The 561,271-nt window shown below is 56.4% G+C and overlaps 6 protein-coding genes across 21 annotated transcripts; 2 read left to right on the forward strand and 4 right to left on the reverse strand.

The window, feature by feature from the left end:
- Positions 1 to 88,839: 88,839 nt before the first annotated feature.
- Positions 88,840 to 97,725, reverse strand: LOC119519012. Of its 5 annotated transcripts, XM_037816481.1 has the most exons (5): positions 97,509 to 97,725; positions 95,757 to 95,869; positions 95,309 to 95,465; positions 94,636 to 94,906; positions 88,840 to 90,453 (listed from the first exon to the last, which is right to left on the reverse strand). In XM_037816481.1, exons 1-5 carry the CDS (start codon positions 97,544 to 97,546, stop codon positions 90,361 to 90,363), a joined length of 672 nt encoding a protein of 223 aa, XP_037672409.1. In that variant the 5' UTR covers positions 97,547 to 97,725; the 3' UTR covers positions 88,840 to 90,360. The 5 variants fall into 5 exon arrangements, 4 of the variants coding, with proteins under 4 accessions (XP_037672409.1, XP_037672407.1, XP_037672408.1 ...); XM_037816479.1 differs by having other exon boundaries at positions 95,309 to 95,869; XR_005213920.1 differs by lacking the exons at positions 88,840 to 90,453; positions 95,757 to 95,869 and having other exon boundaries at positions 94,372 to 94,906.
- A 17,199-nt stretch (positions 97,726 to 114,924) lies between these two features.
- GSE1 (Gse1 coiled-coil protein) lies at positions 114,925 to 367,047 on the forward strand. 9 transcript variants are annotated; one of them, XM_037816084.1, is made up of 16 exons: positions 114,926 to 115,095; positions 335,209 to 335,427; positions 345,164 to 345,363; positions 349,116 to 349,291; positions 349,616 to 349,813; positions 350,515 to 350,706; positions 351,194 to 351,492; positions 352,038 to 352,362; positions 354,204 to 354,817; positions 355,863 to 355,975; positions 356,261 to 356,531; positions 357,770 to 357,883; positions 358,758 to 359,129; positions 360,626 to 360,913; positions 361,940 to 362,043; positions 363,135 to 367,047. In XM_037816084.1, the coding sequence occupies exons 2-16, from the start codon at positions 335,211 to 335,213 to the stop codon at positions 363,267 to 363,269; spliced, it is 3,618 nt and encodes a 1,205-aa protein (XP_037672012.1). In that variant the 5' UTR covers positions 114,926 to 115,095; positions 335,209 to 335,210; the 3' UTR covers positions 363,270 to 367,047. The 9 variants fall into 9 exon arrangements, with proteins under 9 accessions (XP_037672016.1, XP_037672012.1, XP_037672010.1 ...); XM_037816082.1 differs by lacking the exon at positions 114,926 to 115,095 and adding an exon at positions 267,477 to 268,092; XM_037816083.1 differs by lacking the exon at positions 114,926 to 115,095 and adding an exon at positions 317,022 to 317,836.
- GINS2 (GINS complex subunit 2) lies at positions 365,859 to 378,683 on the reverse strand. Its single transcript, XM_037816089.1, has 5 exons — positions 378,535 to 378,683; positions 377,024 to 377,138; positions 371,654 to 371,753; positions 368,762 to 368,888; positions 365,859 to 368,589 (listed from the first exon to the last, which is right to left on the reverse strand). The coding sequence occupies exons 1-5, from the start codon at positions 378,622 to 378,624 to the stop codon at positions 368,464 to 368,466; spliced, it is 558 nt and encodes a 185-aa protein (XP_037672017.1). The 5' UTR covers positions 378,625 to 378,683; the 3' UTR covers positions 365,859 to 368,463.
- Positions 378,684 to 389,580: 10,897 nt separating this feature from the next.
- On the reverse strand, positions 389,581 to 428,463 carry C22H16orf74 (chromosome 22 C16orf74 homolog). Of its 3 annotated transcripts, none has more exons than XM_037815633.1 (4): positions 428,295 to 428,463; positions 416,617 to 416,662; positions 392,452 to 392,595; positions 389,581 to 390,129 (listed from the first exon to the last, which is right to left on the reverse strand). In XM_037815633.1, the coding sequence occupies exons 2-4, from the start codon at positions 416,642 to 416,644 to the stop codon at positions 390,071 to 390,073; spliced, it is 231 nt and encodes a 76-aa protein (XP_037671561.1). In that variant the 5' UTR covers positions 416,645 to 416,662; positions 428,295 to 428,463; the 3' UTR covers positions 389,581 to 390,070. The 3 variants fall into 3 exon arrangements, with proteins under 3 accessions (XP_037671561.1, XP_037671560.1, XP_037671559.1); XM_037815632.1 differs by lacking the exon at positions 428,295 to 428,463 and adding an exon at positions 425,078 to 425,237; XM_037815631.1 differs by lacking the exon at positions 428,295 to 428,463 and adding an exon at positions 417,741 to 417,836.
- Positions 428,464 to 456,881: 28,418 nt separating this feature from the next.
- Positions 456,882 to 479,240, reverse strand: EMC8 (ER membrane protein complex subunit 8). 2 transcript variants are annotated; one of them, XM_037815627.1, is made up of 5 exons: positions 478,755 to 479,240; positions 470,095 to 470,171; positions 458,707 to 458,776; positions 457,816 to 457,906; positions 456,882 to 457,343 (listed from the first exon to the last, which is right to left on the reverse strand). In XM_037815627.1, exons 1-5 carry the CDS (start codon positions 478,983 to 478,985, stop codon positions 457,087 to 457,089), a joined length of 726 nt encoding a protein of 241 aa, XP_037671555.1. In that variant the 5' UTR covers positions 478,986 to 479,240; the 3' UTR covers positions 456,882 to 457,086. The 2 variants fall into 2 exon arrangements, with proteins under 2 accessions (XP_037671555.1, XP_037671556.1); XM_037815628.1 differs by having other exon boundaries at positions 457,816 to 457,910; positions 478,755 to 479,238.
- Positions 479,241 to 479,345: 105 nt separating this feature from the next.
- On the forward strand, positions 479,346 to 488,095 carry LOC119518472. Its single transcript, XM_037815630.1, has 5 exons — positions 479,346 to 479,425; positions 480,616 to 480,689; positions 484,771 to 484,938; positions 486,822 to 486,953; positions 487,840 to 488,095. The coding sequence occupies exons 2-5, from the start codon at positions 480,617 to 480,619 to the stop codon at positions 487,974 to 487,976; spliced, it is 510 nt and encodes a 169-aa protein (XP_037671558.1). The 5' UTR covers positions 479,346 to 479,425; position 480,616; the 3' UTR covers positions 487,977 to 488,095.
- Positions 488,096 to 561,271: the final 73,176 nt, after the last annotated feature.

The raw sequence follows: 561,271 nt of genomic DNA on the forward strand, positions 1-561,271 counted from the left end.
CACTCAGAGACTTCCGAGCTCATCCCTTCTCTGAGACACCATAGCCAGGAAAACTAGGCCATGAGCCATAAAATCCTGGAGCTGGACAAGGCCTGCAGGGACCAGTTGCCTCCCCCCGCCCCGGAGGCTGGGAGGCTGGGAGGCCGGGAGACCAGGAGGCTGGGAGGCCGGGAAGCCGGGAGGCCTGCAAGGCCAGCCTCTGGAAGGCGTTGGCCTCTGCAGCTGTCCAGTGCGGAGGCAGGTGGCTGCGGGCGGCCTGGACTCCAGTGAGGAGCCCACCATGTGGCTGGTTTGCTGGGGAGGTCGACTGCAGGCTGCTGGCGTGGGTCACACTCTCCTGGAGACACACACACTCGTGCACACACACTTGCCACACATGCATGCATGCACACGTACACACATGCTTGCACACATGTGCCACACCCTTGCATGTGTGTGCATGCATACACTCGTGTACACACATGCATGAACATACACGTGCCACGCATATACTTCATGCACAGGTGTGCCACATACATGCATACACAATTCCATTCTTTCATGCACGCACATGCACACACACATATGCACATGCACATTGCCTAACAGGACTAGTTATATTCCTTCCCCCAAAAGGGATTGGCTGGCCCCCTGTTAAAGCCGCAGCAGGCTCCCCACCCCCGGAAACAAACGCTCACCCGGTTCTGGACCCCCAGCCGGGGCTGCCCACTGGCCCACAGCCCCTAACTGGGTCCAGCACCCGCGGCCTCCTGAACAAGATGAGGCTTTAAAATAGAGCCGGCTCTTTAAATAACCACAGCCCACGAGAGGAACCTCTCCAGGCGGGCTGGGCCACGCCCCCCAGCCACTCCGGCACCACGGCGGGGACCCTGCTGTCCTGCCTCGGCCCCTCGCCTGGGCTGGGGGCCAGCCGGCACGTCAGGCCGGGACGGGAGCCCGGGTGATTTTCTGCTAATGGGTGGGGCGGCCTGGCTTCCCGGTAGCCCTGGTGGGAGCTGACTCCGCAGCCTCTCCCGGCCCCGGTCCCACGGGGTCACCCATGACCAGCTGGGCCAGCCCCTGGGAAGCCAGGAGAGGCCCACACCAGGCTGGCCATGTGTGGGCCCCGGGTCTGCCGAGGGTGTGGGCTGCACAGGCCCAGCCAGCCAGGGCAGAGAGCAGGGTCCCCCCCCCCACTCCCCGTGGCTGAGCCCACCCTGGGCCCCACTGCCCTTCCGCCCTCCCCGGGGTCCTCGGGCGGGAGCACGCGTGCACTTCAGGCCAGAGGTGCCACCTTCCTCCACCCCCAGACTCTGCCCGGCGCCTGGGCCCACCGAGGCCTCGAGGACAGCTTTGTCCAGCATGTCCATGTGAGGGCCGGGCCTGGGGTGGGGCCAGAGTGGAGCTGTCACCGCGGGGCCGGCCTGACCTGCCTGCTTGTTTGGGGGGTGGCTGGTCAGACCCAGCAGGGTTGGAGACGGGGCACCTCAAGAGTGTGACATGTGGGCTCCACGTCGCCCATAGGGGGAGATTTTCATGTGCAGGCCGATCGCTTAAGAAAGTTTTAGGATGTTGTCGATGATTCCCCTGTCCACCAGGAGCTTTGGACCCTGAGGAAAGACTGCCAGGAGGTTTATAAATATTTTTCCAAACAGCAACACCCCCCAACAAACGGCACACTATCATCTCCTTGTCCAATCGAACAATTTAGAAATTGCACTGAATTTCAGAGCCTCCTCACCCACAAATGGAGCCCAGGAACGAGAAAATGGGGCCCCATTAAACACATACATCTCCGCCTGCCCCTTGGCGGTTGGGAGCTTTTGTTTGTTTGTTTTCTGTCTCTCTGGCCCCTCTCCTGGTGAGGGGGCCTCTCGCACCCTCGCTGCGGTGGAAGTTTGTGGCCACAGCAGAGTCTCAGTGTAAGGTGACTTCTCTATTTTTTTTTTTTTTTCATTTGTGTGAGCAAAAGAAGAAACAAATTCTTAAAGTGGTAGACCCCCAAAGTGTGTTTGTGAAATTTTTCCAAAATGCCATTGGCCGGGTTGTTTCTCCGGGTTGGTTTTGTTTGTGTTCTGCTCAGCGAGGCTTTCCGTTCTCGAGGAATCAAACCCATCGAGCCTCTTTGTCCTGATCTCAGAAAAAGAGAAAAATTCTTTCAAACCTGTGGTGATTGTGAATTCTTAAACTCCCAAACCTGACGATGCCAGTGGGGCCAGCACCCTTTTTAGGAGGGTTTGGAGGCAGGGACTTTCCCTCCATCACCAGGGCAGCAGTGGAGCCACTCGCAGGCCCCAAAGACAGAGAACTGAGGCAGGAGAAGCTCCCCTTGACAAGAGAGCGAAGGGGAGAAGGAGAGGGGAGAGGAGGTTAAGAAACGGAGAGAGGCGATTTCTGGAGCCAAACTCATTAAAAAGAAAAATCCTCGGTCTGGCTGGCGGTTGAGAAGGCATTTTTATATTTGGGTTTAGCTCGGGCTCTACAAATTAGCGTGGTCTGTTCCAGTTTTGGTTTTACAGCTTTGTTCAGTTCAAATCCTGGTTCCTGGTTTCCTGGTTATTGAGCCCTGGTGGTCCTCAGTCATTCATTCATTCCCCGGGGGTCTGCCCAGCACCTACTATGGCCAAGCCCCATTCTGAGGGATGGAGATGCAGGCGAACATGGCAGGCACGTCCCTGTACCCGTGGTGGGGGAAGGACACTGAAGAAGTAACTGAGTAACTGTACAACATGGTTCACCTGAGACAAGTACCGCAGCTAAAAACAGCCGGGCAGGGCTGGAGGGCGCCAGGGAACTGAGGCTCTGAGGGGATTCTCGATAGATGGTGTGGTCAGGGAGTCCTCTGAGCAGAGCCCTCATGGAGCAATGGCCACGGGAACAGTGTTCCAGGCAGAGGGAACAGAGAAACAGTAAGTGCAGAGGCCCCCAGGTGGGACTGAGTTTGGGGTTTCATAGGAAAAGCAGGAGGCCTCTGTGGCTGGAGTGCTTGGGCCCAGAGGAGGGGTAGCAGGTGGGGTCAGTGTGGTCAGCAGGGGCCAGATGACAGCAGGACAGGATTTAACTCTAAGGGGGGATTGTATCTGTTGGGGGGGATGTAGTTCCATTGAAGTGTGACCCGATTTACACATCACCCACGTCCCTTGGGCTGCTAGGTAGAGAGTGAACTGGAGAGTGCAGGTATCCGCTTGTTATCAAAGAGTATATCGAGTCCCATCTGGAGACATGTATTCCCCTTTTGATTGTCCTTCAGTTCTTCTGATCACTTCACACAGGGAGTCTCGGGTGGGTGTAACTGTCTTGCTGTATCAGCTATCTATTGCTGTGTAACAAATTGCCCCATAACTTAGTTGCTTAAAACAGCAAGTATGTGTTAGCACAGCATCTGTGGTCAGGAGCTGGGAGGGGCGTGGCTGGGAGGTCTGCCTCGCCATCCCCCATGAAGCTATAACAAAAAGGTTGGCAGAAGCTGTGGTCTCGTCCGGGGGCTTGAGTGAGGCCACTTACACGATGGCCTCCACACACGCTGTCCTCGGCCGAGGCGGTCTCTCCCCAGGGCTGTCTGAGTGTCTGACCAGGGGCAGCTGGCTTCCCCCAGAGTGAGGGCAAGGAGGCAGCTGCTGGGCCTCCAGGGACCTGGCCTCGGAGCCGCCCACTGCCACTTCCGCCTTCCTCAATTCGTTACAAGTGAGTCACCAAGTCTGGCCCACAAGCAAGGGCTCCACCTCTTGCAGGGAGGAGGGTCAGGGAATTTGTGGACGTATCTTAAAACCATCGGGCTGGCTGATCTCCCCGGCCCAGGACCTTCATCAGTTAGCAATATCTGGTTAAAATTAAATAATGTTGTTTGATTTTCACGGTGTGTATTTTTGGGGTTACCTTCTATTTATGTTGCTTGATACTGATTTTCCTTTTACGGTAGTCATATAAAATTAAACATATTAAGCTTGGAAAGGGCATTAGTTTAAGAGAGATTACTAAGTAGAAGAGACAAATAAAATTAAAATGAAGGACAAGTAGAGTGAATTTGCCAAACAGTGCCAAGATGGAGCACGGGGTGAGCCGGGCCTGCTGGTGCCCCGTGGCTGGGGTACGGGCTGCAGTCCTGGCTCATTCGGTCACAGCTGGTGACCGCGGGCAGGTCCCTAACTTCTCTGGGCTGCAGTTGCCTCCTCCATAAGATGGAGACAGCAGTCTGCTTCCTGGTGCTGATGTGCTCACTCAGGCGGGGGCACCCCTAAAGGGGCGTGGCACGGGCCCTGGACGTAGTGAAGACTGGAAGAGCTGCCCCTCTGGGAGATGGCATCGTGCCTTCAGCCACACCACACTGCCTGCGGGCTGCCCTTGGAGACCAGGGGTGGTGTGTGTGTGGGTGTGTGTGTGCACGCATGCATGGAGAAGGACTGAGGGACACACACACACACACACACACACACACTCGCTCACTCTGAGCAGTGATATACTTGTTGGAGAAGGTAAAGGAAGGCTCCTTAAGGGGACCGTCATCTGACCAGAGAACTGAGGTTACCCATGAAGAACTAACGCAGGCAGCAGCCATCCTTCCATCCAGCTGCTCATCCATCCATCCATCCATCCAACTGTTCATCATCCATCCATCCATCCTTTCATTATCCATCTTTTCTCTCCATCTATCCATCCACCATCCACCCACCCATCCATCCATCTATTCATCATCTATTGATCCATCTTCTCTCTATCCACTCTCCCACCCATTCCATCATCTATCCATCCATTGATCACCCACTAATCCATTATCTCTCTTGCCTTGATACCGTATGTCCTTCAACCACCTATCCATTCAGCCATCTATCCAACCTTTTTCCTACTGTCTATTCCTCTACCCATTTGTCTTTTTATCTTGCTACAGTTCCTATTGTCTGTCCATCTGTCCACCCACCCGCCCATCCGTTTATCTGTCTTGCCTTGATTCCTTCTGTTTATTCAACCATCAATCCATTTCTCTTTCTTTTTCCCCTTCCATCCATCCATCATCCATCCATCATCCATCCATCCATCCATCCATCCATCCATCCATTGGGTTTTGCACTGAGGACTCAGAGATGAGCAAATCAGAGGGCTCCAGCCCAGTTGGGGAGGCCTGTACTTTGCAGTCGAGGAGATGGTTGGTTATTCTATGAGTTTAGTGAGTCCCTGCTGTGGGCAGGGATTGTGCTCAGTGAAAGTAAGCTTATGTGGGGTCTCTCCTTGTGACCTCACAGTGTCCAGGGAACAGGAGGTGCCAAAGGGGGTGTGATCAGCCCTGCCTTGCAAGTGAGGCAATATTTGAATGGGTTCTTGAGGGATGCATAGGAGCTGGCCAGGTAGGTAGGGGAGAGAGGGCACCAGGCAGCAGGAACTGTGCAGGCAAGGACAAGGAGGCCTGAAAAACATGGCAGCTTAGGGGACATGTAAGCAGTTGAGGGTGGTTATTACTTAGGAGAGCCCTGAGAGAGGACGTCGGCGATTAGGGCTGGAGTTGGGGTGGGGTGGGGGGAGCTTGTGGGAAACTTGAGAAGGACAAGAATGAGCAGAGACAGGGGAGGCTCACTCAGGCCAGCCCTGGGTGCTGTGCTGAGCCCTGGGATGTGGAAGTGCACTCGCCCATTTACTCACTCACTCATTCACTCATTCATTCACTCATTCATTCACTCACTCACTCACTCACTCTTTTCTGGGCTGGCACGGGAGAGGCAGCAGTGAACAAGACAGGCGAGGCCCTTCCCTCCCAGGGCTCAGGCTGCGTTGGAGGCATCCAACATCACACTGGTCAGTCAGTGCCAGCAGCATGTGAGAAGACGATAGGGCAGTATTGCAGGAGAAGATTGTGTGGCTGGGAGCGGCTCTCAGTGAGGGTCAGGGAAGGCTTCTCTGAGGAGACGGCCTTTGAAGAGAGTGGGGGTGGGCGCGTGGCTCTCCGCAGGAAGGCAGATCCAGGAGGTGGGAATCCGCCTGGCCTGATGGAGGAGGTAACACGTGGGAATTAAGCGGATCGGAGGGGCGATGTCAGGAGTTAGGAGTGGGGAGGGCTTTGCAACTCATTTTCCCCCCATGGGTGCTGGGGAGCCATGGAAGGTTTTTGAGCAGGGGAGGGCTGAAAACACCCTTCATCAGGCAGGACAGTTGGGGAAGGCTCTGTCCGTGATCTTGAAGGTCAGTCAAACCTGCGTTGGAATCCTGGCCTCACCATGAAGTGTCTGTGTGACTTTGGGCGAGGTTCTCATGCTCCCTGAGCCTCAGTTTCCTCGTTGATTAAGTGGGACAGTAACATGGCTATCTCTCGGGCTTGCCATGGGGACCCACGGAAGGGGTGGGTGTGATGAGTGCAGTCCCTGGCGACTGGCCATGCCTGACGCTCACCCTGCACGGCTGTCCAGCCTGGGGAGCACAGCATGAATCACAGGCAGCAGCCAGGGGTGGGAGGGCAGCCCTGGGGAGAGGAGGTGGGTGAGCTGTGACATGTTCTTGAGCCCAGCAAGCTGCAAGAATCTGCTCAGAAGATGAAATGGCACAGAAAGATGCGAGCCGTCTCGTGCCTCAGTTTCCCCTGCTAGGAAGGACCCTGGAGTCCTCCAGCCTGTGGCCCTTGGCCCTCTCTGGAGGAGGAGAACACCCTGAAAGGGTTAAGCTGTCAGCAGCCCGGCAGCCGTGCAGCCTGGGCATCCGACAAGCCAAACAACTGTTCTTGACTCAGTGTGGCGAGGCTGCCAAATGGAATTGCTTCCACACACTCAGCGCCTCGGCGGGAGGGGAACAACATGCCGGCTTTCCCAGCTGCAGGCGAGACACGCTGACGGGGACGTCGAGGAACGGGACCTGCAGAGCAGAGTGGGAGTCTTTGCTGGGCCGGGGGCTGACGTCCCCTGGGCCGAGAGGTCCCTACCCTGGAGGTGGCCAGGCTGGCTCCTGGCGTTGGCTGGCACGGCGCGGCCTGCGGGCACAGGGAGGTGGACGGCTGCATCATGGGATGGCTCTCCCTGCAGTCAGCGGCTGGTCCCAGCTGCCCCGGCCTTGGCAGGGTGGACACAGGGCAAGGCGGCACGTAGCTCCTGCGGGCCTTGGCCTCTGTGCCCGCTTGGCTTCCCCTGCACCCATCTGCCACCCCCACCCCCATTCTGTGACTATGATTGCTTATGACAGCTGATGTTTACCGGGTGCTTAGTTCGTGCCAAACACCGTGCTCAGTGTTTTCTCATGTACTAAATTATTTAATACTCACAAATGCTATTCTCATTTTACAGAGGAGGGAACTGATGCACAGAAAGGTTAAGTGACTTGTCTGAGGTCACCCAGCCAGCAGGTACTAGAGCTGGGATCTAAACGCAGGCAGGCTGGCTCCAGAATCCCTGCTTTCAACTGCTTCACAGAAGCACCTCCCACAACCAAGGAGAAAGCGTGGACTGCAGTCCACAGCCCCAGTTGGACAAGAACTAATCTTTTCCTTAAATCAAAGTAAATCCAAGTGTGATTCTCTTGGCCCTTTCCTCATGGTTGCACGATGGCTGCCAGAGCTCCAAACATCACGTTCTTCCATGATAGCATCCAAAATTAGGATGAGAAGGGAGAGAGGGATCTCTTACCCCTTTCTTTTTTGGGGAGGAGAGTATCCCAGAAGATTTTTTAGCAAACTCAGACACAGTTGGCCAGGACTGGGTCACATGTCCATCTCTAATTGCAGGAGAGCCTGGAAACATGAGTAGCTGACTTCTCAGCCTCTATGGGCGCAACCTGTGTCATCAAAAAAGTAGGGGTACCACTGCTGCCTCGTGTCCATATGGTGGTCATCACCAAGGCATGCCAGGTTACCTTCTTGGCGCTATCTACTATGTGGGCAGGACACACCAGGGGTGCCCCTTACCAAGTGGGCCCCTCAACCTCCTTGAATGTCGCAAGGTGGCCAATACTGACCTTTCTTCATCCAGTCTAATAGGTTTGGAGAGCAAACCTTTTCTCAACTTGTGCTGTTTATATAGCTAAGCTTTCATCAGTTAAGACTTCATTGTGACTTTAACAAACATTCTCTTCCCACGTACCAGGAACTACTGGACATTTATTTTACATGGGAAAATTATTTGGTGTAATAAAGCAGGAGCTTTTCCTAAAGTTGCAATTAAAAAAGAAAGTAGGGAGTAGAAATAGCTATGGGTGGGCAGCCCAGAGTGCTTGGCCCTTCCCCGATCCTCACAACAGCCCTGTGCTGTCGGTGGCGCCGTCTCCATCTTACAAACGAGGACACTGAGGCTTGGCAGTAAGGGCTTTGTCTGGCCTCTCCGCCCCTCTGGTCCTGGGCTGCCTGGCTTAGTAAACTACTTGTTTGTGTTTGAGAACTGCCTCTCCTCTTGGGGTGCTGGCCTCTGGCAAGCAAGGATCAGGCTCATTTGTCTTTAACATGTCCTCATCTGGCTCAGGCTGAGCATCTGGAAAGTTCTAAATCTCTTTGTACTGTATTGGAAGGGCTTGCTTTACCTATGCCCTTTCAGTTGCAGGTGGCACAAACCTACCTCCAATTTGCTGTAGCCAAAGGGTAGGGGGAGATGTTGACTCCTGCAGCTGATGGCGTGACGTTGGCTTCAGGCACTCTTGGATCCTGGAGCTCATCGAGCATCTCCAGGTCTGACTCTCTCCATCCTCAGCTCCGCTTTCTCCCGTGTGGGCTTCATTCTCCGGTAGGTTCTCCACACATGCACCCAGAGTTGGCCACCAGCAGTTCTAGGGTGACATCTAGTGATCCCGGATGGAGAGCATAGGTGACTGGCAGCTGTCCCAGGGCAGACTCCGAGTGGCCCAGCCTGGGCACGCACCCACCCCTGCAGGGGGAAGAGGGCTGGGTGACTGACAGCCCCAATCGGTGGGGAGGGACAGACGCTGAGCAGATGACGTGGACGAGTTGCTTACAAAGGATGAGTGGGTAGAAGGATGGAGGGAAAGATGATGGGTGCACAGAAGGATGCATGGATGGATGGACAAGTACAGAATAATGATTAGAACGATGGGTAGATGTGTGCATGCCTGGATATTCAGTTGAATGTTTGGACAGTTGGACAAACGGATGGATGAGTAGATGTATAGATCGACAGATGGTCAGACAGATGGGTGGCTGGGTGGGTGGGATAGACGGGTGGCTGGCCGGCTGTAACCCCTCTTGCTGCCTTCCCTGGGGGCTCTCTGGGCAGTGCTCCCTTCGTGAGCAGTGGGATGCTTTCCTGGGCTTCGGGCTTTCCTCCCGAAGCCCCCAAGGGCCTCCTTCTGTACCAAGGTCATCTGTGCTCCTTCCTCCCTGTGAAAACCACCCGAGTGCTTTAGATAACTCTGCTCATCGCAGAACGCCTGGGGGATGGAGACGTCCTCGCCAAAGCAAATGGGACGTTACGCCAGTGCTGGCCCCCGGGGACCCCCAGGGCTGACCATCTGGCGGACATCTGTCCCGTGGCTTTCCTGTGACATCTGTGAATGCCAGGGCGTGGCCTGCCCCCTCTGCCTGGTTCAGGGAGTGCCAGGCCTCCCGGGACCTGGGCCGGACCGGACTCACGTCCCTGAATGGGGGAGGCAGGGGCATACGGCAGTGACCCTTTCGGCAGGCAGCCAACCCAGGGCACTGGCCTTCAGCAGACCCACAGGGAGACAGAGGCGCGGCACAGGGAGGCCGCAGTGAGCCAGGCCCGTTTGTGACTTGTTCCTTGGGCACTGCCTTCGGAGCCTCCGAAGATCATCGGAAGAGAAGCTGGGGCTGTGCAGTGCTTCCCAGAGGCCACTTTGAAATAGACCAACCCTCGTTTGTCAGAACACAAACGTTCCCTGTCCACCCGAGCCCTGATCTGCCCTCCTCGGAGCGCGACCCTTGTGGGCAGGACGGGGGCCGAGGACTTTGCTCGGGCGGCCCCTGGGAGGACTCTGGGCTCTGACACCCTCCGATGGAGAGATGACGGGGACTCGGGGTGTGGACAGGCCTCCGAGAGTCCAGAGAGAAAGGACAGGATGGGGCAGCTCCCTGGCCCCTTGTCCTGGTAGGACGTGGGTGGGGGGAGTCCAACAGGCAGACCCTCCAGGCTGGGTCTCCTGCCACGTGGACCTTAGGGAGTCCCCGCTGGCTGAGCGCCTGTGTGAACCCTGAGCATGAAGCAGACAGGGTGAGAGAGAGGGTGGCTCCCCCCCATAAGCCCCCCGACACTTAGTGCCTCTTGCTAGGTTCTGGTAGGCAGGGTTCTGCCAAAACACAGTCCTCTGCCTCTGGAGACCCCACCTAATCATTTTGGGTATATGGCTTTTCTTCTGCCCAGAAGCTCCTTTTCACCCCTCAAGCCTCAACTCAAATGCCGCTGCCTCCAGGAGGCCCTCCTGACCACCCCAGCTGAAGAGGGCTTCTCTCCACTCCTGCTGCATCTTGAGGCTCTCAACCCCATGTTTGTGCCTTTTATGATACAGCTGAATTAATGAGTGAGTGATGAATGAATGAATGACTCCAGTTGCAAATGGATAAGGTGCACAAGTCTGGGCAGGACTCTTGGCTGCTGCTGGTGGGCTGAGGCCCTGGCCTGGGGCCTGCCTCTGCCTCCCGGGGGCCGGGGGCTCCCTGTGGCTCTCACCCACCGTGGGCCTTGCTCTCTCCAGTCAGTACCCAGGCCCCGGGGGTCCCAGCCTCCACCCAGCCCCCGAGAAGCCACAGTTACTTCCTTCCCTAGACCCCACGCCTGCACAGGCGCAGCATCTGCCAAACCATGTTTCTCAGCCCATCATGAATTCATTTCCTCATTTTTTATGAATCAAATCACTCTACCCACCAGTGGGAACTTCTGATGGGGGCGAGAAGCCCCAGGAGGCACCAGGTTGGCAGAATGGCCTCCCAGAGCTGAGGACCAGGGGGCTGGAGCCCAGCTGGGACCCTCACCGCCGGGGCTGCATGGAGCGTGTCTGCCTCTGGAATATTTAGGCCAGCCCCAGGGGCCCTGTTTCCCTCTTCTTACTGGGTGGGATCTGTTTGGGCAGCTGTGTGTCTGCACGTGTGTGTGTCTGGGTGGGGTGTACACACCAGTGTGTGGTGTGTGTCTGTACACATGTGAGGGAGGCGGTACAGGTGTGTGTAGTGTTTTTATTTGTGCATATATGGTGCGTACATCTGTGTGCACATGTGTGCTGTGTCTGGTGCACACGTGGGGTGTCCTGTACATGTGTGTGGCCTGTGGGTGTGTGTGCATGTGGTGCATGTGTGTCGTGTGTTCATGCATGTGTGGTGTGTGTGTGTGCCTGTGCCCGTGTGTGTGGGACGTGTGGGGCGGGGTCACTGGGTGACAGATGGCCCTGGAAGGAGGCTGGCATCTGTCAGACTCACGTGGTGGGTTCCTTGCTGGCTGCCCCACCTGCCTCCTGGCTGGCCCTGCCCAGGGGAGGCTGTGCTCCCAGCCTGGATGGCCCCGACAGTGGGGGGAGGCTGGGCCCCTGAGCCAGGCCCAGACCCCTCCCCTCTTGCCCACCTCTGCCCCCAACACACACGTGTTAGGAACACCTGGGCAGCACAGGTGGTGCCTCAAACTTGGATGTGCCCCTGAGACAAGGCCCCGGCTGGCAGATTCCAGGGCCCCCGCCGGGGACTTGGGTTCAGTAGAGCCAGACAAGGGCCTGGACATCTGCATTTTAACAATCATCTGGTGGATGCGAGTCTTGTAGGCTCCACTTTGAGGACCCCACCTAGTGCTACAACAGCCTTGGCAAAGGCCGGGAAGGCCCTGCCCGCAATCCCCCTTCCTGCACTTGCCCCTCTTGCCTCGTTCCACTGCCTCTCATTTTCTGTGTGACCTTAGGCAAGTTGCTTTACCTCTCTGTTTCCTCATTTAAACATCGCCGTCCTGCCCTTCCCTAGCTGTGGGACCTCTCCAGCCCCCGTTTCTCTGTCTGGGCAACGGGGTTATGACTCCTGCCTCCTTGGATTCTTGGGGGATGAGCGGGCTCCCACGTGGGGCGACCTAGAGCAGCACCTGGTCAGGGCCGTGGGCACGAGAGCTGCTGCGTAGGCCCTGGGGACGGGCTGTGTGGTCATCCCGGCAGGGCGGCTCCTGGTTGGCAGCTGACGTTTCCTCCGCATCCCTGTGGGCTCAGCCCTTGCCATTCTCAGTTCACCAGTTTATACCCCGGAGCGGCTCCACGAACCCCTGGTTTGCCAGGGCCTGAGCTGGGGGCCTCATCACTGTCCTGGCCTGGCCCCTGGCCCCCTGCTGGGAGGTGGGAGAGGCTGGGTGTGCCATGGTGGGGGGGCAGCCCTGGGAACCCGGGCCTGGGGGTAGGGCCCCCGCCGCCTGCAAATCCGGCCCAGCTGGGGGATTAGGCTGCATCTGGCTCGGTTTACACCCGAGAGACAAAGGCGGCTGTGGAGCCGTTATCTGGGGAGCAGAGGGGGAGGCTGCCTCTGGCCCTGGCCAGGCCGGGGCTGCGGGAGGGGGTGGGCTCTTGGCTCTGATCCCCCATCTGGCTCCCCTGCACCCCCCGCCCCCAGGACGTGACTGCACATCTCTGCATAGGGGGGCGGGGTGATCCTGGGGTGGGCTGGGGACAAGGCCGTTTTTGGGGAGGGGGTCCCAGGGGCTCCAGGCAGCTGGGCCCAGCCCAAATTGGGGGGAGCAGTCTGGGGGACAGAAGGAATGTGTGCCTCTTCCCCCCAAGCCAGGGCCCTAAATTTAGCACCGTCCAATAAAACAGAAAAGCAGAGCGTGCCCCGCCCCGCCGCCGCCTCCCCTGCAGGAGCGGGGTCCTGGGTCCCCGGCGGGAGGGAGGGTGTGTTGGTTTCCTGGCCCCTCCCCCGGGCCTCGGGGCGGGGGTCCGCGGTGGGTGGGGGCGGGAGTGGGGTGGGGCGCGGAGGCGCCGGCGGCGCGCGCGGCTCCCTGGAGCCAGGGGCTGACCCTATTAGCGCCGGGGCAGCTGTTGGGGATGCGCATCTGGCTGCGGAGCCGGGGCCACCCCCCGCCGCCCCCCCAGCCCGGGCTGGCCCGGCGCTACCTTCCAGGAATGCTGGCAGCCCCTCGCGCATCTGGAGAGCGTTTCTGGGGGCAGCCGGCGCCCCCTCCGGCGCCGGGCTGGGGTGGGGGTGGGGCGCGGCCCCTCCCGGATTTCCTGGCCCCTCCCGCCCCTTTGCTGCCCGGGGTCTCTCCTGGGCAGGAGCGCGGGCTGGGCCACAGGAGGCCGGAAAGGAGGGAAGCCGGACTTGGCTTTCTCCCCATGGGGGGCTGGTGAGACCCCAGAGACCAGCTCCTTGGGGCCCCTATATTACAGAGAAACTGAGGTCAAGGTCACCCCCTCCCAGCAGGCCACGTGGTCTGGGCACAGCAGATTCTGTTTCCCTCTGCTCGGGTCCCCTGGTCCCCAGCGCTCCCAGTCACCTGGGGGGCTCTGGCCAGCGGGGCTGGGAGCTCTGAGGCTTGGGACGCAGGCTGGGTGCACTGGGTGCACTGGGAGCATGGAGGTGAGAGGCCGGGGAACCTTCCCTTGGCCTGCTGCTGTGGGTGGCCCACCCCAGGATGTCACTTCCAAGCTGTGTGACCTTGACATGGAGCTTGACCTCTCTCTGCTTCAGTAGCCCCATCCGTGAAGTGGGTTGGTGGGAGCACTGACTTTGTGCAGCAGGAGTGAAGATTAAACGTGAAGCGGAGTTAGCGGCCGCTCCTCTCCTGGGGCAGCAGCCAGGGAAGGGCTTGGGGACAGGAGAGCTGAGTGAACCTTACCTAGATTTAGAGAAGAGGGACAGTGTGCGGGGAGGGGCACGGCATGTGCCTGGGGGAGGGGAGTGGCAAGCGAGTGTGGGGCCGGAGCAGAGGGCGGGCAGGGGCTGCTGGTCAAGGCTGTGAATGCCCACTCCCAGGGTGCCAATCTGAGCCTCTCTTTGGTCTTTGTATGGGGGCCAGTGGGGGCCCTTGAAGGCTTATGAGGAAAGTGGCCTGTGCACTGTCACGCGGCAAGTTTGTCTCCCACCTTGGGTGGACGGCCCCGGGTGCGAGGGAACAACGGCTGTCCATAAAGCCTTGGATCCCTGCCTGGCTGCCCCGCCCTTCCCCAGCCCCCCTCCTCCTCCCTCCTGAAGCAACCCCCCGGGTGTGTTTGTCAACCTGATCTCCACCCCAGGAGACGGGTCTTCAGTTTAAAGCTGGTGTTTCATGGAGGTGGGGGGTGGCTTTCAGAAAGAATCTTGAAAGGGGCCCTGGGACATGGCAACCACTCTGGGGAAAGGCCTAGAAGAGAGAGGAACATGGTGCATACTTGGGGGGCTGGCATGGGGGGTTCGAGCTAGGGGTTATTTGCTTCAGATGTGCTCTGAGGGGTCTGGGTTATCCTAAATGTACAAGGGAGCCATTGAGGGTGAGTGAGTGAGCTCCACAGTGCAGGGCAGGTCTGTCTGCTCCTCGGCAACTTCAGCAGGGCCTGGGGCATCCTAGCCGCTCACTGTTTTCTAGATGAATGAGTGAATGAGTGAATGAGTGGACGGTGCTGTCGGGGGGAGCTCCGAGGGCTTGACTACAGGCAGAGGCAGTGGAGAATAGTGAACGGGACGGCGCTAGGCCCCAGGGCTGGGCTTGGGCCACTTGTCCAATGGTGGGGTCAGACCCAAGCCGGAAGCCAGGACTTTGGGGTGTGGGGGGCCCAGGCTATGTTGGTGGTGGGTGCAGGAGGACCCCTGGGCCGTGGCATCCAGCCAGGGACACTTTCTCTGCCCAGTTGCCTGCCAGGCCCAGTTGGAAGAGCCTGGGGCCCCAACCCTGGCCTGGCGCCACAGGGCACCTGGGGGGTCCCCCTTCCCCCAGCCACCCACCAGCCTGCCCTGACCTCCCCCAGACACTGTGTCTCGCCCGCCAGCATCTGCTGCCTGCTTCCTCCCTCCCTCGGTGCATGTTTGTTTTTTCTTCCAGAACCATCGCCTCCCACCAAGGCAGTTGTCCAAGGGAGGAGGTGCTCCGGAGCCAGCCCTCTGCCTAGCTCACCCCATCAGGCCCCCGCAGCCCCAGTGGGGGACGGCGCAGGGCGCTGGGGCCGCGGGCGGATCCCCGGGGCTTGGTGGGGGTGGGGGTGGTATTCTGTCAACCCTTGGCTGCTTGGTCTGTTTGTGGAATCCGGAACTTGCGTGCGGACCGCCCCCCGCGGCCGCGTGGGTCTTGGGAAGGGGCTTTGGAAGGCTCGCTGCTTGTCTTGGCTGCTGTCCTCCCTAGCTCGCCTCCCCACCCCGGTGCCGGCTCAGTTAACTCTCTCAAGCAGGATTTGGGTCAGGGCCGGGGCAGGGAAGGCTCCAGGCTGCCCGCCGAGGGCTCTCCCTGGTGACCCAGAGGCCTTGAGGGGCCTGGACCCGGGGCAGGGGGCTTTGACGAGGCGGGTGATGCCCACTTCTCTCGCCCCCACTCTGGCTGCCTCCCCACTGGCCCCATCCCTTCCCTCTTTCTTACTGTCATTCATTCATGCAACAGCTGCTTCTTGAGCACCTACTATGTGCCAGGTTGGCTGAGGGCCTGCAGGTGCCTGCACGGGAAGGCAGTGTTCTTTATCTCAAGGCCAAGAGGAAGCCCGGGAGGGTGGTAGCCAGGTGGGGCAGCAGGGTGGGGCTTGTAAAAGACACCGTGACTGTGCTGCAGGGGAGAAGGGAAGCAGGGCCCCTCCACGGACAGGTATTTCCCTAGTGCCCCTCTGCACCCTCGCGGCCCTGGGGGTGTGAACAGCGCCCCTCGCTGGGAACTCCAGAGGCACTTGGGGTATTTCAGGAGAGCTGGCGGCTGCCTGGACGAGGGGTGGGCGCGGGACAGAGAGAAACTGATGCTATAAGAACTCAGAGAGGCCACCCTGAACCTGCACCTGTTGCTGGGCATCCTCGGGGCGCCTCCTGGAACCCCCACTCCACGGAGGCTCACTCTGGAGCCCGCAGCTCAGGAGAGGAAACTGAGGCTGAGGAGGGGGGTCGGGCAGAGCCAAGGCAGCCCCCAGCTCCCGTCCCTGCACAGAGTTCCTTCAGGGTAACTCGCTTCCCCTCTGTGGGGAGCACAGGAGCCCGAACAGGGTTGGGGATCATGCGGGGTCTTTGGTTTTCACTTGTTGTGGCACGTCTGCCCCCAGGTCCAGATCCCCCGGGGTGAGGGGGCTTTGGACTGGCAGGGCTGGTGGGCAAAGCTCTCCATCATGACAGAGGCGAGAACTGGGTGACTTCTGGGGCGTGTCAACTCGGAGGGGACCCAGGCCCCCCTGTGGAGCTGGGAATGTTCTGTGTCTTGATCTGCTGGCCACATGGTGCATCCAGACGAGCACAGGCTTCAAGCTGCACATTGATGTGTGCACTTGACTGTAAAATTCCGTGACTTAGTGGGAAAACCCCGGCTCTGGGGCCTAGAAAAATCAGACTTGCTGTCCTGCACGGCGACCACTAGCTGTGCAGTTTCACGCAGATCACTCTCTGAGCCTCAGCTTCCTCGTCCGTGAAGTGGGGACGTGGTCTTGCCTTCACAGGGTTCTTGTTAAGATGAAATAAGGCGATGCAAGTGCAGCGCTGGGCTGCTGTACTGTTCTGATAAAAGTTGAGGTGTATCGCAAGGTGTTTTCTGTGACCCTCACCCCTGTAATTAGCTCGGTGCTTCCCTGGCAGGAATGCCACCCCCTTCCTGTTGGGGTTGGCTGGGTCCTTCCCACCCCATGGCTGGCTGGCATCATCTCCTGGAGCCTCCCTGCCCTCACCTATTCTGGGGGGACTTTGGTGGGGTCGGGTGTTGGTGCGTGGCCCTGTTGCTCCTGACCCACCTCCATCCTCACAGGCTGTGCGCTGACCTTCCCACCAGTTCCCCTGGTCGGGGGTCCTGGCTGTGGGCTTTGGGTGGGCTGTCTCCCTCTCTGGGCCTCACCTGCAGAAGGAGGATGGATGACAGTCGCCCCCTCCTAGGTCTCCCCGAGCCTAAGGCCCGATGCGGCACGGAGTGCACTGGGTCTCTGGAGTACAGACGTGCCCAGTGGGCATCACACTCTCACTGCGGCGATGGAACGTGCTAGCAAGATTGGGCAGTGTGCACGGGCAGACCGGCCAGCGGGGGCCAGCCCTAAGCTTGGAGGGCCTGTGCCCCAGCCCAGCTCAGGCCAGTGGGGAGCCCACGGGCATCCGGGCTCCTTGAACGATTTGGATTCAGAGGTGGCTGCTGGGGGGTTCCAGGGCAGGGGTGAGCAGAGGCCAGACCCCAGTGGAAGCAGAAATGGGCCTTTCCGTAAATCACCAGGGTGTCTCCCTGCTCCCTCTCTGTTTGAAAACACCTTATTAGAAGCTGCTGCCTGCAGTCCTGACGTCCCGGTGCCTCTGAGCCTAGCTGGGGTGCATGAGGGAGTGGGTTCCCTTCTACTGGGGGGCCTGCCATGGTTTCCGAGGTCCCTGCAGCGGACACGCCTTTCCCTGCTCCTTGGGGACAACCCAACCTGGCTTGAACCTGGCCCTCGGCTTCCTGGCTCTGTGAGCTTCAGCTCATGGCTTCCCCTCTCTGGGCCTCAGTCTTTACCTCTGTAAAATGGGGCAGGGGGGTTCCATCCCAGAGGGTCGTGGTGAGGATTTGATGCAGGAGCTCCTGGCTCAGGGTCTGGCGTCCAGCGGAGTCCCTCGAAAGTTTTTGTGTCTCCTGAGTGCAGCTGGCTGGGCCTGACCTGTGTGACACGTGCACAAACTGTGCACATCTTTTCCTAGTGCCACAGGGAGTGCCTTCAAGTTGGTATCTTAAAATTGGCTGTGGTGGGAGTATTTACACCGCAGAAATTGGCAGGTACTACACATCAGGGTCCCCTGCTCCCCCCACCCCACCCCACCCCCTGCCACCACCAAGAGCTAGTGGTTATACATTTACCAACACACCACTCAGACTGTCTGTGGGTTTCAGTACTACGTACGTGGCCTGTAATACCCGGATTTAGGCATGTGTCATATGGCTAGAAAGTGGCAGTGCAGGGATTCGAACCGAGGTCTGTTAAGTCTTTGCTTTTCATTCTTGGCCTTGCTAGGGAGGTCAAGGAGGGCTTTGGGGAGGTGCTGGGGCTCCCACCCAGGTGCTCTGTCCCCCAGCTTTCTACCCCTGTCCTTGCCTTTAGGACCAAGAACAAGCCAGGCACCCCCTGTGGTATCCTCGCAGGCCCCCCTCCCCAAATATCCCCTGGCCTGGCTCTGGCAGCCGGCCCGTCCTTGGTGGTGGTGCCAGGGAGGGGCCAGCCCCTGGAGACCACACTCCTCTCCCGGGCGCTGTTCCCTTCTGCTTCCGTGAGCCCCCGGCCATCCCAGCCTGCCCCGTCTTGGGTACCCACCCCCCACCTGGCAGCCACCTATTTTCAGGAGTCACTGCCTCTGTGTCCTGGGGCTGCTGTAACAGTTTATCCCAAATGGAGCGACTTACCACGGAGGCCAGATGGCCGACGGCAGCGTGTGGACGGGCTGCGCTCCCTCCGGGGGCTCCAAGGGGCTCCGACCCGGCCTCTCAGGCTTCTGGTGTTTGCAGCCATCCTCGGTGCCCCTTGGCTGCCTCGCTCCAGTCTATGCCTCCGTGTTTGTGATGCCTCCTTCTCTGGGGGTCCTTGTGTTGCTGTTGCCAAGTCTCCGCCTTCTCTCTCCAAGGCACCCGTGCTTGGATTTAGGGCCTGTCCTAAGCCAATGTGACGCTCTCTGAATTTAATGACATCTGCAAATGCGGTAGGGTCGCCTTGTGTGGGCAGATCTTTTGGGGGACACAGATCAACCCACTATGGTCCCCAAGTTATTTAAGCCAAAGTTCAAATGGAGCCAAAGGCCAATGATCCATCACACACCCCGCACCTCCTGCTGCGGTGCCCCTTCCACCCTTGCTTCCTTCCCTGGCACCGAGGAAGAGGTTGAGGCCTTCCCCTTCCCACGCTGCAGTGAGTCCCCCGGCAGGTGGGTGCTCTGTTCACAAGGCTGAGTGGCTGTGCCCCTGCCCGCTGGCCGGGCCCTGATGGTGCAGTCAGAGGGAGCCGGCAAGGGGGTGTGTGCGGGCTGGCAGTCACCCCCCATAGCGGTGCCCCACGTGCGTCGGGCGTTTGGGCCCCGGGTGGCCCCTGGGGCTGGAGGTTTCCAGGTCTCAGGGTGGGCAGGGCCTTGGGAGGAGCTGCCCTGAGGCCCCCGTGGTGAGCAGACCCCAGGGCTGGGCGTTGGGTCCTGGCGGGGGACGCCCCTCACCCTGGGTGCCGGCCTCTCCGGGTGGGGGTCACAGCGGGCAGGTGCCGGCCTGGGGTGGTGTTGCTGGGTGTTGGAGCACTGATACGTGGCCCTGCCTGGGGCCTGCTGGGCGGTGGGGCCGGTCAGCCTCTACTCGCACCTGTCTGCTTTGCTCTCGGCCTCCCAGCAAGGCTCAGTGGGACAGAAGTGGCCGGCCAGGGCCAGGGGACGCTGGGACTGGGAGGAGACCTGTGTCTACACCCTGTGCCGGGGCAGCTGGGAGAGGGGTGGGGTGCCAGCCCCCTCCTGGGGATTCTGATTTAACTGGGGTCGGTGGGGCCTGGGAATTTTCCTACAGCTCCCAGGTGACTTTAATATGTGGCCAGCGGGAGGCAGCCGGGTCTAGGGGGGATGCCGCCAACATAGTGACTTAAAATAGCACAGGGCTGTTCTTTGACAGTTCTGGGGGTCAGAACGCTTGACCTGGGTCTCATTGGGCTGAAGTCAGGGTAGCGGCGGGGCTGGTTCCTTCCGGAGGCTCCGGGGGAGAACCCGTTTCCTGCCTTTCCAGCCTCCAGAGGCCGCCTGCGTTCCTTGGCTCGTGGCCCCGCACCCCTCTGACCTCTGCTTCCGTCCCCACATCTCCATCCCCCACTCTGGCCCTCCTCCCTCCCTCCTGTGGGGACCCCTGGGATGACGCAGGACCAGCCAATACCCAGGATAACATTCCCCCTTGTCAAGGTTCCCGACCTACCCACACCCACAAGGTCCCCTTGGCGGTGAAGGAAGCATGCTCAGGGGTTCCGGGGCTGCAGACACGGGCGTCTTGGGGGGCTGCCGTCCTGCCTTTACCTAAGAAGAGAGGGGAGCTTGTTCAAATAGAAATATGGAATAGAAATAGTACAGGTATCGTGTGGGTGAAGGTGCTACGTGAAAGGTGGTGCTGGGGGATCCCTCACAACTGCCTCCCCAGGGAATCACTGTGTTCTGTTTTCATCTCTGGGGAGGACACTGTAGCCCCCGGGGGGTAAGCGGCCGGCCTGTCCCCGGGCTCGGCAGCCGAGTGGGACGTCAGAACCGGGACTGGGTGTGGACCTGGGACCGTGAGCCAGGGGAGGTGAAGCCGCCTGCGGGGTCGGGCTGCCCCTCAGCCGGGTGGTCCGGACCAGCCAGCGGCATCTCGGGGGCCCGTGGGAGCGGAGGCAGGGGCAGGAGAAGAGTCTGGGGGAGACGGCATTGCGGAGAGAGGGTCCGAGGGTGCCGTGCGTGGGCTTTGAAGGGGGACGCGGGGGGCTGTGGTGGGTTGAAGTGGGTGAAGACGGAGGCAGAGGCCGGGGGGCTGCAGCCGCCGAGCCAGGGGAGCCCAGGGTGGCCGGGCCCCCGGGAGCTGGGAGCCTCCCCTCGGGCCTGGGGAGGAGCGGCCTGCTCCTGGTGTGGCCGTCGTCCTGGTCGTCACCTTCTCTTCTTAACCGACTAACAAGGCTTGGCCCCGTGTGTCCCCTTTGGGTGGGTTTGTTGAGATAAAGTGACGTGCCCCCATCTTGATTTAAAGCAGTTACATCGAGGTTTTAACTCGAGCCCTCACCGGCTCCTGCCCCTGCTGGTTAATTCCTTTGCTTTGTGTGCTGGGAGGTTCCAGCAGCTTCCTCGTCCCGCCCGGCCCCGCAGTTCCAGGACAGGGCCCCAGGTGGCGCCCGCACCCCAAGCCCACTGGCCACTCCTCTCCTCGCTGGGAGGGTCCTGGGGGGAGAGAGAGGGAGAGAGAGAGAGTGTGTGTGTAAGGGAAGTGTGGGTGTGGTGGTGTGGTGTCTGTGTCTCTGTGGATGTGTGTGAGTGTGAGCATGTGGGGTGTGAGTTGTGGGGAGCTGTGACCACACACTGGCTACCAGTGCCCCCTTCCTGCCCCTGGGGAGTGCCCATGCGGGACACCCCAGCTGCAGGGACCCTGCACTCCCTGTGACTCCCCCCACCCTGCGCTCCGCTCTCCCCACCGCTGCCTCCCCCACTCAGGAGCTGCCATTAGCAGAGGGACAGCGGCAGGCCGTGATTTATGTCCCCAGCCTTCTAATTATTCCCAGCCCTGGAGGAGGAGAAATAAAAGGCTTTGCAGGGCTGGAGCCCCAAATCCCGGTGGGGGCTGTGGGAGCTCTGGGCCCACCCCACCCCCACACTCCCAGGCCCAGACCCCCAGAGGCCTGCGGGGGTGGGGGGTAGAGGGTATCGGGTCTGGAAGGGGTGGAGGCCGGGCCGTCTCTCCTGGGGGGGCCGGTCAGTTACCCGCAGGCCCCCCTGTGATGCCTCTGCAGAGCGCACAGGGGCTCCCGGGCGCACCCGGGCTCGCCACTGCCCTTGGGGACGACCCCCCCACCCCCACCCCCATCCCCGCCCTGCAGCTCAAGGGAGCCGGGTAGAGGGCCTGGGGTGGGGGCCCTGCTCGTGCTCGCACCTATGAGGCCACCTCCCGAGGCTCTTAGAATGAAATTATAAGGTCTCACATGGGGGCTCAAGGAGCACCCCCAGGGATGAGGCCCCGCCTTCCCCACTGACCTTATCTTGCTTGTACCACCTCCCTGCCATTGTGCGGCCCCGCCGGCCTTGCTCCTGCTCCTAGCCATGCCATGCTCCTTCCCACCGCCGGGCCATCGTGCTTTCTGTTCCCTCAGCCTGGAATGCTGTTCCCTGCCCCCCTGTGGCTGCTGCTCCTTCTTCATGGCTCAGCCCATGTCTGTTTTCCCCAGGGCCCTTCCTTGGGCGCCCCACCCAGCCGCTCTCCTTTCTTCCTGGCCCTCCCCTCTGACTACAGGTACCCCCTGCCCCCCTCCCTGGGAGCCTGGCCCCAGCCTGGGGACTGCATCTTGCCCCTGAGCCACCAGCAGAGGACTTGCCGCCTCCCAGAGGCAGTGTGGCCGGGTCGGGGCTGGTGTGGCTGGGGCTCCCCGCTGTGTGGCCATCGCACAGGGCAGGGGCCTGGCTGGGCAGGGGCCTGGCTGGGCAGGGGCTGGGGACCCGGGAGCACCGCCCTCGGCCTCGGCCTTCCTGCTCCAGGTGCCCCTCCCCGCCGCCGCCTCCTGGCACTCGGCTGCACCCCTCCCCTCTGCTCTGTCTCCCTGTCTGTCCTCTTGACTATTTCTTTATCCCTCCCTCCCTCTCCTCCTCCGTCTCTCCTCTCTCCCTCCTCCTGGCTGTGCTTTTCCCTCTTCCTTTCCTTCCCTCCCCTTCTCCTTCCCTCCCTCTCTCCTTTTCTTACTCTCCCTTTCTCTTTCCTCCTCTCTCTCTCCTCCTCCTTCCTTCCCTCCCTTCGTTCCCCCCTCATTCTGTCCCTTTTTCCTTCCCCCATCTCTCCCTCCCTCCTCAGCCCCCTCCCTCCCTCCTCACCCCCTCCCTCCCTCTCTCCTTACCCCCCTTCTCACCCCTCCCCCCCAGCAGCTGTTACCTAATAGGCTGTTAATGATGATACAGTAAGTGGAAGGCAGAGTCCTGGGGGAGCCGCCACGATCTGTGTAATTGGTCTCGGAGGAGACAGAAGTATCTAATATTTACACACCACCATTAGTCCTTTGGGAACCTTATCTTGGCTGGAACCAAGCAGGAGGCATCACTGGCTGGCGCCATCTTCCCCCATCTGACACCCGTTCAGGAAGATCTTTAGTTAACAGGAACTGCTCCCCCTGGGTGGGGATGGCACTGCCCGGGTTGGAGGTCCTGTGAGGGGTGGGCTTCGTGCTGGGGATGGTTTGATTGGACTGGGATGGGCAGGTCCCTGGGCACTTGGCATCCCTCTGCCAATTAGCCAGAGGGCATAGCAGGGCAGGGGCCGCCACCAGCTGAGGACGGTGCTGAGGTTCACAGGGCTAGGAGTGGAGAGAAAGAGGCAGACAGGAAAGCAGCTCCCTGGCTGTGTTTGAGTTGCTGGATCCAGCCATGCCTGAAGCCCTTTTGCTTCTGGACTTTTCACTTACTTGAGTCAACAAATTCCCTCTTTGGCTTACCAATCCAAGGTACATCTGAGAAATCCTGATTTATCCAGACAGGAAAGATTTTTAAGCAGCAGTAGCCACCCTTGTCCAGATTTAATTGTTCCCAGTAGCCCAGTATGCACAGTCAGGAGGAGAAAAGCAGCTCCTATGGGGGTGACACCAGGGGCCTACAGCCTACTCTTCGTCCCCTGCCCTTGGTTTCTGCTGGGCAGGAGGATCATCCTGGCTGCAGACCCCTCCCCTCGTGAGGGGGTGTCACAGCGAGGGTGGGAACAGTCTTGGCAGCTCCCGTTTACAGAGTCAGCCTTGTGTAGAGTGGGGATGGGAGCCTGGGGCTCCCCGATCTGGGGTGTGTGTCCCAAAGGCCAGTTCCCTGACCCAGCACAGGGACTCCTGCACCCAGTGACTCAGCTGGAAGGACAGCTCTGCAAAGCAGAGCTGCTCGACTTTGTGCCAGGTGAGGGGGGACAGGTGGACATCCTGGCCGGCTTTGGGGCAGGGGGCTTATCCTAGAGCTCCTGGTGGAATGTTCTGCAGCTGGGCTGTTGGCCTGCGGGGTGTGAGGGCCTGGCCTTGAATGCGGGCTGCTTCTAACAGCTCTGTGCTCACGGAACAAGGGTCAGACACCTCCTCCCAGGCTGGCCCCGTGATTTGGCAGTGAGGCCGGCAGACGCAGGCACCCACCCGGCCCAGACCCTTTTGCCCTCATGACGGCAGCTGGTGTCTCCACCGTAGCTGGGGCTGGGTGCGAGGACGCTGCGGCGGCTTCTGCCTTTAGCCACTGGGTGCCCCTCTGTGCCTCAGTTTCTTCACCTGTGGAATGGGGACAGACAGCCCCTGCTTCATGACCTGTGGAACGGGGACAGACAGCCCCTGCTTCACGGGGCCGGTGTGGGGACTGGTGGAGCTAGCACGTCAGGTGTGTGGCACAGTGCCCTCCTGGCACGTGGTAAGGTCCTGTCTGCCATAGTCTCGCACGGCTTCTTACCAGTTCTCTCCTTGTTTCTTCCGCCGTCCTGAGTCAGGCCCAGCTGGCCCCAGCCCTGAGCCCTTTGCTTTCATCCCTGGAGGAGGCTCCTGCCTCCCCCTGCCCACTCCAAGAAGGCTGGTGGTCTCTCTTTGAGAAGAGGCTCGGACCCCTTTCCATGGGGCCCATCAGGGTGGGGCGGGCGGCAAAAAGGACCCCCCAGTTGCTGCCGGCAGAGTCTACTGTGGTGGGGTCTGGGCCCACCCCTGCTCCCTGGCCCAGCGCCCCCCTTGCGGCCTGTTCCCCACTGCCCTCTGTCCCCCGCGGGATCTGCTGACAGTCTGCAGGCACAGCGGCCACCGGGGCATCTATTGGTGGCTCATCCCCGCCCCAGCTGGGTGATTCCAGGACCCCTGGCGCCCTGGGCTGGAGGGGTGGCCTCCGGGGGCCTCCTGGGGTGTGGGGCAGGGCCTTCACCGGCCTGAGGCTCCACAGCCCCCGCCTCGCCTTGGAGGCAGAGCGCCCACGGGCACCGTTCTTGGTTTTCAGAGCATAGAAATAACGCACTCGTTCCTTTTAATTCTTGTAATTTCAAAAACACCCCGAAGTATGAAAAATGGCATTTTGTAAGTGCTATTTTAAGTACAGTTTTTAAAATAACAGCTTTATTGAGATATAATCTGCATACTGCACAGTTCACCCTTTTAGAGTATATGCAATTCACTGGCTTTTAGCGTATTCACAGAAATGTGCCACCACCACTGCTAATTCCAGAACATTTTCATCACCCCAAAAAGAAACTCCATACCCATTGGCCATCCCTTGGCATCCACGAATCTTCTTCTCATCTCTACGGATTTGCTTGTTCTAGATATTTTCTCAAGGATGTTTTTTATCCTTTTGTGGCTGGCTTATTTCACTCAACAACACGTTTCCCAGGTTCATGCGTGTTGGAGCATGAGCCGTACGTCATTCATTTTTACGGCTTAATAATATTCCACTGCCTGGATGCGTCATGCTTTTGCGTATTCATCGTTGCTGTGTTGTGTAAGCTGCTGTGAGTGTGCGGGTCCAGGTGCTGTGTGGACATGTGTTGTCGCTTCCCTGGGTAGAGTCCCTGGAGCACAGTTGCTGGGTCATGTGGCCACTCCACGTTCTAGTGCAGTTTTGCCGCCTCATCCCATCCTCTTCTCGCCGCTGCAGAAGGCACCGTGCCCAGGGCCCAGCCTGTCCCCTGTCCCGAGCTCAGCGCCTGGCAGGAAGCAGGTCTCAGCCGACCTGGGTGAGGGACTGCGCTGTGTGACCCTCCACCTCGCCAGCCGCGTCACCACCTCTGCACGGCAGCGAGGTCAGCTCTACCCTGGGGGCCGGCATGCGGCTGGCGGGGGCTCAGCTTGGCACCTGGCCCTCGGCCAGGACGGAGCAGTGGTCGGCCTGGTCAGTAAGAGGCTCAGCCAGGGCCCTACCCCGTGGCCAGCCGGCTGGCGAGCGGCTGAGCTGCAGCTCCGAGCCCTGGGCTGCCCAGTGCAAACCCCACGGGGTGAGAGCGGGGGGCACAGCCACCCCAGGTAGGGCCAAGGCCAGCCTGGGGCCGGCCTGCCCATCACGATGCCCACTGGGCCTTGCCGGGCACTGAGCCTGCCTTGCAGGCAGCTCCTCCATTCCCTCCCCTGGGCCTCGGTTTCCCTGGGGTGCACTGCTGGCATAACGAGCATCTGAGGAGCTGGGTGAGCCTGCCCCAGGATGAGGTGGGAAAGCCGTGGCTCCGGGACCGTGTCCTCACTCTGGGCCATGCCCTGCCCAGCTCAGCCGTCCCTCCCCACCTGTCCCCCTCACCTCTGAGGTTGGTGCCACCGGCTTCTCTTCCTCCGTGCTCGTAGAGAAAGACCCTCTGCTGTCGGGACAGGTGGTTGGGGGAGGCGGGCGGCCGCAGGCTGGGCCTGCCCTCCAGGAAGACATGGGGTCCACCAGGCAGGGAAGGGCCGGGCCATAGAGGCTGGGGGGCTGGGGCAGGGTGTGGGATCCACCCGGCCTGGAGAAGCCCCTGCTCCAAGCTGCGGGTCCCCATTGCTGAGAGCGGACGGGTCACCCCTGCTGCCGTGCACTGGACTCCATGAGGGTTGTATTTGTGCACCGGCAGCAGCGGACTGGGCAGGAGCAACGTCCACCGGCCTTGGCTCCTCTGCCAGGTAAAGGCCTCGGCAGCGGGGACCGTGATTTCCAGAAGAGGAAGTCCTGCCCCTCCCGGTGCCCTCCACTCCCCTCGGACTCGGACTCAGCAGTTCCTGGCCTGCTCCTGCCCTGCGGAATTCAGTCTCGCGTGAGCCAGTTCCTTAAAATCCATCCCTGTCGGCGCCCACACCCCAGGGGTCTGCTCTGGGGAACCCTGATGGCACCAGCTCTTCCTGCGTGAGCCCCCCCAGCCCTCACCCGCACCCCAGGCGGGAGCCGTCACCCCTTGCGCTCTACAGATGAGCAGATGGAGGCTGGGGGTGCATTCCTCGCGGGGCCCCGGGGTGACCCGGCACCGTGGGGTGAGATGAGGTGGGGCACGGCGGCCCCTGGCACCAGAGAGGAGCGGGCCCGCCCAGCACCTCCGGCCCCCCCAAGAGCTGCCTCTGCCCGGCTCTATGGGGGAGTTTGGCGGCGTTGCGGACTAGGCCTGTCACTGACACCTCATATCCCCTCCTCGTGGCACAGGGCTCCGGAATAGTCTTTCCCCTGTCTTTAGGTCTCGTGTGCCTGTGAGCTGACTGCAGGTGAGCCCTAGACACTTTCAGGTGCAAGGGGACCAACCCCTGCCCCCCTCGATTTCCCCTCTGCTCCCCGGCAGACCCCAAGCCTGTCTGCAGACGGCTCGATTCTGGGACCCAGTTTGAGAAGCAGGTGTCAGTGTCCAGCTTCAGGCCACAATGTGCCCTAAAGACCCTACTGGTGGGGGCTGCCGGAACAGGAGACCAGTGAGGGTGGGAGGGGGCACATCGGGGTCCTGAGGGGGCCTTGCCTGGGCCACTGTAACAAAGTCCCAGGAACTGGGGGGCTCAAAACCACAGGAGTTTTTCTCCTGCAGTCCCGGAGGCAGAAGTCTGAAATCGGGGTGCTGGCGAGCCCCGCTCCCGCCGACGGCTCCAGGGAAGGCTCCTTGGCCTCCTTCGGCTCTGCCTCCTCTCCACGTGCCAGGCTCCTCTGTGCGTGGCGCTCTCTCCCTAAGTCACTGTCATCGGATTTAGGGCCCCCGACTCCAGTGTGGCTTCATCTTAGCTAATTCCATCTGCAGCACCCCTACTTCTAAATGAGGTCGTGGTCCAGGCCCCAGGGCTTCGGGTGTAACTTGGATGTAACTTTGGGGGACACAGTTTAACTCACTGTATGCCCTAAAGCTTAGGGAGGGAGGAGGAAGATGGATCTTGGCGGGGACCTGCAGTAGCAAAGCTTGGAACAAATCTGGCTCCCCAAACGCGGTGAGGGGATTTCACACTGCACCACGCCGTCCACTACCCCCCGAGTTACAGACGAGCCACCGAGGCTGGTGCCAGAGGACGGGGCTCCCCTGGCAAGCTGTGTGGCCTTGGGGGAGTGGCTCGGCTGCTCTGAGCCTGGGTTCCACCGTCGCCCCTGGCCGGGACATCGGGGGCTGGTGGAGCGGGCGCTCGCTCTCTGCTGCCGGCCCGATTTCCAGCTCTCCTCCCCCACAGCAGTAGGGGTGGGCTCCCAGCTCAGAGCTCCCCCCCACCCGCCAGCAGGCCCGCCGAGGGTGCCGTGACAGCGAGAGCATATGGTGGGCATATGCACGCAGGAACAGGCTGCCCACGGGGAGGAGGCGGGGGCCCGTAGGGGGCTAAGCTCCCCTGAGCCGCCAGCGCCATGCTGCACCTGCGTCCCCTGGTGCCCTTCTGCCCAGGGCCCTCCTCAGAGGGTGAGCCTCTGCCCTCCGGCCCAGGGACATGGGGGTGCTGGGCTCGGGTCCCTGCAGGGTGCCACGGCATGCTGTCTGATGCCCGCCTTTTAAAGGGGAGTGGGGTCTCTCCCAGGAGGGCTGGCAGGCCAGGGGCAGCCTCCCGGCCGTCTCCACCTGCACCCTCCGTTCTTTTGCCTCGTCACCAGCGAGGAGCAGGTTTGGGGGTTCCTGGAGGGGTGGGTGGGCCCAGCCTTCCCGGAGCTCACAGTCTGCCCAGCAGGTCCCTTGCCGTGTGGCTCATGCCACGGAGGAAGGGCGCGTGGCCCCCTCCTTCCGGGTCGGGGTGCGTGGCTGAGGCCTGGAGGGAGGGCACGCGTCTGCCGTGGCAGGGACGGGAGTCGAGGGCGCTTCTGGGGTCAGGAGTGTGAGACGGTGACGGTGTCCCGGGCTGGCCGGGGCCCAGGAAGGTGTGCTGCAGGGGGGAGGTGCGGTTCCCATCCAAGAAGTCTAGATCCTTCCTTGTGGGCCGCTACTTCATTGTCCTACTGCTTCGCATGTATTGAGCACCTACTGTGTGCCAGCCTTTTCTCACCCAATCTTCGTCATCTCCCCAGGAAGGCACAGTGTTCCTGTCCCTTGGTTACTCTGGTGCTCAGAGAGGTCCGGTAATTGGCCTGGGGTTGCACAGCCAGGAAGTGCTGGGGCCAGGAAGTACACAGACCCTCTTGTAGGGTGGTGACAGATGCAGAGGGAGCAGGGTGAGCTCTTGGCCCTCACAGCCCTGCCCCTCTTCCCCGGGAAGCCCTGCCTGACCACTCCTGGCCCTCCTGGGCACCCCCTCGGCCTGCGGGCCTTGTTTCCTTGGCTGCCGAGGCTGGGACACATCTCTTCTGGTCTCTGTACTAACTGAACAGCAGGGGTTGGCCCTTAGCTCCTCTGTGGCCCACAGCAGCTGCACATAACAGGCACTCAGCGCACGCTCCGCTCTCTGCCAGAAGGAACCCACCTGGTGCTGTCAGCAAGGCTGCACCAGGACGGAAGATCCCCGAGCCCAGGGACGGCTGGTGACGCATCTCATGGATCGAGGTGGACAGACAGGGCTCTGAGCTGCCAGAGACTTCACTGCCAACTGGAGCCCATGTGGGAGTTGCAGAGGTGTCCCCCTGCCCACATGTCCTCCACCCTTGCTTGTTCCAGTCTGAGTTGGGCGCAAACTGTTTCTGGGATAGCAGGACAGATTTGACATGAAGGTCTTAGAAATCCAGCCCCTGTGGCCAGGAAACCCACAGAAGGAAAGACAAAGGGGGTCCCAGGTATCAGGTAGGCGTCTGTGTACTTGGTGGCGTGTGGGGCGTCACGCCCAGGTCCCAGCAGGAGGTGGGGGCTGTGCAAGCCCGGGTCTGCCTGCCACACCATGCTGGGGGCTCTGGCCCTTGTCCCCCCACGACCCCAGACTGGGATGCAGGGGATGGTGGGAGACAGGTCTGCTTGGCAGCCGACGGCGGGCACAGCAGGGACGGGGGGCAGCGCTGCTCGGAGGCAGAGACAGAGGCAGCCCTGCTCGGCAGCGGAGGGTGGGGGCAGCGGGGACGGGGGCAGCCCTCTCGGCAGCGGAGGGCGGGGGCAGCAGGGATGGGGACAGGTCTGCTTGGCAGTGGGGACGGCAACGCCCGCCTGGCTCCTGGCGCAGGAACAGATGGGCGGGAGAGGAGGCGGCGGCAACAGTTGGTGCCACCTGCTTCTGGGCCCCTCCGCGGCGGCGGGTGTGAGAAGCAGGGATGCGCGCAAGTGGCAGAAGCCCAGGCTGCTGTCCCCAGCCTGCTACTGGCGCCCCCCACCCGCCTCTTGGCTGTTCCGTAGACTTTCCCCTCCTAACCTCGTGGCCGGGGAGGCAGAGACCCCGGTGGGCATAGCCTGGGCTGCTTGGTCCAGGCTCACTGAGGATGCCTCTCCTGGCCTCGGTTTCCCCATCTGTAAAACAGAAACTCATATAATACCTTTCTTGTAGGGCAGGGTTGAAGGATTTGTTCCAGTGAAAGCATGTAAGGGGAGGGGTTGCTAAGATGGATGAGCTAGGGGTGGGTGGGGTGGGACCACAACCCCCACCAAGCATAGACTAACGGTAATAGCTGACATCCGTAGAGCACGTGCGGTAAAGCAGGCCAGCTCTGAGTGCTTCCCATGCTGAAATTCATTTAACCTTAGGACAGCCTTAGGTGCAATACTGTTATTATGGCCGGTTTATACACAGGGAAACTGAGGCAGGGAGCCACAGTGGCTCTTGCTTGGGGTCACCAGCAGCGCCTTGTGGTGCCCTGTGCCCCTGCTTTCAGTGCGGCCACGTGGACAGCTCTGTCCATGGCCGGGGTCCCCTCCAAGGGGTCTCTCTCCGCCTCTCTGCCCTGGAAGCCCAGGAAGCTGCTTCCCCCAAGGGGGGCGGGCTCGGCGGGTAAATGCTGTGGCCCCTGCCCCAGGTGGGCCCGTGTGAGGCAAGCTGTATGTGGCTAGAGGGTCCTGGTGGGATTGTGCCCAGGTACCCCTCGTTGTTTTCCTTCCACCCCCGCCCGCCCCCCCTGCTTCCCACCCCCCACCCCCCCACCATCAGATGCATTGCAGCCTGGGTGGGGGTGTGCCAGGGCTGCAGGCTCTCTCCTGGAACTCGGGGTGCCAGGCAGGCATTTCAGGCCCAGTCCTTGCTCTAGGGTCACTGGTGGACACATGGGGCTGCCCAAGGTTTCAGGGATGAGTCTCAACCTGCACTCGGCACACCCCGAAAGTTCCCGAGCCTCCGTGTCTCTTCCCAGCAGCTCCTTCTTTTGCTCCCTCTTGGCCACAGATGGGGTTGCAGCGAGAGCTAGGTGGCTGACAGCCCTGCCTCTGGACAGCTGGTGACCTTGGGGAGGGCCCCAGCCCCCAAATCTCCCACCCAGGACAGGGCTAAGGAGCCTGGAAGAACTTAGCGCCGGGCCGGGCCCTGGTGGCTGTTTCGTGGCCTCGGGCTTTCAGACACAGCCGTGATGCCCACTTCCACCTCAGCCGTCCAGGAGCGAAAAAACCTGTTCTTCTTTTCTTGCTCGGCCTTCAAGGCCCCATCTCCAGCAGACCTTGTCCCTGAGCTCGGACCGGGCCGGCCACATCTCCCACTGTGATCTACACCGGAGCTGTGAAAGGGACAGGGAACAATCTCCGGAGGCTCGTGGAAATAGAGTCCAGGGGCAGGAACTTGCTTTTAGCCAGTGGTTTCTGGGGAGGCCGATGCGAACTTGCAGGGTGAAGAGCCCTCCGCTCGCCAAGCCTGGCTGCAGCTGCCGGCCAGCCCTGGAGCCTCTGCTCGTGTCGTCCTCCAGCCAAAACCCCATCTCCACCCCTCCTCCACCTGGCAGGTCCCCCAGCTCACACCCCCTGCCTTCCCCATCATGGGCCCTGGGCGACCCCTCGATGCCCACTCACCCACCTTTGGCCTCTAGGACACAGTGGGGCAGCCACGCGTGGCCGCGAAAATGTACATTCAGTGCAGTTACGAGTTCAGTTCCTCACGGTAGCCTCAGTTCCAGCCCTCCCTAGCCCATGTGGCTGGTGGCTACCATACTGTACAGCGCAGATCTAGAACATTCCATCATCATAGGAATTTCTATTGGGTGGTGCTTTTCCAGCAATTAGGCAAAATTGATGCTGTTGGGTGGTGGTGGGGTGGTGGTTAGGACCTGGGGAGGGCGAAGAGATGGAGTTTGGGTTTGATTTTGCTATTTAGTCCCAGAGGCAGAGAACTGTGTAACAGAACAAAACCGTGCATCTGTGTGTGCTTCCCAAACTGGGGCCCGTGGTCTGGAAAAGGCTCTTTCCTATATTTTTGTAAATGGATTTGTAGTAGGAGCCTCAAAAGATATGAAAACTGAGATCACACTAGTGGCACGTCAATCGATTGCCTTCATTGAAGAGGAGAAAAATACCTCACATTGGGTCTCCCAGAAAACCTGGGCTTTTATCCTTCCCCGTCCCTCCAGGCCTCGGTTTACACCTGTGCATGGGGTGGTTGGGGTGGGTGGTCTCCTGGGCCCCCGCTGGGAGACTGTGGGCGGCAGGAGGGCGGTGGGGGCACAGGGCCATGGTCAGTACCTGCCTTTGCAGGATTGCTTTCCTCTTCTGTCCGAGGGCGGGGTGGGTGGGGACCTCAAAGCGGTGTCCCTGCGCCATGCTGGAGGGAGGCGAGCTGTCCGGGGTGGGGGCCTGGAGGGGTTGCCCCAGAGGCCCGGCCCCCGGTTTGTGCTGCCCTGACAGTGGGGCTGCCAGGGGAGCTGCAGCCGTGTGCCCCCCGCCCCTGGCCGCCCCAGCCCACCCGGCCGTCTCGCTGGTGGGAGGCCCGGCCGTTGTTCTGCCAGCTGGCCCGGCCGCGTGGTTGCCATGGCAATCTTTCAGCCTGTTGTGGGGCCTGCTTCTCCCCTTCACGTCTCTGGGGCCGGAGCCGCTTCTGGGTGGCCCTGGGGGCTGCCAGGCCGAGGGGGGCTCCCTGAGGGGCCCCTCAGCTCCTGGAGCCCAAGTGTGCTCCTGACCCCTCCAGGGTAGGGAGGGGGCTCAGGGAAAAGGAGGGTCTCCAGGGCGGCCAGGGAGATGGGGAAAGCCAGGCACGGAAAACAACTGAAAACAATAGCTAGGGCTGGGAATGTGGTCCTCTGGGGTTTCGGGGCCCAGTTGACCCCTCGTATCTGTGTGGCACCCCTACCCCACTGTGTGTGTGGCACCCCCACCTCACTGAGTATGTTCAGCAACCTGCCCTACTGTGTGCCAGGCCCCCAAAGGGAGTCCCCAGGGAAGCCACGGCACAGAGAGTTTGAGTAACTGGTGCAGAGTTGCACAGATTGGGAGAGAGGGAGGTGCTGGAGGTTGTAGCTGACCTCCCTGTTGGGGTTGTTCTCTCTGTGGAAGCCTCAGTGCCAGAGACCTGGGGGGCCGCAGAGAATGAAGAGTTGGGGAGATGAAGCAGAAAGCACTTGGAATGCATGCAGAGAGGATATGCTGGTGGAGGCCCAGGCAGCAGCGCGGAGCCAAGACAGAAGGGACCTGAGACGAGGTGGCAGAGAGGCGGGTGGGAGGCCGGCGGAGGGTGTCAACCCAGGCACCCTTCCAGTGACTGGCTCGAGCCCTCGGGCCGGGAGCCTTTGCGGCCACCAGCCCTGCCACTGCCTCTGCTCTCGGGGTCACCCTGTGGCTTTAGCTGCAGTGACCTTGCCGCGTGCCAAGTCAGGCGTTTCAACTCCATGGTCTCCTGCAGTGGGAGCGGTTCGCACTGCAGCGGGGCAGACCCGTGGCCCCTTCCAGGGGTCTCTGCTGACCACCCCGGGCGCAGCTGCAGAGGGAAAGGAAGGGGACGCGGGAAACGGCACCTTACCATCCGCTAGGGCGAGACCCCGCTCGGCGTCCCCCAGCCAGGAGAGCCCGCGGCACCCCAGTCTACCTCGGCCAGGTCCCAGGGTCTCACCCTCAAGCCCGAGGGCAGGTCTCCTGGGGGCAGGCCTGGCACATGGGTCCCGGGGCTCAGCCTTCCCACCCAGCCCTGCCCCCCAGGCCTGGAGGTAAGACCACCTCGTGATGCGGGCGCTTTGCTTTCTCATTGCTGTTTTGGTTTCTTCTTTTTTTAATATATGAAGGTGAAATTCAGGTAATAGAAAATTAACCGTTTTAAAGTGAGCAATCCAGTGGCATTTAGGACATTCACAATGTTGTGCAACCACCACTTCTAGCTAGTTCCAGAACATTTCCATCACCCTAAAATAAACCCCGTACGTCTGAGCATCACTCCCCCTTCCCTCTCCCCCAGCCCCAGCAACCACGAATCCACTTTCTGTCTCTGTAGATTTGCCTCTCTGGGCGTCTCAGTGGAGTCATATAGTGTGTGGCCTCTTGTGACACTTCACGTTTTCCGGGTCCATCCACGATGCGGCGTGCACCCCAACACCACTCGTTTATGGCAGATGACGCCCGGCGTGTGAGCGGACCACACGTATTCATCTGCTCCCAGGGTGGGACCCTGGGCACTTCCAGCTTCCGGCCGCAGTGAGGAAGGCTGCTGCGGGCGTGCGTGCGTGGGCACTTGTGGGGGGCCCTGTTGTCACTGGGTGCTTGGCTTCTGCCCCCGGAGCCCTGCGCCCTGAGCTGCCACAGCCCGGCCCAGAGCAGGTGCTGCCCCTAACAAGCTGCCAAGGCGCTCCCGCCGCAGCCCCCGCTGGCCTCCCCCGGTGCACCAGGCCCACGGTGACCCGTCGGGCACTCTGGAATCCTCGTGACGCCCCACGGGGACGGCTGGGGGGCTGGAGTCCCGGGGCCACCTCTCATGGGGTGTGTGACGTTGCTCTCCATCTGCTCAGTGGGTGGTCGCGGCAACCAAGTAGTGAATTTGCGGGTGTGTTCGGAGCTGTGCGTGGCTTCTGGTCGGCCTCGCGGGGGCGAGCAGGGGGTGCACCCCTTCCCCCACGCAGAGAGGACATGCCACGTCTCCGAGGCCACGCGGTGGCTTCCACGGGGGCCCCGGGCAGAGGCAGGACAGGCCCGGGCTGAGGGGCTGGCTGAGTGGCCCTCCCTTCTCTCGAGGCCTTCAGTCCTGGCAGGGCCCAGCAGATCCCACGAACAGATCACGATAGTGCAAACTTCTGTTCTGGTGTGTTCTAAGCACTTTTCATACACTGATTCATTGAGCCTCCCATAACTCTGGGGTAGGAGCTCTTGCCACCCCATTCCACGAATGGGGAAGCTGAGAGAGGCTACGAGTTCTGGCTTAGCCTTGCTAAGCACCATCGCGAGCTGGTCATGTAAGCACCTGGGATGTACGACAAGCTTATGCTGTCCCAGTAAGCTAAACACTTAAAAAGTAATGGTGTCATAGGTTCTCCCCAAAACTGTATGACGTGGAGACCCTTATCTCCACTTCACGACGGAAAGCTGAGGCACGGAGAGTCAGAGCAAGTGGCAGGGGTGGGTTTTGAACCCGGAGCCCAGGCCCTCACCTGCTCTGCCGGTGCCTCCCAAAAGGCTAAGAACAGCTTCTTTCTGAAACCTGACGATGACAAATTATTTTTCAAATGGTTTAAATTTATCCCCCCTTTCCTTGGAGAGCGTCAGAGGCAATCTGCTTCGCCAAGTCCCCCCTCTCTTGTTAGCCGTTCGGCTTTGAGCGTATTTCCTTTTATCATGTGACACGCGGTGGCAGAGGTGACTCCGGGCGAGCTCGCCGGGGAGGGGCCGGCCTCGCCTTGGCGTTGCTCCTGGCAGCTAATGAGCTGCGTGTCTCCACGCCGGGGCCTCTCGGATGGCAAACGCCGCCGTCACGTCCCCAGAGCTGCGCACCGAGACGCCAGGGGACAGCGCGCAGTGGCCTCCCTCCTCCGTCCTTTAAGTCCTCGGTTTCTGGGGTGAAGTTTCCGCCTGGCGTAGTCCCGGGACTGCGAGCCGTGGGGGCTGGAGGGCAAGGCCGGGGTGCCTGAGCCTGGGGACGGAATTTGCCGCTGGTAGAGGGGTTCTCCCCGAGCAGCACCCTCTGTCGCCCTCAGGCCCTGCTAGCATCCGGTAGGAGGAGTGGGAGAGTTTGGTGAAAGTCTCGGGGTTCCTCCGTTCGTCGATTCAGTCACCACTTCCTGAGTGCCCGCTGTGTGCCAGGCGCTGTTCCGGGCGAGGGAGGGTGACAGCTAATTGGTGACTACAGGTGATCAGAGGGCTGGGGCGGAGGGGATGGGGCGAGCCGGAGGAGGGGGTTGGTTTCTAGCCATGTGGTCAGGGAGGTTCTCGCTGAGAAGTGGTGGCCCTGCTGGCACGGTGCTCCCGGTTAGTATTGTTATTATTGTGTTTATTTATAAAGAAGAATGTTGATGGACAGCAGACTTCCCTTTTATGGCTTGTTACTTTATACCGTTCAGGGTGCCGGGTTGCACCAGATCCCCCGGGGAGCTGGTTGAGACATTGCCAGGGGCCCCCCAGGGCTTCCGACTGAGAACCTGCATTTCCACGGGCCCCCGGAGGCCCTCACTGCCAGGCTGGGGACCCCGCCTCGGGGGCCCTCGTGTCAGATCCGGCTGTGTGAAGTCTCCTTTCTGAGTTCCACACGCTTCTGTCTAGTTACATCTCAGGTCTCAGAGCCTGTCCTGGCCTCTCCGAGCCGCTGGATGGCAGGAGGATGGACATAGAGATGACAAAATGCCAGAAGCGAGTTTAGCACAGGCTGGGGACATCGGGGGCTCCCTGGAGGAGGTGACACCTGTGCGAGGTCTCTGCAGACTCTCGATTAGGGCTTGGTGATTGTGGGGCACACCCCTAGGTGGGAGAGGGCTGGGGGCTGGGGGGCAGCGGGGCCTGTCTTCACGAGCCTCAAATGTTCTGAGGGTGGGGATCAGTGGCTGGGGCGTAGCCTCTGTGTGGACACGTCCGTGTGCAGAGCGCACTGTGCACCCGCAGTGGGTTGAAGTCCTGGCCGAGCCCTGACCCCTGACCCCTGACCCCTGTGCCTGTGACCTGAGCTGATGCGCTCACCCTGGACTTAGCGTGACCCCCAGTCCAGTGAGTGTGTCCTCACGAGAGCCAGGAGAGGGACGTTTGAGACACACAGAGAAGCCTGGGGGAAGACGGGGACAGCGCGGGCAGCGACTCGGCCACAAGCCAGGAACGCCACGGGTGGCTGGAAAGCACAGAGGCGGGCTTCCGCCAGGGCTCGCCACGCCTCCGCTGAGGGGGCCCTGACATTCCCGGGGCCCAGTCTCTCCCTCCCCGTCTTATTTTCCAGCTCTGACCCAGTGGTGTGCTAACAGCCGCCCCCTGCTCACCCCACTTTCCACGCTTTCCGTCCTGAGGCCTGGGGGTGCTGACCCAGGCCTGAACCCCGGCTCTGGGGGGGTGTTATGGGCGCCTTCCAGTCCCCGCTCCCCTTCCCGACAACTGTCTTCCCAAATCTGTGTCGAGTCGGGGAGGAAGGGCGTGGAATTTGCCCGTTCCCCCAGTCTCGGGAACCCCTGGTCTAGGGGAGCAGGAGGAGGTGGGCCAGGGGGCCGCAGGGGTGGGGTAAGCCCCTGCATCTTCCAGCAGATGCCCCAGGTCCTCCACCGGCCTCTGCCACTCACACGCTGCGTGGCACCAAGCCAGCGGCCCAGTGCACCCCTCTGTGCTCCAGCCCGCCCCCCGCTGAGGAGCGGGGCAGCCCCAGGACAGGGCCGCCCAGGGCCGCAGTGATGAGGTGATGCCTTCCGGGGGCTGGGAGCCGCGTCGGGGGCAATGCCAAGGCACCGAACCCCCGTGCTCACTGTGCAGCCAGCGTGGGGAGCTGCTTCCTTGCACCGGCCGGGCGGGGGTGTGGCGAACAGCGGGTAGTATTTTGTTATTTTTAGGTGTGTGCCTAACGGAACTCAGGAAGGGGGACCTGTGGGCAGAGGCCAGGAGTGGAGACGTGGTGCCGGGGACCCGCGAAGGGGCAGCGGGAGAGCTTGTGGCCAGTCCTGGCGGCCGGGCTTGGGGGGAAACACGCTGCTGCTCAGGAATGCTGCCCTCCTCCTGCCGAGTCAGAACCTTCCGGGACCTGTGGCCCCACACGCCGGTCTCTGCCCTCCAGGCCCCCACTCCCAGAGAACCTCCTCCCCGACTCAGACCCCCTTCCGGCCTCCTCTGGAATGTGCCAGGCCTGTCTCTTGTAACTGGGATTCCCTCATCCCTCCTTTGTGCTCTGGGCAAACACCTCATCCCAGGCGTCACCTCCTCCAGGAAGTTTTCCCAGATAGCCTGCTCTGAGCCAGCTTTCTGGTAACTGGCTTCACACCTTCTCCCCTGCGAACTGTGAGCTCCCCAGGCCAGGGCCTGTATCCCTGGTTTCCTCTGTGTCACCCGCACTGGGAGGCCAGGGGTCTTGTGCTCGGCAAATGAACGGACATTGTCACCCTTTGCCCAGCATCCTCCTCGGCCGACTGGACCATGGCTGCATGTGGTTTGCTTGCCATGTGTCCTCCCTGCTTTCCTCTCCTCCAGCACAGTCCCAAAGAGCAGAGCAGAGGGCCCCCAGACCTTAGTCTTCCCCCCAGATCCCCAGTGGGGCAGGAGGTTCTGTGGGAATGGCGCTGGGTGGAGGCCCAGAGTCACCCACTGGGAGGGTTCCAGATGAAGCTCGGTGTCAGGCCTTCTGCAGAAGCCCAGGGGGATGTTGTTGCCAGTCGCTGCCCTGACCCAGACATGACCGAATCCATCTCGACTTGTGTAGCATTCCAGTCACAGATGCCATGCCCCTTTCCCCAGCCTGGACCGGCTTCTCTCTTTGTGGCTTATCTCGTTCTTCTAGCCCCCTCCTACAGGAAGGCCTCCTGACTGTCCCAGCCCATTGGACACTTATTTCTCAGCTTTGAGGTCTCGACCAGGCCCCGCACCTTCCCCAGTGGTCACCACAGAGGGTGGAAACCCCTGTTCTGATGCTCAGATGCTAAAGGCCTGAATGGGGATGCACAGCCCACCCAGGGTCTCAGGCCCCTGTCTGTGAGGACGCTGCCCCCAGCGTGTGAGAGGCTGCCTTGTGGATACAGTTGAAGACCCTGCAGGGTGGCTCAGCCCTGGACAGAGAAGTGCACCTGGCAGCTCACTGATGGCAGGTGCATCTGTGTGGTTACAGCCTCAGGACACTGTCCCCTCCCTGTGCCTGCTGCAGGAGACTCGTCACCCCCACTGCTGCCTGGAAAACACACTTCTCTGCCCTGCACATGCCACACGCACCTGTGGAGCTTCCAGTTCAGACTTTGGAGTCACTCAGACCTGGGTTCAGATCCTTGGGCTTGTCACACTTTGAGCCTCAGTTTGCCAATTTGTTAAGATGGGGTGATACTGACGGGGCCATGGGAAGCTTCAGTGGGGTCAGGCGGGTAGAAGACAGTGCAGTAACTACACGCCAGGCCTGGCCAGGGAGGGGCTGTGGTCATTGTGTTTCCACCTGTAATTGTGAGTTCTCGACTCAAGTGAGAATATGGCTCTTTAGCTTTTATAACCGAGTGCCTCAGATAGCTGGTGCTCAGTAAACGCTGATGGGTGGATGGATGGATGGATGGATGGTGGATAGATAGATGGATGGATGGATGGATAGGTGGGTGAATGAATGGGTAGGTGGGTGGATGGATGGATGGATGGGTAGGTGGGTGGATGGGTAGGTGGATGGATGGATGGATGGATGGGTGGGTAGGTGGGAAGGTGGTTGGGAGGGTGGGTGGATGGATGAATGGACAGGCAGATGTTTGCAGGTATGGGGCCCTCTCCCCTGTGCTGGAGAAGGGGCTCTGAGTAATAGCCCCTTCCCCAGTTGACTGTGAGGGATTTTTTTTATAACACCAGGTGTGAGGAATTAGAATTTTGCCTAAAACTTAAACTGCATGGTCACCAAGTAGGTTGGTGTGGTGGAATAGACTGTATTTGATTTATTCATCCCTCAGGTTGTTATTGGGGACCAGCTTTCAGCTTGAACCCTCATTTCGGCCCTGTTAGTCACCCCCTTTCAGCAGCTGAGGGAGGGGAGGCCAGCTGCTTCGGTGCAGCCCCCAGCCCGCGGTCCCACCCGGGAGGCCTCCACCCCTCACTGCTGCACTGAACACCGGGGCAGGTTCCGATATTCGTGATCAGGCAGAGGTGGGGCATCTGCTGTGCCCAGGAGTTGGGGTGCCCAAGACCCCCATCCAGTGTCCTGAGGCTCATGGCGCACGTGTCTTGGGTGGGCCCCTTTTCTGCTGAGTAACCTGCTCGAGGTCCCACGGCTAGAGTGGGCCCCAGTCCCTGGCCCTGCAGCCTTGGCCTTCTTGGGGTGCATTGTGCCCTGGTTCTGCCTGAGGACGTTTGTCACAGTCCTCGTTAGAGGGCCCAGGGTGGCCGGTGGATCCTGGACAGATGGAATGAGATGATGGATTCTGGACTGTGTCTGCCATGCTCGGAGGGAGGAAGGGGCTCACTTGCTGTCGGGAGAAGCCACTTCAAGGAGCCCACGGCCCCCCGAGGACACAGCACCTCCCCCTGCGATGGGGAGGGACAGCAGCCAGGAGGGGCCTCCTCCCCGGGAAGGTGATCCCCCCACTCTTCCGAGCCCCTGGGAGGCTGTGGAGACCCTGCTTCTGGGCAGGGAAGGGGCGATTTCAATGATCCGGGCTTGACACTGCCCCTTGCTCAGATAGGGAAACTGAGGCCCGAGGGTGAGTGAGTGCTCATCAGGCTCCTCACGGGGAGCCCTCCGGTTTGGGCCCCAGAACTTTCCCTGGAACAGGGCAGGGGTGCCCAGGGCCGCGAGGAAAGAAAGCAGAGGTGGGAGCTGAGGAGACAGTGCTGAGGCTTCCAGACGGTTCCGGGAGTGGCTGCTGTCCTGGGCCGTGCGAGGGCTTCCCGCGTGCCGGCCTTGCACCCCCGCCCCGTGTCGTGCCCGCCTCGCAGACGGCGACACCGAGGCAGGCGGGTTCGTGCGGCTGGGTTTCCTGCCGTCGCCGTCACCAAGTGCCACAGGCCGTCTTGCGGTTCTGGGGCGGGACACCCCGATCCAGGTGCGGGCCGGGCAGGGCTCGCTGGCGACAGGAGGGGCCGGGGGCGGCCGGGGGCGCCGGGGCAGCTGGCTCCTTCCTGCTCGGGGGCCCGGCCCTCGCCAGCCGGGAAGCATCTCCTGCTCAGCTAATTATGTGGAAAATTGGAAGAAATTGCCCGGCGCCTCAGTGGGAAATGAGGTCAGGGCTGAAGGTTATCGGAGCTGCGGCGGCGGCTGCCAGGGCTGGACCCCCCCCCCAAGACCCCGGCCCCCACCCCGAGGCGGAGCCGCGCCCAGGCCCCCTCCCCGCCCCCGCAAACCGGGGGCAGCAGCGGGCAGCCACCCCTGACCTCCCCCCGTGTGTTTTCCCGAACCACAAACATCCAGAACAAAGAGGAGCATCTTCCCTCCTCCCCGTCTCCCTGCCCACGTGAGTCCGTCCTGTTCTCCGTCACCCCCCAAGGGCTCCCCAAGGATGCGCAGGGCTGGGGGCACTGGGCAGCAGAGGGTTTGCCCTGGCACTTAGTGGCTTGCTGGCAGCGGGCGGGGAGGAAGCAGGGACGTGACCGTGTGTAGGGGGCAGGGGTGTGCTTGTGTGCGCTGCAAAGGCGGTGCGTAAAGCTGAAGTCCTTAGCTACCCTCCAGGCTTGCATCTCACACCCCCTCCCCCTCCAGCGCCTCCTTAACAGATGTGTATTGAGCACCTACTGTGTGCCGGCTATTTCTTGACTTTCCTGCTTTGCTCACTCTCTTCTTCTATGTTCATTCTCTTGAACACATCATTGCTTTCCCCATCCCCAACTTGTTTCCTCTGTCTGGCCAACTCCTATTCACCCGTTAGAACCTGCTGCAGACGGCACCTCCTCAGTACCGATCCTGGCTGCCATTCAAGAGGCAGTAGCATGTAGCGGTCAATCACGTGGGCTATCAGACCTCAGCTCTGCCTCAGACTAGCTGGGTGACCCTGGCTAAGATGTCTCTCTGAGCCTCAGTTTTCCCATCTTTGAAAGGGGATAACAGAGGCACCCATATCAAGGGGGTTGTTGTCAGGATTAATGAGTAACGTGTGAAGTGCTGGGGTCCTTGCCTGGTCTGGCCCAAGTGCTGGGTTTGGGGGCCTGTGGTACCCCCTCTCCCGCTCTGTGGTCACACAGCGCTGTCCGTCCACCATCCTGGCATGGGGGTGGCTTCGGGTTTTCCATGCCTGGTCCTTGGGACGAGCAGTTCTCCTCTCTGAGCCCCTGGTGCTGGCCCCTTTGTGGCCCTGCAGGGCCTCAGGGAGCACTGGTGCAGACAGAGCCCTAATTTAACACGAGGGTCTGAGGTTGTGGGCAGCTGCGCCCCGGATCCTCTACCCACCCCCCAAGGGCAATAATAATAAATCATCAACGAAAGCTCCACGCACTGATGTCCGTCGTGTCCCCACCCGGCCCTGCCTGCAGTGGTGGGAAATGGGCCCCAGCCTCCCCCTTTCCTGGGGTGGGGAAGGGGTCTTAAGTCTGGGGCGCCAGCTTAGAACAAAGGGCAGGCTTTGTGATGCCTTCCAGGGCGGCAGGCAGTGAACCCCAGGGCTGGCCTGCACCCAGCTGTCGCTGTGGCCTCAGGTGCAGCCGGCCCCCGCCTCCAGGCCCCTCCCTGAGCCTTGCGGAGGACTGCGGGCCCTTCCCCTTCCACAACCCACGCCCTGCAGGTCCCCAGGGTCCCCACCTCTCCTGTGTGTGCCTGAAGGATGGGCCCATCTCTATGGGTGGGGGCAGGCTTTTTCCCGCCTTCCAGCAGGCCCTTGCTCTGACCACGCAGGGTCCCTGGAGGCCAGGGGCGGGGGGGCTGCAGCGGGAGCCAGGAGAGAGGCTGGGCTGTCCCGGCCCTGGGTTCCCAGCAGTGACCCTGGGCGTGGGTGTGGCCGCCGCTGGTCAGCTGGGAGACCCAGCAGGAGGGGGCTGTCCAGTAACTGGCCCCGCAGCGGCGCAAACCATGCCGTTTTCTTTGTCCTCTTTGTTACCCTGCTGTTTAATTTGGAGGTTGAGGGGTGAAAATAAATTAGCCTCCCCGTCTCTAGTTTACTCCTCTGATTGACACAGGGCGGCCTCCCAGGGGCCTCCTGGCTCCTCCTGTGGGGGGGTGGGCTGGCGTCCCAGGTCCTTCCTTCCCGAGAGGGTGGCTGGTCGCCCCCAGCGGTATCACATGGCCAGTGGGGATGGGGAACACTGACTTGTGACTTGGAGACCAAGGCAGGGCATGACTGTGCCTGGATGTGCACAGGTGCGGATACGTGTATGTGTGTCCATGTGTGTGCTTATGTGTGTGTGTCCACATGCACACAGGCTTGTGAGTACATGCATATACATGTGTGCATGCCTGTGAGCGTGTGAGGTGTATTTGTGCATTCCTGAATGTGTGAGTGTGCATGCGTGTGTCCATGTGCAGGTAAGTATGTGTGTCCATGTGCATGTTTATGTGTGTGTCCATGTGCACACAGGCTTGTGAGTGTGTGCATATACATGTGTGCATGCCTGTGAGCATGTCAGGTGTATTTGTGCATTCCTGAGTGTGTGTGAGTGCATGCATGTGTCCATGTGCAGGTAAGTATGTGTGTTCATGTGCATGTTTATGTGTGTGTGTCCGTGTGCACACAGGCTTGTGAGTACATGCATGCAGACGTGTGCATGCCTGTGAGCGTGTGAGGTGTATTTGTGCATTCCTGAGTGTGCATGACTGTGCATGAGCGTGCATATGTTCTCACCCTCATGCTCTATGGATGAGAAACCATCTCTCCCTTTAGGGAGATTCTTGCAGACGGGATGCAGGACACACGTGGGAGCTGGGTCACCAAGAAGGGAGGGGTCTCCTGATCACTGAGAGTCCCTCCCAAGCGCGGATGCCCAGCCCCCTCCCGACCCCCCCAGTGCCTGGAAAGCCCCTCTGTCCCGCCTCCTCCCAGCTCCCCTGAAGAGAAGCCACATCCCATGCCCTTGTGCCCTGCACTTGGTGGCCCGGGGTCTCCAGCCTTCAGCTGGGGGGGGGGAAGCCCAGGCCCCATCAAGAGAGGGCACCATGCCATGTGCTTTACACGCAGGTCCTGTCACTGAGTAACCACTCTGCCGGGCACGCAGCTGCCTTCTGTGAATGTTGCTGCGCGCTCTTAGAGTGCCCACAGCCATTCCATTTTGCAGAGTTGAAAACGGAGGCTCAGAGAAGGCGAGTGACTTGCCTGAGGTTGCCCAGCTGGTGAACGGTAGAGCTGGGTGCAGACCCCAGTCACTGGGCTGGACCACCATGGTCTCCTACTGGGGCTGTCAGGCTGCCTCCTTCCGTGTGTCTGTGGGCCTCGCCCTGGGGGCTCAGCCAGGCCAGAAGTGACCAGCACATGCTTGCTTCAAGGTGACCTCACGGGGCCACCTGCTCACTGTGCTTGCTTCGTCCTCCTGCAGCGGCCAGCTCCATGGTCTCCGGGGACAAAAGGGCACTGCCTGTGAGTCCCAGTGCAAACCCCTGTCCCAGGGCTCACAGCCATCATGGCCAGAACGGCTTGCCCCGCTGACCACCTGCTCTCCACCACCCTGTTCAGGGCACCATCTGATGGAGAGAGTGTCCCTCCTGGCATTTGTCTCCGCCTGGGGCCATTTGTCTCGGTGACATCCAAGGTCTCTCGCCCTCCACTTTGGGAGCTCTCTGAGGACACAGCTCACGTGGGCACCAAGCACGGCCAGGCTCCAGACGCCTCAGTGGCCAGAGGTAGATTTTTCCATTTGCATCCTCTTTTCAAATATTTTCAGAATCTGAAAACAATTAAAGCGGCCCAGTGGGGGCCGATTTTATTAAATCAAAGCCCTGCAAGCTGTTGGGATTGTCGGACTGATGTTGCCTTGGGTTGCGGCTGCTTTGTTAACGCGCCGTCCCGCATGCTGCCTTGAAGGAAACACACACACACGAAGGGGGGGATCATCCATTTAATAATCCGCGGAAGCCCGGCCCCTGCGAGCTGGAGCGGCTGTCGCCCTTGGGGTTTCTGGGGCGGGAGATGTTACAGATGAGGTCTTGCCTCCTTCTCTGGAAAGAGCAGCTTCTGAATGTGCCTGTCTGCTTCTCCGACAGCCCATCTGTTCTGGGCGAGGTGGGGAGAAGGCCACCCATGCCGGCGGCCAGGCCTGGCTGCGGGCACGTCCCTCATCCTGGGCTGGGGTCCTGGCTCTGGTTTCTTTATTCCTTAAAGGTAGCTAATATCTTCTTCCTCTCAGGCTGGCACCGCCCATGGGGACGACTTGCTCAACGCTGTCCTCTTGCTGCTCCCTCCTGGCCCTGCCTCCTGCCCCGCCTCCCCATGGTGGTCCCTGAGATCTCCTCCCACGGACACGGCTCGCAGGGTCTGTCCATTGAGACATGTGCGTGTCCCCAGCCTGATGCGGGCTGGGCCCAGGCCTTGGTGCCTGGTGGCCCCCATCCTTGCGGTGATTAGAATCAGCGGCTCTTATGGAGGAAAACAGAGGCGCCTCCAAAACCTGATCACTCTGCCAGGGCAAGGCGCAGCTGCAAGAACCCCCTCAGTTTACACAGCCATTCCCAGCTCTTGCAGTCAGGTTGTCAGAGAGGTAAGAATTAGCCCAGGCTCAGAGCTGGAAACACCAGCCCAGGAGAGGCCCAGGGCCCGGCTGGGGCCGTGCAGTCCACCAGGGCGTCGGGTCTCCCTGCCCCTCCTTGCCCACTCTGGGCAGCCCGGCCGCAGGCCCCGTGGGGAGACCTGGGGGGAAGGGAGAAGGAGCTGGTTTCTCAGAGCACCAAGGGACGGGCCACATTCTGCTTAAGAGGAGCCCACTTCTCGGGGAAGCAGCCCGAGGCTCCAGGGCTGGAGTGGGGGCACCCGGGAGCTCCTATGGGGGCCCCTCCCAGCCAGGCCAGCACCCGCAGGATGGGCGCCTTTTCTTCCAAACACCCTCCCTTCTATGGCCGTGGTGGGCTTAACCCCACCCAGCCTGGCAGACACGAGCTGGGGATGGAGGGGGGCAGATGGACAGAAGCTGTGTGCCCCACGTGTCCCCAGGCCCCTGTCCCTGTTTCTGTCATTGCCGCCAATCGGCCGCCATCAGCTGGGGAGGCCCCAGGGCCACCCTCTCCCCCGAGTTCTCCATTTCCGTCCTCGGGCTCCGCGACGTGCCCTGGGGTGCTCTCCGCCTCTCCCTGAGCCTCTGGAGGGCTTCCGGTGTGCGGGTGACCCGCGTCTTCGAGCCTGGAGGGGACTGCGCTGCAGCCGTCTGTGCCTCTGCGATGCTGGGAGCTAATCCTTGGGCAGCTTTTTTCCTGTTTCTCCCCCGGGTTCGAGGTCTGTTCATGTTTTTCTGCTCCTTCTTGGGTGGATTTTGGCAGTTTTCATTTTCCTGGAAAACCATCCGTGTTGGGTGCGATCTTCCTTCTGGGTTGCCACCGGCAGTACCTGGGGTCCTCCTGACCTTCTGATCCCCTGTGGCCTCGGCGCCCGCGGCCTCCTTCCCCCTGCCCTCCTCGGGCCGCAGGTGCAGGCCTGGGCCACCGGCCGCGTCTCCGAGTGGCAGCTGCTCCACGCTGAGCCTCAGGTCTGCCCCACGGCCCTGTGGCGAGCTAGCGCCTGGGGAGGCGAGCTGGGCACAGGTGGCACCTCTGGCAGCGCGGCGGGGTGGGGGGCCTGGTTTAGGGACATGCCGAGGAAAGGACAAGGGTCGTGCAAGTGTGTGGCCAAGGCCTCCCCGCACCTTCCCAGGTGGGCACTGGAGCCAGGACGTGCGGAGACGCCGAGGTATTGGAGCCCAGAGGTGACGGCCCCAGCATCCATGGCCCACACAGCTGCCTGAACCTCAGACCCTCCCTCTCGGAATCCCGGGGTCCCCATCTCCACTGTGGTGACAATCGTGTCATCCGCTGGGGATGAGAGAAGGTGGGAGGAGGAGATACTGGGCCTTGAGGCTCACTGACCCGTCCCCCACAGAGGGCGGATGTGCTGCGTGTAATTTGCTGTGTCCTTGTCCACCGGGGCTGCTGGGGCAGAGCATCCCGGGCTAAGGGGCCTAACAAGCAGAAGTGAATCTTCTCACGGATCTGGAGACTTGATGGCCAAATACCCAGGGTGGGCCAGGCCGAGCTGCCCCTTAAAGGGAGAATCTGTTCCAGACACTTCCTCTGGCTCCCGGGGGTGGGCGGGAAGCCCCGGGATCCCTGGGCTTGTGGCAGCAGAACTGACCCTCCGCCTGTGCCGCCCGGCCGTCCACACGGCCCCTGCTTTAAGGACCCAGCCACGTCGGCCTCATCTGGAGGGAGCACATCTTCAAGGTCCTGCTTGTGGGACTTGGAAATAGGACTGAGCATTCAATCCACACCACGCCTCAATAGACTTGACTTTAGGAAAAGGGTATAGGCACGAAGAGGTTCGCGGGGTCCTGGGGGAGCGCTTGGTCAGAGCTTGTGGCCGCAGCACCTTCGATGGCCGGCTCTGGGGCTTTGTCATGCGGGGGTTCCGGGAGCCTGCACGTGGCCGCCTGTCGGGACACGTCGTGGCGTTTGTGCCCCTTGCGAGCCGTGGTCCTGGCTGTTGAATGGACATTGCAGCCTCCCTTGTGGCATGGGTGGCTTCATCTTAGCGACGTTCATGGGGTCTCAGTGCCTGTTCCCCTCTGACCATCAGGAAGACCTGAACCTGGAGCGCAGCTGGGGGCATCCGTGATGCCGAGTACGGGCTGCATGCCCAGCCACTGGGCGCCCACCGCGGGAGCACCCGCCCACCACCTGCTTGCGCAGAGGGCTGAGCCCTGGGCCCTGCAGGCTCCCTGGTCTCGCCCCCGACAGCTGCTCCTTCCACGGTCCACGGCGAGAGAGACAGACACGGCGCTTTCTGCATTTCTCTGTCCACAGCCTGGAGGATGACGCGCCCCTGAGAACAGCCCGCTGGCAGCCGTGTCCAGCGCAGGAGGCTGTCAGTGACAAGGGGCCACCTGCAGTTCTGCTGGGGCTGGCCACGGGGCCTGGCGAGGGGCAGCTGGCCGGTCAGCGGGCAGTGCCTGGACCTGTGCTGCGCTGGGCGTTGTGCTGGCCCCGGCCCCAGGCAGCAGAGGGTTCCAGGTTTGTCCTCAGTGTGCCCAGGCTGGGGGAGGCTGGCCGCTTCCACTCCGGGCCAGCCAGCCTGAGCACTGACAGCCGGGCTCCCCGATGCCAAAGGAAGGGTCTGAGCAGAGACGGGAGGGCTGGGCCATCGTCAGCCAGGAAAGAGGGTGGGGAAGGATTGCCAAGAGGAGGACCCTGAGGGGGCAAAGGCCTGGAGGGGAGGGTGGGAGCACAGGCATTTTGAGGGGCTCCAGCACCCAGCACAGGCCAGGGGCATCAGGAAGAGGGGGCTGGGGTCTTACACACTCAGTGGCTTTGCACATTGTTAATGTCCTCTGAGTGAATGGGTGGGCGACCCCACAGATTACCCAGCAGCAGAGTAGCCGAGGCGAGGGTGCTGCAGGAGGGCAGAGGAGATGGGCAATCCAGGAGGGCTTCCTGGAGGTGGGTGCATTCCAAAGTGCATTCTAAGGATGCTCCAAAGTCTGGCTTCAGAGCTGAGACTTGGAATATGCAACTGACCCATGCGTTAGCAGCAAGAGGCCAAGGGCCAAATCTGGGGGGTGGGATGGGGAGGTCTTCGGAAAGCCCAGGCCTGCTGGTGCTCACACCTGTTGCCTCTAATCCACGTGCTCCTTCGTGCAGCTGCCAAGAGCAGAGCCCCTGTGACGCGCAGCCCCTCCCCCTCCTCACGCTCCCCCCACCCCACTCTCCCTGGGGGGTGAGGGCACCACAGCCCGGCTTGCGGGGCTGGGGAGCAGGAGGGGTAAAGGCAGAGTGGGCCCACGTCAAAGCCCTGATCCCCTACTCCCCTGTCCCCCCACCCCCGGCCCCACGTGGGGTTCCCAGGATTTGTGCTGCAATTCTCCCCATGGACATCATCTGTCCCCATCATTGAGCACCTACTGTGTGCCGTGCCCCGTGCTGGGGGTGGGGACACGGACAGACAGATGGACAGAGGGACAGAAACCCCTACCTGTGGAACTCAGAGTCTCGCTCTGTGCTGTCTCTAACACCAGCCACGTGTGGCCATGGAGCACGTGAAACGTGGCTGCTCTGAACTAAGATGTGCTGTAAGCTCACAACCCATGCCACTCGCAAAGGCTTGGTACCCCAAAAGTCTAAAGCATCATCTGGCTAGTTTTTTATATCGAGTACATTGAAGTGCCAATAGTTTGGGTATATGGAGTTAGGTAAAATGCATTATTAATATGTTTATTTTACTTGTTTCTTTTTACCTTTTTATTGTGACCACTGGGATGTTTAAAACAGCATGTGTGGTTCGCTGTGTGTTCTATCGGATGGTGCTGGTCTAGAGGGGACCCCGAGAATAAGCCGATGAAGCTGTAGTGAGGCTAAGTAGTGGCAAGTGCCGTAGAGAAGCAAAGTGGGGTGAAGGACAGGGTGGGGCATTACAGGGACGGGCGGGTCCGGGAGGGACCCTGGGAGGTGACTGAGACCGAGGGGAGCTGGGAGCAGGTGGGGTCTCTGGGGAGGACCCCTCACCTGGGGCCGCAGGGCGGGCCAGGGCCAGAGGTTGGCAGCTGACCAGTGGGCTGGGAGCGGGGGCTCCCTCAGGCGCCGAGAGGGCAGATGATGGGGGTGAAAACTCTCATCTGTTACCACCAAGGGCTTGTCCCCACGAGATCCTCAGTGCAGCCCTGGGTCCCCACATCAGGCACCCAATCTGTGCTCACAGTGAGTGTGCGATCAGCGTCAGGCCCCCAGGCGGGTCCTCCAACGCCCGGAAAGGTGGACCCAGCCAGCCAGTCGGGTCCTCCCACTCTGTGACCTCGGGCAAGTCACTCAACCTCTCTGGGCCTCTGTCCCTTGTCTGCAAAATGGGGGCGCAGACCCACCAACGAAAGGAGAGGGAGGCTCCGGAGCCAGCGCCCAGCGTCGCCAGCACTTGTCCCTGAGGTTCGTCGGGAGGAGCGGGGAGCTGGGCAGGGCGGGGGGACCCCGATTTGCTGAACCGGAGCATGTAGAGGTTCCCGGACCGAGCGGGCTCCGAGCGGAGGGGTGCCGTGCCCCGCGCGCCCGGCAGATGGCGCCCTTGGCCCGGGAAGGGAAGGACGTCTGCGCGCGGCCGGCAGATGGCCCAGCAGCCCTGCCCGCGCCTGCTCCCGCCCAGGCTGCTTCTGTGCGTGCGGTGGGAGGCCCTGAGGACGCTGAGCGCGCACAGCCAGGCCTGCTCCAGCGAGCCAGGGGCAGAGGCATCGGGGCGCCTCCCAGGCCGCAGCCCGGGGTCCCCACCCCAACAGTGGGCATGGTTCCTGCTACCGAGGGTGGGAGCAGGGGAGTGGGCTTTGCACCCCCACTTTGAGGACTAGAAACGGAGGCCCAGAGAGGTTGAGTGACTTGCCTGAGATCACAGAGCGGGAGGACGCCCCAGCAGGTGCTGGAGAACCCTCCTGATAGCTCTGGCGCTGACCGTGCACTGGCCGCGTGCCCCGATCAAATGCTTCACACGCATCTCCAGAAAGCGTGGCCGTGCCATGGCACGACTCCCGCGGGATTGGCAGCGAGGGGTGCCTGGGGGCTGCCCTGGGCCCAGCACAGGTGGGAGGGGGCTATGAGTTAGAGGTGACGTGGGATCCAGATACGTGTGATCTGGTGGCGGGGGGGCGTGTGTGTGTGCACAGGAGCTGGTGAGGCCGAGCCATGGGGCCTCCTTAGTGAGGGGGTCAGCCCAGCCCACACCCTGGGCCACGGCTCCGGTCCACAGCTCTTGTCCACACAGGACCAGTTCACGGCCCAGCAGCCTCTGCACCCCCAGGAACTCCTCGCTTTGCTCGCCTACCTCACTTTAGAGTCATCATGTTGACAACACGTGTGCTAACTACGCTTGCAGCTGCTTCAACCTCCCAGCCACCGAGTCAGGGAGGTCATTATCACAACCCCAGTTGAATGACAGGGAGACCTAGGAGACCCCCTGCCACGCTGTAGCCCTCTGCCTGAGCCCTGGCTCCCTCTGTCTTCTAATCCCGCCAGTCTGGGCTGGAGCCGCGCATCTTGCTCTAGCATGGATAGGATTTTGCTTTTCCATTTTTGTTTTTATTTGCTTGTTTTCTAGGAGCTCTTGAGAATAATGATACAGCGTTTAATAGTGTAGATTAAAAACAAAAATCACTGGAGTCTGGGAGCATGAAGTCATGAGGTTTTATTTTATAATTTTATGTCAAAATTTGAACAATGAGAACGAGGCGATGTTCTATGGAGTGAATGAGCAGCTTTCTTTTGGGGCCTGGTTTCTTCTGCCCACTTTAGGTGTTGTCTGTGAGGGTGATGAAGCTATGGGAAGCTGAGCTCTGAGGCCCGGCGGAGGGGCCTGGGATGCGTTCTGTCCAGCATGCCCACCACTGATCCCATTTAAAACAGCTCCATGGCTCGGAGCCTCAGTTTCCCCCACTGTCACAGGGTCCGTGCCCTCCCAGCCTACTTAGCAATGCGGTAGGTGAGTGGAGACCCCCATTCAGAATGCCTGTGGGTCCCCCCCAATCTGCTGGACTGATGCTGGGGGTGGTGGTTCTTCAAACCCCGCCTCCTCTTGGCTTCCCTCTCGGCCTGCCCCTGCTCAAGCCCATGAACTAAATTTTGACCCCAGCCCCTTTCCTCAATGGAAGGAGTGCCATCTTGGAGCAAAGGAGAGCACAGAATCAGTAGCAGTATCTGCCAAGGAGACTACCACTCCTTAGGTGGCAGTGCATGTGTTCAGGTGTCTGTGAAATTATTCAATTCTTGGCACCCACAGAGCTTGGGAGAAAAATTGAGCTTTGCCCAGGAAGTTCTCCCTTTCACCCTGGGGCTGCTGAAGTCAGCAGTCTCCTTGGCGGCCTGCCCTGGGCTCAGAAGGCCTTTCCAAAGCCACGTGTCCAGGGTGCTAAGGCCTCAGCCCTTGGAGACCGAGCTTTCCCTCAGGTGTGGCATGGGGATCCCTGGGCCAGGAGTCTGGGGGTCTAGGGGAAAGCACTGCCCGGCCCCTGCCCAGGAGGACGGTCTCTGGACCAGGCCACTTTCTGGCACCTGAGTGCTCTGAGTCCTGGCCAAGGCCAGGTCCGGGGTTAGGATCAAATCACACGCTCGTCTCTCTTATGCGGGGATTCTCCATCCCCCCACCCCCACCTTATTCCTGCAAGATATCATTTACATTTGCAGTGATGTTTTGCATTTCTCAGTGCCCCAAGGCTTTCATCTTGGATTCTCTCGGAGCTGCTGTGTGACTGTGTCTGGTTTCTTAGAAAATGAGCACAGGGGGTGATGAGGTGGGCATGGGAGTGGGGTCCCCCAGGGCCCGGGTTGTCTGCCCACGCCCCCCGGAGCAGCCCAGACGTGCCAGGTCATCCTGGCCAGCTGGACCTCCGGCGTCTCGGGGAGCGTTTGGGGAGGACCCAGCCTACAGCCCTCGCTTTCCCACCAGGTAGAAGCAGCTGGTCCGGCCAGGCCCCCCTGCCGCCTCCGTGTCTCCAACTGGAAGTGGGGGGATTTGGGAATTATTACCCTCCCTCCTCTAGAGTTAGTTCAGGAAGGACCCAGAGAGGATAAGAAGCCAAAGGGCCCACGAGGCCAATGCCCACCCTTTCAGCACAAGCACCGTTAACTTTTAGGGTGAAAGGTCCTCTGTTCTGGGGGACGCAGTGCGAGGACGGAGAAGCTACGGTGTCATCCCAGGAGCAGGCTGGGGTGCAGGCTGCTCCCTGAACAGGGATGGGTGGCAGCCCCTTTGGGGTGGTGAGGGTCCGGCCAAGGTGATTAGCCCTCACGGCCCCTGTCCGGGGGAGAGAACTCCCTTCCGTGTCCCCGCCGTGGTGGCTGAACCGAGGCCGGGGGTCCACACGGCGAGCACAGGTTAAATGCCCACCGGAGGAGTCGCTGCACGGGGGCTTAAGCCCACCTGCCTCTTAGTCAGTCAGGGCTGTTAGTCTCCAGCTAATTTCAAGGGCTCCATCTTTATTCTCTTCTGAAAACCGTCTGCGACTTAGCGGGAAAGGAGCACGAACGCCACAGGCCCTCCAGCGTGGGAGCCACTGCTCCATCCAAAGGCCCGATGGTCTTTTAAAGTGTCTCCCCCAATTCCCAGACTGTGGGTGATGCCCAGTTACGGAACAGGAAGGTGGGTAGGGGGTGTCTCATTTTCCTGGAGCCGCCACAGACTTGGGGGGCCTGAAATAAGACATTTCTCCTCTCGCAGTTCTGGAGGCCCCAAGTGTTAAGTCGAGGTGTCACCGGGGCTGCATTCCCTCCGAAGGCTCCAGGGGGTTTAGGGCCACCCTAATCCATAAGAGTTCATTTTAACTGACTACATTTGCAGACACCATCTTTCCAAATAAGGTCACCTTCTGAGGTTCCAGCTGCACGTGAATTTGGGGGGCACTGCTCACCCCAGTGTATGCAGAAGCAATGCAGAGTAGATTCATGTTAACTGAACAGGATGAGACCCCCGGGCACCCCCAGTGCACAGGAAAGGATTGTTTTGTCAGAAATCCCCAAATCCCACACACGGAGACCCCGCTCAGGGGTTTGGTGAGCAGGACTCCAGCTGGGTGCTCGTCAGGGGCTCTTTGTGGCCCCCTTGCCTTCTCTTAACTACTTTAACTCACTTTCCCCGCTGACCTGTCTCTGCTTGGCTGTGGGATTTGGGAGCTGTGCCTCCTCCAGGGTTCTTCTTTGCCAAAACCTGACCCAGAGTTCTGGTGTCTTTGGGGGACTCCAGGCATCTACAGAACCAGGTTCGGGCCAGAAACCAGGCCATCGAGGTTGGGAAGGACCAGGGACCCCCTAGGGTTGCTGAGCCTCCCGAGAAAGGGGCTGGCCCGACTCGCACCGCTGGCGAACGAGGGCCAGGGGCTCCTGCTTCTGCCAGGATTGTCACCGGAAATTACGGTTTCCCTCTTTCTGTGCATAATTTTCTACTTCTCCTATGCCAGGATCTTTTGACTCGAGGTTCACCTTGATTGCTTGCCTTAATGCCACATTTCTTGATTAATTTGTGTAATTCGATGCTGTTTGAATTATCTATTGCCACGTAACAATCACCCCAAAACTTGGGGGCTGAAACCGCAGTACTTGAGCATCTCCCTCCGTTTCTGTGGGAGGGTCCTGGAGGGGCCTGGTGGGGCGGCTGGGGCCTGGGGCAGGGCCGGGATCTGCCCCTGGGGTGGCCCCCTCCCGTGGCAGCCGCGGCGGCTCCTCTTTGTGGGCCTCTCCACGCGGCCGCTCGGGGACCATGACATGGCGGCCGGCTTCCCCAGCGAGCCACTCGGTGGCCAGCTGCACACCCCAAGACCTTTGCAAGCCGTCGCGTCCGCCATGTTTGATCAGCCAGAGGCGGCCCTGGTGCCTGGCAGGAGGGGCTGGGTGAGGTCACGGAGCCGGGAGGTGGGGTCATCCGGGCCGTCGTGGAGCTGGCGAACACCAGTGCCCTTGGCGCTCTCCAGCTGGGAATGGGCAGGATTCCAGAGGTGTTGGCAGATTTCCCAGGAAGCGCTGCCATCATGCCGTGTTTGCAATGGAAGATGGGCTGGGGGCCGCTCTCCACACTCCCCCCGCCCCTGGGTGATGACGGCAGACCCCAAATCCTCTCTGCTGGACCCCGAGTCCTCTGCTACGCCAGCAGCAGTAGCCATGCTGGGGGGATGTTGAGAGCCTGACCTCCCCAACGCCTTGTCCCCTGGCCGATGGCTAGCAGCCACCAGATCTTGCAGACAGGGGCTCACAGCGACTTGGGAAGCCCCCCGGCTTCACGGTGAGTGAGAGAAGGGCCGGAGGTTCAAACCCAGATGCTGCAGCCTGTGTTCTTTCCCCACTCTGGGCTGTCCCCAGGGAGAGAACCGCGGCCCCTGGCCCCTTCCTGGCCCCCCACCTCGGCCCAGGAGGACGGGGAGCTCCCTTCCGATGGCCCTGCCCTGTGCTCCGACATGCGCTGTGTTGCAGCCTCCAGCACCCCTCCTCGCACAGCCCTGCATGGGGCTGAGTTGGCAGGGGGTGAAAACTCCCTGCCGGGGGCCCCTTGGAAGCTGGTGGTGAGGGGTGCCACCCCATTGTGCCCCAAGCTTCTTAGCTTGGCTTCCAGCTGGGTACCCCCTTTGGCATCTGGGTCTGTCGATGAAGATGAGGCATCTCTGGTGTTCTTATCTGAGCAGCTGGGGCTCATGAGACACTCCCCAGGCCCTAAAGCACCCCCCAACTTGGGCAGAGTAGGGGCCAAGGCTCCCGAGCGAGCTGGTGCTTCCACCCCTGAGCACAGAGCGGCTGGCGGGTGCAGTTGAGCTGACACAAATCCTTGCCCGTCCCCCCAGGGTGGGCTGCGGAGCTCCAGCGGGTGGAGATTCAGTGCATCGTGCTGCCTCGTTGCCCAGGGTCAGAGGATGGGACCCCGAACCGAGGGTAGAAACGAACTCACAGTCGCATACATGGCTGAGTGGGCACCATTCTCAGGGCTTTGTGCCTGTCTCAGCTCAGGTAATCCTCAGACAATCCCTGGAGGGCAGAGACTACTATTGTCCCCATTTTACAGAAGAGAAAACTGAGGCCTGGAGGAGATAAGCCACTTATTTTGGAAGGGGTGGAGCTGGGATTCGAACTCTGGCGGTCTGGCTTGAGTCCACCCTCTCTTTCACCCTACTGTAGACCCCTCTGGCTGGGGTGCCCTTGGGCCCACCTCTTCGCCCTTCTGGGCCTCAGTTTCCTCGTGTAAATAAAATGGGGGAGGGGTGGGCCTGGACAGGCGCCGGTTAAGCCCGTGGCCCCGGCCCAGCTCCCCTCCATGGCAGCCGCCCTGCCAGCCCTGATAAACAGCCGTTCTGCTTTCAAGATGTCCCCGCTCAGGAGAGAGCCCTCGGGTTGGGGGCCGCGAGAACAGAGAAGCTGCCCAGCGGGGTCTTGCTTTGCTGTCACTGCCGAGTCGCTCCTGGTGTGTGTTCGCAGCGTGCGGCTCGGGGACAAAGAACATGACAGCAGAGAGAGATCAGACAGAGAGGCGGGGAGGCCAGGGCAGTGGAGCGGAGCAGGGCGGGGGGCTTCCCGGTGGGCTGCACGTGTGCTGCCGCCTCTGCCCACAGCCCCTCGGTGGGCGCTCGGCGAGGGGGCCTGGCAGACCCACCTCCTCGCCCTCCCTCCACCCCTGCCCCAGATGCCTGATCTCCAAGCAGGATCCCCTCCCGGTCCCCTGGGCTCTGGGAGCACAAAGCCCCGGTTTTCATGTCCGCCAATTAAGGGATTTGCCAGGTGGACGGTTCTGGGGATCTCAGTACAGATGTCGTGCCCAAGCCAGCGTGGGGTGGCGAGCATCTGCAGAGTAATGTTAAATGGCTGGCTGTGGGAGGGCCTGGCCCACGTGGGCTGTGAGGGTTTGGGCGGGAGGATGTGGCCCCCGTCCTAATAGAGGGGAGGCCGGTTTGCACGAGTCACCTTGTGCCCAGGTGTCCTCTCAGCTGCCCCGACGTGGGCTGGCAGGTGGGAAGCAGCCACACGGCTGAGGTTCCAGCTCGTGGTGTTTGGGCTCCTTCTTTTGTGTTACGGGAGAACTATAATAAGAGACCGGAATTTGAATCACAAAATTAATGCATGCAGAGGGAGTGATGGAAATGGAAAATCACCATTTGCAGACAGCCTGGTAATCATTGTTTCAGGCGAGAATCATGAATGGAGGCTGAAATTAGCGGGCGGGCGCGTCATGAGAACGGGGCTGTCTGCGTGTTCCAGACGATCCCTCCACAAGAGCCTCAGTAATTAGGAAGAGGGGGCAGTCGCTTTAAACCTGGCAGGCGCCACGTTAAGCAGGTGATCAGAATTATCACCGCCAGTGACGGGGGACAGATGCAGCGCCTGCCTCCTGAGCAGGACCCGGCGTCACTTCTGCGGTTTTCCTGTCCAAAAAAGCGCCCGCGTGAGTGCTCGCTGACACAGCCGTTTCTCGGGCCAGGGTTGCTGAACCGACAGGTCTGGGCGAGCCCTCCGCTCTTCAGTGTGGTTTGTGGCCCAGCGGTGGCCTCACTGGGGCGTTTGTTAAAAATGCAGAGTCTCAGGCCCCGTTCCAGCCCTGGAAGCAGAGGCTGTCCTTGTCTAAGACCCCGGGAGGCTCATCACGAGCAGAAGGCCCCAGGACGCCTCTCCAGATCGTTTGACTCCGAGAGCGTGTGCTTTTGATCCAGTTCGTGCCAACCTCACAAGGAACGGGAGGGAAAACAGAACGTTAGCGGCTGACCCTGGCACAGCGGCTGAAGCCCAAGTGGCAAACCGGGGCTGCGTGGGTGAGGCCGGAGAGGGCCAGGCGCTGGTGTGTGTCCCCGACAAGCGGCAGCCTTCCCTCCTGCACCCTCCTCTCTTCCGGAGCCCGTCCGCCTTCCGAGCCGCTTGGTTTACAACCCCGGGCCCATGGGTGCCTCACTCAGCCGGCGGGCGGTCCACAGACCTCGCCGGGAAAAACAGGCCCAAGCAAAGGCCCCGCCGCCCTCCCCGAGTCTGTTAGCGAGGAACGCAGTCGCTGCTTGGTATTTTCCGGCCGGGGGTTCAGGCGGGTCGACCCACGTGTTGGCATGGGCACTTGGCGTCCTCGCCAAGTGAGTCATTCGCAACGGGAACGTTTGTGCGAGGGAGTGTGTGACAGCATGGCTCTGGGAGATAAAAGGGGGTGTCTGCATCCGAGTGCCTGGCCGGGTACACTGCCACCCCCCAAATCACTGCCATTGTCCACTTGACTGGACCCGGGCCTCGGCGTGCCGGGGTCCTTCCCGAAGGCGCCTTCCCGGAGCGCGTGTGCCGTCCGAGTCCCGTCTCCACAGTGGATCGTTGTAGAGCCCTTGGCCCAGAAAGCTGGGTCCAGGCACGTCTGAGCTGCAGAGCTCACCGTGAGGGCTCCTCGGGCTTGCCAAAAATCATCTGGCGCTGTGGTTTACGCATCTATTAGTCCAGTTGCCGGATAGCTTCAGATTAGACTTTTTTTGGGGGGTGGGGTGGATGAAAGATTTGGGGACTATGTGAACATCTGTTTTGGTGTCGCTTGGGAAGTTTAAAGTCGACTGAGTTTGGATTATCAGCCAGAGTTGAGAAAAGAGCGAGAAGAGTCGAGAAGCGCACGTGGGTTTCTTTTCCTCGCCCTGCTGAGCGGGGCTGCGGTCCGGGGCACAAACCGAGCGTGCAGAACGGGCCTGCGCCCCGGAAAGGGCCAGGCTGCCGGCGGCTCCTCCGAGGGGGGCTGCTCTCCTGGGCTGCAGCTGGGCGCTTGGCCGGGCAAAGCCTCCGGCCCCCCTGCCGGGTCTTGGGGGACGGGGACCGAGCCGGCGGCGGCAGCTGAGTGTTCCGTGTGGCAGTGAGAGTGCTGGCTCACGCAGGGGACCAGCTGGAGGCAAGCACCGGGGTCTGTTCGAGACAGATGGCTCTGTCAGATTTGGGCTGCGGAAAATTGTGCAAGACGTGATGCTTGGCGAGGCTGCAGAGGCCCGGGCTCTCGGCGTGGCCTCCGGGGCTGGCTGGGGGGCCTGGTGCACATGAGGGGGGCCCACTGCCAGCCCGCCCCCCTGAGCCACCCACCCCGTGGTTTTAGGGAACCTCTTGGGGACCTTCAAGGTTAACAAACACACAAGTCCTTTCAGTGACCTACGAGGCCCTCCAAGATCTGCCCACATCCCCACCCCTCTGACCACGGCTCCTCCTTCACACACACAGCCTCGCTCCTGCCCCAGAGCCTCACTCCTGCACTAGGGCCTCACTCCTACCCCAGGGCCTTTGCTCCTACCCCAGGGCCTTTGCATATCCTAGAATTCTCATGCTCCTGAAATTTCCATGACTTGCTCCCTCACTTCCTCCTGCTCTTTCCTCAACTGTCACGTTCTCCGTGAGGCCTTCCTTGACCACCCTACCGTAAATTCCACCCCCCAACTTGACAGTTTCTGTCCCACTTCCCAAGCTGTGCTCCTCCTTCGTACCTGTCGGCACCATCCTCTGTGACTCTATCTTCTTTGTCGTCTGCCTCCCCTGCCCCGCTGAACCCTCTGTAAGCTCCACTAGCTCAGCGTTTGGGCTGTTTTGTTCATAGCTACACCTTCAAGTGCCCAGAATAGTGCTTGACACATAATAGGTTCTTAATATTCGTGGAAAGAAGAAAAGGGTGAGAACTAGCATCACCACCACCCCCTTTTACGACGTTGAGAAAAGAGCTAAAGAGCCACTGCCCCGGATTCGCTGTGAAGCTTCCAAACTGAGGGGGAAGGGGAGGGGGCTTGCAGAACAGTGAGTCCAGCCGTGGCCTCGGCAAAGGACAGAAGCCCAGGGCCTGGGGGTGACCTGCACAGATGGCCTCGGGGACACTGGGGGAGAGGAGGCTGGCGAGAGAGCGTGAGCCTTGAATGCCAAGCCCACCCTTCCTCCCTCCCCCCGGGATTCAATGCCCACAGCAGCCCTCGCCACCCACTTCTGAGCAACCAAACCCTAACCCCACGATCAATTTTATCTTAAAAATAAAGAGCTGAGCCCTGGGTGTCTGACTAAGGTGCCACCTTGAGCCCTCCTGATTCTTAAAGGACCCAAAGCTCACACACCCAGGAACAGCCTGCAAACCTGCTGGGGGCCCTAGTGCCCGCCCCCCTCGGGCCCCGCAGCTCTCACCCCCTCCGTGTGAGAAACAAGCACTATTCGTAAAAAGGAATAAACGCTCACCCTATTGTGGAGAAGAAAAGAATTTATTCACGATCTTGCAAGAACGGGCACCCAACCAAAATGTGGGGGTTGGCGCCCGGAACAATAGATTCAGCAGTATTTATTCCCTACCCCTAACCGCAAGTCCCTCCCCTGTTTCTCCATTGGCTGATACTCCAGAGGTTACATTCTATTTGACAAGCCTAACTAGCCCGTGCAAATTTGAAACATGCAGCCCGCCCAAATTGGAAACATTTGAAATACATTTCCTGTGCAAATTTGCAACATTAGAAACAGTTGGAACAAATCTCCACCCCTGACTATGATGGTTATGCCCAGGCCTCTTTAGAGCCAGTCTGGGCTAGTTTGGTAACAGGTTATGAGGCCATTTTGGGAACCTCTATTCTGAGTCTCCACCTTGCAAGGATAGTAGATAGTGGGTGGATAAGCAGGAGGACTGACTGTGGATAGTGGGCGGATAAGCAGGGGGACTGACTGTGGATTAGTTTGTCTTTTTAACCTTCTGCCAATTCCTTAACTGCCCCACCCTGCAAGGCACACCTGTCCTGTGTGAAAGCTAAACTTAACCTCATTCTCACACTCTGGCCCCCCACAAAGGTCAGGATCACATCTGTCAGGTGCCAACTGAGTGTGCCCCCCTCGGAACACACCTGTACTTTGCACCTGGTTGTCTGTGTCCAGCTCCGCTGCAGGCAGCGTGAACCCCTTGTGGGCCACCAGCCTCGGTCGCTGTGGCGTGTCCCCCGAGCCTGGAGGTGGGTCGTGTGGAGTGGAGCCGGCTTCTCAGGGCATCACACACAGATCCTCTAGCGCTGTGTTAAGTTGCAGGGTGACCTGCAGGATGGGGTGCCTGGGACTCTGCACTTCGAGCCAGCCCCTAGGGGAGGCCACCGTGTGGCCACATTTGGGAGCCACTGAGCCCGTCTGCACCCAGTCCACCGGGGACCCTCACAGATACGGGTGCTTGAGTCCCACCCTCTGCAAAGCTGACGTCCACGTGAGTGCACCACCAGTTTCTAACTGGGGCAGGCTTCGGAGTTTTAAAGGTCCCTGTGTTTCCTCTGTACAAAACTGCAGGGTAGACATTTGGTAAATGTTGGGCAAGCTGCACTGACATTATGGGGTTTGCAAAGAGGGGGTTGGAGCCTTAGGGTGAGTGACTGGAGGGGGTGAGGACCGTGGGAAGAGGTGATGGGACCCAGCGGGACCCCAGGCTGGGACCCCATGGCTGTCCAGGGGCCACCACGCTGGCCTGCTCCATCTCCTGCCTGGTCCAGGCTGCCGGCTCCCGGCTGGGAGGACCCTAGAGGAGAGAGGAGCCCCTGGTAGAACTTCTTATTCCTACACGTGCCTGGATCCCACCCCCCTCCACGATTCAGCTCCATGAGGTGCTGGGACCCAGGAATCTGCCTTTCCAACCAGCACCCGGGGCAGGGAGTGGTTGGGCGGCCTTGAAGCCAGGCCTCTGACTTCCTCCCGGCTCCGCCGCTCACTGCTCGGTGTCCGGGGGCCTCGGGGATGCACGTGCTCTCCCTGGGCCTCAGTTTCCTCAGCTGTGCAGTGGGAACAGCAGCGCCTCACGTGGGTGAAGCTCCAGGTCTGACGGGGTGGTGTGTGTGGAAGGGGCGAGCGGGCGAGGAGTTTCCAAAACCAGTTGGGGCTGCTGCAACGGCTGTGTTCTAGGTGACGTTTCATCCCCTTTTTCATCGCAGGGTGCTGTTTTCCAAAGGTACTTGCGTGTGGGGGAGCGGGAGCTGGGGGTTGTCTGACTTCAGGGTGAACGTGACCTGCTCGATGACCTCGCAGAGGAGGGACGCACGGCTCCCAATCCGGGAAGACAGGGGCAGCTGGTGCCTGCGAGCAGGGTGGGGCAAAGGGACCAGCCACCCAAGGAGGCTTCCCGGAAGTGGCAGCGCTTGAGGGGACTGGCTGAGGCCTTGGTGGAGCAGAACAGGGCACTCTGGGCAGAGGAGGGGAGAGCTGTCCCAGGGCCCTTCAAAGGGGACCTGAGCCGGCCCCTCCCAGTTTCACTCCAGGCCTGGAGGTGCCCAGGCTCGGGGGGCTCCAGCCCCTTGCCGTCAGCAAACACTTGGGAAATGTCTGTGACTCCTGTGCCCAGGGGCTCCTGTCCTCGAGGGGGCCCTGATTTCTGAACACAGCCAGCGGTCGTTTCTCACCACCCTGGTAAAAATCAGGTAGCAGGTGCCACAGGGGCAAAGACGAGCAGACATCAAGTCGTGAGACTTGCTCTTCTGTGGCCCCACAACCAGCTCCAAAGACAGTCCCCAAAGAAGAAACACAGCACAGATTGGGGGAAGCCCAGGGAGGGCGGGTGCTCCAAAGGTGGCTAGTGACGGATTCGAAGAGGACAGGCCCACCGTGGTCTGCGACTGGGGGGTACTTGGTGGACATGCTTCCTGAGTCCCCTGGACGTGCGGGAGCGGGGTGGTCTCATCCCTGTTTGCCTGATGCGGCCCCAAGGCTCAGAGAGGCTGGAAAATTGCCAGAGATCACACAGCGCTGAGGCAGCAGGCTGCCCGAGGTTCCCGCAGGCCCCCTGCCTGCCTCCCCTGGGACTTCCTTCCAGCTGTCACCTCGTGTGACCCTGGCAGTGGGGCAGGAGGCGTCCAGGAGGCTGGGGCACGTGGTGATGACGATGGCTGTCTGCTGATGTCGTCTGTGCTCTTGCCCAGGGCCAGGCTTGTTCTCAGTGCTTCACCGGGATGAACTCACCCCCCGGGGGCAGGGACCATGACTGTCCCCAGGATACAGAAGGAGAAAGTGAGGCCCAGAAAGGGCAAGTAACTTGCCCAGGGCCACATAGCTAGGAAGGAGTAACGCCAGGGTTCAAACCTGGACAGCTCCTCCCCAGGCCCGGAAGCAGCCCCCGGGGCCTCCCAGCACCCACAGGGCCTGGGGCTCAGCGCAGGCAGGTTGGAGAGGGGAGGGGGCACCTTTCTCAGCACGGCCCCCTCCGTGTAGGCCCAGGGCAGACGTGCAGACACCCCAGTGCTGCCCAAACGGGGGGCATACCCGGGTGCTGAAGGCCTCGGTGTGAGCCAGGCCGCCCTGGTTCCCCGGCCAGGCTGGTCTGGACACGGGCAGGTTCGGATTCCAGCCCCGTCTCTGGGCTGCTGCGTAACCTGGGCCAGCCGCTCGGTTCCTCCCAGCCTGTTTCTTCCGTGGTGAAATGGCAGTTAAATGGTTCCTAGGAAAGTGCCATGCACTTGCCTGATGCTCATGAAAATGCCACCATGTGACAATTATGGCAGCAGAACCATGGCGGGCAGTTAGAAACGGCTGAATCAGGCTGTGAGAGTCGTGCACTGATGGTCACAGAGCACAGCTGAAATCTCCGAGGGCTTTCCAGAGGCGGTGGCCTGGCGGCATGCAGACCAGGGGCCCAGGAGACAGGAGACGCTGGCTTCTGGCCTCATTCCAACACGAGAAGCGACATGTGTGGCCTCCGTGGGCCTCGTTCCTTATTTTTGGGTTGGACCATTAGGTCAGAACCATGCCTGAAACAACTTCCATGTTTTAGGGGCCAAAGAAAAGGGGTGTTTGGAGAGGGGAGGTCATGTGCAGACCCCGGGGGGCCTGGGTGGGTGATGGGCTCGCCTGGTCTCCCGTAGAAGGGTCGAGGGACGTGGGTCTGGGGACCTCGCTGGCAGGTAGAAAATAACCCCGAGAAATGGGGAGCCCCTCAGGCGTGTCTGTGGGGGGCAGCCTCCAAGACAGTTGGCATAAGAGGCTTTGTGGTGCCGAGACAAGCACAAAAGGGACAGCTCAAGGCCACCTGACACGTTCTGGAGTTTGTAAGTCACCTTTGGTTGTGTCGTGCTGACCGCATCCTGTACTTGTCACCACCTCGCCCCCTCGGGCAGCTGCCAGGCGCTTGCAGAGACCCCTGGGTGAGCAGGCCCTGGGATGGGAGCCCCTGACCAGCTCCCCTGGGGGCAGGCAGCTGGGCTGCGGCTGCAGTGCCTGGGGGTGGGGCTGGGGGCTGGGAAGTGCGTCGGCAGCTGAGGCTGAGCTCCCAGGGCCCCAAGGGGGCTAAGTCCTATAACCTGTGCACATGCCCCGGTTACCTCCACCTGGGTGCCCCCAGAGGTACCCGTTGCCCCTCCTCACCATCCCCACCTGCCCCAAGGATGGCCCAAGTCCAGCTGCAGAGACCTCCTTTGCAGAAAAGCCCCTTTGTGCCTGGGCTTCGGCTATGCTTTCTTCCTTCCTGAAGGAATCAAGTGGCATCTTCTGGAATCTTCACTTCCAAGAGGCCTGCGTTGCCCCTGGCAGGAGGCTCCTCCTCCCCGGGTCCTGCGGGCCTCGGGGTCAGGGGGCTGACGGAGGGCTGTCCGCCACGGCAGGGTGCAGAGGCCAGCTCAGGCCACCGCTGCACACACAGTGGGTGGCCTCTGCCCGCAGCGGGGCTGCTCTGGACCGCCGAGTCCTGGGCCTCTTCCTGGCCCCTCTTTGCCCTGCAGGCCTCAGCTGCCCACCCAGCCCCTGGCCCAGCCGGGCCCCTGACCCCGCGGAACCCCGGGGAGGCTGGGGGTGGCGAGAGGCCCTCTGGCCAGCTGTCCTCTCAGCACAGGACACTGCCCTTGTCACCCTCACACAAAGGGCCCTGTTTCCTCCGTGTCTTATGGGAGCTGGTGTTGGGTTGCCTGGGCTGGGCAGTGGGGGGCAGAGTCAGGCCAGCCCGGCTGTGACCCCGGGAGCTCAGAAAGGAGGAAAGCGGGAAGAGTCCTCAGCTGGGAGGTGCCGCCACCCCCTCCTCGGGTGCCTTGCTGTGCAGCCGGGCAGACGACACCCTCTCTGGGCTTCAGTGTCTCATCTGACAATAATAGATGTAGCCTCCTGTGAAAAATAATTATGTGTACATCTGCGTGCAGGTTAAATTGTCATAGTTTTTACTCTTTCAATCTGCTTTACTGAGGTATAATTTACGTACAACAAAATCCGTGCATTTTAAGTGTCTAATTGAATGGGTTTTGACTAATGTATACAGTTGTGTAACCGCCACCACAGTCACGACGCAGAGCGTTTCCATCGCCTCCAAACGGTCTACCGTGTCCCTTTGTCTCTGTCCTGTGTCCCTCCAGAGGCCCTGGAGGCTGTGGCTCTGTCTCCTGTCGCCCCGGCTGTGCCTTTTCCGTGAGCCCTGGGACAAGCCGCAGCACCTCTCTGTCCCTTTGTCCCTCTGTCCCCGGGGGGTGACAGCAGAGCCGCCCCCTCCCACTGGGCAGCTGAAACGAAATGACACAGGCCCTGCCTGCACACGGCCTCCCGGGCCCGCCACCCGTCTGTCTCCTGTCCTTCCACTGTGGAGAAAGTGGTATTTGCTTTTTTCGGGGCATATGGCATAGCCGGATGCTGCAGAAGTTCCGTTTTGCCCTCTCAGCGCAGACGCTTGTCAGAGACCCAGGGCCACCGTGGGTCCCCCCCCTCAGTCGGGGTCTCCTCTTCCCAGAGCTGTGGGCTAACTGCTGATGTTGGCGGCAACCTGGGGGTGCTAGCTTGGGTGGAGGATGACTGATTTCCTTGGGGTTGGCCTCTGTTACACGTAGGACGTGACAAACCATCCCAAACTTAGTGCCTTGAAAAAATAACCACCGTTTTACCAGAACCTTCTGCAATGCTGGGGTTGGCAGGGCTCAGCCTGGTGGCGTTGGCTGAGATGATCCCGTGGACGGGGTAGCTTGGAGCGTCTCCATTCACACGGCTGGGGTCTGGGCTGGGGAGACGCAAACGGCTGGGGCTGGAGGAGCTGGGGCTCCCTGTGGCTGGGGGCCCTGGGGATAGGGGGTAAGGGGTGACCCAGAAGATAGTGCAGGAGGTGGGGCTTGCATAACACTGACTGTGCAAATGCCTCTGCCTCCTCCACTTTAAAGTGGCTCATTGTGTGTGATGTAAATTTCATCTGGGAAACAACGAGAAACAGTTCCCCGACTTAATGGGTCCACTGGCCTTGGCTGGAACAATCTCCAGGCCACTGGACCCCAAGCCGTGTCCCTGGGACCCCAGCCAGCCTGCTCCCTGCATTGGAGGGAGGAGGGGGGCTGGAGGAGGGGGAAAGGGAGAGCTGTGGGGCTAGCTCACCCCTCCGAGCCCTGGGGTGTAGATAGGGGCGTTTGATGAGAGGGCCCCGAGTTCTCCTCGGGGAGGCCTTCCTCCCCCCTTGCTTCTCCCCCACTGTGCGGAATTCCCGCAGGTTTCTAGCTGCCTGGCTGGGACCCCTCCCTTCCCCTCCATCCCCCACCCCGGGGCGCCTTGGCATCTGCTTCAGAGCCAGTTAAACCTCCCAGATCCGCACTGGGTTTACTTTTAGGAGCCGTTTGGGCCTAGCAACACGGTGCCCTCGGCGATTGTTTGCTAGGAGCCCAGGCTCTTAGCAGACGCGGCCTTCACTCCGGGGACACGTTCGAATTCCTGGGGAGGAGGGGTTCCAGGAAGCACGAGCGGGTCCCGGGAGGTGAGCTCTGCATCTGCAAGCAGGCTCTGTGTCCCCACCCCTGAGAGCCTCAGGCCGAGAGGGCCGAGCCGGGCCTGCCCTGGGAGCGGCTAGACTGACCCCACGCTGCCGTGGACAGGCCTGGAGAGTGATTCCGTGGGGGCTAGCCACGGACTTCAGTCCTCGTTTTGTTGATTTCTGGACGGCGACATTGCTCTCTGACCACCATCTGTCTCTCTGTCCAGCTCTGCTGCTGCGTCTGCTTCCTCTCTGTGCCCCTAAAGCTGGGCTGGGTCTCCTGGGTGCCGCCCGGGGCAGGGCCAAGTGGCCCACCCCCCACCCCGGTGTGGGAGCACCCTCCCTCCAGCTGGCCGCGAGGCCCCGGCTGCCGGACCTGGCTGTTTGTCTGACAGGAGGAGCGTGCAGGGGCCCATGGCCTTGGCCTCGCACCCCAGGGCATCTCAGTCAAGCCTGCCTGGGAATCTGGCTGTGGACCAGCCTGGTCGGGTCGCAAGGTGGGAGAAAGGGCCCTGCACCTGTTCCTGGGCCTGGAAGGCGCCTCTGCCCACCCACGTGCAGCAGGCGACCGGGAACCAGTGAGACTCTCCGGTCAGGGCTCCACAGCCCTCCCCGCCCTGCTGAGTGGTGGGGAGGCCCCCGCATGGCTGTTAGCGGCTGCTCCAGATCTCAACATCATCCGCTTCCAATTTCCCGTCTTAGAATGTCACCTGGGGGAGGAGATGCAGCCCAGGAAGGGAGAGAGGAAATAAAGGAGAGAGAGAGAGCTCGAATGCACACGCTAATCTTCGCTCGGTGGTTCAGCTTTCAGGAGCCCCAATTAATCATTATTAATTTAATCCAGGATGACTCAGAGCCGTCCTGACACAAGGGCAGCCACGATTTATCCCACCTGCTAAGGGACGACCTTATCAGAATCCAATGGCGTCGTCATCGCGTTAGCAAGGACCCAAATGAATCTCCTGTCTGTCCAGTTTACTGAGTGACCATCAGCCTCGGTGCCCCCACTTGCTGCTCTCAGGCTTTTCCTGGACACTGGGGGGAGTTGGCGGGGGGGATCTGGGCTCAGGGGGAAGGACAGAGTCTGTTCCCCTCTCTAGCATCGAACGAGAGGTCGTGTTTTTCTGCTCTAACACCAGCAGCTGTCAAAGGCGTTTGTGAGTCAGAATCACCAGGGCGTGCTGGTTTCAGATGGAGCTGGAGGCACCCAGCACTCTGCATTTTAACAAGCTCCCTGGGTGATTCTGATGCGAGTGGCTTACAGATCTCAACTGGGAAACTTGTGGTAGATTCGGGTGGATCCTTGGCCTCAGCCATTGTTGAGGCTCAGTGCATCAGGCAGGGTGGGTGTTGCTAGCTGCTGTAACAAAGAGACCCCCAACCCCATCCTCAATGGCTTAATGCAGCAAAAGCTTTTCTGCTCCCTCACATCACAGTCCAACAGTGAGCTCAGAAGCCTGCCACGAGGTGACTCAGCCGCCTGGACACTGCCGTCCCCGGGACTTCAGAGTTCCCCACGGGAGCCGCTGCTCCGACCAGCAGATGATGAGGGAAGAGAGGTGTGGAGGGGTTACGGTGGTGACATCACGTCCACTCTTGTCCTGCTGACCACTGCTGGCCATGCGGTCCCACCCCACGGCTGAGCTGCGTGTTGGGTGAGGAGATGGATCTGGCTAGCATCTGGCCATCGGCCTCCCCCAAGGCATGTGCTTGGCATTCAGGAAGGGTGGCCGAGTGGCAGGAAGCGTGGCTTGCCATGTGGCCCGTGGCTTTGCTCTAGAGTTACTCATCTCTGGGCCTCCAGGACACACCCAGCCCTGCTAAGTCTAAGGTCAGGGAAGTGGGGGCCTCATCTTTGGGGCTCAGATCCACCCTTTGATGCCGAATCACCACCTGTTGTCCAGCAGAATGAGAAGCCGTGCCAATGTCACTGCTTATCTGTGGTCAGGGGTTGGGGGCCGGGGTGTTCCAGACCCCCCAAGTGATGATGTCAAACAGCTCCTCTTCCTACAGAAGCCCTCCTTGCTACCAGGGGCCACCGAGATGCCTGGTCCTCTGAACTAACACCTGTGGTCCAGGGTGGCCATCTCACACCTGGGCAACCTAGCCCGGTCGTGGCAGCTGACACTTACTGAGTGCTTCCTGTGAGCCAAAGGTTCTGCCTGAACTCATTCATTTTCCCCTCACAGCAGCCCAAGAAGGGAGGTTCTGCAGTGACTCCTATTTCACAGACAAGGAAACTGAGGCCAAGCTGCAGGACCAGGTGACAGAATACGAGGGCCAGGAGCAGGGGCCGTGGAGCCAGCCTGCCGTTTGCACCCCGCACTGCCTCTTACAGCCTGGAGACCTGATGAAAGAGGGTGTGGGGTCAGGTGAGATAATGCGAGCACAGCACCTGGCCCGGAAGAGTGTGCAGGGAGACAGCCCCCGTGCTGGCCGGGCTTCCTGTCTTCAGTCCTTTGTCCGGGTGTGACTGCGCAGGCACTGTTCCTTACACTTTTCCCTGCGGTCCCTGGCCAGCCAGGCTGTACTGCTTGGTTGGCCACAGGAAGTGTCTGCCTCCTTGCTCCAGGCAAAGACAGTGACCCAGATGAGGGGAACAGGAGCAGGAGTGGTCCTAAGGGACAGGAGAAGATTCCAGAAGCCGGGACTTGACACGAGATGGTAGAACCCGGCAGAGACTCGCAGCCCCCTGAGGTCCTGGGGGTGACTCTCCACGTGGAAGTTTAGGAACAAGTGTGGTAGCTCAGTGTCCTTTCTGTACCAGATGCCACAAAACCATCAGAGCAAAGAGAGACCTCAGGGACAGAGGAGGATGGAGAAACCGAGTCCAGAGAGAAGGGGTCGGCAAGATCGCACCGCTCGTTTGTGCAGAGCTGAGAGTAGGACTACACTGACGTCAGGCGTGTTGTGTCTCTGTGGCTGCAGCCGAGAGAGGGGTGGGCGGTGGGGAGGAGTACAGAGGTCACGGGGTACACTGCCGTCCCTCCTGGCCTGGACCCCCCAGCTGACGCCTCTGGCCTCAGTCCTTTCCATGCCAGGAGGTGCAGCAAGCTTGTGGCTTCGGAACAGGAGAGGGGGCTCGGGGGCTTGGACAGTCCATGGACTGCCTCTGAGGTGGGCGCCCCTTTGACCTTGAGCTCACGAGACCCGTATCGGCTGAGGACGTGAGGGCCTGCCCGGCTGGTGGCAGAGCTGTGCTGTCCCCAGGTGAACCACACTCTCGCAGAATACAGGCCAGACTGAGGCGGGGCCGCTCTGCGAGCCCACTGGGGACAAGACAGTGACAAGGCCACTCGGCAACCCCCAAACGGCTAAGTGTCCCCTCTTCTCTCCAGCATTGTTGACGGCTGCTCCTCTGACGGTGAAAATTCTAGCCCCACGTTAGACCCCGGCCTGCTGGGAAAATGGAGGTACCCCCTCACCAAGTCGCCCCTGCTTCGTGACGATATCCAACCCAAACGTGGAGTCTCCTTAAAGCCTCCTGAGAACCAACAGTACAGGCACTTGTCTTGTCAGAAGGCTGTCCCTGTCCACCTGCTGCCCTGCCCAGCTCGCAGTTACTGAGCCGCTGCCATTCCCCAGGGGTGTGCTCTTCCTTATTGCGGTGGAATAAGCCCGGCTTGACTATGAGCGTGTCCTTGTGTGGGGTGCCCTGGTGCAGGCATTCCTGGGAGGCGTGTCCTGGTGGGGGCATTTCCTGGTGCAGACATGTCCTGGGGGGCGTGTCCTGGGGCGTGTCCTGGTGCAGACGTGTCCTGGGGGGCGTGTCCTGGTGGGGGCATTTCCTGGTGCAGATGTGTCCTGGTGGGCGTGTCCTGGGGCATGTCCTGGTGCAGATATGTCCTGGGGGGCGTGTCCTGGGGCGTGTCCTGGTGGGCTTCCTGGTGCAGACGTGTCCTGGGGGGCTTGCTGGTGGACTTCACCCCAGCAAAGCAGATTCCCAGGTGGCTTCCAGGCCCCTCCTGCCCAGTGGCCTAAGAGAGCGTCTCTCCATGCCCGATGCCCATTAGAGTCACCTGGGGAGGTTTTTTTTTAATTGAGATGAAATTCACATATCATAAAAGTAACCATTTTAAATTGCACAATTCAGTGGCATTTAGTGCCTTCGTGGTGTTGAGCAGCCATCACCTCTACTAGTTCCTAAGCATTTTCATCACCCCACAAGGAACCCCCATACTTATTAGCAGTCGCTCCCTTTGTCCCCAGTCCCCCAGCACCTGACAACCAGGAATCTGCTTTCTGTCTCTGTGGATTTGACTATTCTGGGCATTTCATGTAAATGGAACAAGACAATAAGTGGCCTTTTGTGTCTGGCTTCTTTCATTAGCATCACGTTTTGGAGGTTCATCTGTGTTGGAGCTGGTATCAGGACTTCATTCCTTTTCATAGCTGAATAATATTCCACTGTGTGGCTACACCTCGTTTTGCACATCCATTCATCCATTGATGGAATCTGGGCTGTTTTCGCCTCCTGACCATGACTCATGCCACTGTGAACATTTGGGTACAAGTACCTGAGCACCTGTTTTCAGTCTTTGGGGTATACACCACGGGTGGGGTTGCTGGGTCAAGTGGTAATTCTATGCTTAGCTTTTTGAAGAACTGCCAGATACCTGGGGGACTTCAAGCAAATGACTGATGCCCCTGCTCCACCTTAACCCCACTAAACCCGGATTTATGGAGACAGACCTTGGGCATCGGTATTTTTGAAAGTTCCCCTGGCAGTGCTGGTGTGCAGCGGGGTCAAGAGCCGCCGCTCCGGAAGGAGGGAGAGACGTGGAGCTCTGCCTCCCTCTAACAGCCGCTTGGCCTGGTTTCCCCGAGGGGCCCTTCAGCCCTGGATGCTTCTTACCGGGCTTTGTCTCATGATCTCCCCGGCTTGCGGAGGGGAATGGCAGGGCCTGCACCAAAGCTCTGGAACGCTGGCCCCATGGAGCAGTCAGAAGGGAGAGGCCAGTGGGCAGCGGGTGGCAGGCAGGGGGGGAGCAGGTCCAGGAGCCGGTGGAGGGGACAGGAGATGCTGGGCCACGTGGCAGTTTGTGTTGCACGTTTCATGAGCATAGGTAGGTTTATCCTGAATGGAGCCAAGGAGTCCCCTTCAAGCATGAGTGGCAGTTCAAGGAGAAGGATTTTCCCTCAGTAGGGGTAGGAACATTCTAGAAATTTGAGGCCAGCAAGAGTGGGCTGCCTCTGGCCCTGAACCCCTGGCAGGGGAGGGGCGTGTGTGAGGCATAGTTGGCAGCGGGCTCGGGTCCCGGGTTCTGTCTTCAGCCTGGGCTGTGGTGGAGGCCTGTTCGCTGCTCACTTGTCGGCAGGTGGGTCAGGCCCCCTCCCCTCGGATCTGGATGCGCCATACAGTGGCCCCAGAGCTTCTCTCTGCGCCTCGGTGCTCTCTCGTCTCACCACCACTGGGGAGTTCGAGACACTTGGATTCTGCTCTGTGGAAGCCGATAGGGGTTTCTCGATTCAGGAGGAAGGACAGGCTGTTCCTCCAGGTGCGGGCTGGGACCCCCGAGCTCCCAGGGCAGGAGGCCGGGCAAGGCCCAGAGCGGAGGAGACCCTGAGGAGGTGTCTGGGTTTCATTTTCCTCCCATTTGAGCAGGGATTTCTGGCTGCTTTTCCCTCTGGATTCACACGGGAGGTCTGAAAAGAACACTCAGCTCCGAGGAGCGCCCTGCGCCTGGCGTCTGAGTGCCCGACTCCACTCCGTTTCACAGACCCCTTTCCTTTGTTGTGTCTGTGTGTCTATGTGTGTGTTAAAATACACGTGACATAAATTTCTTGCTGTAACCATTTGAAAGTGTGCGATCCAGTGGCATTTAGTGCATTCAGTGTTGTGCCACCATCACCTCTCTCATTCCCGGACACTTTCTTCACCCCCACAGAAACCCCGGGCCCATCGGCCATCCCTCCCCAGCCCCCTCCCCAGCCCCTGGCAACCACGGATCTGCGCTCTGTCTCTGTGGGTTTGGCTCTTCTGGATATTCCTTATAAATGGAAGCAGACAGTGTGTGACCTTTAGCGCTGGCTTCTGTCACTTAGCACAACGTTTTCAGGTTTATCCACGTTATGGCACGCATCAGTGCTCGGCTCCTTTTCACGGCTGCGTAGTATTCCGTTGACAGGTGGACCTGTTTTGTTTATCCGTTATGACCGCCTGGGCTGTTTCTGCCTTCGTGAACAAGGTTTCATCTGAACACTTGTTTTCAGTTCTTCTGGGCATATTCCTGGGAGTGGAATCACTGGGTCAGCTGGAAATCCTATAGTTAATTTTTTTGAGGCACTGCCAAACTCTTTGTTTCTAAGTATAGCTTATTTTTAACATGGAAACAGAAAAAAGCTTAAAGAAGAAAATAATAATCTCTCGTAATACAGCCACCTAAAAAGAACCCCCTGCTAACATTTTGGTCTATTTCCTGCTAGTCTATTTCCTCTCTATATTAAATGAATTAATATTTATAAAGTGCTTTTTTAAGTACTTTATTGGGTGCTTGGCACCCAATAAGCACTAGAGGAGTGTTTAATGGATTGATAAATTCCACTCCTCCCACGGACCGCTACCCTCTTTAATACGTAACGAAGTTCATGCCATTAGCAGTTTGCGTCTGGCTTAGTTTCCCCTAACATTATCACACGGGCACTTTCCCCTGTCATTGGAATCCTGACAGCATGGATTTGATGGTGTAATCCCGGTGAACGGTGCCCCACGGTGACAGCTCCACTCCTTTGCGATCAGGCATCGGGGTGGGTTCCAGGGTTTTGCAGTTATAGACACGTCCCAGTGAACATCCTTGGGTAGAAGCCTCGTGGACTACTGCTCCGGGATCCGAGGCTGAGCAGGAGCTGGAAGGGTCTTTGGGACTTGCTTGGAGCAGTTAAATATGAGTCTCCGCGCCAGGAGGGAAAGGCCCATGGGGTTCGGAGCTGAGCCTGGGTTCACAGCCTGCTCCACCAGCTGCCAGCCGGGGGGCCCTGGGCAGGTCGTGCCACCTCTCCGAGCCCTCGTTTCTGTGTGTGCCACTCTCACTGCGCTGGCCTGAGAACGAAATGAGAAAAGAGCTGCGAATACCAGGTGGGTTCTTGGCGGCCGGTGGGAGCTCAGTCCGGGCAGGAAGTTTCTCACTGGGCAGTCGAGGCTCCCAGGTCCGAGCTGCCTGCAGCCCCCCGGCCCTGCCAGAATCCTGAGCCCCGCAGACCCCCTGGGGGCTTTGTGTGGGCCGAGAAGGTGGGAGGGACAGAGGAGCACACACGGGTGTCCGGGATCCGGCCAGGCCCTGAGGGTGGTGGGTGTCTGGCTGTGGTTTGTCCGCCATCTGCCTCCTCCTGGTAAATAGAAGCCAACCTCACGCACCCGCGGCTGCCTTCGGGGAGCTGGTGACCCTGGACCCATCTCATCCGGCTGCCAGAGCATGGGGCAGGGGTGGCTGGGGAGGCCTGGGGCCTGACCACGGGTCGAGATACCTCCAGAGGCCGTGCCAGGGGTTGCCTAGAGGGCCCTGTCAACAGGGACCAGCACCCCTCAGCAGGATGCACAGACAGGCAGCCTTAGGCCCGGGTGCCAGGCGGTCCTGCAGACAGTCTACCCCGAGCCCCTCATGACATGCCTCCTTTGCTCCCTGCCCTGCCCCCTCCCCTCTCATCGCTCCATCCTCCCTCCCTTCCTTACTCTCACATGCGACCCACCCGGCCCGGGGACCTGCAGGCTGAGGGGTTCCAAGGGAGGGGTGCCACAGCCCGACCCACACAGAGGGGGACGAAGAAGGAGCCTGAGTGGTGTCGATACCGGCAGGGGCCTCTGGTGTCGGGAGGGGCAGATACCCCAAGGAGGTGCCAGGCGGTTCACTCGGGTGCAGGAAGAAAATAGTAGGTCCATTGATATTTATTTATATCTTTTAAAAACTGTCTTTTGTTAATTTTTTTTTTTGCATGTGTTTTATAATGTTTGTAATGTATTTGCATGGTAGCGCCTGCCTGAAGGTTGTAAATAAGAAGCTACGTCTATGTCGTAGGCAAGTGCAGAGATTATTCTCACTTAGAGGGATTTAACCAAAAACCTTGGGAGCTCTTTGTCTCTGGTCTGAGTTGTAGCTTAATCTCGTCTGTCCTTCCTTCAGATAATATTTATTGAGTTCCTGCTGTATACCCCAGACACTGGCTGTGTGTAGCAGGGAACAAAGCAAGCAGCTTGCCCTCATGGAGCTTTATGCACAGTGAAGCGGGAACGCATGGGGGAACCTGATGTTCTACGGGGTGGGTGAGGCCGCTTGTGGGAGAGGGGTCGGGGAAAGTTTCCCTGAGGAGGTGCCTTGGATCCCTGTTTTGGGGTGCCCTGAGGTGCAGGCAGAGAGACGGGTCCACCCAGAGACCATCTCGCCCCTCCTGTCCCCACACCTCCTGCAGCCAGGCCGGGGGCAGGCAGGACCCCAGCCAGCAGGCGCCCCAACCAGGGGTCTGCATGGAGGGTGGGCCCAGCTCTGCCCCTGCCTGCACGTGGTCTGCAGCAAGCCACAGCTGTCCCCCAGCCTCAGTCCCCTTGTCTGCAGAACAGAAGTGGATCGAGGGAGCTCCTTGGCTCCTTGCTCTGACTTTTTGGGGCTCAGGGTGGCCATAAGCCACCCCACTTCCCCTGGACCCCGGCAGATTGAGAGTACCTGGATCTGGAAGGAGACACTGCACACTTAAGATGCCCCCAGAAAGCAGCCTCCCACCTGCTGAGGGTGTCCCTCTCCCCGGGGCCTCTGCTGTCTCCTGCCTTTGTTTACCCATCAGGGTCCAGTCAGGAGAACAACAGCTGCCCAGTATCTGACAGACGGAAGGTAAGGCAGGGGGTCAGTCCCCCGGGGGCGGCCGGGCCGAGGACAGAGGCCATGGATGTGGGAAGCTGCCCGCTGCCACCCAGGGCCGGAGGGACGGAGGGAGGAGGGGCGGTTACCCAGCACAGGGCAGATGCCACGAGGGTGCAGAGAGGCCCCCCAGCCACCCCCTCCTCCTGCCCCCCGGGCGCCCACCGGTGCCTCCCACTGGCCGAGCCCCTGGAAATGTAGTTCACTGGGACACCGGCCCGAGTGGCAGGCAGTTCAGGGGTCCACAATCAGATGACCACCACCCTGTCGTCCTCTCGTGGGCCTTGGGGCAGCTGCTTCCAGCCACAAGTCAGGGTCTGGCCATCACTGGGCAGCCCCTGCCCGCTGTCTGGCAGCCTCGGAGGCTGAGCTGGGTGCAGGAGGGGACGGGCTGGCTCAGCTCCACAGCCCAGGGCTGAGGCCGGCGTTGGTGCCCACTGGACCCCTTCCCCCTACCCGAGCGTCTCTGAGGCCCTGAACAGTGAACACATCTTACCCCTAAGACCCTCGATCAGGGTCAACACAGACTGCCTCCCGGTTTCCCGGGCCTGGAAATCCATCTCGATTATCAGTCTGCATTTTAAACCACCAAGTGCATGCTCATTACAGACAAGATTACAGAGGCTTATTTTAAACTGCTTGAGAAAACAAACTTCCCAGCAGTTGTCAACATTCCTGCTGTAATCTATTCTTAATCAAAAATCATTGTTATCTATTAAAAGTGACCAAAAGAGGGGAAAGGAATGTTTTTGTTTGGTGGAAATAGTGTTTGTAAATAAAAATGAATTTTTTTTTTAAAAAGTGACTCCCCAAAAGATCTTCAAGAGGCAAGCCTGGTTTGCCTCTATGCAAAAAGAGCAATACGTACACGTTAGTGCTTTGCTGGTGGAAGGCTCTGAGTAACAGGTTCTTGAATCCTGCCAACCAGATAGTCTCCCACTATTTAGTCTAAATTAGGAAGTTCTGACTGGAAACCTTTAGGAGAGACCAGGTCAGGGTGGTCGTGCACAGACCTCATTTGGCTATGTGACCCATGGGAGAGATTTTTCCCTGCTGGGTACAGTGCTGGGTCTATGAGGGACGGCGTGTTTCCATGACTTGGGGCTAATGAGCTGTGGCAGGAGGGAGGCTTAATTCAGTCTGGTGAGAGGCCATCGCGCAGCTGTTATGGGGCTGCGAGGTTCGCCTGGGAGTTAGGATCCAGACTCCCAGGTCTGGGTGGGGCCCAAAAGAATGCATCCCATAGCAGCTCCGGGCCAACGCTGCTTCTGCCCAGATGGTCCCCAGGCCACTTTTTGATGCGGGAAACCCTCGACCCCAGGCTGCCCAATAGAAACAGAATGCCAGCCACACGTGTAATTTTAAGTTGTCCAGTAGCTGCATCGTAAAGGAACAAAGAAATGGGTTTATTAACAAAAGAAAGAGGTAGGATCAATTTTAATGATATATTTTATTCAATCTGATATATCCGGAGTAGCACCCTCGCCTGTGTGACCAGCTGACCGGGTGGCTGCGGTGACCGGGGGTGAGCAGGAGACCCTCCCCGGGCATCTGGCCGCGTTCAGCTCCCTGTACCTGAGCCTGCTGAGCACACAGCTTCCTCGGCTGCCAGGGCCCGCCTGCCCGCTGCCCCGCTCCCCGGAGACACCACTCGAGGCTAATTGTCCATCTCCAGCGGCTGCCCTCCGAGCTGGCGCTCTGCTGGAAAGCTGGTGGGCAGAACCGAGCTGCGCTCCCGGCCGGCTGGCGGTTTGGGGGTAGGGTCTCGGGGCCGGGGGGCGGCCGCGGCCCAGAAGTGTCCTTTGTGCCCACAGCAGCTGATGTGGCTGCAGCTGGCGGGGTGGTGAGCGCCCCGGGCCCCCCGCCTGGCTCGGGAACAAACATCTCTTCTTACAAAAAAATAAAAAAGGAGAAGTGACAGGGGTCGCGGCTGTGCTTTCCACACGACCTGCCGGGGAACAGAGCGTGTCTTTGTTAATCCCACCGCCTGTCACTCGGCCCCCCAGCCAGGCATAAGCCACTTAGCGCTGGCCTCACCCCTGACCCGCCAGCGCCCGGTGCTCAGCATGGGGGGGCTGCACATCCTGCCGACATGCCCCCCGCACCAGCTGCTCACCCCACCCGGGTCCCCCACCCCCCACTGCCTTCTGGGAGTGCCCCAAGCAGGGAGGGCCTGGGTGGGGTGTGGGAGCAGGGGGCCCTGTGGGCCCAAGCAGTACCTGTAACCACTGTGGGCCTCAGTCTTCCCATCAGGAAAATGGGAACAGTGACCGAGGCCACCTGGTTGGACGGTCGTGAAGTTAAATGTCAATATGTGCAACCCCCCGGCCGTGCTCAGGCAGCACTAGCTGTCCCTTCTGGGACTTGTCCTTCTCGGTGTGATTGGCATCTTCTTCAGTCATTTTCCTAACTCCGGGGTCAGCCTGCTTTCCTCTTCCCCCTGACCCTGGGCCTCAACTCCCCTCCCCTCCCTCCTCCCTCCCTCCCTCCTCCCCTCCCTGTCCCTGCTCCTCCTCCCACCATCTACCTGCTCTCTGGCTCCTGGGCATCGTCTGCCAGCCGGGCTGGGCCGAGGGAGGCCGAGGGCTCCAGCTGGACAGCCGGGACCCTGCAAGGGGGCAGTGGGAGCAGCTGCTGGGCAGTGCCTGCTCAGGAAGCTTTTCCAACCTGATCCAGAAAGGACCTGGGTGCTGGGTGCAGGGCATCGAGATTCCTGGGTGTGTTTGGGGATCAGCTGGTCTCCCGGACAGTCCAGCAAGCCGGGCTCCTCTCCCTCCCATCAGCTCCATCACTGGGAGAGCGTGGACCGTGGCCCTGGGCCCTCTCCCGCACCCCATCCCAGGCCAGCAGTCCAGGGGCCCCCCAGCCCACCCACTCTGCTTAGCATGCAGCCATTCAGGCTCCAGAGGACATGCTGGGGGTGCCATGCCCCTCCCCCCCAATTCCACAAGGCAGTCAGCAGCCACGGCCCTGAGTCGGAAAGTCCTCCCAGGGTGGAAAGGCTGGAGGGTAGGGGTGCTCCCCTGGGGCCACCCCTCAGGCCAGCCCCACACCTCTCCCTCCCCCCCGCCCCACCGTCTGTCAGCACCCTCGCATTTTAGAACCAGGTAGGAGCAGTTTCAGACAGCGAAGGCCTTCGGGGCCAAACGTGACCCAAGCCGGCCTCTCCCTCACAGCGCCAGGGTGGCCGTCCCGACCGCCGCGGGGGACAGCCCAGGAGCCGAGGGGGGCCTGCTCTGATCCCGAAGTCCTGACCCACCCACTGCTGGCCCAGCACAGGGAGAGGCAGAGGTGGGGACAGAGGGGATCCTGCCCCTCCCTGCTGGCCACCTTCTCCTCCTGACGGAGCATCCACCAGAGCAGAAGGCCTGGGTGATGTGACCCAAACCTGCACCATCCGCCAGCGGCTGTGGTGGGCAAGTCCTGTGCCAGCTGCAGCCCCTGGAGCTGTTCGCTCTTGGGGTTGACAGTTCAGGAAATCTGCAGACTTGCAGGGATGTCCATCAGCCCCACAGCTTCTCGGGGCCCACAGTCCGGCCACCGGGCCTGAGCCGCTCCAATCTGCGTCGTCCTAGAGCCCCCGAGGGGCTTTCCTCCAGGCCCTTCTCTGCTTGGGCCCCTGCCTCTCCTTGGCTAACATCTGCCCCTCTGCCTCTGTGCCTTCCCCTTGGATTCTCCCACCGGGCACCCAAGCGTAGCAGCTGTCTGTGTCTCCTATGGTGGGCGGCTCGTCCACGTGTGGCAGAGTCACATCCGTCAGGCTGGCCCTGGGCTCTGTCCCCACCTGCCCCGATGCCCACACCACAGACCCCAAACCCCAGTGGTCTATTGTCTGTACCTGCATCTACCAGCCCCCAAGCCTCAGTTTCCCTGCACGTAGATGAAGGCTGTGAGGGCAGTGGCTTTGTGTGTCCTCGTGATTGTGCAGAACCTTCTGCCAGTCCCCAGCAGCTGTCACCAGCCTCAGCTCAGCTCAACCTCAGCTTTAGCTCCACCATCCCCGTATCCGGAGGATGCAGGAGGCGCCCAGTACCTGCCTGAGATGCCCTGCCTGCAGGAGGTGCTCGATGCATGCACGAGGTGCCCAGTCCTTGCAACAGGAGCTCAGTGTCTGCACTAGGGACTCAGTACCTGCAGGAGGCGCCCGGTACCTGCCCAAGCTGCCCAGTACCTGCCTGAGGTGCCCACTCCCTGTCTGGGGAGCCAGGCTGAGGGAACAGGGTCCCACCGGGTGGGGTGGCTTGGCCATCCCTCACTGTTGAGGACCAGGGAGAGCAGGGCCTGCTCCCGGACCCCTGCTTGGCCCTCCCTGATGTCTCCCACCCTCGGGGTCCCTCCGATCCACACACTCACACCTGGCCCTCGATGGAGCGCTGTGGGCCCTGGGGTAACGCCCAGCACCGGGAGTGGGGGTGGAGGTGGGGAGGCCTCTCCCACTCCGGGAGCGAAGCCGGCTCTAAGAGGGGGGCAGCCCGGTCCCTCCGGCCATCGCCGTCCAGACTGCCCCGGCTACCCGGGCTCAGGGCAGAGCATGAAGTGGGTATCGGGCTTCAGGGGCGGCGGGCCCAGCCCTGGAGCGAAGGTAGAGCCGCCGCCCTGCAGGGGCTCCCGCGGCCCCCGGGGCTGAGACCCTGTGTTCAGTCAGCCCTAAGCCCCCTCGCCTCATCCATGACAGCAGGGGCCCAGGGAGCTCAGGCCCCAGAAGCTGAGCTGGGGCAGGGCCCTGCCCAGCCCTGTCCCCAGTAGGACCCTGTCCCCGAAGCTGCTGCTGCAGGTTACAGGGCTGGGCAAGCAGGGCTCTGGGTTCAAATCCTGGAATGGGCCTGACTGCAGCAGCCACCTTGTGGGGGGTGGGGGTGGGGGTGGGGGGCACTCTGGGGAGGATTGACCGAGTTAACGCGTGTGCCTGGCATGGTGTCAGGACTGGAAACCGTGCGTCTTCCCTCCCACCTGCTGCTCGATTTTGCCCTCCTTGGGGCCCTGAGATGCCCTGCTCGCCCCCTGGCTCCTGTGACCCCGGCCTGGACACCTCCCTGGTGGAAGTCCAGGACAGCCCATCCGTTTGGGGCAGGGCCAGTGGCCTCTGCTCATGGACAACGGGCCCCTTTCATGTAGGCTCCGAGGAAGCCAAACAGAATAATTCCATCCTGCCCTCCACTCTGTCCTCCTTCCTGTCCCGGGGCAGCCAGAGGGGCAGCAGGCTGGGGACATGGGGCCTCAGCCCAAATGGGTTTCCTGGGGCCTCCTCAGTGGGCACTGAGGGCCAAGGCTCTGCAGGGCAGGGCAGGCTGCGGGGACGGGGATGGGAGGACCAGGCAGCCAGGGCCAGCTGTTGGGACTGGCCTCAGGGCTGCTCCTGTGGCTCAGGCCAGGCCCTGCCACCCTCCCGCAGGGCCTGAGCTAGCAGGGCCCACCGTGGGGGCTGGGAAAACGAGGGACCTGAGGGAGAGTACTGGGGTGATGGAACACTGCACAGGCCCTACCCGTGTGTGTGTGCATGCCTGCGGGTGACACAGCCTGGCTCAGAGAGGGCCCCCTCTTCTCCATGCCTCCCCAGCTGCCTCCAGCATGCCCCAGGGAGCACAGGCGAGAGGGAGGAAGGAGGGAGGAGGAAAGCAAGTCATTCTGCCAGCTGATGCCACGAAACACCCAGACCCCAGGGTCCGTGGCACACAACTTGCCAACATGGGGGCAGGAAACCCTTTGGAGCATTCTTTAGACCCTACGGCTGCATCCTTAAGCTCATGTCCCGTTGGTGAGAAGTGGAGAAGCACACACAGCACACCATAACCCAGCCCAGCACCGGAGAAGGACGCAGGACAGCTCGGGACAGACGGGTGGCATGTGCCGTGGGCCCCATGGAGCTGCAGGTCTTAGGGTGGCCAGGCTGGTTGCATACATGCACACATGCATGCACACTCATGCACGTGCTCACAGATGTGTGTAAATGCACACACATGTGCACACGTGTACACACAGATGTGTGTGCACGTGTCTATAGGTGTGTGTATACACACTGATGCACTCTTACTTGCATGTGCCCACAGATGTGTGTACATGAACACTGATGCACACACGTGCCCGCCCCCACAGATGCATGTATACGCACACTGATACACACGTGCACATGCCACGGATGTGTGTACACGAGCACACAAAAGCCACACACGCAGGTTCCTCATCCCCTGGTGTCTTCTCCCCGGAGCCCTGCCCCTCACCCGTGCCCCCAGCACGCCCGCGGCCCACATCACCTCTGGTCATAGACCCCCGCATCATTCAGCCGTCTTTGCCTCCCCAGCAGCCCCAGCTTCTCCCGGGCTTGCATTTTCCTCTGGCAGCTTCCCGAGTCTTCTTTCCCCAGAAGGGATTCCCTGGGTGCAGGACCTTGCACCAGCTGTTTCCTCTTTATCACCTGGTGGGCAGACTGAGCTGCCCAGGGACTGTCTTTCCCAGCCAGGGGTTCCGGGGCCTCCTTGTCTCAGTCAGGGTGCAGACTGGCACAGTCCCTGCATTTGCCATTTGCTGACCTGTCGGAACATCCAGGACACTTGGGTGGTTTTAGGGAACAACTGGTCAGACAGAGACGATAAACCGGAGGGAGGGGCACACCTGCTAGAGTAAATACAGGACGCCCAGGTCAATTTGAATCTCAGATCAACAACGTAACATTTTTAGTATAAGTATGTCCCATACAGTATTTGGGACATACTTATGCTTTAGAAATCAGCCATTGGTTCATCTACAGTTCAGATTTGCTGCATCTGGCACCCTAAGCACCAGGAATAAAGACTGTGCTGCAAAACGAGGCAGAGGAGGGAGAGAACGAGGGGAGAGCCGAGCTTGAGGTGGGGCCCCGCGGAAGGCCTATGGAGAGGGGCCATTGGGTAAGCCTGGCGGAGAGGCTGCCCAGAGCCATGTGGACCTTCAGGGACGTCCTGAGCCGGCAGGAGGGGGGCACGTGGGCCACACGGCTGGAGAGGGGTGAGTGGGAGTGACAGAGTGAGGCAGAGAGGAATGGTGAGGGATGCCCTGTGGTGGGGGCCCGCTGACCCTGGCTGCTCCTGAATCAGTGCTCAGAGCCGCACACCATCCCAGCACAGTGGACAGCAGAGGTCACCTGTTTTCCAAAAGGCTACGATTTACCGGAAGCTTCCGTAGTGGCCTATTAATGTCTAGAGCCATATTGTCCCATAGAAAGCAAATGTGAGCCACATATGCAATATTAAATTTTCTAATAGCCATGGTAAAAAATGCAGAAAGGGGTAAAATAAATTTTAATGTATTTCATTGAACTCAGCATATCTAAAATATTATCGTTGCTACATGTACTCAGTATATCAAGTTATTAAGGAGGTGTTCATTTTTTTCATCTTACGTTTTCAAAATCCAGAGTGTCTACTAACTGTGCCTTCCAAGGGCTCCGCATCCACACGGGGCTTGAGGCCACATCCCCTGACCCCTGGCCCATGCACTTTTCTCTCTCCGGAGTGATGCGCTCTCTGACGTGGGCAACCTCGTTTGCATTTGAGCCCTCTCACAGCGGGCACGGACTCTGGACTCTGGAAGGCGTCGCCGAGGCTCAGGAGCCCAGGGATGTGCTCATGGGCTGAGACCAGGCCACCAGGGAGGACAGCGGGGTCCTGGCCCAAGGGGCTGTCCCCTGGGGCGAGCCCAGCCTCGGGGCAGACTGAGAAGCCCCCGACGTACTGGGCCCCCAATCCCGATCCCTGTGGAGCTGGACAAATGTCACGATCCCACAGGGCGTTTGTCTGGCTTTACTGCATGTCCGGAAAGCGGGGAAGGGGGCCCGGCCAGCTGCCGCCCAGACAGAAACTTTCTCTTGGCAGGAGGATCTGTTCTCTCACCCGGGGCCTGGGGTGTGGAGACCTGAGCCTGGGACAGGTGTGGGCACCTGTTCTGCTCAGGTAACCGAATCCACTTGGCTGCAGCCCAGCAGGGCACGGTGAGGGGTTTGCCCAGAGCCACGGGGACATGCAGCCACCAGAGTTGGAGCCGCTTTTCTTGGTCAGGTGTAGACCCCATGGGAGCCACCAAGGGTCCCTGTCTGCCAGGGGCTTGGCTGTCTCCTGGGGGGGCCATAAGCAGAGAGGACGGTTTACTCTGTGACCGCAGAGAGCTCTCCCGCTCCCACCTGCTCCTTGCTCACCCCACGTGGGCAGGGACCCTGCTGTGGTGGGAGCAGGGCTTGGTATTTGCTGGGGATGGTGAGGGGGAAGTCAGGGCGGCTCCTCAGCTGGAGGGGGCTGCCGGGACCCCCGGCTGTTTGTGGCGGGTCTCCATCCTGAGTGCCCGGCACTGGTCGGTGGCCGTCCCACGTGCGTCCCCTTGGCTCTCAGGTTGGTTGTGCAGACGGAGCCGCCTCCTGCAAGCTCCTGCCGCTGCCTGCCGGGGCCTTGCACCCCACAGAAGTGGGGAAGGATGCCCCCCGCTTCCCTGGCCCTCAGGGGCACAACAGCCTCCTGGAGACCCCCACCGCCACCCCACAGGATGGAGCCCCGGCTGCAAATTGTACCAGTGCTTCTCTCCCCACCCTCTCCCGGGGCTTCCAGTGTCGCCTCCCCAATAAACTGGCCGCTCTCAAACCCTGGCCGGGGGTCTCCTTCTGGGGAACCCGAAATAAGGCGGAGCCCGTCCCGCCTGTTGTCTGATGTTCTGAAGTCTGCCTTGGACTGGGGGCCCAGAGCAGCGTTCCCGGGAGGGAGAGAGGCCCGGGAAGCCGGAAGGTTCTGGGAGGGTGGGAGAGCGGGGCGGCATTCCAGGCAGGGAGCGCTGCACCCCCTAAGACCCGACCATGGACTGGGCGAGGTTTGAACAGGGCGGGTGGGCGGTGGTGCAGAGGCCATCCCCTGGCGGGGGGTGGGAGGCGTCAGGCCCGAGGCCACGATGCGCCAAGGTGCTGGGGGATGCCGTGGGCAGGGCACCCACTGCCAGGCCCCTCGGGAGCCCTGCCCTTTGTGGATGGTGACCACTGGGGCTGCGAAGGCAGAGGAGCCCCTTGTGCAGGGGGACATTGTGTCTCAGCTGCGGCTGTCCCCGGCAGACAAGTCGCTAACTTGCTCCGTGTCCCAGGACCTCTGTCTGTAATGCAAGGATGGCAGTGGTCCCGGCTCCTGGGGGTCCTCAGGGAGTGAGCAGGTGAGCGCCGTGGCCGGAGCCGGGGCCATGGTAGCGGCAGGACAGGGTGTGTGCAGCCCGTGGGGCGGCTCTGAATCAAACCCCAGGTGAGGAGTGGGGCTCCCCCCTAGCTGGTGCCAGGAGACGTATCAGTGGGGGATGAGCTGTCGTTGGGTGACCTCGGGGTGGATTTTCTCACCACTGCAGTGGCCACTGCACCCCCCATGGTGTCCCTAAGCGACCCAGATGAGGAGCAGCTCTCAGTCGGGCCGAGCTCACGCGGGGGCTGGACGCTGACGGTGGCGAGTCTCTCCGCGCCCCAGTGTGGGTGGACGTGGTGCCCTGTGGCTTGGGAGGTAGCGCAGGGCTGACGTCAGCCGGGAAACGGCAGGGAAGGCACGTCGCGGCCCCAGCGTGTCCCACCTCTGTCCTCTTCTCTCCTGACCTTTAGGCAAAGGCCCAGGATGAGGCCTCAAGCAGGTTAAAAGATCAGCTCTGCACCGCCAGTGTCTGGGGAACGTGACGAAAGGGCTGGAACGTGGGTGTGCGACCCGTGGCGTGGGATCCTGGCTGCCGGTGCTAGTGAGGCAGGGGCCGTTCCAGAGTCTTCCAGATCGAGTCACGTCGTGTCAGGGTTGCAGGGGGCGGCCGGGGAGCACCGGGCCTCGTCCAGTGCCGTGCCGGCCACAGCTGAGCCCCGGATCTCCCGTCCCCACCCTTCCCTGCGACTCTGGTGAGCCTAGGGCCAGTGGACTCGCTTCATGGGGTCCCAGGGGGCTTTGAACACCAGGCCTGTCTTGGGGGGTGCCTGATACTCTGTCCTTTCAGGGTTTTGTAGGATTCTGTTGTTTTTTAATCTTCCTTGAAGGCCATTTCACAATTACACAGTTGACAACATGTCATCGAACTGAGTCAGTATTGACGGAAACAACAAGCAGAGTGTCTGGCAAACATAAGGAGCTAAATAAGTGCCTGTAGAGTTGGGGGAGCCCCTCCCTCCGTCCCTGCCTCGACGCACGCCACCCAGGCTGACGGGGGCCCAAGCCTGTCGCTGTGACTCCGCGGCTGACTCACTTCTCGTGGGTTGTGCTCCTTTTAAAAAAAAATTACGGGTTCTCAGCTGGGTAATGACAGGCTCCAACTTTTCAGAGAACATCTGTCTGGGAAACTTTAAATAAGGCAACAGGGAGAACCAGTTGGGGCTGGTGAAGCCACTTTTCTCCCGCTCTGGGGTTGGGGGCCTCTGGAGAGGATGGGGTGGGAGGTGGGGGCTCCCCCCAGGGCAGGCGCCGGTCAGCGCCCGCACGTCCGTCACCCCAGGGGGTGCAGGGTGGGTGGCCTTGGAGCAGGGACCCGTGAGACCGGGATGGCTTGGCAGACTTGTTACTTGAGGGCTCTTGGGTGTTTTTTCCCTCTTTTCACCCAGAGGGCTGTGCCTGATGGCTTCCCCTCTGCCGGGTGGGGGCAAGGGTGTGACGCAACCCCTCACACGCGAGTCAGGGCGTGTCACGTCTGTGCTCAAAATCCTCCTTGGCCCCAGGGTCACCCAGAAGAAACTCGAGGTCTTTCCTGGCATGACAGTTTTCTAGGGCAGCTGTAGGAAGGACCACAAACTGGGCACCTTAGAACATCAGAAGTTTCTCCTCTCGCAGTTCTGGGGCAGAAGTCCAAAAGGAAGGTGTCATGTTGGCAGAGCCCCGCTCCCCTCGGAGGCTCTGCAGGGGTGGTGGGGGGTCTCCCTCCTGCCTCTTCCAGCTTCTGGGGGCCCAGGCGCCCCTTGGCTCGTGGCCGCGTCACTCCCGCCCCTGCCGCCGTCCCCACCTGACCGTCTGCCCTCCGTCTCCTTGTCAACATCTCCCCTCCTTTCTCTCCTAAGGACCCCAGGGCCCACCCTTGAATCGGGCAGCTTCATCCCAGCCTCAGCTACATCAGCACAGACCCTGGTTCCAAATCAGGCTGCGTTCCAAGGTCCCGGGTGGGCGTGAAGTGTGTGGGGGGTGTGTCATGACTCAGCCCAGCACACTTGGCTTCCCACGAGGGGCTCCGACCCCTGGCCAGCTCTCCCGCTCCCCTTGGCCACCCCAGGCTCTGGGACCTCCTGGCTGTGCTGCTGCAGTGCGTGTTTGCGCCCAGGGCCTGGGCACCTGCTCTCCTGCCCGCTTGCCCCCGGGGTCTCCACTTCCCTCAGGAGTCTCCCCAGGTGAGTCCTGTCGTTGTCGGTCTTCTTGAGGGATCGTGGTGCCTGTCAGGGCCCTGCCCACCTTTAGATTGAATATTTATTTTCACAGCTGCCCCCTGAGGATCTGGAGGAACAGGCACCTCGGGGCCTGTGCACAGCGGCTTCCCCAGGCCCTGGAACACCCCGGTGTGTAGCAGGTGCCCAGCTCCTGGCTGCAGCCTGAGGCCTGGGGCTCAAGTGTGCAGCTTTGTGGGGGCCAAGGGCTCCTTCTCCAGCAGAGGGGCCTGAGGGGCTGCGGGGGCGGCAGGAAAGAGAGGGGCAGAGCAGAGGGGTCAGCTCCACACTCCCGCCCCTCTTGCAGGAGCAGCTCTGCTTTTATCTGTATTATTACTGATGCTGTTGTTGTTATTTGAGTGTCTGAAGGGGAAGAACACAGCCTGCTGTTCAGAGCCGATTGAGACGCCCCATCTTACAGATGAGCACCCCAAGGCTCCAAGAGGGGTCAGGGACATGCTGAGGTCAGGCCAGGCCTGAATCCGGCTCCCTGGGCACCCGGGCTGCGTCCGTCCACCGCAGGGCAGCTGCTGCTCGGGGCTGGCGTCGGGCTTGTGGGGGAGGCTCCCGGGGCACAGTCTCGGTTCCACGTTCCGCTCTGCCAGGGCCCGGGCTCAGCGTCACCCGGAGCATTGTTGCAGGAAACGGAGCCTCCTCTGCCATCCTAGCGGCCAGTCTGGGTCTCATGGTGACGGGTCAGCCCCCCACCCCGGAGCCGGGGGATGGATGGGGGGCCAGGAAGGGGGGCAGCCCACCCAGAGTGGCAGAGAACTCCCTGAGCCTTCTGGAAACATTGTAACCGGCCACAGTGTTTGCACTTCCAAACCCTGTTGCAAAGAAAAATAAATACATAAACCTAATCAGAGGTGAGTTTGCACCAGGTGGAGACAGAACTGCTGTTTCTATTGCAATTGTGCCAACAGCTACCACCTAGGGGGGTCTGCTGGGGTCCAGGCCAGGCTGTGGGGCCCCAGGGACATCACCCCTACCCTCTCGACCATGCTACACCAGAAGGGTCATGGCCCCTTTCACGTTTGCAGACACCAAGGCTCAGACAGTCAAGGGGTCACCTCTGGTGAGTGACCCCACAGGCACTGACCCTGGTCTGGCTGAGGTGAGAGCTCGTGTCTCTACCCCTCGGTCACCCAGACTCCCGAGGCAGGTGGGCGAAGGGAGCACAGAACAGGGAGTCATTGTTCGCTGCTTCCAAGCAGCTGTGGTCCCCGGCGGAGACAGAGCCTTGGAGAAACGGCTGGAGAGCCGGATCCAGGTAGACCTGGAACTCCGGGGCCACAAGTTCCAAACCCAAAACCTGGCCCCGTGGCCCAACAAGGCATTTCTGTGCTGTCTCCGAGTGGGAGATGCAGTCTGGGAGACGGCGTTCAGTGCCAAAGGCTCAGCATTCCTGGCACCTTCTGACTGTGGGTGGAGACCACGGGATGGTGGGAGTCAGATCCCTGGCCCACTCCTGCTGCCCTTGGAAAGGGTGAAAGGTTGGTGTCAGGGGCACTGGCAGGACCAGAGCTGAAGAGTTAGATTGTCAGGACACTGTCACATTGAGCTGAATTCTGAAAGGAGGAACAGAGGCTCTCACAGGAGGCAGGGGATTCGGGGCAGGAGGCTGGCCTCGTGGGGGCTCAGATCAGGGACAAGTGCTGGGTCTGGGGGCTCAGGGCAAGGCAGCGGGAGGTGAGCCCTCCCTGGACCAACCCCTCCCTGAGGGCCTTTGGGTGTGGGAACCTGCCGGAAAGCCCAGGGACATGCCCTGTCCCACTTCCACCAGGCCGAGCAGAGCCCAGAGGCCTGGGTCTTCTGTGCCTGAGGAGGTCAGTGGACATGGCAAGGCCGGGCCATTTGCCAGGGCTACAGCTTCCAAGCCCAGTAAGGCCTTGACCCCAGTCTGTCCTAAGCTCGGGAGTATTTACCATGAGCAGCCCCTTGTACCACTGGGTCCCTTTTCACCTCTTACTTCAAAACTTACCCACACGAGATACCACCTCACCCTACCCGATGAGATAGCTAAAATATAAAAGACGACAACAAGTGTTGGCGAGGATGTGGAGAACTTGGGACCCGCCTGTGTTGCTGGTGGGAGGGTAAGCTGCTGCTGTTGCCGTGGAAAGCGGTCCGGAGGGTCCTGCAAAAGGTTAAATGTGGAACTGCCATGTGACCTGGCCATTCCATTCCTGGGTCTAGACCCAAAAGAACTGGAAACATACGTCCACCTGAAAACCGGTGATCGACTGTCTGTAGCAGCGTTATTCGTAATAAACAAAACGCAGAGACAGCACAAACATCCATCGACTGATGGAGGGATCAACAGAGCGTGGGCTTTCCGTACAGTGGGATAAGAAAGAAGGAACAGCAGGGGCGACAGGACAGCGCGGGTGAGCCTTGCAATCTCCATGCTCAGAGAAGGACATGTCACAGAGGGCCGTATCCTGTACGATTCCGTTTCTAGAAATGTCTGGAACAGAGATGGAAAGCAGGTTCGGGCTGGGGGCTGTGGAGGGGGCCAGGAGCAACTGCTCATGGGCATGATGGTTCTTTGGGGGAAGGGGGAAAGTTCTGGAACTAGATAGAGGTGATAGCTGCACAACACAGTGAATATACTAAACATCAATGAGCTGTACATTTGAAAATAGTGAAGTTGTGGTACGTGGACTCAAACAAACAAAACGCAGCTGAGTGGCAAGGGTACGCTTTGGATGTGGGCTGTGTGCGCTGTTTCTTTAGGTCCCAGGCTGCTTTTGATCAATACTGACCCCCTCACTTGTCCCTCTGTCAGAATCATGGGTTTCAAACCAAAAATTAGGTCTTGTGATCTGACAAAGGATATTTTTTAATCAATTTTTAAAAATATATTCACATGAAGAATTTTACAGGGGCAGAAAAATGGCCTGACAGTTTATACTTAATGACATCCTTTACTGGGAAGGATGTACTTCCCTGGGATCACGGCCCTCCGGCCTTTTCCATGAACATCACGGCCACTGAGGAGGGGCGGTCAAGCCTAATGGGTGAGGGCAAGGACTCCAGAGTCACCAGCCTGGTTCGACTTCCTGGCTGTGTGACCTCAAGCAAGTTACTTAACCCCTCTGTGCTTCAGTTTCCTCATCTGTAAAAGGGGGATGATTGTTGTTAGAGTTAGATAAATTCCGTGCTCACAGCCGTGCCTGGCCTCGGGGAGCCCTTGCTCCCCTACTGCTGCCTTGTGCACAGGAGAAAGCCAGTCCTCAGTGGGTATTTGTGGGTGCCTGGTGAATGCTAAAGGCTGTGGGCCCCAGTCAGGAGAAGACCTAGTCCCTGTCTGGAAACGTTCTTTCCGTTATCCATTGCTGTGTAGCACCCCACCCCAAACTCGGCGGCATCAGACACCACCACTCGTGCATTCTGCTCAGAGATCTGCAGTTTGGGGCGGGGCGGTGAGGCCTGGTCTCTGCTCCATGCGGTGCCAGCTGGGCCAGAGGATCCTCTTCCCAGATGGTGCATTCGTGAGGCTGGCGAGTTGGTGCCGGCTGCCAGCTGGGATCTCGGTTTGTCTCTGTGTCGCCTTCTCCATACACTCTCTCGGGCTCCTCACACATGGCGGCCAGTTCCGAGACCTGAAGTCCCCGGGGGAAGAGCCAGGCAGAAGCCACGTCACCTTTATCACCTTATCTTCAGAGCTGCATGGGTTTTGCCACTTCCACCACACGCTGTTAGAGGCCATCATGAGTCTCCCTCCCCACGGGGTAAAGGGAAGGGGATACAAACAGAAGGTTCTGGAAGAGCACGTGGGTGGGGAATACGGTGGGACTGCTTCTGGAAAACACAGCCTGCCAGGTTTTGTCTGTACTATTCCTGGGGCTTGGAGAGTCAGGGCTGGAAGGGCTCGCAGGGCCCCCACCCCATTTCACAGAAGCGGACAACTGAGGCTCCTGGGGGCCGTGAGCTCTCCAGGCCACAGGGCGTGCTTCGCTCGTCTTGGGTTACTGGAGGGGGGTGCCGTGTTTCCTGTGGGATACCAGGGTCCTGGAGGGAGGGGCTGAAGGGGATCCCCCTCCCACAGGCCCCTGGCCCTGGCCACACCAGAACCCAGCACTGCAGCCACGTTGACCCCCAGGTCGTCGTCAGGCCTCCCATGTTGACCTCACAGTGCTGCATGCAGCAAGCGCTCAATGAATGTTTGGCTCTCTGCCCGTTGGTGACCGATGCTGGGGATGCTGGGCCAGGGCAGGCAGTAGGGCAATGGGGTACGTGGGGTGGCCGGCCTGGGTGGGGCCCGTGGCCCTGGGAGGGGAGCCCACTGCCTGCAGCCTCCGGGGTGGGGGCCTGGCCTGGTCTCGGGGGGCCCCGGCTTCCTGAGCCACCGTCAGGGCACATTCGCAGTGGCAGGAAGAGCCGGCCAGTCAGATAAAAGCCAGAGGGAGCCCCAACAAAGGAAGTGAGGGGAGGCCTTTTCCCTCCCACCTGAAGACGCCACACGCCTGCTGTCAGTGCCCGCGGCTGACTGGCGGCTGTTCGGGGGACGGTGAAGAAACAGAACACGACGTGGGGTAGGAAGCACCTGTGCCTGCCTGCAGCAACTGAGAGGCAGAGCCGTTTATGTAGGAGAAAAAAAATACATGTTTTAGAATCAGCCTCCTCTCAGCGCAGGCCCTCGTGGTGCCGTGCTGTCCCCACTGGGGAGGGAATTGGAGAGCGGTGTTGGGGTTCAGCCTCCCCTGTGATCTCTGAGGCCCCCCACCCCCACTTTCTGCAGTTAATTGGATGGGAGGAGGAGACCACCCAGGCCTCCCCCCGAGACAAGCCCCAGCCCCCAGTGGAACATTTGGGGGCCCGTCCTCCTGGCGGGGCGCTGCTGCTTTAACAGTGGAGCTGGGCCCTCTGCCACTGCCCCCTGCCCCGCAGAAGGAGCCCCGGCATTGGAATCAGACCCCCGATTGACGCCCAGAGCCACCCTGTGGTAGGGGCTGAGTCCGGAGCTTTCTGCACCTCAGCCTTCTCATCTGTGAAACGGGGTTCCCGCTGCCTGGTCCAGCCTGTGGACCTCAGTTCCTCTTGGGAAAGTGGGACGAGGCAGGGTGGGGGGCGCGTGCCAGCACCGAGTGGCAGACAGCAAAGCCGCAGCGGGCACTAGGCCAACGCCAGCCAACCTGCCCCTCTGGCTTGGGGCACAGGGAAGCCTGCAGGACGTGTCCCGATTTGGGGTGCACACCACTCCCTGGGCTGCCTCCCCCGGGCTGCTCAGGAGCCTCTGGAGGTGGGGGGGGTGGTTGCTGCAGCCAGCACGATCCCCTGGGAGGGTGGGAGCGGGCCCCTGCTGCAGGGCTTCCTACGCAAGGGGAATCAGGTGGGGACCCCAGTCCTTGTATTCGGTTATTAGAGGCTCCGTGCAAGGCCCACAGTGGGCGCCTTGAAGCCACAGCTGCCAACCAGGGGGCAGGGAACTCGTTGGAACAGCACCTCCGGGCACTGCCTGGGAAGAAGGGCTGGGGCAGGAGGAAGGTTGGGGGGCCCGAGGGCGGGCATGGCTCCTGGGCAGAGGGCAGGGTGGCTTGGCTTCGTGGCGTGGCCAGGGGGCTTGGGGTTGGCAGGTGTGAGACCCCCTCCCAGAGCCTCAGCCTCAAGCCTGTGCCCCTGGGCCATCGCCGTCGCCCCTTTGCCCCTCCTCTGTTTTCTCACCCCCTGCAAATGTGCACCTCCCTCCTCCCAAAAGCGGCTCTTCAGTCTCGCGGGTGGCACGGTGGGTCCGTGGGTCTTGGAGACAGTGGGGACTGGGAAATGGCAGGGCAGAGCCGCGTCCAGTAAAGGCCTGTCGCGGAGGGCCGAACATGGCCTGAGACATCCAGCCCTGAGAAGGTTGCCTCGCGTGGCCAAGGGGATTTCGCTGTGTGATTAGGTCACGGGTTTGGAGATGGGGAGGTGATCCCGGGCTGTGTCATCGCAGGGGTCTCTCTAAGGAGGAAGAAGATTTGGTGCAGAAGTAGGAGGTGTGGCTTTGGAAGCAAGAGGCTAGAGGGATCTGAGGATGGGGCCGCGAGCCCGGGACAGCAGGCGGCCTCTGGAGCCCGGGAAGGCAGGAAACCGGTTCTCCCCTGGAGTCTCCAGAAGGAACTGGCCCAGCCGACACCTTGAGCTCAGCCTGTGGGACTGATTCGGAACCTCTGGCCTCTCAGAGGATAAACAAATGTGCGTCATTTTAACCCACGAAGTGCGCAATCATTTTGCTACCGCAACAGGAAACATACACCTGCTAAGTACCTGGTGACCTGCCCGGGCGAGTCTTTGACCTTGAGCCAGGCAAGGTCCCAGCAGCTTGTGAGCAGGGAGGTGGCTCTGCAGAGGTGGCCGCCCCTCAGGTTTGAAATATTTCGTAATTAAATGTATCTTTAATGACATCTGCCTGGATCCCAGATTCCGTCCCCCCTCAAGGACCCCTCCTGCAGCTCTTTGGCAAATATCAGTAGCCGGACGTGAGCTCTGTGGAGCCTGCGGCCAGATCATCCCCGTCTTCCCACATTTCCCTCCTCCTGTCCTCACCCTGGTGACTGGCCCTGGCCTTTGGAAAGTCTGAGAAGCTGCTGGGATTGGCTCTGCTTGCTGGCGGAGGCCAGGGCACACGTTTCCAACCCTGACATCACCCAAAGGACCAAGCCTGGGAGTTAGAGGGACGGAGTTCACGCCCTGCTGCCCTGCTCTCTGCTGTGTGACCTTGGGTGAGACGCCGAGCCTCTCTGGGCTCAGGTTCTCCTGTGGAATGTGGGGGAAATGCTCCCGGCCTGTTCAGCTCCTGTGAGGACAAGCCCCAGCCCAGGGCCTGGCGCAGGAAGTGTGGGGTGTGGGGCTTCCTCCTGGGATGCCTGGAACACCTAATGAGTTGGCGGGCCCTGGGCCCTCCGGTGGAAGGGTCACACCCACCTGAGTCACCTTTATGTGGGCTGGAGGGTGCTTTCTGCCCTGGCACGGCAGCCTGGAGGCCCAGGGCCAGCCGGGCTGCCTCCGGGAGCTTCTCAGCTGCCCTTCCCGGGCTCAGGGCATCCTGCGAGGGCCACATGGGGCTCCCGTCCTGGCCGGCTGCCCCAGGCACAGCTTCGACCCAGACTCTCACTCGGTCACACCGGCCAGGGGGGCAGGCTCTAGAACCACTCATGGGGGTGGGTGGGAGCGTCCCTATGGGCCGATGGTGGGGCTGAAATTGTCCACGGAACCCCAGGGCTACGGGTGCCAGTGCTTAGGTGTGTGCCCTCATGTCAGTCTGCTCGCCCCTCCTCACAGTGTCAGTGATGATGCCCGTGGAGAGCGCACACCATGGCCTTTATACTTTCTCTTGGCATCCCTGCGGAATAAGCACCATTGACATCCCCACTTTCCAGGTGGGGCTCAGAGAGGGCAAGTGACTTGCCTCTGGTCACACAGCAATGAAATCCCAGGGCTGGGATTCACGGCCTCCAAAGTTGGAGCTCTGGACTGTGGTGGTTTACCAAGCCCAAAGCCTCCGTGCTACCTCCCGTCCCCTCCCCTCCCTACCTCCCCTGCTCTCCCTCAATAGGCCACAATTGTGTGCCTCCCTGATTCCTAAAACGCAGCAGGAGCAGGGCCACGTGGTTTCTCCTACACCAGCTGTGGTTGTGTCTCCCCTCCTTGGGAGCCCCAGCTCCGCCTCCCCTGCCTGCACCTCGCTCTGACACCTGCCCTCTCCCGACCCCCAGCCCTGCTGTCCAGGGGGTAACTGGGTGACCAACCCTTGCCGAGGGCAGAGGAGGCAGGGGTGCTGCTGGCTGGGGGGCACTGCGGCCTGGGGGGTGTGCTCCCTGCTTCCCTGGCCCCCCCTCTGCCTCTGCCCTGCCCCCCCCAGCTGCCGCCTTCCTCCTCTGCCCGTGCTTCCTGGGCCAAGAACACAGATTAACATGCAGATTCTGGGCAGCATGTCTGGCCGGCCAGGGTCTCCAGTGCAGCCCTCTCGGCACCATCACGACCCCCTGCGGGGACCGAGGCCCTGAGGTCCCTGCTGGGGCCTGAGTCTGGGTCTCCCCCCACATCCTGTGGCCTTTGGCTTGTCTTGAAGACCCTCCATCAGTCAGGTGCCCCCAGAGGGGAGAGAGAGTGAGAGATTTAAGGCACAGAAGTGGCTTCTGAGACGGTGGGGCTGGCTCAGGCCCGAAGCCCGGAGAGCAGGGTGGGCTGGGCCGACCGCGGGGGAAGCTCTGCTTCTCAGGGCCTTCCAACCGATTAAGTCAGGCTCACCCAGGCCACCTAGAACCATCTCCTCTGAAGTCAACTCAAGTGACCACATCTACAAAACACCTTCACCGCAACAGCGAGATGAGGGTGGTTTCTGATTTTTAAACTTTTTGTTGTTGTGTCCTACATACAGCTCAGCGTTTCCCATTTTAACCGTTCTCAAACGTGCCGTTGGGGCTGAAGAATTCTTCGTCGTGGGGGGCCCTGTGCTCTGCAGGCTGTAACGCAGCCTCCCCAGCCCCGAGCCCCGAGCCCCGAGATTCCGCCAGCAGCCTCCCTCCCGCCCAGCTGAGATGACCACGTGTCTCCAGACATTGCAAGTGCCTCCCTGGGGGCAAAACCGCCCAGGTTGAGAGCTAATGTGCCCACCCAGCCGAGGCTGATCGGCCCGGGTACCACCTTCAGTGCCGTCTTCTCTCCTGGGAGGCTTGTGGCCTGTGCCGCTGCATGGCCGGAGAATCCAGCTCCTTCTCTGACCCTTTCCCTTCCTCGGGGCCTCACCACTTCCTGGGGCTTTCCTGTACCTGACCAAGGCGTTTCCTTGGCCTCCACAGCCTCTTCTTGCCCTGCAACGATGACACACCAGCACTCCTGCACTCTAAGCCCCTCCTTGGCTCTCCAGGGCCGACAGTTTGAACGTGGCCTCGTGGGACTGTAGCAGAGAGCTGTGCAACTCTGGTCAGGTTGCTTTCCCTCTCTGGTCTCGGGGTCGTCATCTGGGAAATGGAGTCACAGTTATCCACACCTTGCAGTGTTGCTAGAGGGTCAGATGAGCTGCTCCTGGAATGGTACCCGCTGGAGGAGAGGGCCGATGTCACTGCCCTGGGCCCCAAGGTCACCCCTGGGACAGTGGTTTCTGCCTCCAAGAACCCTTCACTGCTGAGCTTCCCCTTTCCTGGAATACTTTCTTCTCATCTCTGCTCCTCAGAATCCTGCTTATCCTGAAGGCTGAGCCCATGAGACCGTGGGGAGCCTCCCCCCAACCTCCCCCCCCCTCCTCCCAACTCCTGCAGCATGAATTTCGTGTGGGCATCCCAACCAGAGGGTGAACCCCGAAATCCAGGGGCAGTGTGTTTACCTGTAGGAGCCCTGAATTGGGGATCGTGACCTCCTCACAAAGCAGCACCCCACCTCCCCTGCCTCCCCTCCCTTCTGTGAGGTCCCCCCGACCCGTCCACCCAGGGCCGGCTTGCTGACCTGGTCCTCCGTGGCCTGGGCCTGCTGCCAGCCGCTGGGGGCTTGGACGAGAGCTCGGGGAGCACAGGCCCCGGGGCGGCGGGCCGTGGCAGCTCAGCACTGCTCCCCAGGCCGGCAGGCCAGTTCAGTCCGCTGTGTAATAACCCAGCCCTTTGATCTGGCAGAAATGAGTAATTAGCGAGGAGCCAGCAAGTTGGCACCTGGCAGGAGCCTGTGTCCGGGCGCGCGTTGGCGGGGGGGGTTGACGCTGCACGTGAGGTCGGGCACTGGGGGTTGCCAGGCTGCCTGCGTCCGGGCTGGGGCTGCCACAGGGACGGGGGGACGGCACGGGGCTGGGGGCTGGCTCCCCTCGCGGGCCCGCACCCCAGCAGGGACCCTCCACGAGCCTGTCTCTCTCCGGGCCTCTGTCTCCCCATCTGTAAATTGGGGCTGTTGACTCCCTGCTCACAGGCTGACGTGAGGCCGTGCAATGGTGTGTGTGACACAAGCAGCACAGGGCAGACACGCGGTCGCTGGGCGCTCAGCCAGGGCCATGGCCGGCCAGTAGGCAGCTCTGCGGCCCTCGGGAAAAGGCAAGCAGATTTGACAGATCAGAAACCGCGCTCTGTGCTGCTCCAAAGCTCTTCCCACGCCCACGTGTCTCTGTTCCCTGTCCTTCCACAGCCACCCGAAGCCCCTGGTGGTCCCCTTATTTCTGAGGGGCATGTCCACCTCCCCCACCCGCACCCCCTCCCCCGTGAGCCTCGGTGCCAGGGGCAGGTTCGAGAAGCGTCTTTAGCCTTCCCTTAACCCACTGCACCCCCAGGTGCCCAGGTCACTCTAGTGCAACATTTGAAGCACGTGCTTGCGACGCAGCCCCTCTCGAAGGCAGGTTCACCCCCCTTCGGGGACACGAGGGGCCCCCACTGCTGCTGGTGGCGTCACAACAGCAAAAGTGATGGTGCTAATAATAGCATCTGCCACACAGAAAGGAGAGAGAGGAGGAAAGGAAAAGAAGGGGGCCGGGGCCCCTGGGAGCTGGGAACACCGAGGCTGGTGTCGGGCAAACACCCTGCCCGCGGCCCCCCGGGGAGCCAGCAGCTGGCCGGGCCTGCTCTCCTAGACCTCGCTGGCAGCTCCCCTGCTCACCCCGGGTGCCCCGTGAAGAGCCCTCCCAGCATGGTTGGCGGCGGGCCTGGTGGGGGTGGCTGTGCCTCTCCCCTGAGCTGTGCCCGGGTACAAGCTGGGACCCCAGGAGCTCAGGGCTGAGGCAGACGGGGCCGGGAGGGGCTGCTGGGGTCCAGGAGCTGGTGGGAGGGGGGGTCCTTCCTGAAATCTCCTGCCGAGCCTCCAGGCCCCGGTGCAGCTCCATGAATCCCAGAGAATCCCAGACGCGCCACCCAGGGGGGCGGTTTGGCAGCGTCAGGCCTCATTACTTTAATAAGCTCCCATTAACCCTTCTCCTGCTGCGAGCAACTCTGATGGTGTTTGGGGATTGGCCGTTGGGGGTTTGGGAGCTGTCGTTCCTTCCTTCACTCATGCATTCAACAAACGTTTGTTGCGCCTGGCCCGGGGCCAAGGAGCTGGCAGGGTTCGCTCGAGGAGCTCCCCGTCTGAGCATCAGATTTGCAGAGTTTCAGACGTGGAACTCAGCGTAGGAGAGGCTGGGGCTGCGCACAGGACCCCCCCACGGCCTCGGGGAGCCTGGTCGGACCGTGGCGCCACCCCAGCTTGGCCCTACAGAGACATTCACATCAAGGCTCAGCGCACACGTACACACAAACGCACATGCATGTATGCACAGCCTGTGCACACTTATCTACATACAATGCAGTGTGCACACACACCTGCACACGTGTACCCACTTTCACATGTGTGCACACGTACGTACTTGAACACACCCTTTCACACCTTCATGGACAGACATGCACGCCTGTGCATCCAAGGGGAGGGGGAAAGGCAGAGGCTCCCCCTCACCCCAGCTGTACCCCCAGCACCCAAGGCGTCACCCAGACTGCCTGGCCAAGCTCTGCCCACGCTGCCCCTTGGCCACCCTTTGAGTGGACCGGCCTGCAAAGGGCGCAGCTTGGGGCATCCAAACAGGGAGGCTCAGAGTGGCCGTGTCCCCTACCCCCCAGACCCTGGCCCTCGGGGCCTTCTGAACACAGGGCCCGCGGAGGGGACCGGCTGTCCCCGTCACATGCCGGCAGGTGCCTGCTACCTGGAGCTGAAGTTTCCCAAATGAGGATTTTTCTGCATGCAGCACACTTTGAGGTTCTTTATTCTGTTCCGTCCCCTTTTGTAAAATTGCTGCTGCAGCGCTCCACACCGATCTCAGGCAGGACGCGTCCCGGAGTTTGGGAGATGCCGACCAGATGACATTTCAGCTCTGCTCGCCTCTGAGACTGGGTGCCTGGGCAAACATCCCTGAGCTTTAAATCATCTTTGGAACAAGACAGGGAGTAAACAAACAGAGCCGGCGCTTTCCGCCCCCCAGCTCCGCTCGTGCTGTTACCAGTCACGCGGCCCTTTGTCTGCTTTGGGTTGTTGTCGGTTTTTTCCTTCTTTGTGTCATCAAAAGCAAACCCAGCCTCGGAGTGAAGCACCGGGAAGTGAAGGCGGGACAGAGGCCGGGCCGCCTCCCCAGGGCCCCCTGCTTCCAGGCCCCGCAGCCCCTCTCCCTTAGGGTCTTGGGCTAGGGCTGGCTCAGCCGTATCCCCCTACCTCCCACCCATTTTCTGCTCAGGGAAACTGTGTCTCTCTAGTCCTCCTGCTGTTAGAGCCTTCCCTCTGGGACCCCAGACTTGCCTTTGTGCCAATTGCCCAATCTCCTCTGTAAATCAGGGGGTACCTGCACCTCCCAACCTTCCGGCCTCTCTGGGGGCAATTTTGTGCAGAGGTCAATGGTGCAGACCGAGGACGGTGGCATCTGGGTGCAGCGCAGGCTCTGGTGGCCTGGGCAGCTGGTTCGGCCCTTGACCTCGGCCTCCCCATCCCTAAAATGGGTGTGTTATGGGGAACCCAGCTCATCGGGATGCACGGAGGGTCGGGTGCATTCATGCACATCAAGCGTTTGAACAGAGCTTGGCATGTAGCAGAGGCCAAATAAATAAGATGATATTGAATAACCATCTCATGGGTTTGCCATCAGTAGGAATAAAATCAGCAAGCTTGGACTGAGCGGCTCTCAGGGGCCCAAGGTGTCTTTCGTCGTTTTTCCCATGAGGTAGGCCCCATCGCTGTGACCCTTCTACAGAGGAGGAAGCTGAGGCCCAGACAGGGTCGGTGACTTCCTGTTGGCCACACAGCAACGTGTGTTGGAGTCAGAGCCTGGAGCACACGGGCTTCCACAGCTGCTAGCCGCCATCAGCCTCCTTATCATTCTCGTTCAAGTTGTCTGAGAATTAAACGAGATGCTGTGTGCAGAGTCGGGCCTGGCACGCAGCGGAGCAGCTTGTCTCGTTGGCATCGGTGGTGTGGCGGGTGGTTGGGTGGGGTCTCTGCTGGGCACCGGTGCCTCCCGGGTAGGGTGTGGCCCAGGTTGGCCCCAGTGCCTGCCGTGGGCATGGCCTGTGCCGTGTGAGGTCAGCAAGCTGCCCCGTCCCGCTGGCTCCTCCCTGGACCGCCCCTGCCCACGGAGGGAGCTCCCAGACGTGCCAGGTGCCACGGAGTAATTCTCGGGCTGTTTTACGTGATTGCAAATTGATCCGCCCCCCACCACCCCGGCGATTTGTTCTGCAGTCTCCCTGCCTGCTGACGCCAAGCTGGCCGGCCTGTAATTTCCAGCGTGGGAGGTCTTTCTCCTTTCGTGCAAGGGACGTACTTGTATTTGTCCGGGCCCCGTCGACTGCGGGATCCAGCCGTGATTTCTCTGAGGAAGTGGCCGGCACAGCCGGCCAGGCCCTGGCAGGACGTGCCGACTCGCTGGGCCCTTTCTAGAGGCGTCTCCTTTTATTTCCCACTTTTACTTTTCCCCTTTACCCCTCAACTTGGATTTGCTCAATGATTCCCCTCAGGCCTTTTCATAAAAAACAGCAGTGGAAAGCTGCTAAAAAGCCTTGCTTTCCTGTGTTTCTTCCATTAGTAGATTTCTTTCCCTGGATATGGGTGAGTGTGTGTGTGCATGTTTGTGCAGGTGTGTATAGAGATAAAGAGAGAGAATGATAGATTTTTTTCTGATCGTCCCTTTTTAAAAAAATTTCCTAAAAATTAGTCTTAAAATCCTTTGCAGTTCAGATCCTTAGAATCTTGAGTTGTGCCTCCACACAATGAGATTGTGCCTTTATTTTCTCATGGCCTGTGGACCCCCAGACTGAAATGGCAGCTCCGAGATGGCCAGGACGTTCCCCGTCGGGCTCACTGCTGAACCCCCAGCTCCTGGAGCAGTCCCTGAAATTCAGTTTCAAACTAATGACCAGGTGTGTGGACGAACCCCCCTCTGCCCAGCTTTGCACTCAGATGGGGAGCGGGGGCTGCAGGGGGTTCTGTGACTTCTCCAACTCAACAAGTAAGAGTGCCACCAAGATGGAAACAGTGTCCAAGCCGCTTAAAAATTAACACCCTGTGTTCAGGACACCTCCTGATGCAATTACACACAGCCCAGCCCCAGCTCGGATGCAGGGCCCCACGGAAGGGCCTTTCTGTGTTTGGGCAGGTAAGGTGCTCACCTGGGTGCCAAGCTGAAAGCCAGACACGCAGGTGGCTAAGGGGGTGGCGCCAGAGCTGGATGAGCTGGTTCGAATCCCGGGTCCATACCTGACTTTTACTCCAGTCGAGTTACACAACCTTTCTGGGCCTTCTGTTTGGAAGATGACGGTGATAATGATGGCCTCGAGCCCATGGGCTGTCACGAGGATTAAATGAATTAAAATCCGTGCAAAGCACTGAAAAGAGTGTAGAGCATGGAGCAAATGCTGTGTACGTGTTTATCATTATTTCCTTGTCATCGTATTTCTCACATGTCCCTAAGCTGAACTGAACACCTTTTTGGCTGCTGGGTGACAGTTTGCCCAGTGCGAGAACATCCTGGCCGTCTCGGAGCTGCCGGTTCAGTCTGGGGGAAAATGGAGAACAAACAGCATGTCCAAACATCCAGGGTCCACAGGCCATGGGAAAGTAAAGGCACGCTCTCATTGTGTAGAGGCACGATTCGGGAATCTAAGAATCTGAACTGCGAAGGATGTTAAGACTGATTTTTAGAAAATTAAAGAAAAAAGGGAAGATCAGGGAAACTCTCTCATCTCTGAGCTCTCTGGGACTTCTGTGATTACCACTTTCTAGTGCATTTGTTTCAGTTCTGCACCCGCACTTCCGGAAGCTTGGCCTCGTTGGATGCGGCTGGAGGGATGGTGACATCTTTGGCTACTGGCCGTCCACCCTGAGCCTGGGCCTCCCCTCCCGCGGTGGCCTCTGGCCCTGCAGGTTGCTCACGGCATGCCCTCACCCTCCCAAGAGGCCGTGGGGTTCAGTGGGGTGCAGGCAAGTGTCCGTCCCTCTGCGTTGACAGGCACCCACCCTGCAGCCTGTCGAGTTGGGCTGAGCCACCTGGGCGCCCGGGAGCTGTTTGGCATGGCTGTCGTTTCCTCCAGCCTGTGACAGGAACCCTGGCCCGGCGCTAATTCACGTTACAACCAATGCATCCCAATGTGTGTTTTTAAAGGGCATAATTTCTATCAACTTCAATTAGAGCTATTTTTATTTTTGTCACCCTGAAGAATTTCCCTGCGGTTAAGCTGCCATTTTTCATGGTGATACCCTGGCAAGGGCTGGGGGGAAAAATTAATAGTCTGGTGATCATTTAGCTAATGCACTGTCAGGGCTTGTCAAACCGACTGCACCAGGGGAGACAGCTGCTCCTGGGCCTCAGTGATGTCCGAGCCACCTGCGGCAGCCCAGGCCCCTGAGTAGATGCACGAGGTCAAGCCAAGCCCCTCGGAGCCCGGGGCGGGGGCCTCGGCATCCCCGTCGGGCACAGCATGGCGAGCACCTGCTGCCCCCCAGCTGTGTGGCTCCAGCAGGTTGCTGAATGTCTCTGAGTCTGAACCCTATCTGAATGGGGAACCCTGGAAGGGCTGGCCAATAATGAGATACCTGCCGTGTTGCCTTCGATTCCTGGGCTGCCGTAACAACCCCCAAGTGGGTGTCTTGATACAGCCTTTAGTCTCTGGCTGTTCTGGAGGCTGGAAGTTCACAAGTTGGTGTTAGAGCCATGTACCCTCGGTGTGGGACAACCTTTCCCCTGCCTCGCTTCTGGCTTCTGGTGGCTGCTGACAGTCCCTCATGTTCTCTGCCTCTGTCGTCACATGGCTGTCTTCCCTGTCTGTCTGTCTGTCTGTCTGTCTGAGTCCAGGCTTCCTCTTATGAGCCCACCAGTTGTGTTGGGTCAAGGACCTGCCCTAATCCAGGATGGCCTCATTTTGACCTGCCCGATTCCAAACAGGGTCACAGGTACTGGGGATCGGGACTTCGACGTATCTTTTTGGGGGACACAGTTCAACCCGTAACACTAGTAAACAAGGCATCGATTCGTGAAGGGGGAGGGGGCTGCAGGCGGTGAGTGGGGAGCTGGCAGTAAAAGCAGGCCCAGACCCCAAAGCAGGAGGGCGGGGGGGAGAGGAGAGCCGCCGAGCCAGCTTGGGGAGCCGCCCCCCTGCGTCTCCAGTGAGGAAAGCGCTTCTCGATCCTGTTCAAACCTGAATCAGGTGAGTGGGCAGCCAGCCTGGGCTCCGCCCACACCGGGGAGTATTACGCAGCAGAGAAAAGGAGCAGATATCGATGCATGTGGCACACAGCTGCCAGATGGGTCTCTGAGGACGTACGCCGGGTGAAGGTCACCCAGAGGTGACTTACTGCGAGGTGCCATTTACACAACAGTCTCGAAGCGCAGGGATGGAGACTGGATTCGTGGTTGCCAGTGATAGGAAGGCGGTGGAAGGGAGAAGGGTGTGGTCATCTCAGAGCACCGTGAGGAGCCCCCGTGGTGGGTACTTGAACCGGCCCAGCTGATCAAACTGCACAAAGCTAAATACGCCCATGAGAGCACAAGTTGTCCCGGGGGATCTGAGTCCGGCAGGTGCTTTGAGCCAGTGTCCTATCCCAGGGGTGATGAGGTGCCAGAGCTTTGCACGGCATCACTGTTGGGGGACACTGGGTGAAGGGTCCCCAGGGTATCTGTTACTTCTCGCAGCTGCATGTGTGGCTGCTGTTAACTCAAAATAAAAAGTTAGACGTTCACACTCACTAGAGTGGGTGTTACATAAAAAAATGGAAAATAACCAGTGATGGCAAGGATGCGAAAAAATAAGAATCCTCGTTCACTCTTGGTGCAGCGCTACGGAAAAGTTGGCAGCTCCTCAGGAAGTTAAATACAGAATTACCATATGACCCGGCAACCCCTCTTCCAGGTATTTACCCACAAGACTTGAAAGCAGGGCCTGGAGCAGATATTTGCACACCGATGTTTACAGCACACTGCTCACAATTGCCCTACGGTGAAGGAGCCCCCGTGCTCATCAGCTGATGGATGGATACGCAGAATGTGTCTGTCCTTGCAACGGAATATTATTCAGCCGTCAAAAGAACTGAAGTGCTGGTACAGGCTACAGCGTGGGTGACCCTCAAAGACATGTGGCGTGAACTACGCCAGGCACAAAAGGACAAATACTGGATGATCACACCGATATGAAATAATGAGAATAAGCAAATTTGTAGAGTCAGAAGCTAGAGCACGGGTGGCCAGGGGCTGTATGGGACGGGCCTGGGGAGTGAACACTCAGTTGGTCTCTGGGTGGGAAGTTCCCGCATCCTGGGCCGTGGCTCTGGCTGGGGGAGCTTGTCTCCACTTTCTGTAAAGATGGGGTGGGCAGCTCGGGGGGCAGGGAGTGGGAGACTGGAGCGATCAGGAGTCCGCTGCCCATGTGGGCTGGGCGTCAGGGTCTGACAGAGCAGAAGGCAGAGCCATCCCAGTCTCGACCAGTGCGCTGGGCTGGTGAGGTGGGACGGGTGGGGGTCTCCTCCGCTGTGAAATGGGGGTGACGGGACCTGCCCACGGGGTTCGTCCCCGTGGATGAGACTGGGACCTGTGTCCCTCCCTGGGTCTTTGTGCTGCCGGTGTTAATCCCGCTGGGCAGCCAGGAGGACCAGGTCGGGAGTCGGACGGCTGGGTCCCCGTCCTGCCACCACCCTCGGACCCCTGGGGCCAGTCGCCCCTCTGCGCTCTGGTTCCTCACCTGTAGAATGGGGTGGCAGCAGTGTCTGCCTCGATGAAGGTTCGTGTGAAGTGCTCAACACAGTTTGGCACCTCGCGAACACTCGTAAATGTTAGTGGTGAAATTAGTAGTGCTGATAGTAGTTACTAGATGCTCAGCGAAAAAAGAAATAACAAATTCAAGGTGTCTGTGCTGGAGGAAGTTTGGGGCAGTGACCTTCACTGCAGGACTTGTCAGTGCCTTTATGCTGCCTGGGGGCATCGGGGGTCTCCGGGAGGGGACTAGACTGTGGGCCTGGTGGGGGTGCCTGCAGGACTCGTTCTCAACCCAGCGGTTATGGGGCCCTCGTGTCATGGAGAAATGGGGGTGAGCAGGAAGGGCGGCCGCCAGTGCTCAGAGGCCTTGTGGGGGTCAAGGCATCAGTCTGTAAGCTGGGCCGCACCTCCAGGGCCCAGAGCCCATCCCTCTGGGCCTGAGGGGCCACTGGGATGGATCATGCTGAGAAGGAACCCCCCAATCACCCCCTTCCCACCCTGGCGGCCTGGTGGCCCCCCAGTGCAGCAGGCTGTCTCCTTCTACTGGCTTCCACCTGGCCCCTGCTGGCCCTCACCTCCCGTCCTGCCCTGTGCCCAGCCCCGCCCGGGGGATCCCCGACCGCCTCAGCCCTGGCACCCTCACCCCTCCTCGTACTACTCCTTCTGTCGGGGTGCCTCTGACCCTGGCCAAGCCCCTCCAAGCCTCATGGGCGGCAGCTCCCAGGGGCCGCTGGGTGGGCCTCGTTGGCCACACACCTGAGCCCAGTGCACCCAGTTTCCTGTGCACGGAGGGAGGGCGTGCCCCTGCTGACACCCCCCCGTTCTCCCAGGACCCCTCACTCCACCAGGCTGCAGGGGTGTCTGCCAGCATCTGGGGTCACAGGTGCTGTCTGGGGGCCTCCTGGTCTGGGGGGCAGATGTGTGAACCCCCAAACCCATGGCATGGGGATGCGCAGTGGAGGTTGGCCTGGGGAGGGAGCCCGGGCAGCGTCGGGGGAGGGTGGAGGAGGCCGAGAATCTGGGGGCGGGAGGTGTGGGTTTGAGGCTGGCAGGGGCAGCAGGGAGCACCTCGGGATGGGGTGACTCATGCGCAGAGCCCTGTGTTGCTTCCACCCAGAACCCAGAATTGAGCCTTGGCCCCCCGGGGAGCAGCCACCGCCGTCCCTTGCTGCCCACAGCCCTAGCAGGAGCAGAGGGCCTGGTTCCCCGGGCTGGGTGAGGCCTTTCTGGAAAACCAAAGCAGGGGCAGTTTGTTAGTGAACAGGTGATGTGGAAAACTATTGGCTAGCACTGGGCAGAAAACTCGAGTCTGCTTTTTCTTCACCCTGCACAGCCCTTGCTGGGCCAGGCCGTGTTCTAGTTGCTTTACAAATTTGAGCTCATGCACCCTTCCAGCCGCCCCCCAAGGCAGGCCTCCATTTTGCAGATGGGGAAAGCAAGGCCCAGAGAGGTGGGGTCACTTGCCTGAGGTCACACAGCTCTGAGGGCTGGATTTGAAGCAGGCGAGGGGGCTGTGTGTCTGTGCTCTCAGCCACCGCAAGCCTTGGTGGAGAACGGAAGGTGACAGCCGGTGATACAGGCTCGCCCTTGGTGGGATGCGAGCTACATCCTCCTGTATTCCTCAGAGTGTCAGGCAGTTGAAGGTGAACCTCAGGGGCTGGTGCAGTGGGCAGCCCCCCACCCCGCCATCCCCCCGGCCCTGCCCCTGTTCTGAGTGGCAGGGTCAGCCCCCCGCCCGCCTTCCCCCACAGACCCTGCAAGACCAGTTTTGCATACAAGGAATTTTCTCTTGACGAGGGGTGTTTAGGAATAGCAGTAAATGGCGTTCCCCAACTCCTCTCCAGCCCCATGGGCCAACTTGCTGTTTCTAGAACAGGGGATGGCAAACCACGGCCCACAAGTCAGATCCAGCCCGAACAGATTTTGCTGAGGATGGTTTTCACATTTTTAAGTGTCGCCCCCAAAAATCAAAAGAAGAGCAACAGTTTGCAAAACATGAAAATTCTACAAAATTCAAATTTCGGTGTTCAAAATAAAGTTTTATTTGAACACAGCCATGTGCATTCATTGACACACTGTCGATGGCTGCTTAAAGCTGAGCCGGAAATCTTGACTCTCGGGCCCTGTACAGATAAAGCTTGCTGCCCGCGCTCCTGCCTTCGGGTGCTTGCTCCTTCCGTCTGGAATGTTCTCTGAGAAACGCTGGCACCTTCCCCTCCCCAGACACCCGGAGCAGGTGGAGGGGGCACCCCTTGTCCTGCACTGCTGGAAGGGGAGCCAGCAGGCGATCCCTGTCCACTTCCTGGGCCTCAGTTTCCCCGTCTATAGAACGGCTCTGTCACCATCCCCGCCTGCCTACAAGCAGAACCTTTACAAGGCTCCATGAGGCGGGTTTTGCCAGCACTTTGCAGACTGTCCAGGGGGGCTTTCGGGGGGGGGGGGTCTGCCCCTTTGGGGGGCTGCAGTGCCCTGGTTTCTGGCCAGATTTGAAACCAGGGGTAAAACCCTTCGTTCCGTTTCGCCAGGTCCTGGACCACGTGTCCATGCGGTATTCTGAGCCTGGGTCCTCTCCATCTAGTCCCGAGAGGTGGGGAGATCTGGGGGTCTCAGGCTGGGGGAGGGTCTGACAGGCCCCTCAGCTGCGCCTCCTCTGCCTGCGGCGACAGCTCCCGCCGGCTGTGGGCCCCCCGGGAGCGCTGCAGCCGGAGCACCCCTAATTGCTGTCACAGATGTGGCACCACCAGCCTCCGCGCCATCCGCTGTATCGCGGTGCGTAATTAGCCCCTGATTACTCATTTACTGGGTGCCGTGTGTATTCCATAGCTAATAACTTTCCAATTACGCCTGCTCTATGCCGCCCATTCAGTCACCCCACCGCTGTGGCGCGCGGGGGCCTCTGCAGACGGCGGCGCCCGTCTCTCCCTGACCCAAAGCCTTATCGTCCCATTACTGAGCCTCTGCCATCCTCCGCTTGCCATGACGCAGTGATTACAGGGAATTAAGGCCAGTGAAATACTGCGCTGCAGCCTTTGGTTGCTCCAGCTTGCAGCACGGGACGAGAGACCCCCACCCGAGTGGACTGAGCAGGACACCCTCTGGGTGGGCTTTGGGGTGGGCCAGGAGAGTGGGAAGGAGGGGGCTCCCTGTGGCAGGACCAGCCCCGGCCTCCGGCCCCTCTGTCCCCTTCCTGGATGGCAGCACCGGCCCTGTGACCTGCATGTCCCCAGCAGGTGGCCGGCCCGGGAGGTGCCCCTGGGCCGTGCTCTCCAATCGCATCCCGGCCCAAGGCCGTCCCTGATGAGGGGAGCAGCTTTCCTCCTCGTCCCTGGCCTCTGGCTCGGGCAAGGGGAACAGAGTGCGCGCCCTTTGGCGCCGTGGGGACTGGCGTCTCTTCCCTCTCCCCTGCACGGTACCCCGTTGCGTCTTCCCAGTGGCCCGAGGCAGGGGCTCCCTGGCGCCTGCCCCGCTCTGGAGATAAATCCGAGGAGCAGCCCGTCCACCAGCCTTCCCCACGCTGCCACGAACCAAAAGCACAAGCCTGCGTGCCAGAGCGCGCAGAGGACGGAATCAGAGTCAGCTGCGTTTAGCGAGCACCTACTGTGTACCGGGCGCTGTGCAGAGACTAGCTGCCCTTCAGGGAGTGTGCCCTTGGCCTGGGTTCTCCGCTCCGACTTTCACCAGCTGGGTGACCCTGGCCGACTTGACTCCTGGGCCTCCGTTTTCCCTCTGCAGCGAGAGTTACAGTTGTTGGGGGGCCTGATGGGGCTACGAGTGGCAGCTGCTCAGCCAATCCCGGGAGGCCTGACCTGCCCCGCTGCACAGAGGCACAGGTGAGGCTCTGAGCGGCCATGACTTACCCGGGTGCTCCTGGTTACGCCAACAGGTATGCGGTGACTCAGGACCCAACCCTCATCTTTTATTCAAGGCCAGCAGGCCGGCTCCCCGGGGTGTGTCTTGAGCTGACTGGAAAGGGGAGAAGATTCAGGTAGACAAGGAAAGTGGGGTACCTGGTCCTCCGTGACAGACGGCCATCCCCTGTCCCTGTGATTTCAGGGACCCCTGGGCTGGCAATGAGCACTGAAAGCGGCCAGGCCGGCTGGAGGTGAAGCTGCTAGGTGGCCAGTTGTGCAAGGGGGGCACACACACAGCCCCACCCACTGCGGACCAAGGCCGCCACCCGTCCCCAACACACACTGCTTCGGGAGTTGTGGGGTCCCTGGGCCAGCCGTGCCCCTTTGGCTCTTGTCCCCAATGTTTGCGTCTTGGTTCTTCAGACCAACAGTTGCTATTGGGGCATGTTCTGTGTGCTGAGCACTTTAGCAGAGCAGCTCCTTTCATTTCTTCCACTTCCACATGGGAGATACTAAGTCATCGTCCCCGTCTCACAGGAGGGGCATCTGAGACCCGGAGAGGTTGTGGGGATTTGAACCCGGGCTGTCCGGCTCCAGGAGACATGCCACTGACCATGGGGCCTCCAAGCTCAACCTCCATCACATCATTGTCGGGGTGGCTGGGGAGGACTTGGCCCCCCTCCTGACTTTCTTTGGGGAAGGGGGTCCCTGGAGCAGTCAGGACGGGAATGGCTGGGCTGGTTTATAAGACCCCGGCTTTTGGTGGGAGCAGATGTAGGAGCATGGTGGGGAGTGAGGCAGGAAGGCCTTCGGGGGCCTGACTTCAGCCTGCTCCTGGGGTCCCACTCCTGTGCAGGGGAGGACAGGCCCTGGGCCACCTGCCCGGTGAAGGCGACACCCCACATGCAGAGGAGCCCACATGCAGAGGATATGTGTGTGTGTGTGTTTGATCCGCCTTTCTCCAGTGGTGTATTTGGGCAAGAGTGGGAGCCCCTTACTGCCAGGGCACGAGAGCTGGGAAGTGGAGGGAGAAGATTCCAAGGTGGGCAGGGCCTGGGGACGTGGTTGTAACCAGTGACCCCACGTTAGCTGAGCCAGGTTTTCAGGCCTCCCAGAAGGACCATTAGAGCATGGGGGTCTGGCTCTCAGCCCCAGCACATGCCAACTTCATGGCCTCGTGCAGGGTGCTGGGCCGCTCTGTCCTTAGTTTCCCCGACTGTAAAATGAGGGTAATGACAGACCCCGCATCTCAGGGTTGTTGAGAGCGTCGTGTGAGCTATTCTGGGGAAAGCCCTCGGCGCAGGGCCCACCACCTGCTGAGTGTCGCTATCAGTTATCACTAGTGCTTTGCCCCGGCCAGTCAGGGCAACAGGCCTGGGCCCAACCTGAGTCTCCAGAACCTTCCGTGCTTCCTTACCAAACAAAACTCAGAGTAGCAGACAACGCTGGCCTCCCATTTTCCCTCTGCCCCTCTTTATGGCCCAGGCTTCGTGGCCCTCAGTTTCTCCACCCCCCAAAGGAAGGGGTTGCCTCTGAGCCCTTATGTCTTTCCACTTAAATATTCTTTGATGTGTGTTCTTAAACGAGGGGCCCTGACCCTCGAGTCCCTCGTGTCAACCAGGCTCTTAGTGGGTGTATCGTTGCACATCAGCTTTTCCTTCTCCTTAAAGCTTGTTCTCCTGGCTCAACCATTCAGGAACACACCTGTAGCCAGACCTCCCAGGGAGAACATTTTTAAAGGGAAAAAAGAGTGGAGAGAAAGTGACAAGTGACAGAGACCTCATTTTCCAAGGGAGGATGGGTGAGCTGGCGGGCAGGGCTGCGGGCGGGCGAGTCTGCTGAAGGTCCCCTAGCCCTGGACGGGGCCGATGTCCCCAAAGCCTTGGGGAATCAGAGGCCTTGTGTAATCTGAGACTAGACCCTGGGACCCCCTCCTGGTCCCACTGTCCCCCAGGATCTCACACCCCACGCTCCACCGGCCACTTGGGTGGCAGGGCTGGGGGTCAGAGCAGCACTTCGGAGGGGCCCAGGCAGAGCCCTAAACCCAGCTGGCACAGCTCTCTGAGGTCCCATCCCACGGCCACCGTGTTCTGCAGGCCCCCGGGCTCGGGCCCCCCACTTGTCACCCGCCACGGGGCATCCAGTGTGACAGCCAGCTCCTGAAACGAAACAACCCCACACGCACCTCACTCCCATTGGAAGTTTATTTCTCACTCGTGAAGTCAGGGGTGTTTCCCCGGGCAGTCCTGCCTGGCAGCTCCACCCTCGCCGTCACTGGCTTTTACCTGGAGCAGCAGGTGCGGGAGGGGCTGATGACCCGGAAGTGGCCCCTGCACCTTTGCTCACTTCCCATTGGCCAGGACCCAGCCCCAGGGCCACGCCCCTGCAAGGGAGGCTGGGAGATGTAGTCCAGCCGGGTACCCGGGAGCCTGGACAGCGGGTGCCATGGCCAGTCCCTGCCAGGAGGCCACTGGGGAGGAACCCTGGCATCTGCGTCCACTGGCCTCTGGCGACCGTGGGCCTGCAAACTGGGACTTCCCTTGTTTTTTAAAAATATGTGGTTTACACACTACGACATGGATGAATCTTGAAGATGCGCCGCTTCATGAACGCAAAAGGCCACGTATTGTATGATTCCATTTGTACGAACGTCCTCGATATGCAAATCCGTGGAGACAGGAAATAGCTCAGTGGTTGCCAGGGGCTGGAGTGGGGGAAAAGGAGGGTGACGAGAGCGAATGGGTATGGGGTTTCTTTCTGGCATGATGAAAATGTTCTGAAATCGATTGTGGTGATGGTTGCACAAGTCTGTGAAAATACTAAAAGCCATTGAGTTGTGCACTTTCAGTGGGTAAAGCATATGATCCGTGAATTATATCCCAATAAAGCTGTTGAAGAAAAAAAGAGCAGGGGTTCCCAGATTTGGGGATTTCATGGCTAATAAAATTAAGAAAAATAAAACTGGGTACTGACCCCCCAAAAAAACAAAACACATGGTTTTCCCCTTTGAAGCAGTGACATGGTATCTTGCTTTCTCGCCGCCCCCATCCCCTTCCCTCACTGCCGAATTTACCTGGAGTCTGTTTTCTTCAGAAACCACTTAAGTTCCCTGGGGAAAGGGTAAGAATGTGAGATCTCGTTAGGAGATTCAGCTTTAGCTGATGATAAAGCATTAAAGGCAGGGAATTAAAACAGAGCAGTAGTATGTATCAGCTGGTGTCCTCTGGCCCAAGTCCGCTCATGACAATCCACAGCGAGGGTCTGGCTAGGGGCCTGCTTTTTCTTAGTCGGGTGGTTGTAAATTTGCCCTTCGAAGTTGGGGGAGAGAGGGCTCTTTGTCCCCCTTTAAAGGTCCGGCTGGGAGCCTCTGCCTCCAGGCTCGGGGCAGTGCCTGGCACCGACAGCGCACGTCCACAAAACCTTCCCGGAAATCACTGCCCTCCCCCCTACGTGGGATCAGACACCCAGGGGAGTGAATCTCCCTGGCAACGTGGAATACGACTCCCGGGGAGGAATGTAGACCTGGCATCGTGGGACGGAGAACATCTTCTTGACCAAAAGGGGGATGTGAAAAGAAATGAAATAAGCTTCAGTGGCAGAGAGATTCCAAAAGGATCCGAGAGGTCGCTCTGGTGGGCACTCTTACGCACACTTTAGACAACCCTTTTTAGGTTCTAAAGAATTGGGGTAGCTGGTGGTGGATACCTGAAACTATCAAACTACAACCCAGAACCCATGAATCTCGAAGACAGTTGTATAAAAATGTAGCTTATGAGGGGTGACAATGGGATTGGGAAAGCCATAAGGACCACACTCCACTTTGTCTAGTTTAGGGATGGATGAGTAGAAAAATAGGGGAAGGAAACAAACAGACAAAGGTACCCAGTGTTCTTTTTTACTTCAATTGCTCTTTTTTCACTCTAATTATTATTCTTGTTATTTTTGTGTGTGTGCTAATGAAGGTGTCAGGGATTGATTTAGGTGATGAATGTACAACTATGTAATGGTACTGTAAACAATCGAATGTACGATTTGTTTTGTATGACTGCGTGGTATGTGAATATATCTCAATAAAATGATGATTAAAAAAAAAAAAAAACCTTCCCGCCCGCTGATGCTGCTGAGCCGCCCAGCCCTGCGGAGACCGGATGATGTCCTCTCTCCTCCTGCAAGATCTTCCGAGTGGGGAGCGCTGCTCCAGAGGGGAGCTGGCCCCTGGGCCCTTCTGTGTCTCCACGGGGAATGTTCTGGAGCTTTATGGGGTATATTCACTACCTAGGGCTGCGTAACAAGCCACCACTGCCGTAGCGTCTCACAGCACCCCACCTGTATCACCTCACGGAGTTCGTGGGCCAGGACACGGTCACCTGGGCCCTGTGCTCGGCATCTCAGGGAATCAGGGACTGAGCCTGGCTGCCTCCTCGGCTGGTGGCTCGGCTGGGGGACAAGCCGCCTCCACACGCACCCCGGTTGTTGGCGGGGTTTCTTTCCTGGTGCATTCGGGTACAAGGTTTGGCATGGGCATGTGTTTTCGGTTCTCTCGGGCATCTCCCTCGGAGCGGAGTTGCTGGCTCAGATGGTAACCCGGGTTAATTGTTGGAGGGATGGCTAGACAGGTTTCCAAAGTGGCTGCACCATTTTTCATTCCCACCAGCCGTGTGTGTGAGTCCGTACGGCATTCTGATGTGTTTTGAATTAGTTACCAACACTTAATAATTGGGAGAGCCCATCTTTTAAAAATGGATTCCGGCTTCCTCTTTAAAACATCCCAAGATCTGGCAAGTCAGGGCTCCGTTCCCTCTGCGTGACCCCCCTGCCATCTCACCCATCTCATGACCGCTCCCCTCGTTTACGGCACGCCCCCGGTTCCTGCGGGCATGTGCTTTCAAATCCTTTGTGCACACTTACGAGCTCCTCGAGGGAGGCCAGCGCCCTGGCACACAGTAGGGCTCGCGTCTACTGTGAGAACTGTCACCGTGTGGACTCCAGTGCTGCCCTGTGGCTCAGGCCGTCTCCCCAACCTGGAATGCTGTCCCTCCAGTCCACCCTCCCCTTTAAATCCTACGGCCCTTGGAGCCAAGTTCAAGTTCCACCTGCTCCAGGAAGCCTGCCTGGATTTCTCCAGCCCCTGGCGAGGGAGCTCCCCTTCTCAACTCCTGTGGTGTTTGAAATCTGCACGCACACACACACACACACACACACACACACACACACACACACACACACACACACACGCACACACCCTGCAGTAGTGTTCTCTCTTGCCATCTGCTGGCCTCTCCTTAAAAGCCTCCCTGCAGTTGCTTTGTAAGCCGTCTGAGGACGCGGCCATATCTTCTCCCACCTGCTTGGGTTCAAATCATGTCGCTGCCATCACCGTGTGAGCTCAGCAGGCCACGTCATCTCTCGGGGCCTCTGTGCCCTCGTTGGTGGCGGGATATCTTAGGTGCCCAGGAAACAGGAGCAGCATTTCCTCTTAATTCCCCGCTGGGCCGCGCTGTCCTTGGAGCAGCTTCTTTACTGCCCTCCGCCTGCCCCGTGACCCGTGGCTGCCCGGCTCCCGCCCGCGGCCTTCTCCTCCCGGGAGCCACGTCCACCCCACGCGGCGCCCCGGCTGCCTCCCCCAGCAGGACCCTGGTGCCCCAACGGGAGGGGATGCAGGACCTGCCTGGGGCCCTCGTCTCTCTCCGTCCGTCGGCCCCTGGTCGAAGAAGCCGCTGGGGCCCGGCTGCCCTCCTTCGCTCCCTCTGGCCCTTCCCCTCGGGGCCGGGTCCCACCCCACAAGGCCCTCCCTGGTGGCAGGAGCCTCTCCAGCCAGCCGGGGCGTCATAATGTTACTGATTGTGGAAAAAGCAGCTTGCTCCTGGCTCCATTTTCCAAGACGACTTAGTGCAGGGTTGTGGGAGCAGCTCCGTTGCCGAGGGGGGCCATGTCTTTTCAGGGTTCCAGCTCCCTGTGATGCTGCCAGGTCCACCCGGGCCGCAAATTGCCACAGGGTGAGCGAGCGAGTGAATGAATGAATGAAGTGTGCTGGCCCGGCTCCAGCCTGTCACCAGCCTGCTTGTGGGAATGGCTGGGGCTCTGCTCTGGACGGTGTCACCATATGGATCCCATAATTTAAAGCGTTCCCGGAAACAAGCCTACATTTATGTGTCTCTCGGTGTGGGGCTCGCTGCCCCAGAAATTCCGCTCCATCCATCTCACTTAGGCACTTTAGTTTTGTGGCATTAATCCCTTAAAAAGAAAAGAAATTGGATCACCAGGTAGCTGCTCTTCGCCAGCCGTGCCACTGTGGAGATGGTCACCAGGACATGGCAGCTGCCACCCCCGGGGCTGGGCCCTGCACAGCTGCAGCTGCACATCCTGCCCTGAGGGCGCCCAGGGGCCCGGCCCTCCCTCGCTGGCCTCCGAGGTCGGAGGGGAGAGCCCAGAAGCTGAAGCCCAGGTGACCTGGGCTAACCCCGCCCCGGGGCAGCTCTGGGACCCCAGGCTCCTTCCTGCCCTTCTCTTAGCCTCAGTTTCCCTGCTGGGAACAAGGGTGCACTGAGGCAAGGGGGTTGGACCTTGTGCCCTTTGTCCTGGGGGTGCCCCCCCCCTCCAGGGAGGCTGAGTGACCTTGGCTGGGCAGAAGGCCGTGTCTGGGGAGGGATGCGGCTGTGAGCGGTCAGCGTCCAGCACTGCCTGCCGTGGGGCGGGGGGTGGACACCACAGCTTCCTCTCCACACGCTCTCCCTGATCCTGTGGTGTGGGTTCTAGAAACATCCACACCAGGAAGCCAGAGGCCCAGGAAAGCCAAGTGGCCACCCCACCCATTCCCCAAGGATCCCACGAGATCAAATGAGCACCCTCCTGTTTCCGTTCTATAGTCTTTAACAGAGGGCACCCCGAGCGCTCAGAGGTTGACGATGCTTGCCTGGTGCCCTCCAGCTGGTAATGGCACAGCCGAGGCGTGAACCCGGGTCTTTGGCTGTCTGCTCCAGAGAAGACCGTCTCCCGGAGGACTCAGATAAGGGGTCCTGGTTTGCAGGGTGCAGCTGAGAACAGCAACAGGGCAGCTTTCCCAGCTCCCTGACCAAGCTCCAGGCCCCAGAGGCTTGCAGAGCTACGAGCACAGAGTAAACCTGTCCCCCTGCCACTCCCAGGGGACAGGAGGGGGCCAGGCCTCTGAGCTCATCCAGAAGCTCCCTCTTAAACCCTTCTTATCTGTGTCCAGTCCGGCCAGCTGCTGAGAGGGCTCAGCTGGCTCCGATTTGGGGGTGTCGAGTGATGAGGGGGTCCCCGGGTGGAGCTCCAGCTTCCAGCTGGCTGGTCCCTGGACAGGGTTTGCCAGGCAAGAAGGGCCAGGCCAGCTCTGGCCGTGCCGCTCCCAGGCTCCCTCCTGGGGACCAGCCTGCCGCTGCGCCAAGCCAGACAAGCCGAGTCCCTGGCCGCAGATGGGGCCTTCGTGGGGGCAGGGACGGTGCCCGGCTGGCACAGGGGGCATCTCGTGCAGGCGCAGCACGTGTTCACCATCTCCACCCTCTTTCCCTTCCAGGCCACCGCGGCATCTCTGGGGGCATCTGCAGCCATCCCCCCTCCCACCCGGGAGCCGGAGCCCCGGCCGGGCGCCCCAGGAGACGGCCTGCCCAGAGGCCCCAGGAGCACCCAGGAGCAGGGCCCGGCACTGGGCCAGAGGAGCAGCCCGAGCGGGGACAGACCGGAGCCCCTGGGCGCAGGTACACGGCAGCTCTCTGCGTCGCTGGGGGTGGGACCACGCTGCCGCCAGGGGGGACGGGCAGTCCCGAGCCAAGTGCAGTCCCGAGTCCGGCCTCGTCTTTGCCACATTCCTGGGATGAGGCTGGAGGCTCAGTCTCCCTTACTCGAGTCTGAGCATCAGGGGCCCAATTTCAGCTTCATCGAAATCCCTGGTTCTTTTCGCCTCTCGTCCTTGCTTCATGGATGGGCTTTGCTTGTCGTGTTTATTTATGCACGTGTTCTCACGTATTCGTGTTTGAAACTGATATAACAAATTCCCATGTACCCAGCACCCAACCCGGGAACTAAAACATGGCCGGTGACTTCTCGGCACCTGAGGCTGCCCTGTGTCACCCCAGGGGTGACCACCCTTTTAGGTTTGCTTTTAAAGAAAGTTTCATCGCATCAGTATTTGCCTCAACAATATACCGTTGTGTTTTCCTTTTTCTTTGAACTTCATTTTCTGGGCCTGGCCCGTGACACGATCAGGTTCCTGTGTGCTGTTACACCTTTCTGGTGGGTGTTCTTTTTCTCTGCTGTATAATATTCCCTGGCACGACTCACCCCCTGACCCAGGTGCGGGAATTGTTCTGGGTTTTCACTGTGTGAATGTGCGGGCGCCTTTCTCAGGGTCTGAAGCTTGGAGTGGAGCCGTCAGGCTGCTGGGGGTGAGAATGACCAGGTAGGGAGATGCCACCAACCCGCACCCCAGCACAGCTGAGCCCCTTTCCCTCCTCCAGCCCCAGGGGGGCTTCCTGTGGACCCCCAGCCTCGCCACACTCAGTACTGCCAGGTTCCCTCAGGGTGGTCTCGTGCCGCGCATCCTGACCATGGACGGGTTCACTGGCCGTGGGGGGTGGAGGCCTGGGGTCTTTATTGCTGAACCTGGGCCCCAGGCTGGGAATAGCGAATAGATCCCAGGAAAGCCCTGTGAGCAGCTGGACAAGGCATGTGGGGGATCCTGCATTCCTCCAGCCCCTGCCCCTGCCCCAGGGAGGATCCCAGAGTGGCCCTGTAGGCTGTATTTCTGTCAGGGAGCCTCCCCGCCTAGGGAGGGCTGTGGACGGGGTGGCTGTGGGGGCCCTGTGTGTGTCCAGCCCCCAAAGCCCTGCTGCTTAGCAAGATGAGCCAGGGCCAGGGTCAGAGCTGGGCCTGGCAGATGGGGAGCTGGTGTGGGAGACTCTGCTGGCCGCCCACCCCCTGACCCTGGGCACTGAGCTGGAACATCCAGCTTGGGGATGACCCCAGTACTGACCCCTTTCCTTTGGTGAGACGGAATCTGAGCCAGGGCAGAGGCTGGCTTCAGGCCAGGGACAGACTCTACTGCCCAGGAGCTTTGGGTCCTCAAGGCCATTGAGGGGCTTCCGGACGCCGGCAGATGGGGACAGTGATTGGCTGTGGTCAGGTGGTGAATTGGGACATGCAGGTGGCAGAAGGGGACGCTCCCGAGGGGCCCCCAGCACACATAGCGCCTGTCCTCCATGCCTCAGTTTCCCCACCTGAGAAAGGGGAATGGAGGCTAACAGGGCAGGTGTGAGGGTGAAATGAACTAGGATTCGTGCTGGCAGCGTGGCGTGGCCGTGAGTACTCACGGGAGCTGGCCGGTGAGGCCCTGTTGCTGGGTGTCTGTAATGACCATCACCGGCCAACACCCCCTTCCCCCAGGCAGAACGGGGCTGTCCCCTGCCCTCCCTCTTTCCTGCCTGCCTCCCCGCACCCCACTAGTACTCAGGTCACCCTCAGGGACAGTGTCAGGCAGAGGGTTACACCTGTGTGTCCTCCTGCCCCCCAAGCCCAGGGAGACGCCCACCCCCAGGCTCCCGGTGACCTGGGGGAGCCCGTTTGGAGGCTCAGAACCCCAGGACACAACTTCCTGGGCCTGAGGGGTGGGAGCCTCCAGTCAGTCGAGGACACTGGTCGAGGCAACCCCCCGCTTCCCTCCTGTGCCTTTGGGTGGAGCCCGGCCCGAGATGTACCCCAAGGGCCCTGAGAGTAGCCCCAGAAGATCAGAGTCCTCAGAGCAGGGCAAGCCCCAGAGAAATTCTGAAATGGTGTTTGGCTGATGCCTGGCCTCGGTCTTCACATCTGTGAGATGGAGAGATGACGAACATGTACTTCCTGGCATTTTCTTGTGACAATTGGATGAGTCAGTGCTTGCAAATGTTTGGAAAGGGTGAGGCACTGAGGAAAAACTAAGTGTCTTTTTCTCTATTTATGTATGTACACGTAACATTTTGCATAAATGAAACAACATTCCATAGGCTCAGAGAGGTCAAGCCACCTGCCTCCAGTCACACAGCAGTAAGTGCAGGGGCTGGGATTTGAACTCACTGTCTGGCTCCCACACATTGTTCTCTCAGCCACGACACTGCCAGCGTGGCCCTGCTGGCCTTAAGAACATCCATTTGGAAAAATTCGGGGGTGACATTTTAAGGACACTGATTAGCAACCTTGGCTCCTCCAGCCAGGTCAGGAACACATTCACAGTTTCCAGGATTAGGGCCTGGTCGTTTTAGAAAAAGGTCCTTTATAAAAACCGTCAGTCAGGGCTGGCACTGGCAGGTGCCGTAACACAACCCCAAGACTCCCCTGTGGGTGACCCTGGTGACTCAGGGTCCTGGGTTGCGTCCGGCCTGTGGCTCCGCCGTCGTGTGACCTCCTAGCGCATGTCATGCAGCAGACACGGGGGGAGAGTGTGGGAAGAGCCCTGGCGTACTCCCCAACCTGGGCCTGGAAAGGACCCTCCCCATCGCCCAGCGTTCCACGGCCCAAGCCAGCTCAGCGCCCTCCGCCGTCCGGCTGCAGGGGAGCTGGAGATGGATCCCCTGCCTAGGCCGCCAGACCCCCACTCCCCAGTAACAACAGTGCATCAGGGAAGGGGCTGAACGTGGTTGGGGGCTGTGTTGGCCCCAGAGATGGCCGAGGTCAGGGGCCTGTGGGTGCTGCACCCCGACTCGATCCCAGCTACCGCGGCAGGGTGCTTTCCTCCTAAGAGCCGCACCTGTGACCCTCCTCGGTGGACTCCCTTGGGGCTTGGAGCTGCATGAGGGGAACAGCTGGGAGTTTCCACACACACCCCGGGGTGCCCTGCTCAGCCCGCGTGGGGCAGGAATGGGTGCGTGCAGCCCGGCCCCCTTGCTTCCAGTAAGAGTCGTGATTCACCCTCCGCAGCCCCCACGGGGGCAGGATGATGCTGGGGCTCTACCTGAGGCTCCCCCGGCTCAGCCCCCTAACTCCCTGTCCCGCTGCCCCCGCTGCTTTCTAAACCATTCGCACATGCATCCTCCTCTCCTCGCCTGCTGCTGAGAAATCGACCTGGAACCGCGCTGCACCTGCACCCCGGCTCCGGGGTGACCCCGGCCCTCCGCCTCGGCGGCCCCCCCCCAGCTGACGGGTGCTAGGCCTCGGGTTCAGACGCTTGCGGTTCACCCAGCTCCCCCGGGAAAGGTGCCAGTAAAAAGTCAAGTCGAGAAGGTGAAAGAAAGGAGCCAGCAGGGAATACCTCCAGGGGGGCTCTTTGCAAAGAGTGGCCCTTGGGAGCTGAGCCCCTCAATGTGGAGCTGGGAGCAGCCCCTGGGGCCACATCAGGCAGGGACAGTCTCGGGCCGGGAGAAAGAGGAATTTGATTGCCTGAGTTCATCGATGCCGTCCGTCGGAGGCCCCTTGGGTTTGCCTCTCCTACTTTCCTTCATAGCCGTGTGTTTACCAACTGTTTGTTGGACACGATTAGGACATGGATGTCTTTAAGGAGCAGAACTGGGCTCACGCTCCGCGAGTTCAAATCCTAGCTTTAGATATTAGGCAAGTAACCACTCTGTGCCTCGGTTTCCCCCTCTGGGGTGGGGACAGTGACCTTATTGGGAGAATACAAGGCTCCTGGGATCCCAGCCCCGGGGCTGTTTTCTCTCTTCTTTGTGGGGCAAATGGACTCTTGGCCTGGGGCAGGCCTGTGTCGGGGACTCGGCCTGGGCACTTGGCTCAGCTGCCAGAAGTCCTTGGCGGCCTCTCCGGGTCGGGCCCCGGGGCCGAGTGCTTGTGCTTCTGCCCTGCTGCCCAGCTGCTCCGGGGCCCCGGGGGCTGCATGGGGGCAGTAGCTCCCCCAGAACTGTGCAGAGCGCATCGGCCTGGGCTTTGCAGCCCGAGTGCCCTCTGCTCCCCGGTGCCCACCCTCTCTCTTCCCTCGTATATTTTCCAGCCCAGCTGGGATGCAAAGCCAGCCGGGGTGTTTATCTCCTTGGGAGCTTCTCGCAGCGCAAGGGCTTGCAAGTGGGGGGCAGGAAGGTTTAGAAGCTGCGGCGGCTTTGAGAGGCTCTTTTCTTGGAAGCGGATGTCTCCCCGGGAACCTCTTTGAATATTGAGCAGGGCTCACACCTGCTGGGCCCCAAGGCCCCTCCTGACTCTCCCTCTCTACTGCTGTTCCTACTTGCCCCGGAGCTGGTTCCTTTGCTAACGTGTGGCTGTGTGCGTCTCCCTGTGACGGATTTAGATTGTCATGAAATGTAAAAATAAAGAGAGAGAATTTAACTTGGGCAATTTAATAAAACTATAAACCAAGCATCGATTTAAACTGGTAAAAAAAAATAAAAGCAGATCTTTGTATCTGGCAAAATTACTATTGGGAGGGTCTGTTTGCCCTGAACTCTAATCCCCCCCCCCCATTCCTGTGATAAAGATTTCAGGTGGAAGAGAAGAGCCCTGGGTGGGGTGTCCCAGGGGCTGTGTTGGGGTCCCCGGGGTGCACCCCAGCTTTCCCCCATGGCCTGAGTGAGAGCAGAAGCCCTGTGGAAATCGGGCAGCTCTCCTGGCAGCTTCACCCCGCGGCCCGTCTGAGTTACCAGCAGGGGAGGGACACGGGGAGACAAGGCTGCACCTTGGACGGCGTGGGCACGGCCCGGTGGCATTCAGGTCACCAATGGAATTGGCCAGGCCGAAACGGGAGGATGTGCCGGGCCCGAGGCAGGCGGCCCCCAGCGGCCCTGCCGTCTCCACCGAGGTGGGGCCACGTCTTGCCGTCCTCCAGTGCCTGGCGTGGTTTACACAGTAGGTGCTCAGTAAACTTTCTCGAATGACTAGTTTTTAGGACAGCTGGTGGAGGACCTGACCTGGGGGGATTTTGTAAGCACAGGGGGTGAGTCTGCTTGAGTTTCCCGGGCTGCGGGCCAATGTTCCAAGCAGCTTCTTCTCTGTTCCAGAAACTTCCTTCTCTCTCCAGAGCCCAGGGAAGGGTTGGCCACACTGGCAGAACCTCTTGTGCTGGACAGTTCTGGGGGTCATGGTGGGCGGCAGGGGAGAGAGTTGGCCCTCCGACTCCATCCCCCTAACCTGGAAAGCCCACAAGGTGCCCGCTCAACAAAATAAAATTCCAGTGACCACAGGCTGCTCCACTGTTCCCTGGGTGTTCCCAATGTGATCAAATATGGGTCAAGGACACGTCAAGGCTACCTGTGAGGGATTGCTCATTTCTCGTGCTCCAACCTTGGGGACGGTCCTGAGCTCCCCAAATCAAAGATGTCGAGGAGAGCGTTTAGTGAGCAGCTACTGTGTGCCAGAGTCTGGGAGCCTGGGAGTGACTGACTTCCTATGCATGAATAAGTTCCCTCTTGCTGGCTTAACAGATCCTCACGGAGCAGTGGCTTAAAATCCCCCAGGCTTATTATCTGGAGGTCAGAGGCCCCAAGTCAGTCTCGTGGGCTGCAGTCCAGGGCTCAGCCGAGCGGGGTTCCTTCTGGAAGCTCTGGGGAGGCCTGGCTCCCGGCCTTTCCCGCTCCTGGACACCAGCCGCCTCCCTGGTTTGGGATCTCGGCCTCCATCCTGCAGCCTCTTACTCCAGTGTGACGTCGTCCACCACTGCCTCCGCCTGCCTCTTAGGATCCCTCATTCATTCACAGTAGCGAGTCCCCTTTGCCGGAGAAGGTCACTGTCTTGGGTCTCGGGGGATCGCTGTTTGGGACCCCACCCACCGGCCAGGCAGCCCAGTCACCGGAGGGGCAGAGCTTGGGTAATGGCCACAGGCAGGGTGGAGGCCCTGGCCGGAGGGCCTCAGGCCTCCCGTCCACGCTCCAGGGCAGCCACAGTTGAGTGATGGGCAGGGGGTGTGTGATGATCGAGTGGGGGGCTGTAGAGCCCGACAGCCCGGCTCAAACCCAGGCCCGACAGCGTCACTCGTCTGGAAACCGGGGATGATAATAGAGCACATCTGGTGGGGTTGTGGCTGCAGGATTGCCTGAGTTAACAACCTGTGCATTCAGCATTAGCGTGGGGATGGGAGCCCCTGGGTGGTCCCTGGGAGCCCCTTGCTGAGGAGGTTTCCTGGGCTGGGGGCTGGATTCCTGCCCAGCCCTGGTGGCTCGGGGTGCAGTTTGTCCTTTCCCCAGGAGGTGGCGCAATGGAGCACTGCTGGCATCGCCAGAGGCCCCGCCCTTGGGCAGCCCCTGCCCGCCTGGGCCCCGGACGTGGTCCTGCTCCCGCCCCCAGCCTCCTGCCACCAATAGGGGCTCACCTTCAGTGGGTGCATCCTCTAGGCCCAACCTGGCTGTTCAGCGCTATGCCAGGCGCCCACCCCTGGCAAAGGCTCAGCCCTCTAACCTGTGCACACTCCACGATGGGCTCTGTGGACAAGGAAGGCACAGTGCAACCCCGGGGGGCTTCAGGGAGGAGGTGGCACTTGAACTGGGCACCTGGGCTAGTGTAGGGCAGAGAGGAAGCCCCTCAGGGGAGGTAGCCACCATGCCCTGATGTGGTAAGTTGATTCATGCATCATTTGTTCATTCATTCATTCACACTGCCCCTTCTAAGGCAGGCACTTTGGGGGATAACAAGGAGCCCATAGCCAGTGGGGGCACAGGCACGCAAGCATATAGTCAAGTGTTGCCAGGCATATCAGAGAAGGCCCCCTGGAGGTGGTGACATTTGATCTTTGGAGAGATCAAGAAGTAATCGGAGCCACTGAGAGTGGTTGGTGGGAGGGGGGCATGGACTGATGTGTGCTGTCAGACATCTGTGGGGAGGCGGGGTCTCTAGGCTGGGGCTGTGAAGTGAGGAGGGAGGACAGCCAGCCTGAAGCCTGTCGATGCCCCCTGCGTGCCCTACTGCCCTGTACCTCTGTTCTGTCCCCGCTGGGACCTGCCTCTCCTGGCCCTGCTCGCCACTCTCTGCTGCTCCTTGCACTGGCAATGGGGCTGGAGCTGCCCCTCTGCATGGGGCAGCTGCCAGGACCCAGGAAGGTCTGATGGTGGAGTTTGGAAACTGTGTACCTGACTCGAGTCCCCCAGCATGCCTGGCTCAGAGAGAATGGCGTGCCTGCGTGAAATGAATCAATGAATGAAGGAAGGAAGGAAGGAACGAACGAACGGACACATGAATCGGCTTACCACCAACTGACTCTTCACTCTCAGCGTCTCCTTTTCCTGGGGGGCCTCCTCTCTGCCCTACACCAGTCCAGGTGCCCAGTTCGAGTGCCGCCTCCTTCCTGAAGCCCTCCTGAGTCGCACTGTGCCACTCCATGGCCCCCACCCCCAGTGACAGCCCCTCTCACAGGGCACCGGCCAGGGCTGGGGCCCCCTTAGTCAAAGGCGCATGGCTGGAGCACTTTCCCTCTGCCCTGGATCCATGCGGACCCTCCGGGGCTGTTCTTCCGGCGAGCCTCGGCTTTCCTGCCCTCTGGGATGGGCGGGTGGACGCTGGGTCGTCCTGGGGGCGGCGGGTCCATGGCCGGGCCTGGCGCTCTGCCCGCTGCCCCAGCACCAAGCATGTGTGGAACCGGTGCCCCGTGGGGGCTGTTCCAGGAATGAGGGGGCTGACCTTGGCTAGGGTCCCAGCTGCTCTCCACCTTCAGAAGCGCCTCAGGACTTGCTGGGTCCTGCTCGGAGAACCTCGGCAGCCAGGTTTGCAGGGGAAGCAGGAAGTGGGGCTGCAGCTGGCAGCTCCTGCCGCCCGTGGGAGCTCAGCCTGGCTCCTGTCTGCACCTTGCAGGGGTGCATGCCAGGCCAGGGTGGGGGGCGCTGGGAGGGCAGGGGCAGGGCACTCCCCCTGCTGTGGCCTGCGCCCCGACCCTCGCTGGCTGGCACGCTTGCTTGCTGTCAACTGACTTCCTGGGAGTTTGCTTCTGAAGCTGAACTGCAGACCTGAGTGAGGAGGGAGAGAGGCTTTCCCTTCTCCTGCCGGCCCTGCTGCTCCCCTCTTCCCTGCCCCGGGCTGCAGGGCACTGCCTGGTGACCAATAACTGAGGCCACCGCTGCCCAGCAGGCAGCCAGGCCAGGCACGGAGGGCAGGAGCCAGGCCGGGCCGAGCTCATGGACCAGGAGCGCTCCAAGTGGACAGTGCACCTGCTGGATGAGTCCCCAGGACAGCCCCCCGCACGGGCCCGGGGAGAGAGGAGGGGGCATGGGTCTCGGGATGGCCAGCCGTTCGGGGGTGACCCTGGCTGCAGGGTGCCACGGGTGGGTGTGGAGTGCCGGCCCAGGGGTAGGTGGCCTTCATGATGGCCCCAGTCTGAGTCTCCAGGATCCCAGGTGCAGGGGCGGGGTCCCCAAGGGGCGTGACAGCACACCGGGGTGGTGGTGGGCACCCACTGCAGGCCCTGCCAGCTCTCAGGCAAACCCTCATCACGTCCCCCAGGCCCCTGCCCAGCCATGGCCCCCTTCCTGCTGTGTCCTCATGGAGCATCGGTGGGCGCAGAGCCTGGCACCGGGCACGTGAGGGTGGGCACAGTGTGGCTGCCGTCCTCCCAGCATGCTGGGGGCAAAGGGCAAGGCAGGTCTCTGGAGCCCAGGTGGCCCTTGGGGTGATTGAATCCTGCCTTCCCTTCCTGCAGAGGAGGAAACTGAGGTACAGGGGAGGGGGAACCCCTGGCCAGGGCTGCCCAGACCCCCGGGACAGAGCTGGGGCTAGAACTTGGATGACCCGTCTCCCATGTGACCTCTCACTCCAGAAGTGGGGGGAAGAGGGCCAGGGCGGCTGGGAGAGGAGCCAGGCAGGGTCAGGAGCCGCGGGCAGAGGGAAGGCCAAAGAAATATGCCATGGGGCCGAGGCTCCAAGGAGGAATAGGGATGGGGACAGGTGTGCTCAGTGCAGGTGACGCTGACACCTGACAATCCTCCATCTTGGGTGGGACTGCGAGGGACTTCTCTGCCCCCCTCCTTCGGACATAATGGGTCAGTTTCATGGGCAGTGCCGGGCACTGGACTGCATCGGGGGGACACGTGGGCCCTGCCCTGATCCTCCACTCCCTGGTTTTGACCAGAGCGTCCGGTGATGTATTTAATCTGATTAAGAAAGAGCATCTGGCAGGTGGAGCACGCCTGTCTGCCCATCCTCTGGTGGGCTGGCTGTGAGGTGGTGAGCTCCTCGTCTCTGGAGGTATTCAAGTGGGGTCTACAAAACCCTTCAGAGAGACTGTAGATCAGAGGTCAGACGAGATGAGCTTCCTTCGGGGGTCTCAGGTTCCAAGTTCCTCTCTGGCTTGTGCCTCCTCTGCGCGGTGATGAGGCCCCCAGCTGCTGGCGTTTAGTGAGACCTACTGTGCCAGCTCATCTCTGTACTGCAGCACCAAGTCACTGACTCCTAAGGCCCCGGGAGGTGGGTGCTGTTCTTCCCCGCAGGCCAGAGGAGGAGCCTGGGGCCCGAGTGGGCTAAGCAACTTGCCTGTGGTCAGCCAGCCAGTCGGCCGAGCAGCAGGGCGGGGAGGCAGAACCCAGGCCGTCGCTCACGGAGCTTGTGCCTGAACCACGCAGGATAGAATGTTTCCCTGATTGCAGGAGGTCCAGCGCTGCTCAGGAAAATGTGTCCTAAGCCTGGAGAAGTCCAGGCGTGTCTTCAGAATCATCCCCAGGACTTTGGCCAGGAGGCTGTGGCCTTCCAGGGCCAGGTCATCTCCCAATCCTGCCAGGCCGGGGTGCCGTGGCACTGGGAAGTGGGCAGCCAGGGACCCATCCTGTGGACAGAGCAGTTGTCTGGGCCTGGTCCCAGGGCCTGCCAGTGCCATGCCCACTGTCCCACACCAACGCCGTTGGGTGCCAGCCGCTCCCTTGAAGTGTGGTTCCCTGGAGGTAGCTTCTCCCAGCTGCTCTCCCCAGCTGGCTGAACTCTGGCCCCTTCCTAGTTCTTGTGGGACAGCCAGACTGGCACCACCCGCTTGCCTGCATGGCTGGCAGCAAGCCTGCCTGGGGTGGCCCTGAGGTCTGCTCCCCAAATTACCAGATGCTCAGTACCTGCCCTTTCAGGGGTTCTCCCAGACAGTCCTGAAAGCACAGGAGCCAAGCTGAGCACTGGGTTCAGTCATGGGCAGATGGCACTGGTAGGTGGCATCACCAGTCTCTCCAGGCTGCTGCTTCCAGGAAGCCTTCCAGGATTGCTCTTGTTTCAGAAACTTCCTTTCTCCTGCTCTCAACGTAATATGTTTCCCTCAGTTCCAAAGTGGGAAGGGAGCTCACTCGGCCTCAACTCAGAGACCATATAATCTATTTTCCCAATGAGGATGCTTTTGAAAGCACGAAAGGCGCTCGTGTCTGTTCTGTGGGGACATAGGGTGAGGACATGACGTATGGCCGCCCGGCTGCCAGCACCAGCTCTGGCTGTCCGGGTGTCGTCCTTTCTGGCTGTTCAGTTTTGTTGTTGAACAGACAAAAAATGAGGAAGGAGAAGGGAAGGGAGGGTTGGAGGCCAGGCCCTCGCCTCTGCTGCGTTCCGTGGAGCCTCGGTTTCCTCATCCGTCGGGTCACGGGACTGTGGTGAGGGCTGAACGGGCAGGGTGCAGAGTGGGCATTTGGCATGAGGCCCCCTGCCTCCCGCGGGGCACCCCTCCGCCCGGGCAGGCCTGCCTGGGCTCCTGTCCCACCACCACCGTCAGGACGCACGGGCCTGGGGTCCCATCAGCGGCGCCTCACCCCACTCCCTGGGGCGGGGACCGCATCGTGCATCTGTGTGTGTGTGTGTGTGTGTGAGAGAGAGTCTGAGTCTGCACCTGCGTGTCTGTATCTATATGTGTGTGTGATTTTGTGTCTGTGTGTGTCTGTATGCATCTGTGTAAATGGAGTCTGTATGTCTGCATGTAGGAGTCTGTGTGTCTGGGTGAGTGTGTCTGTGTGAATGGGGACTGTTAGTGTCTGTGTCTGTGGGTGAGGGTGTGTCTGTGTTTTGCATGGCCCTGTGTGTATGTGTGTGTGCATGTGTGTCTCTGTCTAGGTATGTCTCTGTGTATGTGCATGTGTCTGTGTGTCTCTGTCTAAGTGTGTCTCAGTGTGTGTGTGGTGTCTGTATATGTCTCCTTGTGTGCATCTTTGTGTGTGTCTGTGCATGTGGTGTCTGTATATGTCTCCTTGTGTGCATCTTTGTGTGTGTCTGTGCATGTTTCAGTGTACGTCTCTATGCATGTCTGTGTGTGTCTCTGTGTGTATATGTCTGTGTGTGTGTGGTATCTGTGTGTGTCTCTGTGCATATGCATGTGTCTGTGTCTGTGTGTCTGTGTGTCTGTGTCTGTGTGTATGTCCTGTGTGCATGTGTGTCTGTGCATGTGTGACGTGTGTGTGTCCTGTGTGCTTGTGTGTCTGTGTGTATGTCCTGTGTGCATGTGTGGTGTCTGTGTGTGTCTCTGTGCATATCTCTGTGTGTGTGTCTGCGTGTGTGTGTCTGTGTCTGTGTCTCTGTCTGTGTGCATGTGTGTCTGTGCATGTGTGGTGTCTGTGTGTGTGTCTGCGTGTGTGCACCTGAGCAGGCTCAGCGGTGAGGTGGCCCCGGGCTTCGGGCCGAGGGAATTAGCTCAGAGACGGTGGCTTTGGCGGCCGGCCAGTCCTGCCGTCCCTGGGGGTGTGAGGAGGGTGCGGACGTGACAGGCTCCAGGTGCCACCCCTGCCCTGCCGGGAAGCTGGCCCAGTGGGGGCTGAGGAGGTGGCCCTGGGGGTGGCTTTCAGGACCCAGAGCCCCCCCTCCTGGGCCGTCCTCCATGGGGGAGAAGAGATGAGGTTGGAGAGATGTGCCCTGTGTGGCCCCATCCAGGCCTGTCCTCGGGGACAGCGGCACCACACCCTCCCTAATGGGGACCCCATGTCCCCCGGGGTGTGTATCAGGTCCACTGGGCCACTTGGTGCTGTGTGACCTGCACGAACCCCTGACCTCTCTGGGTTCCCTGTGACGTCCATGGGGGGAGCCGGAGAACCTGGCCAGGGCCGAGAGGGAGGAGGTCAGGGGTCAGCACTTGGCATGGCCCGACTCGGGCCTTTCGGCTGTGACAGTCACCATCATCCTCATCGTCGGGAGTGTTGGGTCCCAGTGTCACCTCCCGGCCCACCCTGGCCCTCCCCCCCCACCTGCTTCCCCCGGGTGGGGAGAGACACAGGAACGAGAGGCCCTAGCCGTGACAGGCCGGACCCTGCTGCACCCTCCCCGGGCGCAGGGTGGCAGCCCACCATGGTGAGGAGACAGCCCGGCCCCCTTCTCCGGGGCACAGGAAGTGCTCAGTCAACACTGAGCCAGTCGTCCTGAAGGTCAGCAGCCAGGAGGGCGGCTCTCACATGCCATCGGGTGCTGGAGACCCCTGGGGCACCCCCAGGCCTGGATGGGGCCACACAGGGCACAGGGTGGTGGGCGGATATCAGCTCCTTGGGGTCCTTGGGATCCCCAGGCACTGTGACCCCCCCTGGCTCACCCAGGTGCCCCCAGCACTGTGCCTGGAGGACGGGCTGGCAGGCCTGTGCCCCCACACTGAGCCTCAGTTTCCCCATCCATAAAATGGGGATAGTCAAGGACCTCCTTCCCTGCTGTCAGGAAGGCTGCCCTGGAGGTGTGAGCACGCGGGGGGCCAAAGCAAGTGCGCAAACCTGAGCCTGTCACCGCAGGCTCTCGGCCACCCCCACCCTCTCTGTCCCTGGGGGCGCCCCAGGCCCAGGGCTGCGATGGCAGCTGGCAGAGCCTGCCCGCCTCCCCTCTCCCTAATGGCGGGTTTGGGTACAGACAGAGCCTGTGGCCGGGGGGCGTGGGATGGCCGGAGGACGACTCCACCCCGCCCGCCCTGTGGTTGGGTGGGACGGTGAGCACAGCCCGGTCTCTGTCCTCGGTGGAGCCGTGGGAGGCAGGCGGGCTGCGGCGGGCAGGGAGCTGGAGGCGAGCCCGGAAGCCGGGGGCCGCCGTGTCTGCGCCTTGGTCCCTTGGTGGCCAGGCCTGCCAAGCCGCAGGTGCCCCCTCCACCGCGTGAGGGGCGAGCGGGGGGACCCCTGGGAGCTGGAAGGGGAGTAGCTGCCCACCCCGTCCTGGGGGCCGAGGCCAGGCTGCGCCTCCTCCCGGCCCCACCCTTGCGAGGGTGCCCCTTGCCCCGTGTCCGGGGGGCCGTGGGGTCAGAACTGCGTGCACACGCTGGCCGGGCCTTCCTTGATTTGGGTTCTGGAGTTCTGGAATGGCGGCTGGGAGGAAGGCGGCCTGTGGATGAGGGTGGGTGATGACGAGGCTCCCCTGAGGAGCCTGTGGGGTGGGGGCTCGGGGGAAGGCCAAGCAGGGGCTGTGATGTCCCTCAGAGGCCAGGCGTGTGTCTCCCTGTGTCCCATGCATCCTGGATGCCGGGGTTTGCCCTGCTCTGTTCGTCTCCTCCTTTGTCTCCTGGCCCTCAGCAGCCCAGAAATAAATACTTGGCCTAGGGGCTCTCTCTGGGGCTGGGGCTCCGGTAAACCCTGGGGAAGGTGTGCTAATCAAGCCCTTTCCTGGCTGCGTGGCCTCGGGTGGGTTACTGAACCTCTCTGTGCCCCAGTGGCCTCATCTGAGTGCGGTGATGGGCACCTAACAGCGTCCTTGTGGGGTTGCAGCGGCCCTCTGCCAACCCGGGTAGAAACCACCCCCTTTCTTCCTTCCTCCCAGATGTGGAGGTCCCAGCGGGCACAGGGGCTGCCTGCCCACTTGCCCCGAGGTGGCTGGTGCCAGGCTTGGCCTGGGGTGAGCCCTGGATTCGTATGTGTCTGCAGGGGGTTTGCCGGCCTCGTGAGCTGCGCCCCTGCCGGCCGGGGATGGACGTTGTCAAGCGTGTTTCCCAGGGAATGGCAGCCCCGTCTCCTGGTGACAGGCCCGGACCCTCGCCAGCCTGCGCCAGGGGTCAGGTGGGGCAGCCAGGGCAGAGCGAGGAGGGCCGAGGGGCCAGTGGGGTGGGCTGAGCATCCAGACTCCCTTCCCGAGTGGGATGTCCGGGACCCCTGGCCCCCTGCCTGGCCCAGGGACCCGGACCTGCCCGTGGCTGCCCGTCCCCCTTCACCCATCTCGTCCCAGCCGTCTGGTTGCCTCAGAGCTGCTCTGCGTTCTTCTTACTGCCCGACCCCGGCCCCTCCTCCCCTCGGGGACAAGTGTCAGGGAGCCATTGGGGAGGAGGGAGACTGGCCAGCAGAATTGGGGCCCCCCTCCCAACTGTTGGGAACAGCCAGAGAGCTTGAGAATGACAACATCCAGGCTCAGGTCCCAATTCTGGAACTTTCTGGCTGGGTGTCCTGGGGCAAGACCCCTGACCTCTCTGAGCCTGCCAGACATGCCCCCTCCACTTTGCCCCACTCTGGCTCTGCCCGGGTGCTCCTTCCCTGAGAGTTGCCAGAGTCACTATCTCCAGGACCCCCAGCCTCCCTGCTACACTGTGCCCCCTCACATCCCCTTCCCTCGTTAGCACACCTCGCTAACCCCAGCATTGTCTGGCGCCCCTGTTGGAAGGGCAGCTCCCCGAGGGCGAGAGCTGCCATCTGTTTGTGTTCCTCTCAGCTTTCCTGGCACCTGGGACAGTGCCTGGTACCCGATTGGCCCTCAGTAAACACCTGCTGCCTGCACGGAGGGACGGACCTGGGAAATAAGAAAACCCAGGCCTGCCTCCCGCCTTCCCTCTTGTTTATCATCATTACCCCCCAGCACCTGAGGTTTGAGTGGGCACTCCAGGCACATGGTAGGTCCTCTCAGCACACAGTGGGTGCTCCAGGCACATGGTGGGTACTCCAGGCACACAGTGGTGCTCCAGGCACATGGTGGGTCCTCTCAGCACACAGTGGGTGCTCCAGGCACATGGTAGGTCCTCTCAGCACACAGTGGGTGTTCCAGGCACATGGTGGGTGCCCCAGGCACACAGTGGTGCTCCAGGCACATGGTGGGTCCTCTCAGCACACAGTGGGTGCTCCAGGCACATGCTGGGTACTCCAGGCACACAGTGGTGCTCCAGACACATGGTAGGTCCTCTCAGCACACAGTGGGTGCTCCAGGCACATGGTGGGTACTCCAGGCACAAAGTGGTGCTCCAGGCACATGGTGGGTCCTCTCAGCACACAGTGGGTGCTCCAGGCACATGGTAGGTCCTCTCAGCACACAGTGGGTGCTCCAGGCACATGGTGGGTGCCCCAGGCACATGGTGCGTGCTCCAGGCACATGGTAGGTCCTCTCAGCACACAGTGGGTGCTCCAGGCACATGTTGAGTTCTCTAGGCACATGGTAGGTCCTCTCAGCACACAGTGGGTGCTCCCAGCACATGCTGGGTACTCCAGGCACATGGTGGGTGCTCCTAGCACACAGTGGGTGCCCCAGACACATGGTAGGTGCTCCAGGCACATGGTGGGTGCTCCAGGCACATGGTAGGTGCTCCAGGCATGTGCTCCCAGCACATTAGTGCTCCCAAATGCTGGTTTCCTTTCCCACCCATGTGGTCAGCACTGACCAGGTCTCCCAGGACTTCTGGGCCCTTGAAGATCAGCCGAGGTGTCACCAAAACAGAACCACGCAGCCCTGGCCCTGGGGGACCATTTCTTGCTCTACCCCCCAAGCCCCCCTCAATGTGCCAGCTGGGCTTTTGGGCCTGCATCCCACTCCCCACCAGCCGTGCCCCCAGCAAGGCCCTGGGGAGGCCTGGAGCCCCCCACCCTTGCTGTCTGACCCCCGGGCCCATCCGGCGTCCGTGGTCACGCGAGGAGGTGAGGGGAGTGCAGCCGTCCTCTTGCCCCTGCTGTCCGGCCCCGGGCCTCCATGTCAGAACCACTGGGATACAACAGGATGTGCATCTGTGCGTGTGTGCGTGTAAAGACATTTACTTTAAGGAATTGTCTCTCACGATTGTGGGGGCTGGCAAGTCTGAAACCCGTCGGGCAGGCGGCAGGCTGGGAGCTTAGCAGGGAGCCGATGCTGCCGTCTGGAGCAGAATTTCTTCTTTTCCGTTTTTGCTCTTAAGGCCTCCACTGATCGGGTGAGCCCCATCTGACCGCGGGTCGTCTCCTTTACTTGACGTCACCTGATTGTGGTGTTAACCCGTCTCCAGAAGACCTCCACGGCGACACGTGGATCCGTGTGATTTAAAGCCCGGGTGCTGTGTCTAGCCAGGTTGACGCCGGGCCTCAGTGTGGCCAGGAGGGTGGTCGGCTGACTCAGGCAGAGGTGGGGACGGAACCACCAGGAGCCCCAGCCCTGCCAAGCCTGGTGGGCAAGGGGCTTATTTTGCACATCCAAACACAGGACATCAGTGTTGTCCTTGGAAGCCGCAGCATTGTCATTTCCAGAGCATTCTGGATAGCCAAGAAATCCAAACAGGGGCAACACATAGCCCTGGACAATGAGGAGGGCAAAGATGGAGCCCTATCCTCAGGGATCTTAACGTCCAGCTGGGTAGCCAGGGCTCCTACACTCTAAATTTAAGCATGTGGGGATTCAAGATGGCCCGCGGGCAGAGGCAGTCTGGGAGGGCTTCCTGGAGGAGGGGAGATAGCACTGTGACTTGAATGATTCCAAACTGTAAGGGGTGGGGGGTGCATTTGATGTCTTCCTGGAGACAGAGGGGAATGATTCCAAGGAGGGTGATGGATTGGGGGACACTGAACTGCTGCCCCTCACCTCCTGCCTGAGTCCCTGCATCAACCCCACTTTTCCAAAGACAAGGAAACGAAAGCCTGGTGACAGCCATTTGGTCAGGGTCACCAGTGAGATAGAGGCGGGGGGGAGGGGAGGGGTGGGATGGTGGGACCCCCTCCCTGCAGCCCAGGTGCCCCCTTTTCCCTTAACCAGGGTTAAGCTTTTGTATCTTGGACACTTGACCCAGGTTCTGCATTAGACTGTAATGATTTGAAATTTGACATAAACCAGGTTAACAAATTGTCTCTACTTGATGCGGCCCCAGACCTAATTACATCTGATTAGTACCCATTGGGGGGGTTTGTGGAGCCCCCAATCCATCAGCCAGCGTTGCAGAGCAATCCTCTGGGCTCCCCCAGCCCTGGAAGGTGGGAGAGAAACCTTACAGGGCTCTTTGCGTTTTATGTGGGGACCTGTGGATTTCCAGGCGTGTGGGGGACCCCACTAGCTGTCTGAGAAGGTCTTTGCAATGAATGTTCATTTAATCTTTTTTATTGAGGTAAAAGTCACATGAGAAAATTAACCCTTTTCAAATGCACAATTTGGTGGCGTTTAGTACCCTCACAATGTTGTTCAACCACCACCTCTATCTAGTCCAAAATATTTTCATCACCCCACAAGGAACCCCCGTGCCCATTAGGTGTCACTCCCCAGCCCCCTCCCCAGCCCCGGGTCACCCCTCATCTGCTCTGTCTCTACAGATTTGCCTTTTCTGGACATTTCTATAAATGGAACCAGACAGCATGTGGCCTTTTGTGTCTGGCTTTGTTCATTTAGCATGGCATTTTCAGGTTCAATTCCTTTTCAAGGCTAAATACTATTCCATTGGATGGATGACCCCACTTTGCTTACCTGTTTGTTTATGGACCCTTGGGTTGGTTTTGGCCAGTGTGAGGAGAGCTGCTGTGAACACTTACAAGTTTTTGTTTGAACAGCCTGTTTTCGGTTTTCAGTTCTCTGTCCATTTTACAGATGAGGACACTGAGGCTGGGGGTTAAACAAGCCAGGATGACGCCGTCTCAGCATGGCAGGGCCTGGAACTCTGGCCAGGCCCAGGGACCTCACTTGTGCTAAGCAGCCCCCCAAGAGGCTGTTGGGTAGTCACTGAGGCCAGTGGGTCCCAACTGGTGTCCGGCAGCCCAGCCCGGAGGCCAGCCCCCTCAGGCTCCCCACGCCTGGTCACCGTGTGCTTGAGAAAGTCTTGTCCAAGGCCTGGGGATCACCGAGGCAGGTCTCCTGGCTCTTCAAGCCCGTGGTGTCCTGGGGTGTCCTGGGCCCGAGCAGAGCCTTGTCGTCCCCTGTGGTGGCTCGCCCTTTGCACATCAACCATGCGCTCCTGGGCCCAGGCTGGCGGCTGCCCCTGAGACGCGGCTATCTCCGGCCACACGTAGCCGTTGGCTCGGGCAGCCCCCGGTGGCCTGTCTCCCCTGCCTGCTGCTGCCCGTCACCTCCAGCCCAGCCTTACCTGGCCTTTCCTGCGATTGGGACGGGCCCTGTCCTCTTGTTGCCCCTGGCTCATGGGGACAGGATTTGCTCCCACACGAGGTGAATCAGATCAGGAGGCCCTGCTGTGGGCACTTCTGTTTCAGAAGCACGATTTGGCCTGGCATCTCCCAGGCCTCGCAGGCCCGCTGTAGGTCATGGCTGCAGGGGCCCCAGGGGTGGTGGCCAGCCTTGCCTTGCAGATGAGAAGGTAGAGGCCTGGGACGGGTGCACTGAGCCTTCGATGGGTGTCTGGGTGGGGGGCCCACACACAGGGACTCAGGTGAGGGGGGAAGGACAGAGCCAGAACAGGGGCGTCCTGTTGGAGAGAGGGGACTCAGGGCGTGTCAGAGTGCCCCAAACAGGAGGAAAGGCTCTCAAGCAAGGCCTCCTTCTTCCTCATAGATGTCCGGGGAGGACGGCCTGGGCGTGGGGCCTGCGACTGTCCCTCGGCAGGTCACCGTGGCCCCATGACCCCTGGGTGGACCGGAGCCCCCAGCACACACACAGACACACAGAGCCCCCAACACGCACACATACAACCTCCAATACACAGCCTCCAGCACACACAGTTTCAGAGCCCCCAACATGCACACACACAGAGCCCCTAGTTTGCACAAGCACACCATCATACACACACACACCATCATGCATACACCATCGCGCACACCATCACACACACACCGTCACGTGCACACACTGTCCTCCTTACACATATGTGTGGCTCCACGGCCGCCCACAGCCCCTCGAGTCCAGTGGTGCCCACGCTACATCCACATCCCTGGGCCTTCACTGCTGAGGCCCTGTACTGACCTCCCCGCCTTGAGCCCCGTGACATGCCAAGAGGCCCTCGGGGTCACCCCTTCATGGATGGGGTCAGGCCCCGAGAGGGACCCGAGGCAGGTGACAGGGCCTGAGCAGCCCAGGAGCCCTGGTTGGAACGGGGGACACACATGTGGCTCCGCTGGCCAAGACCCAGCTGGGAGGCCGTGGAGGGTGGCGGGGGCCCACTTGGTTAACCCCCCTCCTTGCCATTACCGAGCAGCCTCCACCCAGCCCTGCCGTTTGCTGCTGTGTGATCTCAGGCGAGTCCCTCAATCTCTCTGAGCTTTTGCGGCCACACCTGTGAACCGGAGCCAACAACACACCAGTCCCTGCGCCTTGCCAGGCGGTCCCACGAGGGACATCTGCCCTAAGCAGATACTTCACAAGTGGGCTCAGGTGTCATCGTGGGAAAATAGTCCATGTCCCTGTCCGCCTGCCCCTGGCCTCGCATTCCCTTCTCGTACAAACCAGGAAGCTGTGGGGGTGGAATATGTTCCGGATGCCTGACAGCCGCCATCTTCAGAGACCCTGCATAGCCCGGGCCCTCCCGAGGGACCACAGAGTTGACAGAGAAGCTGAGCAACTGGAGCTGGTCCCACAAGGGTGGACCCGGGAGGGGACGGACACCAGCCTGTCCATGTCCTGTGACGTTTGCATCCCCTGGGGGCTCTTCTCAGAGTGACCCGGGCCGGAGGGGAGTGGGGCTGCTGAGAGCCTCTGCTAGCCAGGCACCCCCGCCCCGGGCCGTCCCACCCAGGGGTCCCTGCGCCGCTTCCTGTCCTAAAGGCCTGGCTGGCTCCGTCCCGCCCAGGCCCTGGATTCTTCTCCAGCTGGAGGACAAGCCCGTTCTCACCAAGGAAGGCCCTTTGTACCACCCTGGGCCGGTCACACAGGGTGGGGAGCCTCGGCAGGTGCTGGGGTGGGGTTGCCGGCCCGTCGCTGCTTCTCCGGGGCAGGGGGAGCGGGGGGGGGGGGCACCCACTGCATGTGCAGCCCCTGACCTCCTGCCCCCGGCCCTCCTGGCACTGTCTGTGCCGGCCACAGGGCTTGGGCCCCCAGACAGGCCTGGTGAGGCCCATGCCTTTCGAGTTCCCCGTCCAGGGGGGCAGCCCCATGGAGGAGACCCGGGGGTACAGCCGGGGCTGGGTGGGGAGTCCTTTCTTCCTGCCTCCGCCCCGGACGATCGGATCATTCTCAGGGGGTTCCCTGGAGAGCGAGGTGGGAGGCAAAGCTGAGGGAGCCATGGCTGGGGTGGAGGAGGGTGCCCGCCGCCCCCCACACCCAGCGAGGGCCACGGCTCCCCCCCGGGATCGGCCGCTGCTGACGGATGGTAATGGGATCCAGGGAGTGTGATGAAGTCCATTTTTCACCCACGCTCCCGCTCGCGCCGAGCAGCTGGTAATCCATCCTGGCGGCCTCAGCGGTAATGGGGTCATAGATCACTCCCTCGTGGAGACACAGCCGGACAGGGGGCGGCCCCGTAGGGATGACTGCTGGGGACCCCGGGCCAGCAGCTCTGCTCCAGATGGGGCAGGCTACAGCCCTGAACTTGGGGTGAGGCCAGGGAGGGCCCCGGGAAGTTGCAGGGCTGGTTCAGGCCCCAGGGGGATGGAGCGGCTGGGGGAGGGGGAGTGGTTTCTCCCAACAGGGTGGGGGGCACCTAGACTGGGTGGTGCCATGCATGTCCCTCAGGGCTCCCGATGGCGGGGTGACCCCTGCCCTTGGGTCAGGGCCCCTGTGGTACAGGTCATGGGGAGGGGATGCCAGCTCAGAGACCTGGGTGCCTGTGGGTGGCAAGCCCTGAAACTAAAGCCCTCAGTCCCCCATCTTTACCTCCATCCCCCTTGGAGGGGCCGCTGATTCCAAGTGGGGTTGCCAGGTTCAAATCCCAGTCCCTCCAGCTACGTGTGCAAATGAACAAGCCTTCCCCTCTCTTGCTCTGGTATCCCCACGTGTAAAATGGAAAAATAATAGTAGCAGGCCCTAACTCACGGGGTTTTGTGATGGTTAAATGAGTTATAAACGTGAAGCGTCCTTGTGGCACTGCAGGCATGTTAACTGTTGCCATCGTCATCGTGGTGGTGGCTTGGAGCACGAACTGTGACCCCAGCTCCCCTGCCTGCCAGCTGTGTGACCGTCGGGGAGACACTGACCCTCTCTGGGCTTGGTGTTGCCATTTGTGAAATGGAGACATGAGGACTGAACATGCTTGTTTGTGGCAGGAGCAGGTGCCCAGGAAAAATGAGCTCTGCTCAGTAGGCCCTGGAAACAGCACCACCCTCCTGGGATGCTCCTTCTGGAACATTCCCCTGGGGTTCTTCTTAGATTTCACCCGAATAAGGTGTTAGGGGCAGAGAAAGGGACACAGCATGACATTCCTGGCCGCGTGGGCTTTGGGAGGGGCACAGCAAGCTCCCACCACGGTGGCCTCTGCCCTCCCCGCCCCTGCCCAGTGCGTTCCCAGGAGTCGGCGTGACCGACCTCTCATTTTCTATCTTTGCTCTGAGTCCAGCTGGTGGGCAGCCCTGGCCCCTTCTAGCTGCAGGAGCCCACGGCACAGGGACCGAGCTGGGCAGGAGACCAGCCCCACTGTTGGGACCCCACAGACCCCGGAGAGCGGGCCGCCCAGCTTCTGCTCCCTCACCCACTCGCAGACCTCCCTCCAGGCCCTGCGGCGGGCAGGCGGCGCCTTGGCCTCTGCCAGGGCCAATTAAGCCCTGCGGTGGTCCTGCCAGGGCGGCCAGGCCACAGCGGGTGCTTGTGTTAACAGGAAACACTGGGGAGGGAGGAGGAGGGGTGTGCAGGCCTCGTTTCTATAGCCATCCTCTCCCCATAGCAGTTGTGGGGGGCATGGGGAAACTGAGGCACAGAAGGTTCCGGGGCCCCCGCAGGGCCACCCAGCATCACACTCAGGGTTCTTAAGTGCCAGCGTCCAGAGTTCCTCATGGTTTGAGTTCCGGGCACTTTGAAACCACTTGAAAGACACCACAGAGGAGGCTTGCCAGACACGCCTGCTCGCGGCTGACCACTGGCCTTTCTAGCAACCGTTCCAGTCCGGAAACCCATGGCTCCCCCATGCAGGCTGCCCAAGCCCCAGCATCTGCACGTAGGTCAGGGCATGGTGGGCACTGGGCCCGAGGGGTGGGGGCTCTTCCTCCAGGCAACATCCAGAGCCCCACACCCACTGGTTTCCCAGAACCCCCGCTTGCCGGGCCCCTTGCCTGCTTGCCGTGGTGCAGCCTTTGCTCTCTCTCACCCCACTCGAGCCGCACGGCGCTGACTCCTTGTGGCCCCGTCTCTGTCCTGCCGCAGGGCCTTTGCTGGGCCATCTGCCTGGGCCTGCCCTTTCCCCAGGACTTTGCATGACTGGCTCCTTCCCGCCCCATTGGCCTTAGCTCAGACTTCATCTCCTGATCACCTGATCTGATTGCCTCCCTCTCTGAATTGCTTGTTCTCCTTTCACCCTGGCTGTTTTTGTCCCCATACTTGTCACTACCTGAAATTGACTTGTTTATTGATGCCCTTTAAAAAAAATCTATTCCCTTGGCTATAATGCAAGCACCATGAGAGCTTGTCCATCTGTTTTGTTTGCTGATGTATCTCCAGAACCTGGGAGAGTATCTGAGACAGAATAGATGCTCAACAAGTACTTATTGGCTGGAGGAATGGAACAATGGGATGGATGGATGGATGATGGATGGATGGAAGGGTGGACGGATGGAAGGGTGGGTGCAGGGATGGATGGATGGAATGGTGGATGGATGGATGGATAGAAGGGTGGATGGATGGAAGGGTGGGTGGAGGGATGGATGTATAGAAGGGTGGTGGAGGGATGGATGGATGGATGGATCAATGAAAGGATGGATGGTGGATAGATGGATGAAATGGTTGGATAGAAGGACGGAGGTATGGATGGATGGATGGAAGGGTGGGTGGAGGGATGGATGGATGGAAGGATGGAAGGAAGGAAGGAAGCATGGACAGATGGACGGAAGGATGGATGGATGAAAGGATGGATGGATGGATGGATGGAAGGGTGGATGGATGGATGGATGGATAGAAAGATGGATTGATGAAAGGATGGATGGTGGATAGATGGATGGAATGGTTGGATAGAAGGAAGGAAGGAAGGAAGGAAAGAAGGAAGGATGGAAGGATGGATAGATGGATGGAAGGGTGGATAGATGGATGGATGGAAGTGTGGATGGATGGATGGATGGATGGAGTATGGATTGATGAAAGGATGGATGGTGGATAGATGGATGGAATGGTTGGATAAAAGGATGGATATAAGGAAGGAAGGAAGGAAAGAAGGAAGGATGGAAGGAAGGATGGATGGATGGAAGGAAGGAAGGAAGGAAGTGTGGATGGATGGATGGAAGGGTGGATGGATGGATGGATGATGGATTGATGAAAGGATGGATGGTGGATAGATGGATGGAATGGTTGGATAAAAGGATGGAAGGAAGGAAGGAAGGATGGATGGATGGAAGGAAGGAGGGAAGGATAGACAGATGGACGGAAGGATGGATTGATGGATAGATGGATGGAAGGATGGATGGAGCGATGAAAGGATGGATGGTGGATAGATGGATGGAATGGTTGGATAGAAGGATGGAAGGAGAGAAGGAAGGAAGGAAGAAAGGATGGAAGGGTGGGTAGATGGGTGGATGGATGGATGGATGGAAAGAAGGAAGGATGGCAGGATGGCAAACAACGTCTGGACATCTTTCCCTTCTCTGACCCAATTCTGACCATTGATGAGGGGACAGAAGGAAGAGGGCTGGTGGCTCTGTATGCGGTGGTTGGATTGTGTCAGGACAGGCGATTGAATGACAAGGTGAGTGAAAAGGTGAGTTAGATGGAGCACCTCCAGGCGAGTCCACAGGTCTGTCTAGTGGCTCTTAAAAGATGAAGAAACAGTGAGGAGGGGAGGGGATGACCAGCAGCCATGGGCCAGTCAGGGCTTGCCTCGCACTGTCTGAAGCTTGCTAGTTGGGCAGAACCTCGCTAACAGGCTGCCGGGGTCATATCGGGGTGTGTGTGATATTGGGGGGGGTGGGGGCTCATGTGCACTTGCATCTGATTTGCATGCAGGTGGTGCAATACCTAGATGTTCAAAGCTCCTTCAGGTGCCCGTGCCTCTGCTTTCCTTCCTTCGTCCACATCCTTTGTCACTGCAGAGCATCATCTCCTCTCCCAGCTGATCCTCCTGTGGCTCCTCCTTTGTATAAATAAGAATCATCATAACAGTCATAAAGCCCTCCCTGCCTGATGCTCTCTACCTGCCTCACCCACCGAGTCTGCATCGCCCTGCAAGGCACGCGCTGTCTCTGCCCCATTTTATGGAGGAGCAAACTGGAGCTCGGAGAGAACCGTCGCTGGCCAGCAGCCATGCCACGGGGGCTCTGAGGTTAGGGCTCCACCTGCATGGGGGTGTCAGAGCCCCACAGAGAGCCCTCGGAGCCCAGCCCTTTTCCTGTTTACACAGGGGGAACCCAGGGCACTGCAGAAGGGATGGAGGGAGAGAAGAAATAGTGGAGAGGCCCTACTGTGTGCCCTGCAGCTGAGCTGAATCTTCAGATCAGCCTGGGAAGGACATATTCTTATCCGTACCTCTGTCTGCAGAATATGGGACATTAACTGGGGCGTAGTAGGTGCTCAATAAACAAACACTTAGTAGCTTTGCACAAGGCCACAGACGCCGACATGCGAGGGGACCAGGGGCAGTGCCCAGCAAGAGACGGGGACGGGGCAGGGGTGGGAGGTGCCCTTGTTTCCTGGCAGTAACCCCAGGGTCAGATGCCCGCCGAGTGGGAGGGCACGGTGGCAGGGGCAGGGCCTGGTGAGGGCAGCCAGTCCCCTTGAGCCTTAATTCCAAGAGCCAGCTTTGTGTCCGCCATATAACAACACAATAGGTGAGGGTCAAGCCATAGTCCCATGACTTGTTGGAAGACATTTCTGAACAAGAAAGGTGTCTGCCTTTATATCTGCTCATATTTTATCCTTGCTGGAGCCTGCCCCGCTCACTCGCCTTGGATTTACTGTGCAGGTGTCTTAAACGGTCGAGGTTTGACGCCGGGGGTCCCCTCCCGTCCCCCGCACTCGGCCTCTGCCTGCTGAAATATTTGCCTCCCGGCTCCCCTGATAGCCGCGCTGGTTCCTGAAGCAGAGGTTATTGGACTGCGACTGTTGTGACATTCCGTTTTTTTGTCTGCCCTTTCGAGGTGCATGGCTGGGTGATGAGCTTTGCAGCTGAGGCCGGGCCAGGCCCCCTGGGAATCTAGAGCCTCCGCTTTGTTACAGCACCTTCCCGGCTCCCTGAGCTGACAGAGCAAGGGTGCCAGTCTCCCCACCGGGGCTGCTTGAGTGCTTTGATGCTGTCAGCTGTCCAGGCCCCACTACACTGCAGAAAGGGCCAGAACAGACCGAGGCAAATCACCGCAGCTGCCATGGTGATAACGCCCAGTGCCGTGCTGCATTCACCGGGTGGCGGGAGCTGTGTTGAAGGCTTTAGGGTGAAAGATGCATTCAGTGGACAAATACCCTATGAAGTGCAGGTGTTTTTATCCCTTTTGTCAATTGTGGAAACTGAGGCACAGGGAGGTGACGTGACTTGTGCACGGTCACAGGTCATGGGAGCCAATGCCATTGGGGCCTGCCTGCAGGTCCTCGACCGGTCCCTGAGGTCACTGTGGCTTCCGGTCTCTCTGCCTGAAGCGACATCATGGCAGAAAGTTACATGCCAGGAGGTTGAGGTCCGAGAACGGCTCTGACCAAACGAGGCGACTTTGGTCCTGCGTGGATGGCGCTTTCGGAGGGTCCCGGCAGGACTGAGCCTGGGGCCCGTGGGGCCGTCCGTCCACGTGGCTCCCTCGGTGCTGACCCCTGCCCAGGCTGCCGCCCCAGCTGCTCACTCCCTGGAATCAGCTCCCGAATAAACTCGCACGTGACCTTGTCTTAGAGTCCGCTTCTGGGGAACACCAGATGAAGACACTAGAAATAATAACAAAACAACAGCACACAACAGCATAGACTCAGCTAGGTGGCCAACCCCAAAATCCCATCCAAATCATCTCAGCAACTTGAAAGGACCCGAATCTCATCTTCTAAATCATCTGATCAGGTGCATGCGAGACTCTCAAACCCCTCTTCATCTTGGGCCAGTGAAGTCTTCAGCTGCCAAAATACAACAGTGGGATGGCATAGGACAGGCACGGGCTAAGGATTCCCATTCCAGAAGAGAGAAATGGGAAGGGAAAAAGGGATCCCAAGCAGTTCCGAAACCCAGTGGGGCAAATTTCAGTGTACGTCAGGGCCTGAGTCTCCATACTCTGCCCTCTCAGGAGGTAGAGTTACCAGATTTAGAAAGGAAAAAACTAAACAAACCAGAATGCCCAGTTAAATTTGAACTTCAGAGAAACACCAAATACTTCTTTAGTATAAGTATATCCCACGTAATGTTTGGGACATACTTACGCTAAAAATTATCCATGACCTAGGGCTGGGGGCTGGGGGAACATGGGTAGTGACTGCTTTTTAGAGTGATAAAATGTTCTGAGATCGATTGTGCTCATCTGAAATCGGTTGCACCACCGTGACTATACTAAAACCCGTGGAACTGTATCCTTCAAATGGGGGAATTGTGTGGTTGGGAATTATGTTTTAATAAAACAGTTATATAAAAAAAGTTATTGGTTGTTCATCTAAAATTTAAATGTAGCTGTGCATCCTGTATTTTATCTGGCAGCCCTACAGGGGGTAGGTTTTCCTACTTTCCCCAGAGCGAAGAAACAGAGGCACAGCCAGATAACGGAGCCAGGAAGTGGCAGAGGGGTCTGGAGCCCAGGCGATCTGCTTCCTTACCTGTTACGGGGCGCAGCCTGGGGACCGCAGCAGATCACCTGCTGGTAGGGGCTGAGGCTGGAAGGGGCGAGGACTGGGTCTGGCTGGGCTGACCCCAGGCCCGGCTGGGGCTGCCCCACCGTGACGTCTCCCACCCACCCAGAGGCAGCGTGCAGGAATCCTGATGTGGGTGAGGCAGGGCCCGAGCCCCTATCTCCTCCTGACCCTGCCTCTTGGGCTCTGCCTCCTCCCTTTGACAAGGACTGTGGGCAGGTCAGAGGTCCTGACGGGGCCTGGTCAGTGCTTCTGAGACCCGGCTGTAAGACGCTGTGGCTGTCTCCCCCACGGACAGTTCGTGGGAGCTTCAGGCTTTGTCTGAGGGCCTCGGCTGCCCTAGGGTCGGAGGGGGGGTGCTGTCCCCGGGGCACCAGCCCAAATGACCCAGTGTCTGTGCTCCTTGCGTCACCCCTCGAATCCCGCTGGCCCTTATGTCGGATGTGATTATGGCTACGTCTAGCATAATACCTGGCACACAGTAGGTGCTTAATAAGTGCCCTTGGAATTGACGCCAGTTTGTTGCTGCAATTGTGCTGAGGCCGCCAGGAGAGCGTTTTGCTAACCTCATTTTGCAGACGTGACCCAGACCCAGAGAGGCTTCCTCTCCCAGATGATGTAGGAAGTGACCGAGACGGGTCTGGAATCTTCCAGAATAGTCTTGCTTCAGGCTGCTGGGTGGTTTGCAGTCCACAAGACCAGAGGACACACACCCATGAGATAGCGCAGTTCCAGGGCCCTGATGTTTCCAGGGGTTGCTGGCTTCAGATCAGCACGCCCACCCTGGACCCCCGTCTGTCTCCTCCTCCTGCAGCTGCCCGTCCTCCAGGCTGGGGTGTGCGGTCCCCGCCCTGCCCCGCAGACAGGGGCCCATCTCGCCGCCAGGGGGCAGCAGGGGCCCGGCTGCCGGCCCAGGCCTGATTTAGGCTGCAGAAGGGGGTGGAGGGCGCCGGGGGTCGGGGGGTGGGGCCTTGGCACTCAGGTGGAGTGAGCCCTCCCCGGGGGTCCCGCCGCCCAGGAGCCTCGGGTCACCGCCTCTTGCTTGGGGCTGACATACCTGCTGGCTTTGCTGTGAGGCCCCAGGATAATGAGTATTTAGGCACCAGGTGTGGGGAAGGCCCCCCCAATCCATCCTCAGGGGGTGAGGGGCTGGGGTATGAGATGGGGGGTGGCGAGGGGCTGTAGGAGAGGGAGGGAAGGAAGTCAAGGCCTGAGAAATGAAATGTTCATGAATGCAGGCCCGGCGCTTACAAAGTAGGGCAAGGCTATTAGTGCTCATTAAAGTTTAATACCTGGTGGTGCCACTGCGGGCCCGACGGACACTGCTCTAATTTGATGGGTGTAGAGGGAGAAATTTCAAATGATCATGGAGGTTTGGGACTTGCTTTTATCACGTTAACATGAAGAAGATAGTCGGGCTTGGAGCCTCGCTTTAAAACTGATGTTTGGGACACACCTCGGGTCGGCAGGTTTGGGGGGTCTGCAGGTATGGGGGGTCAGCCCTCTGCCCTGCCCCTTGCCCTTTCTTCACGGGGTCAAGGGCTCAGTCCCCTCCCCTGCCCCCTCTTCTGCGGGCTCATCTCAGGACTCAGGACCCCACCAGGGTCAGGACGGAAGTTCCTCCTCTCTGCTGCACGGGGAGCCCTGGTGGGCTTTGGTCCCAGCCCCTTGTCCTAGTGGGATGAGAAGCCCACCCTGTTGCCCCCCACAGCGCCTCCTTTCCTGCAGCACTGCAAACCTTTCCCTTCCTGTTTCCCGCTGCCTCCAGAAAACCAGCCTTTCCTGGGCATTGAGAACCCCCCCTGTGCCCTGGCCCCGTCGGCATAGGCGTCCGGGCTCCGCCATGGCCCAGGCCAGGGCAGGGCGAGTGGTCCCTAGAGGAAGCACTTCGCAGCGCAACAAAGGGCAGAGTGGAGGCATCCTGGGAAGGCTCCCTGGAGGAGGTGGCACTGGAGTTAGGCCTTGACGGGTGAATATAGGTATTAGGCCAGCAAAACACACCTGGGCATTCTCAGTTGGGGAGGGCAACAGGGGCAGGGTGGGGTGGTGAGAAGGGCAGGGTTGGGCCACCTTGGAAAAGGGCAGTTGGAGGTGAGGGTCTCAGTGAGGAGGGAGACGACGCTGGAAGGGGAGTCAGGCAAATTGGGACAGGCCTGCCTGCCAGGCCAAGGGCTTGGGCGTTGCCCTGAACCCCTGATCTGAGAATGGCTGGAAAGTTAAAATCTGTATCAGTTCCAGAAGAATCTAAGCCTCAGGGCACCTGCAGAGTGTGTTACAAAGGAAAGGGAGAGCATGAGTAATAAAATAAAGACAAAAATAAATTAAAAAAAAAAAAAAAAAAAAAAAGGAAAGGGAGAAAGACATGAGGCTGTATCAGGGCCATACAAGTCTCCCATTTTACAGGTGGGCACCCTGAGGCCTGCCAGGGCCAGTTTGCCCCTGGGTGGAGCAGGAATGCAAAGAGGTGCCTGTGAGCTGCAGGCCCCGTTGGCCGGACCCGGCCTGGCGTGTGGACAGAGCCCAGCTCTGCGGCTCTGGCTTCAGGCTGGGCGCCGTTCCCAGTCCTGACCGCGGATGCAACAGCTCGAGCCTTCCATCTCTCCCTTCTCGCCAGAACTCCCGAGAAAACCCTTTGCAAATTGTAACTGCTCGCTCCATCTGTCACCTCCGCCTCCCTGGCCCACAGTCTACAGGGCCTGCCCCGCCCGGCTCCCATGTTGTCCACCTCCGGTCCCCTCCTTGCACTTCCTCCCGGCCGCCCACTCTCCCGGGGCCTCGGCCACTTGCCCAGTGTGGCCTGTTGCTGAGCACGCCCAGAATAGAGCAGAAGAGAGAAGGAAGCCAGCCACCGCCCCCGCCTCCCGCAAGGCCAGTCCCGGTGGGCCCCATGCGGCAGGAGACCTCCGGGCCACGTGTGGGGGGCTGGCTCCTGTTCCTGGGGGGGCCCGCCGGGCTCAGGGTGTCCTCCGAGCTTGGGCGGGCCGGGGCGGCGTGGGGGGGCTCCTGTCCGCCCCTGGGCTGCCTCCTGCAGGCCTCCTGGGGTGTGAGTAGGGCCGTGGGGAGCCCGGCTCAGGCCCTGCAGCCGCTCCGGCCTCCTCTGTCTTCCACACACCCGGCTCACGGTCCCTGTCCTGACGTCAGTGACAAAGGTGGAGGCCAGACCCCTCCTTCCCCACCCCAGGGCCTCCCCTTCCCCTGAGCCCTCGGGGGAGATAAAGTGCAGCCTCTTTCGTACCAGCTCAGGGCTTGGAGGGCTTGGGGGTGGGTGGGGTGTCTGTTTTTAAGAGCAGGAAATATTGGGCTGCAGGTCCCGCTGGAACCCCAGAATAGCACAGGCTGCGGTGTGGAAAGACCCCCCCATTGGCTTACCTTCCCAGAACCCCTCCCTGGCTCTCACTTCCCCTTCGAAGCTGGAAGGAGATCCGTCCTGGATGCTGGGGAGGGCTGGGCCTGTGGGGGACCCCCCCCCCCAGCTGTCACCCTCTGCTCCTGTGGTCTCCCAGGGCCTTCTGATGCCAGGCCCTGCCAGGGGCGAGCTGCCCCCAGAGGTGCCTACTGAGGAAGTTGGTTGGCTGTGGGTCTCGAAAGCCATTTTGCAGGAGGCCCAGGCCCCATGTGGACTTGAACCCAAGCCAGTTGGGGGGAGGGGAACATGGGCAGGGGCTGCGTCTGGAAGGCTTTAGCCCTGGGGACCCGGGATCATGGGAAGGTTCCTGTCTGCCTGCAGTATGGGGGTGCCGTCTCCAGGGAACAGAGCGTGTGACTCCAGGAGAACTGGGAATGTCAGATGGGGGGAGGAGGAGAGGGAGCACAACAGAGCCTGACAGACGGATGGACCAGTGGTGCTGGGTGGCCTGGACGAGGGTGCAGGGCAGGTGTGGGCTGATGGAAAATGGCCCCCGACCCCCAGGCTCCTCCCTCGCTTCCTGCCTGCCCACCGTGAAGTCCTGGGGAGTGGGGAGAGAAGGGGACAGGCTCGGTTTCCCATGACACCTTCCCCCAGCCCTTGCACGGCAGAGGACTGCCTCCCCTTTCCCAGACAGGACGTAGACGGGCGTTCAGAGAGGCAGAGGCTGGGCCCAGAGCCACACAGCATGGCCCACGCCCTTGCCTCCTGCTGTCCTCGCCCTCTCTACGATGTGTCCCCGGGGGCCAGGCGTGGGGCCCAGGCGTGGTGTCTCCTTGCAGCGTCCCTGCCCGCGAGCACGTGGACTGACGCTGGAGACCCGCCTCTGGGGCCATCACCTCCTGGGCAGGAGCCCTGCCTCTGACTCAGCCCCGAGCCTCCCGGAGCGGCTGCCCCCAAGCAGCCATCTGGCTCCTCTTAAGGACACCCAGCAGCTGCACACCTTGGGTGTCCTCACACCTGTGTCTCCGGGGGCCTGGTGGCCTCGGGCTTCAGGACCAAAATGACCTGGGAAGGCACTGCCTCTCCTGAAGGCCTGATCTTAGGGCAGGAGTTCCCCTGGGATCCTTCCCCTGGTAGCCTCCGGAAGCCGATGGGCCCAGGATGTCCGCTCCCAGACCCCCCGAGCACCCAAAAGCCTGGGGGCTGGGTGGGAACCCCAGGTAGACACAGTGCAGCGTGACAGCGCTGGAGCCAGGCTCCCCCAGGGTTCAAACACACATCCCAGCCAGTGACCCCAACAGCGATGTCACCTGTCCATGCCTCAGTTTCTCCACCTGCAAAATGGGCATGACAGTAGTCCTGCCTCCCGCCAGTTGTCACGAGGCTTAAATGAGTTCATGTGTGTGAAGAACACAGACATGTGGGGGAAGTGCTGAGTGTTGGCTAATAGTATTTGTAGGTGGGGAAACTGAGGCGCAGAGAGGTCCGAGGGGACCCAGAGCTCACAGGGTCAGCGCTGGATGGGAATGTGCGTGCTTCTCTCATCAGGAGGTGAGTGGGAGTTGGCCACTGTGTCCGTGTGTGATTGCATCTGAGTGTGTGTCTGTGGTGTGTGTGATTGTGCATCTCTGTGTGTGATTATGTGGGTGTGGTTGTATATGTGTGTGCATGTGTGTGCTCAGAGGGGTGTGTTGCAGAGACCTGACTTTGACCGTGCAATTAACTGTTTGCAAGAGGAGGTGGTGGGGCCTGTGGCTGGCTTTGAATATCCAAATCAGCGAGGGGCCCATGCAGAGCCCGCCCCAGGGTGGCCCAAGAGCCCCTCCCCAGGACTCCCGCAGAGTCTAAACTATGGAAGTCAGAGGAAGCAGTGCCCAGTGCCTGGTGCCCGGGCCAGCCCTGCCTTTCCGAGCCCCTGGGCGATGGGAACAGTCGCGGGGAGGGGCGGCAGGGCGGCCCCACCCGAGCAGGAGAGGGACTTAGCGATGCCATGCATTATTCAGCAGCTCCTGATTTCACATTATTCTCCCTGATACTTTTACAACCTGTCAGTAAATAAAAAGATTCTACATTATTTATAGAAACGGAGCAGAATTGGCTGGGAAGATTTAGTAGGGCCATCGTTAGGGAGCTCTTGGGACCACCTGACCGGGCGGGGCAGGGGCACTGAGAGGGCGATGAAAAAAGGTGCTGTTGCCCCAGCCGGGGGTGGGGAGCTTGGGGGGCTTTGGTTTGGTTTGGTGACCCCAAAGGGCCCACGGTTGCCTTCTGTGTGGTACCTTCCCGCCCCCAAGCCCGGAGCCAGGTGCCAGGTTTACCACCCTCTGGCCTCAGTGGGGAAGGGCAGGGCTGGGGAGGCAGCTGATGTGTACCTGGCTCCTGGTTGAGAGGCTGCAGCTGGCCCTGCCAGGTGTCCCCTTAAAGGCGCAGGTGGGCTAAGGGGCTTTTCCAGGCTGTCACTCTCTCAGCTTTGATGCCATTGCCATATGGGTTGGGGGGGAAGGCCCGGTTAGGGGAGTGAAAGGGCATTTGTGGGCACCCGCGGAGGCTGAGTGCTGAGCTGGGTGCTAAGGGAACGTGGGAGAAGTTCTGATGACCTCTGTGTGTTTTCTGAGCACCAACCCTATCGCAGCCATGGCACATGGCATTGCAGAGCTGGGGCTGCACCCCAGGTTTTGCAATTAGCCTGTCCCTTTGTCCTCGAACTGTCAGGCCCCAAGTCCTGGCCCGGGGGTCGGAAATGGGAGCTGCAGGTGGCCCAGGCAGACGGAGCTGTGCCTGGTTCTGGGTTGCAGCTCTCTGCTCCTGGCTCTGTGTTTGCATATGCTGTTGCCTCTGCCTGGAATGCTGTTCCCCTTGGCGTGAGTGGTCAGCTGAGACCCGAGGCTTGATTTACCGGGGTTGGTGGCATGTCCATCCCTGCTATTGGAGGAGAGACCTGGAGCAGCGTCTCTCAGTGAATCTTCCACCAGTCCTCTACAACAGTTTTCTATTTTATGGTGACCCACATACAGTAAACACGCATGTATTCTTGTTACCGGACAGCCACCCTTTAACCAAGGACTCCTGGGGAATTCCGGGCCTGCATTTGTGTGGACAATGACATCGGAACAGAGCTCACCTTGAGGAGCAGCAGCTGGTGTCGCTTTCTGAGTTTCTCAAAACTAGAGCCTGGAGGCCCTAGGGGTGTGGGGGGTGGGGCAGCCGTTACCCCAAGCCTGCCAGCTCCCGAATTTGAGAAGCAGTGGCCTGTTCATCTAAGTCCAGCGCCCGGCGCATCGTAGATGCCCCGTGTCGTCTGGCATTTGGCTGATGCAGAACAGTTCTCTGTCCTTGGACACATGGCAGCCCCGGGGGGGTGGGGGTGGGGGGCTGAAACGACCAGCTGCGAGCCGAGGCTGGGGTTGGCTTGTCGGCTGGGGCGGTGGGATTTTCCAAATTGAACCCAGAGATGCTGAGGGGCTTGGGGGAAAGGAGACGTGGGGGATGAGTGGATCAGAGAAACTGGCCATAAAGGGGAAGCTTGGGTGACCCTGGCAGGAAGTGGGGGCAACCTCGCAGGTGAGAAGGAGCTACCAGGGAGGGTAGTGGCTGTTTGGCAGGATCTTGCATGGACTGAGGTTAGAGACGGGCCTTGCGAGCTAAGCCAAGCGTGGCTTGGGACACCACGGGGCACTGCCTCCCAAAGAGCCAGTCACTGGGGGGCATTTTCGGGCATATGGTTTATCTGTAGCTGCATAACAAATTACCCCAGAACTTGGTGCCTTAAACAACGTTTGTGATCTCCTGGTCTCTCTGTTTCTCAGTCAGGAGTCCAGGTCCGCTTGGCTGGCTCTTTCAGCATCAGGGCTGTGGGCATCCGCAGGGCTGGGAGTGTTTCAAGGCTCTAGTGGGGCCAGATCTGCTTCAAGCATGCTCTGTAGTTGCTGGTAGGATTCAGATCCTCGTGGCTTTGCGCCCTGGGCCTCGGGCCCTTGCTGGCCGCTGGGCAGAGGCCACCCCCAGTTCCACTCCCACGTCGTGACAGCTCGCAGCACGGCAGATTTACCACAGCAAGCGAGCCAGGTGGGAGAAGGTGTGTGGGATGGAATGTGGCGCAGTCTTTGTCCCCTAAATGCAGAAGGGACATCCCATCATTTTGCCGTGTTCTGTGTGTTAGGGGTAAGTCACACGGTCCAGCCCTCCCCCTAGGGGAGGGGGTTCCATGAGGGCAGGACCCTGGAAGCCAGGTCAGAGCTGCCCAGCACAGGGGAGTGACAGGCAGCATGGCCGCTCAGTCGGTTACCTGTTCAGACTCCTCAGTTACCTGTTCGGGCCCTGTTCTAGTTTGCTAATGCTGCCAGAATGCAGAACACCAGAAATGGATTGGCTTTTATAAAAGGGGGGTTATTTGGCTACACAGTTACAGTCTTAAGGCCATAAAGTGTCCATCAACAAAGGGTACCTTCACTGGAGGATGGCCAATGGCATCCGGAAAACCTCTGTTAGCTGGGAAGGCACGTGGCTGGCGTCTGCTTCAAAGTTCTGGTTTCAAAATGGCTTTCTCCCAGGACGTTCTTCTCTATGCTGCAGGTCCTCAAAAATGTCACTCTCAGTTGCTCTTGGGGCATTTTTCCTCTCTTCCCGTCTCTGAAGCAAAAGTCTGCTTTCAACAACCATCTTCAAACTGTTTCTCAGCTGCAGCTCCTCTCTCAGCTTCTGTGCATTCTTCAAAGTGTCCCTCTTGGCTGTAGCTCCTTTTCAAAATGTCACTCACAGCTGCACTGAGTTCCTTCTGTTTGTCAGCTCATTTATGTGACTCCAGTGATTTAATTTAGACCCACCCTGAATGGGTGGGGTAACACCTCCATGGGAATTATCCAATCGGAGTTATCACTCACAGTTGGGTGGGGCACATCTCCATGGAAACTCTCAAAGAGTTACAATCTAATCAACACTGATATGTCTGTCCACACAAGATTACATCAAAGATAGTGGCGTTTTGGGGGACATGATACGTTCAAACCGGCACAGGCCCCTTTGTCCGTTACCTTTTTGGTCTCCTCGGTGGGTTACCTTTCCATGTTCATGTGTTTGGGACTCTCCAAGGGGGGGCTCACACAAGCAGTGCCTCTGCAGAGGGACCACCTGGGGATCGTCAGGGATTCGGGGGCTCGTTCCCCAAGGTGCAGTGACAGCGTCAGAGCATGGAGTGAGGCCGAGGTGCTTCTTCTTGGCTCCCGGAAGGAGGGACCCTGGAGGCACCGTGCAGGCCGACAGGGACCTGGCCTGATTCTTGACCCTGCCTCCACCCTGACCCTGGCTCCGGAAAGGCAAGGAGAGAAGCTGGGCAGCCTCCTTGGCCCCGAGGTCCAGGTGCTCTCTGGGGGCTGGCCCAGGTGCCTGCTGGCCCAGGTGCTCTCTGGGGGCTGGCCCAGGTGCTCTCCAGGGGCTGGCCCAGGTGCTGGCTGGCCTAGGTGCTCTCTGGGGGCTGGCCCAGGTGCTGGGCTCGCCCAGGTGCCTGGCTGGGATGTCCCTTGGAAGCTGCTCAGGCTCAGTCTGTCGTGGCTCCTCCCACTGGCTCACTGGCAGCTCCGTGGTTGCCAGGGCAGCTGGAGAACCTGCAGGCCCAGTGCCAGGTGAGAGCATCTCCCCTCCCAGAGCTCTGCCGCTGCAACCCACGGCGGCGGGCAGCTGCCAAGGGATTGCAACCTCTGCACCAGGATGGGGCAGGTGCCTGGACTGGGGGTGGGCGAGGGGTCCCTGCTGAGTTGCCAGAACAGGGGGGCACTGCTTTGCACGCCGCAAGACCTCAAGGGGCTCGGTGCTGACCCAGCCCACCCCACACCCCCACCTATGCAACTGGGGTGGGGAAGGCCTGGGCCGAGAACCTGTTCCAGGGAGGCAGTGGGGGGTGGACCGCCAGTGAGCTGAAGCTCCAAGCCCCGGGTGAACCTCATTTTTCCATCACAAACTGAAAGATGAAATTACCTAGAATTTAAAGATGGTGGCCACAGAGTACAAAACCTCCAGCAGGACCCTTGTAAACAAGTACCACAAACTGGGTGGCTGAAAACGACAGCTCTGGAGGCTGGAGGTCCAAAATCGGTGTCACTGGGCCGTCCCCCATCCAGGGGCTCCGGGGCAGCCCCCTCCGCCTCCTCCAGCTTCTGGGGACTCCAGGTGTCCCTTGGCTTGCGGCTGCTTTCCTCGAGCTTTCTGCTGTGCTGCTGGTGCGGGGACCCCACAGGGAACTCCCCTCGGATCCCCCGCAGCTCCCCTTGCCTCCGGCTGCTTCGTGAGGTCAGGGAGCTCGTTTCCGTTTTGAAGCCACACTGTGTGTTCCTGCTGCCCCGTCAGCGCCCCGTGACCTGGTGGCCGTCACTCTGCAGTGGGTGGTGTGTCCCTAGCCCAGCCCCGGAGAGGGTGGCCCCAGAGAGCTGGGTGGGTCTGGGGGTCTGCATCTGTAACCGACACTGCGGAAACACTGCTCCCCACCCCCAGCAGGAGCCCCCATTTTCTGAGCACCCCTGAGACTGGGGCTGAGGCCATGAGGCCAGAGATGCCTTCTGCCAAGAGAAAGCTCTCTCAGAAGCTGGGGTGCAGGCAGTGGGGTGACTGCAGGGTGGGTGGAAGGAGGGCTCAGGAGCCGTTTCAAGGACATCCACCCGGAGGGCGGGCAGCGGCGTCACTGGGCCCCGGAGAGAAGTTCCTGAGTTCACCAGGATCGAGGTCTCCGTAGTCCCCGGCTGCTGTTCCCAAGGACGACAGCCTGCTGCCCGGGGTGATTTCGGGGTTTCACCCGAAATCATTACCGTCAGTCAAACCTTGGCACAGCAGGGACTGATGGTGCACCTCGGGCCCCGGTGCAGTCTGGACTTCCCCAAGCCCGCATCAGCAAAGCAGACTGTAGGGCCCACTTCCCGGGACGGGGCTGTTTACTCAGGGATCAGCTACTTCAGCTACACCCAAGCGCCACTGTCCTAGGATCGGAAGCACCCAGTAAAACTGACCTCCGAAATAGAACATCGGGAAGAGCGAATCCCAGTACCTACTCCCAGCCCCAGCTGAGGAGGGCAGACTGCGCACTCCCTGGGGTCCGCAGCCCCTTTGAGCCCACGGTTCTATGCGGGGGCACGCTGGACGCGGGGCAGGCTGGGGACGAGGACGCAGTTAGCGCGGGATGGCTCTCCACCTGCAGGCACGGCGTGTGCCCAAATGACTGGCTCTTCCAGGCACTTCTCAAACTTCTACACCCGCCCCCCACTGTCTGGGCGCTACAGCTAGTCCCCTGATGCGGGCCGTACGCGTGCCCACGCCCCTGAGACCACGCTTGCCCTCACTTCACACCATCGACCCGGATATTCCCTTTTCTGTTTCTCTCCATGGAAACGAGATCTTTGCCAAGACCCACAAAATGATTTCACAACCCCTCAGGGGCCACAACTCGCAGAAAGAAAAGCACTGGTGTGAGCTTTGGTGCCGTAGGGCTGTGGGGAGGGAGGAAATTGTTCTAAACGAGGTGTGTGTAGATGTTAGTGCCATTTAATTTTTTATATGGCATGTCTTGTCATCCCAGCTGTTGGGTCTCGCTAAGGCCGGGGAACGTGTCCTCTTTATGTCTGCAGGAGACCTGGAGCATGGAAGGTGCTAAATAAAATATTCATGATGAATCAATGAATGAATGAACAAATGCATGACTGCACAGTGGGCCCACCACCAGTGGGTCCCAGGCGCCCAAACTCACTGTCCCAGCAGGACGTGACCTGAGTCCCCACGGGGGCTTCCCCGGTCCCCCAGCGCAGCCTGACAGCCACCACCTCACCGTTTCCCCAGCATTTGGCCCCGAGTGGACCCTTCTGAACCGCTGGCCTCCGTCGCGCCCCCCCCGCCCCCCACATTGGGATCAAGACTCATCCCCTTGCGGTTCACAAAACCGCAGGAGAGCCGGGGACGCTGGGAGGCTGTACCCTCACCGGCCTCCGGAACGTCACGGTTTGTCTCCCCTGTCCTGAAGGTGCTTGCTGCCAGCCCGGCGGTGACAGTTTTATTGGCAAGCGGGCCTGCTAGAAGGATTGTAGGCTATTTACAGTGCTGAGGCCACGGCTTTGCGGGGAGACAGTTAACATAAATTCACATGATGGATCCGTTATCACTTCATTGAACTTGTGGCAGACCCATCGAAGGCCGAGCAATAACGCGCTGTTCCCTGGGTTTGCACAGCCCTGGGATGCATTAAATGCACTTTATTTATGGGGTGCCGGTGCTGCACTGTGGGCTGGAGAATGCAGCTTTTGCAACTATCGTCTAATTTTATGATGAGCATTAGAGCCGGGCCTATAATTTGCACCTTTTTATTCATTAGACAGTAGTGCGGCCATAAGTCAAAAAGGCCCAGGGATTTAGATGCAGATCCAGAAGATAAACTATTGACAAGCCAGATGTATTTTTACATTAGAGCGCCTTTACAATAGTTTATGTTGAGAGTGGAATATAAATTGCATTATTAAATATGAACCACTCTTGGAACTGGGGCCTCACTGGCGAGCCGGGAGGGAGGGGGCGTGGAGCCGGGAGCAGGGAGGGGGCGCCTAATTTCTCAAGGTTGCAGGTAGATTTCTCTGTTCGGTTTTCTCTGCTCAAGAAGGTGTGATGTGGGGGGTGAGGGCGGCCGGTTCAGACCTGCTCACCCCTTTGCAGGTGGCGAGTCGGAATACTGGCCACAGGGCCGTGCCTTGGGCCTGGCAACTTCCAGGAAGGACGGTGTAGTTGGCTGCCAGGCCAGGAGGCTGCCTGCCAGCATGCTCTCGGGGTCGGTGGTGGGGTGCATGGTGCCTGGCTGCACCCCGGCACACAGGGATGCCTGACTTGCCCATCAGATGCTCAAGGTTCGTCTCTGCAGCTCACAGGGTCTCCCTGCCAGGCATTTGGCAGAAATTCCAGGGCCCCCAGCTGTACCCCACCCCCCACAAGGAGCCCTGGTTCCCTGGCGCTGGGCTGGCTCATGGCCTGGTTCTCACTGTCAACTTTGGGGACCAGATCATCCTCTGCCTTGTGGGATGTTGGGCAGCACCCCTGGCTGCTACCCCCAGTCCCCCAGGAGCAACGCCTTGCCCCCCTGCCACCCTTGAGTTGTGACACCCAATATGTCTGCTGCGAGCTTGCTGTCTTCTCGCCTGTGGGTGGGCTGGGGACCAGCTCTGGAACTTGTGGTCAGAGACCGTGGGGCCTTCCGGAGGGTCCCCGGCCTGCCCTGGTGATGCTGACCGTCTTACCCACTTGAGAGATGGAGAGTTTAGGGCTAAAAGCACAGCTCTGGGGCCAGGCTGGCTGAGTCCGCATCCTTGGGCAGGTGACCGATGTCTTTGTGTCCTCCTCGTGAAAGGCGAGTTGGCTAATCATGCAAATCCCTTAGGACAGTGTCTGGCATGGATGAACCACGCGGACAGGTGGAGAAAACGATAACCCACAGGTATCCCAGTCTCTGTGGTGCAGCAGGCCAGGGCCACTGCAGAGCTCCCCACACTGGGTCACCTCACAGCTCCAGGGTGGGAGTCCCACGTGGAGGTGTGGGCAGGGCCCCGCTCACTCCTCAGCCCCCTCCAGCTCCTGGTGGGCTCGGCAGGCCCTGGCTGGGGGCTGCCCCTCTGTCTCTGCCCCGTCCTACCTGCCTTCTCCCCTCCTCCCTGAGCCTCGCCTTGGGCATCCTTTATAAGGACACTTGTCATTGGCTTTAGGTCACCTAGGATGACTCATCTCCAGCTCCTTAATTTGAAGACATCTGCAAAGGCCCTTTTCCCAAATAAGGTTGCGTTCCCAGGTTCTGAGGGCTGGGGCATGGAGACCTCCTTTGGGGGACCCCATTCAACCCCCCGCACTGCTTGTTCACACAGAGGGAGAGCACTTTGTTTTGTATAAATAAGAAAGGCTCAGCCGAGGTGTCTGTGACAGCCCCACTGCCCTGGCCTAGGGACCCTGCTGCAGGGGTGGAAGGTGGCCTGGTCCCGAGCAGGCCACACCCAGGCCCCATGGTGTCTTCTGAGCACCTCCCCTGAGATGCTCCTTCCTGCACAACCAGGAGGCCGGGGTGCCTTCCGCGACGTTTTCCCAGGTGCGAGTCCAGCGCCCACACCTGGAATTGCTGAGCCTCTGGCCCTCGCTCCAAGAGCCTCCATGGGCCTCTCTAGGTCCCTGCTGGGTGTGTAACTGCCTGGGTGGCAGGTGGGGCCTGGGAGACCCCCTTGGCTTTTTTTTTTTTAACAGCCTTATTAAGATCGAATTCACATACCATGCGACTCATCCACCGAAAGTGCACAGTTCAGTGGTTTTAGCACAGTCACAGATAAGGCCACCGTCACCCCCGCCAACTGCAGAACATTTCACCGCCTCAGAAAGATACCCCGCACCCTTCACCGTCACCCCAACCACCACCCTAGCCCTCCTCGACCCCTGTTTTATTAAGAAGAAGAAAGCTGGTCTTAGAGAATTCATACTCTTGTTTAATAATCAAAAAGATAAAGCTAAAATAGACCTTAGGTCATTTGGCCCTAAAATGCATTTTCTTTTTTTTTGTTTCTACTTCTCCACACTAACTTTGGTGTGCACTTGTCTTTCCTAAACCGAAAACAGAATTTAATGAAATCACATTTCAGGGGCTGAAAGGGAAGTAAGTGGTCGACCCCAGAAGGAAGGGGCGGGAGGGAGGGGGCCCCTTCCTGGGCTGCACCCAGCCCATGGGGGTTTCAGGAGCAGCGAGGAGGCCAGTGTGGAGGGAACGTTGGTGAGCAAAGGGGATTGTGGGGAGCTGGGACAGAGAGGTCATGAGGGCCATGGGGGGCTCAACTTACTGTCAGGGAAATAGGGAGCCATAGAGGGTTCTGAGCAGAGGAAGGACCTTTCCTCTCCTACGTTCCCCCAGGGACCCCCTGGCTGCTACATGGGGAATAGGCAGTGGCGGCTGCTTTAGTTTCCCACCTGCTCCGACAAATGCCATCCAGGGGTGGGCTCAGCAAGAGCAGTTTACCGGCTGCCGGTTTCAGAGGCCAGAAGTCTGGCTTCCTCCCGGGTTGGCACCATCCTGCTTGCCCACAGCCTTCGGGGGCCCTCGGCTTTTCCGTCACACGGCAACGCATGTGGCGGTGGCTTCTCCATTCCCTTCTGGTTCCGCTGACTTCCAGCTTCTGGCTGCTGCCCGTGGCGTCCCTCGCCGTCTGACCCTCACTCTGATAAAGGGCTCCAGGAATCTGGATTAGAGCCAGGGGGCCGCACCCTAACTGCGGTGACATCGCGACGAGGTCTTATGTACAATGGGTCCACCTTCAGCAGACTTTAGAGCAAGACTGAGACGGTGTCCAAGCTGGTGTTCACAATTCAGTCCTCCCCAGGGGACAGGGACAGAAGCAGGGGACCACTAAGAGGCTTTTGTAATAATCTAGGCCACAGGGAATGGTTTCCTGGACCACAGTAGCAGCTTAGGAGGGATGAATGGCTTCAGGGTACATTTTGAATGTAGAGCCGTCAGGATTTGCTGGCAGCTTAGAGGTGGAATATGAGAGAAAGCACGAGAGAAAGCACACTTAAGGACGCCTCTGCGGGTTTTCACTTGAGACACTAGAAGGGCCAGTAGGATGTAGGGCCGGGTCTCAAACAGTGGTGCCCAGCGAGTCCATCACTTATTCGATCAACAAACAGCTGGCCAGCTACCTTCTGATGGAGCTGTGTGTGTGTGTGTGTGGGAGGGAAGGCTGCTTTCTGCCTTGTCTGCATACCTGCCCCTGTGAGGGGTTTCCACGGGGTGGGAGTGGTGGGGAGGTGCCCATTTACCCTCAAAGTATGGTATTTTACCCCAGGGCTTCTCCAGTGGTGGAGTTGGCAGTGCTTCCCCTCCATCTTTCCATCTGAGAATGGCCTCTGGGGGCCCTAACTCAAGGGCTTCTTTTCCCAAAAGAAACAGTCCTCGAGGCCTCCTCTGGGCCAGGCCCGGTTCTCCGGCCTCCCTCGTTCAGTCCCCTCCACTCCTGGTCAAACACCTCCAGGGGCCCCCTTCCTGCTGTGCCCCCATCGGTGTGTGGAGCCCACCATCCTATTTCATAGAAACGACCCAGCTGGCAGGAACTGGGTTTTGAACACAGGAGGCCTGTCTGTGGACCCCAGGCCCGGCTGGCGCTCCGGGGTGCACCCCAGGCCCAGGTCATCCCCACTCCCCCCACCCTGGCCCTGCCCCTCCCTGTGGCTGTGACAGGCGCAGCTTCTTCTAATGGGTTAAGTGCCCTTGCTCCCGACACTCCCGTTTGCATTATGGCATGAATAAAAGATGAGCCGCCCGGTGGCTGGTGGATACCCCCCCAACCCGCTCCGTGGAAGACTGACGGCAAGATGGCGCGGGGAGGCAGCCTCTGAACGAGGGATGCCGGGTTCATGCCGGGTCCCTCCCGGGAGACCTTGTTCTTGGGAGAAGCCTGGGGTGCAGCGTGGGAGCAGGGGTGTGGGGGGACAGGGGTGGGGGGTGCCCAGGAAGCAGGCGGAGGAGCACTGGGCTGAAATATTTATGGAGCAGCTTCTCTGTGCTTGTTCTGGCCAACAAAAAAAATGGAAGAAGGGGTGGACAGAAAATCAAGGTGTTTACAAATAGAGGGTGATGGTGGTGACATGGGGTGCAATACGATCTATGAGAAAGGGAAGCCGGGGAAGGGGGAGAAAGTGAGGGTGCAGGTCGGGGAGGGGAGCTGCGACGGCAGGAGGTGAGGAGGTGGGGGCGAGCCGGGAGCTTATCTGGAGGAGGAGCAGAGCAGACGGAGGGGACAGCAATGCAAAGGCCCTGGGGCTAGGGTGTGCTTGGTGCACTTGGGGCTGGAGCCCGGGACTGAGGAGAACACGGTAGATGAGGTCCTGAGGGCTCAGGGGACAGCCACCCAAGGTCTCGGAAGCCACTCTGGCCCCGGGGCTTCCAGGCCTGGTAGGGTGGGAGGAAAGCCTTCCAGATTCGCTGCCTGGGGCACTGTCCCCCCGGGTTGGACTCGGTGGACTCAGGAGGGACAGGCCTGGCAGGAGGGGCCGCTCAAGCCGGTGGCTGCTCATTAGCCAGGCGGGCGGCTCCAGGCTCCAGCCCCAGATTGACCGGCCGCTTTATCTCGGTGACAGATTGCACAAACCCCAGAGCTAATATTGAACTTGCCTGGATTTTAAATAGCAGCTGTAGACACCAGTGCTCCCAGAGCTCTGCCCCGCTGCTCCCCGCCTGAGGGGGCCTTCAGGAACAGCTGCCTCAGGCGCCGCCTAGGCAAACACTGCTGGAGAAGGGTGGACAAGTCAGTTACCAGGAACAGAATCCTAACCATCTGATGGCCTCTGTGAAGTGAAGACCCCTCTGCCCACCCTTTGGGCTGGAAATGGTCGGAAGAGCCCCTTTTGGAAGAAGGGGACAGGTGTGGACTGTGTAAACATCCCAGCCAAGCTGAGGGGCCGTTTCCAATTCTGCAGAGACATCCTCCCTGAGCTTCAAAACCAGTGTTCCTCTCCTCCCAGAGCCCAGAGGCCAGGCCCTGGGTCAGCCCCTCCCCCACGAGGCACGGTCCCCCCACAGCCCAGAGGGTCACATCTGCTGCACCTTACCCCCCTTGCAGGCCAGGCTCACAGCCACAGAGGCTCTGATTCGGTTGGTCTGGGGCGGGGTGGGCCTCAGGATTTTTAAAGTCGCCTGGGTGGTTCCACTCAGCCAGTGGTGAGAACAGCTGTGGAGCCGCCACAAGCACTTGGGAGGCCGCTGTAGCTCGTGGAGAAGGCCTGTGCACTGGACACTAGACACGCCAGATGCACCGACCCTGTGACCCATCAGGAGTCCAGAAGGAAGAGATGGTAGAGCAGCCCAGGGGGTCAGGTGACCAGGAGGGAAGAGGTGAAAGAGTGAGCCAAAGCAGGTACCTGGGGGAGAGCATTCCAGGCAGAAGAGCTAGAGCAATGGCAGGTGGGAGGATGGATGGACGGACAGATGGATGGTTGGAGAGCCCCACACAGCCACCACTGTTGATTCAGTCTGCTTGGTGGAATGAGAATCCCACGCCCATCCCAGAACCCGCAGGAACTGTGGGGGCTGTGTGGCCACCAGCGTCCTGTTTCCTGGCCCAGCTCAGATTTCTTGGGAGGTGAGGCCCCCGGATCCCCTGGCCCAGACCTGTCCTGGCACCACTGCCAGGCTGAGCCCCCACCTGCAGCCACAGGTGAGACCGGAGCCGCCCGTGGCTCCAGCTCCTTGCAGCCTGGAACTAGGGTGGCTCTTCTGAGCTGTTGTTTGGTCTGACAGTGAGTATTGTGGGGTCTCTTGAAGGAACTAGAAAGGCAGCCCTCATCTTCCTAACTACGAGAGTCCCCATTCATTCATTCATTCATTTGTTCAGCAAGGACTCACTGGACAGCTTTGACGTCCAGGTGCTCTTGCTCCAAAGTTGAGGCTTGAACGGCAGTGGCAGAGCTCCTGTTTAGAAGGCTTAACCTGCACCGCCCTCGGCCCCCTGCTTTCCGTTACAAGGTCATGGGAGCACGGGGGCTTCCTGGCAAAAGGCCAGGCCTTCTTGGAGCAGCTTGCTGGGGCCCGGGGCTGCAGGATGGCAGTGGGTCGGTATTTTAACAACCGGCCCCGCTGTTCGGCTGGTGACGAGCTGAACGTTAACCCACCAGCAGGTGGATCTCGCCTGGGTCTCGCCATCCAGCCCTCGGCCTCGGGGTGCCGCGTCGTGCCCACCCACTCCCCCTCTGGAAATCTGAGAGGCTGTGCCCTGGCCCTCTGCCCAGCCTCTGCCCTCCCAGGATCTTGCTTAAATACTTTAAAACAATCTAAAAGTAATTATTGCGAGCAGGCTGCTTGGGAACACCTGCTCCGCGCGCCCCTCAGAATCGCTAATGTGGCTGCGTGGCACTGACAGGCGTTCGGCTCCTCACCCGCCCGAGTTCCAGATGCTCCTGCGCCCGGTGCCCCCCGCGCCGCCGAGCCCGAGTTCCCGGCGCTCCCCGCACAGCTGTCACTTGCAGCGATCAGTGGAAAAATCATCACCCCACGAAGTCATACATATGGAACATCATATTTGCAGAATATTTATTTGAACGTGCCAGGGCCTCTCCGGGTTGCAGGCGGAGCCTTTGCTTTGCGAGCCAGGCAGCTGGAGTGGGGCTTGCGTCCCGTAGGAACGGGGGGGTGGACAGAGGACTGGGGGGGCAGAGGCGGAGGGCACACCTGGGGCATCTGGGCAGGGCTGGGGGGGCTCTGGCCCCCTCTCCCTTGGCGCTCGGGGACGGGGACTCGCAGCCTCCCGTGCTCCTGGCTGCCCCTGCGTCGTCACATCTGTTGCACATCTGCCTGCTGTGTGCCGTCTCAGTTGGGGGCCAGTTAGAAATGAGAAACCATGCCAGTTATTTCAACAGAGAGGATTTAATACAGGGCATTGGCTGACAGGTGTTGGAGGACTGAGGGACAGAAGGGGATGCTCGGCAGTTCGGTTCCCTGGGGCTGCTGTAACAGAGTACCCACAAACTGGGTGGCTTTGAAATGACAGGAATTTATTGTCACACAGCTCTGGAGGCCAGAAACCCAAAATCTGTAGGGGAGAAGCCTCTGTTGCCTCTTCCTAGCGTCTGGTGGTGCCTGCAACCCTGGGCCTCAAGGTCTGCCTCTGAGGTCCCATAGCCGCTTCCCTCTCTGGGTGTCCCTCACCTGGCCTTCTCCCTGCCACCTGTCTGTCCGTGTCCACATCTTCCCTTCCTATAAGGACACCCTAATCCAGTTTAGCTTCCTTTTGACTCATCACATCTTCAATGACCCTATTTGCAGATAAGGTCACAGTCACAGATGGGGGGCAGGACCTAGGCATGTCTTTGGGGAACACAGTTCAACTCGGGAACACTCAGGTGACACCCAGGTGGCAGTGCAGGAAGTAGCTGTACCCCAGGGCCAGGGAGGAGGCTGGGGTTGTTAGAACCCAGAAGCTTGGAGGAGGGGGCGCAGAGCTGGGACCCAGACCTCAGAGGAGGGGGTTTGCTGGACTGGTGCTGGGAGTGTGGGGAAGAAACTGAAACTGGAATCAACTGCCCCATCGGGGTGAAGAATTGCTGGGGTGAAGGTCATGGGACAAAGCACATCTTGGGGTGATGAAGGTGCTCTTTCCCTTTCTCATGGGAACTCGGTGGTGGACCGGAGCTGCTGCCCACCTGGGAGATGCTGAGCTGTGGGACCAGAGGGGTTAAAAGTTGCCGTCACCACACACTGCCACCCCCCCACAACTCTCCAAGGCGGACCAGGAGGCCTCTGCTTCCCACCTTCATAAATACCTGGCAGCCTCCACTTACTTAGCTGGGCTGGGAAATTTTATCTCCCTGACCCCTTGCACTAGAAAGGAGCGGTTGTGTTCCCATTTTACAGGTGAGCAGACCGAGACTGAGAGAGGTGAAGTAATTTTAATCTTGCCAAGAATCCACAGCAAATAAGAAGCAAATAGGAAACTGAGCTTCCTGTACTGCAGCCCCCTCATGCTGACATCATCCCCATCTTATAGATGGGGAAATTGAGGCACAGAAAAGCGAGGCTGCATGTCTGCCATTGCTCAGCTATTCAGTGGCAGAACCAGGATTAAACTTTAGAGAATCTTACACTAGAATCCACACTCTTAACCACCACTCTCTAAGAATGAGTTTAAGGTGGCTGGCTGAATGGAAGATGGCTGGCTGGATGGAGGATGGAAAGGTGAATGGATGGATGGATGATGGATGGATAGATGGATGGAGGATTAATGGATGGATGGACGGTTGATGGATGGGTGGATGGATGGATGGTGGATGGATGGAGGGTGGATGATGGATGGATGGATGGAGGATAGATGGATGAATGGATGGATAGAGAATGGATGGATGGATTATGGATAGATGAATGGATGGATAGAGGATTAATGGATGGATGGAGGGTGGATGGATGGGTGGATGATGGATGGATGGATGAATGGATGGATAGAGAATGGATGGATGGATGATGGATAGATGGATGGATGGATGGAGGGTTGATGGATGGGTGGATGGATGGATGGAGGGTGGATGATGGATGGATGGATGGAGGATGGATGGATGAATGGATGGATAGAGAATGGATGGATGGATGATGGATAGACGGATGGATGGATGGAGGAATTAATGGATGGATGGAGGGTGGGTGGATGGATGGAGGGTTGATGGATGGATGGATGGATAGAGGATGGATGGATCGATGGAGGATGGATGATGGATGGATGGATGGATGGAGGATTAATGGATGGATGGAGGGTGGATGGATGGATGGAGGATGGATGGATGGATGGAGGGTGGATGGATGGATGGAGGGTGGATGTATGGACACACAAATAGATGGATAGATTGACGTATGAACCATGGAAAAATATCCCCTGGACCTGAGGCCTTTGTGGTCCCTGTTTTCAGCTGGGGTGTGCTGAGTTACCCTGGCTCTAGCCCACTTCTGATGGCTCATGGATTCTCATTTTTTGTTTCTCTTGAGACCAGAAGAGGCAGGTGGGGACAAGAGCATGGCTGTGCTGTGTCCCACTGACCTTGGTTTGAACTGTGACTGCTTCCCTTCCTGTTGAGCGACCTGGGAGCCCCGTTTCCTCAGCTGGGAGATGGAGCTCAGGGGCTTCCTCTTCCATCTGGTCCCCACCTCTGAGCTGAGGCCTCGGAATGGGAACAGGCTTGGCACACAAATGTCACTGAGGAACTTAGACCAGGAACCCAGGGCCCTGCGTTCCTTCGCAGCCAGGGATACGCTGGCAGCCAAGCGAGAGATGGAGGGACAGCCACCTCGATGGGGTCCCTGGGGCAGAAGCTTTAGCTCTTTGCATGTGGCTCCCCAGTGGACAGTGCAGAGTAGACACATATGTTTGGGGGTCTCCGTTTGGGGGGCTCTGTCCGCGGGACTTAGGCACTAGCCCTTATCTCTGCGCCTCACTGCACCCCGGGTGGGGAGGAGGAGCAGGAGGGCCGAGCCTCGTTAGTGGGACAGGCTGGGGCTCCGTGGACAGGGGTGTCCACTGAGGCCAGGCGGGCGGGCTCCGTGTCCAGTGCTCCTTCACCGCCCTGCGGCTCGCTCGCCTGGATCCAGCAGCATGGGCAGGGATGGGGGCATGGGATGCAGGTGTCCTGTGGTACCTACGAGCCAAACTCTGGGGCCACCCCTGCGGTCGCACCTTGGTTCTGCCACTTACGAGCTCTGTGACTCTGGGTATGTGCCTCAGTTTCCTCATCTGTAAAATGGGGATAATAGTATCGTGGGGGGTGGGGGGACTGCCTGCCTTGCCTCAGGTAAAGTGCTCAGCGCAGGGCGTGGCTGGTTGTTATTCTCCCGCCCAGGCAGGAAGAGGTTTCTCTGGTCCCTGCAAGCAGCCCTCTGAGGGGTCCCCTGGCTGACAGGTAAGCCCCCTGCCTGGACACGGGGAGGTGAATCCCACTATCGGCCCGTCTTTGAACCCCCCACCCCCAGTTCTGGTAAGCAGGGGCCCCACCAGGAGGAGCGGAGCGGGCTGCGGACTGGGAGAACCACGGGCAATTGGCTTTTGTGACAGGTGCAAATCACCTCTGTCCCAGCAGACAAAGGCTTGGGGGCTCCTGGGGGGTCCCCGGCAGACAAGTGAACTGTCCTTGTCACTGGGTGTGTGCACTGTGGTCACCGCCCTCCTCACCAGAGCAACCTGCAGGAGCTCGGCTTCATCAGACATGTATGTACACAACTCAGACGCACCATGTACACAGGGAGCCACACCCACAACTGGACGCCCACGACACACCCTCGCATACCTGCGTGCACAGCCCACCGGCGGCGTAACTTACAGACCATCAGCAACACGGGCACCCCACATGCCCGCTGACCCCACCCAAGCACACGCAGCGTACACTCACGGAGGAGAGGCTGAGCCACGTGGAGGCACAGCCACGGAAGCCTGCGAACAAGCGTGCAGCCATGCCCCACGCCCCGAGCTTAGGGGCTGCCCGGGGGTCACGGCGTGGCACTTCCCCAGAAAAGGGGCGAAAATGCTCCCAGGAGCAACCCCCGGGGAAAGCAAGGAGCTGTGTGCACAGGCCAGCTGGGAGCCGACCCCCGTGGGGCTCTGGGGGCTCTGGGGACTCTGGGGGCTCTGGGGAATCCGCCCCTCCTTGCTCAGAACCCTCCGTGGCTCCTGTGTCACGGGGGGGGGAGGCAAGGCCAGAGACCTCACCCTGACCTCACGGCCTGCACCCCTTAACCCCATCACCTCCTGCCCTTGCTCCTCCCTCTAAGTCCCTCACTGCCTCTGCTCCAGCCACCCGAGCCTCCTCCCTGCCCTCGGGCGGCCCCAGGGCCTTCGCACGTGCCCCTCCCTCTGCCTGGAACACTGCCCGGGGGTGTCCGCGTGTGGCCCCTGCCTGTCCTTTAAGAGCACAGCCTAGGTGAGCCTGTCCCTCCCTCCCTCCCTCTGAGCGCTCTGTCCACCTTTGAAGACAAGGTATACGGTGCAGCATCAAATCCAGCCCCTGGAAGTAGTTTGGAGCAGGAAGACACACCTAAATAAAAAGAGGAGCAGCAATAATAATTATTAATTATAATTGTTAATACTTGCTGTGGTCTTCATCCCCAGCTCACAGCAGGGGGAAGGAGCTCACACAGAGAGGTCGAGCAGCCTGCCCGAGGCCGCCCAGCTGGCAGGGCCAGGCGCTCCTGCACTGGGAGGGCGGCCGGCGTGGGTGGGGAGGGCCCTGCGTCCTGGGGGATCTGCAGCGGCCCCGCAGGAGGGCGTCTGGGGGAGTCTCTCTGGCGCCAGGCTGTGGGGACGCTGTGGCTGTCAGCCTGGGCAGCACGCTGGGATCACCTGGGACACCCCGGAGATTCCGGCTTGACCTGGTTTGATCCAGATTCTGGGCGTGGAGAGGTAGCATTTGAGGACGTTAATTGCACTTGTGCGCTTGGGTGAATTCTGCATCTGTACTCCCACTTCACCTCCACCCAGGTCGAGACCGAGAGCAGGGGCCTCGAGCCCCGAGCCCCGACGGAAGGCTCGCTCCGGGCTCGCCCCCAGAGCCTCTGATTCTGCAGGTCTGGGGGGTGGACCCCGAGAAGCTGCAGGTCTAACAAGCTCGGGAAGATGCTGGTGCTGCCCGTCTGGGGCCCTGTTCCGAGACCCACTGTCACAACATCCCCAGCTCCCCAGAGGCACTGGGCGTGGGGTTTTTAAAAAGCAACACCGGTGAGTCCCCTGTGCAGCTGAGGAGGAAAAATCACTGGCCCAGAGGAAGGTTTTTAACGTCCTGTGTTTCAAACCCTTCCCAACTTAGATCAGAACTGCACGGAGCCTCCAGGGGCGTTAATGTGCCAAAGCCTTCTGTTTAGCTTGACGGTTGCGTCAAACTGAAAAGCACACAGGAGCCAGAGAGAGACGTGAACAAGGGGAGCTGCCTGGGGTACAAAGTGGGGGTCTCTGACCCAGGAGAGAGTTCAGGGTCCGTCCATCTGGGGCAGCCGTCCCACCCCAGCCAATCACAGGCTCATTGTGGAATGTGGCAAAATCTTTGCGTTTTCAAAGAGGAGCCAGCAATGCAGATTTCTATGTCAAATATGATTTTTCAAACGTTGGCAACCCAGGCAAAACTACAATTTTTTAAGTTACTGCAGGGCGAGAACCATGCAAAACCCCAACCCTGTTTGCAGGCATATTGGCAGAGCTCACTTCACTGAGCCAAGTGCCCACCGACCCCAGAGCTGATCCTTTGGGGGTTGGGGCTGGAAATCGGCCTCCAGGGTGGGTGCCTCCTCTCCCGGCTCACCTCCGGTAGTTGGCCATGACCGTGGGACCCCCCTGCCTCCCGCCCCCTTCCAAAGGAGACCCCCACTCCCCCAGCCCACCTGGGCAGGAGTGGAGTCAGCCTGGCGCCCCGAGCCCCCGGAACTCAGGGGGTCTGGGCCCCTCAGCCCCCCTCGGCCCCCCGGCCCCCTGCACAGCCCCTCCTGACAGCTTTATCAAGCCCCCCCCCCCACCTTCCCGATCCCATTGTTCCTGACATCTGTTTCAGTAAGTGATTAATTGCAATTAGGGAGCGGTTTGAAAGCCCTGGAAGAACACTCAGCAGAAAGCTCATCAAGATTAATGAGTGGCGGGGTTGTCAGGAGGGGGTCACATGGCTCGCCAGGCAGCGGGGACCTGGTGGCATCTCCTGGGCAGGTACTGGGAAGCGAATTGGAGGTGACACCCTGCTTCACGCCCCCCAACTTGCCCCTCAGCCCTCCACCCCCAGAAACTGCCACTGGATGCTTTCGCATCAAAATGCATGAATTACCCACTAATAGGCTATTAATAAAGCCCTTGGAGTGTCTTAAGGTTCTAGGCTTGCAGAAGGGATTGCCGTGCTCCCAGATTCCTCCGTCATTGGCCAATGTGCACACAACCCAAATGGGGCAGGCAGGAGAGGGGCAGCAGGTACACAAGCCGTGTCCTCCATCGAGCGAGTTTAGGAAACCAAGGATGCAGCACCTGAGTCCAAAAGTTAGGCTGAAGCACGACCTTCTCCCTTGAGGTAGGAATTCTTGGTGGCCCCAAAATGCCCCTAATTCGTAGATGAGGAAACTGAGATGGGCCCCTTGAAGAAGCTTGCTGGGGCACCCAGAAGGTGACGGAGCCGGGATTTGATCTCTCTGATCAGGGTTGTCCCCACCCTGGCGTCTCCACAGCCGCGAGACCAACCATCCTGCAGGCTGCGGGGATTTCTTGAGGCAGTGGATGAAGGTGGACTCTGGCGTCCTGGAGGTTAGCGCGGCCACACCCTGAAGGGAAGGCCCCTGTTCTTTATCTTGTGCCTTTTCCATCTGCTCTGTGACCCAGGCTTGGTGGTCCTGGGGGACCCAAGAGCTCCGGAAGCTCAGGCACCCCCCCCCCAGGCAGATGCACACCGCGACGGTGGACTGCACATGCAAGCAAATAATACACGCTGTCTCAGGCTAAACAGTCCCCCTGCACGTTCTCTCGCTCAGCTTGTGCTGTCCTTTCCTTCTCAGGGATTCTTCATGTAATGAGGCAGATCTTCTGCCTGTTTTACAGGCAAAGAAACTGAGGCTCAGAGAGGTCAAGTCACAGGGATGAGGTCACTAATAATGAAAGCAGAGCTGTGATTTGAATGAGTTCCGTTCTGTCTGGCCTCAATCCTTTGCTCCCCCTTTTCTCTTACCCCAAATTACCTGCCCCGCCCTCTTCCAGCTGTGGAGAGAGAAACTGGTGTGTAAGCCACTGACCGTGGCTGCTGCCCGCTCACTGTTAATTCCAGGCAGGTTCTAGGGCCCCCTAGATATCTGCCTCTCTCACCAGATGGAAGTTGCATGGTGGACGGGATGGGATGGATGTTGGATGGTGGATGGATGATGAATGGATGGATGGATGGTTGGAAGGATGAATGGATGATTATGTGGATGTTGGATGGACGGATAGTTAAATGGAATTGGATGAATTGTTGGATTAATGAATGTGTGGCTGGTTGGTTGGATGGATGGATATAACGGATGTTGGACAGATGGATGGATGGACAGACAGGTGTTGCTTGGACAGATGGATGGAAGTTGGTTGGTTGGATGGATGTTGGATGGGTAGATGGATGAATAGATGATTGTGTGAATGTTGGATGGATGGATAGTTAAATGGAATTGGATGGTTGGTTGGATGAATGGATATAATGGATGGTGGACAGATGGAGGGATGGATGGATGGATGGACAGGTGTTGCTTGGACAAATGGATGGAAGTTAGTTGGATGGATGCATGTTGGATGGATGGATGGGTAGATGTTAGTTAAGTGGCTAAATGGAAGGAAAGAAATCTCTGGCTCTGTGAAGGGAAGAAAGAAAAATAATTCCTCATACCTCTGATAAAAAGGGAGGCGTCTGAGCTGAAATTCCACAGCATCAGATTTGGAAGGACTGGCGCAGCCCCTCACCATACCTGGGAGGCCCCAGACACAGAGACAGGAAGACTTGCCACAGCCATGGGGTTTGTTTAACGGCAGAGCAGGGACCCAGCCTTGTTCCTATAACAAATGCGGCTGTCAGAGAGGACTCTCCTGCTCCGGGAGCACCACCCAGGACGTGATCTGGGGGAACAGTGGCAGAGACGAAGAATAACAAGAAGCAAAATAAGAGTTAATAACGTCCACATGGCCTTTACGCAGTGCCGGCGCTTTACGAGTATCTGTAGCTCCTTTCATTTCCCCAACAGACTGACGGAGAAGGGACGGTGCTGAGGCGGAGGGACCTGCGGGGACGTCGCTGCCCAGGGCCAGGCCAAACAGCCGGGAAGTGTTAGTTTCAGGACGCGAGGGCTGCCCTGGGGTCCCGCCGAGTGGGGGTGCTGGGAGGCTGGGCTCCGTCTCCGGACCTGTCCCCTCCCGCGGCCCTCCCTGACCCACAGTGGGGCGGCTCTGTGGGCATGTGGCCTGTGCCCACACCCAGCCGCGCTCGGGTTAAGGCCCTGCTGTTGCCATCTTGACGTTCTTGATAATTTTTGAACAAGGGGCCCTGCGAGGTCATTTTGCGCTGGACCCTGCAAATTAACCGGTCTGTGCGGGTCAGCAGGGCGCCGAGGGGGCTGCAGGGGGAGGTGGGAGGTGCAATTCCACGGACCCGCTTCACCAAGGGGCGGCCCCAGGCTGCAGAGGAAGTGCCCAGGGGGGCAGGTGTGTGCCCTGGTTCTGCCAAAGGCCCCCAGTAGACCGGGGCTGCTGGAGGAGCCGGGCTGAGCGGAGGGGAGGGAGCAGCAGGGCCTGAGAGAGAGGGAGAGAAAGGGGGCGGGGAGGAAGGGAGAGAGACCATGTGTAGATGGCTCATGAGGGGGACCCTAAAATCCCCCCTCCTGGCTGCCCCCTCAGCTGTGACGGTTCCTCCGTATGTGCTCAGTTTCCTCACTGCATGATGAGACCTGGCCTGACGTCGGCTGGGAGCCAGGCACCGGGCTGGGCCCTTCTCACAATGAAGTGGGTGCTTTGCGCCCATTTCTCAGATGCGGAAGTGAGGCTGGAGGGGTCATGTGTGTGCTTGGCACCTCCCCAGCTGCCCCAGAAGGTGGGCGAGGCTCGGGGCCCCTGAATCCGGGGTCTGCCCGGCGAGTGTCTGTATTTTCGGGTCCGGAACCCTGCTGGGCAGCTGCAGAAAACTTCCAAGCTCCCTGGGTCCCCACCAAGCCTCAGCCTTCCAGGGAGGGGCAGCGGGCCTGGGTCCAACCCTGAGCACCAGGGAGATGGGAGTTTGGGGTCATGGGCCCCCCGCCTGGCTCTGGCTTAAGGGAAGGCTGTTTGAATCCCGCAGCCTCCCTGTCTTCACCTAAGTCCTCACCCCTGACCTCCCCTCCCCTCCCCCCTGGGCTCCAGGAAAATTCCCCTGGAAGGACTCAGCACATCAGTTCTGCAGGGAAGTTTTCTCCTCCCCATTTTACAGAGTGGTCATCACAGTGGGCTCGGCCCAAATCCAGGCCTTTCCGCTTAGTCGTTGACACTCTAGTGCGATTTTAGTCTGCCTACACCTGCCTGCCTGAACCAGGGGGACCAGCGCCTGCAACTGGGGCTGCCTCTCGGGGCTTCTGGGTTGCTGGTCCCATCCCAGGTCCTGGTGGCCCTCACGAGCCACAGATTCCTTTTTCCCTTAGAGGGGCGTGCTTTCCTCGATGGCCAGAGATGAACCTCTGGCCCAGTGGGCAGAGCCTGCCTGGGGGAAGGATTTGGCCTCCCAGAGAGTCCACTGGAGCCAGCTGGGCCCCGCCCCAACCCCCAGGGCCGTGGGCCCGGACACCCTGCTGGGGATGGGGGGTGGAGGGACGGCTGCCTGGCAGGGGTCCCCTGGGCCAAGCGCCTGGTTCCCGGACTGGTACCCCACACTGCTGGGGGTGGAGATCAGAGTCCACACGATCCCTCCCACCCTGCCCCCAGCCCCCAGGTGTGGGAGGCCCCGGGACGGTAGGGGCTGGCTGGAGTGAACCTTGAGCTCGTCAATGGGAGACATCTGCTTTTAAGAAGTGGGGGGCAGAGGGGCGGCGGGAGGAGGTTAATGAGGCTGGAGCACTGGAACCCGTGGCGCTCCCACCCTCCACTGCGACTTTTGGCCTCGGAGCAGATGGCGGGGGCGGGGTGGGGGCGCAGCCAGCAGTGCTCACGTGTTACCACACCCATGAAATTTCCCATTAAGGGGGAGGGGCGCTTAGGAAGTGGCCTCCCCCTCCCCCGCAGACCCCCAACCATGACCATCTGATCTCCCTCCCAGCAGCGGCCCTCCCCCGGCTCCCCAAGGAGGCACCTGGGGTCACAGAGGCCCCCAGCTTTTCTTGCAAACAACCATCTACCCCCTCCCCGTCCCCAGAGGAAGTGGAGGAGTGGGGGGAGCACTGAGGAGGCCTTTTTACATGTAAATGCGAGAACAGGCCTCCTGGAAGCCTTTCCCAACACCCCCCACCTCATTTTATTTCTAGAAAGCCTGATGTTGCCAAGACCCAGGCTTCCTGCTGGATGGCGAGGCTGCCGTATGGTGCCTGGGTGGGAAAATTAGGAAGTGGTGACCTCCAGAGAGTCGGCACCCACACCCGGGCCCGGGGGAGCTGCGTGTTTGCACAGCCTGGTGGGTTCTGCCCGGGAAAGGGGCAGGGAGGGGCCCGCTGCGAGGTTGCCGGGGGTTCCAGCCCAGGAGGGTCCGGGCTGAGACCCAGCTCTGCCGCTAACCGCCTCTGCCCTGCCAGCTGGACCTGGACCTCGGTTTCCCCATCTGTAAGGAGGCAGGGAGACAAGCTCCCACTGTCTCCCAAAACCACTGCCAGGACCAGACCAGACGGCGGAGGTGGGCGACAGGGCTGGGTGCTCCCTGGGCTGGATTTGTCTCTGGGTCAGGATTCTAATCTGACGCGCCCCAGCTGTGCTGTCGGGGACAAGTCTGCCCCAGCAGGCCCTGCCTCACATCATAGGGCTGTGTGGGCCTCTGGTAGGTGCGGGGGGCCCCTGGCAGGTGTGGGGGCCCTGGTGGGTGCATGGACCACCGGTCTGGCAGGTGTGCAGGCCTCCGATGGATGGGTGTATGGGCCTCTGGCAGGTGTGCAGGCCTCTGGCGGGTGTGCATGCAGAATGCTGGACACAGCACACTAGGAGTGAGAGCGACTCTGTGTTCTCGCTACGGCCCCAGGCCTGGCTCTGGTGTCCCCTCCCCAGGAAGCTGTCCCAGGCACATCCTGGTGGGGTGGGGGAATGGGGTTCTGTTCTCCGCACCCACAGTGCTACACAGGGCGTCTCTGGGCCTGGCTGGCTGGGTGGGGGCCTGTGTTTATGCCTCTGCCTCCCCCTTCAGATGTGAGCCCCACACGACTCAGTTTGTGGAATGAATGAGTGAGTGAATGAATGAACGGACACGCTGGACACTGGAAGCCTCATGTGCCAGGCTGAGGGGCTCTGTAGGGCTGTGTACTGCTCCAGTCCTTGCTTCTCCCAGACTCCTCCCTGCCCCTCTCCCTGCTCCCCCCTCTTCCCCACCCCTTGCTCCTCCTCCACCCTCTTCTTCCCCACTGTTCCCCAGTTCTGACCCCTCCCCCTGCCCCTTCCCTACTCCTCCCCCTCCCTAAGGCCCCTCCCTCCCTCCCTGCTCCTCCTCTCCCTCCTCCCTGCTCCTCCTGCTCACTCCTCATTGAATGGCCATGGTGAGAGGGTCTCTGTGGTGGAGAAGGGAGATAGGGAAGGGGTCCCGGGACCCCCAGGGCTTCCTGGAGCTCCCTAATGGATGATGGCAGCTACTGTTTATTGAGGCTTCCTGGGTGCCCACACTGGTCTAAACACTGGTCCTAAAATCCTCACTTCCCAGGAGGCAGCTGCTGGGATTACCCCCTTCTACGGATGGGGAAACTGAGGCACAGGGCAGGTCACGCCACTTGCCCAAGCTCATGCATCTGGAAAGCAAGTGAGACACCAGAAGAAAAGGCAAGGCACTGGGCCCCAAGCCTGGGTCCGGCCACCGCCTCCGACGTCTGACAGCAACCATGAGGGTTCCTGCAGGCGCCCCGTGGCGTGGGTACAACTGCTGCCCTTCACGGTGAAGACGAAGGCCCCGAGGTCGGAGCCCCGGTCCACACACCAGCCCAGGCCCGCGCGTGAAGACACAGGAGTCAGCCCAGCCAGGGACCAGGGGAAGTCTCAGAGACACCCCCACAGCCAAGGTCACCCAGAGCCCAGGGGAGCCCCGGACGCTCCTGACCCCTCCCGCCCACCCGGAGCTGTCAGGGGAGGCTCCGCAGCCGCTCTGTCTGCAGGGCTCCGGGGATGTGCCCCCACAGCCCGCCCCCCTCACCCGGGCCTGACCTGGACGGTGATTTATGCGGCGGCTGCAAAAGGCCACTTGCGGGGTGGGGGGGCCGGGACAGCCAGGAGGCGCCAAGGCCCGGGAGAGGGGCCTGTCCCCTGACCCGGGGGGCGAAGAGGAGGGAGGCCGGGGGCCTGCAAGGGCAAGGGGGGCAGCTGCCCCGGGCCCGGCCTCCCCTGGGCGAGATGAGGCCTCGATTCCTGCCATCTGGCTCTCCCAGCCTGGGGGGTTGGGGACGGGGCCCCCCACCCCCAACACCAGCTCAAATGCTGGAGGGCCGAGGGACAGGGAGAGACAGATGGCAGCGGGCTTGGAGAGGGCGACAGGGCACTTCGTTCTGAGGCACTGGCCTGTCCTCCCTCTCCCCCACCACTCTCTCTCACACTCACACCCGTGCACGCACACACACGCACACACACGCACAGGCCCCAGGCTGCGTGCTGAGGCTGTTTGTAATTCCAGGTCTCTGTCAGCGGGGGGTGCGTTTCTGATGGGCCTTCAGGTCCAGGCTTGCCTCACGAACGCCTTCCCCAACACAGACACACACACGGAGACACAGACACACGCGTGCATTCACGTGTGCACACACCTACATACACGGGCATACATGCATACACACACGCGGATACACACGATTCAGCGACACACCTGCGTGCACATGCACACATTCCCACACACAGGGACGGCTCTGCCTTTTGGAGCATCCTGGACCCCCGTCCTCTTGGGTTCGGAGACATTTCTTCCCTGGCGACAATTGATCACCACCCCCACCCCGCCTCTCCCCCCAAAACATCTTTTCTCCAGGGACGGGGCTCTCCCTCTCCTGCCCTGTGCTTTCCTGGGGGCTGGATCCTGCCACTTCCTGACGTTATGTGCATATTTATTCCCGTTTTGTTGTCTGTCTCGCTCCTCTAGAACGTAAGCCCCAAGCAAATGACTTCCGGTGTCTGTTCACCCATGTTTGGGCCTGGGGCCCTGAGTGCCTGTCGAATGAGTGAAGTGAATGAATGAGTGACTTGAAGGGTCTGGATGGGAGCGTCGCCAGGGCTGTTGGGCTTGGAGGGGAGGATCAGGGGTCCGTGAACCCTCAGCTGCCAGGGTCTGTGCACACACCTCCTGGGTGTTCAGGGAAGACAGCTGCAGGCAGGGCTCGCTCAGGCTCACCACACAGCTAATCCTGTGGGGACACAAGCCTGCACCCAAGGCCTTAGGACTCCCCGTACAGTGCTTTTTCCTCCTGCACAGACAACCTGGGTGAAGCGCTCTGCCCCTTGGGTTCCAGGATGAGCCTGCTGGGGTGGAAAATGGACAGCCTGGCCCACGCCCCATCACCCACCTTCTTGCAGCCACCCCAAGGTGAGGGCCCATCTGCTGCCTTCAGCTGGATGCAGGAGAGCTTGGGGTCATCTCCATCAGGGGGCCAGACACAGTTCCCCCGACTGGAGTCAAAGGTCACCAATACGTCTGGCAGGCCGGGGTGCTCAGCTAGACATTGGTCAACCTGGGTCTCATGTGCTGAGGTCACCCTGGAGCCATCCTGGGGTCCCGGTGGGGCTACGGAGTATAGACACGGAGATAGGGTCTTCCATCAGGGGCCATGTTTCTAGCAAGGGGTCGTAATGTGTCACCAACAGCCGAGGCAAGGCAGATTGAGTCTGCGGCCCGATGGGCTGGCTGGGTCGGCACAGGCTGTAGCCGGTGCACGTGCAAATCACACGGGCCACGTGAAAACGCTGGTCCAGGGGGAGAGGGTGAGCCAGAGATGCTGCATTTCTAACCGTTTCTGGGGGTACTAGCATCCCGCAGGGCACGCTTGGGGATTGGGAGGAGCTGCTAGAGGACATGGGGCCACAGCTGGCCCCCGTGCACGACAGTAGAGGTGGGGCTGGGGTGGGGGTGGGGGTGTTAAGACCTGGGGGGCTGCAGGGCAGTTAAAGCTTCCGAGCCTCAGCACTGCTGGCCTCTGGGGCCAGGTAGCTCTTTGTGGTGGGGTCTGTTCCAGCGCATTGGAGGACGTCGAGCAGCACCCCTGGCCTCTCCCCCACGGTGAGACAACCAGAATGCCTCCAGCATTGCCAGCTCCTCTCTGGGGGCACAATTCCACCCCCCACCCCTTGAGAACCACTGGGTTACGGGACAGTGTTACAAAGCAGGGGACATTTGAGCTGGGTTTTGAGGAGTGCACAGGAGTGCTCCAAGCCACTAGAAGGGAAAATGGTCTTTGCAATAGAGGAGAGGGCCCTGGGCGACTGCAGTGATGCCCTCTTGGTCTCCCTGCCCCTACTCTCACCACCACAGCCCTTTCTTCTCGCAGAAACCAGGGGATCCTTTTAGAACATAATCAAGTCCATTTTGCTTCCCTAGTCAAAACCACCAGCTTGCAGCAGCTCCCCATAACACTTGGAATAAAATCCTGGCTCCCTTGGATGAGTCCAAAGGCCTCATTGCTCTGGCCCCAGCACCTCTCTCCAGCTTTGCCTCCCCCCCGCCGCCACGTGGACCCCCCCACCCCGCTGCAGCCACACTGGCCTTTGCACTCGCCCCTCCGGCTGCCTGGGGCTCTCTCCCCGAGCCGCTCCTTGTTTCAGACTCGGCCCAGACATCTCGACCCTGGGAGGCCTGTCCTGACCGTCCTCCCTAAATGTGCGTCCTAAATGTGCTTCTCACACCAGCTGCGTCTTCCTCCTAGTAGTCTCCGGGAGCTGAAATTGTGTCATTTATTTGTTTGCTGTTTCCTGTTTGGCTGTCTTGTGGCATCAGCCACAAGCGGACGGGATCTTCATCACTACCTGCTGCGTCCCCAGCACCTAGAAATGTTCCAGATGCTTAGTAGGTGGTTGATAAATATTTGTGGAATGAATGAATGAATGTGTTTGGAAGCAGGATGTTGAACCCATCCACAGAGGTAAACTGAGGCTGAGTGGGGAACAGCATCTGGTGCCTGGCCAAGGAGTCGTCCAGGGTTTTTTTGGCCAGGAGAGGGCATGAGTTGTTTACCCTCTTAGTTTCATACCTGCTGGAACCCAGGGGGAGCCCCAGTTCTGGGGGTCCCTTGGCTGGGGACCTTGGCAGCACTGTACTGCCCTCGTTGACAGCAGCCGCCCTGGTGTCCACCCCCCTTCTCTTCCCTTCCCAGATGGAGGTCCTCAGGGCGGTCCCCTTACCCTCTGAGAAGGTCTGACATCTCCCTGTCCAAGGGGGTTGGGGTGCGACCCCCAATTCCAGAGTCCAGGCTGAGGTGTCCTGAGTAGGAGGGGCTCCCAGCAGACTGGCCAGGCGAGGGCCTGCCCTGGGCCCTGGACCGCTAGGTGCATCCCTGGATCCCGCTCTGGGGCCTTGGGCAGCTCCTTCCCCACCCCGTGGCTGCCTCCCTGGCTGCAAAACGCAGATGGCATCCTCGCTTCCTGCCACTGGGCTGGGGCAAGCAGTGGGGACTCACTTCTGTCTGGGTCCGGCCTGCAGGATGGGTATACTCGCATTAGCTGTTATTCTTAGAGGGGGAGTCTGAAGTATTATCACAAAAAATAAAGCCCAGAGACATGTGTACTTGACAGATACCCACAGTGTCGTGGGTTTACCGTCCAGCTGGGAAGATGAGGTGGATGTCACAGTACACCCAGCCCCACTCCCACCTGCCTGCCTTCCCCGCTTCCACGGGGGCTTGGGCACCAGGAACACAAGTATTTGGAGGAATGGGCCCCCCTGGGCTGGGCTGGTGGCGGGGCAAGTGTCAGGCTGGGGGAAGCCAGCTGGGTTCCCTAACCTCTCTGAGCGTCAGTCTCCCCCTTTGCAAAATGGGGGTGATTGCACCCTCTTGTATGGCCCTCAGAACGAGCAGAATGACATTGCAGAAGGCCTGGATCCAGCCCAAACGGGGGCCCTGAGGATGGCAGGCGGGTTCTGGAAGGCCCGGGCAGCTGGAGGACTTCCAGGTGGCTGGAAGGAGGCGAGCAAGGGTGGGGGGGCAGGGGAACCAGGGGGGCCATTCCTCGGGGGCTCTGGAGAACATTATCCAGGGTCCCCGGAGCCTTGAGGCTCGAGGGAGGCTGCAGAGACAGGCAGGAAAGGTGCTCAATGCCTCGTCCAGCCTGTCGTGCCCCCATCCCGCCCGGCAGTCCCTCGTCCCGCTGGATGGGGCAGAAGGCCCGTTGGTTTTTCCAGCTGCCGTGTCTGGTTTATTTGGAGAGCTGACCCCCAGATCAGCCTGGGGAAGCCTGGGGTGGTGGAGGGGGACTGTTTTCTGGTTGTTTTGTTTCCAAGGCTACAGCCCAGAGGGCAAAGGTCATGGCTTGCAAGCTGGCAGCGCCCCGGCTCCTGCCCCATGTCCCTAGAGCCCAGTCCTTTGGCTCTTCCCTTCAGCAGCTGACAGCCCTGTGTGCTCATGCGCGTACACACACATGCACACACACACACACTCGCTGCAGCCAGGGCTCCGTGTTGACAGAAGCTGTGTCCTCCGAACACAGCCCCGGCTGGCGGGGAGGGGGCTGGAAGCAGCCTCCGGGGACGTGCGGGCTGACTCCCGCGCCCGCAGCTCCTCAGCCTCCCTCTCGCCCTTTTAGGGTGGGCACGGGTGCCCCCCATGTTTCTCATTTGGGATCGGAGGCTCAGAGACGCTCAGGGACTCCCGCGGGCCCCCCCTTGTCCCCCCCCTGCCTCCCAGGCCGCCTCCCTGCCGGCGACACTGTCACAGCAAGCCCAGGTGCGCCTCCCGCTTCCCAGCAGCCAGCGTCCCTGCCTCCGCGATCTCGAAGCAGCTCTGATTTGCTGGGTTCCCCCCACCACACGCCCGCCCGGAAGCCACCCCGTTGCTGTCACTTCTGCACGCCCTGCCCTTGATCTTCCCAGGCTTTATTCTCCAGCCTGAATGGCTGGTGGTGCCCCACGAGGCCCCCCGGCTCCGAGCTGCCTGGCACCGGGCATGGTGGGGGGGCTGCATGTCACACAGGCATGTCCCCTCCTCCGAGCCCGAGCCTCCCGCCTGCCCCCTCCTTCTCCCCGGGCCTGGCTGCTCCCCCCGCAAGCAGCCTGCCACGTGGGTAATTAGAGGCTCGGCACCAGGTGCACTGCTCCTGCCGCTAGCTCAGCGTTGGGGGGCGAGCATGCTGCTACCTGTTTCATCAGCCGCTGGCGCTGCAAATTGGGAGGGGGGAGAGATGTGAGCCTTGAGAGGAAGATGGAGAGAAGTGGGGCCGAGCCGAGGGCACGGGCCAGGGCCCCCGGCAGCCAGCCGGAGACAGCTGCCTAGCAGGGCCTGTGGCTCGGGCTGCCCTCTCGGCAGCCGGGGCCTCCGGTCCCCGCTGGCCCCTCGCAGGTGCAGACACAGATTCTGTTGAGCTAAGCTTCTGCGTGGCAGGCGGCTGCCAGCGAGCTGCTGAGCCTTCCAAAGGTAGCAGCCATCTGCACTGTGATAAAAAGCCCCGAGGATGATAAATAGACAAGTCACACTTTTATTGGATTGCAGTTTGGGTGCAGCCACTTTGGGTTTGGCACGGCGTTAACGACAGATTTCTGCTTCCCTCGCAAGGCCTGGCTGGTGCAGAGAGTGTGAGCGGCGGTGGTCTGCTTGCCGGGTGGGGGGAGAGGCCCTGGGTGGCCGGCCCGGCAGCCCCCTGCACCCCTGCGTACCTTCCCAGGGCCTTCTGTTGGGGGGCCCCTCCCACAGCTGGCTGGGGTCACCAGATGGAGGAGCCGGGCCAGTGGGCTCCAACGCTGACGTGGACGTCTTATTGCTGTGTGTCCTTGGGCGGCTCATGGAAGCTCTCTGTGCTGCCAGCGGGCACCCCAGCTGGGAAACGGGCAAATAATGGCCTTCACCTACCAGGCTGTTGAGGCTCCCCGAGTCATACGTAGCATCTGGAACCATGCCTGGCGTGCATATGGCGAGCGTTATGTAAACATTAGCTGCCTGTATCATCACCGCCATCGTCATCATTATTGTTATTTCGGCTTCCAGGGGAGCCTGGCTGCCCCCAGCATCCCACCAGGTGGGAGTTGTTTGGGATCCGATCCGGGAAGCACGGGGCCCTGCACGTTCTCCCGCCCACCTGCCAAGGGGGCAGCCCTGGAGCCAGACGGCCTGGTTACATGCCTGCTGGGCACTGACCAGCTGTGTGACCCCAGGCCCTGGCGGGAACGTGCTTGTGCCTCGGTTTCCCCGCCTGTCAGGTGGGGAGGATAATGGAACCTAGCTCCAGGTCATTGAGAGGCTTCCAGGACGTGAGTGTGTTAAGTTCCCGGACAGGCCTGGCAGGTAGAAGACTAACCCGGGTGGGTTTGTGTTGAGATCCTCCCCTTGTTCACACTTGCTGTGGGCGTGGCCTCATCCTGTGGGTACAGGGGTGACAAGGTCCCCACGACAGGGAGTCAAGGCTGAGTGGAGAGAGCCAGAAGGGTGGCAGGAGGCTGGGCTCTACAACATGGGGGGAACCCAGGCTCTGCCTGAGAAATGCAAAAATGGGGAAAGAGTGGGCAGGTGCCAGTGTGCCTCAGTTTCTTCCTCGTGCCCCCCAGCTTGTCCCAGGCATCTGGCCTGCATCTCCCCTCCCCAGTAGCCATCACCATGTGACCTCCTTTCCTTCTGCCCAGGCACCTGGCGTCCTTTGTCCTCTCTCCCCCTTTGTCCTTTCTGGGCCTCTCCCTGCACCTGCAGCCCCTTCTGAAGCCGCGTCCCCCCTACTTCCCCAGCACGGTGCCAGATGCTTCCAGGCACTGCATCTGGCTGGCAGCCGGGCCCTCACCGGGGCAGGATGCGAGAGCAGCTCGCCCTGGGCACTGACCCCTTGTGGGTATCGCACCCCAGGGCCCTCCCCCAGCTCCTTTTGGGACCCATCAGTCCCCGCAAGGCCATGCCAGGATCCCTTGGCCCACTGCCCCCTGACATCGGTGTGTAACCTCCCCCATGCCCTGCTCCTACCTTTCATGGTCTGGGGGCCCTCAAGCGGCCCTGCTCACCCCCAAGGATTCTCCCTTCGGCCTCCGTCGGCCCCAGCCACTCTGAGGGCACTGTGCGGGGCAAGCACAGAGCAAAAGAAGGGACCGGAAAGAGACCTCCCATAGCAGTGGCACGGCCAAGAGCCTGGGCTCTCAGGTTCAGGGTTCAAGTCCCACCTCCACTGCTTGACCTTGAGCAAGTGACCTTTCCCACCTGGATATCCAGCTTGCGTGAAGTCTCGCAGGTTTGTCGGGAGGACGTGAGGTGCTCGTTCTGCGGCAGCAGCCGCCCGCACGGGGCCGAGTGCTCACTCAGGGCCACTCTCCAGATGAGGCCATCGAGGCTTCGCGGACTCTGAGCTTTCTTAGGACCATTCAGGGTTGGCTTCAGGGTTGGCTTCCTGGGGCTGCCTGAGCGAAGTCCCCCAAACCTGGGGGCTTAAAACCGCAAGGCTCTGTCGTCTCCCAGGCCTGGAGGGCAGAGCCCAAAGGCAGGCGCTGGCAGGGGGACCCCTCGGAGGCCCAGGGAGGAGCCTTCCCGGCCCCTTCCGGCCGCTGCTTCTGGTGTCCTGGCACTCCTTGTCCGGTGGCCACACCACTCGCGTCCCGCCCCCATCTTCACGCGCCATCTTCTCTCGTGTGTCTGTGTCCAGATTTCCCTCTTCTGAGGCAGATTGGATGGGGCCCACCCTACTCCTGTTTGCCCTCAGCTTAACCAGTCACATCTCCAAAGACGCTATTTCCAAATAAGGGCACTTTGGGTTAGGGCCTGGACATGCCCTTTGGGGGGACCCAGTTCAACCCATAACACCCAGAGATCTAGTGGCAGATGCTGCATTTTTAACCCCATTTTTCCCCAGAACACAAAAGAGCTTGGAAGAGCACAGATGGGGAAATGCAATAGGATTTGCAGTGCGAGGCTGCACCCCAGGGCGTGTTCCCAGAGACAGCTTTGAGGCCATCTGCAGCCTTTACATCAAAGATCCAGAGAGGGTAAGCAACTTGCCCAACATCACACAGCTTCTCACTGCCATGCAATGTTCCCTGTCCTGGGGTGGGGGTGGGGAGTGGATTCAGGGTAGCTTAGCACATCTCGGTGCCTGTTCCAACTCAGTGTCAGGGGGTGTGATTACAAATCGAGAGCCCACGAGGAAGTCAAGGCTGCCTGGTGGCCAGCAAGGGCTGAATTCTACGCCCGGGTTGTCTTCTTCCAGAACCAGCTCTAGGCTGTCTCGCCTGTCCTGCCTCTTCTCCTCCTCTGGCAACGGACACCACAGACGTCAAGGACCAGATAACAGTGAGCTGAGGCTCAGTGTCTCCGCCTTCCTAAGCATTTACACCGCCTGGGATTTGGGGTGCAGCCCAGGCTTCCAGATCTTTCAAAAGCTCTCCAGGCGATTCTAATGCACAGTCAGGGTGGAGAAACCCTTGGTCTCTTTGCTCTTTAACCGTCGGATATTGAACAGTGGCATTTCAAAAGGGGCCAACTGCAAGGAGAGAAGGGAAGGAACATTCAGTGAGCACCCACTGTGTACTTGATGGTGTGCCAGGCCCAGCTAGGTGAATGGGAGACCCGAAGAAATGAGGTGGGGCTCCAGGAGCAAAGTGTGCTCCTTGCCTTCTGGTAGCTTCTAAAAAGAGCAAGACCCAGATCTGTGACGATTTCCTCTTGCTGATGCCCGGTGAGCGGGTACCTCGTCCCCTCTGCATCACTGAGTCATGCAAACTGGCAGCGGGTCGAGGGCATCTGAGGGGCGGCCCTGTGTGCCCACACCCCCCCTGCCCCTGCCGCCCCGGGCAGAAAGCCACCAGCGTGCTTCTAAGAGAGACAGGCAGCTGCTCCGGTTAACAGGTGAGCCCTCCCCGGCCGCGCGCCTCTCCCAGGGCCTCCCGGAGAAATCTGTAATGAAGTGCAGCTGTGAACTCCGGTTTTGGGTCAGAAAGGCAATTTCTCATCTCTCCTTGCAGCAATTGAGTCGAAAATCCGGGAGCCGTTTGCCGCTGCCCGCGCCCCACCCCCTCAGCCGCTCGCGGGGAGCTGGATATTGACTGTGTCGGGGCAGGTGGCCGGGCGCGGGCGGGAGCCAGGCTGGGACGTGAGCGCGGCCCCGGGGGGCCGGCGAGTGGGAGCGGGGAGCAGCTGGCCGGGGCGCTGGGGGCGAACGGGAGGCTGTTTTTCCTCTTGCTTTAATTGGTCTTTGTGACTCTAATGGTGGGCTTGGTTCACCTAGTGGCAGCGAGTCGACTGCAGGCTCCCACCGCGCAGCACATCTGAGGTGTTCGTACAGGCACCAGGCAGCTGTTCCCGGCTAACCGCCGTTTCCGGATGGTTCTGGGCCTGGAGAGGCCTGGAAAAACAAAGCCAGAGGGTGACCAGAAAGCTCAGCGACCTCCTTGGGACCCAGGCCTGCAGTCAGGCCCGGGCGTTGTGAGGCTGAAGCCGAGCCCCAGGTTGGGGACCCTGGCTTCCAAATGAGGCCCCGCCGTGCCCCCTCGGCCCCAGGGGTCAGCTGAGAAGCCAGTTTCCAGAGGCCCAGATGAGGCGAGGAAAGCTTGCCAAGTTAGACTGATTGGAAACACGAGCCCTGGGGTGGCTCCTCCCTTCACTTCTCGGGGTGGAGCCCATGAAGCCTGGTCCCCTTGCTTTCTGCCCAGCAAAGATTTGCTCAGTAAACACTGAGTCTAGTGGCTGCAAGCTGGGGCTCTGTGGCCAGTCTGCCTGGGTTTGGACGGTTGGCTGTGTGACCTTGGAGAAGTCACGTGACTTCTCTGATCCTGCCATTTGTAAAATATGGGGGTTAGATACTGATGATGACAAAAATGATGATAATAATGACAATACTATGCCCCCTCTGGGAAGTGCAATACAAAAAGTTGCACCCGCTCTGGGCAGACGAACTGCCAGTGGCCCACCCCACCCCTTCTTGGCAGCCGGCGGAGGGCAGGGTCCCCACCCGGTGACCTTGTCTCTCCTGCCCTTTGTGCAGAGCCTGAACTGCACGGCTGCACCCAGTCGCTCTGTCACAGCACTTACTTTGTGCTCACCTCGATTGTAGGCACCTAAGGTATTTTTTTCTTAGATTGGATTTATTGAGATATGATTTACATGCAATCAAATTCACCTTTTTCAGTGTTCCGTTTAGCGAGTATTCACAAATGTGTGCAGTGATGAAATCACCACCACCAAGATGTAGATGATTCCCTCCCTCCCAGAAAATTTCCGCGTGTCCTTTGCAGTTGTCCCCTCCCGCTCCCCCTGGTCCCTGGCAACCACAGATCTGTTTTCTGTCCCTGTAGCTTTGCCTTTTCTAGAATGTCATGTTAATGGAAGCATTCAGTGCTAAGATGTTTGTCTCTGGCTTCTTTCACTTAGCAAGATGCTTCTGAGATCCATCCGAGTCGTTGCGTGTATCGGGAGTTTGTTCCTTTTTATTGCCGAGTGGCGTTCCATGTGTGGATGCACTGCACTGGGTTTGTCCATTTGCTCGTTGATGGACATCTGGGTTGGTTATTTTGCGGATTTTAATTCTCCAACCACTCGCAACGCCCCTATGCAAGAGACAGCGTGTTTATCCTGTTTTGTTGATGAAGAGACAGAAGCTGGCGACATGCTGCCAGGGCCTCCTGCCCCCACCCCAGGGCTCCTCGCCCCCTGCCCGCCTTTCCTTCCCCTTTCGGTTTCCCCGAGAGCCGGGCCCGGGTGCCCTAAGCGAGAAGTGTCCCTGCCGTGGACCAGCCTGTCCGTCAGCATCAGGTTAGACCTTGGCTGAAGACGCATCTTTGCTCCTGCCAGAGAGACCGTGGCCGCGCGAATAATTGGATTTTAATAAAACGAATGGGAGTGCGGAAGCAGCTTGCCATCCCGCCCTGCGCCAGGGCCTGCAATTAAAGCAATTATGTCTTGAGAGTCAAGCTGCCTGGCTCTTCGCATCCATAATTTGATGGTGCTCGATGGTCCTGCCTGCCTGGTTATTTATTTATTTGCCCACCGTTCATGGCTGAAACATGCCTGGGGTGGGGACCGGGGCAGTGGACCTTGGTGGTGAGCAGAGAATGGGGCCGTGTTCCCACTCTGGACCCCGAGCACCCCCACTGGCCCAGAGCTTCCCAGGCTGCTCCGGAGTCCCCGGGGATGGGCGGGGGTGGGGGGAGCTTTAAAGAATGCCGATGCCCCGGCCCCACCCCCAGAGACTCCTACCAAATTGACCTGGGAGCGTGGCCAGGGCATTGGGGTCCCTCGGGGGCCTCCCCAAGTCCGTGTGGCTGAAACGGCTCCTGACCTAAAAGAGAGGTGTCTTCTGGAAGCCTCCTTCACATCCTCCTCTATGCGACGCGGCCCCTTCCCTAGGGACAGTGGGGGTCCCCACTCAGAGGCCTGTGGCCGTCTCCCCCTCCAGAGCTGCTGGAATCCTGGAGAAGGATCCAGCTGGGGGCCTCAGCGTAGACACTGCCAGGGAGAAACATCTGGTGGGGCGGAACTCCGGGTGTCTTTTCCGGGCAGCGTGTTGGTGTTTTCTCTCCCCCGTTATTTTGTTAACAAACATTGATTGAGTGCCTCCCTTCTGCCAGGCAGTCTGTTAGGGCTGGATGGATGGGGACCCCCTGCGCGGGGATGGGGGTAGCTCAGTCTTTGCCTGCTCTGGGTTTGTGTCGTGGCAGTAACTGTCGCCCCTCCCCTGCCTCTGTGTCCACAAGAGGTGCCCTATCCACTCTGGGTGCTGCCAGCTTGGTGCCGAGCAGACTGGCATCTGCAAAATGAGCTGGCAGCTCAGGTGACCGCAGGGCGGCCCCTCCTGGGTCCCACGTTTGATGAAGGTTCTAGATTTTGGCATCAGCACAGCTGACCATGATGGGGTGGGCTGGAGGGGAGCCATGGGGGTGGGGGGTGGGCTCTGCTGTAAAATGACTCAGGGGCAAGAGGATCCTTGGCCGCTCATCCAGCCTTCTGCGACCCCCTTGCCACTTTGGTTCCCCCACCTCAGAGGCTGTGCGGACAGCTCAACACACATAAAGGGCTTGCGCTGAGTGCTCAGTACCAGGGAGGCATTTGGTGATTATGGTTAATTAGGGAAGGAGGAGGTAGGGAGCCAGCTGTGGAGGTTGGGGTGTGGGCTGCTTGGCAGGGGGACCCGGGCTCAGTCCGAGGTGTGAGATGGCCTCTTTAATTAGGACGGAGTGAGCGGGTGGAATGGACAGGTCCTGTCCTATGGTGACCCCGGGGTTGACTTGGGTCCCCCACCCCAAAGTGTGGTTCCTGGCCCGGGCCGGCTGGCTCTTCTGGAGGGAGGTGCAGCACCTGGGATGCCCTCACCCGGCTCCCCACCCCCAAGGCGCCCACGTGCCTGCTGCACACGGCTTCACCCTCATGGCGCCAGTGACACCCGACGGGGGTGTGGTCACCCCGTTTCACAGAGGGGGTCCTGGCCCCTGAGGCGCTGACGTGCCTCGGGCACAGGGGAGCCTGCAGCAGATTCAAGGCTCCACCCGGGCTTCCTGCCTCCCACTCCCCCTCTTCCGACCTGGGCACCCCATAGTGGCTTTCCTGGATCCGGGAGGTACAGGCCTTCGAGCCCCCCAGTTACTCGGTCCCTATAGCAGGGTCCCCCCACCCATCATTTGAGGGTGCGTGCAGAGGGTGCCCAGATGGCCAGGGAGGGGCGTTCCCACCCCGGAACGGTGGGTCTCAGGCAGTGATGCTGGAAGTGGCTGCCCGTGAGGCAGGGGCTGGTGGGAGGACGGCCCAGGAGGGGACCGGCAGCAAGTCGTGACTTTAAGTCTCAGTTTCCATGGCTGCAGAGTGGGGCTGGAAGGACCCCTGAGCCAGCCGGGTCCAGTGACGGCTCACTGGGCAGCTCCAAGCACCCGGAGCTTATTCCCTCACAGCCCGGGGGCCGGAAGTCCCGGATGCGGGCGCTGCAGGGCCGCTGCCTGGGAGGCTCAGGGGGCTCCTCCCCAGCCCCTCCAGCTGCTGGTGCTGGGGGGCTGTCCTCGGTATCCCCTGGCCTGTGGCTGCCTCGCTCCAATCCTGCCTCTGTCTGTCTTCCCCGTGTCCGTCTGTCCCTGGGTTCACATCTCCCCTTATGAGGACAGCTGTCGTGTTGGTTTGGGCCCAGCCTAATTCAGCCTGGTCTCAACTACTCACTTCTTCAAAGGCCCTTTTTTCAAATAAGGTCCCAATTGTGGATCTGGGGATGGGGGGACATGATTTGAGGTCTCCCTTTTTGCTCATTTTTCTGGGAAGACTCTAACCTTGGGAGCAAGCACCTGTCTTCTCCATCACTCGCCCCCAGAACCATCTGGCATGTCGCAGCCTCCTTGCCGGAGGACGGCCAGCCTGACGTAAGGGCCTGTGCAGTGGGAGCCAAAGCCCCCGAAAAACCCTGAGCCCCCAGAGGACAGGGAGGGAATGTCATTTTTCTTCCCCGTTGTTTGGGTGTATTTGCCCTGCCTGTTTCCGGAAAGGACTGGAGCTGGCTAAGTGGTATTTAAAGAAGATTAATGCGGCTGCGGCGGTGGGCGTCCAAGAGGCCTGCTGTCCGGCCACTGGAGCAAGCCAGGCCCCTGGAGGCCAGAACCGGCCCTCGGCTCCCCCTGCCCTCACCAGGGACGTCGGAACTCCCAGGAGAGAGACCACAGAGGGCTTTACATTCTCAAAAAAAGACACCCTTCACCCAGCGAGGACAGAACCAGGACAACAAGCCACTCCCAGCAAGGAAGAGCCGAAAGCAAAGCTGTCCAGGGCCTTTTACAGTCTCTTCTCCAAAGACTTTGTCAGTTGGGCTTGAAAAGGTCTTCGATAAAGAGCCTCAGGAGACGGCGTCCCAAGATTGCGGCCAGCCAGGGACAGCGGGGAGGTGGGCTGGGCAGCCTCCTGCCTCCCCCGCGTTTCTCTGACCCCAGGAGAAAGGGCAGAGGGTCTGCCCCAGAGGCTGCTGGGATTGTGTAGCAAACAGCCAGATAAGGATGGGGGAGAAGGGGAGAGGCTGTGGCTGACTTATCGGGAAAAGGTCAGGACCCCGTCCTGCGGGAGACAAGGAGTGGGAGGCAGAGTGGGGAGGGTGTGCAGGGCCACCTCGAGCCAGGAGCAGGGAACCAGCAGGGCCACCCCCACGGGGTCTGGACCGAAGCTGCCGGCCTTGTCGTGAATCCCAGGAATCTGGCCGTCCACCAGGAGTGGCTGCCCCTCGTGGCCTCTGACGTGGAAGGAGGATACAGGTCATCTTGGGGTTCTCTCGTGTCCTTAGAGGGTTGCCACTGCTGCCCAGGACCCAGCCTCGCCAAGCTCTTGGCGTGTGGGCAGCGAGTGGGGTGAGGGCAAGGGGCGGATCCCAGGGCCTGAGTGCAGCTCCCCCACCTCCCTGGGGAGCAAGGCTTGTTCACCCTTGCAGGGTGCAAGGTCCTCAGAGCCCCGGAATTGGGGACCATTCCACCCCACCCCCTGGCAGTAACCCCGTCCCGGCGCCCTCTGGCCCCGTCTCCTAAGCAAGGTGGTGCCCGGGTCTGCCATTGCCCAGGCTGCCCCCCACCCCTCCTGCTGACCCAAGTCCCACCATCTGCTCTCGGCCTCCCTCGAGCCCACTCTCTGGCTCCAGCCCTGGCTGATATCACCTCCAAGAGCTCGGAGGATTGGACCAGCTGTCTCTGAGGCTGCTTTTGGCTCGAGACAGACAACCTGGCTGGATGCTGTGGGACATCAGAGAAAAGAAAGGCAGGGTCTTTCCCACCAGCAGCCGAGCCCCTGGTGGGCACGAAGATGTGCGTGAATGCAGGGACCCTGAATGGCACTGGCTTTCAGCAGCTGGGTGCTGGAGGAGAGGGCAGCGAGGGCTTGAGCCAAAGAACAGGCCCGAGGGGAGCCAGGAGGTGCTCTAGCAGGAGGGCGATGGCAAGGGAGATGGGGGTGGAGACATGGCCTGGGACATGAGTTCGCCTCGATGGACAGGGTGGCCCTTGCTGGACACAGAGGGGCAGCCCTGGGCAGGTCCAGAAGGGGAACTCCCTCGGAGCTCCTACTCTGTGCCAGGCCCAGTGGCAGGGGCTTTGTCATTGCAAGTTGCTACCTGCTAGAGTAGAGGTTCCCAAAGCGGGGTGCCTGGACCAGTGGCATCAGCATCACCTGGGAACGTGTTACACATGCAGATTCTCAGGCCCCACCCCTGGCCCCCCGAGTCATAGACACTGGGGGCGGAGCCAGCGGTCTCACAGGGATTCTGGTGCCCAGTAAAGGCCTGTGCCATTTCAGGCCCGGGGAACTGGCTCCCGGGAGCTCTGGGTCTCATATCCAACTCGCCCTTTGGAAGGAAGCTGTCAGCCCTGCACCAGGAGGAACAGCTGCCCTCTCCAAGCTCCAAGACTATTTGTCATTTTTAGCCTCCTGCTCCTTCCTTTGTCCTTAGGGCCTAGAGGGGCACTGAAGACTTTGAGTTCGCTGGTATATGTGACACCGTCACTCGTCTTCTGCTTACTTTGTGACTCCCAGTGAGACATCCAGGGCCAGGCCAGGAGATGGGCCGATTGTATCTAGGGTAACAGCCTTGCCAGCCCCAAACCCTGCCCCAGGTGCCCTCCTTTGCCCTGTCTACGCCTGCACCAGGAATGGGTGCATGTCAATCATTTATCCCTTTCCAGGAACTTCCTGGGAGGTCGTATTTCCAATCTGTGCTCTCAGAGAAGAAGGGGAGACTATCCCTGGGAAAGGGATTTGGGGACCCACCACCAGCCCATATAGTACCTGTGCCCAGGTGCAGGCTGATGGGCAGAGCAGGGGCTGGGTTTTAGCTCCCACTTCCCACTTTAGCCATGTGGGTTTGTGCAGTGAACAACTTGGACAGCTGTACTTGGCAGCCCTGCTCCCAGGGCTCCTGCTGGCTCCCATCACCACCAACACCCTACCCCCACCCCTATCCCCCCATTGGCTACTAGGGACTTACAGCACCAACCACCCAGCTAACCTTTCACCTGGTGTTCCGGTTTGCTAATGCTGCCAGAATGCAAAATACCAGAAATGGATTGGCTTTTATAAAGGGGGTTTATTTGGTTACAAAGTTACAGTCTTAAGGCCACAAAGTGTCCAAGGTAAGGCATCAACAATCAGGTCCCTTCACTGGAGGATGGCCAATGGTGTCCGGAAAACCTCTGTTAGCTGGGAAGGCACATCACTGGCGTCCACTTGCTCCCAGGTTGCGTTTCAAAATGGCGTTCTCCAAAATGTTGCTCTTGGGATGTTTTGTCCTCTCTTAGCTGCAGCTGCTCTGAAAATGTCACTCAGTTGCTCTGAGGTCCCTCTGTGACCTATTTTTATAGGACTCCAGTGAACTAATCAGGACCCACCCTGAATGGGTGGGGCCACATTTCCATGGAAACATGCAATCAAGAAATCAAACCCTAATCAAAGGTGTCACTCACAGTTGGGTGGGTCACATCTCCACGGTAACACTCAATCAGAAGGTTCCAACCTAATCAACGCTACTACATCTGCCTCCACAAGACTGCATTAAAGATAATGGCGTTGGGGGGGCCATAATACGTCCAAACCAGCACACCTGGGGAGACCAGAGTGCACATTTCCAGGCCCCACTGGGTCCCTTTTGCCTATGTGCGTGGGGAGGCTGGCTGGATCCATTAGCTCGTGCTAAGAGGCAGCTTAGAGGCAGAGCACTCTACAAGGTCACTTAGCCCAGTGTTCCATCGTACAGACGAGAAAACTGAGGTCCTACAAGTTTGTGACCTCGGGCAAGTCCTTGTTAAGACTCTGTTTCTCCTCCCCAGCCCTTTCTGCCTTGGGCACTTGCCACGTGCAGGGTTGAGTGACCCCACCTGCTGGCTTTAGATGAAGATGCTCAGGGACCCTGGGCTCCTGCTCAAGCTCACACAGCCGTGAACAGCCCAGCTTGGACTTGAACTTACACTCCTGCCTCCCGCCCGTAGCTTAGCTTTCTCCCCTCTCCTCTCAGCAACTCCGAGGTTCTCACCAGGCAGCAACCCCCCAGTACCTCCTTTTATGGGGTGGAGGGGAGGGACATGCCCAAGCCTTGGAGACCCCACCTTGCCATGGTGCTGGGGGTCTGGGAGGCCACCTGCACCCGATTCCTGGTGGGTGCCCCAGCTTTCCCGAAAAGCACAGCTGCAGCCTCTCCCATCAGCAAAGTGTGGGTAGGGGCTGGGGGGAGTGGGTGGTGGAGAGGGGACTGGGTGCCACTTCTGCTGGGAGTTCTGCCCCTCTTGGGAGGAGAAGCAAGCTGCATTTGGCTACCTTCCCAGCCCACACCCCTTGACCAGATATTTCCCTACAGCCAACTAGCCTGAAACCCCAAGTGTGTTCAAGGTCAAACGGGTTTTGTCCCACTCCTTATAGCCGCGGTTCTCCGCCCGGGCTGCATGTTGAAGCTTTAGAAAGCCTGAGGCTGGGGCCCTACCCCGAGATTCTGGTATGTTCGGTTTGGGTTGGGGCCTGGCCTAGGAGTTTTTCAAAACGCCCCAGGTGATTTTCATGGGCAGCACGGGTGAGGACCAACCTTCCATGGAAATCTGATGCCCTTGTGGGCCAGATCTGGGGACATTTGGGTCTGGAAAGCGGGTTGATTTGCTAATCTGCTGGCAGTGGGGAGAAACGACTTGATCGGATGCTCTGCACTGAAAGTCAAGTCCAGCACTTAGCTTCAAAAGCAAAGCAAGAGCAGAGGGCAGGGTCTGACTCACTCGGCAAGGGCCTGGTCCGGGAGACCTTGGCTACTCCAAGCCAGGCAGGAGCCAGCAGGGACACTGTCGAGCTAATGTCATCTTCAGAGGCATTAAGAGATGAGCGGAGCTGAGAGTGGTCTGCAAATACGTATCTGAGGTCCCATGACAGATGGGGAAGGAGCCCTGTGGGGCGGAAGTTAGGAGACTCCAGCAGCCCCAGCCCGACCCAGCCACGTGGAGAGGGGAGTCATGTGTGGGACCCAGCACCTGTGTTGGGGTGAACGCCGAGCTGGGGTGCTGGAGGAACAGTGAAGGCCCTTTGCCCGGGTAGGGGGTCAGCTTACAGCAGGGTTTCTCACCTCAGGTTATTGAGCAGTGTCCCTGGCTTCCACCCATTAGATGCCCAGTAGCACCCACCCCACACCGCCAGCTGTGACAACCAAAAAGGCCTGCAGGCATTGCCAAACATGCCCCAGGGAGCAAAACCGCCCCCTCTCCCGTTGAGAACCGCTGGCTGGGAACAAGGGGTCGCCACCCTGCCTGCCCGCTGGAATCACGCGGGAGGCTTAGAAAATGCCAATGCTGCAGGCGCCCAGTGCATGCCCAGGGAGTGTGATCCCATTGGTCTGGGGTGGGGCCTGGGCATTGGGGCGCAGCCATGCTGGAGACCCACTGGAGTTGCCCAGACTTGACTCATTTTAAAAATCACCCGGGTGGCGGCTGAACCCCCCTTTCCCTCACGACTGAATTAGAATCCCTTGGAATTCTCAGGCTGGCCTGGGGAACCACAGCCCCTTGCAGCCGAAGCTCCTTGATTCTGAGCTGGGAGGCCTTCACCAGGGCGGCCTGGTCTCTGTCCCCCCACCCCACCCCGGGGTCTGGGCCTCTTGCTCACCCACCCCCATCTTCTCCTCTCCAGAGACTTTTATCTCGGCCCTCCGCCCCCTCCACCAGCTCCTGGGAGCCAGCCAGCCGCCCCCGCCCCTCCTTCCCCCTCTCCTCCCCGCCGGTGCTCTCAGCGCTGGGCTTGATTTAGTAGGCGGTGGAGGAGGAAGGCAGCTTGAAAGAGTCACTAAGAGCCTCGCTGCTCGCCAGCACTTATCTGGAGAGAGAGGCCCGCGGAGCCCGGGGAGGGAGCCGAGGCCGGGAGGCTGAGCACACCTCTCCGCGGGGAGCTTGGCCAGCCGCCTCCAGCGCGGCGCCCTCTGCGTAATTGGCACCGAATCCCCATTACACACGCCGCCGCCCCCGGCGCCCGGTTTCCTTTCGGCCCCTCCCCGGCCAGGCACCGCCGAGGGGGAGGGGGCCAGGGGGCACCCCAGCAGTGGCCCCCTGTGGGCTGGGCCCAGCCCCTGGCAGCCTAAATCGGGGAGCTCAGAGACCCCTTCACCCCTCCCTTAGGAGAGGTGACAGGTGGGCTGGGAGCTGGCCTCTTGGGGGAGTCTTGTGGCTGCTGGCTGGCTGGGGAGGTGGCAGAGGAGGGGGTCCCACCTAGCCGTCCCGCTCCTCTCTGTCCCCGCCCCCCTCCCACACCTGCGCCCCCTGCTTGGCTGCCCTCGTCTCCCGGTGCTCCTCCTCCCTGATGAAAAATACAAAAGAAAACTGCGCTGGTGCCCAGGTCTGGGGAGGCCCAGCCCGCGGGATGGAGAAATGAAAAGCGGCCCCAATTAGAGGCTTTGGTTCTGCAAACTTGATGCTCGGCACTTGAACTGTCACGGCGGAGCCTTAATTAGCAGCGGCGGGGGAGAGGTCAGGAGCAGCGCGGCAGCCTCGACAAGCGCGTTTTCAAGTGCGGGGGAGCGGGGGCGGCCCGGGGAGCGCGGGCGGGCGGCGGGGAGGAGGGCGGGCCCCGCGCGGGGAGCGGGGAGCGGGGAGGGATAAGATGGTTGCTGCGCGGCGGCCGCGCGGCCGCGGTGGGTGGTGCGTGCAGCCTCCGGCGAGGGGGCGCGGGCGGCGGGGAGCGCTCCCGCGGGCGGCCTGAGAGCCTGCGCGCCCCTCGCCACGCCCGGCGCCTCGGATCCCCCCCGTCGCGCCCCAGGCACCCCAGCACCTCCCCGGGCTCCCCGCAGCGGACCGGCGGGGGCGCCGTGGGCAGGGCGCGAGGGCCCTCTCCCCCACCCCCGCCGCTCCGTGGCACTCCCCGCCCCCCGGAGTCCCCGGGCTTCCGTTCCCGGTCCGGTCGGGAAGCGTCCCCGGCGGTCGCGTGGATCTCTCGAGCCCCCCCACTCCCACCTCGGCACCTCCCGCGGCTCCTGGCCCCGGCGCGCAGCGGGCAGGTGGGACGCCCCCAGCCCCCGGTGACCCCGCGCGCCGCGGTGGGCGGCCCCCTGGAGCCCCCGGTGACCCCGCGGCTGCGGGCGGCGCGGCGCAGCATGCTCGGCATGAAGACCTGGTCGTCGCTGCTGCAGAACCTCAGTAAGTGCCGCCCGCGGGGACGCGAGGGTGGTGAGGGCCGGGCAGGGAACTTTCCCCGCGCACCGCCCGCCCCGGGCCTCGGCCCCGCGTCCGCCTCCGCGTCCTGCACGTGCTCGGCCGCCTCCTTGGTCTAACTCAGAAAAGAAAAGGTGGACGTGTCGCTGAAGCGGAAGGGCCCCGTCCGCCCGCCGTCTGGCTGCAGGTCCAGGCGTCTGGGAAGAAGGGAGGACAGGCACTTTCAGTGTCCACCTGGGCAGGAGGACCCGCCTGCACCAGCCCGGCCTCGCCCAGGGGTCTCGTTTTCATGGCAGTTTTGCAAACCCCAGCTGGGGAGTCCCCTTGTACAGGACAGGAAAGCTGAAGCCTGAGATCCTGGAGGCCAGAAGTGGGGAGGTGGGGGGTATTTCTTTCCCCCGACTTGCAGAGGTGGGCACATGGGGCCGGATGTGTACTTTAAACTCTTTATCTCTGACACCTCGCCCTTCCCAAGCTGTGATGGCCTTTCGCCGGGGCCCAGCCAAGAGGGGAGGGGTGACACACAGCCGGCTGGGGCCAGGCTGCCCACACATCAGGGGGCTCAGGAGAGCTCCGGGCACAGGGACACCACTGCCAAGAGGCAGGTAGGAAGGTGACTGTGGGCAGGTCAGGCCTCAGAGGTCCTTAGGCCGTGGGGACAGCGGATGATGGATAGTCTCTCAGTTACCAAGGACCCTTCAGGGTGGCTCTGATGACGGAGGATAGGGGCACGATGGCCACGGGATAGCCCTCTCCGGGGCAAGGCTGGGTGCCCTGACCCCCAGGCGCTCCCCTAGCTGGCCGGTTCTCCAGGCTGGCTAACATGGGGAGGGGGGCTGGCCATGGACCCCGCCTGGCCACCCTGCTCGGGCACCAGGCCTTTAGACTGGAGTGCCCAGAAGCAGGAGAGCCAGGGAGCCCCTCCTGCGCCCCACCACATACCCTCTCTTCTGTGGCAGGAGCAGTGCTGGGGTCTCCAAGCCCCCTCCACTCCCTGCGTCACCTCTCTTCTCTCTGTATCTACCTCCCTGCCTCTTTGAACTGGGGCTTTGAAAGCTTTTTGCCTTTTGAAAACTCAGCAGGGGAAGAGGCGTTTGTGGAGAGGTCGTGAACAGTTGATGATTATAGTCCAGTGGGTAGAAAGAGCTTAAAACAAATCCCCATCCATCAGATGTCGGCTTAGGCCGTTTGCAATGCTCTCTTGGGGGGCCGGGGTGGGGGGCAGCAGCTTAGACGAAAGGGGGGCTTTTTTCTTCCCTTTAAGCTGAATGAACCTACAAAACTTCCCTCTTATTTAGGTGTTTGATCGTTGCCCCGTCTGCCTGGTTCTCTCTTCCTTCTCTCCCTCGGGGTACCTGGCTGGTGAAGGGGGACCATGGAGGCCCGGCGTCCCGTGGGACCTGGGCAGCCCCGGAAGGCCCTTCACCAGCTGGCCAGGTCAGTGGTATCTGGGAACTTCACTTTTCCCCAGGGTGGAAGGGCAGCAGGTCACATGGATGGCACAGGGCGCTCACCAGGCCCTGGGGAGGTGTCCTTGTGCACTGCTACCTGCCAGGCAGGTGACGTCCCTGATCCACAGGGTGCAGGTGTTAGATTCCATGCTTCTCCCTTCCTACCTGCCCTAACCCCTCCCTGAGCTAGCTGGGTGCAGAGCGAGCTGGAAAGGGCCCTCAGTTTGTTTCCAGAGCCTGCCAGAGGGGCGGGGAGGAGGAGGCTGGGGGAAGAGGGTCTCGGAGCCTTAAAGACCCCGTCAGGGGCTCCCGGGGGCCGCACCGTCTTTACCTGTGCTCACCAATCAGTCCTCTCAGTGGCTGTAAATGGGGAACAGGTTTTTTGCCTTTTTGTTTTTGCAGTTGAGACACCAAGCTATGGAGAGACTCAGCTCACCCCTCTGAGCCACACAGCTTGTGGGGGATGAGGCCAGGCAGGAGCCGGGCCATCCGATCAGGGGACGTCCCTGTACCAGTGGGCTACAGGGTGCCTCTGCCTCCAGCTCGGGAGCTGCCCAGTCCCTCCACGGCCAGAGGGTTTGGGTCGGCCCCTGTGACCTACCGGCCGGACAGCTTGGGGGGCAGATCTACCTCCACCATCAGTGGGGTCAGCCCCTCCATTCGGAGCCCCTGCTCTCCTGTCAGTTGAACCCCATGTGGTTTCCTGGCCAGTCCCTGGCCACTCCCCCCCCCCCATCTTGGTGCCACACATATAGGGTGATGGAGAAGAGTGTGGGTGGCCTGGGCTCCAGGCCTACCTCTGTCTCTCCAGGGCTGTGTGATACGGGGCCACAGCCGCCCATCTGTAGCATGAAGATTGGGGTACCGTCCTTCCAGGAATAAATGCATCAATCTGGGCGAGGGTAACGATGGCTGGCACACTGTCAGGTTAATAAATGGCAACTGCTATTACTTTTTCCTCCACCTGGAAAGCCCGCCTGCTTCGCTCTACAGGCCTGAAGGCCTGGCTTGGGTGCTGCCATCTCCCAGAAACCTTCCATATCCTGCCCAGCCGCCTCCTGTCCTTGTGGCTGTTTTACTTTTTCCTCTGTGGAATCCGTACCTTTATATTTCTTTCCTCTTCTCTGTCAGACAGAAGCTCCTCAAGGGAAGATCCTTTTTACTCTCATCTCAGAATCTCCCAAGGAGCTGAGTATACAGCAGGTGCCCAGTATGTGTTTGTTGGATGGTAAGAGGATGACTGCTTTTCTGGCCAGATCAATGAGTGTTTGGTCCTACTTCCTGCCTATTTGGTGGGTGCTTTGCTCTGAGGAATATTGGAATAGCATCCAAAGTCAGTGTGGATTTTTAGGGATGCTTTAAAATTTGTTCCAAGCCCCCTGAGGGGTGCACTTGCTGGCAGTGGTATAGACCCAGGCTGAGGAGCCTTGTCCCTGGGCAGTGAGAGAAGGTTCAGTCTCGACAGTCCAGCCGGCCGTGGGCACGGTCAGAGCGTGGGCACTGCAGACTGGCTCACGTGGTCAGTTATTGAAAGGCGTGGGGTAGATTGCTCCCAAAGCCAGGTCAGGGTAACCCAGCTTCCTGCCAGCTGCACCCACCTTGGACGGGACTGGGCACTGGCAGGGAAGGATACTTTTGTTGTGTGTTCCAATGAAATAAGGCTGAGTAGCAGAGATCATTCCAGAAGCAGGAGTGGTCCCACGGAGCCAACAGAGAGCAGGCGGGCACTGCCCAAACTCCACCAGTCCCTATTCTAGTGGCCACTGACCAGTGGGCCCAGGCCGGGCCATGCCATCAAGAGTCCGTGGCCTCCAGGGGCCCTGGTGGCAGACGGTGGCAGCCAAGCTTGTCGCCCCAGAGGCGTTAGCAGCCACGGGAGCTGGGGGTGGCCGTTTGTAAACTCTTCAGTTAGGACAGCGTGGCAGCACCCTCCGCCAGCGCTGGAATCCATTGTGGGGGTGGTGACAAAGATGGCATCGTACATGCTTTTGTTTTCCAGTAAATGAACTAGACAAGCTGTTTCCAGGTTTGCAAGTAAGTGATTGCTTTATTTTTTAAAAATCCCTAGAAACCCTCGGAAAGGAAGAAGGAGGCAACTCAAGAGGTAGGACTGAGTTGGTGATTTGGTTGCCAGGGTGCTGGGCTTGGCCTGGTCTTTGGCGGGCAGGTGGGGGTTCCTGGGCCGCAGGTAGAGGTGAGGGTCTGGAGCCAGACGGCCTGGGTTTGTGTCCCGGGTTTGCCTCTTACTGGCTTTGTGTGCTTGGGTCAGACGCTTAACCTCCCCGTGTCTCATTTATAAAAGGACAAATGATTACACCACCTGATTTCTTCCGGTTAGCTATTGCTGCATAACAGACCACCCCAAAAGCATGGCCTAAAACAGTAACAGACATTGATTTTGCTCACCCATCTGAGGTTGGGCTGGGCTCAGCTGCGTGGTTTTGATCAGGGTTTCTCGTGCAGTTGTGTCTGGATGGGTGCTGGGGTCACCTGGAAGGCCCCTTCTCTCGCATCCCTGGTGACGGGGCTGGGAAGAAAGCAAACAGCTGGGGTGGGGGCAGCCGGGGGCCCCACGTTGGCCTCATCCTCTCGATCTCTGTCTCTCTCTGTTGTCTCTGTACTTGGAGACCCAGTGTCAGCTGGCTCCATATGTGGCAGCTCACCAGCAGACACTGGTCTCTTTTCTGAACCCAGCCTGAGGGTCACCCCACATCCCTTCTGCAGTGTTCCTTTCTCTGAAGCAGCCGCCAGAGCCTCCCAGGTTCAAGGGGAGGGGCAGAGACTCTACCTCCGGAAGGAGGAGTGTCAGAGAACTTGCAGGCGTGTTTTAAAACCGCCGGGCACCTCCTGGGGCTGTTGGGATTCTGTGGTTAATAGCTGCAGACAGCGAGAGAACCTGGTAAAAGTTAGCTCTTCCCAGACCAGGGTCCCTGAGACATTCTTTGACTTGAAGGTGATGCAGAGTGGCAGAGGGGAGCAGATGGTTTGTGGGGCGTGGAAGGGTCTGAGTTCACCACCCGGCCTTCTCCCAGCTTAGACTCTCCCTTGCTTTGTTTCCGGGAGGGACCTGGCCCGCCTGAAGCTGGCCCTCTCCCATCCTGCCAGGTCCTTGCCTCCTCCCCAGCACCGTCAGCAGCCTCAAATGCACCTTGCTGGAGGTTGCCAAGGTACAAGCAGGTGGCTCTGAGGCAGCCACTCACCTTTGGGCTGCAGTGTGTCTGTGCCGGGGGTCCTGGGACTGGGGGCTCAGAGGAGCGGAGAGGAAACCAGAGCTCAGCGAGAGGCTTGGGCAAGGCGGGTCCCTCCTCGGGCCTCCATGTCCCTAACTCTATGGAGAGGGGCTTCCCTGGGTCACCCAGCGACTCACCCAAACCCAGGCAGGGTGAGAGAAGCCACACAAAGGCAGGCAGCCGTCCTGAGCCCACCGGAGGGTTCTCCATCCGCAGGCCCCACCGTGGAGAGTTGGAGAGAGGGGTGGACTCGCTTCCCCTCCCTGCCATGGTAACTTCCAGAACAGGAGATGACAAAGTGACTGTCTTTTCCCAACTATCGATGGCTCAGAGCTTGAGCACTGGAAGAAGAACGGGAAAATTTGAGTATTTGTTCATTTTGTGGGATTGATGTGGGGACTAAACGAGGCCATGTGTGTAAAGCCTGATACCTCAAAAGCACTTACAGGTTAGTGGGAGTTGTCGTTTCAGTTGTCCTCATGGGCTTCTAGGAGCTTCTAGATTGAAGGTGTGACTGGAAAACGGCACGTGTTCCATGACGGTAACTTGCCTCTCAGTAGGAATGTCAGGGCTAGGCTCAACTGTTGAATAAAATGGTCATGGGTTAGACGTGGCAACAGTTTATTCCACTTTTACCTTAGTGTCCTTAGATCTGCAGACCAGGGCTGAAAGGGGCTGTGCTCTACAATCCTCAAGAAATCAGGCTCCTATCTTGTTCTGCAAGATCCTCTCATAGTCCAAGGTGGCTGCTTGAGTGCCAGCCATCAGGATGGCATTCCAGCCAATAGGATGGAGGAAGGGAGGAAGAAAGAGATGTAAAGGGTGAGGGCAAGCTGCTTCTTAGGAAGGTTTCTAGAAACTGCCATAAAATATTTCTCTGACGCTTTGTTGACTAGAAATTAGTCACATGGCCACTTCTCACTGGGAAATAGTCCTGGTAAAATACAGTTCTGATGAAATGTTGGTGGCAGGGAGAGAACCGCCACCTCCCAGGGCTCCCCCTGCCAACAGGTGCCCAGGAGTCAGAGGACGGGAGCAGGGGTTGCTGGTGTGGTCAGGAGGAAGGTCCGTCTTGAAACTCCATGTAGTTGTTCTCTTTCTTTCTCGGGGCCTCTCCCGACTGCCAGGGCCTGTTCCGCACACAGGAGCTGTCCTGGGTTTCCTGGTGCCCCCTGGAGCCCGGCATCTCCACCGTTCTCTCTGGTTTATCCAGCCAGGTCCCTGGGACTCCCGTGTTTTCTTGGACACAGCACCTTTCTGTGTGGCTGGGCATGCCCGGGGCTGGCAGGACAGCAGAGGCCCTGACCTGTTCACATTGCCCGGCTCAGGTCTTGGGTTGAGAGTGGACGGAAAAGAGGCCCCCGTGCCACAACCTGCCCACCTGCTGCGTCCTGAGGAGAGGGTGGAATTGAGGCACACCTTTCCCGAGGGATCCAAGTGGACCTCAGAGGCCGAGTGAACTTCTTTGACAAACGAGATCGGGTTGATGTGAAGCCAAGAACTTCAAGCCCCTTGGGGAGGGGCTGGGCTATGCTGGGTGCCGAGGGAGCCTCCCTGGGCCTCAGTTTCCCCTCACTCACCGAGGAGGCTCCACTCGTGATTCCCGAGGACTTTGCCGCCGCGGGGCTGTGTGCCCCCCTCCTCTCCACAGCTGGGCAGTAGGGGTCTGCTCGGCCTCCCCGGGCCCGTCCCTGCGGGCAGTAACTCTCGGCCGGAACTGGACCCCTTGGAGGCCCACGTCGGTGACAACAGGCTGGACTCCTCGTGTCTACACCGCAGTTCGGCCTGGGTGGAAGCAGGTGACATCTTAGGCCACCTTTCCACCCCCCGGCATTCAAAAAACATATCATGACTAAAAATACCCCATTACTGTGGGGCAGCCAGGAGGACGGAAAGCCACTGTCTCTCTCTCGCCCCCACTTCCTGACGGGAGAAATGAGCCGCTCCGATTGGAAGGAGGACGTGCTCCTCGTGGGAGTCCTGCCTTTCCCAGGAGGGGAGCTGCCCTGGGGTGTCACCTGTCTGCACGTTAGGGATGCCCCAGTGGTGGGGGTCCCGTGGGGAGGTGAGCCTGGGCTCCCGGGCCTGTCACTCTGGCCACACAGCACGGGTGCTCAGGGACCTGGGCCTTACCATCATCTCTAGCTGCAGCGGCAGGGCCCTGAGGGTCACTTGTGCCAATTGCCACCGATCTGCTGCCCTCACCCGTGCTCCCCGTGCCGCCCTCAGCAGCCACTCTGGGGCCTGGGCTCAAGCCAACGGCAAGGCTCATGGGGTGGAGCTGGGGGGGGGGTCCACTCTGCAGGTGGGGGCACCCCATCCACAGTCCATGGTCTATAATCCCCCCTTCCGGAAGGTTCTTGGGGCCAGTGACTGGGTCTCCCTGTTCACTGCAGTAGCCCCCCACCCAGAAGCTGCTGGAGCGAGCAGATGCATGAATCCTGGGCTGATGGGAAGGGTGTGTGGGGCCAGCTAGGGTCTCTGCCACTCACCTTTGACCTAAGCCACCTGCACATTCAGCCGCGTGGAGGGAGCTCAGGGTGCCTTCCGTGGTGGAACTCATCAGAGCCACCTGCAGATGTGGAAACCGAGGACTGGGGAAGGGTCAGGGCTCCCCGAGGCCCCGGTGGGCAGGGGCAGTGACGGAATCTGAGCCGGTACAGCTGCCCCGCTCAGGTGGGGTTGCCACGCAGCCTTGACTGTGCGGAAGCAGCTTGGGCGGGTCCGTGGTTTGTACCTACCCACGGCACCTGTGACATCGGGGCGCCTCTGTGCTCCGTTCGCCTCTGGTTGGGGGGCTCGCCTCATGACACGGGTGACCCACATCTGGCACAGCTAAAACCCGTGCTGGGTTGAAAAGCAATTGCGCCGAGCTGCCGGTGGGAGATGGGGTCTCTGAGGAGGTGCGTGGGGGCCCCGGGGGAGGGCTGCAGCCTCACGCTTCCCCCAGGGGGTGGGTGAGCTGGCAGGGTGCCAAGAGGGGGTGCCACCTCCCCCCACCCAGCCCACTTTCTGCCTTGCAGCCACCAGAGTGGAGAAACCCCAGTGACCCAGTCAATGTTTCTTTTAATTAGAGACAATTAAAATGTTGTAACGGGTGGCAGTTTGGTAGCTTCTTTAGGAGGAAGCCGAGAGCCTGAACAGAACCTAAAAAAATAAAATAAAACCCGGTGAATTTTTAATAGTGATTATCTCTTGACACACAGTGCGTTGCCATCTGGCAGACACACAAGCCCACTGAAGCTTGGTATTGGGGGTGTGGAGGAGCGGCGGAGGGAGGGGAGGGCGGCTGGGGCTTCCTGCTACAAGCCCCTATGGGGGAGCCCCCGAGGCAGACCACCCCTGGACGGCCTCCAGGGCATGTCTGTGAACTTGGCCGCTGCTCGGACTGGCCCACCGCCTGCCCTGGGCTTTCTCTCTTTGACCCCCAGCCCCTGATCTGGGTCTCGGCACGTCGGGCAGAAGCAGTTGGCCGGCTCAGAGGTGGCTGGTTGCACGGCTCGGCCACAGCCAAAGGCCCCTGTATTTCCCCAGTGGGCATCTGAGGCTGTCCCAGCAGCTTCTCCACGAGCCACACTTGAACCATGAAGACGGCACTGCGCGTTGAGTCAGGCTGAGGGCCAGGCCCTCCGGTCACTCATTGAATCCATGTTCAGAGAGGTTGTTTTCAGGACTGGGCTCAGGCAGAAAAGTTTGTCCCCTAGTGTCCCCTGAGGCCAGGGGAGGAGTCTTCCACCAAGACACATCGGCCCCCTTGATGCTGGGGGCAGGTCATCCTTTGTGGCGCGGAGCTGCCCTGGGCGCTGTAGCTCGCTGTGCAGCCTCCCTGGGCTCTACCACGTGCCAGTAGCACCCCCAGCCCCCAGTTGTGACAACTAAAACATCCCCGGGCAATATAAGACATCCCTGGGCTGCAGAGCGCCCCAAATGAGGACCAGTGGTTTAGAGGAGGGAAGCTGAGCTTCAGGCAGTGCAGAGCGGGCAGGGGCTTGGAGCTGTGGCTTGGGACGCCCGTGTCCCTTGGAGAGCGGGCGCCAGAGGGCGGAGGAAGGACAGGGTGCTGGCACAGCCCCTCTTTCGCCGACCCCAGGCCCCTCTGGAGAGGTGGGTATCCACACACCATTTCACAAACCTGGAAGCTGGGCTCGGGGTTCAGGGCTCCCCCAGGCTGCCCCCCATAAGCGTCTTCAGATGCAGATGGGCAGTTGCACAGGCGGGTCCCCCACCTGGGGTGGGCTTGGCCAGACCCTCGGGAGGAGGATCTGCTCCCATCACCTGACGTTTGGTTGTCACCTTTTTTTGAGAGTGGAACCGAGGACTTTTCCCTTTTCCAGTGCCTCCTGTGGTTGGGCGTGTTGGTGAAGGCCACGCTCTCAGGACACCTTCGCAGGGTGGTGGAAGGTGTGGGTGGCCGTGTCCTCACCGGTGGCAGGGCCGTGGTGGCCCGGCTGCCCACAGGCTTGAAGGACAGACAGGAATTTCAGGAAGAAACGCTTCTCTCCTCTGCTTGGCGCAGGAGCCCTGCTAGGCTGAGGGTGAGGTCCCCAAAGCTGTTGGCCGTTGTGTGGATTCGAGTGAGATGGTTGGGGAGCTTGTCACCCTGAAGAGTGGTGACGGCGTGGCGGTGGGCACTGCTGTCTGCTGCCTCGCGCCCTCCTGCGCCGTCACTGCGGGCTCAGAGGCGCCCTGTGCATCGGGAGGGTGTCCCAGCCCACAGACCCACGCGGGCTTCTCCCGTGGCTACAGGTGAGGGGAGCAGGCCCCTTTCCCGGGGCGGGTGGCCCAGCCAGCTCCCCCGGAGCCCCAGATGCTGCCGGCCGACGCAGGGTCGCGGGTTTGGGGTGTGTCAGTTCAGCGCCCGGTACCCGTCCCGGGATGACGCAGGCGACGTGTGCTCTGGAGAGGAGCCGGGCAGGCAGAGGCCAGGCCCTCGCTCATTGCTTCGTGACTCCCCAAGGAGGCCAGTCTGGGGCCGGGGCCCCCAAAAACCAGCCTGCACTCCCCCATCTGTATGGTCCACTGTCCCCACAGTAACCACTGTGTCCTGCCGGGCTGGTCGGGGCCCCGGGTGTGAGGCATGGGCTCGGCCCTCGTGCAGCCCCCGTGCCAGCAGGTGCACGAGCCGGTGAACCTTCAGGGGGTCGCCAGTGGGGGAGACGTGCCACGAGGGCGCAGGGGACCAGCCACAGGACCTCCTCCTTCCCTCAGCCACCTGTTCATGGGGTGCCAGCTGCATGCCAGGCCCTGTTCTAGGCACAGGGGCTCCAGCCTGAGGTGGCTGCCCTCACCAAGCTTATCTTCCAGGCAAGAGATGATAAAAGCACTGAGCTCTTAAACCTTAGAAGCGGTGCAAGGTGCAGAGCACCATGGGAATCAAGTTGGAGCAGGGAGGATGATGGGGACGGGTGGGGGGCACTAAGTGGGCGAGTGTGTCCAGGTCCCGGGGCTGCCCCCAGTGACCACGAACAGGGTGGTGTAAACCAACAGATGTTCCTTAGCTTCGGGGTCCGGAGGCTCTGGGGCAGGACCCCCTGCCTCTTCCAGCTTCCAGGGCGGCCCCAGGCTTCCTTGGCGGGTGGCTGCATCCCTGCCCCCCTCACTCGGCCTCTTCCTCCAGGAGTCGTGGGATTTAGGGCCCACCTGGAAACTCCAAGATGCTCTCGTCTTGGGAGCCTTGATTACCCTCTTTCGAAATTGGGTCATGTTACGGGTTCGGGGGTTAGCACAGGATGTGCGTTTTGAGGAGGGAGAGGAGGGCCGGGGACTGGGGGTCATGGCTGCCTCCATCCTTTACTGGGAGTGAGCGGGGAGCCGGGGAGGGTTCTGAGCAGGGGGGTGCTGGGCCAGCCCCCCTTCTAAGGGCCCCCGCTGCTGAGCAAGAAGGATAGAGCGTGGGGGGCTGGTGAGGAGGCTACTTCAGTCCAGGTGAGAGGGGCTGGCCAGGCCTGGCGGGGGCCGAAGGGGGCGCAGGGGTTGGAGCCCACTCTCCGTGCTCCCTCCGGGAGCTGCCTCCCCAGGCCTCCTCCGCCCCAAGCGGCCTGTCCTCCCACGGATTTCTGATTGTCTCGTCATCCTCCCTCCCCGGCAGCCCCCTCCGGGCCCCCCATCCTGCCAGGATGGCAGCTGTCATCCTGGGAGCCGGGAGGAGAACAGCTGGAGGCGCGAGGAGGGAGGCGAGTGGGGGGGCCTGGGGGGGCGGCGGCCGGGGGGCTGTGCAGCCCCTTGCAGGGAGTCACGTTTCATTTCTCTCTCTGCGGCACTTCCCGCAATTAAACCGGAGCGCCTCGTGCTGATGGCTCAGCCCCTCCATTGCCCCGTCCTCACTCCCCCTCCCCTTTCCTTTCATCCTCTCCCTCCCCTTCCCCCTCCTCTTCGTCCTTTCCCCTCCTCATCCCTCCCCCCTCCTCTTCCCCCTCCCCAGCCCCCTCCCCTCCCCTCCCCCTGCTCTCACTCCCCTCTGTCCTCGTCTTCCCCTTCTTTCCTCCTTCTCCCCTTTCCCCTCCTGTCCCCTCCTTCTCCCTTCTCCCCTCCTCCCTCCCCCCACCCAAGCTGCCCCCCGCCTGGGGACAGGGAACAGAGCCCCGGCGGCCCCCGGGGAGGCTGGGGGAGCGAGATGCCGTGAAGTCCCTGCGCCATTTCCGAAATGAATGTTGCTTTTCATACTGCATCCTTCAATCCTTATCTCCTCTAATTTATTGGACGTAACCGGTGGCGCTGACGGGTGTGCGGCTGGTCTCGGCGTCTGCGTGTTGCCGTAATCTCCCGGGGCTGCTCCCGGGCTCTCCAGTTTATCTCCCTCTTCAGTCGGGGTGACCCCACATCCTCCGTGCCCCGCTGCGGCCGCCCGGACGGTAAAGGGCGACTTGTAATAACATCCCCGGTGGAGACGGTGACCCCACTCTGACAGTCCCCAGTGGGTGGCGTCCAGGGTCCCTGCCCCTCCCCGTCGTCCCCACCCACGTCCTAAATGCAGCAGCAGCCAAGGCAGGAAGCATGCGTGCAGACCCGAGTGTAGACGACGCTGTCGTCCAGTCTCCCCTCTGCTCGGAGGGCTCCTGCGGCTGCCCTGCCCCGGGCCAGAGCCCCCTGAGGGGCAGCGGATCCTTGGGGTGTTCGAGTCTGGCCACCGGCTGCTACCTGGGAGTCAGGCTGGGCTCCTGGGGTAGATGAGGCTGCTCGGCCGAACCGGGGTGGGGACTAGAGGATAGAGGGACAGACCCGCCTCAGGGCCTGGAGGGACACCAGGCCGTGATGGTCTCTAATCCCGAGGCTGGTTTCATTTGAAGCCCACCATGCTGGGCCACCCTGTCCTGGTAAATCGAGCCGCAGGGCCGTCGGGGTGTTCCCGTGGCGCTGGGTGCTGGGGTTGAGGCTCCCGGGCAGGCGCTGTGCTGGGAGGAGATGCAGCACCTTGTTCTCCTTGAAAGAGAAGGCGCGGGAAGGAGCCCAGTGGGGTTGTTTCTTCCTGTGACTGCTGGGGGCTCCCCGAAGGCCTGGGGCCAGGGGGACTTCTCAGACGACCTGGGGGAGCCAGCAGGGCTGGGGTGGTGAGTCAAAGACCCAGGGGTGGCAGGGTCTCTGTGCGACACCCCGCAGCCCCCACCCTTGCTCACGCGCCTGGCGACCCCCAAATGAGGTGAACGGTGCAGACTGGTGGTGGTGGGCTGTGCTTTAGGCTCACGTTGGCATGGCCTGGGGGCATCTTAAGAATGCGAGTGCCGAGAGTGAAACACACATCCATGCAAGTGTCTATCGATGAGTGTAGCAGCGCCACTCCCAACAGCCAAAAGGTGGGAACCACGCACGTGTCCCTTGGCAGATAAACGGACAAACAAGACATGGTCTGTCCAGACGATGGCGTATCATCCGGCCATGAAAAGGAATGCAGTTCTGGAACCTGCTCCAACACGCATGAGCCTTGAAGACCTCATGCTGGTGAAAGACGCCAGACGCCAAAGGTCATGTGTTGTAGGATTCTGTTTACACAAAACTTCCAGGAGAGATGAATCTGTAGAGACAGAAAGTCGACTGGCGGCTGCTGAGCGCTGGGGTGGGGGTGGGATGGGAAGGGGGTGAGGGCCAAGGGTACGGGGTTTCTTTTGGGGGTGATGAGAATCTTCTAAAATGGAATGTGGTGATGGCTGCACGCCTCTGAATACGCGGAAAACCATTGAGTTGTGAACTTTAAATATAGTGAATTATATGGTGTGTGGATTACATCTCAATAAAGCTGTTCAAACACAAGAATTCGGGGTGCAGAGCAGAGCAGGAGTTTCTGCCGTCCCGGGATCGGTCTCCGTGCTCTCCACTCTGCCTTGTGTTCCCTTCACTCCTGCCGCACAAGCCCTCTTCTGTTCCCCTCATGCCTGTCTGCCTCATGGCTTTGCACATGCTGTTCCTGCTGCACAGAATGCTGTTCCCTGTCTGAGCCCAACTTCCCCTTTGGCTCGGGCATTTGCAGCTCCTCCTCTGGGCCCAGCATGTGCAGGTGCATCTGTGGGATTTCGTGATTCCTGTGCGTCTGCCCCCTTAGATTGGAGCTGCACCGGGACAGCCTGGGTTTCTTAGCCCCACAGCCTGTCCCCAGAGCCTGGGGCATGTATGCAGTAGGAGCTCAGTCATGATTTGCAATCCAAGAAGAGAAGACACGAGGGCCTCATGTGTTCCTTGCTGTATGCCTCCTGACTCCTTAGCCACGACCAACACTGGGAGTGACCGTCTGCTGTGCACGGCTACCAGGCTAGCGTCTGTCCTTGTCAGGCCCCCCCCAGGCTGTTCCCCAAGTGGGGCCACCCCGTCCTCCTCCTGAATGCTGTCAGGCTGCCGTCGCCCCCTCTGCCTTCCTGAGCACTCGGGGAGTCACCCCCCAGGCACAGAGGAGGGCCTCGGGGGGGTTGGTTTTATTTTTGAACAGCTTTATTGAGATATAATTCACACACCATACAGTTCACCCGTTTGAGGGGCACAGTTCACTGGTTTTTAGTGTATTCACAGCCTCGTGCAGTCATTACCACAATCAATTACAGAACATTTCCATCACCCCCCAGAAAACCCCGCACCCCTTAGCCGCCGCCCCCGCCCCTCCCACACGCCCCCTAGCTCCTGGTAACCTCTGACTACCTGCGTCTTACGGAGTAGCCTGTTCTGGACGTTTCGTATAAACGGATCGTGCGGTGTGTGGTCTCTGGTCTCTGGCTTCTGTCACCTGGCGTGTGAGTTCAAGGTGCACCCAGGTTGTGAGGCAGGAGGGCATCCTCTCCTCATTGCCGCGCCACCTCCCGTCTTGGGGTAAACACGTCAGCTCGTCCGTTCGTCCGTTGATGGACACTTGGGTTGATTCCGCCTTTTGGCCGTTGTGTCGCGCTGCTGTGAACACGCACGGCGGATAGGTTTTGTGTGGACGTGACTTCAGTTCTCAGGGCCCCCAGGCTGTGACCGGCCACTGCCCCTCGCCCTGTTTGACAGACTCCCATTGACTCTGGGGGACTTCGAGTACAGCGGGGGGCCCGGCCACAGGTGCCCATCGCCAGTCCTCGTTGCCTCCTGGGGTGCCAGAGGCCAGGCCGAACCCTCTCACGGAGGCTCCAGCAGCTCTGGGGTGGGGCTGTGATCACCCCCCTGTTCACAGTGGGGAAACTGAGGCCCGGTCGGTCCAATGGCTTGTGGTTGCAGAGTCAGGATTTGTCTCCTTCTCCCAGCTCTGCAGGCCCAGTTTTCAGATGGGAGGCCCCAGAGCTCAGAGAGGCTGGGGCGATGCAGCTAAAGGGAACGCCTCTGTGGGATCTGCCGGGCCCCGTTCTCCCCAAGCACTCAGGTGAAGTCACCAAGTTCTCACAACATCCCAGTGAGGCTGTCACTGTTCCCATTTTGTAGATGAGGAAACTGAGGCTCAGAGAGGCTAAGTAACATGCCACGGTCATCAGTCCTCAGTGTCAGAGCCAGGTATAGAGTCCCTCGGTCTGGCTCCAGAACTCTCCATCTGAACCCCGGTCATATGTCACTTGAGTGAGGAGCAGTTGTTGGGTGGGGATGGAGGAAATTTCCGGGCCTGCTGGGCGAGCTGGGGCCCTGATCCTTCACTGACACCTGCTCTTTCTGTTACCTGCTGACCAGGTGACTGGGCAGGCATGTGACTTTTCTGAGCCTCGTCCTCCTTTGCCCGCCCACAGCCCACCTTCTCGGGCCCCACTGTGCCCATGGTCTCCGCTGCCAGAAGGGGCCGTCCTCCTTCCCGGCCACCCAGGGCACATTGCACGGGCCCATCAGACCTGGCCCTGGGCTGTGGTGTCCGATGGCCCTCCCAGGGACAGTCCGCTGTGGCGTGTCGGGTTTCTAGCAGGTGCAGCAGGCAGTGGGGGTGGCCAAGGCTCCCGGGAAGCCTGGGGGCCAGATTTGGTGGCCGGCACTGTTGGGTGGGGCCCGGGGACTGCAGTCTGAGTTTTCTGCTTGACACCCCCAGCACCCCCTCCCTGAAGTTTCAGCTCGAGTCCCAGAGTCCTCCCCCACCCCGTTCCTGAACTGCTGCTTGCCCTGAGTAGCTTGGTTGCACGCTGAGTGCAGGGCAGGGCCCCGGGGAGGGGCACTCGCTTAAACCCCAGGCCTTTGTTACCCCCTTCCAGGACAGCGTGTGCTGCCTTCTCTCCGGTGTCAGTTTTATTTTTTAACCTGCACTTGTTCTCCCGGGTTGTTTGGCCCCCTGCCTAGAGTTCCAGTACTTTCTCCCTTGCCACCCGCCTATCCCAGCCAGACCTGACACTTTAAGCAGCCACACATCCCGGGTTCACATCCATCGCTGTGCATGCAGCTCAAGTGCTCTGTGCCTCGGCTTCTTTATCTGTGAAACGGAGGTAGATGGCCGTCCCTTTTTGCAAGATTGCCTGAAATAAACCACATAAAGTGTTTAGCACAGTGTGTGGCAGACGCTTGTGTTCTTGTGACAAGAGAGGCCAGGGTCAGGCTTACGATGACCCAGAAGAGGCGATGGCCAACTTGGGTTGGGGGTCAGAGGGGTGTGATACTTGAGAAGGGTTTTGAGGGATGGGTAGGAGTTCTCTAGGTGGAAGAAGAGAGTAAAGGTGAAAGGAATGCCAGTCAGCAGTTGAAAAGTTGGTCCTTGATGGATGGGCTCCTGCCCCTTTATCAGGTTGTTTTAGCTCTGCCGAAATTTTCCCTCCTCTGCACTTTCCAAGACTTGGACATTCGATGCCCATTTGCTGGAAGGGCTGAGGTGAGCCAGCACAGAGTTCAGCAACCTCTTCCTTCCCTGATACACTAATTCTGGTGCCAGAGCAAGCCATGCTTTTTTAGGAGGGGTGCCGGCTGTACACTTGGCAATTGGGGGGAGGTGGTGAGAAGCCCAGAAAAGGATGTGTGCTTCATGGCACATCTGCTCACATCCTCACTGGGACCTGAATGAGGGGGCACTCCTGCTTCCACTCCCACTTTGCAGTGGAGGAACTGAGGCCCAGAGACGTTGCTTGTGACTGGGCCATGGTCACGCAGCTGGGAAGGGACGGTGCTGGCGGCTGCTCAGCCATCTGGCCCCAGCGTCCACACACTTAGCCTCTGAGCCTTGCCGCCTTCCACCTGAGGTCCAGTGACTTGGTCCCCCACTGTGCCCCTCGTAGTGGGTGACCTGGCCAATGTCATTCAGCCTCTGGGCTTTCCATCCTCACCCGTGACAAGATGATTGCAAAGCCTTCGTAAACAGGAGCCCTCCAGGTGTTGGCCACTATCTGGAGAAGAGCAGTGGAGAATGTGAGATGGTGGGCGGTCCGGTGCCAGAATCTGCCAGAACCTTCCAGAACTTGCCAGAACCTACCACCTGTGGGCTGCACCTGATCTGGCGATGCTTCCGGAGGTGCCCGTTCTATCAGGTGTGGGGGGAGCATGGGAACATGTGAGTACTTTTGGAGGGGCAGACTTTGAGCTGGGCCTGGCAAGGAAGTTAGCACGTGACTGTCTGGAAGGGCTGGCACTCAGCTCGGAGAGCAGAGCCCTGGGCAGCTGGCCTGTGTTCAGTTCCCCACTCTATCACTTACAAGCTGTGTGACCCTGGGCAAGTCACTCAACCTCTCTGTGCCTCTGCTTCCCCCTTTATAAAATGCAGATAATCATGGTCCTTACTAAGGAGTTGACACGAAAACTCACATGAATTATATGGATGTGAAATATTTATTAAACACCAGGTTCTTTTTAAAATGTTGTATTAGTTGCTATTTTTATTTGCCAAGGTGTGTCATGTGAGGGCAAAACAAGTGTGCAGATGGGGGAAGCGTTTTGGAGTTAAATCTCCTCTCTGTGACCTTTAACCTGTGTGAGTCCCTCATGCTCTGTGCCTCAGTTTCCCCATCAGGTGGGGGTGCGAGGGGCTGGCTGATCGAGGGGATTCAGTGAGCCCGTGGAGTCCCCGGGGGCCTGTTCTGTGCCCGAGAATGGTGGTTCCTGTGCCCGTTCTCTCCAGGCCCCGGGCACTGTCCCCGCCCGCTTGGCAGGCCCCCGGGATCGCGTGTCCCCGAGGCGGCGGGCTGCGACCTGGGGCCTCCCAGCCGCACACCTGAGAACCTGCTGGCCCGGTGTTTGCGTAATTAATTGACTCAGTGAGAGGGAGCGCGTCCCGTGTAAGGCTACCAGCCGGCTCTCGCTCACCGCCAGGACGCCGCAAATGCAAGACTAGACCTTAAATAAGGGTGCGATGATTGTTTGAATAATTGAGAAGAACTGGGGAGGCGGCAGCCCTTGCCGTGAGGCGCTCCCTTCCACTGCCGGAAGCTTCTGGGCCTTTCCGTGTGGGTGCAGGCTCTGGCTGGCGGATGCACCCTTGGCCAGCCGGATGAGAGGGACAGCGTGTCCCTCAGGCTGAGACCCTGGCAGCTGGCCGGCGGAGAGACCGCATGTCCCCGTTTCTCGGATGGGTAAACTGAGGCCCCGGGGAGGTCCAGAGGCAACGCAACAGAGCCGGGCGCCAGGCGCAGATCTTGTGACTCCAGCGTTCCGGGCTCGGCCGGTTTTCCTGCCGTGCCCTGGGGGTGGAGTGAGGGCACCGCCTCCAAAATACCAAGCCCCTTAGGGACGTGGGGGGGGCCCTCACCCCGGGGGGCACGGGCTGTGCTGCTGCGGGGGCAGCGTCCACGCTTGGCGAGTCCACGTGGCGGTCAAGGCCATTTTGTGTCGCATGGAAGCACCGGAAAGTAAAACTGAACCTGGTGTTTCCTGCTCTGATGATCCTCTGGGTTGCGGCCGGGAAGCATCTCGTTGGGTGCCGCGAGCTCGCCCACCTTGACCCCCGCTAACCACCCCCGTCGTAAAATTGTAACATAGAAGGATAGATGATAGATTAGATTAGATAAGATAGATAGATAGACAGACAGACATGTAAAACATAAAGTTTCCCATTTTAACCACTTGTATGTGCACATTTCGGATGTTAATTACATTCCCAATGTGGAGTAACTGTCATCACCATCCGTTACAAGGACTTGACTTTACCCCAACCAGAAACTGCACCCTCATGCGGTCCCTCCCCGGCCCCGGGCCCTGGCCCCTGGCAACCCCTTGTCTGGCTGTTTCTCACACGTGGGACGGTCGAGTATGAGTCCTTTAGTGTGTGATTTCTTCACTTAGGTGCCGTCTTCCGCTCTGCCACGTTGGCGCGTACGTCGGGGCTTTGTTCCTTCTCCCGGTGAGTCGTGTTCTGTGCTGTGGACGGGCCACTCCTTTCTCCGTCCATCTGCCGGTGGTCACTCGGGAGGCCGCCATCTCCGGGCCATCGCGAATGTGCACTGTGCACACTGGGGCACGGGTCTGTCTGAGGCCCTGGCCCCGGTTCTTTGGGATTGTTCCCCAGAGAGGCTCACCAGGCCCGTTGTCGATCCATGTTCAACCCTCGGAGGAAAAGCTGGGCCTCAGGCTCGGAGCCAGCGGAACCACGCGAGGGCTCCGGGACGCGAGGCTGGTTTTCCTTTCTGCTTGTGGTTTGCAGGCTCCTTCTCGACCTCTGTTGCTTTTTATAAAACCTTAGTTGGTGCAAATGATCCCTCCAGATACAAAAACAATTCATTGATTGGAGGAGTAGAAAGTAAGAAATTCAGGGCCTGGACGTGGCAACTGTGACAGCATCACGCACATGACAGAAGGCAGGAGATGCCGGAGTGGGGCGACGGGGGCTGACATTGGGGCGTCCCGACCGCCAGGCCCGTGTGGTTGCCTCACACACACCCACTCCCATGTCCTCATGAACCCTCGGGAGTGTGTGTGCTGTCATCGTCCCATGTTACAGATGGGGAAACAGAGGCACAGAGAGGCTAAGTAACTTCCCCGTGTCACACAGCAGAGCCCCAACTTGAAGCGGATAGCCTGGCCCAGCGCTGCTCACTGGCCCCAGGCTCCTCCACCCCAGTATCACCTGACGGGTGCCATACCCGTCCCCGTCCTCTGCCAGCTGCTCTCCTGTGACTTTCTAGTTCTTGGTCTGTGCTCTTGGCCGTGACGGCCATGCTGGGAGCTGGGGTGGGTGCCGGCCCCTCTTGTGTACACTCCTGAGTCTGGGGCCCCACAGCTGCACCCTGAGTTGGACCTGAGGGATCTGCTTGCCTAGTCTTGTTCAGCTGGACTCCTCGGTTTCTGCTATAAGCCCCAGACCAGGCTCCCCTGCCCGGGCGGTGTGCCAGGGCCACTTGTGCCACCATAGACCAAAGCAGCATTGATGGTTGTCAGAGAACCATCCGGAACACCCCCGGGCTGCATGCACAGTCAACCTGCTGTGCATGCAGTGGAGGGACAGCTGGGCCTGAAGACACGCATGTTGGGGCCTCCACTGCCGGTGCTTTCCTCCTGCTCTAGCTGCTGCCAGCCCCCAGGTCAGTGCGGAGCTTAGGAGCTCTTTCCCCACCTTCTTTCCATCTCTGACTTCACCCCTGCCTTTCTTGCATTTTCTGAGCTCTCAGGAACAGGACCTGTCCCCGTGCCCACGGCCCCACACGGCCGCGTTCAGGGCGGATGGGTCACAGCTCATGAGCTGCTCACACCGTCAACACTCAGGAGTTCTGGGATTAGAGCCCGCAGCCCGCTGGGCGGCTTGGCGCTCCCAAGGTGGGCACCCCGGTGGTGGCCGTACACCAGTGTGCCTGTGATTGTCGCTGTAATTGGGCCACCTCGCTCCTGGGGAACCTGCTGCGGAACGGCCCCCTTCACGAGAGGCCCACCGTGGGCCCAGATGGGGGCTGACTTACCTCGGGGAGCCCCCTGGCTTGCCCCAAGTCTGCAAGAGAGGGTTCACTGCCTCGTTCTGCAGATGGGAAAGTAACGGTGACTCAGAGTGGCCAGGGCTGCTCGCCGTGTGCACCTCCAAGACTGGCCACCCCGTGGCTGTGTCCACTTTGCAGCCTCTGGGCTCACGTCTTCTTCGCACTCACGTGCAGATGCACATGCATGCACACACAAACTCGTTCACACTGATTCACACACACTCGTCCACACCACACATTTACTCGCACTCTTGCACATGCACTGAGTCACTACACTTACACACACCCACTCTGCAGGAGCATCCCCTCTCCTGTGCCCCCCCAGGCCCCCCACCCCCTCTTGAGCACGTGGAGCAGGCTCTTCCCGTGCCAGCGGTGGTTTGGTGGGGGTCTCACCTCCCACTGGGAGCAGAGCCGCTCGCCCACCTCCGCATGCCTGAGTGATGCTGAGGTCCGTGGGTGCCCCCTGGAACGTGCTTGCAGGTTGCCTGCATGGGGGCAGCAGGGTTCAGGCTCTGTTACAACTGTTCGTGGAGTTTTGTGACTGCTTTACCTTGGTGGGCCTCGATTTGTACCTGGTGTGGGCACTCCCGGGACCGGGGCCTCCTGACACGAATGACTCGAGCTGCACTGGGTGGAAGGGCCTGGAGACCCTGGGGGCTCGAGATGCTGCCCCCACCCCAATCCGGAGCTCTCCCTCTGCTTGCAATGAGACACAAAGCACAGGGTGGGGGGCACAAGTCGGCATTAAGGGTAGTCGGTGAACCCCCAACCCCGAGGAAACATTGATGTGGACTCAGGCTGTGTTTTGAGTCCACCGTGACTGGGCCTCCCTGGCGTTGGTGAGCTGGACCTTTCCACTGCCAACTGGAAAGCTGAGTTACGTGTGGGTGAAGAGGAGCTTTTTAAGTGCCGTCTCTGCAGACCTAAGTTGCGGGGTCTGTAGGAGTTGTCCGTGCTGTGATGGGGCCTGTCTGGGATGCGGAGGCACCCTGTGTGTCACTGCTGGGCCAGTGACGCAGCCAGCATCACGGGCCAGGCACCTGGGCACTCAGGTCCAACTCTTGGCAGTCCCAGCTTTATTATTATTATCACTTTCATTTTTACCCTATTTTACAGAAGGAAAACAGGGAGGCTAGGGTACTTGCCTGGGTGACAGGTGGGAATGGCAGAGCCAGGATGTGACGGCAGGATAGGAATCACCCTGCTTGATGGTCACCCCAGAGCAGAGCTGGGGAGCTGGGTGCTGGGCGGGCAGGAGGGGCCCTGGTGAAGGGGGGAGGTGGGAAGGAGGGGACCTGGCCATCACCTCAGCTTGCCCTGGATGGGGCGGGTGGCCCTGGCTGGGCCCAGATCTGTGTGTCCTTGGAGGGCTGACTTGCCCTTGGGGTCTCCGTTGGGTCGCACCCCGATGCCCCTCCCCCTGCACCCCCACGGCTTGGAGCACTTTCCCCCACCGACGTCACTGGCCGCCCTCTCAGCTCTTGGCAGAGTAGTGGGGTCAGGACGCAGGGGCTGCACCACTGCCCGCCGGGGAGGCTCCCGCAGGACAGGCCCAAGTCCCTGAGCGAGTCAGTGACCTGCTGAGGCGTGGAAGGGGGCAGAGGACAGCAGGAGGATACAGGCCCCACCTGCCCCATCGTCTTCGTTGTCCTTGTAGCTCTTCTGTTTTCCACGTCAAATATTGTCATCCTGCCAGCGCCTGTTCTCTGCTTAATTCAGCCTCTCCCCTCCCCTCCATTTAATACGCTGTGTGCTGGGGATACAGAGGAAGTTAAGAGCAGGCCCCTGCTCTGGGCATGTCACTCGTTCTGTCCTGCAGCCGACGCGTCTTATGGTATCAGGGCTGTAGGTGCGGAGTGAAGCTCCAGGATGCTCTGAGTCGGCCAGAAGAACATTCTGGATCACTCCTGCAGGCTTGCCTAGACTCCCTGTCCCCAACAAGTCCTAAGCTGACGAGTGAGGTTACAAGATGCTACAGACTCTGGTGCTCAGCAGATGCTCCAGAAGAGAGGGAGGTACGTGATGCAGGAGCTCCAGTGGCCATGAAGCTGGGTTTGGGTTTTGAAGGATGCCTAGGAGTTTGCAAGGCAGAAAGCAGAGATGGAGTGTTCGAGACTCTGGATGAGGGCCAGGTTGTGTCTCCTGCAGACATTTGAGCAGCAGGGAATACGGGTCTCCAGGCTGGCAGAGGGGGTGGTTGTGGGTGACATTCTGAGGCAGGGCTGGGCGCTGGAGGGTGGGTGCAGTTTGGTGAGCGATGGGGAGGCAAGGCCAGGCACGGGGCTGGGCGTGGCGTGTGGGAGATCAGCAGCCCCGGTATGCTTTTGTTTTTTTAATTATTATTTTTCTGCATTGATTATTCTGCTCTGTGGTACAATATTCCTGTCTAGAACAGCCTTCCAATAGAGCCTTCCATGGGAATGGAAATGTTCTCCAGCTACACGGCCCAGTGTGCTGGCCACCAACTGCTGAGCCCCTGAAACGTAGCTAGGGTGGTGGAGGGACGGGATTTTATGTTTCATTTCCTTTTGATTAGTTTAAGTTTGAATTTAAGTAGCTGCCCGTGGCTGGCGACTGCTGTCCGGGACGGCAAAGCCCTGGCGTGAACGCAAAGCCCATGTGCTGACCCCTGCCGCCACAGTCCCTGCCTCGGTGGGCTTTTGAGCAGGGCTGACAGCTCCCCACCACGGAGATGCTCACTATCATCCCTTCCCCATGTCTCGTTGGGTGCCAGGGGCTCGTTCCGGCTGCAGAAGCACCTGCCGGGGAAGCAGGTGGCACATCCCTCGAGCACCGTTGGGGGTTCCGAGCAAGCTCCTGGGCAGAGACGGGGGTGAGCATGGTCTCTGCCAGACACGGGGCCCGGGCGGCTGGAGGGAGCCAGTCCTGCAACCCAGCCCCCCACAGGCCTGGCCGTGCCAGTCAGTTACCAAACATCCCACGCTGCATTTTAGGAAAGGACTAACCGCTCAGAGCCGTATTCTTCATCTGGGGGCACAGGCCCTGTCTGTACTGGGTTGAACAGTCTCCCCAAATTCATGTGCAGGGTGTGTCCATATTTGGAGAGTGGGTCATTGCCCCCGTGCTTAGCTAAGATGCAGCTGTGCTGCGGATGGGTGGCCCTGCTCGGCTCGGCCGCTGTCCCTAGGGGAGGAGGAAAGGGGCAGCCGGGAGCAGGGGGGCTGGCCAAGATGGGGGAGGCAGAGATGGGGGCGACGCGACCCCAAGCCGAGGCAGGCCAGGGTAGCTGCAGATTCCAGAAGCTCGGAGAGGCCAGAAGGAGCTGCCCTCAAGCCTCCGTTTCTGATTTCTGGCCTCCTGAAACACACTCCTGCTGTTTAAGCCCCCTGTTGGTGGTACCCGGGTCTGCTGGGCCGTTGCCTGGTGCTCCCCTGTGCTGGGTGGTGGGCTGTGCCCCAGCGGAGGGTCCCAGGAACACACTGCATTTTCTGTTCTCCGGGTCGACAATGTGCCGTAAATCCGCGCCGGGCGGGCAAGCCTCTAATGGAAGAGGCCGGAGGCTGGGAGGCAGGAGGCCTGGCGTCCGGCTGCCTGGGCCACTGGCTGACACCCATCGGCCTCAGTTTCCTCGTTGTGGAAAGGGGATGCAGCGGAGCAGATGACGTCCGAGGAAGGCTCTGTCCTGAAGACCAGCCATGGAGACGGTGGCTCCTGTTAGACGGCCGGGGCCAGGCCCGGTGGCCGGGTCGCTGATAGGGCCAGCGGCCCACGGGCTGGCAGAGGCGCAGAGCTGTCTCCATGGCGACACTAGCCTTGCTCCGGCCCCCTGGGGGAGGTGCCAGGGCGGAGGGGCCCCCAAGAGGAGGCAGGCCCAGCAGCCGCTTGGACACGAGGTCCAATAGCCACTCCCGCTCAGAGTGGCCCGTCCATCCATCGAGGAGGAAGCTCTGCGCAGTAATAGCGTGGGGCCTGCCGGGCAATTGATTTAAATCATTTTATAGAGAACCTATGTAAAATAAAAAGCCTTTAATCACATTTGTATCCATTTCCTGGCTCAGTAAATCAATTTGAATTGAGCTGGGTGCCTCGGTCACAGCTGATTAGTGTGCGTATATATGGTCAAATTAATGCTGGCCGGGTCCACGGGGTGGGCACGCCATTAGCGCCTGCCAGGCCCTCCTCGGCCTGCCCGTCGGACGGGGGTGGCCATAGGGGCTGGATGCTGCCCTCTGGACCCCTCTGGCCGCCTGAGTACCTGCCTCCCGGCCTCCGACCCATGGCCCCTCGCGGTGCTGGGCGAGGACACGCAGCCAAGAGGAGGGGGTCCGGCTGCGTTCACCTGCACCCACGCCTGGAACCACATCTGTGCGGCTGCAAAGCGCTTTTCCAGCTCTCCCTGCCCGGCACCCCCTCGCTCTCCTCCCACTGGAACTCGGGTCCGGTGGCTGGGGGTGGGCAGAGGGTGTCATTGAGGCCACCGCTGGGCCTGCAGGGTCAGAAGAAGGGGGCATGGCCTCGCGGGTCCCTCCACCCAATGTTTACTGGGCGGCCGCTGGGCACTGGACTCAGGTCTAGGCTTTTGGGACGCAGCTGAGCTCAACAGGCTGCCCCCTGCCCCGTGAGCTCAGCCGAGCAGGACACAGGCAGTACGTGGGTGCTCGGGGGAGGATTGGGGGCCCGGGGCGCGGCAGTGTGAGACAGGCCTGGTTAGTTCCCTAAGCCCGTGATGGCTTAGTGAGATGGTGACATTTGCATGACCGTTGGAGGCCAGAGGGCGGCTGGGGCAGGGTGTCCGTGGCAGGGGGAGCAGAGGGCAGGGCTGGGCAGGGCCCCTGTGGCGCTGGCAGCAGAGGGCACGGCAGGAGCGGGGAGACCTGTGGGGATGAATCCACAGAAGGTTCGAGGGGCCCAGCCCCCAGGGTAGTGGGCAAGGCGAGTCTGGTCCCCTCTTTCTAGGACGTGGCCCCCTGGGGAGCCTGGAAACCATGTGTGGGCTGAGCTGGGGCCGAGAATCTTGGGGGGTGGGGTGGGGTCCCGTCAGGCCTGGCTTGATGCGGCCTGACCTGCATCCCTGTCTTGGGGACCACGGTCCCCTCATCGTTGGCCAGCTCGGTGGTGCTGTGGGCTGCGACCGAAGCCATGTGGTTTGGCTCTTTGGACAGGCTCTGCCACCCTGTCCTTGTCCTGCCTGGGTGCCTGGGGCCACTGGGGCCTCTTGCTGTTTGTCCGGGCTCCCCTGAGCTGGGGGGCGGGGAGTGGACCCCCAGGGTCAGCCACCAAGTCCCCAGAGCTGGCTGCCCACCCGCTGAGGCCAGGGCCTGCCCGTGGAGTGGCTGGTGCTGGACAGGCTGGGCCGGCACGTTGGTGGCCTGGTTTTTCCCGCTCATCAGAACCAGCGTTTTGGCCACAGATGCCAGGCTCTTGGTGGCCAGGATTTTTGATCTATAAATAAATGGGAGTTGGACTCTTCGGCCCATTTGCGGTTCACCAGGGAGGGAGATCGGCCCACAGAAGTCTCTGGGGACCCATCTCCAGCCCTTTGGGGGCTCAGGCTCCGTTCCCACCACCTAGAAAGCCCCCATCCTACTCAACCTCTCCTTTCAAGCCCCCCCCCTGTGAAATCGCACCTTTCTGGCCTCACTAGTTTGCCCCAAGAATTCCAGCAGTAATTGAAGACCAGTAGATGCCTGCTTGGGGTTTTCTAAAAGCCAGGCCCTCTCCTGAGGGCCTCACCCGTAGTAACTCAGCACTCACGGCACTTCCACAAGGCAGGCGCTTTTACAGACCCTTTTTTGGATGTGTCAACAGAGGCCCAGAGAGGTTTGGCCACTTGCCTGCGGTCACCCAGCTTGGGAGTGGCAGAGCTGGGATTGGAACCCAGCGTGTGTGGACACTGCACCCTCACGGCTGGGTCCCGCTGGCTCCCGGGGCTGGGGCGAGGGCTGGCCTCCTAACTGCCTTCGCGGTGCCCCTGACCTTTCTGTGTCCACATCATGCCTTCTCCACGGCTGCCTGTTTGTTGAGCGTCTGCTGGATGCCAGCCGCGCGCCTGGAACTGGGGCCTGCGAGGACCGAGGCCGATACCTGCTGAGGTTCTGCGTGTTGGAAGTGGCAGTTATAAGGTCACTGATGTGTGGTCAGTCCTGTGGCGATTCAGGCTGCGAAGAAAACTCATCCCCGGGGACGTGGTTAGAAGGCCGAGGAGGCGGTGGTTGTCATCGATGGAGGGAGCGAGCCCTGCGGGTGCGGGTGGGGTGCTCCCGGGGGAGGGGACGGCGCCTGCAGAGGCCCAGCGGCCGGACGCCCCTCGGCAATGCCCCAGGACATGTGTGCTGGGGAGGTTTTAAGGTCAGATTGGGGAAGGGGTTTTGGGGACCCTCACCCGGCGAGGAGGAAACAGGGAGCCTTGTCCCCAGGAGGGCAGAGGGCCTTGGCGTCCCCAGTCCAGGCCCAGGCACGAGTGGGTGGGGGCGTCACCCCCAGGCAAGGAGAGAGCAGCCCCTTGGCATTTCTGGGTCAGGCGGGCGCCTTCCTCCTGGCCATGCTCACCCGGGTCTCCATCTGGAACTGGATTATTCAGAACGTGTCCGTTCTCGGGTTCTGTGGTCCTTTCAGGGGGACGAAAGGAGGGGAGAGACCTGGGAAGGCAGTGGCTGTTCCCCGAAAAGCCGCGTGCTTTCCTGTGTGGTGAGGTCCTCTGTCCGGGTCCCTGGGACGTTTTCCGAGCAGCTTGGGGAGGGCGTAGAGCAGGGGAGTGGTCTCCCTCCCGGCCCCGGGACCCTCTCCGGCTGTTCCAACCCTCTGGGCTTCCGGACCCTTCTCTGGCTCTGAGACTCAAATGGAACATGCTTTGCAGACTTCCACGCGGTGACGGGGGTCACGGTCTAACCCAGGCCCCTCGGAGGCTGCGGGAGGGGAGGCCGTGACCCGGGGGGCCGCGTGTCCCCCTGGCAAGGACGTGGGAGCCCGAGGCCGAGGTCGCCTGCGGACCGTCCCTGGGTCTCGGGTTCCTCATTTGTCAGTCGCCCTGACAGCACCTGCCGTGAGCGTGCCGGGCAGCACCGCGCATCGATTGTTCTGGAAGCCGGAGTTCAATACCTGGTCTGCAGTGCAGCTGGTTTCTCACGTTCATGGGGGCGAGTGGGGCCCCCCGGCAGGGGGTCCCCGCGTCATTTCCCCGGGGGCCGGGCCGACGGTGACAGGGACTCGACCCAGCACCCGGAGGTGAAAGGCTCCTGCTTTGCAGCCAGGTGATTCCCAGGCCATCCGTCTCCCGCGAGCCTGTGCCTGCGTGGGGGTGAGTGATGGGCCGCCTCGCCAGGCCGGGCGGGGGAACCCACACAGCAGGTTCGCTCCGCGTGAGCAGCGGGGTTGGCATCTCCGAGCCCTGACAGTACCAGGGACGAGAGATGTCACAGAGAGCAGAATGATAAATAACGTGTGGAAGCTTCTGGAAAGAGCACCCTTCCTGCCCCTGGGGAGACCCAGCAGAGGGGCTGGGAGGAGGCCCCGCTCCGGGGTGCGTCTGCGAGTTGCCTCTAGGCTGGCCGGGCAGGGGGGCTGGATGCTGGGGGTGGTTTGCAGGTAGCAGGTGGAAACAGAATCCCTGGGAAATTGACTTACTTGGAGGAGAGCCGGGCCGGGCTGCCTGTGGCACATCGCAGCGCCTTAGTGTTGGGATGGATTCGGGGCTTGTCATTTAAGGCTGGGTCGATTGGTCTGCGTGACCTCACACAGGTGACTTTGCTTCTCTCTGCCTCTGTTTCCCCACTCATCAAACGGTGGTGATAACTGTACCTATGGGATGGGGCTGCTCTTGGGGTTGAGTTCGTGTCCGAGCCCACAGACCTGGCACCTGTCGGTGTCCATGGAGATGGGCTGCTGTCATCCCATGGCCATTGCTGGGGTTTTGCATCTGGCTCCCTGGGGGTCTCAGGGGCAGGCCCACTTCCCAGATGCAAACCTGAACTGAGGCCGGCATAGATCAAATTCTCCAGGGCTGCCACCGCCCAGCACCGCAGACAACAGATGTTTCCTCTCCTGTGGTTCTGGAGGCCACAGGTCCGAGAGCAAATGGGGCAGGGCCACCCCCTCAGCCAGCTTTAGGGGCATCCCCCCAGTCCCTCCCAGCTTCTGGTGTTTACCAGCCCTCCGTGGTCTTCTGTTGCCTTCTTTGGTTTGCAGCTGCTTCACTCCAGTCCCCATCTTCACGTGGACTCCCAGCTCTGTGTCTTCACCTGCCCTCCCCACGTCTGTGTCTTTACGTGGCCTCCCCCGTGCGTCTGTGTCTTCACATGGCCTCCTCCCCATGTCTGTGTCTTCCTGTGGCCTCCTCCCCATGGGAGGTGGACCATCCCTCGGGGCCTTGGAGTGACCTGCATTTGCTGGGGAGGGGGCAGCAGGGTCTGCAGGGTTTTGAGCTGGGGAGAAAGCCCTGTTTATAAGCCCTGGAGAATAAGCAGGACTGAGGACGTGCCAGGTGTGGCTCCTGGGAGGTTCACCTGGGCAGGTGGGGTGGACAAGGCAAACGGAGGGTAGTTTATGCAAAGAACAGCTCGAAAGTGGCCTCAGCAAGAGAGTGCCCGCTGTCACAGAGGGCTCTTCGTGTGGGTGGGGAAGTTCAGTGGTAACAATAGTGATGATAAAAAAGCAAGTTAGAGCCCGCCTGCAGTGCTGCAGCACCTGCTCAGCCAGCCCCGGTGTGAACAGTGCTGTCGGTTGCTGGCACAGTTGCGGTGAAATGGGTAGAGTCACCGTGACGGGCTGAACGATGTCCCGAAAAAGGTACCTGAGCCCAGTCCTGGGACTGTGTCCTTGTTTGGGAACAGGGTTTTGGCAGCTGTGATGAGTTCAGATGAGGCCAAGCTGGGTTCTGGTGGGTTCTGATCCAGCGTCGCCAGTGTCCTTAAGAGAAGGGGACATTGGACACAAACATACAGAGGGGAGGTGGGGTCAAGATAGAAGCCCCAGTGGGGACGGAGGCAGAGGTTGGGGGTGCCCAGGGTGGGAGAGGCCGGCAGAGACCCCCTCGGGCCTTGGAGGGAGCGCCCTGCCCACAGCTTGACCTTGGACGTGTGGCCTCCAGACCCGGAGATAAGAAATGTGTGTTCTTTCCAGCCACCTGGTCTGGGCTAAGGGTTCAGTTCTGGCAGCCCGGGGAGGGGGTGGACGCCTTTTGGAAAAGCAAGATGGCAGGTCAGGAGAGCCCCGGGATCCAGGAAGCCCACGCTGGGGAACGTCAATCAGCAGAAACAGAACAATAGTTATGAAGATGTTTGTTGCTGTAGCCAAATCCCAGGCGCCCCCTCTGCAGCCTCCCGGGGACCCAGGTGTGAGCAGGTGCAGCCCGGGGGTCCGGAGGTGGCTGCTCCATCCGGGGAGGCCTGTCCCATCTGGAAAAGGCTTGTTCTTTTTTTCTCCCCCTTCCCTTCTGGGAAGGGAAAATCAGACCCAAATGTGCTCTGTAGTTCACGTGGATTCTCTGAAAACCTCCAGAGGAGTGATAAACAGATCTTTGCATCCCGGGGCTGGTTAATTTGTTTTCAATAGGTTTCAATCAATTAAGTGTGGTCCTCGGGAGGAGAAAAGTGCACCAGTAATTGGCTAGAATAAATCACTCAGCACTCCAAAAGCAGCCCTCCGCTGAGCCGGGCAGCCCGCCTGCGATTCCTAAGAGACGGGCCGCTCGGCCCCCAGCCCCTGGTTCCGGGCTCCATGGGAACCGCTCGCCAGGGTCCGCACGGAGGGCACAGGGACGGGTTCGGCCAGGCGGCAGAGGTGTCTGGGGCCTGCGTGCCGAGGGTCTCCCAGCCCCGCCCTGCTCCCCGGGGCCCCCTTTCCGAGCTGGAGGATGGGGACCGGTCTGCCTGCCCCCCGGTTCTCCAGCTGTCAGAGGTCAGATCCCCTTCAGACGAGTGGTTTCCTGTCTGAATTTCTTCCCGGCCCAGCAGAGTTCTCATCTGCAGGCTGTGTTGGGCACGGGGGCGTGGGCCGTGGCGAGCCCTGGGTGGCCTCGAGTTGTCGTCCGGATGGCACAGTGCAGCCTGGAGGGAGCGCCTGGCGCCCGGTGTCCACAGCCAACGCACACACTCATGGGGGGCTCAGCCTGGGAGGGAGGGGCTGAGCCGGCAGGGGCTCCCCGATGGGAAGAGCCCGGGAAGTGGGGGCGGGCAGAAGTGGGGGCGGTTTGGTGGGACTGGGGAAGGCAGATCTGGAGCAGGGGCTGAGCCTGAGAGAAGGCCGCCAGCACTGTGACCCAGGATCCCGCCCGCCCGGGGCAGCCCAGGGCCCGGCAGCCTCTGCAGGCTTCGGGGAGGCCATGGGTGGGCTTCTGAGAGCCATGCGGAAGCCTCATGGTCTGTGGTTAGGAAGACCTAGATGTGCATCGCGGGCAGCAGCCCGACCCCCTCCCCACCTCCCCGTGTTAGCACAGTGGGGAGCATGATCCACGAGAGGGAGGAAATAGGCCTGTTCCCATTTTACAGATGAGGGAAACTGAGGCTCAGCAGGGCCGGGGCATGTGACTGCCATCCCAGTTCCCGCTCGGGACCACAGTGCCCCATAGACGCAGGGAGAGTGTCCGAGGGAAGGTGGCCTTCCCCAGGGACTCGGGGGCAGGGATCTGTCCTGTCTTTGTCTGCAGTCGTGGGTCCTCGGTCCTCTGAGAACACCAGAAGGGGTGTCCAGAGGGGCGAGCTGGGCAGGGGCCTTCTCGGTGTTCACAGAGGTGCCACAGGGGCCCTTCCTTGAAGCTGAACAAGAAGACCCCGGGACCAGGGTGGGCAGGACCCCGGGGGGCTGGGAATGGGAAATGGGGCGACAGAGACCCATTGGTGCAGCAGCTCCGTCCACCGGGGGCCTGCTGTGTGCCAGGCCCTGGGACTACAGCAGGGCCCGCGTGTCCTCAGGGGGTGAACCCAAGCAAGGGAATTCACGCCCAGTGTGGTGTCAGCCAGAAGTAATCAAGGTCAGGGGCTCAAGAGCGACAGGGTCAGATGGGCCCGGCCTTTGGAGAAGGCGTCTTTGAGCTGAGACCTTGTGGCAAGTTTAATTGAGCCCCCCAGAAAGGTCTGTTCAAGTCCCCACACCCAGTACCTGACGGTGACCTTGTTTGGAAATAGAGCCTTTGCAGAGGTCATCAAGTTAAGATGAGGGCAACCCACCAAGATCAGGTGTCCTTGTAAGATAAGAAGAGGGGCATTTGGGTGCAGACACCCGCAGAGGAGAAGGCCGTGTTGTGAGAATGAAATTAAGTTTAGCTTTCACACAGAATAGGTGTGCCTTGCAGGGTGGGGCAGTTAAGAAATTGGCAGAAGGGTAAAAAGACAAAGTGTAATCCACAGTCAGTCCCCCTGCTTATCCGCCCACTATCCACAGTCAGTCCCCCTGCTTATCTGCCCACTATCTACTATCCTTGCAAGGTGGAGACTCAGGGTAGAGGTTCCCAAAATAGCCTCATAACTTGTTAACAAACTAGCCCAGGCTGGCTCTAAAGAGGCCTGGGCATAACCATTATAGTCAGGGGTGGGGATTTGTTCCAAGGGTTCCTAATGTTGCAAATTTGTACGGTAAACGTATTTCAAATGTTTCCAATTTGGACAGGCTACATGTTTCAAATTTGCTGGGCTAGTTAGGCTTGTCGAATAGAACGTAACCTCTGGAGTATCCAGCCAATGGAGAAACAGGGGAGGGACTTGCGGTTAGGTGTAGGGAATAAATACTGCTGGGTCTATTGTTCTGTGCGCCAACCCCCACATTTGGTTGGGCACCTGTTCTTGCAAGACCGTGAATAAATTCTTTTCTTCTCCACAATCGGGTGAGCGTTTATTCCTTTTTAGGAATAGTGCTTGTTTCTCACAGTGTGGAGACAGAGGCAGAGCGGGAGGGCGCAGCCATGCGCCGAGGGACAGCTGGAGCCTCCAGAAGCTGGAAGAGGCCAGGAGGGATTTGGAGTGTGCCCCTCGCCGTCACGTTGTACTTCCAGCCTCCGGAACTGTGGGAGAGTAAGCTCTATAGTTTTACAACCCCCGTCCACAGCCATTTGTCAAGGCAGCCCCAGGTAACTGCTCCAGCCCAGAATAAAGAGATGGAGGAAACTTTGTGTCCGCAGGAATGGTGTCCCAGGCAGAGGGAACAGCAGTGCAGGGGCCCTGTGTACAGAGGAGTTTGCCTGGCATGTCCAGAGGGTATCGACCAGGCTGGAGTGGGTGGAAACCGCCAACCTGTGAGAAACAAGCACGATTCCTAAAAAGGAATAAACACTCACCCGATTGTGGAGAAGAAACGAATTTATTCAGTCTTGCAAGAACGGGCGCCCAACCAAAATGTGGGGGTTGGTGCGCAGAACAATAGACCCAGCAGTATTTATTCCCTACACCTAACCGCAGGTCCCTCCCCTGTTTCTCCATTGGCTGGATACTCCAGAGGTTACATTCTATTCGACAAGCCTAACTAGACTGCCCAAATTTGAAACATGCAGCCCGCCCAAATTGGAAACATTTGAAAAAAAGTCTCCTGTGCAAACTTGGAAGGTTTGAAACAAGTCTCCACCCCTCTTTCCTTTGTTCTTGAGCTGCAGAGCCAGTCTGAGCTAATTTGGTAACAACTTATGAAGCTGTTTAAGGAAACTCTACCCTGAGTCTTCACCTTGCAAGGACAGTAGATAGTGGGCAGATAAGCACGGGGACTGACTGTGGATAGTGGGCGGATAAGCAGGGGGACTGACTGTGGATTACAGTTTGTGTTTTTAACCTTCTGCCAATTCCTTAACTGCCCCCACCCTGTGTGAAAGCTAAACTTAATCTAATTCTCACAAACCCAGAACCAGGATTTTCTTTACCTTGTGGCCTTCGCTGCCATCCAGGGTTGCTCGTTTTTGTCACCGCATTTGTGTCTCGGCCAGGGTCCGCCTGCTGGGATGACCTCTGGGGTTGGCAGCCCACAGCCGGGAAGGGCGAGCGCGGGTGCAGGCCCTCGTGACCCACCCGCCCGCCTCCCGCTGCCCTCCGCCGCGGCGCACTCAGATGGGGTGCTTGGCTGTGACCTCACAAATCACCGCCTCCTAATGAAGTCCCGGGTGCCTCGGAGGGATTCCAGGGCTCCGCTCCGAGCCAGGTCAGCGCCTCCGCGAAATTACAGCTGTACGACACGGCGAGGGGAGCGGGAACCTCACCCCGCCTGTAATCACGGCCCACGGAGCTCTGATTGCCGCGGTCCAATTAATTAAACACGGCAGCGACCCAAATTATGATCCCTTGCCTTGTACGGAGCAGTATTTTTAACCTTAACTGTCGGGGCTGAGCTTAAATTTCCGATCTGGACAGAAGTGTCACCCGCGGGAGAATGAGTGGTGCTGAACCGAGCCTCGCCGATGACAGACCCTGTAATTAGAAACTGTAGTGTCCCCAAGACTGGTCTTTAAAACTGTCAGAAGCCAAGCGGCCGTCATTTGATGCAAGACTGTCATTACCCGCGAACCTATTAGCTGCAGGTAAATAACGTATTATGCCAGGGACGGGGAGCCGGCGGGCTGGGAATTTGCTGGCGCTTAATTAGGACCAGCAGCAGGAAGATGGATGGCCGCCTTCTCTCTCCCTTCATTAAGAGGGATGTGCGGGCAAGGCGGGGGGTCGCGGGGAGCCCGGGCTGCTGACCCTGCAAAAAGCACCGGCCTCTGTGCCCGCCGCCCAGCCATCGGCTTTCTGCCTGGCCCACGCTGAACCCCGGTTCCGGCGGGATGGGAGAAAGGGAGGGTGGGAGGAGCAGACCCCCGCCTAGCAGAGGGCAGCTCCGAGGGGGCCTGGATTCCCCTGTGTGCCGCCCTCAGAGGCGAGGAAAGCACTTTACAGTTTGCAAGGCACGTTCCATGCAAGTGGATTTGGGCTTTGTTCCCCTTAGACTCATGGAATTAAGGGTCCCAGATTTGAAAAGGCCTTTGGAGACGCGGAGATCCTGGTTTCCCCAGTGTGGGCCCAAGTCTGACTCCAGTCCACGAAGGGGTTATGGGCAAATCGTGGAAAAGCGTGTTCCGACTTAAGAGTGACTCTGTTGTATGGTCCGTCCAGATAACAAGCAGCGGTGCCTGAAGCCAGAACCTTGGGGACCTGGGCTCAGGCGAGTGGGTGAAATAGCGAGTGAGTAGGTTTAGGAGGAGGCCTGGGGCTGCAAGTAGCAGCAAACCTTGACTCAAACGAGCTCAAACACTATGGGGATGTGTGTGTGTGTGTGGTAACACACATAACGTAAAAATCTCCATTTCAACCTTTGCTAATTGTACATTGAAGTGGCACTCGTTACAGTCACGACATTGTTATGACCGTCACCACCATCCGTCACCGGAACATTTGCATCACCCGAACGGGAGACTTCCTGCAGTAACTCCCGCTCCCCTCTCCACCCTGGCGGGCTCTGAACTGCTCTCTGCCCCTATGAATTTGCCTCCTCTGGAGATGTGTGCATGGACTCGAGTCACGCTTGTCCTTTTCTGACCTACTTCTTTCACTTGGCGTCATGTTTTCAAGCAAGTCTCAGAACTTCATTCCTTTTCACGGCTGCGTAATATTCTGGGGGTGGCTGGACACATTTGTTTCTCTGGTCATTGGCTGACGGACATTTGGGTTGTTCCTGCTTTTTGACTGTTGTGAAAATGCTGCTATGGACATTGGCGCGCAAGTGTCTGTCCAAGGCCCCCATTTCAGCTCTGGTCTGCCCCTGGGAGTGGAGTTTCGGGGTCATAAGAGAGTTCTGGGTTCACTTTCTGGGCACCAGCAGGCTGCTTTCCACCAACACCGCGTGAGGGTTCCACCTTCTCCACACCCTCGCCCCACATAGCTCCTGCTTTTTCTCCTAGTAGCCACCCTTGTAGGACTACATAGTGTTTTAATGTCCCCAAACCCAGCCCTAGTGGGGTGTGGACATCCACCTTGGGCTTCCTTGACCCAGTAGAGAACATTGAGGAAGATGAAGGCCTGAAAGGACGTCACAACGGCCAAGCCGCTGGACTGCTGGCCGGACAGTTCCTCCGGACCCAGCGCCCCCCCCCCCCCACATTTAACGTGCACACTCATGCACACAACTGTGTGTGTCCAGTCTGTGCACCTGCTTGCACACATGTCCGCACAGCAGGGGCCCCAGCACCCCATTACTCATGCTAATCCCTCCATCGTCCTCCTTTGGCTGCTGGGTTTTATGTTCGTCCCCTGCCCCCGAGTCCATGGATGAGTCACTGGCCTCCCACCTTCCAGCCCAGGACAGTGGCTGAGCAGGATGGACATGGGCAACATGATGGCAGGAGTCAGCCAGCTGGGTGGAGTGTCCCGGGCCTTTCCGGCAGCTCGCGGGGCCTGCCGGGCAGCCGGGTGGGGGCCATGGCCCTGCTAACCCAAGGCCTCTTCCGGGCCCGTGTGCCACATGTCTCCGAGTCCCACCTGGGCCCAGCCTGACCGTCACACGCTCACACCTGTCACGCGGCGGGTGTACGAGGCTGGTTAGAGCCCACGATGGCGGTCGGCGCCTGGCTTGTCCCCCAAAGCTGCACAGGGTTGATTCCAGCCTGCCCAGCCCCAGCCCTGAGGACGAGACCAGGCGGTGGTGTTTGAGAAGCTGCTTGGACCAGCGACTTGAAGGGCTCTGGCTTTGGAGCCAGACACACCCATCTCAACCCGGCTTCCCCACCTAGGTGGGCCCCAGCTGTCCCTGCTGAACCGGATGTTGCATCTTCCTGGAGTCTAGATGTCATGATACACCCTCACCATCACCAGCCCTGGATCCTTCCAGAAACACTGCCTCCTGAGAATTACGCAGCTGGGACCCAGGACAGCTCTGAGGGTGCCCGGCTCAGCGTGCACGATTCGAGCGTCCCAGAGGCCCGGATCCGAGGGCCCTCCCTGGGGAAGTAGACAGGGTGTCCTGTTCAGCGTGCACATTTTGAACACCCCGGGGGCCCAGCTCCAAGGGCCCTCCCTGGAATGTGAGAGGCCAGCCTCTCCAGCAGGCCCGTAGCCCAGCTCTGCTGCCCAGTGTGGTTGCCATAAGCCACGTGTGGCTGCTGTGACCGGAAAAGTGAATTTTTAATTGCATTTCATTTTTCTCAATTTTAAAGACGAACTCTGCATATCCACCAAACCTACACTCCCCTGCCCACTTCCCGGGACCCCTGCTAACCGCTAGTCTGCTCCCCATCTGTGAATCTGATGTTTCTAGACGTCTGCGTGACCCCGGGTGACATGTGTCCTCACGTTTCTTGCTGATTTCACTGAGCACAAAGTTTTCAAGGCTCCCCCGTGTCGCAGCACAGCTCAGAACCTCCTTTCTGATGGCCAAGTCATTCGGATTTAATAGTTGAAATTCAAGTAGCCGCAGGTGGCTGCTCTGTGTGACGCCCAGTTCCATGGGGACACAGGGAGGGAAGCGGGTCCCGTGGGTGGGACACAGGGAGGGCTCTGTGGGTGACAGACCCTCGGGGATGGGGTGCAGCCACCAGAGGAGGGAGGGGAGGGTGATTCCAGGGAAAGGGGACGAGAAGCGCAGGGCAGGCGGGGGGCCGGGGCCGGTGTAGACGGTGTGCTTTGGAGACGGAAGGACAGGTTGGTCCTGATGGAGAAGAGCCGGGAACCCCCTCCGAGGGGCTGGCTGTCTTCTGGGAGCTGTTGCCCCGGGGTGGCCGTGTGGCCCTAGTAACAAGAGCAGTGAAGTTTGCGCCACGTGCCCGGCCCTGCACCAAGCACCTTGGATGCTGGGTCAGGAATTTGTTCCTCACCCATCCGCTCGTTCATCCATTCATTCATTCGTTCATTCACAGCTCTTCTCCCAGCCCCTCCTGCAGCCGTCAACAAAGTCTTTGCTTTCATGAACCTTATAGCCAAGCAGGGGGAGCTGGCGGTGGGCAGTTCAGCACATAAATCTGCGGCGTGTGTGCTCACGGGGGGGAAGGGATGGCTGGGCACCCCGAGATGTGGGTCCCCCCCAAGCCAGGGGTGGAGGGAGGGCCTGAGAGCCATGTGGGGGTGAAGTGGCTGTGAACCCAGGCAGTGTGCAGGGGTGGGGGTCCCCAGAAGGAACACGGTGGCCGGTGCCTTTCCCTGCTCCCCCGACCCCCTCCAAGGCCACCCCGTAAGAACAGGAGTCGCCCTCGTGTCTCACCCTCAGTGGGTTCCCCACGGGTCTCCCCTCAGTTAGAGCGGGGGGTCCCGGCATGTGTCCTGCTGGCCTGGGGAGCTCTGCATGGCCCCCTGGAGAGATGAGGCCTTTGGACTGGGCCTGCCGCCTCCGCTCCCCAGGGCCCCACGGGGAAGGGGGATGAGCAGCGGACTTGACAGCCACGCGGGTGCACGTGTGGGCGGGGGGCTTCCTGCCGGAACCCCAGAGCACCGTCAGCCCCTCCCCACTCAGCACAAGTGTGCACCAGGCGCCACATCCACGCCCTCGCCCGCGCCCCGAAGCCTCCCAAGCTGACGCACCTTCCTCCCGTCCCAGAGGGGCCCACCGTCCCCCGCATGGAGTCCTGCAGCCCTGCTGCCCCCGCGTGCCCACCGCTTGCCCATCCCTGCCCCTGGGGCAGGCGTGCGTGGCTGCTGTGTGTCTGGCGCGTGTCCCGGGGCCATGCTCTGTGGGCTTAGCTGTCTGGCCCGGAAGATCCATCAGTTGATGTCCTCGATACTCGCCACCCCCGAACCACGTTTTAATTTGCCAGTCTGTGGGTTTCCTATCCGTGGATTCATCTGTATTTGTGTCAGGCGAGATTGCTTTTGTCTTCTCTGCCTGCTAATAAATCCCTGCTCGGCTCTCTGGCCGCAGCGGCCTGCTTACTCTGTATCCGGTTTGGAAACGGAGTTGGGGGTGGTGGTGGTGGTTGGAAGGAGAAAGCCCCGGGAAGCCAAACCCCACTGCTTCCCTTCCGTGGCCACCAGGGTGGCGCTGCCGGGCAGAGGGTATGGAGGGCACAGGGGGCAGGGCCGCGGTTCACTGCCCACCAGCCAGGGCTGATTTTCTTCTATTTGTTCATTTTTAAATTGTCATGGGGGCTTCTGTTCATACAGAGAAGTGTGCAGAGGTGCACAGCTGGGGGCTTTACAAGCCAGACTCACCTGTACCCAGGCTGAGAAGCAGCGTGTCACTGGATCCCCCTTGGGTCCCTGCTCAGCCCCCTACCCACCTCCCCAGCCATGGCCTCAACTTCTGACACCACCGTTAGCAGGTGCACGTCAGAGTGACCTCTTCAGGGAGGGGCCCGGCCTGACCCCTGCTCTCTTTCGGCATGGGGGGACGGGGGTTCAGAACCTGGGAAAGTGAAGCCCTAGGAGAGGAGAAAGGCCTGGGGGGCCTGGGGGCGCACAAGGGGGTGCCCACGAGGGGAAGCCATTCTGGCCGTGGCTGAGCTTCCGGCCGTGCTCACCGGTCAGGCCGGGGCGGCCTCCGAGCCACCCCGCAGCTGTTTTGAGGACACATGGCAACAGTTACCCAGAAACCCGGGCCACAGAAGGAGGGCGTCTCCGTGAACTCGATGTTGCCGAAGGAAGTCTGTTTGTTGGTTCGGCTGTTTTGAAGATGCTTGACCCGCCGAGTGAAACCGGTGGGAATGTCACGGTGCTTGTTGTCTTCTCCCTCCTTGGGGTTTTGGGGCACGGTCTGTGAGCCCCCGTGTGCCTGCCGTGGGTCGGGTCCTCAGGGACGTGGACGCTCACCCCTGGCTGACCGGGTGCTGGCCGGTGTGGGACACGGCCCGTCTGGCTAGTGGAGTCAGGGTTGGCGGGAGGAGGGTGTGAGCCTGCGCCCCGAGGAGAGCGGGCCTGGGAGGACGTTGGGGGCGCGGAGCAGGCCTTCCTGGGGGCACAGCGGGGACGAAGGTGGCGGGGGAGAAAGTGGCCTCCCCGGGGCACCCGTGGAGCGAGGCCGGCCGGAAGGGCTGGGTCCACGCCAGGCAGCTTAGAGCCAGGCTCTGTCTGGGAGGAGGCGGCAAGGACCCCGGTCATGTTGGGGTGGGGGGACCCCGGGTTGGGGGTCCAAAGGCTTCCAGCCCCAGTTTGGGGCACTTCTCGCTCAGGTGCCCCCCAGGACGCACCGGTACGCAAGCCTGGTCCATTTCGGGAGCCCAGAGCCTGGTGTTGGGCCCGAGGCTCGGAAACACGGCAGTGGGGGGTCCAGCAGACGGATTTCCCGGTCGCCCGAGTCGGAGGCAGCCCCCGAGTGTCCCCAGCCCCCCAGCTCTGGCTCTGAGCTCTTGTTGGCCCCATCCCCCGTCTCCTGGGCCCTGACTGACCCCAGCTTGCTTAGTCTTCCATGGTCACCCCGAAAAGCTGGGATTCAGTGCGTGGAAGGAGTGCGTCCTCCAGGGCGGCTGTGGGGGACGGGGGCGACTGGCCCGGTGGGGCAGGGGGCGCGTGTCCACCATCGCCCGGCACCTCTGCTCCCCAGTCGCCTCCCCCAGATGGCACCGGGAGTCCCGTTCACCAGACCCCAACTTGAGAGGCTATGCGATGCTTCGGGGGGGGTTGGCTCCAAGAGCCCCTGAGCCCCTCCCGGTCCGGTGGCCCCTCCTGCTCCCTCTGTCCCCTGCAGACGGTTCCTCTGACAGAAGCTGACAAGAGCCATTTCCAAGATGGATTGATTCAATTTAGCACAAATTTTTGCTGGATTTGGTGACGTATGGCTCCCTGTTGGAGCCGCATTGAATGTGACTCCAAAGAGAGAGGGTTTATTAGGGCAGGCAGTGAGCAGGTGCAGCCTGGGGGGCCAAGCGCCCCCGAGGTGGGCTCTGAGGCGGCCACAGTTTCGGGGGCTTGCTCTGGGGCCTCGTGCCCTCCCCGGGGCCCCCCAGCTCTCCCCTCCTCCAGGGCTCGAAAGGAAAATGCTTTGTGAGCCAGCTTTGCATTCTCCCCCAGGGCTGAATTTCCATTTTATTCCCAGAAGCAAAGTTTATGTGCTCCGAGGACCCCACTCGGGAGATTCAGCGCTAAAGGGCCCCCTTCCCTCCGGGCAGATCAATTCTTAATGGAGGCAGCGCTGGGGAGTGGGGGCCTGGCTCACCCAGCCCCGGAACCAGGGCCCTGGGGTGTGCGTGTGTGAGAGAGAGAGAGTGAGGATGTGTGTCTGTATGTTGGAGTGTAAGTGTGTGGGAGTGTGTATGTTGGGGTGTGAGTTGCACAAGTGCAAGCATGTAAGAGTGTGAGTTTGTAAGTGTGTTGGTGTGTATAAGTGTGTAAGTATGTTGGTGTGTGCACGTGTATTGTAAGAGCTGTGCTTGTGTTGGTGTGTATGAGTGTGTAAGAATGGTGTGTGTGTAAGAGCATGTGTTTGTAAGTATGTTGATGTGTGTGTGTGTGTGTGTGTGCGCGCGCGCGCGCACATGTGTGAGTGTGAATCGCTGCTGCCTGCCTCGGCTGGGCACGCTCCCCCCATCCTGCTGCAGCTGTGCCCCCCGAGAGCCGGCTGCTGGACTGGTGCCTCTGCAGGGGCCAGTGGCTGTTCCCGCTCTTGCTGCTGGTGGAAAACACTAGAAGGGAGGGGATTGCCCAGCCGGGGTTGGGAAGGCAGGACCCTGAGTGGGGCTGCAGCTTTGGCCTTGTTGGAAGAGCCTCCCCCACTGCGCGGCGTGGAAACCAGTCACGGCCAGACCCACTAAGCCCCCGTGATCCCCCGACCCCCGCCATTCCCCCAGCCCCCCGCCATCTGCTCCACGCGGGCCACACCGGCCTGCTCGTGGCTCCTGCACATGCCACTCCCACTCTGTCCTCGGGGCCCCCGCACCTGTCTCCCTGCACACCCGGGTTCCTCCAGGTCTTTATTCACGAGTCGGCTGCCCCAGGAGGCCGGCCCTGCTCCCCGGCTGGATTCCCCGCACACCTCCACACCCCTTTCCTGCCCTTCTCTTCGCCTTCGTGCTTTGGCTCTACCCTAGCAAATCTGCAAGCTCCGGGAAGGCGCGCGTTGTTCTCAGTTTTCTCCTGGTCTGTGTCCCCAGTCCCCAGGACAGTGCCTGGAACTCGATGAGTGGGGGACGGGTGGAAGAGCTGCTGGGGGTGACTGGCTTCTTGGCCGTCCGAGATGCCAGAGAGGGGCAGGGACATGGACGGATGTTTCCTTCGTGCCTGTCGTGGGCTGGAAAACCAGCCACCCCCAAGATATCCATCCCCAACCCCAGCACCCGGGAACGGGACCTTACTTGGAAAACGAGGCTTCGCCGCTGCGTAAGTTGAGGATCTTAAAATTTCCCGGCTGGTCCCTGAGTGCGGCCACTTGCATGCTTGAGGCAGGACAGAGGGACAGACGAGCAGGAGGCCACATGCAGCCAGAGGAGGCCAAGAGAGATGCGGCCACAAGCCAAGGACGGCCGGCAGCCCCGGAAGCTGGAAGAGGCCAGGAACGATTCTCCCTGGAACCCCGACGGGAGCGCGGCCTGCCGACAGCTCGATTTTAGCCCGGCGGCACGGATTCACGACTCCAGGCCTCCAGAGCTGCGAGAGAATGCATTCCTCTCGATGTAAGCCCCCGTTGCCCCCGGCCGGTGGTGCTCTGTTACAGCAGACACAGGAAACCCCGTGTGCATCATACTTCACACTGTCTGCAGGGAAGACCCCAAAGGCCCGGCAGGAGCAGAGCAGGCTGCTGGGGACCTCCCGCTCCCAGGAAGACCTGGCCTGAGCCTTCCTGGATGGCTCCGGAGTCGGGGTCTTCGGTGGGTGCCCGAAGCTGCTGGTTCCGGGCAGCTGTGAGGATGGGGGCACTGTGGGGGGGATAGAGCAGGGGACACAGCTTGCCCACAGGCATGAGCCACCTGCAGCGGGTGCTGCCCCTGAGTCCAGAGCCAACCCGGCCCCACCGTGGGGGTCCGTCAGCCTTTGCCACGAGGTCGTTGGGGCGCAGGGGGCGGGACCCTCCGCATGGAGTGTGGACCCCAGCCACGTTCCTGGGCGTCGTGACCACGAGGGGCAGAGGCAGGCCTGGGAAGGAGCGGGCGGGGGTGACGGGCTGGGGAGGTGGCCTGGGTTCTCGGGTAGGGCCCGCGGGTCACCTGGCACCGACTTCCCAGCATCCTGACGTGGCCATTCTCCGTGCTGTTGGAACCTCAGGCTTCAAAGTGCCCGTGTAACCCAGCCCCCTCCCGGGTATTTCTTTTTAGGGGTTGCTTTTGATATGTGTGGTGTTTTCTTCCCTTACTTTTGAGGCTAATGGCTGATAGATTGCTTTTCATCTCCCACTTTGAGTAGCTGTAAGAGCTACTTTATATAAACATCAATTACAGGCATGTAATAAATTAAGGGTCCCTCACACTGCGCGCATTGGCGTCCACTCCGATACCAAAGCGCCTGCGTCACCGGGGATGGGCAGGGCCGGGGCTGATTAGCCGTGAGACATCGACCCGGACAGCGTACTCCTTTAGCTGCAGAGCTGCAAGAGGGTCGGGGTGGGGGGCCCCGGTGGTGGCCCTTGTCCTCGCCAGCCCAGCGAGGGTGGGGGTGGTGGGACAGGCCCCTGGCCAGGGTCTTCAGAAAGTCCCAACAGCCGGTTACGGCCACCCTGCCCTGCCTGCCCCCTGCCCCTGCCCCTCAGCTGTGTCACCTGGGTGCCTCTCTATACCCCATGCATGGCTGCTTTCTCAGCACTCAGGGACCTGAGTTTGGGCTTCTGCAGGGGCCACTGGCCCTCCACTGCCGTGTCCCGTGGTCCATCGGCCTCTTTCTGGGGCAGCTCCTTGCCCTCCGTCCAGCAGAGATGCAATGGAAGGCAGGGACCCTGGTGCCAGCCTGCTAGTGGCCCGATTCCTCCCCAGCTCGGGTGCTCTGCTGCTGGGTGACTGTGGGCAGGTTGCTTAACCTCTCTGTGCTTCCTTTTCACGGCGTCCTGTGGGGATTGTGGTGCTCTCGGAGCTGCTGAAACAGCGGCACCACGTGTGTGCTCCCTGGAGGCATTAGTTGCCATCCCCTGGTTGCTGCTGGGCTCACGGGACACACCCCCGGGTTGGGGGCCCTTCCAGGCCGCCCCCCCCACTCCAGCTTCGGACCCCAGGACCTCACTGCATCTTTCCAGCAGCTTTTCTGTCTTCTTTCTCCCTCGTGCTCCTCGGCTGAAATCACAAGCTGCCGGGTCTCCCCAGGCCTGAAACAGGCTTCCCGCTACCTGTTGCCGCCCGGGGCTCCCCCTCACGCCTCCCCCGGGAGCACAGGGGTCCCTCCAATTGGCTCCCGCAGGACCCCGGGCACCCACCCTTGGGGCCCCGGTTGCGTATCAGAACCCGCAGGGGGCCGTGGGGAAGCCTGAGTCTCTGCCGCACCCCCACGTTTCTGACCCCGCGGCCTCTCTGCCCTGGCTGCAGGCCCATCACCCGGGGGCTCTGGAGAGGAAATGAAGGAAACACCTCCGGCCTCCCAGGTGGCTCCAGGGGTGGCTGGGGCTGCCAGAGCCTCTGTCTCAGCCCTTGGGCACTGACTCACCCCTGGGTGCAGAGGTGATGGTTCCTTAGCCCCACACCTGCTCCCCAGAGGCCCCACTGCACTCGGGCTCCCCCCCCCTCCATCTTCCCCTCTTCTCTCCCCTCCCCTCCCCTTTCTGCTCTCTACTCCAGTCCCAGAGGAGGGGATCAGGCACCAATGCCCTGGCTTTGGCCAGAAGCCCCCAGGCTCCCCTGAGAACAGACCCAACCCTCTGCCTCCATTTGGAAGAGCCCCTTGCCTCCCCCCACCCCTGCCCTCTGAGTCCTGCCCGGGGACGCCCCCCTGCTCTCGCCTCACCCCCTCCTTGGGCAGCTCCGGGGAGCCTTGGAGCTGGTGAGGGGAGAACAGCCAGGAGTGGCCTGGGCAGGCGGAGGCCAGGGCCTGGCTCGGCTCAGCAGCAGGGGGTGGCTCTGCCAGAGCCTTGGCACGGCCCCCTGAAGAGTTGCCAAGCCCCATTTCTCACCCTCTGCACATTTAACTTGCCCAAGCTTCTCACACACGGGCGCCTGCTGACTTCCTCCACCCCATTGTTCCAAGAGGACCCGTTGCCAGAAATTCATTCTAGACACTTCCAAGTCCAGGTCAGAAGTCCCATCTACCAGCACGTCACGGCTGTCCTACGGCCCAGTGCCAGCACGGGGCTGCAGGATGCGTCAGGACACGAGGGTCAGGGGGCTCTGCAGGAGGCTCAGGAGCCCCCCGGCCCCCGCCAAGTGGCCTCTCTGCTACCCCCAGTGAGAGACTGACCCTTCCTTGGGCTGCAGGGATCCTGGGAGCGGGAGGCCAGGGCTGCCTGAGTCAGAGCTTGGCAGGGGTGCACATGTGTGTGTGTGTGTGTGTGTGTGTGCGCGCATGCGTGCACATGTGTATTCATGTGCATTTGAGCATACACGAGTGCATGCCTGTGTGTACATGTCTGTGTGCCTGTGTGTATATGCATTACATTCATGTGTGCCCAAGTGTGTGTACACGTGTGTCTGTGTGTGCCTGTGTGCATGCAGGGGTATCTATATGTGTGCACATGTGCATTCATGTGTCTCTGCACGTGCATGTCTTGCACATGAGTGTGCATATGTGTGCATGTATGTCTGTGTGCAGTGTCCTGGTGGAGCCCAGGAGCTGGGCTGGCCTGTACCCAGAGAGCCCCCCATCTGACGAATGAGCGTTGATGTTTCCCAAGCAGCATTCCAGCCTCCTGAAGTCATAATTTCCATCTGCGGTCACCGGCCCGCCTCTGCCCCCGTCCCAAGCCTGTCCCCAAGGCCTGCAGCCCTGCCCTGGGCACTGAGGAGCCCCCAGGTCCCACCCACACTGCCAGCAGCCCCTCGTGCCCAGCTTTGTTCCCTATGGCTGTGGGCTCCATGTGTCACGTGCCTGAGGGGTTAAGTGCTGAGACACAACTGCTCCTTTTAGTTTTGGGGCCCAGGGTCACCCCAAGAGTCTGCTTATGAGATTTGGCAGCAGATGGGCGGGCAGAGATGGGCAGGCAGGGGCAGGTGGTGGGAGGGAGGGCACTGACTTCAGAAAGGAGGGCTCTGGGGTGGCGGAGGGGCCAGGCCAGGCCATTTGCTGTGTGCGCTGAGATCCCCTGAGCATGTTGTGCGGGGGTCTGGGGATGTCCCCACAGCCCTCCAGCATGCCCTGTGGCCAGGGCAGACAAAGCCTCTGTGCAGAGCTGGGGTCCAAGAACAAAGTGGGGTGGGGGGGGCACGTTGGAGCCCACCACGATGGGGATCTCTTTGGTGAGTATCTCAGGTGGGGTGGGGTGCTGGCATCTGGCAATGCCCCCCGAACATGTGGGCAAGGCCTTCTAGGCACCCCAAAAACATGAGGGGAAAAGAAGGCCCATTTCCTCTGTCTCTTCTGCAAGCCCTTAAGCCAGCCCCCCCCCGCCTGGTTTTGTGGCTAGTGGGTGCCCCCACCCAGCAGGCAGGACCCCACCCTTGGCTGACCTTTCTTACAGCACGTGGGGGCAGGGCACAAGCAGGGACAGCTGCCGGGAAGGCAGAAGAGAAGGAACAAGGCGCCCCATGTCCGGCCAGGGGCAGAGCTGGTGCAGGAGGCTCGGGCATCGCGAGGGAACCTGCCCCGGGGGCCGCGGCCCTTCCGCACTGCCCGTCCCCACTCCAGAAGCTTCCCTGCCGGCTTTGCTGTGGACACCCCTGCCAGGGCACCCCCAGAGCAAGTCTGCCGAGCCTGGACCAGAAGGCCTGTGCCCCAACCTGCGACCCGCACCGTCCGTGCTCACTCGTGGGAGGCTCCAGGAGGGGCTCAGCCCACACGGATGGGGTCAGGGCTGGGTTTCTGGTCTGTCTCCAGCACCTGTGGCCACGGGGCCTTGGGCGGTCACCCTGATGCCTGTGGCAGGAGCTGACGCGGTGGTTGGCGTGGTGCCTGGCCGTGGCAGGGGTGGACTCAGAGTGGACGTTCTCTGGGACTTGGGTTCCCTGCCTGTTGAATGAGGGGGTGGGCCGAAAGCTCTCTACAGCCCCCTCCACCGTCCTTTCCGCGGGGTGGGGTTGGCTGTATCCGAAGATGGCTGGGAGACCAAGTGGGGGCCTGCTGTCCGTCTCCTTGTCACACAAGGGGCATCCACTCCAGGCCCTCCAGGTCTTGTTTGGGAACCCCTGGAAGCCAAGGGAGTCGGCAAACCCGGAACTCAGTTCTGGCCCTGCTGTGGAATTACTGTGTGCCTTGGCCTGGTTGCTTAACCTCTCTGGGCCCCAGTTTCCCCATCTGTAAAATGGGGGTGGGGGCAGGTAGGACTGGCCATGACCATGAGCTAATGTGCCTAAGAAGCTTCCAGAAGAGCCCTCTGTGCAGAATAATGGTCCAACCCTTGTGAGCACCCGTGTTATCTGTCTTAAACTGAAAAACATCCTGACTCCAGGCCCCGTGTTCTGGAACCTTCCCTGTCACCTGATCTCAGGCTTTACACCAAAGCCTGGTGAGAGAGAAATGGCTAACACCCCCCAAAAAGATCTCCTGCTCCCAGCAGCCCTCCTCTCCTGAGCAGCTTTTGCCTCTGCTCCTGAGCAGCTTTTTTGTAGTTGGTTTATCTCGCCAGCAGAGAATCTTCCAGCTGGTCATTCTGTTTCATTCCTGGTCTTCGGGAGTGACATTTACATATTAATATTTTCCGAGGGAGCCGAGTGCGCGGAATGTGCGGGAGATAAAGTGCGGGCCCCACTGCCCTGGCCTCGGGTGAGAGCCTGGTGGCCGTGAAAGGCTCGCGTTTGCCCAGTCAGCATGTGGTCCATCGCTGAACAACTGATTGAGCTCTCCTTTCTTCCTGCCAAGGTTTATCTCCGCGTGCAGAGGACGCGCTCTTTGTGCGGGGCCTGCCGCTCGGCGCCGCTGCCTTGTCGCTCCCGCGGCCGTCCCGACGGGCGTGTAGGCGGGTCCCGCCCCGGCCTGGCTGTGTGCCCCACAGAGCTGCCCACGGGCGGCACGAGCATCAGGAGTGACTCCGGGTGGCCGCTCAGGCGAGGGTGGAGGTGTGACGGGGTGCGTTTTTCCTGGGTGAGGGGGTCAGAGAGGGAACAGGGAAGGGCTCTGGGCAGTGAGGAGGGTCAACGTGGATGTGCCAGCCGTGTGGCTGACCTCGTGAGCTGCAAGGTGGTGGTGCTGCTGTCCCTGTGCCACCGAGGCACAGAGAGGTCCAGCTACTCACCCCAGGGCACACAGCTGGGACACGAAGCACAACTGGCTTCAGGGCGGGGCCCACTCGGACTCCAGTCCCAGCTCCGCCTTGGATGAGCAGGCTCTCTCCGAGCCTCAGTTTCCCCCCCTGCCAAATTGTGCAGCATCCAGCATGAGGACACATCTCCCAGGCCGTCTGTGGGGCTGACGTTAGGTGTGGATGGCCTGTGCTGGGTCACCCACGGACTGCGGGAGACGCTCTCAGTGGAAGCAGAGTGGCTGGCGTGGGTGCAGGGGCCCCCTGGAGAGAGGGACCCACGGCTGTTACCCGGGACGCCCAGCCAGGGCACATCCTCACCACCCACTCGTGCCAGGGCGTCCGCTCAGCTGAGGGAGGGACGGCTTCGGGCTCGCCATCCTCACCGTCCCCGCTGTCCTCACCATCCTTAACCCACTCGCCCGGTTCTGTTGGCTCCAGCAAGAACCTGTTCGGGGCTCCAGGGCAGATCCCTCAGGCCCTCGGAAATGGGGGCTCTGTTCCCACCCTCAGGCCAGGATGGGGGCAGGTGCTGAAGCCACAAGGCACAGCCCCCTGCACTGCTCTCTTCCCACCACTCCTCCAGGAGGTGCCCTCAGGCCAGCACTGGCCAGTGGAATGCCCCGTGAGGACGGAAAGTTCTAGCTCGGCACTGTGCACCACCATTGCCTCCAGCCGTGTGTAGCTCTTGACACGGGGCCCGAGACGGAGGAGCTGAGTGTTCTGTTTTATTTAAAGGTACACGGCCACGCGGGGCTACACATTATTGCCCTCGGCGTGCCTCAGTTTCCCCTGTAAAGCTGGGGCAATGAAGCTGCTGCCTCACGGGGTGACAGTGAGGCCCGAGGGAGTCCACGCCCATCGGACGTTCAGACCGTGTAAGTTCTAGGCGTCACGTCGGGTTTTCAGATGTGGCCGAATTCACATCGTCATCGTTGTCATTCGTGACGGGGAGCCCCGAGCTGGAGGTGCAGGATTCAGGCCTGGCTGGGTGCGGTGCAGGGAAGGGTCTTTCCCACACCTCCAGACTTGGGGTCGGGCTCTGAGGCTTTCCCTCACACCTCACAGTGCTTTGGGGCTTCTGGGCTCTCCGGGGGCACAGAGAGTCCCAGGGACCCCCGGGGAAGACAGGGAGGGTCTCAGGAAGAAACTGCCTTTCTCGAGAATCTTCCAGGGATGCGCTTGTTTTATTCCCAGTCTTCCAGATGCCAACGCCCCCTCCCCATCCCATTCCACTCTTCTCATTTTATGCCAGAGAGCAGGGCCCCTAGCCAGGCTCTGTCCTCCCCGCGGGCCTCTGGACAGCCTGCTGCACCTTCCGGGCAGCTGGGCAGACAGACCAGTCGAGCAGGTCTTGGCTGGCAGGGGCTGGAGGCCCGACCCGTGGCCCGGCGGGAGCTGGGGAGCCTTGGAGCCCAAACCGGTCGAGTTTGTCTGGCTGGGGAAACTTTGACCTGGGGCTGCACCTCTGCCTTCACCAAGGCCAGGAGGCCCCTGCCCACTCACCTCTGACTGCATCTGGTGATGCTTGCTGTGATCCCAGGGCAGGGTTCAGAGGTCAGAGTTCACTGGCCCCAGGGCCTGGGAGCTGGTTTTCAGTCCTGACGTCGATGCTTGACCCCGAAGCATGATCTACATGGCACCCTGCCCAGCACTCGCCCTCCCCTGGGAAGAAACTGAGCCCGGAGCGAGGCTGTGACTGAGCCGGGACTCAACCCCACAAGCCTCTGTCTCTGCTGAGCCAGCTCGTCCTCCCTGTGCATCCTTCCCTTCAGTCCTCCCCACCTGTCCTCCCCTTCAGTCCTCCACACCTGTCCTCCCAGCCCGTCCTCCCCGTGCGTCCTCCCCTTCAGTCCTCCCCACCTGTCCTCTCCGTCCGTCCTCCCCGCCTGTCCTCCCCACTCGTCCTCTCCGCCTGTCCTCCCTGTCCATCCTCCCCGTGTATCCTCCCCGAGCGTCCTCCCCACCTGTCCTCCCCATCCGTCCTCCCCGCCCAACCTCTCCGCTCGTCCTCCCTGCCCGTCCTCCCCACACGTCCTCCCCTTCAGTCCTCCCCACCTGTCCTCCCCGTCCGTCCTCCCCACCTGTCCTCCCCACTAGTCGTCCTTGCCTGTCCTCCCAGGGCCGGGCTGCAGGCGTCCACAGGTCTGGGTTGCAGACCCAGCCTTACCTGCCTCAGACCAGCTTTGTGATTGGACCTCTGGGACCCTTGGTTTCTTCTTCTGGGCTGTAGCGTCCCTGACGTCCCCTTCCTGCTCACGCTTCCTTCCCTGGCCTTTGTGTTTACAGCCTCCGTCTTCCTCAGCACTCGAGTGGGGTGGGAAGGGGCTTCCAGCACCCACCCCCAGAACAGCAGGAATGGACCTGCACCAGGGGCAGGGGCTCAATGATGCGCCGGAGCCACCGAGAGAGGCCGGCCTTTCGGTGAAGCCTGGAGTGTGCTGGCGCCCGGCCCAGGAGTCTTGAAGGACCTCGGCGTGACTGTTTTAAGAGCCTCCGCTAGTGAGGGCCCGGGCAGTGCCGAGTGTTCCCACGACCGTGTGTGCCAGCGAGGGCCAGACACGGCTCGCAGGTGCCGGGGGTCTCTCCTGCTTGCGAAGGTGGCGGAGGAAAGCAGCCTTCCGGAGGGCCAGTGGGAGGGGGCGGTTGGAACCCAGCCCGGACCCTTTCGTCTGGTGGTCTCAGGCAAGCTGCTCACCTTCTCTGAGCCTCAGTTTCCCTTTTTACAACCCAGGTTACCTGAACTGCTTCCAGGATTTAGCGGTTGAAAGGATTTAGTGAGGCAATTGCTGAGCCCCCACCCTCAGGAGATGCTGGGTGCATCTCCCCCCCATCTCCTCGAGGCCCCAGGTGAATTGTGGGACTTGCCAGGAAACAGCTCATCCATTATCCCTCTTCCCTCTCATGGCCACTGCTAAGGTCAGTCGTGGAAGAGAGAGGGATGGAGAGGCCTTCCCTACGGGGGCTCAAGTGCGGCCTCCCAGCGCCCTTCACCAGCCCTCCCCATGGGCCAGGGCCCGCCCCACACCCAGGACCCCCCCAAGGGCACGGCACACCCCCAGGCCCTCCTTCCCTTCCCTGGGGTCCCGACCACCACAGGGCAGTCCCCACCCAGCTTCCTTCCTGGGTAGCATAAACCCTGGCCCTTGCCCCAGCCCACCGGCTGCACAGGATGCACCCCTGACCCGCCCCCCAGTGCCCCCATTATTGCACGTCTTGTTGGGTGCATTGCAGGGAGAGTTTTTGGGGCACAGGCTCTGGCTGGGCAGTGTGCCAAGTGCCTCCTGCACATCTGCATTTGTTCATTGAATGCTCCCAGGGGTGGAGAGGACCCCAGAGGAGGAAACGAAGGCACCGAGGGTGAAGTGACTTCTCCCAAGTCACACAGCCACAGCCTGGAAGGGTCTGGCTCCCCTCTCTGCCCTCTGGATTGTTAGACTGTGTGTGTGTTTGTGTGTGTGTGTGAGAGAGAGAGAGAACATGAGAGTCTGTGTGTAAGCATGAGTGTGTGTATTTGTATGGTATATGTATGTGTGTGCTGTGTGTATATATGTGTAGGGTGTGTGCGTACGTGACTGGCATCCCAGCTCTCTAGCAGATCCCCGTCTTCTTTTTTTTAAATCCCACTCCTGCTTGCTCCACACTCAGGAAGGTGCTGCTAAATGGGTTTGTTGATGGACTCTCTGATGAAATCGCCTCTGGCTTGGGGGTGTTGGCAGCACTCCCAGGTCAGATAAGTCTCTGGGGACTGACTGAGGAGCCAGAGTGGGGGCCCAGGGAGGAAGCAGGGCTGGGGAGACCCTGGGAGCTGCACCCCCAGCCCCCAGCCCCAGGATCTGCAGTGGGTGTGATTCCAGGACGAGGGACTGGGACGAGGGCCGGGGCTCCTGCGCCCTGCCGTGGCCTTCTGCTGGTTCCAGCGTCAGCCCGGGGGGGGGGGGTCCCTGAGCACCAGGAAACGGGAGAATCCCCGGATACTCCGGCCAAGCCCCAGGTGGCCTTACTCAGGGAAGAGCTTGTCCCCGTCTCCACCCAGCTGCGGGAGCTCCCAGCCTGTGACAACAGCCCCATTACCTGACGGGCGCGTCTGGCCGGAGGCGGGTTGGGGGGAGAAGCTGGGGGTGAACAGGCCAGGCTCAGGGGGGTGGGCAGCAGAGACAGCCCAGTCCAGGGTGGTGAGTAGGTTGCTGCCTCGGTTTCCTTGCTGAGAGTGAGGCCGGGGACAGGGCCCTGGGATGAGGGCGTAGGGGGTGGGGAATGCTGGTTCTTCAGGAGTGACACTTCCCAGAGCCCCAACCCCGACCTCAGGCCCCATCTGCTGGGCTGGGAGCAGCCTGCAGGCACCTGCTCTCCTGAGGGGGGCAGGGGGGGGCTGCCTTTGCCCCTTGGAGGTCACAGTGGAGTGTGATGGGTCAGAACCCAGACTTGAAGCCCAATACACCCAGGATTCCATCCCAGCCATGCCTCTTCTTGGCTGTTTGACTTCTGGAAGGTAACTCAGCCTCTCTGAGCCTTGTTTTGCTCACGTAGAACCTGGAGCTGGTTTTGAGGATCAGAATGTGTGTGTATAAAGTTACTTCTGGCTCTGGGAAAGCCCTGGATGAGGGGTAACCGTGACTATTGTTAACAGGGGGCCCTGCTCCCAGGCACCGAGGAGGACCTGGGTTTGCAGCCTGGCTGTCCTGGGCTTGCTGGGTGTCCAGTCCCCGGGGGAGGAGGAGAGCATGAGGCCCAGGGGCAGACGGGGTGCCGAGGTCACCTGGGGCACCTGTTTGAGACTTGTCTGTGCTCTAGACGACGAGGGCCTGGAAGTTGGGGTGTGCACCGTGGAGCTGGTGGCCACAGTCAAGGCCAAGACCAGGGCAGGGAGCTCGGGGCGGGGCCAGGTGCGGAGAGCAGGAAGCCAGGTAGCCAGGTATGTCTACACTGTTCCGACCTGTTCACATTCCTGGCCTGTAATTACACGGGGGCGGGGGCAGGGGGGTGGTTTGTGCCCCCGTGGGGGGTCTGGCAGCCTCACGTCGGAGGCAGGGTGCTCACACCCTGGGGAAACTGAGGCAGGTGGTGCCCAGCACAGGGCTCCTGGGCTCCCCCAGCCCCACCCCCACCCCCACCCGAGGCCACGAGGGAATTCGCTGCATTGGGGAATGCGGGGCAGGATGGAAAGCTCCTGAGCCAGTCTGCTTTCCCCTCTCCTGAAAAACAACCTGCTCCCCTGGGTCAGCCGGCACTTCGTTCTGCAACCGACCTGCGGGCTTGCGTCACCCTGGCCCGCGGTGTCACCAGCTTCCCCGGCCTCCTCCTGGAGTGCTGGGCCAGTGGGCCAGGGGTGCGGCGGCCCCGGGGCAGCCGGGGTGGGGGCTGGCACGTGGCCCTGGGGGAGCGACTGGCGAAAGGCTGACACCCTGCCCACTGCTGGGCTCCGCCCGCTTGTCTCCACCTGGGGAGGGGGGGTGACTGCCTCGGGGGCACGGTCCCCCTGCCCGATCAGCCTCCTCCCTCTATCTCCCCCCCACCCAGCCTTCACTGGCAGAGGCCCGGGAGGGGCAGCGGAAGGGCAGGGCTGTTTGTAGCAGAGCCGGCCCTTGGCTTGGCCCAGCGGGCGGTGGGATCCCGGGGTCTGAGGAGCGCGGCGGAGGGGCCAGTGCCTGACATCTCCGTTTCCTGGTTTCATCCCCTTCTGCCCTGGCCGAGCATTCGTTATGCCCAGGGTAGGTCAGTGCACTCTCTTTGGCGGGGTCAGTGGCTGACCGTATAGGGGGCCCCCGCGTTCCTGGGGTTCAACTGGAGCAGCGGATGGCGCCCAGCCTTGGTTCTGTTTGTCCTGTGGGGACAGCGTGTGGCCTGGGCCGGACTGTGGAGTCTGCACCCAGAGTGGCTGGGTTCTGTTGTGAGCTGTGTGGCCCTGGGCACATTACTTAACCTCTCTGGGCTCCGGTTTCTTCCTGTAAGATGGGTAAGGGTGTTGTCTCCCTGCCCAGGGTGGCCGTGAGCATTCAGTGCATTAGTAGCCTGGGAAACACTGAGACCAGCCCCTGGCACAGAGTCAGCCCCAGGCGCCAGCCCAGGCCACCCCTGGCTGGGTGAAGAAGGACGTCTGCCGGCCCCTCCGTTCCATCAGGACGAGGCAGCGCCTCCGAGGATGGATAAAGATGCCTGCTCTGCTGATAATTAGCTTTTAACCTGTCCCCGCCGTTAACTCTAAAAGGCCACCATTTGTTCCAGGGAGCTGCTAGTGTATAAAGAACTAAACATGGTCAGTTTTGTTCAGGATGAATTAAGACTTGTAAATGTAAAATGAGTTCATCTATTTAATTAAGTAGCAGCAATATGGATGTTAAATTAAGTTCACAGCAGACATGCCAAAACAGTGTTATAAAAATGTCCGTGGTGCGGGAACTTGGGGGGCACAGCCGCCCCCTCCCCGCCCTCTCCTGCCTTCCCTTGGCCGGCCCCAGATGCTTCCCGAGGAGGGGCTGTGACTTCAGGCGGGGAGCACGGTGCAGCCAGGGCCACGCACTTCCTGCTTAGGAGGGACGTCCCCAGGCTCCTGTCAGGGTGCCCCGTCCCAGGCACACGGAGGCCGGCCGGCTGCACCCCAGGGCACACATGTGCCTGGGGGAGGCTGCTGTGGTGTGCCATGTGGCCGCTCAGCCTCCAGCCTCCGGCCAATGAGGTTTGGGGGGGAGCAGAAAGCGCTAGACCTCAGGTGAGCCACTGGCTGGAAGAAGGACCCCTCCTGGCGAGGGTGGGATGGAGAAGAGCTGATGAGGGGCTGGAATGAGGGCAGCCAGGCTGGGGCCGGGCCTCCAGAGCCTCTGCCCCAGCACCTGGCATTTCAGAGGAGGTGGTCAGTCAGCGCCGGGGACCACCACACCTGGAAGGCAATTCCTTTCCTTTTCCCCAAATCGAGCCCCCCTGGGTTGAGATTGTGGCCAGGAAGGCAGCTCTCTGGGGCCCAGCTACCTGCCTGGCCTGGGGGGTGGCAGGAAGCTTCATTTGACGGTCACTTGCCTACTGACTGCAGAGCCTGGGCCCATGAACTCTGGAGAATATACTCCACAAAGCCTTCCCAGAGAGGAGACGAGACATGTGGGGAACTAAAAGCCAGCCAAAGCACACACAAGGATGTAATTGGAGGGATTAACTGGAACTGGGGTAGGGGACTTTTTCGTGGGAGTTTAAAGGATGAATAGGAGTTCGCCCGGTGTATGGGGAGAAGTGCATTCCAGGAAGAGGGAGAAAAACGTGTATAGAATCATGCTGAGCACACTCCAATGCATTTGTTGCAGAGGGGAGAATTGGGGTCACAGCTGGAGAGGCGGCAGGGGCGTGAGGGCTGAACGTTTATGCTGAGAAGCTCTCAGGAGCCCTGCAGGTACTGGGGAGACATTCATTTGTTCGGTGCTGGGCTAGCCTGAGCACCCAGCAACTGTGAGTCCAACAAACCAAGTTCCTCATCCCCTTGGAGCTTGTAGTCTAATGAGGGCCTCAGACAAAAAAACAAACAGATAAGTGTTAAGGCTGATGGCAAAAGGTCAGCCAGCCCTCAGCCCCCCGGGTCTCCGCCCACCCCTTGTGCAGTGCGCGACCTGCCCAGCCGTTCCAGCCCCCCTGCCCCAATTCCCCGCAGCTCTTGAAGCCTGGTAGGGAAGGCAGTAGGGAGACAGTGCAGCAGGGTAAGGGGGGATTGGGGCAGCCGGGCAGGGGTTGTTTCTCATGGTGGTCTGGGAATGCCCCCCCCCACACCGACAACCTTCAGTAGAGCCCAGAGGAAAGTGAAAGAGTGTTGTACAGGGGTCACCCATGCCCCCCTTGCCCAGGGCAGCCCCAGTTCATGCCTCTTGTTTCAGTGCGATTATTGGTAAAGTCCTGTTTACTGTCAAGAGTAACACAGGCAAAAGGCCCTGTGCAGGGGGTGAAGGCCATGAGGTGGGCAGAGGGCAGATAGCACAAGACCCCGGGTCTTGGCTTTTGTGTGGAAATAGATGGGATCCACAGCTGGTTCTAGGCAGAGATCTCGGCATCCGCCTATCATTTGGCAGGACCCTCAGGCTGCTGTACCAAGAACAGACTGTAGGGGGCAGGCTGGCAGCAGGGAGACCAGGGAAGAGCTAGTGCAGTAGCCCCGGTGAGCCAGGGCAGGGGGAGTCCTGGTGGGATTGCAGATACATTTTGGAGGTGGAGCCGGTGAGCGGATGGGCTGTGGCAGGGTGTGGGGAGGGTACAGGGTAAAGCTGGTCAGGCTGTTGGGAGGTTTTGAGCAGAAAGGCCCCGTGACCCAGTGTGTGCCCCTGAAAGCTGTTTTGGCGGCTCAGCAGCAGGTGGCTGGGAGGTCTGGGACAGAGCTTGGGGCCGGCGGAAGACCTTGGAAAGCTCAATATTTGGCCTGTGAGTGAGGCTGTATTTGGCGTCACACTGTGCTGTATTATTTTTTTGCATTTATTGCTGATATTTTAAAATGAGGCTTCCCCACACACATTAAAATTTCTGATTTTCAGCTTTTCGGTTAAAAGTCTGATGCCCACAGTGGCTGAGGAAGTGCCTTCCACTCTGCCTCGGCCCCTCAAGGCCCTTCCCCTCACCTGGCTGGCCCCGCGGGCACCTGATTGTGGCTTACCAGCTGGAGCCTGGGGGCTTGTTTGGGGGTGGGCTTGGGGAGGGGGACTGTGAGCTGGGAGGTGGTTGGAGAAAGAATGGGAAAGCTTCCAGAACCTCCCCAGGTTGGCCTGTAGCTAGAAGGGGTTTTGCCAGAGAGGCCTTCCTCCTGATTACTGGGAAACCAGAGCCGAGCGCACTGGGCAGCTGGGAGCCGGCCTCTGCCCCTTGCAAGCGGTTCAACACTGGCCTTGTTGCGAATCAGCAAAGAGGCCCTTCCTCTGGGAGGACGGCGCCAGCGTGGTGAGTGGAAGGTCAGCCGGCCCTCAGCCCCCCGGGTCTCCGCCCACCCCTTGTGCAGTGCGCGACCTGCCCAGCCGTTCCGGCCCCCCTGCCCCAATTCCCTGCAGCTCTTGAAGCCTGGTAGGGAATGGGAGGGCTGCCTGGAAACCCACGGGTGTGTGCCTACCCGCCTGTCACCCCCAGCCCCCCGATTTCCAGCTCCTCTGTCTGTCTTGGCTCCTTGAAGCCCCTGGAACGGTTTAAAAGGCTCCTAAGGATATTGATCGGTTTCTCTAAAATGGATTATCTGTTGCCTCCCAGCCCAACTGGATGCCCCGGGTAAAATCAGAAAGGAATTATGTGAGCTGGAGGCAGAGGGAGCAAGGGCACGGATGGATCTGGTCCCCGGTGATGCAATGTTATCAGAGCTGAACTTTACTCTCCATCTTGGGATATGGGATACTTTGGGGATGTCGGAAAGAAATAATAATCTTTACGATTTGCAGCCTGCTCGACACTGAGCCAATAGGAGGCGGGTGGGAATGGGGGAGGCTGTGGCGAGGCCCACTTTCGCCGGAGCTATTCCCTGGAGAAATCAAGCCCTCTTGGAAATGCCGTCCGAGCGGCAGCCTTGGGTGGGGCGCGGGGGACCCACCCTGTGAGGATGGCGGACCCCCGTCACGGGCCCAGGGGACAGCGGCCTTCATTAAAATTTGAAACACAAATGGAAAATTGCTACCTGAAGCCTCCGCCGTCAGCCAGCCAGTGGATCCGAGTTCCCGTTAATGGATTGAATGCGGAGGAAAGGATCACAGCCTCCCCTGCGATTCCTTTCGAGATAGTTGAGGCTGATCGGCCGAGAGACGATCCAAACCTGTCTGAGAGGAGAAGCCACGAGGCCGGAGCACGGGTGCCTGGTTCCCCAGAGCCTTCCTCTCGGAGCCGAGGCGTCGCCGCTGCCCGCCCCTTGGGGTCGTCCCGCGGCCTGTGCAGCAGCCTCTGGCCCCAGGAGCTGACGGTCACACGTTTCAGGGCAGGAGCTTTCTCGCACCCGGGCGAGACGCCGAGAGAGGAGGCGCACTGCCCCCTCCGTCTTGCTGGGGTGCTCTGGAATGGGAGGCGAGCCCGCCTCGGTCGTCCCCCCGAGGGGCGAGGGAGCTGGGGTATTTATCCGCCAACTCCCATCTGTCAATGTGGGGGCAGCTTGGGCAGCCGTGGCCGAGAAACAGTAAAAGCCAGGGACTGGGACGGGCAGGGGGTGGCCGTGGGCTGCCGTCGTGGAGGGCTGCGTGTCGAGGGGCCTGTGTATAATTTGGGGGGCAGGTACCCGCTTTCACGGGTCATGGGCTTTGCTTGCGTGGGACAGGTGAGCACACACACCCCCTTCCGTGGACGACCAGAGAGCAAGGGTGGCCAGCGTGTGCGGGGCGCAGCTCTCAGAGGGGGTGACCCTCCAGGCCGGCCTCCTCTGGCCTGGGCTCTGCTGAAAGAGCCCTTCTGGGCGCCCGGTGGTGCCTGAGGCAGGATGCGGTGGGGGGACAGGGTCCCCCGCTTCCCCTCCCATCCTCTGCCGCCTGCCTCCTGCGGCCATGCCCAGGGGGTCTTTTGTGTGCGACTGTTTATTCCACCAAGAGCCAGGTCAGGGACTTGGAGTCCCCCGGTTGTGAGGAAATGGGGGCGGAGAGCGCCCGTGTCCTCCCCCAGGGCGGACCGGATGGCCCTGGGTCCTGAGGACAATGGGCCCAGGGAAGAGCCAGGTGCTGACCAAGGGCAGGAAAAGGACAATTCAAAGATAAACACTGCAACGGCTGCAAAGGCAAGGGGCTCCTCGCCTCCACGACACCTCTAGAGATGACGCGGGCTCCCCATGGGGCTGGGAGGGGACGGGAGACGGGTTCAGGGAGCAGATAACAGCAGCTGATCATGCCTGAGTGCCTGGTGGGGGCCTGCTCTCAGGGCTTTGTCTGGCAGTGTTTGCATTCCTTATGGCCCCCCCATGTTATATGTGGGGAAACTGAGGTTCAGAGTGTCACGGTAACTTGCCCAAGGTCACACAGCTAGAAAGTGGGAGAGCTGGGATTTGACCCCAGGCATTCTTGCTCCAGATTTCCTGTTCTCAGCCACATCCCACCTTGATGCACCCCCCACCCCGACACCCTGGGTGTCTGTGAGGGTGCCTGCAGTGCCCCCCACCCCGCGTTCCTTCTGGTCTGTGACTCCAGGAGAGCCCAGGCCCCTGGTTCAGGCTGCCCACGTGGGCATTGGGGGGCATGTGCCTCTGTTCATATGGGGGGGACAGAGGGAGAGGGGTTGGAACCTGGGACGGGGTGCTTGTAGAGGAGGGGGCTCAGGCCTCGGGCAGGTGGCCACATCGAGGGCAGGGGCCGTGACAAGACCTGTCTCACCTGCCAACAGTCCCACCCCGGCCTCTGGTTCCACGGCTACCATCGACAGACTTGAGATTCTCCCCAGGACGTTTCCCCAAAACTCACCTCTCCCTCCACCAGCCCCTCCCGCAGGCATTGGGCGTCTCCCCCAGACCACCCTGATCCCTATTCCAGGTGGGGGGAACAGTGACCCATTAGGTACAGGAAACATGCTGGAACTCTATTTGTTTAAACTTTTAAATTTTTTCCTTTTTGTATCTCATGAATTGGGGATGAGTGTTCAAGTGTTTGTTTCACTTTTAAAGCCAGCTTGACTGAGGTCGGGTTTGCATTCAGTAACCTGGGTCCGTTTTGAGAATGCTGCTGCTGGCCTCTGGCCCATGTACCCCGGTGGCCCCCGCCCCAGCTGAGCTAGAGAGCTCTGGCCTCACCCCAGTGGCTCCCTTGGGCGCCGCCGGGTCGATCCCTGCACCCCTGCCCGGCCTTGGGACCACCGGCCAGCCTCCTGACCCCTGCGTTAGCTCTGCCCGCTGCAGGACATCATATACGTGCGATTTTGCAGCGTGAGCCCTTTTGCCTGGCTGCGTTTGCTCAACATCATGTCTGTGATTCACCCACACAGCTGCTGGTGCCGACGGCATGTTCCTCTTTATTGCTGAGTAATATTCCGTCTGCGGGTTCAGCACGGCTTGTCTGCCCCCTTCCTGTGGCAGCTCGTGCGCTCAGGTCCTTTCCAGTTGGGGCTGCCACGTGAAGAGGAAGTGAGGGGCCGTGGCCGTGGAGGGCCAGGGGTGTCTGGGCTCGCCGTGCACCTGGCTCTTTGCCGGCTCTTTTTCTTGGAGCTGATCGTACAGGACTTCCACGTTGTTGCACAAGGACGGCCACTCTGAGCTGCTCCCTGGAGCAGGCCACCCCTTGGAGCCGGGGAGATCAGTGGGGTGCGGCACAGGGAGGCAGTGAGCAGAGCCGGGGCGGGGCGTCGGGAGCAAGGCCTGCCCCCATGCTGCCCGCAGCCTCCGCAGTTCCTGCTTGATGGTGCCCAGATGATGGACCAGCAAGTCCGGAGCTCAAGTCCCACCTGCCAGGCCTGGCTTCTGTGCAAGGCTGACAGTCACCTGGGACAACAGGAAGGTCCCGGGGCTGTGAGATTCCCCCGAATGGGGAACCTCAGTGGTCAGCACTTCCTTCTCCACTCGGCCTGGGCTACGGTTTCCTGCAGGCCCAACGTGGCACCAGGGGTCAGCAGAATGATCCGGAAGCCCTGGGCCCCAATCCCTCCGCTAATGGGGGAGTCTCCCCTCCCCTGCCACTTAGGGGAAGCAGCAGAGGGTAAAAACTGGCCTCCTTATCGGGACTCGCAGGAGGGAAGCCTGCAAAAAACAAAGCCACCTCTTGCCCTCTTGGGTGTGAGCGTTTGCTGATAAGAGGAAGGCCTGCAGGGTGGTTAGGGAGACACCCCGAGAAAGGAGAAGTGGGTGGGACCCTCGGTCGGTCCTGTCGCTAATCTGGGGCTGCAGATCCTGGGTCTGGGGTCCTGGGGCTGAGAGGCCAAAACAAAATCAGCCCCCAGCCGCCCCCCTTGAGAATCTTCTTCTGCCTCCACTCCTTTGCCTGAAAAGTTAGTCTTTGCCTCCAGGACCCCCACGGGCCCCTGAGGAGTGGGTCTGCAAGGCCCGTCCAGCCCTTGCCTGGAGCCCCCAGCCTCACACGTTCACCTGAAAACACAGGCATTGAACGCCAGCTGTATACCAGGGCCCACGGAGGAGCACTGGGATTAGAGATGGAAGACGCCGTGAGGGCTGGGTCTCGGGGGAGGCAGCCCGAGGGGATGAGGTGAACGCAGACCCCAAGGGCCACCAGAAGAGATGTCCAGGGGCTGATGTGAACTTGAAGGGGACGTCGACGGCAGAAAGTGTCCCCGAAAGGCAGCCCGCCACCTCCCAAGGGTTGTTAGATTTGGCCAGGCCAGGGCACTGGCTTTGGCTAGAGGCCAGGGTGTTTTGAGGTCCCCGTGGGTCCTCTTTCACTTGCTTCCTTTAGAGAAGTGGGCCTGCATTTGGGAGGTTTAGACCAGGGCTCCTTAGCAAAAGGAGAAGCGAATGCTCCCTCGGTTTCCTCGTTGTGGCCAGGACGTCACCAACTGTGGGGTGGGCTGCGGGTCCCCAAGGCGCGGAGCCCAGGCAGGGCCTTGCCTGTAAAATGGGGCCATCGGCCTCCTTTCACCAACAGAAGGTGCTGTGCCTCTCCAGGTGCCGGCATGTTCACCTTCCAGGCAGTAGCTTGCTGCACCCACTCAGTCCAGCGAGGAAACGGGTTGTGGCCAGGCGGTCTGGCTCCCAGGCTCCTCACCGGTCAGGGGTCCCCCAGGCCTGCACTGGCTGAACCACCGCTTCCCTGTGGAGTCTGGGGAGAGTGGGGGGTGGAGAGTGGGGTTGGGGTACCTTGTGGCCTCCAGGGAAGCAGCAGGATAGCTGGCCACCCACAGGCAACCTGTCAAGATCGCTTGTGCACACAAGGAGCGAGGTCTTGTGGCAGCTCAGCTCCGGGAATTGGGGGCCGTGAGTGGGGCCAGCGCTGGGGAGCTAGGAAGCAGTCAGTGAGCTCTCCAGCCACGGTCACTTCCATGGCCGGGTGAGGGTGGGCGACAGTGGGCCTTTGTCTCTGACACCCCCTCTGCCGTCCCCTGGCCTGGGCAGGCCCCATTGGTGCCAAGGGGGGCGCAGGAGACGGGGATGGGGTTTCACCCCACTCGTCGTGCGGTTCATTATCAGTTCTGCTCTCCGTTTGAAACTGGGGCTCCGGGTTATCTGTGCCCCACAGGGGTCACCACTCACTGTCCCCATGACAACGGAGCAGCGAGCCCGGGCGGTGGTGGAGAGGAGCCAGGCCTGATTTTGATTTTCACAGGCGTCTGCTTGGAGCCGGGGAGCAGGAGGAGGGTCCGATACTGGGGAGAGGGTCAGAGCCTGGAGCCCCATGGGCAGGCCTGGGGCTGCTTCTCCCCATCGGGGCTGCCGGGGCCTCAAAGCCGGGGAGGATGGCGGCCGGGGTTTGCCCTCCGTGCTGAGGCTCTCACGGGCAGGGACGCCCCGTCCCCCGTGGAGCCCCCAGAAGCCGCGGGGTTCACAGACCCACATTCTCCACCTGGGTTCCAGCCGTGCCCCCCGTCTGCACGGCTCACACACTCGCTCGTTCAACACTGAACTTCCACTGGGTGCCACCACCCTTGGCACTGGTGAGATGCGGAAGCTGGCAAAGCCCTGAAGAGACAGACAAGATGACAGAAAGCATCAGTCTTAAGTTTGGAGGTCAAGAGCTACAAAGAAAAACACAGGATGATTCCAACACGTCAAGTCCAGAACAGGGAGATCTACAGAGACAGAAGATTTGTGGTTGCCTGGGGGGGAGGGGACAGGGATGGGGATGACGGCCAAAGGGTCCAGGTTTCTTTTTGAGGTGATGAAAATGTCCTGCATTTGATGGTGGTGATGGTTGCCCATTTCTCTGAATATTTTAAAAACCATTGACTTGTCTACTTTAAGTGGGTGCATTGTATGGATGTGCAAGGGAGAGAAAGGAAAAGAAAAGCACAGTAGATGAGGGGACAGGGTGACGTAGAGAGTGTGAGCGGCTACAGACCTCTCTTGGCAGGTGACTTTGAGCAGAAAGCTGCAGGGAGAGGAGGAGGGAGCCCCCCCCCCACAGAGAGAGTTCCAGGCAGAGGGAACAGCCTGTGCGAAGGCCCAGAGGCAGGGAGGTGGGGGTGAGTCGGAGGAGCAGCTGGGGGCCGTGTGCTGGGGCAGGCAGGCAGGGTGGGGCCAGGTCTCACAGGGACCAGGGAGACAATCACAGCCTTGAACCCAAGTTCCCTCCAGGCACCCGGGCGGGCAGGGGTGGGAGAGGGCTCGCCCTCGGGGAGCCGCTTCTGCTGTCTTGGAACCACCTGTGGTCTCCAGCCCGGCCCCGCTGGCAATGGGTTTTTAATTATCTAAATATTGCCTGTGCCCTTTGCTTTCAGCCGGGACTGCTGAGCTCTGCAAAAGGCAAATAGCTTTTGGAGGCTCGACCGGGGGAGCGGGAGGCTTTTCTCCCTTGCCTGATTACAGCCACTGTAATCTACTTGGTTTTATTGTTCAGAAACAATGCACAGCATGGCGGGGAGTTTGGAAAGTGTGTGCATGTGGGCGGGGGTGGACAGATACAGAAATTACCCGCAGTCCCCAAATGGCCGTTTACCTCTTGGCGTGTACTGTCCTCATCTCTGTCCCCGTGCATTCTTTATTATTATGATTTTCAAACCTGTGTCCACCACAGCGTGGCTGCAGTTTGCAGCCAGGGAAACTGGACACGGGCCTGGATCTAAGCTGAAGGGTCTTGGGGGATAAAGGCCTTGGAAGGCCCTGGGTGGGGAGGTGGCAGGTGCGGCTCGTTTCAGGGAGGAGGTCACGTACTGGGGCATTTGAGCCACTGTCACTCCCTTTCCTAACCCAGCCTCCTCTCCCCTTGGGGTGCCTCTGAGTGGCACATCCCCGTCTCCCACCTGACCTCTCCAGCCCCTAGGCCCTCCTCTTCCTCCACCATCCTCTTCCTCGACTGAAGTGGCTAGTGGTCCACACCCACCGTTGTCCATCTCCAATCTGGCTCCCCCATCTTGGCCAAGATGGCGCCACCCAAGGCTGGCACCCCCAGACCCGGTGCTGACCCCACGGGGACCCCTCTCTCCTTCAGCCTGCCTCTCCCCGCCTTGCCCACTCCTGTGAGTGGCTTAATTAAGGAGCTGTGCTTTTTATTTATGTACGGACCAGCCTAATTGGCGTGTTTGTCTTCCCTCATTATTCCCAGCTGGACAGAGCCGTTTGACCAACAACCGCAAACGGCTGGATTTCTCCAACCCAGTTTCTATTTTTGAAAGCCCCCTCGGTGCCCTCGCCATTAGCCGCGTGCGCGTGTTTGCCGGCTCCAGCCCCAGGCCCGTGAGCACTTAATTGTGGGTGCAGTTAGTCAAGGCGGGCAGCTCTGCAGATTTCAGGGGTGAGGGAACCTAATTACACCTGCAGTTGAGTGCTTTAGCAGGGACAAAAGATGCCTGCTCAGCTAATTGCAGGCACCAAAATTGCCCCCACAGAAAGAATCCCCGGTAGAGGCTTTGAGAGCCAAGGCCACGGTTGTAATAAAGAACGGATAACTGGAAATTATAGCGGTAGGGGGTGCTTGTTTTGGCCGAAAGGATTCAGCTTTTCGCAACAGTCATTACACCTCTGGGTTGTTTTTTTCCACTGTGGAGGCCATTGCGTGGCTGGGTTTGTTTTGTCATTAGCACCTGCCTTCGCGCAGAGAAATGTCACATGAAGGGAAATTTGGGGTTAATCACCTCTTCTCACCTATCTGCTCACCGGCTAGAATGATTCATCAGGTTCTCCTGGACTGGGCCGGTGGCCCGCGCCGTCACCTCCCTGGAGGTCTCAAGTGCACTGTGTTCATTTAATTAGTCCAGAAACAGCTGTTGAGCGTCTGCTGCGGGCAGGGACTTGTTGGAGGGCACCGGCAGTGGACAAGGCAGGGCCCTGCCCTCACAGAGCTCACATTCTGGGGAGATGGAGATGGTGAACCCGTGCCGCCTCTCCTGCTAGGGCCTCTTCTCTGCAGATCCCTTCAGGCTTGTCTTTTCATTTCTTTATCAGAGTCTCTAGGAGAGTTGTGTAGATTTTGAAAATTTCCATCTCTGGAATTGCTGGAGATCTGCTTCTGTTGGCCCTTGTTTCTGCTGATTCTCAATTAGAAGTGCGGGCTTCTTGCTTGCCTTGTTATCTTTGATTGGGCTCTGGTCATTACATTTGGAAAATGAATTTTTTTTTCAGGTATAATTTGAAGCCCAGGATGAAGGTGCTTTGTCAGGAAGACTTGTGTGTTTCTGACCTGCCGGAGGCACTTCCGCTCGGAAACCTCCCGAATCTGATTTGGGGCTCACGCCCCGTATGCAGACCGCAGAGTCAAACCTGGGCTGTACTTCTGCACGACAGCCAGTCAGCTTCCCCTTTGAAGACCCACACCCTGAGAGAGGAGTTCTTTGGGGTCCAAGCTTATTGCAGGGAGGCTCTCCATTAGACTCCTGACTTACATGGAGGGCCCAGGCTTTGCCTTCTGTTGCTCTTGACCCGTAAGGCTGTAGAAACAGAAGTTCAGGGGTCACTGTTTCCCCACCCCTGAAGTCTCCTCAGCGCCTCAATGTTTTAAGAAGCTGCTTGCAGATTTCTATTTGGCATTTCTGCTTGATTTTAATGGCCATCGTGAGAAACAGGAAGTCCAGGCTGCTTCTCCAAGCGCGGTGGTGCAGGGGTGGGGGCACGGGGCAGTGGAGGGGGCAGAAGGACAGGCCTGAGAGGCGGGGAGTGATGGGGAGTGGCAGGCATGTCCAGAGAGGTCAGCGTGGGGAGCAAGCAGCCACGTCCAGCGTCCTGGAGGAGGGCAGCAGGGAAAGAGTCTGAAAACCGGCTGGGGAGGCATGGAAGTAAAGGGTTGGGACAGTGCAAGCTGGTCATCCTGGAGTCCCCGTAGCAAGAGGCCAGCTTGAGTGGGGCTCCGTGGAGATTCAGCAGTGAGGGCTGCCATGCTCTGGGCCTGGGACTCCTCTGGCAGACCCCGCTGGAGGCAGAACCTCAGCTGTGGGAGGAAGCCGGACACTGAGAAGGTCACCCCCGCCTCCCAGGTCTAACCAGGCCACGCCGTGCCGGCTCAGCTCTGGGCCACAGTTAAAGCCACTTCTGGGGTACAGCCTGGTGGGGGGACTCTGACCTGCCTCCTTCCACCACCCTCCTCTTGGCCTTTGCAGGACACGTTGCAGACTGGCCATCAGCACGGAAGGGCCGGGCTCTGTGCCTGGGAGCAGAGTGACTCCGAGACCCCACTTCTTGAGCATGTTGATGGGGTCTGTGCATTGTATTTGTGGCGTGGCCCCCTTGTAGGGTGAAAGGAGCGTCTGGGGGACAGGGCTGCAGGTGATGCTGTGTGCACTCACCGTGCCCGGCAAAACACTTGCCACACACCTGTTCTGCAGGGCGACACCCTGCCGGGAGGCTCATCATCGGTGCAGCCCCCACCCCAGCGCTTTGCTTCTCAAGCTCACCTTCCCCCGCTGGGAAAGGAAACGGGGATTCTCAGCCACCAGGGGAGGAGCTGTACCCCATGAGCTGAGAAGTTTGGGGCCAAGAATGGGGTCCCAGTGGGCACTCTGCAGGCCTCTGTCACTTTCCCGCTGTTAACCTTGGGGGTGAGGGGTGGAGGGAGGTAGCTGTGTGTGTGATCGGGTGTGCGGGTAGTGATTCTGGACCTTTAAAGTCAGGGTTGGGATGTGGGGCGGGTGTGAACCCACATTCGGATCAGCTGGCAAAGGAGAAGTGAGCCACGCAGGGCAGCCTTCTCTTTGGAAACCCGTTCTTTTCCTTAAATGTCAGAGTGAGCAGATGGTATGTCTGGGTTTTATTAATCATGGGCTCGTGGAGCTGGAAGGCCTGGGGGATCCTTTAGGCTGAGGCTCCCCCCGAGAAGGAGACTGAAGGCAAGAGCAGGCCAGACCCGTGCTGCACCTGCAACGAGAGCAGGGTTATGCCAGGACCCAGCGTTTTCTCCCAACTCACATACCTCCCACTCTACCAAAATAAACAGGTGTCTGCTCCCCCCAGCCCGGGAATCCTCATCTTACCTCCCAATTAAAAGCAGAAGCAGAGCTGACTCTGGGATCATCCATCCCCATGAACAACCGGAAATCCGGTTCTTTGGGACCCTGTTCAGCTGAGCACAAGCTGGTGTTTGCCAGGTGCTAGCGAGAGACTGACAGTGGTCGTGAAGCCTGGGGCTGATGGCCCTACTGGACCTGGCTCTTTAGGACAGTGTCTCTGAGGCATGTAACTTACCCCAAACCCCGTACTTTGATGGGGCTCTTTCCTCCCCCGGCAGCTGTTCAAACAGACTAACCGCAGGACAGCCAGAAGTTCACAGTGTCACATGAAGGCTATAAAATTCAAATCACTGTTTTAGCCCTGCCCTTTTTGTCCTGCCCTTTACAAATATATCCCGTGGCTGTTCCAGGACCTTGAGATGCCACGGCCTTGGTTCTATAAAGATACTAGAGGTGAGGCTAAATCATACTAGGTTGTAAGTGACTGATAGCAGATCCTTTTTTTCAGAGCAGATTTTGAGTAGGTTGGGGAGAAAGAGGACTGTGTAGAGGCCTGAGGCAGCAGGGTTGTCCACCTAACATCTCGGCCCCACCCCACCCCCATTTCCTGTATGAGCTCTGCTGGGGGCAGTCATTGGATGCCTTCCCTCTGTCTCCTGAGTCACAGGCTCGTTCCCACTTGGGAGCCATTGGTTCTAAGCAGTGCTGGCGAATGAGAGAGGGCCAGAAGACCAGGGGCCCCATCTGCCCTGCTAAACCGGGGCCAGCACAGGGACGGTTGTTTGCTCAAGATCACTCAGTGATAGAACAAGGTCTAAAGCCAAGGGCGCCCAACTTCCTGGCTGGATCCGGGACAGTTTTGCCCCCGGGGGACATCTGGCAGTGTCTGGAGACATTTTGTTTGCCGCGGGAGGTGCTGCTGGCACGGAGAACCCAGAGGCCGGGGGTGCCGCGGAACGTCCCGCAGTGGACAGGGCGGCCCCACCTCGGAGAATTGCCCGGCCCCAAATGCCAGTTGTACTGAGGGGTGAAGCCCTGTGCTTGTCATGCTTAGTACAGGACAGAGGAGGGACATGGCCCTATAGGGAGAATAGCCTTTTTGGGGGAGCGTGTCCAGAATCCGTCTATTGCTGCAGGCCCTGGAGCTGCCATGGCTCCTGGAGGGTGAACAAGCGACAGCTAAGGCCAGGGGTGGGGGGCCAGAGCCAGTGGGCAAGGGGCACATGAAGAGGGGAGTGGCAGATTGGCAGCAGGCAATTTTGCAGGATAAAGTCAGAGAAGGATAAAAAGTGGGTCCCTGCTCAAGTTCTGTTGCATTGAAGTACCCTGGCCAGCATCGGGGGAAAAGCAGGCAGGAGCCACCTTTTATAGTCATGTCTGGTCGGCCAGAGGGCCCCACGGAGCTGAACCAGGCAGGCGCAGGGCTACCCGGGGAGATCTGTGTCATCTGCGAGCTGGTCCGTGCCTCCCTGGCGTGACTTCTGACCCTGCAGCCTCCAGGGACGGACAGCAGGAAGGGCTGCTCGAAAATGCCTTTTTCCCTTGAACAGGGGAATTCCGCTGGTGTCTGGTGTGCAGTCACCGGCGGGGAGAAGAAAGCCTCTTCCATCCGCCCCCGGGCAGGGGTCAGCCAGTGGCAGTGGGATCTGGGAGCTGGGCCGCCCACCCACCAGCGCCCTGCACTCCTGTATCCCCCCTGCTCTGAGGGGCCTGCCTCGGTGTGCTAAAACACCGCTGCATCCCAGGGGCCAGGAAGGTTCACGCGGGATGGTCCCTTCCCAGGGATGGGCCGGTTGGCCCAGATGGTCCCAAATACACTCTCCGCCTGATTTCTTTGGCATTCACGAAGCCCAGGAGGGAAGCCCTTTGACTGGGTCACACCTTGGGCCTTGTAAACCCATTATTTTCAAGTTCCCCCATACCAAGCTTGCTGGAGCCTTCTCTAGGGGCAGGCCTAAATGGGAGGTCAAAAACACAGCTCTATGTGCTGGTGCCAACCATAAGATGCCATTTGCGTGCCCCTCCAGATTTGCTGGCTTGTTTGATTTTGAATTAACACCTCTTTGCCCCCCACTGCTGGAGAGAGAGCAATTTAGAATGCAGGGTCTGGAGTCAGACTTGTCTGGTTCAAATCTGAGCTCGTCTTCTTCCTGGCTGTTTGGCCTTGGGCACGTCATCTTCCCACTCTGAACCTCAGTTTCCTCATCTGAAAATGGAGTTGTTATAGACCTGTCTCTGTGTGAGGATGAAATAGAACAATGTCCTGAAAGCATGTAGCGCAGCTCTTGGCATTAAGTAAACGTAAGTACGGGGACTTTAGTGGTTAAGCTCACAGTTGTTGCTTAACAAATAGACCCTGAAATCCCAGTGGCTTCTCACAATAGAAGTTGCACCACAGACGTTTATTTCTCACCCACAGGCCCACATCATCTACAGTTGGTGGGGGACAGGTAGGGGCCTCTGCTCACAACGTCACTTGGGGTTCAGGCTGATGGAGGAGCTGCTGACTTCAGATAATGGATTTCAAGGTGGGCTGCCTGGGAAAGAGGAAATGGAGGCTCACGGGGGAGGTCTGCCTGGGCTGGCCCTGGAAGTGACGAACTCGTTGGCGGGACCTTGGTCACCTGGCCCCAGACAACTTCATGGGTGGCTGGGAAATGGAGTCTGGGGAGGGGCCCACGAGGAAAGGAAGCGGGTTTGGGGGGAGAGCTGGCTGCGATGGGTCGTTGTTGCCACAGGGATTGTAAGTGAGCAGAAGGCTGGCCACAGATGATAGTCTCGCGGGGTCCAGGCTGCGACCCAAACCTCAGCTGTCAAGTGCGGGTCACCGGGGGTGGGGGTAGGGAGCCAGTTACCAGACAGCCTCACCCCAGGGCGCGCTGACTTCCACTCCATGGAGGGTGACTGGCCCGAGCACACACCCGGCCCGCCCCTGGACACTTCGTGTGACGCAGGCCCTCCTCAAAGCCCGACGGACAGACTGACCGCCTGGCTGGAGGCACATGGTGTCTGGCAGGGAGCATCCCACCTTTACAGAGGTGACAGGGTGTATGAGTTTCCGGGGCCTGTGGTAGCAAATTCCCACAAACAGGGTGGCCAGAAACAAGTTTCTCATGGTTCTGGAAGCCACGAGTCCGAAATCCAGGTGTCCGCAGGCCCAGCTTCCAGTGGCTCCCGGCTTCCCGTGGCTGCAGCCTCTGGCTCCAGCATCAGCCAGCCGCCTCCTCTGTCTTGTGCCTCGTAAGGACAGTAGCTCTGGGATGTAGGGCCCACCTAATCCAGGATGATCTCATCCTAAGATGAAAAGACCTTTTTTCCGATGAGGGCCACCTTCACAGGTTCCAGGGGGACATATCTTTTGGGAGCTACCTGGCTTCAACCCGCCACACAGGGGCAGGGGGCTTAGACCCTCAGGGATGTGGTGGCTCACCTGGGTGGGGAGGGTAACAGGAAAGCAAAAGTAGACACGGCCTGCAAAGGCTGGCACACACCTGGGTACGCAGAGGCCCCTGTGAGGTGTAACCAGAGAGTCCGCCTGTCTCTGCTGACCTTGGACCTGCTTATCCTGAGACTTAGAACATTCGCATTCTGCTCACCTAAGGACTGGAGCCAGTCAGAAAGAAAAGTGGGGCATACCTGTCCCTGTGTGACCCAGGACGAGGGTTTCACCCGGGGGGAGGGTCTCAGGTACGGGTGGGGTGGTGGTCGTTGTCCTGCCCCCTGCGTGGGTGGGGAGGTGGCGAGTAGGAAAGCAAGAGGCCTGGGGCCCCAGCCTGCCCGGAAGCAGCTATTATCCTTGGGGATAGTCACAGCTGTGTTTCTGACATCGTCTTTACCCTGCTCCAGGCACTGGGCGGGCGCACCACGCCCTCCTGGAACACGGGACTCTTCGCCTCATTTGCCAGAGGAGGAAACTGAGGCTCAAAGGTGTCACCACTGCCCGAGGGCTCCCAGCACGTGGGGACCGAGCTGGGGTTTGAACTCTGCACTGGCAGGGTGCAGACCTTTGCCTTATATGCCCTCTGGGGCCCGCTTTGGTTCAGATCTCTGCCACCCACTAGCTGTGTGACCTTGGGCAAGATACTTGACCTCTCTGTGCTTTCCCTGCCAAATGGGGCTTCCGATGGTATCCTGGATCACCCACTGTCATGGGGACCCCACCAGTTAAAGGAGGGGTACTGAGGCAGCCGTTCTTTGTGGATTGGGCATTTCGGGTCAGCCACGTGGCCTCCCAGGACAGCCCCCCCCCCCCTTTTCTGGGAATCCGTGGGGAGCAGCCGCCCCTCTATGGAGTCGCCCTGCCGCTCAGAGCACTCTGACCCCGCACCCCAGACCCCCGCCTGCAGCCTCTGTGGGCTCAGCACGTGCGGGGAGGCTATTTTTACCATGTTCAGCTGACGCTCCTGGCCAGTCTCCGCTAGGGGGAGTCCAGGGCCCCTCCATTTTGAAGGCGCAGCTGGTGGGGGTGGGGTGGGAAGGAGGGGCTCCCCTGCATCTTTAGAGTGGGGCTCCAGCCAGCCCCGGGAAGCAGCTCAGCCTCAGCTTGTTTTCCCATTAAGAGATAAAGCGATTTTCTTTTCTCTCCACCCTGCCCAGGGCATGGCCACAGCTGGGGGCCTCCATCCTTCCCTCTGATGCTGGGTTGCCTTGCACCAGGGGCAGGGGTCTCCCCATGGGTGGGCGTGGGGTTGGGTTGTTGGCCCTGCAGTGCCCCCAGTCCCTGGAGGCTCCATGCTGGGTGGCCCAGCCTGCAACCTCTTTTCCATAAATGCCAGACTCCTCTCCAGAGGTGAGCCAAGAAGGAGGGAGGGAGGGGACGTGGCCTCCACAAGGGCAAGGACACTTTTTCTTGCTCATAGTCCCGCTGGGGTGAAATCCCCTGAAGGCGCTGCCCTGCTTACCTGGGTGCACCTTCTGGCAGCCTATCCAGGTGCGGCTCCTCCCGCACTCTCAGAAGATGGGGAGACCCGCCTGGGAATGAATGGCCATAGTGATGGTTTCCAGAAGCCACAGCCAAGCCACAGGGCCAGTGGGAAGGGGAAACTCCAAACAGCTCACCCGCTCGGCCACATCAGAGCAAACAACTGAGCCATTCAGTGGGAAGTCCGTCTGTCCGTTAGGCTGGCCCTTGGCAGGGCGAGTGGCTTTAGAGTTTTCAGCTGTTTTGGCATCAGGTCCTTCACTGTGGGGTAGCCACCATCCCTTAGTGGAGTCCTCCCTTACACACATCCCTGTCACCAGGAAATGTCACCAACCTACTTTTAGCTGCCCAGACCAGGGCCAGGGGAGGCTTTGCTATCACTGGGATCTTAACAGCTCACCTCCTTCCCAGGGGTGTGGCGAGAAGCAATTAGGGCTTGGCCCCGGCGCTGCAAGATAATTTGATGCAGGCACACAAACACTTATTAGGGGGAATGTTTGCCTTGGATGAGGAAGCAGAGATAAGCCGGTGCTTGCCCACACCTTGTGGGTCTCCTCTTCTGCCTCTGCACACCCACCTAGAGCCAGGCCCCGGGAGCTCCCCAAGGCCCTCCCACCCACCCACCATACCACCCAGGTCCCCAGTCTCAGTTGGACCCTGCGTGGCTGTTCCAGGCGGTCTTACAAAGAAGCCGGGTCGATGGGAACTCAGACAGGAGACCCTCTTTGCCATTCCCCAGGGCTGGGAGCCTTCTCCACAGGTGTCCCCCAAAGCACCCTGGCTTCCGGTGTCGCCTTCCCCACTTTAGCAAGGGAGTGGGGAGGGGGCACCCAACAGATTGGGGGAGCATCCCTCCCTCTGTACCCTCTCTATGATTGGCCCATAATTACAGGTTTATTGCCTGTACAGCTATTGTGTAATGACATGTTTGCAAATTAATTTTTATGGCTCCTGCCATTAGCATATACAGTAGAGGAAGGTTTAGTATTAATTACTACTGTTCGTGTAATCCCGGAGAATTAAAAACCAATAAAAGAATGACAACAGAAACTGATAGTTTAGGGTCTTTTAAAAATAGTTGTGTTTTGTTTTTTCCCCCTAAGTCAGATAGGAGATTTTCCAAGTGTGTGAGGGGTTACTGGGGTGGGTGGCAGCTTGCTGGGGGTGACCCTCCCTGCGCCCCAGTGCCCCTAGCTCCAGAGGGCACAGTTTATCAAGCAGGTGGGTGATAAATGGGTGGGAGGGGGCTGCAGGGGGGCCAGGTGCGGGACTCGACCCCGCTACCCCTGGTCCCCGGCCCTGGGCTCCCTTGCACAATCCGCGGGCGCAGAGCAGCTCGGAGCGCGCCGCCACGCAGCCCCGGAAACAAAGGGCCGCCGCCGCCGAGGGCCGGGCGCGACCTCCAGGGTCAGCGCGGGGCGGAGCGGCCAGATGCCGGCGGCGCGGCAGGCGGCCCGAGCGGCCGGTTTCCTGCAGGTCAGCCGCCCCGGCGCCCTCCCCGGTGCCGGCGCGCGCTCAGCCGGCGGGGAGGGGGCGCCAGGCAGGGCGCAGCGGGGGGTGGAGGGGGATTAGGCCATGTTCAGGGCCCCCGGCGGCCCGGCCCGCGGAGGAGGCAGCCGCCCGCGCGCTGCGCCCATCGAGCCGTGGGCCGTGTGGGGAGGAGCGCCAGCCCTCCGTTGGCTCCGTGCGTTCCGCCCAGCCCACTTTCCTGAAGATTTTCCTAGCGGGTGGGCGCGGGGGGCTGCGGGCACGGAGAGGTCAGGAGGCACGCCGGGTCCCCCCACCCTCTCCAATTTGCCCTCCGGAGCTGTCCTCTAGAGTATCATATTTCGGGAGTTCGGTTGTCATCTGGAGCCGCGGCGTTTAAAAGGGCCCCCGGGGCTGCCGCTGGGGACCCCTGATTTACGTAGGGCCTGGAGAGCGTTGGCAGGAACCCCAGGCAGGCGGGACGCGCTGCCCCGCCGCGGGTACCTGGCCAGCTCTGGTCTTTTCCTCAAACCCAGATGATTGTAGTTGGGGTCAAAAGGTGACCCCCTTGAGTGTCACCAAGTCATGATTCCGGCTGGTTTCGTCACTGAGGGGCCATTCAGAAGGTAAAAGGCTTGAAAATAAATGGTAACATCAAGAGGCAGCTTTGCAGCAGCGTTGGAGGGGGGCCATGGGTAAATGGGTTCTGTCTCTTTAAAATCGCTGGGGCCGGACAATGAACACACAGGATGTGGTTTGGCGGCAGGGTTTTTTCCCCTTCGATTTGGGGAATTATCACATGGGGCCTTCTTGAGCTGGTGTGAAAGAGAGGCGGGTGGGGAGGAGAGATACAGGCTACACACTCACTCACACACATTCTCTGTGCGGTTGATCGTTTTCTTAAACCAAATTAGTCGGGGCTCTGGTTACTATGGTGCAGCCGGGGCTTGCAGAATCCCAGTAATAGCATTTATTAGGTCTATTTGCCTGGAAGCATGCCTTCCCGGATCTGATAGTGCACCGGTGCCGGGGGGAGTGTGGGAGATGGTATCAAGCATTTGATTACACTTACAACAGGGATTTTTTTAAGGAGTGGGGTGGAGGGGGGAGGGAGCCGAAGAAGAGGGAGAGAGGAGCCGCTTGCCTGGGGAGCTCCCTCGGCTCGGCCGGCGTGTGCTTTTCCGCAGCCCCGTGTGGGTTTCACAAAGGGCGGCCGAGCGCCCCGGGGGCACGGCGCGGGCGGCGGCGAGCGAACCCCGGCTTTCCGCAGCTGTCAGTCGTGGGTGGGGAGGGCGGGCGGGCGGGCAGCCAGGGCGCAGAGCTTGGCAGCCGGAGGGGGGACCGGCGGCGCCCGCGGCCGCCCACTGTTGGCGAGCGGTCCCCCGCTTTGGGAGCCGACGGGAGCACCCCACCCCCAGCGCCACCCTCCCCCGTCCTGGAGACGGGAGCCCGGCTCTGCGCCCTGAGCCCGTCCGCGTGGATCTGCTGTCCGGCTCGGCGGCGGCGCAGGGGGAAGCTCGCGAGTGAAACTATTATTATCGCTCTGCGAAGCCTGGAGCTCTCGGAAGATGCCGCGTAGGGACCCTAGGAGCAGCCGCCTCCGCCTCCGGCCGCCCGCCGCTGCGCCCCTACCCTTTCGCTTTCATTAGGGGAGACAAATCTGCTGTCAGGCAGCCAGCTTTCCAATTTACCGATAATGATTCTTGCATGAAAATTGATCGGGGGGGCTCTCCACCGCCGTGCGCTCTCCCTGCTGCCTCCTTCTGCCCGGGCGCCCGGAGCCCCCGCGAGTTCTTTCTCCTTCTTCCCCCACCCCTTCTCTTTGAGTCAGTGGCGGGACGCCGGGCCAGGGAGATAACCAAAAAAAAAAAAAAAAAAAAAAAAAGACGGGGGGGGAGTGTTGGTGGTGAGAGGGGGAGGGGAGCCGGCCCCTCGGCCTGCTTTCTCGCCCTCGGCCTGCTTTCTCCTGCCCAGGACTTGTTTGCAGTCGCTGCCTCCTTTATTTACGAGAAGAAATCTTCCCCTCGGTACTTCTTGGCTGTTTGGGTATTAATTTTCTCCTCTCCCCTCTCCCGCTCGCCCCCTCCTCCTCTCCCCCCCACCCCCGCCCCTCCTCTCCCAGTAGCTAAGGGGAAACGAAAACAAAGCCGGTTTCTCCTTGGCAACAAGAGATACCCCCTCCCGCCGCCCCCCCCTTCCTTTTTCCTTCTGGTTCTGAAAGTGAAACCCTTTTGGAAGCAGGTTTGTTGACCCTCGCCCTTGACATTCAAATGACTGAATGGAGGAGAGGTTGCTACTGCACGTCTTGGGGGCTGCTTTTTCTCCCCCCCCCACCTCCTTTTTTTCTTCTTTCAAATGAGTAATCCCTGGAGATCTTAACCCCCCAATTTCATCACCCTCACCTCCCCCCTTTATTTTTCTCTCCCTCCTCTGCGCCCTCCCGCCTGCTTTCCTCCACAGTCCTCCCCCCTCCTTTTTTTATTTGCATCTCAAGTCCAAAAGGCAGAAAATACACACGCGGCGAGGACACCCGGGCGGCTGCGGAGGCTCCGGCCGGTCGTCGGTCGTCAATTACCTCATTGTGGAACTGCCAGGGCCAAGGTGGCCGAGGTGGCCGGGCTGCCCGGGCGCTGGCCGGAGGGACAGCCCTCGGATCATCTGGAGAAAAAAGGACTGCTTTTTTTATTTTTTTCCGTCGCTCTCCGGATCGCTCTTCTGCCTTTATTTTATTGTTTTGGACATTTTTGAGCGCCGTGGTTTGGCCGCTGCTTTTTGTTTCATTGCTGGGTTTTAATTTTTTTTTTTCCGTCTTCAACCCTCGCTGGCACTATGGAATTCTAATTTAAATCATGTTTGGATTGAAGCCGCCTCTGTATTACTTACCAGGTAAGCGAGCTGTGCGCCTCCCCTGCCCGGGTCCTGCGCGCCCCGGATCCCACCCCTCGCCCTCCAATTCGACCCTCCCGGACCTCCCCCCGCCCCCAGGCCGGGTCGCCGCCGTGGGGCCGCCGTGCCCCCCGCGGGCGCGCACCGCCCGGGTTCCTCCCGCTGCGGCCGAGCGCTCTGGGTGTGCGCTACGTGCGCGGGGAGCCCCCGCCCGCCCCGCCGCCCCCACCGCGCCGCCGCCGGGGGTTGCGCGTCCCGCTCCTTTTGTCTGCCGGGAGCGGCTCCGCGGCGGCGGCCCGGCGAGCGGCCGAGGCACTTAAGCCTTCCAGGGTGAATTAAGCACCGGGTGTGAAGTTACTTTCCTGCAGGCCGCCGCGATCGGGTGGCACCCCCCACCCCACCCCCGCCCTGAGTCCTGGGGCTGATTTTCCTCTCCCTCCAGCCAACCCCCTTGCGCGGTCTCTGGGCGAGCGAGCCGCGCTCGCCCCCCGCCCCCCGCCTGCCTGGGATTCCCTGGAAGGTTTTGTTCCCGCCGAGGTCGGAGGAGGGGCCCGGGGGAAGCTCGGGGGGCATTTGGCGTGGCTTCCTGTTTCCTTACCGTTCCGGCGCGCTGACAGCACCCTGCCCTGCAACTTTATGTTTGGGGGCGAGTGGGCCTTTCAGCCAAAAGGAGGGGGGTCCCGACAGCTGGTGTAGAGAGCCCCTCCTGATTGTACCGTTTGGACTTTGAAACCTTAAAAATACTGTAGTTGGATGTAGGCTAATGGGAAGCTGGCGAGCCAGGGATTCCTGCCGAGGGAGGTACAAGCTGGCCGTGACCTGGGCCCCCCCCCCCCGCAGGGCTGTGACACCCCCCAGCCCGGTGTCCGTTGGGGTTGGGAGTAGCTCACCCCTGCCGCCCCAGGTGGGGCCCTGTGAACCGCAGGGCCAGGAGGCTGCTCTGCCTGCGACCGCTTGTTCTAGGAATGAGCTGTGTTTTTATTTTTCCTCCGTTCCTTTGAGAGTTGACATTTCCGGGGCTTTGACACAGTTCCTATTGAAGTCAGGGTGCCCATGGATCGGGGGTGGGGTGGGAGAAGTTGGGGGTGGTGTAGAGACGAGAGGGGAACTTCCTGGACTTCTCATTTTCAGGCTTTTAAAATTCTGCAGAAAGGGCTGTCTTGGAGGTTTATTTTTGGATTGTGTGCTGGGTGCTGGTGCACGTGGCCACGGGCTTGATCTGCATTATTTCCTCTGGGTTCAGAAGACCCCGTCACTTCAGCTGAGGCCTCTGCCCCTGGAGACCTGGGGGTGGGGGTGGGGAGCAGTGGGCCTGGGCAGGAATCGGCTGGGGTAGATGTGGCCTCTGCCCTGAAGCAGGGCAAGTGTGCCCTGAGTTGACGGAGCAGGTTTCAGACAGGCGGGGCAGTGAGTTCAACTGACCCCAAAAGACGTAGGACACATGTCTTGGTTCCGTGGGAAATATGTACATTTGCTCTTTTTGAGCTTCTCTGGGGCTGTTGTCATTCCGTGGCCGGTCCCAGGCACTGACGAGGCCTGTGCTTGGTGTTTATGCCATTTTTATAGGAAGAATCTTTTTCAAGGTCTCCATTCTGTTCTTGATCTTATCTTCCTGCCCTGGCTGAAATGCGACGCAGTAACATCCAGCTGGCTTTCCCCTTCCCGCCACCCTTCCCCGAGCAGCTTGGATCCAAACCGGACCCAGTTAGAGCCGGGAGTTCCCGGTTTGCAGAAGGTTTGTGTTTGGGGAGGGCGGGATAAATGAAAGCTGGTTCCCAGGGACATGCCCAGGAGCCCTTTGAACCCAGGGTGCCCCCGGCCTGGGGGTGAGCTCCCGCCAAGCAGGGACGGTCCTTGGCTCTTTGTACCTGCAGCCTCCCCAGGGACGCTCTGAAAGCGTGTGGCAGGAATGAGTCTTCCTAAGTACAGGGCGGCTTAAAAGCGCAGGTGTTCGTAATCTACACCCCTCACCTGCCGTTGGGTGGCTGCTGGCGCGTGTTAATTCATCAGGTGACGACTTTCTGTCTGCGCGTGGAGCCTCGGAGGGAGCCGAGGTAGCGTCAGGCCAGGGGATTCACAGCCATGGGGAGCATCAGCTCTGGCCGGGGTGAAGGCCCCAATGGGGGGGGAGCTTAAATGCTGCCAGTTCTGATCCCCGGGGAGATTACATGCCGTTTCCCCTCCCCCGCTGGGTTTGTTTTTTGGTTTTCTGTTTTGTTTTGTTTTTCTGTTCTCCCCACCTCTGCAGTGTGCAGCTTCCGTGTACTGTTCAGTGGTGAGGAGTGAGCTGGCCGGGCCCCCCTGCGCCTGGGGCCGCTCGCTCAGTTCCATAGAGGGAATGGCTCTGGTCGTGATGCATGGAGCCCCAAATCTCCCGAGCACCGTGGGTGCTGCTGTGGGTGCCAGGAGGCCCCCCCTGTAATCGCACAGTGACCCCAGCGAGTGCTGGGTGTCTGCCCACTTCACAGATAAGGAGAAGTGAGGCCGTGGGGAGCTCCGCCGGGGGCCCAGCTAGGAAGTGGCTGCAGCCTGCGGCGCTGGACGGGGCCCAGGGGCCTGGATGGGCCCCCTGATGGGGCTGTGTTCTCGCAGCCCACAGATGGGAGGCTGAAGCCCTGGCCTGGGAGCCTGGCTCCGGGTGACGCAGGTTCTGTCCCTGCAGCTGGAGCCTGACTCTCCTGCAACGGCAGGGAGCGAGGGAGTGCCCAGAACCTGCTTGTCCAGCCTGTCATACCCTGGGGGCAGTTCACAGCCAGGCTGGCACCAGACTGCTGCCCCTCCTGTTTGACAGGTGAGAGACGAGGTGGGGCCTGAGGTCCCTGCACTCAAACCCCATAGGCTTTAAGTCCACCTCTGCCACTTACTAGCCATGACCTTGGGCGGGTCACTCAGCTCTCTGGACCTCAATCTTCCCATCTGTAAAATGAGCCCTGTAATTTTCTCTCTGGGTATTGGCGGAAGGCAGGGGTCCACAATCTCCGGCCTGCAGGTAGGTGGCCTGGTTTTGTAAATGTTTTACTGGAGCACAGCCACGCCCACTCCCTTACCTCTTGTCCAGGGCTTCATGGGACACTGGGCAGCAGGTAATGTTGAGTAGCTGCAACACAGAACAGCCAAGCCCAAAATGTTTACTCTCTGGGCCTTTGCAGAAGAAGCTTGTCAAGGATTAAATGAGCTAATCCTTGTAAGGCACTGAGGACAGTGCCTGGTAAGGAGTCAGGAGTGATAGCTATCATTTTTATTATTTGGCTAGTAGCATTATTATTATTAAGGCAGAATTATTTGCAGAAAGCCACAGTTGCTTAGCAGTAATGCATGGGGTCTCACCCCTGCCGGCTCCTTTGTTGGCAGGGGGGCGCGGTGCTCAGACACAGGACACGTAGCAAGGGTGGGGGGCACCGGCCCTGCGAGAAGGTGAGTGGGTGCAGGTGGATGCCGCGTGGCCTCTGCCTTCCTCTGAATGGGATGGCAGGTAGCGAGCCCAAGGGGGACGTATCCCCGTCGCTTGATACATAACGCTGGTCCCTTCTCAAACTTCCCTTCTTTGAGCATGTGTGCCCAGATCATCCTTTTCCTGAACTCCGCCAGACGGTGAGCTCCATGCAGGCGGGGACAGTGTGTCTCACTGATGCCTGGCTCAGCCAGGCCCAGACCAACCATAATAAGAATAAAAAGGCTATGGAAGAAGAGGAACCGCTTCTTATGTAGTATACGAGGTTGCTTGGTCCTAGAGCAGCTCAATGAGGTGGGCCTGTACCCCACTTGACAGCTGGGGAAACTGAGGCCCAGAGGGGTTGAGGTGGCGTGGGCAGTAAAAGGCACAGCTGGGCTTTCGCTCCAGGCTGTCTGGCTCCAGAGTCCCTGCTTTTTAAATAAATATTTGCTGAGCGAGTGAGGGAGTGAAGTGGCGGTTGGTGTCGGAGGTGGCGCCCTGCCTCACCCCTTATCTCCTTCCTGGCGCTTGTGTCCTGAGTCCTCAGCTGTCAGTTGACCCACCCTGGGCCTGGCTGAACTCCTCATGACCCCAGCCTCCCCTTGGGACTCATGTCCACCCCTGGGAAAGACCCTCTGGTGAGGAAGCCGAGGCCCAGAGAGGGCCAGGGCTTGGCCCAGAAGCCACCCAGCGTGCTGCTGGCTGCCGTGGAGAACCCCAGAGCGTTTCTCCTGCCCCCAGCTGCCTCCCGAGGCCATGGTGAGCCGTTAATAACAGGTTTCCTGGAGGAGCTGGGCAGGCCTGGCCCGGCCCCTCTCCGAACAGCCTTTGAAGTGTTTGCAGGAGACCCGGCTTCCTCTGCCCAGGGTGGGGGTGGGTGGGGTGCCCAGTGGAGGTGAAGCCAGGCCCAGCTGGCTTTTAGGGAGCTGCCTCAATTTCATTTCCCGCTCCCCAAGACTGCTTCCAGAAAGCCCCAGTGTGAGGCTGGGTGTGGGTCTCTCCTTAGCCCACCGGGTCCGGGGAAGGAGGCTGGAGCCGAGGCCAGCTGGAGACCTTTGCCCTCTAGCTGCTGGCGCCCCTCTCCCCGGGTGCTGTCCCCAGAAGCCGAGGCTGGGAGAGGGTGCCCCTGGTTGCCAGCTGGGGCTGAGCTGATGCCCAGCTTCTGGTCTGTCATGGGAAGCTGTTGGATCATAGGCAAACCGATGGCTTTGGGGAGGGTTCTGGAACCTACCAAGGCCTGCTCCGGGGGCAAGTTGGGCCCAATGGGATCTGAGTCAGATAAAAGGAAAACACTGCTATTTTAGTGGTGATTGAGAAAGCTGCTTATTTACAGCTCAGAAACTCAGCAGGGACAAGCATTTCGGCTCCCATCTAGCACTTTCCAAGCAGTCACTAATTAATCTTCAGATACCCCTGAGAAATGGGGAGGGGCTGCCATATCTCCATCTGCTGGCTGGGAAAGCCAGGGGCCCTTTTGTCCCACTGTGGCCCAGCTCTTCTCTGAGCGGGGCAGGCTGGTTTCCAACCCCCTGCCCAATTTGGTTCTCATTGAGACTTTTCCTTGCTCAAATGTGTTGTTCTAACTCTGTGGGTGGGAATCTGATATGATCCCCTCCTTGGAAACTCGCTTCCTTCTTATCTTCTTGACTTTTGAGTCAGGAGAAGTTTCTTTGGTGCTTCCTGGAGCAAACAGACACTGTGATACCTGAAGCCCTGCCCTGTCCATGGGGCAGAAATGACCCCCTGCCTTCCACGCCGGAGGAAGTGAAGGCTTGGGGAGGATGCTTAGCAGGCCCCACAGATACCAGGGTCAGAGTCAGCCAGGGGATGGAGTTCCTGGACTGGGGCTTCTGCTCTAGGCCCAGTGCTCATCTCACTTGTCCATGTTACCCCTAAATGGGTGCACATTGCGGAACAGGCCCCTGCAGCCATCTGGTTTGCCCTGGCATGTGCAACTAAGAAAACAGGGCAGAGATCTTGGGGAACCTGTTGATTTCTGGATCTTCTCCGTAGGCTCTCTGGTCAGACCAGGTTGGTGAGTGCAGCCTTTTCATCTGCTAGGACAGACTGACTATACTTTGCAGGAAAAAAAAAATATGAGGATTTTATAACCCCTAAAGCAGCCTTTCTAAAAGGGATGGAGGAACCTTCTCTCCAGCAAGTTATTTCTCGTCCATGTTTGGAATTGCCTCTCCTTGGTGGTCTTGCCACACCATCAGCAGAAATTTTAAAGCCACAGTGGGGAGGGGGTTACTGCATAAGAAGGGAAGAGGGAATTTGGGGGTGAGGGAATAAAAATAGATGCAGTGCTTTTTTTTTTTTTTTAAGAGCTCCATATAGATTTAAAGTCCTTTTGTTAATTTAGGACCATAAAACCGTGTGATGTATAACATGGTTTGCTCGTAAAATTACTAAGTGTGGCATATTTAGAGCTGTGAAAGCTTGGGGTAAAAGGCAAAAAAAAATCAGTGAGATTTTTTTTGTAAGTCTATAGGGGGAAAATGTATTTTTCAGGCTTTTCCTGCTGATTGCAGGCCCTCCACGGCCCTGGCTGGGGTTGATATTTGCTCTCCACTCCAATTACGGCTGTGCTGGGGGTTCGAGTTCAGCCGGGCCCAGCTGGAGCCCACCCAGGCCCCTGCCGGAAGCCCCCAGCCTTGCAGGATCAGTGCCTCCCCTGTCTTCCCCCTGCTCCCTCCCGAGCAAGGCAGGAAGCACCTCTGACCGGGCCTGGACGGCGGCCCAGTGGGCATCCGGCCACTTGCTTAATGGCTTGCGGGGTCGGGAAGCCATGGGGCGTTGTCGTGGAGGGGCCTCGGAGGTCAGACGGCCCACCCCCTCCCGCCTCACGAGCTGGCGGTCCCTTGGGGTCCCCTTCCTGGCAGCCAGCTCTGGCTGGGCCCGTCCAGGGCCGGGACTCCGGGCCAGCCCTCGTCCTTGGGCGCCGTTAGGATGTTGCTTTTCCTATGGAACGGCAGTCTGCCCCGGGTGTTCGGCCTCGTTCTGTCCTCTGGGAACACAGGACAAGTCTGGTCCCTCCTGAGCTTTGTTCCGTCTTTCCTGTCCTGGCCAGGCAAGGCTTGCCCGTGGGGTACCAGTTACTGGGCAGCATCGGCCAGGCAGGAAAGGCAAAGAGTGTCTGTGTGTTATTCTCCAGTTGCTTAAGGAACAAATAAGGAGCGAGGTGAGCCAGGATGAGCTCTCTGGCATCTCCAAGGAGCATCCTGGAGGAGGAAATCAGGGAAGGCTCCGTGGAGGAGGTGGCACGGGAGGTGGGCCTTGGAAGCGAGGCATGAGGTGGAGGGTGGAAGGGGGCTATACTGGAGGAGGGGCTGCTGCAAACAAGAGCCTGCTCTCAGAACATGGACACCTTCTGCTCCTGTCAGCCCTGCTGGGAGCTGGGCTGCCCCTGCACTGGGTGTGGGGTTGGGGGCAGATTGAGTAATGTGTCTGACAGATGCTGGTGCCCAGAGGCGTGAGCAGAATTTTCTGGGAGTGCAGAGGAGGCAGCTGTTGGTTTGAGGTGGGGGTGGAGGGGTGTCCTTTGAGCTGGCCTTCCTGGGAGGGGCAGGGCAGGCAGGGAGCTCTTGCCCCTCACGCCTATCGGGGATCTGGGCAGGCTGCCACTCCTGGCCCTACTTCTCCGCAGCACCCTCTAGTGGCAGGGCGCGGCAGCCTCTGTCCAGCCTTTGACAGAGGGGATGGGGCTCTCCAGAGGGTGTCCCCCAGGGGCAGAGCCCTTCCAGAAACTGAGGGTCTGGGTGCAAGGAAGAGATGGGGGAGAGTGAGCCTGGGGCCGAGAGAGGCATTAGGACAGGGCATTGCTCTCAGAGAGCTGGGGGGGGGGGTGGGTGGGCAAGGAGGCAGCCAGGGCATGGCTGGTGGCGCTTAGAGAAGGACAAGCACAGTTTCTGCCGGGAAGCAGAGGTAATCCCGACAGGCTCCCTGAAGTAGGTGGCTTTCGAGCTGGGCCTCCCAGGAAGGGCAGGGTCTCAACAGAAGACCAGGACAAATAGGTAAAGAGGGGTGGTGAAGCTGTGGGCAGGACATGGAGCCGAGCAGGTGGGCTGAAGCCACGCTTTGGAAGGCCTTGAATGTCATCAGGCCAATGGTGAGTGAACTGGATTCTGCGGGAAGTGGGAGAGAATCCAGGGCTCTCAGGCAGCAGAGTGTATTTATTTATTCAATGCACGTTTCTGACGTGCCAGGCACACCAAGAGGCCAGCTGGCCAGCCCCCAAGGGGCTAAGCCCTCATGGAGCACCTTGAGCACGTCACGGCGGGGCCCGGGATCTGTAGAAAGGGAAAGCAGAGTGAGGCGGTAGGCAAGCCGGGGTGAGGCAGTGGGTAAGCTGGGGTGCAGCGGAGGACACTGTACCCCCCGGGTCAGACCTGAGGGCCAGAAACCTGGAGAAGGTTAGGGTCCAGCTGGGTAGGGATCTGCGGGGCGGGTGTCCAGGCAGAGGGATGAAAAACAACGTGCAAAGGCCCTGGGGCCCGGGGAGGTCCGCGTGGCCGGAGGACCCAGGCCCTGGGGGAAAGCCGAGAGCAGGGAGCCCCGCCGCGGCTCGAGCAGGGCGGGGTGTTGTGTGACCAGGGCTCTCTGGGTGTGGGGCTGAGATGGGTCTGGGAGAACCCCAGAGTGCAGCGGGCAGCCCAGCGGCCCTGATGAGGGAGGAGGGATGGCGGCCTGGAGGCAGTGAGGAATGCTGGGCGAGTGGACGGTGCGTGCCCGGCTCAGATGGATTCTGGGAGCCTGTCTCCGACAGCACGTGGTCTGCAGAGGCCCCTTTGGAGGGATGGGGTCTTGTGGGGGGTGTCGGGAGCTTCTAAGGGGGGCATCTGTGGGGTAGAGCATGCATGCTTGTCTAGGCTGGGGGTCCCGCAGAGGCTAAGCGTGGGCTAACACCTCAGTGGTTCTCCAGGTGGGGTTCCCGGAGCAATGGCTCCACCTGGGAGCTTGTTAGAAAGGCATATATATCCTCAGGGACCCCTGGGACCACCGAGGCGGCAGCCCTGCAGGGGTGGGTGGTGGCAGTGGTGACCTCCAGGTGATTCTGGTGCATTTCAGGGGTGAGCCCCGGCCTGCCTCCTTGGCCTCACTGCTACAGACACCAAGCTGGGCCGGCAGTCCCAGGAAGTTTGACACTAGGACGGGGTAGGTCGTAGTGTCCCAGAGGAGTTACCAAGGATTGGCAGAGGGACTGAGCAGGGGCGCGAGATGCCTGCAAGGCCTAGGGCTGGGGAGAGGGTGGGAGATGAGGGAGGGCCTCCTAGAGGAACCACGATCCTTCAGGTCTCAGGGATGCACTTCAGGCAGAAGTGGGTGAAAGCCGGGAGTGGGGTCCCGTCAGAGCTGGGGCTCCCGGGTAGGCCTTCCACCTCAAGGCCAGCAAACTTTCTGAGCCTGCAGGGCTGTGAGGGGTGACGGCTCCGGTCACAGCTCCACCTTCCACCCTGCCTCTGCTCCTTCCTGGCTGTGTGACTCCAGGCAGATTACTTGCCCTCTCTGGGCCTTGGTTTCCTTTTCTGTACATGAGGCCACTGGCAGTGCCTACTTTTTCGGGTCGTTGTGAAGAGTTGATGAGTTTGTCCACGGGCCACATGTCTCGGGCGCAATAGCGACAGTTGACATTTGTATCACAGTTACCAGCTTCGAGCTGCCTGGATCTTGGATTCCAGATTTGTGTCGAGGAAGAGGCCTTCCCGGGTGTCCTGCTCAAGGCAGAGAGCAAGGCAGGAGTGGGGGGGGTACCCTTGGGAGCTCAGAGCCACTCAGCTCTCTGAAATGGCTGTCCACCAGCACGGCCAGGCAGGCTTTGGGGACACTAAATAAATCAGGAAAAAATGGAATTGCCCTGGTTAGAGGCTGCCCGGCCCCTTTCCCGCTGCCCCCACTTGAGCAAGGCAGAAGGTGGACCGCAGACCCTCTGAATGGAGGGTGTTGAGAACTGGCTCCACAGAGGAATTTCGTTTTGATGGAGAAGACCCTGGGCCGGCTTTGAACCTGCCCCCCGCTGCTCCTGCCTCTGCCCCCCACCCCCGCCCTGCCCCTCTCATCCTCTAATTCATTTAGGATCAGCTTTCAGACCTCCTCGCCAGCCCTCACGCCTGTTGTCTCGGTGACTATCACTGTTTGCTGGTTTCTGTGATGATCTGACAAGACCGGGGCAGGCAGGGGACATGAAAGGCGGGGAGGGGAGACAATGCGGGGAGGGGAGACAATGCGGGGGCTTAATTGACCCTCTGTGGCGCCTGGGAGGAGAGGGGGCTGGGGTGGGGGCCGCAGCTTGGAACCGGTGTCAGAAGTGTCATCAGCCTGTATCCCAGATCTCAAGGGGCAAGGACAAAGGTGGGCACACGCACACACGCACACACGCACGCACGCACGCACACGCGCACGCACGACCTCTTCCCTTTGGGGAAGTTTCACTCACAGGCAAGTTTCAGCCCATCCTTACTTTAGCGTGAACCGCAGGATGCAGCCCCCTGGGGGGCTCAGGTCAGATGTGCAGTTGGGGGGCTGGCAGGTGTGTCTGCAGGAGACAAGGACACCGTGGGATGAAGATTTCATAAAAATGTGTGTGCTCACAAAACGACATCATTTTATTCTGCTCACAGATACCAAGGGTGAGGAATTCCAAAAGGGCCCAATGGGGGCTTGTCTCTGATCCGGGATGTGGGGGGCCCCAGCCAGGGAGACCTGCAGGCTGGAGGTGATGTGGTAGCCGGGTCCGGAATCGTCCGAAGGCTCGTTTCATTCTGGGGCTGGACCTCAGCCGGGAGTCCCTGGGTCTTGGGTCTCCCCACGGGGTCCCAGCTCGCAGGGCAGAAGCCACATGGCCCTCTAGGACCTAGCCTTGGAAGTCACGCAGTGCCACTCAGGCCCCTTCTATCCATGACACGTGACGGACGAGCCCACCCAGGCTCACATGCAGGGAAGGTGGGCTCCCCTTCTGGATGGGGGGTGCCGGGGCTCTAGGACACCACGTGGGTGGGAGATGACACTTTGGAAAATGCTGTCTGCTACAAACGCTCCTCCCACCCCTGGCCCCCGTGAAAGGTAGCGTTTCCAGGTAGGGGTGGCCTTGCCTTTGCAAGGGTAAAGGTTCCGCTCTCCCTTAGGATCAGCTTCCAAAGTGTCCTGAAGATGTGTGTGGTGCAGCTTCAAGCAGGGACCTGGGGAGGGGGAGCAGGGTGGGGTGGGGACGGGGTGGGCCCGGGGGCTCACATTTGGTGGGGTCCACAGCAGTGGGCCCCACAATTTCAGATTCGCCGTCCCCATAAAAACAACAGTAAGTCATCTCTCAAAATAAGGGCGTTCTTACTTGGCACCAAAGAGCGATCAGCCCCGCACCAGGATTCGTGGGAGACTGGAATGCCTTTTGGGGAGCTGCTAATGAGCTCCGTCTGATTTTTATGGAACTCCACGGTAAATTATTAATTCGAGCCAGAAATGAGAGTGTGGAACCAGATAGGATCATGAATATTCATCCTTCACTGAAGCACGTGGGGGCTGGTCCGTGGCCAGAGCTCCACCCGTGACCCAGATCCCAGATCTGGGCTCCTGGGGACCTTCCTCCCTTTGGGCCTGCTTGGCCCCTGGGGTTGATAACGCACATCTGCTGGTGAGCACGGCTGCAGCTAGACCAGGCTGGGCCCCTGGAAGCAGGGGGGCAGGACTCAGGGTTCCCAACTCCCCGAGTTTCACAACAGCCCGTCCACAGTGCAGATGATTGCAATCCTGTACAGAAAGTGCTGGAAGCTTTCTGCTCCTCTCTCAGAGCCTCTCAGGGATCAGTGTTGGGGGCCCTGTAGGGGAGGAGGTCCCTTCTGCTGGACACCCTCCAGTTCTAGAATATAATCATGGTTGGTATTATTGGGGGTAACTTCAGGTGGAATATGACACGGGCCCCCTAAGAACTGCCCTAAATGGCCAGTTTGCATTTTCCAGGGCAGTTCTGCTTGGTGATGGCTCAGCATGGAGTCAGCCCCTGCCTTCCCTGCCTCTCCCCCATGCCCTCATCCGGGGTGCCTCCAGAGCCAAGACCCCCCACCCCATCAGGATAGGATACTCCCTCCTCGGGGCTCCACGTATGGAATCGGCAGGGGTGGTTTAGCTTGTGGACTTGGAGGCCAGGTGGCCTGGCTTCGAATGCTGCCTCTGCCTTTACTTGCTCCGTGACATTGGGCAAGCGACTCAGACTCTCCGTGCCTCAGTTGACTCAAGTGTAAAACATGGATGATGGTATCTGTGGTTGAGAAGATTAAATGGATGTAGAGACTTACCCTGCTTAGCCTGGTGTCTGGTGCTTGGTCAGCACTCGAGCACTTAGTCAAGCACCGGGGCTTGCTCAGTGCTTAGTCTCCTTGCCCTTGGTAGGACGATTAGGGTGATGGTCGTTGCCGTCCTCTGTCCCCGAGGGTGGGATTCTCGGCCTCCCTAGCTCAGTGCCCGGTGCACCGTGGCCATCGGCTGTGTCCTGTTTGTCCTGTCGTGTCGGTGTGGTGTTGCCCCTGCTTGTCGGAGAGCGGGGGCCTCCGTGTGCAGTGCTGACGCGGCGTGCTGCGGGGAGGCCTCCGCGCCACGTCAGGACAGCTCGCACCTGGCCTCAGCCGGGACTGGCCGATGTGTGCCGTAGTCCCGGGAGACCGCCTCCGCGGAGGCCACTTCCTGCTGGGGCCCCGGGACGTGGAGGCAGGGGTTTCGATCCCCCGCCTCACCGAGGAGGACACAGAAAAGCGAGGTGTCTGGCGGCTTCCGGGGTTCGAGCCAAGCTGTGACTTGGCAGCCGCGTCTTCCCGGACGGCACCGGCCCTCTTTGCAGCGAGCCTTTCGGAGAAGCAGCTCTCCCGGGGCAGGCGGGCAGCCAGAGGGGATTAAAGGTCGCCTGCTGGAAGCCCAGGGACACGGGCCCGGTTCTGGGGCCTCTCCCAGGGTGGGGGAGGGCTGGCCGGCCTTGGCACACGGTCAGCGTCAGCCTTCGAAGGCCTTGGCGTTGGGGAAATCCTCGGGGCCCGCGAGGCGTGGGAGGGGGCCAAGTCCTGTGCTTGCAAGAGGGAGTGTTCTGGGGTTGGGGCGACCTTGGCCTTGACCCGCCTCTGCCAGCGATTCTTGGGGGTCCTCACGGAGGGTGGGGGGGTGGGGTTCTGCAGGTGGCCTGCTGGCGGGCCCTTAGAGTTGACATCTGCTGTTGACAAAGCCGGCTCTTGATTCTGGCCTGCGGGAGGCTCATGAAAAGCACGTGTGGTTTTATTTGGCTTATGGAAACCAGTAAGTCCACCTGCCTGGCTTTTCAATCCCGATCTCCGATGTCTTTGACTCGCGGCTGTGCGCTCCCAGGTGCCCGGGCTTGGAGAGGGGCCGCCAGTGTGCCAGCCCAGGGGGGTGAGCCTGAGTGGGAGGAGCAGTAAAGCAAATAGCCCGCAACCAGCTTTGTTCTCCTCGCCCTGGTTTGGAAAGAGACGTTGGCTTTCTGCAACCGCAACTGCCGGCAGCTCCTGAGCACCTGTTGGTGCCAGGCCTAGGAGGGATGGCAGGGTGGGGGTGGGCGGGGATCAAAAGTAAGTCACAGGTCCTGCCTCCGAGGTCCGCTTCACAACCCGCGGGGGAGCAGCTGAGCTGTAAGTAGACAGATGGCCTCTGGGCCTTGGAAGGAGGTGGATGATTCTAGGGGCTCAGAGGAGGGAAAGCTCCCAATTGGCTGGAGTAATCTGGGAAGGCTTCCTGCAGGAGGTGGTCTTTAAGGCAGATACTGAAGTTTGTTGGGTTTTGAAAGGGGAGGATATGGGGAAGCGTGAAGACGGGGGAGGTTTCCGTTTCAGTGTGCCCGTGCTGGACCGTGTCCTCGAGTGACTTGAGGCTTTTGGTTAAGTGCACATCCTGATGCCGCAGGTCTGGCTGGGCCCTGTGCCCTGCGGTTCTGACAGGCTCCCAGGGGACACACGTGCTGCTGGTCCAGGGACCCCACTTTTAGTAGCCCCACTGCCTACTCTGGTTGCCACTAGACAAGTTGTTACCAAACTTAAATGTAAATATGGTTATATCGAATGAAAGCTTCCAGCCCTCGGGCCCACCAGCCCCATTTCAAGTGCTCCAGCCACGTGGGTGGTGGCTACTGTGTCAGGCAGCACAGATCTAGAACATTGCACCATCACAGAAAGGTCTGGGTGGCGCTGGTCTGGACTCCAGGGAGCTGGCCAATGCCGGGCGACCGGCCTGTGATCCTGGGGGGCTGCCGGTGCCTCGAGGGGGGTCTTTGCTGGGTTGGGGCAACAGGGTAGAAGGGGGCGGGAGATGGCGAGATGCACCCAGCACCAGACAGTGAGAAGGCCGGAGTGAGGACAGGGAGAAGTGGTCAGGGCCCCCGGGCAGGTCAGGAGCCTCATGGAGGGCGGGTTGGCAGGGACGGACGTGCTTGGAGGCTGGAGGGAGGGCGGCAGTGTCACCCGTGAAATGGGGAAATGAGTCGGGGGCACAGAAACCACCAAGTGACAGTTTCGTGAAGGAAGGGGTGGTTTCCGTTGTTAAGTGGTATTGGATTCGGGAACCAGGCGGAGCCTGGAGAACAATTAGAGTGATTTATTGTGCACGCACACACACACACACATGCGTGCACACGCTAGTCTCCTGCAGTAGAAGGTCTCTTTAGACGTTCTCAGAGCCCCCCCTCCTCCATCTCCCTTGCTCCTACCCCCACCCAGCACAGGGCACTTCATCATATTTTCCAGGGGAGGTGGAAGGACAGGGCCAGAACCCTAAAACTAGACGGGGGCCGTCCTGGAAGCTGGCTCTCCTCCCTTGGTTTCCGGGAGCTCCCCTGCTCTCTGGAACCTCAGGGATGCATCTTCCAAGTGCTGGAAAAGCCCCCCGGAAGGGGACCGTGAGTCACCCGGGGCCTTGCTGGGCGGGCGTGGGCTCATGTGCCCGCCTTGGAGATGCAGGAGGAAGGAGCAGGTGCCAAGTCAGGTGGGCCACACACACGAGCAAGCCAGGCCTGAGGTCAGTGGACCTGGGACCGCGAAGAGAGGTGTGGTCTGCATCGGAGAAAGGAGTGAGGGGGCTCCTGAGTGCGTTGGGGTCTGCCTACAAGGGTGCCTGAACCCCCAGACAAGGAGTTTAAGGTGCTTTCCATGGATTGGTTCATCCAACCCCCGGGACATATCGGCAAGTGCTGTTGTCACCTCCCCACTTAGAGAGGAGAGAACTGAGGCACAGAGAGGTAAAGTGCCTTGCTCGAGGTCACACAGCGGGTGAGGGCTGGGGCCAGGGCTTGAACCCGACGTTCTGATTTCCAGAGGTGACGTTCCCAGCCTTTCAGTTACAGCCAACCCCCAGAGTCACGGCGGGAAACCGCACATAAAATAGAGATGGGCATCGCCCCCCAGCTGCACACCCTCATCCTTTCACCTCTCTGAGCCTGGGGTTTGTTTATTATTGTTATTCAGATATGATTCACATACAATGACATTCACCCTTTAAAGGGTGCAATTCAGTGGTTTTTAGTATAGTCACAAGGTTGTGCAAACGTCACCTCTCTCTAATTCCTGAACATTTCGTCACCCCCCAAAAAAACCCCGTGCCCACTGGCCATCACTCCTCAGTCCCTCTTCCCCACCCCCGGCAGCCACGAATCTCTGGGGTTGCTGTTCTGGACGTTTCGTGTCAGTGGACTCTTGCAGTCGGTGGCCTTTTGTGTCCACCTTCCTTCACTCAGCATAGTGTCTTCAAGATTCATCCGTCTTGTAGCAGAACTTCACTCCTTTTTCCGGCTGGGTAGTATTCGATTGCATGGATAGACCGTATTTTCTATCCGTTCACCAGCAGATGGACATTTGGGTAGTTTCCACTTTGGGGCTATACTGGGTAATGCTGCCGTGTATGCAGCAGTTTGTGTGGACGTTTGTTCTCGTTTCTCTTGGGTGGAATCTAGGAGTGGAACTCCTGGGTTTTACCTTTGGAGGAGCTGCCAGACTGTTTTCCTGAGCCTCGATGTCCCCCACTGTGAAACGGCGCGGTGTCCTGGAGACCTGCCATTTTTCTGTATCAGATAACATATTTTATTTGGAAACTCCGAGGAGCTGACTGATCGTCTTTTGTTACTAGAACCCCGGGGCTGTCACGGGGGTGGGTCAGAGCGGGCTCTGGCTCAGGATGGGACTGAACTCATCCTGAATGTCCTTGGTGGGTTTCTGGGGAACTTCCTGGGAACTCAAGAGAAATGTCTCCAAAGCGGAATTCCATAGAAAAAAGGACCAAGGCTGGGAAACAAAACTTGGGACGGAGGCAGGACATCTGTGAGCTCAGCTTCTGAAACAGTGGTTTCGGAGAGGCCCACCCCCTCGTGGGGGCTGCCGCCCTGGCTTCCCGTCTGGTTCTGACAAGCAGCCCCGGGAGCCTGAGTTTTGCTTGGAGGGCATCCAAAAGTGCAGAACTGGCTTGTCCCAGCGCTCTTGTGGGAGAGAAAGGAAGCTGTTGAGGGCCAGCCATGGAAGTTGTAAACTGGATAAATGACCCTCCAGAGCTGGGTCTCCAGAAGGCTTTTCCTGAGCTCTGCAGTGAGAAACCAGCCTGAGAAAATCCAGATGTCTGTTATTCGGATGCAGCCCAGAGAGGGAAAGTGACTGGCCCTTGGTCACACAGTAAGTTCAGGCATGGAGCAAGGAGGGCTTTCCTGCAGGCTGCAGGCTTCAGCAGCTCTAGTCTGCTCTTGACAAACCTCTGCTATCCCATTAAAACCCATCTTAATCCTGGCAGGTCAGCGGTGGCCCAACTCTGCAAAGCTGCCCCTTCCTCCCCTTGACAAACCCCTGTGGGTCAGGAGCCCACGAGAATGACCTTCGGAAATCCCGGAAACCCAGTCAATTCCTCTCCAGGCCCCTGCGCCCTGCCTCTGGAGGATGCCTCCGCGATGAAGCCAGGGCACCCCCCAGTCAGGGTTGGGAATTTAGCAGATGCTCTTTTCCGGAAAGTACCATGCCAACTCACCTGCTCTGCAGCGCTGCTGCGATTTAGGTGGGTTTTCCCTGTCCTTCCCAAACACCAGGCCCCCTCTCTTAAGAGGCCCTGTGGGAGAGTCCTCTGTACCTGCCTGCAGCCCTGATGTTGGGGGACGGGGGTGGGCGGGGGGCAGCCTGGCATTTCTCTCCACCGCCCTGGAGACCTGGCTCTGCCCTCCTGGCAGGGGATTTACCCGCCAGCCACCCCCTCTCAGGATTTAGCCAGCTTGTCTTCACACCCTCCTGGCAAGGCAGGGCTGCCCCCACCCCCCTGCCCTGCGCTGCTGTCAGCGGCTTGCTTAAAAGGTTAATCCCCTGCTCTGTCGCTGGCTCCCGAGTCCCTCTCCCCCTCCTCCCCGTCTTTTTTACGCTCCAGTTAATTAAATGTGGCTGCCTATTGTCAGAAGACAAAGTTGGATATTTATTACACCTTGGTGCTACAGAATGTCAAAGGCGCTCACAGTTTGAAGAAATACTGGCAGGGAGGGGGCCTGCCTGTGCGTCCGTTTGCAGGGTGCAGGGTCTGCAGGGTGCAGGGGTCCGCAGGGTGCAAGGGTCCACAAGGTCTGCAGGGTGCAGGGTCTGCAGGGTGCAGGGGTCCGCAGGGTTCAGGGTCCGTAGGGTGCAGGGTCCTCAGGGTGCAGGGTCCACAGGGTCCACAGGGTGCAGGGTCCGTAGGGTGCAGGGTCTGCAGGGTGCAGGGTCCGCAGGGTGCAGGGCTGGCCGGGCCCCCTCTCTGAGCTGCAGCTCCCGGCTCCCGCCAGCCCCCAGCGCACTTGATGGTTTGTGTTTATCAGGGCAGGCAAAAATCACGGGGAGACCTTTTATCCGGCATAAACATCCTGGTTCCGGAGATTATTTAATTGCAAGGAATTAAACATACACAGATTCTACTTCCAGCTTTCTGGTGGCCGCGTGTGGGTGCATGCCGGCGAAGGCCCAGGGAGGGTAGCCTGGTTGCCCTCCGTCCTTGCCTGCCTCCTTCTGATGTTGCACTCAGGCTCTTACATTTTATTTTTATTTTTTCACTTGGGCCCTGCAAAAGCACAAGGCTAATTGTGATTTTTGTTTCTGTACGAAGTGGGGTGGGGGGGGTGGGGAATATGGATGTGTTCATTTTATAGGGCTCCCCCCCCCTTAATAATAATGCTTTAAAGATGTTTGACATCTGTAACTAACAGCTGGCATCCTGTTAGGGAAGAATGTCCTTTTATTTCAAAGCAGGTTGAACTGTCATTAATAGTATAATTAGGTGATTATCACTATATAGCAGAAAACGGCTTAATTGCAGAGATCGCTTTTCTAGGATTCCAGTCTTTTTATGGTTATATTTGTTTTAGCTGTTTGAATTTTCATTATATTTTGGCATTTGGAACGTCGCCTCCTTTTTTCTCCCCTTCTGTTTTTTAACATGTCTGACAGCTGTACTCGGGTGGCATTTGGTCCTGCAGAATCTTCTGGTGGCTCAGCCTCTGCTGCAGCATCACCTGGAAGAGGTTTCTTACCCTGGGGCCTGCTTAACCCTCTCCGTGCCAGGCTGGAGCCCCCAAGGAGCAGGGCCAGGAACCCCAGGCCCCCTTTGATTTATCTGATCTTTCTGTGGATGAGAGTGTGAAATTAGTCATTTAACCCTAGAGCCAAGGTTGTCTGTAAAGAGGCCACTTTTACAATGCAATTTATTTTTATGGCACGTCCTTAATACACAATATTACCGAATGCTTCTGAGCCTCTTGCATTCCAGAGGGAAAAGGATTTTTAAAAGGGTGTGATCTCAGATGTGCCTGGGATTTGAAAATAAATGGGTCTTCGGGATTTAAGAGGAAATATTGTGTCTTTTTAAAAAAGAATGTGAGTGAAAATTGGTGTAGGAGTGGAATGGCCTTTTCAAAACAAGCAGAAGCCAAACGGCCCTTCCCACCTCACCTTCGTGGCCGGACGCCTTTGCTCCGGGGTCTGCTTTTTGCTGGGGCCTGGGCTGGCCGGGCTGGACACACAGTGGACAGCTGGGCGGTTTCCCAGCACCCGTGGCAGGTTCAGGGAGGCAGGGAGGGCTCGGCCTTGCATTGCATGACCTGGGGTCTAGGAAGCTGACCGCTGACAGCCTTTGTCACCCAAGCCCCAAGTGACTTTCTGCCCCCCACCCAGTTCCACCAGAGTGAAGTTGCCCCCAGACGCTTTGCTTCCCAAAGGCTCAGGGGCATGTATGGGCATTGTTGAAGGGTTGTTGGTCCCTGATTTAGAGTTTTTCAAAACCCATTTCCTTCTCGAGGGATCCAGGAAGAACCTTAGCAGTGGATGCATCTTGGGGTTGGGATTTCGGGGCCAGGCCTTCTTGGTTGGGGGTGTCCTGGTGTGGTCCTGGAAGCTGGGTGTTTCTACCTGGCTCTGCCGGATCCAGAACCCAAGGGACCCTGGGATGGGTCCCCGATCTGTACCACACTTCCCAATTTTCAGGAGCGGGTGGGCCCTTCACGGACAGGCGTCCCTGCGTGGGGGGCTTTACACATAGCACCCACTGTCCTTTTCACCATCTCCATTTCACTGAGGAGAAAGCTGAAGTTCTGCAGGTGAGATGAGGCTGGGTGACCAGCCACCGGGAGCAGGTGAGGTCTCCGTGAGGTGCTCTCCCCGGGGGGCAGTGGGTTGGTTCCCGGAAAGCAGAGATGGGGTGCTGCCAGGTAACGAGGAGGAGGGCTCCTCATTGTGAAGACCAGAAAAGTAGCATCGCCGGGTTGGGAGAAAAGAGAGCAGTGAGAAGTGGGGTGTGCATTGGAAGCACTTTCCTTTTTATTTGTTATCTCCAGGGACACCCCACCCTGCTGTTAGGAGGGGAAGTGAGCCGGGGCCTGCTGGCCGAGCACAGGGAAGAGGGCTCTGCTGTGACCAGGACCCGCCCCTCAGCCCCCAGCCCCAGGTCAGCAGCACCCCAGGAGCAGAGGATTTCAAGTTGCTCCAGAGAGCCCTCCCCTGGGGGCCTGCCTTCTAAGACCAAGAGGCTGGCTGTCGCTGCACGTCATTGAGCTGTACCTGCTGGGTGCCCTGGCTGAGCTTGTTACCGCACTAGCTCATTTGGTTCTCTCTCCACCCCAGGAGGTAGCACCCCCGGAGGTGAGGCCGCGTGTCCTGGGTGTGACAGTGGCATGGGGGCGTGGGGAGGCTCGGCATGTCCCAGATCACTGGCTCCACCAGTGTTGCCCTGCAGAAGGCGGGGCACCTGACACTTCTCTCCACTTTGGCGCAGGGGGTTCAGGGAGAAGTTGGGGTTCCACTGTTGCATCCCACAGCCCCCCAGGGCTGCCAGCACTTTATATTTCACAGCTGTACAGCCCCCCAGGGCTGCCAGCACTTTATATTTCACAGCTGTGCTTTCTAATCAGTGGTGGGCCGGAAGCCAGGAAGACTGGACTTGCCCTTTGCTGGCCCTGTAGGATCTGCCCTGGCGGAGCTGGGCGGCTCTAAGGGGTTCCTGCCCCTCTCTGAGCGGTCAGTCAGCCACCTGGGGCGGAGACGGGCCTCCTCCTCGGATCTGCCAGGAGCGGCCCCAGGTACTGCTGCGGACACCTGGTCGGCAGTGCCCGGAAAGCCATGCAGCTGCTGTCCCTGGGTTTTATGGCCCCAGTTGGCCTCTTTATCAACTTTTTCAGCTGCATGTCTTAGTGGTTCAGCAGCATGTGCCTTGGGAACAGCAGGTGCCAGCTGGAGCCCCTCCCCGACCCTCCCCCAGAAATGAGGGCCCAGGGCTTGGGGCTTCAGGGCTTCTGTGCCAGGCAGACGGTGGCCAGACTGGTGCCCATTTTACAGATGGGCTAACCGAGGCTTGGAGAGCCGCCCCCACTGCCCCAGGTGTGTGCCCGGCCCGTGGCTTATGTCCTCTCTTCTGTGCTGCGCAAGTTCGAGGGTACCCTCTTATCATCCTTATTTTGTAAGAGAGGAACAAACCGACTTGCCCGAGGTCTTTTTTTTTTTTTTTATCTTCATTTTATTGAGATATATTCACATACCACGCAGTCATACAAAACAAATCGCACTTTCGATTGTTCACAGTACCATTACATAGTTGTACATTCATCACCTAAATCGATCCCTGACACCTTCATTAGCACACACACAAAAATAACAAGAATAATAATTAGAGTGAAAAAGAGCAATTGAAGTAAAAAAGAACACTGGGTACCTTTGTCTGTTTGTTTCCTTCCCCTATTTTTCTACTCATCCATCCATAAACTAGACAAAGTGGAGTGTGGTCCTTATGGCTTTCCCAATCCCATTGTCACCCCTCATAAGCTACATTTTTATATAACTGTCTTCGAGATTCATGGGTTCTGGGTTGTAGTTTGATAGTTTCAGGTATCCACCACCAGCTACCCCAACTCTTTAGAACCTAAAAAGGGTTGTCTAAAGTGTGCATAAGAGTGCCCACCAGAGTGACCTCTCGGCTCCTTTTGGAATCTCTCTGCCACTGAAGCTTATTTCATTTCCTTTCACATCCCCCTTTTGGTCAAGAAGATGTTCTCCGTCCCACGATGCCAGGTCTACATTCCTCCCTGGGAGTCATATTCCACGTTGCCAGGGAGATTCACTCCCCTGGGTGTCTGATCCCACGTAGGGGGGAGTTGCCCGAGGTCTTATGGTCAGGACGTGGTAGAGCCAAGATTCGCAACTGGCCGTGCTGTTCCCTGCACCCAGAATCGGATCAAGTGGCTGGAAACCCCCAGCTCCTCCCCCTAGTTTGCTCCAGCCGCGCTGGCCTTTGCACGGGCTCCGTTTTGCTTCTTTCGGGCCTCTGCTCTGAGCCACCCTCCTCAGGGGCAGCACCCTGGGCCCGCCCTGGCTCACCGTGTTGGTGCTCTCCGGTGTGTTTTGTTGTCGGACTCCCCAGCTGACCCGTCAGCTCTGCCAGCAGCCTCCTTCACTCTTGCATCCCAGCGCTACACAGTGTTTGCACACGGCAGGCCCCAGGCAGTTCGCAGCTGAGTTGGGATTTAAACCCAGACTTCCCTGTTCTCCCTGAACAGGGGCCTTGGTCATGTCCATTCCTGCCTGCTCTGAGCCTCCTGGGCTCTGGGGCGGGGCTTGGGGACCCCAGGGTCTCCCCTTGGCGTGGGCTTCTGCCAGTTGCAGGTGGAGGGGGGTTGAGCCAGGCCTCTGCAAAAAACTAACCCACGGCTTCTTTGAAATTTGGCTGGGGCCAGTTTGGGGGCCGCAGACACAGCAGTGCTTTGCACCCTTGGGGTCCTTCCGAAGCCAACTTGCTGGGCCGGCACCTCCCAGTGTGAGTTTCTGCAGAGTGATTGTGTCTTAACGGATAATCCGGCGGCCCTGCGGCTGGGGCCTGGGTCGGCAGTGAGCCTGGCTGGTGGTGGGCGCTGCACGCGGGGCCGCAGGGACATGTCCTGGAGACAGAGGACAGGAGCAGGACAGAGGGCTCTGGCGGGGGCCTGGGCTTGGGAAACGTCCGCAGGCCCGAGCGTAGGGGACCCCCTGAGGACTGGCTCTGCAGCGTCTCGTCTCCCTCACCCGGTCCCCGAGTCCTGCCCGGAGCCCCAGCTCACTTCCTTGGGCTTCAGTTGTTCCTCCTTGATTTGGGCCAGACGGAAAGCTGTAGAACTACCAAGTCTTAGGCCTTAAGAACCAGCCCTGAAAGCTCATCCAGGCTTGGCTTGAATACCTCCCCGGAAGAGGCGCTCACTCACTCCATTCCTCCATTTGTTGAGCATTTCCCGGGTGTTCTAGACCCTGGGAATCCAGGCCCAAGCCAAACGAGAATTCCTGACCTCCTGGACCTGACGTACTGGTTGGGGCAGTAGACAACAGAGAAGATAAATAAATAGGATACGGGTCAGATACGGGGCCAGGGAGAAAGTGCAGCAGAGGGAGGGGCTGGGAACCGTGGGGGCGAGGGGTGGGTGGGGTTTTACTTTTGCTAAAGCCTGGAGGGAAGGAGCGGGTGGGGGGCTCTGCCTGAGGCCCTTCCATGTGGGGGGACAGCACCTGCAGGGGCCCTGAGGCCGGGCCTTGGCTTTGCTCCTCCGGGAGCTGCCGGATCCCCTCCTGACAGCTGTAAACATCAGTCCCTGCTTATTGAGCTCCTGCAAGCTGCAGGGAGAGTAGAGATGCAGGGACAAGGCTAGCAGTGGGGAAATCAATCTGGTGACAGGGAGAAAGAGATGAGGCCACCAAGGGTGAGTGCACTAGAGAAGCAGGTGCAGGAGTGTGTAGGGGTCCCTCCTAGAGACACTAGAGGCTGTGGGGCCCTGGGGAGGCTGTGACAGAGGGCAGCGTCTGAGCACTGGGACTGGCCAGCCGCGCTAGCCTCTCTCTCCCTGTTGAGCTGGGGTCCGGCCTGCCTTTGTGCCTCCCGAGAGGGGGAGCCTCTTGGGCCTTGGCTGTCTCCTTCTGCCCTCGGCCAGTGGGATGCCACAGCCAGAGTTTGAGTCCCCCGTTGGGTCACACCATCTGGCATGGTGGCTGACATCTGCCTGGGGTTGCCAAGGCCCTGGGTGTCACCCCCAGGTATCTCTGTGCAGTCCCGCTGGGCGGCGTGTCGGAGGGGCACGGGGCTTGGCTGGCTTTGCCTCCACACGGTGCCAGCCGCTGGGTTGACACATTGGCACCGACCCGGCCGTGAGGGCCTGGCCCTGAGCCGGACCCGGAGAACGATTTTATTAAAGATCTGGTAAAACTGTGCTCGGCAGGGGAGGTCTGCATGGGGTCTGCCGGGCTGCCCTCCCTTCCCCAGCAGCCCCCACCAGCCCCTGTCCTCCTCCATAGGGAGCCAGCCGGGGGCGGGGGCTGCAGAGGACGGGCCGCTTGGCCAGCAGGTGCAGCCTCAGCACCTCCCTCCACGCCGGGAAATTAGGCAGGTTGGCAGTTTTGAAGCAGGGAAGATAAGACTTTGCTGTCACAGCATTGACGGCAGGTTGCAGGGTATAGAGAGCGCTAGATGTATCTGTCTGGTGGCAAAGGATGCTGGGGGGACCGACGGCCCGGAAAGGAGCTGGGTGTGTCGGCCAGGCTGGTGCTGGGGACCACCCAGGGCTGGTGTCCAGGGCACCTGTGTCTGCAGACCCCAGGTCAGGGCACGGAGGACGCGGGTGCTGGGAAGGAGGCTCCTGGTTTTTTGGCATGGGCACGTGTGGAGGCCAGAATGGACCTGGGGTGGGGGTGGGGGGCATGCCTCCTAGGGTAGGACCTTGGGGAGCTGAGGAGGGGAGTTAGTGGGCCCCCTTCTGTCCTGGAAAGAGGGATCTATGCCACGGTGGAGAGAAAGGACCCAAGGCAGGCCCCTGGAGAACCTGGTCTGGCTGTGTGTGTGTTGTTGCACGTGTGTGTGTACAGGAGATGCAGGCACAGTGAAGCAACTTGGCTGTACAGTGGGGACAGGGCTTCCCTCACCTGCTGCACTGAGCTCCGTTCCAGGGCCTGGCTGTGGTGTCCTTCTCCAGGGCACCCTCCCCTGCAGGGTGGCACCTCCCCTGCAGCTTCCTGAACGTTTGCACTAGACTCAGGTGAACGAGATCGGCCTGGCACGCCCTTCCTACAGGTGGGTACCACAGATATGTCCAGTCCCCAGCTGGCTGCATCCAAATCTTTAAAAAAACCCAAATCCCCAGGCCCCACCATCCAGCAAATTTGATTCAGTGTTGCTGAGGCAGGGCCTGGGAGTCTGCATTTTTCAAAGACCTCCCCCCATCCCCGCCCGGTTGGATGATCAATTTAGGAGCAGCTGCTGCCACGTGCAGCCCTCTGGGCAGAAGTTGGGGGGCTGTACTCGGAGCCTCTAAACCAGCGCTGCCCTCCCCCTCCCCAAATGGGCTGTCGGGACAGAATTGGAGAAGGGGGCCCGAAGCAGGCACCACAGCCTCTCCTGCCTGAGCCCTAGTGTCATCGCACTTAACCCAAAGCTGGCAAGCATCAGCGGATGCACTTATCACCCCAAGCAGGGCTCTGAAAACACAGCCCCTCCGCCCTGGAGGTGTCACCAACCCCCCATTAATGTGTCTCCTCGAGAAGGGAGCGTGCCATATTCAGTGTGACCTCGGGTCCTCTCCTCACTGTTGGGGTGGCCCTCCCCACTTGGCCGGGGAGCCGGGGAGTCCCCGTACACTGGTTCTGCCAGCGTCAAGTGCAGGAAAGGAGACGGTGTTGTTTGTGCCCCTTCGGGACAGCCCTGCACCTGCTCACCTGGGAGAGTCGCTGCCGGCTTGCTTCCTGGGTGCTTCTCACCCCTAGGAACCAGCACCCGGGGCAGGTGGCACCCACGGGGCTGGTGCCCGGAGCCGATGCCCTATCCCCCGCGTACCTGCTCATGGTGCCCTGAGCCGAGGCCTCCCTGAGTTGATAAACTGAGCCACTGTTCTCCACGGCCGAGAGGCTGGAGTGGGGAAGGGGTCCCTGCACGGCCGCCCCGGCCCCCGCCTCGATGCCTCTCTACCCCAGCGTCCGTCTGCGGAGCTGTGGTGGGTCCGCTGCCTTGTCATTTAGCTGTTCCGAGCCAGCGATCGGAGGCAGCACAAACAGTGGCATTTGCTGAGCGTAAAAATTCAATTAATTCCAGAAGGCAGATTAAATATAAGTGAGTTTTAATAATTTGCTGTAAATTCGGAGGATTACTGTGAGCGTGGGGAGGGGTGGCCACACAGGCGTGCGTGCGTGAGCCCGTGGGCACAGTGGTGGGGACACCAGCCTTGGAGGCCGCCTGGGTCTGCCCACTTCTCCCTGGGGGGTGCCTCGAGCTGCCCCGCAGCCACCTCGGGGGAACGGGGGTGTCTCGGGGTCTCAGGATGGAGTTCTAGAAGGTCACGGGCAAGGCTAGCCTGGGCTTCGGGCCTCCCCATGCCCCACTCTAGATGCCAGGGGTCCCAGGTGGTTCTAGAACCTCAAAGAGGGGGCCCCCTGAGCCCACGCAGCTCGGCCCACAGCCCCCTCCCCTCAACCCACGTTTCTTGGTCTGCATCCAGGGGCCACCCAAGGCTGACACTTTTGGTTCTGGGCCATGGGGGTGGGTGTGTCTCGTAACTTTTTAGGAGGTAAAGTGAGAGCAAGAATGGACGGTTCGTTCCCTCGGATTCCGGGGCCCCCACACCCAGGCTCACGCACGTGCTCACAGGCACCCAGGGCCCAGGCTCACACTCACGCTCACGTGCACACCCATGTGTGCACACGTACACCCCCTCAAGCCCGTCAGTTAGCTGTCTCCCCGAGGTCCCCCAGTTCACATCCATCTCCGAGAGGGCGCCTTGTCTTCTCCCACCCCCCAAACATGCGAAGACCCGAAAAGGACCCTCCCCCACCCCCAGCCCGTCCCTCCTCCTCCTGACCATGTCTCCAGAAATGAGGCCCAGCAAGGGCAGTTGGTGGGGGGCTGCCTGGACCCCCACACACACACCCCACAGCCTCTGCTCCGGGGGAGGGGAGCGGACGGAGAGGAGGAGGCCGCTTTTGTGTCAGGTCAGGGACGGCCCAGTGAGTGCCCAACGCTGCTTCCAAGCCGGCCTTCATCGCCACCACTTCCCACTGTGATCTCCATAGATTTCTTTGTCTCCATCCATTGGCCCTGATTACGGCGCTGAGGCTGGCTGATCAGTTTCATTCTTGTCGCGCTGTCCTGGGGGCACGCCCGGGAGGGCCGCGAGGGGCCCCGGACACAGGCCTGCCAGCTGCCGGCCCGCAGACGGGCCTGGGGCTTTGTGTGCACGCCTGTGTGTGTGCGTGCACATATGTGTGCGCGTGTGGGTGCGAGGGGGTGTCTGGAGACCTGCTTGCCCGCCCCCCACGCCCGGTTCCCAAGAGGCCTGGCCGGTCTGCACCCTCGCTCCCGCTTTTTGGGCGGGAGGGGGTCCCCGGTGGGCCTCCCAGCTGAGAACTGGCTAGCCGGGCTGTGCATATGGAAAGCAGGCTGGGAAGCTGGCTCTCAGCTCGGGAACACCTGCAAAGATGAAAGCCACAGCCAAGCACAGCCTTCCCTGCCTACCCTCCGCTCCCTCTAATGCCCTAATTATGCCGTGTTTGTTTCAGTAATTTACACTCTCCGGGTACTGATCCATCAATAATGAATGTATTACCTGTCTCCTGGTAAGGTTTGGGAGAGCCAGGATGCGGCTTTGAAAACGTCCGCGGAGCAGCGGGGGATCGGAAGGGCCGAGAGCGTCCCCCGCAGCCCTTTCCTCTCCCAGTGCTCGTTCTTAGATGCCAATGTATTTGGCAAAAGCCGCCTGGAGGCTGGTACTTGGGGCCGCTTTTCCATCCCCACTCTGTTTTACGCCTTTTTAATATTTAAAGCCAGCATCGGGCTGGGCGATAAAATTCTTTCAAATCAAATTTTTTCCTCCAACCCCGTGCTCTGGCTCCCCCCAGCCGGAAGAGTTGGTGGGGGCACGCGGGCTGAGCAGGGTGGGGCGGGGGCGAGCTTCTACGGAAATGGAGGGAGCCCCCTGCCCGCTCACTCCTCTTTTTTCTACACCCCCCCCCATTCCCTCCCAGCACCCATCAAAACCTTAATGGAAATAAGTCGTAGGAATAAACCACCCAAGAGGGGCCAGTGGGAGCCGGGGAGCCTCATATTTCCAGGCCACATCCTTTTGTGTGTGGCACTGTCATCCCTTTTGTGATGGGGAAGAAGACTTGCCAGGACGTTCTTTTTTAAGGAGAAGAATAAAGTGCAATGAACTGCAGGGAGAGTGTTGGTCTCCACCTGCTGCTGTCAACAGGACAGTAAGAACGTGCTGGTCTCCGGGGCGCCAGCCCAGCCACTGCCCACCGAGCCTGCTCGTTGCTGACCTCTTGGAACCCAGGGCCCACGCCAGGGTTTTCCCTCCCGTGGCCCCTAGGGCTGAGATCGGGGGGCTGTGGGGTGGCCCCGTACCTGCCCGGCTTCCGCTTGCCTCCCTCCGCCCCCTCCCGGTGGCTCTCCTGGGCGGCAGCTAAGGCGGCTTGTTTCGGGTGCCCAGGGAAGGAGCCCCGAGGTGGAGGCCCCGTGGCCGCAGACACCATCAGGGTCGGCTGAGGACGGCGGGATTCTCGAGACCCCGTGAGGGGAAGGACGGAGGATTTCCTGCAGGGTCCCCACCCAAGTCCCAAGCCCGGCCTGCCCTGGTTCTGGTGCTCCTTCCCCATGTGACATTACCCTCCTATGTAAAGCCGATGGGATAACACTAGGGGCCTCGGCCCCACACTTCCAAGCCCAGCCCCAGGCCCAGGCCTTGATCTCGGCCCCAAACTGCCTGGGTTCATATTCCTGCCCCTGCACTCATCAAATGCTGGGTGACCTAGGGTGGGTTGCTTAACCTCTCTGTGTAAAATGAGGGACTAGAGGAACCTATCTCATGGTATGGGGGTAGGGGTTTGCAATGATTAGACGTGACATCTAGTGCAGCAGATGCCATCATTATTGAGAATAAATTTTCCATCAGTTGCCTATGGGGTAACTAGACAATAACAACCCCCATTTTTCCAGGCTTGCAAGTTGGGGTAACTTGTTTAAAATCTCATGTCCAAGAAAGGGCAGATCAGTATTGCGTGGACTGAGGAATCCGTCCAGATCTAAAACACTGAGCCGCAGTGGGTGTGGGCTCCCAGCTCCCTGCTTGTGGGCCCAGCCATCCTCGATGGGTTTGCTCTCCTGGGGCCCAGTGTGGGTTCCCCCCAGCGGGAGCCAGGCCACACCAGCTGTCCCTGCCCCAGGCGGCATGGCCAGGAGGCGCAGCTGCTCCCGCCAGGCGCTCTGGGTCCCGCATGGCTGCTCCATCACCCCTTGCCGCCCCAGCTCCAGGGTCTCGTGTGTGGAAAGCCCCCCGCCCCCCCACTGCGGGGGCCAGCGCCCCAAACTCGGGCCCCTCGCCTGCACAAAGCGTCCGCGCTGTCCTCGGGTTATGGGACACTCTCCTCTGGAAACAGGCCGTCCGTGTCGCCAGGCCCTCCTGCAGCCCCCCGACACCCCCAGCCTCACCCCAGCCCCCGGGGGAGCTCAGTGCAGGACCCTCAGGAGCTAACGGCAGTATCTGAAATAATTCTAGTAGCAGCCAGGGAGAAAGACGTGTCCCCCACCGCCAGGGGCCTTGGCTGTGCTGTTTTCTATCCGGCCACCTCAGTTCGGGGTGAGGGTTGGTTTAAGTCGGTTTCTCTCAACGGGCTCATGACACCCCTCTAAGGCGTGGATTTCGGGGGACACCCTGAGCCTGCAGGCTGCGCCCAATGGTGAAACCCCACCCCCACCCCACAGCATCCGGAGGGCCGAGCTGGGGGAAAATGAAAAAATAAGAATAAAGAAAGAACGGTTGGGAGAAAATAAAGGGGGAAAACGGCGATGCGGAGCCCCGATTGCTAGCAGATGGTGCTGGTATTAGGAAAATGAAAATACATGCAGTAAATTTGCTATTTGCCAGTGTTAATTTCGTATCCCAAGGTAAAACCTTCCCGCTGGCCCTGGCCGTGCCATCTGCATGTTCATAAAACACATGACAGCAGAACTGATGGCGCGGCGGTCGGTGCCGTGCCTGGAGGCTCCGGGGGAGGCGGGGGGCCGGTGCACCTGCCCTGGGCCGGGGGACCTCCGCGGCCCCTGCGTTCAGCGTCGCCAGCTCCTTTGACCCTAGGCCCTAGCAGAAGCCAGGAGGGATTGTGGGGAGCCCTGGGAAAGGGGTCCGCTCTGGGGCCGCTCTCCCACGTGGGAGAGCAGTAAGGCAGGTGTAAAGGACTGAGATGTTCTTTCCTGCTGGTTGGCAAATAGCCGGTTTCCCTGCCGGACCGCTCCCCACCTTCCCGGGCCTCCGTCATGGGCCCCCCACCCAGACTCTTCCTGACAGGCCACCCCTCGGCCTGCTCCGGCCCCGCTGTCTGTGCCCCTCTCTAAGCAGTCACCAAGGCTTGTCCCTCCCCCCTTTTCCAGTTGCCAGGAGATTAATTGCCGAGCCCGCCCCCTTGGTGACAGGAGCAGGGTCCTGCTAGCTCCAGGTCACAGGGCCACAGCCCCTCCTGGAGGACAGAGTGGGCGAGGCCAGGGCTCCACCCTCTGCAGGCCACCCCCGGGGTCCTTTTCAGACGTGGGTCCCCCGCATGGCATCGTCAGTCCGCCTGTCGGGGGCTGGGGGGTTCTGGAGCCCCTCGGGCCCCGGATGTGGGCGGCCACAGGCCCACTCTCCCTGGGTGACCACCCCCACCTGCCGGCATCCTGGCACCCCCCTCCCCACTGCCTGCCTTGGGGGGTCCGGGGCCCCAGCCGGGGTGCTCGCCTGCTAATTACCAGTGTGGGAACGGCTTTATGGTTCTCCCAGGCCCGAGAGAGCCCCCCACATCTGGTCAATTAATGCTGAATCTGTAATTCCAATGACTTACAGCCCTAGCCGGCTCTCCAAACGAGGCGATTAAAGGCTCTTCTCCTCCATGGCTGAGGAACGAGCAAAGCCGGGGACCTCCTTTATTCAGCGGGATTGATAGGGCCTGTCCGTGACCTTTGCTGGGACAAGAAGTATTATCAGGAAGACTTCTGTATTTCCCGACTTCACGGGCTGCATAAATCTCCCAGCCCAGGCTGGCTCTGCCGCCGCCGCTATTAGCAGAGGCGTTTTCCTGGAGGAAGGCAGGCCTTTGTCAGGCCGGGGCCCAGGGGACCCCGAGAGCCGGGGGCTGCTGGGGTCGGCCAGAGCAGCAGCTGGAGCCCCGGCCACCTCCTTGGGGGTCAGTGTGCACAGAGCCGTGGGGAAACGGCAGCCTGCAGGGTGCCAGGTGCACAGTGTGGGGTTGGGGGGCACGCGTTGTCCTGACTTGCAGCCACCACCCCCCCATATGCCTTGTACCTCCTGCCTTCCTCTCCCCCCACCCCTTCTCCTGCCCAGCTTGGGATGTTTTGGGCCTTGTCTCCCCCATCTCTCCCCCCAGCCGGAGTGAAAATGCATGTTGACAGAGCATCTTGCCCACCAGATTCCCACCACGGCTGGGAAGGGTGCTGGGGAGACGAGCCGCCAGCCTGCCAGCTTTGACAGCCGCTGTCGGCACGGCCACCCGGGATGCTGTGGGTGTGCTGGGGGGGGGTGTTTGGCGGAGGCTTCTGGGTCAGGTGGGGCCCTGTGTCTCAGCTGCAGGGGTGGGGGTGGGGCAGGGTCTGGGTGCCCCCCCACCCCCAAGCTGCAGACCCACTTCTCCAAGAGGCTGAGGCTGGAGGAGCTGAGGGGGTTGGGGGCAGTGCAGGGGGCTGCATGCCTGTGGCCTCACTGGGCCTGGGGTGGGTGCCGGCATCTCCCACAAAACCCCCAAGGAGCCGTGCCGCAACCTGGGGTGTTTGAATTTCCGGGGCATCTCTTGGGGGAGGGAGAAGGGGGTCCCCTGGCATTTGATCCCCAGTTTGCCTGGAGAGTAGCATGTTCATGAAGCCTCGTGTGTGTGTGTGTGTGTGTGTGTGAGAGAGAGAGAGAGAATGTGTGTCGGTGTGTGAGTGAGAGGGTAGGAGTGTACGACTGAGTGTGTGTGTCCTTGAGTGTGAGGCTGTGTGTGTGTGTCTTGGGGACTGCTAAGGATACAACAGGGAGGCTGGCTGGGGCTTGGCTGAGAGGTCGGGCCTTGCAGTTGGGACCCAGGCTCTGCTCTGTTCACCAGCCTGCAGAATGGGGACAGGTGTGTTCCCTGGGATGGCAGAAGGATAAAAAATGGGGTGAAGTGGCACACATCCTCCGCGCTGCTGCCAGTGTACAGGGAGCGGGACATGGGATGGCGATCTTGGGGGGCACATGCACAGGCCTTGGGGGGTTCAGCCAGGCCCCCAGGGTGGAGCCCCACATGGAGGTCGCAGCCTGTGCTCTGAGGGAGCTGAGGTGCAGCTGGAGAAGGGTCTCCGGGCCACCCCTGTCCCTTCTGCTGAGCTCCAGGGAGGCCTGATGTGGGCCAGGTCTTGCCGTCTGCCCTGTTCTCCCAAGGTGGTTTTGGGCAGGGGCTTCGGGGGGGGTTGCAGACCTCCTGCCACGGATTGCAAAATTGGGTTTATCCCCACATCAGACCCTCAAAAGAGCAGTGTGACCCCAAAAGACAGGCCAATGCCTGCTCGCGGGTCTTCTGTCAGGCTGGGCTCCTGGAGAAATCTCGGGCGCTGCATGGTTTAGCCATAGTTTTCCCTGAAACCTGCTAACCCCATCTGACCCTGCCACGTGCACCTTGGGACTGAGGGGCCCTGAATCAAAGGGGCCGGTGAGGGCCACCAACTCAGCGGACTGACGATGCCACTCTTCTCCCCGACCCCCAGAGGCTGCATTCTGTCGGGGGCCTGGCTTCTGGGCCAGGACAGCCATCTCTCCTCCTTGCGGCCTCGATGGGGGTGCTGGGGAGGGTGGGCCTGGGCCGGCTCGGGCCGGGGAGCTGCGGGGCCCGGCAGGGTTGTCTCCTGGTGGCCTGGCCATGCAGACAGTGTTGAGACTTCACCAGGACTCCATCTGCTGCTTTTCAAAACCAGCACGTTTTGTTCTCAGAGGAGGCATTTCCTTCCTCGGCTGGTGCTGTGGTGGCTCTCCCGGCACTGGGAGTCACCAGTGAACACAGCAGACCAAAATCCCGCCCTCTGGGAGCTCGCACTCCGGGGCAGTGCTTTCCAGGAGAACTTTCTGCGATGATGGAAGCTTCTAGATCTGCGAGGTCCAGTCAGTAGCCACTGGCCTCGTGTGGCTACCACGGCCTTGAAATGTGGCTGGAGCGACTGAGGACCTGAAACTTTAGTTTTAATTTAAGTTTAAGTGGCACTTGTGGCCTGTGGCAGGGAGCTGGGGGAAAGGGGCCCCGTGTTAGGAGGCAGCTTTCTGTGCCGTTTCCTTCCCGGATGCTCCTTTTCTGGGTCCTGGGGACCCCAATAAGGGTCTGGGGAGGGGGGTTCCCAAATGCTGGAAGAGTTGGGGTGGGAAGAGTATTTCTGACCAGTAGCCAGCTGCCTCCCCTGCTTAAATGTAGCAGAACCTGTGACTCGAGAACCAAAACTTTCTCTTACACTTGGCCTATCAGTGGCTGCTCAACTATCTGTTCAATCAATGAATGAATGACAGTACTGGCACTGCAGTTTACCAGCTGTGTGACCTTGTGCAAGTTGCTTAACCTCTCTGTGCCTTAGGGGATGGGGAGAGGGCAGCTCCCACTTCACAGGTGGCTGTGGGGCTTCGCTGGGTGTTGGAGCAGCGCCTGGCACGGGTGCCCTGTGAGCTTTTGCTTTGCTTGGCATTAGAGGGAACAGCTCGGTGTGGATTTCCTGACACTCCTCAGTCCTTTCTCTCAAGGTCCCGCCTTCCCTCTGCTCAGCTGCCTTGGGGGGCTCTGGGTCCTGTTTCTATAAGGGTGACTGTTGCCCCAACTTCCAAAGTTGAAAGGAAACATGAATTGTCTCCTCTAATCTTTTTGTTTGGAAACAGCCCAGGGGCCACCCGTGTCCTAGCTGGGGTCACAGAGCTGCTTGGTAGTCAGAGCTGGAGGGACCCTGGGTGTCCCCAGCCTGTTCTGGAGGGTCACCGTAGGGGACAGCCAGCTGGACGGGTGCAGCTGCCCTGCCCCCGCGAGGCTGGTGGGGGGGCTCGAGGGCAACATCTGGCCACTTGCCTCAGTTTCCTAATCTGTAAAATGGGGCCACAGATGTCCTGCCTCAGAGATCCTGGTGAAGAGAGAATGAAGTAATTCAGTGCAGTGTGAGTGGGAAGACTCAGGAAATAGTCACCAGGGTTACTGGGCCTTGAATGGATGGCCCAGTTCCCTTCCCCCTCCCCCTTCTCTGCCCTCCTCCTTCCCTCCTTTCCCCTCCCCACCCCTCCCCTCCCACCCACCCACCACTCAGGTCCTGGTGTTCTCAGCTGGGAGTGGGAAGATCCAGTCCCTGGAGGCCTTGGGACCAGGAGCAGGCCTGACCCCTCCCTGGGAGAACAGAGCTCCCCCGGCCCTCAAGGGGCCCTGGGGGTGTCTCCCCTCCTGGCCCTGGGGTCAGCCAGATTCTCTGCAGCTCCCTGGGGCAGGCAGCCTGGGGGCCCGAGGGGGCAGGTGGCAGTCCAGATCCCCTGCGGCCCCCTCCCTCGGCCCCACCCCGCCCGCCCCTCCTTCCTGACCCCCGCCCCTCCTTCCTGACCCCCGCCCCTTCGCCTCCCCTCCCCCCAGGCCCCGGAGCTCCCCCCGGGGCTGCCCTCCGCCAGCTCCTGCCTGTGTGAATGTCTAATCTCCAATTTTATTCGCTGGGCTCCAGCCCATTTGCATAATCCACATAGTCACCCTGGTTTTAATTGCCCACAACTCTGCGGAAAGATCATGTGGTTAAGTGGTAAATCATAATTAGATAAATAATTGGTTTGGCCACAGCAAGCTGCTTTGTTACACCTGCCATCTGCTGGACCCGTTTTTTCTTCTGGCCAGAACAATGCAGATCTGATGACAGAGCTGCTTCTCTCCCGAGGGGTGGGGGGCTCGGAAGCAGAGCCTGGAGAACTGCCCGGAGGCTGGGGTCTGCGCCCGGCCTGCCTCTCTCCCCCCAGAACAGGCGCGGCGCGGGAAAGGGAGGGGCCAGGGGTCGGGGCAAGGGGGCCGCGGGGGCTGCCTGCCCGGCGTTTGTCTGCGGCCTGACGCCCGGGCCGATCCCGGGGGGCCAGTGGTCAGGGATTGGAACCCGCAGACCTCCCTGCCCGGCCGCGGTCAGCTCCTCCATCTGCTCTTCACTGGGGGCTCATTTATTTCCCAGCCTCCAGGCCCCATCTGTGAGCCGGGGAGACCCTGGGGATGGCTGGTCCTGGCCGGCTGGGCCTTCTGCGGGGGCTGCCTTCCGCTCTCGCCCTCTTCCCCCAGCAGGCCTCGGCGCCCCTGCACAACCCAGGACCCCCGCGTCGTCCTCCGCTGGCTCGCTCGCTGTCTCAGCAGGGGAGCTTCTTCCCGCCACGAGGTAGGTTCTAGAATTCATCAGTCCGGTCAGAACCGCGCTGTGTGCCTCAAGCAAGCTTCTCGCCCTCTCTGGTCCTGTTTCTTCATCTGTGAAACGGGACCATGACTGCCCCGATTGGTGGGCCTGGGGAAGGGTCAGAGGCCACAGGAGGACCCGCGGGCGAGCGGATGCTTGGTAGGTGATGTCGGGGCGCAGAGACCACGAGTTGTGGTTGTCCCTGGGGCGCTGATGGAGGTGATACTTGTGCAGTGGGAGGACAGAGGCGGCTTCAGGGGGGTCCTCAGGATAGACCCCCCCCCCCGGGTGGGTGTGCAGAGGAAGGGCAGGTGCTCTGAGGACGCCCAGCCCCGGGCTTTCCCAACTCCAAGGCGTCTGTCCTTCTGCTAAGGACGGAGGGCCAGGACACCCCACAGCCCGGACCCAGCGCCCCCTCCCCAGACAGCGTTCTTCCCGTAAGGCCCCCGAGGCCTCACAAGCCCACCCCCACCTGGCCTTGTTTCTCTGGGGTCTGCAAACGCCCCGGACGCCTCCTTTCTCCTTGCAGGCAGCATCTTTTGACAGAAGGCCCCCTGAGCGCTCAAGGCCGGGGAGGCAGGGCGTGTCCCCCATGCCAGCCCCTGGGGCACAGGCCGGCTTATGGCCTCCGGTCTCAGTGATCACAGAGCACTTGCATTTTCCTTCCTGAAAACTGATGCCTGTTGGGAAGCCTTCTGGGAAAACCTCCCTGGGTCCGGGACTTTGGAATGTGGGATGTTTTCTGCGTTTTTCCACCCACCCAGCCTCCCAACTCCCCACACACCCGCCCCGCCAGTCTCCGACCCACCACCCACCTGCCCACCCAGCATCCCACCCTCCAGCCACCCACCCACCCATCTGTAATCCCTCTACTTGGCCTCAAGCTGCTTTGTGCCACACAGTAAGGGCCCATTTGCTGTTTCTGGGGTGGCCCCTGGAAGCAAGGGGGAGCTGGCCGGGCCGGCTGTGGACCCCTACCCTCACCAGGGAAATCAGGCCTCAGAACAGTGGTGTGGGAGGAGTGATCTCAGACTTGGGGCTGCAGCTTTCCGAGACTCCCACTTGAGGGCAGCTGGGAGTCTGAGCTTACCTACCGTGGGTAGCCCCAACTTCAGGCTCTGTGTCTTGCCTTCTCCACAAGCTCACGTATACTGCTTAAGATCATCTTTCTCGATCTTCGCCCCAGAAACGGGCTCACATCTCTTCTCTAAGGCTGTGCTGTCCAGTGGGAGAACCGTTAGTCCATGTGGTTACAAAATTTTAATTTTAAGAATTTGAATGAGTTAAAATCTAATACAGTTTGAAATCCAGTTGGTCAGTCACACTAGCCTCAAGTCTAGGGCTCCATAGCCACATGGGGCTGGTGGCTACCATATTGGACACTGCAGATCTAGAACATTCCATCATCGCAGAAAGTTCTCTTGGACAGAGCTGGCCTAAGAGCTTACTCACGTAGATAACTAAATAACTGAAAGATGGGTCACCCTCAGCTTTTACTGATCTCAAGTTAGAAATGTCTGGATTCTCTCTGCGGGGGAGGAAGGACTGAGCTGGAGATAGGAAGATTTGGATGTTAATCACGTCTGTGTTGCTGTTCGACTTGGGCTAAATCACTTAAACCTCTCTGCTTGTAGAGACGAGACTTCAGAGCATGTGGAATGTTTTGGGGAATGGTTGAAAGGAAATGGGAAAGGAGATCAACTGGATTTATCGTGCTCCTTCAGGCTCGAAAGCACTGGACTTGTTAGGAGCATAAAAATCGCCTCACTTAGAGAAGTGATTCCTTGGAAAGCTGAATCTGCACAGGTTCAGGAGAAAGTTGTCCCCATCTGCCTTGGAGGGAAATAAGCAGAAATGGCCTGCCAGGAAAGGTGTTTTTCTCTCTCTCCACCTCTCTTCCAGGCCTGGCTCCCAGCCTTCCTGGGTCCCACCCCCTCATCCCAGGAAGGACGGACGTCTGGCAGGTCGATCCACAGGTCCCTGACTGCCGATTCCTGCTCTCCGGGGCCCCACGTGGCAGCTGGGAGGGCCTGCCTGGTTCTCCTGCCCCTTAACCCCTTACCCCTAAGCAATTGCCCTGCGCCACCCTGGAGCCTGGGGACCGTGGAGGGAGCTCCGGGCCTCAGTGAGCTGCCTCTGCAGGCATCGGTTTTCCCAGGGGCACCCCCCAGCCCCCCCAGTGGATTCTGGCTTTCTGGGCCCTCTGGCCTCCCTCCAAATGATGCACATTTAAGACCCAACTTTGATCTTTCGGGACTCACCAGCGTAATTTACAGCGTGCTTAAGAAAGCACCAGGCCTCAGATAGCTGAGCCGGTACACCTAATCCCTCTGCCCGGACCCCGGCTCCCATGGCCGGCTTGGAGAGTCCCAGCCAAGGCCGGGCCGCAGGGCTCTCAGACAGCAAGGCAGAAGAGGGGCGCCAGGGTGGGGCCCCCCAGCTGGGCGTGGCAGGGGCACCCTGAACCAGAGCGGCTCCACCCCACATCCCAGGAACAGCAGAGCACTGGGGGTGGGGGCTGGGCCGGTGCTAACATCATTTCCCATTTTAATCATTTTTAAGCAAACGATTCAGTGATATTTATTGCATTTTCAGTGTTATACTACCTTCACCTCTATCCGTTACCAAAACTTTTCATCACCCCAAAGGGGAAACCCCATACATATTAAGCAGTATCTCCCCATTCGCCACCTCCCGGCCCCTGGTAACATCTTAATCTACTTTCTGTCTCTATGGATTTGCTTATTCTAGATACTTCTTGGACGTGGAATCATAAACTGTCCATTTGTGTCTGGCTTCTTTAACTCAGCGTCATGTTTCAATGTCCGTCCATGTTGTAGCAGATATAGAACCCCATTCCTTTTGATGGCTGCGTACTATTCCATTGTGGATATAAACCACATTTTGTTTCTCCATCCATCCGGTGATGGACATGCGGCGTGTTCCCACATTTTGTCTGTTGGGAATACCATGAAGAACATCGATGTACAAATTGTCTGCTCTCAGTTCTCTCTGGTCCATGCCTAGGAGTGGAGTTGAGGGTCCTGGTGTAACTTTCTGTTTAACTTTCCGAGGACCTGTGGATGATCATCCAGGGCTCTGGGTCTTTGGAACCCCGGAGGGGTGGCACGGCCGATCGGACCTCGGAGCTCAGTTCTCCTGAAAGCCGTGTCCAGGCGGCCCCCCTGCCCTGCGGGCCCTAGATGAGCCTTGGTGGCAGCGTGGACTGCTGTCTGCCGGAGCAGTGACCTGTGGCCTGTGATGATGGCAGAGCCCAGGGGCAGTCAGGGGTCATGGGGCAGCTCGGCCCCTCCCTCCCCCTCGCACCCCCTGAATTGTTTTCTGTGGATGTTGTGGATTAAATGCTCCCACAACCACAGGAGATGCCCATGGGTGAGGCCAACTCACATCTCCATGCGCCGACAGAAGTTGTTACGTGAATAATGTTGCCTTACACGGGGGACCCAGTTCTCTGCGAATATAATTCCCCTTCCAGTTATAGGAGCTTCCTGGAGAAACAATAAAAATCATAAACCCTTCTCCATATCAGAGGTTGGTAATTCTGCTTCGAATCCTTTTGGGGGAGAGAGGCAGGGAAGAGAGGAATTAAATTAATTTTCAGAGATGATCACGCCACAGTCAGGTGGCAAGGCGAGCTGGTGTAATTGAGTGCCTCGGGAGGACGGGGTGGGGGTTACCTGTTGAAGGGGAGGGGGCTCCCCCAGAGCTGCCAGCATCTGTGTGTCAGCAGGTGCCTCGTGCTAAGTGGAGAGTGGGGGTCAGGGGCTGCCCTCAGGCCCAGGAGTTGCCAGGAGTGGGCCCGGTGGCTGGAGAAATGCGCAGCTCAGGCCCTTTCCCTCCTGCTCTCCCCCCGCTTCCCTTCTGCCTCCTCTCTTCTTCTCTACCCTCTCCTTCTTCCTCTCCTCTTCCCCTTCCTTCCCTCCCTCCTTCCTTTCCTTCCTCTTTGCTTCCCTTCCTTCCCCTCCCTCCTTCCCTCTTTCCCCTCCCTTCCTCTCTCTGGAGACCCCTGCCAGCCCTGCACTGTCTGTGACTCTGAGGTGACCCCTGCCCCGTGGGTCTAGCCCCGTGGCCGGCAGTTCCCCCCCCGGACTCCCCTGTGGCCCTGGCCACCCTCCCCTCCTGCTCTTGGGGCCTCTGAGGAGGGGGCCCGGCTGTTCTATAAGCATTTCCCCTTGGGGTGGTCTTCCAGGCCCGGCTCCAAACATCAGAGCCGCCGCCCCGGGAGGGCCGCAGCGGGGACTTCCCCAAGGTCACGCGGCCCTGTGCTGGCCGAGCCCAGAACGGAGCCCCCAGCTCCGTTCCAGTTACAGGAGCTTCCTGGAGAAACGATAAAAATCATGAACACTTTCTGGGGCCGGGGGATGGTCTGCCCCTCGGGGATCGGACGGCTGAGTGCGCAGCGCTGGGGGCGGCCTGTGCGTTCTCGGATCATCTGGGAGCGTTGTAAACAGCGAGCACACACCGGCATTTATTCTCTCCGTGCTGCTCCGCAGAACCCGCCGGCTCCTCCGGGGAGGGCTTGGCGACCCCGCGGCTGCAGGGACCCCAGAAGGGCTGCGGGGAGCTCCCTCCCGGCCAACCCCGCGGCTGCCCCCAGCGCTCCGGCCGCGGCCCTTCCTTGGCGGGGTGCTATTTTGAGGACAGGAGGGGTAAGTGGAGCATTTGCCGCCACTGGGGTTTCTGTTGTCTTAGCGGCTTGGCTTCTTCATTTAATTTAGGTCCAGCTCAGCCGGAGAGGGCGCGGAAGTGAGTGAGGCTCATCTCCTCCCACCCAAGGATGGGCCCCGTGAGAGTCCACCGCAGGGGTGGAAGGTGACCTTCCCTAGAGCGGGCGGAGGCTACCATCCTGGAGGCTGCCCGGAGGAGGTGGCCTTCCAAGCCAGGGCTTAGAGAAGAGGGCCCCTTTGGGAAGGGCTGGGGAGGGGGCACCAGGGACAGCCTGAGCAAGGGCAAGTGATCCCCCCAACTAAATTACTCTAATGAGTGAGATCGGAGGGTGTAGCAGGGATGAGTCTGGTGGGGTCCCTGTTAGTCTAAAGACACTAGATCCTTCTAGAAGGGCAGGGGTGGGGAGTTGGAAACACAGTGGCTGCCAGTGCCTGGGTTGGCAAGCCCTGACCTGAGACTGGGGGTGAGGGGCAGGAGTGGGAGTGAAGACTTAAAAGTGGGAGAAGTGGGACAGAGAGTTGGGTGGGGGGGTGCCTGTGAGCCAACTAGGCAGACACAGAGAGGTGGGGCGAGAGTGAGAGCAGCTAAACACAAGTGCAGCGGGCACGGCAGTTAGAGGGGGCAGTGGTCGGTGGTGCCAGGGTCCCCACAGAGCCGAGCAGGGTGAGAGGAGGCAGCTCAAGGCCTGCGATGTCACGGTGGGACGAGCAGGACCCCGGCTGGCTAGGGGAGGAAAGGAGAGGAAGCGTCACACGGGGGAGGCTGGTGTGCATGGTGGCCTTGGCAGAGCTGTGGCAACTGGCTCGGGGGGCAGGGGTCTCCAGGGGGCATCCGGGGTGGGGTGGAGAAGGTATTTTAGGGTAGGTGCCTCATAGGCTGAGAGTCTGGAAGAGGCAAGTGAGAGAGAAAGCAAAGACCCTCCTTGGGAAAGTGGGGCCTAGTTAACAGGCAGGCACTGGGGGAGGGAGGGTGAAAGACGGGGTGGCATCCCCACTTCTGACTTTGAGTTCGAGGCCCAGCATCTCTGCTGGAGGAAGCCAGAGCAGCTGGCCAAAGAACTGAAAAAACAATTTTTTTTAATTTAATGTTCCCCTTTCTCTTTTATGACTTCAACTTGTGAGGCCAAGTTGGAAAGACAGACAGCCAACAAGACCCGGAGAGACGGCTCCTCAAAGCCAGCCTGGCAGTGGGCAGCCGACTCCAGGGGCCAGTTGGTCTGCGTGCTTCCCCTGTCGAGTTGGGGGGCAGTAAAGGAAACTGTGATGTGATGGTCCAGGCCATGGCTTGAGACATGAAATATGGGCAGTAGGAAATTCATCGAGGTTTTTGCCCAGACCATGGACATCATGGGAGACCCAGGAATGGGACGGAGGAGGGAAAGCAGGGACTTTGGGAGGAGAGAAGCATGTCTAGAGTAAGAGACCTGGGTCCAGCCCCAGCCCCACTAGCTGCCCCGTCTCCGCAGCTGTGACATGAGGCCCTGTATCTGCCTCTGTGCCTAGAGGTGCAGTAAGGACCAAAGGCCGAGGCAGAGCCTCTGGTCACAGTGGACCTCAGCACATGCTGCCTCTTGGAAGGTCGTGAAGGTGGCCGAGGAGGCCTAAATGGAGGAGGTGGGGCGAGAACCAGATCTAGAAGAAAACCCCACGCAAACGAGTGCAAATTCAGACATGGTGGTTGATGTTTCAGTGCTGTTCAATACTTAAAAATCTATGAAGGTTTTTAAACATAGAAAGAAAATTGGGGGATGGGCACCCCACAATGAAAGTTCCTCTGGATCCCATAGAGTGTATGTTGGTGTTAGTAGGGACCCCACAGGCCTGGGCCACCTGGGGGTTCTAGAACATTTCTGGGTCTCCTGGCTTAGTAGGACCCCTTGGCTTTCTCTGCACAGAGCTGAGCTCTGCCCACCCAGATGGGTCCTTGACATTGGGGCGACCTGCTCCCCCAGGTCTGTCTAGGTGGCAGCTGGCTGCTTTCCAGCCAGGTGACCAGGTGGCAGGGGCCAGCTCGTAACCCGCTCCGGGGACAGGTGTGTGCCATTCGTGTGTCATAACTTCCAGCTGCCCGGGCTGGGAACCGTTAGAGGACACATCAGAAAGGCCTGCAGCTTGGGGGGCACAGACGGGGGGAGGGGTTTAGAAGGTGACACCACGGGGACAGTGCTGATACGTCTGCGTGTTCACGCTGTGCGCCTGGCTGTGTGAGAGCCGGGAGGCTGAGCGTGGAAAAATGCTCTGGAAGCAAAATACGCCTGAGCGTGACTGGCTCCGCTTGTGTCCTCTCGGCCCAAGATGTCCAGGAGCTGTCAGCACAGCTGGACGGGGGTTTCCGGGGGACGATAGGCTTGTCCTGCGTCTCCCAGGGACAGGCGAGGGTGGGGGCTTCTTTTCTGGTTTTGTTTTTAACCAAGGTGAAATTTACTTCTAAAATTAAGCATTTTAATGCAAACTGTTCCACGATGCTTAGTGCAACCAACACCTCCATCTAGTTCCAAAACATTTTCATCCCCCACAGCGAACCCGCCCCATTCGCCGTCACGTTCCCCTCCCTCCCCTTCCCCAGCCCCCGGCAACTGCTGATCCACCTTCTGTTTCTAAGGATCTGCCGGTTCTGGACATTTCAGACAACACGTGGCATTTTTGTGTCCGGCCTCTGCTCCGCAGCATCCTGCTTTCAGGGCTCATCCGTGTTGTAGCACGCGTCGGGGCGGCACACCTCTTTGCAGCTGAATACTATTCCGCGGTGGGAACTGACCGTGTTTCCTTATCCATCCATCCGGTGATAGATTCTTGGGTCACTGGTTGGATACTTTTTAAAGACGTGTCTCTTAGGAAGTTCTGACCGTGCCGCTGGTGCTTTTTTAAATAACAAAACCAGGAGACCCCGGTGGCCAGCCGCTCCCTCGCTTCTCTCCGCCGGGCTCCCCAGACCCTGTCGCTGGCCATCCCGGAGGACTGAGCCTGGAGCCAGCAGGGCACCCGGGGCTCAGCGAGTGCCAGCTCTGTCCTCGGAGGCCCCTGTGTGCAGGAAAGAGAAGGATGAGTGTGCGCCAGGATGTGCGGAAGAAAGCAAGTCGGACCCCTGCTCCCAGCCAGGCCCCGGACCCTGAGGGGGTCTCCAAGTGACCAGCTTCCTTGGCCGCCTGGCCTTGTACACCTCTAGTTTTACCCGCTGCTGCCTCCATCCATTTTCTCCTCATGCTGAGTCTGTTTTTAGTGAGTTCAAGCTGTGTCCCAGGCACAGTGCAAGGCTCTTTCTCCTTGATTATCTCCTTGAAGCCTTGCTACAGTGGGGAAGGGGGTCGTGTGCCTCGTGCGTGAACATGTGCAGGAGCTGGTGGGGTTTCCAGGGGGCTTGAACCTGGTATGTGTCCTCACATGCTCTCCCCTCCACCCTTCCATCCCTCCCGAAAGCCAGTGAACTCTCAGACGCTGTCTTCTTAAATTTACTTTTTGGCTGCTCATTAAGTGATGTGAACACAAAGATGTCCAGGAGATCATGTTGAGGAAGGGGCAGTTCTGGGGCCCCAGAATGTTTTGAGAGAGATGGTTGTCCAAGGCCACAAAAGCCGGCCATTTATATGAAATAGTGACATGGCTGGAGAGGATGACGTGCACAGGGAGAGGACTGAGACAAGCAGGGAGCCAGTTTTGCAGGCAGTCAGAGGCCTTGAACGCCAAGCTAAGTTGACGCTGGAGACTATTATTGCTGGGTGGAAAACGTTTTCCTGATGGGAACAAAAGTAGCAGAATAGAATGCTCCAGGGTAAATGGGACAGAGGCAGAGATTCTGTGGGTTTTGTTAAATGTCCTTTTCTTCTCTGCTGCTGCAACCGCAGGGTCTCGGTGACACTCCTTGGGAAGCAGGGGGCTGATGGCTGTGGGATGGACCCAGGTTCCCCATGTGCCCCCACCTCCGCCCTGGAAGTTCCCACTCCCGCCCTCACGAGCCAGAGTTGCGATGTGTGTCTGCACCGCTGTGTGTCTGCACCGCTATGCGTCTGCACCTGCAGTTTCCCCTCAGCCCTGCCCTGCCAGGGGGCCTGCATGCACTGCGATTCTGTAAAAGCCTGCTGAAGGAAGGCCACTCGGGAATGTGTTCTCCTTTGGTTTGACATTGCAGGTGTGGACAGTGTGGAGATTTGACCAGGTTTCTCTCGAATGTGAAAAATGGGGACTTAAGCACACAAGGAGCTGCCTGAAAGCTCCTTGGCAGGTGGACTGGACGTCTCCAGGCCTCTTATGTCCTCATCTGTGCAATGAGGTGATGCCGGCCCCAGTGCGGCGCTCGGAATGTGAGCACATCCAGTGGCCCCCCACACCCGGATCTGGGTGTACCGGGAATGGTAGGCCCACCTGTACCTGAGCCTCCTACTCAGGTCCCAGCCTCTTTGCAAACCATTTCCTTGCCTGGAGCCCATGCAGCTAAGGGAGGTGGGGAACGTCCTTGCTCCTGGCCCTGGAGGCTGGCGGCCGGGGAAGGCAAGCAGGGTGTGCGGAGCTGGGGAGGCAGAGAATCGGCACCTGGGCAGAGGCCCCTCCAGGCCCCCCCCACAAACTGCCCGAGAGGACGAGGGGCTCTGTTGAGGATGTCTGAAACCCTGGAGGTTTGTACGGGACCCATGACCAGGCCACCCAGGCTAACGGTGGCCAACTTGTGTCCCAAAGACGGTAACGGGGGCTTGTGGAGGGTGGGGAGGAAGGTCGCCGTGGCAGAAAGATCCAGAAGCATCAGCCTCCCAGTCCTCTCCTAGCAAGAACCACTGCCTCTTCAGATCCACCCTTCCCAGCCAGATAAAGTTGAAAGGTTTTAAATGCAAATATTTCTCCTTTATAGATGCCAGCTGTCTCCAGAGAGCGCGTTTCCTCGCTGCTCAACTTTATTGTCCAATTAGCTTCCCATATCTGCGTACTGGGGAGCCGGGGGGATGGGGCTGGAGGGGGCGAGGAGCCAGGGGTCCTGCAGCCGGTTCCCGGAGAGGGAGCTCTCTACCCCCACCCCGGCGCTGGGTCTGGGGTAGGGTCTGGGAACCCAGGTCCAGACCAGGAGGGGGTGGGTATCCCTCCCCAAGTGGGGAGGGTGGGGGGAGCACATTTGGGATTTCCTGGCTCCAAAGGGAGACGCAGTAGCTGGCGGGGGAGGGTGGGAGGTGACAGGGGCATTCTTTACTTATTTAAAAAAATAAAAGCAGCCGCCCCGACGGCCCCCGGGTCCCTTTCCCTCCCTCCCAAGGCCCCCCTCCCTGCCGGCTGGAGCAGCGCCGCGGCGTCCCCATTCACCGGGGCTCGGCGTCGCGCACAAAGCGAGGCAATTAGAATTGAAAATCTATGCAAAACAGCTGTTAACTGATTGTAAAGGAGCGCAGCTGTGTGCAGGGTGCAGCTTGGGAACGGCGCTCAAAAGGGCAGGAAGTGTTGGGGCAGCCCGGGGTTAAGAGGCAAACTCGTGTAACCCAGTCAAAGGGAATTTTCCAGGCCTTAACCCTTTCCTGCTCCCTGGGGGCGGGGGTGGCGGCGACCCTGGCTCCTGGATGGCTGCCTGATGTGGCCTGGGGGCGGGGGCTTCCCAGGGCCCGGCCCCCTCCCTCCTCCCAGCACCCCTGGGGGACTCCGGTTCCTCTCTGGGGACCAGGAGAGCTGCTTTTCCCTCTCCCTGCTCTGCAGAATTCTTGCCCCCCATTTACCCATTCACCAGATCTGCGTTCAACCTTCACACGCAGAGCTCGCCTGCTGCCGGGGGGCTGTGTCGCAGCTATGAGCCAAGGGCCCCCTCTCCCCCTGGACACCCACAGTCTTGAGTAATCACATTGTGGCCCACACCCCCAGGGGAGCTTGATAAAGATGCTCATTCCTAAGCCCCGCAGGAGACGGCGCATTAAGGGGCAGCCTGCAGATCTGCCCCCCGCCCCCATTACCTAAGACCTGTGTACCCTGTGGTCGCTATCTGAGAGTGGGAGCTGCCCCAGGAGACGTGAATTCCGAGGCGGGGGTGGGAAAGCCTTCTTGGAAGAGATAAGATTTAAGCCAGGCTTTGAAGAAGGGGGAGCTCTCCGGAGCACCGATAGCTGGCAGACCAGCCTGCCAAAGGCCGGGCAGGAAAAAGGAAGATAGGAGTGGGGGGACCTCTGGCAGCAGTGAGGGGTGCTGGGCAGGGCAAGGCAGGAGGGGCAGCCCCGATGTAGCATCTCCCCGGGCTGGCAGTGCAGGTGTGCATGGACCACCTGGCAGACAGGCTGCACAAATCCATGGGAGGCCTGGCTCCGTCCCCCCAAAAGGGGAGAAGTGGTTTTCAGGCTCTGGGCCAGAGATGACGCGAGGCCATAGGCACAGAAGCACTTGGAAGTCCCCTGTGCACATGCAGCTTTCTTGGCCCTGGACAACGGCTGGGAGCGGCAGAGAAACGCTGCCAGGTAGAGGCAACAACGGCAGGCTCTGGATCGGCTGGGATTTGAATTTTCGTGCCCCAGGAAAGTTACCTGTCTCTGCAGTCCTTGGGCTTTGGGACGGGAGGTCAGGTGGCCTCCCCTGCAGGGCCCCGAGAGGACTGACTGACGGTACACCGGCACAGGTTAGTACCGTCCCGCCGTCCGCTCCGGGTCCCGGTGTCCAGGTCCTCTGACGTTGGCGCTCTGATTCCGGGGCTGAACTGGGTGCTTGCTGGGGTGATGTAAAGATGAGTAGAACATGCCGTCCTAACACCCCACCGGTTGGGGCAGAGAAGGATGCTGTTAGATGGTCTGAGTGCCCTGCTCATCCCGAAAGGACTGCAGGTGTTTGGGGTGGGCTCACCTCTTCCCTTCTTGGTGTCAGGGGCCCATCATAGACCGGGGCTGGCACCTGTGCTAGGACTGGGGGGGAGGGGAGAGGGAAGCCCTGGGCACCTGGGAACCTCACCTGGCCCAGGTAGTGGTGATGGCCTGAGTTGTCCACCTGCTTCCTGCCCTTTGGTCCTCCCAGTTCCTTGTGCCTCGTGGCACTTGTCCTCCACGTCTGTCACCCTGTCTTTTACAAGCAGCTTATTGGGGACAGGGCCTGGAATTTTCAGGTTCGTTTCCTGCAAGGCTAGCACAGGTGGAGCCCTGCACATAGTGCGTTTGTTGAGTAAGTGCCCACCTTTCTGGCGGATCCCTTCTGTCCTCTACCCCTTAGACTGCTGTCTGGCTTCCTGAGCCCAGGGAGTGGGTGTAAGACAGCTCCTGGGGCCTCCAGGCCTCCTGTTTATCCACAGTTGCGAGCCTTCTCAGCCCTTCCTGGTGCAGGTTTCACAGGTTCTCGGACCTGGTGCTGGATTGTGCACAGATCCACCCAGGTGACACTGGAGCAGGGACTCAGGGCCACGTGGTCAGGTGAGGGCCGCAGACCCTGCTTCTCCCGCAGAGGCACAGCTTACTTGGCGCAGGGATGGGGATGGGCATGGGGACATGTGCACAGACACTGTGTGGCCCCTGGCATGCAGCACGCAGGGCCCTGGCAAGGAGTGTGGCACCTCAGCGTCATCTGGGAGGTGTCTGCACACAGGCCTTGCCCTGGCCCCTTGCCCTCATTTCGGGGTCCAGCCCTCCCTGCTAGGTTTCCAGGCAAGTGGGAATGAAGTGAAGGAGGCCCTGGGAGGGAGCTCTTGGCCCAGGCAGACCTCAGGACTGACTGGGGGTTGGGAGTGGGCGAGGAGCTGCCCAGGGGGAGGACTGAGAGGAGGAGGGAGGCCCGGGAGAGCCCCACATGCTGGGAAATGAGAAGTCAGGCTACAAACCTTGTTAGCGAGGAGCACGCGGGCTGCAGGAGAGCAATTCTCACTCTTAAACTCAGAGGCCGTGCTCCCGGTTTACTAATTTCCCTGGGCCGGGCGCAGTGACAGCGCGCGTCATCCATCTCCCCCTGCCAGGCCGCCCAGTAGCCGGGAGCCTTTTCTGGCCCCAGCACGCACAGGCGGCTCGTTGCTGCCCCCAGGCGGTCACCGGGGCTCCCTGCATCCCTTCCCTCCCTCTGACCGACTCCACGTGGGAGCTGCTCTGGACACAGCTTCCAGTTCACCCTGGCAGACGTGACCTTGAGAACTGTCTGCCTCAACTTCCTCTATGAAATGGTGATCAGATTACAAGATGCACCCATCTTGCACTACAGTGGAACCAGATGCCTGTGGGGAAGGAATCTGCCAGCTCTAAAATAGCCAAAGGTTATCTTGCAGTGGCCACCCCACAAATTAAGGTTTGCCTGGGCTGATCCCCCCTCAACTAAGTGGAGGGCTTGATTCCCCCAGGGTTCTCCCACAAATGTAGGGAAGTAAACTGGAGCCCGAGATCTGGCAGGAAGGCTTGGAGGAGGGTCTGGAGGTTGGGCCTGGGCTGCCTGATCACAGAAGACGCCCTGCCAGGTGCGCTCTGATCGTTTGCATTTTACTACCCCCACCCCACCCCAGCATCCTATAATCCAGGTGGGAAAGAGGCTGGAGCCGCCTGCGAGGTTTTTTATTTTGCTCTTAAAGCCCTAGGCAAAATGTCTAATTCTCTCCCAACTCCTCCCTCCTACGCGCCCCTCCCGCTTCGTGACCCCGGGCGTGGTGGACGCGCCCCCCTCTTGCGCTCTGACCATGAGGGGCCTGGCGACTCTGCTGCCCAGTGGGGTTGTGAGTTACTGGAGGCCGCGGGGCCGAGCCGTGGTGTGGTGCGTAGATGAAAGCATGAGGCCGAGGTGGGCGCCGCATGAGAGCGGGGCGGGCGACCCCTCCCGTGCGGTGCCCCTCCCGGCAGGCGCCCACAGGTAGGAGCCAGTAACGGCCCCCGGCCCGGCCTCGCTGGTCCGTTTCCCTTTTCGTTTGTGGTCGGCCAGGAGCCTTGTGCAAGGCGGGGCGGGGGAGGAAGGACACGGCGCGCGCCCCCTCGGCCCGGCGCCCCTCGTGGTTTGCTGGAGCAGGGGAGTGGGCAACCTGGGGGGCGCCTATCGGGCCCCCGCCTCTCCCCAGCGGGCATGCAGGCTGGTTCTGCCTCTCCGCTGGCGCGAGCCCCGAATGCACCAGGCCCGCCAGCGTCATTGGGAACAGATGGATGGGGGGTGGCAGACGCCCAGCGCTCCCTCCCGTCGCAATCCGGGCTGGCGGGGGAGGGAGGGAGGGAGGAAGGCGGGGGAGGCCGGGCCCGCGGGACGGCAGCGTGCGCGCCTGCCAACCGCGGCGCGGGCATGTCCCAGGGCAGGTTTGGGGCTGGCAGGAGCGCGGCTCTGGCACCGACGCCGAAAGTTGAAACCCGCGGCGCGGCGCTGGGGAGGCCGCCCAGGGGGGTACTGGTTTGCCTCCGGGCTCAAAAGTATGAAAACTGTAGGCTCGAGTATTTTTTCCTTCTAAGAGGACAGGCAGGGAGAGAGAGCTCCTGGGCTCGGAGCCACGCTGGGAGCTTTGGTCGCGCGCTGGGTCAAGAGCCGGGGGCGCCGGCGTGCGCGGGGGCGAGGCGAGGCCGACCGGGTCTGACGACCCGTGCCCGGGAGGCGCGCCCCATTAACCCCGCGCTTCCGGGAGACGCTGGCAAGCGCGGGAGGGCGGAGGTGGGCCGGGGGCCTGCCTCCTGCGCCTGCCGCCGGCGGGAGTGGGGGCGGGGGCGGAACCCGGGGGTGGGAGCCTGCGGCCCGCAGTCCCTCTCCGCGCCGCCTGTGGGTGCCCAGGAATTTCAGGACGCTCCCTGAGTCATTCCAGTCTGTCAAGTGCCTGGGTGAGGTCGGGTGGGGTGGGGGTGCCAGGAATGGGGAGGCGCTGCGCCGGGGCCCGGACTCGACGGGGCGGGAGGCTGGTAGGTCAGGCCAGTTTTTGGAAGCGGGAGGTCTCGACTTAATGACCCCCCTGGTGAAGCGGTGCCTCCGTGGATCCTTGAGCTAACTGGGACGTGGGTTCTTTTAAACTCTCCCGCCTCTCCCTCCCAAACATTGTGACCCTCCCAAAAGTTATTTATACCAAGCTGGGAAGAGAGAACTTTCTAGAACTCTTGGGCTGAGGTGGAAGGTGCAGTGGCCCCAGTTCTTAACATGGTCAACCCTTTGCAGTTGGGGCCATACAGATCAGGAACAGAGGTAGGGGGCTGGGGAGGATAAACACACAGCCTATTTTGTGTTCTTCCCAATGCCACCCCAGCTCCAAGAAGGCTGTCCACCACGAGGCATCTAGGACGCCGTTTAGCCGTGCGCGCACTTTTGATCCTGCTGTATGCCAAGCGTTGTAGGTTTGGGGGTAGGTGTCCGCCGAGATGTGGAAGGGCTCCACTGGCGTGGAAGTGTCTGCTCCCTACTTTTGGAATCGGGTGTCGAGTCCCCAGAGCAGGCTAGCCCGGGCCCCCCAGGAGCGTAGGGGTGGCACCTTTCCTACCTGTGGGTGTCCTCGGCTCACCTGACCGGCCGGGCTGGGGAGGGGCGTGTGCCCGCGCGGGTGCACCCGGGCGCCCGTCGGTGCGCGCGCGAGTGTGTTTGCGGCTGAAACCCGACACCTCCCGCTGGCTGAGGTCAGGGAGCCGGGAGCGAGCCAGTGGCCCGGGAGTGGGCGGCGTTGAGCTTGGGTGTGTCCTCGGCGGCGGCGACAGCAGCAGGTGTTTCTTGGCCGGGGCCCCGGAAGCTCCACCTCCCCAGCGGGCCGGAGCCGCCGCCACCGAGCAGCCCCGGGTGAGATAAGCAGTTTAGACAAACACTGGGCGACGGTGGCTCCAGCATGTGTCAGCCCTCGCCGAGGCGGAGCTCCGGGGCCCTGGCATGAAAGGTGAGCGCCGGGCGGGGGGCGGAGGTGGGGGGTTCTCCGCCCCACCCCCCGCCTCGCCTCCTCCAAGTTCGCGGGTTCCGAGGGGGTAGCCGCCAACGGCCTCGGGCAACTTCCCCCAGAGTGCGAGAGGCGATAAGAGCCCGGCGGGTGGACGACCAAAGGCCACCCCCTCCCCCGCGGGTCGCGCCAGGGCGGCCGAGCTCCGGGCGGGGACACGGGCTGCCGCGAGGCCCCGGGCTCAGTGGCCTGGTTCGGCTGAGGGTGCGTAAGTGCACGCGGGGGCAGGATGTGGGGGGGTATTGGGGGCGATCGAGCGGGATAGTGGGGGCTCCCCGTGCGCTGCCGACGCTCCCGAGCCGGAATGAAAACTTTGTGGCGTCGCGGGAGCGCGCGAGGGGGAGTGTGCCCCCGCGGCAGGTGCTGGCGGGGTGGGGGGGGCGCGGGGAGCTCGCCGGCAAGGGCCTCGCGGCTGGGGTTTTTGTCTCTGCTCTTCCCTCCCCGCCTCCTCGGTAGGGAGGGGTGGGGGCTGCAGCCTCCGGGGTCCCCGACCCCATGCCCTGCTTCCCAAGGGCGCGCCCGGAACCCCCCACCCCGCCACCCTGTTGGCGCCGTGCCCTGCCCCTCCCCCGCAGAAGATGGCTGCCCCAGCCTCGGAGGTGGGAGGGTGATTGCATCCGCCGCCCCCCACCCGCGCTGCCCTTCCCGCCCCCCCCCCCGCCCTTCCTGCTGCGCCTGGATGCGCCTCCCCGCCCCCAGCCCTCCCAGGCCCGGCTTCCGCGCGGAGGGCGGCGAATGGCCCGACCGAGTGGAGCCGATTCAATTATATTGCAGCACCAGAGACACCTCCCCGGCCGCCCGCCCGCCTCTCCAGCAGGCTAATTAAATTCCCTGCGTTGAGGCGGAGCGGGAGTTTGGCTCACCCGCCCCCCGCCCGCCCACACGCGCTTCCTCCCCTACCGCGGGGTAGGGGAAGGGGCCACTTGGAAACGGACAGTGGGCACTTGAGGCGCCGGTGGTGGGGAGGGGGGAGGCTGCGGACCACGGGTACTCCCCCTCCCCAACCCCGCGATGTTGTTGGGGGCCGCTGGTTTTGAGGGGAGGGGGAGGGAGCACCTGCCAGGCCTGGGGGACTGTGGCTGTTGGCGGAGTTGAGTCGATTTGTCTCTTGTCGTGTAAAGTAGCCATTGTCTCCAAAGTGGGTTTAAAATGCATTAAACCCTTGTTAACCCCTGCAGTGCCTTGTCTGCGGCCTGACGGTTAGGGGCCCACACAGGCCGGGGTTTGGAAACAAAAAAGCGGGATCCACAAAAACGCCAAAGGGGTCCTTTTGTAAGCCGGTGGAACAAAAGGTGCAACCGCCCGCCGGGGTGGTGAGCTCCCCGCTCTAAGCCGATTTCCAGCGAGCTGGAGGTGGGGGTGGGACAAAGGGACAGCCGGCCCCTGGGTGGGGGGACCCCAAGTGTGCAGCCTTCCTTCTGGGCCTCCCCGCGCGTGACTCGAGCCTGGGGCACTCCCGCTTGCTCACCCTGTGTTCATGGTTGGCGGAACCTAAGGCGCGGGCTGTGCACTGACTCAGCCGGGCCTCGCCACAGGTGAGGGAGGGCCCCAGGTGAGGGGCCGCAGCGCAGGCTCCGGCTGGCAGCCCTGTGTGTCATCCCAGCTGCTGGCCAGGCCGGGGAGTCACAGCCCCGCCCAGGGAGGCGAGGAGACTCCAGGGAGCCAGGCCTTCGCGTCCAGCTTTTTATCAGGCCCTCCGTGGCAGGCCCTGGTGGGCGCCACCTGCCACCTGTGCCTGCAGAGGGTGTGGGTGGCTTGGAGGTGTGTGCAGGTTGGGGAGACATGGAAGCTGGAGCCTGGTTTTGTTACATGGAGTTTTCTTTACACGAATTTGGGGCTGGTGCAAGTCAGGAGACAAACCCCCCGGGGGGGGGCGAGGTTAGTGCCACCTTGGGGAGGGGGCGGGTTCCTGGTGGTGGACCCCATCAGCTTTGTGGGGGTAGGCTCAGAAAAAGGCAACAGGTTGTTCTTTGCACAGGTTGTTGGGAAAGCTTCTCAAATGCTAGTTTCCTTGCTTAAAGAGTTGAGAGGATTTCAGGGATTCCCTGGCTTGGTGCTTTTCTGGCTTAAAAATCCCTTAGGGGCTTTTATTTCAAATGCTGAAGGCCAGCCCTTTCCAAGCCCCCGGGGGCCACAACTCCTTCCCCCCCCCCCCAGGAGTGTGCCCAGGCCATTCTAACGCTCAGCTTGGTTTAGACTCCATCCCTTGTGGGTAAACTGAGGCAAGCTGTGTGTGGTTGCACCAGGTGCACAGCAAGAAATGGAGACCCAGAGCCTGGCCCCTTTGGAAGCTCACAGTGGCCTTGGCAGCGCTGTCCCCTGGGGCGGTCCTGGGCTGCTGAGCCACTTCCCTGCCTCTGGGGAAGTTCAAGGCTGCAGGCTGGGGAGCCCAGCTGCCCGCACAGCGCTGCTCCGTGGCCGGCCCGGGTCCTGCGCCTCCAAGCTTGGGGCAGCACCAGGCTCCCCTTCCCAGGGAGACCCTTCCGACTCCCTGGACCTGGGGCAGCGGTGTGCGGCCTCCCCTGATGTGAACGGGGTGGAGGGGGCGGGGCCGGAGTCTCCTCCTGTGGCCGAAATGCCCGCCCCAGGAACCCACAGGGGCCTGTGGTGTCGGCTAGCAAGGCCGGTTTTTCCTGGCCCCATCCGAAGGCTTGAAGTTCCCACCTGGATAACTAGGTCCAGCCCGCCCCGGCCTTGGATGGGAGCCCTGGGGGGTAGCTCGCTAATTACCTTTGTTATGGCAGCAGCAGCATCCTCCGACCCAGGCCCGCCTCCTTCCCTGCTCTCTCCCCTCCCTGTCCCCGGAGAGCTGTCTTTAACCTGTGGGGGTCTGTGTTCCTGGCGACAGTTCACTTTGGTGGCCGCACTGAAGACTGGCTGTCTGGCTTTAATCTTCCCCTCCCCCTCGGTGGCTTCTTAGACCTCCGGGGTCTTACTGAGGGCCGTGTGGGTGGCGGTGCTTGCCTTCACTTCCTCCCGTCGGCCTTTGTCCCCGGCTGTGGCCGCGGCCCGGGAGGTGACCTCTCCGAGTGTCCCTGGCGGTGAGGATTTGTGGAGCGCCTCCCCTGAACCCAGGCGCCTGCTCGCTGGGGAGGTGTGTGCAGGAGGCAGGAGCGCGTCCAAACGCAGCCCTGGGCTTGGCTGCCGACAGCTCTCGGGAGCCCTCTCATTCTGCCTGGGCAGCTGCTGCCCTCCGCCAGCCTCCGCATGCACCCTGGGCTCCCGCTGGAGCAGCCGCAGAGCCGCCCTGCCCCTCCTGACGCCTCTGTCGCCCACCCCCGTGTCTGGGAACCCCGCCTTGCGCACTGCTCTTGTGCACTGCTCAGGAGGGGAAGCAGGGGGCTGGGCAGGTGACAACAGCCACCTTGGGTGGGGGGAGAGATGAGGGGGTTGCAGCTAGAGGAGGGGGCCAGAGGCTCAAGAGATTCCCTGTGGGTCGGTGTTCAACCACCGAGCATCTGAAAAAAAGAGGGGCTGGGGCTGAGCTTGAGGCTGAGGGGTCCCCGGGAAACTTGGTAGTTGGCGGGGGAGCAGGGAGCCTTCAGGCCAGGAGCCTCACACTCGGTTGCAGTTTAGAATCACTTGGGGACCTTTAAAAATTGCCTCCACCCCGTCCCAACCAATTACGTCCAAATCTCTGTGCATCAGCATGTTTTAAAAACCCCCAGTGTGTAGCCAAAGCTGAGAAGCAGAGTTCTGGAAAGAGCCTTCTGCTTGGGGAGAAGTGGGTAAGGAATTCCTCCCCCATCCTTTTAAAGAAGACCCGAGCCCCACCGGGGAGGGCTTAGGGGCTGCCTTGCTCACCCCAGAGCAAGGCCCCACCCAGGCATCCCCGCTGCCCGACGCACCCCACCTGGCAGGAGGAGACGGTGGGGAAACACAGTGGGCACGGTGCCTCAGCTGCCCGCAATCCTGTCACCAGGCCACTGGATGTCTCTGGACCGTCTCTGAACCACAGGTAACATCCCGAAGGTCATTCTCCTTACCTGGCACAGGTGTGCTGCTAGCTCCTAAAAGGTTTCCAAATGCAGAGTCCTATTGGCATGGTCGGATTCTGTATCCTTTGGGGTTTCTGGCTGAACCGTGGTGTTCTGGAACTGGAGAACATTGACATATGTCTGAGGAGTTGGTTGTCGTAGTGGCTTTGGAAGCACCAGGCCTGTGTGGGAATCACACACAGGCAGATGATGTGGCTCCTGCCTCCGTGATCAATCCTGCTGAGCTGTTTCCTTGTCTGTCTTCCCCTTGGACGTCTTCGAGGAGCCAGTGGCCATGTGCATCCTTAGGTGGGGAGCCAGCCAGTACAGGTGAAGGGCTGAGGAGGGGGTGGCACAGGGCCAGCCCCTGGCAAAGGCCAGTGTCACTGTTCTGTGCTGATAGGCACGTGTCAGCCTAGAGGGAGATGCTTGGCGGCTGCTTCCTGGTGCGAAGGACCCAAACATCTGCCCGGTGCACACCTGTGCACTGGTGCCACCTCGGCCACTTTACTCCTGGGCCTCAGGAGTGCCATGTGACGGCGTCTTCGGCTGCTGAGGAGCAGGTGCGTCACTGTGCATATGAAGTGCTCGGAGCAGACGGGGAGGTTTGTCAAAGGACAACAGGTCCTCTCCACGGAGCCGCCTCTTGCCGCCGTCCCCTGGTATTCCTGGAATTTTTACTTTCAAGAAATGGAAAAGGCTCTCTTTCCTCTCCCCGCATCCCGGCCAGCCGTGTTTGGGGTTGGGGCAGGGCCGTGGCCCCTCTCCTCCTTTCCCACCAAGACTTGTTTCCTCCCAAAGGCTCCAGGTGCCAGCTGAGCCCCTCTGCTGCCCCTGCAGCCCCCAGGGTCCTAGAAACACACATGCACCTTTCCCAGCCGTCTTGCCACGCTCCCCCTTGGTGGGGTGGATGGGGCTCAAGGGGGAGGCACTGCTTAGTCAGGACAGTTGCCCTTCCTAGTCTAATGGCGCGTCGGTGGCCATGGGCAGCAGTGAAAGCTATTGATCAGCGCGCTCTGGTCAGGGGGGCTGTGGATGTTGGATGGGTTTTGGGTCCCGGAGGGAAGTCTGTGTGTCAAGCGGAGGACGACCAGGCTTGGAGGATGGGGTGGGGGCCGTGGCCTCCTGCCAGGGCTCCGTTGCGCCAACCCTGTGTCTTCTCCCTTTCTGCGGGCGGGAGAGGTGGGTGCCTTTATATGCACGGCCGTGCCAGGGCGGACAGCACGTGCCGGGGCAGATCCCGAGCCGGGCTGACGAGCATCTCTGGAACCTGGCAGCCGGGTGGGAAAGCTGTCCTAGGGGATCTCTGACCTCCGCTGGTTTAGGAGGTGCTGGCCTGAGGGGTGGGGTTACCCCATTTAAGCAGTGAGGCACCGAGGCCCACAGGGGTTAATCTATGTGCTGGAAATCACAGCTGGCAGGTGGAGGAGAAGGAACTGAAACCCGTGTCCCAAGACTCCAAATCCAGTGCTCCAGTGGTAGCTCCGTTCTCTCCTTTCTAGCCTGGAAGGAGGAGTGGCTGGCTAGGGTGGAAGGTCCTGTTTATAAACTGGGATCCTTAACCAGTCCTGGGATGTGCTGGGATCCACCTAACTCAATTCCCAGTGTCTGTTTATCTCTGACTGTAGTTTTGTAGTTTTGTATACACAGTGGTGGGTTTTTTTTCCTCCTATTCACTCAGCTATTTGAGGATCCCTGTGCTGTGCTAGGTGTTGGGGTTACTGTTAACTAAAATCCTTAGTCGGATGGGAACATTCGCACAACTTCTGCACACCCGGCTATGGGTGTGAGTGATCCTTTGCCGCCCCTCTGGAATGGGGGAAGGTTAGTCACCCCATTCGACAGGTGAGAAAACAGGCTCAGAGTCAGAACTTCTGGGCTTTCCTGGGCTCCTGGCTCCAGTTTTGCCTGGTGCCCCATTTAGAGGATTTCTAGTTGACTGAGTTTTCAGGTTTGCAGCAAGAGCCGGGAGGTGTGGAGTGAGGTTGTGTATTTGAAATCAAATTGATGTCTCAACCCCTTCTTTTTTCAATGCATCATTTTAGCTTTATGCAACTTGCTGTTTTCACCTAAATGGGAATCTTTAAGGAGGTTAAGCCTGCCTTAGGGACATCGGCCCCCCAGGCCCATCCCTGGGGCAGGGTTCGGAGTTGAAGCCCCCCCGTGTGGCCTTGCTCCCGGTCCTGCTGTGTTCCTTCTAACCCTGCTGTGCTGTGTCGGTGCTGCCTCCTCCGGCCGGAACCCCTGGGGTGTGGACGGCCGGGCTCCCGGGCTGTGGCTCTCCACCGTGTCCGTCCCCAGCGGCCCTGCTGTGGGACCTGGTGGGCATGTCCCTGTTGAGTAGCCTCTGAGAAGGGAAGCAGCTAGCTGTGAATGCTGTAAATTCTAAAGATCCTGCCCAAGTGCCCTCCAAGAGAAAGTTGTAGGGGTTTGCACTCCTGCCAACCTGCAGCAACTCAGACCTTTAAGGGGGGCTGGTTCCAGTTAGTTGGGGTACCCTCCCACACCACTCCACCGTCGGCGGCCCATGGTCAGACAGGCACATTTTTGGAAAGGAGATGTTTGAAGGGGAGAAAATCCTTCATTCGGCAAATCCCCCTTATCCGCGCTCTGTGGGTCCCGGGGTAAACCGGGCAGTTTTTCACCCTGTGCTCCTGGAGAAACCTCTTCCCTTGTTCCCAGAGGGTGAAGACACCGCACCCATCAGCCCGGCCCTGGGCCTCAGCGTTCTGCTTGGCCTGACCAGGAAACCGACACATTCCTGATGGGAATACGGGTGGTTTGTTTTTTATTTTTGTTTGTTTTTTTTCTTCCCCCCCCCAGCTTTAAGAAGAATGAAAGAATTATTTTAGACCTAGGCATTGGCTACTCCACAGGCGACAGAGGACGGCTGTGGCCAGAAGAAGGTGGCAGCCCGCCCGGGCCCTGGGGCTGCTTGGCGGCAGGACTGGGGCTGGGAGCTCACCACTTGTGGCTTGTGACTGTTTTCAGAACTTTTCCCTGGTGGCCACCATTGCTGAGATTCATGATCTACTGCTCTCAGGTCCATCCTGACTGCAGGGTAGTCATTTTTTTTCCCAATTGGGCATTTAATGATGTCTGGGGCATGGTACATAAGGCTTTGAAGATGGTAGAGGAGCTGGATGAGGAAGCACCTTTAGAACTGGCAGTTTTCTGGGTCTTCCTTTTGACACCAGTGTTTCCTCAGCCCAGAAAGAACATTGGTGGGGGGGGGCGGTTTGCTTTTTAAAGAATTCTTCACTGTAGGATTCTGCACGCACAACTCCTGTGGGGTTTAGTGATGACCTTCTGTGAACTTGGGAAAACTACATGCAAAACCCAGTAGGTGTGCTTTTCTAGAGAGAGTCTGGCCTGCAGCATTTTGTGAGAATAAACCTTTTGCTAAAGCAAATAACCGTTTTCTCCTTGGGTGCGAGCCCTGCCTCGAATGCACTGGCTTCAGTTACATTGAGACCCACCCGGGGGTCCTGAAACTGGGGCTGACCTCCAGGTGTTGATCCGGATGGAGTCGATACGGTGTGGACGTTAGAGCCAAGGGTCCTGGCCGCTGCAGGCGTTCGTAAGCTCCCGCGCTGGGGCAGATCCGCTCACTGCCCGAGCCCTCCGTTTCAGGGCTGGAGAAACCAGGAATGGAACAAGCAGACAAGCCCTAGGAGCGGCGGCGGCTCTGACAACCTGGACACTTGGGGACAGACAAAGGGACGACTGCCATGCATAGGGTTATGTTGTTGTGGCTTCGATTTTTCAAGAGATTGGAAATCCCCATTTTGACCTGAAATCACCTTTTAAGAAATAGCGACCATTGATGATTTAGATGCAAACAGAAGGGGGGGGGGGGGGCACAGAAGAGGCCTGCGTGACTTTCTTACCTCCACAGCACTGATAGGGAAACTGAGGCCCGGCGCACGTGGTGACTCAGCAGGGCTGCCCTGGGAGGTGCAGTTAGAGGTGAAGGGCTGGACCCACTCCTCAGCTGGTCTCCAGCTGCCACCTCTTGTTGCTTTGTTGGAGCACTTAGCCCCCAGGGGGGCTTCGAGTCTAGATTCCGCCGGCCCTGGAGCCCATCGTGGGCTACAGGAACGTGTTTGGAACATCGCCGGCTCCCACGTTGAGTCTACTGGGATCCCACTGGGGCAAGGGTCCCCCCTTCTGGTTGGGAGAGGCCGTTCCCAGTCCTTGCTTTTGAAGCTGGTTGCTGGAGACCCCAGCCCTGCCCCCCCTCTCCCCCTGCTCCCCCATTGCCTCCCCTCACTGCTGGGGCCTCCCGCGCCTTAGGAGCCTCCTGAGCCTTTGGGTGCTGGGGATTCTGGGCTAAGGGTGGCTATGGGGAGCCACACACTGAGCCTTGCCGGGCATCTCTCTCCCTGCCTGTCTTTGTAGTGTGGCTTCAGTCCCCCAAGGGCTGGGCGGGAGCTTCAGGTGCCTTACCTGGGGCAGGGGGCTGGGGGGGTGCTGGGCTTTGTAGGGCCTGGGGCTGTCAGAGCTGCAGCCCTCCTGTCTCCCTTCCCACTGGCTTCTCCCCAGTCGAGGTCTGTCCCTGGCCGTGACCCCAGCCCCCTTTCCCTCTGGCCTGGCCGGGGCGCCCTGCCCCGTGCCCGCCCTGCCTCTGCCCTCCTGGCTTCCGGTCTACGGTTCGTGGAAACTTGGAGACTTTCAGTGACCTCCACCACTGCCGGCTTGGGTTCCTCTCCTTCGGGACCTCCTGGGTGCATCGGACACTCTGACCCTGTCCCTTGCTGTGCCCTGGGCGTCCGGAGGGCCGGCGGCACTCGGAAAGGGCTGCTTTGTGAAGGAGGGAGGCTGGAGGTGGCCTGGTTAGCTCAGGTGGCCTGTGCACAGAGGGGTCACCCCCTGGGTTGTCACCCCGGCCCCTGGCAGCTCAGGTGGACTCCCCCAGCTGGGAACCACGGAACAAGGGATTTGCAGGGAAAGGTCCCTGCCCAGATCCTCATCTCACTTGCTGGCTGGGTGTGGTCTTATCCTCACTGGTCCCACCCATAAAATGGGTACAGCAAGTAAAGTGGCCCCTCACATTGCAGCCAGCTTGGTGAAACAGGTGATTCCAGGTATGGGGTTCGTTTCTAATGTAAGTAAAGGGAAAGCACTGGCACAGGGTGGGGGGTTGTGGAGCGAGGAAAACTGGCTCATGTCCCAGCTCCTCAGTCTCCCGGCAAGTACTGTAGAGAAGGGTGGTGATCTCTTTGAGCCTCAGTTTACCCATCTGTAGAATGGGCTGGGAGGCAGGCTTTGTGGATTAAAAGCTCATTGACCCTGGGACCATGGGGGGCAGCCAGCTCATCTCCGGGAGGCCACACATTACCTGCTCAGGGCATGGTGGGGAGGGAAGGCTGGGGGCCCGGCCCACTTGTCTGTGCCCAGCTGTGACCAGGCAGTGTGGTTCACATGTGCCTGGCCCTTGAACCATGCTTGGCGAAACCTTAGCCCCTACCGTAATTTTTGTCCATGTTGTCAGCACATCTCCAAGAGTAGCAGCACAGGAGGCCGGACCCAACCTTCGCCCGGCTTCTAAGCCAGCTGGTGTGGTTTGGTTTTCGGTCTGCTTTTGTCTGATTGAGACCAGGCTTCCCCGTGGCTGCCGGGCTGCCTGCGGCTGCCCCCTTTCTGCCCTTTTCACTCCCAGGACCCCCTCGCTGGCCCCCGTAATCTGTCCATCCCAGGCTTCCCAGACACAGCTGCTTAGAATAATCGCCGTCAAGGGTTGCTGCCGTCTGCTGCCTCCCCCATGACTCCAGATGACCAGGACGGTGGCCTGCAACCCCAGCGCTGTCCCCGGAGGCCTTGTGCAGCCGGCTGAGCCCCAGTCACCGGCCAGTGGACCCCTCGCTCTTCTCTGCCCGCATACCTCCACCAGATGCACCCCCGGACTGCCGGCCGATACCCCTCCACGCCCGCACCTGGTTCTCCTTTATTAATTTCACTCATTGACACATCCCTGGGCATCTCTTCCCGGAGACCCTGCCCAGTCCTCCTCTGGAGCCCAAGTTCAGCAGAGGGACCAGTTGGTGGCCCTTGCTGAGATACTGATATGGCTGTAATTACTGGAGCCGGGAAGACACCCCCAGTGTTGCAGACACCCCCCGCCACCCCCATTCTCTGTGGAGTGGCAGCTGTAAGTGTGCCGGGTGGCGTGGCCAGAAGGTGGGGCCCGAGTGGCCAGGGGGTGACCCTGATAATTTGCTGGCGGTGCAGGCTCTGCTCTCAGGGTGGGATCCCTCCCGAGGGGCCTCAGTTCTCTAATTGGGGTTCTGGCTGTCAGTTTTTCCAGGGGGTGGGGGTCAGCACTGCCTCAGTGTCCTGCAGTGACTCAACACTGACGACAGGGGGGCTGGTTCTGCCCTGCCTGGGCCACCGAGCTTATACCCGGAGCCATGGCAGGGGAGGGTCTCGTGCCCATGCACAGAACCCCTCTGCCCACCTCATTCTCGGCCTTTCTCCCTCTAGACCCCCAGTGTGGGACCCTCCCCTGCTCCACCAATTCTTGCCAGCCTTGGCTTTTCCTTCAGTTGCTTGTGGTGGGGGACTCGGGGCAAGAAAAGGCTCCAGCCCCCAGTTCCCTAGAAACCGCCAGTCTGGGACAGGGGCTACTTAGCTTTTAGAATAAGACCCCACAAGGCAGAGGCAGGCTGGGGGCACTCTGGGAGCAGGGGGGCCTCCTCCCCACCCCCACAAAAATGGCTTCATGCACGTGAGCTCAGAACACGCCAAGGGCAGATACAACGATGAATTCATTAGGAAGCCGACCGGGGTCACGTGGCAGCCCCATGCTGCTGCAGCCGCGGGGTGACCCCGGCCTGTCGGGGCTGCAGGGCATTGCCCCTTTAGGAGAGCAGGGGCAGGAGGGTTGGGGCTGGGGGGCCTGAGCCAGGGGACGCCCTTGATTTGCTCACAGACGTTTCTTTCTGAGGTCATGAAGAATTACCGGGGTGTACCGGGGCAGTGATTAGAGGCTGTGGGCCTGAAAGGGGAGCCTGCTGGGCCCGGCCTCACGGGGCGGCCCTGTCCCGGGGGACTGTCGGGGGGCAGGGGCCCAGGGCGGATCAGGGCTTGAACCAACCCCGCAGAACATCCAGCTCGGCTATTAGGGCGTAATTACAGAGCGCGGAGGGAGCGGGCTGAGGTCTGTGCCAGGGAAGCGGGGCCTGAAAGGAGGCAGTAATTACGGGAGCCGGCGGGAGGCCGCGCCCGCCAGGCCCCCACCAGGCCCCCACCAGGCACCGTATTTAATGGAGTAGCAGAGCCCCTCACCCCCGCTTCTCGGCCCCACTGTTAGGAGCACTTGGAGGCGGGCCCACGTGGGGCGTGTTGAGATGTTGAGAACAAGGTGGGTTTCCAGAACATGCCAACCGGCTCACCCCCACCCCCCAACCCTCGGATCTTTCCGTCCCTCCCCTCCTACCCCAATCGTATTAGAGACCCAGGTCAGAAAGGGAAGGGAGTATCCACTAAAAAAAATCACGCTTTGATTGAACAGGCGAGAGAGGCCAGCGGTTTGGTGATTTTTGTTTTGTTTCTCCAGGCCGCCTCTGCCCATCGGCGTGATTTTGTCGGTTCTGAGAGCCGGGCACCGGCCCCTTTCCCTGCCTCTGGCTTCCGGCCCCAGCCTGTGGGCTGTCAGCTCTGCTCTCGGAGGCTGGGTTTGGGCCCCTCAGAACAGAAATCCGAGGTGGGGAGGCCCCAGCCCTTGGCTTGGAGGGATGCTGGGGTGCCATTGGGGAGCTGTGGGACTCTGCTTTCAGGTGTCATTTTCTGGGAGGGGCCGAAGGTGGCAGGAGGGAGGCCATTCCAGGGGTACACAGGAGCTCTGCGGTGGATGTGGCACGTGGCGTCCTTGAGCTGAGCCATACTCGTGTGCACGGTGCAGTGCCGGGGCCCCCCATCCCTGCCACCCCTGTGCACAGGCCTTCACGCTGCTGCACTGATTCCCAGTTGTCAGATAATGAAGTTACATGAGCCGATGATGTAGACGAGCCTTCAGTGAACAGCCAGGGGCGCAGAGGCTAACAAATACCTCCCTAACGAGGGCAGGGGGCGTGGGCACCCCTCGCCCTCCCGGAGCCTCCCTGAGCCCGCTCTGCCCTCTGCGGGCTGAAGGGGGCCGCCTGCCCCCCAGAGCCTCAGCCCGGAACTCCTGCATGGGGGGCACCCACACCTGCCTCCCCAGATAGGGGGATGGGCTCTGTCCTGAGCCCCAGGGGGCAGAGCCGCCAGCAGCCCCCAAGTGCAGGGCATGGGGCTGGGTAGGCGGGCTCTGAGCAGCCACATCAGGGACCCCTCGAGTTTGGCCGCCCGGCCTTGGGGGAGCTGCCCCCTCCGAGGGCCGCAGGGGGTCCCCCTGGCCGCCTCCCGCCCTCCCTCCTCAGGCCCCTCCTGACGCACACATGCCAGGAGAAATGCTAATTTTAGCTGCCTCCTAATGAAGCTGCTCATTTGAAATTCTATTTTAAGTGCCCTGACATCAGCAGAACAGCTTTCCCTGCTCGGCTCAGGAGCCTGCGGCTGACACTGTGGCAGGAACACTGGCTTTGGGGGACCTCCGGGGACCCAGGGGGCCCTGGATGTGGGGCTAGAGGCTGCCAGGGCTTGGGGGCGGGTGCAGGGTGTGCTGAGGAGGGCGGGGGGCGGCCCAGCCTAGGGATTATGGTCTGGTCTGAGCTCCAGCAGGAGCGACGATGGCCCAGGAGGGTGGGGGCGGAGGGTGGCCCTGCCCACTGGGGCCCCTGCTGCCTGGGCAGCTGCAAGTGGGGGATCCAGGCACCACGTCTCTACCGCCACCCCACCTTGCACCTTGGCCTGGACCTGGACAAGCCCCCCACTCCAGTTGGTGCTGAACTAATGCAGTTTGTAACTTGATTCATGGCAAAAACAGGATGCAGAGGTCAAAGGATACAAATAAGAGAGGTTGTTTTTCCCTCTTGCCATCTTCTAAGACCTCCGCCAGTGACTTCAGGTTGTGTCTGGCTTGGCCCCCGATTTGCCCCGTGGTCTCAGCTGCCTGGCCGTCCACCCATGCCAGGAGGGCCCTGGGCCAGGCTGCCAGGTCCAGCAGTGGTGAGCACACGGTGTCCATCTGAGCAGCCAGCTGGCCAGTCTGTCGTGGGGGCCACTAAGGGACGCCTTTGCATCTGCCCCCAGGCCTTCGGGGACCGCTCACCCGCAGGGGAGGTGACTTCGGTGCCAGCTTCTGGTGGCTGCATGCGGTGCATGCCGCAGACGGGAGCAAAGCTGGCTGGCTTCTCCCACAGCCCGGGGCCCAGTGTGGACCTGGGCTCCTAGCGGCTCTCCGTAAAGCGGGCCACAGGCACTGCTGCTTGGCACCTGTCCCCCATTTGAATTGTGTTGTTCCATCTCCAAGCCCAGCTTCTCCATCTGTAAGGCAGGTGCAGGGTCTTTCTCCCCAGGTGTTGGGACTGCATGACAGGCACCGGTTCCCATAAGGAATGTGGAGAGGAAAGGTCTCCTAAGGCCTTGGAGGAATGTGTTTCGGGGACTGTTTGTGGGTAAAGGCGTGGACTGTTGATTTGCAGACAGATGAGGAGAGAGGGAAGGGAGACACCGGGGAATGGTGTGGTAAGGCTCGCTGTATCCGTTAGCTAATGCTGCGTAACAAATTATCCCAAACTGAAGGCCTTAAACAGTGAACACTTGTCAGCTCACAGTTCGTGTGGGGTAGGCAGTCAGGGGCGGCTCAGCCTGGGGGTCCTCCAGATCCTGCCTGGGGCGGGGGACCCACTTTTGGGGTGACTCCCACCTGTGGCTGCTGGCAAGAGGCCTTGTCCTTAGAACATGGGGTCTCCCAGGCGTCCCTGAGCATGGCGGGGTGTCGGCCTCTGCGGGAGTGAGCTGGGAGAGGGCGCGGAAGGCACGGTGCCTTTTGTGAGGTTCCCTAGGGCTGCCCTGGCGAGTGCCGCCAGCTCGTCACTGCCTCACGGCTCAGCCAAGCTGGGGACAGAGTCTGCTCGCGGCCCCTCTGGCTCCTGGGGCGGCCGCCATCCTCGGCGTGCCCTGGCCTGGGGCGTGACCGAGCCGTGGTCGTCACGTGGCCTCTTCCCCGTGTCTCCTCCCCCTTTGTTGGACACCGTCCTGTCGGGTCACAGGCCACTGCCCCACCGTGACCTTTCTGTAACTTGCCCAATTCCAAGTGCAGTTGCTCTCCTCCCAAATAAGGCCACATCACGGGCCGGGGCTTAGGGCCTGAGTGTGTCTCTTAAGGGGACACTGTCCAACCCTGGCCATGGCCCAGGCTGGGGGTCACACACCCACACTTCCATGTTCGGGTTATGGGAATGTCTTGGGGCCCAGCTGTCCCCTGGGGGGGGGGGCAGGGGGTGAGACAACCCCCTGCTCTGAGAGAGACCATCCCGGGAGCCGTGGGCATGTCTCTAACCCGCAGCCCTGAGGCGTGCATGCCTTTGAGCTGCACCTCGTGGCCGGTGGGTGTGGGCTGGAGCCGGGAGCACCAGGTCCCGCCTGGGAAACTGGCTCCAGTCCCCGGCGTGTTGCTTTGCTGACCACATGGCCTGGGGCCAGCCTGACGGTCTCGTGCCTCAGTTTCCCCGTCTGCCCTGCGGGCCTCCTGGGTTTGTCTGAGGAGAGGGCCCTGCGGGCTGGGGGGCGGTGCCACGGGCCCATTCTCAGGCTGTCCACAGAGGTGACCGGTGTCCCCTGACGGGGGTTTCTTTGTCCTGGGATGGGGGTCCCGCCTTCCGAGCTGCCCCTCGGCTGGACCAGTAGGACTGTGGCCAGTGCCCGGGAGGGCAGGGTTCCATCAAAGGCCGCTGTGTATCTCTAGACACCCCCTCAGCACGTGAGTGTGGGTGCTGTGGGGACTTTGGTGCAGACGGGGGGGGGAGGTGGCTTATGAGTGGGTGGTCCGTTTCCCCTCAACCCCGGGGTTTGCTGCGGGGCTGGGGGAGGGGGCTGCACAGCCTGGGTGTCGGCCCCCCACCAGCTGGCGGGCTGTAAAAAGCTGACCCGGGAGGGACTGAGTAAGGTGGATGTGGTCACTGTTTCCATTTTACAGAACAGGAAACTGAGGCACAGAGCTAGAAATGACTTGCCCAGGGTCATGCAGCTGCAGGTCACAGGGGGGCAGAAGAGCAGGCCCTGACCCCTCACTTTCCACCCAGGGGCACCTCCAGACCTCCCTGGACCTCCCTGTGCCATCCGTGGGGGGTGGGGTGCCGCTGTGGGCACGAGAGGTGCCCCTGGAGCCCCCAGCCTGTCTGTGTCCCTCATGGTGGGGCGCAGGGCTGGCTGGAGAGGACTCCCCAGAATAGACAGTTTCTGAAAATCAGCTGCTGGGGACCCCGCTTTCTCTCTGAGCCCTCCGCTTCTCCCTGTGCTCGCGGGCTGGTCCCTGCCCCTTCCTCCTCTGTCCCCTGCCCCCCTCGGCCCTCACTGCCCCCCCCAACTTTTCTCTCCCCCGCCTCCCCCCTCTCTCCTCCCCGCCCTCCCTCCCCCCCGTGCCACCCTCCTCCTCCTCCTCCTCCTCTTCCTCCTCCTCCTCCGTCTCCACCCCTCCCCCTCCTCACTTTTCCAGGGAGGGGTCGGCCTCCTGGACTGGTGCAGGCTGCTCGTGGGGGTGGCTGTGGGGCCCCAGACCACTGGCACCCAATGTTCCCACACCGGCAGCTCGGCACAGCGGCCACGTGACCCCCGGCAGCTGGGCGGCCTGCGGTGGGCGCAGACCCTGTGGGGGCCTTTGTTCCCGAGGGACGAGCCTCGCCTGAGAGGATGGGGTCCACTGGCGCTCGGGCCCGCCTGTCTCCCCCTTTACCCACCAGCCCCCCCTTTACCCGCCAGCCCCCTGCCTGCTCCCAGAGTGTTCCCGGAGCCGCCCCCACCCAGCAGACGTGTGACGGAGGGCGGCCTGGCTCTCAGAACCGGGGGTGCAGGGCGTGCGTTTGGGGGGCACCAGGAGGACGGGGTGACTGGGGGGGCCTGTACCTGCCCATCCCGTGGGCCACCCCCGTCCTCCCTGCCCTTGGGGACAGTCCTCAAGGTTAGACCCATGTTGACTCGACACAGAATCCTGCAGAGCCGAGGTGGGCTCTGGGGTGAGGGGGCCCCTCTACCCCTCGCTGCCTCGTGGGGCTGTGGCCTTGGCCCAGGGGGGTGTCCGGGGTCCCAGCCCCTCACCTCCCGGCCTTGTTGGAAGTAGGTGTTCCCGCCCCTGCCAGTTCTGGGCTGCGTCCCCTCCCCGGAAGCCACTCTGTTTTCCCTTCTTCCCCAGCATCCGCTCTGCAGGTTCTGGCCTGTGTTTCTGGAAGTTAATTTGCTCCTCCCGGCGGCCGACCCCGTTGCCCCCTGCCAGCTGTGAGGCTGCCCGGGCGGTCGCCAGGCAAGTGCCCTGCCGGGAGGGGGGATGTTAATGGAAAACTTATTTATGGCCGCGCTCGCCCTCAGCTTGAAACCCAGCCAAGCTCATCGATTGAGCCGGGGACGGAGGTGCGGGACGTGCTGGAGTGGCCACCGCCACCCAGGCCCAGGCCTGCCGCTGCAGGTGGGGAGGGAACAGCCGTGCCAGCTGTCATCGGGCTGGCGCAGGCCCAGACCCAGGAAGGAGGATTCCGCAGCGGGCACCGAGTGGGATTTTCCATTTTATGCCGTGGCCTCGGCGGCTGACCTTCTCCAGCAAGGAGCCCCCCACCCGTGGGTCCCAGATGGCTTTGAGGCCACGGGCTGGGGTCAGGGCCTGGCCTGCGGCCGTCTGTCCGACCAGGCTTGACTGTGCGTGCACCAGCGCAAGGGGAGCCCCAGCTTGTAGGGCTGCTGGGGCCAATCCCAGCAGGATTAGCGGTTGTCCGTGTGGTTGCTCCGAGTTAGGCCTCTCTCCGTCCTGCAGCACCTTGCTCTTTGTTCCAAGGTGGCAGCTCTGTGCCCCCTGCCCTGTGCCTCCGTCTCCCTCCTCCACATCCTTTGGTGACAGCAGACACGGTCTCGGGCTTTCAGGTGCTGCTTCTGTCCTCTCCTGGCCTGTGCAGCTGGGGGGCTGGGCCAGGCCCCCCAGCCTCTTGGCGTCGGTGCCCCGGGGCCCTGCGCAGGCCTGGTTCTCTCCTTGCAGGCGGAAGGGGCTGGCCCTCTGGGGCACCCCTGGGACCCGTGGGCCCTCTGGGGACGCGGCCTTTCTCTCTGCAGTGTTGCTTTGTTCTGCCTCTCGCCTGACCTTTGAGCCCCCGGGTCCGTCTGCTTCCCGCATGCCACCCTGCTGGCCGTGGAGACCCCCGGGCCGCCCCCGCTCTGGCGCTGGCCCTCCTGCTCTCCAGGTGACCTCTGCTTCTTCTCTTCCTGTTTCAGGCATGAGCCATGAGCCCAAGTCCCCTTCACTAGGGATGCTTTCCACCGCGACCAGGACCACCGCCACCGTCAGCCCCCTCACCCCCTCGCCGCTCAATGGCGCCCTGGTGCCCGGCGGCAGCCCCGCCTCCAGCAGCGCGCTCCCGGCCCAGGCCGCCCCGTCCTCCAGCTTTGCCGCCGCGCTGCGCAAGCTCGCCAAGCAGGCAGAAGAGCCCAGAGGTAAGAGGTGCCCACTCCGGGGGCTCCGCTGCCCCACGAGCCCACCCGCCTGCTCACGCGCTTCTCGTCGGGCTTTTCTCAGGCCGGCTCGCTCTCGGGGGGCTGGTGCGGGGATGGGCAGTGCCGTCCGGACCCCGAGCCTCCGCGTTTCTGTCTACGCCCCATCAGTTCTTCCTCAGTTTTCGAAGCCGCTGTGGGGGACATTCGGAGGGGGGGGGACGGGCCGTCGGCCGGTGCCGAGAGCTGGGAGCTGGGCAGGCCCACAGAGCCCCGACCTGCCCCCCGGGGCCATCCGTGCCCGGCCGAGGGCGGCTCACCCACTGCTGCCAAACGCCCCGTGGCAGGGGCTCCATGGGGACAGCACAAGGGGTCACCTGGGCAGATCTGTGCTGTGCGACTGCACAAACCCTCAACGCCTTCTGCGCTTCCCGTGGAGGATGCCCTCTCGGGTTCCTTCTCTGGCTTTGGGGCACCTGGACCCCCAGTGACCATGCCTTGGGGGGCGTGTCAGTCCTCGCCAGGGGATGTCAGTGGACAGATCGGGGGTGGGGTCTGTGTGTGTTCGGAGCTGCTAGGAACGTCGGGCCTTAGATATCCTCAGGCTCTCAGGATCCCACCAGGGCCGGAGGTAGGGGTGGGGGCTCATCTCGGGGACACAGTGGGTGTCTGGGGGCCTCTGTCTGCTTCCTGCCTCGACCTCGAGGTCCAAGGCTTAGGTCCAGCCCCTTGGGGCACCGAGGCCTGTGGCACCCAGGGACAGGCCCGTGTGCCCCGGGGCCTCCAGAGCTCAGCAGGTGGACAGACGGCTGTGCAGTGGGGGCTGCTTGGGCTTCTGCGTCTGCTTCATCTCCCCAACCCCGGCTTGTTGGGAGCAGGGGGTGTGAGCCTAGAAGTTGGGGTGAGCTTCTGCGTTGCCAGGGAACGGCCTCTCGCTGCCGGGTCCTGCCTGCCATGGGCCGCTCCGTTGTGGCTGTTGCGTGTGGGCAGGCCTCCCCGTGGCTCTGTGCGCTCGTGTCCCTCGTCACCTCCACATCCTCCACTGAGGACTTCCTGGCCATGTCGGAGCAGGCCGGGCCGCGGGAGGCTCTCCTGTCCGGCCCAGCCCTGTCCTTCCAGCCTGTGGCGCTGGGCAGCTGAAGAGCTGGGGATTCAGAGGAGGAAGTGAGGGTCCATCTGGGGCTACCGGGCCCCCGACTGGGCGTTTAGTGAGTGCCTGCCACGGAGAGACCCCAGGAGGAAACCACCCTGCGGAGAACGGAGCTTGGAGGCAAGAAAAGAAGTCCCTTGGGTAGAATCTCCCCAGCAGCTCCCTGCGTTGGCTGTCTTTTTCTCAGAGTTCTGGAAGGCAAGAGAAGCCCTCAGAGACCACCGCCCACATTTGGGAGGGCCCTGCCCCCACCTGGGCTGGGTCACCCAGGAGGTGAGGCTTGCAGGCGCCGTCTGCCTGGGGCTTCGCAGCGGGAGCCGCCTCCCGGGTCCTCTGTCTTCCCCCCGGTACCCGGCTGCAGCGGGGCTGGTAGAGGGTAGCCTGTGCCCCCAAGACTGCTGGGCCCACTGGCCAGGGAACAAGGTGTGCTGCGGGGACCGCGGGGCCGTGCCTCCTCCCTGGCTGTGGCCCGGGCACCTGTGTGACGGCCTGGGAAGGCTGCCGGGGACTCGGCGCAAAGGAGAAGAGCCGGGCAGGCGGTGCTGGCAGCAGCCGCTGCTGCTGTTGGATCATTATGTCCGTCGTCTTGCTGACTTGAAACTGCCCATTGCTCAGATGCACCTGCCAAGGTGGGGGGGTGAGGCCGCGATCTGGCCCCTGGGACGCCCTGACGCTGGAGCTGGTGCTCCCGACGTGCCCCTGGCCTCGTGTCTCATCTTGGTGAAAACCGAGGCTTTCTGACGGCTGAGGGTGAGGTCTGAGCGTTTCAGGTCCCAGCCTTGACCGTGGGTGGCCGTCCTCCCTCGGGTGAATCCCAGCTTTGCTGTGATCGGAGGAAACAGGGATAAATCCGGAGTTACTCTTTCTGAGCTTCCCCTGGGCCGGACGCCACACCCGATGCTTGTTTTTCTTGTTTGCGGCAGCCCCACTGCACCGATGGGGAAACTGAGGCTCCGTGGTCTTGAGCACAAGTATAGCTGGTGCAGGTGTGACACACCCCCCCACGTCCCTCCCTGCTGCTCAAGGCCTTTTCTGAACGGACTTGGGGAGTGAGTGAGGACTGTGCACCCGAGCGGGGGCCACGGCCCATCACCCCAGCACCTGCCGCGGGAGAGTTGGTTTTGGGGGGATGGAGGGCCAAATTGTAAAATCGTCACCACTACATGATTCCAGAACGTTTTCATCACTCCAGAAAGAAAACCCTTCCAGCAGCCACTCCCCTGCCCCCGGCAGCCACGAATGTGCCTTCTGTCTGCAGCTTTCCTGTGCTGGGCGTCCCTGTGGGTGGACGCCACGCCGCGGCCTCAGTCGCTGGTGCTTTGGGCCTTGTGTTCTCAGGGTCCACGCAGCTTGGGAGCGAACCAGAACTTCGTTTCCTTTCGTGGCTGGGTCCAAGTGGACGAGGCTCCAGTGCTCAGCCCCGGCCCCGGACATGTGAGCAAGTGGACCCAGCGAGACCTCTGCCCTGCTCCATCATGCTAGTGGCTGTTCACTGAGCGCCTGCTGTGTACCGGGCCGTTGGCCATGCCCGCGAGTGTGCTTCTGTTCCAGCAGAGCTCCCCAGCTCCGTCCCTTGGCCCCTTTTGCGGGTAGATAAACCCAAGCCTCGGGCATGCTGAGTCCCCCGTCTTCAGTGGTGGAGGGAGATTTGAACCTGGTTAAACGCCAGAGACACAGATCCCGGAACACCACAGCGGCAGCCTCCCTGCCCGACCGGGAGCCGTGAGCCTCTGCCGAGCCTGGGCCTCCTGCCCCTTCTGGACACCCCAGGCTTTGGCATCTCAGCTCCTGGGAGACGGACGTCACTCAGCCTCGGGGGAGCTCCGGGAGGACGCTGGAGAACCCAGCTGGGGCGTCCGACTCCAGCTAGCCCCGAGCCGAGGGGCAGAGGCCAGGGCAGGGTGAGGGGGCCCCAGGCCGGCAGAACCGGCTGGGCCGACCCTCAGGAGGCTGCGGCTGCCCCGCGCCAGCCCCTCCGGGAAGGTGGAGCTCCAGCATCACCTCCTGGCTGCGCGGGCCTGTCCCCACCGTGGCCCCTTGTCGGCCTCACGGCCCCATGCTGCTCCCCCATGCCGCTCGTCCTGGCCCCTGCATCTGGGGCACCCTCTCCAGCCCCCCATCCTCGCCCCCATCCCCGCCTCCCACGGCGCCGCCTCGTTTTCAGCCGAAGGACCCTCGCCCCACACCGCCTCCCAGGCTGGTGCCGTCCCCGGCATCGCGTCTCAAGGGTGCAGTTTAAAAATTCAATCCCGGCGAAGTCACGCGCGCCGTGTCATTCGCTCCACCCGGGGGGGGGGGGGGGGGGATAAAGGGAAAGAGGAGGGAGAGTCGGTCTCTCGGCAGGTTTCCCTGCTGATGAGCCTCGTTGGAGTTTTATTTTCCCTAAGGCTCCAAGATGCTCCTCGCAGCCCAACTGCCCTGCTCGGCCACCCGGGCAGGGGCGCGGGCAGGGTGGGGGCCGGGGTGGGGGCCCGGCTGGCCCCAAAGACCCCGCGGGGAGGCCCTGGAGCCCAGGTCCGAAGACCCCTTCCTTCCTCGCTGTGCGACCTGGGCCAGTCAGTCTGCTTCTCTGAGCTCCTGTTTTTTCTCAAGATGAAGATACTTTTGTCTGTCTCCTGTGGTGATGGCAATTTAGTGAGAACAGGCTGCTGATGGGCAGTGCCCCCCGGCCTCCCCCCCCACGGCCCGGGGCCTGCAGAAGCTCAGTGCGGCCGGGCAGGCTGTGGCCACGAGTGGGACTGGGCCAGGGAGGGTGTCCCACGAGGGCCGCGGTTGTCAGTCGCCACCACTGGCTCCAGGCTGGGGTTCCAAAGGCCACCGTGCCCCGGCAGCTGCTCGTATGTTTGTCCCAATGGTCTGGAGTGCGCCCGGGAAGAGAGGCTGTCGCCTCTGGCCCCCGAGTTTCCTTTTTGATTTTTGTTCAGACCTTCCTGACTCTCGTGTGCCTTGTGGGGAGAAGGGGGTTCAGGGGATCCCTGGACCTGCTGGTGTTGGGAGCTTTGCTTTCCCCGTGGTCGGTGCCTTCCGGCCTGCGGGGAGCCGGGAGCGGTCAGTGCGCCCCTGCCCTGACCAGTTGTACTTGTCATTCAGGTCCCCTGTCCCTGGAACATTCCACTGGGCAGAGTTACAGGAAGGGAAACCAGACCGAGGAGACCCTCGGGGCCTCGGGCTAGGGGACTGGATGACGATGGCCCAACTGCCCCGTAGACCACACAGCTCCGTCCGGCCGGGTCCCGTGTCCTGCCAGAAGGGCCGAGGGGGGGAGCTCTGGGGGTTGGGCCTGGCCGACGGGGTCTGTGGTCAGAGGTGGGGCGAAAGGCAAGGACAGGGGAAGCACAGGGTGTCCTGGGAGCCTTGTCCCCCTCAACTGGCCAGGCCGAGGGGGCACCGGGCTGCCTGACCCAGGGAAGTGGGTGCAGCCCGGTGAGCCTCCCGCTGGGCGCGCTGCCCGGACACCCACTTAAATGTCAACCTGGGAATGGAACAGCCCTGGCCAGCCCCTTTGGGTGCCGTACCCAGACCGGAAGCCCCCGTGGGGACCCTCTCTCGGAAGGATGGGGCCCAGGCTCAGGTGCTCGCCCTCCTGCCCGGCCGCCCTCTCTCCTGCAGCACAGGGTGGCCTGCGAGCTGCCCCCACATCCTGGCCGTGCTGCCCCACAGGCCCGCCGAGCTCTGGGAGGCCCTGGCGGGGGGGCTGCATCTTGCGAAGACCCTGCAGGGAGCACGTCCCGGAGCAGTCACCCCTGTCCCCGCGTGGTGAGGGGCGGGGGTGGGCGAGAGCCGGGGGAGGCGTTCTGCGGGCACGTGCCTGCCCCTCGGCCTCGGCAGGAGGGACCCTGCAGTAACCCCCTTTCCCTCCCTGGACGGTCCCTGCCGCGGCCCTGGGGCCTGCTGGTGTGGGGTGGCTGAGACCCGGGCTTGCCCTCAGCACTCTACAGTGTGGGGCAGTGGTTTCTGATTAAAGCCCAGGCTTGTCTCCAGCTCTCCACAGTGAGGAGAGGTGGCCTCTTAGCCTGGCACGGAGACACTCACTGAGGGCATCCAGCTGGTGCTAACTGTCTGCTGGACCGACGAGGCCTGCAGCCAGGAGGGAGGTGCCTGTGGCTGGGGGCGACCTCTTGTTGCTGCTTGCTCAGCTCCCCGGCAGCTTCGGGGTCTCAGCTGTTAACTGTGTCTGTCCACCGACAGCGGAGGTAACAGGGACACGCGTGACGTGTCCTCCCTGGTCCAGATTAGTTTCATTGACTTCCGGCCGGACGCTGCCACTTAAGCGCGGCCACTGCAGCTCGTCTGTCCAGCCATGTGGTGCGGGGGCCCGGAGAGGCCGAGTGGCAGCCTTGTCGCCGAGGCATCGATCGCCGCCGTTCCTGCAGGTGACTGACGGCCGCCCGCCTCGGAGAGGACAGGCTGCTGATGGTCGCTGGTCTCCCGTGACAGGAGCCCGTCCCTGGGCCGCCCTCGGCCCTGCCGCAGCCCCCACTCCCCTCGCCCTGCGGAGTAGTTAACAGGCGCAGAGGCTGATGACGTGGGGGCAGGACGGCAGGGGGACCGCGTGCAGGGGCCGCAGGCCTGTGCCACCATCTGGGGGACCCGCGGCGCCGAGTCTGTGGCCTCAGTGTCCCTGAGTGTCCAGTTAGGGCGTGAGGAGGAGCCGCCAGGGGTCAGTGGTGTGAGGTATGCCCGGCGGCCGGCGCACGGTGGGGTTGGTGTGGCTCCCACTCTGCCGGCCTGGCCCTGAGTGGGGACCCCAGCCCCACGTGACCTTGGACGCCAATGGTCCCCTGTGGGCAGCCGGAGGCCGCGTCATCTGCCGTGACGGGCGGTGCTGCTCGGTGGGTTTGTTTCCTTTATTCCCTTTTCCGGTTCCAGGGCAGAAGTGCCCACCCCCACCCCTCTCAGGCACCGGGCCCCAGGCAGGGAAACGTCCGGAACAAGAGCCCCGGAGACGGGGAGTCCCGTCCTGGCTGCCTGCGGCCGGGGCGGAGAGCGGTGGGGGGCGACTGCTGACGGGTACGGGGTTACTCTCGGGGTGACGGAAAGTTCTAAAACTGAGCTGGTGGCTGCACAGCTGAATGTACATAAACCCTTGAACTGTACCCTCAGCGGGGGTGTGTGGTGTGTGAATGTGTACTCGATCTCAGGAACACTGTTACCCCCCAGCCCACCCCAAGAGAGAGCAGCAGAGACTGTGGAAACCCCATTTTGAAGGGAAAGATCCCTTCCCTAATAATTTTTTTCCAGAAATTTAAAGCAAATTTTTAACTGAAATCTGAATACATCCTGAAAAGCGCAGAAGCTGGTCCAGCTCGGTGAACGTCCCCTCCATAAAGCCCACACCCAGATCGGGGGACACGGGGGACCAGCCCTCCCTGTGCCTCAGGGGGTCAAGCTGCCCTCTCTCCCCCGGTGGGGAATTGGGTCTGGGGAGCTTGGTGGGGGCGCACGCAGCACAAGCCATGTCGTGTGCCTGGGGGATTCACGGACCGCGGCACGTGGTTGGGTCGTGCTCCCGCACTGGAGCGTTGCATCCTGAGAACATTCCGGACCGTGTCTGTGTCACTGATGGTCATTTGGTGTCGGGGCCTCTGGACTTTGCTGTGTGTGTCTTGGGTGGACGTGAACCTGCGTTTTATCTGATCCTGGGCTGGGAGTGGGAATGCTGGGCCCTGGGGCCAGTGGGGATTAAGTTCTAGAAGATCCCGTCTGGGAGACTTGGGCGCGTTGCACAAGTGCGCGTCCCCCCTGGCAGTGGGTGAGGGGCCCAGGCGCCGCGCTCTCCCCTGGCTTTGACCGTCAGGCTCTTCCTCTGTCGTGTTTGTTGGGTGACGGGTGGGCTGGCCCCAGGGGCCATTCCAGAGCCACCAGGTCAGCACCGTCCAGCAGGCCCGGGCCCCAGGCTGGCCCTATCGCATCGCGCACCCTCCCCCACCCCAGCGCCACTCCTGAGCTCGGCTGCCCAGGCTCAGTCCACCTACTCGGCCCTTCTCCTGGGAGAGAAGGAAACCGCCATCGCTCCCCCGTGGCTCCCCTGACAGGTAATGACACGGCTTCCCCTGTGTGGCTCAGAGCCTGCCCAGGCTGAGTAGGTGGCAGTGCTGGGGTTGAAAGGAGGCCCACCGGACCCAGGTTCCCACCCTTGGGTGCGGGCAGTGGCAGGCTGGCCCATTTGGGGAGATTGGGGTCCCCCCTCGGGGCAGCAGCCCCCGGGGGAGACCGTTCTGCTGCCGGGGTGTCTCCTCGCAGGCCCACACTGTACAGTTGTGCAAGCCATGCACAGTCCCAGGCACGTTCCCACTTGGGTGGTGGAAGGGTCCTTAAGGCGTTTCTGTAGCAGGCGGCAGGAGTGTGCCTGGGAGTGGGGCGCCGTGGGGTCGGCCAGGTCCAGGACCCCAAGGGCGTGGCTTCTTGGGGCAGAGCTCCCTCCTGCCCGGTGCTGCTGGGGGCGGACAGAGTGGAGAGTCCCCCAGTGGGTTCTGTTATCTCGGCAACATCCGGGCCGCGAGGATCCCCACTGAGATCAGACGTGCTCTCTGGGGTCCCCGCCTGTCTTCTGAGCTGCAGTTTTCTGTACGGTGAGTGGCGGCAGGTGGGCAGGGACCACGCAGATGAGGGACCTCGGCCGCCAGGCAGGACGATGCTGAGTTCTGGGCAAGATCCAGGAAGACGCCCAGGAGCCAGTGGCTTGAATTCTTCTGGAAGGAGCAGCCCCTCTTCCATGCCCCCTCCCCCCCGTTCTCCCGGCGACCCTCACGTGGCCAAGCAGGGGTGGCCCCGTCAGCCCGGAGGGAGGCATGGGCCTGCCGTGGGGTCTGCGGCCATATCCTCCCAGACCGCGGCTCGGGGGGCCACGTTTATGAGGAGAGCCGTTCAGGTCCCAGCCCCGCCACTCCTGGAACCTTCAGGAAAAGGGCAATTGACGCATACCGTGGCCTTGGCGTAGCCTGAAGTCCTGCTGTGATGGGTCTGGGGGACCCTCAGGCCAGCCCCATCGTGGACACAAGCCGTTGCTTCCGGTGTCTCAGAATGAGGCGGGGTCTGCCTGGGTCTGTGTCAGGGCCACAAAGACACTGGGGGTGCCCAAACCAGGGCCCATCCACAGAGCACAGCTGCTGGGGTGAGTTGGAGGGGCTCCTCCGCACCCCCCCCCCACTTCAGCCCAGATCACTGAAGGGTGGGGGTGGGGCCCTGGGCAGGGCGCTCGGGGCTCACCCACGAGGGGGGGGTGGGGACGTGGAGGTTGGGCTGGGGGCTGCTGGGGCTGGGGGCCATGGAGCACGACGCGCTCACCCCTGGCAGCAGGAGTGGTGGGCAGGGCAAGGCGAAGCCCATCTGAGCTTGAAGACACCTCCTTTCTGGGGACGTTGGGGGGTGTCCTCCCAGGCTCTGTGTCCCCTGCGCCCTGCTGCCCCTGCAGACGACACGGGGGCCGGGCCTGGCTGCCCTCACGCACCCTTCTGCCCTCATACCTGTGTCCCCACCATCATATTTACACACACACAGCCCACGCACCCCATAACCCACACCCCACCTTCAGGGTGTCCCCCTGTGGCTGATGCTGGAGCCCAGGAACTAGAACAGACCTAGGGGCCCCCTTTCCCTCTACCCCTGCAGGCCCAGGAGCCCCCAGGCCCCCACCCCTCCCTCTGTCCGGGGGTCTCCTGCCGTGCCACCTGTCCTTGAGGGTCGGGGGATAGCTCAGGGCTACGGGTGTCTTCTAAGGGTGATGGGAATGCTCTGGAATTAGCTGGTGGTGGTGATGGTTGCACAACTCGGTGAATATACTAGAAAACACTGACTCATGCACTTTTTAATGTGGTGAGTTTTATATTATGTGCCTTACATCTCTGTACGAAAAAAAACCAAAACGAATGTGTTTGGTGTTTCTTCTAAAACTGTCCACCGGGTGCACCGAGCAGCCGTGCCAGGGGGGTTGTCCTCGGCCTGTGTCCCCCCCATCACGGTCCTGGCCACCGTCTCCGGCTCGTGGCCCTGTGCCTCTGCCCCTTGCTCAGGCCTCTCCAAGACGGCGCGGGCCCGGCCTGGCTGTCACCATCCGAGGGTCCTCGCTGACCGCGGGGGTGGGGGCAGCCCCAAGGTGGCCCATGCCCAGCCTGCATGTCCCAGAACGTGAGAGTCGTTCCTGGGAACATGTTTCCATTCGGGAAGGAGCCATGTTTGTCTGTCTTCAGCCCCAGTCAGGAGCCACACTCCGGTGCCCCCCCCCCCCAAGTCCCTGGTGCAGCCGCGGGTCTGAGGCAGCTCTGTCCCCTTCCGCTGAGCGTCCTGTACCCCGTCCTCTCGCTGGGTCGGGACCTCAGGGTGGCTGAGGAGCAAGGGCCCCTGTGAGCTGGGGAAAGCCGAGGTTCTGGCCGCTCCAGGTGGGCCGTGGGTATGGCCGGCTCTGCTTCCCACCTGCCTGCAGGGAGGGGCGGCCACGTGGTGGGGGCCCTGCCTCCAGGACACACCCTGCTGGCCCCTCCCAGCCTGGCGCTCTTGGGGGAGACCCTGCGGGGGGCTGGGGTGCAGCCAGGGCCCCGGGTTGGTGTGCGGTGCTGACCCACTCACGCCTGCCGTGTGCTTCTCCCGCAGGGTCCTCACTGAGCAGCGAGTCGTCCCCCGTGTCCTCTCCGGCCACCAACCACAGCTCCCCGGCCACCACGCCCAAGCGCGTCCCCATGGGCCCCATCATCGTGCCTCCCGGGGGCCACAGCGTCCCCAGCACGCCTCCCGTGGTGACCATCGCCCCCACCAAGACCGTCAACGGCGTCTGGAGGAGTGAGAGCCGGCAGGTGAGCGGCCGGGGCCCAGGTGTGGTGACGCCAGGGTCACAGGTGCTGAGAAGGGGGTCCCCCGCTCCCCCCAGGGGGCCAGAGCTCAGCGCAGCCCATGGCTCTGGGTTCAAGTCTTGTGCTCACGTCCCGTTGCTCTGAGCCTCCGTGTGCTTTTGCAGAGGAGGGGGTGACAGCAGCCCCAGCCTCCAGGATTCCGTAAAGATCCACAAAGCGTCTCAGTGCCGGGTAAACAATCGTTGGAGTCGGGAAACCCACCTGCCCACGATCCCTCCAGGACAGGAGATCCCACCGCTTCCCTGTTCTCCGTCTTTGAGAGCCCCAGGGGAGGCCCTTCCCAAACTTGTAGGCTACCTGTGGGTCCGCGGCCCCCTCAGCGGGCCACACAAGGACCTGGTGGGATGAGTCCTCAGGGCAGAAGGAGCCAGGGTCCCGGGTGCTGTCCTGTGAGCCCACCCGCCGTCCCCTCCCCCCACGCCCCAGGCCCAGCGCGGCCGGAGCCGGCCCCCCTCACTGAGAACCACTGGCAGCTCTGGAGCTTCCCTGGATTTCTCTGCCCCAGAGAGAGCAGGGCAGGGGGGAGCGCAGTGCTCACCTCGCCGTCCTCCCAGCTGCCTCCCTGCCTGGGCTGGGGGGTGGGGTGGCCAGGCAGAGCCCCCTCAGCCCTCCAGCAGGTTCCCCGGCCTTGGCCTCGGGGGTGGGCCACCTTCACCCCCACGTTCTCTTCTGGCCGACTCAGGATTATCCCTGGCGTAACTGATGTACGTGAGGCCCCTTTGCCCACCCAGAAGCCTCTGTCTCGGCTTCGCTGTGCCGGGGGTGCAGCCTGGAGACCCCACGTGTCCCAGGAGGAAGACAGGGCAGGTCCCGGCCGGAGGACCAGCCTCCAGCGGGCTCCTGGGTTAGGGAATGCCCAGAATCTGCTGCCCCCAGGGATTTCCGGCCCTTTGCCCTCGCAGCAGCCACCCCGGGGGGCAGTCATGACCTGAAGGACCCGTCTTCAGGAGCTGCACCCCTCCCTCCCGCTGGTGCAGGCCCAGGCAGCTCCGGGTCCAGTCGGGCCCTGGCTTGGGCCTGACCTGGTGGGCGGCCTTCATAGTCCCCTCCGCTCTGCTCGGGGGTGGGGTTCAAGGCGGCTCCTTCTGGCCCTGTCCTCTTACCCACCTGGGCGCAGCCTCTGACACCCGGACCCCCGTGGGCGGGAGAGGAGGGTCATCGTGAGGCTGTGGCAGAGGAGCCCCTGGGGCGGGTGTTACGGGTCGGGGGACACCCAGGTAGTCGGAGCTGCGGGAGGGCTCCAGCCTGGCTTCCGGCCTGGCTGGTGGAAGCTTCTCTGGTCACAGATCTTCCTCCTTCCCGCCGGCCTCTGTCACGGCCACAGCTGTGCTAGCGGCCACTGCTCAGTGAGTAGGACACTGCCCGCAGGTGCCGAGGTGCCTCGGGATGGCTGGCCGAGCCTCCCGGGGTGTCCTGGATTGGGGGCTGCCACCCTCCCCTCCCCATTTCCCCCTGCAGCCCCCCTGCCGAGCCCCAGCCCTGCTGGCCCAGTTCCCAGGAGCCTGTCTGCACTTGGCCGGCTGCGGCCAGACAATCAGCGCCAAGGGCGGGCCCCCGGGCCCTTTCCCCCATCGTGTCTGTCCCCAGTTGGGCCCGGAAGACGCCATCTGGCCCAGCCGCCTTGAAGCAGGGCTTTGTCCCGGCTGAGGGGAGATGTGGGTTTCTGGGGACAGCTCCGAGCTGGGGAGGGTGGGCCCAGCAGGCTGCTCCTGTGTGGCCAGGGCCTGCCTGGGATCCCTTTGCTGGGTTGCTCTGCCGTTTGGTTCAGCAAACAGTGCCAGAAGCATGTCGGAGCAGGTGCTTGGCTGGTTCACTGGGAGCCTGGCCCAGGAGGCTGTGCTGGGGGCTGTCGGGGTGGCCATGGGCCCCGTGGCTGCTGTCTCGGTCCTGCCCCAACCCAGAGGGGCAGCCCTGCCCAGCGCTGGCAGGTGTAGAGGCCGTTTCCCGTCTGCCTTGGGCAGGTGGTGCTCAGCGGGTGCGGAGGCCTAGCCGAGCGTGCCCACTTGTCCTGGCCGCCCGGTGCCAGGCAGGGCTTGCAGGGCTTTGGTGTAAGGAAGGGTCCAGGGGCTCTGGCTCCCACAGATGGCGGCGTGGGGCAGCAGTGGTGCGAGCTTGCTGGTGCACCGGTGTGACCCCCCACCCCCACCATCTCTGTCTGTGTAGTCGCCCCACTGCACTGTAACCCGGGGCATGTTTGACAGATGGGGAAACCGAGGCACTAGGCAGTTAGGGAGCTTGTCCAGGACCTCGTCTCCAAGAGCCACACAGGAGAGCAGCTGCCTGTAAGGCAGGTAGGGAAAAGACTGGGGCCACCAGGAAGCGGAAGTTCTGGGTGCGTGTCCAGGCTCATGTGTGTGCCCCTCAACACGCCCGCGCCGCGAGCTGGGTGGCGACCCGGCGGGGCCTGGCCCTGCGCGAGGGGCTGCTGAGTTTGCGGGAAGGGAACAGGCACTGCTGGTTGGGGCTCACGCTCACTGCCCACCTCCTCCGGTGACCTCTGCTCACGCCCAGCGAGGGGCTGCACGCGAGAGATGCGGCCACGGCGGCCCCTCCAGCTGCCACCACACCGCCCCGTTCATTTCTGCCACGTGTTGGGGGGTGTCACCACCAGCTCCCTCACCCACCCAGTCAGACAGACGGAATGGAGGGGACAGGAAATGGGGTGGGGGCAGGGTCCAGGAAAGTCAACGCCCCCTCTCCCGCCCACTGACCCCCTTGTTTCAGGGCGTCTGGCGTCTTGTGGTGGGTGGCATTGGGGTGGGTGGGTGTGGGTTTGTGTCCCAAGGTGGCCACTTCTTTCTCTGAGCCCCATTTGCTCGTTGGGGTTGGAAGTGCCGAGCCCGACCCCGAGGAAAACCATGAGACGCCGGCCGGCGGCCGTGACATGTCCCTCAGGGTAGGCACGGGCTTTGTTCTCATCTTCAGAAGGGCCCCCCGATGGGTCCAGGGCTAGGCCCGTGGTGCTTACTCCCTGCCCCTGGCTTCACGGTGCCTCTGCGGTCACGTAAATGACAAGGAGTCTGAGCCTGCTTGGGGGTCTCTGTCCCTTTTCCCCAGAGCTGCACACACAGGTGACGTGGACCTGCTCCCGACTGGGTCCCAGGCGTGCTCTCTCTGCAGGACCCCAGCCCCTGGGGCTCCTCCCAGGGCCCTGTCTCTGTGGGCCCAGCAGATGCTCAGCCACTGGGGGACGCCCGTGTACCTAGTGAGTGGGCAGGGGTCTTCAGGGGGCTCTTGTGCCCTGCCATGCACAGAGCTTTCCCCAGGCCCCGTGCTGGGATTTGGACCTGGAGGAACCCTGTGTGAAGCCCACTGGGAGGGATGTGGTGCTTATGGGGGCAGGGGCACCCCTCCTGCATGCAGGGTCCCGCTGTGTGCAGGTGTTCTGGGGGCCCTCGCAACACTGGGAGGAAGGTTCCGGGCTGTTGCGTTGCCCAGGATGTGGGGAGGAGTGGCCCCGCCCGACGAGGGCTGGGGTATCCAGGCCTGAGCCACCATCTTTGCCTCCAGTGCCACCTCCACTGCCCGACTAGGGAGAAGACCTCAAGGGAATGCCGTTTCTAGAATGTGCTCCAGACCCTTCCTAGAGTCTGGAGGGAGGCCTGGCTGGCCCGTTCACGGTGGCCTGAGCCCCTGTGCTGTAGGCATCCCCTCCTAGGCCCCCCAGCCCTGACCAGCCCTGCTCTCTCCCCCAGCAGGATGCCGGCTCCCGGGGCGGCAGCAGTGGTCGGGAGCGCCTCATCGTGGAGCCCCCGCTGCCTCAGGAGAAAGCGGGGGGCCCGGCCATCCCCTCTCACCTGCTCAGCACCCCCTACCCCTTCGGGATTGCCCCCAGCTCAGTGGTGCAGGACTCCCGCTTCCCCCCACTGAAGTGAGTTTGCTGGTGGAGGGGCTTGGGGAGGAGGGCGGGGCTGGGTGGGTGCCTGGGGTCTCCTGCAGGTGAGGCCACCCCTGCCCACTCTGCACTGGTGGCTCTCCAGGCCCTGCACCCTGCTCATGGTTGGGTGCCAGGGCCAGCGGCTGCCCACCTCTGCCAGGGCCGGTGCCTCAAGCAGAGGCAGGAGCTGGGCCCTGGACTAGTCCATTCTCCCCTCCCCACCCCACACCCAGATCTCCCCCAGACTCGTTCCCCACCCCTGCTGGGGGAGGGGCTGCGGGAGGCCACGGGGCCCTGCTCACCCTCCCCTGCCTGCAGCCTCCAGCGGCCCGTCCACCACGTGGTGCCGCCCAGCTCCGTGGCCGAGGATTACCTGCGGAGCTTCCGGCCCTACCACACTGCCGAGGACCTCCGGATGTCCTCTCTCCCGCCCCTCGGCCTGGACCCAGCCACCGCCGCCGCCTACTACCACCCCAGCTACCTGGCACCACACCCCTTCCCACACCCGGCCTTCCGGTGAGCACCCCCACACCTGGACTGGTGGCCCCCAGGCTCCCCCAGCCATCCCCTCTGTTCCCCATACGTCCAGATCAGCCTGGCTTTTGGGTGGGGGTCCGGGAGCAGCCCCCACCCGGCCCTATCCCCTAGTACAGCCCCCACAGTTCCCCGTGTCACTGGTCCCCAGCATGGATGGCTGTCAGGAGTGGAGAGTGTGGTTGGTGAGTGGGCGAGGGACTCTGGCTGCGTGACTTAGTTCTGCGCCTCCTGCTCAGACTCCAAATCTTGAGATGGAGAAATTAGGCTCCCCGAGAGCTGTCTGCAGGGAGTAATTTTACGGAAGCCCCAGTGGGGAGGTGCATACCACGTAGTTCTCTGTGTAGCAGCTCGGCGGTCTGCGGTCTGGATGCCGGCTGCCCTCCCGGGGTGGGGGGGGCCCGAGCCCCAGAAGGGCCTCTCCTAGGCCACTTGGCCGTGGTCTGCTGAGCTGAGGGGCTTGGCGGGCAGGGCTAGATCCTGCTGCGGTGGCCTCTGGTCCGTCAGGCTTGGGGGCTGGTAGCGGACGTGGCCTTTATCCACGGGGCCTTGGGGGATACCCACGAGGCCATTTCACCACATCAAGCATGCTCGGGTGGATCCACACACCTGGCCAGGTGTACCTGTGGGGGCCAGACCTGCTGGTTCAACCTTGGTGCTCACTGGCCTGCTGTGTCCCCCAGGATGGAGGACTCCTACTGCCTGTCGGCCCTGCGGTCCCCCTTCTACCCCATCCCCGCTCCCGGCTCCCTGCCCCCGCTGCACCCGTCGGCCATGCACCTGCACCTCTCCGGGGTCCGCTACCCCCCCGAGCTGTCCCACTCGTCGCTGGCGGCACTGCACTCGGAGCGGATGTCCAGCCTCAGCGCAGAGAGGTGAGCCAGGCCGGGGTGGGCGACCCCTCCTGCCCGGAGGCACGGCCGAGCCAGGCCAGGCTGCCCACAGCTGCCTCGGCCCCGTTGCGTGCGACCAGGGCAGGCTCTTGTGCCACGCCGCTCAGCTCCTGCACCTGCACGGGGGGCCCGGGGTCTGTGCTCCGGGCGCGTCAGCAGCACCCAGGTCAGCTGTTGTTGTCACCGAGTCGTCAGTCCTCTGAAGTCAGCCAGCTTAAGGGGATTCCGGAGCTGCTGAGGTGATGGGAGTGCGGCTTTTGGTTTTATGGACTTTGGGTTCCTTAGTGCAGAAGTAAAAGGAAGGAGAACTTTGCTCATTCCTATCACAACTCGGCAAGAATGTCTTTCTCGTGCGCCAGGCTCGGGCGATGGTGCTGCCCGCTCGCTCTGGGAACTCTCTAGTGGAGTGGCCTTGAGCCCCCGCTCACCGCAGCACCCCCTGACCTCCCTGCTCCTCCTCCGCCCGCAGGCTGCAGATGGACGAGGAGCTGAGGCGGGAGCGTGAGCGGGAAGCTGACCGTGAGCGGGAGAAGGAGCGCGAGCGGGAGCGGGAGAAGGAGCGGGAGAAGGAGCTGGAGCGGGAGCGGGAGAAGGAGCGGGAGCGGGAGAAGGAGCGCCAGCGGGAGCAGCGGGCCCGCGAGAAGGAGCTGCTGGCCGCCAAGGCCCTGGAGCCCCCGTTCCTGCCGGTGGCCGAGCTGCACGGGCTGCGGGGCCATGCCACGGAGGAGCGGGCAAAGCCCTCGGAGCAGCTGACCCCAACCCGAGCAGGTACCGGGTGGCCCGGCGGCAGTTGGGGGCAGGTGGGGGCAGGCATGCCCTTTCTCAGGGCAGGAGCAGCCACAGAAGCCCCGAGTCTGGAGCGATGCCAGCGTGTGCTGTGTAAACACTCTCGGCGGTGGCCAGTTTCAAGCCACCAGCTGGTGTCGCTGAGCAGGGTTGCAGAGAGACACAGAAGGGTGCCCTCGGTCTACTCCGCCAGGCGGGTGCACTGGGCCCCGGGGACCCAAGGACACGAGCTGAAGGAAAGCGTAGGAGTCAGGACACCAGGGTTGAGTGGTGTTTACCTCTGTCCCATTCTGAGTTGCTGATACTGGTTGTGAACAACCACGGGCTTACACAGTTGCTAGAGATTCAGTCTGTTTAGGGGAGCCAGCGTGAGCTGCTCCAGCACCCCACTGGCTTAGGGGGGAGTCGAGCAGCCATCAGCCAGCACAGTGCCGCCATCCCAGGCCCTTTGGCTGCCGTGGCTCTGCGGGAGGACCCTCGGAAGGGGCTGAGCTGGGCACGGGCTATGATGGCCTTTCTCCCCACAGAGAAGCTGAAGGACCCAGGCCTGCAAGCGCCCAAGCCCCTGCCGCACCCCTTGCACCCCGTGCCTGCCCCCCACCACGCCGTGCCCGGCGTCATCTCCAGCCACGGCCTCTTCCCGCTGCCCGGCAGCGGTGCCGCCACGGCCCTGCTCATCCAGCGCACCAACGAGGAGGAGAAGTGGCTGGCGCGGCAGCGGCGCCTGCGGCAGGAGAAGGAGGACCGGCAGTCGCAGGTGTCCGAGTTCCGGCAGCAGGTGCTGGAGCAGCACCTGGACATGGGCCGGCCCCCGGTGCCGGGGGAGGCGGAGCACCGGCCTGAGAGCGCCAGGTGGGCAGGGAACCGCTTGTGACCAGCCACCGCCCTGCTGAGCCCGGACCTTCGTGGCACTGCAGGGTGTAGGGGAGGAGTTACTGATCAGTGTGTCCTGTCCTTCCTCCTTTGCTTTCCAGCCTGGACTTCATATTTTTAATGGGAAAGGCTGCTGTGTTTTTTTTTAGTTTGTTTTTTTTAATATGAGGCTTTACCGCTTTAGTGAGAACACACCCTTTTCCCAGCCCCACTGTCAGTGAAGTCCCGGGACCCCTGGCTGCCAGCGCCAGCCAAGGCCAGGGGCGGCTGTGGTCTGAGGGGGCCAGGCTGGGCCTCGCGGGTGCTCTGGGCCCACCTCCATGATTGAGGGGCCCTGCTCCTCCTCGGGGCACAGGAGGTGGGCAGGCAGCTTTCTGAGCGCCTTCCCGGCTCTGCGTGTCCCAGGTTGAGCCCACTCGGGAGCTGGAGTGGAGGCGCTGCAGTTTTCTCTCTTCAGCTCTTTGGCTGCCCGGCTTCCGCGGTGGTGGGGGGCAGCGAAGGGTCTAGCATAGCTCATCAGCTGTGTTGGAGCAACTGGAGCCCCGGCCCTGGTGGCTGGGACCCCTAGCCCTGGCCTGCAGTCTCCCCTCCTCTCCCCCACAGCCCGATGGGCTCTGGGCTGGGCCAGCTCCCACTGCAGTCGGCGCAAGGCGGCCTCTGCCCTGAGCTGTGGGCCCAGGGTCTGGGTGGGGCAGGGTCCCCAGGCTGCTGGCCGGCTCCCCGTGCACTCCCCCAGCAACGTGAGCCTGGAGCTCTTCTGACAGGGAGTTGCTGGGTTCTGTTGAACTTGGTTTATGAAACATTTGTGCTGCTGACGGGTTTGACTCCTTTAATGTTTACTCAAGAAGAAACAGCTTGTTGACACAGCTCCCTCACATCCTCTGCTCACCCCAAGGTGTGGCGGTGGCAGTGGGTTCCTTGCCCAGCGTTGAGGTTGGGGGTGACCAGGAGAGGCCTGTGTGGCCCTGGTTCACTGCACTCCCCAGCCATGGGGAGGGGCCTCAGAGCTAGGCCCCCTTCCTGCCGTGTCCCTGGGGCCAGGGGCACACCCAGATGCCTCCCTTAGAAACAGCGGTACATTTTGGAAAAACCATCCAAGTAGACTTATAAATCGTATCTCACTTTAAGTTCATGGGAGAAACACATCCCTTAGTGTGGAAAGAGCTTCTCCACTAATGGAAGAGCCCTTGGCCTCAGTGATCCCTGGGTGAACGTGGGGTCCCCTCAGCCTCTGCGGACAGGAAGCTGAGCTCTCGTGAGCTCAGCTGGTCTCCTCCTAGTCACACCCTGGCTGGAATTGGAGGCCCTGGGGTCACTGCAGTTCTGGTGGGGGCCACTGGGTGTCAGCCCACCCTGGCTGTAAGGATCTCTGGAAGTGGCTTTGGGCCGGGCAGACACTGGAAGCTTCTCGGCCGGCCACCATCCAGCTTATTCCCTTTGTGGGCGACAAGTTCCCCATAGGAAAAAAGGGTGTTGGTCCGTCCCCATGTGAACCTGCGAAAGCTTTAGGGAGCAGCGGGGTCATGTTCGAGAAACTGGTAGAAAGTCGGGTCTGGCCTGTGGCTGGCTGGGTGCCCTCAGGAGCTGGCTCTGAGCCTCCGTGTCCAGCTCCCCAAAGTGGACCTGTGGACACCTGCCTTGGATGTGAGAGCCCAGCACGTGGGTGGGGAATAGCAGCCGGCTTCTCCCCCTCGTGACCCTCCAGCTCTCCCAAGTCTCCCACTCGGGACCATCACAGAGGCTGGCTCTGGCCCATGGCTGGCTGGCAGTCTGAAAGTGCCTCCTCCCTTGTCTGACGGGTCACTCTGCTCACTTCCCAGGCCAGGACCAAACCGTCACGAGCCAGGCAGCCGAGACCCTGCGCAGCACTTTGGTGGGCCCCCACCCCTCATCTCGCCCAAACCCCAGCACCCAGCCATGCCCACCACCCTCTGGAACCCAGTGTCTCTGATGGACAGTGCCCTGGAGACCCGGCGGGCCCCAGAGAGCCACACTCTGCACAGCCACCCGGTCCCATTCGAGCCGAGCCGCCAAGCCGCTGTTCCACTGGTGAAGGTGGAGCGGGTCTACTGCCCAGAGAAGGCAGAGGAGGGGACCCGGAAGCGTGAGGCTGCCCCCCTGGACAAGTACCAGCCGCCACCGCGGGAGGTGGGAAGCCTCGAGCACCAGGCCTTCCCTCATGGGCCTGTCCCCTTCCTCACCGAGTTCGAGAAGTCCGCCCCAGCCGTACTGGGCCCGCCACGCACCTCCCTCACCCAGGCAGCCCCCTTTGCGGAGCTCAGCGGGCCCCTGAAGCCAGGCTCACCCTACCGGCACGCGGTTCCCCGGGTCCCCGACCCCACCTACATCTACGACGAGTTCCTACAGCAGCGCCGGAAGCTGGTCAGCAAGCTGGACCTAGAGGAGCGCCGGCGACGGGAGGCCCAGGAGAAAGGTCCGTGCCCCCTGGGCAGCACCCCCATCGGCCATGGTTTGCCCAGGGCTGGCTGGTCCCTTCTCCCATTCGTGCTTCTCTGAGATGAGACAGGAGGGAAAGCAGCTCTGGGTTTCCACACGCTGCAGGCTGTGGGCTCACTGGCCGCTGCGTAGCCGTTTGACACCCTGTCAGGGACAGGCCCTGGGCCCTGTGCCCAGCCTGCTGCCGTGCAAATCGTCCTGAAAGGCCAAATCAAAGCCTGTCTGTAAAGACGGCTCCTCCGACAAGCACGATTAATAAATGAACAAAAACTAGTAAGATGGCTTTAAATATTGATAGGGCAGCATAACTGGGGAGGGGGCTGGCAGCAGAGTGGGCCTGGCCGGTGAGAGCTCCTGGTCTGGGCCACCATCATAAATTGCAGGGAGGTAAGGAGATGGCAGCTGGCACTCCCCGAGATGGGGGAGGCTTTGCTTTCCGCTCCTGCTGCGGTGAGCAGGCCCAGGTGGGAGAGTGGCCATCTCCACCTGCATCCCGGTGTGGCCAGTGGAGACAAGGGCTCATTCCCCAGCTGAGGAACTTGGGGGGCTCCGGGCCAGCTACCTTTTCTCCAGCTGGGTTCCCAGGACTCTGATCCTCTTGACAGTTGAATTCAGCCCCCAGCTAACCAGAAGCCTGAAATGGCGCAGAAGCTGGGTGTGGGATGAGGTTTCCCAGCCTTGATCTGGGCTCGGTTTCTCCCCCCGACCTTGTAGGGAAGGGGTAAGGCGCCCCCAAGAGCAGGTTCTGGTCTGGTTCTGTGCGGGACAGGCCTCTGAGGGCCAGGGGACCTGGGAGTGCCTGTCCCCTCCTGGTAACGAAAACAGATGGCCGGAGGTCAGAGGGGACCTGGGCACAGTGCGGCCTTGGGTTGTCATGGACATGCACCGGGCTGTCAGCCCAGGGAATCCTGTAGCCCACCCACCTATCACTGAAAGCCCCGGGGGCTGGGGCCTGGTTCTACCTGGGTGCAGCCCGATGGGGTGGGCTGCCCGTGGAGCACTGACCTCATTTCTGCTGCCAGGATACTTCTATGACCTGGATGACTCATATGACGAAAGTGACGAGGAAGAGGTCAGGGCCCATCTCCGCTGCGTGGCCGAGCAGCCGCCCCTCAAACTGGACACGTCCTCAGAGGTACCTGGGCTCTAGTCGCCACTCAGCCCCCGGATGGCACATGTTGGGCTGGGTTCTGGGCTCCAGAGGTTCTGGCACTGTCCGTCCTGCCCCACCATCCTCCAGACCCCATCTGTGTGCATGCCAGATGGTTTGCACCCCCTCCCCGATGCCCTGCACAAAGTCAGCCGAGAGCGGTGGGCACCACCCGCAGGCTCGGAGGGTCCCAGGAGAGGGCTTCCTGGGACAGTGGCAGCATCTCATGGTCGTTGGTGCCAAACTAGTTTGTTTTCTTTCCCAATGCAGAAGCTAGAGTTTTTGCAACTTTTTGGCTTGACCACCCAACAGCAGAAGGAGGAGTTGCTGACCCAGAAGCGGAGGAAGAGGCGGCGGATGCTGAGGGAGAGGAGCCCATCGCCCCCCACGCTGCAGAGCAAGCGGCAGACACCTTCGCCGAGGTTGGCTCTGTCCACCCGGTACAGCCCCGATGAGATGAACGACAGCCCCAACTTCGAGGAGAAGAAGAAGTTCCTGATCGCCTTCAGCCTGACTCACGTCAGCGCCGAGAAGAGGAGAGGTAGGGCTCCACAGGCGGCAGAGGTGGGGAGCTTCCGGACAGCGGGCGGGGTCTGGCCGTGCTACAGCCCCTCGGCTCTCCGGGGAGCCAGCACCTCTGCATCTCACACCCATCCCAGCGCCTCTGCCTTCTTACTTCTCCCCACCTGCAGTTCTGGGCCCTTCTCTTTTGCTCTGTCTTGGGTGGAGACCAAGCCTCGATAAGGCTCATCCTCGGTGTGGGGCGCACATCACTGGCCAGTGCCCTGGTGCCCTGCAGGTGAGGCCTTTGTGCCAGGGCTCCGGCAACCCCACTCAGGCAGGAGGCAGCAATGACGCCCTCCTGTCTGGGGTCTCCAGTGTGCTGTGCAGACGGGGCCAGCTGCTTGTGAGGTCTACAACTGCCAGCAGAGCCAGCACTGTTGGGAGGTGCTTCCGGATCGCTCTGGCCCCCAGACCACATCCTTGGGCAGGTGCCGTGGTGCAGCCTACGCGCTTGCCGGGGTTTCAGCTTCCCTTTCTGCCGCCGACACTGGCTCACGTGTGAGCTGGGCAAGGTTAGATGTGCTTGTCTGCATCCAGGTTCCCACACAGGCACTTGCCTTCAGGAAGAAAGCCAAGAGAGAAGCACAGTGCTTCTGGGTCATTATTTCATTGTTAGGATGTAGAAAAGTTTACTTTTTGTGTTTAACCAGTGAGCTGCGAGTTTTCACTTTACTTTGAAGGGATAGCAATGTGTGTGTTGCCAGCGCAGAGCCCTGGAACTATGTCTAGTTTTGTTTCCTAGAGAGCAGCAACGAGGGCAGCCGGGCAGCTTTGGTCTAGCATTGGAAGGAAGTGCCGCTGGGGCAGACATCTCGGGGTCTGTGCTCCTACAGACTGCAGAGCGCGCAGGGCTGAGCGTCAGCTGGAGGTCATGAGGGGGCATGTGCAGATTGTTTTGGTCTTCTCCTTGGGTTGGGGCCTGCTTTGTGTCTTGGATGAGAACACATCCTCAGGAGTCACCCATTATTTCAGGAGGCCGTCATTGCTTGCACATGGATGTTTTTGGAATACATCAAAAATGCTAAGTAGTACCAGCTGAGAAATGTAGACACACTCAACAGGGAAGATTTCTTCTGTCCCCATGGCACTTGCTTTGTATTTTTCTTGCTTTAATGTACTTGCTACTGCCAGTCGTGGCTTGGCCTGAATCCCACTTTCCTTCCCTCTCAAAAATGGTGCAACTGCCTCGTTAACCTCGGGCTGCTTTTCTCATAGACAAAGAGAAACTTGTTGAAATGCTCCGTGCCATGAAGCAGAAGATGCTGCCAGCAGCCAGGGCAGACCCACTGACAAACCCTCCGAGGGACAGTCCTGCTGTCTCCCTGAGCGGTAAGGCGCAGGGCCGGGAGGACAGCCCCTCAGCCCGCCACCGGGGTCGGTGGCAACCGCTCGAGGTTCCAGAATAAGTGGCTCCTCTTCTTCGACTGGAATGTTGATCCTGGAAAGTCTTTCTCTCCATCCTTTCCGTAATACATTTTCAGTTTTCTGCACAGTTGTGACGACACTTCTCAGGAAGGAGCACTAGAACTTGAAGTCGGAGCTCAGAGAGTGAAGGGGGAGGGTGTTGTTTCCTGGTCATGGAGGCCATCTGGTCCTGGCGCTCTGCAGTGCTGTCAGGTGGTATCAGCCAGACTGGACCCTTGTCCTTCGTGGTTGTGAGCAGAGCCGCTGTGGACGCTCCGTCTCAGGAAGGACACTGCTGTCACGGTCTTCCTGGCCTCTGCTCTTCCTTTCCTGCCTCCCCACATTTGGCTCTTGCCTGTTCTCCTTCCGGGCCTTTCCACGCCTACTTTCGTACCTTCTCATTTTTCTCCAGTCTTGTTTGCACTCCTTGCCCTGCTGAATGGAGCAGGAAATCTCTTGTGCAACCTCTTATCTCCTAATGCGGTCTTTCTTGGTCAGGGGGAGCTCAGTAACTTTGGCCCCTACTTTGCCCTGAAGCAACTTGCTCTTTTGCCTTCAGGTTTTTTTCCTTCCCAGGTGCCTTCCTGAGGCCCTTTTAAGGATGGACTTGCTGCCAAATGCTCTTTGAACCATAAAAATGTTTACCAACATTTAATTCAGTATCACCCAAGTCTTGGTTCTTGTACTGGGGTCTTTATTAAATCTAAGCTCTTACGGATCAGGGTCCACATGCCAAACACTCAGCCTGTTCTCTAACCTGCAGCTCTTAACATTCTCCCTCGCTTTCTGTTTTTAAAAGAACCAGCCACACAGCAAGCCTCCCTGGATGTGGCTAAGCCTGTTGGAATTGCTGCCTCTTTGTCTGATGTCCCAAAGGCCATGGAACCTGGGAGACTGGAACAGCTCCGGCCCCAGGAGCTCTCTGGAGTTCAGGAGCCAGCTCCTGCCAGTGGCGAGAAGGCCAGGCCAAGCGAGGCCCCCGGGAGCAAGAAGGCCCTGAGCATGCTCCGTTACATCCGGGGCCCCGCGCCCAAGGACGTGCCCGTGCCGTTGTCTCACAGCATCAACGGGAAGAGCCAGCCCTGGGAGCCCTTCCTGGCGGAGGAATTCGCACATCAGTTCCACGAGTCGGTGCTGCAGTCCACCCAGAAGGCCCTGCAGAAGCACAAAGGTAACGTGCTCCCCTCCTGCTCTGTGTGGACTGAGGGGCGGCTGGTTTCCAAGCGCACTGGCAGGTACTCGGCCACAGCCCTGCCCCTCCCCTGGAGCTTGATTACAAGTCTCCCAAGACACCCAGGGTCCTGTGAAAGGCAGATTCTGGCTCAGCAGGGCTGGGTGGGTCGAGGCGCCTGGCTCCTAGCAGGCTCCTGGGTGATGCAGGCCTGCAGGCCACACTCCCAGAAAGTTAGCAAGATGCCTTCCGAGTGGTAGAACCGCATCCTTTTACTAAGGCCCAATCAAGGGACCCTTCTGGCAAATAGGACTCCCCGGGTTCTCCAGGTTTGCATGCACAGCACTGCCCAGGCAGCTCTTGGACCCCCATGTGAGGGTTGGGGTGCTGTGGCTTCCATGTGGCCGAGTCAGACAGGGCAACTCTGGGACATGAGTCCCCAGAATCATTTCCTCTGGAATTTGGGTAGGAATTATTCTGAAGGTTGGGAAATAGGGATTGCTATATTTTATTTCTACTGAATCAAAACTTGAAATTGACTATAAAAGAATCCTCAACAGTTAAATAACTACTGAGCATAAAGTAAGTTTTTACAAATTCTAATAGCCAGAAAATAATTTGTCCAAACCACTTCAAGTTTATAATACTAGAAGCTATAAAAGTGTGACAAATAAGTGAGCATTTTAAATGTAGGTGTGACATGGTTGCATCTTTTTCAAAGGTACTGCTATCCAAAAAGGAGAATATCGTTTGGGCAGTGGTGTTTTTGCGATGATTGAAGGATGACTTCCCAAAACTGTGTGTGTGGGGGGGGGGGGTGATGCTTTATTGGATTTTTATCATGAATTTACTTGGAAGAATCATTCTTCCAGATGGAGATGATTTAAATGGCCCTTCACTGCTGAGGATGGATGACATCAACTGGGATAAAATGCTTTTAGAAACTTAGGAGGGCTGCACTGCACCGTCTCACAGAGGCACCGAGGCCTCATGAACTCGGTTTTCCTATCCTTTGTTTCAGTCCTTTCCTGTTTTTAGAAGTTAAAACAATCAGGGGTCCCTTCCTGCCGTGGTCTTACAGCCTTATGAAAGCACCCGGGGTGTGCTGAGCAGGGCATGCTGTGAAACCAGGCAGGCTCCTTCAAACGCACACCCACACTGCACCGAGGTTCAGAGTGCAGGTCCTTCTGGGACCAGTGTAGCGAGGACCCCAGAATTACCTGCCACAGGATTGTGGCTGGAACCAGCCTGCCACCCCAGAGCCTGCAGGCCTTCCTGGACACTTCCAACTGTTTTTTTTTTTGCTGTGCCTTGACCCACGAGTTTGGTGCAGATCTTGCTATGCTTTGTGTTCTGGTCTGCTGGATCGCTGCAGCCACCTTGAATCTGTTGCCAAAAACGAGGCAAAGCCAGCCCCTTCTCTGCGGTGCCCGTCCCCTCTGCCAACTTAAGGCCCCCCAGTCCTGGGGTGTGACCCTTGCTGTCTCTTTCTCCAGGGAGTGGAGCTGTGCTGTCTGCAGAGCAGAACCACAAGGTTGACACGTCCATCCACTACAACATTCCTGAGCTACAATCCTCCAGCCGGGTCCCTCTGCCCCAGCAGAATGGACAGCAGGAGCCCCCGTCTGCAAGAAAGGGCCCTGCCACCCAGGAGATGGATCAAGACTCAGAAGAGGACGAGGAGGAGGAAGATGGGGAGGAGGAGGAAGAGGAGGAGGAAGCCCCCAGGCAGAAGTGGCAAGGGATTGAGGCAATTTTTGAAGCTTACCAGGAACATATAGAAGGTAAACAGAACAGGCTGGGGGGGTGGGGGGGGGCAGGGGGGTAGGGAGCAGGTGGGTGAGGAAAGCAAGGGCTAAAGCTTAACAGGCCAGTGAGGCGGGACTCCCTCAGCAGCTGGGGGCTGTTTGTAAGTGACAGAACCAGAACTTGGGTGTCTGGACACAGCCAGATACAAACACCAGAAGGTAAATTCTCCCAGTGAGACGTCATCTTTCTTCAGACGTCTTACTGTTTCAGAAAGTGTTCCTCGGGCGTCTGCAGGTGCCCAGGCTTCTTTATATGGCCACTCCTCAAACAAACCTGAGGCTCTTCCCAGTGCAGAAATGGAAGCAGCACACTGCAACTCTGGGTGGCACTTCCTGTCAGTCCTGACGCGTGGAGTCCTGGAAAACTACCTAGTACTTCAGGATTTTTAATCGGTGTTCTTGAGTGGATAATAGACTCTAGTTTTATTGCACTTTATTTTAGCCCCTATAAAAATCAGTCAGGTAGCCTGTTTTTCATTCCCTGAAGCACTTAGTATAAAATCGGGATTTACCCCTGAAGGTCTGAAATCACTCTCCCATCAGAACTAGGCCTGGCATCTTCCAGTGAGGTACAGATTTCATTTTACTACTTCAAGCCATGTTTGTAACTTCTTTTCAAGTCAAGTTTGACAAGTCACATTTTCCATTTTGTGCATATTTTCAACGTTATCAGCATCAAGTTGTCGATAGCATTTTCTCTGCTGTATCAGTGGTTGAGGTCTATTTTATCCCTTATTTAAGGCCACAAATTTATCTGTGTTACTTCTTAATCTGTACCCCTTCAAGTGCCGTTTGGTTGGATTTAAGTTAGTAACAGCCATTGGTGCAGTGAGTACTGTCCAGAGGGATGGGGAGCTTCTGGTCCAAAGGAGAGCGCCTCGCTGACTGTGCTGGAGAAGGGCCAACAGCAGCAAGTGGGCCTGGCTGGTGTCTGGGAAGAGCGGGCAGGGGAGGGGTGGTGAACACTGGCAGAACCCCTTTGTCCCCATCTCCTCTTTGCAGAGCAAAATCTGGAGCGGCAGGTGTTGCAGACACAGTGCAGGTGGCTGGAGGCCCAGCACTACAGCCTCAGCCTGACGGCCGAACAGCTCTCCCACAGCATGGCAGTGAGTCGGGCACTGGGGCTGTGGGTGCAAACCCTCTCCTGGGGGGTGGGTTTCAAGGAAGGCACAGGGCTTTTTTTAATTTTTCAAATTTGGGCTCAAGAGCACCAGGATAGACAAGTTGTAAGGGGAAGTCCTGCTCGTAAAAAATCAGAATGTGTAGTCTTAATGAGAAAAATTACCTGATTTATGCAATACTGATTCTGGGAGGCTGAAGATGCTATTTATATATAGTTCCTTGTGGGGAATGACTTAGTCCCGGTACCAGCATCCCCACGCTGACTGGCCGAGGATGGACCAGGGTTGTCTTGACGGTTTACCAGAGCTGCTGTAGCAAACGCCACATTTGGCTTAAACAACGGGAATTCGCTAGGTCACAGTTTTGAGGTTTTGAGGCTAGAAGTCGTCCAAAATCAAGATAATCTTATGCAAGGCTTGCTTTCTACCTGAATAGTATCATGTGCTGGCTGCTGGCAACCCTTAGCATTCCCTGGCTTATATCCCTGCCTCTTGTCACATGGCAACAGCCTCTTCTTTCTGCTTTTGTGACTGCTGAGTTCTGTGAGGCCTCCAGCTAAGGCCCACCCGGGTTCAGTTTGCCACACCTTAACATCTTCAAAAGGTCCTGTTTACAATGAGTTCACACCCAGGTTGTTGGGGTACAGAATTAAAATGTCCGCAAGGATTCTAAACCCTCCTCATAGCCACTTTCCGCCTCCTTCACCAAGTTTTGGAGCTAACAGCATGACAAACCCAGCAGGCTTTCTCCCAGTGGCAGGGGGCATGGAACTCACCTCAGCTCAGGGGGCCGCATCTTGGGCCTCTCCTGAAGCAGCAATGGCTTTATGATTATCAGAGCTCAACTTTAAAAATCTCAGGATTGCAAGAATTCGGAGTCCACAGTGCTTCTCAGAGAGCAGACCTTGAGAGAATCCAGGACTCAGAAGAACTGGCCAGACTGTCCCCGAAGGCCTGTCCGAACAGGAGCCCGGGAAGATAGTATGTCCAAAGTGCAAGGCATCCTCCCTCCTGCACCACAGAGCGCCTTACAGTAGGAGGGCTCTGTTCTGACCTGCATTTCTCTCTCTCTCCAGGAGTTAAGGAGCCAGAAACAGAAGATTGTCTCAGAAAGGGAGCGCCTCCAGGCAGAACTGGATCACTTACGAAAGTGCCTTGCGTTGCCTGCAATGCATTGGTCTAGGGGTTACTTTAAGGGATATCCTAGGTGACGGTTTCCCTTGCACTAGGCCGAACCTATAGTATAGAAATATCTATTTTATTACCTTGAATATTTAATATTTTTCACTGGGAGGTTTGAAGCTTAAAAAATAATGAGAATGTGCCATGCATGAAGCAAAGGATTCCAGGCTCCAGAATAAAGAACGAACTCACCTTGACTTCGATGCAATTGAATCACCTTTGTAATTCAGCGAGCAATGTAGGAAACCCATAGTTTTTCTTTTTAAAGGCGGTTTTTTCCTTTCTTCCCCCACATCATATTTTCATCTGAAAAGGAAGGCTCCGTTACCAACACTAAGCTTTGTCACTCCTGGCCCCAGGTGCATGTGATTGGGTCCCGTGTTGCCACCTGACTGTGCCTAAAGAACCAACTCTGCTTCTGCCGGGGTGGCGGGTCGGTCTTGTTCCTTCCCAGGGGTGAGGCCTGCTTCAGTGGGGAGAGGGTTGGGTGCAGGGTAAGTCGAGGGCTTGCTGCAGTTACTTTGCTGCAAAATGTTCTCAAACCAAGAGTGTGTAAGATTCACCCACCAAAGGCTTTCACTGGAAAAGCACTCATTAAACAGAAGATGAATCAGTCAGCGGAAGGCACCTTTCTATTATTCCGCGGGGGAGATGTACAGAGCTCTGTGTATACATAGTCACACCCTCCAGACTGTTACTGCAGTGGGTGGAGTTCTCATTCAAACATAAATTTTGAGAGAAAAGTCAAAGGTGCTTCAGCCTTGTATGTGTATATATATTAAAAAAAAGTTTTGTATGTTTTTATTACTTTAATTATTGTTATAAAAAGCCTGCCATTTTTAATATGTGGTTTGGGGGATTTTTGTTTGTTTGTTTTCCTGTTTGGGGGTTTTGTTTGTTTTCTGTTTGTTTCTCTGGGCAAAAAAAGAAAAACCTGCTTTTAGTGTTTGTACTGCTGCTGGTCAGGACATTGAAATATTGAAGTGTTTTTAAAAATTAAAGCAGAAGTAAAAAGAGCTTACCATTGGCGCCTATGCGATCACTTCCTTTTAATTTGAGCTGCACCAGAACATGATGTAGAAAGCCATGCATCACTTCTTACCTCCTTCCTTTCACTCCCTCCACTGCCTTCCTGCGTCGGGCCAAGTGCATAGCAGATAAGCCAGCTGCTGTTCAGAGAGGAGGAGTGCATCCCTGGCGTGAACAGGTGAAACACCTGTGTGTGTGCCCGTGTGCGCAGATACACGTGGAGGAGTTTTTTTGTTTTATTTTTTTTTTTAAGAACGTTTCAGGAAGTTAACAATTTCTGTGATAAAATTCTTCGGTGTCTTACAGCAGTCTGAGAGCAGGTGCAAAATAGAAACTTCAGAGGCTTTTAGATGCAAAGCTTTGTAATAGCCTAGAAGTGGGGTAAACAGTGTCTGGGCTGAGCTGCTCCTTTTGAACTTTCTGTGACTGACAAGCACAGGAGCAGCCAGAAACCTAGGGACTCACACCAGCGAGCAAGGGGGCACCTCCATCCTGTCTTAGTTATTGCCCACTCACTCAGGCAGTGTTTGCTGCAGCAGCACAAAGCAGCCAGGGGCCAGGCTGGGGACAGGAGGGGAGGAGGTGGCGGCTGGTCAGGGGACGGCTCTCGGGCAGAGCCTGCAGCCCCAGCCCTCTGCTCCACAGAACAGCTTGCTGGCAGATGGCGTTATGTCGCTTTATCTGCTCCCACACAGTTTGCTTTGTACGCCTGCCAAGAACCTTGCAGTTATTAGCAAACTCAGACAAAAAGTGCCGCCAGTATTATCAGCAGTCAACAAGCGCCTTCCTTTCCCCAGATAAAACTTGAGAACGAAAGGCTGTACTGGGGGCCTCCCCCCCCCCCCACAAAGACATTGAGAGATCAACGTGTTCTACAGGTGGGGGCAGGTGCTTAGAGGGAGCCACACTAGCCAGCAACCAGGGCCAAGTACCACTGAGGTCCTCCATTTAAAATCCGCTTGCTGTTTCTGGTCTGAAGGCTTTAAGGGTTATGTCCTAGCCCTTTTCCCAGCCTTCCTCCTACATCACAGAAAACGTCTGGATGCTTTTAGTAAACCAGCTTTGGTAATGGCTTTGGCTGAGGTAAGCAGACAAAACAGATCCGATAACTTCATGGAAAAGAAAAGCACAGCCCCATCCCTTTGGCCTTCCAGGGGGAGCTCTCTGGCTGGATTTTTGTCATGGGAGGAACTCATGGCATGTGAGATAAATGACGGCCACCGTTAAGAGAAAGGTCTCCCCCCAGGGGTGAGCCTGGCCCTGAACTAGTAATAAATTCTTTCCTCTTCCAATTGAAAAATCCTGCCTTTCAGCTTCTCTGTCACTCTGCCTCACCATATTCCCACTATCTGTGGAGATCTCTGAATGTTCTTGTGTTCAAGTAGTATGACAATCAGAGAGTAGAGAGAAAAACCAGCAAGGCAGCATGAATAAAGTAAGAAAATGGTTTTTTAAAAAAAGCGTCTCTTAAACAAAAGTGTACCGCTAAGGTATAGCACCCAATAATGGTTCTCCCATCCAGTTTATTTTATAATCTGAAAACACTGGATTCTTGGCAAAGGATTGTCTTCTAGAAAGTGAGAATACAATGTAACACCTAAGACAGATTACCTTCAGTTTGGGTTCAACAAATTGACAAATATGCAATCTCTGAAGCCTTTTATTGAACACTGAGTTTAGAAGGCAGAGTTCAGAAGTACACCACATTTGTTCTAGAAACGCTCAGGCAATCTATGTGTCAGTATTGCCATGAAGGCCTTGGTCTTTGGCGACTGGAAGTATCTTCCCAGCCTACCTGGAGAGAGACTGCCGTTCTGCCCTTCACAGGGAAACCCACTGAACTTATAAGAGAACCTTCTGCTAAGTCATGTGGTTCCACTTTTAATCTTATTTTTTAAAACAAACCAAACTATCTCCAAAACTTGGTGCTATACGACCTTATCATTTGAAAACAAGTTGTTTTTCTTTGTTTCAGATAATTGGCCAAACTAACATGATAAATACCATGCTTCTAATTATTCTCTCTGATTACTGACGAATGTATGGCTTCCAACATTTCTGTTTTAAAAGAAATAAAACACTTCATTGGCATTAACATTCTAATAGACGGTTAAGGAAATTTAGATTGTGTTCTTGGGAACCCACACCTTCAGTAGCAGAGAATTAATATAATACAGGACCTCTTAAGATTGTATGTGGCATGGTATTTTTCTTAGTTAGCTCACAGTGCTGCCAAATGCCAAAAAATTAAGCTGAATTTCAAACAATACACCCCAAAAGAGTTGGATTTCAAACCAGATACTCCCTTCCCTCTGAGTCATGTGTTTTAAAGTGCAGAAAATCCCGAGTCTCCACTGCGAGGCGGCGATGGTCAGCACGAGCCGACTGTTACCCTTGAGGCAGGGGAGCCAGAGTGGTTCCGGGGCTCCTTCCGCCGAGCTCTAGGCTCTCCCAGCTTGCAGTAACCGGTCCCCGACCTTGTGACATGAGTGCATTGCTCACCTCTGCCTGGACCTGATGAAGACGTGAGCTGGCCGCGCTCCTCTGCGTGTGCCCTGTGCTTGGTCGCTGGAGCAGAGACCAGGGCCTGGGAGGGAGAAGAGCATCCCCGGGCACTTGGGGGCAACTTAGATGCTATGAAATTAAACCTGTTCTAAGTGTACTTGTTTGAATTAACTGTATTGTAATATTATTTGTTGAATGTAGTAATTAGGTATTTATGAATATATTGCTGTAATTTCTGACAACATCCAAAAAATAAAATCTTCCTAAATCACATCAAGAGGAAAATCTTTTTTATGCCATAACAAAATGTGGGTAAAAAAAGCTTCACAGGTTCAACAGGAAGTCAGAGTCAGCTATAGCTCAGCCAGGTTTTGAGAGAAGAATGTTAATGGGATGAGATCTGAGACAGGACACCAGACCCCACACGATTACATAGAGCCCCATTCCAAAAGACCCCCAGTGGACTCCGTGAGGGTGAAATGAAAGCAGCCCCCGACACAGTCGCCTTTGACTCCTGAGGTAGGTGCTGCTCCCCCTGACCCTGGTGTCTTGTTGGAGGTACACCGGGGGAGCAATGTACTAAAGGGCAAACAGCAGAGCTATTCTGCAGGCCGGGTCCATCGCTTATGTCCATTCTTCCCAAAGCCCTCAAGAAAACGTGCTACTTGCTGCTCCTGGCAGTGCTGCAGTCAAAGACCAGATGGCCACAGAACTTTCCACTCACTGTGGAACCCTGGACGGTCACTTCCACTCAAAGTAACGCTATTCCTTGAAGGAGCCTGGCAATGCCAAAATGCTAAAATTCTGAGTTAACTGTCCCGATTACCTGTATTTGAGCCACTGCTATCTACCAGAGTCCTTCCTCTAAATCCATCAAGAGCAATTACAGATCCAACTTTCCTTCCTAGCACTGTCTTAAGTTTCACTCACAACCTCAATCTACTAGATTCATTTTCCCAACATTGCCTCTTGAAAAGCAACCTGTTAAACCTTAACAACAAGCAACAACCCAGAGCTTTGGTTTCAAGTTTGTAATTAACTGCTATACACCTGTCAGTTTGGCTTTATCAAGTCCTGGTGGCCATATGGTTGTGCCTTATACCTGATCGCAGAACGAAACTCACAACAGTCTGATTTGGGTTGACTTTGATTGGCTATCAGGACTTAGATTATAAAATGCTGGTCCACATCACTAGCTGTTCCACCTGCCAGCCTGTGTGAGCAACTTCTGTAAGACCATCTAAATTTAACCCAAGAGGGAGAAAAAGTCCTAAGTCCCATTGCCATTCCCGCTGTACCTTTTAAAAGCAATACCTAACGGTCCCTGTACACTCCTCCACACATGACAGTTCTTGTGCCAGAGACTCAAGGCTCTGCTAGGGAGAATAAGTTGTTTTGTAAAAGTCTTTATTCCCCAAACAAAAGAAAGCTGACTTCTAGAAATAGATGTGGAATCAAAGGAATGTTCCAGAGAGCTGAGTTTTGAGGCCTAACTACAAACATTTTGCTTCTCCAACAAGTCTTATGAATCCATTCCTTGCATGACTGAACATGTATCTCAGAAATTCAAAAATATTTCTAGAACTCCAGAACTGCTGAGTTCCTGTATCACTTTCTGAAGCACTTACACATCAGCCGGCAAGCCTCCTACCACCAGATAGGAAATCTTTACGAAGTCAAGGTCTTTTTCTAGAAGTCCTGAGACTGGGCACTTTCAGAAGATTGGAGGTTTGTGCGGAGCTTGTACATATGATCAAGCGCTTGTGTGAGGAAAGCCCCGCTGCTGTTGATCTCCATTAAGGTTAAGTTATCCAGCTAAAATGCAAAAGAAAACAGCGTTGACCGAGGACTTGGTTTCTGAGAAGAAAAAAATCTAGGGGATAGAAATGAAATAAGAAAAAGCCAGCTAGCAACATCTGTACCAGCCTCTGCAGGCCAAGCACCGCAGGGGATGCCTTGGGTGCCACGGTCCTCAGGCAGGACCCACCTTGGCATGTGCCTCCTGCTGCCTCACAAAGCTGTCGGCAGAGACCCGGAGCTTCGCTATGCGAGTGTCCCACATATCCTTGACCAGGGTCCGGATCTCATCTGCTTTCGGAATGTTGTCTGAAGCACTAAAGGAAACAAGGTGAAATAAATCAAACAAGGATAGAAAGAAGTGGCCTTTTTAAAAATGCAAAATATGTGAGCTACTCTAGGCTTGGAAAATTCGTTTGGTTTTGTTTTTGATTTTAAGACGTAAGAACTTCCAGCAGTTAGGCTTGATGCCAAGAAAATTCAGCTGTGACCCCTGCTGAGCTCCTGCTGTTCCCACCAGCCGTCCTGCTGCAGACTGTCGTGCAAGGACTTTTGGTCACTTAAGATCTTGTACCAGGGAACAAGCTCCTGGTTGGACAGCTTCTAGCTCAGGACTGCCAAGGGTGCTGTGCTGTAAGTTACACTTAGAACAAAGCTGTTTTGTGGGCTGGCTCAGAGATATATAGTGACCTGTCGTGCGCACACTCGCCACCAGACAGGGAATGAGGATGGCAGCCCTGTCCTCATGGCAGCCCTGTGGGATGGCTGTCCTCCCGTGGACAGACACCCAGAGCAAGTTGACAGAAAACAGCCGGAAGTGCAGACCAGCACAGGCTGAGCATGCCTATGCAGAGCAGAATTCTGAGTAAAAGACAGAACAAAGTCAGTTGGAGGAAAGCACAACAGCCTTCCTGGGTGGCATGTATTTTAAACTAATCTTTGAAGGAAAAACAGAAGCTAGAAAAACTAGGATTTCTCAAAGCAAGAAGCAGAAATACTGTTCATCATTATGCTTCTAGGAGGAACCAAAAATTCTCTCTACATGCTAAAATCAACTCACGGTTAGTAGATGGAGAACCAATGGTCTAAGGTTTACCTTGTGAATTTTATTTACAAATTCAAACATTTAGATCTTGGCTCTGACCAGCAGGTCAAATAAAGGACCAGAGATCCTTGAACCGCAGAACAAGGGAAAACTTGGTTTGCTTCACCAAATGAACTATAAAACAAGTGTTTTGATAGAAACTGCAGACATAAAATATTGACCTTCAAAAACAAAATGAACAGGCCCTCATTTTCTCACCTGGAGGATCACAATCACTTCTTACCTCAGCTTCTTCCGGAGTCTCCCCCTTCCAAGCTACTGCCCTTCCTGCCACCGCAGTCTCTCTCCCAAACCCACCCAGATGGCACCACCTGCTTAAAGTCCCTCCCAGCGGCTCTCTGCCACCTATGAGACAGGAGCCTCAGTGCCTTCGCTCCTGGCATATTCTGTGTGTCCAGGTGCCTGGGGCTTCCCCAGCACACCACGTCCTTGTGCACGTCCATGCCTATGTACAACCAGTTCCTTTTACCTGCACTGTCCGCGCCCCCATCCTGGTCCCCTCATCCTTCAAGCTGGGCTCCAATGACGCCCTCTGAGACCTTCTCCGCACCACCAGGCAATTGCTGCATCCTGCTGCACTCTGAGCGGCACTTATCACACTGCAGTGTGACCGCCTGTTAACAGGCTCACAGCTTTCCTCCACTAAGCTGGGAACTCACCCCGACCTGAGTCTCTCCACTCTCCCGGGGGATGCCGAGTACACTGTACTCAGTTCTTATCAAATGAATGGGTGGACTGAGGCCTCTTACATACTTAAGGACAGGTCCACGTAGTGAACCCAAATTTTCATTTAAATTCAGCAACACCATTCAGAGGCCCTGGCCCTCCCTGCTGCTCGACAGCAGGCAGTAGGGAGCGCCCACATTTTTGTTCTAATTCTGCTCTTGAACCCTCAATTAAAGGCTGTTCAGGGAGCTTTCAAAAGTGTGACATTTTGCAAATTAGGTGCTACGTATCCCCCAATCACAATGATCCACACTTGGTTGCTCCCACTGACTTCATTTATTCACTTACTCAACAAGCGAGTAAGCCCTAGGCCCCGAGCTAGGAGCTGGCACAGACAAGACAGGCTCTTCCCACTTGGACCTACAGCAGGGGGAGCACAGCCGCACCATTATTAGACAGTTCCAAAGGTGATAATGCCAGGGAAGCATGTGGGGATGCCAAGAGGACAGTGCTGTTGGATCTGGGAAGGAAGACTCATCATGCCCACACAGAGGCGGGGAACTCAGGTGGACGTGCAGGGCAGAGGGGACAGTGTATGCAAAGCCCTGAATAACGGAAAGGCGGCCAATGTGGGCCTAGAACTAGAGAATGAGAAAGGGGGGAGGGCTGCAAGAGTCACGAGAGAGGGAAGGAGGAAATGGATGCCAGGCTACACCGTACTCGGACAGGCACAGCCCGATAGAGTGCTGGTAAGCCCGAGGAGGGGAAGCAGCTGAGTCACACAGCAGCTTTGCTTTTAAAAAGATCATTCTGGCTGCAATGGGAAGAAAGAATCAGAAGCCGCTGGGGACGTGGCACTGGATATAAGGCAAATGAGTTCAGAGGCTACCACAGTACACTTTTTGCCACTAGTGGGCTTTCCCTAAAGCTAAGGTCAGAGGCAATGTGAGCCTCTGGCCTTTCTGTAAAAAACACATATGAACCCAAATCCACATACCCAGAGAAGGAAAAGGGATAAAGGCATATGAAATAAAGGAGACACGTGCTTAGGGAAAAAGGCTGCTCCCAGAGATGATAAGTGTACTCTCAGTGTCGAGTAGTAGACAGTTAGGGCAAGAGGTGAAAGAACCAAAGGATCTACCGGGGGAGGGGAGGTGGAGAGCAAGGGCTAGTGAGTGAGCCGGCCAAACTGACCGCCAGACCTGAGAAACAGGGTGCTGCTGCTGACCACAGGAATCAGCAAGGACGGCACGGAAGGGGGTGTCAAGATCCCATCTTACCTATGGACTCTAAGAATGGAGATGAACTTACTGATTTAGCAGGAGTTTGGTCAGCTCCATGTAATAAGGGCTAGGCATTGGGGTAAAAGTTTCTTCCTTTCGTTCATGGTCCCGATTCTCCTCCAACTTCTCTGAAATTTGAGAAGTTAATACATTTTACCATCACGATAGTCAATATATTTTTTAAACCTTCCAAATTTACCAAGTATATGTATTACATAGTCAATCGGCTAAAAAATTCATAGGGAGAAAACCTTTTGGAGTAATATTTGTATCATTACCCAGATGATTCAAGGCCAATATCCTTGAGAATTCCTGCTCAGAGAAGGTACATTTTTGTTGTTGCCGCTGCTTTGGCCTGTGGAATAAATTACTGAGATGAAAGTCAGAAAATGATGTACAAGTATGTCAGCTGGAAGTGCTTTTCTTAGAGAAAGAGCCAAATAGTTTTCCTTTGATGTAAAATGTGATAAAAGTAGCCAGTAACTAGAGAAATGTATTTATACTAAGCCTTGTTCAGAAGAGAGGAAGACAGCTTACAAATTATGGACACCTGGGACTGGGGGCTGCCGACTGCAACGGAGTTTAATCCCAGCGCCTGGAGCGAGCAGCGGCGCCCATCTCCACCCATCGCCCCACCACTGCTGCCCTGACCGCAGCACCCTCCCCCTCCCTCCCTCCCCCTCGCGAGCCTGAAGAAACCCCAGCCCTGAAACTGGACTGCTGAATCGGCTAAGGGAAACGCTCAGACGGACACACAGACAGACGCACACAAAACTATGCTGCTGGATCTCACTTTAAATTGCTGGCAGTGACCCCCGGTGCTCGCCTACAAGCCTGTTAGTTTTCCTGCCCTCCCGCCCTGGTCTCCTACCCAACCATCCCACGCCATCTCCTCACACTGCCAGTGCTTCCGCACCCCACAGCCCCAGCTCTCCTCTGTTACCCCCTATTTTGCTGAGGAAAGAAGAATGATCAGAGAGAAAATATCTGTGCCCACCCCCACTTCTGACCACCCTGCTAGGGGTACAGGACACACACACACAACACAACACTCCAGCAACTCTCTCCTCACACTTGTTACTTCTTCCCTTGCTACCTGGTCTTTCCAAACACACTGATAGCTTCCCTGACACGAAAGCCTTCTCCAGCTACCAACCACTTCTCAGGCCTTTTAGAAACAAAACTTCAAGAGCTGTCTCATACTTGGATTCACCTCTTCTCCCACTTGCTCCTACACCACTCAAACCAGCATTTATTCCAACCCCTCCACTCGAACAGGTCACCAAGGTCCATGATCTCCACTCCACCGAATCCACTGGCTCCTGCTCCGACTCAGCCAGGCCTCCCCATGACCCCCACCCCGGGGTCTGTGCTGCCTCCCTTCAGGACAGCACTGCCTCCTGGGATCTCCTCCAGCCTCGCTGGCTGCCCCATTTGTCTCTTGCTGATTGTTCCCGACCCACCCCTCAAGCTGACCACGGAGCTCAGTTCTGGGCCTCTTCTCTGATACCCAAACTCACACCCCAGGTGCTCTCCCCTGCCCTGCCTGAGTACTGTGCACTGCTTACAACAGCTTCCCAGCTCGGCCCCCAGCTCAGCACCCCCACCCCCAACTCCTGACGCATCTCCCACTGCCTATGTTGTTTCCACTTGATCCAACAAGTCTCACATACCTCAGGTCTAACAGGCTCAAACCCAACCCAGATTCCCACCCCAGCCTGCCTCCTTCTGCAGCTCCAGCCAACAGCTCTGGCTGCCATCCCCTCCTCTCTGCTCTCATACCTCACAGCCAATCCTTCGGCCAACCCGGCTGACTAGATATACTGAGACTGCAACCACGTCTCCCTACCTCCACCAACTGGCCCAAGCCATCCTCAGCTCCTGCCTAGAGAATTTCTTACCCCCACCCCACCCCCTGACCCTCTCTATGCAGCAGTGATTCTTTTATTTTTTTAATCTAAATCAGATTATGAAACACCTCTGCCCAAGCTCTCCAATGAATCATAAATTCTGACACCACCAAACATCAGCATGGAGATGGCGCGGTGGGCACTCCAAACAGTCTGATGGGCACAGCAACAGCTCATCCACTCTGGAGGACTGTTTGCAGTTTCTCACAAAGTTGAACATAATCTGCTATTTTGGTTTGCTAAAGCTGATGAAATGCAATACACCAGAAACAGGTTGGCTTTTACACACGGGATTTATTAACTTACAATTTACAGTTCTTAGGCCGTGAAAATATCCAACTCAAGGCATCAACAGGATGACACCTGGATGCTGAAGACAGGCTGCTGGCATCAGGACACCTCTGTCACACGGGAAGGCACATGGCAGCGTTTGCTGGTCCTTCTCTCCTGTGTTTCTTCACTTTCAGCTTCTGGCTTCATTGGCCTCCTCTCAGCTTCTGTGGGTGCTTCTCTGAATTCATCCCTTAGAGTCTCTGTATTTTATCCTCTTATAAAGGACTCCAGCAAGAGGATCAAGAGCTACCCTGAACAAGGCACATCACACCTCAACCTAAGCAAAAGGTGCTGCCCACGGGTATGGATTAAAAGAACATGGCCTTTTCCGGGGTACATTACAGTTTCAAACCGCCACCACATCTGCCCTGTGAGCCAGCAATTCCACCCCTAGGTGGAAACAGACACATCTCCACAAAAGCCTTCACCACAGAGCAGTCACAATGGCCTCAGGCCTGAGAGCCCCAATCCGCAAACAACCCAGATACCCACCATTGGCAGAGTGGGTAAAGGAAGCGTGGCACCCGCACGAGGGCACAGCGGAGTGCCACTCAGCAATAAAAGGGGACCTAGTGATACATGCAACAGGGGTGAACATCTTGTAGAAGAAATGTCAGACACAAAACAATGCCATATTAGACAAGTGCATTTATACAAAATTCAGGAACAGAGAAAACTGACCTATGGTGAAAGAAGTCAGAAGGCAGTTGGCTTTGGGTAGGGTGGCCTGACTAGAAAGAGGCATGAGGGAAGTTTCTGAGGTGATCAATGTTCTGCATCTTGCTTGGGTGATTACCTGGGTATGCACAACTGTGAAAACCCAAACTGAACACTTTAAGGTATGTGTGTTTTGTTTACAGATTATACCTCAATTTTTAAAATCCAAAAAACTTTGAAACAAACAAACAAAAAACCACCAACCTGAACAGCTTCCCATTTCATACTAAAAGCCGCTATGCTCACAATGCCCTAAAAATGATCTCCTACTAACAAGCCCCTGCCCCACATGGCTTTCTCCCTCAGTTCCCTCAACTGTCACCTTCCCAGACCACAGAGCAGCCACATCTGCACCTCCCGCCGGCCACCCTGTTGCCCTGCTCCCCCTCTTCTAGGGAGCCTGTCTCTCCAACTGACACACTGGAATTTGTTTACTCTGTCTCCCTCTACCAGAACCTCAGCTCCAGGAAGACAGGGCTTTTTTTTTCACTGCCACATCCCCAGCACCCAGAACACACCTGGCACCTAATAGGCACTCAGTGCATTTTTTTCCCCTGCAAAAATACGTTTTCCTTAACACTGGGCTCCATCTTTTTTTTTTTTAAACAGTTTTATTCATACACAGTATAATCCATCTGAAGCGTACACTCAATGGCTCTCAGTATAATCACTGAGTTGTGCATGCATCACCACAATCAATTTGAGAACATTTCCACTGCTCCATAAAGAAAAATCCCATACTCCTTATACTCTCCATTATTGACATGCTTGAGCATTGGTGTGGTACCTTTGCTCCAATTGATAAATATTACAATATTATTAACTATAGTCCATAGTTTGCATTAGTTCTATTTTTTCCATATAGCACCTTGTAATTAACACCTTGTCATAGGCACTTAGTACATTTGCTGAATGAAGACTGGTAAACAAGGAAAATGAAGTAAAGGTAAAAGAAGGAATAGGAAAAATAAGTAAAGTCTTTTCACCCCTTAAATCTTTTTTTTTTTTTAACTTTCTATTATGAAATAATTTCAAATATACAGGCAGGACAGTTTCAAAAATTATACAAAATCCATAGAACATACCGCCCACCCAGATACCTAGAGCCACCAACTTAACATTTTGTCACATTTTCCTTATTGTTTTATCTATCTGTCCATCTATACCTATATATATATATATACACATATACATATCTTCTAAACGTCTGAAAGTAATTATATAAATCATACCCTTGAAAACTTAAGGTCAGGTACATTTCTTAAAAACAAGGATAATCACTTATGTAACCACCTGAAGTACAGTTATCAAGTTCAAGCAGTTTAACATTGATACAAAGCTTACAGTCTATACTCTGATTTTTTCATATGTCCCAATAATGTCCTTTTGGGCCTTTCTCAATTATTAAATCCAGTCCAGGATCATGCATTGTGTTTCATTGCCATTGCCTCTTTAGTCACAACGCGTAGACCACCTCCTGTCTCTGTGGTGTCAAAACAGACTTGTAAAAACTCTTTGATAGTGCCTGGCTGAGTGTCTCTTCTTGGAGGTAGGTACTACTAGGCGAGCCCAGTGAGGAAGGGACAATCAGAGTCACTCAAGGGCCTTTTCAAACTTTACATGCATGCCCCTACTCTCCCCCACTCCAAAAAAAATTAAGATTCTTTGACATAATGAGCCACTGATATCCCTGAGGCAGTGAAAAGATGGTCAGCATTTTTAATGCACCGTGGTTGCTGGTTTTGGAGGTTGGTTCGTTTTTTGGCAACAGCTTTGAGATGTAACTCACATATCATACAATTCACACATTTAAAGTGTACAATTCAATGACTTTTGGTATATTCAAAGTTGTGTGACCACCACAATCAATTTTACAACATTTTCATCACCCCGAAAGAAACCCCATACCCTTCAGCCATCACCCCTAAATACTCCATCCCTAGACAACCACTGATCTACTTTGTCTCTACGGATTTGCCTATTCTGGACAGTTCACACAAAATAGTCTGGCTGCTTTCACTTAGCACACCATTTTCAAGGTTCATCCATGTTGGAATACGTATCAGTCCTTCATTCCATTCTATGGTAAATAATACTCCATTGTAGGATGATGCATTCTTTTTATGCATTCTGTATAACGTAAAATAACTGCTCCTGAATATGCTAGTCTATACTTACTTATTGAAAAAAAGTAAAACAAATGCTCCTTTAAGAACAGGCAAGACATCTAAAATCAAAATCTAAATAAAATTTTCATATACACCAAAACCTAACAACTTCAGAAACAGTGGTTAGCAGAACCTGCAAAGGGGTGAAGGTGGACACATGGATTTCAGCTGCTCAGAGGACAGCTGAGTAGGGGGAGCACTGGGCAAGCCAGGACGGAGCCTGAGTCACCCCCAATCCAGCCCCACCCACATGTCACCACTGCTCCTTACCTACGTCCATCCAGCCAGGAGGTATTAACCGACACTTCTGTCTCTGTTTCAGGTTAATTGCCAACCAAAGAGGCACTTCCACTGGCAAACCAGGGTTAAAAGGCCCCAGATCCCCCTGCCAAAGGTAAAACAAGTCCCCATAAGATAAGAAACAACAAAAAGCACTACTCTACCTCACTGCTGTCAAAAAGGGTAAAAGCCCTGTGTCAACTAAATTCCAAATAAAAAGTAAAACCCAACTGTCAGTACAGACCCCTTATTGTTTCTGCCGTTAAGCATCCCCTAACTCCCGTGGTCCTCTGGGTCACACATCGGCCGGCCACCACCTGCTGCCATTTACTCACCTGAGCCCTGGGCGTCCTAAGTGGACCGGACCTGATAGTACCCACCCGATGACACCTACTGAGTACTCAGTTTAACCTGTGGGCATTTAAACCTGGAATCTCTTCCTGTATTTCTACCTGCAACCTCCAGTTTCCAGAGTGTATTTAGTTAACAGAATTTCAGACTCCTTGGGGGTCACGGGAAGGAGCCTCTGTGCATTTCCGGCCCTGGAACCCCCCTCTATGTAAAACGCAAACTTGACTGGCTGGGTGACCTTGGGAGATGATTCAGTCTCTGGGCCTCGATTTTCTCCTCTGAAAAATGGGAACAGGGCTGAACTGTTCCCCTCCCCACTCCATTCCCCCCAGGAAATTCTGACGGGGGGTCTGGAGTGGAGGCAGAAAGCCAGTGTGGGAGCCCCGGCCCCCAAGTGTCTTGAAGACTGCACACAGCAGTTTGCTTGACCTAGGACAGTTAAGGTTTGATCTATTCTCCCTGTCTGTGCTAAATGTAATCTAGAACTAGCTCCTCCCTGAGATACTGCTCTCTACAAGATAATCTATAATCCTCCCCTCCTCCCTGTTGAATACAATCAATTCCTCCCCACGTTGCACGGACCCCGCTCCCCGGCTCCCCGCCTTAGCTCTCATACCTGCTGGAATGTTCAGCCTTTATAAGCAGCCTATTCAGCCCCCAAAGTGCGGACTATTTCCACGTTAAGCTCTGAACTCGCCGCCATTCAGAGCAGCTCCTGAATTCAGGGCAACGGGACTCGACTTCCCACCCTGCAGGTAAACCCCATAATAAAGGCTCATGTCTCAGCACGTGTCCGGTGCTTTTAGTCCTTTGGCTGCAGAAGCCCTCTTGGGCCGTGACAGCCAGGACCATTCGGAGGAGGTGCTGCAAAACTCGGCAAAGCGCAAAGTCCCGAGACTGCCCTAGCTTCAGACACCGGCCAAAGCGCGGGGTCCCCAGGGGCACCTCACCCAGACCCGGGGGCTACCGCAGGGGGACCCCCCAGGCGGAAGCAGGGGGGGCGCAGCCGAGCCCCGAGCGCCCGGCTCGGACCCCCGTTCCAGCGGCTCCCTGGGGCGCCGTCCGACGGACCGCGCGGCTCCCCGGGGCCTGGCGCCTCTGGGTTGGGGTCTGCCCTGGGCGTCCCCACCGGCCCGGCCCGGCGCCCTTACCCCGATAAGGTAGATCTTGTCCAGGCTGAAGTTAGGGATGATGGTGACCAGCTCCTTCTCGGCCAGAAACTCTACCTCGGCCGCCTCCATAGCGGGATCCGCGGCCTCCACGGAGCCCTCAGCGTCCCCGGGAAGACGCCACGGCCGCTGCTTTCCCGCCACGACGCAGGCCCGCCCCCCGGCCGGAAGAGGGCCTCCGCCGGCCTATCGGGACGCGGCGCTCTCCAGGGAGGCGGAGAGCGCGGTGCTACGAGCTCGGTGATTGGCGTGTCCGAGCTCGGCGATTGGCGGGTCGACCCCGCCTCCTCCCGTGCGGCCCGGCGCCCCCTGGACCGCGCACCTGGAGCCTCCGCCCCGCGCACCTGGAGCCTCCGCCCCGCGCACCTGGGGCTCCCCGCCCCGCCCGCCGCCGCCGTGATTCGGGGCCGGGCCTCGACGTCCTGCACTCGGCGCCTGCCCGCCAACACCCCGAGTCTGCAGCTTAGACCCCGAGTCCAAACCCATAGAACTGGACAACACAAGGAGTGATCCCTAATGCAAACCATGGAGTGTATTTAATAACATAATCGTAGTAGTGTTTCGTCAGCTGTAACAAGGGTACCACACAAGTGCAAAACGTTAAGAATAGGGAAAGCTGTGTGTGAGAGGGTCATACATGGGAACTCCACTTTGCACATGAATTTTCTGTAAACCTATGTGGTAGTTGAAACAGCTCTAATTTTTATAAAGAGTAAAACAAACACACACAAAAAATCCCCCCTGGCCAGGAGTAAATGCATCCCCGGGCCAAACTTGCTACCTGACACCTGGACAGGGCAAGACCCAGACAGACACGGCTCCTGCCCCAGAGGAGCCGGTGAACGACTTGTTCCCTTTAATTTCACAATCTTTTCCCCCTCTCTACAGATAAGTTAAAAATCTAGAAAAATGCAGATTCTTCCACATGGCCCAGACCTTCCCATTGACAGACTGCATGGAAAGCACACTCCCAGGGCCCATCCCCTGGAGCATTTTGATTGGCGGGGGGGGGGGGGGGGGGGGGGGGGGGGGGTGGGGGGGGGGTCTGGAGTGGAGACAGCAGACATGTAACAAAGGCAGTGTGAAGCCAAGCCTCTAGAAGATCTGGTGGGGATAGACAGGGAAATGGACTTGAACTCAAGCCCTGACCCATTAGGCCCTGAGAAAAAAAGTAGGAGACACCAGGATTCCAGGGTTCTGTCTCCAGGCAGGAAAGCTGCCCCACCCTAGCCAACCCTCTGCTTTCCTCTCCGAGCCCCCTGAAACGTGCCCCACGTGGGATTGCTGGGAAGAAGACAGTCCATAATCAAGCTCCGCCAGCCCACATGTCCTTGTGCATCTTCATGGGAAGTTGTCATTTACAGACCGGGAGAGTCGTCCTGTGTGTTACCTTCATTAAATCCATTTATTAAGACAAAAACTTTCAAGGAAAATAAACAAAAGGTCACACTGGATATGGTGCAAATGAGAGCAAGTGACCACTCTGAACCTCAGTTTCTTCATCTGCAAAATGAGGTAGGAAAAGAAGCAGCCCTGAGATGTTCAGGGAGGAGGCGAAGCTGTGAGCCACCTGACCCCTCCCAAAATAGATAACTCCCTCAGGCATCTGCAGACAGTGTCTGCCAAAGTGTCTGGGTTTTGATTGATGGGTGGATATTTTCTTGACTGGCAATATTTGTGTACCAAAGTTGGCAAAGCTTCACTTCCTGATTCTCGCAGCCTGTAAAAGAGCAAAGGAAAAGAGCTGGTGAGAAAGCCAAGGATCCGAGAGGCCAGCCGAGGGATGGGTGGGAGAGCTGGAAGAGCCCAGGGGCCAACAACCTGGGTCCAGGTCTCCAAGTCACTCATATTCTCTGACCCTGAGTTTCCTTGTCAGTAAAAAGAGGACCATGCTACTTACTCACCTGGCTGTAGGGGGAACAAAAGAGAGATTGTGTGGGCACGACGCTGCTTTAGAGGCTGCAAAATGGTGGGGTGTTGATGTCTCAAACTTGAGCGTGCATCAGAAGCACTTGGGAGCTTACTAAATGTCCTTCCCTCCACAGTAGCATGATTCAGGATAGCCAAAAGGTAGAAACAACCCATGTGTCCACCAGCTGATAACAGAAAGCAAATGTGCTATATCCATACAATGCAATATCATTTGCTATAAAAAGGAATGACGTTCTGATACCTGCTACAACATGGGTGAACCTTGAAAGCAGTGATGAAAATGTTCTGGAATTGAGATAATACTGATGGCTGCACGTGTCTGGGAATATACAAAAACCACTGAATTGTACACTTTCAAAAGGGTGAATTTTACATATGTGAATTATTCCTCAGTCATGCTGTTCCTAAGTCCCAGGCTCAGACATTTGGACTCGGGGATCTGCAGTGGGCCCAGGGAAACCGTGCACTTACGCACTCCAGAAGGTTTTTATAATGGAGGAAACCCAGAAGCAAAGTAATTTGCCCCTTTGCAATGCAACTCTGGCTCACTCTGGGGGCCCAGGCTGTGAGCTCCAGAACCACCTCCTGAATATGAGTGCACCTGGCCTGAGTCAGGGGCGCAGGCAGTGAACAGATGAGGGTGCAAGTGCCCAAAGGAAATTAAAGCAGAGTGGGGGTGGAGGATGATGGGGTGGGGGGCTACTTTAGACGAGGTGGTCAGGGCCTTCCCATGTTATTTCCTATTCTAAAAACACCTCCCCCTGGAAGGATCCAGGTGGAAATGGATCAGAGCTGGAGACATCAGTACAAATTCACGTTTAGCTCATTATCCATCCAGATGGTCACAGGGAGAATGTTTGTAGGTATGTGTACATAGGCAGGCTTGCATGCACACATCTGTTTCCTTGCTCGGCAGCTGAGAAGGCCTAGAAGTCATGACACCTCAGGAGCAAGGAGCACACCAGGGGCCAGATCTGGGTTTCTAAATACCATCCTGCAGTGAAAGCAACCTGGGTTCCTTGGAACAACAGCTGATTCTAGGACTGGGGCAGGAGATATACACAACGAGCCTGGAGCATCTTGTGGTGCCAGAAGGTCAGGAAGTCCTAAAATACATATATATAATGTGATATGTCAAAGAGATACAGGAGCCAACTGAAGGAACTCCCAATGGCCAAAGCTGGACACAATTTGAACAACAAAATAAAGTAGTACTGGATTGTAATCTAAAGTATCAAATAAAGACTCACGGGTCCATTCTGTTATAAACAAATAAATGATGACGCTCTATGTAGAGGGGACAGATCTCTGGTACAGAATTCCAAATAATTTATGCAGACACTCCCAGGAGGTGGAGCTCAAACCCCTGCTCCTAAGGTGAGGGCTGTGCTGGGTGATTTCCTTCCCAAGGGTACAGTGTGGAAAGGAAACAGAGAGGAGCTTGACACTGGGGAAACCTACCAAAGTCAGGGAAACTGTCACAGCCAAGAAGAGCCCAAGGAGCTGCGGGGGGTCCTGGAAGGGGTTCTGGGACAGAAAAAGGACACTAGATAGAAACTAAGGACAGCTGAATAAGTTATGGCCTTTAGTTAATAATGACATATCAATGTTGGTTCATTAGCTTTTTTTTTTTATTGTGGTGACATACATACAAAATAAAATTTCCCGTTTTATCTGCCTGCATGTATACAATTCAGTGGTGTTAAGGTTCATTTGTTTTGACAACATACCATAATGGTAGCTTAACGCAAGGTGTTATTCAAGGGGAAACCCGTTGTGTGGGAGATGGGAGCCCGCTGTACCGTCTTTGCAACTATTCTGTAAAGCTAAAATTGCTCTAGATTAAAATACGCCACCCGCAGGCTCCCCGGGACATCTGAAACACACTGCGGTAACCATCCCCTCCCACAGCTGCGGACGCATCTCCCCCTTCTGGGTAGTCAGCGCGTAACATCTTTGGGTCGAATTAGAATTTAGCAGAATTCTCCAAATCTGAGCCATCGACTCGGACACCTTTTTTTAAAGCAGAACTTTGGGCAGCAATGGAAAGGCTCTGTAGCGGTGCTGCCAGGGACAGGGGCCACGAGCCGCGGGAGGGAACTGAGATCTAGAAACGAGGTCCCTGCCACTGGGGAACTGCACAGGACCAGGGTCAGCTGGAAGGTGGTGCCCGGGACAGAGGGCAGGCCACGGAAGCATCCCTGCAATTCCGGGTTGGCAAGTTTGGGAAAGCCCAGTGGGTCACCCACTCTGTTAATCCAGTGATGAGTCCACCCTGGAGCCTCAACACCCCCCGATGACCTGCAGTGAAGGAACGATGAGGGAGGGGGGATGACCCTGGTCCTCAGCCCTGGCTGCACAAGAGAATAAAATTCCGGACGCCCAGGCCCCACCCAGGACCAAATGAAGCAGAATCTCTGGGGTTGGGGCCCAGGTATCTGCATTTTTTCAAAGCTTGCCAGCCAAGCTTAAGAGCTACGACTCAGGCATAACTTAAGGTGAACCTCTCCCCTTGGTTTCTTGGGGACCTGTCATAGGGGGAAGCAACGACTAGCGGTTCCTGGTGTTGTCACCAAGGGAAGGAGGGGGCTAGAAATACGGTCATAGCAACAAAAAAGAAAAAAGAATAAAAAAAAGGAAAAGAAGGAAATACTGAATGGAAAACATCTCCTCCACTCAAGCAGGTGAGTGGTGTGGTGCAAAATAGGGTCCTGGGAGGTAGAAGCATTACTTCGTGGAGCCCGTGGCGTGCTTCCGGCGCACTCGTGTCCCGGGAGGCCTTGCTGCCGTGTGGCTTGGGCGCCAGCCTGCCCTCGGGATCCTCTTCTTTAGAGTGGGGCTGGTGTTCCACTCCTCAGGGCCCTCCCTCACTGCTTCAGGAGAATCTCGCCTCCTGGGCCGCTGCGAGGCCGAGAGGGACGGACACAGGTAGCGCCTCAGCTGCATCCGAGGCACACCGTGCTCAGTAAGCAGAGGATCCTCTCAGCAGTAACAGTATTTCTTCTCCCGAGAGCACCCCCAGGTATTATTATCCCCGTTGAGTGTGGTGTTCCAAGAGTGAGGTGTGAAGTGAGAAAGACAAGCAAGGGCCTGCCCTCCTGAGCTACTTTCAGGAACTTGGGCTTGATCCTGAACGCAATGGGAAGCCATTTAGGGGATGCAAGTCTGGGGGTGACATGAATAGACTTGCATTCTAGAAAGAAAACTGTGTGGTGGACGGAGCGGGGGTGGGAGAGAGCCTAGCAGCAGGAGACTCACCTGGAAGCTGGGAGCACAGGCCCAGGTGAGGGGCTCTGGCACCCATCCCAGGGCAGTGGCTGTGGGACTGGGAGTGGACTCTGGCTGAGCCCACAGCCCTGCCACTGTCTACGCCGCATCCAGAAGCTTCCAATCCGAACCAGGTGGGGCCACAGGTATCTCCGTCTACCTGTGGCTCTGGTCACGAGTCCCAGCCCTCCTGGAGAGGCCGCGTTGCCCTCCCTGCGCCCGCCGGGCCCCTGGGTTTGGCACAGCTCTCGCGCCAGCCCCTCCGCGCACGTCACGCTGCGCCAGGCACTCTGGGGTGGCTCCGACATGGTGTGGATATGCACTTGTGTCTTTTTGCCATCTGCTGCTGTCATTAAAAAATTACATTTCCATCTGTTTTCACACTTTTCTCCCCTCCTCTCCTCCCCTCCCATGCGGCAGGACCAGGACGTTCCCTTGCTCTTGGAAGGTGGAAATTTCCAGTTCACACGAGGGTCAGGGTTAAGGGGCTCAGCCTGCGACCCACCGGGACTGTTAATTCCCCCCATTTCCTCCTCATTTGCCATCACCAGTGGCCCGGCTCCTCCACACTTAGGGGAAGAGCCCTTTACAAAGCTTTTGCATTGTTGGTTTTAATCAGGATGCTTGGTTTTGGCATCAAAAATAAAGGAAAAATAAACTACAGACATTAGTAAGCGTTTCCCCAGGAAATTTCAGGAAGAAAAAACTTGAGAAACAAGAATCAGGGAGCCATGTTTGGGGTTTAAAATAAACTGCCATTCTAGACCAGCCCCAAAGAGGCACCCACCCCCACCTCTCCAGCTCCCCTATTTTTAATAAAGTATCAGGTTCATGGAAAACCTAACCAAGAAAGTTGGGGCGACATGAATCAACCATGTTGATCTTAAACACAGCTCTGCAAGCGTTGCAGCACACCTAACATTTAGAGGACTTTTTAAACCAGTGCCAGGCATTCCTCTAAGTAAATGTGCTCACTCCTTTAATCTCCCCAACAACCTAATTAATATCCCCACTTAAAGGCCAAGGAAGCCGTGGCCTCAGAGAGGTGAAGTTGCTTGCTAATTAGGTGACGCTAATGAATGTCTTAGTTTCCAAAGCAGATCCTGAGAAGGGCGTCAAGTGAGGGTGTTTTTTGCAGACGGCAATTGCAGGAAGCATCAGGAAGGGAGGGGAAGTTGAGACAGGGAAGGGAAGGAGCCAATTAGGGTTAATGAGCAGGGGCCTCCGGGGCTCGGGCCCGCTGGGAATCTGGAGGCAAGTCCGAATCCCGGCTACTCAGTGTGGTCTGTGGTCCAGTCCCCTGGGAGCTGGTTGGAAATGCAGACCCCACCCCACACCTACAGAATCAGAATCTGCCTTTGAACCAGACCCCCACTGAGCGCACACTGAAGTTCTGAAGTTCGAGAATCACTGGTCTAGACTAGAATATTCCTCGGAGTTGCCCCACCCCTTCCTCAGGGGGCAAGGAAGCTGGAGTATGCACCCACCACCCCTTATCTGTTATGGGGTGGGGGCAGCTCCCAGAGGAGTTATCTCCCTGGTTGGTACTTTTGATCTTTCTTGAGGTGCCCCCACCCCATCCCACCCCACTTGCTCTGCCCCAGAGAAAGCCCTGGAAAGAGAGTCGCAGGTGCATGCAGTGGAAAGCTGTGGTCAGGTGGTCAGGTGGGGCTCCCACAGCGGCCACTGCAGAGATGACGCCCCCCCACCTCCGCGTGTAGATGTCACAGAACATTCAGACCCATCGTCTCACATAAGCCTCAGACCCCTGTGGCACTGTCCCCATTCCCCAGAGAAGCAGACTGAGGCCTGGAGGGGGCTGGTAACCTGCCTAAGCAGGCTGGCTGCCACTCATCGCCTGCTCACTCTGCACCAGGCTCCAGGTGGGGCTTTACATGGATTATTTACTTATTCCTCACATGTTCTCCATGAGGAAGGCACTGTCATCTCCATTATACAGGTAAGGACACAGAAGCTCAGAGAGGTTGAGTACCTTGCTCAAAGTCACACAGCAAATGGGAGGGGTGGGTCTGATGACAGCAGAGCTCTTGATTCTATCTTTTAGTTCCTTAGAGGGGTTTGGGGCTGCAGCGGGGTTCCCTGCCTCCCCTCCCTTCCTGGGTGAGAGCTTACACTGAGCTGGACCCCTTCCCCAAGTGGGGAGACAAAGCTTGCTTAAAGGGAAAGGGGCTTCAACAACCGGTATTAAAGGCCAGTGAGTAGAGTCACGGGGTTTCCTGCAGCTTGGGGTGCAGATGTCACCAGGAGGGGCCTCTCTATCCTGCCTAAATGCTGACCTCACCAGCAAGAGACCTCCAGCTGCAATAGGCCCAGGACCAGCGTGGGCGTCTGTGGCCCAGGACCTGGAGGCAACCCCTGGCAGGCCCCCACCAGCCTCCCCTGTGCACAGCCCTCCAAGCCTGTGGCTCAGGCACTAAAGGTGTGGCTCCCTCTTAGCCCCTCCCCGAGACCCAGAGTCCCCTTGGATTCCAGAGGGAGCAGTACTGGGGCGACCTGTCAAACCTCACTTCCAGGCGGGCACGAGGGGCTCTGAGAATCCAGAAGGAGATGGTTGAGCTGGTCAGTGACAGAGTATGGCTGGGAGGGCTGCGTGCGGGTGGTGAGGCTGCAGACTCTCTGCAGGGTCCCGGCTGCTGCTTCCTGTCTGGTGGCCTTGCACAACTGACTGAACTTCCAGGTTCCTGAGATCCCCGATCTGTAAAGTGGGGGTGACAGTTATGGCACCTCCTGTGGACGAGCAGATCATCGCTCCCAGTTGTCCTCTCTCTCCGAGTTGTCCTTCCCTTCTCTGTGTTTTGTGACTTCCCAGCACACTGATGATAGGTTTGATCATGGAACTTGTTTGGCCAATGGTGCATGGGCAGATGTCACAAGCAGACGCCGTAAGCGTACTTGTGTGGCTTGCCTTGTGTTCTTTTGTTTCTGCTACCTACCGTGAGGAGAACATACCCCGGTAGCCATTGGCCAAAAACTGAGGAGCCACATGAAGCGGATTTCAACCGAACTGGAGCCTGGCAAATCCGTGCTGAACTCATCCAGCCACTCAACAGAGTTGCAGCCAACCCACAGGCCAGTGAGTGGGAAATAAATGCTTGTTGTGCAACCCAATGCGTTTTGGGGGTTGTTTCTTACACAGCAATATCACAGCAAAGAGAAAACCTACTGATACACTATCTCACAGGGTTTCTGCAAGGATCACATGAGTGAAAATGTACATTAAGTGTTTAGAGCAGTGTCACACATAGCAAGCAATAAAAGTGCTACATGGATCAATATATTGAGCACCTACTGTGTGCGAGGTGCTGGGTGTACAGCCATGTGGAAGACCGAGCTGCTCCCTTTAGGTGGTTGAGCTTCTGCACTGGTGCTAGGCTTTGCAGAGGGATTGGGTTTGGACAAGTAGGACCAAAGTCATTCTGGAGAAAAAGAACATCATGAACATGGTGGCAGATTGTACTTTCCAAAAATGTCCACCACCATATCTGCCACCCCACATTCTCTTCTTAGAATGTGTCCTCGACTCTCCTCCCAGTGGGCTCTCTGTCCCCTTCTCTTGAATCCTGGAAGGCCTGTGACTGCAGCAGAAGCTACACGATGCGACTTCAGAGATGAGCCATCGCAGGCAGTGCTGCTCCCACCCAGTTTTGTGGAGCTGCTCACTCTTGGGACCCAGCCGCCACGCTGGGAGGAAGCCCAAGCTGCCCCCAGAGAGGCTTTTGTGGAGAGAAACCAACAGCCAGCACCGACCTGCCGGCCACATGAGTGCGCCATCTTGAAAGTGGATCCTTCCAAGATGGCGCATGAAACAGAAACAGGGTCCTGTCAGGCCCTCCCCAAATTGTAGATTTATGGGCAAAGTAAATTACTGTTGTGTCATGCCGCTAAGTCTGGGGGCTGCTTGTTCAGGGGCAGTAGTGACAGGAGGACGAGGCATGCGAGCAGTTCAGGGTGATCAGAGTGGGGATGGGTAAGGCTGAGAGTCTGGCCTCTATCCAGGGAGCAGAGGGGAGCTTTCGGAGGGTAAAGTGGGCAGTGATGGGATCAGAGATTTAGCTGGCAGCAGAATGAAGGATGGAAGCAGAGGGGCAGGGGGCAGGCAGGCAGCCCTTTCAGTAGTCCTGGGGGGCCGATATGAAACGGGGTGTCAAAACCAAAATGGAGTAAAGGAGAGGGTGAGAGAGACAGTGGAGGCAAAATCAGTGGAACACAACGGAACTGAGGGTTGTGTGTGAAGACGGCCTGGGCCTGGCGATGGGGAAGGGGGACGGGAGCCAGGGAGGGGGCACGGGGAGGGGAAGTGGGGGGAAAGGCAGTGGCTGCGTTTTATGTCCTTGAGCCCAGACATTAAAAGGGTGTGATGGTAACGCGGTCTGACTCCAGGGTCTGGGCCATTAATTCCTCAGTCATTGGGTTGTCCCTAAATGTGTGTATCTTTCTGTATTAGTTACTTAATAGTCTGTTAAAGTTGATTTTCAATCAAGTCACTTATGTCAAATAAGGCAGTCCGCTGGTGGACAATTCCACTCTGGCGAAGGGCGAGAACAGGCAAACCTAATGGATGGTGCCAGAGGCAGGAGAGCCATGACCTCTGGGGGAACCTTGGCCCGGAGGGGACACAGGACCCTTCTCCACTGGGCGACAGAGCCGTTCTGTCTCCCTCGGGGACGTGGGTCCACCACGTGAACAGTCCTCTGGGCTGGCTGCCTGCTGGAGTTCAGTGCACTTTGCTGCATTTCGTCTTGCTGTCAGGACTGCGCAGTGGTTTACCAGCTCAGACGCTGGGGCTGGGTGGCTATGAAGATTTCCAGACTCTGTATCCCGTGAAGGAGAGAAGAGGGGCTGTGGAGAAGGTGGACACAGCCCAGGGAATGCTCTGTGGCTACCAGCGCCTGCTCTGGTGGCCACATTTTAACCTGTCCTTTACATGACTGGAAGCAGGCCCCGCTGCGGAATTTGCCAGGCCCGGTGCAAAACGAAAACGTGGGCCCCTTGGTCAACAATGGTTACGAATTTTAAGACGGTGACAGCTGAGCATTAAACCAAGTGCCAGGCCCTTCTGAGTGGGGGGGAGCCTGTGACTGTACCAATCCCACACCCACACAGCCAGCCCTGACTGTTGGGGCCACCCCTGTCCCTGGGGCATCAGGGCTCCAGTGTGTGCAGTGGGGAAGGGGACAAGCTGGAAGTGCCGGGTTGTTCCAGAAGCAGCCCTCAGCTAGTGACAAAGGGGTCCTGAGCCTGGAAACCACAGGGTGAGCTGGCCCTTCCCCTCCAGGGCCTCCTGGGCTCACCTCCCAGACAGACTGCTCAACACGAATTCTCGTCTCAGGCCCTGCTTCCGGGGCCCCCACTAAAACAGCAGGAAAACCACACTCCTGAGAAGCTGCGCAGCCTCTGATGGGAGCCACAGAAAATGAACATAAACGCCTGATCCAGGATCAGAGCTATCCACGTGGGAAGGGGGACGGCCAGCGACTTAATGTTCTCTTTTAAAACAAAACCAAACCCATCGCCTCCCACCTAGAGATGTGTTGTATCACCACTTCCTTTAACAGACGCGAGAACCAGGGCACTGGGCCACGGCTGGTCAGAGGCGAAACTGCAACTCAGACAGGGTCCCTCTGACTCAGCCGTGTCCCTGGCCCAGTGGGGCCTGCTCGGGGGGCGTCTGCAAAGTGGGGGCCCCCCAGCCAGCCAAAGGCCCACGCGAGACAGACTCCTCTCCCCTGGAAGCGGCTCTCTCACGCTCACCTGCATGCCTGGGTGAGCTCCAGCCCCTGCTCCCGACCCCAGGAGCAGAGTTCACCATTCCCTTACAAAGGACTTTTATTTATTATGCAAAAAGAAATTACAAACCACTTTTTGGGCTGTTTTGAGATCCATAAGACAATTTGTAAAAAACGGAGGTGCTCCTCTTGCAAGTTGTTTGTGTTGACATGGAACACAGGTGCCTGGTGCAGGGTGCTGAGGGTGCACGTCCTCCCCAGGGGTCTGCAGGGAAGGTCTCTCCCCTTTCCCCCACACCGGGGCCAGCAAGGGCATGTGGGCGCTGGAGGGCTGGTCCCCACAATGGGGCCCCAGGAAGACTGTTCCGGAAGCAGTGGGGCTGATTCCTTGCTCATCTTGCCACACCTCTTCTGGTCCAGCGTGGCTCGCCCCTGCCGGGAGTCGGAATCACTCCATTTTCCCTTCTGGCCCTCTCAGCACATCGGTCCCAGCAGCCACATCTCCCTGGGGCACCTGGAGGGGGCGGCCGGGCAGGAGCCCCTCAGACAAATCCCTGCCACGTGCCTCTACCTCAGGCTTCAGGGTCTGTTTCTCCGTCCTCCTGGTATGACCCCGTCTCCTCCGGCCAGACTGGGAAAAAGAGGGAGAGTGACATCGGGATCAACCCCCCACATGCAGCCCCCCTTTCCCTGGGAGCCTGGAGGCCCTGTGCTACCCACCCCAAGCTCCCCCCATGTCTGGGCAGTGGGGTCCCGGATGCCAAGAGGGGACCTTGAGGATGCTGGCTCTCCTGATTCTACCCACTCTCAGGGCCTGGCCCTTCTGGTCTCTGGTTGCACTCCCCAGGGGCACCCGCCTGGGCCCCGCCCTGGGCACAGCCTCTTCTGGGGGACTTTATACCTCACCCACCCAGGCTCTGTGCTCTGGTGTCACAGAGGGGAAGTTGAGGCCCAGGGACCTGGGCTGAGTCTAATGGAGAGGTCTGGGCAGGTCTGAGGGGGAGGGGGTCCTCTCCAGGCCCCAGCTGCTTCAGGGAGCCCCAGCCACTTGGTATCAGCTCCCAGCGCCACGCAAGAAGGAAATGCGAACCCACCCGATCTTCTGGTTTGCCTTAAGTATCAGCAGGGCCACTGGGCAGGGCCTCCCACCAGGCCCTGACTGTCCCCATCACGAAGCCTGCATGACCACCCTGTGGCACTACTACATTCTCCAATTCCCAGGTGAGACCCAGGGGAGCTGGTGCCCCTCGCTCAGGGCCACACAGCTGCTAAGTGGCAGACTCGGAATTCAAATTGGGGGTTTTCTGACTCCAGAACCTGTGCCTTCTCCTACATCTGACTTCTCTGAGCAGGGAAGCAGAGGGATGGGGCTGGAGCTTCGCTGCGTGATGGCTCAGACAGAAGGAGCCTCAAGATCCTTCTGGGCTAAATCCACCCCTCCCCAGAGGTAGGTAAGTGTAAGAGGACCCTTCCCAGGGTCTGGGCATCTCGCTGGGAGCTGGAGGCTGCTGGCTGGAAAGGTCACCCCAGAGACCTGCAGGAGAACCAGCCTCCCCTGCAGTCACACCCGCCCTGGGAGCAGGGAGGGCCTGCTATGACCCCATTTTACAGACAAGGACATTGAGGCTCGGAGCAGAGGGAGTCCAGGGCAGAGCTAGGAGCCGGCCTCCCACTGTCCACACCGAGCTCCGGTTAGACTCCGCCGGGGCACGGGGGCAGCCCTGGACCAGGAGCCCGGCTCTCCTCCCCGCGGCTCTGTGCCCCGGCTTCCCTGCCTGTAAAATAGAGACACGGACCAGACTCGGCTCGGAGGGTCACCGTGAAATGTGACCGTGCATGGCGGCGCTTAGCCACTGCCTGGCCCTGGAGAGGTCCCACGGGAATGCCCCCTGGGGCCATCTTTACGGATTCGGCCCCGGCATTGGTACCAGGCCCAGCCCAGAAGGTCCAATCATTTTCCCCAGGTCACCTGCTCTGCCGAGCAAGGTGGGACGCCCCTCAGGACTTCAGGAAAGGTCTACCAAGCCCCCCACACAGGAGGCTCTGTGTGTTGTCATCACTGTGTCCCATAGCCCGTGTTGGGCAGGAATCATGTCATGGATGGTTTCGGGCTGAGTGCTGCCAAAATGATGGGGGTGGCGGGTGGGGGTGTCTAACCTGGGGTGCTATAGTGTGAGTTCCAGATCACACACCTGGCCCAAACCCCAATTCTGCCACTTACCAGCTGTACAGCAGGTTTCTCAACCTCTCTGAACCTTAGTTTACCCATCAACAAAATGGGGGTGAAAACTGTACCGAACTCACAGAGCTATCGTGAGGACTAAATGAGAAAATATGTCTATCGTGTGTGGCCCAGGCTACTGATCACTATCATTACCGTTACTATTATTATAATTCACAGCAGCAGCCTCAGCGCAGGCCTGGCTTGGTCAATCTTTGTTGGGTGAATCAATGAATAATTTGTCCCAGGGCTCCAATGAATCAACAGAGGAGCACCTGTCTCTGGGAAAAACTCCATCCCCTCTCTCCTGCCCACGGTGGGCAGCATCTGGAAGGCCCGGATCCAGCCCCAGCCTGGGTGTGGGCTGCGTTTCCAGGCCTGCCCCGTCCAGCTGGAACTGCTGCGGCCGACAGGACGGAGCACCAGGCCACCGGGCTGGTAGGGGAAGGCGCAGCCATCCATTACCCCGGCTGGCGGGAGACGCGGCCCGGTGGGCCAGCCCGGCCCCATCCATCACTCCTCCTGGCTGCCGGCAGGGGCTGTCTAGCTAATTACTTAACATGCCACGTCTCGTGGAGGCTGGTGCCATGGTGAGGGGCCCGCGGCGGGATGGACGCAGAGCCCAGTGTAAATCTTTCACAAACCCCAGGGGGAGGTGGGGACACGTGCTCAGCACAGATGGGGGCCCGTGAGCTCTCTCCAGGACCCCTGCCCCGGGCTGGGCGGCCTCACCTGACTGCCGCGAGTCTCTTGGCAGGGTCATGCCCGTGGGGGTCGGGGGGGTGATGATGATGTTGGGCACGTCCAGGTGTTTGCCGCTCAGGACGGGGGCCTCGTCGTGGCTGCTGCTGCTGCTGCTGACACACATTTTAAAGCCTGAGCGGGCAGGCCGTGGGAAAACACATGTACGCACGTACACACACGACAGAGAGACAGGCGTCAGTGGCCGCTGGGGATGCCCCCTCCCGCCCTTCACCGTCGCGTGAGTCCTGGCGTTCCTCAGGGGAGGGGCCAGTGCTGCGCCCACTCCACAGATGAGGAGACTGAGGCTCACCGAGGTACATGACCCGCCCAGGCTCGCATGAGTCGGTGAGGGCCGTGAGCTTTGCCTGCCTGCTTCACTTTGTGCCTTGAACAGTGTCTGGCACGTAGTAGGTGCTCTGGAAATTTCTCTGAATGAATGGAAGCAATCAGGCTCGAATCTGAACCCAGGCCTGGCTGACTCAAAACCAAGCATGAAGCTAGCTCTCCCACAAATTATTTTCTGCAAGAGTTTCTGTGAGATCGATGTTATTTCTTTAAATGTTTGACTTTGAGTGACTTCACCAATGAAACTGTCTGGGCCTGGAATTTTCTTTGTACGGAGGCTTTTGATTACCGATTCGATCTCTTTCAAAGGTGCGGGGCTATGCCAATTTTGTTTCATCTCGTGTCAGTGTTGGTAAAGAGGAATGTATTCATTTCTTCTAAGTGGTCAGGTTCATTGGCCTGCCTCTCCAATGTGTTAATTACAGGTAAGCAGGCTGAAGCCAGCTACAGCTCTCCTGCCGACAGGAAAAATACCCGCCATCCCCTCACTCAAAAGCCTTCCTTCACTCTTCCTCTCCAGTCAGCCACCGGAAACCCGAGCGTGGCCTTGATTTTGCTCTGCTCTCCCCACCCACCACCCCCAGTCAACCTACTCAGTAGCCACAACTGCAGATCGACCTCCCCAATATGTCTGAGCCCATCCTTCACCCTCTCTGTGTCCTGATTCAGTCTCTCTGACTCCTGGCTTGACCCTTCAAATGGTAGCCAGAGTGATGTCTCCAAACGCAGACCTGCCCACCCATGGGCCTGCGTGGACATGCAGCAGCTCCCAACACAGCTGCCAGCAGCCCTTTCCAAAGTGTGTTCCCTGGAACCCTGGCCTTCCAGGACTCCCTTGGGAAGGGGTCCCACGGACCTGTGGATTTGGGAACCACCCATCCTTGAATGCCGACTGACTCCTATGCACTGCATCCTTCTCTGGAGATACGCAAGCATGTCAGAGTATCAGAGGCGTTGACAAGCTGGTGCCTGTCCCTGGGCCTGCCGGACTTGAATAACCACAGAGTCTATAACTGGTAGGGCCCCTGAAAACATCTCACAGAACCGCAAGTCCTTAAATGTAGTCCGGGAGACACCGATCACAGACGGACATCCACCTCCTGTCCCGCCTGCAGCCTCATCCGACCATCTGCTCGCATGCACCACACCACAGTCTCCTGAACTCCAGGCTCCACACGTACCCGCGACGCCTTCTTCCTTGACTGGGATACTGAGCTCCTACATATCCTTTGAACCTCAGGGAAGATGCCCCAGCAGATCCGATCCCACCCTCCTCTGCCATCTGCACCCATTTACTCCGTGATCCAGCCAGCACTTCTCACAATGGCCGTGTTGTGATTTCTGCCCCCTTTCCTGTGTACCTGGAGGACAGCTTCTACCTGACTCAGCTCGGTTTCCCTTGAGCCTTGCCTGGGGCCTGGGAACTCTAAGCAGTAGGTCTTTAAATTTGAAATGAAAAAAAAAAAAAAAAAAATCCAGGTGCTGCTGAATTAGCTGTTAAATTTCTCATCTCTATGCCTCTTCACCTTTTTCCTCCAAAGGGCCCCAGACTGGGATCAAATCAGCTGCAGAATCTGAGCCCCCGGCCACCACTGGGACAGTGCTCCAAAATGATCCCCTGAGGGTCAGTGCGGTGGTTAAAGCACATTTCAGGGAGCCAATTCCCCTCCCCTTGTGGGGGACTGGACCTGGTGATCGCTTCAGCGGAACAGAATCTGGTGGCAGGATGGCGAGTGGCTCCAAGACCAGGCCAGGAGGGTAGGGTCGCCTCCTCCTTGCTCCCTCCTGGGTCACTTGCCCTGGGGAGGACGCCACGGCGGGAGGACACTCGAGCGGCTCAGGGTGAGTCCACGAGGCAAGGAACTGAGGCCCCCAGCCCACAGGCCTGCGAGGGCGCCACAGCAGAATCAGCCTCCAGCCCCCGCTGAGCCCCAGATGACGGCAGCCCTGGCCAGCCCCCCAACTGCCACCTCCCCAGACGCCCTGAGCAGATTCCCCTGCCCAGCCACTCTCAGATTCTTGGCTCACAGAAACTGAGATAATAAGGGCTTGTTGTTTATGCTGCTCAATCTCGGGGTAATTTATTACACAGCAATAGATAACAAACAGAGTCAGCAGAGTTAGCACAGCTTGCCCTGACCCCAGAATGCCACACTTGGCTTTGGGGTCATCACAAGGAGCTTTTCAGAGTGACTTGTGGCTGCTTGAGGCAATTCCTCCAAGAGGCGGTTTGTTCCTGGACGGTCAGAGGAGTTTGCTTGAAACCACAGAAGCAGACACAGGACGGGCAGAAGCTACACACTCAGGCCAAGCTGTTGGTCTGTCTGGGGCTTGACCCAGGTTGTGTGCCCCTTGGCCCGGGCTGCATGCCCTTTGACCGGCCTGTGTGCCCCTAAACCCAGCCTGTGTGCCCTTTGACCTGGCCTGCATGCCCCTCAACCCGGGCTGCATGCCCCTTGACCTGGGTCTGCGTGCCCCTCGGCCTGCTGCGTGCCCCTCGGCCTGCTGTGTGCCCCTCAGCCTGGCCATGTGCATCGCCGGGAAGGCCTCAGTCACCGCAGTGACTGCGCCGACTTTAGAGTCAGACCAAACTCAGTCCGAGTCCCAGCTCCTCCACTCACTCACTGTGTGACCTGGGGCAAGTCACACCAGCTCTCTGGGTCTTGTTTTCAGTGATAAAAACTGGGGTGATGCTCCTCACGCGTCTGGGCCGGGGTGGGACTAACGCGCTCAGTCAGTGGGGGCTGATGTCCCTCCCGCATGTATCCATAGACCCCATCCTCCCTGCTCCCCCAGGCGACGCCCCAGCCACCCCCACCTGCTCCCCACCCCATCCTCTAAACGCTGTTTCTCTCTGGGAGCCCCTGGGACCCCCGGATCTACCAGGCTGTTCAGTTTTGTGGAATCTGCCCTCTCTCCCCCACAGACTACAAGCCCTGAGGAGCCGCACCCAGGCTGCTGGGAAGCTGATCTGCAGCAGGGGTTTCCACACCTTTCTGAGGGCAGAACCGCTACTTCCTGCACTTGTGCGAAGCCCCAAGAGTGACAAATGACAATAAAACAGCCCTGGCCAAGGCCCGAGGCCCGTGACCATTCCCAATGGTTAGATGTCAGGGGTCAGGCACAAAGCGCTCAGCAGCACGTCCTTGGGCCAGCCCCCCGCCCCTCCCTCAGGTGGTGGCACCAGCAGGCCTGGCTCACAGACGTGGGGACGAGAACCAGGGAGGGCACTGGCAGAGCCATCATTTGGTCCGGGGTCCCGTGGACCCCCATGGGTGTGCCTCCTGTAACCACAATCCCGTATAAAGGAGCTGGCATATTTTTCTGGAAAGGGCCAGGTGGTACATATTTAGTCTTTGCAAGCCATACTCTGTCTCAACTACTCAACTCTGCCATAATAGTGCAAAAGCAGCTGGAGACAACGTAAACAAATGGGCGTGGCTGTGTGCCAATAAAACTTTATTTACAAGAGCAGGCAGTGGGCCAATTTGGCAAATCCCTGCACTCTAATGTCCAGAAGGAGCCGAGACAGGAAATAATAGAACCTTGAGAGTCTGAGGCTCGTTAATGCAAAATACAAAAACAAAACCCCAAACCCTGCATGCCACTGAGTGGTAGCAGCACCCAGTGTAAAGGGCTGAGTGTGTGATGGAGTGAGGGACATCAGGGACAGCACTTCTGCCCAGCCAGCCGGAGGCCTGGAGAGCCTGCAGTCCCTGCTAGCTCTCTCCATTATCATCCAGAAAGAGCTTCTCCCAGGGCTCCAGGCAACAAAAGGGAGTAAGATTATATTATCTGTAGCATAAGAAAATCTCCCCTCACAGTCTCCAGAATCCCTTCCTGGGAGAATAGTCCAAAATTCTAACACAGAATGCTAATGGGGAAAAGCCACTCTCTTCCCAGGGCCCCACGTTTGAATTTTAACGTGGCCTAGGAGCTTGGCGACAAAGCCCACTCTCTCCATCTTGAAGCATCAGGTCACCCCATGGGCCCTGCAGAGATGCTGGAGGAAGGGAAGAGGGAGGTGAGGATGCAGGGGGAAGAGGATGGAGAGGGAGGAGGGTGAGGGAGGAGGGATAGGAGGAGGGTGGGAGGAGGGAGAGGAGGAGAGAGGGAATAGGCTCTGAAATCCCAGGCCCGGCAGCCAGCGGTGGCTGAGCTCCAGAGGAACCTCTCAGGAGGATAGAGCCGACTTTGGGGATTAGAAAACAAATGCCAGCCTTGCCCCAGACAAGAAGCTCATTTGTGCTAAAGCAAGAGCTCTTATTTGTTAATTATGTGCCTGCCTGGGCTACTGAAAGCCTATTTCCTGAAGGGAAGGCTGGGCTCAGATTCCAGGGGGCTGGGGAGGACAGGCTGGGGTGGCAGAATCCCAGCCAGGGGTGGGTGACAAGGCCTGAGGGGATCCCCCTTCCCTCAACTGGAGTCTTTGGGGCCCTAGACCCCTTCAGACTTGTACTTGAGGGTGGTGGGAAGATAGAGGTCAGATGGACTTTCTTTGAGGCCTGGTTGGCCCTGGCTGCCCACTGGAATCACCTGGAAAGTTTAAAGATACCAGTGCGTACGGAACCCACCCCCAGAGGGCCTGCCACTGCCCTGTGTGAGGCCAGGCATCCGGACTTTTAGAAGCTCTCTAGGTGACTCCATGGGCCACCAGGGCTGAGAACCACTGAGCTAGGGTGGCCATGGGAGCACGTGGCTTTACTCTCTGGGAGAGACTGAGGACAAACCTCAGCCAGTGGCAGGGGTGAGAGGAGAGTACGGTCTACTGCCCGGCTCAGGCAGAGACTGCCCAGGGGTAGAGGTGAAGGAAGGATTTGAGACCCAGGCAGAGTGAGTGGGGGGCCCTGAAACTGACCCTACAGCTGTCAGTTTCAAGCCCCCCCCCCCCCTTACCCCCTCTCCTGGTCCATTTAGAAGGAGTCATTTATGCCCTGCTGGGATGGAAAGCCAAGCCCTGCCTCGGGCGACGAGGTGGAACACTGCCTCAGCCCACATCCTTAGGGCGCTGGCTTGTGCTTCCAGCCAGGGGGGGCTGGCCTGCCTGCCAAAGCCCCCCACACCCTCCCACTGCCCCCTGGAAACCACATTCGGCCTGTCATTTCATAAACATCTATTCAGCACTTGTTAGGCACTGGGTAGCTTACACATTCTGGAACCCAAGGTGGTCTGGAAAAAGATATCCTCTGGCAGCTTTGGATCCTCAGGGGTTCTAGGGGATTCCAAGGGTTTCCTGCTTCTCAGGCCGACCATGAACTTCGGCCTGCCCTGGAACGCGTGGAGGCGGGGGGCAGGGGCCACAGGGCCGTGGGAGATCTGGCCGACCCTGAGGTCCCGTGGGGATGTGTTCCCCTCTTAAGCAGCCCCCTCACCATCCCAGACTGAGCCGGTGCTTTGCACTTCCACACTAACCCTCCCAATACCCCCGGGTGGATACTGGGGTTGCCTCCATTCTCCCAATGAGAAAACCAGCGCCAGGTGGCCAGGCAGGGGCCTGAGGTGGCTCCAGGCCTGGGACCCCACCTTGCCCCACCCCACCCCTTCCAGTCTCAGGGGCCACGTCTCCAGTCTCATCCTTCAAAAGCCCCAAGCCAGGCAACCTATGATGGCTTGGCTCTGCTCAGCATGCCCCTCGCTCCGAGGGACTCCAGGTCACTGAAAAAGGGGCACCTGCCGCCCCTGTGCCAGCTCTCAGCGGCCCTGGAGCCACTCATGCTGGAGCCAGAGCCGGCCGTCCCCCTGCAGGCTCCGCGGCTCTCGCGCGCCCTCTCCTGGTCCTTTCGAAAACCGCGCCCCTGCTTGCAGTCCGATGCCCGGTGCCCGCGCCAACACCCTGCTGGGGACAGCGTGCGCCCTCCCCCAAGGCACAGCCACATCCAGTGGGCTCCAACCGGGCCACCCACACCAGCTGGATCCACAGTGCAGTGGGAGACCAGAAGGTACACCTGGGCTTCCAGACACCTGGACAGTGGCTCCACCTCTTTGGACCTCTATTTCTTCACCTGCAAAGAGGGGTAAATCACAGTATGTGCCACTGGGGTGGGCAGGGGACAGAGGACTAAGGGTCACAGCTGCGGCCTCACTACGCCCTTCCAGGTGGGCCCCGCTACTGTGCATTCCCCAGGTGAGAAAGCCACACAGGCAGTGCACCCGACAAACACAGGGTATTGAGGAACCACGAGAGTCTGCACTTAGCATTGCTTCACTCATCTGGCCAATACTGAGACCCCAGCTGCTGGCACTGGAAGTGCCTGGGCATGGAGCAGGGACCCGGTCTCAGCCTGCAGGGGCACAGCTGGCATTGGAGCTGACCACTGCTTGTGGAGTGGCTATATGACAGTATATCCTGGTTCCAACTTGGCACTGCAGGATCCTTTTCTCTTGTTGCATCAGAACGGCCATGGGCTTGGAAAGGAGGAAAAACCGAAAGGGCTCAGTTCTCCTTTCCAGCTGTGACAGCACCTCCCTGAGCCTCACGTTCTCATCTGCAGAATGAGGCTGAGGCCACCTTCCCTGCAGCCCGGGTAGAAATTCCCAGCACAGAGTCTGGCCCTGTGGAATCAACAGCTCTTCGCCGTGCACCTACTGTGCACTGGGCACTGTCCCAGGTGCTGGGGACACAGAAGTCAACAAAATAGTCTCAACAGATTTTCTGTTCTTGCACCCCCCCATGCTTTGCTTTCCCTCCACTTCCTACTCCAGACCCCAGCAGCAGAAATGGGACCCCAAAGATTTCAGGGTTGGCTGGAAAAAAATGAGAGTCCCAGGTGATCCCAGCTCTGCATGGGCATTTCACCGTTGGGACCCCCAACAGCCCTACGGGGTAGACAACATCCAAACCCCATTTTCCATATGGGCACAACAGGGCACAGAGGGCTCAGGGACCTTATATTCCCTCCTGGGAAGCCAGGAAGCAGGTGTACCCCCATGGCAGCCCGGGCCACTTAAAGAAAGTGGAGGGACAGCGGGGAAAGGGCCCAGGAGGGGTCTCAGGATTTGGGGCAGGAATGGCAAAGCTTCCCAGACAAGGCCGGAGGACAGGGGACACGAGGGGAGGCCAGGCCGTGCCTAACCCCGAGACATGGCCGGGATCTTTCCAAAACAAACCAGCGCACGCCTCTGGGGGCTCAAGATGCACGAAACCTTCTTTTCTAAAATTCCAATTACGGGGAAAGCCTGGTGTTATTGTGTGATGCAGGGGAGCCCCCATGGTTTTGCCTTTCTGAGGCAGCCCAGGCCCGATGGAGGCAGCAGGGATGTTTCAAATCTCCTTTTAATTAAGGAAAAAGCCCCGCTTGTGTCAGGGATGCGCTGCTGGAGAGCCTTGGCACACCAAGGTGGGGGGGCAATGCAGCCCCTGCCTGACTGGCCCCCCAAGCCCTCCTCGCCTCTCAATCTTTCTACCCCCCGGCCAGCCCCCCAGCTCCAGCTCCTGCATCAGCCCCTGTGAGGAGTTTTAGGGTCTCAGCCGCCCTGAAAATTCACGCAGAGAGCGGGGGGCAAGGGTGAAGCACCAGCTCCATCTTCCTGGGGGTGTGGCCTGGGCAAGCCACTCCCTGCCTGGCCCTCAGTCGACTCCTCTCTAATCATCTCCAAAACACAGAGGGGAGTAGGTCCCACTGCAGCGGTGCTGCGAGAAGCAAAGCGAAAGTTCTCGGCGCCCGCTGGCCTCCGGAGTGCTGACAAGTGCAGCTCGGGGACTCCCAGCCTCGGCACTGAAGGCATTTGGCACCAGGTACTTCCTCGTGGTGGGGCCGTCCTGTGCATTGTAGGGTGCCCAGCAGCCTCCCTGGCCTACCCACTAGATGCCAGTAACTCCCCCCAGTTGTGACAACCAAAAATGTCATTTTGTCAAATGTCCCCTGGGGGTAGGGTTAAGATAAAATACAGGGACACCCTGCTACATTTGCATTTCAGATAAACAACAACAAAGTTGTAAAAGTGTAAGTATATCCCATGCAATACTTGGGATATACTTATACTAAAAAATAGTTCTTTGCTTATCTGAAATTCAAATGTAACTGGGCATCTTGGTTTTTGTTTTCCTAAGTCTGGTAACCTTACCTGGGAGGCAAAGTCATCCTGGGTAGAGAACCACTGGGGTGGCTGTTATTAATTGCAACACTAGTGCAGCATTTCAGAGCCTGCACTGCATGCCTGGCACAGAGCAGGTACTGGAGAGCTACTGGTTTCCTTTTGTCCCCATGTGGGCCCCCTGCATGCCTGCCAGACTGGCGCTGCAGGGGTTGCTGCAGTGTGGCCTGACGCTGGGGGTCCTGAGACTCCAGTCAGCCCTTTACCAGCTGTATGGTCTGAGCAGTTTTCTTAACCTCTCTGAGCCTGTTTCTTCAGCTGCAAAGGGGGGTTATCAGGGCTGACAATCTGCTGGGACCCACAGGTACATGCCACAGAGCTGGTGTCCCCACTGCACGGTCAGCCCCCTTGCTCAAACAAGCATTTTAGCTGTCACCCTAAAGAGCCCTTATCTGCAGGTTCTCCCCAAGAGGCGTGATACTAAAGGAAGGTGTCTGGGGCAGCCCAGCCCCCAGCAGGCGTTTAATGGGGCCAGATAATTACTGCTATTAAAGGAATAATTAAGCAAGCAGATTCCAATGAGCACCAGAGGAAGGAGGTGAGCGGGGCTATCCTGAACAAACCTGGGGGCTCCCAGGGTAACCTGGGCCCTGGTGCAGGCAGCTGAGCCTGGGACGGGCCACAGGTGGGCAGCCAGGCAGCAGAGCAGACCACAGGCTGGATGTCCTTTGGCTTAAGGCCCGAGCAGCATTCAGCAGCCAAAGCGCAGCAAGTGCCACCATCGACGGGCCCAGGGGGCATCTGCACCGTCCCTGGAGCCCTCCTGGGCAGCCTGGCTCCCTCCCAGTGAGCCGGAACCCTGAGGGTTCTGCCAGGAGCAGGCCTCTGGTGGCAGCTGATGCCCGCTAGGGGCAGCCACACCGGGCAGCTTAAATGTTTACAGAGGACTCGCCCCTCTGGACGGTTCAAGACCAAAATGCCCGGCCCCTGGCCAAAGAGCTGCTGGCCCTGGTAGAGGAAAGAGAGAGGAAACAGCCGTAGGATCCTTTCAGCAAGGGCTTGCTGGGCACCTCACCATCATGAGCCCGAACTTATCCAAACAACCTGCAATCACCCCCACTTTGCAGGGGAAGAAACACAAGCAAAGAGGTGGGGCCGCTTGCCCGGAATCCCACACCGGGTGAGAAGCAGAGCCCGGTCAGCCTCCGGCAGCACCCCCCCACCAGCGGCGGTGCCCCATCCCGCTCTGAAATTGTTTTTGGTGAAGAACAGCACTGAGGGCAACAGACAGGGAATTATACCAAGTCCGTCCTCATGTGGGCACCGGGTGGCACACCAGCCCCAACTCCTCAGAAACCAAGGCTCAGAGAAGTTCGAGCATTTACTGGGGGTCTCGCATGGTGGAGGGGCTGAGGTACCGGCCCACGAATGCAGACTCCAAAGCACCCATTCGGAGGCTCCCAGTGGCCTGGAGACCAAGCCTTGAATGGCCCCCTCGGGGGGGCCCAGAGGAGTTTCGGATGTGGCTCGGGTGCCTCAAGTTACTTGCTCGTCAGAAGTGAGATATGACGTTTGTAGACAGGTAAGAAGCAAAAGCAGGTGGGTGCAATCTGAAGTAAGGAGGGGGTTACCCTGGGGGGCAGGGAGGGTGAGGGGCTTCTGGCAACTGCAGCATTCTGTTTCGTGGTCTGGGTGCTGGTCGCCATGTGGAAATCTGTGACCTGTCCCGTGTCCTCTTCCTGTGGGATGCTATACTTCAATACGGAGGCAAACATTTCTTGCTGAAAAGAAATGAAACCTGAAACACCCGTGACACCACGTTTTCACCCATCAGATTAGCAGGGCTTCAGTCCTGTGCCAGCACAACCCCCTCCCACGTGGCAGGTGGGAGCTGCTGGCCCCACTTCTGGGGGTCATCTGGCCAAGCTCTCAGAATTACAGGGCACACCCCCTCCAACTTAGCCAGCCTATTTCTAGGAATTGTTCCACCTCCGTGCACCCTTGTGAGTGGACGTTATGCAAGAGGCTGTTAATCTGAGCCCTGCTTGTAAGAGACAGGACAGAAAAATTATCCACTAGTGGCACAGGTTAAAAAAGTGATGGTGTCTAAGAAGGCTGTGAAAGAGGCTGCGTGGGCAGCTCTGTTTGAACTGATACGGAACCATCCCTGAGACACTCTGTTAAGTGAAAAGAACAAGGTGTAGTATGTATAATGCCTCCACTTGCATTGGAAAAAAAGAGTGTGGCTACAAACACCTTTGCATGTATATCCATGGTATGTTCTGGAAAGAGACCCAAGAAAAAGGTAGCAATGGCTGCCTCCAAGTGAGAAGAAATGGGTGACTAGATAGAGAGGTGAGGGGAGACTGACTTTTAAGTATTCTTTCGTGGATTTTATATTTTGTACCATGAAGACGTTTTATATATTCAAAAATATAAAGTAATCCAAGAGAGAAATAAAATATTTTCCGGGAAGGGTGACTGACACGGACGGACTTCAGAGTCGGTCAGAGGAAGGAGGAAGGGGGCATTTCTGCTGCAGGAGAGGCCTGGTCAGAGGTGAGGAGGCGGGAGGTAAAAAGGTGGCACAAGAGCCAGTGGAGGGTCCCCAGGGCGGCCCTGGGCGGGTGGGGAGGGGCCCGGGGCACTGTCAGGAAGGTGTCTGCTCCCCTGAGCTACTCCGGTGCTCCGGGCACCCAGTGAAGCCGGGAGCAGATCTCAGGGTCAGGGGCCAGGGCACGGGTGACACCTGGGAGAGACAGAGTCCAGTCCCGCCCCTTGCCGCCAGGTGGGAGCAGTGTGTCACTGTGCTCAGGCTGCTGTGGGGTGGCCAGGACGGGGCTCCAGCCTGAGGAACAAGGGCCATGTCCTCGGGTCCCAGCCCTTCTGTCCCACAGTCTCTTGTCTGGACCTGAGGCTTGCAGTGGACGCTGAGCTGTGTGGCCCAGACCCACCCTCCAGGACAGAGGCTTGCTCCCTGGAGGCCCTGACATGCGTGTTGATGGCTCGCAGCTGAGTCCCTGCAGGACCTGCCCTTGGCCCAAGGACGATGCACCGTCACTGGGTGAGGCGAGCGAGGCACTCACTCTCAGGGCTGCCCAAGGTCTAAACTACCGTCCGCACCCCTGGTCTTGGATCTCGGCAGGGCCATCCCAGCTGCAGAGCTCCTGGTGGGACGTCAATGGCTTCGCTGCAACTGCATCAGAATACAACCCCCACCCCCAGTCCTGCTTCCTGCCCCCCAAGAGCACAGACGCAGCCAGCACTCCCCATGCCACATGGCCTCTCAGGGGCTACCCTGGCTGGCCTGCTGCAGCCGAGCACCCTCCAGTCCCCACATCTGTCTCCAAGTCTGTGCTAGTCTCCCTGGCCCAGGCTGGGGACAGTGCCTCGTTTGTGTGCTGGACTCCCTGGTCAAGTCAGTGACCTTGACAGTGGTGGGGTCGGGGACCAGCTGTACCTGCTGCTTTGGCCTGGGTGACAGTCATCAGTGCCATTGTGAAGAAAGTTCAAAAGGGAAGCTCTGGGCACAGCTTAGCAGTCTCAGCCGCCACCACCACCACCACCGTGGCTTTCTGAGCACACCCTTTCTGAGCCTCCTTCCATCCTAACAGCCCCCTGAGGGGTCTACCTCGGGCCATTTCATAGAACCTAAAAATCAAGAAAGCTCTGACTCAGAGCATTTAACACCCTCGGCCTAGTCATGAGAGATCTGAACTTGGTGGGCCGGGGCTCCAGTCACTGGCTCTCAGCCTCAGTGGGCCTATGGGTCAGCCCGGCCTGCGAGGTGCCAGGCCAAAGGACGGGGGGCGGTCAGAGGCCGAGGCAGGAGATGCAGGAGCAGCGGCCCCAGGAGTCAGGTGGGACCTCACTGTGCAGGTCTGAAGGCTCCTAGAAAGCCACAGCCCTGGGGAGGGAACAGTGATTCCCCCTAGAGGCAGACCCCAGCCCCAGGGGCAGCCCCCCGAGCCCCAGCCACCTCCCAGCAGCTGAGGATCCACAAGGGAAGCCTGAGGAGACCCACCCTTGGGGGTGGCCAAGGGACAAGGCAGAAAATCTCAGCACCTGCCTTCCCCCTCTTCCCGAGGTCATTAGTTCAGCCTTCATTTGACAAATATTTCCGGTCCACACGAGACCCAGAGGAAAGTGCAGGGACCAAGGAGAACCTGGTGAAGGGGTAGGGGCACGTGTTGCTGGGTCCTATTCCCAAGGTCCTATCTGTCCCCCAGGTACGTCACCACCAGCCAGGCGCGTGCCAGGACAGGCACGAGAGGGTGTGGTGAGGGTCAGCCTCACATCCACCCCCCGCCACGCCACTGGCCGGCCCCCTCCTTCCCTGGGGACAGCAGGAGCGGGAGGCTTAGCTTAAGCAGCAGTGACGGTGACATGTGACGGGCCTAAATCCCTGCAATAAGCCAGGAGGGCTGCCTCCTGGGCCCTTGTGGATGGGGTGGGGCCCAATTAAGTGCCATCTGCTTCCGTGTTTAAAACAGGCTCTGAGGATCCATCTCCATCCTCTGAGTGGCTGGGGCATCTCCCAGCCCTCCTTCTCTCCCCAGCTCCTGGCAGAGATCCTATCAGAAGGTTCCAGAAAGAGCTCTGGATCGGAGCCAGCATACCTGGATTCCCAAACTAACCTGCTTGTGACGTTGGATTCCTGGTCCCCACTCTGGAGCCCAAGGGACAGGGACGTTGGCCTGGACAGTGACTCCCGCCCCTGGATGCCCAGACAGCTACCTGGGAAGCTTGGTAAAAACATGCCCAGGCCCCTCACCCCCACCGAATCCTGACCTGTGGGGAGTGGGGCCAGGGCTGCAGCTTCTAAAGGCTTCCCAGGGGAGTCTGATGTCTCTCAACAGTTTAGACCCCAGTCTAGAAGGATTCTGTCCTTTAAGTCTTAACAGGAATTCTTGGTGGTCCTGCGTCTCAGTGCCGCAGCCCTGCTGGCCCCCGTGACCTCAGCTTCCTGCCTCGGCCCCTTGGCCCCACTCCCTGTCGCACCTGCCTCCCCACTGCTGATCAAGCCCACCCAGCCTGCTTCTCCTCGGGGACTTTGCACCCTCCGCCTGGAAGCCCTCTACAGGGAAGCCCTCGCCCACCTGTCTCCAAGGCACCACCTTCCTCTATGCCCTTTGCAGCTCCCACCCAGAACCTCCCCAACCAGGTGGTGTGTGCTTACGCATTTATTTCTGATCATCCCCCACAGGGGCAGGCCTGGCAGGTGGCAGGTGTGCAATAAATGCTTGTGCATCGAAGGAGAAGGTGCACGGGGCTGTGGCCTGGCTCCAGCTTTCAGGGAAAGGATAACATCAGTGAGCACCTCCTGTGCGCTGGCCTCCACTCCAGGGACCAGAGAGAGAGGGCGCAGCACGGACGGAGGCCCAGCCCACCGGGGGTGGCACCCTGTGGGCAGGAAGCCAGAGCCACTTTGCAGGAAAGGACATTGTCTTAGTTTCCTGCAGCTGCTGTAACAAACTACAATAAACCGGGGACTTAAAACCACAGGAATGTCCTCTCTCCCAGTTCCGCAGTCCGAAATCGAGGGGTGGGCAGAGCCGGGCTCTCTCTGAAGGCTCTGGGGAGAAGCCCTCCTTTCTCTTCCAGCTTCTGTGTTTGGAGCAACCTCAGCTTGTCTGCACATGGTCATGGTCTCTCCCTGCTGGTGTGGCCTTTTCTGTAGCTTGTAAGGACACTGTATTGGATTTAGAACCCACCCTAATCCAGAACAACTGTCTTAATCTGTAACTCATTATATCTGCAAAAGCCCTATTTCCAAATAAGGTCACATCCTGGGGTTCTGGGTGGCTATGTTTTGGGGGGACACTGTCAACCCACTGCAGGCACTAAGGCCCTGTAAGTTAAGGCACACGGCCTGAACTGTCTTCTAACTTGGGGTGCAGCTGGTGTTGGAGCCCACTATGTGAGTTCCCTCCTAGTGTAGGAAGCCCCCCCAATCTTTCTGAAAAATGCTCAGAATGTGTTTGCCAAATGAATGCTTTTACCCCCTTCTGTTTCATGGAGTGCCCCACCCTTACTGGTGTAAAATCCGAATTTCCTATCCAGCCTTAAACGGCAGCCACACTGCCCCAGGCTCATCCCACTGACCACCTGCAATTCCTCCAACAAGCTCGCTGGGCTCCTTCCTGCTGTCTGGGACAGCTCTCCCCTGCCCACATCAGGCCAGCTCTTTCAGGCTGGGTTGCTGCCACAGAGACACCGTCCCTAACCACACCTGGGTGGGTGGGCCAGCTTGTTCCCACACTGGCGCTCGGCCACTGCTTCCTGACATTCCCATGAGTGTTCAACTCCCTGATGCTCCTGGCCCCATGGAGTCAGGAACCACGTCTGTACCCTGGTACCTGGCCCAGGGCCTGGCGCATAGTAGGGAGGCAAAAAACCAACCTACTCTGGTCTGCAGCTGCCTGCCAGCTGGAAACAAGTACTCGCCCTACAATGGAGCCATCTGGCACGACTGATTTTCAGTGTGATCTGGGCTAGTCCGGAGCATCCCGGGGCCAATCTGAAAAATGTGTGTCACAACAGCCAGCCACCAGCCACCCTCAAGTCCCGTGACAGGCTGAGGAAAAAGGGGGGGGCTCTGAGCCCCCGAGGAAGGGAGCTGAGGGGAGATGCCTGGGAGTCAGGGGTCCCAGCTTTCAGGGGGCCTGGGGAAGGCTGTGTCCTCCTCAGCCCCCACTGTCACCATCCCTGTACACTCTGGCTCCGAGCCTTTCCTGGGCCCTCCCTCAGGAAGTAGATGGGTAAAAAGCTCCACTGACATCAGACAAATCCCAGCTGATGGCCATCCTACAAAATCCCTGACTGCACTCCTTCAAACTGCCAAGGCCATCAGAAACAAGGAGAGGCTGGGAAACTGTCCCAGTCAAGAGGAGCTGAAGGAGACATGACAACTAAATATCATGTGGGGTCCTGGAAGAGGTACTGGGACAGAAAAAGGACATTAGAGGTTAATGAAGGAAATCTGAATAGAGCCTGCACTTTAGTTAGTAACAATGTATCAGCATCAGTTCATGAGTTGTAACAAATGTACCACAGGAATATATGATGCTAACAAAGGGTAAACTGGGTGTGGAGGAGATGGCAACCCTCTGTGTCATCTTACCAATTTTTCTATAAATCTAAAACTGTTTTAAAAAACAATGTCTCTTAAAAACAACAACAATGAAAAATCACCAACCCAGGAAAAGTCTGGCCCTCGCCTGCCTGGCCTAGGCTCCACCAGGGGACCGCCCCAGATGGGCAAGCTGATGGGACAACCCTGTCCCCAGGAGCTGGTCTCCATGTTGATGCCGACATTGCCTGGGGCTGGAGCTGGGCCTGGCGCACAGATCCAGGGAACCCCACCAGGCCCCTGAGGGAGCCCCGAAGTCACAACCAGCTGCCCTGGGGGGAAACTCGCACCTCCAGGCTAACTCTGCCCTGCTGAGCACCCCCCACCCCCCCAGAAGCTCCAGCCACAGCCACAGTGTGCAAGGGGTGGGGTGGATCAGAAGCCCTGCTCACTGGGCACGGTCTTCAGTGCTTGTCTCGGATAATGCTCAAACCCTGATGCAGAAGATATTCCCATTTGTCACCTGCTGATGGAGAAACTGAGGCTTGGACACATGAAGGGTCCACCAGCAGTTCTCAAACTTGAGCAGGCACCCAGAACTCCCCAGAGAGCTTGTTACAGTCCCCCTGAGTTTCTGAATCAGTGGGTCTAGGAGAGCACGAGAATGTGCACGTCCGACTCATTCTCGGGGGATATTGACGGCCTGGGTCCCCACTGGGAGCTGCACGGCTTTGCCAGGCCGTGTCTCCGGCTGAGCCATGGTGCCCTGACCAGCCAGGCAGCCTGGGCCAGCGAGAGCTCCCCTGAGCCTCAAGCTCCCCTTCTGTAAAGCTGCACCGAGGACGAAATGAGAAAACTGAGGGAACACACAGAGAGGGCAGTGCCAGGCACGTAGCGGTACCCGGCTCATGCCAGACTCACATGCCTGGACCCCGAGCCAAAGGTCCCTGCCTGAGTGTCCAGGGGCTGCCGAAACAAAGTGCCATCAATGGGGGGGGGGGGGGGGCTTAGAACAGCAGAAAGCGATTCTCACAGTTCTAGAGGCCAGAAGTCCCGTGTCTGGGTGTTGGCCGGCCCTGCTCTCCTGAGGCTCCAGGGGCGGCTCCTCCCACCTCCTGCAGCTTCTGGGGGCTCACGGCCTTCCTTGGCCTGGGGCCGCGTCCCTTGTCCCTCCTGTGCCTGCCTCTGTCCTCACACAGCCTTCTCCCCCACGTCCGGCTCTGTGTCCAAACTTACCTCTTTCCAAATTAGGTCATATTCTGAGGTCCTGAGGGTTAGGACTTCAACATATCTTTTCGGGAGGCATGAATTCACCTCACAACAGACCACACTTAATGTGCAGGCTGCTCCCCCTGTCCTCTGGGGTCAGGAGCAAATGGATTTCTGCACGGCTGTGTCCCTCTCTCCAGGTGTCAGATTCTCATTTCCTCCCACCTCGGCCGAGTCTTTACTGCCCTAAGACAGGAGGACCCCACTCCTGCCCCCCACATGGAGGGCTCAAGGGTGAAGTGACTCACCCAGCAGAGACAGAAGTCGGCCCAGTTGCTGACAGGGCTCACCCCAGCCAGCTGCAGCACCAACTGTCCATGCAAAGCCCAGGCCCGTGGGGCAGGGATGCTGAGGCTTGGTGGCCACTGCACCCTCCCGGAGCCTGAGAGGGGCGTGAAGCTGATGGAGGGAGTGGAAGGCAGTCAGACCAAAGCTGAGACGGAGGGAAACACACGCTCCCTCGGCAGGAGCTGCCTGGCGCCTGGGAGCAAGTCTCGGCTAGGCGAGCAGCTCAGGCTGGGGGCCCGCCTCTCTCTGGAGAAAGCACTGGCTGAGTCCAGATCTGAATTCCTGTCATAGTGACTGTGGGCCAGACACTTTCCCTCCCCGGACCTCAGTTTCCCCATCTGTAAAATGTAAGGCTTTGTAAGATGAGTGCTGAGGTGCCTTCCAGCTTGTAAAGCCTACTCTGTATCCTAGAATAACAGATTCCCAAGACTGGAGGGAGAAGGGAAAGGGTGGCATAGGGCCCTAAAGGCAGCCACCTGGGGCCCCCAGCCCAGCCAAGTGGCCCTACTGAATGCTGGGTAAAATCCCTTGCCATGGGCAGGCCAAGGCCACTGGTACATGCTTCTCTGGTGAGAGCCAAAGCTGTTTCCACATAAATGTGAACACACACACACACAACCCTTAAAGCAGCGGCGCTCACACTTTACTGCATCTCAGAGTCCCCTGGAGGGCTTCTTCAAGCACAGATGCTGGGCCGCGTCCCCGGAATTCTGACTTGGTAGGTCCGGGCTTCCTAACAGTGGCCAGGAGCTGCTGCCACTGCTGGAATCACACTTTGAGAACTGCTGGTCCAGAGTAAACTCCTTTTACACAAAGACTGTAGGTGGAAAAGCTAAGGCCCTGCGGTTCTGAATTTTTACACATTGTAAGTCCAAGATTGCAGCACACGCTTCCGGGGCCTCGCCCACATCCCTCTCTCCTGCATCACCGCAGAGTGCACTGACCCTACTCCCAACATCCAGGTTCTGAATCTGAGGGTTCGCTCTGGGGGATTCATGGCGTACCCAGATACACCGACCCACGGCTGATGGGAGTTGGTGTATAAACACCCCAGCTCCCGCGCCACCGCCCCTATGACTCCAGGCACAGGCTCGCCATTTCCTGCATACCCCAGAGAGTTACCCTAACTCCAGTTGTCCACAGGGGGACTGGGCTTGAGAACAGATCCTCCACTGGCTGTCTCGCTTCCCCATCCCCTATCGGTGTCCTCTGGGGTCGTCTCCCAAATAAGCTAGCAGCACTCACTCTTGTCTCAGTGTCTGCTTCTGGAGGTACCCCCCGAGACAGGGGTATCCAAATTCCTTAAACATTTTTTAAACGTGCAAAATCATATGAGTTGGGAAATTTCTTCTAGAATGCTGACAATATTTTCTTTTAAATACACTTGTTACTTAGGGAGAATTTCAGGTTTACAGAAAAGGACAAAAGCAGGCTGGGTGTTTTTTTAATAATAAATAGTGATCATGGTGGCCTACAGTTGTAGAACACCTAGCAGGATCTGGGCCTGTGCCAAGTGCTTTCTTTCACAGAATCCTCTGACCCCCCGAGGCCAAGGATGCTACTGTAACCTGTGACCGGCGCATGACAGTAAGACGCCAGAGCTCAGGGAGGTGGAGGCATGTGACTGGCAGAGACCTCTAGGGTGGCAGGGTCCATAAACGGGGCCACCGGGCACTGGTCTAACTGATGTGCCGGAAGCTTAAGATGTGCCATGAATTTCCAAGATTTAAAATGGGAAAGAGAAAATAAACTATCTCACTAATCATTTTAAAATACTGATTCATGTTGAAACGATGTATTAGACATATTGGACTAAATCAATATATTAAGACTAATATCACCTGTTTCTCTTTGTGTTTTTCATGTGACTACTAGACAATCTAAAATCACGTGTTCACATTCTCTCGCACTCAGAGCACATGGTTCTAGCCCCATGTGGAAGATTCTGGAGGAATTCTCTAGAAGCCGGCACAGAGCAGGCACTCAGCAAACATCGTGGGATGAACGAAGGACCCCTAAGTGAACCTATGTGAGATAAAGCCACTCGCCCCAAGGCAGGACTGGCTGCATAACTGGCGGGGCCCAGTGGAGAGCGAGAACTCAGGGCCCCTTGCACAAAGCTTGTTAAGAATCTCACGATGGTGAGGGCAGAGCATGGAACCCAGCATGGACCCCTGTGACTGCCCGGGTTGCAGGCCCAGGAAGGCAGCCGTCCGAGGGCACACTGTTGGTAAGTGGCAGAGCTGGGAGGTGAACCCAGGGAAGTGTGCCCGGAGCTGGGGGTGGGCACAGGGAGCACCGTCCCAGGAAGAGCTGGGCTAGGGGGCTGCAGCAGAGGGCCGAGGGCTGTGTCCGGGCCAGGTCCCTGTACACGGAGCCCTGGGCAGCTCTTGGGTGTTCAGGCCCCCGGGAACGATGGTTATCTGTGGACCCCTGGGCTTAGGAATCTGAGCCCCTCTCCCCTCCCGTTCTAAGTGGCTCTCTCTAACCCAGCCATTCTCGGTCCTCTGAGAATCATCTGGAAAGATTTAATCCCAAGGAAACACCAGACATGCCCAAAGTGAGGGACAGTTTACAAAACCACTGGCCTGTACTCTGTTCTAAAGGGCATTTTTAGGACGAGTGGCAGTATTTGAATAGGCTGTAGATTAGTTAAGAGCACAGCCTCAGTGCTGACTGCCTGGTTCCAGTAAATGTGCTCTGGGGTGTTAACGAGCGTCCTTGCTTTAGGAGCTACACACTGAACTATTTGGGGATAAAGGGGCATCATGTTTGCAACTTATTCTCAAATGGTTCAGAGGGAAAAAGCAAAGAAACAAATATGAAGAAAGAAAAGAAAAAGCCAATGAAGTAAAATGCTAGCATTTAGGGAACTGGGGTAAAGGGTATATGGAAATTCTTTGTCCTATTCTTGCAGCTTTTCTCTAACTCTAAAATTATTTCAAAGTAAAGAGTTTTTTAAAAATGACTGATGCCTGGGTCGCACCCCCACCCCTGATATTCGGGTTTAATGAGTCCTGAGTTAGGGCTTGCACATCAGGAGTCACATGAGCTCGGCAGCCAGGGCTGGGAACCGCTGGTCTGGGTGGGACCTCAGCAAACCCAGAGCACGCTCCAGGTCACTGGAGTTATTCGCCACCAGGGAAATTCCAGCTCTCTGGTTCTGGAAGAGGACACGCAGCCACATCTCTCAGAAGAGGGGTCAGGAAGGATGGTTGTGAGTGACCAAATCCTGGCTCTGTGGCTTCGGGCAACATTCTTGCCCTCTCTGGGCCATTTCTTTCCCTGTGAGGAGGGGAGAAGGATCATACACATCTGCAGTGGCTTGCATGGTGCACCCAGAACTTGTGCATGTGCCCTTATTTGGAAAAAGGATCTTTGCAGATATAATTAAGCTAAGGGTCCCCAGAGAAGCTCCTGGAGTATCTCGGTAGATCCTATATTCAACGACTGGCGTTCTTCTAAGAGACCCCAGGGAAGAAAGACACATGGAGGGAGGCCACCTGAAGAGGCAGAGGCTGGCGGGATGTGGCCACCAGCCAAGGAGCACCTGGAGCCTCCAGGAGCTGGAGGAGGCAGGGGAAGGGGCCTCCCAGGAGCTCCGCAGGGAGTGGTGCAGCCCTGCCCACAGCTGGATTTGGCACTTGTGGCCTCCAGGACTGTAAGGCAATAAGTGTTTATTGCTGTAAGCCCCCAAGCTTGTGGTTCTTTCTTACAGCAGCCCCAGGAAACCCCCATACCATCCTATGGGGGGGGGGGCACGAAGATTTAATGCGACCATGTTGTTAAAGTTTCTGGCTAAGGCGGCTGCTTCCAATGTGGAATTACAGCATTTTCCTCTGAGGAGGCTGTGCAGGCCAGTGGTGGAAGCAAGGGCTCCAGAGCCAGCCGGCCCGGGTGCACACCCCACACGCATCCCAGCTGCACTGCCCTCTGGGTCTCAGTGTCCTCACCTGGGAGCTCGGCGACCCCCAGACCCCACTCGGGGGCTGCCGTGGAGGGGAGGGTGTTCACCCACCTGGAACACTCAGGGCAGCCGCCGCACACAGGGTTCCCCGCAAGAACAAGCCTTTGTCTTTACTTTTGACCCAGTCTTTCCCACATCTGGGAGTTTGTCCAAAGTAGTAGTAGTAGTAGTAGTAGTAGTAGTAATAAAAAGACCAGAAAGCAAAGCTGTTCAAAATGGCGTCACGTACACAAGCAGAAACAACCTGAAGACCAAGTCTCGGCCGAATGCAGTATAGAATTGTGAAAATGACGCTGCCTCAAGAAATACAACTACACAACCAAACATTAAATACAAATCAATCAAGCAGCACACACAGTTGCACCTCTGCCCCCACCCCACCAGGCTGACAACCAGGTGGAAGGAGGCCGCCCCGGGAAGTGACAGCTGCTAAAGGGGAAGGGGAGCGGTGGGGGGCACAGCAGGCGGCTCTTCGTCATCTCCTTGGACGCAGGTCTCCCTTGCAGGGAAATAAAAACCAGGCTCCACGGAGGAGGGGGCTCGGGCCTTTGGGCTGGGCCAGCCTTCCATCCACGTCCCTCCTCCTGGTGACCTTGTCACCCCCAAAGCCAAGGCAGGGTGGGGCTGGGGAGGGCAGGGTGCTGGCAGTCCCAGCGCAGTGAGCACGCTCCAGAGGCAGCGATGCAAAATGGATGGCACAGGGGCACTTAGCTCCCCCAGGGCCCAGGCCCCGGAAGGCAGTCCTAAAAGCCCTAGCCCCCGAGCACTTAGCTCACTGCCTTCGCTTTTAGACCTTAGGCCTGCTGGGGAGATTATGGTGGTGGTGGGTGTGTGGCCCAGGGACTCTTGGTTGCTTTGTTTACTTCTCCCCTGGGGCTCCAGCCTTGGGCTGGAAGGTTAGCAGCCCCAGAGATGCCCCCAGGGGCTCAGAGGTGGCCCATGCCAAGGATGTCCTGAACCCCTGCAAAGTGCCAGGCCCTGGGGAAGCCCACTGAGATGACTAAGAGAAGGGTCTCCAGGCTTCAAGGGCTCAGTCTGTGGACCTAACCCCTGGCTGCTCCCAGATCAACTCCCACCCTCGTGGAAGCCCATTTTCCAAGTGCCCAGCTCTGGGGGCTCAGAGGGATCCTGCCCTGGAGGGTGAGCAGTGTTTATGCCTCTCCAGCATCCCATCCCCACTTCAGAAACCAAACCCCGATTTTGTCCAGAGGAGCTACAACTCCCTGCTTGCCTGCAGCCTTAGGGGAACTGTCAGTCAAGATGCCCCTCTCCCTGGCCAAGGGGCGGGCATAAGACCTAGGCTGAGCCAATCAGATGCTCTCCCAGAGCTGCCTTAGCCCTGCAAAGGGACCTGAAGAAATGTCCCTTCCTCCTGGCCTGTGCCTACCCATGCCTCATTAACTTATCCCGTGGGCTCCTCCATAGCTTTCCAGCAAATTCCCTCTTGGTCAAGTTAGCTGGTATCAGTTACTGTAGCTTGCAACCAGAAAACCCTCAAGCTGTCTATACCTCAAAGGATGGGCTGTACAGTCAGGTGAGGGAAACAGTAAAATGGACAGCAGCAGCAACAGCTGCTCCCAGACAGAGGACTGGATGCCGGCCCCAGGCTAAGTGCTCGGCTACACCTTGAGGGTCCTCCCAGGACCCCTCCTTACTGATAAGGAAACAGAGATGCTTGCTCAAGGCCCCACAGCAAGGGCAAGGCCAGACCAAAACCAGGCCACCTGAGTCTGAGGCTCAAACCCGCCAGCTGCAGGCCACCCTGCCTCTTCAGGTGGGCACCAGGGAGGACCCTTGGCCCGGTTGGGGAGAGGAGAGCAGGAAGGCTCCGCAGATGGCAGACCTGAGCTCTGTGTGACCGAGCTTTAGAGGAAACGGCATTCCAAGTGGAGGGAATGGCGGGTACGAAGGGGCAAAGTGGCAACAACAGGTGGGTACCTGGTGGGCAGGTGGATGGGTGGGATGTGGAAAGACAAGGCTGCCTGGAGAGGTCAGCAGGCAGGGCCTTGGGCAGCCGCTTAGAGACCAGCTATCATCCCACTGGCAATGGGGTAGACAGAGGGTCTCGGGCAGGGGAGCGGGAAGGCCCTAGAAGGCTTACTGCTGCATGGGGAATGGAGCAGAGACGTGGGGAGAGGAGGCCAGTGCCGTCTCCCGGCTACCTGGGAGAGGCCCCAGAGACATCCAGACGCAGGACCAGGGGCTGGCGGGCAGTGAGTGGACCATCCAGGGGGACTCCCAGATTTCAGGCTGGGGAAATGGGGTGAGGTGGGAGAGTGGGCATTTGTCCCCAAGAAGGTGGGGGGTCTCAGTTTGGGCCACGCAGACCCGAGGGTCATCCAGACACTGGACAGAAAGGTCTTGAGCAAAGGTCGGAGGTCCAGGCTGCCTCTGCCAACAGCTAGCACACCCCTCAGCAGGGTGACCCAGAACATTCTTCCCGTTTACCTTTACTCAGAACCCAGCAGGTAGGCCTCCTATCTCAGTGATAACAGGCCCACTGGCCAAGTCTGCAGGAGAGCAAACACCCCCAGTGCATGCTTGGCATTTTCTTCAAGGGCCTTGTTGCTCTCTTTCTCTTGACAGTCTGGAATTAATCACTCTGAGGGGAAACTGAGGCCCAAGCGGGGCACTGCAACTTGCCCATATCACTTAAGTGCCAGTGAAAGAGAAGGCATGGAGGAGAGCACAGAGTCAGCAAGCATTAATAGAGCACCTACTAAGTACAGGAGTGCAGAGTCAGCAAGCTTTAATAGAGCACCTAGTATGTACAAAAACTCAGAGTCAGCAAGCATTAATAGAGCACCTACTATATACAGGAGCACGGTGTCAGCAAGCATTAATAAGCACCTACTATGTACAAGAACTCAGAGTCAGCAAGCATTAATACAGCACCTACTATGTACACGAGCTCAGAGTCAGCAAGCATTAATAGAGCACCTACTACATACAGGAGCGCAGAGTCAGCAAGCAATAATACAATGCCTACTGCATGTAGGTGCTGCCTTGTTAGAATCTTAAGTGATCATGCCCTTCCTGGTGGGAGAAGGCAGAGTCCCCCTACCCAGCTCCCACCCAGAGGCAGCAACACTGGGCCTCAGGGTTTAGCTCCTCTCCCTCCCATCTCTTTACCCCTCACCCTGGGACAGCCCACAGGAGCTTGGCAGGAGTGCCTTACCTTTCAGGCAGGACAGCTTAAGCCCCATGGCAGCACCTCTGCAGTCCTGCGGAGAGAGGACAACACTCAGAGAGGGGAGACTTGTTTTGTATTTGCCTCATGTGACCAGGTCCCCACCCCAGGCCCTAATGGGTGCACAACAGGAAGCAGTGGCTGGGAGACCAGCTGAGGGAAACTGCAGGGTCACAGAACCTGCCAAAACATCTGGGCTGAATTTGCTCAAAGATGGGAGTCTGTGCTGGCAGGAGATTGTCAGGTGCAAAACTAAATATACTGGAGGCCCAGCTGGCAGTGGCTACTGTGGGGAGGGTGAGGTTCAAGGTGAGGGTGTGGCCGGGGCTGATGGGGACAGAGAAGGGGGACTGGCCTCAGGGACCATGAAGACCCCTGTGCCAGGCTACGGAAGTGGCTCCAAGCCACTGGGTCTGCTGCACCTTTTGGTATACCACAGCGCCCGTCTTAAAATGCAGATTCTCTGGAGACCTCACAGATTAGTTTATCAGGGTCACATGTTCCTCAGTCCATGGGCCATCAAAGCTGTCCCCACCAGTGTTCCCAGCAATGTCCCTGCACAGGCAGCCCCCTCAGCATCGGAGTACGTGATAAATCAGAGAGAAGCCACTGCTGTCAGTGCTTGACTACCTGTGCATGCCCTTGACATATGACCTCCAGTGACATGCCCAATGACGTGCTATTACTGTCCCCATTTACAGATACGGAAATCAAGGCTCAGAGAGGTGACGTCACCCACCCGAGCTCACACAGCTTCCTGGAGTAGTGGAGCTGGGGTTCAAACCAGACTGCTCTGATCCCCAACCCCTTCTTGGATGAGAGGCTCTTGTTTCTACCTTGAAGACACCGAGCTCCCTCCTCCACTCATGAAAGCCACTTGGGTGCCAGGCAGAGTGGCAGCAGACGGGGAGCAGGGTCTCCAACTTGGGTGCATGACCCACCAAGGGCCTACTCTGAGCTCTGCAATCCATTGTCTCCTTGTTTTGCACAGAGGCTGCGCATCCCCATCCAATAGCTGAACACAGTGGGGATCTGGGGCAGGGTGATTCCTGGGGGCGGCAGGGACACCCCTGACTGGTGACTCTGGCTTGGGGACTCCCCAGCGGCCTTACCAATGCTCCCTTAAATGGCCCAGAGTTCAGGAGGCCTCCACCATGCACCAGGGTCAGGTCTACACAAGTTCTCCCAGGCATGCTCCCTGGCATAGCTCTCGCACATTTCCTCTTCCAGTATCTGATCTCAGAAGACCCAAGCTGGGTGGACACGAGGCCAAATGGGGCCCTGAACTTGAACTGAAAGGCTCGGTCTAGAGGGGGTGAGAGCCGAGCAGACTGGCTCACACAGAAGGCATGGGGAGCCAGAGGAGGCCGAGGGGGGCCAGGAGGACCAAGGAGGGCCCCCACCCCAGCCTGGAGGCATCCCTAACACAGGCAGGAGTTAGCCCAGAAGGGAGCAGGGAACAGCTTCCCAGCTGGCAGGAACAGAACCTGCAAAGCTCCAGAGGACAACAAGGATGTGGTCCCTGAAAGGAACAGAGCACTGACTCGGGGAGCTGGGGGTGGGAGGCTGGGGCAGGAAGACGGTGGGCTAAGGCCAAAGTGAGGCAGGGCCTTGGGGAGACTTGGAGGCCTGGGTGCTGGGTTTCAATGTTATTCTGAGGGCAGGTCTGCGTTCTGGAGGGCTGTGTAGATAAGGGAGTGCAGGCTGGACCAGCTCAGAGATGCTGGGGTCCCCTGGCCCCCCTGTGCAGACTGTGCTCCTGGACCAGCCATGTCAGTGCTCCTGGAGCCCGCGAGCAGCGCAGCATCTCAGCCCACCCCAGACCCGTGTGTATTTTACCCAGACCCCGGAGGCACATGCACCCATCTGAGAAGCTCCCCTCCAGGCAGCAATCCAGGACCCTGAGTTCCCGAGACTGCGGGGCAGTGGGAGCGCAGAGGGGGAAGCAGCTGGGAGTCTGGGGGGCATTTGGGGGGCAATGGCGAGACCCCAAGAGGAAACATTTGGAGAAGGGGACCTGATAAAGACTTCAGTTCCATCCGCGTTGGATTTGGGGGGCCGGATGGAGGCCCCACTGGAGACATGACCAGGAGATGGATGGGGGGGGCTGGAACATGAGCCAGGTGTCCGGGGTGTAGGGGGAGCGAGGGAGGGGGGAGAGAGAAGCCACAGTCTGGACAGACCGGGGTCAGCTGTGCATAAAAGGAAACTTTCCGAGGCAGTTAGAAGGGCCCTGGAGCGGTACTGCAGGGACGCGATTCTGTAGCCCAGCTGTGTGGCCACAGGTTCCTTGGCCTCCCCAGACTTCCCTTTCCTCATCTTTAAAATAGGGGTGATGAGTGCAGCCGTCTCATCCAGTGGCAGCAATGACTGAGAGCTGGGCGTCGTCGGGCACACAGGGAGAGTGAGGGAGGGGCGAGCTGCTGCTATGGTTTGTGCCCACGATGGAGAGAAGAGAGGCAGAGCTTTCCAGCTGGGCCTTGCTTCTCAAGAGTGGTGTCTACAGATCAGAAACCACCGCATCAGCAGGAACCTGTTAGAAATGTAGACTCTCAGGGACCATGCCAGCCCTCAGAATCAGAATCTGCATTTTAAGCAGCACCCCCAGGTGACACATTTCAGCTTGAGACGTGTCAAGCACTGGCCCCCGGCTGCACAGGAGGGCCTCCTGGGCCCCACCTCGAGATTCCAGAGTAATGAGTTTTGGGTGTGTCCAGAGCATTGGGAATTTTCAAAGCTCCTCAGGTGATTCTAATGTGCAGGACTCAGAAGAAGAGGAGGGTGTGTCCTTCCTTAGGGGAAGAGGAGGGGCTGCGGAACAGGGAGAGCAGAGCAGACATGTGGGGGTAAGAAGGCTCATTTCTCTAGTGCTCACTGCATGCCGGGAACTGGTTAGATGCCCTTGACGTGTATTCATGGTTACTTCATCCTCAGAGAACCCATGAGGTGGGCCCATTCCAATCCCCATTTCACAGAAGGGGCACAGAGAGGTTCGCTAACATGCACCGGGTTGTACGGATAGCAGGTGGGGGAGCCGGGATTTGAACCTGGCTCCAGAGCTTCAGGGGAAGGTGGAGGAGACCCGACCACCATCTCTGCCGCCAGCCGTCCCCAGGCTGGGTCTCCCACCTCTAGGCCGTTGGGATCATCAGCACAGAACCCAGACTCCCCTGAGCCCCAGGGCCCAATGGCCAGAATTCTCCAGCTTCTCTGGACTGGAACCTACCGCAAGGAAGACATTTCACATCACAGTCTACTACACACACCCATAACTGAGAAAAGCTCAGGCCTATGCACTCTGATTTTCTAGTCTGGTCTCTTCTACTTTGTCTTATGAAATGAAGGCTGGGATCTGCTTTAGAACAGTCCAGTTAAACAATAATGACAAAGCAGTGGTGTGGGGAGCAGGGAGGAGAGAAAATGGCAGGTGGTGGGATTTTGCTCACCCTTGAAGCTGGAAGATGGGAGTTCATTACGTAATTTTGTGTTTGAAGAGTAATAGAACGCTCAAAAGAACAACAACTGGATATTAGATGACAATATGGGATTAATGTTAAATTTTCTGATTTTGCTCTCCATACTGTGTTTTGTAAGAGACAGTCCTTGCTCTTAGGAAATATACCTAGAAGTGTTTTGGGGTAAGGGAGCATCGTTTCTGCAACTGAACTCTCAAATAGTTCAGCAAGAAGAAGATAATGTATATGTATATGTACAGAAAGAATATAAAAGCAAATGTGGCTAAATGTTAACCTCCGGTGAAGAACATACAGGATTACTTTGTGTTCTTGCAACTTTTAAATCTGGAATTATTTCGATATAAGAAGTTAAAAAAGAAAAGAGAAGCAGTGGCCAGCAGAGACAGTGCTGGTATGGCAGCTCAACAGGAGCGTATGTACCCCAGCACTCAAGACCAGCTTTCCCACAGCTGCCCTGGGAACGCAGCTCTGTGCATCCAACCCCGTTTTCCTGGAGACGGCTATGAGACGGCAGGGGTCCCAGTTCCAGGGAGCGCAGCTCTGGCCAAGAGAAGGCTTTGTATTAGGCTCTGCCAGGGAGCGGCATTTCTCAGCAGTTATCCTGAATTGGTGGCTCTGGCCCTCAAAGCTGTTTTGTAACTTTAAAAATACCTACTCAGAACACTCCAGGCCAAAACTAAACGACCAAGACACACAGCTTTAACCACCTCTCTGGGCCAAATCACAGCCCACCCTGCATGGACTGGGGGACCCAGGAGGGGCCCGAGCCCAGATCCAGGTGGCCACACCAGGTCAAGCAAAGGGAGAACTGAGGATCATGTCTTGGTGCTGCGAATCTATGTCATACATCTAGGGCCTCCAAATGGAGGATTTCCACAAAGCTAGTTTTCTTATCACAGTGTACGTGGCTGTTAGCGAGATCCTGCCTCTCCCACAAGGACACGACGAGGACGGGACAGGGCCTGGGCTGGCTGCCGTCATCACCACCACCACCACCACCATCACTGTGGTCACTACGGTAAGGTGACCCTTCTATGAGGGGTTGCACCTAAAGACCACTAGGGGCATCGCTGCAACATGCTCCCCAATTCCACATAGTGGCAGCCGGTTCTAGACGGAGCGGGCCCTCCAGCACTAGACTCACAGGGGGCTGTGCACAGAGCCTGCCCACTCCCTCCGTGATGGGGGCGGCTGGGCCCCTGCCAAGATGACAGATGCTTTCGAGGGAGAGGGCACCCCTTAAATGGGCTGAAATGTTTGGGAAAGGCGGAGTTAAAGCATGGGTCTACCTCTGTGTGAACGTAAATTGTATCCGATCGCTAACTGTGGGAGTGGGGGAGACTTTTGCCTTGAACCTTATCATCGTCATCATCATGCTAATAACAGCTAGTAGATATCAAGCTAATGCTTTCAATATGCCAAGTCCCGCAGAGTCCTTTATGGAAATTATTCCACTGAACCTAAGGAGACCCTAAGAGATAGGTCTTATTACTACCTCCCTTCACAGATGTGGAAACCAAGCTCCAAGGAGTCCAAAGCCAGTAAGCTTAGCTCTGTCCCGTGACCGCCACAGCCCCAGGCCTTCCGCACTGCCTCAGCCTAGAATTCCACGTTCTATAGGCCACAGTTCTACGTCCTTTGATTTTGTTATAAGCAGAGATATGCATACTTGCAATTAACAAATAAAAATTCAATGGGCACCCTTAGCTGGGCGAGATGGTAGAGAGCAGCCAGACCCATGAGGACTGCTAGTTTAGGTAAAAACGTTTTCTCTCTTTCACACATTTGCAGGAGTGTGAAAAACCTCTTTCATACTGAATTGGGCTCTGTTTATGCTCCCTTTGAAATATCAAGATTGTTAATTATTTGCACAACAGCTTGAAGTAGAACAGGTTCTTTCTTGCACTCAGGCATAAAAATCCCCCTACTGCCAAATGGCCCTGGGATTCGCTCTGGTGACAGCGACGGGCAATTTTAAAAACGGACTTCCTCCTGCAGGGGTCCATCCCCCCTCTGAGCAGCGGTGAGACGAACGGACAGATTTCAGCTGCTCTGCACGCCACACTGAGTGCTCTAACCGCGCGAGCATCTCCAGAGAAAAGGATGTGCGTGGCCAGGTTGGCTGTTACTGTTTCCACAGCAGCCTTGCAGGCAGGAGCCACAAACTACCAGCCCACAGCTGCGACTCCTGCCAGCTCACCCTCTGCAGGTTTTCAATGTAGAGAGAAAAGACGGAAGTAGCTGAGACATAGCACTCCCCGTGGGAGACCCAGATCCACCCACCCTCCAATGTCTGCTGAATCCGTTCAGTTACTACACGCGTGGGCCAGGACGGTACAGTTCTAGAGCGTGAAATAAACCCTTCCTGGAATGAATCATACAAATCTAGAGCTAGAAGTGGCCGTCGAGAGAGAGCAGATAAAAATATAGGATGCCCAGTTGTTGCATGGATGACATCTTCATGCTAACAAATGACGCACTGGCTATCTGAAATTCAAACGTCACTGGGCATCTTGCATTTTCATTTGTTAAATCTGGCCACCCTACCCAGAGGTCGTCTGAGTTTTAATGTCAGGGTTTTCCAGAGGAGGATGTGAATGGCAGTCAGGATCCTTTAAGGACCAAGGAAAGCACAGAGGTGAAGTCACAGCTGAAGGATGTGGCAGTTCGTCAAGGTGGGTGGACCAGACGGAAGGTGGTTCAAACCCAGCCAGGCCAGCTCCTTAGTTCTGCTCCCGGGCTTCCTCAAGGCAGGCGCAGGGAGAAGAGCAGGGAAGAGAGCACGACGGGGTCGGCCGGCCGTGCGGGCGCCTGTCAGCTTTCTTCCTTCTTTAGAAAAAGCACTCTCTTTCCATAACAGGATTAGGATTCCTGCAATTCCGGCTAAAGGGACTGTGCTGGGAACAGATGCCTCCCGTGCTGGTGCACAGCTCTCAGGCCCCGGAGCTGCAAGAGACGCAAGCCCCTGCCAGGATGGGGGCAGCTGCCCGGCCACAGCATTTCACAGGGAAGTGGAAGAAGAGGCGGGGCAGGGAAGGGGTAGGGTAGATGTCCCCCGAAACCCCCTCCAGCTTGTCTGCTTCCAGGGCAGGGTCTGGGGACACCTGTGGTCCAGCCTTAGCCTTCCACAGATGGCCCACGTGACCCTGAACAAAATATTTGCCCCAAACACTTGGGCCACTGTGTGATAATTCATCAAATTCCATGCTTACGATCTACGCACCTTTCTGCACATTATACATCAATAAAATGCCCATTAAATGTTAGAGGCATCCTGTTAGAAGTCAGGTCAGTGGTTACTCCAAGTGGGGATCGTGCTTGGGAAGGGAGGGATAGTGGTCTGGGGAGGCAGAAAGGGGGTGGAGCAAGGGGGTGTCCCTGTGGAGCAGGAAACCTTCTGTCTCTTGATCTGGGTGTGCGCTTTTGATGTGTTCACATTACTGTATGTAATTATAGGTTCATAATTTTTTAATGGGGGGGGGTGTTCTTGGTGGCCTCCCTGGGCAAAACGGATTCTTCACTCCAAGAGTTCAGGGTTCAAGCCCTGGCTCTGCCACTTACTAGTCACAGTGGCCTGGGGTAGGTCACTTTACCTTTACAAGCCTCTGCTTCCTCCTCTTTCAAATGCGGTAATAACCATGTTTGGTCGGAGTCAGTGTGAGGATCAAAACAGAAAATCCAGGAGGTTAGTGCTTAATAAGCCTCAATAAACATCAAACTTCACTTTGTTTAGTCGGCGGCAGCAAAGTCCCCACTTCAAGTGTCCAGAGGCGTCTGAAGCTCCCCGCCTGTGTCTCAACAATATGCTCTCCGCCCGTCTGCAATGCATCCCACCAGCCTATGGAAGGCGCTTCCAGGGAGAGGAGATTAGGCCATGGACCTTTCAGCCTCCTTGGGGCTGGCGCAGGGATTAAATCTTTCCAGAAATACACTGCCTCTCTCGGGTCCACGGGAAAGAGCACCCAGGGGGATGGGACACAGAACCCAAGACCAGTGTGGCTGGGACAGGTAAGGGGGTGACAGGTAGGGGTACATTCCGGAGGCAGCCCAGGCCAGGCCAGGGGCCTTTGGGAAGTCTCTTTGTGCAGGGAAGGAGGGCTCTAGAGCGTCCCAACCAGGCACACCTCTCTGGGTCTCAGTTTCCTCATCTGGAAGATGGGGTGTTCTGAGAAGTCTGGCCCGTTCCCCAGGTGCCTTCTGCCCCCACTGGTTTTCAGGTCCTTTTCCTCCTGCCCTCCAGGATCCAAAGGCCTCTCCAAAGATTTTTCTCTTGCTTCCATCTCGGCCTAAAGGCCAGGGGCAGTTTGAGAAAAGGCTTGCGGCCCTTAGACCCCGCCTACCACGCTGCCGGGGCGCGCAGAGGGCTCCCTTCTTCCTGCGCATCCAGAGCGCGGCTGGCCAGGGGCAGGCAGATGCGCTTTCACACTGCTCGCCCTTTGTGCCTGCAAACCTGCTTTGATGCCCAGGGAGCGAAGGGGGCCCCTAAGTGAGGCGGTTTATAAATAATATAGTTTGAAATACTCGATAGAGGGGAAATGGTTCCGGCCGAGGCCTCCTGCCCCCACCCGGCCGGGCTTCTTTCCAGCTTTCAGGAAAGGCATTCTGCTCGGTTCCCGAGGAGCGGGCGCCCCTGGGGTCTGCGGCGCGGGGTGTCAGGCGAAAGGCGGCCGGAGGCTTCCGCGCGGGGACACACCCCCACCGCCCCGAGGAGGTGGACCCACAGCCGGAGGGGTCCAACTTTCCCAAAGCCCGCGCCTCCGCAGCAGAGTCTGCGAGAAGTTGGGGGGACGCACGGGTCCGCGAGAGCACCCCGCCGCCCCCTCCAGGACCCCCTATCCTCCCCGGGGCGCGCCAGGCGTGAACCCCGCCCAGCCGGGTGGGTATGCAGCCCCGGGCTGCGGCTTTCGGGCCGCGCGGGCGTCTTCTAGAAAGGGGTGGCGTGGGCAGTGCCGGGACAGGCGCGGGGCACTCACCGCTTCCTGGGGAGCTCACCGCGGGGCCGCGCCCGGGAAGTGGCGGCGGCGGGCACGAGCCTGCAGGACGGAGCAGCGGGGGTCATGTCCCGGCCGGGCCGTGCGCTCGGGGCTCCGCTCGGGCCGCCGCTCCTGGGCCGCCGCCGCGCCGGGCCCGCCTCCCGCCTCCCGCCTCCCGCCTCCCGCCTGTCTGCACCTCGAGGGCGGCGCCCGGGGCCCCGCCCCGCTCGCTGGCGCCGGGATTGCACCGGCCGGGGCGCCGCGCGGGGTGGGCCGCTGCGCCCTCCCTGGGGACGGTGCCCTCCCGGACTTCCCCCGCTCGCCTACGTTTCCGCCCGGCCGGCCCTGGGGGAGGCGGCGGAGGCCGCGGAAAGTTTGGGTTTCGAGCCGGCAGGCGTCCTCGGGCGCCCCTCCCCGGGGCCATGCGCCCCAGCCCGGGATGGGGACAAGGGGCACCAGGGTTACCCCGTTCTAGGCGCCTCTGCTCAAGTGGGCCCCGCCGCCCGGGCGCGGAGAGGGGAGGCCCCGGGAAGGCTCCACCGTGTCCACATTGCCCCTGATCCGCGCAGGGCCCTGGGGACTCATAAGCAATAACCGCCCCACTTAAGTGGGCTCTTCCGGGTCCTGGTGATCAAGGGCGGCTTCCTGGGTGCTGGGATGTGGCTCTTCCCTCTCCTCGCGTGCCCTGGCCAGCGTCTCTTCTGTGGTGTGCTTGGGGGTGCAGCCCTTAGGGGGTCTCAGGATTTTCCTCCCAGCCTGCTGGGTTCTTGCTGATGCCTGGTCCCCAGCAGTCGCCCAGGACCCCAGGTGCCTGAGGGGAAGGCCTGCTCTCCAGGTAGCCTCCTGGAGGCCCTGCCGCAGGAGGGGAGGCCTCGGTGGCACCCGCCCCTAAAACCTTAGGGCCATTTCCCATGGTCAGAAGGAACAAAAATCCCCCCCACCACCACCACCATGGGTTTTTCACAGCACTGTCACGGCCTGAAGTGCCATCTCCAGCTTACAGTGTGCCCTAGATCTCCATGCCTTGTGCTCTGAATATATGGAGGCTTAGAAGGGGAAACTGAGTCACAGAGCAGAAAAGTGACATTCCTTTGGTGAATTCAGGAAGGAGTTGCAGGAAATGAGGCAGGTCCTCGCTGTGTGTTCTCACCTTGAGTCATTCCTAAAATGTTGCAATCTTTTGCTTCCCCTGTTCTTATCATGTCCAGAAGTATGGGCAGGAAATGTATCATGGCCCCCCAACAGAAGGGGCAGGGCCAGGGGCAAGATGCTCCTTCCGCCCAACCCCACCCTCTGGAGGCAGGTCTGCAGCTGGCCTGCACTGGACCTGATGGGTACACCCCCTCCCAGCTGCTGCCCTGCTGCCCCCTAAAGCCAGTGGGCTGTGTTGGAGGACAGTCCTTGGAGAAGCCTGTGCAGGTGGCTCCCTGAGGGACATCCCTGGGGAGGGGCTAGAATGCCAGGAAGCCTCAGAGGCATGGGGTGGGGCAGGACCCTCCTGGAGGGGTGGCGGGGGGAGCAGTATGTGTGGCTCGAGCAGGCCCCAGCATCCCATGTGCACACTCAGTGGAGGAGTAATGGCCTCTGTGTGCCTGGCCCTGAGCTAGGTGTGGGGACTGGGACCACTAGACAGGGGCTGCTCAGGAGCTAAGTCAGACTGAGGACAGGGCCTGTCCCTGTGGGTGCCCCCTTGGCACCACATGCCCTCTCCTTTTGGCACCTGTCACCCTGGGGATCCTGTTTGATTCATGCCCACCTCTGCCCTGGGCTTCCTGGTGCTGCCGCTCTCCAGGAGTCGTGGGTTCCTTGGGAAGCGCGTGGCCCTCTGCAGGCCCCAGGGGCCTTGCCGGGGTCCTGTGGCCTGTTCCTCCCAAGGGTGCCACAGGGCAGGGCCAGTCCCCTGGCCGCCTCTAACGTGGCAGTGAAAGGGTGGGAAAGCCCCTGTGGAGGGCAGGCAGAGGGTGGAGAAGGATGAGGCCCTTTCTGCAGACTGCGCAGCAGCTGGCTGACTGGTTGTGCACTCAACCTCTCTCTGAGCCTCAGTTTCCTCAATACCCACCATAACGGGAGCATGGGGGTGCCGCGGTGAAGAGTGAAAACTATCACGAGCTGACTGCTGACCTGGCACCTGCCTGATGCCAAGTCACCTCCTGCGCATTTCCCAGATGTGGGTGGGCAGCAGAGAAAGGTCACACTGGCCGGGAGGTCACCGCCAGAGGGCGGTGCCTTCTGACCCAAGCCCCCAGGGGACTAAAGCGAGAACCAGTTTGGCCCAACTTTCTATGGGGTTAGAATGAGGAATGGGAAGAATCCAGTTTAATCTGCCTCCCCAGGAGGCCTCGGCCCCCTGAGAGCAGCCAGTGATTTGTGCTCCGGTATTGGGGGTTTCTCCATCAGCACTCTTGACATTTGGAGGAGATGTTGAACAGCCTCCCTGGTCCCCACCCGCTAGATGCCAGTAGCAGCGTCCCCAGTTTTGATAGCCAAAACTGTCTGCACACAGCACCAGTGTTAATCTCCTCTGAGGGGCAGAGCCACCCCCCGTCAAGAATCCCTGAGTATAACCCCACGGCCCCCACCCTGGCAGTACACCAGCATCACCTGGGGAGCTTAGAAAAGAAACCAATACAAATAATGAGAAGCCCATGCCCAGGCCTCACCCCAGGATCCTGACTCAGTTGGTCCAGGAAGGACCGCGGCATGAGCTTTGGAAAAATCCCCAGGTGATGTGAACAGGCAGCTGTGACAGAGAACTGCGACTCTAGCTTCGAAAGCTGGCTTGGACGGGGCTTTCCTGGCAGCCAGGTGAGCTGCCCACCTTGTCTTGGTTTTGGGGTGGGGACAGCCATGGAAAGCTGCTGGTAGGGACCCCGCAGGTTTGGGGAGGAGAGTCAGGTGCAGTGGCACCAGGAAGAGCTGTAGGAGCATTGAAGAGGAGATGGGCGGGCCGTGGGCCCACACCTGCCAGTCCTCGTGGGGCAGGGGCCATTGGGATTGCTCAGGTGTGGGCCAGGACCAGGGCCACGTGGCTGTGAAGGCAAGCCCCTGACGCCTGCCCCCCAAAGCCCTCTCTGAGCCCCACCCTCCTTTCTCTGCCTGGGTCTCACACAGGAGAAGAATTAGAGCAGTTTCTTCCCTCCCCTTGAGGATCAGCGGCTCAGAAAGCAACTTCCTGTGCATGACCCATCGCGTTCCCGGCACTGACTGAGCACCTTACCTTGTGCCTCGCCCGGTTCTAGGTTCGAGAATTCAGGGACCAAGTGAAGCAGACAAGATCCCTGGGCCCTCGTGGATACTGGAGAGTCTGCGCGCTAAGGAGAGAAAATAGAGGAGGAGGCAGGTAAGTAACTGAGAGCACGGGGCTGGTCTGTCTGTGAGGACCCCTCGATGTGGCCCTTCTGAGTGGCCAGGAGGGGCAGCACGGTGATGACAGTAGGGTGGCTGCACCGGCTGGGGTCCCAGGGGCAGCGGCAGGAGAAGGCACGGCGGGGGGGGGGGGGTGCAGAGGGGCGTGGCTGTGAGCAGGTGTGGCGGCCATGGGCACGCTCTACACATGTCTGGAAATCCCCCAGCAAAAGTTAAAACAAAAACAGGTCCTGGGAGACAGGCCCCAGGGGCAAGGAGGGCAGGCCGGCCCCTCAATGTAGAGCTGTCTCGAGAGGGTCACCCGTCATGCGCCGCAGGGGCTTTACCACACCCGGGGGAAGCTGGGATGCCCCTCTCCCTTGTCCCCCAGGTCGGGCCTGGTGTCTCTTATCAGGGCTCCCAAACACCCAATGCCTTCCAGACTCCCCACCTTGTAGCCACTGTCTCTCCATGTTCCAAGGCTTCTGTTCAGAGGATGGCAGAGCCTCTGCCGTGACTCAGGGCCTGGCACACGCTGGTTTAATGGGAGTCAGTGAAGTGGGGAACAGCGTCGGCCTGAACTAGCTTGCCCAGTGGGGTGAGTCTTGGGGTGGGAGCCCAGATACTTGGCTGCCCCCTCCGCCGCCCTGAGAGGCAGCCTTGGGGAGAGGGTGGCAGGGGGTTCTGGGATCCCCTGAGGCAACTCACTCAGTCTTTGAGTCTCAATCTTCATCCTTAAAATGGGATGAGGAGTAGGAGTACCGGCTCAGGGGCTGGGGCGAGGATCCCAAGTGTAAGGGAACATGAAGATGCCAGGTAGTTGCAAGAGAATAAGCCAATCCACAGGTAATGTTTGCTCTGAGCCCACCAGAGCCAGGCACCATTTTAAGTTCTAACTTAGCAGACTGTCTGACTGTGGCCCTATCATCAGTCCCCTCTGACCCGGGCCCCCACCGTGCTGCTCCTCAATGACGTGTTTCTGAGGGGAGTCGATGTTGTAGACTGAATCAGGTCCCCCGAGACCTGTTCAGGTCTGAACCCCTAGTCCTGTGAACGGGACCTTATTTGGAAATAGGGTGTTGAAGACGTGGTAGGTTATGATGAGGCCAAACTGGAGTAGGGTGGGCCCTAAGCCAATATGTCTGCTGTCCTCGTAAGAGGAGACTTGGACACAGGGACAGATGGACACAGGGGAGAAGGCCATATGACGGTGGAAGCAGAGATGAGAGTGATGCAGCTGTGAGCCGAGGAGTGCCAAGGATGGCCGCAAACCCCAGAAGCTGCGAGAGGCCAGGAAGGAGCCCTCGGGGGAGCAGGGCCCTGCCGGCACCTTGACCTTCAGGCCTCCAGAGCTCTGGTGTTTTAAGCCCCCAGGTACTTTGTTACGGCAGCCATAGGACACAGGAAACCAAGATAGTCAGGGTCAGAACTTGGAGGGTCACTGCACCTGATGGAAACCAGGGGCCACTGAGGTGTAAAAGAGACAGCAGGAAACACCCTGAGAGGAAGCCCAGGCTGTCACGCCTGGCTGAAGCAGCAGCAGCCACCAGTAAGGGGGAAGTCATGAGAATCAGGGGGGCTTCCAAAGACACCATGAAGAAAATGAAAAGACAAGCTATGGACTGGGAGAAAATATTTGCAAATCATATGTCTGATAAAGGACTTGTATCCAGAATACACATCAAACTTTTAGAACTCAATAAAGGAAGGCAAATAATCCAATTTACAAGTGTGTAAAAGATTGGAATAGATATTTCACCAAAGATACATGAATGGGCAATAAGCGCATGAAAAGATGCTCAATGACGTTAGTCACTAGGAAAATGCAAATCAAAACCACAATGAGACCCCACCACGCATCCACTAGGATGGCTATACTTTTAAAAAGTGGAAAACACCAAATATCGTTGAGGATGCGGAAAAACTGGAACGTTTTTATATTGCTGGTGGGAATGTTAAATGGTATAGCCACTCAGGAGAATAGTTTGGCAGATTCTTAAAAAGTTAAACATAAATTTACCACACAACCCATCAATTCTGCTCTTAGGTGTCTGCTCAAGAGAAATAAAGACCCGTGTCCTTATTAAGACTTGTCTGTGAATAGTCTTGGCTGCATTATTCACAACAGCCAAAAAGTAGAAACAACCCAAATGTCCAAACAATTGGGTAAATGGATAAACAAAATGTTGTATATACATACAATGTAATATGATTTGGCCATAAAAAGGAACGAAGGACTGATACCCGCTTGTCTTAGTTTGCCAGAGCTGCTATGATAATTATCACACAATGGGTTGGCTTAAGCTATGGGAATTTATTGGCTCAGGGGTTTGAGGCTAAAAGTCCAAAACTGAGGAATTAGCAAGGCGATGCTTTCTCCCCAAAGGCTGTAACATTTTGGGGCTGGCTGCCAGCGATACTTGGGGTTCCTTGGTTGTATCCCTGTTTTCCATCAGTGATGATGTCCTCTCCTTTCTCTTCTAGGTTCCGTTCACTTCCGGCTTCTGGCTCCTTCCTGTGGCTTTCTCTAGGTTTGAATTTCTTCTGCTTATAAAGGACTCTAGTAATGGGAATTAAGGCCCACCCACATTCAGTTGGGCCACACCTTAACTAAAATAACAACTTCAAGAGGTTCTATTTACACTGGATTCACACCCACAGGAATAAAGATGAAGGTTAAGAATGCATCTGAATTGGGGAACATGATTCAACCCACCACACTGCTACAACATGGATGAACCACAAAAACATTTTCTAAGTGGAAGAAGAGCCTCACAAAAAGCTACATATTATATGATCCATTTACATGTAATATCATACCAAACAACCGAACCCCAAAATATATGAAGCAAACACTGACAAAATTGAAGGGAGAAATAGACAGTTCTTAATAATAGTTGGAGACTTCAGTACACTACCTAGAAGAGAAGAGCCATCCAGATGATCAATAAAGGAGCAGCGGACTCGAACGACACCATACACCAACTAAACCTAACAGACACGTACGGAATACCCCACCTAGCAACAGCGGAATCCACATTCTTCTCAAGTGCCCACGGAACAGTCTTCAGGATACACCATGTTGTGTTGGGGATTGAATCACGTCCCTTGAAAAGGACATGTTCAAATCTTCCTGTGGCTGTGAACCCATTTATAAAGAGGACCTTTTGAAGATATTATTAGTTAGGTGTGGCCACATTGAATCATGGTGTGTCTTAAACTGTATGACTGGAAACCTTATAAAGAGGGAAATTCAGACACAGCAGAAGCCAGAGGGGAGAGAGTCAGAGCCTGCCGTGTAACGGAGGATTGCTGCCACCAGAATGCTGCTGGCCTTGGAGGAAGCTTGGTCTTGCCAGAATCTTGATTTTGGACTTCTAATTCAAAACTGTGAGACAACACATGCTTTTAGTTTAAGCCCACACATTGTGTGGTATTTGTCATAGCAGCCCTGGAAAACTAAGACAATATGCCAGGCCATAAAACAAGTCTCAATAAACTTAACAGGATTGTAATCACAAAAAGTGTGTTCCCCAACCACAATGGAATGAGATTAGAAATCAAACAACTGAAGGAAATTTGGGAAATTCACAAATTTACAATACATTCCCAAATCACCAATAAATCAAAGAAGAAATCATAAGGGAAATTAGACATATATTTAAGTGAATGAAAACAAAACAATACATACCAAAACTTATGAGATGCAGAGAAGGCTGTGCCCAAAGGGAAATTCATAAAGGTAAATGCTTACATTAAAAAAGATCTCAAATCAATAAACTAAAGGTACAACTTAAGGAACTAGGAAAAAAGCCCAAACTAAACCTAAAACAAGCATAAGAAAAGAAATAATAAAGACTAGACTCAATTAGCCTTCCTATCCATGAACACAGAATATCTCTCCATTTCTTTAGGTAGCCGCCTACTTCTTTTAGAAAAGTTATGTAATTTTCTGTGTAGAGGTCTTTTATATCCTTAGTTAAATTTATTCCTAGGTACTTAATTTTTTTAGTTGCTATTGAGAATGGAATCTTTTTCTTGAGTGTCTCTTCAGTTATGTTGTTTCTACTGTATAGAAACATGACTGACTTATGTGCCATCTTATATCCCACCACTTTGCTGAATTTATTTATTAGCTCAAGTAGGTGTACTGTCAATTTCTCAGGGTTTTCCAAGTATATATTTCCATATCATCTGCAAATAATGAGAGTTTTGCTTCTTCCTTTCCAATATGAATGCTGTTTATTTCTTTTTCTTGCTGAATTGCTCTGGCTAGAACTTCTAGCACATGTTGAATAATAGAGGTGACAGCGGGCATCCTTGTCTCGTTCCCAATCTTAGAGGAAAGGCTTTCAGTCTCTCACCATTGAGTATTATACTGGTTGTGGGTTTTTCATATATGCCATTAATAATGGAAGTTTCCTTTACTTCCTAACTTTTGAAGTGTTTTTATCATAAAAGGATGCTGGATTTTGTCGAATGCTTTTTCAGCATCTATTGAGATGATCACTTGATTTCTCCCTTCTGATTTGTTAATGTGTTTTATTATGTTGATTGATTTTCTTATTTTGAACCACCCTCACATGCCTGGGATGAACCCCACTTGGTCAGGGTGTATAAGTTTTTTAATGTGTCTTTGAATTCGATTTGCAAGTATTTTGTTGAGAATCTTTGCATCTATATTCATTAGGGAAATTGGCCTGTAGTTTTCCTTTCTTACAGTCTCTTTATCTGGTTTTGGTATTAGAGCAAATTTTAAGAGAATTGGATATCTATATCTAAAAGAATGAAAGAGGACCCCTACCTCATACTCTCTACAAAAATTAATTCAGCATGGATCAAAGATCTCAATATAAGAGACGGCACCATAAAACTCCTAGAAGATAATGTAGGGAGACATCTTCAAGACATAGTATTAGGAGGCTGCTTTTTAGACCTTATATCTAAAGCACAGGCAACAAAAGAAAAAAACAGATAAATGGGAACTCATCAGAATTAAAAGCTTCTGTACCTCAAAGTAATTTGTCAAAAAGGTAAAGAGATAGCCAACTCAATGGGAGAAAATATTTGGAAACCATCTATCTGATAAGAGTGATATCTTGTATATATAAAGAAATCTTACAACTCAACAACATTAGTACAAATAGCCCAATTATAAAATGGGCAAAAGATATCAAAAGACATTTCTCCAAAGAGGAAATACAAATGGCTAAAAAACACATGAAAAAATGTTCACCTTCACTAATTATTAGAGAGATGCAAATCAAGACCACAATGAAGTATCATCTCATACCAATAAGAATGGTTGCCATTAAACAAACAGGAAACTACAAATGCTGGAGAAGGTGTGGAGACATTGGAACTCATATTCATTGCTGGTGGGACTGTATAAATGGTTCAGGCACTCTGGAAGACAATTTGGCAGTTCTTAAGAAAGCTAGGTATTGAGTTACCCTACAATTCAGCAATTTCACTCCTTGGTATTTACCCAGAGGACCTGAAAGCAGTGACACAAACAGATATTTGCACACCAATGTTCATAGCGGCATTGTTCACAAATGCCAAGAGATGGAAACAACCTAAATGGCCTACATTAGATGAGTGGACAAACAAAATGTGGTACATACATATGATGGAATACTACGCAGCAATGAGAAGGAATGAGGTCGTGAAGCATATGACAACATGGATGAACCTTGAGGACATAATGCTAAGTGAAATAAGCCAGACATAAAAGGAGAGATATTGTATGTTACCACAATTGTGAACTCTGTGAGAAATGTAAAACAAGTGTATTATACTGCAGAATACAGGGGACCTAGAGATAGACAGCAGCTAGTGAAGGGGGAATGATAATAAGAACAGATAAGATATTGAGGGTAATCTTAATGATATGGGATTGCTGAGGAATGGCTATGGTTCATTAATTTTCTTGTGGTATGAAGATATTTCAGGATATTTGTTTTTCTTATTCCTTTGCTGTTTTATTTGGAAATGTTCTTTTTATTTTTTGATACATAAAGTTAATAAAAAAGACTAGAATCAAGATAAATAATATACAGAATAAAAAAACAATAGAGAAAATCAACAAAACTAAAAGTTGGTTCTTTGAAAAGATCAACAAAATTGACAAACCTTTAGCCAAACTGAAAAAGGAAAGAGAGAGAAGATGCAAATAAGTAAAATCAGAAATGGAGTAGGGTCAGTACTACTGACCTTACAAAAATAAAAACGATTATAAGACAGTACTCTGAGCAATTGCACATCAACAAATTAGATAACCTAGAAGTGGGCAAATTCTGAGAAACACATAAATGACCAAAACCTTGTCAAGAAGAAATAAAAAATCCAAGCAGACCTATATAACAAGAGATTGAATCAGTAGTAAAAACCTCTGCATAAAGAAAAATTCAGGAACAAATGGCTTCACTGGTGAACTCTACCAAACAGTTAAATAACTAACATCAATCCTTCTCACAGTTAAAAAAAAAAAAAAAAAAAAAAAAAAAGACGACGAGAGAACATTAACAAACTCATTCTGAGGCCAGTATTACCGTGATACCAAAGGCAGACAAAGATACCACAAGGAAAAAAACTAGAAACCAATATCTCTTATGAAAATAGCTGCAAAAATTCTCAACAAAATACTTGCCAATACCAAATTCAACAGCATATTAAAGGAATTACATGCCACGACTTGGTGGGATTTGTCCCAGGAATGCAAGGATGGTTTGATATAAGAAAATCAATGTAAAGAGACCACACCAATCGAACGAAGGAAAAATCCACATGATCATCTCGATTGATGCTGAAAAGGAATTTGATGAAATTCTTAATAAAAACACTCAAACACTAGGAATAGAAAAGAACTTTCTCAGCATCATAAAGGGCATTTATGAAAATGGTGAAAGACTGAAAGATTTCCCCCTAAGATCAGAAACAAGACAAGTATCACTGCTTATTCAACACTGTATTGGAATATTCTGTCTTTGTTCCCCAAACACTTTCTCCTACATATTCCTTAATGCCCAGCCCTAAAGGCCCCTCCTCTAGGAATTCTTCCTTGCCCTGCTCAGTCAGAGGTAACTGGCCCTTGTTCTGGTTCTCCCACACCCCCTCAAGCACACCTGAAAGAAAAAAAAAGCCAGAGCAATTAGGCAAGAAAAGGAAATAAAAGACATCCAAAGTGGAAAGGAAGAATTAAACTATTTTTTGCAGATGACATAATCTTATACAGAGAAAACCTCAAAGAATCCACCAACAATTATTAGAGCTAAAGTAATATATAATATATAAAATAATAATATATATAATAATTTGTTAATAATATAAGTAAGTTCAGCAAAGCTGTAGGGTACAAGATCAACAGGCAAAAATCAGTTGTGTTTCTATATGCTAGCAATGAACAATCTGAAAAGGAAATTAAAAAAAACAATTCCATTTATGATGGCATCCAAAAGAATAAAAAACCTAGGAATAAATTTAACCAAGGAAGTGAAAGATTTGTACACTGAAAACTGCAAAACACTGCTGAAAGAAATTTAAGAAGACCTAAATAAATGAAAGACATATCCTGTTCATGAATTGGAAAACTTGATATTGTTAAGATGTCAATACCACCCAAAGCAATCTACAAATTCAATGCAATCCCTAACAAAATTCCAATGGCCTTTCTTACAGAAATGGAAAAGCTGATCCTCAAATCCATATGGAATTGCAGTGGGCCCCGAACAGCCAAAACGATCTTGAGAAAGAACAAAGGTGGAGGACTCACACTTCCCGATTTCAACACTTAGTACCAAGCTACAGTAATCAAAACAGTGTGGTACTGGCATAAGGACAGACATACAGACCAGTGGAATAGGACTGAGAGTTGAAAAATAACCCATTTATATAAAATGCCTAGAAAAGGCAAGTCCACAGAGACAGAAACTGGATTAGTGGTTACCAGGGGCTGAAGTTGAGAACAATGGGCAGAGGGATCTGTGAAATTCCTAAGGATTACTGAAGTGTGCACTTTTTAAAACCAGGTGAATTTTATGTTATGCAAATTATACCTCATTAAAGCTGTAAAATGAGGACAGCAATGGCTGTCATGGCAACACCTCCAAGGTGTGGCCGAGGTGGGGAAGAGTCAGCACACCAAGGGCAGCCTCCAGGCCCTGGACTGACCAAACCACCCGCAGACTCTGGAACTGTGGCCCCACGGCTGGGGCAGAGGCTTCTCAAACTCCGGAGTTTTTTGAAAAAAGCTAAGGGTGGATGAGCCCCACCAGCAGCCCAGGGCCACCGGTGGGGACCCACATGGGGGGGTGGGGCTAGACTGCCCACAGCAGGGAGGACAGCGACCAAAACAGTGGGTCCAAGAAGAGTAGGGGCAGGAAGGGGGCAGACAGAGGAAGGAAGGCAAAAAAGCAGAAGCAACCGGAGAACAAAAGGAGATGAAAGTGGAGGAAAGGAGGCAGAGAAGGGTGATAAAAAGGAAAAAATGAGCATCGCCCTGGGCATCTGGGCTGACAGGTACCTTAGAGGTCACCCCCATGCACAGGTGAGGGAAGTAAAGCTCTGATAAGGATAGGGCGCTGCCAAGGTCCCCAGGGAGGGAGAGGCACGTTTGGGATTAGGAGTCAAGGCTCATGTTTCCCAGCTCACACCTGGAATGAAGAAGGACCAGAGTATGCATTCGTTCATTCATTCATTTCTTCATTCAACAAATTGCTTACTGAGCATCTCAAGCGCCCTGCATTCTGCCAGGAGCTGGGGATTCAGGACACAGGACAAGCAAGACCCCAGCTCTCTAGGAGCTTGCAGGCCAGGAGGGCAGAAACCCCTGACATCTATAATGGCCAGTGTAGTGGGGATTACAGAAGCAAAATTCAGGGCCAAAGGGGCAGGTGGTAGGGTTTGGAAAATTAAGGAAGAAGGTGGGAGACCAGCCATTTCCTGAAGGCCTTTGAGGCCTGGCAGGACCCAAGGGGCAGTGAGAGGCAGCTGGGAGGTCAGAGGTGGCCACACCAGTGGGTCCTTGAAGTCACACTCAGGATTTCAGACTGTGAAAATGGTGGCTGCTCGTCATTAAGGCATTTTCAAGGGGGGAGTGTCCTCTTCAGAGGAGCCACTGAACAGCTGATTTGGGCTGGCTGCTGGGGAGAGTGGCCGGGGCCGCCCACCTGACCAGGAAGGGCACCATGGAGCTCCCCACGACTCCATAAAATGCTCCCAGTGGCTCTGCAGCCATGAGAAAGAATGATGAAGCTCTTTATGTCCTGATATGGAAAGATCACCAAGATATAGTGTTAAGGGAGAAAAGAAAGGTGCAGTAGGGCGTACAAATGTTCAACCATTTTATTAAAAAAGGAAAGAACATCAATCTGCATTTGTTTATATCTGTGCAGAAAGTATTTCTGGAAGGTTCTATGAGAAACCAGTGCTATTGGTTTTCTTTGAGGTAGGGAATTGGGGACTGGAGGCAGAGATACTGGGAGAATTTTTATTCTATCCCCTTTATTTCTTTTAAAAATTGAATTATGAGAATGTATTACCCAGTCCAAAAATTAAATTTAAAAATATGGGTTCTAAAATGTAGAGAAAACTACAAAATAGAAACCAGTAAAAGTTTACTTAAAGTATTGAAACTTCATTTATCATCAAATTTAGTGTTCACAAAAATTCCAGTACATTTCAAAACAAATTAGTTTAGCTTTGCAAGAATTCTGGAGCATGCATGATCACCAAGCAATCATAGCCAGCAATTAATTAAATCATCTACTTATAGCCAAACAATTTCAAATGTAAAATCATAAAGACTATTTAAATTTTTTTTTCCAGATGAAGTGGTGTTTAATGGTGGATGTGGGTGGGATTTTTAATGTGTGCTGGGTCTGGGTGGGACCTCCGGAAGCTAGGGATGTGGAGGACCCCTTGGCCTGGGCTTGAGGCTGTGGGTTTGGAGAAACATGGGACTTGGAGGAGGAAGCAGGGACAGGATCTGGTGTCCGCTGGATGTTGGGGGAGAGGAAGAAATTGAGGGTGGCTCCCAGATCCCAGTCTTGTGCATCTTCTAGCCCACAGGTGCTTTGCATTGTTGTATTAATTTTCTTATTGCAAAATTCAGGGAGAGATCAGATCTTGGGACTATCTTGAAAACAGAAAGATTGGTGCTTTATAATCTGTCAGGACTCTCTTCTTTTTGATAGGTGTTTGGGTTGAACTGTGCTCCCCAAAGACCATTTGATTCCTCACCCCAAGTCCTGTTAAATGTGATCCTATTTGGAAATAAGGTCTTTGAAGATGTGATGAGTTAAGATGAGGCCAAACTGTATTAGAGTGGGTGCTAAATCCAAAATGACTGTTGTTCTTACAAAGGAGGGCAATCTGGATGCAGGGAAGATGGCCAAGTGAAGCTGCAGGAGGCAGCGTGATGCAGCCACAAGCCAAGGGACCCCAAGGACTGCAGCAGCTGAAGAGGCAGGGAAGGGTCCCTCCCTGGGCCTTCCGAGGGCACACGGCCCTGCCAGCACCTTGGTGTCAGACTTCCAGCCCCCAGAACTGTAAGCAAGTTAATGTCTGTCTTCTTAAGCCATGCAGTTTGTGGTACTTTATCACAGCAGCCCCAGGACACTAAGAAAACAGACATTTATGGTCCTATATTAATGGTCCTGGATCTCACCTCTGTACCCTGTAGCCAAGAACGAAGGGGCTGCAGAGGGGTTTAAAGGGCCTCAGAGACCTGAGCCAAAGACCACCAGGAGTTGGAGGCCAGAGGCTCAGTTGATACCTTTCGGTCTTATTTTCATCAGCCTATAAGCTTTCCTAGCTCAGCTTATCAGAAGAAGCGATTTCAAAGGTGATGAAAGTAGGCTAGGGGAGAGGAAGGTCAGATAATGATTCTGAAGTCAGGGCCCCGATGCAGGAAGAAGCGGGAGCTGATGAAGAGTCTCACACTGCAGAGGGGAACGGGAGTCTATGCAAGGCCTACTGAAGACCCCGTGCCGCTGGGGAGAGCAGGGGAGGGCCAGCAGTCCCCAATGCCCAGGTGCCCATGACATCTCACTCAGCAGTCCAGCCTTGTACTGGTGGTCACCCCTTGTCATAAAGAAAAAATTATATGCTATTGCTAAATGGCTTCCATCCCAACCACCAAATACATTTAAGCATTGTGCTTAGAGAGGTAAAATTCAGTTTATCTGAAACCTTAACTTCAGCAAAATACATTTTTGCCCCTAAAGATTCCACCTAGGGAAATCACTGCCCTCCCCCCTACGTGGGATCAGACACCCAGGGGAGTGAATCTCCCTGGCAACGTGGAATATGACTCCCGGGGAGGAATGTAGACCTGGCATCGTGGGACGGAGAACATCTTCTTGACCAAAAGGGGGACGTGAAAGGAAATGAAATAAGCTTCAGTAGCAGAGAGATTCCAAAAGGAGCCGAGAGGTCACTCTGGTGGGCACTCTTACGCACAATTTAGACAACCCTCTTTAGGTTCTAAAGAATTGGGGTAGCTGGTGGTGGATACCTGAAACTATCAAACTACAACCCAGAACCCATGAATCTCGAAGACAGTTGTATAAAAATGTAGCTTATGAGGGGTGACAATGGGATTGGGAAAGCCATAAGGACCACACTCCACTTTGTCTAGTTTATGGATGGATGAGTAGAAAAATAGGGGAAGGAAACAAACAGACAAAGGTACCCAGTGTTCTTTTTTACTTCAATTGCTCTTTTTCACTCTAATTATTATTCTTGTTATTTTTGTGTGTGTGCTAATGAAGGTGTCAGGGATTGATTTAGGTGATGAATGTACAACTATGTAATGGTACTGTGAACAATTGAAAGTACGATTTGTTTTGTATGACTGCGTGGTATGTGAATGTATCTCAATAAAATGAAGATTAAAAAAAAAATCATACGTATCCTGCAAGATTCATCTGAAATAAAATTTCCATTTTAAAATTAAAAAAAAAAAAAAAAAAAGATTCCACCTAGGTAAGGAGACGCTCTGGTTTCTGTGCATCTTTGGAAAGAGAGGGGTACACAGTTGAACACAGTATGTTTTCCACATGTCCCCCACAATTCAGGACCAGGACCCCTGTTTACTCATGGGTAAACCAGAACGCTGTTGGAATTAGAAGCTTTAGAGCTCTTTGTTTTAAAGCCCTGCCTGGCCCCACCGCCTGGACTGGCAGCTTCAAAGTTAACCTTTTGTGAGGCATCAAAGTGGGCGTCATAGCGTGCAGGCCCTGCCCGAGCTGGGTCCGGGCATTGTGCCCAGAGGATGGGAGCAGCTCTGGCTTTCTTCTCCAGGGAGTCCCCTCGGGCTGGCAGAGTGGCGGGCATCCCTTGGGTGTTGGATGAACGCACAGGGACCAGTGCCAGTGGAGGTAGAAGAAGGGTGTCATATGTGGCTGAGTGGCTGGGAGGGGGCCGAGGGTGTCCACCAGCAGCAGTGCCCAGGACAAAGGGGTACTGTTTTCCTGGCCAACCTGGGGTTTTCTCTGAGGCCCTGCTCAGGGGCAAGGCTGGCCAGCCATGCTCAGCCCTCCCTCCACAGGCGGCCACTTTACAGCCCAGGGCCCACCACCTCATTTCCCCTGGGGCTGGAGGAGAAGGGAGGAAGCAGGAGGGCCTAAGGGGCCTTAAGGAAAGGATGAGCCCCTCTGCACACTCCAGCTATGCCAGGGATGGGGTCGAGGGCACTCAGATACAGCCGTGGCTCTTCTGTCCTCAAGCATCTGTTTAATCATTCATTCATTCATCAAACTGTCACTGGATACCTGCCATGAAGTGCTAGGCTAGCAAGGTTCTAGAGCTGTGCTGTCCAACAGAAATCTAATGTGAGCCACAGGTGTCACTGAAAACTTCCTAATAGCCACGTTAAAAAAAAGGTAAAAAAAAAAAAAACAAACCCAGGTGAAATTCATTTTAATAACATAATTCATTTAACCCAAGTAAGCCCAAATATTATTTCAATATGTAAGCAATATAAAATTATTAATAAGATAGCACACATACGTTTTTTTTTTTTCCATAACAAGTCTTAGAAATCTCAGTTGGGCAATCTCACGTTTGTATCAGCCATGTTTCCAGTACTCAGTGGCTGCATGTGGCTGGTGGCAACCATATGGGATGGCACAGCTCTAGAGATATAAAAATATGACAACAGAACGTTTACTGGAGGGGATTGCTTCTGGGTGGTGGGGTGGACACACAAACAGTTGGTGATATAAATCTGAGCTTGGCAAGTGTGCCAGTTTGAAACTGTTATGTACCCCAGAAAAGCCACATTCTTTTAATCCAATCTTGTGGGTGTAGACTTATTGTGGGTGGGACCTTTTGATTAGATTATTTCCAGGGAGATGTGACCCAGCCCATTCAAGGTGGGTCCTACTTAGTTTACTGAAGTCCTTAAGTGAGCTCAGGGAGACAGAGAGGGCTCAGAGCCGACACAGACCCAGACACTTGGAGATGCAGATAGAAAGACGTGTGGAGATGCTAAGCTAAGAATGAAGCCCAGAGTATGCCTGGAGAAGCTAAGTGAGAACCCACAGATGCTCAAAGAGAAAGCCACTGGAATCAGAAGCTGAAAGCAATGCAACCTGGGAGCAAAGGACCAACAGACGATAGCCACATGCCTTCCCAGCTGCCAGAGGTGATCTGGATGCCACTGGCCTTTTCTCAGTGGAGGTATCTTCTTGTTGATGCCTTAGTTTGGACACTTTTATGGCCTTAGAACTGCACATTTGTAACCTAATAAATCCCCTTTATAAAAGCCAATCCATTTCTGGTATTTTGCATAATGGCAGCTTTAGCAAACCGGAACAGCAAGTACCACAGGGACGCAGGAGCAGAGGATCTGTCTAGAACACTGTTGTGGGCCTTGGAGACCTGGCTTCTGGTCACTACCTTGTCACCTGGAAGCTGTGCACAGCGCTGGTGAACTGCAACCACCATGAGTTCACTGGGAGGAGATTGCACGCCATGCCCCTCAGATTGCAAAACTAAAAGCTGGTGATAGCCGCAGTGGTGAGGGTGTGGCGTAAGTGGGACTCTCTTACCCTGCTGGTGGGAGGGAAATGGGGGCAATTCTTTAGAGGTTAACTTGACAGCATCTGGGGAGGCTCATTCCTCACTGACCCAGCAGCTCCTCCTATAGGTCTCCGCCCCAGGAAACTCACACACGGGAATGCAGGGAGGCGGGCAGGGGATGTTCACTGTGGCATCGTTTGTGAAACTGAAAACTAAGAAATACTTGCAATACCCATCAGAAGGATGAATAAATAATCTGTAGCATATTATTATGAGTATTCATATGATGAAAGACCATACAGCAGCTACAATGAAAGCCTTAGATCTACACGCAACCTCAGACCCAGCAGTACTGAGGGGAAGAGGAGCAAATGATACAGCTTCAGTTACAGACATTGGAAAAGACAGGACAGCACAGGGACACACACAGCGACGCTGCAGACCTCTGCCAGGGACGCCCACCAACTTCAAACGGCAGGCTGCTTCTGGGAAGGGAGGAAAAGGAGGTGGGATTCCTGAAAGGGACCCAGGGTTTTGTTTTTTTTTAATGACACCATTTACGAATACATATAAAACTGCATATACGTTGGAACAGAGATTGTTTTCCAATGAGAAAGTATAGTTCTCTAATCTCTCCTTGCAGTCGTATTTTGTCCCCTCAGTCGGCCCTACACCATCTTTCCGGGGTCCCCTCTCCTCACGGCTCTTGTGTTCTCCGTCCCGGGCAGGCACAGCCTCACCACAGATTGTACCCTTGTCCTAACCTCGACAGCCTCCTGCAATGTCACCACAGGACGTTTTAGGCACCAAGAATTTTACTTGCGGTAGCCCAACTCTACACAAGGCTATGTTAACTAACCTTCAAAAAAAATTGCACATCATTTTTTTCAACCGGCATATACTGAGCTCTGTCTTGTGCACAGCACAGCTGTGTGTAAAATGTTGTCAGGATTACTACGACATATCATCTGGAGCAAGGCTCACCCCATCATCCTACCCCAACTGGTGACTGCTTAAAAGCGCACTTGGTAATAAAGCGAAAGCACACAAACCACCAGAAGCCATGCTGGAGTCGAAGAATGGTATTAGAAGACCTTAGACCAAACCCCTAACCTCCAAGGAACCACAGCAGTGCCTCCTAACCAGCCTTCCACTCTTCAGTGTTGCCACTGTCCTTCAACCAGCAAAGGTGTTTTATCTGCAACATTTTATCTCCAAAGAATTAAGCCAATATGGCAAAAGGCTAGTGGTATTTGTTAAGTACACACGAGTCTGTTTAGCTATTCTTTGTCCTTCGCTATATTTCAAATATTTCATAATAAAAATTAAAGCCCCTCTGAATCTAAACAAGTGAACTCATGATCAACCTTGAGAAAGCCACTTATCCTCACTGCACTTCCATTCCACTTTTGAAAGACGGGGGTAATTTTACCTGTGTCACTGATTGGTGTGGGGCAAAAACACGATCAGAAGCCCTTCACAGAGAACACTTCTGGAAGTCTACTGAGTGTTTCCTATGCTCTGGACACAGCATGTACTTAGGGGCAGCATGATTATCCCTGTTTTACAGATGAGGGACACGGAGGCACAGAAAGTTCCAGAACACTGCCCAGAGTTACCCAGCTAGGACTTGGTAGAACTGGGACTGAGCCCAAGTATCCAGGTTCAGAGTTCCCATTTTCACCCCCTTCTGAGTCTGCCTCTAATCAATGCTAATTCTCCTTCCCTTTCTGGAGATTGAAAATTATTTTTAAAATCTACAGGTGCCAAATTGCCTGGTGGCACTCCGTGCTGGACAAATCCCCTCGAGAGGCAGGCGGAGCTCGCTTTGGCTGCTGGTTCACGGCGGGCTGCAGGCTGTGGAGCTGGGCACTGTCCCCAGCATGGGCGAAACCTTTCTGGAAAACCAAAGGGCCACCTGCCTACTACAGGGTGCCCCCAGCACCTCAAGTTCAATCAGGTGATTCATTGTTGCTGAGGACTTCAAAACCAACAGCCCCAGCTACAAAAATGTTTGACGGTGGGAGTCCTTGCAGAAGGGGGTATCCTGAGCCTAGATCTGCCTTCAAATTGCCCTGGGATCCTGGAGAGCAGACACACCTCCCTCAAAGCCCCTGGCTCCTTCAGCTGAGGAGTGAAGGTGGGTACAGATCCCTCCAAAGCTTCTAAGGAAACAACTCAGGACACCCAGAGATCTCCTCAGCAGCCAGTGCCACTCTGCAAGCAAATGAACTGTGCAACAAATTCCCTCCAGGGCAGTGCCAGCCAAGAATGAGAAGAAAATGAACTTTCTTTTTTGCTTGCCATTTAATTTCAACATCTCATTCAATTTTAACCTGCAAGACTTCCATTAAGCTGTGGGGAGGGGGTGGGGTGGGAAGGAGTACTGTCACTTTCTCAAGTATATTCTTCTGTAATGTTTACATAAAGAAAAAAACAACCCAGGAAAATGGACGACTTCTGCAGTAAGAAAACAAAGGTACATTTTTAAAAAGTCAAGGAGAGATACATGACAGCACTTAGTACATCTCTGGGTACACTTCTAGAAGTGGGTTTTAGCTGTCTATGAGAAGTTGAGCAGGAAGGGTAAAGAGAAGTGAGGGCTCCTGCCCATACTTTCGAGGGGTGGGATGGGGGACCAGGTTGCTTCTCCCCTTGAGCTCTGTCCTGCAGCCCCCTGCAAACCACCCCCTCCCTCTGCCCCCCGCCTCTTACCTCTGAGAGAAGAGATCAGTGAGGCACTGCGTGTCTCCAGGGCTGTGCCGAGGCTGGGGCCAGCTGCTCAGCTCACTCTCCTGGGGTGGCCATCCGGGGCTGTGGCTGCGCCCTGGCCCCTCCTGGCCCCACTGTCTCATTTGGGCTAAATGCCTGGCCTCTGCAGAGAAGGGAAATTATCCTTAAGCTCAGGCCTTCCAATTGCCCCTGTGGCTTCTGGAAGCTTACTCTGTGTCGTTAATCCCTTGCTTCATACCCACGGTTTCCAGCCTCCAGGTAAGAGGGATGGATAAACCGGAGCCGGTACAGGAGACAGAAACCCCCGTGGTGAAGGATGAAAGAGATGGGGGTGCTGCACCTGGGGAAGAGGCAGAGTGGGTTTCACAGATCTGAAGGGCTTTCCCAGGGGGTGATCCTGGGACCAGTGCTTGGAGTCTCAGGGAATAGATTTACGTGCAGCATAAGGGAAAGTTTCTGGCAATCTGAACTGGAGCGAGCGGCCTCAGGACCTGAGTTTGGGGGTTCAGGTATGGAATGGAATGATGGGATCTGCTGACCGTTTGAGTTCCCTGGCAATCCTGAGAGCCTGGGAGGGAGGGCCTCCAGCCTGCAGAGTCATTTTGCACAACTCCCCGCGTGAAATGTCTGCCCATGGCCCTCAGGGAGGGAGAGCAGAAGCAGGCCCCTCCTGCAGCACTGGTGGGAAAGGGTGCAGCCTGATGGCTGCTCACCACCAGGCTGGGACTGTAGAAAGCCCAGGAGCCCTCCCACCCCCTCCTGCCCCCCTCTCAGGTTCACCTTCCTGATGCTCCACTATTGTTCTTTAAAGACTGAGACAAAATCCACAGACCATACCATTCACCATTTCAAGTGAACAGTTCACTGCTGTTTAGTACATTCCCAGAGTTGCACAATCAATTTTAGAATATTTTCACCACCTGAAAAAAAAAACTCATCCCACTGGCTGTCACTTTCCATTTCCCCCAATCTCCCCCCTGACCCCACCTTACCCCCAGTCCCTGCAACCACTAATCTGCTCTCTTTCTTTATGGATTTGCCTATTCTGGACATGCCATATAAATGGCCTTTCATTGTCAGGCTTCTTTCACTCCGCATCTCGTTCTCAAGGCTCCTCCACATTGTAGTATGTATCAGTACTTTGTTGTTTGTTACAGCCAAACAATATTCCACTGTATGGATATGCACGTTTTGTTTATCCATTCCCTTGTCTATGGACATTTGGGTTGTTCCCACCTTTTGGCTCTTGTGAGTCATGCTGCTATGAACGCTCGTGCACAGGTTTTTGCCTGAACGTACGTGCTTTCATTCCTCTTGGGTACATGCCTAGTAGTGGAGTTGGGAACACGGACTTTATGGTCAGGTGATGTGGGGAGCAAAGGAGGCGAGAAGGAGCAGCCAGAGAGGAAGAGGGAAGCCTATGGAACCGAAGACCACAGCCTGCCGGGGCCGATGAGGCTTAGCGGCGCGGCTCTGCTCGGGGGCCTCTGAAGAGGGGAAAGAGGGAAGCAAATGTTTTGCCATCTTGCCAGCTGCCTCCTCCTTCCTGCAGACCGGGTAGTACATGTGCCCTCAGCAGGGAGGGCATTTCCTCACAGCCATGCTCAGTCCTGAGCCGCAGTGGACAGTTTTGGGCTGGTCAGTCGGCACCATGACTCCCAAACTCCAGCCCACAGTGCTGGTTCAGGAGGACTGCAGAGAAGCCAGCCTGGAATCTATGCTTTGCCAACGCACCTCAGGGGATGCTGAGGCATGGAGAGTGTGGGCACCCCTGGGTGGATCAGCCTCCAGGGAGGACTCTGCTGATAGGTGAGACAAGCAGCCCCATTGCAAGAGCAACCCGGATCCTGTCCTGGAGCTTCCAACGGAAAACGGGTCCGACTAGAGAGCAGGTGACCACCTAGATATAATCTGGGTAGAGAGCAGCCAAGGCCTCTGTTAGGTCAACACAGGAAAGCCCCTAGGTCGGGAGACGGGCCTGGCAGAGAAAGGCCAGGTATTCCAGGCAAGCTGACAGTGACTGAGTTGACTGTGGCAGGGCAGCGACACCCACTCGAATGTGTTCGTAGGAACTGGCTCTCGTTCCAGCAGGGATCAGACAGTACCCCCGGCCCATACATTCCGCAGAGCGCAACTCAGCTTCAGTGACTTTTGCAATGAAAATTAAAGCAGCGCTGAAAGGCTGAACTCCAACCCCCGTCAGCAACAAAGAATGTTCCTGGAATTAAAACTGGCACAGGCTAACTTGGGGGTTGGATTTGGACCCTGTGAAGCAGAGAAAGTAGAACTGGGGTCAAGGTGTTCTAGTGTGTTCTGGACTGGCCCACAGCCCAGACCCACTCCCATCCCAGGAAACACAATCCATCACCAAAAAACAGAGGCTTTGACTTTTCTAGTAACATAGCCAGCAAGGTCCGAGAGTGAGTGGAGTTCTGGGTGTCTGTTGCTCCCTAGCACCATGCCTGTCCACGAAGGACGGCGCTTTTTGGGGCCATGTCCTTCGGGGGCTCAGTCAAGTCCCCTGTGAGTCTGCTCGCGTCTGCCACTGCGGGCAGCCTTAGGGAGTTTTGCCTCCTAGGGTTCCTTCGGAGGTTTGCATATTTTTTGGGGTGGGGTGGGGTCTGTAATTTCTGAATGCTTCAGAAAGCTGGGTGTGGTTGGGTTGTGTAGCTCCTTGGCCTAATTAAGTAGCTAATGGCCGAGCTGGGCCTCTTCCATCTATTGCTACCCCAACCAGGTCGGCTTTCCAAGCCGCTTTTTTATGACAGAATTTAAAAAATGGAACCATAGAGCTGTGGTAAACGCGAGGAGCTGGAGCCGGAGTTGGACCCAGCTCTGTGCAGAGTGGTGAGGCACCATGACAGCAATGGAAGGGAGAAGGCAGTGGGGCCGCGTTGCCTGGACTCGCCCGACTTAAACTTCGGTTGTCACCTTAAGCATCAGAAGGTCCAGGAGAGTCCGAGCCCTCACCTGGTTCTCCACGCTCCCTGAGCCCCTCTCCTCTGGCGGGGAGGGCCCGAGGTGGTGGGATGGTCACGTGGGTCAGATGAAGTCTGAGAGGCCCTGTCCGACTCTCCAAAGCACAGTCTCTCCAGCCCTCAGTCCAGGAAGTCTAAGTCCATGCCCAGGGCCCTGGGCTGGCAGTTTGGGGTGAACGTTGAGCTTCAAGTTGTACAGCTGGCCAATCCAAGCCCTGTGTGCCGACTGGAGACTGGGTGTACTTCCAGGCTTTAGGCACGCCTGAAGGAGGGAGACCCCACTGGGGGTGGGGGTGGGCGTCCATGTCCTGTCGGGGCCTGGGCTGGGGTGGGGAGCAGGCACGTTCAGTGGAGAAGGGCCCCTTCTTTAGCTGATGGGGAGGCTTGGTCTGCCAGGAGCCATGGAACTGCTCGCTCATGAAAGCCAGTGCGCCAAGCACGGTTCTCCTGGCCCCGCTGGGGGCGCAGCTAGAGGCAGCCCCGCTGGCAGAAGTCGGGGTGAGCCGTCTGCCTGTTGACTCCTTGCCGATGATTCAGCAGATGGTTGGGAAACCTCAACTGAACCGAGTCTGCCGCTCTCGGGAGGTCTTGGCCCAGCCGGTGGCTCCTTGTGGAGCCAGGACAATAAATAACAAGATTTAATTTCAGCTGCAGTCTTGGACAGTGACCCTCCATCTCCTACCCAAATCAATCCAAGAAAAATGAGACAGGAAGCTGCCTCTGGGAGAGGAGTTCCACCAGTGTCACATAGCCTAAGAGCTGGTTAAAAATGCAGATCTTCAGGTGTCTCCTTTTGAGAGTTTCTGAGGGCCTGGAGTGGGGCTCTGGGAGGCTATTTTTGACAAGTGTCCCCTGTGGTGATTCAGCAAGCCAGACCATCACCAGCAGTTCCAAAATATGTATAAGATGGGGGAGTAAAAGCCAAAAGGCTTGGGTGGGCTGGAGGAGGGAGGGAGGTTGGGAGGGGAGGAAGCTCCCATATCCCACATTTTCTCTTCCCAGAAGAGTCTCTGGGTCACAGGCACAGAGAGGAGGGGAGCCTCTGTGCAAACAGGAATGCTTCCTTTTCCTTGATTCACAGACTGCCTCCCTTCCTGAGTGCCCCCACCCCCTCGGTCCGGGCACTGGGGGACCCCATCTGTTCTGGACGTCCAGGCATGTGAGACATCAGAGGCGCAAATGGAAACGAGCTGTATCAGCTTGCACCGTGGCACCTAGGCCCACCCCTCACTGAGGGTCCCTGTACCCACTGCCAGCTCCCACAGGAGACAGTGGGAGTGGAGTTGCAGCGACCGCACCTGAGCACAGGAGGGGTCATGGCCAGAGGCAGGATGTGCTTCCAGTTCATCTCACTCTGCCTCTCCTCTTCCACCTGACCTCCCACCCAAACTTCCCCCAGCTGGCCTTCTCCCTGCTACTCTCTTCTAGCTCCGTTCTGCCTCCTGACTGCTCATAATGGGAGCCCCACCAGGGACACACCCCTCTCTCCCAGGGGCTTCCATCTTCTCCAGGAAACCTCCCCTGAGCATTCCAACCAGAGGGAATACCTACCAACTTCAGAGCTTTCCTCTCTGTGTGCAGAAACTGGGAGGGAGCCAGCTCAGAACATCTATACCCGACCTTCCCGGGAAATCTAGGAAGCGAAGGGTCATCAGGAAGTTCCCGAGGCTGAGCATGCATGGAGCTTGCTTGAATGGTGGGTTGCCTGGGAGATGTATATGGGAAAGAAAAATACTCAGGTGAGTCTTAACTTTCTTTGGGTTCCGGCTTCTTGTTCTCCTGCTTTGTTCTACCAGCTTCCCAACCAAAAGCACCTGCCCCCTTCCCTGGGTCTCAGCTTTTCTTGGCTTCTGGCCTGCCCCACCTGCCCAAGCTCAGTCCTGCCTGTTTCCCTCTGTCCAGGTGGAGCTGCACCTACAGGTGCACCAGCACCTCGCCAACCACACTCCTGTATTGGAGAATCCCCGCCATACCGGGATGAGTGGTGCTCTCCTTGAGAGGGCTCCAAGCCAGCGCAGAGCCTGCTTGCAAAACAGCATCTCCCCTCCCGACCCCAGGTTTCTGGGACTGTCAAGGCACTATCCTGAGAACGTTCTCCAAGTGCATAAGTAATTTAGCAGAGAGCTTAGCTGACCTCTAGGGCCAGCCATATTACCAGAAGGATGAGCAAATGGCTTTGCGTTCCTCAGAAGGCAGGCACTGAGTAAATTCCAGGCATTACAGATGATTAACAGAACAATTCAATTACAAAGATCTAGCTCTGAACTCCAGGGCAGGACAAGGTTGGGGGGCCCATACAGCAGAGGCAGCAGGTGACAACACGCAGCAGTGGGACTGATAATAGTCTTCCCTAAAAGCCCCACAGAAAGAAAACTCACAGGTAGCCGAGGGCAGAGCTGGGGGAGAAACCCACAGCTGAGATCCACAAACAAGAATCGTGTTTCTTATTTGCCTAGCCCAAGTACTGAGTCCCAGAGTCTCAAGAATATCCTCCCCCAGCACCGAAGGAACATGGAAGCTGCTTCTTCCTGGGAGGCATATGAGTCACAAACCTCAAGACTGTCCTGGGATATCTGGGGCATTTCGACTGGACACATATAAAATATTCTCACTATTTTCTTCCCATTATAAAAACAGACTCTCAGTATGTTTTCAATTTGCTTCTCCTTGATATTACTCAAGCTCATTTTCATATTTTATTCGCCATTTGGACATCTCCTTTTGGGAAGTGCCTGGTCAACTGAGTTGTCTGACTTTAAAAAAAAATGGCTCTGTAGTTTGTTGTTTATTGTATACTTGGATAGACATATTGGATAGAAGCCTTTTGTTGGATATATATATATATAAGATATATATTTATATTATATGTATATTACAAATATCCTCATCATCTCTGTAATTCCCCTCTTTTGTCCCCCTCATTCTGTTTTAAGCCCTTAATTTTAATGTAGTCCAATTTATCATTTGTTTCTTTATGTGTCTGTTTAGAAATCTTTGCAAAGCCCAAGGTCATGGATATATTTTCCTGTTATTTTCTAAAAGCTTTGTTTTGTTTTTCATATTTAGACCAAAAAACAATGAGATAGCACAACTTACCACTTCAATGGCTAGAATTAAAACGACTGATAGCATCAAGTGCAGGTGAAGATATGGAGAAACTGGATCCTCCTGTGTGTGGGACCATCGACTTACAGCCACTTTGGAGAGCTGGCAACACACACTAACAAGATGAACATTTACCACCCCCCCAGCACCCCCCCCCAGCAGCTCAACCTCTGCGCCTGTGCCTGAAAGAAATGAGTATATATGTGCACGTAAAGACATGCAAGAAGGTTAACTACAGCATTATCTGTATTAGCTAAAAACTGGAGATAACCAAAATGCCCATCAATAGTGAAATGGATAAATTGTGGTTCATTGATATGACAAAGAAACATACATGAATGAAAATGAATGAAATATTGCTACAAGTACAACAAGGATTGAACGTCACACATATAACATGAAGGCATACTGTGTACTTCCGTTAACATAAACATGGACAGACCCAATCTAGGGCTGGGCCTGGGGTGCCTGGGTCCTGCTGATGCTCTAATGTTCTACTTCTTGAACTTGGTGGTGGCTATAGGAGCCTGTTCATTCTGTGAAAATGCACTGAGCTCTGCACTTGTGATTTGAACCTGTTTCTGTATGCACATTATACTTTGATAAATGTTTCATTATAAACAACAACAACAACAACAACAACAAAAAACAGCTCTGCCAAACATGTTTGAGATGGGAATATAAATAGGGAAGTAAGGACATTAACATAATGGGAAATTTAATGGTTTGGAGATGAAGTGTCTCAATAACTCAGAAAATGTGAATTACAATCTTATAAACAAAAGTGCTTCACGGTACATTTCTTTTAACAAGTTTAAATCTGTTATGTCTTCATAATTCAAAAATAAAGAATTTCAATATTCAAGGAGATGATTAGAAGGATAGTCACCAAATGGGAGGAATTTCAAATAACTTTGCTTTTTTAGTTTGTACCTTTTTTATTGTTTGAATTAAAACAAAACAAAACCAACAAGCCATTAGATTTGTGACAAACATAAAGCTCTGTTCAAGGAAACAGAAAACAATACTGTGGCCCTGGGGTTGAACCTTGCAAGAAAGGGGCAGGCTGGGGTCCCAGAGACGGCCTATAGATAGAGCTCTCGCTACAAAGCTGCTTCCTGGAAGTGGGGAGTGTGGCAGATTTGAAACTACACTTTTAAAAAATTAAAGTAAAAATAATAAATAGGTCTCCCTACATGTAAGACACCTTGAGAGACAGAGAAATGTAAAACACTGATCTCCCTCCATCATACTGGGTCTTCGGCAATGAGGTTGTTAAAAGATAAGTCTGGCATCCATTTGTCTGCTCCAGGACTGCTCCCAGGCTGTTATAAGAACACATTCGTGAATTCTTTGTGCAATAAATTTCATAAGAAAAAAACAAAGTGGCCTCCTGCTGAGACAGAAGTCAGAGTTCATTCAGGACATCTAAATTCTTTTAGGTTGAACCATAAGAAATTGCTGATGTTTGACAGTTTCTGACCAACCAAAGTAGCAATTTCATATGGTTCAACCTAATGGTCCAATTCTTCAGTCCCCAGGGCGCTGGGCAAATCGCTTCATTTGGACATAGTAAAACATGGGTTCTGTTAGGAGATCAGGGTTAAAGTGTGGCCTAAATTCACCTGTTAAACATGTAAGCTTTTGGGCCTGGAATCCAAAGAATCTGAATTCTTTGGGCCTGAGCCCAAGAATCTGTACACCCTTCTCCTCTAAAATTTACCCATGTCTTTTACCGTTTACATTGTATTATAGGTTCCACAAACGCAGGCACCGTGTTTTCCATTTCTTCGTATCTCAGTATCCAGAACACTAAAGGTGCCCCTAGGAGCCGTGCCCTTTGAGTGCTTTTTGTCTTTCTCACATGTGGCCCAAAGCTAGGTCTTAGGGAAGAAGGAGGAAAGGGGATGTGGGGGAATGGGACTGTTTTTAGTTTCTTTTTGATTTTCACAGTGAACATATATTGATTTTGCAATAAGGAGGAAAAGGTAGTGAAAGTGGGGGTGAGGTGGGACAAGAATAGGGATGGGGGTTAGAAAGAGAAGAGCAGCTGCATCTCAAGCCCCCACCCTCACCCTCTGCTACTTACTGTCTGTCTGTGACTTTGGGCAGTCACTCCAGGGCCTGGGCCTTGGTTTCCCCATCTGTAAACGGAGATAATCATGCCCTAAAACATCACAGCCGGGATGGGGAGGCAAATGTTGTAACTGTGAAGGGTCAAAGAAATGTAGACTGCTGTTATCTTTTGGAACACATGGTTTTATTCACTCATTAAATAAATCTATAAAAAGTAAAGAACTTCTTAGTCCTTTATCTCTGGTCTTAGTCTGGCCAAGAGAATGTTTTAGAATTGTGAGAAAATTAGCAGGGAAGGACTTTTCTCGTAGCCCTAACATTCTACATTTGGTCTACGTATCACCCTTCCAAGTAGATATTATCAGTCTCCTTTTCTAGATGGGACTCTGGGGCACGCAAGAGGTGACATGCCCATGGCCACAGAACTAGAGAATGGCAAAGCCGGGATTCATAACCAGTTAAGGATGTGAAAGCCAGCACTCTGGACTAATTACTAACACACACTACATTCTCGCAGTAGCTGGAGATTTTGGGTTAAGAATGGGGGAATGAGGCACTGCTGGAAGCAGTAAGAAGATTCTTTTTGAGAACAGCCATCTCTAGGGTGGCTCTTTTAGTAATGGGATACATGCAGAGAAGATAAATCAGAGGCTACTAAGTTTACATATTTTCAGAAAGCACTAAATAAAGGATGCTATTCTGCTTTACAAGATAACACTAGTTCAAGCCAAAGGTTCCCTCTAGTAAAATTCAAGTGGATGCCATGCTGGCACTCGTCATACTCCTTCAAAAAAAAAAGATCAAGGCAGTCTGAAAGCTGGACTAGATCTCATTCTCTAAAGAAAAATCTTCAGATCACTTTTCAACTGCAGCATTTCAATGGAAATGTCCACTCCAAATTAATCCTTAAGGAAAAAGATTCATAGAAGGATGACATCCCATTCAAGGATATCTCTTGCATTTTTAAGGAGTAATAGGTCACCATTATGAGGATAAAAATACTTGTTATCCACTGGATTTTGAAATGTATGGAAATTAAGTCAGATTAACATGCCATCTACCTGAGAGTTGGCAGGAGGAACACTACCCACATTTGCTGCCAGGCTTTTTATTGAACAAAACGAAACAAAACAAAACAACCCAAAACCCTCAATGCTCAAGAGGCACTGAGAGTTGATGGAAAGCCTCAAGAAATGTCAATTAGTAGAGTGGAAGTCTATTTTTATATTCAGCTAAAAATGCCTGCTGGGTATGGAGATCAATGCCCATGGTTATTTTTCTTGCTGCCACTGTGACAGGACAGACATAATGCTAAGAAGGAACAGTTTTGGAAGCTACAATTTTTCTTTTGAAGGCAAAATGAAAAGTTAGGTCAGAAAAGCAGACAAAAATATGCAATTAAAAAAAAAAAAAAAAAAGACTTGAAAATTAAAGTTACCCAAGATTTCTAAATTGTTTTCTATTCTAAATCAATCTAATTTCTTTAGTTAGCAAAATCAGTTTTTCTTAGTAGGCCCAAGGCTTTTTGTGTTAGGAAGCTGTGCTGCCTCCTTTTTCATGGTAGCATTCTGGAAAATTATATTTGTACACAGATTAGTAACATATTTGTCCTGCTCACCTTTTGGATGGATGCTATGGAAGAGACCTGAATGTCTTTCCAGCATGTGGCCAGCTGTGAGGAGAAACCTCCCCAAGCACACACACAGCCCTTCAGGTGTAAGAAGAAAATTACTTTAGAACATTTTGATGGGCAAAGATGTCTCAACACACCAATGTATTTTACACAGCTCCTTTAAGTCTACAAAAAGGCAGAGCATAATCAAATTCTAGGTGATTCTATAACCAGGATCTTACCCCTGTCCTGGGTGGGAAACGTGAAGCCCCTCTCAGGGGCCAGGAGAGCTGGGGCCCAGGGCCACACAGCTGCAAGAGACCAAGAGGGAACAGAGCCCAGAACACGGGCCCAACAAGCGGGTCATCCCAGCAAGAGGGCCTGGGCTATCTGCTACCTTTTGCTATCTTTAAAAGGAACCAGGTACCTGTGCTTGGGAAATCTGCCCCCATCCCTACCCCAATACATCCTTCGCTTCTGAGCATTTACTATACTCTCTTGTGAAAACTGACGTATGACTTACCATAGAAAAGGAAACCAGGAAACAGGAATCTGGTTTAAGCTTAGGCCTAAATCCACAATGGAGGACAGCACTTGCTACTGGGAAGGTGGTGGGAGAATCAAAGTACCAGAAATCTTTGAAAAGGTGAAGCTGAGGGGAAAACAACCTTGAAGGACTTTGAGACTGTATCTTTAAAATGCCTCCAAAACTTAACTTGATTCCAAATAGCTCTGACAGTTCCCCTTGACCTCAAGCTGGGGGAAGCACACACTTCTGTTTCAATCCCAGGAAAGACACTTTCTATGGTGAATGCTGGTGATTCTTCCCCTTTCTGAAACACACTCACACACACATTTGGAACAAACGGCTCACAACACTCCACTAGTGAAGGTCTCGGTACCTAAGAGCGAGGAGGGTGAAAGAGATTAAGTGTGCTGATTCATCGCCCCTTCATTTGTGTTCTCAAGTTTTGTTCCCACATGAAACATACGTCAGCATAAAAAGTTAAGAGTAAGAGGTGTTTGAAGAAGGGCAAGAGAGAATTCGGTGGATTGAATAAAGCATATCTATCGCATGTGATGTCTGAATTTTTTCCCTACTTGTTAAAGAGAAAATAATGTTACATTGCTAACCCTCTCAATAGGTTACACCAATCGTCCTTCATGTAGTTAAAGAAAAGAGAGTTGGAAAGATACTGTTCTCTTAACTCTGTACAAAATAATTCACATAAAAAGGACAAAATGCAGTGGCACTATAGTTTCCCCATCAATTTTATACGACTGGGTTAGAAAATGTGATCAAATGTTCTAAGCTTAAATATTATAGACACTGCTGGCACAACTCGGGGAGTCTATGCTTTGTTTTACTTTTGCTGCTTTGAATGCAAAAGAAACAATTACTTTGAAGACAGCGATTACAACCATTTGAATGATCATGCAATTCAGAAGTTAGGACTGATTTCTGCTCTTTTAAGAAAGCAGAAAGTGGGAATGATCGTAGCACAATTCCAGTTGTCCTTCCTTGAGTCTGCAGAATGTTTACAAGCTTTCCAGTTGATTGAGAAGCATTATACTGTGCTTCATTCCAAACAATGTTTGTTTATACCCTTAATTATGAAGGTTTCTTAGGCAACAGTGGTTTTATTCCCACTGCATTAGAGTTGCCACAGCTCTGTGAGCCTCGCCTTGCTCTGAAGCACCACTGCACAGCCCCAGCCTACCTGACTGTGAGATACCAACACACAGGTTCCCAGACTTCAGCTTGGTCCCCACCCTCCACAGGGCTGCCCTAATCCCTGGACTGGGGGACATCAACTCAAACACTATAAAAATTCACAAAACACTCATTTGAGTTTAAGATGTAGGCCTTTTTTTTTTTAAAGATAGTTCATAAACCTTGAAAAGTATTCTCTACAGATTATAAAAGGTTAGTTAAAACTGTTTAATAGGAACAATCTTGGACAAGCAGAAATAGCTTTGATTTGGAAGATTATAGCAACAAACAACTGGGAAAGAATCCACAGAGACAGTCAGACTGAATAGGTTGTACCTCTTCTAGAGACTTGACATTAAAAAGATGACTGATTAGACATTCTGCCCTCTTTCAAGACACATGACACTTCCTAAATCTGTCAGCTTTCCACACAGGGTATGAGATTTACATTTAAAAATAGGTTTTCTTCTTCAGGGTAGTGGAAACGCCCAGAGACCAGTCCGTGAAATCCCTCCCTAGCACAGGTGGAGAACAGCTTTATTGATCTCTGGATTGGTCCAGTCATTCCGAATGTCATCCAGGTGGTTATCGAAATCCACAAGGGTCTCGTAGGACCGGCTGTCCAGGAGCGATGCCGAGATCCGCTGGGCTTCTGGCCAGTCTTCACAGTAATCACTATGAGGCCAAATATGGAAACATTAATCTTTTAATAATGAAACTATATGGCTTTTCAATAGATTAAGCAGGAAAAACCAGCCACATGCAATCTACACAAAGAATGTAAACCACGGTTAAGATATGAAAGATGCCCCTTCAAATGCAACTGTGGAAAGGCTGAAGGCAGATGACTTATGCTTTCTGAGTACATACCAAACCAAACCGAAAGACAGGAAGAGTGGTTTGGCTTGGAGAGAGGCCACTGGGGATCAGGGGTGGTGAGCTCTGCACGTAGTAATAACGTACTTTCTCAATACTGCTCAGGAGGCTCCAAGGCCAGGGCCCCCGGAGGAGCTGAGGAACACACATGATTCGAAAGGCCAGTAAATGCCTCTGGAGAATACAGTAACTTAAAAGTATCCCAGCATATACTACAGCACAGGCCCCCCTCAGAGCACATGAGCACCATGTGACGCTGGCCGGCACTTACTGATGTGGGTCTTTGCACCGCCATTTGTTTTCATGGTGTTCGTACACGTGGATCGTAGGTACCAGGCAATCCATTGTAAACTTAGTGTTGTCTACCTGAGCAAAGGCAAAGGACACAAGAGTGAACAGCCAGCCAACCAAAAAGCAAGCCTCCTGAGGCAACAGCTGGCACCTTTCCAGAAGCCCTCAGGCACCCACATCTTTGCTCTCAGGACAGCAGCACACAGTGGAAACCCTGCTTGTGACATGCTGATACTGTACATGTGCCAAGCAGCATGGCAACAAAGGTGGCCGGCTAAAGGAAACCGTGTGCCATGGCAGGACAAATATTAAGTATGTGGTATTAATGTTTTTTTCCCACCCCCCACAAAAGTGGTACTCCAAAACATTACTTCTATCCTGTTCGACATCAGTCTGAAATGAGATGATGTAATTCGTCTATCTCAAGCCCTTCCTTCCTTCCCTAGAGGCTATGTTGGCTGTTCTCATTCAATGGTTCTCACACTTGCAGGTGCAACACAATCCCCTGCAGTTCTCATTCAAAAGGTCTGGGGTAGGGGCCCAAAAATTTGCATTTCTAATGAATTCCCAAGTGGTGCTGATGCTGCTGATTGGAGACCTCACCTTGAAGACCACTGTATTCAAAAGAATCCCCTTTTGGATATCCCTGAGTTGTGACCACAGTGGTACTCAAGCCACAGTCTTTGGTTCAACAAGGTTTGTAGTTGGGAAAATACTGCAAAAGGGGCAAGAGTCTAAAGAAGATAAATTAGCTAAAGTATCCACAGAAAGGAAGACTGTTTATAAAACAAAATTCTATGTTAGCAAGAGAATGTTTAATAGCTACCCTGTAGGCAGAAAAACCCGCTAAAGGCAATGACGAGCAACTCACCATGATGAGCGCAGTGTCACTGAAGCCTTCGGCGATTCTGGAAGCCACCTTTTCAGCAACCTGGTTAGGACTACAAAAGAAAATCCAGTTAGTTCTAGTAAATGCCATTTAACATTGCCTACCCAAGGCACAATGAACACCACCAAAAATGAACCAGAAATAATAAAAAGCCAACAGAGAAAAGCCAACAAGCTCTCAGTGGCGACTCATGCAGAGAACATGGAACACTGTGAGGGCAATGAGGAACATCCAGTTCCCTCTAGCCACTGTCCAACTTTTCTGCTCCCTTTCAACCAAATTTCTTCAACATTTTTACTAAGTTAACTGTCTTCCTCCATTTCCTCACCAGCACTTGGTGCATTCTAGGCTTCCATTCCCTTACCTCTGTGGAGCCCATGCCCGAGAAGCCCACCAATGACTGCCTGACGGTCATGCTCCCAACTGCCACTCCTTAGAGGCCCCCAGCTAAAAACCCACTTGAGTCCAGGCAGATGCGCCCATTTCCAGTGACCTGGAGTTACCTTGCCCACTTCACTCACAGGTGATGCAGACTTTTCCCGCCTTTGTCTCATTCACTCCCCGTGTCCAGTTTTGTTCATAGTACCACCACAGACATGGGTTTCTAGAAATGCTTCCTATCTGGGGTATCCTGAAATCTCTCCTTAGACTAATTTTCCTAAAAGGAAACCTCCATTGGTGGCCCCGCTGCTGGCCACACAGGTGTCTACCCTGCCCATCACTGCCCAGGGGACAAAGCCTGCCATCCTCAGATCCAGGTCTTTCTTCTTGTAGATTAGCTACCTTGCCCACACAGGAGTAAGGCTTCATGTGTCTTTAATTTCAGTAAAACCGTCTGTCTTCTTCTTAACACACCTTAACCCTTCACTCACACTCATCCATCTCTCTGGAGCACCCTTCCAAGCCAGTCTCTGCTTACTGAATTTCTACCCATCTTTTTATGCCCAGAAAAAAATGTCATCCTCTCCAAGAACCTTGCCACACCACCCCAACTGAGGTTCATTTTTTCCTTCTCTAAACTCTGAGCAGTTTTCTTTTTGTGAATTTTTTTTTTGCCTCCACAACAGATTCTCAGCTTTTTGGGGACAGGAACTGAGTCTTACTTTTTTTGTTTTATGGCCATAAAAAATACATTGTTGTGAGTGTATTTTATGAAACATGATATACAGTCACAATATTCCCTTGTGACTACATTAAAAAAGTAATGTTTTATGAAAAGAATTTTATCTATCCTATCTACTTGCATCTTCAAAACTGAGAATTTATAATGACATGCTGATTATAAATCTGCAGTATTGTGTTAATTAAAATGAGATAGTGAAAAAAAAAAAAGGTTTAAAAAAGAAAGGAGCCCAAGGACTCCTGTCCCCCAGGTCACCAGTGGAAGCTCCTGAAGAGTAGGGAGCACTTTCCAATGTTTACGAGGTGATAGCACATGTGAGGTCTCCACAAATGGCAAGGAGCAGGACAGAGGTGTCAGGGAAAGATGCCCTGCTTATCACTCCCGAGCTAGCACGTCAGCCTGACTTAGCAAGACACATCACTCACTCGCCCTGACCGTCACCCTGACTCCCACGTCAGAGGCAAAGGGAAAAGAAGTCAACATGCGCTAAGAACACACCCGTGTCATGTTCTAGGGACTCAAAAGGCAAAAGATAGAGCCTCTTGCCAGGAAAACATGTTACAGAACTATTCTTTTTCTCCCTCCCAAGATTTTGTTTTGAAAATATTCAAACATACAGCAAAGCTGAAAGATTTGTAGAATGAATACCCATGTAACTACCACCAAGATCTACAATTAACATTTTACTGTATTTACTTTATCATATATCCATCCATGTATCCATTCCTTTTTCTGTCCATCAGTCCATCTTTTTTTGCAATTAATTTGTTTTAGTTTATTTTTATTAATTTTATTTATACATATTCCACATCCACCAAACATACACTCCTTTTTCCTCCCTCTAATAAACTTTCTGTCTCTGTGGACTTGTTAAGACATCTATCCTGTAAGTGACAACCCACAATATTTGTCCTTATGTGACTTGCTTATTTCACTGAGCAAGTTTTCAAGGTTTTTCCATGTTGCAGCATGAATCAGTACTTCATTATTTCTTATAGCTGAATAATATTCCATTGAGTGTATGTACCACACTTTATTTATCCAATCATTTGTTGATGGACACTTGGGTTGGTTTGACCTTTTGGCTATTGTGAACAATGCTGCTATAAACACTGGTGTACTAGTAACTGTTTGAGACCTTGTTTTTACTTTCTTTTCTATAACTAGAAGTGGAATCGCCAGTCATTTGCTAATTCTAAATTTAACTTTTTGCAGAACCACGATATTGCTTTCCACAGAGGCTGTAACATTTTAGTCTTACCAACAATGTACTAGAGTCTCAATTTTCCTGGCATCTGCATCCTCCCCAACACTTATTTTCACTTTCTAAAAAAATAAGTCATCTGTGGGGATATGAAGTAATAACTCGTGGGTTTTGTTTGTGTTTTTGCTATTCCTCCTGCCCAGATCATCATGGTTTTGATTTCCCTAATGGCTAATGATGTTGAGTTTTTCGTTTTTCATATATTTATTGATCATTTGTTTATCTTCATTGGAAAAATGTCTATTCAAGTCCTTTGCCCATTTTTAAATTGAGTTGTTTGTCTTATTGTTTGTGTTGTAAAAGTTCTTTATATATTCAAAATATTAAAGCTTTATCTGATATATGGTTTGCAACTATTTTCTCCCATTCTATGGTTTGTCTTTTCACTTTCCTGATGTCCTTTGATGTACAAAAGTTTTTAATTTTGCTGAAGTCAAACTTATCTATTGTTTCTCTTGTTGCTTGTGCTTTTGGTGTCATATCTAAGAATCCATTACTGAATTCCAGGTCATGAAGGTTTGCCCCTATGTTATCTTCTAAGTGTTTCATAGTTTTAGCTCTTATATTTAGGCCTCAACCATTTTGAGTTAATTTTTGGGTATGGGGTAAGGTAGGATCTAATTTCATTCTTTTGTATGTGGCTATCCAGTTTTCCTAGCACCACTTATTGAAGAGAGTATTCTTTCTACATTACATGTACTTCTCACCCTTGTTGGAAATCAATTTAATCATAGATGTGTAGGTCCATTTTTGGACTTTCAATTCTGTTCCATTGGTCTATGTGTCTGCTTATGCCCAACCACACTGTTTTGATTAATGCAGCTTCCCAATTTGAAAATGGGAACTTTGTTTTCTTTTACAAAGTTGTTTTGGTGATTTGGTGCCCCTTGTGGTTCCATATGAATTTGAGGATCAGCTTTTCTGTGTCTATAAAAGGCTGCTGGAATTTTGATAAGAATTGCACTGCATTTATAAATCTCTTTGGGTGATAGTGACATCTTAACAATATTAAATTTTCCAATCCATGAACCAGGGATGTCTTGCCATATATATATTTAGGTCTTCTTTAATTTCTTTCAGCAGTGTTTTGTAGTTTTCAGTGTGCAAATCTTTTATATTCTTGGTTAAATTTATTCCCAGACATTTCATTATTTTTAGATGCTATTGTAAAGAATTTTCTTAATTTCTTCTTCGGATTGCTCATTGTTAATGTAGAGACAAACTGATTTTTATGTATTGATCTTGTACCCTGCCACTTTGCTGAAATTATTTATTAGCTTTAATGATTTTCTTGTGGATTCTTTTGGATTTTCTATATATAAAATCACGCCTAGCAAAATAGAGATAGTTTTACTTCCTCCTTTTCAATTTGAGTATCTTTTCTTTTTCTTGTCTAATTGATCTGGCTAGAACTTCTAGTAGCAATGGTGACAGTGGGCATCCTTGTCATGTCCCTGAACTTAAGGGGAAGGCTTTAAGTTCACCGTTGGTATGATGTTAGCTGTGGGTTTTTATAAAGGTCTTTATGAGGCTGAGAAAGTTTTCTCTATTCCTAGTTCTCTGAATTTTTTTTAAACAGGAAAGTGAGCTGATTTTTGTCAAACGCCTTTTCTGCAGCTATTGAAATAATCATGTTTTTTTGCTCCCCACTCATTCCCTTTAAGTGGTTTGTATTGTACACTGATTGCTTTTTGAATGTTGCTACCCTTGAATTCCTTGGATAAACCCAAGTTGTTCATAACAAATAATCTTTTTAATATGCTGTTGGATTCAGTTTGCTAGCATTATGTTAAAGATTTTTGCCTCTGTATTCTTAATGGAAATTGGTCTGTATTTTCCTCTTCTTGTGATGTCTTTATCAGGACTGGTATCAGGGTAATGCTGGCCACACAGAACAAATTGGGGTGCATTCCCTCTTTCTGAATTCTTTAGGGGAGTTTGAGAAGGACTGGTGTTAATTCTTCTTCAAATGATAGGTAGAATTCACCGGTGAAGACATCTGTCCTGGATTTACCTTTGGTGGAATTTTGATTGATTATTGATTCAACCTTTGCTCTTGTTACAGCTTTGCTGAGGTTTTCTATTTCTTATTGATTCAATTTAGGTAACTTGGGTATTCCTAGGAACTTTTCTATTTTGTCTAGAATATCGAATTTGTTGGCATGTAATTGTTCATAGAATTTTCTTATAATCCTTTTTAGTTCTTTAAGATCAGTAGAAATAGCACCATTTTCATTTCTGATTTTAAGTATTTATTGTGTTTTTTCTTTGTCAGTCTGGCTCATGATAGGTCAATTTTATTGTTTTTTCAAAGAGCCAACTTTTTGTTTTGTTGATTTCTCAACTGTTTTTCTCTTCTCTTCAAAGCTATTGTTCTTAACCCATATGACTATCATACTAGTTGGTGACTTTTATTGGGAAGGTGGTTAAGAAACTTTCATTGAAAATAAAAACAAAGGGAATGGAACATGGTGCGGCCACTATGGTGGTTCCTTAAAAAGCTAAATATATAGAAAGACACATGACCTGACAATTCCACTTCTAGGTGTAACAGTGACTCAGATACTTGTATGCCAATGTTGATAGCAGCATTATTCACAATAGCCAAAAGTTCCAAAAAACCCAAGTGTCCATTAACACATGACTGGATAAACAAAATGTGACACATGCACACAATGGAATATTATTCAGCCATAAGAGAGAATGAAGTACTGATCCAAGCTGCAACGTGGACGAACCTTGAAAACATGGTGAGTGAAATACACAAGGCACATAAGGACAAATACTCTGATTTCATTTATATGAAATAACTAGACATAGCAAATTCATAGAAAGTAGTTTAGAGGTTACTGTGGGTTGGGGAAAGGGAGAAAAGAGTTTTGCTTGGTGAGTATAGAAATGTTGGAAATTTTAAAATAAACTTGAAAAACAAGGAAAAAAAACAACCATTTTGATGTCTAAGAACTCAAATTTAAAATTTATTATTTTACAAAATGCTATAGGTAAAGACTTCTCAACATATTTGAAAGAACTGCTAATTTTGTTTCAATTTTTTTCATTGTCTTATGCACTTAGTCTCAAATACTGAGTGATCTCATTCCTGCAGTAAGACTGTTACATGATGACATTCCAATTGGTACCGTGCTTCTACTAGCCTGTATCCCGTTTCCCTGAAGGGTGCCTTGAAGGTAGAGACCACTTTTCTCCTTCCTGATCAGCACACAACAGAGGGCGTTTAGCAGGTGATTTACACCTTACACTTGTATCTGAAAGCTATTTACTGAGCATCTACCTCAGGCTAGGGTACTGTGTCGGGTTCTGAAATACACCCATATGAAATGCTAATTATGAATTAAAACACTAGCAATTATGAAATCATATAATAAAGTGTGACATAACCACGAGTTTAGGAAATGAGTAAAACACTTATAAACACCTCCAATATCTTTATAAAATTAAAACATTGGCCGGATGACCCTTTTTGAAAAAAGGACTCACAGGCCTATGAACAGCAACAGCACCCCTCCTTTGAACCAAGCACAGTGCTGAGAGGCTACTTTATTCCCTTCCCACCTCTCAACCCTCGGGGCAACACCCCGGGAGGCAGGTGCTCTCACTTCCACTTAAAGCCCACAGAGGCCAGAGGCGCTAAATCAGCAAGACACCCAGGACTGAAGCCAAAGCCTAGCATTGAGCCCAGGCCTTAGGTCGTGAGACAATGTTAATTCGATATTTCTAAAACAAGAGCAAAGTTTTTTGCAAAGAGGGAAAGGAAGGTTTTCCGGGTAGAAGCAAATAATATTTAAGAATGAAGTTTCCAAGCTGTGAGACCTCTGTGAAGCTCCTTCCTGGAGTCCCTCCACTGAGCATGGTTGAGGATTAAGGAGGATGACGCAAATGAAGCCCAGAGCCAGGTGCAGAGGGAGCTGCTAGAGGCTTACTAACCCAGCGCCCGCAGCCTGGCGGGGTAGATTAAATACCAAAGCAACATAGCGACTCTTGGGGCTAAAAGGGACCTAAAGGATTACTGGGCTCCCTCCCCCCAACCCCTGGCTAATGTTTTGATCCCCTCTACAAGAGGCTATTCAGTACATGCTTAAAAAATCAGCACTGATGGGGAAACGCACACACACACACACACACACCGCCCCCCAAATGGAGAGATAATAGACTGACCTGTAGAGGAACAGGGGAATTCTGGAAGAAGGTATGAGGAGCATGAAATGATGTCTGAGCAAGCTAATTCTAGGATGCACTGGAATGTGGTTAGAACAGAGGCAAGAAGATCAAGAGGACCCCAAGCCACATAAAGCTTGTGCAGAAAAGGGAGAGGATGAGAGCCAGTGCAGAACCATTGGGGGGGGGGGGGGACAGATAGAGCATGGACTGGCAGGCAGGAGGAGGAGTCAAGGAAAGCAGGGTCTAAACTAACCTGACCACCTGATGTCACTGCCTCTTGCTTGGTGTCCTCTCCGTTGCAAGAGCAGATGAGAGCACTGCTCAGTTCAAGAAATCCTCCTTTCAATAGTGACTCCCCAAGTCAAAAAATAAAGTTCAAACTTCTTCAGGGCATTCAAGAGCCTCTGGGTTGTGGCCCCAACCCAGCTTTCCAGTCTCATTCCTTGCCATTTCCCTTCATGTACCTTGTGCATGTTTCTGCCCTTGTCATGCTGTCTCCTTCTGCCTGGAAAGCACTTACCTTCTGGTCTCCACATCTGTACTGAACAAAACCCTACCCCTTCTTGAGGGCTGGTACAAATGACATCCCTCCCTGAGGGCTTCCTTGCCTCCGACTGTCCCAGCCTTCCTCACACCCTCACGGCATGGTTACACTGTCCTCCAGCTGTCCCAGCCTTCCTCAGCACCCTCATGGCATGGTCACACTGTCCTACAACAGGTTTGTTTGCAATGTCTTTCCAATTAAACTCAGCAAGCTGAGGGCCCAGGTTCTAGCTGTGTCTCTCCCTCTCAGCTCAGAATAGAGCTGGGCCCACGGCAGGCGTTCCATACAGAATCAATCCTTTGGATATAACTGACAAAGTTGCACACAGGAGCCACAAACAGGCTCTTGCTCCAACTGGAAATGTGGGCTCTGGAGAGACCTCAATACACAGAAGGCAGCTGGAATCAGACAGAAAGAAGGTCCAGTAGGAGTGAGGTTAGTAAGAGACCTATAGGAGGAGGGGAAAAAAGTGCCATTCATAGACTCAGAGAAAGGAGAGAGAGAGGGGAAAAAGCAAAGCAAGTGCTTGGAGCTTCTACGCACTCGGTGCTGTCCACAGCAGTTTTTAACAGGAACCATTTTCTTTTTAACTCTAAATTACAAAAACAATACAAACTCTATACAGAGAATTCTAACATACCCCTACCCACGCTTATATCCAACAGCCAGATCCACTAATTTTAACATTTTGCCACATCTGCCATTTCCTTCCATCCTTCCTTCTTTCCTTCCAACCATCCATCCATCCATCCATCCATTCATTCATTTTATGAACATTTCAGTGTAGGTTGTATACATTATGCTCCTTGTACACTTAATACCACCAAGTACATTTCCTAAGAACAAGGATATTCACTTATTGTTCCGGTTTGCTAAGGCTCTGTTTTGCAAAACACTAGAAATGGATTGGCTTTTATAAAGGGGGGTTATTTGGTTACACAGTTACAGTCTTAAGGCCATAAAGTGTCCAAGGTAAGACGTCAACAGTCGGGTACCTTCACTGGAGAAAGGCTATTGGCATCTGGAAAACCTCTGCTAGCTTGGAAAGCACGTGCCTGGTGTCGGCTTGCTCCCAGGTTGCGTTTCAAAATGGTGTTCTCCAAAATGTCAGTGTCAGCTTCAAAATATGTCTCAGCTGCAGCAAGCTCCTTCTGTCTGAGTTCTTACATATGGCTCTAGTAAACTAATCAAGGCCCATGCTGAATGAGCAGGGCCATGCCTCCACAGAAATTATCTAATCAAAGTTATCACTTACAGTTGGGTGGGTCACATCTCCATGGAAACAATCTAACCCAAAGGTTCCAACTTGATCAACACTAATATGTTTGCCCCCACAAGACTGCATTAAAGAATATGGCTTTTTCTGGGAGACATAATATATACAAACCAGCACACTTATGTAAATGCAATTACCAAGATCAAGCAATTTAACACTGATTTAAAACTTAGTCTATAGTCCATTTTCTCACATATATCCAAATAATGCACCTTTGAGTTTTTTCTCCTCCCTTGCTAGATCTCTTCCAAGATCATGCATTGTATTTGTCATTGTCTCTTTAGTTGTTGTTCTTTTTTTTTAAATTGTGGGAATATATATACAACATAAACTTTCCCATCTCAACCACTTCCAAGCATACCATTCAATGGGATTAATCACATACACAATATCGAGGTACCCTCACCACCTTCCATTACTAAAACTTTCCTATTTCCCCAACAGAAACCCTACACTCATTATGCATTAACTTCCCATTCCCCCTGCCCCCTGCCTATGGCAACCTGTACTGTAATTTCTGTCTCTATGAGCTTGCATATTGATATTTTCTTTGTAGTTATCGTGGGGCTTAAATTTAACATCGTAATTCTATAACAATATAATTTGCTTTGATGACACCTTAACTTCAACAGCACACACAAACTATGTCCCTACACTCCTCTGTCCTCCCACCTCTATATTGCTCTTGTCACAAATTACATGTTTATACATTATGAGTCTAAAATCACTGATACATTATTTTATGCACTTGCCTTTTAGATCCTCTAAGAAGTAAAAAGTGGAATTAGAAACCAAGAATACAACAATACTGGAATTTATATTTACCCATATCATTACCCTCACCAGAGATCTTCATTTCTTCTTGCAACTACTGTCCTTTCCTTTCAACCAGCAGAACACTCTTCAGCATCCCTTGTAGAATGGGTCTACTGTTAATCAACCACCTCAATTTTTATTTATCTGGGAATGTCTTAATCTTGCTCTCATTTTTGAGACAGTTTTGTCAAATAAAGAATTCTTGGTTGGCAGTTTTTTGTTTTGAACATTTTAAATGTCTTCCCACTGCCTTCTTGCTCCCATTGTTTTCAATGAGAAACTGGCTCTTCATCTTATTGAAGCTCCCTTGTACGTGATTTGTTGCTTCTCTCTTGCAGTTTTCAGAATTCTCTCTTTATCTCTGGCATTCAACAGTTTCATTATAACATGGCATGGTGTGGGTCTACTTGGATTTATCCTGTTTAGAGTTCACTGAACATCTTGGATATGTATATTCATGTTTTCCATTAAATTTGGGAAGATTTCAGCCATTATTTCTTTGAATATTCTTGCTGCTCCTTTCTTTCTTCCCCTTCAGTGATGCAACAATGCATATACAGGTATGCTTGACTGCGGCCTACTGGTTTCCTCTGGCTCTGTTTATTTCTCTTCATTTTCTTCTTTCTGCTCCTCAGGATGAATGATATTAGTTTGTCTTTTCTTCAAGTTCACTGATCCTTTCTTCTGCAAGCTCCAATCCCTTCTAGGAAAATTTAAATTTCTGTTATGGTGGTCTTCAGCTCTGTTTTTTGGTTTTTTTTTTTTATAATTTCCATATCTCTATTGATACTCTTTGTATTCACCTATCATTTTCCTGACTTCCTTTAGTTCTTTGTCCACATTTTCCTTTAGTTCTTTGAGCATATTTAGGACCATTTTTAAAAAAGTCTTTGTCTAGTATGTCCAGTTCAGGGTTTCCTTGTAGATGTGAAAGGAATCATTTTTGATCCCAACGTCTCTCTCTGGTTCTCTTGTCTCCCTCAGAATTCATGACTACAACCAGTCCTCCAAGGCTAAGAGTGCTTGTGTTGCTGATGTGCATTCATGCCCCATCAGTGATAACAATACCTGGTCACCAGTTTATTGTATTATTTCCAAAAATGTTACTGAGCTCAATTCCTCCCCTATGTCGGACAAGTGTCTGTAACTATGGGAGGCAATATTGGTTTGAAAAACCTCACTGCATCCTCTAACTCCCTGGAAATGAGTCAGTTTCCTCCATCAGGCAACACGAGGAGTCCTGTCAGGGGATGCCGGTGTCTGCTTCCCTTTATGTGTGGTACAGGATATTTTCCATCTGCCCCTCTGGCTTGATTGGGTTCAGCCAAAGGAAATCCCCTGGAGAAACCCAAGGGAGGGAGAGGAAGCTCAGGTCATGTCAGGCTGGCCATCTCTTTGGACAAAGGTCACTGCTCCTCTCCAGGTGGCCTTCTCCACCCAACTCTTTCCTCCCCTGTCCCTTCAAGACCTGGGGATGGTCACAGCTCTTCTGTTCCCAGCTTTGGATCACTGTGCTACCCTCTTGTGAGATCTCTAACATACTGCCCATACCTCTGTAAATAGCCCATGTATTAAACCCTCCTCAAATTATCCTAACTTGAGTGCACCATCTGTTTTTTGCTGGGACCACGACTGATACAGAAATAAAGCAAAGTTCTCAGCTTTGCTCATTAGTGAAAACTACAGTGGGGGAAACATCTGGATAAAAGAAACCAGGAGCCAATACAAAAGAAGCAGCAAACATCAGGTTTTCACCAGAGTATCAGACCTAAAAACCCCACACCTAAAGTCATTTTATTTATGCCCAAAGAGAGTAGCACTTTTTCTTAAAGCTCTGCTCTACAACATTCCTAGCTTGGTAATGGGAAGCAAGGCAGAACTGAGGGAAGCAGAAACCAGAGGCCCTTGACTGTTGCTTTCATTATACGAATTCCCTTCCAGTAAAATAAAGAAGATACAAAACAGAATCCCAAAGCTAAATATAAATGTTTAGAATTTCTGTTTTTGGAACAATCCACCCCATAGGTCCCCCTCAAATAGTATAAACAGGCATGGGGCATGGGGGCGGGGGGAAGCTCTGTTCTCAGAGATTGCACATCAGAGAACACCCCCATCTGTCACATGATGAGTCATCCTTTCAGACCAGAGTGGTTTTTGCATGGACATACCTGGCATCCTTTACACGTTCATTAGCTTGATAATAACCAGCAATCACATAGCTATTATCTTTGCACCATGAATCAATCTGAAAGAGGAACAAAAATTGGGAAGAAAAGATGAATGATTTTCCCTTAAATATCAAGTCTTAATAAACAAAGGAGGTCCCTCTCCCCCCCAAATACTGGGACAAGAGATGATAGAATCCTTGCATCCCACTCACCAGAAGAAAGGATACAAAAATGAAACAAACAACACATCAAATCAAACAGGCGCCCGACCCTCACTGAGACTGGCCTCCTCCTAACGAGGAGGACACTGTGACCGCCAGGAACCGGGCTGCACAGGAGGAAGAGGTCGACCTCCTTCTCCAGCCCAGGAGAAGGCCCGATGTCAACAAGCACTGAATGTGCACACTGCTGTGGGAGGTCGGGGGAGAAGACAATATTTATACACCTTCTCCTACAATATAAAGAACTGTGGTGTTCTGGGGTTTGAAAAATCCTTAAGACCATTTAAATCAATTCCTTCATAGATAAGCAAACTAAAGCCCAAGAGGTTATAAGTGTGCACAGCCAGGAAAGGGAATTTAAGTCTCTCTCAAAATCAAGTCTTCTACTGTATGTCAGGATTCTTAGCAACATATCATGAACGAACCCTCATGCTGGGATGTGGGTAAACAGGCACACAGCGGGCAGGTGCAGGCAGGGGTGCATGCACATGGGTGTGTGCACACATACACAGAGCCAAGTCCCTACAGTAGGCTTTTAAATGGGGACACAGCCACAGTCTAAGTTTTTTGTTCGCTTTATAATGCCACTCCTCTCCTCTCATCAGATTTAGCTTCCTGCAGGTCTAATGCCATTATTAAAAACAACAAATGGTCATCCTAACTGTTTTGCCTTAATGGAATTTTAATATATCACAATAAATTCTATTCTCAGGCTGCAGAAGAGGAAACAAAATTGATACCTTGTTTTTCTGCAGTGAATTAAGTGATTTAAAGAAAATACATACAGCCTTTTTTTTTTTTTAATACAACCCTTTTGCTCTTTTTCTTTTCTTTTTTATTTTTAATTAAATTCAGTTTTATTGAAATACATTCACACACCATACAATCATCCATGGTATACAATCCACTGTCCACAGTATGATAACATAGTTATGCGTTCATCACCACAATCTATCTCTGAACATTTTCCTTACATCAGAAAGAACCAGAACAAGAATAAAAAATAAAAGTGAAAAAAGAACACCCAAATCATCCCCCCATCCCACCCCATTTGTCCTTTAGTTTTTATCCCCATTCCTCCATTCATCCATACACTAGATAACGGGGGTGTGATCCACAAGGACTGCTCTTTTTCTTGAATGCCAGTTGGGTTTTCTCACCTTGGAAGTCTCCTTTAGGACTAAAAGCAGATGTGATGAGATAGCTACAGCCCAAGGTTCCCTGGCCCCCATGAGGATTAAATAATAATTCTGGCTTCCTAAGAGCTTATGAATTACCATGTCAAGTCAAAACCAGGACTCGATGAACCAAATGGATACTCTGGCCATCCACCCAAAAGATTAGGGTTATGTACCCAAAATGTTTGTAATGGCTCTCTATTGCCCCAACTTTGCTGCAAATTACTCCAAACCTATTTATGTTTTGTTTCTTTCACACCTCTTAAGGGAATATGTTCTAGAAATTTTCTATTGCTGCTCAGAGTAGCAATTTCTTTCATTTTTTCTAAACTCATCTCTATGTACTATCAAAAGGCATAGCCTAGCTCTAAAATCTGGGTATCTGGCCCCACTCACTTCCATACGATTAGCCTATCTTTTAGCATAGCCTTCTCAGCCTTTACATTTCCAATGAATGACAGGTCTCTTGAATTTGTCCTGACTTGAATTGACTCTCATCTCCATGTACACCTTGGTGGCTGTTAGAGGTTGAACTGTATGGTCCAAAAACATAGGCTGAAGATCTATCCTTCAGTACCTCAGAATGTGACCTTATTTGGAAAGAGTGTCTTTGCAGATGTAATTAGTTAAGATGAGGTCATACTGCATTGATGTCTTTTTAAGAAGAGGAGGAGACACACAGAGATGGGAGAAAACACATAGGAAGAAGGCCACGTGATGACAGAGGCAGATTGGAGTGACACAACTACAAACCAAGAGACACCAAGGATTGCTGGAAACCACCAGAAGCTGGAAGAGGCAAGGGGGAGCCTCACTAGGACCACTGGAGAAGCATGGCCCTGCTGACACTTTGACCTGGAATTTCTGGCCTCCAGAACTGCGAGAGAATAAGTTCCTATTGTTTTAAGTCACTTGGTTTGTGGTAATTCGTTACAGCAGCCCCAGGAAGCTAATGCAGCAACCCTCTCCCAGCTCTCCAGTGAGAGTTGACCTTATATCCAGAGGTCAGAACTAGGGATGGCATTCCAAGTCTGGCTACTGTGTTAGTTTCTGACTGTTGCCGCAACAAATCACTATCAATTTAGTGGTTTAAAACAACACAAACGTATCATCTTAAAGCCCAGAAGTCTACACTGCGTTATGAGGGATGCATTCCTTCTGAAGGCTCAAGGGGAAAACCCATTCCTTGCCTTCTTCAGCTTCTAGAGGCACCCATGTTCCTTTGCTCGAGCCCCCTACATCTTCCGACCTCTGCTTCTGTCGTCCCATCTCCTCTTCTAACTGACCCTCCTGCCTCCCTTATAAGGATCCTTGATATTACACCAGGTTCAACTGGATCATCCAGGATAATCTCTTCATCTCAATATCCTTAATTTAATCACCCCCACTAAGTCCCGTTTGTTATGTAAGGTACCATGTTCACAGGTCCCAGGGATTGGGACATGAGACACCTTTGAGGTGGAGGCCATTGTCTGGTCTATGCAGCTATACTATGTTTAATAAAAGGATAAGAGAAATTATTTTGCTACTGATGATGCCCTGATGATCCCCACAATAGTCTTTAGGAAGCCATCTAAGCTGCCTCTGAGACCCCTTTCCTGGGCTGAAACCACTAGTTCCGGACTCGCTGCCAGCAAATACATTAGGTGCCACTTTGTACCTACTCTCCCTATCTAGAGAGGGTAGTAACACACAAGATCAAAGAAAGCATGTGATGAGAAGGATGATTCTCATAACAAATCTGTTGTGGTAATAAACATAACACATACCTCAATTTACATTTTGCCCAAAGAGAGACAAATTCCTATAAGAAAAACTATAACCAAATTCCACCAAATTCAAGTAGAAAAAAAATGTCATGATATCAAACTTCTAGTAAAACTTCTTGAAGAGGCTCCTAGAGTGAACCAGGCCACATAAGATCTGGCTTTTTATACATTTCTGAAACCAAACATCCACAGCCTAGTTAACCATATGGGCGCCTATGGCGCATACGTACAGTGTGTCCTCAGCTTTACAGGGGCATTCACAACTGAGGAATAGAGAACGTGAAAATGAGGAATGAAGACCTGACTGAGGATGATCCAACAGCCATCAGAGCTCAAAGAGCAAGGCTATGGAAGTTTCAACAATGGGGGAAGAGTTTTCTTTAATATTCTAGAAAACAGAAATAGACATTAGGTGAGAGTGACTTAGAGTAGAGAGCAAAAGCTGGTGTGGGGAAGGAGGGAGAAGTGTTGGATGGGTAGTGGTGGTGGGGAGATGTAGGCAGGCAGGGGAATGGGCTAGAGAGGCTTCATAATCCTGCAGTATCCCAGCGGCTCTCTGATGAAGCGCCACAGTGGATCCAAGTGGCAGCCTCCACAGTAAAGCAACGTGTTCCCTCCCAAAAGAGGCATGATAAGGCAAAAGAACTGAAAAGCTGTTTGACTCCAGCTCTGAGTGAACCCACTTCCATTTTCTTGCCTTGCTGCTATGATGTCCTTCTACCCTATCATGCTGCTTATGAAAAATCAAAATCAAAATAAAAGTTCAGGAAAAAACTGTGAACCCTGATGCTGAATACAGACACCTTCCAAAATTCTGCATTTACTTCTGCAGTTTATTTTACTTTTTGGAGGGAAAGGACACTTTCACCTTGGCATAAGCCAGCCACCTTCTGTTCAATGTCCCGTTTGGCTTGTTCTAGACATGCAGAAGTACCATTAAAGGCACTGGGCCCAATCCACTCTACTTAAGAGAAAGTAGCGTCTTTCAGGCAATTTGTAACATTTTGCATGTGTGTGGCACTTTATAATTTTCAAAGCATATCATCTCTCTCATGTGACTACTTAATAACCATAAAATAGGCAAGGAAGGGAACTTACAGGAAAGCCATCCTGAAGAGGGTACCACATCTAGGCCTGCCACATATCACCAGGCTGAGAGTTGTTGAGCTTCCCTGATGGTAAAAACAAGCAGACCTTGGAAAAAAAAAGCTCCCTCCTTAAGTCAGATGCTGAATTTTTTGATGGAACAGAAAGAAGCTGGATCTAGGAAAGAAGAATTTTGGAGGAAAATGGAGATCGGGAAGGAAGGCGAAGTTCAGGGGGAAGAAGTGAAAGGAAGAAGACTCCTTTCTCAGACTGGCACATGTATATTCTAGAGAGAAACAAACGGCAGGAAGCAGGAGAGAATCAGAGGACAGGGGTCCATGTAAATGAGCACAGAGAAGGCTCACATGGAGGCAGAGCAGAAAGAATTCTGCACCAAAATCATGGTGAATTGGCCAACAAGCAAGAAAGTGCAGAATGCAATAGAAAGCTGCTCCACTGTACCAGGAAATCAACAGGAGGGGAAAAGGACAAAAAGGGCTTAGAAGAACAGTGGGTTCATGCTAACTTTGCTACTAACATTTTATGGGTCTCTGCTATTAGAAATAATTCCTCTATTGCCTATGTCAAAGGGTTGTAAGGATAAATAAGATAATCGGTATATGTTAAAAAAGTAAAAAGCACACAGAAATCTAAGCATTTTTAAAATGGAGAATTATAACCAAAAACCTTTCAAAGGAATCTAATAGTGTCCTTTGATGGACTGCGTATCTGGTCACTTGCCACTTAACAAAACTAATTAGAATATGAAACCTGAATATAAAAGGGTCATGAGGATAAGGCCTCATTTATACAGTTGCATGGATTAGATGCTTTATCAAAATTACAACTTCCATAGCCGATACACTGAAAAATTGTGGTTCGATTATGAATTCTGGAGATTAACCACACTGAGATGGCCTTAAAGTTATAAAGCCCCTAAGTCAAAAGCTGAATAATATAAATAAATAGCTTAATTTTAATAGAAAACTTTTGGATGGACTCAAATTGTAAATTTTCCCTTTAACTTTCCCTTGAAAGTTTTTAATTTGTACTTGACCAGTATCTTCTTCATATTTGTCAACTGCTGAGGCTATGACTCAAAGGTTGGGTGAATATAATTAAAGCCAGTATGAACAACCACTGTTTAGCAAGAAACGTAGTTTAGTTGTTTGTTTTTACTATTGAAAAGAAGTTATTCTTTTTACTATTGAAAAGAAGTTATTCAGGGCAATCTAGTTTGGACCTAGGTTTGATGGACAGGAGACTCCCAAACGCTGAAGGGCATGTGTGGAGGAAGTGCTAGAAATTGAGAGACTGGAGAGGGGAGTATAACAGGGGCAGGAGGTGGGAGATTAGAATGGGCCTGATGCAGTGGTCCTTTCACTCCTCAGCAAGCTGGGGGCAGTGGGGTGGTGCCCTGGCTCTGAGAGTTAAGGTCCCCTCTGGGGATCTTCCATCCTAGGGAAGTGGTTTGGAAGGCAGTTCTGTTCCTTGGGACCAGCATAGGAGGTGAACTGGCCATGAAGATAACGTGTACTGGGGAAAATTCATGTAAAGATGACTCAAGATGCAGTTAGTATAGTTAACTCTCTCAAGTATAATATTCATGTCCCCTATTTAGGAACATAGTGCTTTAACTCTGTAAATGAGAAGAATCAGTAATATTTGATACTTCTAAGTTAAGTTTGTCTTTAAGTTATTCTTAAATATTTCTGATAGAACTTTAGATCTTGTTTGTGTTCTGTTCAGTAACCCCACAGATAATGGATTTTCCTCCTACCCCTCCGGCTGCTCCCTAGTTCCCTTGCTGACCCCTTTTCTTCCACCACCCCATAAAACTCAGAACTCCTCAGGCTTGTGTCTGCAGCCGCTTCTCACTCCACACTGTCCTGGGGTGATGCTGCCCCCTCTCCTGGCTTCAGAAGTTACTGAGAAGCTACTGGCTCACAACCTACACCTCTAGCCTATCCATCTTCTGAACTCCCAACCCACATATTCAAGTTCCAACAGTAGGACTGTTTCATTTGAACTTTCCCAACTCAACATGTCCCAAACTGAAGTAATCACCGTTCCTCCAAACCTGTTTTTCTGCCCTGGTTCCCTCAATGAAGGGCACCACTGTTCTCCTGATACATATGCCAGAAACCAAGGTGTCACCCTCACTTCCTTTTCCCTACGTCCACTTACAACTAGTCACCAGGTCCTGTGGATTCTCACTCCTGGCTCTCTCTGACCTGTCCCTTTCTCCATAACTGCACTGCACTCAGTGTAGACTACCACCCTGCCTTGGCTTTCATTTCCTTGCCACTTATTTTGTTCGGAACATCTCCAGCATCCTCCATGCTGCAGGCTGGAGCAGTCACTTGAAGACACAAATCTGTTCATGCAACACTCCACCATGGCTTCCCTCTGTCTTCTGGATGGTACCCAAACCCCTTCACCAGATCTGCAAGGTCCTCTGCAATCTGCACACTGCTCACCTCTCTCTACTCTCTGCCCCATAACACTCTTCACTATAGCTCCGTCTCCTCAGGTCCCTGCTCCCCCATTTTCTCCTGGCTATTGCATGTACATGATGATCCCTCTGCCTTGAATGTTCTCCCCTCAACCCCACCTGGGCCACTCCTCACAGGCCTCTTTCTCTGGGAAGCTTTCTTCTCAATTACCCACTGCCTTGGTAGCTTACTTTTCTCCAATCCCTCACCACTTTCTACTTAACTCCCTATATGGCACTTATTTCTTGATATTATTCTTGTCTGCTTGCTGCAAGTTCAAGTGCAGGTACTGTGCTTAATCTGCAGCCATATCCCTCCCCAGCACAGGCCTAGCACAAAGCAGGTACTCAAAAAACATATACTGGAGAGCTGAATAATCCCATGTAATAAATGGTAAATCTGGTTTCCTGCCAGTCAATCCATTTCACATATCCAATCACTCTGAAATTTCCCTGTAAGAGAACCATTAAGACAGCTGATTGAAAAGGCATTCAATAAAACAGATACACGCACACACCAGAGGTGTCTTGGTACCTAAGGCACATTTCTTCAGGAGCTAAAATGGTGACTTTTATAAACGCCATCTACTTATTTTCCCAGAAATGACATGAAGAAACTTTCTGGATTTGACTTGAAGAACACTGAAGTAAGGAAACAAGACTTGCCCAAGACAGGTAAGCATATTTTTAACTTTGAATCCTTTACCTACATATAATTCTAAGAAACGGAGTACAAGAGAAAACAAAAGTCACACAATGACTCACTTTAACAAGCATTCAAAGTTGTGCCTAGTAGCCTTCGGCCACGACTTTTTGTCCCAAGGTACTTAATGCTTACCAAAAATTTACAAGGGTGTCATAATTAGGAAAATTATGAAATGGATGCATTTTACTTGGTGGGCAGCATGGAGAAAGGATTTTCTATCCACCCCTTCAAAAATTTAACTACTTCTTGCACAACTTAACTAATATTTCTTTAGCATGACAGTTTATACTTAAAGGAAAGATAAAAAGAACCTTAGCTCAGGTTTGCAGGTCTGAGGCACCAGTTCATTTCTCCCTAAGATTTTAACAACTCAATGGAATTTACAGATGGTATTTTTTCTTCATTGGTCAAAATACATATAACTCCAAACACTGCCTAAAATTCAACTGCCAGTTAGTTTATCTGTATGCTAAATCTTTTTCCCATTGTACTGCATAAAGCAGTCATTGCAAACAGAAACACAAAAGCACTGTGTTGGATGGAAGATAGGTCTACTCCTAATTTTGCAATAGTTCTTCAGCTTTTAAACCCAGAGAAGCACTCTAGAAAGTCACTAACCACCATGGGGACAGGCGACCCAACACCAGAGCCCACTCAAGAAGAGCAGTGCCTTTGATGTCAGGGCTGCCTTTCTAAACATCTGGGCTCTTGGCTTCCCAAGCACTGCAGCAAGAGAACCACAGCGTTTGACCCATGTCACAAAGGAACGGTCCCTGTGAAGGTGGGGAAGAGCGTCACTCTAGCGTTTAAGTTCCAACACCTCTACACTTCCCCAGCTCAAGCCCCCCAGAACAAACTCGGTTCAGATGGCTGGTTTCTGTGAAAGCCATTGATCTGAGAAAGCTAACGTATTACTCGTCGCCTAAAGCGACTCTAAAAACATCCATGACGGTCAAGGTCGCTATTACTGGGACCACTGGTGCTCCCCTCTGGTAGAGGATACCTTTTACTGAGCTTTTTACATGCCGGGCAAAGACCCAAGCGCTCCCGCTCATCTTCACAGCCTCCTTAGAATGCGGCTCTTACTTTCCTTCTGGACAACCGGGAGCTTCCAGCCGGGCCTGTTTGGAAATGGACCGCAAAGCCGACCTTCTCCCCTGCTGAGCCCGAGGGGCGGCCAGGGCCAGGCGCCTGTCCGGTGCTTACCAGGGTGAGGGCCACCTCCAGCATGGGGGCGAGGGCCAGGGTGCCGTGGAAAAGGGGGATACAGTCCACGAAAAGGGTGTGGTGGGCGCCCGGGCCGCCCAGAGGCAGGTGCTCCTTGCGCGGCTTCTGCTTCTCGGCCACCAGGAGTCCGTTGACGGCGCAGTGGGGGTACTTGGCTCCATGCAGCACCATCTTGCAGTAGGCCTGGGTGGTCAGCTTCACCCCGGGCATGCTGAGCCCGGGAGGGCCCTGGGCGCGCGCTTTAGGCCTGGATGCGCTGCCCGGCCGCGCGGCACCTCAGCGGAGAAAGAAGACGAGACGGCGGCGACTCCCTGGTGCGGCCCTCCGGCTGGCGGAACCCGCTACAGTTTCAGCCCCGCTCTGGGGTTCGGCTCCTCAGACACCAGCTACCACCTGAGATCTGCTGGCGCTTCTCTCCGGGCGCCGCCGGAAAGCGGTCTCTCCACCGCCTGCCGGAAAGCCTCCTGCGTAGCGCGGCTTTTTACGACGCCCCCCGCGCTCCCAACCTTCGGCTCGTTGACCTCCAGCGCGGCCGGGCGCGGGGCGGGGTCTTCCTCGATCCCGTGGTGCCCCGCGGCGCTGCCTCGCTCTCTTCCGGTCGCGGGCAGCCGGTGTAGAGGGCGGTCGCAGCGGGCAGAGGCTGGCGGCAGGTGAGCCGTGGGGGGCGGCGGTTACCTCGCGGCGAGGCCCGGGAGGGTCCGGGGCGAGGAGCATCAAGCCGTGTGGCCGCGCCCGGCGGCTCGGTACTTAGCAGGAAGCCGCGGCTGGGCTCGCAGTCCGGTGACATTGAGGCGGGGGGCTCGGGGGACTGCCGGGCCGCGGCCTTCGTGACGACCAGAAGCTCCCGGCCCGGCTACACCTGCCACGCCGCCGCCCCGCCCTGAAGTTGGGCTCTGACCTTGGAGCGCCCGCTGGCCATGGGCGTGGCCCGAGGCGCGGATTTCCGCGCCGGCCCTCGGGGAGTGGGTCCCGGGGCCTGTACCTGCGGTCTCGGCCCTAAAGCCTCCAAACGAGCTCTGTGATACTGCCCCTGATTTAACGGGGTTACCGGAGAGACGCTCGGTTTCCCGGCCTGGGAGGCGCCTGGTGTCAGCCCACGCATAGGCCAGGCACGAGGAGATGCGAGCAGGTTTGGTTCTGCATCGTGATTATGTTTATTTTGCCTCGGTGGGGGATTTCCCGAATGTGTTCGGGATTCTTTTCATCGCCATCAGCCCTCTAAGGGGGGTGAATCGGACGAAATGGGCCTGACCCACAAAGTGAGAGCTGGGTCATCTAGGACACCCGTTATTTACAGCGATTGGACGTGGAAAAGGGCCATGTTTGCAGCCATTCTCTTTGATTGTCCCTTCCAATCCTGGGCACATGCTAGATTTTTAACAAATAATCGGATGTAATGCATGCCAGTACCTGTAAGCTACTGGATTTTTAACAATCGGATGTAATGCATGCCAGTACCTGTAAGCTATTGCCTTTTTTCCAAAGAATGGAGCCATCATTGCAACAGTGCTTTAAGGATTTCTAGCTTTTTCAGAATTTCTTATTAAAATCATTTTCTCCTTCATTTTAAAGAAGGCTAGTTTCCTACAGTGTAACATATATCATAAACCTTAGTTTGTAATGAAGCTCCATAAAAATATGCTAACTACTAAGTGAAACCTCATTGTAGATTATTTTCTGAATCCAGTCAGTGATGACCAGTAGGTCATTTATATGGAGAAGAAACAGAAAAAGAAAAGCATTACATTAACTTCCAAAATGCATGAAGGCAAAAAGAAGAATCATTCTTAATAGGTGTTTGCTGTCTTTCATAGAGAAGGTATACATTTTTATCTTTCAGAATGTTGACCACCAGAGTATTTAGCCTAATTGGCAAGCGAGCAATTTCCACCTCGATATGTTTGAGAGCACATGGTAAGTGTAACTTTTCCTGCTTTTAAATTGGCTGAACAAATATCATTTTTGCTCCTGCTGTGTGTAAGGCCCTGGCCCTGTGCTGGGCCCTCGAGTTCAAACAAAGACGACTCAGATCCTGATCTTGCTGTGGAGGGACTTTATGGGAGATGTAAGTATTTTAGTTCTAGCTTTAGGAGTATTGTAAATCATATTGAATACTAGTCTGGATCTTTGCTGCTGCTACTGACCTTTGCTACTGATACTGATTCCCCCCCTTTTCCTCCTTTTCTTGCTCATTTTTTCAAGTTTAGCTCAAGTTCCCTCTTTTAAGAGGTATGTGCCATACCTGACTTTAATCTTTTTTCATTCACTAAACTCCCAGTCATTTGTCTACAATACTGTTTACGTTTTGGAAGCAGTGGAAATGAAAGAACGTGGACTTTGTAGACTGAGTTGGGTTTCAATAGCAATTCTTTCTTGTTCAGCTGAGATATATGTAAAGAGCTTAGCTCAGTGCCTGGCACAGAGTCAGTTTGGTTTTGCATTTATTGAGCATCTTCTTTGTGTTAGGCGCTGAGAAGGAAAGGAATGTGGCTTACAATCCCTTTCCAAGGATGCCTAGAATTGGGAGGACAGATACATGAAAAAAAGTGTTTTAATGAGAAAAGATGGCTCCAGAGAAGCATTTAGCCTGACCTGGGGTTTGGGGAGGCTTCTGGAGGAAAGGTTTGGCTTTGCTGAAGGATGGGTAGGTTTAACTTAACATACAAGGGAGAAATGGCATTCCAGGCAGAGGGAAAAGCAAGCAAAAGAATAAAGGTATGGATTGGCATGGCAGGTTGCATGATACTGGGGAGCAGGGCCCCTCTTGAGTGGTGGATGATGAGGTTGGAGAGGAAGGTTTATGTGTCCAGGTGGTTAATAATTGACAACCGCTATTACCTGTAACTGCTTTGTGAGTGGATTTCTCACTGAGACTGTGCTTCAGTTGACGGTATTGTCTTTTCTCTGCATTCCTCATGTCACCCGGAATTAACACTGGACAAACTAACATGATTTTATTGAGTGTTATTGAAGTAGTTCTATCAGTTCTTTAAGTAAGTGGGTACTAAAGAAAAGCACATAGAAAGAAACACTTCATTAAAAGCCTAGGAAGTTATTTATGACAAAGACATGTTTTGTTTGTTTGTTTGAAGGATAATTCGCAGAAGTAAAATTGATCTTTTCTACATGTAGTGTTCTATGAATCTTGACCAACTTACCCCGTTGTGTAATTGCCACCACTTTCAGGACGCAGAATATCTCCATCACCCCCCAAAATTTCTTTCATAGCCCTTTGTGGTCATTCCAAGCTTAATGGCCATAGTTTATTCTTCTGATATTGTTTTTGGTAGAGAAATTAAGATCACGTTAGTTCCCCTATCGAAACTCTCCAGTGACTTCTTGTTGTACCTAGAGTAAAATCTGTACCTGCCTTATCTGCCCTTCTGATCTTACCACACAACACTCAAAAAAAGGGAAAGAAAACGACAACCTAAACCAGCGTTCCCCACCTGCTCGCTGCCCTGGGGCTGCACTGTGTTCTTGGATGTGCCACACTGCAGCCCCCTTCCTGCCTCAGTCCCTGAGCTGTGGGCGGGCGCCTCTTGGCGTCATTCACTCTTTGTGGGTGTTTCAGAGCGCCCTTCCTGATCCCTGCTCAAAAGGAGCTCCCCGTCAAACATCACACTGCTTTGTTTTTCCTTATGGCACTGGCGTGCTGTGGGTTTACTTGTATATTTGTGTATCATCAGCCCCTTTAGGCCAGAGAACCCTGCCTGTCTTGTTCGTTGTCTTGTCTCCAGCATATAGCAGGCAGCTGACCGAGATGAACTGCTTTCTACTGGACAAGTTGTGCCCTTTAATTTTCAACTTCTAATTTATATAGTTCATACATAAATTGATTTATACATGTCATACATGAATACACAAACCTATCTCAATAGAAAATATTAAAACAATACAGAAAACCATTGGTAGCCACTGTTCTCAGGTTGTATATTTGTATAGTGACTCTTCTGATAGAGAGGAGAGCTCAGATTCACCAGCTGTCACCAGTGAAGGGCTTAGTTAAAAAAAAAAAAATGAAATGAGAAGCACTTAGACTGGGAAACCGTTGCTTCTCTCTTGTTTTAAGGAGTGTTTGCTGTGCAATCCTCCCATTTCTTGGGAGCAGGCCCAAAGCTCCAAGAACCCCAGGCAGCCCTGAGGCCATAGTTGGCCCCTCCTGTTCTGGAAAATGCAGTTTCATGCTTAGAGTATCCCAAGGTTATTAGAGGTTTTTTTAATAACCACTTTATTGAGGTATGATTCACATAATATATAATTCACATAATTCATATACCATTTAAAGGGTATAATTCAGTTGTTTTTAGTATATCCAGAGTTGTGTAACCATCACCACAAAATTTAGAACATTTCACCACTATAATTTACATTTATTTTTAAGAGCTCCGATATATAAGCTGATTGCTTTAAACCTTTTCAGAGACTTTTTTGACTGAACTTGATAACGGTTTTCAAGGTTATGCCATTCTTTTTAAGACTATTTTAATAGAAACTTACAATTTAAAAATCAGCAAGTAATCCTAGTCATTTATACCTAGGTTGGGTATAAATTTATAAGTATTCTAGACATTTGCATGGCTATGATAAGCAGCTAGAGAGATTGTACCATTTTATGTAGGACTTTATGTATTATTTCATTATGGTTAATATGATTTGGGAGATTTTAATGGTTGGGACTAAGCTAGTAGAGGTGAAACACTTCGCAGGCACTTTCATATCTCCAGACTAGTTTGGAACACAGAGTGCTCTTGCAGGTGTAGGTAAAATTGAAGCAACAGCTTACGTCAATGAGAAAATCCTAAATAAAAATTAAGAAACACCTTTCTTTTCCACTGTGAATTTTTCCCCACTCTGCCTTTGTGATATCTGAGTACACGCTCGTTTTAAGGCATGAAAACAACATTGGTACAATTAGAGCAAAAGTCCCCATTTGGTTCACTACTCTTGCTGTTAACAGTTTGGAGTTTACTTTTCCATGACTTTTGTTGTGTTTATCTACATATTCACGAGTATACGCATGGGATTCAGATTTTTAAAAAGAAAAAAAAATAATACTCATATTGCTCTTACTTGAGTCATATGATCACCTTTCCTTTTTGAGCACAGAGCTCTACCTGATTCTCTTCACTGTTGCAACAGGTTCCCTGCCATACATACACCCTCCTGATTCTCCTTCCTTGGCTTTCTTTTTTCTTTGTTTTTAAAACCAGAGCACTTATTTTCTAGTATGCTGTGTAATTGACACATTCATTATGGCTGTTGTATGTTTCTTCTGGAATTTAAGCGCCTGAAACCAGGAGTCTTTGAGAGGTCACTGGTGATCCCAAATGGCTGGAAGCATGTCTAGCATATTGTAGGTTCTTGGTAAGTATTTGTGGGATAAATGAGCAAATGGCTCTATGAGGTAGGCTTTTAAGGAAATAGCAAAATTTCTAAGTCAGCCCTCTAAGGGACACAGGCTGTTTCCAGGTTTTCGCTACCATAAACAAGGCTGTAGTAAACATCTTTTCATATATTTCTGTTCCTAAATTTTGAACATGTGCTTTTATGAATTTTCTTTTCTTCATTAGTTTTGCATCACATGCAGACGGGCCTTCGTTCAGTCCAGTCTCCAGGCCAGAGCAGGAATCCTTGAGAGCAGGTGTCTTGCCTCTGCTCGAAGCCTTGTAATTGAAGGCAGTGGCCCCCCCCGGAGGCCCTTGGCAGTTAGGGTTGCCTCTGGCAGGTGTTGTTTTGCTGTAATAAAAATGCTTCTCGTTAACCATCTACACACTGTCTTCATTCTGCTGTCTGGGTCCATGTGGGACAAGTCTGCTCCTTTATCCACACGACTGTCCTTCAGCTATTTTTTTTAAAAGTGGCCATGACCGCAGAGATGACTGAAGCTTTCAGTGTGTCACATACCTGTGTTTTTTCTGTTTTTAGAAGTAGCACCTTGTTTGTAATTCTTAATCTATATGGATTTAAAAATACTGCTTGATTTATTTCTTAGGAAGTGTCGTGAAGAGTGAAGACTATTCTCTCCCCGCTTATGTCGACCGGCGTGACTATCCCTTGCCTGATGTGGCCCACGTCAAGAGCCTTTCTGCCAGCCAGAAGGCCTTGAAAGAGAAGGAGAAGGCCTCCTGGAGCAGCCTCTCCATAGATGAAAAAGTTGAATGTGAGTTCCCAGTTTGGCATAATCCATTAGAGTATTTCTCATGTCATCTTCAATTCTGACATTGTCTGTAGCCTCTAGGGAGCCGAAAAGGAAGGGCTTTGTGCTCAGACATCATCTCTAATACCTGCCCCCCTACTCTAAAGGAAAGAGTGGATCAGGCATGTGGTGTGCTTTGCAGTGGGCAATTCTGGACAGAGTGGGGCTCTTCAGCGCCCGTGCTGAACATGTGGGGTGGGGCGAGCAGAAGGCATGGGAGGGATATCAGCTTGTTGCTGGTTCTGGCTTTTATGTCCTGGATGTATGAGGCATATCCATGTTCAAATTAAGTATAAAAATGAACTCCAAACTCAACTAGAAATAATGTTTTCTTTTTCTGTGTCTCTTACCCTCTGTGGCTAACAGGAAAGTTGATTAAAGGAAGTTGGAGCAAGGACCCCTGGGTCCTCATTCTGGCTTACGGTGACCTTGTGAAGGTCACTTAGCCAGTGACTTAACTGGTGATTGAGTTAGTGGGTCTGGGGTGGGTCCCCAGAATCTTTATTTTTAATACGCATTCCAGGTGAGTTTTATGGTCAGGCAAGGTTAGGAAATACTGCCTTTAGGGATTGTATCCAGGGCGAATGTGTCACTTCCTGACATGGCAGGCCAAAGGGGTCGAAAAGAACAATCTTAATTCCAGTTGCTCTTAAGATTTTATAGGATGTGAGTGCTGCTTAGGAGGATTTTGCCACAGCTTTGATGTGGTCCTCTCTCTCACTCTTTTTTTTTTTTAACCAAGATGGTGAACATTTGGTTTTGATTTACCTGCTTTCTTAATGAAAGATTAGGTAACAAAGTTAAGTCAGTAAAGACAATAAAGAGTAACATTCTGCATTCCAGAGAGACTAAAGAAGAAGTTGCTCCTCTTGCCACTCTCTTGGATACACGGGACACGTGGTCTCTTAGGTTTCCTTGTCCTGCGATTCCTACCGGCAAACGAGGCTTTTAGCCTAGAGCCCTTGCCAAGGGTTGTGAAACAGAAAGCCCCTGGCCAAGGGCCCGGCTGTTTGGTTCTCTGCCTCTAGCTGGATGATACATTAGCTGAGTCCTTCTTCTTCTCTCTGAAAGGAGGGGTTGATTAGGCTAACTGCAGGGTCCCATGCAGTTCTAGAGAGTTCTTTTTCCTGATTAGATTTCTTCTGCTTGTCACCCATCCTGACTTCTGGCAGCCTGGACCTCCTAGTCGCTGCTGCCAGCTCCATTTCTCGACCACAATTCACAGTGAGCCCGTCTCCAGCTGCCTGGCTTGCAGCACACATGGCTCAGAGTCAGTCACCCTGGGGGTTGGACGGACTCATGGCAGCTCTGCTCTTTGGAGCTGTGGGGAGGAAGAGGAGCCGGGGCAGAATACGACCCTAGGACTTGATCCCTTGGGTCATAGAGGTGATATATCAATGGCCCAGATGCAGGCTAGCGGACCGAATAGCATAGCACTTGGAGCAGCCTCGCAATGCAACTGCTCTGTAAGATTTGTTTACTGTAAATTATTGAAAGTTCAGCAAAAAACTGTTACTGCTGCATATAAAAGGGGCATGAAAATGACCTCAGTAAATGCAAACTTATACTGTAATTTAATATAGAAATAATTTCACTGATAATTTTTTCATCCAAAGCCCACTACACGTGTTTTCTTCCCTTCTTCACTCGTAATCGTGCCTGTGTGTGTGCATTCGCTGTTGCACACCTTTGTTGTTATGGCCCTTAGGCTTCCGTGGCCTTCCTCAGCCCCGTGTTTTGTCCCTTAGGTGTGCCGTGTTGGGGACAGATGGTTGAGCGCCGTGAAGGGGGGTGCTGTTGGTCCATGTAGCTTTATGCCTGCACAGTGGCAGTTCTTTGTGTTCTAGTGTATCGCATGAAGTTCAAGGAGAGCTTTGCTGAAATGAACAGAAGCACCAACGAGTGGAAGACGGTTGTGGGCGCTGCCTTGTTCTTCATCGGCTTCACTGCTCTCCTCCTGATCTGGGAGAAGCGCTATGGTGAGTAGAGAGGAAAGAAGGGGATGGGTGTCACAAGTGGACTCGGGTGAGAACCCCTCAGGCAACCAGGACTGGATTTAGTCAGGACGGTGCCACCCTCAGGCCCAGTACTGGGCTGTGGGGTGTCTCCAGGCTGCCTCGGGGCCAGAGTCTAGGACCACCATTCCAGGAGGCTGGCTCCTGTTTACTGCAGCAGTGGGAGGTTGAATCTGATTACTTGCGAGTGGGTCACACTAGTTTGGTAGTGAAAACACTTCCCTCCTTGATGCAGTACACCACATTCTCAGTAGCAGTGTATCTTCCAACCCAATCCGTTATCCAAAGATGGCTTAGCGAAGGTTAGATGAAAGGGAAGAGAATGTGTTCATTGAGGGGCTGTTTCAGCTCTCGCAGGGATTGCATCTCAGTAACCAGAATCTGGGTCATCAGACCTAATGGATTCTGCTTAGACAGTGTTGGGGTGGCCTGCTTATGCAGGTGCTTCTTCTCTGGGGTTCTTTCTGTCCAGGCAGAGTAGGTATTTTCCCATTTTCAATAGGTCTTTTCCTATTCTTGTGGTTTGCATGTGGCTGTGGGTTAATAACAGACTGTCCCTAAATATTTGCTCTTCTCCCAAGTCATCTTTGGTTCTATTTGTGCTGTATGCCTCTAGACCCTACTGTGTAAACCCTGTAGAGAAGTTATTCATCCTTTAGGTTAATTATTTTATTCTTAACTTGTTATGAACAAAAGAATTTTTTGAAAATATCAAAAGTGCATTGAGCAAGTGGCAGAGGATTTGGCTGCTCCAGTTGCCATTGTGCTGGGGAAGGCCTAACCTGCACCACTGTTGGCTTAGAAAAAACCTGTAGACAGTCTTGCCTCATGAAACTGTTTTGGACTGTAGTGTATGGCCCCGTCCCGCACACTTTTGAAGAAGACTGGGTGGCCAAGCAAACCAAGAGGATGCTCGACATGAAGGTCAGCCCAATCCAGGGGTTTTCTGCCAAGTGGGACTACGACAAGAATGAGTGGAAAAAATAAAAGCATGCTGTTGATTTATCTGAACCATATCTTGTTATGTCACCTCCACGTAACTCAGCCGTTACTGGAATCTGATCTATAAAACTGTAATGATGCTAATAAATTACCAGTTTATGTGACTTCCTTTGTGATCAGTTCTTTGAAGATAATTCAGTGAAAGTGTCTGTTGTTTGAAATATAATAGATTTCTCCCAGGTGTCTTAAGTACATGTATATGGGTGTAAATGAAGTGACAAAAATCTTGCATCTTAAATTGTGTGAGGGGACAGCATGTCACAAATAAACATACCTCCAGGGTCCTTGCCCAAGGCTGCTCTTCTCAGATGACCCAGCTCAAACCAGGCCCTTCAGGGGCAGGAGGCCTCGGAGTCCAGGAGGAGGAGCTGTAGAAAACAAGAGCAGCAACTGTGACCCAGCCCAGTCATGGCTGAAATGACCTTGCTTCGTACCAGCTTGGAGGAGTGCATTCCCCACAGCAGCTCGTGAACCTTGATAATCTCCAAGAGAATTGTGGGGGTGGGGAGAGGAAATGTGTCCTGCATTGCCCACTCCTTAGACACTTGGGGAATAGGAAATGGCACAGAGCTGTGTGGGAGGTGGGTACGTTGGGGTGGGGTGGAAAAGGTTGATAAAGTTCCCTTGTTGGAGAGACTCATTCATGGAGTCAGTTGAATACAAGCAGTGAACAAGATCCATAGTACAAATGCACGTCAAAGCAAATTATAGTTCCAGAAGGAAGAGTGTGTCAGGACGAGGAGACAGAATGCAATATTGTGCCATGATAAATCCCTCAATCCCCCAAACTAGGCTTCTCTCAGCGTCCCCACCAATGCTGGATAACACCTGTTGTTCTCCGCTGGCCTGACTGAGCCTTTCCTTGAACTCCTTGCTCCTTGCGGAGGCTGTCTACTCTTGCACCCCTGAGTAGAACTGGGGAGGGATTCTACTTCCTTTAAGAACCTCTCTCCTGAAAGGACAGCCGGTTAACCCCTGCTGCAGCTTCTGTTCTGGCCTGTTTCGAGCTTGGCTGGGCTGGGGAAGTGGGGTGGAGGTTGTCCCGCGTGCGCCTCTCCTCTGCCGTGGGATGTCTCTGTTCGCGGCCAGCTGGTGTCTGTTCAAAGGGCAAGGGAAGCAAACCCCAGAACTGCTGGTCACAGCTCCCCCGAGCATCTCCTCACCCGAGCATCTCCTCACCCAGTCCCCTGCGTTTATCTGCTGTGGAGGCTGAGACCTGGGAGGGAGATGGGGAAGGGTGGGTGATGTCCTGAGAGTGATTGCTACTCTTTGGTTCTCGGGATCTGTCTTTGGGGAGGGTGGGAGGTGGGGGAAGCTTGGCTTTGTGTCTTCGACAGTAAACTCGTTTATGCGTGCATGCGTACACGTGTTAACAGTCCTTTAGTGGGGGACATTATGGGTTTTTGACCAGTTTATTACACAAGGTTAAAATCCCATTGTAGTAACCAGACTGACGGAAGTTACCACGGGCCTTTTTTTCTGGGACTGTCACCCTTTCCCCCTTGAAATCATCGTTGGTGTCCCCGAGCTGGGGCAGCCAGGGTGGGCTCTGAGCTCCCTGATGGAGCTAGATGGTGGGCTCATTTCCTTGGTCTGCTTATGGCCTGCTCAGTCCCCTGGCGACTCAGCCTCTTGATCTAAAAAGCAGTTGAGGTAGCAGTTTAATGAGCAGTCTGCTGGCCCCAACAGGCTCCCTGTAGAGGTTTTGTCCTGTTGCTGCCCTGCTGTTACCTGCCCCTCAAGCATCAGTTCCCCTTAAGGCTCTCTGGAAACCCTGCATGGAGAAGCAGAGCCATCCTTGTACAAAACCTTTGCATGAAGAGAGCAGCAGCGATGGCTGGTGCCAAGGGGTCTCCCACAAGGCTGGTGGGTAGGATTGAGGCCGGGGTGGGAGAGCATGGCCCTTCAGAAGCTCAGCTGTTACTGGAAAGGAAACCTGAACGAGAGGGATTCCGGGAAGAGGCCTAAAGTAACTGGAAAGCTTGAACTAACCTAATTAAGGGTGAGTTAAATATAGTCCCTGATTGTAGTGTCCTCCTGCTGCTTTAGAAATGTCCTTGATCTCTTGTTCGCAAAGGACCCAGCTGACTTCCCTGGGAGAACCGCTTTGCCTTCTCGGGAAGGCAGGAAATGCCCGGAGCTGCAGGGTGTGGAGCCCTGTTGGGAGAGCGGAGAATGGAGCCCCTAAAAGGCTTAAACCCTCTGCGATGCCATTTCAGCTCCTTCCCCCAAGGTGGGCTCTTGCAGTGAGGTGGATGTGCTTAAGCCAGCACGTGCTCAGCCAGCACGTCCCCATGCCCGTTGCTGGCTCTTGTGACCCTTGAATAGCCTCTGATGCAGCGTCTGCTCCAGGCCCGGCACTGCGCCCGGTGCTGCAGCTGCACCGTCTCACCTAATATTCGGAATAACCTCAAGAGGAAGGGGCAGAGCTGATGAAACTCCAGGAGACGGGGTGAATTTGCTTCAGTGAAAGCTAGTGAGTGGTGGAGACAGGATTGAAAATCTGCACAGGTCTGTCTGATTCCCAAACTTGGCCTTTAAGATGGAAAACCTCCCAACTGAGACTCCCTGAGCCTGAGGGGCTCTTCCTGGCTTTCCCCTCTTATGCTCAGGAACCCGTGCTCTTGAATTTGCAAAGAGAATTACCACTTGCACATCAATTTCCAGATTCCAAAATGGGACTACTGACTCCTCTCCTGTTACCTTTATCCTTTTGTGCTTACACCTTTTCAAAAAAATCCCTTTACTGCCATTTTGGAGGGAGCTTGGGAGGAAGCAGGACCACTCTGCCGATCTTTGTTGACCACCCCTCCGTGTCACTGGGACAGGATGGTGAGCATGGCTGGCCTGGCCCTCACCCCTGGGGCTCACGATCTGGGGAGGAGAACAGATAACCAAATACAAATATGTCAGATCATTATAAGGGTTAAGAAGTGCTCTGAAGGGGCTGATGGAGAGACTATTTGGGGTAGAGGTTGGTTGGGGTGACTTCACTGAGGAGGGAACATTTAAGCTGAGACTTGAAGAAGGAGCCTTTCATGCCAAAACTTAAATCAGGGGGCTGGGGCAGGTAGAAGCAGTTCAAGCTGAAGAACAGCGAGCAAAGCCCTGAGATAGGAAAGAGCTCGGTGTGTTCAAGGAGCACAGTGAGGGAGAAAGGATGGTGGAGAATGAGGCTGGATAGTGCAGGTGCCCAAGAAGATGGCACCTCATAGGCCTTGGGGAAGAGGGTGGACCAAAGAGTAGGTTCAGCAAGAAGCCAACAGATTGCTTTAAACCGGGGAGTGACAAGACTTGGTTCATGTTTTCAGATCACTTGCTGCTGAGTAGGGATGGGAGGGGCGAGGCTAGAAGAGAAAACCAGTTCAGAGGCTGTTACAGTGGTCAGGAGAGGTGATGATGGTTTGGACCAGGCCTGCATGCCTCAGGGCACAGCTCATTATGAATTAGGGTCAGAGGGCATGACAGCGGCATGAGACGGCCTCAGGAACTTGGGATAGTATGACAATTGGATAAATATGTTCAGAATGATTAAGAACATATAAAAGGGAATAGAAAGCATAAAGCAAAAAAAGACTAAGTCCTAGCCCAAAAGACCAGACAAATTTGAAAAATACCCAAATAGAATTTGTAGAAATGTAAATATAGTTATTGGGAAAAACAACAACAACAATAAATAAACCTCAGTGGAGAGTTAAGGCATATTAAACAGCTGGAGAGAATGAGTGAAGTAAGGATGGATTTGAGGAATTTCCCAGAATGTGGCCCAGATAGAGGAGGCAACGTAGAATAGCAAAGGGAGGCGGAGGCAATGGAGGGGAGTACCAACTGCCCAACTCTGGATTAGCAGGACTTCCAGAAGGAGAAAATAGAATGGCCAAGAGCAGTATTTGAGGGGGTAGCGGCAGAAAAGTTTCCGTAATTAATGAGAGACATGGACTCTTCAGATTCAGGAAGCACTTTCCTTCAGGAAGAAGGAAAAACACATTGTGGTAAAATTAATGGGCATTAAGGACAAAGAGAAAAATCTTAGAAGCATCCAGAAAGAAAGGACATTACCCACAAAGGGAAAGACGATTAGCAGAAGACTTATCAAAAGCAATCTTAGAAGCCAGAAGGCAGTGGAACAGTATCTTAACTTAGAATGATATAACCAGTTAAATTATTAACCAAGAGCAGGGAAAAATAAACAAGTTTACAGATGAAGATTAAGAGAGTTTACCACTAACAGGCCCTTGCTGAGAGAAGTGCTGAGGGACATGCTCAGGACGAAGAAAGTTGAATTTAGTAGGAAATGAGATGCAAGGAGGAATGGTGACTGTGGGGTTGGAAAGTATGTGTGGGCAAATCCACTGAAACCCTGGTTGACTACAACAGTAAAAATAATTACGGCCAATTTGGGGGGTTTAAAAGATCAGGGGACTCTGGGAACGTGGCAGTGGCATGGGTTTTGAATTTCCCTGAATCCCCACACACAGCAAAACCAAAAGCAAACCAAAACAGAATGAAAAAAAAAACCCACTTCTGAACAATATTCACAAAAAAAGTAAGTGAGAAGATAGTCCCATGAACCCCCAAATACGAGGAGGGACAGCTCACCCATCACCGTGCAACTGCATGGTCCAGCTCCTGTGCAGGAGGAACCAGAGGGAAGCACTGGGACAGCCGACAGATCTGAGGACGGGAGGCCCTCCCAGGAGCCAGCAGGTATCCTCCGCAATGACAGCGTGATGATCTGAGAGCAGCAGACGAGAGTGGGAGGGGTGTGCCCAGTCCAACAGCAGGTGAGTGGCCAGGGGCCCTCAGTAAGGACTGAGGGGGCGGGGACACTCACCTTGCTGCCTTCCAGGACAGGGACCCCACTGGGGAGAAACTGCTGAGAGAGGGCTTGAAATTGATCAGTACAGGGACAACCAGCTCAAAGGGAAGGCAAGATCCAGATAAGGTAGTGGAGGGGAGCTGGGGGGAAGTGGAGGTGGTGGTGAATGTCAAATGGAAACAACCTAAAAGGGGGCCCTGTGAAGTTGGGAAAGCTGTCCTGAGCCACAGCTCCTTCTCAAAGTTCAGGAAAGCTAAGTGGAGCTTCAATAAGCATGTTTATTGTAGTGGATTAAAACTCATCTGACATATTCAGATCCCTTGGTTACAAGACATGCAAAGAGACAGGCGAGTGTGGACAACACTGAGGGAAGGAAAAACAGTTCGTAGAAACTGGTTGTTGGTCAGACTGTTTCCACAGCACCTCAGTGCTTGTTTAGTGGGCCCATATACTAAGCAGCTATGGCGGCAGCAATGGAGGCTGTGCGTGGGCCATCAACACGGGCTTCCTTGCACCAAGGCTGACCTTGGGGGCTGCCACTTCTGCTGAATGCTTGATTTGCCAAGAGCAGGGGCCAACACTGAGCCTTGATGTGGCACAATTACCTGGGGCATCAGCCATCCCACTGATGGGGAGCCGAAATTTGTTCTCACTAAAATAGACCCATATTCTGGAAACAGATTTGCTTACTCTGCCAACAGCACCCTCTGTGGCCTTGTGGAATGCCTTGTTCTCTGCCACGGTGTTCCACATATTGCTTCTGATCAACAAACTCATTTCACAGCAAGAGAATTAAGGCTATGGGCTCTCATCATACCCCATCACCCAGGAGCAGCTGACCTAATTGAAATGGCCTGAGTCATAGGAGTGTTGGGCAGTATCACCCTTAAGAGATGGGATTCTATCTTATAGGATGCAATATATGGCCTTAATAAGAAACCAATACATGGTCCTCTCCTTTGGCCTGAGTACGTAGTCGGGGAATCAAGGGGTAGGAGCAGAAGTGTTTTCTTTCACTATCACACCCAATAGCTCAGTTGTAGAATTTTTGATTTGCACCCTGAACATTTCCTTTGTTGATTGGAGGTCTTGGTCCCCAAGGGAATTCATGTTTTCACTAGGAGACACTCAGTGGCTCTAGTGAACTGGGAATTGAGACTGCTACCAACTGTTTGGGGCTCCTCATACCACTGAACCAGCAGGCAGAAAAGGGCATTACTCTATGGGTTGGGACGATTGACCTTGATTACCAATGGAAAATTGGGTGTGTACTACACATTGAGGATATGGAAGACTGTCTAGAACCCAGGAGATTCTCTTGGGTGCATCTTAGATCTTCCAAGTCCAACAATAAAAACAAAAAGCTAGGACCACGAAGGATCAGATCCTACCTGAATGAAGATTTGGGTCAACCCACAAGGGGAAGAACCCCAAGCAGCTGAGGCCTGGAAGAGGACAAAGGAGATAAGGAATGGGTAGTGGGAAAAGGAAGGTATAAATATCAGCTAGGGCTTCATGACCAGTTTCAGAAATGCGGTCTGTGGCACCTGTGTATATTTTCTTCCTTGCTTGGAGTGTGCATGTATTAACTATTTTTTTCTACTCCGTCTTCTTTCCTCCCTTCTTTTAGAGATTTTTTTTTAACTTTTAATTTTGAAATAATTGCAAAATTCTCCCCAATATAACCCCACTCCCCCCAGATACCCAGATCCACCAATTTTAACATTTTGCCACCTTTGCTATATCTATATCTGTCTGTCTGTCTATCCATCTATCTATCCATCCATCCATCCATCCAATTTTCTGAAATTTGAAAACAGGTTGCACACATCATACTCCTTGAACACATAGTATGTCCATGTACATTTCCTATGAACAAGGATATTTACTTACGTAATTACCTTAAATGCAGTAATCAAATTCAAGAAATTTAACATCAATATAAAGCTTGCATTATATATTCCAATTTTGTAATGCCCCAATAATGTCCTTTTGAGCCTTTTCTCCTCCATTCTTAGATCCCATCCAGGATTATATATTGCAGTTACTTGTTATTATCTCTTTAGTTTATCTTTCTTTTTTTTTTAATTGTGGAGACATATATGCAACATAAATATTCCTATTCCAACCCCTCCCTAGCATACCATTCAGTGGGATTAATCGCATTCACCATGTTGCAGTGCCCTCACCACCATCCGTTCATTGCTAAAACTTTCCCTTCACCCCACACAGAAACCCTACACTCATCTTGCTTCAACTCCCCGTTGCCCCTGCCGTCCACCCCTGGTACTCTACTTTCTGATTCTGTGAATTTGCATATTCTCTGACATTTTCTTCGTGGTTACTATGGTGCTTAAATTTAACATCCTAAATCTATAGCAATTTTGTTTGCTTCAATACCAACTGAACTTCAGGAGCATCCATAAACTATGTTCCTGTACCCCTGTCCCTCCATTTTTATATAGTTCTTGTTAAAATTACATATTTATTCATATGAGTCCCAAATCATTGGATTTTCATTATATTTTACACATTTGCCTTTTAGATCCTGTAGGAAGTAAAAAATGGAGTTACAAATAAAAAACACAATACTAGTGATATGTTTATTTATCCACGTCAGTATTTTTACTGGAGACCTTTATTTCTTCACATGGCTTCAGTCAATTGTCTAGTGTCCTTTCCTTTCAACCTGCAGGACTCCCTTTAACATTTCTCATAGGGCCAGTCTAGTGGTGACAAAATTCCGCAGCGTGGTTTTTCTGGGAATGTCTTAATCTCTCTCTCATTTTGAAAGACAGTTTTGCCGGATAGAGTTCTTGGTTGGCAATTTTTTGCTTTCAGCACTTTAAATATCCTCCTACTGCCTTCTTGCCTCCGTGGTTTCCGACGAGAGATCGGTATTTAGTCTTATTGAGGCTCCCCTGTATGGGACACCCTGCTTTGAACCCTGAGGCTTTAAGAACTCTTCATCTTTGGCCTATGACAGCTGATTATAACATGGTGTGATGTGGGTCTATTTGGGTTTATCCTGTTTCAAATTTGTTGAGTGACTTGGTTGTGTATATTCATGTCTTTCGTTATTTTGTGAAGTTTTCAATCATTTCCTTGAATATTCTTTCTGCCCCTTTGTCTCTTTATTCTCCTGGGCCTCCCACAAAGCATATATTGGGATGCTTAATGGGGTCCCACAGGTTCCCCAGGCTCTGTTCACCTTTCTTTATTGTTTCTTCTTTCTGCTTCTCAGACTGAATGATTTCATTTGTCTTAGCTTTAGCTTCTCTGATTCTTCTGCCAGCCCCAATCTTCTGTTGAACCCCTCTTGGAAACTTTTAATTTCTGTTACATGGTCTTCAGCTCTGTTTGGTACCTTTTCATAATTTCCATTTCTCTATTTATATTCTGTGTTCATCTCTTGCTTTCCTGATTTCCTTTTTCTTTGCTCATTGTTTCCTTTAGCTCTTTGAGCATATTTAAGACCATTTAAAAAAAAAAAAGTCGTTGTTCTGGAATGTCCCAGTTCTGATCCTCCTCACTGATGATTTCTAATGCTTTCCTCTTCTCCTTTGAGCCATAACTTCCTGTTTCTTTGTATGTTTTGTAATCTTTTATGGAAGCCTGGACATTTTGTTATATTAATGTGTTATCACTGGAATTTAGACTCTGAAGTGTCTGTTCTTTAAGTTTATGAAAAGAGCTTTCCTTGGATAGAAGGAGCTAACAAATAATAACAATAATAATAATAATAATAATAATAAATAAAAAAGGAGAAAAAGAGAACACTTTCCTGGTCTTTGCAAATTGATCTGTGCAAGTGCTGTCCTTCAGGGCTTGTCCATATAATGGGTTTAGAGAATAGCTGTAGGCCAAAGCGTAGGGGCCACCCTGATCCTTTTGCGCATGTGTCTTGTCTTGGTCATGTGTGTGTGGCTCCAGGAATACCCCCATTTACACAGTTCTGAATGTCCTCTCTTCCCTAGGAAACAGTTTCCTCACCATCCTGGCACTTGACTTTATGTCCTACAGCCATCAGTCCCTTGCCCCAGGCAGCATCTCCCAAAGCATTCTATAGGAGAGCTTGGTGGGCTGCCTTCTACATGCAGGGCAAGTTCTGGGATGGCGAGTCCCTCAGGTCACCACCAGACAGATTGGGCCAGGCCAAATGCTCCCTGCACATGCAAGAGGGTTACTCTGCTCCCTCTGGAAACTGGACCAGGGATCCTCACTGGGAGCATGGGCCAGCCCCGTGCCAAGCCAGTGAGGAGAGAGGGAGGGGCCAGCCAGGGTACCACAAAATCCTACTGCGTTTAAGTTGCCTTTTTCTTGATTTGACACTCACCCTGTTAGCTATTTTCTGGAGCTTTGAGAGAGATGTTTCTACCAGTTCTTGCTGTTTGCTCAAAGTTTCTGTAGGGGGACGGTTCCCAGAAGCTTCTCACTCTACCATCTTGATCCTCCATTTATTATTTTAAACACATTTGCTAGTGGTTAATTTTACACTTTAGTCTTTAGGTAACAGAATGTACAGATGGAACTGTGACTGAACTTGAGGAGTAAGAGAGAGAGAGAGAGAGAGAGAAAGGAGAGAGAGGACTGTTGGTCTTTGCAAATCCTCATTTTGGGGAGAGTGTGAAAACCTCTTCCTTTGTATGGAGGATATTGGGTGGGAACATGGAATTGTTTTGCTGTATGGAAGCTCACAAATGTGTGGAACATAAGGATCCCAGAGTAGCTTGAGGGGTGGACTGTGCTGGGTTACTCTCCGCTCCAAGTCCACCCTTCCGTACTGGGCTGTGGGTGCTGCAAAGGGCTGTCCACTCGGCCAGCTGGCGTGGGCTCTGCCGGTAATGGGCCCTGGAGGGGGTGAGAGCGGGAGCTGCTCTGTCCTGCCTGCTTCCCAGCTGCTGCTCTCCACTTCCTCTTCCTGTGCAGGTCGCCCCGGCGCCATTTCTTCACCCCAGCAGTGACAGTTCCTTTCCTATGGCAGCAGCTGAGTCCAGTTTTCTGTTGTGGGTCAGTCTTATCATACTTGTTTAGAAGAGGGTATCTTAATTTCCAGGCTTGTAGGAAATGTTCTAGTTACTGGTCGTTTATTGGCCTCGAGCTTAGTTGCAGTATGATGGGAGAATAGGCCCTGTATGATTTCAGTCCTTGGTCTTTGTTGAGACTTGTTTTAAGGCTCCGGGTATGGCCAATTTTTATTAATATCCACGTGTGCTTTAAAATATCTTGCAGTCTGCATTTTGTTGGGTGCAATGTTTTGCATGTCCAGCAGGCCTATGATTGTTAACTTGTATGGTTCATATTGTTTATCTTCTTGCTTACATTTTTTGTCTGCTTGTTCTATTTCTGAGAGAGGTGTATTAGGATCCCCCACTTTTACTGTGGGTTGGTCTATTTTCCCTTGTAATTTTTTGTAAATTTTTTCTTTGTATATTTGAGGCTATGTCATTACAAATTAAAAATTGTTATAATTTCCTGGTAATTTGACCTTTCAGGTGATTCTTTTTGTCTCTAATAATGCTTTTTGCCTTATATTCTATTTTGTTTGATATTTTGGTTATAATCTGAATGGTGTTTCTTTTTTAATTTCTTCTCTTCAGATTTTGCTTCTGTCCCATTCTCTTTTCTCCTCCTGCATTTCCAAGTTAATATACAGTAGGCTTTTTCACCATTACCTTTTGTTTTAGTTTCCCTGGCTTCTCAGGCAAATACCATGAAATGGGTTGGGTTAAACAACGGAAATTTATTTGCTCTCGGTTTTGAGGCTAAGAAAAGTCCAAATCAAGGTGTCATTAAGATGATGCTTCTCCGCAATGACTGTGGCCTTTTGGGACTTAATCCATTTGGGTGCAAGATTTTGCGTGGATGTATGTGTTCATTCCTTTCGATATGCCGAGGAATGGAATTGCTGAGTTGCAGGGTTACTCTGTTTAACTTTTTGAGGAATGGCCAGATTATTTTCCACAGTGGCTGCACCATTTTCGATTCCCACCAGCAAGATATGAAGGTTCTAATTTCTCCACATCCTCTCCAACACTTATCACCTGTCCTTTTCATTACAGCCATCATAGTGCATGTGAAGTCTGTCTCATTGGGGTTTTGGTTTGCACTAAATCTAATGATGTTGAGCATCTCTTCATGTGCTCATTGTATATTTGTATGTCATCTTTGGAGAAATGTCTATTCCAATTCTCTTCCCATTTTAAAGTTGGGTTTTTGTCTTTTTAATGTTGAGTTGTACGTGTTATTTATAAATTTTGGATACAAGTCACTTATCAGATATATGATACACATCTCCCATTCTGTGGGTTGTCTTTTTATTTTTTTTGACAGGGTTCTTTAATGCTCAAAAGTTTTAAATTTTGATAAAGTCCAGTTTATAATTTTTTTTGTCTGTGCTTTTGGTGTCATATTTATGAAATCATTGCCAAACCTAAGGTCCTGAAGATTTGCCCCTATGTTTCCTTCTAAGAGTTTTATAGTTTTAGCTCTTAAATTCAGGTTTTTGATCCATTTTGAGTTCATGTTTGTATGTGGTGTAAGGTAAGGGTCCAACTTCGTTCTTTTGCATATGGCTATCCAGGCTTCTCAGCCCCATTTGTTGAAAAGACTGTTCTTCTCCGCCCCCCCCCCATTGAATTGTCTTGGAACCCTTGTTGAAAATCCGTTAGCAAGGGATGTGAGGGTTTATTTCTGGGCTCTAAATTCCATTCCATTGGTCTCTTTGTCTATTCTTATGACAGTACCACACTGTTTTGATTACTGTAGCTGGTAGTAAATTTTGAAATTGGGAGGTGTGGGTCCTCCAACTTTTTCTTCATTTTCAAGATTGTTTTGGTTATTCAGGCTCCTTGAAAGTCTATATTGATTTTAAGATTGGTTTTCCATTTCTGCAACAAACAAACAAACAAACAAAAAAAACACCACTGGGATTTTCATAGGGATTGCATTAAATCTGTATATTAGTTTGGGTAGTACTGACATCATAACAATATTAAGTCTTCCAGTCCATGAACATGGGATGACTTCCCATTTATTAGGTATTCTTTAATTTCTTTCAGTAATATTTTCAGTGTATAAGTCTTGTGGCTTCTCAGTTAAATCTATTTCTAAGTATTTTGTTCTTTTTGAAGCTATTATAAATGGAATTGTTTTCTCAATTTTCTTTTCTGATTATTCATTGTTAGTGTATAGAAGCACAACTGATTTTTATATGTTCGTGCTATATCTTGCAATTTTATTGAATTTGCTTATTAGCTCCAACAGTTTTTGTGTGGGTTCTGTAAGATTTCTAGATATAAGATCATGTCATCTGCTAATAGATATAGTTTCAATTCTTCCTTTCCAGTTTGGATGCCTATTATCTCTTTTCCTTAAACTTCCAGTACTATGTCAAATAGAGAGTGGCAAAAGAAGGCATTCTTGTCTTGTTCCCGATCTTAGGGGAAGGCGTTCGGTCTTTCACCAGTAAGTATTATATTAGCTGAGGGTTTTTCATATAAGAACTTTGTCAGGTTGAGAAAGGTCCTTTTATTCCTAGTTTATAGAGTGTGGTGTTTTTTTTTCCTGTCATAGAAGCATGTTGGATTTTTCCAAATGCTTTTTCTGCTTTGATTTCCCTTTATTCTATTAATGTGGTCCATTAACATTGATTTTCTTATGTTGAACGACCCCTGCATCCTGCTTGGTCATGGTGTACAATTCTTTGTTATATGTTATCCAATTCAGTTTGCCAGTATTTTGTTGAGGATTTTTGCATCTATATTCATAAGGTATAATGCTGGCCTTAAGGAATGAGTTAAGGATCTTCAACTTTTTGGAAGAGTTTGAGAAGGATTGATGTTAATTCTTTAAATGTTTGGTAGAATCCACCAATGAAGCTGTCTGGTCCTGGGAGGCTTTTGATCATTGATTGAATCTCCTTACTTGTTAGAGGTTTATTCATATTTTCTATTCCTTCTTTAATCAGTTTTGGTAGTTTCTGTGTTTCTAGGAATTTGTTCATTTTGTCTAAGTTGTCTAATTTTTTGGCACACAGTTTTTCTAGTGTTCTCTTATAATCCTTTTTTTATTTCTGTAAGGTTGGTGGTAATCTCCCCACTTTCACTTCAGATTTTGATTATTTGCATCTTGTCTCTTTATTTGTCAGTCTGGCTAAGATTTGTCAATTTTGTTGGTCTTTTCAAAGAACCACCTTTTGGTTCTGTTGATTTACTCTATGTTTTTCTATTCTGTATTTCACTTATTTTCACTCTAATCTTTATTATTTCCTTCCTTCTGCTGTGTTTGGGTTTGTTTGGTCTTCTTTTTCTAATTCCTTAAGATATACGGTTAGGTTATTTATTTGAGATTTTTCTCTCTTTTTTAAAAAAAATGTAGGTTCTTACTGCTATAAATTTCCTTCTGAGCACTGCTTTTCACTATATCCCATAAGTTTTGGTATGCTGTGTTTTTGTTTTCATTTGTCTCGAGTTAGTTTCTAATTTCCCTTGTGATTTCATCTTTGACCCACTGGTATTAAGTTCAAGAGGGTGTTGTTTAATTTCCACAAAATTGTGATCTTCCCAGTTTTCCTTCTGTTATTGATTTGTTTCATTCCATTGTAGTCACAAAATATACTTTGTATTATTTCAGTCTTTGAAAATTTATTGAGGCTTGTTTTGTGGCCTAACATTTACTCTATCCTGGAGAAGGTTCCATGTCCCCTTAGGAGTGTATGATCTGCTGTTGAGTGGAGGGTTCTGGCTATTATGTCGAATTGGTTCATGGTGTTTTTAAGGTCTTCTGTTTCCTCGTTGATCTTCTTGCTAGTTGCTCTATCCATTATAGAAGTTGGGGTATTGAAGTCTCCAGCCGTTACTGTAGAGCAGCACTCGGGTGCTTGGTTTAGTGGGCTGCGTTCTCCTAAATGGACAGCAGAGGGCGCTCTGAGACCTGAAAGGACCCGAGCAGACGCTCCAGAAAATGCAACCACGCTTTCTTCTTGGAGCTTTCTCCGGTCTAGAGGGCGAGTGACCGACTGCACATTTCCCCTCACATCTTCCTCTTCAAGCTTTTCTTCTGGTAGCAGCACTTCACGTACAGTCAGAGGACTTTTGGGGCGGGTTTCTAGCCAAATTCGCTGCTCAGCAAGGCCACTGCTGCCATTTCCCGTCCCAGCGCCCCTTCCCTGTCTTCCCGCGGAGCTCGTCTTGCCCCTGTGGTCTTCCTGCTGCAGGTGCCGGCTCCGCAGCCCGGACGCTTCGTGTCCCTACCGGGGAGTCTTTGTGTGGACTCCGGGCACTGACCGAGGGCAAAATGCACCGTGTACAAGGACGTGCTGTGGGCTTCCTCTGCTGGAAGAACATGCCTTTGGGAGCCACTTGCACGTAGGTTCTCACATTCCTGCCCCTACCTCAAGGTGCACAAGGACTTTGTAGATGTCGCCTGGCACTGGGTTAAGTGTGTGGTCACGGGTGCAGACAGGGTTGAGCTCTAGCTCCCTGCTGCCCATGCATCACCCCTCACTGCAGCCCGTGAGGCTGTCCTTCCGCTGCACAGACCCAGGGATGAGGCACAGTCAGGTTACGTGACTGGTCCAAGGTCACATGTCTAATGAGGGTAGATGCTGTCTGTGCCGAGTGCAGTCAGCAGAGCTCCCGCTTCAGCTCGAGCACCGTGTACAGCGCAGGCATGTGGGTCATGTTCTGCGAGTGTTCACCAAATGCACAGACACGTCCAGGCCCCAAGAGCGGGGCAGCCTCCCAGGGTCCCAGGCCATGTCCTCACCTTTGGCCTTTTGCCCTATAACACCCACCACTCCCCAAATAATCCAAAAAACAACAATAAAACCAGCTAATCAGATGCCCACCACTCTCCAGCTGACCGGTGACTTCCTGAGCCATCCTGTTATCGAATTAAATTGTGTCCCCCCCAAAAGACCTGTGCAGTCCTAAGCCCTGGTCCTGTGGATGTGACCCTATTTGGAAATAGGGTCTTTGAAGATGTGATCAGTTGAAATGAGGCAAACTGGGTTAGGATGGGCCCGCACCCAGTATGACCAGTGTCCTTATAAGGAGTGTGGGGGGGATCCCAGGAGGGGAGAACGCCCGGGAAGAGCCAGACACCCAGAGCGGAAGGCCTTGTGATGTTGGGGTGATGCTGTTGGGGCTGAGACTGGGGAGACACTGCCCCGAGCTCAGGAACGTTGAGGGGGGCCGGCCACCCCCAGAGGCCAGAGAGAGGCAGGACCAGAGTTTTCCGTGGCCTTCCAAGGGAGTGCGGCTCTGCTGCCACCTTCATCATGGTCTTCTGGCCTTGGAACCAAGAGAGAATAAATTCCCGTTGTTGTCGTGCGGTTCGTGGAACTGTGCTGGGACAGCCTCAGGGAGCTCACGCACATCCCGTCCTGGCCTGACTGCAGGCAGCACCTCTTTGGGATCCTACTTGTGGGGCGGTTGCCAGGTTTAGTGGGGTGCAGCATTTCTCCAGGGCATGGATTGTGGATAAGCAGTCCTTGGGGGACCACAGAGCCCTTTAAGAATCCAGTGGAAGTTTGGGTGGCTATTCCCAAGAACGCGCACCTGTGGCTCACCCCCAGTTCTGCCCAGCTCAGGCAGGGGTGCTGGTTTGGGTGACTGAGCCTGCTGGGTGCCTGCTGGGTGCCTGGGACTTTCCCTTCACTGACGTCCCTGGTGTTGCCCTTTAACTGACTTAAATGCCAGTTTCTGTGGTTGAAAATAGCTCTCAGTGTCAAATTTTCGTAATTTATTGAAAAAAGGTGAAGAAAGGACATTTAGGACATCCTGACAAAGTCAGTACTGAAAGAGGACAAGTCATTAAACACAGGACAGGTACACACAGCCACCCGGCCACCTACCCATTCCTGGAAACCCCTCAGCCCGGGGCAGAACGGAGGGGCTGCTCGCCCCATGCCGGGCCCAGGTTAGTCCCTGCCGAGGCCGCTTCCATTGCGGTAGGACATTCCTGATGACACCAGGCCTTAACTCCAGAGGCCTCCACCCAGGCCACAGTAAAGAATCATTAGAATCGCCTGGGAAACCTTTCCAAGGTGCTGGTGCTCGGGCCTCCCCCGTGGGCTCTGAAGGTGGTAGAAGCTCCCCAGGTGGTCCTAAAGCAGGTTCAGACCACTGCCTGGATCCCCAAGTTGCCTGACCTAAGTCATCTGGGAAACTGGTTGAAAATGCAGATTTCTCGACTCCAACCAGAGCTTCTGAATCAGCGTCTCCAGGAGAGAGGCCTGGTGTCAGGTTAACCAGCCTGCAGGTGCTTCTTGAGGCCAGACAGGGCTGGGAGGCACCGCAGGGTGGGTCCCCAAATGTTAGGCTCCCATGGACACAGGAGCTGCCTGCCAGGTCCGCACCCACCTGCCCACACTTGAACCCATCCTCCGTGGGCCAGCTGTGACCTCCGCACAGTGCTTCATCCCTCGGGGTCGTCGCATGCTCATATGTGCAGTGGGGATCCCCCTGGTGCTACCTCATCAGGGCAGCATAAGAGTTTAGTTTGACAGTGCATGGAAAGCCTGTGACAGCAACGAGGATGAGAGCTAAAACGCCAGTGGTGCCTAGTGAGCACTCATGAGTGTCAGCTAGCACCGTCATCCTCAGTCTTGCCCCTGCTGAACATGAGGCTGTCCCATCTGAGCCGCAGACCTGCCACCGACTCAGCGTGTGTCTAAGAGCATCTCTAGAAGTCTAGGCCCCTGGCACGAGGAGGCAGGCCTGGGAGAAGTGCCTCGGGGCATGTGGATTACTTTGCGCGTGGCTTTGCCAGCTGTCTTGGTGCCCAGGCTGCTAAAACAAATACCATGCAATGGGTTGGCTTATACAACAGGAATTTATTGACTCGTGGTTTTGAGGCTAGAACAAGTCTAAACTGAGGCATCAGCAAGGCGATGCTCTCTCCCTGAAGACTGCAGCGTTCTGGGGCTGGCTGCCAGCGATCCCTGGTCCTTGGCTTTTCCGTCACATGGCCGTGCACATGGTGGTGTCTTCTCTTTTCTCCTCTGGGTTCTGCAGACTTCCAGCTTCTGGCTGCTTCTTGTGGCTTCTCTCTGTGGTCTCTAGAAGGCTTCCAGTAACAGGATCCAGTATAATAGCAGGCCACACCTTCACTACACATAACATCTTCAACAGGTTCTGTTTACTTTGGGTTCACGCCCACAGGAACGGATTCAGTTAAGAACATGTTTCTCTGGACAGCGCAGTTCCGCCCCCCACACCAGGTGCGTGTGTTTGAGGATCTGGGGGTGGTTGTCAAGGGAAAAGGGAGGCTGCAGCTGCACCTTCCTCAGGTGCAAGCCCATGGGGTTCCCCTCCTGCCCCCATCGCCTGGTTCCAGCCATGGCTCAGCGAGGATAGCCCGGGGCCACGAGGGTTTGGGAGATGCCAGCACTGAATGATTTCATGCACTCTTGTATTTCATGCTCAAGTATAGATGCTGCTCATGATCAGCAACCACAGAAGTCTGAAGAAATGGCATAAATGAAGACACAGTATTGCCATGTGTGACGATGATCCCACCTGTATCACGTTGGGTAAAAGGTCCCTTCACATGATCCCTTCACACAGACATTGGTGTACCTGCTGACTTATGGAAGCTCCAGGGATGTAAACACAAAAGCATAAGAACGTGAATTCAAGGACATCACAGCTAAAAGCACTCACAATAGTCATGTTTCCCACACGTCATTTAATGTAGGATTGTAAATCCAAGAATACATCCGGCCCCCGACCCCCACAGAGCTGAGTGCAGGTAATGGAAGAGGCCATTTCTCTTTGCCATGTGCGACCTGAGGCCTTTAAAACATTGTCCCTGGTTTCAGTCCAGGTGCAGCCAGGAGGTCCCCCTTCCTGTGGAATGTCATGTAACAGTTTGCATTCCAACGTTAGTCTGAACGACTAATTAATGTTCAGTGGTTGAGAAGGAAAACTCTCATGGGCGTGTGTTAAATTTGTAAGCGTGTTTTCTGTTGTTGATTAATAAAATTGCCTACTCGGCACCTGAAAGTGCGCTCTCTGAGTCTGGTTTTGTCTGCGCATCAGCTACCTTTTGGACGTAGTTGACTCCTAATAGCCTTCCCGGGTGCGTACCCCAGCAGGACACGAGGTGGCGCCCGGGCTCCGCGTGGGTCCGGCCCGCAGCCGGGGCGCCTCTCAGCAGCACCCCCCGAAGGCTGGTTCCGGGGCAGGCCCTGAGCTGGCCCGCCGTCTGCGTGAGGTTTCTCCAGAAGCCTTGGGTGTGATTTTGAAAATTCACGGGAATTTTGTATTTTGCAGCATAATACTCTTGTATTTAATATAGAAATCACTATTTCCACAAACTAAAAGTGAAGTTCACTCCGCAGGGAGGTGCGCTCGCTCTTGGAGGCTCCCCAGCACTGCCCTCGGCCCCCGCAGGGGTAAACGTGCCCCGCGTGGACGCAGGAGCTCGGACCCGAGTGTCCCCTTCGTTCATCTCCCGAGGCTGCCGAGCGGGACATTCGCCCGCAGGGACCAGCGGGGCTCTCCTCTGCTCGGTAGACTTCGTCTTCCTTCCGAAAACGTGTCGTTAGCAGCTTGTCCTTGACCTTCCAGCCTTCCGAGGATGCGTGTTATGTAACAGCTGAAAGCTTTCCGAGCGGCCGCGTGTGAGATTCACTTTGGAAATGGGGAAATGGAAACTCAGCGACGCCGCTGCAGGAGGCAGGGTCGTGGAGGCAGGTGGAGCCGGCCCGAGCCGGCGGGATGTGGTTCAAGTTCTGGTCTGCCCGTGGGTCCTGGTGTGAGTGCCCTGCGCCCCTCGTGCCTCATTTTCCCTCCTGTCTTGGGGAGTTGTGAGGGTCACGAGTGATCGTGGGCAAAGTGCCTGCAGCCGGGACTGGCTCTGAGTTATTGCTCAACACATGGCAACTGTTGGCCTCAACTTGGACCCCGGCAGCAAGGCTGGGACCCACGCGTGCTGCTTCACAAGCCAGGGCTCCTCCAAACAATGGTGGGGTCTACACACTCAAAATACCACGGTTCAAAGGGAAAAAGCTTTCCAGAGGACTTCCCAGGGGCTTCTTATTCTGCCATCCTTTTGGCTCATCCTTTGCAGCCTGCACTGGGCTGGCAGAACAGAGCCGGGGTTGGCTGGAAAGACCCTGCCTGTAGGGTCTCGACTTCGTCCTCTCTGTTCCACCCACCTGAGCACCACCGGGGCAGGGAGGTGGCTCTGCCAGAGCAGAAAGCAGGGCTGACCATCCGAGTACAGCAGCCTGGGGCACGCCTCCAGCTCTGGGCTCTGTGGCCCTCTGGGTGTACGTCGTGAGGGGCTAAAGTGGATGGGTGGGTGAGGGGGGTATTGAGCGGGGGGCGAGGGAGGGGGCCAGTGGTGTCTTCAAAGCCACAGGAATAAACAGGGCATGTGTGCTTGGCCATCATTTTCAGTCAAAATTTTGGGGAAAAGTTCTTGTTTATAGGCAAAACAAACATGGATGTACTGTGGGACAGAATGAAAAGTTCAAGTCAATTTTAAAGATAAAACATGTGACTTCAGAGAAGTTTACATCTGGAGCTAGTTTGAATTATTCTTGGGAGGGGGTTATTGTCCTCTGCTTGAAGAAACTTGAAGAATAAGTCAATCAACAGCACATCTTTCTTGAGTACCTGCTATGTGCAAGGCACTATGCTAAATGCTGTGGGGGGTTGGAAATGTGAGAAACTGCTCTAGCTCATGAGGATCTTGTGGTGTAGGTGGAGAGAAGGGTCTTAGATTCACCACCACCACCATCACTACCACCATCACCATCATCACCACCATCACCACCACCACCACCATCACCACTATCACCATCATCATCACCATCATCACCACCATCACCACCATCACCATCGTCACCATCACCATCACCATCATCACCACCACCACCATCACCATTACCACCACCACCACGACCATCATCACCATCACCACCACCATCACCACCATCATTATCACCGTTACCATCACCATCATGACCATCATCATCACCGTCACCACCACCATCACCACCATCACCGTCACCACTACCATCATCACTATCATCACCATCACCACCATCACCATCACCACCACCATCACCACCATCACCACCACCACTGCCCCCTACCGTCATCACCACCACCACCATCACCATCATCACCAACACCAACACCCCACCATCTCTACCATTACCATCCCCACCACCACCATCATCACCATCATCAACATGCTTCTCCTTCTCCTTCTCCATTCCCTCTTCTCCTCTCCTCCTCCACTCCTTCCATCCTTTCCTTTTCCTTCTTCATAACCTTCAAAACAACTGGGTCTGTTTCATTCCCTGTTATAGCTCTAGCTTCTGGGATATTGCCTGGCACATGTTAGGCTTTTAGTGACTATTTACTGAATGAGTGCCTCAATACTGTATAATCACACTAACATCTATGTTGTGCACCATCTCACATAATTCTTACTGCAATCCCAGGAGGTGGGAGAAGGAGGTAGAGTTATCTGTTCCAGGTGAGATGCTGCGGGAGGCTGTACACCGAGTAGATGGGGGAGGCAGGTTCATGTCCTGGTTTGCCCCACTGCAGAGCCCGGGCTCCCTGCCTTGTATGGCGATAGCCTGAGGTTATCCAAGCCAGGCTCAGGGGCATGAGCCCTTGAGGCTGGCTGGGTCAGGGATGGCTTTGATTTGGCTTCTCCATTAGGTGCTGGGAAAATCCATTTTCCAGATCCCCATGAGCACCAGCTACAGGTGACCCCACATGGCCGGAGGGTGTGGCCTGTGGGGGATTTGGGCAGTGATTTCATGTTTGGGGCTTCTTGGCTGGCGGCCACATTGGCGTTTCTACACACTCTGTGGCCTTGCCTGGCTGGAGGGGGCTTGTGGATGTTTCCTTTCGATCAGGAGCCTGCAGGGAGTGGGGGAGGGTGGTGCCTCAGACTCTCCGGGGTCCCCAGCGAAGGAGTCACAGCCTCAGAGGACTTTCCCAGCCATTGGAATCACAGTTTCCTCAAATCTCCCTGTGGCCTCTTTGGGAAACACCAGGTTGGGAGGCTCCCTGCCTCTGGGGAGCAGCTGTGGGAGACTGCACGGGCGACATGCAGGGGAACCCGGGGACCCATGTTTCCACGTGCCCAAGGTGCATCATCTGGTTGTTGCCGAATATCAGGGTTGGACGGTGTATGTGTTTCCCATGGCTGCCAAAACCAAGTGCCCAAACTGGGCGGCTTTAAATACCAGAAATGTACCCTCTCGGTTCCCAAGGCCACCAGTCCAGGTCCAGGTGCTGCGGGGCCCCGCTCCCTCCGAAGGACCCTCCTTTGCCGCGTCCAGCCTCTGGGGGCTGCTGGCCATCCTTGGGCTCCGTGGCTTATGGCTGCATCTCTCCAGCCTCTGCCTCCACCTTCACTTGACCTCCCCGCTGCGTGGCTGTGTTGGGGTTAGGGCCCCCCCCGACCTGGGATGACCTCCTCATAACTTGTCTACATCTGGGAAGATGCATTTCCAAATAAGGTCCCATTTACAGGTACCAGGAGTTAGGACTTGAACATATCTTTTTGGGTGACGCAGCTCAACCCACAGCAGAAGAGGGTGCCAGCTCGCCTGACCTCTCCCAGGACCCTTTGCTGTCACAGTGAACAACCAGTGTGCCTGAGTGTGACTTTGTCTAGGGAGAGTGCATTTTTTGGGTGCAGTAGATGGTCACTGTCCTACCCCTCCCCCATAGCCTTTTCCACATAACCCCGCCTGGGTTTTTCTTAGGGAGTCTTACCCCCCATGCTCAGCCCCGTGGTTGCAGTGACCTCATTACCCCCAGGCTGGGGCTGGGTGTGGAGCAAGGGGACGTGGGACCCAACCTGAGCCCATTGGACGTGTGTGTCCCCTGCCAGAGCCACCTGTTCGTGGATGGACATGTGGTCCTCGCTGGTCCCTGGAGTCCAGGACTTCTGCTGGAGGGACTGGGAGGAAAGCACCTGCTTCTGCTACCCTTGGGGCTCAGAGGGCCTGAGTCTGGGCCAGCGGGGGCCCCAGGAGGAGCGAGCCCTCCTGACGAAGAGCCACCAGGAAAAGGTGAGCCAGGGATGGAGAGAGAGCCTGGCTTTCCACGTATAAGCTCCTGGATCCCAGCCTTACCTGAAACCAGGTATGCCTGCATCTTTTGCTTCCATGAGCCAGTAAGCGCCTTTGTGCCCTTTTTTGGGTTCAAACCAGTGTAGTTTTTTTTTTTTTTTATTGCCTTCATAACCGAAGGAGCCTGTTCTGTTCTGAAACACACAGGTCCTAAGACTTCTGGAGCCACAAGGCCCTTTGAGAATCTGACGGAAGCTGAGACCCCCTCCCGCAGGCCCGTGCCCGAGAGCACAGACATGGCGCACGGCTCGCGCTCAGGGGCTCGGTGGTCTCTGTCGTGGACCTTTTCAATGCCAAGAATCTCAGGTTGAAATTTTGTTGGAAAAAAACAAAACGCTAAAAAGTACTTGGAAGCCCCTGCCCTGGAAGTTCTCTCTGGTGTCTCCAGGTCCAAAATCAGAAGAAACAGAGCGACAGGCCACCCGTCTTCCTTCCAGACCCCTGCCTCGCCCGAGCTCACAGAAGCGTGGCACGTCTGTGCACCATCTCCTCCCTAACCTGGTTGCCTTTCTTCTCTACCGTTGCCCACTGGGCCTGGTGGCCTCCTTGCCTGCCTCGTTTTGGGCAGTGGGGGAGTGGAAGAGTGCCCCCCACTCTATCACCCTGCTAAGCGGAGTGCGGATTGGTGCACCTACACTGGGGGCCGCTTGGCAGTGCTAGGAAAGCTGAGGATGTGGGGACCTCCAGCTTCTAAGGATGTGCGGGTGGCACTGCTTAAAATAGTGTTTTTCAAGAGAGGGTTGGAGAAATGGGCAGGCCACATACAGAGAAGCAGCTGTGGGTAAGCTGGAAGCAGGAGAGCTACATGTACAAAGGGGGAGAACTTGGAAACCTCCAGCTGAGTGAGAAAAGCAAGGTGTGGAGGGGATGTGCTGTGTAAAACCATTTATGTGGACATTTTAAACGTAAAGTAACAACAGCTGGCCCTCTGGATGCAGAGGGGTATTCAGGTAAGGGGAAGGGGTGAAAGTATGGGCATGTGGGTCCATCCCAACCTCAGGAAAGGGGCTGCCCCTGGGGCTGGCGGGCAGGACATCAGGAGCAGGGCCCACTCTCTCCATACAGAGTTAGTTCCTGAACATCATCCAAAGCAAATGCAGAAAAATGTCAACCCTGGTTAGCTTTTGGTGGTGGCATATGGTCGTCAAATTACATGCTATAAAATTTGCAATATTTTAAAAACATTTTTTAAAAAGGCACAAAGGGAAGGAAAAAAAAACCATTCCTTTCTCTGTCCTTGGCCTATGCCTTATTTGCTGGGATTGGGGTTACCCTGGTTCTAGAATTCTAGAATACTCTAAATGTTCGAAGGAGGCTGAGGCATAAAAAGTGAAGGAGCCACAACCAGGGAAACACTCCAGAGGCCACAAATGATTTCCCGGGAAGTCTGGCACAAGCCCTCACAGGGACGCAGGCTTTGTGCACACACACACGCGCACACACACACAACCCGCGCACACACATGCACCTATATACACAAAACAGACATGGACACACATGCACACACGCACACATGTACACACAAATGCATACATGTACAACCATGTGCACACACACCTACATGTGCAGTCACACATGTAATACATGCACAAACATACACACAGCCCACATGCAAACACCCCATGCACCACATGCACACACACCTGCACATGCTCACGCATAGACTCAGCATGCACATGTGCAATCACATGCTCAGTGCACACATATGCACACATTCACACACCTGCACACACACAGCAAGCACAAACATTTGCACACATCCGCATGCATCCACACGTATACTCAGCATGTGCACGTGCACACACACACACTGGATACTGACAGCCAATGCGGGACCCTACACCCTGGGACCCCCCGGCTATGTGTTTCCATAAATTCCTTTTCCCCTTGCTTAGGCAGCATGGGTGGGCTTCTGTCACTTGTGACCCAGACTCCCAGCTCAGATGCATGTCACTGTTTGGGCAGTGGGGCCTCTGGGGCACACTGAAGCACTGACCCAGCCCACTGTCCCCCCTTCACAGATGCCAGGCAGATTCAGCGAGGAGACTGCTTTGCCCGCTGTCCTGTAAGGCACCATCAGTTTGAAGCAAACCCAGAGCAAACCTCGGACTCCAGGCCCCACCCCGACACCAGCGGACAGGGCGTCAGGACGAGGACCGACAGGGCCGGCGCTTCGTGGCGTCGTGATCCCGCGGTCGGGCTCTGCCCCTCTTGCCCGGCACCGTGCCTGGTGTCGCAGACTTGTGCTCGTCTAATGGCTGTTCCTGGCCACGGCCCCTCTACCAGGGCTGGAGCGGTGGGACAGCTGAGTGCTCTGCTGCTCGTGTTGTGTGTGAACAGCATATTTGTGTCCCTCTCCAGAGAACAGACCTTTCAGATGATCGTGTGATGAGGATTCTGTAGGTCTCAGAAGCGGAAAAGGCAGCATTTGTTTTCGATGTCTGAGCAGTCTGAATTTTTCTCTTCTGGAGCTTGAAAACCTGAGCAGGTGCCCTGAGTTAGGATCGCTGTTTTGTGTGCCAGCCCCCTGCAGACGGCCCTCTCCTCTGGGGTTCTTCTAGAGCGGAGTGTGTGTGTGTGTGTGTGTGCGCGCGCGTGTGCGTGTATGCGCGCACGTGGAGCAGCATCTCTGGGAAGGGCTGGGAAGGCCTGTCTTCAGGGGGCTGGCTCGGATGACCCTCCAGTTGGGGCTCGTGGCGTGACCCCCGCAGAAGAGCAGCTCGTGGTTAGCTCTTGCTGGGGACTGGCCCCTGAGGTGGTGTCTTGGGGTGAAGGGTGAAGCCGTGTATTTGAAGCAGAGACCACAGCCCTGTGCTGATATCCACCACCACGTTTACCCAGCATCAGGGAAGAGGATGGTGTACTGTTGCTTTTTTGCTTTAAAATTCTTACGAAATATTTATGAGCTTGCGTAAAGGATAATGGAGAGGACCCCGCGGGCCCCAGCTCGGCAGGCGCTCTGCACCCCGTTCTCCCTCTCCCAGAAGTTAACGCTCTCCCGTATGGGTGTTTTCTCTCTATGCACCCTTGCCCCTTGGAGCTTCCTTCCCAAAGGACTGTGCCCAGGACTGGCTCTTCTCTTTGCCAGGCTTCCTGTACCCATCACCTCCTGCACGACTGTGGAGGCCCCGGGGCGCGTGGAACGGCTGCCGGTCAGACGCGGGGGGCTGGAGCCGGGTGCCCGGCACCCTCACCTGCGCGCGGGCCTCAGCGAGAGGTGGGGCCGTGCCCTCCACCGGGACACAGCGCGCAGCAGAGAGCAGCTGCTGTCCCGGGAGCCTCCGGAGCGCATCGGGGTGCTGAAGGAGGGACAGGGCACCTCCACTTCTTCTTGGGGCGCCAGGGGTGTGTCCTGATTGGGCCAGCTCTGCAAACGGACAGCACAGGCCTCTTCTTCCCCAAAATACAAAAGCAAAAGAAAAGGTTTTCATCATAGGTCATTTAGCAACCCGGGGAGGGGAAAACAATCAGAGACGTGGAAACAGCCCTGTGGGTGGGGGTGTCTGCCGTGCAGGGAGCTCAGCCTCAGCCCGGGGACCACACGGAGGAGACCGCACTGCGCCCGGCGCGGGAAAAGGGGAACAGGAAAGAGGGCGGCTTGAGCAACTGGGAGCCCAGATTGGGGCCGAGGCAACCACAGCCCACGGACGCGGCGGCCACCTTGCATGTGCAGGGTGGCTGTCCTTGCAGACAAAGGCACCGGAGGCTCCCCATGCCAGGACTGCAGCAGGGAGGGCACCTCAGGGGTCCCCAGAGGGGCCTCTGCCCACGAGGTCCACCGTGGTCCTGCACGCTGCCCACCTGGCTAACAGGGCCAGGGGCTGCGACCCACTGCACACCACCCAGGGGCCAGTAGGGTGGAGCAAGTTGGTAGCCGTGAAGGCTGGAGAGCTCACAGGAGATGGGCGGAAGGTCTGCGGCGGGGAAGATGCTGGAAGGCCTGGGACCCACGGAGGGGCTACAGCCGCACTGCAGGAGGCTGCAAACGGATGGAGGTGCAGGCAGGTCCTGGGGGAGGCGGTGGCAGCCCTTGATGACTGACCGCCCTTCCTTAGTTTACCCAGGGCCATGTCCGTTGGGGATGGAGTCTAACCTTCAACTCCGAGGCCACGTGGGTGGGCCGGAACACACAGCCCCCTGGCTCTGGGCTTGTGACTCTCCTAGAAAAGCCTCAGCCCTGCACGCTGCCGGAACTCTCCAGAATGATGTTCCATGTCTCACTTCTTAACATCCTCTCTGCTATTTCTGCCTTGGGTTGCATGTAATCTATTTCTAAAAACTGTACAAGCAACTCTATTAGAGAAAGTTTAGAAAAAGAAAAAAGAAAATACCCATAATCCCACCACCTGAACACAATAGTTAATATAATGTTGGTGTATTTCCTTCCAGATTTATTTTCTTTATGCACATATATTCACATATAACTCAAACCATGGTGTAGACCTAATTGTATAGCCAGCTTTTCATTCAACATTATCTCCTGGGCATTTTCTGCACTGCTGTGGTTTTCTTACGTGTCCTTGTTAGCACTGAGTATTTGGATTGTTGCTTTATTTGTAAGTTAAAAAGTGTTTTAATATGGGAAATTTCAAACATTCACAAAAGGAAAGTGGAGAGTAAAAGGCATCCTGTGTTCCCATCATCCAGTTTCAACAGTTATCCACACATGGTTCATTCATCTCACAAGTCCCAGACATCCCATTTCACCCATGAGTACATCTCCATACACCTAAGGACGAGGGCTTTTATTTATTTATGTTTTTAGCATCAACGTAATACCCTTGATCCATCTAGAGAGTGCAACTAACAATGATTAATCTGTGCTATTGGACATATTTCTTTCTATTATCCAATATCCAGTCAGTGTTTGGATTTCTCCGATACCCTCCTGAAGTCGGTTTGCTTGAATTAGGATCCAAAAGGTCCGGGTGTGTCTCTTTTTTCCTCTCTTGCCATGATTTGTTGGAGAACCTGGGTCATCGTCCTGCATGCGTCCCCCACGGTGGGCCTGGATGGCGCGTCCCACGGTGTCCTGTGACGTGTCCTGTCTCCTCCGAGGCTTCGGTTCGGTTTCTGGCTAGAGCACGTCAGACGCAGGTCGTGTCCTCCCTGCTGCTGCTCGTCGGGGCCACGCCAGCTCCGCAGGTCTCCCTTTGTTAAGCTTCTTTTTGGTTTTTTTTCTCTTCTCCTTACATTTATTTGACTGTTTATTTGGAAGTCATGTCAAACCACTCAAACTAACAGAAACTTGGTAAGAAATTTTTCAGAACACTCCCGTAGACCTGGCACCCTGAGACCCTATTCAAGTTTCCCAGGTGCTAGGAACCTGCTGTTCATCCCACGCTTTTCAGCGGCACAGCTAACCTGGGACCACACGCCGGCCAGCAGCGGTGCCCCTCTTGTCTTCTTCCATCCGGAACAGTCTTTGGCCTTTCGTTGGCGTTCACAGCCTTGACATTTTTGAGTGGTGCAGACCATTCGTTTTGCTGACCGCCCTTCGATGTGGCTCGGCCTGACGTTTCCTCACAGTGCGGCCCCGGCTGGGCGCTTTGGGCCCGCGAGTCACAGACGAGGTGCCGAGTTCTTTTCCGTCCAGCCTGGCCGGGGGCCCACCAGGGGATTTGTCCCACTTTGGTGGCACGAGCTTTGAGTTCTGGGTTAAGATGGCAAAATGGGTCTGCCAGTTTTCTCCGTTGTAAAATTACTTTCCTCCCTTTTGTATTTAAAACTTTTTTTGGGAGGGGTGTGTACTTTGAGACTATGTAAAATCCTGTTCCTCTCTACTCTTTCACCCACTAGCGTTAGTATCTGTAATGTTTCTTGTTGCTGTTAGGACTGTCAGATGCTGACTTTCTAATCCACGGTTCCACGTGGCAGCTGGCGTCTGCTGTGAGGACACGCCTTCCCTTCGCTGCCCTCGTCTACTCGCTCGTTTACATCGGCGTGGGCTCCACGGGGATATGCTCTGTTACCCTCATGTTTTCTTCTGTTCCTACCACACATGCATTTCCGCAAGTTGCTTTTGTCAGTCAACAGTCTACGACAGCCTGCGACCCACCTTGTCCCACCGCAAGCCTGGAGATGCCACATCCTTTCCAATGTGGCCTGCTGCCCCCTGAGGCGGCTTTTCCATCGATGGCCCCTTAGCTTGCCTCCAGCCTCTCCCAGCACCACAGCAGACAACATCCTGGTGCAGGGACCCTGTTCCCTTGTGCAAGCCGTTCTAATGTAGAAAGTTCTAACTGCTAGAAATTCCTTCCTCCTTTTGAACTCAGATCTGCCTCCATGCAGCTTCCACCCATCCGGGGATCCCAGTTCTGGCAGGAACAAGGGAACCCTAAAGCCAGATGCTCTCCCACCCCTCAGCCACAGACCAGGGGAAGGGGAGGATCACTTTCAGCCCCCACTCCCCCATCACCACCAATAGCTCCCTTCTTTAGGTCCAGGTTTGGTTCTTTGAGCCTCCTCACCTGCCAAGGCCCCACCTCCAGATTCCTTGCCAGCAGAAGACCCCTTGTGGGGAAGGTAAAAAGGAAGGAGGGAAGGAAGGAAGGAAAAAGAAAAAAAGAGAAACCAGACAGATTATTTCTCTCATATAAATTAAAAAAAAGAAATCCCAGAGGTAGTAGCTCAAGGCTGGCACGGCAACCGCATGGTCGTGAGCACTTCAGGCTTCTCTTGTGTTTTTCCTCATGGCCTCAGATATCTGCTTCAGCTCCAGCCATCACGTATGCATTCCAGCCAGCAAGAAGGAGAAAGAGGAAGACAGAGCCACTCCTTTTGCTTTGAGGACTGCATGGAAGTCTTCACACTTCAGCCTACATTTCATTTGTTTATGAAATAACTTCTTTTTCTTTCTGAGAACCTCCTCTGTAAGGATGCATAGCTGCTCCAACAGGGGCACTTCTGGGGAGTGAGATGAAGTGGACTCCATATTGTACTTTATGTATTTCTGTATTATTTGTATAGTAAAATAATCAGGGTATATAATAGAAAAGCTAATGAAATGCTGTTTGGAAAAGCAAAGAACTGTGCCATCCTATCCTGGCAGAGAGTGAGATCCACCAGAGCAGAGCAGGATGGTGGTAGAGGATAACGCCTGCTGACGGGGGCTCCAGTGGCAACAGCCCCTTTGCAGGGAGGGAGGGAGCAGGTGGTCTGTAAAGACCCCTTGCTTTGTGACATTATGCTTCTAGCAGCAAGACCAAGTCATTGTTTTCAGAGAGCTTACAGCCCAGGAGGGACTGAGACAAGCACCCAGATTTTCTTGATCCATAGCACAGTAAAATAAGTGAGTAAAGGAAATTCTAGAATGTTCCACCAGATTCCATGGGGCAGGGGCAGGGATCAGGGAAGGCTCTGTGGAGGAGGAGGGATTTGGGACAGGCCAGAAGGTGTGCAGGAGTTTGAAAGGCAGAGGTTGGAGAGGAGGAGGGGTGTGGGGTCAGCATCAGGAAGGAAGGGAGGGGCCCTGCGGGTCGGGAGTGTGGCCACAGGGTCTGTAGTCATGGGGCTGGGATCACATGGTAAGGTCCCTTGTAAGCCACAGTTTACTCAGAATTTGGTGGGTGTAGGCAACCACTGAGAGCTGGTGGAGTGTCACCTCCCAGAGGGTCCTCTGCCAAGGGGACCCTGGAGAGGCAGGGTTTGCCCCCGGGTGAAAGGTCTGGAACTATGGCTGTCCAGGGACTGTGGGTGCAGGCAGGTGGGTTGGGGGGACTCACGGGGAACATTTAAGGAGTGGTGGGCTGCTTTAGTTCCATGACTTGGAGCTGGGAGGGGAGCATGTGTGATGGGTGACGAAGTCAGGACCAAGAGGCTGGAGAGGTGGCTGGACCCGGGGCGCCCCCCAGGGTCAGGGGAGCCCCCCACTCAGGGTCAGAAGGCCCTGTGCTTGGTCTAAGGCCCCGGCCTCACAGTCTTGGAATCCTTAGTGATTGTTCAGCAGGGGTCCCTCGGCCCTGTAAATCGTGTAGCCGTCTTGGCTGAACCCGATAAGATGGGAGTAAATTGAGGTACAGTCACACAGTTAGGTTACAGGGTGAAATGCGTAGGAGCCTGATAACAAACCGGAGCCTGCCCATTAGGTAATGCAGGAAGGCACTGGGGTTCCCGTGGCTACTGCGAGGGGAGAGTTGTAGAGTCGGGGTGGGGGAGGCGGTGGCCGGCAGAGCACTCCAGGACACTCGGCAACTAGTGCGATCAATCCTGGAAGCCGATCTCACTTAAAAGTGTTTTTAAACGGAAAGTGATCTCTGGCAGATGTGCAAGACGCACAGAAGGAAACGAACAGCAGCCCCCGTTCCTCGCCCTGGTTCCCTCTGTTTCTCCCGGCCATGCCGTGTGCCTGTACAAGCCCGCGTGTGGCCACGTCCCTGTTGGTGTCTACACAGTCGGGAGCGCATTCCACAGCGTCTTCTGCCCTTGACTTTTGCCGACAGTAACCCCCACATTTCCTAGGGGACAGGTCAGCGAGCTGCAGCCGAGGGCAGAGGCAGGATGCCAGCGGGTGAGAGCTGCCTCCGGGAAGGACCTGGGCTGGCCGCGGGCCCCCGGGCGAGGCGACAGGGAGGCAGATTAGAACTCTTCTACCGGGATAGAGAGCCTCTTTCAGTGGAAGCTTCTGGCAATGCGGGGCGGTGCAGTCTTGGGGGCTGGGGTAACCCACCATCTCGGGCTTCCTGCGCCCGGGAGACCCCGAGCCCTCCGTCCTCGGAAGGGGCTGAGATCCTCGCAAACCCGGATGGAGGGGGACACGCACTTGCCCCCGGGTCCAGCTCATTCTCCTCTTTGCCGCGTGTGATGATGCTATGAAAGGCGCCGTCCCAAGAGCGTTGCAGGCGCCACCCCCCGCGACCCCCGAGCGCCTCCACTGCACCGCCGAGCTCGGGTGGGAGGCCCGCACCCACGCACCCACGTCCCAGCCGCTGAGTGCCGAGTCCCCCGGCCTCGACTCAGTGCACACGTCCGTCCGTTGGACAGGCTGGATCACAGCCACGAGACCAGGCGGACAGAGAGATGTTTCCACCCACGCAGCCGGACGGGACCCGGTGCAGGGCGCTGGCAGAGCTGCAGAAAGGCAGACAGAGCACCCTGGAGCGCGGGAGGGAGACCCGGGCTGCCATCAGTGTGGCCCCCGGGGCAGCACCCAGGCCGTCTTAGGTGAGCGTCTAAACGGGATCTCGCCAAGGAACTGTCTGTGATTCGCTTTCCCCGCACATCTATCTAGGGCAGTGACTTCACGGTGACCTCGACAAGCGTATTCTGCTCCCCACAGCGGCCGCAGCTCGCTTGTACGTGGGCTTCTGGTTCCACGGGGCCTTCTTGGGCGCTCGGGACTGCGCTTGGTTTCTGCATCTTGGGGGCTGACAGATCCTGGAGTAGGACTAATGGGCCACGGGGCCTCCCCTGTCACCCTGGGACCGGCCTTCCGGAGCCTTCCCTGCTGCGGTGGGTGCTGCTCTTGGAGTATCGGGGTGGGGAGGGGTCTGGATGTGGATGCTCCTTGTCAGCACCCCTGACCTTTCTGGAGGGTGCTGTCTGTCACGAATAGTCAGGCCATGTCCCCCCTGAGCCCTGGGAGCTGGTGGGTGCTCGGCTCCACCTGGACCAGTCATCAGCCCCCCACTGACCCTGAGAGCCCCTGGCCCACATGGACAGGGGAGAAGAGGCAGGCAGTTCTCAGGAAACCGGGCAGCAGCTCCGTGCTTCTGGGCCCTGCCCCTGAACTCCCTTTTAGGAAGGAGGATCAGCTAAAAAGCCAGATTTCACAGGCTGGCTGAGCCAGGAGGGGCTGGAGCTTATCTACTCCCACCTGTCATGGGGCGGAGGGGCAGCGCGCAGCCCAGGGGCCCTCTCTGAGTGTGTGTGTGTGTGCCTGTGTGTGCTATGCTGGTAAATTTTAACAACAGGCTCTCTGGAAAGAAGAAGCTTTCATTTCCTAGCATTTGCCTATTTCTGTGGTGTGAACACTCCCATCGTGGCATCTCTGATGTGCAGCTGGGAAGAGATGGCCGTTATGGGCTCAACCGTGCCCCCAGCAGACATGCCAAGTCCTGAACTCCGACCCTGAAAACATTACCGTGTTTGGAAGTAGGATTTCTGAAGAGGTGATCAGTTAAGATGAGGTGCTAATCCAATAGGACTGGTGTTCCATAAGGGGAGGGAAATCTGGACACAGACACGCAGGAGAAGACAGCGTGGGGGCGCGGCCGTCGCCAGAGCTGGGAGAGGCCAGGAAGGAGCCTGGGTCACAGGGGTGCGGCCCACACCCCGATGGTGGACGTCTGGGCCCCGGAACCATGGGAGAGTATGTCTGCACTGTTTCTGGCTGCCCCAGGATGCTGGGATGGGGCCACGTCCTCCACTTTCGGGGCCTCCATCACAGGCTCACCGCCCCGCCTCGGGATTGCTGGGTTGTCAGATGAAATCAAATGCTCGTGACACTCTCAGCTCCCAAGGTTGTTAAAAAGATCATGATTAAAAGCAGATTAAAAGGCCTAGCCAGTGAAAGTGATTTTTAAAATGGGGTCCTGGCTTTTGAGTCTGCTTTCTCTCCAAACGCCCAGAGTGAGACACGCATGCATCTGGCTTTGGTGGCCAAACTACCTCTTTGAAAAATAGGAGCGAATGTAATTCTAAGAATTCATAATGAAGTAAAACTTCAAATAAGAGAATTTTAAAAATTCCATATTTAAGAGAAAGAGGTAAATTCTGAGAAAACTCATACTGACATAGGCGTGTAAAACAACCAAAGGAACCCCAGCTTCCGGGGGATGTCCTCGCGGCCGTGCGCTCACCCACTTCTGCACACGCAGAGGCCAAGGGCTCTTGGCTTCTGGAAGTGGAAGCACAGGCCCCAGCAGGCCCCTCGCCGTGGCTGCGGAAACGGCCCCCGCAGTTATGTAACCCGGAGTCACGCGTCCCTGTGCTCAGGGACCTCAGCACAGCCTGGGCTCAGCCCCTCACCGGGCCGAGACCCCGGAGGTGACTCATTCCCGTGGCACGATGCCCCAGGGGTTTGCGTTTCTAACGTGACCACCGTCCCCTCCCCAGGATGGAGGGGCAGGCTTGGCTGCACCTCAACTTTCAGAGAGCTCGGGGCTGTTAGCGGGTACACATCATTTCCCCCCATATTTTATTTTATGAACATTTTCAAGCATATAGAAAAGTTGAAAGAATTTTACAGTGAACCCCACGTGCCTATTTCCAAGCTTCTGCCATTGCCATTTGACCAGGCTTGCTTAGTCTATCCATCCGTCCATTCATCTGTCCATCCAGCTTTTCTTAAAAATAGATATTTCAAAGTAAAAGGCAGACATAAGCACACTCCCTCCTAAGCACTTCTGCTCAGAGAACACAAGCTGGAGTTCTGCAGTGGCTTGTGTGTTTTCCCTGTGAGGTGAAGGGTACGCACAGTGAAATGCACAGAGCTTGGGTGTATTTCCTGAAGTGTTTACCGACTCCCCTTTTACATACGCTTTCTCAGGTGGGGGATCTGGTGTGGCTGGTGCTGGACCAGGGATGAAGGTAAGTGAAATCCGACAGCAGGTGGGAGGCGCAGAGAGGTGGAAATGGCAGTGTGGTGGCTCGAGAACTGCTGAAGGGCCCTAATCTCCCCTCTCCCCAGGCCCTGGCCTCTCCCCACCCCAGGCCCTGGCCTCCCTCCACCCCAGGCCCTGGCCTCCCCCCACCCCAGGCCCTGATCTCCCTTCCCCCCAGGCCCTGGCCTCCCCCCACCCCAGGCCCTGGCCTCCCCTCCCCCACCAGGCCCTGGCCTCCCCTCCCCCCAGGCCCTGGCCTCCCCTCCCCAAAGGCCTGGGCTTTCCCCATCTCTGACTGGCAAATCCTGATACATAATTCCAGTGAGTCAGCTGACAAAGACGAACCTGCCATTTGCTGGGGACTGAGAAGTGATGGAATCAGATGTGGTCCAGCCCTGGAAACCCAGGCAGCAGGTGTTGGACAAATTATCGCTGAACAAACCATGAGCATGAAGTGGTTTTGACCTGGTTCCCCAGGCCGCCCTACAGAGCTGCCGCCTTTCAGTTCCTCCTCGGGGCCTGCGTTCCCAGGCCTGCTGCTGGGGGAGCGTGCAGTGGCCCGACCCAGCCAGGAGACCGGGCCGCCGGCCTGTGTCCCTGTCCCGCGTCCCTGTCCCGCGCCAGCCAGGGCCTACCCGCAGGAGACACGCCCTGTCCTGCGCCAGCCAGGGCCTACCCGCAGGAGACACGCCCGCTAGGTGGAAACTGTCTACCCGCGGGCAGGCCTGGTGGGGCCGGGAGGCAGTGGCCCGTGTGCTCCAGACCTGAGCTTATCACCCACCGGTCTGAGCCTCCCGGCCCCCAGTTTGACCTCCTACCCCCTGCATCACCTTCCAGAATGTTCCTTCCTCTTCCCCTTGGAAGGCTTTGGCCCTGGGCCCCCTGAACTCAGACCTCCCCTCTCTCTGTAAACACATGGAGTTCGGTCTCGATGCTGAGGGTTTCCTGGAACCACATCTTCTGGCATTGAAGCTCCATCACCAGACTGGGCCTCGTCTGGCCAGAGGAGACCCCCACTAAGGTTTGCTGAGGACCGAAGAACCTCAAGGTGATCCTGTGTCAGAGCCGGTGGCCCCAGATGGGCGTGAAATTCCAGTGGGGCCTCTCTGTGCCCTCCGGGTCCCCTGCTCGCCTCTCCCTGCGGTTCCTCACTGCAAATGGTCAGGCCCTGGCCCAGCTGCCCACCCAGAACTCGGAGGCCCAGGGGGATGAGCAAACTCAAAGGAAGTTAAAGCCCAAAGCTCCTTGAATGTTTGGATGCAGGGACAATTCCTTTCTATTTTTGGCTTTAAACAACCATTTCATTTTGCTCACATTGGGGGTCCGGATTAGGGTCTGGATTAGGAAAGGGCTCACCTGGGCAGTTGGCACGTGGCTGCCTGAGCTTCCTCAGGATGTCTGGCTCGCCTCGCTCACCTGTGTGCCGTCGGCCAGGGCGCCCGAACCTGGCTCCAGCTCCTTGCAGGAAGCCAGCTTCCCCCAGAGTCAGTTTGGGAGACCGTGCACCAGCCGCACGTGTGCAGAGGAGGCCCTGAGGTCTAGCAGGTGCAGTGACGCCGTGTTCACACGCCAGGCAAGGGCAGGGGGCGGACGCGATTCTCCATGTCCTCACCCCACAGATCCCCAAGGAAAGGGGGAGGCTGAGTCTGGAAGTGCAGGGTGGGCGGGCAGTTTCCACTCTGCCGTCCGAGGGGCCCAGGACACCTACAGGGGAACTTGGGGAGCCAGCAGGTACTTTCTGAAGCCTCACGGTGGTCGGGAAGATGCCCTGGCCAGGTGAAACCTATACCTGGACGTGCCCCCAGCAGCCTCCCCCGGCCTGTCAGGAGCCCAGAGCCCTTGGGCAGAGCTTGCATTTATTATGCACGTCCCCTCACAAAACCCAGGGTCTTGATTCTTTCCCACGTCAGTGGTTAGGGGTGACCACTCGTATGAATCACCAGCACAAACCCCCCAAGTCACCACCCTTGTTTCCCCCGACAGCGACCTGGAGAGAGTTTGGGTCTAGGTCTCGTCCGTGACCCACTCTCCTTCCCCTCTCTCCCTCTCCTTCCCAAGGGAAAGCCCCCACCCTCTCCAACCTGGTCCCGGCCTCCCCACCTGCCAGTGCTCTGGAAGCCTCTGCTCACACCCCCGGCTGCTCCGAACCCGGGGAGGCGCAGTGCCGAGGAGAACACGCACTGAGCTGGCTGGTGCCGACCCGTCACCCACTAGCCGGGGGCGGGGGGGTCCTGGGAAAATCCCCTTGCCTCTCCGAGCACATCCTTCCCTGTTGCAGAGGCTCCGGGCAGCAACCACAAGGTTCTGGTGGGGGCTCCGTCCACCAGCCCAGCTCCGTCCCTCCCCCTGCCTCTCCGGGACAGTGACTTCACCTCCTCAGGTACAGATCTCCTCATTCTTCAGATGTAGGAACTGGAGACTCTAAGATCCCTTCTGGAAGGTACCGGAAGTCTCTAGAAGTGTCACCGAAAAGCCCTGAACATGGCAGAGATCTTCCTTGGTAGTGATCATTTACGGGTTGTGAATCATCTGCCTGCCTGCCCGTCGCCAGCAGCCCAGGGACAGGGCCCCGGCCCCGTGCTTTTCAGCACCTCTGGGCACGTGTGTGATTTAAAGTCTGCTCCATGGATGAAGAGTCCACTTTTAATAACCCTGAATAACTGTTCTGGAGGGTGGGCTTTCTTCTTTCAATTCTAGCATACAGAATTTGAAACCAGTTGTTCCCACGCCTGCACGACCCCCCGCCACGTGGCCCCTTCTAAAGCTCGCCCGGTGGTGAATCCCTCCCAGCTGCAGGGTGGGTGGGCTTGGGTGGGCTTCCCTTTGCCCCAGGCCCCCGAGGCTGAGAGTGCACGCACCTGTCGTGGACGGCTGTCCCTCCTCCTCTTGTCTGGACTGGACTTAGGCTGTCCTGCCTCTCTGTAGAAGTGCCCGTCTCACGGTTGATCTTAAAGCGGTGACTTTTGCGTCTAGCCTACTGCTGGAAATTCACCTCTACACAGGATGTCCATGTTTCACGTGAGCTCCTTGGAGGGCTTTGAGTTGGGATAAAGCTTTTGCTCTTATCTCGGACGATGACGATGCATTCTCTTTGCTCCTGTGCTCTAACTCAGCTGGGAGAGGGAAACGGAGTCCAGATTTTTTTTTTTTTTTTTTTTTTTGGAATCACCAAAACTCCAAGTTTACACTTGGTGTGCATTTATTTTGCAAGTCCCATGGCTTGTTATATGTATTTATTTGTTCACTCTTCCCCATTCTTGTGATAACTCATGACCTATTTTCAGGTCTTTCCCTCACAGTCATCTGTGGTGCATGGCCCCTTGCTGATCTCTGTGTGGCTGGAGTTTTAGGAGGTGCTCGCTGTCCTCATCTAGGACTCCCTTCCCCCCCCCTTCCAGGGGTGGGGAGCAGGCCTGAGTTTACGTTCTGGCCTTGCCGCTCGCTGGCCGTGTGGCCGTGGGCCTTGAGGTGGCTTGGAGTCAGGTAACCCAGGAAAACAGGTTCTTAAACCTAATCCGTTCCTGGGGGTGGGAACCCATTGCAAGCAGGACCTTTTGATGAGGTTCCGTCAGTCAAGGAGTGGCCCCACTGACTCAGGATGGGTCTTAATCCTATTTCTGAAGGCCTTAGAGGGAAGTCCACAGAGAGAGGAAGCCACAGGGAGCAGCCAGGAGCCGAAGGTCAGTGGAACCTGGAGGAGATGGTAGAGACCACCATGGGCAGTGCTGTGTGACAGAAAAGCCCAGGACCACAAACTGTAGGCAGCCAGCCCCAGAACGCCCCAGTCTTCTGGGAGAAAGCATCACTTCGATGACACCTTGAGTTTGGACCTCTTCAGCCTCAAAACCGTGAGCCAATAAATTCTCATGGTTGAAGCCAATCCGTTGCATGGTATTTGCTTTAGCAACAGGAAAGCGGAACACTCGGGAAGCCTCATTTTCCTCTTCTCCAAAGCAGAGATGATAATATCTGCTAGAGCTCTGTCCAGAGGGTTAAACAATGAAATGTGTGCGGAGCACACCCCATCCCCAGCTACGGTTTCTCTTGGTGAAGGATGCACAGCAAATGAGCAAAGGGAAAGGAATATGGGGTGAAGTCCGCGGAAATCAGACACAGGCTTCCAGAGTCCTTTCCCAGTGGACTCACCTGGGCTTAATCTCCCCAGCGGCGGGCTGTGGCGACGTGAATGGAGTGTCATCTACCAAGCCCGCTGGAGGCTCTGAGTCCAGGGTTTTTATTGGGGCAGGTCACCCACGCATCCTCTGTCTGGCACGCATGGAAATTCCAGACCCCAAGGAGGAAGGCCGTTTTTAGCATAAACCACATTGTTTGCACAAACAGTTGAGGCCCAGGGAGCCCCTCTTGTCAGGGAACGGCGGGAACCCCCATAGCCACGTTCCAAGATGCAGCCGAGGGCTAGCCTGGCAGAGGCCGCAGCCAGGCCCACTGCACGAGCTCTTTTCTGCATGGCCGTGTTGCCCCAAGTCCATCGTGGCTCCCCTTGGCCTCCTCATGACCACACTACTTAGGTGTCTTGGCGTTTGGAACATTCCGAACATCCCCCAGGCTGCCAGCGCGTCTCCAATTACCAGCTTACCATCCCATGCTCACCTGTGGCCATCAGAACCCTTGTAACAGAGAAGCCTTGTGCTGCATAGCACCCTCTGTTCTGACTTTCCTAATTCTGCCTTGCCCGCATTCAGAATGTCTCTATGTCCATTTTGAATTATTATTTTTTTATTGCAGGCATCAAACACAAACAGCCACGTATCTTTCCTCAGAGCCCCCACTGTCATTGGTGCTAGTGTTTCACCTGTGGCTTTTTAAATAAAACATGTAATTGCAGATCTATTATGAATTTATGTCTGCATCATATTTCACTCTCCTTAGCTTTTTAGGCCATGGACGTGACAATTAATTGTCCTTAGTCTTCTGACAATTGCGCAATAAAACACAGTAGTGTTTGCTCAGCAAGTGTGTTCCCGAAATGCCGTCTGGCTGCCGGGCCTGCTTTGGGCTCCTGGGTATTTGCTGCTCTGACCCCTCCGTCCCCTCTCTCCCCAGGGGCGTCTGGAGCCAGGAGCACATTCGCCATTGGGGCCCAGCCCAGGCGGCTGTTGGAAGGACCCAGGCTGGAGTGGTGAGAGGGGCCCTGCTCCGACGGCCACCACTTCCCCGCCTGAGGCCCTCAGCCACTCGCCCTGCAGAGCCAAGGCCTCAGCCGGGTCTCACCTCGTGCTGTTTATGCTAACAGTCCGCGACTTTGGGAAGGTCAAATGCAGGGTAACTCCGATGGGTGCGGGGAAGAGGGACGGGGTGCCGTTGCCCCGTGTCGTGAGTGGGTTTGAGTTTAGAGGCCCGCTTGTCAGTAGGAGGCCTTCACCATCCCCTGGGGCTTTCGAAAAGTTCTGACGGAAGGACTTGGGCCCTCGCTTCATTGGCAAGTGTGTACGCTTGAAACAAGGTCTGCGTGTCCTTCAGTACTCTCGGTTGCCAAGAAAGGGAGCTGGTCGGTAGACGAGGACAACTGAGTCCAAGAGGCGATGTCTGTCTGATGGCGGCTCTCGGGAGGTGTGGATTCCTCTCCTCGCCTTGCAGAGCTCCCTTCATGTTCTTCGTGATGATTTTGGCCCAGGATGCCGCCTTCCCAGCGAGGAGGAGCCATCTGGCCCAGGGCCCTGGCGCTGAACTTGCTCTTTCAGGCCATTTGTTGGAACCCCACTTTTCAGTCTGTCTACGCAGCCCATTTCTCTTTTTGTTTAAGCCTTGTCTTCAGTTTTGTTACTAAGAAAAAGCTTTTGTAATCTTGGAACGCACACATTTATTGTTGGCAAGACAAATGTGGAGCGTGGGAGATCTCGTGGCTGTTCAGTGGTTTTCCTTCACTCTGCACTCTCGCCCTCCGTTTTCTCTCCTTTCCCCCTTCCACAAATACTTCTCGAAACCTTCTACGGGTGAGACTTGCTGGGCCATAATTACAGGGATGACAAAATGTCAGGTGCAGATAGTTCTCTGGGGCTTTGGGTCTGCCGGGGAGGTAAGTCAGGCTCGACACGAGGTCGCGGGAAGAGGAGAGCAGGAGCTTGGGGTGACTTCCCTTGGGACAAAGCACATTTTATTTGTTAAAGCAGAAACTTCCGACTTCTACAGGTCACTCCGACAGTCTCAGCTCTGGTGTCTGCACCTGGGTGCGCGCAGGCAGGACTTCTGCAGCCCCACCAAGGTCACTGCAGCTCCCATTCGGGGGCACCTGGACGTGCTGGGCAGTGGCTTGCGGTGTTTGCAGAGGAAGAGCAGGGCTCTCTGGGAAAGAGTGGCACAGAGACCGCCTTCAGATTTGGTGGCTGTGGCTGTGGATGGCCCGGCTGTCCCCGTGGGCCGGCTGGAGGGCGGGCAGGGGGAGCCTCCAGGTCACAGGTGCGGACATGGGAGGGCTGGACTGGGGTGGGTGAGCTCCAAGCTGCTTTTCAGTTCCAAAGCACCACGATGCCACTGCCAAAAAAGAGTTGGCAATGCACATACGGTTAAGAAGGAGCCCGGAAATCGAATGTTCCGTGCCTAGGGTGGGAAAGGGCCCTGGCTTGGAGGGAAGCCAGCTGGCAGGAGGGCTGTCTTACCTCTGAGTGCAGGGGACCAGGAGAAGGAGGGCAGTGCGGCCGGAGGGGGCTGGAACTGATGTTTGCCTGCTGCGAGGGGTCGGAACCAGGCCGTGTAGGTGCTCTGGACACTGTCCACCCATGCCAGCTTGCCGGGCAGTGCCCGTCTACCCTGTGGCAGCAGCTTTTTACTCTCTTGTGCCAGCTGGCACCAGAACGGACAGAACCGCTTCATTCATGATGGGTAAGAGGCGGGAACCATCCAGGTATCCATTGGTGGAAAGCAGGTGAGCCAGTGGTGGTGAATTCATAGAATGAAAGGCTACTTAGCAATCAAAAGTAATGAACTATGGATGAACCCCAGAAACACTGTGCTGAGTGGAGAGCCTTCCCCAGGAGGGGCCTCCTCTGGGATTCCATTCACGTGAAGGTCCCGGACTGGCCAGTCTGCCTGCGCTGGGAACAAACCACAGCAGTGGTCACCGGTGGGCTTGGGAAGCTAGGAGGAAATGGCACGAAGGGACTTTCTGGGGTGATGGTAAAGATCTGTGTCACGACAGGGGCTTGGGTTACACAGATCAAAAACATTTGTTGAAACTCAGCAATATTCACTTAACATTTACGCACATCATCGTTTGTTGAACACGAGTTAGCGGCCTGCAGACCGAGGTGTTAGGAGACGTGCAAAGAAGTCTGCAATCTTAATGCATTGATGAGCCAAGGTGGATAGATGGACAGATAGGGGATGGATGGGTGGACAGATGCTGGGCCAGGCAAGGAGAGTAGGATGCTGGGGTGTCCAGGTGGTGAGGATGCGGCTGTCCCGTGACGCTCTCTCAGCGCTGCTGGGGGTGGGAAGGCGTCCATGACGAAATGCTGGGATCCCTTCCCATCCCGGGGGCTCTGGGTGCCGCTGGCCCGACAGCGTGTGAACCACTCTCCCCTCTGGTTTCCATGGCTCAGCGCCAACTTCCCGACCGCCCTCCCCTCGGTCCTGCCCACCCACCGCATCTCGTCACCTTCTGTATTGTTTTCTCTGAAATGTCCTAGAAGAATCCCCAGGTCTAGAAGCGACATTGCCGGCACCTGGAGTGCCCGCCGTGCCCACCGCCGTGCCCACCGCCCTCACCGCCTCCCCTCCTCCCTGGGGGCCTCCATCCTGATGTCCTCCGTTTGCGGTCCGCTCTGACCACCTGTGCGTGCGCCCCACCATTGCAATTATTTCCTGGGTTTCTTTGTGGACCTCAGTGGAACCGTGTGACGTGCACTTTATTTTGGGGGGTGGGGTGATCTGACTTCTTCCATGCAGCGGTTTCTGAAGGATTCATCCATGTGGCTGTACGTAGCCGCAGGCCGTTCACTTTCATTTCTGTAAATTATTCCTTTGTATAATTATACGATGACTTACTTACCGATGCTAATAAGTAATTTCTTTTCCTTTAAACATTTCTAGTTAGCTCATGATTTGAGAAGGTATTCTTGATACACACAAAGGTTTTGTTTCAAGTCCATATAAAACAATCCTATAAAGTAGTAAGAAAAGCATAAATGGCCCAATTTAAAAAGGATAAAGGGCAGCTAGGCTTTCACAGAAGATGGAGCATTTTTGCCAATCCACATGTGAAAAAATGATGAGGGATACAAATCAACCCCACAGTGAGACACTGTGTCACACCCCTGGCCCATAGGAGTGCCCTGGGGCTGCCAGTGGAGTGGGGAGGAGACGCACACGCCAAAGGGAGGCCCAAGTGCTGCAGACGCAGGCTGTGGGCGCGGACACACACAGGTTTTAGTCTAGTTGTCAGTCGAGCCTCCCCCCGCCCCCACCAAGAGATGAGGCCTGGGGGAATTGGGGGTAAACTGGGGATTTTTAAAAACGTTCTCTTTCCCAGCACTGACGCTGGTATTTAAAAATGGCCAGACGGGAATTGACTGATGGGTCCGGGTGGTGTTTCTTAAATCCCTCCACCGGTGAGTAATCTAGGAACAAGCTCGAGGTCAGGGGCTTTGACTCTTCTCCATCTTCTCCTCTCTGTCCGCTCCAGTCCTTGGCCACCCCACACACATCCCACCTCACAACCGTCTCTGTTCTTTGACCAAGAAATTCCATTAGGTTGGTGCAGTGAAGCGAACACTGGGACGGAAAAGCCACGGAGCAGCCCCAGAATGCCAGTGTCTACTGGGAGAGAGCGGCACCTGGCCAACGCCTCGGCTTTGTACTTCTCCCAGCCTCAAAACCGCGAGCCAACGAAATTTAGCTGCGTCTCTCCCTCTCAGCTCAGCACAGAGCTGGGCCCACGGCAGGCGTTCCATACAGAATCAATCCTTTGGATGTAACTGACAAAGTTGCACGCAGGAGCCACAAATAGGCTCTTTTGTTGTTGTTGTTTGTTTGTTTGTTTTTTAAATTTTTTTTTTCATTTTTGTTGAGATTGTTCAGATACCATACAATTATCCAAAGATCCAAAGTGTACAATCACTTGCCCCTGGGTACCCTCATACAGCTGTGCATCCATCACACTTAATTTTTGTTCAATTTTTAGAAACTTTTCATTACTCCAGACAAGAAATAAAGTGAAAGATGAAAAAAGGAAAAAAAGGAAAGGAAACGCTAATCCTCCCCATCCCTAACCAACCCCCCTCAATTGTTGACTCGTAGTATTGATATAGTACGTTTGTTACTGTTTATGAAAAAATGTTGAAATACTACTAACTGTAGTATATAGTTTGTAATAGGTATATAGTTCTTCCCTATATGCCCCTCTATTATTGACTTCTAATTGTATTGTCATACATTTGTTCTGGTTCTAGTATTTGTACAGTTGATCATGGACATTGCCCACCATAGGATTCAGTTTTATACATTCCCATCTTTTGACCTCCAACTTTCCTTCTGGTGACATATATGACTCTCAGCTTCCTCTTTCCACCTCATTCACACACCATTTGGTGCTTTTAGTTATTCTCACATCTTGCCACCAACACCCCTGTTCATTTCCAAACATTACAGTTCATCCTAATTGAACATTGTGCTCATACTAAGCAACCACTCCCCACTCTTAAGCCTCGTCCTATATCTTGGTACCTTATATTTCACGTCTATGAGTTTACATATTATAATTAATTCCTATCAGTGAGACCCTGCAATAATTGTCCTTATGTGTCTGGCTTATTTCACTCAGCATGTTGCCCTCGAGGTTTTGTCATCAACCCATTTTTTTTTTTAATATGGTTTTGTTCACTCACCATACATTCCATCCCAAGTAAATAATTGATGGTTCTCTGCCTGGTCATACATTTATGTGTTCACCACCTTCACCACTATCTATATAAGGGCATCTACATTTCTTCCACAAGGCAGGAGGGAGAGTCAAAGAAGGTAGAGAGGCAAAAGAAAGAGGAAAAAAAAAATGACAGCTAGGAAGCAGCAAAAGGAAAAATAACCTTAAATCAAAGTAGAATAAAGAATCAGACAATACCACCAATGTCAAGTGTCTAACATGCCTCCCCTATCCCCCCCTCTTATCTGCATTCACCTTGGTTATCACCTTTGTTACATTAAAGGAAGCATAATACAATGATTCTATTAGTTACAGTCTCTAGTTTATGCTGATTGCATCCCTCCCCCAATGCCTCCCCATTTTTAACACCTTGCAAGGTTGATATTTGCTTGTTCTCCCTCGTAAAAGAACATATTTGTACATTTTATCACAATTGTTGAATACTCTAGATTTCACCGAGTTACACAGTCCCAGTCTTTATCTTTCCTCCTTTCTTGTGGTGTCTCACATGCTCCCCACCTTCCTCTCTCAACCGTATTCATAGTTACCTTTGTTCAGTGTACTTACATTGTTGTGCTACCATCTCCCCAAATTGTGTTCCAAACCACACACTCCTGTCTTCTCCTATCACTCTGTAGTGCTCCCTTTAGTATTTCCTGTAGGACAGGTGTCTTGTTCACAAAGTCTCTCATTGTCTGTTTGTCAGAAAATATTTTGAGCTCTCCCTCATATTTGAAGGACAACTTTGCTGGATATAGGATTCTTGGTTTGCAGTTTTTTTTCTTTCAGTATCTTAAATATATCACACCACTTCCTTCTTGCCTCCATGGTTTCTGCTGAGAGATCCGCACATAGTCTTATTAAGCTTCCTTTGTATGTAATGGATTGCTTTTCTCTTGCTGCTTTCAGGATTCTCTTTGTCTTTGACATGTGATAATCTGATTATTAAGTGTCTTGGCGTAGGCCTATTCATATCTCTTCTGTTTGGAGTACGCTGCGCTTCTTGGATCTGTTATTTTATTTCTTTCATAAAAGATGGGAAATTTTCATTAATTATTTCCTCTATTATTGCTTCTGCCCCCTTTCCCTTCTCTTCTTCTGGGACACCAATGATACGTACATTATTGTACTTTGTTTCATCCTTGAGTACCCGGAGACGTTGCTCATATTTTTTCATTCTTTTCTCCATCTGCTCCTTTGCATGTGGGCTTTCAGGTGTTTTGTTCTCCAGTTCCTGAGTGTTTTCTTCTGCCTCTTGAGATCTGTTGTATGTTTCCATTGTGTCTTTCATCTCTTGTGTTGTGCCTTTCATTTCCATAGATTCTGCTAGTTGTTTTTTTGAACTTTTGATTTCTGCCATATATATGTCCAGTGTTTCCTTTACAGCCTCTATCTCTTTTGCAATATCTTCTCTAAACTTTTTGATCTGATTTAGCATTAGTTGTTTAAATTCCTGTATCTCAGTTGAAGTGTCCGTTTGTTCCTTTGACTGGGCCATAACTTTGTTTTTCTTAGTGTAGGTTGTAATTTTCTGTTGTCTAGGCATGGTTTCCTTGGTTATCCACATCAGGCTTTCCCAGACCAGAACAGGCTCAGGTCCCAGGGGGAAGAAATATTCAGTATCTGGTTTCCCTGAGGGTGTGTCTTAGAAAATTGCTCCACCCTGTGATGCCTCGGGTCACTGTGCTTTTCTGCCCAGCAGGTGATGCCCGTTAGCCTATAATTCTTGACTGGTGTGAGGAGGTATGGCCGTGTTCCCCCAGGCTCTGGGGTCTGGTTCTGAATGGAAAGGGCCCCACCCCTTTCCTCCTAGAGAAGACAGACCCCCCAGGTGGAGGTCATTAGCATTTCAATGGTCTCGCTCTCCGCTTGTGCTGTCTCCACCCTTCCCGGAGTCACAGCCCTGGAAACTGAAAATGACTGGGGCTTTCTCCACTGAGCCGAAAAAGAAACAGATAGTCCCCTTCAGACCCAGTCCAAGGTGACCCTCCGTCTGTCCAAGGTCAGTCATCACCCAAAGCCTCTGTCTGTTTTTTGGGGATTCGTACCTGTAGTGAGCAGTTCACACTTGCTACTTAAAACCCCAGTTGGAGCTCAGCTGAGCTATATTTGCTTGCTGGGAGAGAGCTTCTCTCTGGCACCACGAGGCTTTGTAGCTCGGGCTATGGGGGAGGGGGTCTCGCGACTTGAATCTACAGGTTTTACTTACAGATTTTATGCTGTGTTCTCTGGCATTCCTCCCAATTCAGGTTAGTGTATGATGAGTGGATGGTCTCGTTTGTCCCCCCGCAGTTATTCTGGATTATTTACTAGTTGTTTCTGTTTTTTTTGTAGTTGTTCCAGGGGGACTACTTAGCTTCCACTCCTCTCTATGCCACCATCTTGCTCAACTCTGCCCACAAATAGGCTCTTGCTCCAACTGGAAATGTGGACTCTGGAGAGACCTCAATACACAGAAGGCAGCTGGAATCAGACAGAAAGAAGGTCCAGTAGGAGTGAGGTTAGTAAGAGACCTATAGGAGGAGGGGAAAAAAGTGCCATTCATAGACTCAGAGAAAGGAGAGAGAGAGGGGAAAAAGCAAAGCAAGTGCTTGGAGCTTCTACGCACTCGGTGCTGTCCACAGCAGTTTTTAACAGGAACCATTTTCTTTTTAACTCTAAATTACAAAAACAATACAAACTCTATACAGAGAATTCTAACATACTCCTACCCGCGCTTATACCCAACAGCCAGATCCACTAATTTTAACATTTTGCCACATCTGCCATTTCCTTCCATCCTTCCTTCTTTCCTTCCAACCATCCATCCATCCATCCATCCATCCATTCATTCATTTTATGAACATTTCAGTGTAGGTTGTATACATTATGCTCCTTGTACACTTAATACCACCAAGTACATTTCCTAAGAACAAGGATATTCACTTATTGTTCCGGTTTGCTAAGGCTCTGTTTTGCAAAACACTAGAAATGGATTGGCTTTTATAAAGGGGGTTATTTGGTTACACAGTTACAGTCTTAAGGCCATAAAGTGTCCAAGGTAAGACGTCAACAGTCGGGTACCGTCACTGGAGAAAGGCTATTGGCATCTGGAAAACCTCTGCTAGCTTGGAAAGCACGTGCCTGGTGTCGGCTTGCTCCCAGGTTGCGTTTCAAAATGGTGTTCTCCAAAATGTCAGTGTCAGCTTCAAAATATGTCTCTCGGCTGCAGCAAGCTCCTTCTGTCTGAATTCTTAGATAGGGCTCTAGTAAACTAATCAAGGCCCATGCTGAATGTGTGGGGCCACGCCTCCATGGAAATTATCTAATCAAAGCTATCACCTACAGTTGGGTGGGTCACATCTCCATGGAAACAACCTAATCCAAAGGTTCCAACCTAATCAATACTAATACATCTGCCCCCACAAGATTGCATTAAAGAACATGGCTGTTTCTGGGGGACATAATATATACAAACCAGCACAGACACATTGTAATAAAATTAACAACACCAAAGACAGAGTAAATATGTTAAAAGCAGCTAGAGAGAGAAGACATCAATAGAAGATGGCTAATTAGCCTGACCATAGACTTCAGAATGGGATGTCTAAAAGCCAGAAGAGAGTAGAATAAAGAGACAGGTGAAAATGTCTGCCAACCCAGAATCTAAACCCTGGTGAAACGTCATTCAGCAGTGGTGGCAACACGAAGACACTTCCAACGAAGGCTGAGAGGGGCTTAGACTAGTGGACCCAGGGAAAGACTTTTCAAGGGCTGAGTTAGGCATAAAGACACTGAATACAAACGGACGACTGGCCCAAGTCTCCACTTGCTCCAGCAGGGACCCCGCTCCAGTCTGTTTTCTCCTGAGGTCACAGGAAATGTTCAAACAGACTGATGGACAGGCCAGGAGGGTGGCCAGTGGTGAGCATCTAGCGTTGGTTTTATTGGCCCTTACTGTTTGCTGCTTAGGCACAGAACCTGAAATGAGGCTTAGTCTGCTTGCTCATTTTCTCCCTACATGGAAGGGAGAAGCTTTTATAGGAAATAACTCTTTCAGCAAATTCAGTGTATTTTTTTAACCTCTCAGTTTTTTCCCTACAATTGTGACATGTCTACATGAAATTGGCCACAGGAAGGAAGCCGTGTTCAAGAAGCTATTTTCTGAACATCCCTTTATACCCTCGATTTCACAACCGCACACATGGAGGTGGAGGGACTGAGGCCTCATGCCCCGATGGCAGCTATGATTTGGAAGTTAAATATGACAAGGAGCCCCTCGCACACCCAGCAGGGGCAAGAAGCAGAGAGGTAATTTAATATTAACTTTAGAGAAAGAACCTCTCAGAACTGAGAGTCTAAATACTTCTGGAAATGAGCCTGAAGTGCAAGATTCTACAGTGAGGAAGTTAAGAGTTTAGAGAAGGGCCAGCAAAAAATAGAACAACCCAATCTCTGGGACTGGTGGTGGTGGTGCCCAGTGGCCTGGGCTGCTGTTTAAAAAAGTGCCCTTCGGCTTAAGGCAGGGACCCCAGGGTCATTCATTGACGGCACTGAAGACAGTGCAGCCCTGATTTGCTACAGTGTTTGTGCTGGTCCATAAGAGTGGAGGGAGGATTTGCAGCCAGCCCGCCACTCTGTCCTGCTCGGTGTGAAGTTTGCATGAAGACCCTCTGCACTTCGACGTAGTAACCATGTATGTGGTGGGCATGATAATATCACGTGCTCTGCATCCCCAGCTTCCCACCCTCATTCATTCTCCTTCATCTCCACGTGTTTCTGTGCTGATGTCTACACGCAGTTACCTTTTTGATGTCTGCTAGGCACCAGTTATTTCATGTACCTCATTTAACCTTCACAGCAGCTCCAAGAAATGGGTGTTTTTATATGTATTTTGTAAAGGAGGACACGGGGCTCGGAGGATTAAAGGGACGTGCATCGGCTCCTCGTGGAGCCCTGACCCTGCTGTGGTGCAGCTGGCGGTGCCCTCGCTGCCCCCCTCCGGGGCCTGTGGGGTGGGCCTGAGGCGGCCACCAGGAGGCCCTGCCCGCTGCCCACAGCTGTGCTGCTCACGTCGACTCAGCGTCTTTACTGACTTTATGTATTAGCGTAGCAAAGCAGTCGTCCCTAGTCTTGGGATGGAAGCAAAAAACTGGGGTGACTCATTCCCACACCACTGAGCTTTAGAGCCTGAAGGGGTCCTAGAGACCATAAAATTCAAACTCATTTTTTCAGATGAGGAAACTGAGGTTCATGGAAGAGGAATTAGCTGACCAGGATGTCGTATCAGTTATCATTGCTGCGTAACAAAGAACCCAAAATGCAGTGGCTCACGACACCCGTGCTTTATTGTTTCTCACGAGTCTGTGGACTGGGCTCACCCATGCGGCAGCAGTCGGCTGTTCGCCTCTCCAGGCCCTGGAAGTCGCAAGTCAGTCCCCCTCCATCCCGTTGGTTAAAGCACGTCACAAGGCTGTTGGAGATTCAAGGCTGGAGAAATGGACTCTGCCTCTAAGTGGAGGGCCAGCAAGGTCGCCTTATAGTGGATGAGAGTATGGAGAAGCTGGCTTGTCAGAGGTCGTGCTGGAGCAACATCTACCCAGGAGGCCCGGCCAATTCGGAGCGGAGTCAGAACGCGAACCCAGGGCCCCTGCTTCTCAGCCCAATGTTCTTTTGCTCTCACAGTCTGCTGCTCTCACATCCCGCAGGACGTCCTGATAGTTTAGATTTTTCAGGCTTCTCCCTAATTCACCAACAGGCTCCCAGCATGAGCTGCGCTCATGGCTGTGCTCACGAAGTGTCTCTTCCTGGCATCCTGAGCTTGAGGAGACGGTGATGCACAGTCGTGAGTGCGGGCACCTGATGGGCAGGGGGAGGCGTGGGGCCCTTGTTCGTAGGGGCCTCCACGCCTCCTCAGGCCAACCAGGGCAGGCTCCTGTGTCACCCCACCTTAGGAGGAGGCTGTGAGGTTCATGGTCGAGCTGGCCCCGGCACCGGCTTTCAGAGTCTCCTTCCGCGACCTAGTGGTGCAGAGAGGCTGGGTGTGTGTGTGGCAGGGTGGGGACATGTTTAAGGTCTGGGGAGCCTGGCTCTGAGGAGGGAGGGTGTGGGAGGGAGTGAGGAGGCTGATGTCCACCCTGTGGTGGTAGCTGGTGGCCCCCAAAGGAAATGCCCATGTCTCCACCCCTGGAACCTGTGTGACTTTATTTGGAGAAAGGGTCACTACAGATGGAGCTAAGGACTGTACAGTGAGATCATCTGGGGTTATTCAACCGAGCCCCAGACCCAGTGGCATTTCCTTAAAAGAGGCATGTGGAAGAGAAGACACAAAGAGAGGGTAGCTGCGTGGAGCCGGGGCAGGGCCTGCAGGGCTGTGGCCACAAGTGCAGGAGCCACGGCAGCACCCTGGGGCCAGGAGGGACTCTGCCCTCCAGGTTTCAAGGGAGCACGGCCTGGTGCACCTTGACTTTGGACTTCCAGCCTCCAGAACTGGAGAAATCTAAGCTTCCCTTATCTCACGCCACCCAGGCAGCCCCAGGACCCTAAAACACATGGAACTCCGTCTGCCCGGGACGGCGTGTGTGGCATTGGCTCAGCTCCTGTGCCCACGGGCACCTTCCTGCTCGTGACGTGTCCCTTCATGGTGAGAAGGAAAAGACTCCAAGCTCAGGTTCTCGTCTCCTCCACGGCTCTGGTGGACGGACGCTGCGTCTCCCGGCCCTGGGCAGGGCAGGCAGGAATCCTTTACCAGCCGCCAGGACCCGCTGGGAAGGGGGTCTCACCTGGGTGGCCTCCATTCGGTGCCGCCTCTGCTCCCCTCCCATCTGGAGGCTTGGCAGGTTTCTGGGGCGGAAGGTGCCGGCACCTGGCCATGTCCCTCCTTACTCTCCGAAGGGCCTCCTAAAGGGGCCTCTTCCCCATCTCTGGGGTTTCAAGCTTTCAGGAACCCTATGGCTGCTTCTCCTCAGCAGGAAGCTGGGGATCCACTGGGACTGTACCTTGTGCAAATCCCCAAATGTCAGTGGGAGCTCCTGTAGGGCGGGGCATCTCCCGTTTTGTTGGTCCAGCACCTCTCCTCGGTCTTCTGGTAATAGAACTCCTCTTCCTTTTTGGAGTCCAGCAGGTGGGGAGAGCCTGGTACTCATATCTAGAGATGTCTTGGGACCCAAGCCGGCCAAATGTAGACTTTTTTTGCTAGAGCTATTGGGAAAGATGTTCTCTTTCTGCTGAGGCGGGGCGTGGGGGGACTGAATTAGCAGTCAGTCTGTCTGGAGCTGCAGAAGCCAGACTTCCTGCAGGCAAAGAGCACTTGTCCAAGAGATGGAGGGAGATACAGAACCCTGACAACACTGTTTGAGGTCCTGGATCCAGCCATGCCTGAAACCTCACCAATCCCTGGACTTTCCAGTTACACAGGTTTATAAATTCCCCTTATCTGTTAGGCTATTTGAATTGCCCAGCTACTCTCCATTGTACACGAGGTCCTCTTTCTTTTCTTCTTCCCTAGGAATGGAGCTTCAAGGAGACTGTTTTAGTTTCCCAGCTGCTAAAACAAATACCATGCAATGGGTTGGCTTAAGCAACAGGAATTTATTGGCTGTGGTTTTGAGGCTGGGAGAAGTCCAGGACCGAGGCACCAGCAAGGCGAAATTTCCTCCCAGAAGACGGTGGCGTCCAGGGCCAGCTGCCGGGATCCTTGGTCCTGGCCTTTTCTGTCACGTGGCAATGCACCTGGCGGCCTCTCCTGTCTTCTCTGGGTTCTGTTGATTTCCGATTTCTTCCCAGGGCTTTCTCCCTACGTGCCTGATTTTCATTCTGCTTATAAAGAACGACAGACTAAGACCCATCGTTGTTCAATTGGGCCACACCGGAAAGGAAGTAACCTCCTCAAGAGGTCTTATTACGATGGGTTCACACCCAGGGGGATGGATTCAGGACATGCCTTCTAGGGTACACAGCTCCAAAGCACCACGGAGCCCCCCTCACTGGCCTGCCCTGGCACCGTGTGTGTGTGCCTGCCCGTCGCTCAGGGTCTCCGGGGCGGAGCAGAGGGAGCCTGCGGACCTCCGCTTTCTGCGGGATCCTGGAAGCTTCCGCATGCCCCGCCCCACCTTCTCTACCTGCAAGACAGGCTACACTGTTTTATTTATTGTCCATGTTGCTACATTGTAGCATTTTATTATATTTAATCAAGGCCATGAGCTCCTGGAGAGAGCCCACGTGTCTCACTCGCCTTCACACCCACGTGGGCACGCGGAGTCTTCCGGGTAAATTCAGTCGCTTCCTGATTGTGACTGCGGGCAGGGCTCCTCCTGCCGAGTGCCTGAGGATTCTGTCATGAGATATTCCAAGAGGCATGAAGTGTGACTTCTTGGAAATCTAGAACAATCACTCACGGGCAATTAACTGTTCCCCACACTTTCTCTTTTCTTGTGGGGCCGACGGACAAAACTGACACACAGTGGTGGCTCACAGGCTGCTCTTGTTTTGGGGACAAGGAGATCCTTTGTGCATCTTTTGGTTCTGGGTTTCTCCGTTCCAGCAGCCTGAGAAGTTTCTTGCTGCATCGATCCAATGACTTCTCTGAACTGTCAATGCACTGAGTACTTGCACATTTGATTCTGCACACAGTGTATGTCGCCTTGCTGCTTGTCATGTTACTTGATTTTCTTTTTTCAGCTTTTCGTCGTTACGGAGTGGATTGGAATGGCAGGTGTTAGGGTCTGGGAGTTTCCTGGGGCGACCGTAACAAATGACACCCATGTAGTGGCTTAAAGCCACACGGATTTTCTGTTAGGTTCTGAAGTCAGAAGTCTGCCCAGGTCTCCCTGGGCTACAATCACGGTGCTGATAGGGCCGGTTCCTTCTGGGGGCCCAGGGGAGAGGCTCTCTGGCCTCGCCCAGCCTCTGGAGGCCACCGGCCTTCTCTGGCCCGCGCCCCCCTCCTCCATCTTCAGAGCTGGCAGCGGAGCATCTTCTTCTGCTTCTGCCCCCACACCCCCTTCCCTGGCTCTGACCCGCCTCCGCTCCTCCTAAAGGACCCTTGTGTTGACATCAGACCACCCGGATTATCCAGGACAACCACCACCCGAGATCCTTAGCTCAGGCACGTCTGCTGAGGCCCTTTGTCAGGTGAGGTCCGTTCACGGACCCCGGGGACGAGGATGTGGAGCACTTTGGGGACTGTTAGTCTACCACCCCGGACCCCCTCCAGCTTCCCTTCTCGCTTCTCGAGAGTGTGAGCACAGGAGGCGGGAGCCGCGCCATCTGTGTCCCTGGCAGGGGACCGGGTGCCAGCGCAGAGCTGCTTAGGACACGTAGCTGACCGTGCAGCCGCAGAGCTCACTGTCGGTCCCCCCGGCTGATGGCGCTGGAGGCTGTGACCCCGCCACGGTCCACACAGCAGCGGGAGCCGCAGCTTCAGAATGCGGGTCAGGCACCGGCATCTGCCGGGAGCCTTTCGGTTAACATGGAACCTCTCGCCCTGGTCCCCCAGGCCCTGGACGTCTGGCCCAGCCCCCGACTCCACGTCACCGTCTCCCGGGCTCCCTTCCCCCTCCGCACCCCAGCCACAACGGCCCTGGCTTGCTTCTCGTCTCTGAATACTCGTGGGGAATCTTTTTAACCTCATTCTCACCCCTCTTCTGGAATCCTCTTCACACCTCCTCCTTCACCCAGTCAACTCCTCACCCTGTGGGTGCGGCATTCGATGCCATGTCTGGAAAGGCGCCCCTGTCCCCTCAGCCTGCACCCTGGTCCCCATGTTCTCTCTCTCTTTCTCTATCTCATCTTTCCCTCCATCTCTCTTTTGTCCCTCTCTCCGTCCCTCTCTGTTCCTCTCTCCCTCCTTCCCTCTTTCTCTTCCTCTCCCTCTCTCTCTTCCCCTTCTTTCTTCTTCTCTCTTCTCTCTCTCCAATATCTCTTTGCTCTCCCTCTCTTCCCCCACACTCTCTCCTTCCTCTCCCTCATAGGCTCTACACCGTCTACAATCCATATCCATGCGTTTCATGTCTGTCTCCCCCACTGACCCAGAGACCATCTTGTTCACTTTTGTACCTTGGGACCTAGAAAGGAATGTTGCTGAATTATCCTCAGTCTGAAACATTCTCTTCTTTTACTCATTCCTGCCATTTGTAGGTTGTGCATTTGTTCAATAAGAGAAGAGAAAACACCAACACCATCTTTTAACCCAAGGGTTTTCTAGCTGATCTCAGGGCAGCAGACTTACACACGCATCATGGCCCTGATGTGGCATCATGCTGTGGGCAGTGCCAGGCTGTGGGCTGGGCATCGGGGCCCCCGGGGTTGGGAGGGTAATCTCCGTGAAGACCCTGTGCCTACAGAACTGCTGGTCTAAACGCTGAGTCTGCTGCCAACTACTGTCACCGAGGGACTGTGAGCTTCTCAGTCGTGGTCTCAGAGAGGCTGGGGGCCTTCTCTTCTAGATGCTTCTATTTTCTTAGTGAAATAGGAACACGATCAAGGAGGTGTTGAAGTTTGAGGACAGAGGTGAAGGTATGAGATCGTTTTCCAGGAGAGTGGGGAGGGAAGGGTAGAGCTGGTGGCTGGGCAGTCGGAAAGGCCTGAAGGTCGGTCATGATGCAAAGGGAGGTCGACCAGCTGGCTCTGTGCTCTCCTTGGCCATGTTTGGTGCTGGGTTCAGGCGTGGAGAAGGCGGATGTAGCACTTAACTAGGCTTGGTGTTTGCCAAAAGGATAAGTCTCTGTGGGAAACGGTTCCCCTTCCTTTTCTGCAGAATGGGTAGTACCTCCCGCTGCGGATTGACGGTGGTTGCTTTGGAGGAGGGGATGGAGGAGCTCACGTACATCCATCAGCTCGGAACGTTCCCACCAGAACCCAGGTAAACCCCGTGAGCATGAGGGTTGGTTTGGAAACCTCGCTGGGAGTGTGCTTTCCTTCAAGGCTGTCTTGAATTTTAATCTGATCTCATGCAACGTGCGGCCGGAGGTGAAGGGCAGGAGGGGAGTGGGCAAGGATTTAGGGTACACCAGTGTAATCTGTCCCATATCCAATCCCCCCACTGGAGCCTTTTGCTTGCACGGAGCAAGCATTACCTTATGCATTACCTTAACCTCCAAGGCAGAGCCCGACCACCATTACACTCCTGGCGATGGCACGAATGTACCACGTGCTCAACACATGGGGGTCCACAGACGTAAAGGTCCAGAAGAAACTTATTGTCTGGCTGTAAACAGATAAACTGAGATAGGAGCACAGGGCCACGTGTGGTATTTCATAAGCTCTGAAGTTATTTCCCGTCCAGACCCAATGACCATGACCCCAGTGTGGCTTGTTTTCTCCGCTAAAGATGGGCAGTGGGAAAACACCAGGGACCCAGAGGTTTGCAAATCAGTTTCTGTCTGTGCTGTGGGATTGCTCCTGACAGGTATATTCCAGAGTGTCTGTGACTCAGGCGGCTGCGGGGACTCCCCCGGCTTCCTGCTCTGCTGGGCCCCCTGATGGGAAGTGGCGCCTGCTCTTCAGTTTCCTTTCATATCAGTTTCTTTTGCACCTACCACCCTGGTACTAAAACATGGGTCAGAAGAAGCACTAGGAGCATCTGGGGCTTTGGGCTTTGCCGCTCAGACCTTTCCGAGGCTTGTGGATTAGTGGAAGAAGGGTGGGTGTCCTCGACTGGGGGATCTCGTAACTCATGCCCGGGAGACGTGGGGAACGCCCAGCAGGCAAGTGGCAGAACCACGCCCCTCCCTGCCCGCGGCTCATCACCCAAGGACAAGGACACTTGGGCGGTTTACAAGCAACCAGGCCCATCCTCGGGGCCCTCCCTGAGATGGTGGGGGGGGGTGGGGGGGTGCTTCTGCCTCTGTTTCCATTGGGGGATCCTTCCACCTCCGGCTCCCTGACGGGAGATCTGTAGGCTACAAAACAGCACCAAGTAAGTGCCTGCAGCCTGGGGGTGAGTTTGAAGGCTGGGAGTGAAGGGGGAGGGGAGGGCAGGGCAGGAGGTTTTAAAGGAGACTGAGTTAGGTGGAAGAAGCGTATCCCCGTGTTCTCACGGGAGGTGGTCCTCACGGTCGTGTCTGGAGGCATATTTGGTTGTCACTACTAGGGTGGGGGCGGGGGCACATGGCATCCTGTGGTTTGAGGCCGGGGCTGCTGCTGAACATCCAGGAGGGCACGCGGTCCACCCTGCACCGCAAAGGACCGTCTGCTCGCCATCGTCAGCAGAGCCGAGGCTCAGAACCCCCGGCGTGACTCAGTGGACTGGCTGAAGCTGGGGCCCAGGGGGCCATTTGTCTCCAGTTGAGTCCTGTGGAGAAAAACTCATTCAATTTGAAATTGCTTCAGTGGGAAAAGCACCGTTTTCCCCTTGCGCTCTAACTAGTGGTGCTTGATGTGGCCAGTCCACCTTTGGGGGAATCACGAAAATGGAAACCTTTATATTTGGACTCTGGGCTCTCCTTTTTGGTCCCTTCCTTCCTTAGGAAGAATCCTCTTCAGTTTCCCCTTATCTGAACAGGAAAAGGCATGTTGTTTGTTGCCCCCTTAACACAAATGACTCTGCAGCCCCCACTGTACTTCTTTGGATGGTGATGTCTGGAGCTTTTCTCCAACAGTGACATGATGGCTGTGTCCTGTATCTAGGAGGTTTTGGGGATCTGGGGTCATCAGGTTAGCCCTATTGATGGGGGGCTCCCATGGCAGTGTTGACTGCTCATGCCGGTGCCCCCCTTAGTGACTGTGTTTCCCACCAACAGCTGTCACTGCAGAGGTTGGCATCTTGCTGGCCGGAAGATGCCCTTTGAGGGCTCGGTCCGCAGCGGGCAGCCTTCTGGCTTTCCCAGGGGTCTCGTGGCAGGTGGTGCACAAAGAGTGGGCAGGTCTCTGTGCTCTGTCAGGCGTAGGCCTTTCTGGGCGGATGCTACTGTAGTGAGAAGTTGGGTGTGGGAGGCACTCAGGAGAGAGGCAGGTAGGGACCTTCACGGAAACACATGGACGTGACTGGTTGGATTTGTGCATTTGTGGGAAGGACAAAGTAACCCTGAAGTGTTCACTGAGGCTATAGCAGAGGCGCGACAGCAACAGTGGTCTCCTGCTGGGCTGGGTGATGGGGGCAGCACATCCGGAGGTGGTGCCAGGCCCAGTCTTCATGGACAAGGACTTTCCGGAAGCTGAGACCTGAGCCGTGTGCTGGCACCGAGGGCCCCTTCCCCCTTCCACGGGCATCATCCGTGATCCTTCAAGACAGCCATCAAAGGAAATTCCAGTTGCGGTCACTGGACAGCGTAGGATGCAGTGTGGGGGTTTGTGTGAGTGTCCGCAAGATGGCTGGGCTATGGGTCTGGGACGTCCACCGGGACCTCAGCTTGGGAAATGAGTGCTGACATGGCAGCTGAGAACCAGAGCCCCTTTGGACCACGTGGTCAAAGCCCCCTAATCAGAAGAGAGCCAAGAGTCTCGGCTGATGTCCTGGGAGACCAGCTGTGGTGGGCTAGGGGCAGGGGGAGGGGGAGGGGGAGGCATCAGGAAAACTCTGAAAATTCTGCGGAATGTTTTGCTTTCACTCACTGAGATTCAGAGGAATCCTCTGGCAAAATGAAACTGAAATCTCCCCTCCCCCTGACAGTGTCCTGGTGACGCAGGCCATGGACATGCCCTTGACTGCCGACTTTGTCAGCTGCCCACCCTGCATGATGCATTTTGGGGGTCAGTTTTGTTGAGGTGTCATTTGCATACAGTAAAATTCACCAATTTTAAGTGCACAATTTGATGTGTTTAGACAAATGTACAATCATATATCCACTGCACTGTGATAGAACCTCTCCATCACCCCCAAAAGATCCCTCATGCCCTTTGCAATTAATCCCCTTCTTTTCCCCTGTGGCTTCCTTTGGGACTGCTTCTCTGCTTTCTGTGTCTGTGCTTTTGCCTTTCCTATAATTGTATGTAATGGAATCACATGGTATGTACTTTTCTGTGTCTGACTTTTAAAGCTAAATAGAATGTTTTTAAGATTCATCCAAACTGTTGTATCCGGAGTTTGTTCCTTTTATTGTGTGTCGGATTTCGTTGTGTGAATGCACCACAATTGGTTTCTCCATTTACCCATTGATGAACCTTTGGGTTGCTTCCAATTTTTGGTGATTATGACAAAAGCATTTGTTTATATTTATTAATGTGATATACGTATTTTTTTTCTCCTAAGTATGTACCTAGGAGCAGAATTGCTAGGTCATATGGTAACTCTATGTTTATCTTTTAAATAAGGTGCCAAAACATTTTCCAAAGTGGCTGTACCATTTTGTGTTCTCATGATCTGTGTGTGTTTTCCAGTTGCGCCACATCCTCACCAAGACTGGTATCATCAGTCTTTTAAATTTTAACCATTCTAGTGACCAGGTAGGTATCTCACTGTGATTTTAATTTGTATTTCCCTAGTGACCTATGATGCTTTGTGTGCTTATTTGCTGTTTGTATATCTTCTTTGAATGAAGCATCTGTTCAGATCATCTGTACATTTAAAAAAATTGGATTGTTTTCTTATTATCAAGTTGCAATAGTTCTTTATATATTCTGGATACAAGTCCTTTGTCAGATATATGTTTTGAAAATATTTTCTGTGCATTACATTTTCATTTTTCTTCACCATGTCATTTGAAGAATTTAAAAAATTTTGATGAAGTCCAATTTTCATTTTTATTCTCTTATACTTTGCACTTTTTTTTTGTCCCATTTAAGAAATCTTTGCCTAACCCCAGTCATTTTAATTTTCTCCTATGTTTTCTTCTAGAAATGTTGTGGTTTTGTCTCATATTTATGTCTTAGACCTATTTCAAGTTAAGTTTTGTATATGATGCAAGGTAACAGTCATGTTTTGTTTTTTCCTCTACGGTGCCCGACTGTTCTAGTGCCATTCGTCGAAAAGGTTATTTTTTCCCTGTTGACTAGCCTTGGCACCTTCATTGAAAATCAATTGCCCATGTATGTGTGGGTCTATTTCTAGACTATTCTGATTTTACTAGAAAACATAAGATTATCAAATCATATATTTATCTGAGATGTTAATTAAAATATTTCCATTCCCTCTGAGGACTGTAGACTTTTTCTTGGTGCAGGTTTGTAGTGTCCTTTGATCAAAAGCGTTAAATGAACACAATTTAAATATTGTCACTTATGGAGACAAGTGTTTGAAATTTGTCTAATCCCTTTTGAGAATAAGACATAACAATCTGAAATCTAAATCTTATACATCTCCCAGGTCAATGAGTATCCAAGAAAACTTCTGACGGACACATTTAAGTTTAAGTGCTGGTTTCAAATACTAGTCTCCATGTCACTGTACCTTAGCGCCATTTCCCAATTTCCAGGAAGATCTTTAAATCCTCTTTGGTTGACCCAATGTCAGGCATGAATCTACCTTTTGAATTTCTGCTCCTTTCCATAGTAAATACCATGGACATTCATCTGGTGCCAGCTAATTTCTTGTTCCACAATGTGTACATCCCCCCATTCTCACCCCCATGTACTGGGACGCACGCAGGGCGGTGTATGAGAGCCAGCCAGGTGGGGCTAGTGGGAAGAGCTAAAGGTGGTCAGACTAGGAGAGATTGCTATGGTTCGGGAGGGGGGCAGGAAGGGACCTTGGGGGGGGGAGTGGTTCAGAGGGGCAGAGAGGAGGAAAGATTTGCAGGTAAACGTAATGAGGCAGGAAGGGGAGAAAGAGCGGGAGACAGCAAGCAGTGGTCTCAGGGACCATGAGTGGGCCGGGCTGGGGAAGAGGGTTGACACAGTGAGGTGGCAGAAATGGGATTGGTGAGGAAGCATGGAGCCTGATTATGGAGGAGCTTGGGAAATTCTGTGGGTGGCAGAGAGCCATGGGAGTCTAAGCAACTCTGTGAGGCTGGGCAAGTGGCATCAATCCTTTCATTTTATAACCGCTGGAGCAGTGCTCTGAGAAGTCAGGCAGCCCATGGCGCCCGAGAGACAGGACTAGCAGACAGCCTCCCAACGCAGATCTCTGATCCATGCCGGAACTGGGGGGATGTGAGGCCTTGTAGTCTGCCTTCTAAATTGAACAGAGGGAAACTGAGGCTCACATGGGAAAGGAAGAGGCTTTAGATGCTCTGTGAGCTGCTCTCCACTAAAGATCAGACTTCCACTTTGTGTAATTATTTATGATCTAAACCAAAACTGTCCAATAGGAATATAAGGAAAGTCATACACGGAGGTGTAAGTTTTCTAGTAGCCATGTTAAAAAGGTAAAAACAGGTGAAATTAATTGTAGTAATATATTTTATTTAACCCAATACATCTAAAATATTATCATTTCAACATGGATCAACCTAATACTCATTAATGATACACTCTACAATCGTTTTTCGTACCAAGTCTTTGAAACCGGGGATCTGTCTTACATTACAGCACATCTCAGTTTGGACCAGCCACGTTTCAAGCGCTCGGGAGCCACATGTCGCTAATGACTGCTGTTGTGGACAGCTCAGGTCTAGAGTGAGGCTGAAATTCTTGCCGAAGGCCAGAGAGCCCTGAAGGGCAAACACTCTGCCATCTTCCCTCGGTGTGCTCACCAGCTGGGGAACTAAAAGCAGGAACCATTAAAAGACGATGAACCCTGTGGGGGGTGAGAAGCCCAGGGTCAAGAAGATACTGAAGCAGTTTTTATTTTTAAACAGTAAATGAGAGGGTTGGGCCGGGGAACAGGTGAAAACGGGGAGAACGCATGGAAATTTTTAAAAATATCCGAGGAGAGAAATGTTGGCGGGGGTGGGGGTGCTGGGCTGGGGGCTGAGGGACGGGGCTGCCGCCGGCGGGGGTCTCCTGCCGTGTGTCCCCAGCCCGGTTCCCTCCTCGCCGGCTCGGAGGGTGACAAGGGGGAAGGGCCAGGCTGCAGCGCCGCCTCCCTTTCCCGGCTCCCCCCGGGGACAGCAGGGCCCCCAGCCAGCCCCGCCGCCCTCCTCCCAGCACCAGGCGGGCCGCACTTCCTCACACAGGCCCGGTCATGTGACTACCGCGGGCCAATGACAGGCGGGGGGAAGTGATGTCACGCTCGGCGGAAGCGGAGGCGCCGGCACCTCCCCGCGCTTTCCGACCACGTGCGCCGGAGCGTGGACGGTGGCGGCTTCTGTGGCCGGGCGTGGCGGGGGGATGACGGGAAGCAGAACCCCGCAGACCCCGATGCAGGTGAGCATGACAGAAATAGATCGTCCTTGTTTCAGGTACGTTTGGGGGATTGTTTGTGACCACAGACTAACCTGGGCAAGCCTGCCTGACACATCATCTTTTTTGAAAAACAACAGGAAAAATAGCTGAAAAAACAATGCAACAATGTGTGTGTGTAGGGGGAGGGGGCCAAAAAAAGCACTTATATGCCTATATCCTAAAATATTCCCATTTTTGTATTCCCATTTAGTATTTATCATATGCTTGGAAACACACACATACTCTCATATTGTATTCTCCTTTTGTGTATGAGATATGTATTCTGTGTATGATATATATATATATATAAAATACAATATGCCATTGTCTAGGACTTCCCACCCTTTTGTGTTTCAAAGACCAATAGGAAAAGAGAAAAACTTGGACATGGGGATGATACTTTAACTTTGTAATAAGGTGATTAAAAAAAAAAACTACCATAGAATAGCTTCGTAATTCATAGAAGAAAGGGTATTTTAGCTTCCCAAATTATGAAGAATTCCTCAGACTGGCCTGTGTTCCAGAACCACCATTTGAAACCCATGGAAAGGACATAGGGTTGGAATCAGACAGTCTCAAGATGAAACGTGAAAGTGACAGCACTCTCTTCATTAAACCATTTGTTTGTGCTCTCATCTGGTGGATTTTAATCCCATCCCAATTCTGAGTTGAAGTTGCTTACATCTTATTTTTTTAGTTGTGGTAAAATATACATAACTTAAAATTTGTCATTTTTAGGTGTTCAATACAGTGGCATTAATTACACTCACAATATTGTGCAACAATCACCACTATCTGTTTTTAAAATTTTTCATCACTCCAGACACTCTGTATCTATTAAGGAATAACCCCCAGCCTTCCCTTCCCTAGCCCTTGGTAACCTCTAATCAACTTTCTGTGTCTATGATTTTGCTTATTCTAGATATTTTATATACTTGGAGTCATAAAATATTTGTCCTTTTGTGTCTGGCTTCTTTCACTCAGCATAATACTTTCAAAGTTCATTCATGTCCAGGACTTCATTCCTTTTTACGCAAATATTCTGTTGTATGGTTAGACTTTGTTTCTCCATTCATTTGTTGATGGACACTTGATTTATTCCCACCTTTTGGATATGCAAGTAATGCTGCTATGAACAACAGTGTGCAAGTATCTGTTTGAGTCCCTCTTTTCAATTATTTTGGGTGTATACCTAAGAGTGGGGTTTCCAGGTCATATGGTAATTCTGTGTTTAACTTTTTGAGGAACCTATGTGGCAGTTTTTTTCAGCTTTGACCCGTCACAGTTTGGACAGGCAGGAAAGGAGACTGTACACTTCGGGCACATCCCTTTGTCACCCTCTCCTGGAAGTGAGGTGGGGGCCTGGCTGAGGTATCAGCAATTCCCCCATGTCCTTTTCTTCTCCTCAAAGGATCAGGCACATGCTGGCCTCCCCAATTCTCCTCCATCTTGCTCCCCCCCCCCCGCCCTCAGCTCTGTTCTTTGTCAATGCATACTTGTAAACTCTCTTCCTTGATTTCTTTCACATATTTCCCATTTACCTCAAGAAAATTAGCCTTCTATTTTTCCTTCCACTAATGAAAGAAACCCTTCACATAATCCTTTGTCAGACTGATGAGCTAAGAGTGGCAGTGATGGCACTAAAGCTAAGGAAAGCCATAGCGTTGATTGAGACCCTAGAGATAAGAACTGATCAGTGACAACAACCATGGACATGCTCTCTTTTTTTTTATTAGAGAAGTTGTGGGTTCACAGAACATTCTTGTAGAAAATATAGGATTCCCATATAATCCAGTTCTGAGATCTGAACCCATCCTGGTCTGAGAAAATCTGACTGGGTGAGCCGGTTTGGATGTATTATGTTCCGCCAAAAGCCATTATCTTTGATGCAGTCTTGTGTGGGCAGAAAATGCATTGCTGTTGATTGGATTGGAGGCTTTTGATTGGATGTTTCCGTGGAGATGTGATCATTCAACTGTGGGCAAGATCTTTCATTGGATGATTTCCATGGAGGTATGGCCCCGCTCATTCAGCATGAGCCTTGTTTAGTTTACTAGAGCCTTATATAAGCTCAGACAGAAGGATCGAGCTTGCTACAGCTAAGAAGGACACTTTGAAGAATGCACAGGAGCTGAGAGAGGAGCTGCAGATGAGAGACAGTTTGAAGACGGCCGTTGATAGCAGACTCTTGCTCCAGAGAAGCTAAGAGAGGGCAAACACCCCAAAAGAACTGAGAGTGACATTTTGAAGAGGAGCTGCAGCCTAGAGAGGAATGTCCTGGGGGAAAGCCATTTTGAAACCAGAACTTGGTGCAGTTGCTGGCCATGTGCCTTCCCAGCTAACAGAGGTTTTCTGGACACCATTAGCCATCCTCCAGTGAAGGTATCTGATTGTTGGTGCCTTACCTTGGACACTGTATTAGTTAGGGTTCTCTAGGGAAACAGAATCAATGAGGAGTGTCTTTGACTATCAGATTTGTAAAAGTGACTCACGCAACTGTGGGTATGCACAAGTCCAAACTCTGTAGAGCAGTCAGCAAACTGTCAGACTCCAAGGAAGATGTCCGATGAACTCCTCAGGAAACGAACCGGCAACTTCGACGAACTCCTCAGGAAACGCTTCACTGGGCAGCCGAAGAAGAAGTGAGGGTCCTCTAACTGTCTTGCTTATAAGTCTTCAACTGATTAATTGGATTAAATCCAGCCAATTGCATTCTCTCATTGTGGAAGACACGCCCTTTGGTGAGTCATCAGTCACAGCTGCGGTCAATTGACTGATTATTTAATAAACCAGCCTGTTGATTTATTAACCAGCCACAAACATCCTCACAGCAATGATTAGGCCAGTGTTTGCTTGACCAGACAGCTGGGTATTTTCACCTGGCCAAGTTAACACATGAACCTAACCATCACAGACACTTTATGGCCTTAAGACTGTAACTGTGTAACCAAATAAACCCCCTTTATAAAAGCCAATCCGAAGACGGTTGCTGCAAAGGAGAGGCTAGGCCTCCCTATAATTGTGCCTAAGAGCCTCCTCCTGAATGCCTCTTTGTTGTTCAGATGTGGCCTCTCTCTCTAGCTAAGCCAACTTGGCAGGTGAAACCACTGCCCTCCCCACGTGTGGGATCAGACACCCAGGGGAGTGTGGAATATGACTCCTGGGGAGGAACATAGACCTGGCATCTTAGGATGGAGAACATCTTCCTGACCAAAATGGGGAAGTGAAAGGAAATGAAATAAGCTTCAGTGGCAGAGAGATTCCAAAAGGAGCCAAGAGGTCACTCTGGTGGGCAGTGTTACACACAATATAGACAACCCTTTTTAGGTTCTAATGAATTGGGGTAGTTGGCGGTAGATACCTGAAACTATCAGACTACAACCCAGAACCCATGTGCAGGACACTGATTACGTGCTTCAACTTGGCGGGCCTGGGCTGGGGGACCTGATCAGCCCCTGGGGAGGGTGGTGGGCACGGGTGACAGCGCCCTCCGCAGCCCCCCGGGCCTGGGAAAGTGAGGCCGGAGGCAGGCCCCATTTCCTCACCCAAAATAACACTGTTAGGGGAGGCTTGCCGGAGGGAACCGCCTTTTCCCCACCCCCTTATCTTGCCCGGACACTCCCCGTTGCCAGTGCAACTCCCATTACCACCAGTGCGCATACATTGTTGCCAGACACCGTTACCGGAGCAACTCTCGCCCCTTTTCAATCAACCTCCGCGCCCTCTCAGAACCAATCCAAGCCTTTAACCTCTACAGCTACCCCGCCCTCTAAACGCCCGATATAAGCTTGTACTCTCCCCTAATAAACTCTCTTGGCTTCTTCACCCTAAAAGAACCGTGTCCCGCCTGTTCCTTTCTCGCCGCCCTCCATACTTTGCACGCCTACGCCGGGGACCGGGCCCAGTCCCCCGCCTCGCCCTCGCCTCCGGGAAAGAGCCCCCGCCGCCGGTACCCTCCAAGCAATCCTGAGAGCCTAGGATTTGGCAACCGGCCGCCACCTCCCCCCCCCAGACGAGTCAACTGCGACCGCACCCATGAATCTTGAAGATGATTGTATAAAAATGTAGCTTATGAGGGGTGACAGTGTGATTGGGAAAGCCATATGGACCACACTCCCCTTTGTCTAGTTTATGGATGGATGAGTAGAAAAATGGGGGAAGGAAACAAAGAAACAAAGGTGCCCTGTGTTCTTTTTTACTTTAATTGCTCTTTTTTTCACTTTAATTATTATTCTCTTTATTTTTGTATGTGTGGTAATGAAGGTGTCAGGGATTGATTTTGGTGATGAATGCACAACTATGTGATACTACTGTGAACAATTGAATGTATGATTTGTTTTGTATGACTGCGTGGTATGTGAATATATCTCAATAAAATGAATTTAGAAAATTAAAAAAAAAGGAAAAGCCAGTCCATTTCTGGTGTTTTGCAATCTGGCAGCATTAGCAAACTGGAACACCACCCTATTATTAACACCTTGCATTGATGTGGTATACTTGTTACAGTTGATGAAAGCACATTTATGATTGTACTATTAACTATAGTCCACGGTTCAACTTAAGAGTTCACTGTGTTGTGCAGTTCCATGGATTTTAAAAATTTTATTCTAGTGGCATATATACACCCTAAAATTTCCCCCTTTAACCACATTCAAATATATAATTCAGCGCTGTTATGTCCACAGTGTTTGGCTGCCATCACCACTATCCATTACCAAAACTTTTCCATCAACCCAAATAAAAGTCTGTACCTTTTACGCCTTAATTTCCTATCCCCTACCTCACCCCACCCCCTGGTACCTATGTTCTAGATTCTGACTCTTTGAGTTTGCTATTCAGATTATTTCATGTCAGTGAGATCATGTAACCTTAGACTTTTTGTGCCTGGTATATTTTACTCAACACAATGTCTTCAGTGTTCATGCATGTTGTCACATGTATCAGAGCTTTCTTTCTTTTTATGACTGAATAATATTCTGTTATGTATATATACACATTTTGTTTATCCATTCATTGCTTGATGGACACTTGTGTTGCTTCCATCTTTTGACAGTTGTGAATAATGCCAGTATGAACCTTGTTGTGCAGATATCTGCCCAGGTCCCAGCTTTCAGTTATTTTGGGTCTTGCCCGGTCATACGGTAATTCTATACTTAACTTTCTGAGGAACTGCCAAACTGTCTTCCACAGTGGCTGTACCATTTTACACTCCCACCGACAATGAATGAGTGTTTCTTTTTCTCCATATCCTCTCTAACACTTGTAATTTTCCGTTTTTTAAATAGCAGTGGCTGTGAAATGGTGTCTTATTGTGGTTTTTATTTGCATTTAGTAATGGCTAATGATGTTGCTCATCTTTTCATGTGCTTTTTGACCATTTGTATATTTTCTTTGGAGAAATGTCTGTTCAAATCTTTTGCCCGTTTTTAAATTGGGTTGTTTGTCTTTTTGTTGTTGAGTTGGAGGATTTTTAAAAAAATATATTCTTGATATTAAACCCTTTTTGGGTATGTAGTGGTTTCCAGATATTTTCTCCTTCATGATAAAGTCCCTTGAGGCACAAAAGTTTTTAATTTTGATGAGGTCCCATTTATCTATTTTTCTTTTGTTGCTTGTGCTTTGGGTGTAAAGTCTAAGAAACCCTTGACTAACACTGGGTCCTGAAGATGCTTCCCTGTGTTTTCTTCTAGGAGTTTTATAGTTCTGATACTTATCTTTAGGTATTTGATTCATTTTGAGTTGATTTGGGTATGTAGTGTGAGGTAGGGCTCCGCTTTCATTCTTTTGCAAATGGAGATCCAGTTTTCCCAGCACCATTTGTAGAAGAGTTGAAGTGGTCTTTGCCCCCTTGTCAAAAATGAGTTGGCCATAGATGTGAGGGTTGATTTCTGAGCTCTCAATTCTATTCCATTGGCCTGTACGTCTGTCTTTGTGCTGGTACCATGCTGTTTTATTCACTGAGGCTTTGTAAAAAGCTTTAAGATAGAAAAGTATGAGTCCTCCAACTTTGTTCTTTTTCAGGTTGGCTTTGGCTACTGGGGTCCCCTACCCTTTCATATAAATTTGATGATTGGCTTTTCCATTTCTGCAAAAAAGGTTGTTGGAATTCTGATTGGGATTGTGTTGAATTTCTAAATCGCTTTGGGTAAAACTGATACCTTAACAATATTTAGTCTTCCAATCCATGAACACAGAACAGTCTTCCATTGAGTTAGATCTTCTTTGATTTTTTTCAGTAATGTTTTGTGGTTTTCTGTGTACAAGTCCTTTACATTTTTGGTTACATTTACTCTTAGATATTTGATTCATTTAGTTTGTACTATAAATAGATTTTTTTCTTGATTTCTTCTTCTGATTTTTCATTACTAGTGTATACAAACACTGCTGATTTGGGGGTGTTGATCATGTACCCTACCACTTTGCTGAACTAATTTTTAGCTCTAGGAACTTTCTTGTGGATTTTTCAGAGTTTTCTGGGTATGGGATCATGTCATCTGCAAACGGGGAATGTTTTACTTCTTCCTTTCCAATACGGATGCCTTTTATTTATTTTTCTTGCTTACCTGATCTGGCTAGAACTTCCAGTACAGTGTTAAATGACAGTAGTGACTGTGATGGATACTCTTGAAAGTGTGCAAACATCCACTTGAAATCTCGACAGAATGGCTGTGCAATTTGCTTATCTTCCTAAATACATATTTTTCTCAAGTATTAGGAAATAAATACTTGTGAAAGGCACAATAAAGCCCCCCTTCCCCCCAAAGATGTCTGTGTCCTAATCCCTGGAGCCTGTGCATGTGTTATGTTCTAGGGCAAAGGGAATTTAAGGTGCAGGTGGAATCAGGGTGGCTAATCAGCTGACCTTAAATAGGGAGGTTATCCTGGATCATCCAGATAGAGCTAATTAGTTACAAGGTCTTTAAAAGTGAAAGAGGGAAGCAGAAGAGAGAGCAGAAGGAGACATTGTGACCATGGAAGGAAGGTAGGTGTGATGCAGTGTGTGGGCTTTGAAGATGGAGGAAGGGGCCACGAGCCAAGGACTACAGGTAGCCTCTGGAGGCTGGGAAAGGCCAGGAGCAGATTCTCTCCTGGAGCCTCTATGAGGGCCTGGCCCTGCTGACACCTTGATCTTGGCCCTATGGGACCTGTGTTGGACTTCTAACCTCCAAAACTGTAGTGTGATAAATGTGTGTTACTTTAAGCTACTAAATTTTTGTTAACTTGTTACAACAATAATAGAAAAATAATACAATATTTAACCATTCCTTACTCATTTGTTTTTCTGGTTTGTTTCATAGGATGGCAAACAAATTGCATTCCAAATTTATATTTTCTTTTGGACTAGCCTAGGGACATACCCACCGTCTTAAAGATTGTTTTTACAATTAGAAAGCAACTGCATCAGAGTATTTTGGACATAACCTTTGATTATGGGCTTTCCAATTATGAACAGAATTTCTATAGAATAAATTTTCTCTTCCTGAATCTGTGTGATAATATGCCATCTAAACATCACCACACTTGACTGCATACCAGTCAATTCACTGAATGTCAAAGGAAAGATGTTTATGTGCTAAAGAGAAGAGTTGTGTTCTGTGTTGCTACAGAAGACAGCTTTCACTTGAATTTTTGACTATAAAATTGGAACTGGTGTCTCAGCTTAAGAGAGGATTTGCTGACCATTAAACTGTTAAAAAATAAAGTGCTTTATGAGATAGAGAATTTCTTATTCCTGGAATAATTGAAAGAGGCTGTTGGGGTGTCAAAGAGGGGATTCCTGCAAGGGGTGGGAAGTTGTGTTAGCTCACCCCTGTGGTCCTTTCCAACACAAACATGGTTTGATTTCACAATCTTGATTAACCTGGAATTGCCACTCAGATTTCTTGCTCTAATGGCACAGCTCCCATCCCAGCTGCCCAGTTCTTCCAAAGAAATAGATCATGCAAAATTAGAGCTGGGAGAGTCCTTAGAAATTCAATTTGCTCTTTTTTACGGAATGAAAAAAAAGCTAAGGTGAGTTGATTTGTACCAGGTCCTACAGCTACTCAATGTCAGGGACAGAGCGAGACCCAGCTCTCCCGGGCTTTCTGCCTATTGTAAGTGTCCCGACCAGTGTTGGCAGTGCGGCCGCCCTGCAAACTAGACACGTTTTCCTTTTCCTTGCCAGCTCGGCCATTTTTGGGGGAACATGAGGGAAAATGGGGTCATCTGTCACTTCCAAACTCTTTTCCTTCTTTTGATCTCACATTGACCCCGAGAGTTGCCTGTCATAGCTATTCTTTCCTGTTATCAATTCTCCTGACACTCAATTCTTTTGGAGAGTGGGAATGTGTCCAGTTTCTGTGTAAAACCCAGGAAGTACTTCCCACCTTTGGTCTGGGATTTGCTGGATCATGGTCACAACCAAGTAAAAATTATTCAGGTTGAGCCCAGGAAGTGGGCAGAAAAGAGTAATACTAACTTAGTTGACTGTTAGGGTGGTAGGATTGGAGATGATTGCTTTCTTCATTTAAAATTTTTCAATGTTGGTGTACTATGAATTTTTTTACTATTTTGAAATGATTTCAAACTTACAGGACAGTTAAAAAATAATACAAACCCCATAAAGAGAACTCTACCATACCCCCTACCCAGATGCCCAGATGCATCAACTTGTAACACTTTGCCACATTTGTCAACAACTTCCTTCCTCCCTCCCTCCCTCCCTCCCTCCTTCCCTCCCTCTGCCCTTCCTCCCTCCTTCTCTCCCTTCCTCCTATCTTCCATCCATCCATTATCTAAACATTTGACAGTAGGTTGTATACATCATGCTCCTTGAACGCTTATTACCTCCATGTACATTTACTAAAAGCAAGGATATTCACTTATGTATCCACCTTAGGTACAGTTAACTGAAGTTCAAGAATTCTGACATTGATATAAAGTGTTCAGTCTATGTTCCAATTTTTTCCTACGTCTTTTTTGGCATGCTCTCCTCCATTATCAGATCCAGTCCAGGACTGTGTGTTGCATTTAGCCCTTATTGTCTCTTTAGTCTCTGTCTTTTAAATTGTGGAAACACAAACCATGAACCTTCCCATCTCAGCCACTCCCAAGCATGCAGTTCAGCTGGATTCATCACACTCAGTGTTGTGCTGCCCTCACCACCGCCTGTTACCAGAAGTTTCTCATCTCCCCACACAGAAATATGCTATTAATTTTTAATTAATGGAAAACTGCTGTGAGAAATATAGACAAAACTGAGTATGGGTTTCACTACTTATCTTTTAGGTCAGCAAAACGATGCTTGAAAGCAGAAGGCTGAACAGCTGTTTAATCTGCTAGAAGTGAGTGAAACATAGAAAATAGTGGAATTACTTAACATTTTTTTGGAAGTATTAGTCATTGTAATTAGAAAAGGGAAGTCAGACATCTAAACAGTGGAAAAGAACAGTGACTATTTGTGGATGATGTAAGCAAATTATCATTATATTAATTAATAACTGATCCTAATAACAATAAGGGAGGCCCATAATTGGCCAGTTAAAGAAGTCCTCTGAAATCGACATCTTTCTTTTAAACTAATAATGGTAATCAGAAAATTGTAATAGAAAAAAGATTCCATTCACAATAATAAAACACATAAAAACCTAGGAAAAATTTTACAAAAAAATGTGCAGAACCCGTAATAAAAAATTGAAAATATTCTACTAAAGGACATAAAAGACAATTTGTTCTTTTGTAGACTTACTGAAACGATGTCAATTCTCCACAAATTAACTTACAAATTTAATGTAATTCCAAGTAAATTACCAGTGAACTTTTTAAAATGGAATCACAATTATTCTAAAGTTTATCGATAAGAATAAACATGGGAGGATGACCAGAGAATGTGTGTGTGTGTGTGTGTGTGTGTGCGTGTGCCCTTTGTTTGCTTTAAAAAATTGTTTTTAAATTTACATACAGTAATATTAATTTGTTTTTTGGTATCCAGTTCTCTGAATTTTGAAAAATGCGTAGAATTGTGTAATCACCATCACAGTTAGGATATAGAACAGTTTCATTCTCCACGAATTCCCTTGTGCTGCTCCTTGTAGACAAACCCTTCTCCTACCCCTAATCATAGCAACCACGGATCTGTTCCTGTCCCCATAGTTTTGCCATTTCAAGAATGTTATATAAATGGAATCTGACATAATGTAATCATTTGTATCTGCTTCTTTCACTTATTTTAATGTATTTGAGATCCTTCAATGAAGTTATATATATCAGTAGTTTGTTCCTTTTTATTGCTGAGTAGTATTCCATTGTATGGCTGTACACAGCTTTCTATTCATCCACTGAAGGACATTTGGGTTGTTTCTAGTTTTTGGTGATTGTGAATACAGTTGCTATAATTTTGGTGCACAAGTTTTTGTGTGGACATATATTCTCATTTCTCTAGGCTGAGAGTGGACTTGATTGCCTTATTCTTGAATTTAGAAATAAAGCATTTGGTCTTTCAACACTGAAGTATATGTTAGCGGTAGGTTTCTTGTAGATGTCCTTTTCCAAGTTGGGGAAATTCACTTCTATTCCTAATTTGCCAAGAGTTTTTATCATGAATCATTGTTAAATTTATTCAAATGCATTTTCTGGGTCTAATCTGCATTGATATAATAATGCATTTTCTCTTCTTTACTCTGTTATATGGTGGACAACATAGATTGATTTTCGAATGTCAAACCAGCCTTGCATTCTAGGTATAAACCCTATTTGGTCATGGTGTATTTTCCTTGTTGCTGACCTTAATTTGGTAATATTTTGTGGTGAACTTTGTGTTTGTGTTTGGGAGGGACATTGGTCTAGAGTTTTCCTTCACTGGATGATCTTTGTCTGGTTTTGGCATCAGGGTAATGCTGGACTCATGAAATGACTTGGCAATTGTTCCCTCCTCTTCGGCTTTCCGGAAGAGATTGTTTAGAATTTGTACTAGTCCTTCATTAGACGTTTGTGGAATTTGCCACTGAAACCATATGGGCCTGGAGTTTTCTTTCTTGGAAAGTTTTTAACTACACACTCAGTTTCTTTAATAGATACAGAACTATTCAGGTTTTCTGTTTCTTCTTGAGTGAGGTTTGGTAGTGTTAATGGAAGAATTTGTCAATTTCATCTAAGTTGTTAAATTTATAATAGAGCTGTTCACAGTAGACTCTTACTATCTGTTCATTGTCTTTGGGATCTGTAGTGATATCCCTTATTTCCTTCTTGATTTTGGTAATTTTTATCTTTCGTTTTCTTCATCAGATGACTACAGGTTTGTCAATTTTATTGATATTTTCAAAGAGCCAGCTATAGTTTCATTGATATGCTCTATTGTTTTCCTGTTTTCAGTTTCATTGATACTTTTTAGTATCTTTATTATTTTCTTCTGCTTGCTTTGCACTTAATTTGCTTTTTTTTCCTAGTTTCTTAAAATGGAAGCTTAGGTGAATTATCTGAAAACTTTCTTCTTTTCTAATGTAAGCATTTGATGCCACATACTTCCCTCTAAGCATTGCTTTAGTTGCATCCCACAAATTTTGAAATATGTTGTATTTTCATTTTCATTCAGTTAAAATATTTTCTAATTTCCCTTATGACTTGCTTTTTGACCCAGGGATTATTTAGAAGTGTGTTATTTAGTTCCCAAATATTTGGGGATTTTCCAAATATTTTTCTGTTACTGATTTCTAGTTTAATTATGTTATGGTCAGTGAATATATTTTATATGATTTCAATTATTTAACCATTTTCAAGGTTTGTTATGTGACTTATGAAAAGGTCTGTCTTGTTTCAAGTTCCATGTGCACTTGGAAAGCAAGTGTCTTCTGCTGGATGGAGTGCTTGTACATATTAATTAGGTCAAGTTGGTGTTAGTTAATGGAGAAGCTCAGGGCTTCTCCATTCTTGGTCATCTGCTGTCTACTGGTTTTATCAACTTCTGGGAGAGGAGTCTTGGAGTCTGCAAGTATAATTTTAGAATTTGTTGATTTCTCCTTTCTGTTCTATAATTTTTTTTTCATGTATTTTGAAGCTCTGTTGTTAGGGACATCAACATTTAGGATTGTTTTGCTTTCTTGATGAGTTGACCCTTTTCTCATTGTGTAGTAGCCCTCTGTAGCTTCGGTAGTTTTCTTTGTTCTGAAACCTACTTTGTCTGATACTCAGGTAGCCACTCTATCTATCTTTAAAAAAAGATAACTTTACTGAGATACAGTTACTATACCGTTCACCCATTTGAAGTGTACAATTCATTTTTTCTGTATGTTCACAGGTGCATAACCATCACCACAATCAATTGTCCGACACTTTTGGCTCCCCTGAAGGAAACTCTCTCCCTGCAAGCAGTCAGTCCCCATTCTCATCCAGCCCCACCCCAGCCCTGAGCAGTCACGAATTTACTTTCTGTTTCTATAAATTTGCCTCTTCTGGACACTTCAGATAAATGGAATCATGCAATATGTGGTCTTCAGCATCTGGCTTCTCTCATGTAGCATAATGTTTACAAGGGTCTTCCATGTTATAGTGTGAATCAGTACTTCATGCCTTTTAATGGCTGAATAATATTCCATTTTTCAGATCAGCCATGTTTTGTTCATTCTTTCATTGGTTGATGGACATTTGAGTTGGTTCTGCTCTTTGGCTGTTGTGAGTAAAGCTGCTATGCACGTTCATGTACAAGTTTTCTTGCAGCTGTAGGTTTTCATTTCTTTTGTGCAGATGTGTAGGAGTGGGATTGCTGTG

Source organism: Choloepus didactylus, chromosome 22 (assembly GCF_015220235.1).
Source record: "Choloepus didactylus isolate mChoDid1 chromosome 22, mChoDid1.pri, whole genome shotgun sequence".
Lineage (NCBI taxonomy): Eukaryota > Metazoa > Chordata > Mammalia > Pilosa > Megalonychidae > Choloepus > Choloepus didactylus.

Coding starts and splice junctions, on each gene's coding strand:
- LOC119519012 (XM_037816479.1), bottom strand. CDS start 97,546: ATGCAGAAAAATCCTCATTTGGGAAACTTCAGCTCCAG. Junction 95,870..97,508: donor TTGGGAAACTTCAGCTCCAG/GTAGCAGGCACC, acceptor CCTTTTCCCGAG/GGCCGCAGAGCTGCCTACTG. Junction 90,454..94,635: donor CAAGGAAACGCCTTGGTCAG/GTACAGGAAAGC, acceptor TCTGCCTCTCAG/TTGCTGCAGGCAGGCACAGG.
- GSE1 (XM_037816082.1), top strand. CDS start 268,056: ATGTTTGGATTGAAGCCGCCTCTGTATTACTTACCAG. Junction 345,364..349,115: donor GGAGGAGTGAGAGCCGGCAG/GTGAGCGGCCGG, acceptor TCTCTCCCCCAG/CAGGATGCCGGCTCCCGGGG. Junction 352,363..354,203: donor CACCGGCCTGAGAGCGCCAG/GTGGGCAGGGAA, acceptor CTCACTTCCCAG/GCCAGGACCAAACCGTCACG.
- GINS2 (XM_037816089.1), bottom strand. CDS start 378,624: ATGGAGGCGGCCGAGGTAGAGTTTCTGGCCGAGAAGGAGCTGGTCACC. Junction 368,889..371,653: donor ACCAAACTCCTGCTAAATCA/GTAAGTTCATCT, acceptor TGTTTCCTTTAG/TGCTTCAGACAACATTCCGA. Junction 368,590..368,761: donor AGCAGGAGGCACATGCCAAG/GTGGGTCCTGCC, acceptor TTTGCATTTTAG/CTGGATAACTTAACCTTAAT.
- C22H16orf74 (XM_037815631.1), bottom strand. CDS start 417,833: ATGCCAGGGAGCATGCCTGGGAGAACTTGTGTAGACCTGACCCTGGTG. Junction 416,663..417,740: donor GGCCATTTAAGGGAGCATTG/GTAAGGCCGCTG, acceptor CTCTCTCCGCAG/GACTGCAGAGGTGCTGCCAT. Junction 390,130..392,451: donor AAGAGACTCGCGGCAGTCAG/GTGAGGCCGCCC, acceptor TCTTTTTCCCAG/TCTGGCCGGAGGAGACGGGG.
- EMC8 (XM_037815627.1), bottom strand. CDS start 478,985: ATGCCCGGGGTGAAGCTGACCACCCAGGCCTACTGCAAGATGGTGCTG. Junction 457,907..458,706: donor GTGACACTGCGCTCATCATG/GTGAGTTGCTCG, acceptor TTGCTCAGGTAG/ACAACACTAAGTTTACAATG. Junction 457,344..457,815: donor CGGTGCAAAGACCCACATCA/GTAAGTGCCGGC, acceptor TTGGCCTCATAG/TGATTACTGTGAAGACTGGC.
- LOC119518472 (XM_037815630.1), top strand. CDS start 480,617: ATGTTGACCACCAGAGTATTTAGCCTAATTGGCAAGCGAGCAATTTCC. Junction 480,690..484,770: donor GATATGTTTGAGAGCACATG/GTAAGTGTAACT, acceptor TTTATTTCTTAG/GAAGTGTCGTGAAGAGTGAA. Junction 486,954..487,839: donor GATCTGGGAGAAGCGCTATG/GTGAGTAGAGAG, acceptor TTTGGACTGTAG/TGTATGGCCCCGTCCCGCAC.